The following is a 483,669-nucleotide window of genomic DNA, read 5'->3' on the forward strand; positions in this document are numbered from 1 at the left end:
ACTGTAGCACTGGGAGCAAGTCCCACCTGTGCTAAGAGCACATCTGCTCCATACCAGTTTACTGCTTTCACCACCTGCATTCATGTTACAGAGGAACATCTGGATACTATTACAATTATAGAAGGTGCAGGTTTTATTCTTGGTGCAGGATTGGACTCTGATTTCACAACCTTCCTAGAATATTGAAGCTCATGTAAATACATCCTGTCCCATTTATAATCAACATACAATTAACATCAATAAAACATAATGGATCTTTATAGTAATTATATCTTCATCATCATCAAACATAATTGAGGTGTATTAATGATGCTAAAGAGTAAAAGCTGTGAATTCAGCCCTCATCATCTGGGAGAGAATTGTGCTCCTTACATCCTTTCCTCTTTTCAAGTAGCAAATTGGTTGGGATTTCTTTATCTCACAGTGAAAGAAGAGATGGAAAGCATAAGGCTAACTGGTTCTTGCTGACTTGAGATCTGTCACACAGACAGGAGCAGACACTATTTATAATCCTTCAGAATTGTTTATAGAATATATTCCTACTCTTCCCACCCAACAAACTGTAGGAAAATGCCACTGGCCTTGATTTGAACATGAGAGTGAGTGTTTGCATGTGCAGTGTGGTATAAATCCATTACACAGCCGTGGCCAGATAAGGAAACAGACTTCAAGATGAATAAGGGAAAGGGGACATGGAATGGAGAAGGGAAAACGCAGAAGTGATTTAACAAATTCCAACTGGGAAAGAATATGAAGCTGTACCTGATGCATGTGCTTCCTGCATCTTTATGGCAGTATTCTAGAAATGTGAGAGACTGTTACTTTGCCAGAATAGACAAGGAAGCATAAATGTAACAACAATGTGTAATCCTTGAGGCATTTTAGGTCATTTACAAATGTGTTCACACCATTTTATCAGTCAGGCATTGCTAAACAGGTGTGACCATTTCCTCCTGACACGTTTTCCCTGTTTCCTCCTTGTATGAGGAAATTCAGACTTTTTACTTCTGGCTATGGTTATTTTAACACATAGAGGAGACACAAGCAGTTTGTGCGCTTGCTGAGTAATGGATTACTAAACCCAGCATATTATGTGTAGGCAGAAGCTAGGTTTTATATTACTTCCTGAAAGACTGTATTTCCAAAATAGTTTATCACAGCAGATGATCAATTCAGCAATATTCTATCTGTGATGTTGAATCACTGCAGAGAGAGAACATTTTTTGAAATAGCGTTTTCTGGATACAAGGATCAAACCTTGAGCTTTCAGAGATGTTTGTACTCAGCAGGAGAAATACATTATAGTTTGGCACAGATCTTTTTATCATCCAGAATTTTCAACAAAGGATTTTGTTGTATGGAAGATAATGGCAGTGCATATATTCTGCCTTCAAATATGTTCACCCCTCTGAACATATTTCAGCTGTCTTCCTCCTTCCAAGGTTTTATGTACATTATCCAGACAGCTGTCTTGCCTTCTGTATATAATGGCAATGCTTTTTGCTAAGGTATGGACCTTTATGTAATCTAGGTCTCTGTCTTTTCCACTATTTTCTCAGATATCTTAACTTTAGTTATTGCAAAAAATGGTTTGTGTTGTATTTGTATGGAATGAGAAAAGGAAAATCTCTGTTTGACATACTTTATTTTTCAATTACATCAATAATATCTACATCATTTAAATATAATAAAAGATGCTATCCTTGCTATGAACTGTGTCTTACACTGTCATTGTTTTCATCCTTGTCAGGTTCAACTGTAAATATGTTCAGAGCCTTCACTTAATATCTTTTGGCTAATATCTTCTGCTAAATATCTTGCAAAAGCAGAGCAAATTCCTTAACATGACTTCATATCATCTGCCTCCCTTTTCTGCTCAGATCTTTTGATTACATCCCCTACCTACCAAGAATTATGCTTGAATAATTCCTCCTCATCACATCAATCATACTTCTAAAGCACCAAACATGTATGTCATGCTTTGGATTTGCCTTAGCCATAATCCTCTTTGTGGTTGGTTTTGTCTCTCCACCTTTCCTAAAGCAGTTTCTTTCTTTGTGGCATTCCATGCTGCTCCCCCTCCAGGTTCTAGCTTATACTGAGCAGTGCTGTCTGTGTTCTTTCATATGCAAGAGATCATAACCAAACCATCCATGTCCTCAAACTATTCAAATGGTTCCCCACTCAACTCCCAGGCTGCTTCAAAAACATCCTTGCTTGATTTTAAAATTGCTTGAGTTCATCTTTCTCTCCTTTCATCTCTTCAACTAATAGAGGCTTGTTACCTGCTCTTACACTCTTCCATATTTGCCTTTTCCTTAATTTCTCTAGATCATGGATTTCCACCCATTTTAAAAAAGTCTTTCAGCACTCATGTGAATAAAGTGATATCAATTTGCAGCATTTTTTTCCTATCCTTGCCTCAGATTTTCTCTAGTGATTTTACATTTCTGAAGCCTCAGTATTTTCACAGTAACACCTATTGTTGTGAAGCACCATCTGGGATACAACTCTAATGAAAAAGGAGATACAAAATAACTTGGGTTTGGAGATATGCTGGTGAGAAACATTTGCTTAACCATATGGAAATCGCATTTCTTTAGAGTGCAGACCTAAAGCTGAAACAGTAGGGATGTCAAGGCAACTCCCAAGAAAATTCTGAAGAACTCACACAATATCTCTTAAAGAGTCTGTCACTTTCCTTTTTTAATGAAGAAGTTCATTATCAAGTTAATGAGAAATGACACTTTAAACATGCTCATCTGTAGCTTTACTATGCTCCCATTTAAGGCCTTAGTAAACTGTCTAACTTTGAGAAGTGTTGAACCAGTTTTGTTTTTGATAAGTCCACTTTATAAATCCAGTGCAATCATAATTAAATAATTGCTATTCCTTGTGAATTAGATGGATTATAAAAATGGTGTGCATAAATGTTTCTGTGTTGGATCAAGATTTGTGAAATCCTAATCAGAGAAAACTTTAATGAATTAAAAAAAAAAAAAAAAAAGAAAGAAAAAGGGAAAAAAAAGCTCTTTATTAGGTAGGATGTAGGAACTGAGTCAGTTTGCTTTGGTCGATTTTTGGGGTAGGAAGGGATGTGAGTTTTGTTTGTAAATAGAACTTAACTTCATTCACCAGAGGCAGAATTATGCAATTAACTTTTAAAAAAAGCTTCTGGCACAAAGATATTGCAGCACTGTAAAAAAGAGAAAGGACATTTCACACCCAGAAGTTATCCATATGGCCACTGACCACATGTTTGGTAGAGATGTGAACAATATGTCATTGGTATTTACAATTCCAGGTAGTTTTCTTGTATGCCATAAAAAGTAAATACTTAAGCAACAGTCTTTGCTGTGTAGATCTTTAATGGGTGTGGGAAATTCTCTTTATTTAGCAAGGAATGCCCATCATTTGCTGTCTTGGGAGATGTGTTGGCAACAGATGGGATCTCAAGAGCATTGTTTCACTGTTATTCTGATTGTTAAAATGCAGTTCATTTCATTCCTTTCTTTTTCTTTTTCTTCTTTTTTTTTTTTTTTTTTTTTTTTTTCTTTCTTGCAGGGGTGAGAGGGACTGTGAAAAATAGAGGGGGAAAGTAAAGAAAGCAGGAGAGTAAAAAAGAAAAGAAAATGAAATTTGAAAGAAACAGCAGGATGAGAATCCCAAGAGAAGTGTTGGAAAGATGGGTGAATTAAGAGCACTAAGTTTGGGTGGAGGATCTTGGGAGATATTTAGCACATACAGGATACAGTAATGACAAAGGGGAAGAAATAAAAAAATCCTTAATTGCTCTGAGTTCCGTGGTGCTTTCTTTGCTATTTTCTTCTCCTTTGACTAATGTGCTAGGGTACAGTAGACGTGGGGTAGTGGAAAGCATAATGTGGGGCCATGTAAATGGGCCTCAATGCAATATTGCAATGCATGGCACTGCCAGAAAATGGCAGCTGACTTGGTCTTCCTTGCAAGTGCTCCAATATGGCACCATGTGCAGCTTAGCAGAAGAAATTTTGGGTTAAAAATCTTTGATTTCATTCTTCTTTGGGAATTTTATTTAAGCATGTCCTGGGAGGATGCTTGGAGATTCTATTGTTGTTCAGAATATGGCATGCTGCCCACATCTGTGTGAGGTTTTTCAGCAGAACCTTAACACTTCCAAACAGATGTTTCAAAAAAAAAACAACCCAAAAACCAAAAACCGACCAAAAACTTTTGTGAAATGCAATATGCGCAGGTCTGACTGTATTTCTGTACAAAAGTCAAACAGATTGACATGTTGAACATGGAAGATAACACTAGAGGAAATCAAGAGCGTTAGTTTAAAATGTCAACCTCTTTTTCTTGTTTTTGCCTATAAACCTTCTAGGGAGAGCCCTCACCCTCTCTTCTCCACAGAAAAATCAAGCATAATTTTGTATTAGCTGAAAAGAGAGAGTACCTGAGGTAATGTGAAAGTGACCTCAGTATTAGAAAACTGTGGCAGTTGCACAGAAAATTATGGCTGTGATTTCTCAATATGGGAAGTGATTTGAGGACACTCCCAAATGCATTCTGTCCTTCACAGCTGAATTGATTTTCTGGTTTTTAGACTCCAGATTACCATTCATACATGTTGATAGCTTCTCTTTTTCGGTCTGCCAAACCCATTCTCTTACATGAATGTCTGGCAACTGGGGCATTTGAATTATGAGCATTACCAGAAGTCTGGTGATGTTCCCTATCCAGAGAAGTGACTTCTATTCCAGGTGACCAATTGCAATGAAAAATGTGAAAAACCATTATGCTGAGCAAACATCCAGTCTCTCTCCTTGCCCCAAGAAGCAATGCAGTTACATCAGTCATCCCAAATAAGTGTTTAACTATTCTTAAAGGGGTCCAGTGATGAAGACACCACAGCTTTTCTGGTGAGCTAATCCAGTATAATAATTAACACTAAAAATGCTTTCCCTAGTGCTTAATCTGAACTTTCACTGCCACAGTTTAAATTTATGAGGGTCAGACTCTTCCTGTCCTTTTTGTATGGCCTTTTACATGTTCAGAGGTTGTTACTGTTATATCCAAACCTGCCCACACTCCATCAGTTTCTAGAGTGTTTTCATGAGGTTGCATACCTCCAGCTCATTGGATCTTTTAGCAAACATGCTGTCAGAATGCTTGGTCAGCCTCTTTATTTTAACTTCAGCATCTCCAACTTACAACTGTACTCTGTCTTCCTGCTTGTGCTTCTGTTTCTGTCCTCTTGTGTTTACATTTTGTTGCAAGAGCATGACATGGTTGGCTTCTCTTCAGGTTGTGAGCCACAAGAAACCAGAGATAATTTTCTGTAAGTTTTTACTTGTCTGGTGTGGCCACATCTGCTTAACTATATCTTATTTTGAACACCATATGAGGTAGCAGTTCAAGTCTGGTATTTTCAGCACTTTTTCAAAAGCTTAGAAAGTAATGATTAAGTATTTTTATGGTCAGACATATTTTGATTCATATCTGAGTCCTTTTCTGACTTTCCCCTTCTATCTTTTGTGTTCTGAGACCACTAGTGCTTAATGGTCACAAATGAAGTTAAAGTATTTGGAACAGGACCTCCTTATTAAGTACATTGAATTTGATCATTCTCTTTTAGGGATTTTATGCTGACAGGCCTGAGGACTACTGAGAATAAAGGACCACCTCTAAGTGCTTTAAATAGGCCACAATGTTTAATCTACTCTATTGTCCTAATTGTTTTCTCAGCTGATCGCTGCTGAGTATTCTTGGTTTTTGATCTTTATATCCTGGACCCAAACAGTTTTTAAATAGGTCCTCAGGAATATGCTATTCTGAGAGAGGCACACTTCGTGAAGTACCTCCCCTCACCTGTTTCTCACAGGATTTTGGAAAACTCTCCTCATTCTCCATGTCAGTGTTTTGTAATTTATAGTTTCATTTCTAGTTGGCCATCTTAAACCATTCAACAGCTTTTGATAAACATGCTACTTTGGTTTACACTTTGAGGATGGGAGTCAAGTCAGTGCTGCAGTAACTGCCAGTCATTGCTAACCAGTTAATAGGATTTCAGGGGAAATCATGAGGACAAAAGAATAATATGTTCTCTGCCATAGTCACAAGTCTTCTTGGAGCTTCTGTGGTGCTTGGAAGACACTGTGACTAGCACTGGCAGATGGTCAGCTCAGGAGTTCTTCATTCTGATCTTGGGAGGGAAAAGTGTTTTTAGTAGGGAAAGGTATTCCTACAAATATTAGCTTGCTTACTCTTCTCTATTATTCAGAAGAGATTTTTTTTTCTTTGATAGTAGTGACCCATGCTGAAAGTCTTTTCAGCACCTGTGAGTTTAGTGCACAGGTATCTCTCAAACATGGTACCACTGTGCCCTGTTGATCCAGTGTGAACAAACTTTATGGTTCATTATTGTATGAGTGTCTTGCAACATTAACAGCCACTCGGCATCCATCCTGAAGTCTTGGGAGTAGCTGCTGTTACAGGACTAGTCCTGAGTTTATTCTACATTTTTTTAAAGTCTGAGGTTTTGAAAAACATGGATGATGGTGAATGATAGGCAGTACTTCTTTTAAGAGCCCCATCCTGGTATGTCTGTAATTGACACTTAGGGACATCTCTGCACTATCTTGGATCAGCAGGTTGTAGCAAAATGTTTTTGAAGATTTTGAAACCCTGGTTTTGAGCATTATGCTCCTGTTTGGCACAATGCATTGTGGAGATGTGGCTTCCATTTATCACCTACTAGCTTTAATATTTGGTTTTCAGCTAGAGCTGAAATGCAGAGGGGAATGTTTTAGCAAACTCTTTGCAGTAATATTTGGAGAATGTGAACTTGAAGCAGAGATGACCACAGAGTCCAAGGAGCTCTTAAGTCCTACTACTGATTGAGGTCACCTGTTCTGTAACAGCATGACAATTTTGGCAGCTCTTGAAACTGTGCAAGCTTAACTAAAGCCAGCACCGAAACTGAAGGGAAGAAGGAAGAGAGCTGGGCAAGACAAAGATTTTTTATATTAGCTGAACATATCCTCATCACCATGCACACAACATGTAAATGGTAGTGAGTGCTATGTATGTTTTTCATGGCAAGACATTATGGTGGGCATATGAAGGAACAACTCAGCAAACAGCAAACATGAACTAACTTTTATCTCCACATACAGAGGAGGCTTCCATCACTAAGGAGAGAAGAGCCCATTGAATTCTTACATGTCTAAACAATAATCGTAATACACTATATTCCAAATATCTTCCTATTCAACTCCTTGCAATTCTGAGATAGGATAGGGCTCTCAGACTGATCTGCCGTGACTCAGTTTGAGTCATTTCACTTCTCATTATCTCTGTTTTTCCTCAACTTGCTCATCTCATCCATTAAGCTTTAGGTTTTTAAAACAGGAACTTTCTCTTCCTGTGCATATTTATCTTGTGTCTAAAGCAACAGCCTTGATCTTGGTTGAGGTCTCTTGGTGATACCAGAATACAAATAACAATAGCAGGCGCAGCAGAAACAATAACAAAGCAGGTTGGTTAACCTTTGATGGTCCTTTCCTGAGGCATCTCTAGGTATTAGAATACAGCCACTTATCCGTTTATTTATTTTTCTCTCTGTGGTGACTTTGAGTTGGCATATTGTCATATTCCAGTGACAAGTCACCACACTCAGTGCACTGGCTAGCTTTTTCAGTCACTGATCATTTTTTATTCCATGTAATTGCCTTTTGTTTGCAGTTGTTATTTTAAAGGTGACCTCTGACCCTGCTCAGGGAAATAAATAATGGGTAGATTTGGGTCTGAGTCTTTCTTAGTATTACTACTCAGAGCAAGTGAATATTAGGAAGGGCTGGTGCTGCTGCTCATCTGCACCTGCATGAAAGAAAAACTTGAAGGCTAGGGTGTGGCGGTGGTGGGTGTATTTTTTTTCCTGCACTTCCCCCGCAGCCCTTCTCCAGCTGGTCCCTCATCTTGCTTCTCTCTTTTATTTCAGTTTCTCCTGTACTCATTTCTGTTGTGTGGAATTTGAGGTTTCTCAATACACATTCCCTGCCCCCAGCCTGCGCACTCCCCACGGACCCGGCTTCCTCTCGCACATTCCACACTGGAGCGTACCACTTTGGAAGCAAAGTGGGCTCAGGGAAGAGTCCATCTGAAGCCTCTCTGTCCCAGGCCCGCTCCGTCATCATCCTCATCATCTTCACCATGCTGAGAGCACTTTCACCAGTGAAAATGCAAAGATAACGGTTCTCATGGCACTGAGAATTACAAATTCCTGAAATATTTCCAACATCAACCAGCAGAAAAGCAGGGTGATAGAAAACAAATGGTGACAGGAAGGCAACAGGGAAATAGGGAAGAGAAATTTAGGGCTGTATAGGCTAAGGCAAAAAAAGAGAGAGAGAGAGAGACAATAAAGTCAGGAGACAGGAAAAAAAAAACAGAAAGAGATTAAAAGCTGAGAAAATGTGAGGGCAAATCAAAGAATGAACAAATGAACCAGGCAGGCTGTAAAATGAAAGAGAATGAAATTAAGTGCATGGAACAAATATTCGGATAGTGATCAAGGATAGAGAGCAGATGCTGAATATGAGTGAGAGCCAAAACACAACAGGGATTAAAAAAATCTGTCAGAAGATTTGGGCAAATTCTCATTAAGTTTGTATTTGGTTTGATTTGAGTAACCCATCCCTCATTTTAATTTCAGCTTGTCTGCTAGGAATCTGGTGTATCCACAGCAGATTATTTTCAAGGGCTCTTGCTGGTTTTGTACTGGTTTTTTAACCAGTATTCATTGGGCCTGTCATCTGGGTAGGTCCAGGATATAAGTGTTGTGACCTTTGTGGGAGAAGGTTTCTTCTGTCACTTAATGTGTTTATGTTTAAAATACATGCTCAAACACATGGTCATCCAAACCTGCCTGCATCTCAGAGCACTGTTTCTGGGAAGTCTCGTGTTGCTGAGTGTTGTACTGGCACTCCCTATATCCACCCTGGAGAGGGGAAGCCCACAGGAAGAAGGATCTGTGTGCTGATGTGTGACTTCTGTATTAGGAACAGTTGCCATGTTGCAGTTCAGAGCAGCACAAGGAGCTGCAAAATTAATCAGGCAGAAAGGAACTGAACCAAATACAAACATTTCTCCCATATAAAATATCGAAGACAGGTACCATATAAAGCTTCATTTATGAGCTGCTCCCAGTGACAAACCATCTCTAGACTGGCAGCAGCAGCTTTACCATACATTTTTTAATAGAAGCTGTCTTCCTTTGGTACTGTACTTTTCCACACAAGCTTGAGGGGAAAGTAATTTAGTTTAATAGCAGCCACCCTCATTTTGAAGCAGGCCTTGATTTAAAGCCGGAAGTAATTAAATGTAATGAAGCCCCAGGCTTCTGCACCAGGATCAGAGCTGTGTTATTCACAGCCATACGTACACATCCTTGTTGCTAATGTGTTGATACTCTGGTTTTTGCAATCACTGTGGCCTAGGTTTTTAATTCCTGCTGGGCAGACTGTGGTACAGTATCTGTGAAGGTTAACAGCTTTACAGTAGTGGTCTGAAAACAAAAGGTAGGCTCATCTCAAGTCTGAGGAGATTTCTGCTTATGATTTAAATATGGCTTTTTGTGCTCTAATTCTCTTATTGCTTTTTGCAGCAGTGGTTTGTCAATTCCTAACCCTAAATAAAAGCCTTTAAGGCAATAATTCCCACGTTTCCCTTTTGACAGCAAGATTTAAAGTAAAGTTTGCCCTTTAAAGACACTTGCATAGTGCTGACATTTTTTCTCCTTTCCCTCCTCAATAATTTATTCAGATTTCTCTGGATATTCCCTAGGTGTTCTTAGAAGTCCCTTGCTCAGCTTGGTATCTCTATGGCTCCTTCTGTTTGGCTTGTTAGTACTTTGGGACAGGGCTTTTGGAAACTTCCTGAAGTCATTGGGAATTATGCCACTGGCTTGAACAGGGACAGACTTTTTAACCTTGTGTTAACTTAACTGGTAACAGAAACCAAATAGACCTCTCAGTGTCCCTTTCAAGTTACCAAGATCCAAATATCAGATGTAATGTGTGACAGAATCCCAAAAAGAGGGTCATCAAAACAATCGAATCATACAGGAATGCTGTGGGATCCACCCGCCAGTGTAAATAACTCTGTGACCTCAGTTTCATTATTCTTCCTTTCTGATGTCAATAACTTCCCACCATAAAAGTGTACCATGAAATGGAAGATATTTGAGAAGTCTGTCTACCAGCATGGCTCTCATATTCAGAAGTTAAGGAAAAATATATCTTTCAGTTATATGCATATATGTCTATATTTATACACAGTGAGACTGCATACTGATTTTTAAAACTGTTCTTTTTAATATGTTATAATAGTCTATTAAAAGCTGGATCATACCAAGGTTTTTAATGCAGAAACTCAGGACAGCAACCTCAGCTATCTCCCCCTACCTTCACCCAACAGACTGTGATTAGTGAGTCGTGGAAAAGTATTTTTTGTCCATACTCTAATCATTAATAAGGCTGAAATATGTCAGTGCCACAAACTCTAATCTCATCACGCCTCTAAATATACTATGTTGATTAGTTTGCCCTTACCAGACTATCCTCTACAAAGCCCTAATATTTTCATCATATAATTATTAGAAGTGTATGGTCCCAATATTTTTAACAAACAACTTTACTATAATTGCTCAACTAGGTCATGGAACTGGCTTAACAATGTGTTACACTATGGGGTTAAGCAGCATTTTGTGAGTGGCCAGTTTGTTATTCTGCTGTCCAAACTGGATATTCTACAGTTAGAGGTGAAGGATGCAAGTAGATCAGAGCTAATGGCAGTAACTTTCTTCTGGCAAAGCAGCACTTCCCATTTCCTGTTGATTTCCACATGGGCTGGCTGTTGGGTAGTATGGCCATTCCTTGTGTGGCTGAAAAAGCTGCTGCTTTCCATGGATACCTCTTTACAGCTATTGTAACCCTGAGCTCTCAGCCCTACACTAGGCCTCTTACAAGGTATTCACCTACATGCTGACTCCATGGATTACCGATCCCTGTTTTTCTTCAAGTAATTACTTTTGCATGCTAATGGGTGACCAGTGTTGCACATCCTAGTGTTCTGTTTGAAAACAGTGAATTTTCAAAGCACTATTAATATGGGTTGACATTCATGTAGACTGTTTTTTATGCTGCAGGTTATTTTAGTAGTCTGCTCGCTACCATCCTAGGTTTCTTTATCTTATTCCTTTTCTTAGACATCCAGCCTCTTTACTTGCAATGCCAGAGCAAAGGTGATCAAATGGCACTTATGTCTTTAGATGGTGGAGGATAGCCAGGATCAGGCCTTTCACAGTGGCAAGATTGTAGAGTCAATTGCAGGTCAAAAAAAGCTGTAGTCATTGCACCTTGGGCTAAACTTAAGTAGGCTTTTCCCCGTTTACTTGGTGCACTTAGTCTCTGCTTGAGATTACAGTTCTCATATAATGCAGGACTGAAAAATAACTCTGCAAGGCATAGGTTGCTCATATTTATGTTTTTGCCACTCTCTCCTCCCCCCTCCCCCCCCCCCCCCCCCCCCTTTTTTTTTATTTTCTGGACAGGCCATACACCTTAGAGTGTAAACTTTCTGTAGGAAATAGATGAAATGTATACAGTTAATAAGGTGTTCATGAAGTAAGAACATTCTTGATTTCCAGGTTTGGAATGATCCTTGAAAGACCTTGTTCATTTCCCAGCAGACTTGTGTATCTTTTGCATGTATGCAGAACAATTGCATTTCAAGGAAAGTGCTGTGTTACGGCCTTGTTACTTAACAGACCTGATTGTTTCTTCCACCTTATGCAGAGATGCCTTTCCAATTCAGTAGATCTTGAAAGATCATTCAGAGGAATAACATCAAAGCATGCCTTGCATAGCAGTGGAGACCCTTGTCTTTGAGACATACTTCGCATCTCCTAAGTGTCGGCTCTGCTCTCCACAAGAACACAGGTAATTTCTTATCTGTAAGACCTCCTGTAAACATGTCACCCCAACAGGCCCTTTCTGCCCTCATGAAATACAGGAAGGCCCTGCCAGCCAGGCCACAGCAGTGGTCCCTGGGCAGATCTGACTGCTGGAGCCCTGTCCTCAGCAAGGCACAGCAGGCAGCTGCGTGTTCACTACACACGTGGCAGGGTTTGTGGCCTGGAAGCCCCTCCGTCTTTCTGATTTCACAGCAGACCAGTGCTGTGACTTTGTGAACAGATTGGGAATTATACAGCAGCAAGCAATAGTCTCTCAGCTGCAGGGTTTAGGAACCTGCCTGAGCTATCAGGGAAAACTCTGGTCTCTGGCCCACCTTAGCAGCCCTCAGATGGGCAGCAGCCCAGCCCCAGCCTGAAGTGCAGCCTGCACACCAGAGGCATATGCCTTCACAGCTTTTAAGTTTGGGGGTAGTGTTGAGCTTTTAACACAGTGTGCAAGCTTTCGCTGCTTTTATTAATTACTTCTTCTCAAGTTTCCACATTTTATTTTATTATGTTAAAATTTCTGTAAGACAGTATGTTTTTTAAGCCCTTGTAGATTTTTACATATTTAAACCCCTGTGGGTTACTTCCAGTACAGTGATACAGCTTTTATCAAGGTACAGTTCTGGTAGTATATTCCTAAAATCTGCCATGAGATCCATATGTTTTCATGAAGTATATATGGGTAAACATAACAGCATATTTAGTCATATCTTGTCTTACCTGATAAAAACCCCAATTTTAAATAAATGGTGTTTATTCAAAAGTGATGCAAATTTTAATGAAACTGCTTTATGCTTTTGATGAAATTAAGTTGCAATATGTGCTAAGTTTCACAGCAATATCTGTGATGTTATGAACTAGTTGTTATATTCATGACATTATTAGCTGCAATTTATTAAACAAAGCACTAATAAACTGCAGTCACAATTTAGTCTGATGAAATTAACCTTACCATATATAAAACCAGCTCTTAAAAATGCATGTAGTGTCATATTTCACAGTTACCATGACCAACTCTCTTTACTCCTCCAAACTGGAAGGCAGACGTGCAATCCAAACTAAGCAAAGGAAGATAAAACCTGTTCTCAAAGTAGCAACACAAAACACCTAAAAATACTGTTCCATATGAGCATATTTTCTCAGTTTGGAAAAAAATCGTCTTCCTTTCTCATCATAACACATGCAGAGGTCTCTGCACTTCTCGCTTACTGCACAGCTTTCTACCGGCTGCTATAAACCGAGGGAGGTAGTTTTGGCTGCTTTATCTCAAAAAAGCAATGGATTTCGTTGAAGTCTTTCCCACAAGGGCACCGTTCAGCTGCTTGGGCAGAGCTGCTGTGCAGGCCGGGAAAGGAGGGCAGGGCTACACAGGGCTTTTGCTACAGCAGTGAGGGCACAGGGACAGGTGAGGGCACAGGATCGGTGAGGGCACAGGGATGGGTGAGGGTACAGAGATCAGTGAGGGCACAGGGCCGGGTGAGGGCACAGAGATGGGTGAGGGCACAGGATCAGTGAGGGCACAGGGCCGGGTGAGGGCACAGAGATGGGTGAGGGCACAGGATCAGTGAGGGCACAGGGCCGGGAGAGGGCACAGGGACGGGTGAGGGCACAGAGATCAGTGAGGACACAGGGACGGGTGAGGGCACAGAGATCAGTGAGGGCACAGGATCAGTGAGGACACAGGGACAGGTGAGGGCACAGGATCAGTGAGGACACAGGGACGGGTGAGGGCACAGGGCCGGGTGAGGACTCAAGGACGGGTGAGGGCTCATGGTGCGGCTGTCCGTGAGGCTGGGAGCGCTGAGCCCACAGTGCCAGTCCACCGCCTACCCCTGTGGGCCTGGGGACGAGGAGCGGTGCCCGGCCGTGTCCCTGTGGGCCTGGGGACGAGGAGCGGTGCCCGGCCGTGTCCCTGTGGCCATCGTCCGGCCAGCTTGGCTTTGCAGAGCTTCTCTTCATGTGCTGTGTCCCGACCTGGCGCAGGTGACCCTGCTCATGGCTAGTCGTGTGTCCTGCCTGTGCCGGGGCTCGGCCCTGCCCGCAGTGCCGTGGTGGCGGGGCTCACGCGTGAGGCAGTGCTGTGAGGGCAGGAGGTGTGGGTGGCGAGGAACACAGCCGGCGGTAGCACAGCCTGGGCAGTCTGGCCCACCTGAAACAGTCACTTTGCAGCTTTCCAGGCCCGTTAGCTGGCCTGGAGCACATGTGGCCTCGTGGTGGCTGCCGTGACAGAGATTCTGCCAGGCTGGGTGCAGGTGGCTGATCTTTGTCCGGCAGCACCTCAGTGGCAGCCCCGAAAGCTGGGAGGGGTTTGTGGGCTGGCTACAGAGAGGGAGCTGGAATCTGCCTTTAGGTCAGTTTGTCTTCTTCCAAAATAAGTATGTGGGCTACAACCAGAGTGGTTTTATAGCAGGTGAGAACAGCAGGTGTTTGCTAACACGTTTAAGAGTACAAGAAAAGGAGGGTGTGTATAGAGTAACTGGAGAGCAGGACAGGAGGGTCGTGTTTGCTTCCGCTGGGGAATTCTTGATTTGGAAGCGCCCCGGCTGCAGCAGCGTCCCGGGGCTGAGCAGGTGCCTGACACCTGAGCACCCACTGGGGCTCCAGGAGGCACACAGTGACAGCAGTGGTGATCGTTCCAGCATATTCAAAAAAACCCGGTGGAACACGTGTTCTCTGACTGCATATGATTTCTGAAAGCACGAGAAATCATCTTATACCTGGGTCTACTTTTTAAAGCAATGTACTGAGTGGTTAAATGCCTTAATGGCAACTATATGCAACCTGACAGCCGATACTTTCATGATGATACAAAGCTGTTAGACCTATTAAAAAGTCCAATAATCTAATCCCCTTAATAAGTGAAATTGAAATAATGTAAGTACATAATGCAAACATTGTAGTTGTTTTCCCCCTTTATAGCAATCTTACAGCTGTTGCTTTGCTGGGATTAATTTGTCTCTAAGGGGTTTCAACACTATCCTCCCCAGTGCATTATGAGAGCCTGTAATGTCATGTAATCGGGGCCATATTATTTTTGTCGAAATCTCTGGGAGTGATGTAAGAGGAAAAAGGAAACTAGCAAACTCCCAACCATTTGACCAAAGGTTAAATTAGTCTTGGCCTTCTCCCAGCCGGACATGAAACTTCTCAGTCAAACATTTGTTCTGCCCTGCTCAGAAAAATGTGATGTCTTTTCTTGTCTTTTCTCCCTCCCATGTTTGTTTTGTTTTGCTTTGTTTTTCTTTACCGATGTCACATGTTATCTTTAGTGTTATGCACATATTTGTTGAGGAACACATCACTGGGACAACAGATGTTACCTACTGGAAGGTCAAATCTTTGCTTCATGATTCTTTTAGATGCTATGGAATGCTATGGGCATGAAGACAACATTTTGAATAGGTCCTATTACCCTGTGCAAGAAAACTTTTATTTATTGCATGTAGTAGATGCACAATTTCAGTCCAATCCAGTCCAAACTGGCCCGAGCATGGCCCTTTGTAACACTCCCGAAGCTGTTTATGTGCTTGTAAGAAGCTAGAAAATCACAGCGGCAGTGTTTGGTAGGTGGTATGAGAGTCTCCCTGCAGACTGTCTCCCCCATGCACAGTCTGAGGACCTCCTGGTAGTGCAGAGTAACAAGCATCTGTTGTGTGTGTTCTCATGTCCATTCCCATGTGCAGTGATAGGTTCTGGTTTAGATTTTTTTTTGTTTCTTAGATGTATGTGTACACATTTCCGGCAAAAGATGGTAAGTTTTTTGAGGTTCTTTTGCTTGTTAGGTAAGAATATCGATTGAATTGCAAAGGGCTGATATTGAAGTGTTCTTTTCTATGTTATGGGCTAGTAAAGTCTGAAAAGATTGAAAAATTGGTCTGGCCTTTAAGAAGTCTGTCTGCTTGTCACCATTCTTTGGTGTGGAGGATGGGTTGGGCTGCCACAAGAAGACATTTCTAAGCAGAGTCAGCTGAATTGAGGCTGTCATGACCAGAAAAAATTCTCTGGTGCACTGAACTATGAAGAACATTCTGAATGGGAATGAAGCAGGGGAATGAACAGGATGACAGGTGTACTTGGGTATTAAGCCTTGGTGAGAGTTCAGAGATGTTCAATATTTTGCAAAAGTCCAAATATTTCGTAATGCATCTGAATTTATGTCTTCTTTTATATGTTTTTCTGCTCATGTCTAGTTATATATTTGAAAAACTGCCGGAAGTCCAGGTGCCAGTGGGGGCCAGTTCAGAGGTACATATTTGGGCTGCCTAAAGAGTAAAATCATAATAAAAATGCCGTTTATATTCATCAGAATAACAAATTTATATTTTAAGTGATCAAACAATAGTCATATAAAGAAGCCTGACTAATAACTAAAGAATTGTTATAGTACTGATCCCATCAATTCCTTTGTTACACTAAATAATATATTTTAGTGTTATCTATTTCCACAGAGCTTTAAACAGCAAACAGTATGAAGATGTCTATTTAGATTGTGTTGCTTTTCTTTTAGTTAAAACATTTTCTGAATTATAGATTTGTATGGAAATCACCAGCAGCTGTTATAGAAACATTAAGAATATAATTGAGGCTTGTGCATTTGAAATTTTTACCAGGCTTAAATGTTTCCATCTCATTTGAGCTTCTGAATAAAGTCACTGGAATTTGTTAATAGTGATGGGCCCTTTCAGGTTATTTAGGAGAATCTTTCGATCCTTGCAAGTGAAGCTGCAATTAACTAGTGTTATGTATTGCTGTTTGCTAGTTCATGTACACTGTATATGAGCAAGGAATAGTTCAAAAGTTAATGTTCTTTTCCCTTAGCTCTGCTGGGTGGACTGTGGCCACCCCATGGGAAGAAAGGGTTCAGAAGTGACCTTGCAAGTTATTCTCCTTGGGAAGAAACAAGTTGAGAGTCTGGTTGGGGAGTGCTCTCCACCCTTGGGAGGAACAGCTTGCATTGCATCACTTGTTTGCACTGGCTTGAGCATATTAGTGTAGTTGTGAAGGCAAATAAATTGTTTGTAGTGCTTGGTATCTTTTAGGAGGGAATTGCACTGTAATTGCGCTGTGAAAAGAAAATACCAGGAGCTTAGAGCAAGGAGCTACTGTGACTATATGCTGTTTGTTCAGTATTAGGCAGCAAAAAGAGGACTGAGGCTGGTAATAAAAGAGTAGAGGAAAATAATGTACAGGCCTGCATAAATAACACTGTGTAAATGTTTAGGTGCATAAGGAACCAAAATAATTAAGTGGCAAGAGTTTAAGAAAAAGCATATCAACATGAACTATCTGTTTACTTTACAAAATCATTAACCTTTAGGATGGTGATTGTCAAGAACTCAGAATGAACTTCTGCTAGTTTCTGTTCATGTGTTTTTTCTCTATATAAATTTTTCTAAAATTATAGGGTTTTTTACTTAAAAGCATGCACTTTCTTCCTTTTTTTTTTTTTTTTAACATTCTCAAGACATTAATGTACCTGTGTTACAGTGGAGTTGTTTATTGGCATCTTGGTGTTTTCAGTCCTCAGGATTTCACAACAGTTAGTAAGAAGCTCTAATCAGGATTCCCTGAGGGTGACACTGCATACGTAGTTATGGAGCTTTGCCATCAGCCATCAATAGCTGTGAGTTAAAAACATACAGCATTGGCTGTGATTTGAATTAATCAGGGTAAGATTAAAATAAGATTCCCAAATTAGGAACCTGGACAAGATGAATCTTGCTCTAAATGGATATGTCTGTGCTGGACGTGCTGACACCTGCTCTGTGTGTCTCATCTCCAGCTGCCATCTTAAAGGATCCAGTCAACAGGGTCACCTTAGGAGGGTAGAGCTCTCCCCTGAAAGCCACTGCCTCCACTGGCTGGACCTCAGTTAGGAATCTTGGGTTGGGTTCCGTCTCTAGACTCAGCTTTTCGAAGATTTTTAGTCAGGCTGCAATTAATTGGTGTTAAGCACAACCAGCCCAAACTGATCCCTAATTGCTTCCTTGAGTTAATGCCTCACAGATACCCAAATACCTCTATATCCTAGGTTTTTGTAGGTGCTGAACACAGTTCCCAGTGAACTCATCAGGGATGAACAGTGCTGAGGTCCTCTGCAAACTCACCTGTTGTGGGGAGCAATTGTGGGAATGGGGAGAGAAAAGGAATGCAGGGGGTTGAAATAAATAATAAAAATAAACAAATCACAGGCGTATCCAAGATGGAGCTTGCCACTTGGCTGTGGAGAAACAGGAAACAGCACACCAGAACTGCAGGAGACTGATACAAGTGCTGAAAAGCTCATCTGTCTATGGTCAAGCTGTGGTAAAAGCTGGTGGTACTATTTATTAGCTGAGAGATGCTGCTCTGAGTCTAAATTTGTAAAAGTGAGTGGCTAGTGTGGCTATGGTCACAAGGAAAATCAGACTCCATAGGGCCTTGAAAGATCATTAGTTCCAAAGAATTTCAGGGGCTTTCCTCAGCTTAGTTTGTCAGAAGTATAAATTCTACTCCTACAGATTTTTAGACAAACTGAATTCCTCTTCAAGGGTCTCATCTCTGTGTACATGTTTGCATGTATTAATTTTTCCTTTGCAATAGTAGAAGTAACAAGCCAGTACCAAGCAGGTCACTCTAGGAGCCAGGAGATCCATGCTTAGGCCTAGCCTTTGCAGCAGATTGTCCTCTGTAATCTTGGGATGAACTACTCCATTTTTTTCTCAATCACCTTCTTGTCTATAAAATTATAATAATAATTATTTTCTTCAAAGATTTTCATTTTACTTTTAAAACCTTCAAGGCCTATACCAAATCTAGGATGTTTGTAGAGGACAGTGATGGTGTGGTTTTAATCAAGTGCATACAAATAATCAGGTGATTAATTAGCAACTTCTCCTTTTTTTGTGCCATGAAGGAGCAATGACAAAGATGTTGCAAAAGAAAGCAAATATTGTTGTCCCTGCAGGCCATTGCAGCTGAAATAACTTGATTTTATTAGAACGGTTTCAAAATGGATGCTTACCTTGTAACTGGAACTCCCACAGTTCTTGTAACTTCGGTTTGTAGATCATCCAAAGCCTGTTTGTGTTGTAAATGTATTCCATAGGAAGTGATGATATCTACAGTCTCATGAAGAGAGGACAAGTTTCTTTCCAGGTCTGAACTTCTTAAAAATCCCTGACATAAATAAGCAGCTGAAGCAAATGCATGGGCTTGGATTTTATATGGATTCTGGAAATTCTGAATATTGTATGAGGTTTATGTAACTAGATGTCTTATATGCAGAGGAACCTTTTTATTTGAATTTCTAAAATAATACCACTTAAAGGACAGTTGTAGAGGAGGAAACTGTGCAGGAGATCAAGTGCATGACTGGGAGGGGGGCACGAGGCTGTACGAGGTGTGCTAAGGACTGTGGGGAAAAGAGGAAGTGAAAAACCATCTAAGCCTCCCACTCTCCATTCCCATCTGTAAATCTTGTCCTGGTTTATCAATTTTTCTCTCTGCTCAGCAGCATCTACAGTTGCTCAGATCCTAATTAGCCTGTGGTTGCAATGGTTTGCAACTCAAGCTAAAGTAATCGAGCATGTCTCCCAGAGCTTTAATAACATTCAAAGCAGGGAAAGATTTAAAAACCTAGCAAGTTTACTTTTATCTTAAAGGTTATGAAACATGTTTGAACAACGAGTTCTGAACATACACTGTGTTTGCTGCTGCTTAGTTGCCCAGTAAAAGGAGATTAAAAAATTATTTGCTGTAAAGCTTGATAACCGTAATTGGGGAAAAGGTGTGTTGGAGTGGAAAGGATGGTTGAGATAGGCTTGTGCAGATGTACAGCCCTATCCTGACTTCCCAAACACTGGCTGCAGTGCCTGAGCCAGAAAACTCAGAGATGTTTGCTGCCTTGGTTCTGCACTCTGAATCACCCAGGAACACAGTCCAATGAGAAGCTACTGCCTGGCCTTCCCAATGTTTAATTTCTGGAAAATACCAGCAGAGACTGTATGCATATTCAGGGCTTTGCCTCAGCCCAAACCTTTGGAGAGGCACCATTTACTCCAAGAGAAAGAGGAATTAAGAAGGGAGAAAGAAGTCCAATAGGAAGAATAATAAGGAAGAAAAGTTGCTTGTCCTGAAACTATGTAAAACAAAGACAAATTGGAAGAAGCCCATCAGTTTGATTTCATTTCTCAGGCAGAATCTGCTGGTGTCTCAAAACAGTGCGCTGTGCAACATGGTTCTTGCTGCTGAACACAACTTCCACAACTAATGCATGAAATTTTCCTTTGTTCTTCTGTGTTTTGTCAGCAAAACACCTCTTCAACAGCATTGGAACAGCATTTCGAGTGGCTTTGGTTTGGTGACTGTATAACTACCCCAAAGAGACAAATAGAAAAACTGAGGAAAGCATGGGATTTTTTCCACTCAATTTTTCATTCTAAAATTTTTCATTCTATCAGCAAAATTCTAAAAGCATCATGAAATCTCTTGGCCAGCCCATAATCCTACAGCTTTTAGAAATTTTCAGCAAAATGGCCTCACCCAGAGAGATTCTGCAGTCTGTAGTATGAATTTTTCCTGAAAAGGAATGGGGCCTCACTCTTTTCATGTTTGAAACTGCATGCTAGAAGGTTAGCTGGTAATTAGTCTTCCCAGAGAGGACATTGTAAAAACAAATCGTCAAGTCATTTGTTGCTGTTCTACCTAAGAACACAGTTAGGTAAAAGAGCCTCTTTGCCAAAACCCTGAGAAAGAGCTCAGGATGCTCTGTGTGTTTTTATAATAGAAAGCAACCAGCAATCCTGCCTTTTAGCAGAGCATTGCACCAGCCCTTCTATAGTACACATGAAGTTCACTACAGAGAAGAAAACAGGCTTGGTATTTTCATAGGAAAGAGCTATAAGGTGATTTTGAACACTGAGAAACAGTTTGTGCAGTAATTTTTGTCATAGTTGTTTTTATAATGGAATGTCTCTATAATGGAATATGAAATTAACTTAAAACATTTGTCTGAGACTTGACTATGAAGTTGCTACAGATGCAGGAGATATGTGCATCTGTGTCTTTTTGAAAGGCTTTTTGCAGCTGGAGGCTACTGTCATTTTCCCACTCGAGTGATCTGAAATAGTGTCATCAGAAAAGTTCCCAAAAGGGACTCTAATGGGACTTGTGGATTGTCAGATATACCCTAAGGAAACTCCTGTAAGAGTCTATTTTACCAGTGGTATTTCCTGGGCATTTTTCCCCAGAAATGTGTTTCTCCTTGGGAGGCAAATGCTGCAAGGGGAAAACTGCTGGAAAGGCTGGGCTGCAGCAAAGATAGAGTAGGAATTGCTCTGGGCTTTGCTGCAGTCTCATTATGGGAGTAGATGGTTCTCTATGTATTGGAGACCTGGACAATTTAGCAGTTTTCAGGAGCAGTGTAGCAATGGCTTCCTCTGGCTTAAGGTGCACAGTGTGCGTTGTGGAGAAACATGGGAGAGATTTTCAAGAAAGGGTCTTGCTCCAGTTTAGTTTCATGCCAGGATAGAAGAAGCGTGGTGCTCTCAGCAGCCTCCTCCCTCACACCAGACATGGCATCCCTGTGGTAAGGCAACCCTGAGGCAATGCAGCATCGTGGTGTAGGAGCTGTCCTGGTACTGCTCAGGAGATCCAGCTTACTCAGGAACAAGAGACTGGTAGCTCTGATAATGCCCATTTCTTTGGCAACAATATGTTTTTCTCCTTGATTTCACAGCCAGGGTGTATTTTAAATAGACTATGTGTGCACGTGATGCTGGAGGAATAAGGCTGAAGAGTATTTGGTGACTATTCCTTGGAATACTTGATTTGAATAAAGTCTGTCTACTTCGTCCCCATAGCTGTACAGCCTGGGATCGGGCATCTCACCAGCCAGCTCTGAGCGAGAGCCACAATCTTCTCTGGTGAATAAACAAGCTGTGAGTTCTGACCTAGTAGTGTCAGATGCCACTAGGTATTTATAGTGGGGAGTGGTTTAGCCAGAATCCCTTATCTGCAGTTTCTTGATGGGAGCAAAGAGTGCCTTTCCATTCAGCATCCTCCTGAGAAACCTGACTGTTTGTGATGTTCAGAATCAAAAACTAAAAGGACGCCTCTCTTGCCAGGCACTCACTGTGCTTTGAGATTAGATGTCAAGTGCCAAAGACTGTGGGAGAGGTTTGGGACCAACAGAAAGCAGAAAATAGCAGAAACATCTCAGGACATCCTGTTCTATGTCCTGTCTTTTGGTATGGTGAGAGTATGGAGAGAAAAGTGGTGGACCATGAGCTCTTTTGCAAGGGCAAGCAGTAGAAACACATTTTCTTTTTTGTTTGGTAGCAGAAGCAAGGTGAGCACAAACATCCTGCTAATTACGCTGTTCTGGGAAAAGGGAACTCAGCCAGGCATACACAGAGCAAGGAAAACCCCCAGAATTAAGTGAGTTAACATGAGCACCAGCCTCACCATGCAGAACCATAAGGGATGAGGAGAGGGGCTAAGCAAGGTCACAAAAATTATCAAATTCTGTGAGAGTGCATAGACACAAGAGTATGAAGATGTCGACAAAAGCTAGTGGAGGATTGTTGAGAGGCCAATGCAGTTAAGTTCCTGCTTTGTTACATAGATAAATTGCCAAAGGAAACATTATCCAAACAGTTCTACTTCAAAGGCAAAACGACAAGCTTTGGGGAACTTGCGGTACTTTCAATCTGGCCAATAACCAAGTGTAAAGTGTAAAATATACATGTTTAGGAAGTAGGACACATGCCGTTCAAGACAGGCCTTTCCCATGCTCTCAGACCAGTGCAGCTTCATTTGATGTGCAAATGCATGATGTGTGATCTGTCCTGGCAATGTGCTGCCTGCCAGCAGCACAAACATTTCACAAGCACCCTTTTGGGTTACTCCAGCCTGCTGTGTGCACAGCCTCCTTGGCAACCCCTGCAGCTGGAGCTTCTCTTACAGTCTGTTGCTGTGGTGGTTGCATAATCCAGGTTTATGTTATGTGTCTCATCAAGAGACTCCAGGCAGTTAAAAACACCTTGAAAGCATCCTGGAATTGCAGGACTTAATGCTAAATACTAGGATTAAATGACAGTAGAAGGAATGATTACAGTAATGCACTGGGGAACATATCAGTGATGTAGACTCAGTTGATCCTTAAGGCAGATTGTCCCCAGAGATGTCCCAGCCTTCCTGGGCATTGGTGACTTCAGGGTATTTTGGATGATGGCAAAGGCCCTCCATAATGTGTTTATAAATTTCACATGAAATCAGGTGAAAAAAGTGTTCCCTGGAGTGCTTCCTGGCACTGCAGGCACAGCCAAAAATGCATTTGCTGCGCACAGTACAAGCCAGCCTCTGTTATTTGATGAAACTCGTTGTAATAACCCATGAAAAGTAACAGTGCAAATGCTTACCATAAAGCAGCAGTGGACTGTAGGTGGAGTCCCTCTTCAGTACTGGCTTGAGTGGATTTAAATTTATGGTATCAGAAAAAAATAGTTATGGTCTTTATGATGGAACTGAGCTCTAGAATACCTGTGCTAGTGGGATGAGGCTGGGTTTTAATGAGGGTTCAGGATGTAAACTCAGCTGGCAGAATTATTTCAGAATCAACCATTCTTAGGAACCAGGGGCATGTAGATGTGCTTTTTCTCCCTCTCTAACAGTAAGCTAAGGAACTTAGGTAGGGACATTTTGCGACAGTTGTGGTGACTTACCCCAGTTGTATGAAGAGGCAAATCAGCCTTGTGCCTCTCCTCACTGTCTTTGGGACAGATTCCCACTCCTATGTGTATGTCCAGCCTCTAGGCCTAAGGCACAGATAACCAGGCACTTGGTGCTGAGCACTACCCAGTGCAGCAGCTGTGGCTACACAAAATACTTAACCTGCTCTGCACCACTGAAATGCCTGAACTTGTGCTGCAGCCAGCTGTAATCATCTGTTACTTGTGTTAACCTTGAATTCCAGCGTGTCAGTTCCGGTCCTCTGAGAAAAATTAGGAAAGTGCTAATTGAAACCAGCATCCCAGCACTCCACACTGTGCTGGGTGGAAGAGGGAAGTGGGACCCCAAGCCTCAAGCCTTAGTAGTAACATATTCTAGCCATCCTTTAGTCATGTGAGGTTATACCACTATTCTCACTTTAGACTAATCTATCCTTATAAATGGCCTGACTTCCTGCTTAAGTCCCACACTTGCTTCAGGAGTTCCTGAGCTTTCTGGGTGAGCCACACGCAGTTCCCTGATACCTGTACACTGTCAGCGGACACAGAAGATACAGTGAAGATACAGAAAGAATTATAGACTGTGTGTTTAATGAGGACAAGGGAGGAAGATGCGTTTTATGCAGCTGTAGTCTAATGTGCTGAGAGAAATCTGTTTGAATGGGTTGGGAATGCTGATGGCATCTAATAGCCACAGAGGCTTTTCCTGCTTCCTGATAGATACAGCACTGTGAATATCAGTCATTGTGGTATGAAGTTGTTATGAGAAAAATAACTTCCTGTGTTGATGGACTTAGCATGCAGTAAATGGAGACGTATGGATGCAAATGTAAGGTGGTAAATGTAGCTCTCCAGAGCTGTATGTGTAACCATGCAGAGTCATAAGTAAAAAGTGCAGTGTATTGCTTGTCTTTGACTTCCTCTCTAGCTCAGCTGGTGCCCTGAATTCAGTGTTATTATGGTTGTCTTTTTCCAGGACAGAACTGAGAAATAACAGGGTACTGTGACACACAGTGTCACTGCATATGCAAGGCAAGGTTTTTCATCCTGGCCTCTGTGGGGAGAAAGAGAAAGAGCATTCTCTGTAACAGGGCACCAATAAATGTGTGAATGCTATCCAAGTAGTATCAATATCCACTACTTTGTCTGAAGGCCACAGAATTGAAACTTTTTGCCTTTCTTCACATCCTTTTCTAGAAGAAATGCACAATTAGTTCCAAACTCTCCCTTTACTTTGCCTGTACACTTTGCCTGTACACTTGAATCCATGTACATTCACTTTCACTGGCTGGAGCTCTGTGGAGTGCTTATGTACTATGGACTAAACTTTTCTCATTTCACTGGAAGACACTCCTTGTTTTCAGTGGATTCCAGAACAACCTTCCTTCATTTTGCTTTCATAAAAGGTCTCCATTGCTTGTACCTGTGTGACTGCTTAGAGTGCTGAGACAGGTGGCAAGTGGGTCAGAGAGATGGGGAATATGGAAAGTGCTAATTCTCCACACAAGGTCCCATCACAGAGTTGTCCATGCCACTAGTTAAATAGAGCTGATACTCTGTCTAATATATACCTGATATTCTAGACTTTCAGGAACAGTGCTCTTTCCTAAGAATGTAATTTCCTTCCTATTATTGAGTAGTGTTCTCTTTTATCCCATCTATTCTAGTCAAGTTGCTTCATTGTGGTTGCCTCTCAAGTGTTGATTAAACCAACAGTTTTATTCTGTGACACTGAGGAATGACCATTGCTTGCCATACAATGAAGTAGCTTGGCCGTATTAACTGAGGAGTTATTTTACCTAAATAGGCACCATTTCAAAAAGGAATGCAGCTCCTGGCAATGAAAGTAATCCAGAATAGAGGCATTGCCTGAGAAAGAGTTGTATAGTACCTGGCCATGTGAATTCAGTCTGTCCTTGTCCCATTTTAGTATTTTGAAGTCAAAGTTAAGTAGACTATTGCTTCATAAATGGTCTGAGTGTTAATTTAATAATCTCTTTGAAACATCTACTAGAGAAAGAAAAGGCATCATGATTTTTTAAAACATTATCCAAAAATCAAGCTGTGATGCAGCAGTTTGCAAGGGTATCCCACTGGTTTTGATGACTTCAGACCTGCCCCAATAGCTAAACTTTATGACTGTAAGGGTGAGGATGAACTTTGACTATGACCTAGATCTGCAATTCGCAAGTGTTTTCATACAGCTGCAATAATATTCCAGAAAATGTAATTGGCCTTTTACTTCATTCACTTTTGCAAATGAAAATAAAGCTACTGTGAGAGCAGATCTTTTGCTAAGAAAATATTTTTTTTAATATTTTTATAGCTCTGTCAATAATAAAGGAGTCTCACAGTCTAAAGTCTTTCTCTAAACCTTTTTAATGGAAAAAAACTTCATAGAAAATATCCTTTTACTTTTTTAATAACATATAACTATATACATGATTAAAAACTGTAACAAAAAGCTGCAGGGACTGGAAAAATGTTTTGTTGGATCCATGCAGATGGTACATCTAAAAAAGGATTTCACAAATCCATGTACATCAAATGGAGCTGCAGTGACAGGGTTGAAAAAAATGGCAACTCTATATTATTTACCTGAATGTATTGGGAATAAAGCAGAGACATACAAAATACATGAAAAGAATACAAAAAGAGTACATGGTGTAAATGCTGTAAGCACAGGAAGTTTCTTTTTAAAGTAAATAGGAGAAAAGAAGTAAAATCTCCTTTTTCACATTTTATATTGCAGTTTAAAAGATAACTAATCTCTTACTTGCTGTATTTTGTTTTTCTTCACTCTGACATACACTACAGTAGAAGTATATGGCATTTGAATTTAACAGCTCAGGAATACTTTGATTTATCTCCATGTCTGTGAATGTCCTATCAGTTCTGAGAACAACATGTAGACGTGTTGCTTAAAAACACATGCACAGTTTGACATGAGTTACAAAATATTGAGGGCCACCACACTACGAAGTGCTGGAGACTCTTGTCCTGATCCAGCAGTATGCTGAAGGACACATACAACTTCAAATCTAAGAGGAATTCCTCAGACACTAAAGGAAGTTAAGAACATGCAGAAGTTAGTTTCTGATCAGGGCTAGAGTTTTCAACAGTTCATAGCATAGACTCTGCAGCTAGGAAAGCTTACACCTGAGGCTGTAATTCTGTCCTTACACCCCAGATCATGCAGCTACACTGTGTGGATGATTTACTGTACTTCTAAAATAGATTTTCTTAATTCTAAGTTAAAACATAAAATGAAACATCTTAAAAAAAACCAAACAAACTGGGGAATTGATGAGCTGTGCAGCTGAAAAAAAAAAAAAAGTGTTTAGTTTGTCAGTGATAGATTTGAAGAGATTCTGTAGGCAGCAGGTAATAATGTGACAGGCTTTAAACACCTCAGTTCTGGAAGAACTTCCTCATATTTTTGTCCTGGACCAAAAAAACCCAGTAATTGAAAGCTCAGTACTAGCCAGTAACATCACCTGAGGTGCACAAGCATGGTGAGGATGGCAAGACATCATTTAGTAAAAGCTGTAACAAGTACTTAATGATTCCCAGTGTAATCACAGGCAGTTTAATAGCAGACAAATAAATGGAGCCTGTGCGTGCATACATTTGTTTAAAAAAGGAAAAAAGGTGAAAGCAACAACAGTAACAACAACAACAAAACTAGACAAGCAGTGAAAGCTAAAATATTCTGTGAAGGCTTGGAATCTGTTCCTGTTCTCGTTAACACCCACCCACCCTGTCTGGCCTTGCTCTTTTGGCAGGCAGGTAAATCCCTTCAAGTTCCTGTAAATAAAGGAGGACTTCTTGCTTATAGCAAGACATAAAGTAATTATGAAAATAAGCTTTGAAATCCAAATTGCTGTGAGCCATGAAAGCCAAATACTGGTAAGTATTTGGCTTTCATTGGCCATGCAGCAGATTGATTCCCTCCCCAGTCTGACCTCTTTCTGTGGGCATGCTGATTGGAAAGTTGCCACTATACCAGGTTTGGGGACATTACGATTCAGAATCTTTTATTTTTTAAGAACATTAATGACACTTGTTTGTGTTGTTCATTACTAGTGTTTTGGGTAAAATCTGGCTTGTAGAGCCCTAATTGAAACTACAATGTCAGTACAAGGCAGGTCTGTTTGAGAAGGCAGCCTGAAAGCAGTAAGACTTACTTTGTTTATTTAAGGAAGAGATAAATGTGTGTGTGCATGCATTTGCATTTAACAGTTTTATAGCTGAAACCGTTATTAAATGATGCCCAGTAGCAATTTTATCTCATTATGATTTGTTTTATAAAGATGTAATGATTCTCAGGAGAGTTTTATGAAAACATGCAGAGTTGGTTTGCATTACGTACGCAGTTATGTGCCCAGTATATATGTTGCAACTTAATTTCTTAAATATATATTGTGTAACACTTTTTATTCCTGAGTGCTGGTCTCCATAAGGAATAGAGAAGGTGGCATCATGTGCTCTTCTGCACAACACGGTCCTTTGTCATTTTAGGAGTTCTTCTGAGGGATCTTTATTGTCACAGTTTTAACTTCAGAATATTCTCTCAATCCACATTCACCCCTAAAGAACAAATTGCAGCATCAGTTTATACCAGGTATTGTTTATCAAGCAAAAATCTACAAAGTGATTTCTTGATAAAGTTAAGATATAACCCAAAATTTCAGTTCAGTTTAGGTCAGAAGAATAATGGATGGCTTCAGAATTTGGTAAGGAGATACAGAACATTAAACCCAAAAATACTCACTCTCTGTTGATGGAGCTTTTGTAAGTGAGTTGATGTCCTCTCTCCTTTCTATACCTTGAAAATGTCCAAACACCAAGACCTACCCCACTGGCCAGTGAAATTACTGTTTGTATTGCATTCAAGAAAGGAAAGGTCCACACTGGGCACAATGAAAAATGAACTACTCACAACTGTGGATAAAGATGAACTTGACTCCTAACCTGCTGATGTTTTCTTCATAGCAAAAAGCCCTAGAAATCACCATTTGCCCATAATGTGGAAGAGGGTTCAGCTTGTTCAGATTCCCTTCTATGATTCCCTGTAGAATCCCTCATTTTGTCCTGGCACAGGACCTTACATAAGAACCTCCACACTGTTAGAGATCAGGCACCTGCCAGGTCCCAATCATCTGACACATGACTCTGAGGGGAACACATTCTGCTTTATCTTGGATAGATTATGCTTAAAATGTGATGTTTCTGAACTCTATTTTCTTTCAGTCAACTGCAGCCTGGCTCATCTCTTTGGTCCCTCTGCTGAGGTTTAGAGTGGATGTTGCATGGCTTCGTGCGACTTGCACTTGTCTTCTCTGAAGTACAGCAATCTCGATTTTCCTGTACCTATTTTGAGTAATGGAGAAGTCTCTTTATGTCATTAGTGAAGTTATAATATGTCTTCCAGATGCTGTGTATGTAAAGCAAATACTGTCCCCACCTCAAAACAGGTACAGTCCACATCTGGAAGTAGAACATCTTTTCGATATTAACTCAAGGGGGATTTTTTTGCAGGAGCTCTTACAGACAATTGTTTCTTGGTTGAATTTTTATTCCCACCCCTAAGACACACACAGTATTGCTGTATTACTTATATTAAAATGTAGAACATGATGGCATGGATATGATGTTAGCATGCTTACTATTTGACATTGCCTCCCCTCTGGATTCTCCTGTGCAGGATTTAATGCCAACTGAGCCATAAAGAATATTTCAGAGGAATTCCTCAGAACCTCCTTCTAAAAAGTGATTCAGAATGGAGTGAGAGGCCTCTGTTTAAGGCAGTTACACCCCTCTGCAGGCCCCCAGTGTTGCATAACCCATTTTGTATTTACTTCTACACTGCAGATTTTACACAAAATATACACCCATTGGACACATTTTTGCAAACCAATAGATAATCCAGATGACAGCAGCAAGTGACTTTATGTACATGCCACTTGATCTCTCATCTTTGCCCAACAAAATTAGTGACATTTATTGTCTGTTTCTTCAGCTCATAGCTTCAGGGCTTTACATGTTTGTTTTCTGGTCTATAGTTTGGAAAAGGACAGTTGTGATGAATTCTAAGGCGAATATTTTTCAAAAGTTAAAAAGCTGCACTTGCTGAATAGGAAGATGAGTTATGCCAGACATTCAGAGCAGAAGAGTCAGTGTGTGTTCAGTTAAAGGGGTCGATTGTCCCCACAGCCTAATACAGGGAGCAAACCCATCTATTCTATGGCCACTCTGGGTCTTCTGGAATTGCAGTTTGGTGTCAGAGTGAGAACAAAGGTTGTGTCTGTGAAAAGGAAGGAGCCCGTGCATCAAATCTGCATGGTGCTGTCCCTTTGTCCCTTGGTTGTGTAGGTGTGAGGAAAGAGGAACAAAACACTTTTTAAGAATAAATATTACTTCTCTCCCTTAATCCAGGAGAAAAAAAAAAAAAAAAAAAAAAAAAAAGAGAAGGGAATTAGAACTCCAAGCCATTCTCCTGCTTGCACTTGTTTTTTTGGAATGCAGGTGTGCACTGCTGTATCTTAGCGCTATCCAGACAATAACAATTCCTATCACATTAAAGGAGGGTTCTGAAGTAGAATGGCATTTGTTCCCTTGAAGACATTTGGAACAGAGGCCAGAATTTTGTGGAGCTCCACTAAAAAATGGCCACATGTGGCTATCTGGGGTCAACCACCAAATTTTTAGTTACAGGAGTTAAATTTTACATCTCCCAGGTAGTGATAAGAAGCTTTAAAGAAACATGAATGAAAAAAATCCCAAAACTGTGTCTTCTAGACCTCTTCAAGGATACAAGAATATTGTTAGTAGTGTTAATGCAATCAGAAATCACCTGTATTGTGTACATGAGTTCTGGTTCTCTAGCAGGATACACATACCCTGCTACATTTTCTGAGAGTCTAAAATGAGTATGAAAGTTCTCAACTTTGTGTTGATTTTTTGCCCATGTGTGATGAAAACCTGTGAATTTAAATGCAGGACCAAAACAAGTCCCAGAAAATGCAGTTCTGGTACAGGCAGCAGAGTGGCCTGGTTATGATCTGGCTGTAACATAGTGTCACCTTAGCAATGACACACTTATGTGCAGACACTTTCTTTTTTTTTTCTTGAACTCCCCAACTCAACATTATTTATGCTGTAAAATGTATCCCTTAAAAAAAAAGAATCTAGGAAACTGGCATTTTAATAAAAAGTATGCAGGTATTAATGGAGGGTGGAGGAGGTGAATTAGAAGGTGATATCTGATCAAAGCGGTTCTGAAAGGAGTAGAATAATTACTCATAGGTAGATTTTCAGGCATCTTTGTGAGATGGAGGTTATTGCCATTCCAAACATTTATTGTTTATGATGAATACTTTCAAAGCTGTAGTGGGAATCAAGTGTGCAATAATTACCACAGATTTTTTCCATGAGAGCTGTGGTGCTGCCTGGGTTTCCCCCCTTTCAAGAACTCTGAAACATTGATATGTGAATATTTTGCTTGCACAGTTGAACCTCCCTGGAGTCAATGGGGTCACCCCTGGGTGTCAAGTTACTCATGTGCTCTATCAAGCTTAGTAGTTTTAGAATATTTTCACAATGATAAGAGTTAGATGACCTGACATATTTATGCCAGTGTGAGATCACCTCATAACTCATGAATGTGAATAGTATGAATGTGTTATTCAAAGTACTCCCTAACGAGGGAAAATACTTCAGACTACATAGAGCTTATTTTATAGATCAAATTGTATACTTCAGCATATTTAAAGTTTTAAAGAGTTTGACCTTACTTTAGTTTTACTGCTGAGTTTGCCATTAGCCATAAGCTATTTTGAAAACTTAGGTGAGACATATCTGGTACACATACCTCCTGCACAGAAACTAATTGAATCCTTGGTATGTAACCAATCTGGGGCTGATGCAATTGCTAAACTTCCTTGTGATTGTAATGAGAATGAGAAACTGGTAAGACTTTAAATTAAGTACATGGGACAATATTTGAGTGTGGAGCTCCATTTCAAAATATTTGGCACTTAGTGCTAAATGGAATAAGACAGAAAACTTTGTAATGGCAAGTGGTTTTTTTCAAAGGGATGTAAACACGTTTGTTTCCTTCTCTTTGTCTGATTTCATTGTTTAAAAATCTGCAAGCTGGTAACTTTTTTATAAAATTCAAATACACCTATATTATTGAATATAGTGAAAACTGAAGAAAGGAAAGAAAAACTACCAAGAGAGGCCCAATAAATGGCAAAACAACTTTGAAACAAGTACACCAAACCAGTCAACAAGCACTCAGAAGCACCAAAGAGACAGTCTTTCTGAAAAGGGATGCTTAATATGGCTAGAAGAGCCCTCTAGGAAACACAGAATACAAGTTCAGAAAAATACTCAGCAATTTTCAGTACCTTTCAGGATAAGAAGAGCATTCCAATAAGTTAGTTTGCAATATTTAAAAAAAAAAAACAAAAAAAAAAAAAAACAAAAAAAAAAAAAAAAAAGTTGGTCTTACCATGCAAATCAATTGCATTTAGAACTGGCAATGATGATTAAAGGTCACTTTATATTATGCCCTGATTCTCAGGTTGGAATATTTCTGGATCTTAATTTGCATGGAAGCATTCACTAATATTTATTAACTTGTAGAGTTGAAAACAATTTAGAAAACAGCAGTGTAATACTTACATTTCTCTCCCATTGCCAGACATTTTGAATCCTCCAAAAGGACTTTGGGCATTTAAGGCATTGTAGCAATTTATCCTGTAACAGGAAGAGGCATTAAGTCCAGCTGCACTGCCAGAGACCTTTGGATAACTCAGAGGATGAAACTTGTGGAGCTAAGGATACTCCATACCTCTTAGTAACAACAAACTTGTTTCATGTTGAAAATAAATGAGGGATTTAAGCTACAAAAACAAGTCTGCTTCTTACTCCTGAGGAGAATTGGATTTGACCTGTGAGGGCTGGAGGAGAGCACCATACCCTTGGACACATCTCCAGTAATGAACTGTTAATCTGCTGCCAAACCTCAGTGCCAGTTCATAAAAAAGAGCCGCTAGAGTTGAGTTTGCCCTCCTTCTCCCTAATTTCTTGCAGATCTTTAGTTTACTCAGGTTTGACATACTAAATTGCAATCTACTAAACTCTAGAGTTGGCATTCCCTGTCCCTAAAGACTGGAGAGGAGGTGTCCCCTCAGTTCATTAATGTTGTAGAAAGAACACAATCCTTTGTGCCTTTAGTAAAACCTCCCAGGATTCTTGTGCTCCCCAGAAAGGATCGTTTATCCCGTTTGTTTTCAGTGAAGCCGCTCAGCAGTGGCTGCCGTGCTCCTGGGAGGCAAGGTGCTTCCCAGCCCCAGCAGGGAGCAGCCCCAGCACCTCCCCACTGCTGTGAGCCATCACTAGGATGGGCTGCATAAATATTCTTAACAAAGGGTACAAAACCGAAGTGAAATTATGTTAGTGAGTCAAACTCTTTATATTCAAGAGCAGGAGTGGGATAACTTCTGCTTACCAGACTGTCCCAGCCTGCATTGCTGAAGAGACTGTCAGGGCCTTGTTAATGTCATTTGTAAAGACAGCGGCTACCAGCCCAAAATCAGAATTGTTTGCTCTCTCTATAACTTCATCCATGGTTTTAAATCTCAGTATTTCTTGAACGGGCCCAAAAATCTGCAACAAAGATGAATAATTAATTAACTACCCCCCAGAGGCTTTTTTTTTTTTTTTCATTCTGCTTTCTTAGTTATCTTCTCTCTCCTATTATAATCTTTAAAATTTCCCACAGCAAAATTTAGTGATATCTGTCTGCAAAACTGCATGAATTTTCTAAGCCAGGTGCCTCAGGGGAACTTGTCCATTCTACCCATATCTCCTCTTTGATATCTGAGACTTTACAGTCAGTGACAAAAATGGAGCTTTCTTACCAAGCTGATATCACTTGCTGTGTGCATAAGGAGTTCTGAAAAGATTTTTTAAAATATGGTCATAATTTTCATTCTGAAGCTTTTGTCTTAGGAATCGAACAAACGGAAAAAAAGTAATATTTAGGACATTGTAAAAGGGTCTTGCCCACACATGGGAATACCTCCTCCTTGGCAATCCGCATGTCATCTGTTACATTGGAAAACACCGTAGGTTCAATGAAGAATCCCTTTCTTCCCAGCCCCTTTCCTCCACATTCAAGTTTTGCTCCCTCAGTGATTCCACTTTGAATCAGTTCCAAGATCTTGTTGTATTGTTTTTTATCAATCTGAAAGAGAGAAAAAGCTGTTTGATGTGCAGCCCATGTACTTGACAACCGAGTCCAAACAGGTTTTTCAGACAAGTCATGTTCCAGTGAGTTGGTTCCTGCTTCCATCACAGCTCCTTGAGCTGCAGATGCCAAAGACCTACAAGCAGGTGCTGACTGGAACTTTGGGCTCAGACTTCTCAACATGTGTCACCTTATGTTTGTGACTTAACTCACACTCTTGCTAGGCAATCTAGTTTACAAGCAGGTCATTAGTTTTTGTCCCAGATTAACTTCCTGAAAATGTTATAAGCCCAGCTGGTTATTAGTGGCAGGAACATTTTCTAAAGACTTATTTCTGGTTATGCCCATCTTCTGCTTAGAATTCCTGGATCTCCAGGCACAGTTATGGTTGTAGACCGTTCTTTACAATTAAGTGCTCACAGAGACTTTTAGGAGCTTCTCACAGTTTACACCTGTATTTTGGAGGCTGAAGATCCAAATCATGCTCTTAAAATTGGGAGGAAAATACTGATATTTAAACTAAGATTTTTTTTATTTAACAAGAAACATCTCAGACCTGCACAGCTTATTTACTCCTTTAGAATTTTAATCTTGAAAGCATGTATTGTGTTAGCTACTCTGGACCTTGAGTGAGTGTGCAGTGACTGACGTCTGCCTTAGTGAAGTTTTAATACTTCCAGGCACCTCCTGGGCTGTAGAGCCAAAGCCCCACTCCTTTACCTGTGGACCTTGTTCTGTAGTTGGGTCAAAAGGACTCCCCACAACTCTCCTCTTTGCGCGTTCTACACTTCTTCTAACAAACTCTTCATAGATTGATTCTTCCACGTAAATCCGTGAGCCTGCAGTGCAGCATTGACCTTGATTGAAGAAGACTCCTTGGTGAGCTTGTTCTACAGCGTAGTCCACTGAAAACCAAGACACAGCACATGTTGCACTGGAACACCACGGGCAAATCTGCCTTTGCACCAGTGCTGTGTGTATTACACAGTGCCATATTCCCAAAACTTCAGCAGTAGGATTTGGTTAAATAAAAGTAAATCAACACACCCCATAGTTGTGTCAGGTCAGAAATGAGGATGATTCCTACTGGAAAAGTTAACACGGTGCTTTAGCAGTCAACAGGAGTAAGATATGCAAGAACAATTTCACCAGTGTCCAGCAACATGCCATTTACCAAGTAAAACCCTTCAGGGAGTATCAGAAGCTGGATGTGCTCCACATAAATACATCTGACTGGATCACTTCAGGAGAGGAAAATTTGTCTGTGATCCCAAGCTGGCACTGGGTTTAATACTTCATGTGTGAGAATTGCAGCAAACCAAATTTATGGGAGAATTTGACTTTGATAATGGCAACACCCATCCTTCCCAGAAAGCCAGAATCTTTTTCTGCAACACAGAAATTTCCTTTTGGCCCATGCAGATGACTGGGTACGGCTTTAAAATTATAGGTCTATAATAGAACAATCAACCCTTGATTTCTACTCTAACTTCCTTGGAGGTACAACTAACACATTCTATCCAGGCAGGAGAGAGGATCTGGTCATATTTAGACATTCAAGGCCACATTCTTACTTTGGGTGTAATGACTGACTAGACAAGAATAAAGAATTCATCCCTAAACAGTGATGCCCTACAGCACTGTAATACCTCTGTTACCAGTTGTAGCACTTTGGAACATTGCTTAAAGTACAATCTTTTATGGACTAAACAAAGCAGCAGTGCCTTACTTTCAGCACACTCTAGACAACTCCGTCTAACAGAAATGTCTTTTTATGCCCTCAGTGTGGTCTTTAGAAAAATTATGTGGGGTGTTCCCTGGACCACATTCAAATTTCCCCTGGCAGCTCCATGGAGATTGAAAGCACTAGTGGATAGCTGTGATTAACTAATGTTTCTCCCTCTATTGTTAACAGTTTTTCACCATGAGGGGCTCTAACCATTCTTCTTTGGTTTTTTGGTGCACTAAACCTTCAACTGTTTTATCATGCTTTCTGCTAACTTTTGGCACACGGTGCTCCTCAAGCAGAACAAACAGCTCTTTTGGAACAGTGAGCCAATTGCTGTTTTTAAATAATCAGAGCTTTGAAGTTTCAATCTTAGGCCAAGTGCTAGAGGTTGTAATTGTGGGAATACCAGAGAGCAGTTGTCCTTCCCCCATGGAAGGTCATGACACAGACCTGCCCCTGGCACATGTCACTGTACTAGAAATGTTTGGGTGTTCAAGTCTGAGTTAGGACTTGAGGACTGAGGGACACTTGAGGTGTGATGTTATCTGGTGTGAGGTGGAGATGAGTAACTGGGGTAGAAGGCTGGAATATCTGTGCCTGGCTCCAGCTGACAAGAGCTTTTTTAGCTTGACTAAAAAAGGATGACTGGGCTGAAATTTCAATCCTCTTGGTAAAGCATTTCCATGCAGAAAAGCTTCTGGAAGTTATCAAGATTTCCTAGTTTTTCAGATACTGATAAGTTTTGAAAATAGACACAGGATTGTAACCATCTCTTGCAGTTCATGCTATTCAAAATCATTCTATTCACTTCCCCCTTTTAAATGAGAAGACCAAATCCTTATGTGTTTATTTATTGGGGTTGCAAAGTTCTCAGAAGGGACATTGAGTGCAGTGTGCCTGCACCCAGCCTGAAACAAGAGCTCAGAGCAAGGTGTGAACCATCTCATTCATCTTAACGGGGTGTTAACTTCAAAACCTCCTGCTGACAATTTAGATATCAACATTGTAACTATTTCGTTGCTGATCATTTAAGCAGAAATTTCCAGTTTATGTTTATATCCTATCCTAAACAGCTGTCCTGTACCTTCTCAGGTGCCAAAAATCTCAGCTGCACAGCATCACACCCGCCAAAATTTTCAGCTCCCTGCTGACAGTGGTAGTGAGGATAGTTCAATACACAGTTCTTTAGTTGGGAAAATTTTAAAAATGGAATAATCTCCCTTCACAGCTACTTAACGAATACTGCACTGACTAGATTAGCAAGTCAAGTGTCCATAAATGTCCTCCCTTTTTATAATTGCTTTGAACCAAAAAAATCACAGAATTTCCAGATTTAAAGCACTAAATCACCTTGCTGCAGTGCATAGGAAGGCAAATGTGTGTGGGACTAACTGTGAAAAACACCATGTCTATATGCTTAGTGATAATCTTTTTTCTGCTCTCTTGTTGACTATGAATCTGTGGGTTGAATAGTTGTATTTTATAGAAAAACAGTACACCTTATGTTGCTTCTGTAAAATCAAAAAGTGCCATTAGATACAGCTGTATTGCTTCACTTTACTTTTTATGAAAGATGTGCCCTAAAATTAGTCAAAACAAAAAGGGAAAAAGACATCATGCAATCACGTTTTTAGCAAAAATATGGAAGTGCTGACTTACAATCAGCATCTGCGAAAATAATGTTTGGGCTTTTCCCACCCAGCTCCAGTGTAACTCTCTTCAAATTACTCCTTCCAGCTGCTTCTTGGATCAGCTTCCCAACCTGAAAGGAAATGGAGACACATTTTACAGGGAATGTAGTCACACAGCTCATTTTAACAGCCAGGGTTGGCTATCGGTAGAGCAGAGTTTTAAATAATCCAGCAGGTTCTTCGTTCCAAACACATTCTCATCAGTAGTGGACAGCTTTTTTTTTTTTTTTTTTTTTTTTTTTTTTTTTTTTTTTTTTTCCCCCTCTAGAAATTGAGAGGGAATAAGGCACAGTCCTAACTTTGTGTACCTTTCACCCCTATGCAGCTATGCTAAAATGGCTCGGGCCTTTCTTTTAGGGCATTTTAGGAGGGCTGAATTAGAGATCTGAAATGGATGTAACTACAATTACTCCCATCCAAACCACTGACATGTTCACAAGGCTTAATACATCAAATTCTGACGAAATCATCCTCCTCTGCAGGATTAACAGCACAGAGCAGAATACCAAGTAGGCAAGAAGTTACAAAAGCACCATCCCAGACCTGACCCACAGCTGCACCACAGATAATCTTAATATGAGTTGAGGAGGTCAAAATCACCTCTGAAATGTCTTTGTAGATTGTGGGGTCAGCTGGAGCAGCCACAAATTGCAGATCTCACCAATGAACATGAGAGTAGATTAAATGGAGTAGCAATCTGACAGCTACAGATTTGACATGCTTCCACATCAGTACAGTTAGAGGGGCAGCTGTGCTCCCTGGAAATTCCCCTCTCGCTGGATCAACAAATCCAAAATAGATCAGCTTTTGTACAGTTGCAGTGTAACTGTGACCATTTTGCAGCTAAGGAAGTAATCACAGATAAATATAAGCTCCTATGTGGTAAAACACAGGATTAAAAGTACCTATTGAATATTGAGAAGCCCAAGAACCTTGGTAAGTGCCTTATTTTAACTGGGACATGTTTTAATGTCACACAGAAAGAGGTGAAGTGAGATGAGAGTGAGTCTGAGCTGGGATTTTTTCTCCATGGAGTAATCTGGTCTCTCTATCTGTTTTCTATTTCTAAGGATTTGTGAGTGAGATTCCCTGCAGCAAGGGGTTAATGGATGAGAAGCTGAACCTCTTAGAGAATTGAAGGCAGTCTGCTAGAGAAAGTTAAGTCAGCACTGGAGTAATCAGAAAGCAAATGAAACAGAAACCAGGGCCCCCAAAGGAAAAAAAAAAAAAAAAAAACCACAAAGGAAAAACCTCACAGGATAATGAAGGAATTGTGAACCACTTCATGTACCTTTGTGATTAACTGTTTATCTGGTGATACCACAGTTGAGTGTGACGGAGGTTTTTTCCTTTTTAAAAAAAAGAAAAAGCTTTTTTTCTTTACCCCTGTATTGATGGAATGGAGTGTTGACATTATCATGAAATTCCTTGCATATCCCCTTAATTGGAGCTGATTTTATTGCTATGTTTGACTGACAGCCAGAAGTGAACCTGAAAAAAAAAGGATCCTTTCTGCCTTCCACCCCCACCACATACATCGAACACGTCATCTGGAAATTCCAGCCTCTCAAACTGTGCTGAAAATGTACATTGGAAACCAGAGTTCTGTGTATATAGCCCGTGCCAGCCAATGCCATTCACACCCTCACTGCCTTGAACCTCCCTTTCTCAAAGAAAAGTAACAAACAATTTCCCCTCAAAAATTCACAGAGAGCAGGACAGACCAAGAAAGACAGAGCAAGTGTCCAGCCAAGGGCAGTGTCAAGCCCTTATCTCTCTGCCTTCCCTTCTGCTTTAATGTCATAACACTTTTTTGTACATGGAAGTAAAGATTTTGAAAGTATTCCTTGCAAACAAGTGATTGACAAGTATGCAAGTCCAAGTGTAGTGTATATGGCAAATATTCAAGTCCAAAGGGTTTTGAGACAGCGGTGTTAATTTGGAAAAGTATAGTCTGAGGTATTTTTAAAACGGGGAAGCTGTTGTCAAGTTTCCAAGTAAAAACTTAATAGAAGGCTTCACTGTGTCTTTCCTGTTAGAGATCAGTGTAAGACATCAGGATGGTGGGGCTCACGCTGCTCAGCATTTTTGTTCACGGTGCTCCCGTTGTGCCCTGTGCACTTACAAGTTGAGAAAAGTCTTAGGGAAGGCACCAGCACCGTGGTTATTTAGTGACAAAGGCGGCCTTTTGTGACCGAGGCTCTCTTTATGGAGAAAGACAGCATGAAAGGGATAAGTGATAGTGTTGCAATCTGCATGGGCTTTCAGGACACGCTTCCCGCGGTGTCTCTCAGCTCTATCCCTGAGCTCCCAATAGGCAGCACGGCCCGGAGAGGGAACGCTGGGAGAGAGGACTCCCCCACAGATAATGGAGCTGTGTGATTATTCGGCAGGAATGTTGGCAGAGAAAGCCCTGACTCCCCATCCTTGTTTTGAATAGGCTTCAAGATTGATATCAGGAGTATCCCCGGATAGCTTGTGAAGTACCATAACCTTGTGAGCTGCATGGAGGGTGAAGCAGATGTAATTTGGTCCATCTCAAAGAAAACAATTTGTTATGCAGACTAACAACAACAAAGATTCAAAAAGTAGTTTGAGGCACTCCTGAGCAACAAAGCTTTTTGAAGGATAGTCCTGGAAGGGTCTGTTTCTGCAGTGTCAACAGTGTGACATTGGCAGTGAGAATGTATCATGATCTAAAACATTTGATTGTTGTTTATTTATGCCTTGTCTACATGGAAATTTAATGTCTCTTTCAAGAGGAGGGTTAAGCAGTTGCATTTTAAATACTTGGAGCAGAAATTAAAAAACATTAGTCGTCTTTCATGTTCTCTTAATTTTCTGTTTCAGACAGAAATCTGTATTTCTAAAGGGTACAGGTGGGTTTGCCTGTTACTGCTAGAGCACTCAAAGTCTCATGAGTCAAAAGCAAACCTCCAAGGTTTGTGGTACTTCCTCTTCAGCTCTGTCATGCGGAATGTCTGGGTTCTCCTTTGCTCTGAACCTTCCTTTGCTCACAGATAAACAGTAAATCATCAGGGAGCACCTGAATATAGAGGAACTGTGGTCTAGCTGAACAGCAGGTCATTTTCTTGACACTGCCACAGACAAGACAGGGAAGGGGAAAAGGGCACAGGGACATGTATGGATTAAAAGATTCCATGAACAGTGCAAAATGTGACAGAGGAGATATACATCATCAGTTACTTAGAGATTTTAAATAATACACTCTACACCTTTCTTGGGGTATTGAGAGAATATCTGAAGAACAGGAAGTGGTTTAAGTTACAAGAGATTAATTAAGTTTCGGGAAGATGGTAGGGCCAGACAGAAATTTTCAGTGTTTTCTGGAAGTACAGTTTTCTCTCTCTGGCTATTGAGACACTGGATGTCATTGTTTTGGCAAAACTCTCAAACCCATGCTGCTGTTCACTCAGTCTGCCTTATTTTTTCTGAATTCCAGATTATATGCAAAATCTTTCTGACAAGCATTTTAGAGCCTCCTGACAGGTTCAGGGTGTGCCTCCTGCAAGGACAAGCAAATTTGAAATACTGGCAAAAAGAAGAGAGCTTTATCTGACCGTGTGAGAAGCAGCCCTGAAAAGAGCATACTGAATAGTGCAGCATAAGTGAAAAGGCAATCCCAAACACAAATTCTTGGAGAGAATCCTAAGCTATAAATGGCTCATTTGTTCCATTGGTTAAATCCTGGCCCCATGGAAGTCTGTGGCTAAACTCCTGCTAATGCTGATAGGACTGATACACCATCCTATTTGTACTGGGTTTAAGATGATTGTTTTGGATGTGCATCTTTTGTAGGCAAAGAGGCACAACAGTTGCCCAGGGACAGCTTCCTAAATGCTACCAAAAACACAAAGGAAGGAAAAGGGAAACAACAACTTCTCATTCAGGAGGCACAAGCTGTCCAAGATAGGATCCAAAGGATTCCTCAGGAACAAGAATGAACGCTAATGTACCCTCCCTAAATCCTTACACAGGGCATATATGTAGCACTGTAATCTCACAGACTTCTCAGAACAGATCAGATCACCTTTAGGATTCTTATTGCTAAAGTAGAAAATGCCAGGTTGCAATTCTTCATGAAGCCTAAAATCAGCAAAAGATTGTGTGATCCAGGAGAGCTCACACAACTCATTGCCTGTGCAGTAGGAAGACTTTCTGTCTACATCATGCATTGGGACATTCATCTCACTTTGGAAATGAAAGGAGAATCCTGCTGAGTAAATTAGAATCAGTGGTAATACAGCTGTTAGCTACAAACATTTGTTTGGCATGAATCAATCTCAACTCTCCCGTAGTTTGCTTTGATGGCCTCTCTAGTATCTTGTTGACTAATGATGAGATCATGGTTTGTTAATCTAAGTGCATAAAGAAAACATTCTGCCAAGCAAAATGCAGACTCTTTTGCTGGGGTTTATTGCAGTTGTTTATAGACCTTTTGTTTACACAGGCATCCAAACCAATTTGTTGGATATTTATTTGGGTTACTCTACAGAACTGCCTGAACACAGACTTGAATCCTATCTTAAATCTGTCTGCATTTTAATGGGTCGTAGTTTGAACAAAGTGGAAACCAGCCACTTAGGATACATTTCTTGTTGGCCAGAACTTCAAATGTTTTGTGTGCTATCTATATTTCTCATCTTGAGAGCATTTAACAACTGGAGGGAGTTGGAAGCCAGTCTGATTTGGAGGTTACACGTTTGGTTTTAAACAGAAGTTATTAGAACTCATTAAGCCTTTGCAACAATCAAAATACAATTTTTATCCCAGGCAGGGCTTTAAATCTGCATTTAAAAAAAAATTATAACTTCTCACTCTCTATAATCATCTTTAATTTTAAACCCAGAACATGCTGCCCTCAGCTTTTCCCTGTGTTCCAGGAACTTATGGGTACACCATCCCCACACCAGTTGCAGTTCAGATGGAGCACACAGGTAGCGACATGGGCAGACAGCTCACAGCAGGAAAATGTCTGTATTTGCAAAGCCTTAACTGAGTTCACAGACTTAAATGGAAATAAAGGCAAATTAAGAGTAAACCTGCTTCTGATGGCAGCTTTTCTCTGATATTTGAAGTCCTCTTACCTTTTTTGCATAGCAAAAGTTCTTTCAGAGAATAAGAAAGTAGTATGAAGAAACTCTTTGCATTTATGGTATGTATAAAAATTGTCCTCTCATCAGCATTTGTCTTGGAAATACATAAAGCCCACTGTTAGTTCACTGGGGAAGAGACTTGTAGAACATCTGTACTTCTGAGCACTACAGCCTAACAGCAGAGACATGGGAATGCCAGACACCCGGAGTTTGGACCTGTTCTTTAACTCAGAAATTGTAAATTACTGGGGCAGTGCAAAAGGAAAAGGCATGTACAGCAAACAGTGGGCATGGTGGGACACAGCTGAGCTTCACAGCCCCTCTCCCATGCTCCCAGTGAGTGGGAGTTTCACCCTGCAGCATGCGGCCAGAAGGACCAAGGAGAAATTCAGTAAGATGTAATGAGATATGTAAGTTGATTATGGACTTTCAAGGGAAGGTAGGAAAAGGATAGGAGCAACTGTTAAAGTGGTTGTATTGGCTGGAAGAAAGTTTGGTTATGGCAGTTTAAATTTCATCTGATCATGGAAGATGAGGAAAAAATGTGTCAGTGAAGCCTGAGGAGATTGCTGTAATTAAGGAGGATCATGGATTAGCCCTGCTTCACTTAAACCAACACAGTAAAAATAAACATTTTGGTTAAAATGCCTGTACCAAACAGGCTGCTGAAGAGTGAACTGAAGCAAGCAGGGAAGCCAAGAAAGCTGCTGGAATCTAAAGAGGCACAGTATTTTAGGTGGACTTTCATACTCAGTATGATTTAATTTCTTTCAGTGTGACAGTTGTCAGAGTGAAATCCATAGCCTGCCAGGTGTTTGCAGAACCCTTCCCCTTCCAAGTGAGCTGTGGAAGGGAAGAGTTTTGTGATCCCTGTACTAGGGGATTGTGAGAGGAAGGTGATTCATGGGAGGGTGTTTCATAAGAAGCAGATAGGCTGGGGGATGAAAGAGTTGGCAGACTATTCCTTTAATGTGTGCAAGCTAACACATAGAAGGAGGGGCAGCAGGAAAGCTGGAGAGAAGTGAAATCAAACAGTAATGGCTCCAGAGAAAAAGAGCTCTTTATGCTTTTTCACATATTATTTTGTGGGGAGGTGTGTGAAAAATAAATAGCATTATTTTAAAAAAAATTCAGAGCACCCAAGAATCTAAAACCCAGAGAAGAGAGTGCACACTGGATAGCTTTGAACTAGAAATCAGATACAGAAGTTGAAAGTTACTTCTGTGTTGTCATTGTATGGGCAGGGGCTTGAGGCCTCCCAGTCATTAGGAGTGTCAAGAGGTACTGGACTAAGGCAGGGGTGACAAAGCCATTGGCACATGGAATACAAGTGTCCACGTGCACCTCTGGGCTCAGAGGTGTGTAAGTCATTGATGGTCAGAAGCTGTGAGGCTGCAGCAAGGAAAGGATCACTCTACACGTGCTGTCTTCTGTGAGCATCTGGTACTGGGCCTGTTGCAAGATAAGGTGCGAGGCTAGAGGGCTCTGCGGTGTGGCTGTGTCAGGCTTTATTGAGTTAAGGTTGTGAACTTGGCCTTTTGGCTCCTATTTCTATGGATTGGGTTCTACAAATATTGGAATACATTAACATTAATTTTTTTTTTTTTTTTAGGAGCAGCCTGTTTTCTGCCTTTCAAGAGTATCACAGGAAAAAATAATAATAGCCCATTTTTGTGATTTTTACAGGCAAATGGGGAATTTTCATTAGCTGTAAGTATACTTCAAAGGTAAAGAACTTTTATAAAATAACCTTATGGTGAAAACTTGAGAAAAAACCTGAGCTTCAGAATCTCAATTTTAAGATATTTCCCTTTGTACTGATAGGTTTTATCATTAACTTGCCCATCATGAACTGCCTTAACTAGCACACGGAGGGACTGGAGGAATGGAGTTAATACATGCTGTTTATACCCCTAATGGCTATTGGAAATCCCCACCACTGGAGTGTACAGTTGACATGCTTCAGACAAGTACCAGAAGGAAAAAATATTTCCATTATTATTTCACTAGAAATTGGAATCTGCTTTGGAGGAGTCAGAGACTATAGTCCAGCTCCTATCAGAACATGGTGTTTAAAATGTTACAATGTTGACTTGCTGTTACAAAAATTCAGTGTAACAGGAAATCAGAAACAATATGGAATAGTTTACACTAACTCTGCATTAAAACGATCCATCTGTTCTTGCTTTAGGTTCTTAGAGAATTGCTTTTTCATCTCTGTAATGCTTTTCACTTCCTATTAGTAAGGCTTTTAAAGGTAGGCACTGAGTTAGTATAAAACCCACAGCTTTTGAGTTTAAACGCCTATTAAAACGAAAGCTGTCTGGAACTACAATAAAAATTTATTTTGGCTACAAGAGACAACTTTGAAACCTAACCCATCTGTATTTTTCCTCTTCCAAACAGTGCAACATCCTGTATAATAGAATATTTATCTTAAACAGAGACCACATATCTTTATGAAAACAATTGTTTCAACTTAATTTATGGGGGGGGGGTAATCAGCTCATATTAAAATTTTCAGTATTCCAGGATGCTAATCTTAATTGGATACAGGAGATGTAATGACTAGAGTAATTCCATAGAATAATCTGAAATCTAATATAGCCTTTGACTTAGAATGTAACCTGTGTATATTAGACTCTGAAGTTGTCATTAAAAAATCATATACAGGCATGTAGTAATTGCAGAACACCTGTGTGTGCAAATCAGGCATACAACTGCAGCTATATTTTACTGTTAATTTAGGTTTGTGTGTGACTCGCAAATTCAATTCCAGAATAATTCCACCAGAATAATTTATTTGAAATAGTTGAGCTGGTCTCTGCAATTCTTGGGTCCACCAGGGAGATACCCACACATATCTAGCAGGGCTGCATGATCAGTGAATTATTGATGCAAATCAAAAAACAAATTGCCTCACCGTGAAGAGCAGTATCCCTGGGATGCATAAAGCCTACCACTGCCACGAGTGGGAGTCAAACATATCAAAGAGAGACTGGATCCCTGGGGTTTAGCTCCCTCCATACAATAGTTTGTCAGATTTTGAATTGAAAAGGGCTGGGTTTAGCACTCTCTAAATATAACCAGCCCTGAAACTCCCACAGAGATTCCTTTCTGTCTGCCTTCAGACGATGAGATAAGGCCCCTTCTCCTGTGACTTCAGTCTGGAGTACCTCTGTCATCCCCACCCCAAGCCTGATAACAGCCAGCTTGGCACATATTTGAGAGCAAGACGTGATGAGAGTTTTTGGGGGTTAGTCTTGCTGTAGATTGCAGCCTTCATCTTCAGAGAGAACCTCCTCTAACATCTGCAGCATGGACTCATAGCAAGACATTTTGGCATCCAGGAGACAACTGACTCCCTTCATCCTCTGGCCAGCTTCTTTCCATCATTTTGGGAACTGACACCTTAGACAATCTCCTTTTCTCCCTGCATTCCTTCCTTTTTAGGTCTCCTCCTCATCCTCAATATACTTGAATGCAGCATCAAAGTTGCAGTATATTTGCACAATTTTCTTCCTTCCTCTCCCTTTTCCCCAAGTTCAGCAGGATACACAAATTATGGATGTTAAAACAGCACTTATGTGTGCTATGATATACACGGGATGTTCTGCCTACTTGCATGTGATTCACATCCTCATAAGCCCACAGGAAATCCCAGTAATATTTTTCCAGGCGTATCTCCTGTGCTGAGGTGCTGAGCACAGCAGGGGCTGGAGGAAAGGAGCCATTTGTGCTTGGGAAGTCCTGTGGTACATGAGTTTAGCTGGGAAGCACACACCACTGTTATTTAGATGTAGCTCATTTAGTCAGTGACAGTAAGAAATGTAGAAAGAAAGAAACAAAGACTGAAGTATTTATTCAAGTTTTACAGTAATGTGTGAATCCTCTTACCTCAGTGGATCCAGTGAAGGCAATTTTATCAATGCCAACATGAGAGGCTATGGCTGCGCCAACAATTGGACCAAATCCGGGCAAAATATTGACAACTCCTGGTGGAAAGCCCGCCTGTCAAAATAGGAATGAGTGAAGGTAAGCATGACTTATGAGAACTGTTAGAGTGATTTAAAGCAGGCATGTGCTGGTAGTTCCCTCCCCAGAAGGAGAGACAGACATCTCTCCCCACAATTATTCTTACCTCCTTGATGAGGGCACCCATATAGAGAGCGCTGAGTGGTGTTTGCTCTGCTGGTTTAATAACTACTGTATTGCCACAGCACAGAGCTGGAGCAATCTTCCATGCAAACATCAGCAGGGGGAAGTTCCACTGTAGGGAAAAAAAAAGTTGATAGATGGAAAAATATTACCGTGGTGTTTTGTTTTCAAGATGTCAAGCTGATACCTCACTTATTTCTCAGGCTGATCCTCAACATAAATCTTTCCCAGCACAAAGCAAGGACTTTTTTTTTAAATTACTGCCATTAAGAAAGCAACAACAGTGACTTCTTAGTTTTTTCTCTCCTGTTCAAAGAAATACAACCCCCACCTGTAATCTCCATAAAATAAAATTCTGTTATCTATTAATTTTTTAAGTCACAACTTTTTATTTCATTTACTGTTTTGCTATTGGCACTTTTAATTCCCCCATGAAAATAGGTCTTGCTTCTGATACATTTGGAAAGAACTGTTTGTTCATGTTTAAGCAGTTTTGGATGTAAATTTCATATCCCTGAATACATCTTAAGATATAAAATTTCTACTCAAAATTATATAATCCTTAATTGATGGAATTACAATAAAAAGTCCATAAATGTCCATGTTCAATCAAAGCATTTAATTTTCTTGAAGACTTCTTACTGAGAAATCTACATGAAAGATGTTAAAAGGACAGTACAAAACAAGTTGACAAACTCTAAGCTGCTATAAAATTTTGTATTGTCATTCATTATAACTTCACTGAACTGCAGCAGATGATGTAGTGAATTATATTAGTTTGATGCACAAACATGCTTGGATAAAGATAAAAGTAACAAGCTTTTGCTCCAAGGCCTGATCCTAGCAGGTTAAGTAGATAGTCCTGCTGATTTTAGTGAAAATGTCAGAGTAATAAAATAACTGTGTTTGCACAATCACTCTTACAAATGCATGTAACAGTCTCTTTTAGAAGGAGGATAGAAAATATCAGTCACAGAGTCAGCCACTGGCCAGAACGTGTTGCTGCCTGATGCATATCAGCTGCCACTCTCAGACATCTCTCTAGCCCCTGGCTAGCTTGAAAAAATACACAACTGTCTTTCCTTCACCGAACACCCAATTTTTTACTCCCTCTGTTGTTTATAAACTCCGGAGACAAAGTGATGTTTTAATTCCATCTCCAGTACATAAACCTGGGAGGGGAGCTGTCGGGCCAGCAGTGTGCTAACAGCCTGCACTTCTAATGGCATTGCAAGGAGAGCTCACAGCAGTTTTATAGGGCACTATATAGCCCTGTTTATGCTACAGCACTGCCAAAGAGCACGTTTTGATGGAAGCTGGGATGTGAAAGAGGATGAGGAGTTCAGTGTTAGACTTGCTGTTTAATTTTATTTTTGAATAATGCATTTGCTCAGGCAATGGCAAAGCACATGCAGCAGCCTGGGCTGTCCTGTGGGACTGGTAGCATGGAGGAAATACGGAACAGATCAGCAGTGCTGTTAGAATAGGTGGATATGACAGCCATTTTCAGGCTTTGGAGGACACACCTGAGGGAAGAGCGAACATGTGAGTGGCTGGGAACCCTGAACAAAGGTTTGCACATCTAAACTAAACAAATCCTGCTTTTGGCACGATCCTCAGCCTGTGGCCAAGTGTCTTCAGCAGGTCTGCAAGTTAAACTCAGTGAGACAAGCCTAAGAGATGTCCAGCAACGCTAGGGTTTGATGTTGGGGCTGTCATTTAGCAAAAGCTTTTCTTTGTGCCTGGCTGAGGAACGGGGATAGAGCTGTGGAATCTTTCATTCATAAGGACCAAGTTAGGAGAGTGTGTAGGTGTTTGCAGGATGGCTGTAGCCACAGACTCTCTGAGTCATTGCATGTTTCTCTGGGTTTCTGCCGAGTGCCAAACACAAAAGCCACCCCTTAACAAAGACATGAAATAGCAACAAATATAAATAGGGAAAAAGGGCTTAACATTGTTAAAGTAATCTTTTCTGGCTGCTCCTCTTGTAATGGAATTGCTCCGTGTTTCTGTTTAGTGGCTTTGTGGCAATGTGAACTAAATAAAAATCAACATCAACAAAAGTTTCAGAGAATGGCCTGATTAGTCCCCCAGTGTTTTGTCAAGCAAAAAAGCTTCCACGGAATATTTTAATAGCTATATGTGAGTCTCCCATTGACATTTCTGCCAAAGCTGGTTAACTGGCTCTTCTGAAAAAGTTATCCTCCAAGTGCAATTCCTAGGCAGTGTTCAGCAAGATTTTATTATGAGGGTTTCTATTGGGGTGTAGGGGGAGTATTGGATTTGAAGGAACTATGTGTTTCTCTCTCACAACAAATAAAACAAACATTTCATGTCTTCTATTAGCTACACAATGTTAATTGTAATGATATGTCTCCTGGAGTTTCCTTTTCTCCTCCAGCCTTGTAAAAGAAATAGCAGGAAAGAATGGAATTAAAATACATCACATTCTCCCAGGAACTGAGGAGCCTGATAAATCACAGTAAAAACTAAATAAATAAAGAGACTACCACAGCAAAGCATCAATTTTCCATAAGTTGTGTGAACATCCATAACCACTGACAGCATATTAACACTGTGTTTTGCTTTGCTTGTTTTAATCATGTGAATTCTATGACTTGAGAACTTAACTCCTAATAACAGAGCCTAAACCCTATTAGCATGTTCAAATAAGCATTTGCAGGGAGGCTGTTAAAGATATGTCAACAATATGAGCTCAGCTTTTTTCGTAATGGAAAACACACATAGCTGAAGACCATGTTTTATGTGTCTTTAAAGAGAGCTGGTTCAAATGAAAATAAATAGAAAGCACTAGTAGAGATACTCACAGGGATGATCTGTCCACACACTCCGATGGGTTCATGTCTTGTAAACGTAAAATAATCTCCATCTGAAACAGATGAGCATGCTTACTCTCAAGTGCAGTTTGACTTGGCAGAACAAAAAAAATAAAATAAAATAGAGGGGGGGGGAAAAAACTCTAAGGATCAGCCTTTGATGGCAGTAAAAGAAATAAAGTCATGAAAGTGTTTTTTTGTAAGCCAGCATGGGAACCCTAGGTTCAGGAGCAACCTAATTGTTCTTTTTATACAACAAAGAAAGCAGGCTCCCCATCAGAAAGTAACCTGCTTTGTTCCTTGGTAAAAAGCTGTACTGCACATAAAATTGCAGTAGCATGGAAGCACTTATTTGCCTTAGCTGATTTAAGGATGAGAGAAATGAAGAGTCACAGAGGCAATTGCCTGAAAGGCATGAGTGGAACACAGCAATATAAGGATGTATCTACAACCCAGTGTGGGGTAATAGAGTAACATTCAGCTGACTCATCTGCCAGTGAGGACACAGGCAGTGTGAAATGATGGAATGATGTACCACAATCTCTAGATGTGGAATGAAGAGGGAAAGTTTGTGACTTGTGTCACTGAGCATCATGTACTTCCTGTGGTCCAGGAGCACATGCTGAAGTTGCACATGCAGGTTTCTTCCCAGTTAACAAAGAGCCACAAAGGGACCTGCTGTGTGGGAACCAGTTAAAGGATCAGTTAAGGTACTGTAACCAGGAGCTTTGTTACTGTGCTCAGCCTGCATCTGTGCGAAGTAGATTTACTGCACCTTTGTACTCAGTTGAGTCTTGTAGCTGTATAAACTAGCCCAGACTCGAACTATCTCTGAATTTAGGTCAGATGTTTTTCAGTGAGGCTACAGCTGAGGGAAGGGCTATGCTAAAGGCATGAGCTGAATGTGCCCCTTGGCCTGTGGTGCTTGGTCATCTAGAAAAACTCAAATCTCTTAACTTGGGAAAATAATTTCAGCTAAGTGTGTAAGAATGATGAGGTTACCTAGGCTTAATGGCAGGAGATGATTTACCAGGATAAGAAAAGGTTAGACAGCGGAAGGGAGTAAGAGGAGGAGGAGGAGAGATTACAGGGCTTTTGCTCCCATTGTTCTGTCTGACACAGGGTATGTGCTTTCCCTCCCAGGCTGGGCTGGGAAGTGGCTGCCCCAGCCTCTCTCCCCCTCCAGTTCAGTCCAGAGCTGCAGCCACTCCTGTGCAATATTGGGGAAGGGCCTGACTTCACAATGGAGAGTGTGTTTTAAGAACCTGCTGCAATATCCTCTAAGATATATCTGGTAACAATAAACAGGCTTATCCTTAAAGTTTCTTGAGTTTAAGAAAAGACTTCAACTTGAATTTGATTAGAAATAACTTACTGTCAGGTCTGCTTATTTCTATCCATCTACTTTACAGGATTTGCTCTGTAGAAACCTGAGCTAGAGTAGTTAATATGTCAGGTGGGGGCCAGATACAGAATAATTATGAGAAAGGTAACAATAGTTTGCAAACAAAACAAGGGACAGAACAGGGAAAATAAAGGAGAGAGGGAAAGAGAGAAAAGAGATTCAGGAAAAGGCAGAAGAAAATAGTTTATCAGTTGGTTTGCACTGCATTGACAAAACGTCATTGCAATGTTTTGATCTCCGGATGTTTGACAACTCCCTAGTGGAGAGGAGAATATTTGTGTCATAGACTGAGATGATCAGTTTGGTTTTTCAGGTTATCTTTCAGAGATGCTAGCAGTGGTTCACAAACCATAGGAAGATTCATCAGATCCAACAGAAGCAAAGTAGAATTCAAAATACAGAGAAGTACATACAAGCAAAACTGTCTAAGTGCTCAAGAGGTACACAGAGGAGTCAGCTAAAAATACCAGCTTGTACTCGGTAGTACTGTGAGAGGTGGGTTTTCAGCCAGAAGGATGGTGGCAACATAACAGTAACACAGTTACATTAGCACTGTCTGACTTTAGATTGTCACTGCATAATCACTGCCACATGTCTGCGTGCTTCATCACACAGAGTTATAGATAACCTGAAGCCCTTGCCAAGGCAGACAAATGGTGGTTAATTCTGCCCAGCGTAGGCAGAACGTTCTTTCCGCAGAGCGGTGCCTCCCATGCAGAGCTGCTCTCCCTGCTGTCTCCCACTACACTCTAGACAGCTGCCCTTTTTGACACCTACTTCCAAAGTTCATCATCCACAGATTTTCTGTCAAGATGGGATTTTTGAGGTTGCTTTCTAACAATATCTTTGGGAACATATGTGACTTGAAATTACTCAGAAGCCTTGGACGTCTCTGGACAGACCAAAGGTGGATCTAAGAGTGACCCTGTCCATAATGCAGAATAAGCTGTTACCAGGAAAAAATAGCTTAAGAATAAATGAACCTAATTCTGTTATTCTAAACAGTGAGCATAGAAAGGTCCCTTGTGCTTAGAAATTATACAGGAGATTTTTAAAATGTTTGAGAGTTTTAAGTCATGCTAATGACCCTTGTTCTAAGATGCTGTGGCTGATGATTGTTACTCTTATCCTTTACTAGCTGGCTGCCAGAAGAACATTGCCTGAGAGGGACCTGACACTGATCCCACATCCAATCTAAAATTTTGTGTTAAAAGGGTTTTTTTAATATACTCAGCTGAAGTAAACTGACATTCTTCAGTCCTCACTGATATTAATAGAGCAAGATCAATTTGCAGCTGCTTAGCACCTGGCCCAAAGACTTTCATTTTTTAATCAGAAAGCAAGTCCCATTTATCCAGGGATCTCACTTTGGGACAGCAATATCTTCCACAGATGTGTTTGCTCAGATTTCCATCAGGAGTCTCCAGCACGAATATTTTATTTGTATAACAACCGTAATACAGTCCCATGCCTCATATAGCAGGACATGGCAAACAAGTGGGTGAGGAGAGCTGAATTGGTTCTTTAAACTATATCACAGCATACATTGCATTAAAGATACATTTCTGCTTGCATTCAGTTTATTAGTTTAACAGTTTCTGGCCTAGCCTCATTCTGTTTTAATTTAAATCATCAAGGCTTTACGCATGGGAGCAAGCAAAGGGCAGTCTGAAGGTTTTGTAGCTCTGGGACCAAAAGGAATGTGACTGTAAAACACACTTCTTCTTCTACTTGTCTATCAATTGCCTATTTCTATTTTACAGGAAAATAAAACTTCAACAAAACCAGCAACAACAGAAGATTGTGAGGTTGCAGATTTATTAGCACACTGAAGAGAAAGACAAGATTTAATAGTGAAGGGATTTTTGTTTTGTTGTCTTGTTTATCTCTGGTGAGCTGATGGTAAGTGAACGTAAAGAGCACTGCTGTTTAACACTGGCTTCGCCTAAAATAGCTTCACGAGAATGACGAATTTATGGTGTGAAAGTAGAGGAATAAAGAGAAGTGTTAAATGAAGAAGAACTAATTGATCTCCTGAAGATCTGTGAATGGACTTATGATTCTACACTACTGAAAGCTGTGTTAGCACAAAGTTTGCACTGAGGAAGGCATGCTGAAAATGTGCCTTCCTTTCACCCAGCATAGCCCATCTTACTGAAAAAAAAATCAAGTTTTATCCTATAAGGTACTTGAAACCAAGAATAAGCAGAGAATATTTATTCTCCTTAATCTGGCAGTGCCTTTTGGTCGCTGACCTAATTTCTGTGTACCTGTGGAGCTAAAGAGTGAGAAGGAGGCATTCACTGACCAGGGAGAAAGAGATTAGGGAACAGGAAATTTGCTGAATACATGAATTTATGGTGTGGTCTGCACTTTCGTATGATTAAATGTGAAGTGCAAGCAGCAAAACTGGGATTTACGAATCTCAACCTAAATGACTGTGGAAAACTTTTGAGTCCTTGCAGGAATGTCTACACCTGAAATTTTATTATTGTCATTTCTTTAGTGAAAATAAGATAGTGAAGATCAGTGCATGCTGCAATTTCAATAAGGTGGAACACCAAGATGAGTAACACTGCAAGAACAGCTACAAGACGTTTCCCTTCTGAACATTTTGGAGGCACATTTTCAATTTATCTGCTTGCCTCACTTGGGTAGTTTGGTGCTTTGCTGTAGAGGTGAGTGAGTGCACTGCAGATCTTGTCACACAGGGAAACACCAGGGAAATAGCTGGGCAACAGCAATAGGCATTTACCCCTGAGTGTGCCCCCCTGGCCTGACTGGGTAAAGTGGAATAAACATGCTTGTGCAATGAACATGTGCACCATGAAGCCAAAAGGAATCCATGTAATGAATGTTCATTTTCCTTAATGTTTTTCCAGCCATTTGTTTTATGCAGGTGAAAGATGAGTACGCTCATCCTAATGACTGCACCTACATAAAATCATTTTCTGCTATTTTGCCATGTTGTGTAATTATAGCACTCGGTACATCTAGTCCAGACTGCAAACGAATATGTTTGCATCAGACAGTGCAGCCTGTATTTGTTAAACAGCTGGGAGGGAGGGGCAGGAGGAAGAGACTTGTTAAATAAAAATAATGGTAAGGATTTTTTCGCATCTCTTTCGCATAAGAAGAAGCAAAGAATAAGAACATAATAATTTCCTAGCATGCATGAAGGTTTATCTCATATATACAATATAAAACTCATCTCACTGAATAATTTGAAGAAGCATCTATAACAAAATATATCTCATATAGTAGTATGTAGTTCTCTATAGTAACATTAAAAATGCTCTCAAAATATAAATTAACTTAGATCCAGTATTAGTCCAAGGTACAATTATTTGCATAAGCAATAAGAAGACATGTGCAAACAAGATCTACACATGATGATACTGTTTCTTAAACAAGGACCCAACACTATTTTCATGCATTCCAAGGTATTTTTCAGGCTTATACCTCCTCCATTTTTATATATGTGTCAATATTTAAATGTAGATACTGAGCTATCCCCTCAGATGGATGCATGCAAAAGAAACCAAGCCCTCCTCACATGTGCATGTGGGGCAGAACAAGAGCAGGGCACCTAGTCCTGCCCTTGCTGACTTTCCTACATCTGCTTTAGCAACACACTACACACTGTGGGTGCAACCCAGGCAACCCAGGCTGCTCCTCTGCTTTCCACGAAGCTGTGAGCTACTAAGCTTTAGTCTGGCCATGAGAAGGTTTAGGTGCATAGCTGTGCTTTAATTCCCCTTACCTACAGGAATGGTCATTCCGTGGATTTTGTCTGCCCAACCAGCATAATACCTCAGGGTTTTTATGACTCCCTGGAGATCTACATAGAAAGCTTGCAAGAACGGTTTGCCACTGTTCAGTGATTCCATAGTCTGCAGGACAAGAAAAAGTTAAGAGATGTAAGTATAGTAACATTTTTGGACTATTGTACCTAAGTATTTACCACCTTAACAGCTCTTGAATCATGACAAAGGTTTTAATGAAGACTGATCAGTTGCGCCTTGGTGCAATTTTAATCCAGAAGGTTCAGAACAATTATCTGATCCTCTTTGTTGCTTCTCTTTGCAAATGTGAACAAAAAGTATTTTCCTCAAAAACCCCAAACTGTTTTCTTCTGGAGTACTCTGGAAGGGCTGTGAGTTTAAGAACATATGTGTGTGTTTATGTGTGTTTGTCTGTCCCTCTGTCTTGTGGGTTTATGTGTGTATCCACATGCATGTACATGTGCCTTTGTGTACTTTGAACCTAATAGCCACTGTGTTTGGTCCAGATCTATAAATGCTGAATCGCTTTAATCAGGAGCCAAGATAAAAATGCCTGTCAAACTGGGTTCTGTTATGTTAATGATAACAGCTGAGAAGGGGCTCCTTGTAACCTTGTATTAATGATCTGAATCCATAAAGAGAAGAATGGACACATCCCTCTTTATATAATTGATGTGAATATAAAAATTTCTCTATATGGTTGCCAAGACTCCTGCTGAGGTCTGAGATATCTATACTGTACAGCCAGTTTATTTATTGCCATCAAATAAACAAACTTTCCTCTAGGGAAGCTCATAAATTAACAAGCTAATGTCTTTATTTTTAGTTAATATTCCTATTTTTAAAAGTATCTTATAAGCTATCCTCTTAGGGGTTCCTAAGATCATTTAGCAAAAATATCCAATAAAATATCCTAAGATGTTGAGGAGCTTAACTCATTCTCAATAGCTGTCTAATAGAAATCATTAAGAATGGGCAAAGGACGCCTGTGTGTAACACACCAACCATCAAATGAGTTTCTATAGAGAAGAATGGAAGCCTAATTCTGCACTGACTTATATCCCCAAGAGCAATTAATGGCACTGCCTGCAGTGCAACTCAGTAAAGAACTTGGCTCCAGAAATAAAAATTAAATGACAGGCAGAGTAAAGTTGATTTGCTGTGCACTTCCTTCTCCCCATGGCGATTTTACAGTAAGCGCCGGCGGTAAGATGATTTAAGTGTTGACAAAGCTGGAATTAAGATGTTCACGGGCTTAGTTCAAAGCACTTGACATGCGGAAAACAACATTAACAATGCCACCGTTCGATGGCTTCATCCCAGAGCCAAACGGAGCCGCACCCGCGCTTTGTGTCACCAGCTGAGTGTCCCTGAGCACCTCACCTGCCCTTCCCTTCCCGGCTGCACAAACCGCCCCACCTGCCAGCTCTTGTTCTAGAAGAGTTACTTCCGTTAGGGGCACACCCCTGCTTTTGTGTGATGTCCAATTTAAAGCTGATCGGAGCCCACTGGACGTCTCTTGTTGGCTTTTATGGGGTTTGCATCACAGACAGTGTAAGTGGACAGAGCCATTTCAGCCAGGAAGCTGCGTGTGCTTTTCACATACAATTCATATCAACCCGTTCATGAACGAATTGGCTCTCAGAATGTAAAACTGTCAACTGATTTTTATGTGCCACTTACAGCAAGAATTGCCCTGTCCCTTTCAACCAAGTCTGCTAACTTATCCAAAAGATGGCCTCTTTCTGAGGCATCCATTCTCCTCCAAACGGAACCAAGGGAAAAAGCCAGCCGAGCTGCCCTCACTGCCTTGTCTGTATCAACCTGGGAAGAAGGAAGAAGAAAATTAAAGGCACAGGTAAATAACACAAACAGGCTCATGGAATTTGCTGTTATACAACCTTAGTCACATGATGGGTTTTGGAACTACAATTAACAGAAGAACTGTCCAACAGTGCTATTTTGGACTGCTTGCTTTGATCTATTTATCTGTTTCTATTATCTGTTATACATTTAATTTATACATTAAGCATATAGCAATTCATGGGATACATTACCTTGTCAGCTTCCTGAATGTCACAGATTTGTTCTCCTGTTGCTGGATTATATACTGGAAATATTCTTCCACTTTCAGAATTCTGCCACTCATTATTGATGAAAATCTAGAAAAGGAAGAAAAGTCATCAGGTCTCCTGCATGAGCAAACAGTAACATATATAACAACAAACTCATGAGAAAAGCTGCAGGTTCTAATACAAAAGAACTGAAACCTATTTTTGCAAGTGAAAATTACAGTTTTCAAGAGTTCAGGGTGAGGTCAACCCCTGATGTCTTTCTGTATTCTATAGCAATGTCATTATAGAAGCAACATCAAAGTCTAAACATTGATTGATATTCAAATTTGGTTCAAAAACTGTAACAAATAAACTAAAAAAAGAAATACCTGTATCAGAGAAAAAGCCTTGAAACTGCTGGAGCCAAGACAAGGATTTGGAGTAATCACTCAGTTCAGTAAGTAAACATTTAGTCACTGATACATCCCAGTCAAGGCTGAATAATCTCAAACATCACAGTTCTTCAATACACAGTCAGTTAATTATGGCTACAGTGACGGCTTGCAGCACAAAATTAACTTGCTTATCTGCTAGGAACAATGGAAATTGTTACATTCTCTCAGTGTTGATATCATTTTAATTGTCAGGGGCAAAACAAATTTAAATGGTAATGGTGCTGACAACAGCTGTCTTGAGAAAGGTAATGACAAACGAGTTTATTTAAAGTAAATTTTTACTGGTAGCTGTGTACATGTCAGTTGAATTCTGCTGAATTAAGAACAGGATGCATTTTTTTATTAGCAAGTATAAAGAAGTCACTACATGAAAATGACTGAGCAAGAAATTTTCCAGGTATTCAGACTCTTTCTGTCTTTTAAATCTTTTAAAGAATAAAGTGTTTTAAAGAATAAAGAATAAAGTCCAGGCAACATTTGGTTCCTTGGAGTCCAGATATGGACATACTGTTATTGGATTCCATGAAATACAACTTTAAATGTGTAAGAAGATGTCCTGGCCTCCTTGAAATACACAAGAAATTTACTCCTGACACCACTGAAAGCAAGAGTTCACACGCAGAGAGGAAGAATGGAATGTTCACCACCTGTTCTGGTGTTTTTTTTTTGTTTGTTTTGTTTTTGCATACAGGGCTATGTTAATAAAGACAGGGACCCATTTGAAAGCTTGAGGAGCCTCAGTTCCAATCAGAGATACACAGGTGAGAGAAACTGGCCCATCTTTTTACACATGAAGGCAAAAATACATCTGTAGAGTTTTCAATTACCAGACATGAGCATGCTCAAACCTATTCTCCAAGCCAAATGGAAGTCCTGTTCCTCTCAGCAGGGGTTATTAGCTCAGGCTCAGTGCCACAGTAACTGCAGTGTCACAGCTCCTGCTCCGGAGCTCACTCATGTCTGGCTCACTGTGCCCTTGTGTGGGAGGAACCTGTGCCTGCCTGGAAAAGACCCCAGCGACAGAACTGTACACAGAAACCAACAATTCCATGTGCTTTTGCTATTATGAGTGTGTTTCTGTTGTGTTTCCTCATCTTCCCTACACCTCAAACTTCAGCCTCTTTGCTGTGTGTCCCTCCATCCATTCCAGAGTCTGTCCTTTCCTTACTCCCCCTTGCCCCCTCTGTTTCGGTGTTCAGAGGTTCTGAAGTCAGGCCCCACCACCCCACTACCACTGCGCTCCTGCGTGCCCTATTTATCCTGAGCCTGTTTGTGTCCGTGGACTGTGAGCCCCTCAGACTGTGCAGGTGTCTTCCTGCTCAGTGATGACACTGTTCAGCACACCCAAGTGCTGGTCCCTGCTAGGACATTCTGGAGTTAACGCAAAATGAGACAGTGAAAGAATCACCAGCATCATCTCTAGTGACCAACGCCATAAGCCAAAATCCTCTGGTGTATCATTGTCACTTTCAGACTGCAAGTGAAGCAAAAAAACACTGAAATCTGTGATCTGTGTAGAAGAAGGAATTCACTCCATGCTTTCCACTGAGTTTTCTCAGAATTAACTCTGCACCCAGTGAGTGTGTCAGGGGGTGCTGAGGAGGGAGGGGAAGGGAGAAAAGCTTCCAGCTTCAAGAGCAGATGGCCAGAGAAGATGTAAGCATGTTTGTTTAAGGTGACAGGATGTACATAAACACATGGGCTTCTCGTGTGAGCTGCATTGAAAGAATAAAGCACTTTGGTTGAGTACAAGAACCTGAGAAATTGTGGCAGCCACAGTTCAGTACACTTCCCTTAGAGAAGTGGTCTGTTCTTTTTTAAATAGATTTAAAAATGTTAACTCCATTCTTCTGTGATTAACACCTACCATCAGGTTTGCTAGTACACAGGACATATATTTGTTTTTGAAATATGTTTCACCACAGGAATGAGAAATAGTGCCTTGGAATTACAAAAGAGTGCTGCATTTCAAGCTGACTGGAAGGAAAAGCTGTATGATTTTATTGAATGCTCCGTTTATCCCACTGACTTAGAAAAAGAACAGTAATAGTAAATATTTCAGATAGGACATGGGAAGGATCTATTTGGCATAAAGTTAGAGCTGAAAGCAAGAGAAATTGCTACTGTTAATGGTTAATGTTAGTTTCTTCCTGTTCCACTTTCTATAAACAAGGTATTGCCTATACAAGCTCATTACTGTAAACTGAGCACATTTAAATTGGCAGTAAAATCAGAGTATTTACTCTAGTGCACAAATAAAGTACCTAGTTCCATGTTTTGGAACAGTTTCAAGTCTTGAAATCCAGCAGCTGGCGGCTTTACAAGCAAAGCCTTACACTTAAATAATTCACTTTTGAAAGTTTTAGGTGTTCTGTGTCAGGTAGTACCATTCAGCAGATATTCCTACCACCGAGACGCAGATTCTTTTGCAATAAATTTGCATTCACAGGGGCTTTTATAACTCTTCCAGCACTACTGACTCCAATGGCTGTTGATTAAACGTATATATCCTGTACATTTAATCTGACTTTCATTATGGCCACTTCGTAAAAATGCCATGAAATGGAGAAGCGATGACACATGGCAAGAAAAAGGAATCCCTGCAAAGCCTCAAATTGGGTTTTTTTCTCCCTTATTTATAGTGACCATGGTAAAGGCTAACTCTAAATCAGGGAGAATATTTGACAGCAAATGTTCCTATCTATGGATTATATATAACCCATCCTAAACACCAGATAAAAAAGGGGTAACCCTAGAAAAAGAAGGGCTTGCTTCCATGTAAATCATGCTACAAATTGGACAACACCCAGTGAGTTCATTGTTCAACCTCAATTGTGAAGGCTATTCACATTTACTATTCCCCTGGAATCAATGTTAATTAAGGCTGACTGGGGCTATAAATCAGCCTTTGGTTTTTACAACTTAATTCAGCATTAAGCATATATATGTAAATAAAAGGTAACTGATTAACCACTTGAGTTTTCCAGGAGTTACTGAGGTAATTTGTTTTTGTTTGAGTCCTAGTGTTACCTTTTGTGATATGCAGTGGGGAGAAGAAAAAGTCTATAGTGTGTCATGCATTTGCTATGTGGTATTGTGGTATTTAAATGATCTGGCCTGTTGGGTGCTATCAATAGCATTGTGCCAAAAGGCAAAGGGAAGAAGGGAGCACTTGAAAAATCTTGGAATACACAAACATTTTGTTTGCCATTTACTCTCAGTAGGGGCAGTAATGGCAGTAATGTCAGAGCAAGAAGATAAAAGGCCAACTTTGCTGCTGTCCTGAGGTATCCCTGTCAGTGCAGTGATTTGGCCAAACAAACCCAACTGCCGTGGCTGTGCAGTGGGCAAAGGAGGACATCAAACACATCTTTTCCCCAGTGATGCCAAAGGGGCCAGCAGAGCAGGGCAGCAGGGAGCTGGGGGTGCAGGTGCTGGGGTATGTGAATTTGAGGGGGTGGGAGGGGCTGTTCCAAACAGTGCAGTGTGACAGGCCTGGGTGGAAGCTCCCAGTTACCCCTGTGAACATGATGCCCCTTGGAGTGTCATCGTTCTCGTGAGATTTCGTCACACAGGTCTATGGGCAATTTCTGTTCCTTTCCAAATGAAAAATGGAGAGGGTGTGGATTTTCCTAAAGACAACAGTCACATCCCTCCTCGTACTGACAATAACCTCTTGTTCATACACACGTTCTCAGAGATCTTTTGATATAACTTTGCAAGATAATGGTCCCATCATGTCTTCACTAGGTTCAAATCCTGCCTGTGGCTAATTATATATGGCCTCTGTTGACAGAGTTCCACAGGGCTGATCAAGAAAGCAATCAGACCCATTCTGCAGGTCAAGTGACTGTTCAGAGCCTTGGAGATACCTCATCCTACCGAAAAGTATACAAAGGAAAAGTAAACTCCAAAGTTACCATGTAAAAATTCCAAGCTACTTTGAAACTGCTGACATGTAGTTGGAAGAAAATCATACATTTTGCATTTTGCATTTTGCACAAGACCTGCATTTCACAAGCATTACACACCGAGTTCAACAGCGTTTTGGATGCTCATCAGTTTTGAAATCAAGCCAAGAGCAAATGTTTTTAGCATAACACAAAGGAAATTTAGCTTTGCAAATAAACAACTACAGTCTCTTATTTCAGTAGCCATCCATCGCAGCTGGCTTAGTAATAATTAGCAACTTAATGTTCATTTTGAACCATGCAGGTAATTGAAGTGATAAGTATTCAAAGAGGAAGGGATGTGAACAAACCCAGGCTGGACATTCTGATCTGCAGTGCAGCAATAGCAAAATTTAGGCCAGGGAGAAAATGTATTTTGTGTTTTTGTCACTATTTACCAGCAAGGAAGTACTAAACTAGCTTTATGAGTGTGTGTATAAATATAATTAATTAAAGCACAGGACTAATACCTCCTTTGCAACTCTTACCTGAGGGAAATTTAGTTCCATGGCACTTCAGATTCCCTCTGCTGTTGAGTCAGGGGCTAGCCCTGGATTTGGGAAATGGAACTGATTTTTACATTCACTGGGGGATTCCTGCATGTTCACTGCCTCACTGCCTCTTTTTTGTATCGTCTTTCCGTAAAACATACAGGGGGAAAAAAGAGATTTGGGGCTCTCCTAATTCAGGAGAGTAATCAACACAGGTGGCAACAATGTAACTTTTCATTTCCTTTCTTGACAATGTTCTCAAATGATGTGTGAGTGAAATGATGATCTACATTCTTAATTCGATATTGCTTAGTGATGATGTCATGAGACATTTTCTTCAGGCTCCCCAGCTGTTTAACTAAGAACTTCAGGCAGTGGACAGACAGTGGCCCAGCATTCAGCTCTTTGGAGGTGGAATTATTTTCCCATGGATTTAATAAACAAGGTTTTTGTGCTGTTGTAGCTCCAGAAATGTTTTTTGGTACAGGAAGAGGATTTTAACATCCAAATATAATAATGGCTTCCCACAGGAGATTTGGTTCTGGATGAATGGAGGAAGGAATGGGAATTTCCTAACTCAATTGATTTAGTAGCTGGTTATAGTTTCATTCCATCAAAGATCTTTTTTTCATATGTGGCTTTTTCCTTAGAGAGCTTTTGACACTAAATCTGCTGGGATGGGGGGGGGGCATCAGATGCCAAAGTACTTTATAAGAGAATCACAGCTGCTTGGCCCTCAGCATCTTCTCAGAGCTGGAGGCCTTACGAAGTACATAATGGCACTTCTTTTTTGAGGGGGGATGGACAACAATTTTAGAGGCATGCAAAAAATCCAGCAGCAGCATTTCCCTTGGTAAATACTGCATAACATCCCAGATACCGGGCACCTGTGCCTCAGTCTGGTCAGGAAATTTCATATCCTTTCCCATCTCAGCAACTTCATTTCCTCTCCTTCGGAAACATTGCAAGAGTCCTAATGATTAGTGCAATTGTAGGGAATGAACTAGGTGGGATTGCCAATCAGAGGTGCAGCGTGTTTATTTTCACAGGCCTTGTTTTCCTTCACTTTTATGGCTGTCTTGATACAGCAATCTCTCACATTCTAGAGTGTGTTGTGAGGCACTCCTGGGAGTGACTGGAAGCCAACAGCTGGCTATGGAATCAGCAAAAACCTTGTTTATAAGAAGGCATTAGGAAAGCAAAAGCCAATGCCAGCAGTCCACTGGCTGAATGACCAACGATGGATCGGCAGTGCCATTTAATTTTATTTTTAAGAGGATTGTTCAGGTGACTGGCAAGAGTCATAGCTTCTTGCTGGCAGTTCACAGAAAATGGATAATGGGCTTCAAGGCCAACTTTCCCAAGCACAGAATCCTGCCTCTGAGCCATGAAGGAGCCTCTCTGGGCAGCACCAGGGGCTGTGCTGCTTGCAGAGGATACCCCTGCAGGAGCCAAGGCAGCCTGGCTGGCCCAGCACCCCGGCCCACGTGATTCTCATGCCATTCATTACCCCAGAGCAGAATCATCCTCAGCAGTTACCCAGATTTGGGTTCTTTAGTGAGATACCTTACAGCTGTGGAGGAACTGCAGTTGTATGAGAGTAACAGTGAACTGTACAAGAACAACTTTGCACCAAATTTAATTCAAGCAAGCAAGCTCCCGTGGGCATAGCTGGGTTTCAGCTACAAGGGGTCCAAAAGGTCCAGAGTAGAACAAAAGGAAAAATCCAGCTGGTTTCAGTGGGAGCTGAATCAGGCCCCAGTAGAGGAAAAGGCATCAGTGGCAACAGCCTCCAGAGGGATGTTTGTACTGGGAAACAAAGCTGTTTCACTGGAAATTTGACACATGCTCTAGAGTCTGTGAGGTCTGAAAGGCCAAACAAAACCAGAATATGTTGATTTTTCTTTTTCCTTCTTGGCTGCTGGGTTGTCCTTCTCTCTCCTTACTCACACCCCCCACACTGTAAAAATTAAAAAAGAAAGGGGGAAAAAAAAAAGAAAAAGAAAAAAATTGAAAAGGAAAAAGAGCTCTATTCTAAAGCTCTGTGTGCTGTGGCTTGCTTGTTCTTTTTTAAACACACATTTGGACCTCAGAGCCTGATGGATAATGTCATGGCTTTTGGATATGGGGTACCATAAATAGGGCTTTCCTTCATAAAATGAAGCTTGAAATTGCATTCAAGAAATCTAGAGTGCAAAACTTGTGAGTGTACCGAGAAGGCTGGAGGATTTAAAACCTTTACAAACATAGTACAGGAGGAGGATCAAAAAAATGGAATCAGAAATAAAATGCCCAAGAAGTGAGTGGGGCTGCTCTGGTTTTGCTGTCAGTGCAGCAGTGCAGCCAGCTCTGGTACAATTTTGTTTGTGCACGCCCAGTCCTGTGCCAAGGGCGGGTGTCTGAGGAGAAGACCAGGAGGTTTGCCTTCTCTGAGTATAAATCCCAAGTAGCAAGGTCTGAGTCAATACCAAAATTAAAGCCAGTGCTTCAAACCAGAGGACTTTGGATCAGAAGCCAAGTGTTTGAAAGAAATTAATACATCAAGGTTCAGTGACATTTCAGCCTGTGTAAAATTAAGTGAGGCTTCAGTGTGGGTGACGTGAGCGGGAGGAGGATTCCCATGATGGAGCCCTAATGGTGACAGGATCTCGGTCTCTGTTCAGTCCCAGAGAGGTGGGAGGGCAAAGCAGGACCTGTCTGCAGGGGCTGCTGCCCTGTTCTGCTCACCTGGATGTTGTTCAGGTGCTTAAAGGCAGACAGGGCAAGTCCCCCACTGGGCCAACTCACAGATAGAAAAGGTTTAGGGAATGGCATGCTAGGAAAGGGTGTGATGGGAGGAGAAACTGGAGGAATCCAGGAGCTCTGAGCAGCAGCAAATGGAATCAGAGAAAGGGCTTGAAGCCTCCCGTCAGTCTGCTGTGAAAGTGGAATGTAACATGATTTTTTCTCCCCTATGTCCCACATCCCTCACACCAAATGTTTGACCTGCCTGTCTTCCTGCCTTAATTAGTCTTCTGTCTTTCTGGGAGTTGGGTCTGTTCTTCTGCAAATGGCAGCACATCAGACAGGGGAAACCTGTCATGTTTGTTTTCTAAGCTGTAGGGGGTACCCATTTGAAAAAACTGCCGGCTTATCTAAACATTTTTGTTTGTATGATTTTGAATTAGGAAGTGTGAGTAATTAGTTAAGAAGATTAAATAAGTCTTAACAACATGCAGTAGCGTGCTTACTTTCCTCCTCCCCCCAAGTATTTCCTGCACAAAACCCAGGCTGCCAAACTGTGATGATACCCTTTTCTATTTTAGTTTCTCACTGTGCCACATGCTGATACAGCATCCGTTATTTCAATTCAGTCTCATTAAAGGGATTATTTTGCGCCTGGTTGTTCAAGAAAATTAATCTAAAGAGAAGAAACTTCAGATTGCATTGTCTTTGAACTATACCCACCACAAACATTTTACTCCTTTTGGCTGCCTTATTAAACCTGTGGGAAGAAACTTTTGTTGCAGCACATAAAGGCTTTTCTCAAAGTAATTTTTACTTTTTTCAGTTAATGAAGAATTTGTCTGCTGTTAGTAGAACAATACAGGAGCAATAACGTAGCTCAGGTAATATTTCATGTATTCCTAAGAAACTAAGCTCCCAAGCTTTACTTATCCTTTCATCAGTGGGACTCTTTAATTGCTGGAGAAGAACGTTTGCTCTCTTTAACTGCATCAGAAAACATTGCTCGTGAAACCAGGATGACTAAAAAACTAACTGTGCTTTCCATTTCCACTGATTACAAAGACAAGCCATCACTGGATGAGTTGGGCAATGATGGCAGTGGTTTTTATGGAGTATGATCCTTGATGTCACTTACTGCACCTTAAAAAGTGAAATAATGAAAGATTTTTAAAAATACACTAAATCGAGAGTGGGAAGGAGGAGTATTTGTTTACATAATTAATTATTGGGCTGTCACTGGGCTTTAATGAAGTTGTGGCTGTTAAGAACTTGATCCTGGAAACCCTTCCACAAGCACTCATTTGAAATGGTGGGATTGAGGAGGGGTTTGTACAAACAAGACTCATATTACTCTGTGTGGTTCTCCTGTGTTTTGCACTGTTTGTGCATTGCAAGTCTTGTATGCTCCTTATGTGTGACAGAAAACAGTGTGAACTATTTATCTGTACATGGGAAACATGCTCTGCCATTTGGAAGAATTTAATCTCCCTTGTAGGTAACTGCCATTTTAAATGTTCATCACCAGGAACAAGTTCTTGCTTAGAAATTAGCTGTGCTGCATAAATAAATATTCCTCCTAGGATTTCAGACATTACAGACAATACAGAAAAATACAATGAGCAAATTTATTTTGACTTAAAAGCTCTGCCTGAGAAAATTACCTTATAACTACACATGAGAAATTGCTGGAATGTCAGCTTCATTTGCAGTGGCCCCTTATGGCCTGATCACCCTCCCTGGCACGATAAATCACTGGCAAGATCCTTACCTTAACACGTTTGATCTCAGCTCAGCAAGACTTGGTTTTGATGTGAAGAACTCCAGATCTGTTAGGTCAGAGACAAATAGCAGAGCCACTGACCTGCAAAGTGCTAAGTCTATATTAGACCCAAGTGAGCAGCCTTAAGCTCCTGAAAAGTTTGCCTTCGCTTCTACTTTGCATCCTGAAGCTTTTCAAATATCACTGTTAGCATATTTTTTAATGATGCCAGAGACATTTCCTTTTGTGCTGTTCTGCATGTACAGAATCCACAAAAAGCATGTGGTGTGAGAAGCATTAGCTTGGATAAACTGTTAGAATTATCTGCACTTTTGAGAGACATGAAATAAAACTCATTATTTATCCATTTCTTTACTTAATTTACACAAATAGCTTGCACTGGCCTTTTTTCCTACTAGACCATGCCTACTGATATCATAAATAATGATATTCACCAGTACACCCAGTGCTGATGGAAAGTGCCTGTATGTACATGTCTGCACATACAGAAATTCAAACTACTTTTTAAAAGAAAAAACTCAGCTTGTGATATTTACATTCAAAGTCTGAATTTTCACAAAGAACAGTTTTGTGGCCACTCAGTTTTGCAGCCTTGGTTTGAAGTATTCCTTATTGTCCTGGTTAAACAGTCACTTATCTCTATGATAGTAAGCAGGAGTGTTAGTCTACCAGAAAATTGGATGTTCTTAATGGGCTTTGGGGGAGAATAGCTTTGCATCATCAGCATTAAGTTAAATCACATTAAGTACCCACTTACAACGTAGGGATTACCACTTATGACATCTTTGGTGAAAGCCTTTAAAACAAATTGTTGTGTTTGTTAGAAGAAGCTGTGAGATAACAATTCCCAGAAGTCTGATTTATAAATTCTTTTTGCTCTTCAAGAAGATGCAAAGGAATCCAACACTTCTCATTCAATGCTGCAACGAAATCTCTCAGGCTGGAAATTCTTTTCAATAAAAAGTATTGAAAATACTAGTTTATTTACTTCAGAACATTCTTCTGGACAGAAGAAACTGTTAGACTCCCTTTCCTCAGAGTTCAGTTCTGATTTCTCCTCCAGTCCTTTCTGTTGATTAAGACATTGCCTTTACATGTAGAATGGGCCATTCTGCTTTTTATTATTCATAAGGCTGATTGGGGACAACGGGGTTTAAACTGTCAAAGTAACCTGCTGTGCTTGGACACCTGACAGATTTACACCTCAAAGTACACTGTGGTGCTAAGGCAAAAATTGGATGTGGAGTGTTCTTGCAAGAGCAAACTGCCCTCCCAATCAAATAGATTGAGGATATCTCAACCTGAGGATATACTAAGATAATGCCAATGTTTGATAGAATGTAACGTTCTTGTATAGGACTGGCAAGCTATTCTGTATAGAGATGGACTGCATGAAAAATGAACTTTTCTATTTAACTTTAAATAGAAACAGATTAATGAGTTAAAGTATATAAAATAAAAACATGACCCTTAACTTTTGCCAAACATGCAGTATTAAAAAAAGTGGACTAGGGCAAACCCAAAACCTGGTTATACCGAGCTTTCCTTAAATGAGAAAAGTGCGCTGAAAGTCTTGTCAATAAAGAGCCTTTCTTAAAAACTTGAATACTCATACACAGAGTCCTCAGATCCCCTCTCCCCTTTTCCTTTAAAATTCATGTTTCTTTTCCCCTTTGTAACCAAACTCCATTTTTCTCTGCTGGAACTCCTTGTAATGATGCCAGACCATGGGCAAACCTCATTAGTTTCCCTGCTGTCTACAAGATAGGATTTATGCTTGTAGTGAACACAATGACACATGATCACTACATGGCTAAAATCACTATCAAGACTTTAATCTGAGAAATTTTTCATCCAAACAGTGCAAATACTATTGGTATGTAAAGGTATGGAGCCCAGTATTAATTACAGCAAACGTCACCCAGTGCCCCACTTCTGCAAAGGAGCACATCAGTGAGAGCTGTTTGTGAAGGTTTGTGGCATGCAGCCTTTGGCAGGTATGTGGTATAAGGTATGATGTCAGTCCAATCCAGTAATAACTAAATTCCCATGAGACCTGGCTGAAGTCAGATGTTGCTATTCCTGGTTCACTGCTTTTAGTCTCCCTAAAGACCATTTAGGCAAACAGCTGGAAGAGCTGACTACAAAGGTTCCCAGTCACAGGGAACCACTCTGGGAAAGCAGGTAAAGGCTTCTAACCAGGAAACAAGTTATCAAAGGATTTGTCCTGTTGCTTCCTCAAGGAAAGAAATGAACTGAGACAGAGAGCAAGAGCATGAACACATTTGTGTTGCATGCAGAATCCAGACATTAAAAGCAATTGTCTTGGGTGATGGGAGGAAGAGCTGTGCTGCACCAGTCAGTGGGTGTGTTCTGCACTGGGCTCCTGCTTGGCCTCTAAATAGGAGGGTCTTCCTTCTCCCTCCATGCTGGAGTGCCTTACTAAAACAAAACCTTTGAGACATGAATAGAAGCAATACCAGAACTGGAGTTCCAGTACTGTCACCGCTTTGCAGTGATGGAATATTCCTCCTCCTGAAGAGAAGTACAGAGGGGAACAACATCACCAGCTCCAGCTTCATCTGAACTCATTATGCAGATCATGCAGCAAGGAGGGCACTGCCTCCCTGACAACACTCAGAGGAGCAACAACAGAGACAACTCCTGATGAAGTGACGCACAAAGAGAGCAAAGAGCACAAAGAAAGGGGTCGTTTCATCTATACCATGTGTGCATGTAGAGTGAGCACACAGAGAAGTGTGCATTAATAACATACAGAAATGCAGGCATGCATCCACAGGTAAATACTGGCTCCAAAATTCATCTCTATTGCTGTTTCCCAGAATACCGTGTACAAAAATAGAGGCTTGATCTTCTTGTAGTCTGGCTGGTTTAGCAAGAGATCCTGGCTCTGACACTGACCTACTGTCTGAGTTAGTCATGGTTACACTCCCACAAATTTAAACTCCCCCATCTGTGAAGGAACCTTGTCACAGTTTTACAGTGAGGCTGAATCAATTAATGCCTTCTGAAAGATGTGATGGAGTAGAATATTAACACTTGCAGTTGAGTGATGCCAGCTAAAAACATCTTTAGTAATGTAACAAATGGATTTAAAAATCACTGCCAAAGGGTTGGACCACCAAGACTCCTAGGCCATCATCAGCATAGCTATAGCACATTTAGTGTTAGTCTTATATCCCTATTTCAAGTGAATTGTGAAAAAAGCAGAGCTTGATTTTCACCTCTTAGGAAAACAGTATCCAATAAACATCACAAAAGAGAATAGGCCGTTAAGTAGCCGTGGTAAAGAAAGTGTGACAAGGACAAAAAGAGGAAGACCAACAAAATGTCAGGCACTGATGGAAAAGGGGGTAAAGGCTCGGCCAGATGTCCTGAAAAACAACCGTGCTGGTTTCTCAGAGTCCATGCAGGCCATTCCCGTACGGGACTGCTGCAACAGTGTGTCACAACTGAAGCAACTGGAAAAAAAAACAAAAAGTGCCTTGGTTTGGAGGGTAAGTGGTAATTTCTTGCTAGTTTTGAACAACTCAAGAATAAACTATTTCTGTTACAGTTGAAAAGAAACATAAGCAAATGTAAAATGCATATGTTATGGTAAGCTTTGAAAATATCCAGTGGAATCAGGACAGTGCTTTTATGTCTAGTGCAAAGAACGTTTAAAATATACTCCAAATATGTTTCAGACAACAAAATGAAGTGGTTCCTTAAAAAAAAAAAAGGAATCTATGTATCCACCTGTCAGTTACATAAATGCCTTCTCAAATCAATTTGACAATATAAAGAAGTATTAAACCCAGTTTAAAATTAAATTCTATTTTAAGGACATTTTACACTAGCAGAGTGGTAAATAAAAGTGAGGTGCAGTGTCATGGGAAGTGCTTTTGTGATTGAGCTGAAAAGACTTTACAGGGTTTTTCAACTAACTAGATCACAATTTTCATCTAGGTCATCGTATAGTTGGGGAATAAAAGCACAAGTGCCTATAAACCAGCCTAAGAAAGCTGAGTGTGAAAATGGGTGATCTGGACTGTATCACAGAGAGGAAAAAAACAGGGTTTTTTGAGCATAAGGGGATGAGAATTATCAGAGGCATACCACACTTTTTACGTGTAAGCTGTGTAGGGAGGACAAGTCGGGCTGCCGAGGGGGGAGCAGCTCTGTGTGCAGCGCTTTGCGTGGGCACTGCTCGGAGGAGAGAAATAACACAAAATGCGGACCCACGGATATAGAAGCAGTGTAGATCGTGAAGGATAATAGCAGGAGTGAGGGACTGACTTCTAAATAAGAGCAACTGAAGTGATACTGAAGTGGTACCGAAGAGGAAAAAGAGTATGAAGGCAGCAAGGCTGGTGCCAAAATAACCCTGCATTAGTTCAGTGAAAGCTGCACTGAAATAGTGTGTAGAGAACAGAGTTTTCTGTATCCTAATGTAAACAACATTTGACACAGTCCTGTCAAGGACTAAAAATTGTGTCTGAACCCCTGAGAAATGGTGACCATGTAAATAGTTCCAGCTTCATTGCAGGAGAGAAACACATGAAGAAGTCATACTCTCTGGGATACTAAACTTCAAGAAGCAGATTTTTTTTAAAAGAGGAAGTAACTTAGAAACTCCCTGCTTGAAGTTCGGAAATTAAAATCCATAGAATCAGCATGGAGGCTTAAGAATGTGAAAGAGTCAAAGAAGATTTGCATTCCTGAGGCTGAAAAGGGGAAGCACAAGCAAGAAAATAAATGGGGTGGCAAAGAAGGAAGATATAAGAGGAAAAGTAGGCTGGAAAACACATAGACTGCAAACACAAAAAATAAAAATTGCTAGTAAACATACTAATATTTATTTTCTAAATAACTATGAAGAAAATTACTGGAAAGGTAACACAAATAAAACTGCCAAGAAAAGCCTAAATTAAATAAATAAGCTGACAGGGGCTGTGGGAGAGTCACTGGATTCTGAAAACAACCTGGCTATGGAAGGGAGACTTAAGATACTTCCAGAGGTGGCTGCTCATTTTGGGGAGATCCTTATTTGGTTATCTCAAAGTAGATTACATTTCTGCTCAAGAATTAGAAAAGCAGAGCCACTAGTTGGAAGACTAGAAAATGGCAGGTAAAAAACTTGTGCTGGGGAATCATCGTTATTAAAATCTAGCACCAGCAGTATATAAAAAATCATTCAAGGGCCATATTCAGGACAGGCCCAGTGCTTCACTCTTAGCTGTGCTGCAAGGAGTTGAAATAAAGTTCCTGAAATACAAAGAAATCCTGAATGCTAATGTATCCTGAAATCTACTGCATCAGTTCTTCCAGTTTTCAAAAGGCATCAGGAAAGCTACTGAGAGTGTACCAGGATGATGGTGGGGGAGATGAGGAGGATGATGATGCATTAAGTGGTGTTTTTCCCCACTGAAGCATGAGAAAACAATGCCATAGATCTGGAAGGATCTTCCAATTGGAGAGATCTATTTCAGATGAAATATACATCTGATATTCTAACCAGCTCTAGTCACCTGGGGCCAAATTTGAGGCATGCTGATCTATTCACAAGAGGATAAGATCAGCCTTCATATGACAGCCTAAAAATACCTCTATTTACCCAAAATGGTAAATAGCTCTGCTTTGGAAAGAAATCAGTCTCTTTAGAGACTTTAAAGATAAGACCTTACCTGTGTAAATACGTGTTTGGAATTTCTGTCTGGAAAGGTACTTTCTGATAGTTTCTAAGCAAAACCCAAGGGATTTAGTGTAATCATTGCCACAGGACCAGAGCATGGTAAGAGGACAGTGTCCCCCTGGCATCCTCTTTCCAAGTTCAGCAAAGGAGCTGCAGCCTGTTTTACCATGCAACGCTTCCAGTATTTTTGTGACTTTCCAAATAAATTTTTTTGGTAACTCACTTATTTTAAATTAGGGCATACTATAAATCCAGGAGATTAGCAAACATATCCTTTCTGTAACCACCCCACCTGCTGTAGGCCCCTCACAGCTGTCCCACAGCATCTCCTTAGATTCTGAGTTCAATTCAAAGTCTTCATTACCTACGAATCCCTCATAGATTAGGGTCTATATACTCTAGTGGTGAGTGTGGTCCCCGTGTTTTAGTCTCCAGCTGAGGCCAATGGAGATTGAGCTGACCTTAAACATTTTCACTTGGGTCACAGAATGTGATGTGGATGGTTCCCTGCAGTATTTTCCCACTTCAGTCCAGCAAAGCTGGAATGCATTATGTTTCAAGCCATCGATAAAAATATAGTTCACTAGGCTCTCTATGAAAGGCACTGACTCCAAGTAATCAAGGATTAGGTTCCTTTTTTTCTTTTGTCATTTGGGAAACTATTGCAGCAATGCTATTGCAGCAACACTTTGATGTGGCTTCACATATCACACTTTTAGTAATGAAGTGCTCCTAAGCCTTAGTTCACCGTGTGACTTAGCACTGATGCGTTGCGTTCATGTCACAAAGGTAGATCACTATTGACAGAAAATACTGATGAATAGAAAGATGGTTTTGGACAAATTCTGAAATTGGGAAGTTGTGTTTTGGAGAAAACCAGATAGGAATATGCAGTTTGAACAGGAATTCATTTGCTAAACACAACAGTAATGAATGACAGCCCTTGGATGGTAATCAATGTTTAGACTTCATCGTTCTCTGCATAATACTTGGTAGTAAATCTTCACACAGCTATTCATGCACTTACTGTGCTTTAAGTAGGGATGCTGGCCCTTGTCTGAGGATTCCTCACTAGAGAACTGCATAGAACTGCGGTTTTCTGAAGATTTTTAAACCTCTACACGTCTGTGCTTATATTACACTTACATTGCTTCCTCGTAATCTTGTCTTTTTTTAATTGCATTTTTTGTCTGTCATTTCTTTCAGCTGAAGTAGATTTGATATATTGGTTACTCATTTCAGGGAATAAGTTGTACTCTTAAAAACCCCCCAAACAGATAAAAAGTGGTGTTGTTTTTTTTTTTTTTTACAACTGGGGAGAATGAAAGAATTCTCAAAAAATAGAGAAATGTTACAGTCCAGCCTTACGAAAGATAGCTACAAAACTGTAAAAGAAGAAATATGACTTCATGCAAGATCTGACAAAGAATTTATTATATGGACCACTGAACTCATCTTTTGTCATTTATCTCTGTAAATGTGTGAGATTTCTTGGAAGATAGTTAGTCAAATGAGGAGCCGAGATGAAACAGTGGATACAATTTATTTAGACTTTAAAAAGGCTTTTGATGATAAAGTCCTTAGCAAGAGGCTATTAAGGAAAGTTAGTAACCATATGGTGAAAGATAAAGTCCTGCCATGGATTAAAAAGTGGTTAAGAGATAAGATAAAAAGACTGGAAATAAACGGATAATTCTCCTGGAAAGAGGTTAATAGCAAGGTGCCCCTTCATTACTGTGACTGGCAATCAATATCTTGGCTCACCTGCCTTTGCAGATCATTAAGAGTAAGGTACAGAGTTTGTAGATAAAAATGTTCAGGCTAATCAGAGTATTGTAGAAAATATTACTGGGATTGAAGTTAAATGACATTTGGGCAACACAAGGGAGATGAAATTTGCCAAAGGTAGCAAATACAAAGCCAAGCCTCTTGGAATGAAGGGTTCAGACAACTTCTGGATGCTGATCTGTGGCCACTGATTTGCAATGTCCATGAACAGCTCACTGAAGGAAACTGTTCATGTGCCTTGCAAAGAAAGGACAACTGGATCTGGTGGTTCCATGGTGTGGTCCTGCCAGGCACTTTATGGCAGTGAATAATTTCAAACTGGCAGAGCCCATTAAGATCTGCTGGGAACGATTTTGCAGGGACAGGGAGATGGACAAGCTGCATCAAGAATTTTTGGACAGTGGGAGTTATCAGGAGGTGCAGATGTACAAGATAGAAATGTAATATGGAAATGCACCAGAACTGGCCAACTTCTGTGGGAAATGTTTCGGAAGGACAAAATGAAACAGAGAATTAATGAGGGACTTTTTTTTTTTTTTTGTCAGAATGAAAGAGTGTGTGTTATTCCTTGTTCTGCCCAACGTCATGACTGTTCTTGCAAAGACCTGAATCGTAGTTTTCCTTCATTAGTGTCCTGCCTACTGGGCTATCAAGCTGATGTCTGAGACCTCATAACTGTTATCCAATGGCAGATAACATGAAATTCTTCCCAAAGACAGCCAAAGTTGGCAAAATTTGGGCCTATTCCCCATAAGAAATCAGGGATTCATAATCAAGTTTCTGCTCTGTTTGCTTCAGAGCAGGGGTATGAATTTGTCTGCCTTTCAAAACAGGCAAGTGCTCTGATTATTATTGGCCTTCTGGTTTTGGTATGCAAATAAATACATGGATCTTTTGCATTTGAATACTTGAAGTATTAAACATTTTTTACAAAGAGAAAAGCAATGAGAAAGTCTTTCAGTGCATTGTCTGACCCTACCAACTGGACAGAACCAGCAATATATCATTGTATAGCTTGCTGTATTAATCCAGGGTGCATTTTCCCTAAAGATTCAGCCTCTCCCTGCAGAATCAGCATAGTAAGAGGTCACTGCTGCCATAGTTACCCCTCAGTAACACAGCAGTCTGCTGCAGTTCCCTAGCTGGGGCCAGCGCAGCCTTGTGCTTTCTGTGTTTTTAAGGCTCATGGCTGTTGTGGCTGTACTGGAATATGCCAAGGCAGGGACTGGATACATGTAAGGCTATGCTTGTGTCTTGTTCCCTCATGCAAAACTTGGCTAAATTGGGTTTGAGCAGAAGACCGTAAAGGTTTGGGAGGAAATAATCCCATATTTGGGATACTAATTGGAAGGGAGTGCATAAATATTTTCTGATCACTATCTGAGTTGATGGACTAAACACAAAGTGGGAATACACTGGAAGAAAATTCAAGCTGCAGATTTAAACAACATAAATCTGCATATGGTATATACACCGAAACATCATATGTGATGATACAGAGCGGCATCCCTAGTGTCAGCACCAGATGCTGAAGTGTTCCACAAAGGGGTAAAGAAGCTGTTCTATTTGTCTACTCTCATGAAAACATCTCTAATTTTCTGTGCCCCATCTTTTGTAAAAGAACTGTGCTCACCCAGGTGACCCAAAAGCCAAGCTGGTTTTTTAAGGCATTGCTCAGTGGATCTGACTTCAAAAGACACTAAAGTAGCTCACACAGGGAAAGGCAGATGGGAAAGTACATGTATGCCTCACTTACCTGAATTTTGCCAAAGTTTGTCTTTGTTAAAAAAACAACAAAGATTCTGCATATTAATCTAAATTAAAAAGAGTTTCTGTCTCCTGTCAGAATGTCAGTCTAGAATTTTATCTGGAAACATGTGCTGGAAATTTTAATGGAAAGGGTAATGGAAGCACAATGGGAATGAATATACTGAAACCTAGCAATAAAAGACTTCAAACCCAGATGTTTATCCTATGACAATTTGAGATGTATTTGTTAGCTTTTGTCTACCCAGAAGCAGTTTGCCTGCACTTCATACAAACTCCTTTGTGTAGCTTTCTGTTGCAGTGCTGGGTAGTTTACCTGGCCTGTGTGTAGAAACTGGACAGATTTTAGCCTGTAGTGTAATTGTAGAGGCAAAACCTCTTATACAGGACACAGAAGATACGGTTGTCACCTAAATCATAGGCTGTTAATAAAGAAACATTTCATGTACCTCCTCACTGCCAGCACACTGTAACTTCACCCCTTCAGGGCACCTCTTTTTAAAAAGCTCTGAAAACCACAATTCTTCAGTTTTCCCTTATGCTAAAGTTGTTCAGCTCTTGCTCAGACTTAAATCAGTTGGCAAGCAAGAAACAAAACTTAAAACATCCATCTGGATTAGTGTGCTCAACATGATGCAAACTGAGAACATTTATTCACTCAGCTACCTGACACAGTGACAGAGCTGCGACGGGACAGAGCCACGGAGTCCTCATTCTACACCAGGCTGTCCTTAAAAGTCAACATGACTTACCAAAACCACAAAGAAAATATTTTGTAAAGCAGATGTGATTATGCCATAACAAAGGAAGGACAGGCACATCGTGCAGAAACACCTTTAGCTCCTCAGACAGCAGGAGGGGAATGCTGCAAAGGGCTCAACCCACTGGGCTGATTCCATATCTACTGTCAGATACTTGGGAGACAGTCTCAGGAGAGACAATGCAGTTGCATAAAAGCTTAAAAGAGAGAGAGAGGCATCAGTGTAACAATGTGAACCCTCTGACCACCCTCAGAAGCTGTCAGGTTCTCTGAGCTGTGCTCCCTGTACTAAACATGTTAATGACATGTCCTTAGCAGACATCATGCTATGGCTTCTCTCACACATCTGATATTTCTGGAACAGCCCGTTCTGGGAGAGTTCCTGACACAAAGCTGACTTTTGTAGAAGCGTGACTTATTTCCAGGGGGAGGGCTGGATCCCCTTCCTACCTACGTGCCCCTTTACATATGGAGCACAGCACTGCCAGCACGCTCCTGACAAGCCTGAGGAGGACTTGCTGTGCCACGGGGCTGTGGAACAACCTAATTCCATACAAAATCCAAGATGCCCTATTCTGCAGATGCAATCCCTCCCCAAATGCTAATGTTAAAAAGTAAAGAGTTAAGGAGTCATCACAGTGAAAAGAGAGATAATCCTGAATGTAGCAGTTCCAGTACTTGCCAGGCACACAAAACTTAACCCTGGGTGCTTGAACACTCACCTGCATGTCTGGTTCGCATCCTGCTCACCAGTTCTTATTACACACATCAACAACACTTTATTTTTCACAGACCGTGCCAAGGTATTAAAAACCTGGGAAAAATATTTCTAATGACTGGGGTTTTTTAAAGCAACTTAGGCTGACTTCCAATACTGAAGTCCCAATAGGTACTGCTGCACATCGTACGTAAACCATGGCATCGGGTAATTTTCATCACTAAATCGTATTTTTTCTGACCTATTTGAACCCACATTGCCTCTGGGTGCTCTGTCAGGTGTACAGATCGGAAGGAATTCACATCCAGTTTTCTGCTTATTTCAATAAACTTCCCAGAGTAATGTTTCACAATTATTCTGCCAAATAATCGAATAAATGAGAATTACACAGGTGATATTTGTTTCATCTGTGTAGCTGGGAGGAGCTTTCATAGCCACCCCAATGGTAATGGAGTTATTAAAAGATTAATGAATAATTTTCTTTTTCCTGGCACATATTACAAATCTTTAACAAAACTCACTTAGAAAATCCTGGAATTTCAACATGTTATACCCTAAAGAGCCTGTCTATTTACCAACTTTAGAATTACAGAAATAGAATTTCATTGGCAAAATACATTTAAAATTTTTCCACTAAGTTTAAATGTTCACAGATTCCATTTTTCAAAAAGAATTAACTCCCAAATGGTTAATGGTTTTACATTCATAGACACCTGTAATAAAGAGTTCAGGAATTCTGTGTCCTGGTTGTGTATTTAAAATTCCCAGCTAACAAGCAGGGGAGAGACTGCTAGGAATGCTTACAGATGTCTGATTTTACAAGGTCTGGGGTTGTTGTTTTCTTTTTTTCCTTGCCAAAGTGCTTTAGTCTAATGTTATTTATTGTTTATGGAAGTTGTTTGTCATTTAGGACATGAAATGACCACTCCCCCAAAAGAAAGAATCAAGTTACAATCCATTATTTCATTTTTGATTGTTTTTCTTTGTAATAGGTGGGAAAGTGGATCCTGGATAAAAGTCCTGCCCAAGACAAAACTCCAAGCTGAAGACTCCAATTATCTATAAATCACTTGAATTTCCTGCAGAGAAAGAAAAAAAGGAGGAAAGAGCGAGACAGACAGAAAAACAGAGACAGAGGATATGCCAAGTGAAACATTTGATACCTGTCCTAAACCAAAATTTTCTCAAAAGTAACCAGGAGTTACCTGATATCTCAAACCCAAGCTTAGAAGAAACATGTTCTCATTGTTTTTGGCTTAATAATGAAATGAAATAGCTTTCTTTTAATTGTTCCATTAGTATAAAATGTGTAACTTTGTAGATCTGAGAGGATGGCATTATGTATTGATTTATTAAAGGTCACTGTACATTCTCACAGAAAGCAAGCTATGATTGCTGCTGTATTTTTCAAAGATTTTAAGAAACAATTCTCCAGTTTTAGAACAGAGAAATCCAAGTACATTCATGATGCAAACTGGCTGTGATATTACTCTCAAGTATTTCCCACCAAACCCTCGTGAAGCACAATTCACATTGAAAGTAGTAATGAACAAAATTCATGCCAAATACTCTTTGCACAGTGTGATTGCTCCCAAGGTGTAGCACTACACAGCATCCAATAACTGCATTCCTTACTTAGTTAACTATTTAAAAAGAAATTATGAGCAAGAAACCATATGCATTTTTAGATTTGCACACTGCAGTTTGCATCAAAATGTAATGAAATTTAAAATAGTTTCCTCTGAAACATTCTTCTAGAACAAGGAATTACTGTAACAAATTAGAAGACAAATTAGTTTTGGCACCCACTTAAAAAAAAAAGAGAAAAGATGAAAAGCTTTTAAAGTGATGATACGGAGGAAAAAATTACACTACATCAGCCAAAATCAGTCTCCTATCAGCATTAAAGCTCCTGAAGTTGTATTTCCAGTAGATAAAAATGTTATCACCTTTTCCAGTGCTGATGTGCTTATTTTCCTATTAAGTTACTTGGCAATTAGAAACAAAGTCTGACACATTGCAATCTGTTTATACAATAGATCTGAAACCTCTCCAACAGAAATTAAAACATTCTTTAAAGATACTGAAGATGCAAAGATTAAAAATACATAAACGAATTTTGAAATGCAAAATGCATTTACAAACAAATGACTGTTCTTAAAGCCCATTTTAATCAACAAAACCAATTTAAGTCTCATAAGAGAAACCCAGAAACCCAGCAGATTTTTCGACATTGACCCAGTGGGTTTGTTTCTAACCCTCTCTTAATGAAAATCCCTCTTAAAGGTCTGCAGGAAAAACATGCCCTCTCGCAATATTGTTCAAGGGTGTATTCAAGAATCACGGAAGTTCGTAGAGACCTGTTCCAGTGCTGTAACAACCTGGTAGTATTAAGAGTCCTCCAGGAAATGTAAAAGAGTCCCTTGGGCACACAGAGTAATTCAAGAAAGAAAACGGTTTTATTTTCTGGTTGAGATACACAGGTATGTATAGTAATGTCCTCTGAAGTACATCAAAAGCAACCAAAACATACCCAAGAACTACTGATTTTGCACTGCAAAAAACCCCAGCAGCTCTGTAGAAAACAGTACATTTAAAGACAAGTGGCAAAGCCAGTCCCAGCAGATCTAATTTGCTTTCTATTATCCTGTGGCTTTTCAGATGATTACAGGGCTAAAAACCTTTTTCTTTTACTACAGATTCAAGGCAGTCTTTTAGCAGTTTGGGGTTTTATTTTGGTTTTTTTCTCTCTACACTCAGGTTGGGTAGGGCAGAATGAAACTAATTTTAAGCAAAATCCCTCCTTTGGAGAGACAACCATGAATTTCTCTGCCAGAACAAACGAACACAACTTACCTTAGTGTATTTGATTTCAAGGTTGAGAGTGGGAGAAGGCAGCAGATGCAGAGATGCCATCAGAGCTGCAGGATCTGCCTTCACCTCCCCTGGCATCTCAATTTTACTGGAAGTCATAGTCTTGGGGGGGGTTTTATAACACCACCGAACCCCCCGCTCTGCCCTGATGCTGTGTTGTGTTTTGGGTTGGTTCCCCCCCCTCCAAAGCCCAGCGCTGAAGATGTTGCTCTCCTCCTCTGTATATAGGCAGGTGTCAAGCCGGGTCTCTTCTTATTGGACATGGGGGCAGAGGCAGGGGGGCAGGTCCATCCTACCTAGGGCGAGAGCGGCACAGCCCCGCTCACTGCGGCGCAGCCTCCCCGGCCCCCGGCCCCGCGCCCCGTCCCGTCCGGGGACTCCCGGCTCCCCGTGGAAGCACGGAGCTCCCGGGCGCGGCTCGCTGCCCGCCGCCCGAGGAGCGGCCCCGGGGAACGGCCGCGGGCAGCCGGGTCACCGGGACCGTGGTGTCCCCCCTCGGCTCCCCGGGCGGGAGAGGCCGGTCCCGGCCCCGGCCCCGGCCCCGCCCGGGGCATCCCGCGGGGAGCCCGGCCAGCCGCCGCTCCACGCGGGCTGCGGAGACCCGGTCCCGGCGGGGGTAGCGGCGTCAGGGGAGAGACCGGGCTGCACTGGGGGCGCTCTGTCGGGCCGGGGTGACCGGGCACCGGGCAGTCTGGCGGCGCGGCCCCGGGCCGGCGGCAGCGCTCGGGCGCGGAGCCGACGGGGCAAGGCGGGCGGCCCCTCGCGGGTCCCGAGCCGAGGAGCGGAGAGGGCACGGACGGGCCGCAGCCTGAGCGGAGCCTGAGTGCCCGCTCCCCGTCCGGCCGCCGCCGCCCGCCGCTGTCCCGGGCTGTCCGCGCCTCACCTGGCGGCCGCCCTGCCCCGCTCCCGCCCCCGGGCGCTCCCCGAGCGTCCCCGCCGGCCGTGCCCGCCGCTCCCCGGGCCGCCCCCGGCTTCCTGCGGCGGCGGTCCGCCCGAGCCCCGGCGCTGCCGTGCCCCGGTGCCGAGCGGCCCCGCGCGGGCCCCACCTGCCCCGCCACAGCGCCATGGCCGGCCGCCGGCTGCCCCCTGCCGGCCGCGCCCGCCGCCACAGCCCGCGGGCAGGGCCCGCCGCGCCTCCCCACGGCTCTGCCGAGGGAAGGGCCGTGAACGGGAATGACCTATTCCAGCAACAGCCGCCTGATGCCAGGTATTCTTTTGGGGGGCCCTCTTCGCGGGAGGCCACGTCGTGCGAGAGAAGAGGCTGGGCAATGCCGTACAGCAGGTTACCGGGAAGGCAGCGGCCAAATGGAGCCAGACCCACGACTGACAGGCATCAGAAACTTACTGTCAAACCCCTACACTCTCCCCGGTCAAACTCTCTAGGCAGAAAACATAGAAAGCCCAGGCCGTTTTCATTGCTGTACACAAAATCAGTGAAGTTCTGCTTACTGATGCAAACGCTCCCAGTGATTTGAACCTGATCAGAGTCATGTTTTGAAGTTATCAAGCACCAGTCAGATGAAGAAAAAAGGACACCAAAGTTACAGCTGTCTAAAGTTGGCAAAACAAAGCAACAAGACACACGCCACCTGACCTTTTCATTGACATAGTCAAGAATAAACAACGGGATCTGGCCATGTTTTGATTTTGTTACAGTATTTGTTTGTTGATGCCCTTTATATTCCTCACTCCATGTTTGACAAGTTCACAGATAACGGGAAAGATTGCCCCAGCATTCTCTTAGTGTTTGTACAGGAGCATGGAACAAAGATTGTTTGGGCACAGACAGGCAGCACAAGGTACAGAGTGCCAATTAAGTAATTTCAGGGTTAACATGCATATTTCTGTAAATTTCCGTCTCACTAATGAAGAAGACTGCAGATTTTGCATTCTCTCATTTTCAGTCTTTTCTTTTTTTTTGACCTGACAGAGGAAATGGATTCATAATATTCTGCTGTAATGTGACATACAGAGCTGTCAAACTGTGACACTTGGGATGAGTGAGACATTTAAACGTCAGAAATTCAATTTTTAATGGCACACTGGCAACACAGACCTAACACTTCATCACAAGGATGACACCTTCTAAAAGCCATTTTAAAATAAATCAGAGTGGGGATGTGCTCCTTTGAAAAAAGAATGCATTTAAACAAGTTTCAGGAATGAGGAAACTGCATGACAGTTTCATTATTAGATCAATAAAATTCAGGAGATTTTGATGGGAAGGGATTCCAGTGTGTGTGTGTGTGTGTGTGGAGATGCAGCTCAAACCCACATAATCTGGAGCTGCTTAAGTGACCTTCATCAACTTCTTGCTGTACAAACCACATTCCTCTTACATCTAAAAGCAATTCAATTTGCAAAAGCCCTCGGAGATCTGTAGACCAAGGGCTTGTTGGCATTCCCAGACAGAGAATGGGACTGCACACTCACCATTCCACAGGCTCCAGGTGCACAGGACCCCCAGAGAGTTCCCCAGTGGCACACGTGTCCTGCTGCTCTGCTGGACAGCGAGGGACTGAGTGGAGCTCCTCTTCCAGCACCTGGGGAGACACCGATGCCTCAGCCCTCGGTGCCCAGGCCAAGGTGGCCTCTCACCAAGGACAGAGCAGCTCTGCCAAGCAGAGTGACCAGTGAAGTCTTAGACATTTTGGGGACACTGATGGACCCAGCCTGGGGAGCTGCTTCCAGACTTCAGCACCACACCGGCTACTTTATGACTGCAAATAGAGTCACGGCTTCAAATCATTAAAATGAGTGTTTAATATTGAATATATAATTTACTGTGGAAGGGATTGCCTTGGACATTAGGATAATAACACACTGAAAACAATAAACACTGAAGGAAATTAATTTATATGAGAAAGAAAAAGTGAGTCCAAAAGAAGAAAATAAACAGAAACAATACTCGGGGTTTGGTCCAGTGGTCCCTAAACACCTCCATACAACAGAAAACCATTTCACTTATTGCAGTGCTGAAATTTCTGGTTTGGGTTTTGAGGGGTTTTTTGGTAACTGTACAAAGCTATATCAACTGTCAATTAAGTCAGGCTGGCTGTTTTCTCTCGCATGAATGGATTTTAATTAAACTTTTACTTAGACAGCAAATCAGGAAACAAATATGTTCTGTTTCAGATTGCAATGACAAAGTCTTCACACTTTGTGATGAAATGGTTGTCAATAACATGAAGAACAACCAAGTGACTGTTTCTTGCTACAGTGTTAGAATTTAGGCCAGTATACAGCCAACATCAAACTCATTCCTGGAGGGTTTTGTTTTTTGTATTAGGAGCAATCCGAATGCATAATTTGAAGATATACCTTTGTTACTTTTAGAAGCCTTAATTTCTCCACCCACCCCCAGCAGCTGGTATTATTTATAGAGAAGGACAATAGACCTGGCTTATACAAACACCATGTGATGGGACAGGACCTGTGGTAGCCAGACGGTGCAAAAGACAAAGTTGCGATGTTGAAGACAATGCAGATGTAATTAAGGCATTCCTGGGTTTCTCAGTCACAGTACTGGTATTTTTCTGCTCTATGCTACTGTGTACCTGTTGTCTAAAGGAACTCATAAAACTAGAGGATGAGGTGAAAGTCTTTGTATCTCAAAATGTCTTTTGGGCAAATCAGCTGTGCTAAAGCACATATGGATACACCCCTGAAATGGACAATGGCTGCAGCAACTCCAGCAACACCCCAAGCAACAGCTTTTTGTTCTTACTACTTCTAATCCATGAACATTTCTTATGCTTCTGAGTGAGCTCCAGAACATACACACTGTCACACGCAGGAAGGAACTGAGTCACATCACTCTATCAGACGCTTCCAATAATTCCTTTCAAGATCAACTGCAAAATCTACCCCAAAATTATTTCAATATGACCCATAGGTTCTTTTATATATAACTTTTCCTCTCAGCTGTTCCACTACCATTTAGCAAGGATATTCCTGGTTCCTCATACAAATTCAGTATTGATTGAGAGATCCCACTCCTCTGTACCCTCTGCCTCCTGCTTCAGTAAATGTCTCTTCCTATTTCTTGTGTGCTTTATAAATTACTTCTGGAAGAAAAGTAGAGATTGAATAAAAACTTCCCCTAAGTTATTTTTCAGCTCAGACTTCCACTTAGGAAATCTGAACTTCATTTTCTGATATATGTATTAAAGCTTCAACCTCAGGTGTTCTATTTTAATTGCCTGCTATTTTCATTACCGACCATGAGGGCAGCAAATGCTCTTCAGGAGATACTTGTATTTTAATTTATCTGCAAACATAAATCACACATTATAGCACTTTTTTCCTCTAGGTTAATTGAATCAATTCTCTAAATGTCTCTATGCCTGACCATTGCAAAAGGCCCACTGGTTGAAATCTCTTTAAGAATTATGGCCCTTGAGCTGTGTGCAGGATGGGAGCAGTCCTTGCTCCAGACAAAGCTATATTATACACAGAAAGTAGAAAGGTATTGTTATACACCTAAGCAATATGATCTCTGAAGCAACAATTCTAAAATATGATTTCAAAATTTTTTAATGTAGCTCAGTGAATCAATTGTTTTAATATATAAATCTTATTAATAACTGTTTGAGTCTGGATATATCTTAAGTTATAAATAAACAGAATAAAATCTACTTTTACTTTCCTTATTTCTAATTACCTTTAACACCAGAAAAAAATGCTGATATCAAGAACAACTGTTTTATTACTGAATATTCACAAATGCCTAATGAAGAAAATTTCATTTAACACTTTTTTTTTACTAAAAATGAGTCAAATGGATCATTTCTAGTAAAACGAATCAAACAGATCAGCTTTCTTACCTGTGATATTGGCCATTTTATACCAACAGTACTATTAAATGCTGGCAAATTAACAGCTGGTAATTTTACAAAATTTGCAAAAGGAAGAGGCCTAAGGGGCAGAATAATTTGTTCAAGAAACAAGGATCCAGATACAGTTGGTAAATTCACCAGTTGTTGGTAAATTTTCTGGTAAATTTAGTCCAAAACTGAAATGCAAATTTAAGGATTTAAGCAAGCTTCAAATAATTCAGTGAGAGTGATAAAGCAGAAAATGCTTGAAAAAGCTCAGTGTTTGACTCACTTTATAACTGGGTCAGTTTCAAAAAAAAATTAGCATTTTAGTTTAATCCAGGAGCTGAAATGTCACCTGTCCCTCAGTGGCCGCAGTGACCTCGGCAGTGCTGCAAAGAGCATGTACTGGTAACTGTGAACTTGTAGGGAACGTGTTCTTGGGTGTAGGGATTTTATCTGGAATTTAAATATATTAAAAAAAACCTTTCTGTTTTGAATTTCTCTTCAATTTACCTGTTGAAATTTATTATTTGTAAAACACATCTAGCCTCAAATGGATTGACCTTCTGCTAATGTATATCACCTAATGAATGGATGCAATTAACTAATTCATATTGGAATATTGCACTTCCCAGCTCACATTCATCATCACTAAATGTGTGATCTAGTTTGCAAGTTTAAATTTTTTATTATTACCCTTTAAACTAAAGAAATAAGTCTTGCATTTAATTACCAGAACTTACATATTCAATTAATAGCTTCATTACCTTAATGAACACTGATACCATGCAGAAGTAACAAAAAATTGCTGCTGGGTCTGCTCCCAAGTACACCCTATAAAGGGTCAACTATGCACCTCAGAACACCTTTTTTCTTTTTTATTAAAAGGTTTGATCGTGGAGTTTCAAAGGAATTTGGCCTGGCAATCTAATATCCTTATACAGAGGCCTGAAATAAATGTATCATCTACATTTTAAATATTTAACATATAAAAGGAATCCCAGAAGCAAAACTTGTATCTGGAAAGACAGAGGATTTAAACAAATGTGAGTAATTCTGAATGAAAGGGAATTAAATAATGAAAACCAGGCAGACTGACAACCCACTAAAGACTGAGGGATGAGTGGTACACGGAGGCAAAACAAACAGATGCTCTTGTTGTGGGAGAGAGGGGACAAAGCACCGGGAGCAGCAGCTCTTACAGAATATTCTTCTCCAACAGAGGGTCAGATTGTGGCTGGATGGCTTCCTTGGAGGGCCAAGTGGAGAGGAAGACAGGTGAAAGTAAGTGGATTGGTGAGTCAGATACAGGAAACACTGTCACTTTCCCAGTGGAAATTAGGTTTTAGAACCATGAATCAACTCTCCTAGTTAGCTCCATCTATTTGCCAAACACACAACTTTGCAATTGTGTGTCAGTAGAGTCAAATCTATCATTATCTTTGGCTTTCCTGTTACATTCCTTTTATCAGTTAGGTAGGCTCAGATCTCCTCCTCTTCACAACCCTACAAGTAGCCTTAATAAGTCTCAGGGCTGCTATAGGGAACCCGTGCCCTGTAGAATGATGAAAGGTTTTGATAATCTATCCTGTTCAGGTTAAGAAAACACAGGATTTAGATTCCCTGCAAAGCCCACTGGATATACTTTGAGGTTTTCTTCATGCTGCATTTATATATTTAGCAAGATTTCTTTTGTTTTTAATAGCAAAGCTATTTGAGAAAAGGGAATATGCAGGGAAAAAAGAGCAGAGAATTGGCTAAAACAAAGTATTTGTCTATACTAAATTGATCTAAATTCTGATTTGCCTTAAAAGCAAAATTCTTCTTATTTTGCTTAACAGTCTTTCTCTGGATTCATTCACAAAGTAAGACTTGCCCACACCATAACCCACAAGATAAGCTCCTCCTAGAGCTGAGCAGGCAGCAGAGGCCACTGCAGCTGATAACAATGGTGCACGTAAGCATCTGTCCAGCATTGCCCTGACACTTCCACGTGGTGCCAGCACTGACAGCCCTGTCGGGGCCCTCTGCAGTGGAATGTTATCTGTGCCCCTCTGTGCCAGCACGGCTGTTGAGAGATTAAACTGGCTCAGAAGCTCTCAGGCAGGGCCTGTGTTGCACATACAACAAGCTTTGAAATTTGCTATACATCTTTACGTAACATCTATGGGTGTAGCAACATCAGCTATGCACTGAGGCCTAATGGTGTGCCCAGCCAGTCAAGAACAAAGCAAAATCCTCGGTCCTGCTTAGAAAAAGTCCAGTTTAATTCTCCCTGAAATCCATATCAGCAACAGCAGACATATATATGTCAGGCTTTAAAGATTATGAGCAAAAAGCTTGAATTATACTTACGTAGTGAGGGTTTGATCTCATATTCATAATACAGACAGAAATGTTTTATCTGGACACGGAGATCACAGAGAAGAAAGAACAAATTCTCAAGGGGTCCCCTTGTGTGCCCCTCCTCCAAGGTGGGCTTAGCTAAACCTGAGCTGCACACTGCAAATATTTCTCACCTCGAGCACTTTTTCACCAGGGATTACAGCAGAGACAGAGAGGTGGTCATAAAATACAAGAACTAAAGAAAGAGAGGGTTTATGTACTAAAGAACTTAGAATGCCAAATTACAGTGTGTTTAGATCTTCCTCACCTGAATTTTTTCTTCGACTTCCTCTGCAAGGAAAACCAACTTGTAAAACACAGAATACCCCTTATGTACCATGCAGCATTTTCTGTAAGAAAATTGAGATATAAATTAGGCAAAGTCATTTGACCAGGGACTTGAATTAGAGGTATGCATTCAGAGTTAGTCTAATTCAACTAAAATCAGCAGACTTTAAAATAATTTGGCCCATATTATTACAATACAAAAAAAAAATACGGTGTATTTACAACCTTGGTCTCTCCAGCTGTGTTGGTTTAGGTTTTATTGCATCAGTAATAACAATTTATGTGATACTCTGAATAATGTGCTATTAAAAATTCAGTACACTATATATTGTTACCCATGGGATTTAAACTGTGGGAGCTATGTGCATTATTCTCTACTTTGCTATTTCTATAGGAGTGAAGATTACTATAAAAATTGTTAGGTTATATACATCACGTGAATTCCTGCTCTGCTTGAATCCAGGTGAAGAGAAGAAATAGTTCAGACTGCCTTGGGGGTAAGGGTCCCAAGAGCCTTAGACTTGCAATCTAAGGTTACACTGATCCCACATTCAAGCATGAAAACAGTATCAATATGCTTTTTGATGTCTTTAAAGGATGCCAGTAGATTTGTGAGGCATAACCTCCCTTAACAGAATCCATTTGATGCTTCTACAGAGCATCAGCTTTATCTGATGTCAGTGTCTACTGATTTTACTTTTTACAGCAGTTCATCCAATTTTCCTGGCACAGAAGGCACACTGACAGTTTTGTAGTTCCTACGACCACCTTTGAAAAACTCTCTTGAAGCAGCAGCAGATCACTGGTATATTTCCTATGTTCTGTTTTGCTGACATTTGGATCAGGATCAGCAAAAAACCAACCTACTGGCACTAGCACTTGAGAAGCTGAGTATTTTAATCCCTTGGTGGAAACACTGCACAGCTCCAGCAATGAATTACTGGCTAATTTATCGATTTCTCTTGAAGTGTTTCCTGATGACAATTTATTTTAGAACAGTTGCTCACACTCATCCCACCAAATCCAGCAAGGCAAATAATTCTTTCAGCTGTGGACACAGCCATGTTGAATGATTCTTCTGTGCTGCCATCCTCCATAGCTTTGCTTACACTCTCACAGGGCTCCTCTGGTTATAGAATTTGAAAACATTTAGACTGTTACTTTCACATTTTTGGCAAAACCTTAAAATCTTTTTGGTGAGCTTTCTTATGATTCTACATTTAATATGTATGCTCCTTACTTACTTATATAACTTCCATTTTTGGAAGATGTCTTCATTTTCTTCCCTCAGATGACACAGTTTCAATATTTATGGGTGGCACTGCCAGTATCCATATCATTCTGACTCTGGGAGTAGGGCTCAGGTGAGGGAGCAGTAGAAAAGAGTAATTAGTGCATTTTCTTTGCCTTTTCCAACCAGATGATCCATTGCATATAACTAAAAGGCAGTAAAAAAGAGGATTAATCAAATAGATAGTAATTAAAGTCAAAGCCTTCATGGTGTTTATCTTCACACTTTATTTCTTTCTTAAATGCTACATACACGTTAGATTTGGTAAATGTCTTAGAATCTTCTTCTAAATATAAGAAAAGGAGAAACTTAATTCAAATGTTCTGAGCTGCCCCTTTTTCTCTTTGAAAAGTGTGGCAGTACCTTTAAATTGCCACATGTCAAAAGCTGGAAGGATTTACCAAGGAGCAGTCATCCCCTGTGTACTCTGTTCTTCAATACTCTCTTAGAACACCTGCTTTAATCTTGTTATGGAGCTGAGAAGAACCTTTGGTCTAACTTAGCATCACAGTTCTTATTAATGGAGTTAAATAATAAGATTTTTATAAAGTATTCAAGAAGATCTGATAAAAGCAAATGTGAAATAGATGTATTTGTGCCAGTCCACCCTGCAAACACAGAAAATTCATATAAGGCAGTCGACGTGATCTGAACGAATGAGTACGAATTCCTGTCTCTGACATGTTATTACCCCACTAGTAGTTGAAGAATAGCATTAATGTCTTCATACCTGCTATGAGACCAACCTAAGAGGTATCTACATACTAATTTGTGAGCAAGACTCGCATCTGCATAAGAGAAAGAATCACTATGGACAAAAACCTAAAAATTGCTTTCACAAACGTGTTTGTTAATTTATCATTTTCCTGACAGAGAGGAAGTGGTTTATCTCATTCCTGCCGTAATGAATGTCCTCCCAAGCATTCTCCCTCAGTTCTAACGCATACGTCATTCTGAAAGGCTCCTCTCACAGACAGAACAAACACATACTCTAGCATGCTGCGATAATTAAGGTCCTGAATAATATGTTTGTTTCTCAGTGGTGTGGGGTAAAGGTTTCCAAGCTGCCATCCACAGGCTGTTTTCAGGGGCTCCCCAGAGGCAGGCCCAGCTGCCCGTGCCACAGGCAGGACCTGTAGAGCAGGACCTGCGGCAGTGTCACCGCCTCTGCACAGGTGCCCCCGGCTCAGGCAGCACCGGCACAGATGCTGCCATCTGCTGCTCCATCAGCTCCGTGGTGCTCCACAGGCAGGCGTTTTCCAACCCACCGACGGGCACAGAGGTGTCTGGATGCAGAGGTAGAGGAAGGTGAGTAAAAGGACACAGAGAAGCAGTTAAGGATTAAAACTGGGGGAGGGGGGAGGAGAACTGGGTGGTTAAGGGATGAAGCCGGTGGTGGTAAGGTGACTGCTGCTGCAGGGAACACACATCAGGTCCTAGCTGGAGGCTAGGAAGGACACTGATGGGATAGCAGAAGTGGCACATTTCCCTAATGCTGTAAGGCTCTGCCCTGCTTAGCACAGATACAAACCTCGGCTGCACTGAGCAGCTACAATATAAGCCAAAATAATCTACTAGAACCGGGCTGAGGTTCTGTGTCAAGTCAAATGGCAGAAAATACTTGTAAATCAACCAGACAGCATCAAGTCTGTATCACATCTGATAAAACTGTTCAAGATGCTGAAGAAATAAAGGTGTAATCTTTTTCTCTAGGAGGCGCAGTTCTTTGAGATATTTGGCAACTTCAAGTCTAAAGAGAATGGAAAATAATATTATAATGCTCTATATTATAGCACCCATGCACTTTAAGCTACACATATAGGAAATATATAGTCACTCAGTGCTTCACTTCCCTGTTCTGCCTTTTAGGGAGCCACTGGACCAAAGCAGATTTTATTAAATGCTCCTAATTTATTCTGCCTCGTTGCTCTTTTGTAAACAGGGAAGTTCACTAAAGAGCAAGGCATTTAGTCCAAAAAGAGTATTGTGAGTGAATATGCAAATTCAACACACACCACCACGGTAAGATTCCTCATTAGCCACTGAAATGTCTCAGAAGTTTAGGGCTTTTGTGTGCAGGGTACAGCACAGCATTCTCCCAAGCATTCGTTCTCTTTACAACCTCCCCTTGAAAAACTCTTTGACAGCCAATAGTAGCATGGTTTAAATCCCAATCTAGGTCAGAGAGAAATTTGTAACTATATTTTGGTTCCTTACTTTGTGGTTTGTCTTCTTGCCTTTCTTTTTGACCAGGATGATAGAAACAACATTTTATTCATTCTTACCAGGATTAAAAGAATCCAACACCCCACCCGCCACCCCCAAAACAAAAAAATAAAAAAACAAAACCCAAAAACAAACAAAAAAACCCCCCCACCAAAAACCAAAACCAACCAAAAAAAAAAAAAAAAGTAACATAGGCAAGGTAATAATTAATCCATTCTGTAAGAAAGAAGAAGAAATCTGATTGTGAACTTACTGGTATTATCTAACCAGTATAAATAGAATTGAATTGCACTCACGGAAGGCATAGAATGACAAACCCACGATGAATTGTTAGGGCATGTTGAGTTGGTTCTGTCAATGCCTGCAGTCAGACGATTTCACTGGCTGTACAAGATGAAATCTCATATTTCAATGTTTAAGTAAAAGTGTCAAAGTTCAGCTGAGGCAGGGACAAATACAGAACAAATTTTGTGTGTATTTGTAACTAGGGCACCAGAGCAATAGAGGAAGCCAAAATGAGCCGGAAAAGCAAAAGGAGTTTAAAGGAGAAATTTTCCTTGAAGAACAGCCTGGTTAAAGAAGCCCTCTCTGAGTTCCTGGGAACTTTTATACTGATAGTAAGTGTCAGCTGCTTTCCTTTCTTCCTACTAATCTAATGTTGGACAGTGCTTGTAAGGGGACATGTACATTTTTCTTGTACTGTGCCAGCAGCGAGGTTACAGCCTGACCATGCACAGCTTGAATGAATTGTTCCTATGACGGTAAGTTTGTAATTCCTTTCTTCATGCCATGTAATTAGCACTGCCTGTAAAAAACCAGATAGTTTTATGTATTTTACAATTGTCTGATTAGCATTGGATTTCATCTAGGAGCAGAATTTCAGTGAAGAACATTCTGAACAATCCAGATATGCATAATGAATGTTGTTAATACTCTCCTGTTTTTTAAAAACTCAGTAGTTCATTTTATGCATGAATTCTGTTCACATTAACAAACATATTGTACTGCATGTTTAGAAAGTTTTTGTTGAGTTGTTTTCCTGTGCAATATAGAAATTTAACTTTTGATTTGTGGTGAATTTATTGGGAGTTGCATTGCCAAACCTTTGGAGATTTTGTAAGTTAACAATATTTTGTTTTGTTTTTAACTGTACTACATAAATTATACATATATTGCTTGGTCCTATAGTACTGCTACAACTTAAATACCTAGATTTCCCAATTTTATACCCTAGATAATTTTTTAACCTAATTTCTTGCTCAGTTTTTCTGTGCATTTTGCACTGGGACTGTGAGTCGCCAGGGGAGAGAACAGGCTGTGTAGCAGAACTGGAAGTCAAGCAGCTTGACTATTTGCACCAAATTCTTTCTTCCTTTCTCCTTGTAGTCTGGACAACACAGTCTTGCTTATTGCTAAATATTTCATCATAGTGAAAAAAAAAAAAAAAAAAAGAAAAAAAAGAAGGCAGCAGGCACAGTACTGACATAGGCTTTATAACCGTAACTATATCAGCTAAATTTCAAGTAAGTCATCTAAAATTCCAGTAGCTCATAAAATACTGGAAATTATGGTCTTTACTACAGTTCAGCCAACTGAAATGTGCCAGCACTAAAATAACATTATTCTCAAATTTAATACCATCCATAAGACATTATTACAGTAAGAAGCACATTTAGAAGCAAGGAGCACAGAGCACTTTACAAACATTAATGAATTAAGTGTCACAACACCCTGGTAAGGAGGGGAAATGTCATTATCTTTATTTTGTATATTAGCAAACCTGATTACAGCAGCCTGCACAGGAAGCCTGTGGCAAAATTCTGAATATAACCCACATCACCTGACTTCCAGTATTCTGTCCCCGCCACAAGATCCTCCTCCTCTTTCCATTAATAAAATTAAGCAAGAGAAGAAAACATATTAAAGTGCAGACTGGACTGCAAATGCTATTATTTAATGTCCTGCTGCACAAGGCTAGAAAGGAAATGCAAACCCAGATCCCATTTTCTAGTATATTCACCATATGAGTGTAGTAGAAAACAAAGCTACAAAATTGTTGTTGACAATCTGAGTTTCTCATTTCTCTTACCCTTGCTAGTTTCAGCCTTGGTTTAAAACAGGAAGAGCCTCACCTGGATTAAACTGCAGCTTTCTCAGTGCTTGGATACCTCACCTTGTGTTTAGACTGCACAAGTTAGCAGCCGTACCAAGTGTTTATTGTGAAGAAACTGCCTTTTCTGCTGTTATCTTAAACTGTGCAGGGAAGTTCAGATTACACACCAGGAAAAAAATTCTTCACTGAAAGACTGATTGGGCACTGAAAATCACCTGCCCAAGAAGATGGTGGAGTCACCATTCCTGGAGCTGTTTAAAAAAAGATTGGACATGGCACTCAGTGCCATGGTTTAGTTGTTGAGGTGTTGTTAAGAGATAGGTTGGACTTGATGATCTCAAAGGTCTTTTCCAATCTAGTTTGTTCTGTGATTTTGTGATTCTATTTATTGCTGTTGCTTTAAAGCTTTGTTAGCTAGTAAGCACCTGAAGTACAGATAAACCCTTAATTTAAGTTTGAGATAATGAAAGTGGCAGCCTGGTAAGTCAGTGGACAGAAATCCTTGAAAAACAGAGCATGTATTCAAAAGAGGTTATACTACTAGGATAGTGTAAGAACCCTGTGGTAAAGCTGTTAAAAATCAAGAGGAGAGTTCACAACCTATAGCACAGCTGATTCATGTCTTTGCTGAAAGCCATTTCTGGTTGCTGTGACAGAGTTTAGAAACTGGAGAACACCTGTGCCAGGGAGCAAGGCTGAGGCAGCATTTCTATTAGCCACAGGTTCTGTCTAGAAGCCAATGCTAACTGACCACACCTAAATCTGGCAGCCACCGCTGGGAGTTAGCCAGGTGAAATTCTGTCCCTCTGAATCACCTATTTCTAATTTTTCTGGAGAACATCACAGGCCACATACTAATAGGAGCCTAAACTACCATCTTTGGTAACTCCCAGCCTTGCATCATTATTTTCCAAACAGGAAATCTAGAAAGTGGAATCACTCACCAGGCAAAAACCCAGCCTTCACCTCAGCGTTGAAGGGTGTGACCTGCAATGTCAGACAGATTTTACACAACAAACCTTGAGAAAGGCCCTGGGCACACGGTTTGGATAATATCTCCTGGTCAGCTCTACTTAACCTGCTGCAGTTTGCCTTGCAGCGTGGACTCAGAGCACGTAGACGAAATTCTTTCCAGGTGAAAATAAAGTAGAAGGTGAGCTCCAGAATCATAGGAAATGTGCTGACCATTAATGGATGCTCAATCCCATGGATCAGACTGGAGATGTGTCAAATAAGTAATCCCTCCTGACGTATCCACAATCCAATTCTCAGGTGCTTAAATCATACAGCTTGATAATACAGGCACAGCCCATGTGAGCCACACTCTCTGCTTAGCAAAGCACCCAAATTCAGTAAGAAACACCAAACTCCAGGAGCCTGGAAGCATCCTGAGGTGGGAGAACACCTGCCCATGGTGGCTGAGAGCCAGCACAAAACATACATTTCCCACTCGCAGCCTTCTGCAGCTGGGACTATCCCCAAGGTCTCCCTTGAGGAAGAGCTCTCTAGGGATCTTTAAGTCCATCATGTTTCTTGGTTTAGTACATTTCCTCTTGGGATTTCTGTGAGTTCATCTAGGGGATAACACCTGTGTGCCAGCAAAAAGAGTCAGGAAGCCATGCTGGATCAGAGAGATGGTTTATGTGGCTTTTTAGTGAGTCTGGCTGGAACTCACCTATCCAACTGCCCCTCTGCTTTTAATCACGCCTCTCTCCATATTTCCTCTTTGGACCTTGACTGCATTGCTCTCAACCAAAATGGGATTTACTCTGACTTACACCATTAAGTATATCTGAATTGAAACAGTTCCAAAAAGAGATGCCAAATAGGCCATGTGGCTTCCTTTAACAGCTACTGCTCACCTAACACAGTTTGTATTTCATTTTCACTCTCAAGAGCATCTTACTGAACAGAGTTTCCCAGAAAGGAGCTGCACAGGAGCCAGGATCTCCCGAGGCCAGAGCAGCATACGCTTCTTGCTGAGACAAAACACAGGCTTCCATTTAGCATATAAATACAAGTGGGGAGTATATATGCTCCTAATACATACATATTTATATATATTCCCATGTACATATTCCTATAAGCCTGGTCTCCAACTGGAGGTGGGGAGCCTCTTGCAACTCCCACTGAAGTAAATGTTTGTGTGTGCTTAGAGGATTCAGGGCACAAGCATGAGCCGAATACATGACAGCCCTGAAATAGTCCAGCTAATGAGGAAGCCTATTTATCATCAAAATATTTTAGTCTTGTTTTCATATTCTGAGCTCTTCATTACACAAGTTATCACTCCTGCTCTGTTGCAGAGTTGAGTCTCATCAGAAAAATCTTTAAGACTGGCATTACATGGATTTGCTCAGTCTGTAAGATTAAAACTTAAACAACTCCTTTATATCTACTTTTTGTGGGCCTACATTCCAGTGCATGTTAATTACAGTACTGTAGGGTAACATATATCCCGTATTTTAAACACGCATTAGCATTCTCATTACATGACGCTATTACATGAAAGCAAACAGCTTTTGATCCTTTGCTCCTTAAATAAGTGTTTAACATTTAACAGACAACCACAACTTAGAAATTTTAAGCAAAGATAAAGTCCAAGTTCTAAATTTTTCTCAAAGGGAGAAATTTTTAATATAGGATGAAATTATAGCAAGTTTTGTCTAAGGTAAAAAAATTAAACATCAGCACTTTCTAACAGCTGCCTTGTTTGCCATCAACAATGAATTTCCTGGAGTATAGAATCTTGTATAATTAGCTCTTAGTGAACTTAAGTTTGTCAAAGCTAGATAAGAGGGTACTAAAATTTATTTGTAATTAGTATTTTGATCTGTTACTCAGCTTTTAAGATATTACATAATGCTACAAATACCATGAGCCTTAGCTACGTTTGCACTTTGAGAAACAGCTCTTATGTCAGAGATCCACACATTCGGGTCTCCAGCAGCAATAATATAGTACAATCAATAAATAACAGATGTCACTCATGGATCTGATGTTACATAGTTGCATATATTTTGATGGCAATAAATTTTGCTAATGATTCTAATGAAGATATACAAACTCTTCTTTTTGAAACTGTAGTAAATCAGCATTGCAAACAGAAGACATGGTGGTAACAAAACCCCTTATCTGTACTGAGATTAAGGAGGTGTTCTTACAAACTGGTGTTTTTATAATCTTATTATAAGAATCGGGGTTTTTTTGCTAGGCAGCCCTTCTGTTTAAGAAGTAATTCTTTTATTCAGCTGAATATTTAGCAGTGTGAAAATTTTGAAAGGAAGGTCAGCTATTTGATCCTTTACCCCAAAATATTTATGGCAGCAAGTAATTCTGAAAAATCATGGGAATCTTTTGTTTTCCATCCAAACTTAGATTTCCCAGTACGTGACATTTCAAACTTTTAGGTGACTCAGATGTTGTGTTACATGAAAGCTTTGAAAAAAATTATCATTTCTGCAACATCAGCCCCAGCATGTAACTTAGCACTCACTGTTTAACCATGAGGCTTGAGTAAGTTGAACTTAATTTCCCAAAACATCCCATTTAGTGTGGATGCCCTTTTTCCCAGAAATTTTACATCTGTAGGACTGAAGCATAGGCATCTCTGCCTGAGGCTTACAGAAGACTTGCATCTTTCCAACATGCAACTGTGAGCGCAAAACTTGAATTTATATTTTACAGACACAACTTTACAAGGTGTTTTTTCAAAAGTTTCACCAAATAAAAGAAAGGTAATAAAAGTAATAACTTTTTAAAGCTGTCATAAACAGTTGGAGAACAGAATAAAAGACAATAAATGTAGTTTGTGCTATGGAGTGAGTTTATATTTTTGCAAACTCCACAGTTCAATAAACCATTCTGGTTGAAAGTGAATTCTAGGGGGCTCTCCAATCCATGGTCTGGTTTAAAGGCAAATGTGACTCAGCTCCTCTAACCCATTCCTCACAGGTTTCTTTGCTATTAAAAGCATTCAGTTTTCTTTCTTTTTTTTTTTTTTTTTTTTTTTTTTTTTTTCTTTCTTTCCCAACAGCAAGCAGCTTAGGCTTTAATTACTCCTAACTATGTACCTCTAACTGTAAAGATCCAGTCCCCCTGTTTCTGCAACCAAAGGAAGGAGTAAAAGAAAAGGTACATGTACCCTTGTACTCCAGGGAGAGGACAGAAAACCTTTCTTGGAGTCTGCAATGCCCACTCTTGCCCATTTTCTCAATGCTACAATTCCCTGAGAGTTGGTGCAGAGACTAAACACACTTTAGCAGTTTAGAAAGATTTAAAGCTTTTCAGTTGGGGTAGGAAGCAAAGCGTCACAGCTCAAGAACAAATGAGTGAGGAGGGAGGGAAGCAGCACCTGAATAGGTTATTTTTCTCTGCAAGGACAAGAAGATTTTGTTCCTCTGCATGGCCTTTTCTTTCTAGCCCTGATACAACAGGCAATGTTTCACTCCTGAAAGTTTGTGTCTGAATATCACATTTCATTTCCTTCCTTGAATTTCTAAAAGTCAGTAAGAAAATAAAAAGAGTCTTCACTGAAGAAACTGACTCAAACCAGTTGCCCTCTGTAATTCAGGAAAGAAAAGCATTTAGCATTTCAGAATGAAGAATGCAATATTAATCATAATAAAAATGAGAAAATGCAGACTTTTGCATTCTCTCTAGGTGATTTCAAACTTTTATTTGTCTCCTATTGCATATGCAAAAGTAATAATAAAATTTAAAAACATCAGTTTATATAACACAGCGTAGCCTGTCCCTCAATATTTTCACTATTTTTCCCACAAAGCAATTTGAACCTGATATCTATATGTTTTAAAAGCTTTATATGCACAAATCATCCAAAGTTTTATTAAATTTACAATCATGTCTCCAAGTAGTAATGCTCTCTGTCACTAGAAAATGGTTTCAAAATGGCAATAATTTTAAGGCTTATGTCTATACTATTTAATTAACTAAATGATAAGTGTTTAGAGATTTTTTTTCACCCCTTCTTTATTAGATAGCAAGTCTCAAAACAAAATTTAAAACTTATCTGGACCCAAGAAAATATTGGTTGTTTCCCAGAAGATCACCAGGAGAACAGATATAGTGACTTTTTATTCCTCTAACCTTGATTAAATCATAACGTACAGAAATCCTCCCCATCCCACCAAAACATTTCATTAATGATAAAATAAAATCTGTATGCTTTTAAAGTATACAGAAATTACTTGATTAGTAAGCTGTATTTTTATCTCACCTTTAAAAGCTTAAGTACTCTCTGATTTAACAAAATATAGCAAATAATAAACATTAAATTGGATGAGGACTGGTCTTCCCTGAGGGTTTTCCTGTAACATGAATTCTCGCAGAGCAAATGCCTTGAATTTTAGAAGATCTAACATGTCTCTGTTTTTGTTCCTTTTAGCATTACTGTCCCTGTTGAAAAAGTGCTTAGGAATCCTGACTGAACTAAGATCCTATGTAATACAAAGTAAAAATAAATCTCTGTGTGGAAAGAGTTTCTAACATTATAAAACATCTTATTATGAAATTCAGTAGGTAAATTTTTAAGCAGACTTGAAGACTTACTTTGTAAATGAAGGGGGTGGAAATGAAAGCGAGTTCTAAAACACACTCCCTTAGGAAGACACCACCAATTTAACACACCTCAAACTGGAAAGCTTATTTACTATTTTTATAAGCCACTAATCCTATTTGGAAATATTGATGTTGGGTAGGGGAACTGCACAAGATTACAGTACACCTTGAAGAATACTGTGATGTTTTCATGGGCACACATTCCCACCTGCAAGAAAGGGCAAATGCAGCCACTATTCTTCTAGCATTTCATGATTGAAAGTGAGCAGTTTATGATTAAATACTTTTTTTTTTCCCCACACCTGCTGACTGTATTCCATATAACACATTGAGTTCCTGTACTCAAGCACAGCATCATCAGCTCTGCAGCCACTGAGGCCACACTCTGCCTGCAGGGACACCTGTGGAATTCACTGCAGGTGTGTGTCTCATTACAGCTGGAGCTGGGGATGTACAGAGCCCAACACGGTCCAGCCCATTGCCTCCACACTGCTAACAAGCTTGGCTGCCTCTTTATTGTGACAGTCAGAGGGTCTCGCTATAAATGCACAATACTTCTAGGACTGTGAGAAGAAGGGGGCTCTTTTATAGAAGCGTTCTTTAAGATGTCTAAAACTTTACTGGCCATGTAGAAAAATAGATTCGCTAAAATTGTGGTTTCAGATCTTGCAGAAATCTATTTACACCAAAAAAAAGCTATTGAATTTCAAAAGATTTCAAAAAATCCTGAAAATAGTAAGATGGAGGCAAGAGAATCTTTAGGCTCTCTGATGAGTGGGGTACAGAAAGTCCTGCAAGCTTCCAGGCAGCAATAGGGCCTTACACTCATTTAAGTCCAGTTGTTTTCCTTTCCTAACATAAGCCTTGTTATCCAAGACAGAGAGAAAGATCTAATGGGCCATGAAGGAAGTTTTTTTGGCAGAGAAGGTTCAGACAGCTATTCCACACCCAAGCATATTCTTTAAGACAGTAATCTAATGACTTCATGAACAAAAAAAATCAGTGCTGAAAGTACTCCAGTAATTTTAAGCAGATCAGGCTATAGACAACTGCTAAGAGGAAAACCTGGCAACGTAAGATAGACAAGATAAGATAAATAGATCTGGCTATATTCTACTGTAAATTAAACTCTCATTAACTCCATGTACTTCAATCAATGAGTTTTGTGGGTGCAATTGATGGCTGAGCTTGGCCTAAAATCTTAAGACTATTTAATTACAACTCAATGGTCTATTTGGTCTTAACTTAGTCAAGCAAAGGTTTACAAGGCATTAAATTGCTGTTCGTGTAATTACATAATTAGGTGATAGTTTCCAGTTGCACCAACCTAGCTACAGTAGGTATGAGGCAACTTTTCTCTCTCATTCTTTAAAGGTCAGCAAATGGAGAAATTATTTCAGTGACACAGCTCAGATCTGCAGGCTCAGTTCCCAGTTTTCCCATCCCTGGATGGACACACACTGACTGTGCCTGCAGTAGTGTTTAGCCCTTGTACATGAGCAGGTCCCCTGAGTGGAGCTGTGTTCCAGCTGGCTAGCATGGCTTCTCTGTAGGAGAGACTGGTTAGCACAGAAATGGAGCATCTGTACTTGTCTATTTCCCTAAGACCTGCAGAGCAGGAGCTACAATGCAAGAGGACTACACAGCTGTTTCTGTCTGACTCTCCTCAGTTCTGGTGATAAAGGGAGGCCACAGCCTCCCTCTGTTATTTCCTTCCCTTTTCTTGTGAATTTGTGGTTGATATGCACAGACGTTGCTCTCCCCTATCCTTTTCTATAACCATCTCCTCAACATCTGCTCTCTTTTTTTTTCCATCAGCCTTACAGGAAGAAGTAATGTTTTCAAAAGAATGGCTTTTTCTTTGAATCTGCAAAACTTTGCCTGTGCCATTTCAGAACACAAGTGCACACTATAGTTGTAGATCGAGTTGGTTGCCTGAATTCAACCTGCACCCCAGTGTGTGCAGGGGCCCAGAGCAGCCTGCTGAGCTTGCTCCTCATCTGAGCCATATCTTTCACAAAATCTTGCTTAGTGCTGTTTCTGGAACACTCCCTTTGAGAAATCTGGAAGGTGATGACTAGAGTATGCTAATTCCACCTCCTCTAGATTCTTATGAATTCCAGCATACCCTTCCTTTCCGTATTAAACACATAAACACATTATAAATTGTCTCATACAAAGTTTAAAAAGACTGCTGTAATTTCAGCTGTGAACAACTCCACTTAGTTTTACTTTGGTTTGCTACCTGCATGTGCATTTGTGCTCACCACGTGCATTGCTAGGTGACAGCACGGCATACGCGTGCGTTGCCTGTGGCACAGCAGCCGACTGCAGCTTGCACTGTGTCCTGAAGCCTTTAATTATACAGTCCAATAAACTGTGGCTATCTAACACCACCCTACCCTTACGTAACCAGAGCTGCAACACTCCAGCACCAGTCAGTGTTTTGTTTGCTTACATGATTATGACCTCAAGGCAAGAGCTGCACCTGGGTGCACGACACAGTCTCGGGGCACTTAAAAAAGCTGTCTCCATTAAAAAGTTAGTTAAGAGTGTAGTTTTATTGAGAGCTTTTCTGTCACATTTTGGTATTAGCTAAAACCCTTGTGGAAATAATGGAAACAGAAGTATGATTCTGCCTGTTTAAATTGCATCTATTCTAGCAGGACTTGCTTGTTAAACCTTGATCACCAAATCATTTTGGTACAGTCCATTTCTAAGGCAAGAGAGATTTTTGCATTACTCTGCAGTTTCTGAACTCAACCGCCTTGCAACTGAAAATAAGCAATTAAGGTTGCTCAAGATAAAACTAGTCACAGCTCAGAAATAGTATGATTCACATCACTTACAGCTGCAGAGAAGCAAAAGTTTCCAGACTACAGAAATTATTTGAGAGCTTCCATAGAGTATTGGCTCCTTGTTCAGCAGAGGACATAGGCATATATTTTAAAAGCAGATTTTCAAAGACACAGAAATGGATCAGCTAGTCTATCTCAAACTAAAAGGTTTTTGTCTCTGAATATCTTTCCTATCATCTTTAATAGGATCTAAACATATGCTTGAAAGTAAGTAGAGGCTTTAGAACTGAATAAACATCATCTTAAGCAAATATTTAAATGTGTTACTGAACTTTATTCTGAGGGAAATCAACAAAAATCCAAAGCTAGTTTAAATCCATTTAGAATTCTTCAATGTGAATTATTTAGATATCTCCACTTCAGTTAACTGTTCTAGTTGCAGAACCAGTGAAGTATTTTGCTAGAGCAGTATGTGATATAAAGTCAGCATAACAATAACACACACTGTAAATGCCAGAAGGTTGTCTCAATCCAGAGTTCCAGCACTAAACATTAAAAGCTTTTTGAACTATCTTTCATAACTTTTACAGTAAATTTTTCATCACTTATAACATCAGTCTGGAACTGAAAACTTACCACACAGAATTAATTTCACTTTCAGATGCAGAGTTTTGTTGTAGAGGCTGTGTGATCTTGTTCTGGTTCCAAGTTCTGATCTGTATCCCGTCATTGTGCCTGAGAACAATTTTCTGTGTGGAGAGAGATCCTCATTAGCAGACATTCTTCCTCGTGACAGAGACGAGGAAAATAAAAAGCAAATGTGCATTGCAGCAAAGGCAACAAATGGCACACATGACAAATTGTATCCCTGTTTCAGTATTCAGTATATGTGGCTATATCAGGCCAGCAGAAGTCACAACCAATAACATTGGACAGACACAGCGGTGATTTTACACTTCTCTGTGCAAACGCAGGCTCTTGGCTGTGGGTGTGTGGGCCAGTCTGTGCTCAGCCGGGGAGCACATGGAGGGCCCATGATGGTGTCGGTGGGATTTGCCATGGCAGTCACCGTGGCCGTGTACGTGACCGGGGGCGTCTCTGGTAAGTGACTTCTTTTCTTACATGGCATTTATTGCTACAGTGGTAGGGCACCCTTGTTAAAAAGGGCTTCCACTTCATGGCGTAAACAATCATGAATTTAGCAACAGTAAGCACCATTACACCAGAGTTTTGCTAGTAAATCTTGTGTGTTCTTACTTCCTTCTGTTCTTGGTGTTCGACAAAATGTCCCACCAAATTCTGATCTCAACTGCAGTGTGAGAAAACCTTGGCAGACTTCTGGCTTTCATGGAAAGTGTTCTGTGCAAACCAGAAATCTGCTTGGTGTTGCTTTGAAAATTCTGTCAATAGAGATGATCCTGGGCAGAGCAGGCACTGTGTTTAAAGAAATAACCATGAAGAGCAATCCAGCAGTCACCAGATAAAATGGTGGCCAGCTGTACAGAAAGCAGAATAACCCACTAATGGGTATAATGAACAGGATTCACCTTACAGAGTGCAATTTATTTCTTCACGTCCTATGACAGGCAATAGCAAGCCTGCTCCTGTCTGGTGAGTCACAGAAGCAGCAGATCACAGAAAGCAGAAAGATTCAGTACCAGAGATACATTCAATGACAGAGTCAGTACTGTCCTTTCCCCTTTATTTCTGTTGTAACACCTTCTCTACATGTATTGGTCAGGAACCTCTCTTTTGTCCTGGGGCTGTTGGCTGGGCTGACTAACCAGTGTCCACAAGTGCCATACTGGATGCTGCCCTGTTTCCTAGTTCCACCCTTCAATTTGGCCAAACTAAGGTCAGAAACATTAGCATAACTGCTTTTAACATTTAAAAAGTCTTCCTTTAAAATAGAAAATGATGGGTTGTAACAATAATGCTGTGCATGAAAATACACAATACTTTGTGTTGTATGCAGAGTTTATATTGGCCTTTAAAACAAATGGTGCCCTCATACTCCAGGTCTCATAGAGGCATTTTTTACCCTTCATAAAGAGGGTTAAGCTGTCTGCACAAATTTCTTTAGGTATAGTTAGGGCATTAGAAATAGCTGCTGTTGCAGAAATTACTGTGGCCATTTCTCTTCTCTTTACAAAGACTTTTACAGAGGCACCATGCAGAAGGTTTCCATTAGAAAGTTTCACATTAGAAAGTACTCCAGGTTCTACAAAACAGGCAGTCTTGTCACTGTCATTGATGCAGACCAGAACTGTTCCTTAATATCACACAAAATTAATTCAGCAGCACATTCCTATTATCTGAACAACTTTTAACTACAGCTCTTGGTTTACAGGTAGGCAGCTAAACTCTTCCAATACAGTATCATGAAAACAAACCTGTGAAGACCTGTCCTACATTTGCACCTTTAAGGGATATTCATCTCCATCATTATGTAGAAAATTAGAGTTCAATCCCAGCAGGGCAGAGCAGTTGCAGATGTTGCAGTATTGTGCTTCCTGTGTTTTTCCCATGACAAAGGATTCTGCATGCAGTGCATTTTCTCTGTGAAAAAATAGGAACAGATATTTCAACAGGCTGTTATTATCCAACACATGGTTACTAGTGGACGCTTCAGAATACAAGTTCCTATGCAGAATTTGTTAGCAATTTCTGTGGCTCTTGGGCCATAGTCTCATGTTTAAGTACTGCTAAAATATTTTTCATCAGTTCTTTATGTAATTCTAAATTAATGGTAAGGAAATATATAGTCTGTATTTTGGTGAATTTGAGCTTTTTCTATTTAGAAAAGTTCTCCTTTTTAATTTTCCTCCATATCTAGATAATGTCCCACTATTTTACCCAACTTAGCACTGATCACTGCAGCTACAAAAGAATGAGGAACACACTGTCCAAAGTGAAGGGGTTTTTTTTAACCAGTGGCACAGGAACCAAGAATCTTGCAATTCCCCTATATCAGCATGAAAGCCTTCACTTAGACTTTCCCTTTCCATATTTGATGTTAACCAGCCTTCTGTAATATTATTATGACCTGTTCTGGCCGTCGTAGTCACCCTGTATTATATACAGGTGGGGAACAAAATCAGGTGTTGAAAGAAAGGAAAATTATTAATTCCAGCCAGAGTAAGGAAAAAAAAGACAAGACAACAATTAATCACAATTCATATGAAGGGCTCTTAAGTTAGGTGCCCTCTATCTATCTGCTCTGTGCTGAAGAATTTGAAGCACAGTGAAGAATTCAGCTTTTAATTCAAGACTGGTGCTACTAGGTCAGCATTTTGGAAATGATACAAAGAAGGGTTTATCCAGCATTTTATCTGTGTTTGTCAGTTCATTATGTATCAAAGGTGCCTGGATTTCATAAGATAATGAGTCACTGACCTGAAGTGCAAACAAACACAGAAACTGTACATAAAGGCTCTTTCTCCATCACTAACCTTTGACAGATAAGGGACACGCTCTTTCAGTTATTTTACCAAAGACAAAGGCCATTTTTTTTTTATATTCATACAGACTGAAATGAAACCTTATCTGGAAGACAGGCAAAGGATCCTAGTTCTGTGCAAAATTTGGGGGTTTTATTATTCAGTATTTATTACAAAGAAGTACCTGTTCATTTATTTGGTAATTTGCATTTCTTAAGTAGCAAACCACCTATCTGTAAACAATGAAATTTTCCAAGAGCACACAACACCTTTAGTGTTGACGAAAGATGTTGAGGAAAGAGACCATGTGACATAATAAATATATTTTAGAAACTAAAATTGTCACAAAGAATTCCAATGTTACTGAAATTTTTTCATGCATGAGTTCAGGTGTAGCTACTCCTGAATAAAAAGGAAGGAAATTCCATAGGAAACTGAACTTTGTTTCAGCACAGCTACTTTATCAGTTTCCTTATCATGGACCTTTCTGGGAAGCACAAGAACTAGATAAAAACATGGTGAAGGATTGTGTTCTGCTGCTCCCAGATCCCATCTATGCATAGCTCACCAACAGTCAACATGAAACTGGACAGCCCTAACATGATATGATTTTGTCTCCATGAAAACTGAGCTCCTAAGTAAACCCAGGCTGAAGACAGAGACACAAACACTACTTAAGCCCAGGGCACTCCAGAACTGTCTCAAGACATGCTCAAGCCAGTAACAGTCCTTAATCACAGTATGTTCTTGGAAGACTAAAGGAATGTTCCTCTGCCCTAGTTCTCCCCAAAAATAAAAAGCCAAAGGCCTCAAGGAGAGAAAATTTGTGCAGAATAAGGGACCCTCCCATCACAACCAATGGGGCAGGTTTACTATTTCTCTAGAAAAGTTGTCTGTAAGTTACATAGTGCAGGGCAGCAGTCTGATAAAGGGCACAGTCCACAAGCATCAAGAGTAAAGATGGATCTTAGTGGGTTTTGCCCTCCCTCCTCTGATTTCATCCAACTTGTTTCAGTTTAATTGCAGTCAGTATTTAACTGCAAAATAACATCTAGAAAAGCATGTACTGCTCTGCTGTTCAAAAATGCCCACATTTTTACAAATCCTTCGCCTATTCTCATGTATCTGAGTCATCCACATGACTTAATTTGTGATTTATTTTTCAGGTGGTCACATAAACCCAGCTGTTTCATTAGCCATGTGCGTGACTGGAAGATTAAAATGGACCAAATTACCAATTTACATATTAGCACAACTCCTGGGAGCATTCGTTGGAGCAGCGGCTGTCTTTGGGATTTATTACAGTGAGTACACCTTAGACATGTTCACAGGACAAACTAGAGGTCAGGCAGTCTCTAAGGCCCCAATTTTTCAATGAATGTCAGGCAGGCATTGGACTCTTGTTCACACAGGAGTAATGGCAGGAATGAAGCTAATGCTATAAAAGAAGAAAGGAAGGAGCATAAAGAGTTTGAAGGGAAAAACAATGGCTTGAACATTCCAGGTACCCTACAAATTTACTGAAACACTTAATACTCCAGGAAATGTCCTGATATTTAGAAAAATTATTCATGGGAAATCAGATACTCTGAGATCATGTATTTCTCAGTAAGGATTTTAAATTACTTAATAGCCAGGATATAGGGCTATCCATCTTCCAAGCAAATTAGAAACATTAAAGACCTGCTACAAGTGCCTGTAGGCAAGAATCACCAACATCGTTCATTGAGGGTACAGGATATGAGATCAAGTCCCTCCTGACCAAACCTCAGACCACCCTTGAGAGGTGACCCTCCAAGGCAATGAACTCCAGGTACAGTGATAAAGGGGTCACATATTTGACAGGGAAAAAGAAAAAAATTACCCCTATCCTTGAGGCACGGGATTTTTTTTTTACATAGTGTGCCACAAAAGGAAAAAACTAACTGGCTGACTGAATCCACTCAGTTGGATCAGTTGCTTCAACCCTCTACTCCAAAACTCTGCTTCCACTGGCCCAGCCCATCTCCTCCAACATCTCTCTCCTGTGGGCATCACGTCTGCAGATTGTGCTGAGTCTAGGTGCAGCAGAGGAAGAGCAAAAATTGAAATGCTCCTTGTATGTCATCTCAGTGCTCAGTGTCCACAGTTACCCCAAAGAGGAAAAGCTTTAGGAACCATGATAACTGTTTTGGGCTTGGTGTGTTTTTTGTGTTTGTTTGGTGGTTTGGTTCTTTGGGGTTTTTTGGGGGGAAGGGATGGGCCAGTGGAAGCCCATACTTTTTTTAAGATTAGTGTTAGAATTTGGAAACTGGAATTCTGGACCAAGATTTATCTCTGAATTTAAGTCCTCCTCAAGCCTGAGAGTGAGAATTAGAGCTGTGGCTAGGATGCAGCAAGTGTGTCAACAGGCACACGGGGTTGACAGCGGAGTCACTGTATTCTGCCACAAGGACAGCAGTAGGGCAGGGAACCAAAGTGGGAAGCTTAGGTCTAGGTTAGGGACATCTTCCTCATATTCAGGAGTGCAGGATTTCCTCATATCCCTACCTCTGTTCAATTCCTCCTCTTGCTCCAGTTAACTTCCAAACCTCTTCTGTAGTTTTTACTCCTGCAGCTGGCAGGACTGTCATGTACTCTTTGAGGTCAACCGAAAAGTCACGGGTAGGAAACCACACATAGGAGATCATCCCTCTCCCCCCGACCCTGCAATAGTTAAATGCCGCACATTAATGAGAGCCTGATCAAAGTAAAGAACTTTCCTATCCTAGTCCTAGAAAACCTAGAAAAGTTTATGGAGATGTGCACACAGTTACTGGCTTTTTTCTCTAGATGCCTTTATGGATTTTAGTGATGGGAAACTTGAAGTCACAGGACCAAATGCAACAGCACAAATCTTTGCAACATATCCAGCTCCCTATCTGTCCCTCATAAATGGATTTGCAGATCAGGTAAGTGCACTAGCTGTCTTCATTCTACAAATTAAACATAAAAAAACCAGTAAAGCCAAGCAGTAAAAAACCACACAGACCTAAAAAATGTGCCAAATCTCACCATTTGAGCCAGATGTCCCCTTGTACAATACAATGAGAAGGCAATGCTGTTTGCAGGGGTTACATTTTAGTAATGTTTTACAAGCTAAATAATTTCAAGTTTTTCTTTTCTCATACATCATCTTAATTGTTGCACTCAAAATGTCTTTAGAGCAATATACGTAAGAGGTTTTGCTCAGCATAAATCAATGTTTCTCCATAAATCTCAGCAGAGTCATGTCCATTTACATCAAAATCCAGCCCATTTTGTGGTCCTATTATTCCTTAAGTAACGCTTAAGCAGACGGTTTAACATACCCTGAACAACTGAGTTTTCTGCTTCCACAAGCCTCCTCTTCAACTTTCTTTTTGCAAATACATTGGTAGTATTTCTTTTTCAAATGACTGAATCTGAAAAATCCTCAACTTCATTTCTAAGATGTGTGCTTTAATTCCACTTACACAACAATAAAGAAAAAAAAAAAGAAAAAAAAAGACGTTTCATATATTTAAATACGTCTAATCAACTTCTTCAGGAATACATGAAAAAAATACTGCATAAGTAAGGTATAAAAAACAAGGTATGGCCTCAACACAAATTCATTATGTAAAAGATTGTGCAATCTGGCTTAAAAAATATCTAAACATTATTTTGAAGTTTTGTAAGAAAGACAGTTCTGATCTTTGGATCAGTCAACAGACTTTTCCCCAAGATATTTTTTTACTCATGCATGTTTCAAAACAAACTTAAAAGCAGATGAAAACCAAATAATTTTTAAACCAAACTTAAGCTTCTTCAAATCAGTATAGAAACTGAACATTTTGACATCGCTGAAGCCTTTGTCTGTTTTCCCATCCAGTTAATTATTAGCAAAATCAACATTGACAAAGCATTTGATTTAAGCAGAGCTGTACTTGCATTGAAGTAATTCCAAGAAAATTTCCTCCATCGGCTCAATTAGCATATGCAGTACAGAGTTCATGGTACAGTTATATGTGCAACCCTAATTTGGATACTTCCTAATTTTAGCTGCCCAGTTTTGACTTTACAGATTTCACTTTTTCTTCTGATGTTATGCAATACCCAGATAAAGAGATGTATATCTAGTCTAATTTATCAGCATAAACTATAGTCAAATAAAACACTTTTACATCAATGGAACTGATTGCATTGTTATAGCAGCAGAACTACCAAAAACTGAGTGAATAAAAATGTAAAATTGACAGGAAAAAATACAGAAGCAAAGCATTAGACCTCACACAGGAGATGCCTTTTAAATCCTCTGTACTTTTCCCACCTGGTTGTTACAGATTTTTTATTTTTTTTCCAAATGTCCTCCGCACATTTCTTGTCTTTGTCTTTCAGCACAGCTATCAAAACTACATTATTGTAAAGTAGAAAGGCACTAAGTTCCAAATTTTGCTATTCTGTATAGTGGGATAAAACTAAATACCAGCTCTAAGCCACTCCAATCCACAGAGCTGCCATATCCCCTCTTTTCATTATTGGAAAGAATCTACACATATTTATTCAATATTCTTTTCTTTGCCTTGGCCAGGTGATGTCAACAGCTGTTCTTCTTCTGGCTATATTTGCTATTTTTGACACCAAAAATAACAGCGTACCCAAGGGCCTGGAGCCAATTGCAGTAGGACTCCTTATAATTGTTCTTACTTCCTCCTTGGGAATGAACAGTGGCTGTGCCATGAACCCAGCCAGGGATCTTGGCCCAAGGCTCTTCACAGCCATTGCAGGATGGGGGATGGAAGTATTCACGTAAGTACACCTGGAGATGAAGTCAAATGCTCCTGGCTAAAATTGTTCCTAGGAAAGTAAGATCCTGATTCAACATGGTACCAAGTCATACTTTCTATACATACAGGTAATTCTTTGCATACCAGAAGCAATTATTCATGCACTTTAAGCCAGAGATCCTCTAGGAACTGGGCTTTAAAAAGGATTTCCTGCTCCTAGGGCAAATCAAACATGCATAATCTCTAATATCAATCATTGTTTCAACAAGACCTTTCCCAAAATATTAGAGCTTCTTAGAGGTCACTGAAAATATTACTGCTTTCTTCTTGTGTCCTGCAGCTTTCAGAAAAAAAATCAGGAGAGAATTAGGTGAAAATATTTATTGGGTGCTGTAAAAAACAGAGACATATCAGACTGATTTAGCCTATGATTACTTCTGAGTTACTGCAGAAATATACAGCAGTCTAAAAGCCTGACTTCCTGGCTGGGAGTGAAGGAGAGAATGAAAAGCTCCCTTCATTTTCCCACATTTCAGAGCCCTCTCAGATCCCTGTGTGCACACGCACATGGTCTTGGCTGTCTCAATGCACAGCTAATTAGTTACACATCAAATCCACATCTTACATGTATCCAGGGTAAGAGGCACTCTGGAGTATCTAAGAGTAATCTGTCATCAGGAAGCAGACCTTTTGGTTAATTTTAGTATTGTTTGTTTTCCTAGTTATTTACAAGTAGGAATCCCCAGTAGTACTGTAGGCCACGGGAGAGCTCTGGTTAGTAGAGATTTTATTTTAGCAAGAAATAAAAGAAGCACAAATAATCTCTATTTATTCAGTATGATCTCTATTTACACAAATCATGTACTTGATTTGAGGAAAGCAGTAGCAAAGCTTTTCTCATACAAAAAAAGCCAGGCATGGCATAGCTGAACCAGGCACACAGCCACAGCATAGGCCAGAGCCAAGGCTGGATGTAGCCCAGCTCTGGTGAGCTGCTGGTGGTAGATCAGCTCATTGGTCCAGTTACCTCCTAACTCTTCCTCCCCAGTACCTCTTATCACTGCACCATGAAACTGTACTTTTTTGAAAAACAAGGACACACAGAATGACATCCCACACTCAGGATTGTCCTCTCTCACACCTGTGTAATTGTAAGTAGCTGTTGACTGTGGTATTAGCCACAGTGCCATTCTACAATCAGTAATGTATTATGGAGTTGGCTATTGCATTACTGAAAGTCTGGAAGCCCATCTGTACTGTGATTTAGTCACAGAATACCTGTGAACTCCCCTTCTCTCTAAAAGTATGGTCATACTCATCTACATTAAAAAAAACTACAAAGCCCCTCTACATCTATACCAATATGAATCCTTTCCCAGTGCAGTTTAAGGTTCTACATAAGAGAAGGAATGCAAGAAAGAAAAGACCTTGCTAAGAAACTTTTAAATGTGAACATAAGATCTCCGATCCTTGCCAGAATATACTTACAACAATACAAGGAAGGTGAAAATTTGAGGAAGAAGCCCTCCTCCCTGCCTTCAGTTAAAAAGCTACAGCTATAAACAAGTCCAAGGGAATGATAAAACAGGAATATGGTCTTATTTATTTACTGCACAGATCCAGGTGAGACTTAGGAAGAATCTGAGCCTTGTTAGGCAACTGGAAGAGCCACAGGAAAAGCCTGAATGATTGTAGTTAGGATCCTAAATTGCCTGATGCTTTGCTGCGCCTGAGCAACTTAAAGTGGTTCAGCAACAGTTGACAAATAAATCTTGGATATATCTTCATTTAAATAGAATTCACAACCTTGAGGCAGGTGCTTAAGCTCTCTAACAGAGGCATGTCCAGGAATTGGGACTGGAGCATGAAACCTCCACAGAGACATGAGTGGAGAAGCAGGAAATACTCAGGAGATCCTGAACGTTCTTTGGGGGGAGGACGGAGCCATTTCCCAAGGCAATTGAGTCCAGGTCAGCGAATGTTCAAGCGTTGTCTACAGACCAGCAGGGGACCACTGGGAAAGGCTCACTTTGGAATAGACCAGATACAGAATACCAAGACTTTACACGCTGTTCCAAGCAAATGCTTTAAACGTTGAGATAATTACCTGACAGAAGGAAATCCCCTCTTTCTTTGTGCTTGCAGGTATAGTAAGTGCTGGCTTTGTCATGTTCTCAGGCAGGGAACTAGGCTGGAGGGGAACCCTTCTGCCGGACCCTGGAATTATCCAGATAACAGGAATGCATTGGAGCAGGGGTTTTCTAAATGTTGCTGTTACTACACTTTCCCCCAAACCAAGCCAGAAAACGCAAGCTGTGGTGTGGCCTCCCTAGCCCATGCAAACGGTTTGGTTTTGGTTAAAGGCTCCCATCAGAAAACCAGGAGTCTTTAAGCACATGCTGAATATTCTGATAAGCTTAAGAAAAGTTTGGAGAGCGAAGTACTCTTTAGTGAAAAAACAGGCAGAGCTTTGAGTCCAAACATCAGACTGGATTGTGACAAGCAAAACCGAGCATGAAAGAGCAATAGGAGAGAGAGAGGCAGGGCTCCCCAGAGCAGTGTTTCGTGCCAGCATTTGAAGGCACCCCGGGATAAGGCACGCTCAGCCCGGCTCGTCGCGGGCTCCCGCCGCTCGGCGCGGTAACGCTGACACCTCGTGGCCGCCGGCACCGGAGACAAGGCGGCAGCACCGAACTAAACTGCACTTCGGGAAAGGGCAGGAGGCTCATCTGTCCGCACAGGCATTCGGATGGCAGAGTGGCCTCGGAAGTATTTAGCATTCTTCCCGGAGTGCAGCCTGCAGCCCGGATTACCTCAGGAACAGCGGTATCTCCCGCAGAGCTGGCTAGTGAAAGGTGTATCCGCAAGTTGAGATGGGCCCAGTTGGCAGTCCCTGTAGCTTAGAGACTGGAGCCGGCGGAGTTCCCGCACTGAGCGCGGCTGTGGCCAGGCCCGTCCTGCCCCCGGCACAGGCAGTCCCGCCCAGAGCGCTGGCCACGGCGAGGAGCGCTGGCGCTCCCCGGGGCTGAGCACCGGGCACACCGGGCGCCGAGGGCACTGCGGGGCCTTCGGGGATCTCTGCAGGTCACTGGCGGCTCTTGCTCCTGTGCCAAAGGCACAGCACATGGAAACTGCCGGTCCTGATCTCATTGCAGTGCTGGCAGCAGCCCCTACAAAGGCTTTACGGCCAGCATCTCAGCACAGGGGATCCAGGGCGCAGCTGACAGCGGCCGCTGTAAATACTGGCCTTGATCTGGAGAAGGTCATGCAGGAGCTGACAGGGCACAGGCCTGCCAAGAAACACCTTTGTTACACACCCATGTATAAACACCTCACGCAGAAGAACACATGCAAGTACTTGATAGAGCTTTTGTTCTGTTGATTAATTCAATAAAACCTTAGTCCATGCTCGTTCCAGAAATTCAAGTGCTCAACAACCATCCATGATTGAAAACCAAACAGATTTATAAATTCAGTAAAACAACATCAGAAGGTATTTTATATCCTCAGGGCAAAATAGAAATAATTCCAAAGGTTAAACATAAACATCCAAGGCATTTCTGAACAAGCAGTAATAGTACAATCAATAGGGCATCAACATTCTCCCAGTTCTATTCTTGCAGTGTGACAAACACAAGTTCACTCCCGCAGAAATCCATGCAACTGAGTACTGAGTAATTCTCCTGACAGTTTAAAAGTTTCCCTGCAGCTTCCTGTAAGGCTCCTCTCATAGATTAATTTCTCCCTTTGTATTTCTGGGAGAAAAAAAAAATCTCCTTTTTCAACACGCATGAAACAGAGGTAGCTAGATTTTCACTGGAGACTCACATATTCAATTAATACAGCATATTATCAAATCAAAACACCTTAATGCATCAGTACAGTGAAGAGACTCTGTGCTCTGAAATGCATACTCAGTTTTTACTCTCTGAATATGGACCCCTAGGAAAAGGAGAGCAATTCTACCAGCCAAATATTCCTGCCTAAAGAGCTTGTTATTTATTGTTTTATACAGTTCAATGGTGGAGTTCTTACTTTAAATATACCTGAAAATCTACATACTTAAAATTAAATCCTCGTACTTGTGTAAATGTAAACATTTCAGTGGAATCAGCATGCTGGACTTTCTTAGTGAATACAAAAATTCTAAGTTTAAGATTTAGGTGTATAAAACTTCTAAGTTTATTTGCCTCTTGCTGAAAGACCTCACATTTTAAATGTAGAGATAAGATACTACATAATGAAATCTGAGTCTTGACCACTCTATTCAAGGATAATCAACTTGACACTCACTGTGTTTTATTACATTGCTTAAGGTAAACATACTCAAAATTCAGTTTAATTTATTATGTTTGTCAAGAGGAAGATAACACATACTATTGCAGGTGTGAACTTGCAAGTTTCCATGCAGATAAAATAAGCCACTTTTGCAACATCCTGAAAAACTTTTCACAAGCATCTGGGCACAGTACAAGTCAAGGTTGCTTGGCAATAAATCTGTCCCTGTTCATTTCACTGCAAGTCGTGAAAGAGGCTTTTCACAAGGGAGAAATCATCCTCTGTCCCCAAACAGACATGCAGTAAAAAGGCCTTATTTTCTAAAATGCAAGCACAACACACAGACCAACATGTTTGGTGCTTGTTATTTAACATTTCAATCAGAACTAGCCTGGGTAGGGCAGACAGGGGTGTCACCCATTCACAGAAATGTGAGACAAAAGAGAAAGGTCTACACTACAGCGAGTGGCACATCCCCCTGGACCTGTTCAGTGACTAATACACTGAAAGATGCTCATTAGAGTAACAAATAGCACTAATTCTTGTACTTTTTGTCTTTTACAGGGCTGGTAATAATTGGTGGTGGGTTCCTATAGTTGCACCTATGCTGGGAGCTGTGCTTGGAGCAATGATCTATATTATTTTTATTGAAATGCATCACTCAGATCCTCCGTCAGAAGAAGAAAATGATGCACACACTAAATATGAATTGACCAATATGGCATAAGAAGTGAAGAATTTTCTCTGTCATTTTGTTGTGCGGTTTTTATGCAAATGGTTGTTTGGACCACTGTATGAAACCCATATGCCTCAATTAGAAATTCACCTTTCAAAGCAGAAACTCTGTACAGAAGTTCAAATTTTGAGTCTTTCCTTGAAACATCGGGCTGATCACATTCAAAATTGGTGTCCTGAGTATGGGCAGGATAAAATGTCCTTTTCACATGGCTTTTAGATCAGGTTATCTCCTAGATGCAATTGTAGCAAGATGATGCACTGACCTGTTAATTCAACTCATATGATCTTAATTATGTTGCCTAATTAACTGAAAATAGTTGAGATATTGATACAAAACTGCATGCAGAGCTAGTTAATGGGTTCAGTGCTGAATTAATGTGCAAGAACATCACTCACTTCTTAAGAATGACTTGCCTAAACATTTAAAACAATACCCAAATTGGCTAAATGTCAATTGAAACAGTTTAAGATAACTTTGCTAACTTTTATGGAGCCACTATTGACCAGGAAGAAATCAACTCCTCAGTGAGCAGGTTTAGTAACTCACAAGAGGTAAAAAACTGTGTGTTGTAAGATCAGCACCAAAGAGACAAAGGGTAACTTCTGCACAGGGTCTTCACAGCATTAATGCTTAGTTATTTTTAGACTATTTACTTGACCTTCATGCTACCCAGCATTAAAAGCCTTATGTAGAACACTAATCTGAATCTCTTCCACTGTGCTTTCGGGATACATTTCATTCCTGTGGAGATGGCCCAGCAAGAGGCTGATGCTGTGCAGAGGTCAGCACAAAGCCTATGTCTGTATAAGCTCTAAAGAGTCCTGCTGCTGCTGATTTACGTAGGTGGATTTCATCTGCATTGTGGGAGCAATTTTTAATGTGGTAGCAGTAATTAAAATTAGAAACTGGTCTCAGAGCTAGTCCTAGATCTGAATTCCCAAAGGAAGGCCAGATCCACATCAGAGTTCTGATGTGTGGGTTCTCTCTCACTAAGAAGAAATGGTTGGACAAATATCCCTTTCTAAATATCCAACCTTGAAAATGAAATTATCTCTACTTAATCGTTGTGAATTGAATGTATTCAGTTAAAGTTTATTTCTATTGTGTGCATCTATTGATGGTTGGTGGTGGTGATCATGAATAAACAGACATCCAATTCAGCAATGTTCCAGAGCTACTTTCATGGCTAAACTTCAGAGCACCAGTTCAATTCACACATTTCAGGGTGCTCTTTCCTACGGATTCCTTATAACTCTGCTCTCTCAAATTCCACACTACATTCCTGATTTCACTCGTGAAGTGAGGAGTCCTTTGTGATGCCACTAATAGCCTGTGCACTTTTAAGCAGAATCTTCAGAAGATGTTTACAAAACACCGTGCCCAGAACCTGCCTCAGCATTTGGGGCTGATCAGGCCTTTGTCACTGCTTTTCTTCATCACACTCCCTGGGATGCCATGCCAAATTCATGGCAGCAAAGGGACAGACACAGCAGGTCAAGCAAAGCTCTGCTTGCTGCAGCTCCAAGTCAGATATTGCAGTATACTTGGGGGAGTATATTTCCAATTTTAATTATGTTTTCAAGAAAACTTACATAACTGTAATGAACTCAGGCTGCCCAGAGACATATCAGCCCTTGGTAAAATGCTCATTTCATTCAGTGTGTCTCTGCTGTGTGTTAAATTCTGCTATACCCATGCACATCTGACTGCATCCTTGTATCACTGGCTGGAGAGTCTCAGGACCAAGAAGGGAGAGCTTATAGAAACAGTTCTCAGTCTGAGCAGAGAAGAATCAAAAGTAAAATGTGAAAGTTAGTCCTAAGTTTAGACCTTTTGCTGGCAGCAGAGACAAGCTGGATCTCCTGCCCTGCATATTGATAAACTGCAGCTCAAGGAAGATGGTGTAAATGCAGTCGCAGGCTGATCCTTTGTCTTACCCCAGCCCTTGCAGTGAGTGCTCTCTCTCACGCCTTGGTGACCCCTGGGGCAGGAGCACTCCCAGGTGGCTGCCAACCTTCTGTGTCTGGAGAAGGATTACAGAGGTAGGAACAGTCTGAGGGCTGCCCTCAGCTCTGGAAAGCACTTACTCTTCTACTGACACAAACATCTAATACGAAATATCTTTGCAGAAAATAAAAATAAACAGCTAATTAACCAGAAGTAGCCAATTTTATCCAAAATGTAGGGCAGGTTATCACTTGTGTTAATATTTTGCATCGTCAGTAGGCTCCATATGCATCACTATAGTGCTTCTTCAATCCACCATGGAAAACATGGGGGAAAAGGAGAATACAGGTCAGGAATGAGAAAAGGACAGTTTGTTTATACAGCCTGCTCAGGGACTAGCCCACACTCACTGTATGCCTGTGCATTGGCCAAGGGACATAAAGTTGTTCATTTTCTCAAAATCCTTTTGATCACAACATGTTCTATCTATAAAACAAAACCTTGTTTCTCCTACTCATGCCATGCCTATGCATAGAATTTCTGTATGAGTGACATTTACTTGTCTGAAGTTATTAGCATGCAAATCTTAAGCAGTGACACCATCAGTGTGATAGCATAACAATGTCTTAAGCATGCTCTCAAATTGTTGACAATTCTGTGTTTGCTTAAAGAATGTAAATTTTAATTAACATTTTTAACATTCTTTGGGGACACATGGTATTAATACCACAATTCATTCTGGATTCACAAAAGACAGAATTTCATTCAGTAACAAGGTGTTATAGACCTGTCTCTGACTGACAATTTAAATTTCAAGGAATGAATTCCTGTTTTCGGGACAAATCTCAGCTGAATCTTTACTACAAAGCCATGACCAGTATCTCCAAAACATAATGGGAACAATAACAATCACCTCATTCCATAAACTTATACAGAGATTGGCTGTTTTATAAAAAACAAAAAAGTACTTTGACTTTGCATGAACTATGCAACTTCCTAATATCAGCTGATATTCAGTAGTCACACTTATGTTAAACTAATAACAATAACAGTTGGCAACAAGATTGTCTAGCTGAAACATGTTCTGATTAATGAGTTAATAGTAACTAGTCTTGATTTTAATGTTGGAAGAAATTAATTTCAGGGCATTGCTCAACATTCATTTTGGGTTTGTTCTTTTTGGGAGCAGTGTGTTTGTTCTTTAGAGCTAAACTTAGTACTGGAGTAATTTGCAAATGGCACTGAGTTAAAAGTTTGCTACTGCATGTTGTTTTATTGAAGTCAGTAAATTATTCACAATGGGTGGCAATGCAGGCAAGGACAAGGGATCAGAGAACGGAGCTCAGAGTACGGCAGACATGGTACTTTCTTGGATTTTTGTCTGTGGATCTAGATGTTCAAATATTGTGGTTCAAGATAAATACAGTCAATTCCTAATAAATGCATTCCAGTGCTATTTTTATTTATATAAAAGAAATCTCCCCTCTGGCACCTAAGGACTTAGGAAATAAATAGCTGCCTGTTATGACCTACAATGTTTTATAGCCTTGTGCTGGAAGAACAGATGGACTAACAAGCTGGATTCCCAGAGCACAGCCCCAGTGACAGACTCTGTGGCTCAGCAGCAGTGCCAGAGCAGAGCAGTGGGCAGTGCCAGGCCAAGAGGCACCAACACCAGCAGGGCCTCCTGCTCTGGCCCTCCTCTTCCTGCCTGCAGCCTGCCCTGCGACACTTTCTGCCACAGCTTTTCCCCTGCTCTAACGACAGCCAGTGCCCAGGTGGGATATTTTGCTGAAGTCTCTCTTCAGAGACTGCTTTTAGGCATACATGTTTCACATCAGATTTGGCCTGCAGGGCTTACAAAATGCCCCTGGCTAATTTATCCATCTTCTCCTCTACAGATTTGTAACAGGGGCATGCTTTGCTTGTTTCATGTTAGAAAGACCTGTGCTGTGGGAGCAAGGGAACGGATAGGTGCTTCAAATTTACTCTGAGAGCCACAAAAGAAAAACAAAACAAAAAGCCCCAAACAATACCCCAACAAAAGCATATGAAGTGGCAGCAGGCATTTTATCCTCTATCCATCCTGATGAGCTTCATCCTCCTACCAGTCTTTGTGATTTCTGTTCTATTCTCTTTCTTCTGCCAACACTATGTGCTGTGCTCTGTCTCCATACAGCACAACACATCTCCAGAGATTTAAATACAGTGTGCTTTCCTCAGATACTTGTGAATCTTAGAAAGTTCTCATGAGAGCAAATTCAAGTTTCACCTCACATGCTTGTTCTTTTGGCAGTTGTTTGCATTTTTTCTCCCCTCTGTTCCCACCAAACAACCTTGTGCTGGAACATACAACAATTAACTAACTTCCAGTAACAGCTGCTCTTTTTCTGCTTAGTACAATTGTTATTGCATAAGAGAATGCTTCTTTAAAACATGCACAATTTAAAAAGCTTTCTTTTTCAAATCACTACTAAAAATAGTGCAGGATTAACCAGAAAAAAAAAATGCAGTGCCCATCAGTTAGTACTTTGGATTTTTGTCTTCTGTTCTGTGTTTACAACTTGTTAAACAAATATTTTTAATTATTGTTCTGTGAGTGTTAGTGCCTTTGCTTGTTTGCACAGTCTAATAGCATAGTCTCAGAGGAGAAAGTAGTAGATAAATATTTTTACCATGGCGTTTCTTTGTATATTTGAATCAAATATTAGAGAAATCCATATAGTACTAAGCTGGACATGACATATTTATGTAATTTTTCTCTCTTTGCTGACCACAACTTCCTTCCAAAGGTGTGCCTAAGATGAGGAATATGAATAACCAGCAGCTTATATCAGCAATGATTTCTGACCGCCTATGAGACACACATTCATGTCTTGGGTGCAGATTCTGACATTCTCAGTACCATTAAAAGGACCAGTTTGGGCACATCAGTGTTGTAATTTCCTCAGCATTAGGCACATAGTAGTCCAATAGGTGAAGAATACTTTCCCTCAGAAATAACAGGACTTTTTTTACTGCACAGCTCTTCTCAGGAAACCTTGCCTGCCTTCCCATTATAAACACGGCTGTGAATGAAAAAGCAGTAAAAGTAAACAATATGTTAAGACTTGAAAAGTCAGCATCTGAATAGAAGGAAATGAACAATCTCAGCCAGAACTGAACAGATGCATCACTTTCTGTAGCATGACCGAGGCACCAGACAACAAACATGAAGCCCAAGCAGCAGCACATGCTTGGCAACAAGCACTGCTAAATTAAAGAGGCAGGTGTTTTGTTAATGCCTTTCAAATAGACTTACAAAGCAAAAAAATGTGGTGGTGGTGTTTTCCATAGCAGAGAAACAAAATTTGATTCTTTGAACCCCCTTACATTATTGAAACAAGGAGGGGATCAAGGGTGGGGCATGAGGAGGAAGAATGGAAATCTCAATGGAGAGAAGAGAAAGCACAGTGGTAACTTACTCAATCTCCAGTGCTGTGAACCCAGCTGCAACTGCTTAAAAGAGGCAGTATGGACCTGTCCATTAAAGCCATACAATTTAAAGTAAAAAACTGTTTAATCTTCATTTTTATCTCAGATGTTCAAGACATTAGCAACTGATGGCTACACACTGCAGGAGACTTCTGCTACAGAACCATTCTGCCACCTAAGGCAGGAAACCTGTTTGCCTTCAGTGAATTGAGAATTTCATCTCATGCACCTGTATTCCCCTGGGGGTACATGTTTTTCAGGGCATAGAATCAACATGTTTTGAAGATGTTTGCACTGTAGAACAGCTATAAGAAACACAAATAAAGAGAGACTTGAATCCAGCTGCCAGGTTTCCATGGAATCTCAGGGAATAAAGCAAGTGCAAAGGTTCCTCCAGCAAGTCTTGGAGGAGGAAAGTAGAATAGAAAAACTTTGACTCAGAACCACATTGTTTTCACAGCTATGAATGCTCCAAAGTCACAGGCTATTTGCAAGTGTAACATATATGCAAATACCTTCAGCACCTCAGAGGCTTCTAATCCAAGAAAATATTTTATGGCTGAACAAAATATGGATATGAACACACACTTCAATCTGTTCTGACACAAAAATACAAAATCTTTCCTTAAAATGGAAATAATTTTAAGTCCCATTTGCTATCACAGGTGGTTCTTTGAAATTCAGCGCAGGAAGTCAATCATCTATTTTAAAACAACTGAAATCTACCTAAAAGATTCACCACACCTGAAAGTGGACCTATAGCCTTGTCTTCTGCCAAGTTTTTTTACCTGCTTTTCTGATACAACTGGCAGCAGACCTCTGGTTCTCTCTTGAGCTCCTTGCAGAAGTCTTTCACATCCACTGAGCATCAGACACCCCATAAAATATTCCATTTACAGGAAGACAAAAATCAATTTTAAGGCAGATTTCAAAATACACGTGGTTCCACGCAATTTCAAAACATATACTGCTAGTACTAGTAAACTGGACTTCCAACAATTCAAATGGCAATTACACTCTTTTCCCCTGCCTTTGATCAGATGTGTTGCTTACAGAAACCTGGCAGAACAATAATTATCTCACTAGGACAGATCTACAGTACACAGACTTTGGATTTCCTACCAGGGAAATCCTAGAACAAGAGACATAGTGCAGGTATTGGTGGATTTTATTTCTTGTACAAGATTGACCCTGAGAAACACTGTATTACAGGATATGATGCATAAATCACTAACAATCAGCTTGCCTTCCAGTTTTGGAACAGAAAGTGTTTAAGCTTAATAGAGTTCTTCTTTGTACATCTGGCTTCAGGCAATTTCATTAGCAATTAGAAAACCAGAAGCAATGTATTCCTAAAAGATACGAGCTGAACTTCAGGGTACAGCTATCCAGGGTGTGTCAGAAGCTCTCTTCACATGTAGGAACTTAACTTCATGCCCAAATAGCAGCTCTGTCCAGCTTAAAAGAGTGAGAAGTCATAAAAATACGACAACCTGAGCCTCTCTGATGATGTCTTAATGTTACCATGACTGAGATAATCATACTCAAAAATAACTAGCTAGTTTTACTTTAAAACTTATTTTTCTTAATAGATTTGTAACATTACAGTCTCTGTCTATGAACTTTGCTACTGTCATCATTTTCACTGATGCTTCTGACGATGTTCCCCTCTGTTCCAACTCTCCAATATTTATTTTTAAATAAACACAAAGGAGGTCCTTTCCTGTGTGGTCTTATAATAAACATCTTCCTTCATGAACATCGCCCTCCTCTGCCCTAAGATACACAGTGACACTCCCCACAGGCATGTGGGAGAGCAGTGTTACACACCAGACTTCTGAAAAAATTGCAGCAGAGTCAGCTCTGGAGGGCTTCATCCCACAGACCTTCCTCCTACAGACTTCGGGAAGTTTTTCACTGTCAGAAGAATTCTTTATTCTGTAGGGCAGCTTTATCAAAAGCAGTGTCTAGCACAAAGGCTCTACTGCTACCTCAGCTTCATTGTTATGGAGGAAGAGGACCACCAGCCTGCCTAGGAGGGCTTCAGTACTGACTAAAGGTGTCCAGCTGTTCTAAGAGCCAGAAAAAAGCTTAGACTGAAAAAGAAATCTATTGTAGCATTTAAACATAAGGAGATACCTCAGGCATGTGACTTGTCTGCTGAGCATCTCTGGCCAACAGGTACTAGACACATACCAAAGAGGGGAACGTAAGTTGTTGAGGCTGTTGCCATAAGCATTTACCTATCAAAGAGAAGTTCCTGGTGAAAGGCAGCCCATTTAAAGAGCACTTTTTTCAGAGTATCAGCATTGCAGCACCACCTAGATTATTTTGTCAGTTATGTATCAAAAGCCACAGGACTTGCAAACACTAATAATAGCCCCATACTCACTAGTAGATTTTTTTTTTTTAAGCAAAGCCTGTTTTAAGTCTCATTTGGACAGGATGTTGTTTATCACCATTACTGTATTATTTTTTTTTTCAAGACTGTGACAAAGTACTATAAATGCTAGAGAAACATTATTTTGACATAAAATATACATTGTAACTGTGAGGAGTATGGCAAGATCACATTAATCCTGAACATTTTGTTTATCTGTCTCAGTCTCAAATACATGGACTATGTATTCATCTGGCTCCTTGCTTATTTGAATGTCTTAATTAGGACATTTTGAAAATCTTAACAGCTCTTTAAAAAGTTATTTGTAAGAACAAGGTCTACTGTGTTTTCACAGAGGTGTGGCTCCTGTAGTCAGCAGCACAGTAAGTGTGAAATAGAGTAAGCAAATGCAATGCACATAGGAAATGCCACCACGGGTCACTCACTGTCCTCTGTGCCTAAGTGGTGAGGACAATGACTAGGATGTAAGGACTGAGTGATGACATGTTTTTGCTACATGTTTGTGTAATGCTAAGCACAATCATGAGGCCCCATAGTACTGGGATGATAATGACCATAGCTTTCCTGTGCTACCCCAGCATAATGCTCCAGCCCTCTGTGGTAGGGGGATACATTAACCTGCACTATCCATGCAGCCCCTGATCTCTCTGAGAATGCTAATATAACACAATACAGTTTATAACTAATGCTGAGCATGAAGGTTTTGGTGACTGGACAGATTTCCAGTAAACTGCGGTCACCCTGCACCAGGCACACAGTTTCAGTTCCTTGTTACCTGGAGAAACATGTAGAATATGCTTACTAAAAGAAGAAAACTATTCTTCACATTTTGCACTGAAAGCACAAGACTTAGTTATACCCAGAGATATAAGACCCTTGCACTAATTGGGCCAACAGTCACAATATTTGAAAACTGTGGTACACTTGGACAGGCCATCTGAGCACGACTACAGTGTTCATACCCCATTACCAGGCTCAAAGCACCCTAATTACATTGTTTGTGTACGCCTGAAAAACTTCATGCTGCTTTTGGACAGGATGACAAGTACCTCTAGGGAGCATCATGAAAAGGTCATGTGTATCTCACAAGACCATAAAAAAAATCCCTAGACTTTTGACAAACACATTAATTCATGCTGAATAACTCACATTCCAGCTATAGTTCTTTTTTTAGGTTATTTGTTGTGCTTAAATAAAGAAGTGCTGCCAATTTTGAAGTATTTTAAAGATACAAAGGTAGCTGTTCTCTTCTGTGCAAGAGGCTGTCTCCACTATACCACCAGCTGCCAGCTAATGGAGCTGCAGGGAAGGAGCCAGAACATGGCAAAGTGACCCGTACTGGAATGTGAGCTAAATGCTCCACCGTGAGCTGGGGAACTCCATGTTAAACTGATCGGTTGTTTTGTCCTCCTGGGAACCTTAATAAAATCTTGACAGTAAAGCAAATGCTCATTACTGAGAGAGCCCATCAGAATATCCCAGGTCAGCAATGACCTGATCCTTAAGGCTTACTCCTTAGTCAATATCTGAGATTTTCCTAAGGAATAACTACTTTTTACTACTGCAGTGTTGAAGGGCCAAAAAAATTAGAGAGGCAAGGTTTGCCCATGGAAAGCAGAATGGCCCCTTAAAATGACTTACTGGAAAAGTACTCGACAAAATGGTGGAGACTGCCACCAGACAGAGCTGTGATAAGGATTTCTAATGGGAAAAGACATTTTGAATTTGGTAGCCAAGTTATGGAGACCTACACACCACTGTTTTCCTCAAGAATTGTTCTGGATGATGTTTTTCTGCATACTCACACTTAGAATAGACCAAATACAAAGCAGCAGGTGTAAAGCAGGCTGTGGGCATGAATGAAGTATATGGGAGCATGACTGTTTAAATCACAGCTAGGCAAAAATTACGGGCTTACTAAAGATTACTTAAAACTGGATCTTCAACCAGAACTATATTTCTTTTATTCACTAGAAAGCTCTACAAAAAACCAAGACATTGTCCTGTTCAATTCTTCAAAAAGAATACTAGATTGTTTTGAGCTAGTCTTACATGAATTACTTGCATACTTCAGTAGTTGGGTGCTTATAACAATAGGAATTAAAAATATGGAATCGATATTTAATCTGTTTTTATCATGGTAATAGCCAAGACTGCCAGCAGGAAAGAATGCATCAGAACAGTATGCTTCTAGTCAAACTCTTTGGAAATGTGCAATACTTAGAGTAGTTGCCAGCATTTCCATTGACAACCCAGATTTAGAAAACTATAAACAGAGAGGGAAACATTTTTAACAGCTAACCTTCAGCAGATAGCCCCCACTAGAAAGTAATTTGTACCTTTTATAAACATTAGGCCATAAAGACATGATGACATGTTTTAGTCTCAGTGAAACATGTTACAGAAAATCTTGACACAGTTTACTTAACCCCTCTTAGACACGTAAACCACATTTGACCTCCTCCAAGACACTTTCAAATACCACATTCACTCTCTCATTAGGGAAAATATCCAACCAACCAGGATTATCCAACCAACTTCAGAATTATGAATAGATTATAATTTTCAGGTACTTTTGAGTTAATATTCAAGACATCAAAGCAAGTCAGTTTTGAAATATAATTGATACAATTTTTTATTGCACTTCCTTGCTTGAATTGATTTCTAAAGCCTAGCCTATAGCTTACTCTTGAATTTTTCAAAAGTCGAGGCTACAAATCAAGTACTACTCTATGTGAAATGAAAAGTTTACCCCAAGCTGTGACTAAAAATGAAGTAACATAGACACTTTTAAAAAGGCCTACCCGTTATCCAAGAGCAAGGCTGAGAAGAAAACAGAGATGTCTCTTCAATGTTTAGGTGCAGAAGGCAAGTCACAAAAAGGAGGCAGGTAAAATCCACAGGACCTAGAGGGATCCCTAAAACTATGACTGCTTCTGAAGAAAAAGTTCAAAATCTTCCACATATTTTGAAAGAGCTGGAAGGCTGTACAAACCCAGGACACACAGAGCAGAGACCCTCATCAGATCTGACAGTTGTTTGGTGAAATCAGGAGACTTCCTTTCTGCTTTTTCAACCTAACCAGCCATACTTGTTAAAAGGCAAAGGAAACAAGATGCAGCTACAGCCAAAAAGGAGGGAAGAAAACTTGGAGCAAAAATTCTTAAAATTGAAAGTGCTAAAGCCCTTGGCAGAATGCAAATACCTGTGTCCTCAGGTAGCTGGGGAGGATTTGCTGTCTTAAAAAAGCTGCAGTTCTCCAGAGACAATACCACACTCCTTACACACCTGGCTGAAAATACTCACTTGGGTGTCAGGAGTTACACAGTCGTATTAACAAAGCTTCAGCTGGGGTTTATGAGCCTCACCTGTTCCTGCAGTTAACTGGCCAAGGAACACCTGCTGCCACTCTGCCCACACCAGCCTTTGGCCCCAGCTGGGGGCTGGGCTGTCCTGAGATAACTTTTCAGTTCCCATCCCAATGTACAAATCCTGTTACTTGTTGCTACTATTTATAATTCTTGATTAAGCAACTGAAGGCTGAATAATTACCAACTCCAGCATGTGGAAGGTCTCAGCCCTGCAAGGATTTCAAAATCAGTACCACAGACTAAAAACCCTTCTATGCAAATAGATCTCAGTGCCATGAAAGCTTACTTTTCTGCAAATTAACATCTGCAAACTGCCACAGGAGTCCTGCAGCCAAACTTCCTCCCTTGCTGTCATCACCATGGCCTATGAAAGGGAAACTGAATGATGCTCTAAAACCAACTTTTTGTCTCAGAGAATCTTGAAGTTTTTAAGCAATTCTGGTAGTTAAGTGGCATGATACACATAGGAGAGCTTAGTCAAAACACAAAATCTATTGATTTTTTTCTTTCAGGATTTCTCCCTGAAAGAGGTATCCTCCAATTTAGTTACCCCCAGGTACTCAGTGCCTCCGGCTCCCAAATCTCCCAGTGTTCCACGGCGGCTGGGGAGCTGTGGGTGAAAGGGAAAGCAGACACATGGGTAAACTGAGCCAGAGAAACTCATGTTTGGAAGAGCACAAGCAAGAGCCTGGGAGAGATGGGGTAGGGAGTCCAGTCTGCTGGGTCATGCTATCCCCCCGGAACAAAGGGAAAAACAATTCAGCCAACAGGAGTTTGGAGAGCAAAGGTAGGGATGAACTTCATAGAAATAGATACAAATATTCAGGTCTTGGCAGGCACTACTTTGGAGATTCATCTTCCCCTTCAGATGCATCTATACATGACTACCCTTTTGGCACCCTACTAAATCATTTCAGAACAGACTAGTCATGTACTTTGCTTGTGAGCCAGGGTATTACACACTGAAAGAGGGGAGTATATTTTAATAAATTCATGTGATTCACTAAGAACCAGTAACTTCTCATGGAAAACTCTCACTGAGTCTGCTGAGAGCCCGTATTTTTTCCTTCTTCCCTGTTCTTTATTTATTAAGGAGAGTTGGATGACAGCAAGGTTATTTTTTTCTTGAAGTTCAGTTTCTTCTCCTTCATCTAAAACCACAAGCTGCTGACTGTGAAATTGCAATTCCTCATGATGAAAGAGAAAACATTTGCAATAAGACAATAAAAAGGAAGACTGTTTAAGGCCAGAATGAAGCATCAAGTTTTCAAAACAAACTTGAAAGTATAAATGTATTTTCTGAAGATGTGTAAGGATAACTAGATCTTTAAACAATGCTGGTATTTTCTGGCACTTTTCCTGCAGCTTTCTGCAAAACCCTTAACACTGGAAGAACTCTCTTGATTTCTCCGAGTGCTTTCTGATAACTACACCAGTCCATTTTATCCATACTCCTGATGCTTTCTTGGAACTCACTTTCTGCTTTCTAACAATCCATTCACTGCCTCCTAGGAATTTTGTCACTACTTTCTAGAGCTTCCCTTACATTTTGAAATCGTGATACTTTCTACAAATGTCCTCTCTGTTTTCTGGGAATTTTTCCTACACAATTTTCAGAGAGTTCTAGGAATTCACATGCTGTTTTCCAGGGATGTTCCTGATGCTTTCTAGTACTTCTCTCCCATTTTCAATTATTTTTTGCATCTTTCTAGAAACTGCCTAAGTCTTTTCTGAGAATGTCGTGTCAGCAGTAAGAGAAGGCATGCTTAGTGAAGGAAGCTGTGAACAACCACAGTGCAGAGAGGACCGGGCCCCATGGCAGCTCCTTGGGGCCAGCAGAGCAGAGCTGGGACAGCGGCAGTTCCATCAATAGCCCAGACACTGCCAGACAAAGGCAAGGAGCAAGTCGTGTTCAAAGTCAGTCCAGGAAATCCAAATGAGTATTCAGGAGCAGCAGGAAACAGGGTTTGAAACTGGCACACCTACATGGTGTAGCTCACGCAGGCACATTTTGGGGATTAGAAAACACCCTGGGTGAATAATTTCTGCATTCAATGTTTTGTAAAATAACCTTATTAAAAACTCTGTATTCTCTATAAAATGATGAATTACTTTAAAATTTTAATACAAGAAATTCTGAAATGTTAAATTCAGAATGTTCCATTTATTATCCATTTCAGAATTGTGATGCAGGCAAACTGTTTCTTTTCCCCTCTGGAAATGTATGAGACTTTACTTTAATTAAAAACTTATTTCATCATAAACTCAATTAAAGGTATGGCTTCTTGAGTTATACTTTCTTCTGTTTGCTACATTACTTATCTACCTCTACTAAAATATTTAGACCATGAACTATAATTTATTTTCATAATTCCTGTCCATGTGGTAGGGAATAATTGTTAGAGGTTCCTCTACAGGATTCTTATACTTGCTGAAGTTTAAAGTTGATTAATACAAATATTTGATAGGAGTCTTTTTACTACTGATGTGTTACTCAGTTCCTTTGCTATTTATAGACAGCTGGCCAGCTAATGTTTTTCAAAATATGTTTGAATGCCCTTGGATTCACATGGAGTCCAAGCTGATATCTTGTGTGGGAGTGAAGAATGATTTTTAAGTACTGTCTTGACATTTGAGGTTTATCCTCATCGCATAAGGAAATATGAGGCATATATTACACAAAAGGACATTTTTCCTAACAGCTTCTATTTCTTTAAATTTCATTATTTAGTATTTCATATTTAAAAGGTGAGGACCAGTAAGTATTTAGCACATACACAGACAAGAGAACAAACCTTCCTACACATAATCTGCCAGCTGCTACACAAGCTGTTGAAATACTTGCGCATATAATTTTCACTGCTCTGTGTTGGATGCTAAAGGTTGGACACTCCTCACTACAAAATTACTACTAGAGACAGAAATCTACAGCAAAAGACAGAATTATTAGCTGCCCATCAGTATGAAATACACTGCAAATGCTCTTGCAACTCAAATGGTGAAGCAGAAGCCAGGACTCCATAAAACTGTGCCCCTGAGCCTGGTTAACTGAGATGTGTTATGCACTAAAGCCATCTTCAAATGATACTTGTCAGCTTCTTCATACCTCAGACTCCGTGAATTATCTAACCTACATCTGATGTCCCCCAAATTCTGTTAAGATGTGAAGTATCAATGTTCTAAGGAAGTTCTACACTGTTTGTGAAAGACCTGTTATTTCTTTACACCCCTATTATAATATGAATTTGGACTTTCATGTCTTAAGAACATAAACCAAAAATGTAATTTATGTAGTAATAGTTTAAAAATACCTGTTGTGGTAACTTTGATTCTATATTCTTGGGGGAAGCTGTTCATACAGTGTATGGAAGGATTTTAATTAAAAATTAAAATTGTTTATGTAGATCTGGCTTAGGAGTTATTCTCACTGAGCTTTGCTACAGGTGCTCTAGAAGAGATAAAATCGCTTCAATTCAGCTTCTGCTTATGGCCATCTAGAAAACCATGGTGTGGCTTAGTCTTATTATCAGGAGGCTCTTGATGTATTTGCAGTTAAGAAAATTATCTTTAGTAAATACAATTTGAAATTTCTAATAAAACCTAATGTCCACCTCTTTGCAGGGCATTTGTATTAGTCTACAGCAGACTGTAACCCACAGCACCAACCAGCCAAGGTGCCAAGTAAGTTATGCAAAATGTCTTCAAGGAACTGAGACAGTGTTGAAAATTATAATTCTATTAGTATTCTCCTAAGATTACGGCTCTGCAACTAGGCCAGCAACCTACAAAAAATCAGTGAAAATCTGCAAAAGCTTATAGACCTGCTGCTGTTTTCATTTGCAATGTCATAAATCAGGAGTATACCCAATGAAAGCATTAAGGTTGCACTAATGCAAAACTCACATAAGTGAATGGAAAATCACGGCAGCATTTCTCCTGAATTGTGTCTTTTTCTCTTCAGAATGCATACTGAGAATACTTCTAAGTTCCCAACATGTACATGTGAAATAGCTGCAATACCTAATTTGTAATCCTCTGATTTCATATTCTTGTGATGAATCTACATTGTCACAACAGAATAAATGTCCACAAACACATGTGAGTATTTTTTGCTGTCTACAAAATTCAGAAAAATGAAAAGTAGACAAAACAGCATTTTTGGCATATAAATATGCTTGCCAGGTTTTAGGACAAGACATTCCCTTGCCATACTCTCCTCCTTTCCCAAGTCATAAACAAACACCATAAAATAGTTTTACATAACTGCCAATCAGATTTTTTTTTTACATCTAATTCAGTTTTTGTTCTATAGACAAAACCATTCTGTTTACCATGTGTCTTCTCATCCTCACTGAATTTGATTACACAAGCTCCTAATTTAAAGACCATTGAAATCCATAGAAACATTCATATTCACTACAATTTTTTTTCCATTTCAATTAGAAAGACAGAGCAAGAAAATCTTATATAGTGTGGCCTTCTGTAGATTATCAGTGCAGCCAGAGGCAGATCTATGATGAACTGGGTGCTCCTTATTTGTCCCTGGGAGACATGGAGCCGGCCATGTATTGCAAACAATCCTGCCAGGATTTGAACAGTCAAAGGCACTTTTTGTTTGCTTTCCCTGTTTGTTCTGTAACACACACAGTGGATGGAAGGTGGAGGGGTTTCTGTAGGCTTTGGGAAATAACATGAGCTATAGTGGTCTAGGAGGTTGCTGCCCTCACTTCAACAAAACCAAAAACCTATCAGCACATAAACTGAGCCTTCAGCCGCACCTTTTAAAATAAAAACTTTCTTCCCACACAGTTCCAATCAGCTGAATGGTGATGCAAAGAACATTCCAGGAGAGGTTAGTATAAATGAATGACTATACTCTCTCTTCCGTTTTTTCTTTACAGAATTAACTATATAAAGTTCTGTCAACAAATACATTTTTTCCCTAAATTTTTAGACAAATGTGTAACCATTTTACTTCATTAATGGATTTCTAATAGTCAGTTAGATATCACAGTTCAATATTAATTAGTGAAAAAAAGAAGTATCTTATGCAGAACCTTGATTATCTGGAGCATCAGGTACTGATTTAAAAACTAAAAACACCAGAGTACTTATTTTTTCAAATTTTGCAGGGCAGAACTATAGCTCCAAAACTCATGGAGACATTCTTCAGAGGCAGTCTCCAAGAGACAACATTGCTCACCAGAATAGGAAATAATCCTCTGTATTTCATAGAATCACAAAATGGTTTGGGTTGGGAGGGGCCTCAAAGATCTCCTAGTTCCAACTCCCCAAGGGGCACCTTCCACTGGACCAGGTTGCTCAGAGCTCCATCCAGCCTGCTTTTGAACACTTCAGGGATGGAGAATCCTCAGCTTCTCTGGAAAACCTGTTCCAGTGCCTCACATGGTGAAAAGATGAGGTAAAAAATGTTCAAAGCAGACTTTGTAACAAGAGGTCGAGAAAAGACCATAGCTGGCACTGTGGATTTGGCCGACTCCACTTTCCAGAGCAGGCTTTGTTCTGGGCTTCACAAAAAACAGCATGAGTGAAAAATTACCTCCCTGAAATTCACTTCAGTGTCTCCTGGTTATAAAGCTCTGGAAAGTCAGAGGGTAGATGATTTCAATTTTAAAGAATCCAAAATTAACTCCTTCATAATAGCAATCACAATCACACCACTGTGATCAGTAATGGGGTGATTTGTTAGGATTTGCCCCACAAGAAATATTCAGCAATTAAGAAATTCTCATGTCTTTCTTTTTTGGAATGGGAAACAAGACGGCTTTTCACACATAATGCTGTTCTTTAAAGTTATGATAATTTGTCCTTGTCTTGCAGCAGTTGCTAAAAAGCAACTGTGATGTGCTTTTAAAAGTGCTGCGATGCAGCACTGCTTGGGAAGGGCAGGTAAGTGGCAGCTGCTCCATTTTGGTACTTCCACAGTGCCCGCAAGAAGTGTGACTAGCAGCTGCAATCCAGGTTTTCTCTCAGCTGCTTTGGATACCAATAGTCACAGCCCAGTTAAGCCTTCTGGAAGCCCAGTGCCTCCCCTGTGCAGCAGCCCCTCTCCCAGAAAGGTGTGTGTGTGCGGGGTGACCCCCGAGAGCCGCGTGTTGCCTTGGCCAAGGTGCAGGGAGAGTCTGGCCCAGTGAGCCCCTCCACTCATCTCTGCCACTGGCTCTACTGTCACATAAGGGAGCTGACACCACCAAAACTTCAAGGAACAACTCTAATGTTGACTCTCAGCATCAGTTAACATCATTTAAAATGTGTGGACTTTATCTGCACATCTAAAATATAATTTCTTTTAGTGGATCTATGAAGATGTGAAAATCTAAATAATACAGGGAGCAATTTCCACTTCTGAAGAGTAACTGCAGCTGCGCCAGATAGTCCTGATCCTTTTTTTACAAACAGCTTTTCCCTTCATAAAACTCCTGGATGGTATTTATCCCTTTATGAAGCATATTCTAGTTTACCACTTAGTCAGTGGATGGATAAGTATTTTTTCCTGTCTTACTCATCCTGAAGGAAAAAAGAAAAACCTACCCAACAACAAAAACCAGGAACACATTCTCCTGATTATAGAAACTTTCTAACATGTGCATTAATGATACAGACAGTGGACATTATTCTTTCTATTGACCCATGATTGGTATCTCATGCAAAATACAGGCTACCCAAGAGTTTTGCTCTTACATAAGACAGCAGAAATGAACAGGCATTTTAAAATGTTGGATTTAGAAGTTCTATATGGCAAAAAAACCCCAACCTTGTAATCAAGAAAGAAAACCAGAAACAACAAACAACAACAAAAAGTTAGTGAAGGAACCATTTTCCTCAGAGAAAGCTTTATAAACAGAATAGATTTTGAAAAGAAGGTTTGGAAACATAAAAATGAATCTGTCTACTGTATTGAAGAGAACAGTGTTTTGCCTACATTTTTTTGTAAATAAAATGGATTTAACCAATTAACTATATGACTCCAGAATCAATCTCGTTTTGTCATGGAAACAGCTTGTAAAACCCTGAACATATGGAGAGTGCAGGCTGACGTCTGAAAGTTTCAATAAAATACTCAGTACTGTTACATCTGAGAAATGCATATTTGCCAAATGACAGAATGCAAGAAATTGCTGCTCCCTCTTGTTCAGGATGGATTGTGAAGCCTGGATTGTGAGATGTCCTTACTTGCCCTATCAGGCAATGTGCCAGCATGCTTTGAGTCCTTAACTCAGTAGTCTTTGGATTTCTGCTTTATAGCAATATTTTAAAGACTTATGGTAAACTAGAAAGTGACTTCTCTGTGTTTTCCATCCTTAGAATATTCTCTGGCCACGACCATAGCATATTCTGTAGGTAGGCTTTACAAACTGATCCCCTTGCTCTGTGTTCATTGCAGTGGTTAAAAGTGAATGGGTCACTTTGCACCCCAACACATCAAACCATGGGCCAGAGCCAAGAATTAAAATCCTGACCCAAACTTCTTGAAGAACAGGGGTTGGGGCATTTGCTTAGATTTGGCATGAAGCCTTTGTTTCCATTTATAATCTGACAATGGATGAGTATCAGATGAAGGAGAAAGAGAAGAAAGAGAAGGAGCTGGAAAAGGATGGGGATGTGGAAAACCAACATCTCTCTTGGACTGGCACTTGCAAACAGAACTCCACATAATTTGGATTCTCATTTCTGCAAAGTGGGTGTTTTTCTGATTCCTACATTCTTACCTCTAAAATGTCATGGATTCACAGTTGCAAAAACCACTTCGAACTGAGCCAAAGGCTGAATTTAATTACTGATCAATTCTGTACAAACACAAGCTCATCAGTACTATCAGGAAATCAGCTCTCTGTCTAGATAAAGGCACAACGCTATTTTCTGTCCTTAAAACTTACTGACTAACATAGAAGCTCACCATGGGAATAATACTTTTTAAAAATAAGAGATGTACCATGTAAACCACCAGACATTTTTATGTCATCCTTAGTATGCAAGGTTGTTCAATAATATTTTGCTTTCTAGGAGAAAAATGCACATTTTCTTATGGAAACTATCTTCAAGACAAACATAGTTATGCTATACGTGAACAGCAAATTCAGTAAGTAATAGTCGTATTTTTAGTTGTTTAACAGCCCCAGTATATCCATTCTCTGCTCTTGGCAGCATGCAAACATCAATGCTCCTGGCAAATACAATTTAGTAAGTTGCTATTGCTGAAGTCACTCTGAGCTGATGAATGTATATAGAATGAAATAAAATCTAATAAAGATATTATATATTCAAACTAAGGAATACAGACATTTCAGATATTGCTGAAATTTGTACTAATTCAGCATTTCATGTCATCAAATTCTACTTTCTTTGTATTCCCCGAGGCTGGAACTGCATTAAAACCCCTTAATTTTCAAGAAAATACAAATCACAAAACAAAAAGAGAAGGGAAACTTTGATACACACAGAAAATTCCAAGAGCGACAAAATTCGTGCTAACGTTTTAAAAACAAAAACATAAAAACAAATTTTTAATAAACCTAGAAGAAAATGTTCTTCTACAAAGATGGGGAGCATTCCCATTGCTGGCAGCACTACTGCTGCGTGCACCGATGGGAGAAGCAGCGCAATCGCTGGAGGCGAGTGTCGAACAGCTCGCTGTGCCCGCAGCGCCCAGGTGTGTCGTGCCCTTGGGGACAGCTCCGTGCAGCCACAGGCGCTGCCGCACCCCGGGGCCTGGGGCAGGCTGTCCCCGTGCTGAGACAGCGCAAAGGCCGCGCAGTCCCCGAGCGGCGGCTCTGGAGCGCTGCCCACCGGCTCCGGGCAGGCGGGAGAGCTGAGAAACCGCAGCTGTGCCCGCCGACATCCTCCAGACGCACACTGCCTCGGAGGGACAAAGACTAGGTTTAACTGCTTTAACATCCTTTCAGGGATGGTCCGTTCTGGGAGACAGGGGCCAGCTGACAGCAGAGGTATTTAAAGCCCTGTTCCGTTTGGGTGTGTTTTTCTCCTTTCCAAATTCTCCGGCATCTCCCGGCCCGGCCCCGCCCTGCGCACAGGCTCGGCCATGTCGCTCCGCAGGCACAAGGTGGCACCTCGCGAAGGGGTTTTTTTTTTTCCTGGCTGGTCCGTGAGTTTTATTGCTTTTATCAAACAGCCTCTTCATTTCGTTCTCATTTCAAATCTTTTTTTTAAAAAAATGGTGATGCTGGCGAATATTTTATCTAATTTAATGATTGTTCTGATTGTTCAAAATTCCGAACTCTTAAAATATTATGATTAAAACAAGCCATTTCTTCAGAGAGCGTAAATTAGTCAGAATGTGTCTACACGTTTGTAATTTGGGATCAGAATTTTAGTCCCCCCCAATTCACATTTTTGCTTGTTTTATAGGTCTGCTGCAATTTACGGACTCAGGGAACTGGGAAACTCTTATCTCCCAGCGTGCAGGGGCAGCATGGAAGGAAAACACAAAGCCTGAGCTCTCTGTTCCCATTCTTGGCTCAGTTCATCCGATGAGTCAGAAATGAGGCAGCAGAGACTGAAAAGCAGAGAAAGGAACACACTGAGAGAAAAAGGCAGTGTCACTTGCAAAGCAGACAGTGTCATTTTGGCCTGCTGTAGTAACAGAGATGCTGTGATGGACGGCATTTATGGTTTAAAAGCTCTGTGTATTCTATCCTCAGGGTGATAACTCTGAGCTTTCTGATGCTTTTGACTTGGAACTTGGAGTAAAAGTTCACCCTTGCAGAGGGTGACCCAGTTTGAAAAGCGTTCCACTCTACAGCCAGACAGAAAGCTTTGCACAATTTTGGTACCAATACTAAAGGAAGCTGAAATCAAACTAGAAATAACAGTCAAGGGAAAGCTGAGTCCATCTTACAAGAGGAGGCTCTAACACCTTCTTTGCTTACCTTGACAGTACAAAGAGTATTCTTTTTTTCTTTAAACACATCAGGATCAGGGGTAAAAACCTGAGCAGAGAAGAAGCTGAAAAAAAATGCCCCCATCTCAAAGCAGGGGACAGTCAGGAAACCAGAAGAAGGTTTCTGCGTGGCAAAGCCAGAGAAGTTCCTCCCAGGAGAGTGCAAGATGCAGGAATCTTTATTCACTGTTAAGCAGACCTTGATAGTTACAGCTAAGAGAGGGCTAACAGCACAGAAATGCCTGCAATGATCCTGAGGCAGCATCTGTTCCATATTTTCACCTGATGACTGCTCAGCCACCACTGTGAAGGGCTGGCTTGGAGATTTACTGCTAAGCCCTGGGGCTGACAGGCAACAGGAACATAAAATACGGGGAGAAGCTCTGAGGGCTGTAGAATATTCAAAAGACATGCAGAATGAAGAAATCTGATGTTGCTTTAATGGTTTATTCCAAAATATTGTGCACTTCAAATGCTGACTACACTAACTCTTCTAAGATGTTAGTTCCACCCCTAGCAGCTGTAAACTCCTTTCTAAAAAAGTTTGTTGTCCTGTTTGCCTCAGTTCAGCTGATTATTATAGTTTCTAGTAATTAAGATTGCATTTTGTGATTCTCAGCCTTATTCAATTAATGTTTACAGTTTTCCGTGATACAAAAATAATACTTGTCATTTTTTAAATTAAATTATTCATAAATGGCATTGGTTCCACTTCAGATGTACGTATAATGAAAATAGGACCAAGGAGACACATAATTCATCATCAATTTTGATGTATTTTATATGTTAATTGAAGATACATGAAACTGTTCACATTGTAAATGTAAATATTTTCAAATTATCTTCCTGCTTTTTTGAAAAAAAACCCAAAAAAACTCCCAAAAACCAAAACCCAACAACATTTCTTCAAGCTAATACAAGGAAATAATTTTTTATTCATCTTTACACCTCATTTCAGGCAATTTTTTCCAGCCCTGACATGGTTCTGAGAGTCTCCTTGCCCAGATGCCATGGTGTGCTGCAAAACATGCTGAGAATAATGAGGAGGCTGCTTTTTTCTGCAGTGTTGCCACACATATGTTGTCAACACTGTGGCACAAAACATGATTAAGTCTGATATTCTATCTTGTTACTCTGCTATCCAAAGCACATCCCAACATATGTAAACTTAATATTTTTAATATTATTCCTTGCAGCCAGAAGATTGACTGTTTTAATAGCACAGTAGTAAAGCAAGGGGCCAAATTCAGTCATTCCATGGAGGCCAGTAAGGCTTATCCAATTTACAAGGGTGTAACTGAGCCATTTCTGACTCACACCAGGGAAATCAAGGCAAATTTGACCCATGTCTAAATGGTAAAATGTACTGGAACATTTTCTTTCCTGCAAGATCATCCTCTCACTGGTGGAAAACAAGTCAGTGCAAGCCCGTGCTGGGGAGCACAAAGCTCCACCTCACTACAGGGTCTGCTTTGGGGGATAGGAGAAGGGACCCTGACTGGGCTGCAGCTAAAGATGAGTTTGTCACCTGCCCTGTTGACTCATTGTAGCACTGGGACAAAGCATCAGAAAAGCTTCCCACCTGCACAGTCAGAATGTGACACAGTGATCTGCTCTTCTGTTGAAAGTGAGGGGTGGACTGACTGAAAACACACTGAAATATGATCCAAATTTGAAAGAGCATGAAAAGCTTCACCTTGAAAACCTGGATTTAAATTTGCTCCCTTTCTTTTCTGAGCACACACACAAACGCCTCTGTTATGAATAAAAGTAGTAATCTGTCTTATGCTCCTTCTTCCTTCTCAAAGTCGACTCTCCACTCCGATGTCTAGTTTAGGTCCAAAAAGTTACAATGAAACATCCAGGCACAACCCAAAGGAATAGTCCAATTGGATAATGGAGAACAGATTGCTGAGTTTTAAACAGAGCTTTGTTGTGGATTTAGCCAAATGCTTTGCTGTTAGAGGTCTTAAAGTAAAAAAGTGTCCTGATACAATGAATACAGGCTTTAGCACAAAGTGGCACAGGGGTGCCATCTAAAATTAATACATGGTAGTTGAGTTCTTACATTAGAATTGATCATTTTCACTGACACTGGCTAGTGGGAAGGAGAAGGGAAACAAAAAAATGTCCATCTCTAAAGAGTAAAGGTACACATACACATTTATGCTCATCACCTAATATCCTACAACATAAAACAAAACCAGCCCACAAATATCTACAAATTCTAGACAACACCAAAATGCATGGCAGACTCTTCGTCTTTTTACCACCAGATCCACAGCTAATGAATGAAACCTTCTACAACAATTCACTGCATAGTTTAGCTGCAAAATCTCAGTTGTCTCTCCACAGAGGTTCCCCCAGCAGGGAAATTATCCTGCTACCTGCACTCTCCATGTGCTTCTGTGTCCAGTTAACCATTGCTAATCCACTTTCCTATTTACTAATAATCACTGTGATGCTAGATAATCAAGGATGCTAGAAGAACCTGTGGTAGCCTGCATACAATTTAGCATGAAGGAAGCAATAAGGATCACCTAAGAGTGCTAGTGGGAAAAGGGCCTGAGGCTGACAATGGGGAACACTGGTCATAATGTGAAATTGTAAGAAAATTGAGGGAGAATAATTAGAAGAGCTGTAAAATCTCTGTTTACACAGCCATATATTTCAGATGCTTTCTTTTCTGATATAATTGGAATGTACAGATCATGGTTATTTGCAAATTATATTTTTCCAGTTGGAATACTCTCTGGAAAGAGTTGCCAATATCCAGCCTTCTTTCCACAAATCAGTCATTATCAGATCATGTACAAATAATTGTACCTTCATTTTTTTGTGACTGTTAAAATGTTTCCTCAGTGATTAATTAAGCCCATCAGGATATGTTGGGTAGCATTTTATTGTGTAATGGATGCACTCTTGAGAAATCATGATTCACAACTGAAACTGATTTTTTCCACATTCTGTGGAAATTTCTAAGAGTATTGCTCTGATATATTCTCCCAGCACCTCTGCCTTTTCTTAAATGTGGAAGCCAGAGCATAGGGTGGGTTACCAAAATGTCCCCACACCTTTTCCCTATTGTAAACCTGTAGAAGCTCTGCCCAGTACAAGAGGCATTAGATGCTTTGTTCTCAGAGTCCTACAGCCTGTTCAAGATCAGACTGCTGTTTCTCATGGAAAAGTTACTTTTGTTCTTTCTGCTTTCCTAATAGTCTATCTTAGACAAAAGTACATAGTTGTTATTTGTGTTTGCCTAAACAGAAGACTGCCTGAAGGAAAGGGGCAGTCACTAACAAGCAGAACAGGATTCGAAGGGACAGCCAAAGTCACATGGCCAACAGGCCTCATCATATTCAGTTTCACAACTCTTGTTTCTTTTATCTGTGGTTTTTCTTGAGATTTTTCTTCATATCACACACAAATGAACTTCCATCAGTTCACCTCTCCTAAAAGGGATTGTGGGAAATGGTTGTTATGACCTGCTGTTGTTTAGATCTCTTCTCTCTTGTTCTATTTTGATAGGAGGACAACAGCCTTCAATTGGATCTGTGATGTGAGCATTTTTTTGCAGCCCTTGCTCTACTATAGCCTGCTGGTTAAATTATTTCTTCTGACAGGCTTATGGCAATTTGATGACATATGAGTGCAATGAAAGATCAAAATTTGGCTCCCAAAGTCTACAGTAATAATAACTAATTCTTACCTAGTGCTTGTAGCAATATAAGCACTTCTCAAGGGAATAGTATTACCATTCCTATGTGACAGGCAGCACAGCAGAAGGAGCACGAGCTTGGCCAAGCCAGGAAGAGAACGCAGAGCTCTGGCTGAGTGCCCTCTCCACGCTGCATTTTAGTATTAGTTAAGGCAGCAAATCACTGGTGTGGAAGTATTTAGGCCACAGTTCAGCATGAGACAGCACATTGCTGCTGACTATTAGAGTTACATTTGCCTATACCACAGACAGTGTGAGCCCTTGATCCCTGGAAAAGATGGATCTTACTTCACCAGCACTTGGGTGCAACCCAGCCAAGAGCACAAGACAGAAAGAACCAGGGGACTGTGAGAGCCAGGCAATCCTCTCTAAGAGAGGAAACCAGCCTGCAATCCTAAAAAGAGCCACAACCAAGCTCCATCAGGCTCCAGTCAGACCTTGCTCAGACACTGCTGGGGTGAGGGGGAGCACAGGATTGCCCTGGGATGGCACTGACATCATGTACAGTCACCTTCTGCCACATTTCCTTCATGCTTCTGGACGATTCAGAGCTGTTAAAGGACTCGTGCATTAGAGACAAATCTCTTCTAGAGATCAGTGAAGCATATTCTAAAGCACATTCTAAAGTTTGGGGAGTTTTAACTTCCTTTACTGGTGACTTGAGTGCAGGAGCCATGTCTGAGGTGAAGTGATGCAGTGCCACTACCCCCAAAGCCTTCCCCTCTCTCTTCCAGAGATCTGATAGTGCTAATTATGCCATTTACTTGGAGATACTGATTTTCATTATATCACCACCTATCTCCTGTGCACAGGTCTGAAACCACCCACTTATTTCACATAAGCCACACGACAGCAACCAGGAGACATAAACTCAGAGAATAAAAAGGTAAGAAACTGGCATTTAGATCATAGTGCTCTTAGAGCACAGGGGCTGACAACCAGATTAAGAACTATTGTTCTAATGAAATTACAACAGATTCACATCTGCACTATGTGATTTTAGCCCAGAACAGTAGGACTGGTTAAAACATCCTGAATCAGGCCCAAATTACGATGTGAATGCTTCATGCTTCTCCAAAACCTCGAGTGCAATTCTTTTCTGCTTCCAGCAGAGTTTCTGTTCTGGAACTAAGACCACACGAGGGCAGTGTAGGGGGAGAGTAAAATCCAGAGATGCAGATTAAATTCTAAACCTGATTTTCCTCATGAAATCTGGAGAGGTAGATTTGTGTCTACAAAGGGAGTGGCCTGCAATTACCCCACAAAGTACAGAGGAAAGTTCAACACTTCTGCTCAGCCTCTACTTATCACTGCATTTTCTCCCACCTTTGTTTCCTTCACCACTGCTGTGAATATTCTCTTTCCTAGAGCTGTGGGTCTGAAGCGTCTCAGAGGTTGAGACTTCAGCACACTCTGCTCTACAAACATACAAAGACTGGGCTCCTAAAAGAAGGGAAATGTAAGTGATGTGGACAGTCAGGCCTGCAGGTGAACATTTTGTACTGGGGCAGAGTCTCCAAGACTGTTCTTAAACACCACTGGATTCCCTCATCTAATCCAAAACAGATATTCTCCCAGGAAAGCAAACAAGATCACCGTCCTTGACTTTTGACAAGTATAATTCTCGTATTATTTCACTAGGCCAGGAAACTCTTAGCTAAGCCTCTTTTCCCCTCAAACCCTCTGCAGGGTACAGTTCTCTAACTCACTGACAGAGATGCTCAAGTGATTTTTTTCAAGATGAAAGCAGCCAGAATTCTTAAAATCCTCTCCCGCAGTTTTACTGTGAATATGTTCTTAACACACGCAATATGTACTTATGTAAACTTGAGATTATTAAGTTCGTCTGCATTGTGCTTCACTGCTCCTTTAGTTCCTCTATAATCTTAAATAATATAACTCTCCTAGGCCATAGTTGTATGGCAATTCTGCAATTTCTTTACCTTCCATATACAATTGGGGGTTTTTGAAATGATATTGCTATTAATGTGTGAAAATCGATATTGCAGTCCTGTGTAGTTAGATACAGTGATAAACAAGAGCTTGCTTTCGTACCCTTAAGGAACATGCAATTTTTTTAATAATCCCACTCTCCTGTCCAAAGATGGATTTTTATCCATTGCATGTTCTTTCTACTGCTGTGCAATTATTACTAAGGCACAGTAACATCTTCCTTCTATTTCCACAAGCACCACATTACATCCCTTGCATCACTCACACCAGCCACAACCGTGACACAGTTTTCTTGAAGAAAGCAAGAAAACCAATGAAGTAAACTCTTTCTGTCTGAAACCCAGGATTATTTCCTCCCATAAAATTCTGCTTTTCAGGGTGTTCCTTCATGAAATCCTGCAAAATATACTTATCATATTCTCAGTCACAACTAAGAGTAAGATAAAAAGCCCAGTAACTGCTCCTGGGTGTCACACAGACCTTCTCCTTGAACAGTGGTTGTGTATTTTACTGTGCATCTGATCAATTAAATCCTATATTAGGGCTTTGTTTTGAATCCTATTTCCTTCAAAATCTATATCAAATTACACAGACCTGTGTTCCAGTACAAGATCCAGCACATGAAAGACTATTTTGCAAATTTGTTTTTCTCACACCAGCTTATGTATCCATAGCAGGAAATCTGATACATACAGAATTCCTTATCCTTTCATTCAGCCATAAAGCTAGCTTCAGAGTAACTGCTCATTACAGGCAAAATACTGGTCTCTCTTAGGAAATGACAGATCAGCCTTTGATTTAAAAATTCCCATGATCTGGGCCTAAATCTTCTCTGTCTTTCTCTTCTGTCTCTGACAGTTTGCTATAATTTGAGGGAAGCCATTCTGCTGAGTTTGGGTAAATAAATGTTGTGGTTGTCTCACAGAGAATATAGCATTTAGGTCATAATAGAGGCGTGTTATTTACAGTTAAAAAAAGCCAATTCTGAGTCCCGTCCTGGATGCCCAACTACATATGTGACTGATATAGCGCATTTTGTGTATTTTGGCACCAGAACGTGGTACACAATGATCTTCTTTAGCAATGTTTTGAAGAACATGCCAATTTTGAAAAAACAGCCATTCAAATATGTGACAGAGCTGTGCCTTCTGTGGGAGAGGGTATAAAACTGAGAATTCTTGGCTTGAGATATCTACTGTTTCTAAGGAGGGAATCTTCATTAACATCTATTTTCAATTTTCATTTTATAAAATAGTTTATGCCAAACTGGGACATACCATCAAGTAAGGCCAAGTTGGGTAAGCACATGTTTTTTGTATACAATGAGAAGTACACTGTAGTCTGAATTCTGTTCAGACTGAAGTCTTTTAATAAGCTGCTTTTGTTCAGAGGGGTTAGAAGGAAGGCTTAGAATTAATATAAGATCTCTTCTTTCTTATGATTGAGAATATTAGTGAAAAGACTAATTGGTTTGGATGAGAAATTTAGAAATCTACTGTTATTCTTAATATCCAGTGCTGGTCCTTCAAGTCAAAAAGAAATGACTCATCCCGTAACTCAAATATTGCAGTGTTAGTTTCCATTATCCACCACATTAGAACAATGCCGACATGTACATTTTAGTTGGGTTTTACTAGGTTTTCCAGTATAATTAACATCGGTGCACTGGACTATTATTGCAAGGCAGGAGAAAGCTGTGGATTGTTTCTGTTTAGATTTTTAAAAATGCTGATTTTCCTAAGTGCTTTTGATGTCTATATCCTACTGAAATCTAAGTGAGAATCTGTAATTCTGCTGAAACTGTTAATGATCTACTCACTGTGTTTCCCTTTATCTTTTAATAGATTTCTGTGTTTTCTCCTAAAGTTCTGCAAATTATATACAAAGTTACGAAATCCAAAATGAGACAGTTAAAATATGTTCAGGCACAATTGTAAAGCTGTTCTGTAATTTTAAATATCTAACATCTTGTTATAACAGCAATTAATAGATACTTGGCAAGGTTGACTAAAACAGATGTTGAAAGAAGAAAACTAGTAACCATTTAACTGTGCAAAAGGGCTCAAACATGATTTGGAGCCTATGGGAAATTGATATGAGTGGTTATTGTTGTGTCTGCCAATTAAATAAAGCGCATCAAATTATTCATAGCAAATAAAATCTGTTGCAAAACAAACCCATTTGACTCATAGCAGACTGTTCAAAGATGCTTCAGTTTCTCTAAATGCCCTTTTTCTTCATTTGAGAGAAATTAGGAGACCTTCCACAATGGTCAGCAGTTGCTTTGATTGGTGACGTGCATGACAGTAACTGGTTTTTGTTCTTCTCCTTGATGACAAATGTTGAAATTTTGGAGGGAATAGATAGTTTCCCATTTGTAAAGAATACTGTACTTTCAGTACAGTTTATAAGAGAGAAAATAAAAAAGAAGGAGCACTAATACATCCTAACAGGTCTAAGAATAAATCCTAGTAAAGTACTGAAGCATGACAACAATAATTTCAGTTAACAGTTAATGAACTGAACACTTCTGGTATAATTATTTTGCTGTTAGGAAAGAATAAGTGTAGGGATTTAGAGTTCTGGTACCAGTCACACCACAACCAAGGGATAATGAATAGTCATACTCAAGTTTACCATGAACACCTGAATATAGCACACTGCATAGAGCACACCAAGTATAGCACCTTTATTCCAGGGATCTGACTTCTAAGACAATAAAAGTCTCTTTTAGTAATAGCATTCGTGCTGGAAATAAATTTGTGATTTTCCCTGAATTTGAATCTGCTACCTAGTGAAAGAACCTGCTTACACTTAGGAAAATGGGAGCACAGTTCTGCTTTGTACTTGTTGAACTCATCTACAGGAAGAAAATTGCCCAGCCCTACAGTATAGTCTGATTCCAGGCTGTATGAAAGGATCACAGTGTTTCTACTTCACAGCACAGAGACAAAGGTTAATGAAAGCCAAGACCTTGGGGTTCAAATCTGCTCCTTGCTGCCACCGTACCATTCTGTGGATTAGAGGGCTTTCTTGCCATCTGGCTCTCCCACAACTGGAATAGTTTCCCATAAACAACATTTTCAGTTAGCTGTTTGTGTTTAGACTATTCTGGGCTTTTTTAGGAACAGCTGTGCAGTTGAGCATCTCCCACTAAATTGGTAGTTAAAACCACTTTAGGCAACTAATTCAGGTGCTGTACAACAGTGATCACCGGAAAGCAAGGGTGATTCTGCAGCTAAACAGCACAGTAGAAAAATAAAGACTGTAAAACCTCCTGCTCATATCTTACACAGTTTCTCTCACCTTTCAGACAGTGTAGACTTTTTTTAAAACAAGCTATAACATAATTAGAACAAAATATAGAGCATTAAGAAACCATGCATAGAATGTCTGGAATTGGACTTCTCAACAATTCGATCACTTTTATTTCTGGAAAAAAAACAACATGCATCTTCCTAGCTGACCATATTATCCAGAAACACCTATCTAGAAAGCACTGAGCCTCTGTTTTTAGTAATTCTCCACTCTCCCTTTGCTTCCCATTTTGTTCTATAATTTTGCAATACTTCTCAGTGAAGCTGCCTTCTTCATGATAATCAGTGGCCACAAGTTTTCCAACCCATAAGCAAACACTCTCTGTCTTTCACCCAGCTACATCACAATGCCAGTAGTTCCCCCTGTTCAGTGAACACACTTCAGCACCTGCATGTTCTGGGCCTAAAATTATTTCTTTGATAGCATTTATATACACAGCATCTTTTGCCCCAGAGCCTTTTAAACAAACTAAAGGTGTACACGCTTTGTCCAGAGGTCATTCAATCATGGAAATGCAGCCAGCCTGGAAATGCAGCAACAGTTAATAGTGCATAGCAATATAAGAGCAGTTTAGGTCAGCAAACTGTGAATGCATTTGTTCCTAATGAAGCTGCTGCTGTAATTTAGGAAAGAGGCAGAATAATTATTCAGTTTGGAGTTTGGCCAGGAGACCAAAATTAACAGCATTCAGACTTCATGCTCAGGAGTTAAAAATGACCAGAAAGAATGTGGACCTAGGTTTTAAATTTCATTTGAAAGATGGATGAGCAGGTCATTTTGCTGTCAATGGGTCTCTAATTGGTTTGCCTCAGAGCATTTTTTTGATCAATACTTTTTTACTTCTTTGTGTAACAAAGATTCTACATTCATCATGTCTCAATATTTTTACATTCAATTCTTTGCAATCCCTTAGTTATAAACCCCATGATTTAGTAAGGCCAAAGGGAAGAAACTGGAGTAATTTTAGTATAGTTTGTACATTGAAAAGCCTTGATTTTTAAAGCTAATAGTTTTGTCTCATATCTATGAGGAAATTCAAGAACTTTCCATCTAATGGTTTTAGACCAAATGAGGTTTCTCCTAGGAGTTGATTTTTCTGCTTCTTCTGCTTCCTTACCAAAACAAAGACTGGAAAGAAAAGTGCCCTTTTAAATTTTAACTTGATGACTCACTGGGAATCTGGATGCCCTAGAATTACAAGTGTTTTCCCAGGTTGTTTCTATCCCTGTGCCATGTTACACAGAGAATCTTATGATTATACAAACCCTTCACCATGGCGCAGGGCAAGAGCTTGGCTCACCCCTCTCAGTTCATCTGCTGAAGGCCAGGCTTCTCTGATCACAAATCAGAGCTGAGTGCTCCAGAAATGAACGTGGACAAAACTAACACATGGCTATTTGCATCAGAAGAGCTGAGTGCAGAGAGACAGTTATATGGACAGCATTTCTTTTCCAGGGAGCATCTTTCATTCACTGCAAATCAGAATATGCTGCATCCACAGGAGTGCCATGTTCTTTGCTAGGAGAGCACATCAGCATTGATGCTGTGTGAGTGCAGCCTTAGCCAGGCCTATAATCTACTTTTGATCTTGGCAGTAACCTCCCACTGACATAATTGATAGTCTGCTTTCAGTCATGGACTTCACACAACCTAACATTTACACTCTGACCCATAATTTTATTTAGAACACACACACACCTCTTCCTGCACAGAGAATAAAAAGCTGCACAGAACACCTTTCAGTAACACTGTAAAGATTCCACTCATCCACTCCTAAAGACAAAAGTCCTTTTCAAAGTTTTCCATCATGCTGTGCAATAGTAGTTAATATTGTCAATCTCCTATATGTGTCTTACAAAGAAGACCAGAGAAATAACTAGGATACAATTTCATTATTCAGGTGAAAAAATGTCCTTCCTTACAGCAATCCAGTTACTGAGGAAGTACTGTATGTTATATTACCAAGATATATATTTTTTTCATCCAACATAATGGAGCTGGAACAAACAATGTGAGACTTAACATATCTGTGACTTTTTACCTCAGGAGACCAGCACAAAGCAAAAGGTTTTATCAAGTTATTTTATCATAAAAGTGAGTGATACACATACTTAAAACATGCGCCGAGGGAATGAAAGGCTGCAAAATATTAAAGTAACCCTAGACCACATTAGCATAGCCTTGATCCACAAAAACAGTCCTGGCAATAAACTTTAGCTCAGTACTGATCTTTTTAAACCTCACTGCAGTTTCTTGTAATATCCTTTGTTATGTCAAATTTTGACTTCAAATGCAGTGAGCAAATTGCCACATGTGTTTAAGTCTGGTCCTGATTTATACAAAAGGCACATTCTCTTTCTTCAAAGGTTGACTGAACAAAGTCCAAGAACTGTACTCAAAGGAAGCTCTTTGGTTTCAAGTTAGCAGCTGAAGTTAAAAGATGTGATGTTTATGTTGCCTTTACTAAAGAATGTTATACCACCATAATCTAGAAAGCACACCATAACAACTCCCTAATAGGACTGCAATAAAAATATTAATTTGAAATACTTTTAAAGGCTATCTGATTTGTCATCACTAAGGGAGGAGGATCAGTGCTCCTCCAGGTCACCACGAGTCCCTGCCCAGGGAAAAGAACATATTCACTTCTCAAATGATCATTTCCCATAGACCTGAGCTTCTGTCAGTCAAAACAGCACAACTCTTGAAAGAAAAGGAAAATTTAAACCTATTTCCCAGAAGGCGCCACACTAACCACTGCAGAGCGTGCACTTTTAACAGATTTATGGCTTATATGTATTGTAGTAGTTCCTCTTTTGGCAGCCCACATTTTTAAGAAATTTTATTTACTTTCTTCTGGGACTGAAAGTTTTTCTCCTCATAAATCAGCCTGTTGCAGAAGACAAACATAATGGCATTTTGCTGCTGCTTGGAAAAAAGGTGACCAGAGCTCTGCAGTCCTGAGGTGCAGTCAGGGACCAGCTGTGCCTTGAGCTGCCTTCCCAGGAGGAGCAAGCATTGGAGCACTGCTGCACTTATGGCATTCCAGCACAATTCTCCAGCTGCATATTGGCTTCAGTCCTTGGGACATAGGACTCTTTAAAAGTCAGGTTTTCGGGGGTTTCCTTCTCTGCACCCACAAGTCTCAATGCACCCAATTTCCCTGGACAAAATCTCAAACCAAGTTCCTTAACAGAACAGTTCCACTCCTATTCAAAGGCCTCAGTGAAAATAAGCAGCCTTGCAGGAAAGCAATTGCTCCCAGAAATTATGGTATACACAGATATTTTACACATTAGGATACTGCCAACATTGTACAATGCCAGCCATTGTCACATCTGTAGTAGCTGGGCCCTGTAGTTCATTACCAGTAGCTATTTCTATGAAGCCAAGTGTTCAGAGTAACATTGCTGGCATGGCTTTGATTTAGCACTAAATGAAGAGAAAATATTGTGTAAATCATCATTTCAGAGTTATTAATTAGATATTATCTATTATTTGTTTTCATATTCTGTTGTATTCATTTTTATAAGCATTCAATTTAACATTAAATAATTTTTTCTTCCAAGTAATGGGATCATCTTCTGCCAAAACCAATTCCTTTTTGCTTGCTTTTTTGTTTTATAAAATGAAATCATCACCATGTAATCCAGACTAATCACTTCCCTGACAATCTGTCAGCAAAATACAGGGATACATGGCTCAAAATATAATACAAGCAAAATATGGTATGCCAAAACCTGCCTTCCTTGGACTGTCATAATTCCTGATGAAGACTGGCTACATGTGACGCACTCCATAGCGGTACTAATGGCTCTCTAAGGACTACAGCTGAAGTGATCTGCCAGTGATAACAGCCCAGATATCCCTTGCTATCAAATCTGAAAAATTATACACTTTCCTTGTAATTCCAAGTAAGAAATAATTTCATTATGCAGTTTGTTCTTCTCAGAGGGAACAGGTATTACAACACATTAAACAAAGCCTTGAGAATGGGAAAAAAAAAGAGAGCCTACAGATAAAGCAAAAATAATCCGGAAAATATACCAGTTCTTTGACTTAGACCAACCTGCTTAAGTCTAAATAGAAAAAAATGCAGGGAAAGATTGGCATCCAGAGGCACCCTGAGAGGTTGGCCTGCATGAACCTCACAAAGTTCCACAAGGGCAAGTGGAAGGTCCTGCACCTGGGCCAGGGCAATCCCAAGCACAAATACAGGCTGGGCACAGAATGGAGTGAGGGCAGCTCTGGGGAGAAGGACTTGGGGGTGTTGGTGGATGACAAGCTGGAGATGAGCTGGCAGTGTGTGTTTGCAGCTCAGAAAGACAATCATCCTGGGTGTACCAGAAGAAGTGGGACCAGCAGGTCAACAGAGGGGACTCTCCCTCTCTACTGGGCTCTTGTGAGAGACCTGGAATGCTGCATCCAGCTCTGGGGCTCCCAGCATAACAAGGACATGGACCTGATGGAGCAGGTCCACAGGATGGTCCCAAGCATGATCAGAGGGCTGGAGCACCTCTGCTACGAGGACAGGCTGGGAGAGCTGGGCTGTTCAGCCTGGAGAAGAAGTTTCAGGGGGACCTTTCAGCACCTTCCAGTGCCTAAAGGGGCTCCTAAAGAGCTGGAGAGAGACTTTTCAGGGACAAGGGCCTAGAGGGGTAGAACAAGCGGGAATGGCTTCAAACTGAAAGAGGGTAGATTTAAATTAGACATTAGGGAGAAATTCTTTGCCATGAGGGTGGTTGGGCACTGGCACAGGTTGCCCAGAGAAGCTGTGGCTGCCCCATCCCTGGAGGTGTTCAGGGCCAGGTTGGATGGGGCTCTGGTCTGGGGGAAGGTGTCTCTGCCCAAGGCAGGGGGTGGAACAGGATGGTCTTTAGGGCCCTTCCAAGCCAGACTGTATTATGATTCTATGATCTATGCTTATGCATTACCTTAAAGCTCCTCTTAATGAGCAATTCTTGTAAAAACCACTTGGGGAACCTCTCCATTTGAAATTGATTTTTTTTCAGAGGAGATGAATCAGAAGACAATTAAAATCAGGAATATACAGCTCTTCTTTGAAAGCCAGCCCGTAGGTTATGCTAGTTGAAATATTTCAGAACTGTTCTAAAAGTTGCATTATTTCTTTAAATGTTCACAATTTTTGCTACTGTGAAATTTTCTAAAATTAATTCATAACAAAAATTATCATCACCTCACTGGGATCCCTAGGGAGAGTTGTAAAAGCTTTTAAGCAGACTTTTTTTGCTAAAAAGAATTATGGAAAACTTTGCACCCATTTCAGAATTGACATTATAGATGACCTATAAAAATATAATCTCATCCTCATTTCTTGATTTCTTATTTCTGCATTGAAAATGAATAGAAAATATGATATTAAATGTACTACTCAGCCTTAAAGTTTGAGTAAATGGTTCATATGAATTTTTGCATTATCTCTTGACAAATAGGCAAAAACAGAGGCAGCATTTTGAAAAAATTGTCACCATTTGCAGACTGTCATTTCAGAGCAAATGGAAAACTCAGCTTTATCTCTTTTGCATTAATAAAAAACCTGATGTATTTAAAATGCAATAACTTTTGTAGAATCTTACATGGTAATTTCACTAATCTGGAACAAACAGACTGGAAGACACATCTTTTCAATACAACATGTGGTGGCCAGAAACATAATAACTTTATCTAAAAAAAATAAGAAGATTAAAATGTCCTGTAGTAAATGAAGGAAAAAATCCTAAATTTTTAGTCACAAATTGCTTTCTAAATATGTTTCTGACCTAAGATTCATTGTCCTGAACAAAGGTGCATATTTATTGTATTATCTGTATCAAAGGCAAATGACTGTATTTATAATAATATTGTGTATTTCTATAATGTGCCAGTAACACAAAACCCTCCACAATATATTCTGCTTTCTTATTCCATCTTTTATAAGATTTCTCAGAGTCCATGAGGAGGAACACATACATGCTATTCAGTAAAATTTTATATTTTATAAATTTTATACAAAGATGGTTTAATCAGATAAAGCAAAAATTGACCTAATAAATATAGAGCATAAAGCTATATCAGACACTTTGCCAAAGTTTCAAATACATTTTGTTTAGTGCAACATTTTTCAATCTTTTTACTTCCTTCTCTTGTTTTCTAGAGGAGATGAAAGTCCATGAGTAACAAATTCAGACCTACCATGAACGGTTTGCTTTTCTCAGTCAACCTTAGGAAACTGCCCTAAGCCAGTGGTGTAAGTAAGAAAACACTTAGTGTATTGCAACAACACAAGCATTCCTAGTTACATCTCGATTTCAGAGTTATCATCTACAGTATACCTTATATCTGGAAAACACACTCTTGACACCTTTGAGGAGAACAGAGACTGAATTCCCCAATTTCAGGGTACCGACCATAGTTGAGGTGCTTGCCTGAGGCTGATGCCAGAACCCGCATTTTTAAATGTGTGTTTCTGCACTGCCAGATTAACTAGCTGTCAGGCATGAACTGCAGAGCAGATTGGACCATCTGGGGGGGAATATGATTTCTATCCAACAGTTTGAATTTGCTGCAGGAAATTTCAGTGTAAGATGCCAAATGAAATTTGGAAAATAAAAAGAAATTAGTAATAATTTTGAAGCTATAATTAGAACACAGAAAAGCAAGGAATACAGAGTAGGATATGGAGCTATTGAATCCCCATGGAAAGGCCAGCTGCCTGCCTCTGTGCTCTTCCTGTGGGTGGTGTGAGGGCAGTGCAGACCACTGGTGCTGCCTTCATTTCAGGCCCCAGTGTGGAGTGAGGGAACACACACAGAAAACAAGGCACAGGCCCATGTGCCACAGGAGTGTGGACTTAGCAAGATCTGCATGCCAGGGATGGGACCCTTGCAATGGCACTGCTCTTCTCTCTAATAGATACATTTTAGACTCCTTACCTATTGCCCAAGCACTACAAACCTAGGAGTTGACTTGAAAATTCACAAGTCAGACACCTGTGTTCTGTCCTCCAGGTTATTCAACAAATAACATGCAACATGTTAAGGTTTTGGAACATTCAACCTGGAATAAACAGACATTAAAGAAACTTGAGAAATTGGTATACACAGTAAATTCTAAACGTTTTTGCAATGCATGCTATGGTCAGAATCACTTTAATGCTTGCTTCCTTTTCCTCTCTTATCTCCCAATCAAGTTACTCAAAGATGAGCTTTACCATCATTTTATTTGAGAGGATCTGTAGCAACTCTCTGGGTTATTGACTTTGTTACTCCCTCAGTGCTCATCCAGTCCCTCAGCACTGCTGGGCTCCAGCCCTTCACTCAGCTTCCTCTTCAAACTAAAGGCACTTCTCAAGCACTTCGGTGAACCACAGCTACTTAAAAGCCACAAGCACAAACTGGTCATTTGGCAAAGAGTATTATTCTTACCCAACTGACATAATCAGCCTTTCTCAATTAGCACTTATGGATGCAGCATTTGCTCAAGGGCTTGTTTGCAGTGCACTTGGCTGCAATAGGCGTGACTCCCAGATGGAGAACTAGCTTTGTCTTATCCATGTTGCTACCCAGGAAATGTTTCCACACACAAATGAAGGAATACAGCTAGGAAAAAAAAAAAAAAAAAAAAAAAAAAAAAAAAAAAAAAAAAAAAAAAAAAAAGAAAGTGGAGCTAGAGAAAACACCCTGATGGGATTTCTTTTTAATTATATGCCTGCTTTTTTGGCCTATTCCACAATGCTAAAAACGAATACCACAGATGGAGGGTTAGTGTTAAAGGCCCACTGAACACTGAAATTTTACTAATTTGTTATAACAGGAAACATCTGTGCTAAGTACGGTGTTCAGTAGCTCTTCCTATTTCAGTTGTGGAACATCAGTATTTACAGGACGCTACCAAGAAATTGTTTAAAGTCATGGTCACAGTCACTTCAAACCTAATACTGACTGATTTGTTACTCTGAATCATTTCAACGACCATGGATTTTGGAATACCAATGTATTTAATCAATTATCCTATGTTTTATCCAGACATCAAAGATTTGCAGTTCCAGAACTAACAGAGAAACAACTATTTCAATTCTTTCTAGTAGGCTACATTTATTTCTATTTTTGTGAACAAAGTCAACAATTCTTTTACCCATCTGTAACATTTTCAGGCAGTTTTTCAGACCAGATTTTTAGAAAGGTTGGAGAAGATTTTAAATGCATGTTTATCCTAACTGATGCTTAAAGTACTTAAGGCTTCTTCATCTCCCAACTAAGCCAATTTTCTCTCTTATAATCTCCTTTAACCTTTTAGTAATGTAGGAACTGCCACAATACATCAGATCCCATCCCAGTATCTCAGTTCTGCCAGGACTAGCAAGAGCTGTGTGAGGTCCTGGAGCAAACAAAAAATTCAGGGTTGATAATTAACCACCTCAAACAGTCTGCTGCCCCCTCATCTACTTTGTATATTTTCATCCTATTCTTCTCCTTTGGCGTTCTGGTCTGTTTGTTCTCCCCTTTTCATGAAGAGTCAATTTTAATGACAGCAGGTCCACAGAGATCCAAGTTTTGCTCCTGTGAGCATGTTAAGTTCTAAGAGACATCATCAATCAGCCTTTGAATGTTTAGTGTCTTTCAAGTTTCTTTACTTTGGCATGGTTCTTTGCCTTTTGTGTAAGTGCCCTTGTGTGTATCCTCTTCAAAAATGTTACCTACAGGAAGCCCTGATTGTCTTGTTCTTGCTGCCTTCATTATCCCTAAGAGCCATCAATCAATATCTGAAACAAGTCTGCTTTCTATTTGTTGTTACAAATTCTCCCTCCTAAATACAGTAGTCTGAAAACAAGGGAGAGAGCACTTTTGGTTTTCCTCTGTATTCATCTGTTTCAGATATGCTTCTGTTTGATGTGAGGGAGGTGAACAAGCAAGGCAGCTTCAAAAGGCATTGCTCTTGTGTTGGTTTTGCTTCAAACCATAAAGCTCAGCCCTCGGGGGGAAGGAGGCTGGGCTGGATCTCAGTCTTCCAATGAGCTTTGTTACACGTGTTTGGCTGTTTCTTACACAGGCCAATGAAGGGAAATGCCCTTAGCAGGCACACTGAGGTTTCCAAAAGCACATCTGCTCTTCACAGTTACATCTATTGACACCCCAGTGCTGATCTGGGGATGGTTTCCTATGTGTTACAGCTCTGTGTAAAAGCTGCTTTAGCAACAAAAAATTCAATGCAAACTTTTACAGGTCGTCCCTGAAATGATCGATTGACAACAGTGAATATGCAAATTAAGACAGAATGCAGGGGGATAAATGGTCTGCAGCTCTACTACCCCTTCCAGTAATGCAGAATCATGCAGAAATGTAGTCCTGTCTGCTGAAGAACAGCACAACTGGAACAGGAGGCAGGGAGCAGGCCAGCTCCTAGCCTGTTTTAAGGCAGGGGTAATATGCAAACACACAAAACACACAATATTCTACACACAATGGAAGAACATGGGCAGTCCAGATGCTTTGCAATTTGTTCTCCCTTTTTATTTGTTTCATCAGTTCTGTGCTTTTCTGCTTTGTCCATCTTTCAGAGATATACCCCACATGAGAACAGTGTTCACATGAGAAAGACAGACCCAGAAGAAACAGCATTCTTCTAAACAAGTAATGAATTGTTATGAAAAGCAGTCCATAAACATCAAAGTATACAAAAAAATGCCTTTTTTTAAAATTTGAAGTAGAAGCAGATGACCCTTTTTGTTAATTGCCAATTATGTTTATGCTTGGCAATTGTATTAGGGTTCTCTTCTTTGTTTACAGTTGTTTATAATAAGAATTACTCAGTGCAGCACATTGTTGAAAGGCATAAATATACAAAATCTGCTAAACTTGTGGGAAAACTAGAAGTTGCAAGAATGCCATTCCTAGTCCCAAGTGTGCTTCCAAGGAAAGTCAGATAATATTCTGGGTGATGAGTCATGGAAGAAGACTATTTTATCAGGGGCTACAGAGCAGGAAACACATCTTGCAGGAGAAATTCATATTTCACAACACTATGCCCATGCAAATTAGTGCTTTTCTTTCACATCAGAAAATAAAGTTTGCTGATCAATTCTTTAGTTTTGAATTTAATACTGAAAAGTCTGATGGCTCAATAGCTATTGCTGTAAAGGAAGCTTCAGACTCATGTGCAGCTGCTGTATGTTTGACATAGACCATGAATCTACACACGAAAGTCCATCTAAATATGTCTCTTCAGAGTTATTTGATATTAAAAAATCCTAGAAAAGATAAAACAGGCAGAATAAATTTTGGATTTAAAAAGTGCATTAAAATTCAACCACATAAAAATTTTCTTACTCTATAACCTCAGATGTATTAGCATAACCATCACATGAATCTTTTTTCAGATGCTAGGGTTATTATAGGAACACAGGGCGGATCCTCAGCTGGTGAAAATCATTAGAGCTGCACAGAAGCCAATTTACGCTAGCTGAAGTTCTGGCCCATAAAATCTCTTCTAAACCTGAAAGAACATCTTGTACTACAATATAACTGGTCTTCAGGTGATTGAAAAGCATCTTGAACAGTGTGGTTTCAGGAAAAAAAGCAGGACTGTATCCCTGACAAATTTCTGCTCTGTGTTCCTTTCTTTAACTTGATTAGAAAGATACATTCAAGCAAACACTTGCATGGCACAATGCATCATTAGTCACATGCTGCTTCCCAATAGTGAAACCATCAATTTTATTTGAGATGTGAATATGTGCAAGAGGTCTAACTGTAACTGGAACATTAGCCAGGAAGCAGATGGGGACTGTGATTGAGAGTCTACCTCCCGGGTGTACGTTGTACAAGGAGCAGCTCAGCAGAAGAGAGAAGGTTATCAAGCCCCCTTACAGTATATGCAAACTAGATATAAACACATCGACATAAGCTACAAATCTGGGGTTGGCCACTGTGTGTTTAAGAAAAGATTCTATTTCATGTAAAGTTGGCAAAGCAGTAGCCTCCATGCAACACAAAACATGTGTTCTGCCTGTTTCAGAGAGAGCAGTTTGGAATATCTATTTCTAAATTTGGAATCCAGATCACTACAGTAGGTATGAGTGATTTCAATGCGGAAAATGAAGTAATTGCAAATGCTGGGTGTTATGGAGAAGAGAGGGGTTTTTTACGGATCCTTTAAATTTTAAGATTTAACCATAACCATACCCATATTTAAATTTAAACAACTTAATTTCAGACATTTTTAAAGAATCAAGATCTTTGCTAGTACCAAATTATCAACTTTCCTTTTCCAGAGCATGAGTAATAAACATATCCAATTCTAAAGAATAAACTTTCCACTCAGTTTTGAAAGTAACATCAGGACAAAGTGTAGCTTGCATATTCCAGGTGTCATTTTCCTACATCAGCCTCCCTTTCCAGTCCCTGAGATGTCTGTTCCCTGATTTTCTAGTACCTGTGTTGTACGTTTTGTCACATTTTGCCAGGACTGGCAGTGGTTTGTGGTTCAGGACTGCAGCAGAGCAGCCTTACAGTCCGTAAGGCTCTGGCAAAACACTGGGGGTGTCTCAGAGGTATTGAGTTTCACTCAGGCACCATTCTTATGATCAAACAGTAAAATAATATGAACACCCAGAGCACCCTCTTTTTTCTGCATTGATTTTCACCCGGAATATTGCAGCTCCCACTCACTACACCTCATGCAGATTCAAATGTGGCTGAAAAAAAGCCATTTTAGTAAGTGATACAACACGCTGCCAGTAACTCTGACTAGCTATTGTACAGTTGCTTCTGGTAAATACCTGGCTCCACTTTTTCTATTCTCATAATGTGCTAAAGACTCTTTCTTGTTATGCTTTTTGCATTAGGGTAACTAATTCCTAAAATAATTTAGGTTATTTATTCATAGAATATTATAGATGCAATAACAATACAAATAGCAATTAACCCATCTAACAGCGTATCAAGCAAAGCAGGTATCAAGCGCCCAGATAAATATGTTGAAAATGGCAAAGGTTATAATTTCAATATTTGGATTCACAGGAAAATTATTTACCAGGAGTTTCCTAACTCTAATGATCATTAAATTTGCAGAAGACCCATTCTTTTCTTTATGAGCAGATAATAAAGGTAATTGGAATTACTCATGTAAACCAAATGGAGAAGAAAAGAAAACCCAAACCCACACTCTGAAAACACATTGTGTGACAATGCTGTGGAGGCCATCGGGAGCAGCTCCTTCCTCTGGAACACAATCACATCTGCTCTCTGCAGACTAATGTGCCATAGCAGGCAATTTAGTGCTACATAAACTCATCCTCAACATGCACTGTGAAATCTTTCATTCAAATCCTGTACAGTTATTCCCACAACACTGCTTAGTGTTCTCATCATTATTGCTGACATTCTGTGAATACTGGAAAGACAAATAAATATCAGCAATAACTGATGCAGAATTGCCAAATGAAGTAAAACCTGCCAAAGGAAGGCAGGTTTCTCCACCTTTTTCCCAGTTTTCCTTTTACCACTTAAGCATCCTTCATAATATGCTCATAATGTCATCCTGCCTTCCTACATGGGTTCCATAGGGAGAAGTAAATCCAAACATGGATCCCTATAGACTTTATTTTCCAGCAATCTCTTCACAAAAATCCAACAGCCAGTTCTGTCCCTGACAGATCTACCACCTTGTTTCAGAACAATTCCTGTCTGCAGAAAGTGAAGCTTGCAATCTTTCTCCTCTAAATGCTCTCTACTTTCTTGATTACTGTGCCTAGTGTCACCATTCAACCTGTCAGTCAGATCTGCCATTTTCACATAATCTTCAGCCAACATTATTCTAAGCTCACTGCAAAGCTGTGCTAAATCACATCAGTAATTTCCACCAGTCTTACTTCACAAAAATACAGCATTTCCTGTCCAGCATCAAAGCCAAAATTCTTGTCCAAGTTCTATCTTCTGTCTCCTTTTCTTGCTCACTAAAAATTCTGCTGTGCTCAGTTTTTTTCATTTATCAGGAGTAAATTTGGTCCTATCCTTTTCAGTGATTCCTCCTTTTCAGTATACTTTCTCTCTCACACACATACACACCTCAATCCATCAGTCTTAACAGTGCTTCAGACGTTAGTGTGCCAAGATCACTGCCAGCTGTGATGACTGGTATGACCTTAGAGATTGCTTGAGGGTTTTCCAGCTGTCTGCTGTATCCTGGATTCATGGCTGCCTGGAATGAGCAAGGAAGGAAAGTGATCTGTACTTTTCTCCTGCCTTCATGCAGCATCCAGCAGTATGGACTCCTCTCCACAAAGCATGCTCTCATATGCCTGAACAGTGCATCAAGCAAGACAACAGAATTTCCCTGCTGAAAATACCTTGTTTTTTTGTCTAACATGTCAGTTCTGCTATAGCATATTGGTGATAGGAGACTTAGTCTTTAAAAAAGAGAAAACTCTTCTATCTGAGATTGTTTAAAATAGTTCTTGATTATAAAAACAACAGAAAAATGAAAGATTCCTTAGGCTGGAATGGTATGGCTATAATTTCATGCATTCTAGATTTAGTAATTAACGTTAGAGGCTTCATAAAGAATCTGGGGTCTACTGAATACTCAAAATATACTTTTTCAAGTTTATAAGCTCTGTTCCAGTCATTTAATTTGACACAGAACCAGAGTTCTTTAAAAAAGTCTCCATTTGCTATGACTAGCAAATCCATAATAAACTAAGTTTAGCAAAGAATTTACACTATCACACGTTCTTGTGCCTGAGGGCTTCTTAATGATTCCGAATGTGAAAGTTTCCTGTGTCTATTTCTAAGGAAAATTCCACCAGGTGCAGAGTATATAAGTGAGGTATGATACACCTATCTGGCTAATTACACCTTAGCTCAGGTGTGCAGGTAATCATGGAGGTTTGCAGCATTAAGCCACATAAACTGTCAATCCAGTGACTCGTGGAAATGCAAGTGAATGTGCAGCCCATGCTAAGGCCTGTGCTGCCATGGTTACATCCTAATTGGCACTTTGTTCCTTTAGAATGAGCCAGAGCATTCCCAACACCATTGACTGGTGTGGCAGAACTGTGATGCTGCAGACTGATGCTACCAGGGTAGAGGCCAGCACAGTGTCCTGCTCATGTGGGAGACCCAGCTGGGTGTGATCTCTGCTGCCTATCCAAGAGTAATTTTTGTCCTCTCACTCTTGGCAATATGTACCTACTCACATTGCATTTGTACACACGGTGCTGTAATTAAAATTCTGCTCTGATTTCCAGGATAAACCATAGTATTTTAGTAAAAAATCTTTCCTCTGAAATGACTCCTATATTTAGTACCTACAGTTTCTTACGATTCTTTCATTGGAAGTGGAGAGAGGTGTTGGTTAATTGTGTTGTACTAGTAAATGTCTTACATGTTAAAAATCATTCGCTTAATTTGAAAGGAAAGACTTTGTGATTATCCAAAATCTGGTACTGATTGAACCACTGAAATAAGAAAAGTATTTAATATATACAAAATATTGATGACTGCCTTGCTGGGATTTGTCTATGTTAATGCAATATTTAGATTAACCTTCAGCTCTTGCCTTATTTTGCAATGTGCTCAGACCAAGCTGTTGACCAGCTGAATCCAAGCTGGTTTCCCTGGCCTTCAGCAGTATTTTGTAGAACAAATGCCCTCCAGTCTGTGTTCAGACCTGAGCACTGTTGAGCAAGGTAAGAGGATCCAGCTCCAAATTATTTCTGCCACAAGTGGCATAAAATAAAAAAGAAGAGGTTGGAAAGAGGCAAATTCCAATTTCCCTTCCATAAAAGGAAAAACTAGAGCAGGGGACAGAAGAAATCAAGGTTAATGATTAATGGGCAAAGAATTTCTTGCGAAGCATTGCTAATTCTTTCCTTTTCCCATCTCTTGGCAGAATTTAGCAGAGCTCTCATTCAAAGAAAGGAAAAATGAAAAGTTTGCAACTTCATTCCTTTTTATTGCTTTCTTGTATCATCGTCTCAGCAAATACATATGAAGGAAAGGAAAAAGGTAATATACTATCAAATATAAATACTGATCGTGAACTTTTAAAAATGTTTATGCTATAAAAATTTAGTAGTGTTGACTACTGATTTAGTAGTATAGTCTGGTCATCAGGATGTTGGGTTTGGGTGCTATGTTCCCTAAAATATGGCATTTATACCTGTCTGTATTTTTTGGAAAATGGAGTTGTTTGTAATTACCACAAATATTTCCCAGGGAGAATCCATACATGTTGAGACTACAGAATTTAACATTTAAGGTAATCTGACCTTTAACAAAACTTCTGATGAAGCTAATTTTAAAATGTATTGTTTGAAAATATTCACTGAATTGATAATGTTATAATCTTCTTGGGCTGGAATTATTCTGTGTGACAGATTTAGTCTTCTACTATGAATCAAAATTTGCCGCTACATGACAGTGTTTAAGCTTTCATTTTCTGAGTTGCCTAATGCAGACTGCCTTTCATCTCAAGTGGATGAATATCTTTGAGTGAAAGGACACATCTGCAGCAGGTTCTGTTGAGCAGTACTGTGAAGGGTCTTTATGCACGGTTTTACAAGCATTTCCCATGCATTTGTGACACTGCACGTTATGTCCGTATCTGTGTGATTGCTGAGAATGACAGGGCATCAAACAACTGCATTTCTTAAAACCTCTCAGATGTGATTCACAATGACAATGCCATGTTTGAACTCATTATTGATGTATACAAAGCAAACATTAATTTTCCTTCTTATCTTACTGCATTTCTAATACTCGAAGTGTGGAGGGGATAAATTCAGTTTTCTTCTTGACTGGAAATAAAGCAAGATATGCACATTCACAGAAGTATGGCCCCTTACAGCAGCTGTGTTTTGTATTTTTGTTAATTTATATTAACAGTTTGCTACAAAAATGCTTTATGTGCAATAGGCATAGTGATTTCAATCTACAGGAGGCAGGACCACCTTTCTTTGATTCTACACCTTAAACTTCCCCTTGGGTTTATCTTTGGACAATATAAAAACCCTGATTTAAAACACAGAGAGAAACTTCAATTAATGCTATAACTTGGTCTGGGGTTTACCAGACACAGCCTGCACATCCTTCCCAGTTGCTGAACCTTACAAAGCTATTTAGAAATGTTGACCAATTCTGTATTTTTGAGAGAACCTAAAATAAGAGCACTAACTTCAGTTTGAGGCTTCTCCCATCATCTTAGCTCAGATCTATTCAGATTCCACTGTGTGGTCGAAGTTCAGTTCCCCATGGATACACAAGGCAGACAGGAAGTCACTGTCCCCCCGTTCTTTCACAGCCACAGGTCCTGCCTTGTGTAGCTCACATTCTCCTACCCCCACGACCCGTGGCAGCATTTATAGCAAGGTCAGTCACTTCACTCTCTCCATCCCCCCTTTCCCCTCATGACCCAGGACTCCTGTATCACGGACTTCACTTGTTTGCTCATTGCTTCTGCAGTTTAAAACCTTACTTGTGGGCCACAAACAACAGGTCACATGTCATATTGGCACTAGCAGATATGCCCAGCTCATGGTATGTTGAGGCAAGAGACTGATTTCAGAAGCAGAGAAGGTTAATTTCTAAAAATGCAAAAAAATCTACTGCATTTTCTTCCCACTGTATTTTTCTTCCCATACAGGCTCCTCACAGCCTAACTAGATCTGTTACAGGAGGTAGTTACAAGGCTAAAGACCTGGTATTCCATTATGTTGAACTAAAACTCTCATCTCTTGTCACTTCTAAATCAGTCCAATTCCAACTGTCCATTTGCATTAACGTGTATTTCTGCATCTTTCACTCCCTTGGTATCCTTCTCCAATCCAACCTCAGCTGCACCAACCTTGGCCAGAAGATAATGTAATTCCCAGTTCTCAAAACCTTGACTTATTTCTATAACCATTTGACTTGTCAGCAGAGCTCTGCTTGTTCTGTGTGTGATGGCTGCACCTGATAACCTCGGGGAGTCTTTTTCCTCATTTCACTTCTCAGTGAGGCAGATTTGTTTGCCACAATGGCAGATGCAAATGAGAGTAAGGCATTACCTCACACTAAGGAAGGGAGCAAAGCTTTTAGCTCTGCATAAGAGGCCTTTTTATGCTGTCAAGTGGAGACAGCTTTCTGGGAGCATTGTATCTATTTTACCTGGATATCGTTCTACCTTGGAGCTCACTTGTTCTTGTTTTAGCACGAACTGCAGCATAGAGCAGCACAACTAGCAGGAGTACAAAGCCTCCTCAGGGATGAGTGTCTGGTACATAATTCTAGCACAAGCAATTACCTGTGAGAGAGCCATTCTCTAAAAGAACAATCACTGTGTAGAAGTCTTACTCATTCATTTGTATCCAGAAAATAAAACAACTGCTTCATTTTTTTCCTGTATCATTGTATCCACCTACACAGTAAAAGAAATCACATTACAAAATCAGAACTTACAAGAATTAGACTGCAGCAGTTAAATCGATTTAGATGAGTGTATGAAAATATTTTTGATCAAGTTATGTACAAAAATATATATTGTAGGTTCTTATTTTATACTTAATTATGTAGAATAAGCTGGAGTGCATTACCAAGCAAAGTCAACACCAAATTTAAAACACACACAGGGTTATTCTTAAAAAAACAGAAAGGTTTCTGAAATGCCATGCTTTTCTTGTACATTTATATAGCAGGGAAGAAGTTTGGCATTTTTGGCAAAGGTTCATTATCTAAAAGCAGAATCCCAGAACGAGAAATAAGCACCTAAAAATAACATCCCTGAAACTGAGCCAAGATGACTCTTTCTACAAGCATGTGAAAAATATTTCAACATAAGCTCTTATTTATTTTGATTCTTCTCCTGTAAACATAAAAGTAGGTAGGAATATTTTCCATTATTCCACCTCCTTGTGTAGAGCAGACTTATACAGCAGCTAACATGAAAACGCATGCTGTTGAGCTAGCACTTCTTACTTGACAGTCTCACAGCTGGCAGTTGAGCTGCACTTTTTTTTTCCCAAAAGAGAAGGTAATGTCTTAGCTGTCATCCAATTCTGCTGTGTTTTAAGTACTGCAGTGCTATAATCACCTTAGTATTATTATACACAGACCATAGGAATGGATTATACCAAAATCTGAATAGCTGATATGTTTGTATTGAAAGTTCAGTGCCAGTTACACTAATAATCTATGTTATGATATTATCAGGAAAAGTTCTGCAAAACTATTTGCTGCCATTTTCTGACTGGCTGTGTTTAAGATTTGTATTGCTCCCAAGAGTCTTAGTATTCTACCAAAATTTCTATGATCTAAACAAGTTATTTTTCCTTTCGTCATCTGGAAAAATCCAGTAATGTAATTTCAGACATAAATTTTCACTACGGAATTTCAGACATAAATTTTCACTATAGTCATAGTTTAACTAATAGAAGGCCCTTTGCTTTTCCCATGAAAAGAGACAATAATAGGAACCCAACTGACAAAGGAACCATCCATGCACGAAACAACTTTCAATATTTCTACTACGGCAAGTGACTGAACATCTTCACGAGGAGCTTAAATTCACCAGTGGATTGCAATTCACGACTTGAGCATTACATTCTTCTGACTATTGCTGTCTGAATTGTGCTTGAATATGACACTAGAAAAACCTGAACATACAGAACAATTCTTGGTAATGCAGCACCGCAATCGAACTGCTTAACTGATTGTCTTCCTTTTTCTCGAACGAGAGAAGGCTAGAATTAGTTTTAAATACAAATACATAGCTTCAATAGAAAAGAAGTATCAATAAAAACATAGTGCATCAAGCTCTGGGATCCTCAGCGCAGGGAAGGTGTGGACCTGTTACAGTGGGTCCAGACTCCACAAAGATGATCAGGGGGCTGGAGGCATCAGAGGGCTCCTATGAAGACAGGCTGAGAGAGCTGGGGTTGTTTAGCCTGGAGAGAGCTTCAGAGAGACTTCATTGCAGCCTTTCAGTACCTTAAGAGGGCTTTTAAAATGGAGGAAGAGGAGCTTTTTATCTGGGCAGATAGTGACAGGACAAGGGGCAGTGGTTTTAAACTGAAAGAGGGTATTTTACATTTGATAGTAGGAATAAATTCTTTACTCAGAGGGTGGTGAAGCACTGGAAGAGGTTGCCTAGTTGAGGATGCCTGATCCCTGGAAGAGCTCAAGACTAGGTTGGATGGGGCCCTGAGCAGCCTGACCTATGAGGGCCATCCCTGACCATGGCAGGAGGGCTGGAAGTAGACAATCTTTCAGCTCCTTTCCAAGCCTAACCACTCTACAACTCGTTATTAAAGAGAACATTCTTCTTTTCTTCTTACTTAGTAGTTCACTCTAGGTTTATATTACACATTTCCTTTTGGAAAACCTAGTTATGCCAAGTCCATGTGAATCTTCAGGGTTATTAACAGGGTTGCATCAACAGCAGTGCAATAGTGATGATGTAAGTCCTACCACCATATGGTGCCCTTGGGTGGCCTTAGCACAGTGACCTTTTTTCCTATGTTAGATGGAGCTAAGAGTCCGTTTGCCGAAGCTGAGTTGGACTCCTTGTACAGTGGAATAGCTTGGCAGCAGGTGGATGGGCCAGCAGCCACTTCCAAGCAGCATGATTAAGATTTCCTGGCAACATGAGCAATAACTGGCAAAAGAGACAGAAGGGACCATCTATCTGCACATGCCAAGACTGGGTGATAAAGTTCACTGCTTTGGCCATAGGCCAAATGTGAATTATGACTCTTGCAAAAAAAGCTGTTTAATGTCTATGCTCCAAGTTAAAATGACCTCTTTCACATTTCGTAGTCTTCCTTCTAGAAAAATATACTGGTTTTAAAGTTATATTATTATGCTAACTTTCTTGTTTGTTCCTTTCAATATCTAAAACATTGTTACAATTGCTAATATTCTCAGAAAGTATTAACTGCACAGGACTGCACAACCTTCCACATACCCATTATAATTGCCAACAAAAGCTTTTGCTGGTGCTGAAATGCTTCTAAAACAAGTTGGTTGCACAAACAGAAGTTGTTGGCTAAAATCACAGAAATTCTCTGGTTTGCTTGCCCAGTCCAATAAAATCTTTTCACTCTTTAATCAATAATACTGTTTATATCTGGGCTTTTATTTGGTCTCCAGAATTCCTGGTGTTGCTCCAAGTGCAACAAATAACAAAAAAGAGATGTAGAAATACTGAATACAAGGAAACAAGGTGTTTATACACATAATGCTCTCTGGAATTAAACCAGCATGTCCAATCTAAACCCCCAGATTTTATGAGACAAACCTTTGAACTTCTGCTGTTTTGAAATATTTGATCTGAAAAGCATTTTCTAAATTTGTACATTGCTTACAGAGGGGGGCATTGAACCATGGAGGAGATGATGACAAAGCAGGTCCAAGGACAAAAATAAAAACATACACATATGTTTGATTTTGCTTTGTGCCTGCAGTTGACAAAGTGCCCTAAAATTCTGCTACACTGGCATGTTCTCCCATATCTTAATGCTAGTATTGTAAACCATTACATAGAAACACTGCTGAGGGGAAATTTTTCATTTTAAAATCTTGTCTATATTAGATGACTTGTGCTCTACTTTATGCATCTCAGGCTCAAATTACTCTGCAGTGTAGGAGTGAAGAATTTACTCACTCTTTCAAGCACCACTCTTCTCCCTTTTAGCAGCAATGGGTTATAAGGGATGTTGGAGGACATCAATTAAGGTTTAGCTCCATGTTTCCCAATGTGCATTTCCAAAACTCACTCAAATTAAAGATTCTGTCAAACTGCGGTGGCAATGGTGTGTATGTGTGTTCCTTAATTGCACTTATATATATATATATATACTATCAAAATACAATTTAATGTATTTACATGTCTGGAGACTAAAATTTGTCCAGAACTTACCTATGACTGGAATTCAATGAGTTATAAAAATACAATTAATTAAATTATGTGGACTTTCTGACAAAAAAAGGCGTTAGAAAATTATATTCATACTGAAGAGGCTAGTATTTTGGTTTGCTTTATTTCCGTTTGATTTTTTAGTTTGGTAATTTTTTTTGTGTTGCGGTGAACTAGTACTGCTAGTTTTCATATTTATGTCACTAGTACTTTTGACTTAGGATGACAGTAAAATGCCTTCAAGGTTTGCTTTTTAGGGTTTGATACCAGGAAGGGAAGGGACATGGAAGAAGTTCTGATTTTCTTTGTGAGGTGGAAATGTTTGGGCAATTTTTATTCACTACAAAAAAATTTTTGAATGGTATTATCCTGGTAATGGTTTCACCAGAGAGCTTACAATCTTAAAAAAAATTTGTTAGAAAAGTTTAATTTTTTGTAGGAATGCTGGATGCTATTTAAAACCCTCATCAGTATTTTCAGAAAGACATGAAAGCTACTACATTTCTGAAAATGATTACTATTTATTGAAGCATAATGTTACTTTCAGTGCCTGAACCGTGAGGAAGAAATAACAATATGAATTAGCAGTGCTCTTAGGACATATGGTAATTACTTAACCTCCAGTTTATTGTGCCAAATACATCTCTGTACATCTCTATTCATTTTTCTTACTGAATTACATTATGTAAAAATGCTCCAAAACCTTCCAGAGGTATTGAAACAAGTCTTCAGTTATCTACTTGAACTCCTTTTTAATGTCTCATCCTAGACTCAAGTCCCTATTAATGCTTCAATATCACTCTTCTGTGAGTTACTAGAGCCAGCACCTTAATGACCTTTCAAATATCTGAACAATTTCATAACTGATTCTGACTAAAATAGCTTGTCTATGACAATATATAAATTGCCACCTACACTACAGTGCTTAGCTAAACTACAAGGAAACCTGACAGCCCTAATTGCATTTAATGAGTTTATGCAAATGAGAGTAAGCTGGATGAAGCATGACCCAGAGCAGAGGTTCACCCTCAGGAACAAGACTTTCAGAGACTATATCAGTGCAGGATTCCCCAAATCTGCTTTTCAAGTTAAGGACCAACTGCAACCAGGAGACGAATGGAGTCTTCTCTGAACAGCTGAAAGAACTCCTAAGCAGTTTTTGTATATTTTCAAGAAACAGAGCAAATGGAGGGAACTGTGACTAAGTAACAGTTAATTCTCTGCCCTGATCTTCTGTCAGTGCAGAAATGAGAAGAGTGGACTGTAGCATTAGAGTCTAGACCTAAAATAAAGAAAGAAGGGAATGGAGAATACTCAAATACAAAAAACACAGCTACCAGCATAAAGCATTAGTGAGTGGATCTCTGCAGCACTAGAAACTACACAGAAAGCCAGCTGGCACATCATCTGAAAATCTACTGTGGTCTCTATCCATCACGCTTACCTTCTGCTTACCCAGGAATAGAAAGTAGAGCTTGTTCTTTTAATTGGGAACAGTTTTTTGGTAGGGAACATCATAAATCATCATTTTCTTAGTAGATGATATCAAACAGTCATGCAAGCTGAGGTACTAATGAGGTGTTTTATCAGAAATTCCAATAAAGCTCTGAAAAGGTTCCCACACAAAACATTTCACTGGACAGCACTGAAGTTACTCTTCTGGTTTTCATTGACCACTGCAATGCAATTCAGTCATCTCTACTCCAACTGGGCAGTGAGTGCCTCATTATCCCCAGGCTGCACGGCTGACTGCAGCGCTCTGCAATGGAACAGTGAGAGCAGCTGGGCCTGCACTGCCCTCACCACAAAGACAATTCTCCCTGCCCCAGCTGACCTGTACTTACTGCTCTCTGGGGCACACCAACACAGGCAGAGAAAAACCCTGAAAGCACTCCTCTAGCCAATAAGGCACCAGCATTTCCAACACAGTGAAATACACAGAGAAAATGTGCTAAGCCTGTGATTATGCTTACTACGCCTCAGCCTCCATTCTACACCAGGACAGTAGTGTGTCCCACAGAGCACTGTGAGCTTTCCATGTTTCTTAGGACACAGATATCTTCAGGATTCTCTCTTTCCAAAAATTTCATGTGCCTTCCCTCTCTATCAGAATTCTATCAGAACTCCATCCCAAGAGCAATCTCCACACTGTTTCCTGGAGAGAGGAGTTCAGCATGATCCTGATGTATGCCATTAAACAGCATTAAGTGTCTTCGCACACGCTCTCTGACCACAACGTGGTATTCTACTTTAAGATGTTAATTTAAAGGAACTGCAACTTCTATAAGAAACTTCAGCCAAGAAATGTGTCCCTCGGCACCTTCTGGCTTGGTAGTATCAGAGTCACCCTAAAGAATGCAATGGAGATTTGGAACAGGAGCAAACTTACAGTCTTTGATCCAGCTCCCAGAGGAGACACTTGTGCTGCTTACTATTTTTATCTCCCTATATCATAGATCACAGGAATTGGCAATGGGAAGGGCTGCTGAATACATTGTGTTCTGTCTGGAATTTTAGGGAACAGAAATTAGCACAACTACCACTGAGATTCTTAGAGAATAAAAATAAAACCAGGAATATGATTTATGATTCCATCCAAGAGGAATTTCTGTGCATCTCTTCTCCCAAACCCATTCTGGAATTCTGGTAAATTCATAGATTTGTACCTTGGATTAGGATTTCTCTTATGATCCTACACCCCTTTCTATCTTTCTATTCTAGGTTATGAAGATTGTGTATATTCATTAAAAATGTTCAACTTTACAGAACATTACATGCAAGTCAATTAATTTCACCAATGATAACTGCTTGGCCTTAAGATGCCTCTTGCTATTCATTTCAATAAAATGTTACTCCCCTGAATACCATCAAAGAGCTGATATTTATGGGCCTACCAAAAATATTTAAATTATTAGTTACTTTCAATCTATGAAGTATCAATGCTAGTTCTTAAACTGGCTTTAGAAAAAAAATTACACTGGATACTTTGAATATGATAATCCTGATGTGTAGAAGGGAACCAAATTCTCAGACATCTGCTCAGAGCGTGGGTACTCATAGCTGAGAAGGATTTCTCACAACACAGGCATCAGAGCAGCACTTAGCACCCTGCAAACCCAGCACCTCATTGCTCCTGATTTCCCTTTCAGACATTCTGGACTAAGTCCAGAGCAACTTAAACAAATTAATCTTGTGTCTATAACAAGTGATTGAAGGATCTTTTACAGCTGCTCTGTAATCTACTTTAAGTCACAATTCAGTCACTGCCTACCTGTGTTTCAGTTTTTCAAAGTCAATGCAGCAACACAACTTTACTCTTTTACTACAGAACACTCTGGATCCCTAGGAATTCCAGATGGAAGACTGCTTGTTTCAGATCTCCCTTCATTTAATTAAAATGTAATAGCTTTCCCCGTGGACTTTCTACGAGCTGAAACTGCCTTGGGTATTTCCACACTGATTGCACTCCCTGGGATGGTGTGGGCAGTAGGAAAATGCAGTAAATTTATACTTCCCCTCTTGCTGTGCAGCAAGTTGGTCCCTCAATACACAACTGTGTTCCTCAGTAAGCTAAACTGACTGTAATAAGGCAATCAAATATGAATATTCTTTGCTTTTTGATTTCTAGGATACTCTTTAACAATCACCAAAATGAGTCAAAAGACATTTGCACTTTTGCAGCTCTGGGGAAAAGCAAGGCCTCAAAAACTTGTCTTTTTGTGCTTTGTACTTCACCAGTGCCCAGTGATGGCAGACTTCTTAATGTAAAGGGAAGGATTGTAGCTCATGACCCACTTAAAGGTGACATTAACAACTTAAGCAGCCCTTCCCTTGGCCACTGCTGCTGGTACTTCAGAGGGCTCCCCTGTGGCAGCACAGTCCCCTGGACTCATACAATGATACTGCAATTCCTCTTGTAGCCAATCAGCTTGGAACTGATCCAGTTGAAAAACAATCCTAGTTTTCTTGGTCATCGTACTTTTTAGCTGGATAAGCTCCCTGATCTTGTTCACTCTGCAGTTAAGAGACAGTTGTGCTGGGGCAGTGATGGGACTACAGGAGGTCAGGAGTGAGTGGGTGGCAGCAAGACAGGCAAGAAGTCTGCTTAGAGTTGCTTGGGCAGCACTGAAGCCAAATGTCTAGTTAGGAACTAAACACTGAGTCACATTTTTTATTAATTTAAGTTTTTAGCCTCAATTTAAAAACTAAATCAATCTGCTACCTTATCAGTGTTTCCATCATCCAATTAATCTTCTATTAGTATCTTAAGGTTCCTTTCCTGTCCTCGAATTTGACTGATTTTCAAAAATCACTTTAGCAAAAGAAAGGGAAGTCAGAAAACCCCCTATTTTATCACTCCAGCTCATAAGGTAATTCATTTTTCTGGCTAGCATTAATAAAATTTATATTAGAAAGGTCTAGGGCAATATCCTTGAAAATACAATTGTTTTCTGCACCATCAGCAACCTATTATCCAGATGAAATAAAAATTTCATACTTCGGAGCTTTTTGTGTACTTTCTCAAATTACTGCTTTCATTTTCCTCAGACCTTTCATACATATTTCAGCAGAGTAACCACAGAAAAAGTACCAGAATTAGAGAGTCAAGGTATAGTTTTGAATAACCCAAATCCTAATCTAATGCTTTCCTATTACTATTTCTAGTTTTAATAAGACTATTTAGACTACAAGAGAAATCCCTTTAATAACGGACTTCTGGTGTAGTATTTCTGGGAGGTCTCTTTGCCTTTTTTTCTCTTGATTTCCCAACGCCACCCACTTCTTTTTTATTCACATACAAGCCCTCACTTGGTATATCGTGTGTGATCACTAAACACAGGAACATGTAGGCATGAGTGGCCCTAATCAGACCGACACAGAAATAAAATCTCTGTCCTTCAAGGACAGGGCACTTTCTGTTAGGGTTTTTAAAGCCAAGGCAGGTCATTGCAGTTATTATTAGCACTAATTAGCACTCCCACAAGCTGTTGAATTCTTCACCTGCAGCCAAAGGCATTATGGTGCAGAATTTGCTCACATCTTTGAAAGAATCAGAGAATTTGCCCCTCTTTACAAACACGAGACTGCTCTATTGTGTGTGAATAGGCTTTTGAGAAAATTGTATCTGATCCATGTATCAAATGATCTACAGAAGGAAAGATATGATGAAACTGTTCCAAAACAAAGGAATTCTACAAATGTCTAACCAGACTCTTAGTCAGAAAAGGAAGATATCTGCTCCTACTTAATATAGTGGAGCTGTATTTTACCTTTCTACCAGGTTACAGACAATTCATACCCCACTCAGTTACAGTGCTGTCCTTTTAAGGTGGTGTTTTATGTTTATGTTTTATGGTGTTTTATGGACTTTGAAGACAATTCTATATGAAAACTGAATTTTTGCCCTTGTGAGCAGCTTCCCCTGAGAATTAAAGAGATCTGAACTGAATCACTGAGCTCCAAATAAAACACTGATCCTAACTGTGACAGTGGCTAAGAAGTGATGAAAGCCCAGTGAGCCATCACTTTTCTATGTTAGGCACATTTCTAACAAAGTGTCATAACAGGGAAGCCTGGCAATAGCTCTCATTAGTCAAAAGCACTGCTTCAGAGCAGTTGCAGGATTTATTTGAAAAAGGGCAGAAAGAAATGTGTTAAAATCAGCTATTTTGGGTCTATGAGATAACTGCCAGTATGACCTTTGGAGATAAATTTTCTACAAGGAGTAAGCAAAATTGTAACAAGAGTCAAAAGAATAACATATCAACCAAAATAAAATTAGCAAATAATTCTTATAGAACTTCCTATGTGGGAACCCAGCACCTAAAGGATTCACCTCCAAAAACAAGTCACTATCCTCTGTGGCAAGAGTTGAAACTATCCTCTATGGCAAGAAGTTGAAAACAACTGGAAGCCTTAAAAGACAATAGGCAAGATGTGTCTCCAATGACCATTCCTTTCAGAGTGAAAAGCAGAGAGTGAGAAACACAGAACAAACACTGCTTTAAAAAATCCAAGGCCCAGCTCAGTGCAGATAGTATACATGTGGCAGCTCTTCAGCAGCTGGACATGTAACCTACAAGCTGAAAACTGACAATGTCACCCAAATGGGGGCTGCCTGTGTCACTCTGAGCTGTGCCCAAGTTTGTGTCTGTCACAGAGGCTGCAGCTTCCCCACCAGCTCCACCGCAATGCATTCTCCCACATTTTCATACAGCCAAATGTCAGCTCACAGAGCTGGGAATAAGGCCCTAGGATATGCATCAGTCCCTTCCACATGACACGACACACCAGCTTTGTGGCTGCAATAGTCAGCCAGCCCCGTTGGTTTTTATACCATCCTTAAAGTAGCACTCAATATTTTAACAAACAACTCCACTATTCTGAAGCATCAGTAATACCAATGATCACAATTTTAACATGATCAGAATTATTACCTCTGCTTTCAATTATACACCAAAAAGCCCTGAGCCTCTAGCTACCATGAGAGTATTCAGAGTGATGACTGGAATCCTTCTTTTTAGCCTCCCCATGCCATTCTTGAATAATTTAGTCACATTGAAGACAGCAATGCATTTCCTCTAAAACTAATACACAAATAGCATCAAAATTCTGGCCTGCACTCACTCAGTGATAGTACCATTATGAAAATGAATCAAGGTCACTACTTATTTATTTGTGTTATCCACTTCTTGAAAAGGAAGTGCCACAGAGACATGACACTGACAATAGTCTCTCAGTCTTTTTTTCATAACTTTCAACAATGCACATTTGTAGCATTTTCATTATTTAGACACTTGATTTCCTGACTCTAGGGCACAGATAACAAGGTGTGTTTCTGGGAATGCATAAATGACATGATCTATTTCATTTAGTATCATGCCAGCACCTGAAGGGTGAAATAATTGCCTGGGAGTGCATTGAGCAGTTTCATTCTGCTGAACTAATTAGGGTAATGGGAATTCTGGAACTAAATCTCTGGACATCTGAATAAAATCAAGCCTTTTAAACACTGTGACAGAAATTAATATCAAATGTATCAGGACCACTTTCCCTCATAGAGGCAGACCTCTCTACAGAAACAAGCACTACTAACTCATAGTTAAGTCTCAGAAAGCAAAAGACAATAATTCTCTGACTCACTGGGATAATTTCAACCCAGTTGGCTCATTGAAAAATCATTTATAAGGTTACAAAGTCAAGGTTGCTGAGCACGGATAGTACACCAGGGTCATGGGATGCTTTGGACATCTGTGTAGAGATTCTGTTTACCAAATAAGCAGGACCTGGATACATTCAAAGAATGAGGGCAGTGCTTATTTTAGGAGACATTTTATATGGTTTCCAGCCTGTTCCAACAAAAAAATTGTGCAAAATTAGAGAACAGAAAAAAAATCTTTGTTTGTTGTTATGGCATGAGGGATTGTGACTCTGCTATCTCCGGAGCAGAAAGCAGGTGTACCACCCTGCTTACTGAAGAACTGTAAAATGAAAATAATCAAATGTACAATGCATACTTACAAGCAACCAAACTCAGCTAATTTGTGTATGAGCATTAGTGGTTTGTTCACAATTTCACTTAATAAGGAATATTCACTTTAATCACCGTCACTAAATTGAGAGCTATGTGTTGCTGTTGTATCTTTGAACTTTTTCCACACCTTTTAGCACATAGCAGTTGAAATGTTTAAGACATTAAATACACTTTAGTACAATGGCTGTTATCTCAGAGGAGAAATCTGACCCTGTAAGAATATGCTTTGGCACACTTTGGTGTTGGCCTGACATTTCCAGGCAGCCAGTACATCTCCTGGTGAACTGGGAGGGTCAGCACAGTAAAAGCAACAGTAAAAACAAAGGGATTATAAAGTACATAGAAAATAAACAACTAAAGAACTCCAGACTTTGCTTTTCATACTTAATCTCTAATTTCAAGATATATAACCAGCTTGTCTTCTTTATCACCTATGCAAAATTGAAGAAAACCATACTGAGGAAGCCATGTTTAAAATAATGGTTTAAAATCTCTCTCCTATAACAGAAGAATAAAATCTTGACTACTCTTGGTGACATTTTCTGTTAGAAAAATTGGTTTTCAGTTTCCATCAGCATTGACACATACTGTAATCTACTGTGCATCAGTTATATATGAGCCACCACACAAAGAAATGACACTGATCAGTATCCACTCAGAACAAGATGGTAAGCAGGATTCTAAAGGGCAAGAATTGTTCACAGTTGCCACTACTGCTAAAACCAAATGTTCCAATTCCTTACTTTTCAAACTAAAAATAATGTTTTTCTCTGATCACATTCAGTTTCCCTATTAGGAGTTATACAAATTGCTTGATAAATCACAATGATCTTCTCTTAACAAGGTAGCTTTCCACAGTCAGGAGAAAAGTGTTCAAGAGCAGCAGATAAAATTTTACACAAAGTCTACATTCATGATTCTTATGTGACCACTCTGGTTTTCTCAATCTGCTCTAGCCCGCTGATTTTTGGAAGGTTGCCTCATTCCATAAAAATCACATGTAATTCAAACTTCAGTGACTTCACCATTCCTATCATGTTTGTTCCTGGAAAGGAAATAATCCCATCAGAGGAAGGAGACAAAAAGAGATTTGTTCAAGAGATTCAAATTCAGGTGTTTTTTAAAATACACACACTCGCCGTCATCTCCAGTTGTGACCAGTAAGTCAGAAAGCAGAAAGACAATTCTTGAACATATTATTACCTGAAGATGAGGCCCCTGAAATAAAGCTATGCCCTTAACATCCCAACCAAGTTCTTAAATGATGCAATTCCCTGAGAAGTTTCGTGCTTTGTGAAGCAGTCAGAAAAAATATCCATGTTCTCAAATAGAACTGCAAATAAAAAACAAGTAAGGGCAGGCTGTCAGTGCTGCTTGCAATAAGGTAGCAAAATATGAACGAAAGAAACAGAAAATCACATGCCAACAAGGGAATTCGAAAGCAATTAATGAGATTTATTTCCTTCTTATTTTTTACTTCTTCACTCGGTTTAAAACTAATTTTTATTAAATATCTCACTTGAGACTGAAAATAAGTTCCCCAAATATGATAAGCAAGAAAAAGGCCCCAATATTCAATTAATAAAACCACATTTTCTTTCTGCTTTGGTGCACACTCCAATGCCGTATTGTGACCAAATATGAAAACAGAACAAAGAATTTAATATTTAATCCATAGCCTCCCTCAGCTTCAAAGAGAACATAAATTTAAATAGTAAAAGAATATGGTGTATAAGAAAGACGGCAGAAGTGTGTTTTATTTAATCTATTATTTCTTTAAAATATTTTGTATTTGCTGTACCTACTTTTTGTATTTGCTCTTCTTCACTGGCAGTTATTAATCTTGCTGTAGATTATAATTACATCATTCATCACATTTAGCTCATGTCACTGCAAGATGTCCTACAGTGCAAAAGGAGCAGTGAGACATTTGGTGTTAAACACCAAGTGAGCCCACAGAGGCCTCTGTGGCAGGGGAGTGCTGGGGTCACTCTGGACGGTTCTACTCTCATTCTGGGGATGAGGATCTAGGAGAAGTTGGAGCATATCAGCTACACTCTCAAAGCACAGGTTTTGGTGTGGATTAGGCTGCAAGAAGCCTGATTTGTGTGCCCAGATCATTTCCCAGCACAAACCAAAGCATGAGGAGATCGGGGGTTGTTTTAAGGTACATTCCTGGTGTGTTCACTCATCCTGGTGCTGAACAAAAACCTTTTACAGCTGCATCTCCCTTGCACTTCCATTTAAGCAAAATGTCTCAGTTCTCCTCTCATGACACAGACAAACTGTTTGCCCAGACACTTTCTCTTATCATCTAATTGGCTTGAGAACATAAGAATAAGGCTTATCTTTCCAATTATGAGGAATTAGTAAATCATGGGTGTTGGAATGGAAATCGAAATAATGCAATTAAATTCAGATAATAACTTTATTTCCAGATATATTTTCATTCAAAAGCAACTTCAAAAGGTCTTATAGCTAAGATGAATGGCTAACAGCCAGGCTGAGCAGGACTTCCATTTTTAAAAGCATATGTCAAATTGACATAATTTTGTTCTTTTTAAAATGTTTTTTACAATGTCTAAACAAATTTTATACTGTGGCTGAAACACATAACAAGCAGCAAGTAATTGGATATAATACAGTTACACAGCATTGTGAGATTTTGTGAGAAACTATCATTAACAGAAAAAACTTTTTTTTTCCTAACAATAATTTGTACAGCTTATTTCCTTTTTTCTTTCCCTTGGTGGCATGTCTGGAAATTTTTTTTTAATAAAGAATCCTCTCCATGTCCTTGATGGTAAATTTTTGTCTGAGTAAAGGCAGCATTAGCCCAGAAGCAGAGCTCTCACAAAACTCAGTGGTTTCACATTGACTCGATCCCTTTGCTACTCCTTGTTCCCACACCAGGCACGGCTCCCATCGCAGCTTCCACTGCAAAACCCTCCTGCTCTGAACCACAAAACAGGCAACAGACTCCTGGGAGCCACCCCCACTGATGGATGCACCTTTCTTTCCAGGGAGGCTATTTACGACACTTCTGATAAAAAAAACCCAAACAAAACAACCTACAACACAGAGGAGGAGATAAAAGCTCATTAATAATGAGATCCCTTGATTGCTGCTGCAGACAGCTCTGTGCTGCTTCCTGCCACACAGGCTCTCTCCTATCATTGCCTTTCATTGTGGGGCTGGAGAATATCTGGTGCCAGAGAAAGAACGAGACAAAGTCTCCACAGTGGAGATTTCAGCTCCTTTAAAATAACTTTGAAACATGGCCATATCCCTAAAAATCTATCTTTGATTCATTTTATAACGAGCTCAATCCTTCCCAAATCTATTTATAAATTCCTTCATCTTATGCACACTGAGTATCTTGCTAACAACATTTTATTTTTAGAAGATTCCTTTGCCTGACAACTTTGCAGACTCTACTCAACCAATCTCCAGATAAATTCAAATTAAAAACTTGGTAATTAAATACAGAGAAGTAATTCATCCCCTCATAATGGCTGTCTGAAACATCAGAAGCTGTTATAAAGAGAATGGTTTGCCTACATAGCAAAAAAAAAAAAAAAAAAAAAAAAAAAAAAAAAAAGAAGCCTGTCTTAGTTCAAGAAGCATTTGGCATTTGGACAGTGCTCTCAGGGACATGGTGGGATTCTTGGAGGTCCTGTGCAGGGCCAGAAATTGGACTCAATGATCTTGATGGGTCCCTTTCAACTCAGCATTTTCTGACACTATGAAGCTTGTCTGTTTTAATTAATTTGTTGCAAGGCAGCTTTTAGAGGAAGGCCCAGCCACCTAGGTGAATTTTAGGCATCCTCCATAAGGTTTGGTGTTTAAAGAAATGTTTATTCTCTCATTTTGCAATAACGTTGACTCAGATTCCAGCCCTCTTTCTCTTCTTGGCCAAGGTGTTGTTTTCCCCTCCACCACAGAGACTATGGGCCTCAGCTTACAGTTCCTTGTGCTGCGTCCTTGTGTCAAATTGCTCTGTGTACTAATACGTTTCAGCCACAATTTTTAGAAGTTGCAGTTAGATTAAAAGACAAACAGAACAATACAAATAGAGAATGCTCCAAACAAACTCCTTATTTGCTGAGCAATAGTTTTATCAGAGATCCCGTAAGTCACTTAAAGCTTGTCTCTGTCTCCAGACTTCATATTTCTTTTTCCACAAGATACTCTGTTTTCAGTACAGTCTGCACAGTCCCACTGAAAGTTAACTTTATAGTCAAGCTGGCAAAAGGTCAGCTATTGTGTCCTCTCTGAAGACTGCTTTTATCTGACAGGTCTATGAGTCAGCAACATCATTCTTAAATACTCACTTTTAGTATCACATGCACAACCACTACAGCCTCTTGTTCAAATTAATGATGTTCAGAGAACATGCCCTGGGCATGTCTAGTCCCAAACTAATACAGCAGCAGCAGGATTTAAACTCATAAAGGCTCTTACCCATATCTCAAAGCTACACTGACTTTTAATTTCTGCCTCCAGACAGAGTTATCTTTCCCAGCTGCACAGAGCAAAGCACACCAGCAGTTAAGTCACAAGGCTCGTAGGGGTGGGAAGAAAGGAGGCGGCCCAGGACTGCTGCTGGAATGGAATCAGTGTTTGCACACCTACACCACATCCACGGGAAATGCAAAGTGTGTCCCATTCTCCGGGTATGCTCCCTGCACGCTGGCCAAAGTCCCTGTTTGCTGACACATCCCCACCCTGCAGAGCCAAGGACAAGAAGAAGAAGAAGGCTGACTCAACTCTAATCTGTTGCCTGGGAGGTTTAGGGCACTCCAGTGCCAGGGAACAGCTCTCTACCCTGGGCTGAAATGCTGCAGGAAGCTTTGTGTGTTTTACTGCCAAACTACCCTCAACAGAACCCAGCAGCTCTCTGACTGAAGGAATAAAGGAATTCATAGAAGCTGGTGGCTGCTGCTGCCCCACGCTTAGCCCTAGACCATCATTGCCCTTTGGGATGATTTTGCACCACAGACACACCATGAAACATGCTTTGTGCCCAGAGGAATATTCAGTCCAAACAGAACTATAGCAAGATTATGACTCAGTTTTTAGGTTTTATTAATAATCTATTTGAGAAAAAGAATGAGAAATCTACAAAGATTTTTACATAGTTTTCCCATTCACCTTCCATTCCTGACCCAGCAGGGACCGCCCTGGCCACTCTTCTTCATTACAGTAGATAATAATATGCCTTTAAAAGATGATGAACCAACTATGGACTATACTGTTTCCACCTGGACTTCAGGATAGCAGAAATATAAGTGAGTGATCAGAACACAGCTGAGAGCCTCTGACCCAATACAAGGATTGTTTCTCTCAACTTTATGTCAGGGAGAAGAAAGATAAGTGAATGTGGACTAGAATTTCATTTTCTTATGGCGTGTTCATAGTCCTTCTATTGTCTACTTATCCTCTTATAAGAAGGAATAATTCAATTCTATCTAGAATTTATGGGGAAATATTAAATTACATTTCTTTTCTCTTCCACATGTATTTCAGATAAATAACATTTTATTATCTAAATTTGCCAGGAGAAGCTGAGCTCAGACAACTCTATTGGGAATAAATGAATTATTCTGCACATGTGAAGGAAACAGAGACCATTCTGTAAATCACTGGATAGACTCTAATAGATAAAGAACATTTAAAACTAAATTAAGAAGTCACTGATTTTTGACAAATTCATTGTTATTTCCTTCGATTCTAGTTGGAACTGCAAACATTCTGAAGCACTGTGAAAAATACTGCCCTGCCCTTTTGACCTCTCTTGTGATTTCTGGGATGCTTCCAGCATTTTCTGAACTTCAGTCTGATATATCAGGAAATACACATAAAAATATTTTGATGTGAAAATTACAAGTCAGTTAAGTGTGGCAGCCTAGCAAAGTTCAGCTGACAAGGGTGGCTGAAGACCTCTCAGGACAGATTTATAAAATGCACCACTGTGACAGAGGTTGTACAAACAACTGCAAACCTTTTATGTTACCCAATTATTCTACTCGCCTGAAGAGCTCTGTCCAGACAGGACTGCAGCTACAAAATACATGTGGAGCAGAGCCTGTCCCCAAAAATAATCTTATACCAGGGTAAGAGTATTAGGTTTGTTAATAAAAGCCAAAAATTCCCTGCTTCCATTCCCAAAAAGCCCTTGCCCAAGATGAGGTAAATTGTAAAGCTGCTAATAAAAGACTCAATAAAGCTGAGAGTCTAAGAACTATGCTTAGGGCAAAATGAACATCCGTTTTAAGGAATAATTCTCCCTGTATTTCAACAAACGTAAGCCCAAAGGTGGCTACAACCCAGAGCACTACCTCAGGTCTGCACAGCACCACAGAAATTAGAGTAAGAGCTGCTTAAAGTTAAAATTCAGAATACTTAGAATATCAGTCCCATCATTTCATAGAAGTATAATTAGAGCTAATTACCTTAAAGGTTAGGAAAGAACCTGTGTAAAATAAAGGAAGCTCTTTCTTCTGTTAATGGAAGGTTTGGCTAATAGATTTGTCAGGTCCAGGTAGAAGAACATGTATTTATCTTGTAAAATATAACATGCCCTTTATGTGAATCTATAGCAGAAAAATATGAGAGTTATTAAAATCCCTGCAGAGGGGTAATAGATGGTCCTAATTCAAAATGAACTGAAGAGTGTGACTTTTGCTGCTTGCTGTGGCAGTTGTTTAGTCTAAGCAGTCTTCCATATCTGAACAAAACCCATGGCACTGCTGCAAAACAAAATAAATAAGAAAGGAAACAAAAGCTTCACTTTCATTTCTAACAACTGAGCCAGCCCCTATAGAAAACATGTGACGTATCTCCAGCTGATTGATACAAGGCCTGAGAAGCAATAATACACACCAGCTATCAACACAGTTGCATATGGATTATCTATTATCTATTTTTTCATTCACAAGAAAAAAAAAACATAATTTCTCAATTGCTATTGAGAAATATTTACATAAAATTAATAGAAAGTCAGTAATTCTATAAATTAATAATTTAAATATTTTACCAGTCTGTTTACCATAGCTATAGCTATCAGAAACTCTATTAGGACAAAGGTGGGATTTTTTTACATTTCCAAACCAGAGGCAAATTAATACCTGGAAAAAAGAAAAGACAGCAGTAAATTTGCTGATGAGCAGATCTTATGTCTACTCTGTCACACAGCCAAACTCATGTGCTCATTCAATACAAAAGGACTCACTGACCAAGTTTCCTCCAGTACCCTCCAAATCCATTGCCCAGTAGTTTCAGTCTAGTAAGAGCTACTTCTGTGACAAACCAGGTTCAAATACATCCTTTCTTTTTCTGCCAGAAATCATTTTTTAAGTGTCTGATCAAGCAGTAAAAAAATTACTGCGAGCAACATTCTTTCCTTTTTTTTAACATTTTACATTTTATTGATCTTGAACAACAGTTTTTCTTAAATTAAACATAATATGTTAGCTTTTCAAGAGAACAAACAATACCCATAAATGCCCGACTAAAAATCATGCTGTGTTCACTTCTTTTCTCATTACAGAATAGAAAGAAAATAGTTATAATTATTACAACTGAGATGCATGATGTGCATATTTGAGAAGAAAAATTCAGGAGCAAGAGCCTGACGTGCTGTGCCAGGGAATGGGGATGCACGGACCTTTGCCTCATGTTATCATTAATTCCCACATTGTCCCAGATACCAGTATGAATACACATTATCCCTCTCCTTGTGGCTAGACAAAGAGCACAAGAACAGTGAATTGACACAGAATATTTCTGCTATCATTATTTCCTGTCAGTAAAGCCAGAATGCAGTTGTTGCACATTTTAAATAAAAATTTTGTGTCCAACTGTCCACGCTGGTTTCATTGCACTTCTGAGCCTTTGACAAGCCCAAGAGAACTGCTGCCCTGCTGAAATAAATGGCTTTTCCTGTAGATTTTTTTCCTGCATTTTTCAACAGAGGTCTCCCCGGAGAACCTGAGAACTGGATGGTGAGGACTGCGGCACATGGCCCCTTGTCACAGTGCTGTGGGGTTCATTCAGCAGGATTCACTGGCCTACCAGTGGCTGCAAGGGACTTTGGGGTTCATTAGTATGCTGGTGATGCTCTGCTTATTTCCTATTTTTTACCAGAAATGTCATTCTTCAGCCAAGATGCAGACATGAATGAGAACAAACTTGGCTGGACCTGACTCTGCAGTGGACAAAGGCAGTGCTGGCAGCTGGCACTGCACCATTCACATTATTCCAGCCTAAAAAGCAGTATCCAGTCTGAGCTCACTTCTTGCATCATGCAGACTTTTACTGACCAAGTTAGCAGAGGTGATGATGGACTTGGTCTGCTTTGGTTTTTCGGTGTCAAGTCATGAAAACATTCAGGGAGACTGGAGAGTTTCCAGCTCTAGAATTTGCTCTGATGACAGGATGATGTCCCATGTGCAGCATTACACACAGTGTCTTTTTTGGGAAAACACATGTCACTGTGCTACATTTCATTGCTTAACTATATGACAGGGAAGATTTGAATTGTCTATCTGGGCATGGGGATTTTCTCAGTCCATAAAAAACAGCACAATGCAATAGGAGGTTACATTTTCTAAAGCAAAAATTAAACACAATGTGTTTTTAAAAATTAGGATCTGATATGCATGTTTACTGAATATTATCTCAGCTTTGAAGGGATGGACCAGAGGGAAAAGGAAATTATGCAATGAACTGGAGAGAGGAGACATGGAAAACAAAATGTTCTGGCAGTGTATAATACATTATCACCTTCTGTGACTTAGCCACATAAACCATGACTGTTATAGCTTTGTTTTTATGTAAAAACTTAGCTCTGAGGATTCCAGGTTGAACGCAAATGTAGTGCCAAATAAAAAGACTGATAAATTCACCTACTTGGTGTTCCAGGCAGGACATGAAGAGGCAAATAATTCTGTTTATCTGTACTGTTTATCTTCTGACTGTACTACCAGGCTGGTCACTAGAGATGAACTGAATGATGGCTTAGAGATGAAAGAAAGCCTTGGGATAATTAGAGAGCGTTCCTTGTTTAATAAAAGTGAACCATTTCTGGGCACAGAATTTTGAAAAGTGCTTTGAAAGCTTCTTGCTAGAAGACGACAATAAAATGCATGGGTTCTGTCTATTTATAGCTAATTTCTGTGTATTTATATTATAGTGGAAAGAGTGAAAATATTCTAATGTCCACAGTAGAACAGGGTAAGCATCATACCCAAGCCAATATACCTGATTTCCATTTTGAAAGTGCAAGGAATGAAGAATAAATATCAGTGAGGCAGTTTTCCAGAAGTTAGCAAATGCTTGCATGTATGTGTCTCAGGCCATGAACAAATATCCTTGGTCAGTCAAGGACTACTGCCTGTACTGCCACCCACTTTTATCATTTCCTGACAGCTACCACTTGATCCAGCTCCTGTAGGAGATCAGTTCACATAAACATGCCCAAATTTCTTTCAAGCAATATAAATGAGAGCAGTTTAAACAGTTAAAACAGGTGATGTGAGGTAATCTAGCCGATTTTCCTCGCAGCAAATGGGCAACATTGGAGCACTGGCAACAGAACAGTAAAGGTGGTAATTTCTGGCAGGTGGGAGGTGACAAAAAGCTGGAGGTGGTAACCTCTTTGCTGGTACAGATGGATGCAGGCAAGGATGCCAGTCCACTGCTGTAATATGATCTGAATACAGTCTAAAGCACATTTAGGTTCTTATATACAAAGGAAATTCTGCATCTAAATAGCTTTAACCTATTGTTACAAAAGTTTTTTTAGGGAAAAAAATGTTTTTAAACTGCAAAGTGAATTTACATATAGTGAAAAAGAAGTCTTCTGGAAGAACCTTTAACTACTGTTTTACACAAGATTCCCTCCCATTTTGTGTCTTTAATTCTTTGCATAGGAATAGCAGTTCCACTTTCTTTGCCCTACAAAATATGACAGATTCTAGATAAAACATGCCAACCAAAGTCAGAAGCATGAGCTGTGGTGTTATGTGCACCACCTATGCACAATATGGTAAAGCAGCTTTTGACAAACCTGAGTAGTTAAGAGAACAATGCAGAAAGGTAATCTCCATGTTTGTGCACTCGGGATTTCGGCTCCCCAGTTATTGCTGTCTCTCCTCATTCCCCAATTCCCAGAGAACCAGAGTTCCACTACTTTGATCTGCAGTGGCACCCAGCTGTTGGTGCACCCTGGGGAGTGTCCCTGCCCAGAGAATTACAGGAACGAGCCCACAGTTCAGCCTCGTCCCTTCTTGCTGTGGGCCTAATGCAGCTACTTGACACCCTTATGTGTCACATCCATACTTTGCACAGAGAAGGGCTGGAAAAATCTGCCCCTCTGACATTGTCCTGGTGCCTTTTGAGGGTTTGCTGTTTCAGCACGGGCAGCTGTTCACCAAGCAGCAAAACTGGCTCTCAGGCTGATCTCTCTTCTGGGCTTGTGCACGTGAGATGGCCGCTTCTGGCTTGATAAGTGTTCCTTTCCCCCACACTGCATTCACAAGGCTCTTTGGCTGTGCTGTGCTCTCAGGCACAACAGAGGAATGTCTCATTAGGTTTTCTCAGCCAATTCATAGAAGTTTCACATTGTTGCCCAAACACAATTGGTCTGTAACTATTTGGAGAATTTTTAACTTCTGAGGCTACATACTCTATGCTAGGCAAATGAATATAGGGATTATAAAATCAGCTTTCCAAGTACTCTCAAAGATACCTTTTCTTATGCTAATAGAAAAATAAGAAAAGCTTTAAGTGGGCTGTGATATTTTTCACAGAACAATCTTGAGTAAATTAAAATGTAAATTTTTCTACAACCAGTGCTTTTGGCTGACAAACCTTTTGCTTAAGTCTTTAGATGCACCCTGCTTCCATTTGATTTTCACATTTGGAGGTTTTGGAAGAATTTGCCTGATCAGTTCTGTGATCTCTTTTCTTATTCCTTACGCTGACTTATGCAGTTTCTGCATGAGTCTTTTTAGCTTGCTAAGCCAACAGCAAACTAACCCAGTAGAAAAATTCATTTTCACATGCTGGCTGAGTGAACTGAATCAAATGAGAGCAAGAATCATGGCTGAACCACTCAGGTATGGGGAATTGAGTCCTCTGAGTTTTCACCCCTATGGATGTACAATTTCCCGGACCAGGCCTGGGCTCTGCCTTGGGACCTGGGGTTCCTCCCTCACCACCAAAATCTTCATGAGTCTCATGTGCCCACAGAGCAGTCTGACAGTGCACAGCCCGGCAAGGCTTGGTGTCACAGCACCCTACAAGAGGCAGCACAGCATCTCTGAAGAGCAGAGCTCAGCAGGGATCCTCACCCCTGGAAACTGCACTGCCACAGCACCCAGCACCCTGAGGAACAGCAGTGCCTCCTTCTGAATGCCTCCACTCAGTCATGTATGCCTGCTCCCACTGGGGTCTGGAACATGCACTCTGACAGCTTTTTTTTTTTTTAATTAGCTCCAATATGTCAACCAAACACATAAGATTATCTTAAATATGTAAGATGATAAACTTAAAGAGTAAAGAATATAAACTTGATTTACAGGGACACATCCCTAAAGACCCCCAAAGTGAAATTTAAGGACATGAAAAGGACTCAAGTCAAATTCATTAAAAATTTCTAGCAAATAATTTTGATTCTCAGGGGAACAAAATCCCAATCCTGGATGGTTGGCAGTATTTGCCACAAAGGAGCTCCTATCCTGAACAGGCTCTAGGTACAGCTTCAATGCAAATAACACTCAGTTACTAGATTTAGGGGAAATTACTCTCCTGTACTAATGTGTATGTTATATGGATTATTTATGAGTCCAGAAAGTCTTGTTAAATAAATATCTTAAAATACAAGTATAATATAGATAGGCTCAATCTAAAAGTTAACATTTAGGAAGAACAAGGTAGCATAAATGCATCTATTTCTTCTTCACGTGACTCACAATATTTTAAACTAATCTCTTCAAAGAGAAATTTGCAGGCTTGTTTTACCCTTCCCTTGCAGCACCTGGCAACTGAATTTCTGAATTTGCTTGTGTTTTCCAGACTGTCAGATTTAACATATCCACTGTTTAATGATTCCATCCTCACCTTTAAGTTCATGGAGCATTCTTCTCTTTTAATCCCAGCAAACATCACAATCAAAATCCCTATTCCTAGACAATGAGGCCTCTCTTAGCAAAACTGACACTCTTTTTGGAAAGGTTTAATACTTCAGACTTCTAAACACCACAAGCTCCTAGTAAAATTTAATATTGCCCATGCTTGTTGATGTTTTTCCACTAAAGCAGATCCATTTTGCTTTGCAAAGCAAACTTGGCCTCAGCATACTTTCATGGTGCTGCCCTCTTGGATCCTGCTGAACAACAACTGGTGACAGAACACAAAGCTGCTTCATTAAACATCCACCAGCAAATCTAATGTGTGAAAATTTTCAACAACTCATTCATAGTTCAGCTAGTTTATGATAAATTTCTCATCAACAAGACATCACAAGCAGAGATCAAAGAAACTCCAGGGAATGATTTCTCTTCTGAAATGCATAAACTTGTGAAGGTGGAAAGTCTAAAGAGAATGAGCAAGGGCAGCTGATTAAATAAGACAGTTTGTACTTCCAGCCATGGAAACCAGTTATAAAAATAAAACCCCATCCCAAGTATGAACACAATGCAAATGCAGGAAGAAAATGTATTTTTGCCTGAACTATAGTATTTAGCATCAGGAACATGTTCACAAAAAGGGTTTGACTGACTGGGAGACTGACATTTCCTGTTTGCAGACCAAAATCAGCATGAACAGAAGCATCCCTGGGTTGTTCTACCCCTGCAGAACCCTTTGTCTGTCTGGCTTTCAGTGCATTCTGCTGCCCACTCCTACTCAGTGCAAATTATTGGGAGACACTTTCTGGAACAGGAATTCCAAATTTCCAAATAATACTTGCAGATCATACCTTGATTTTCCCCAACTGTGTGTCAATAGGTTTAGCACAATAGGTTTAGTTTGTGTGCTTTCAGATACCCTAAAAATCAAACCCATTAACAATCATACTGTTGTTCACTTTGGAACATAGTGATTTTGTCCATTAATTTCTTTGTGTTCAAAATATGGAAAGCAACTTAAATCTTCCCTGTTTGGTTCATATCAGTCTACAACTGCTAAAAAACCCATATAAATAAAAAATAATCCAACTGAAAATGAATGTTAAAAATTTTTCTTCAATGAGACATACTGTTGCAAAATTCAAATAACCTAGGACTACAGGAATTGAAATAACAGATCTAACCACAGATCTCCTAGAAATCTGATCAGAGAGTTATCAATACTGAATGGTCTAGAAAAAAAAAATTAAAATTTATCTTGAAAATTAGAGGTTGACTTATGCCTTGAAGCATTTTGAGGTTATCCAATCTGCTGCAGCTGTTCAGTTCACATTCCTTCATGTGCATTAAGAACCATACTCTGGGCCTGGAAAAAGTGCTCAGCAATGCATGGATGCAGAGCAAAGATTTAGAAATGGCATATTTTTTGCATATGGTCTTTGAACATTAAACACTTGAATCTTTTAAGACAAATGCCCAAAGTAATGTTTCATTCACATTAAATGCTGTTATAATGAGGGGAATGTCATATGCTTTATAAAGTGCAGGTAAGCACTGTAGTATTTATAAATAGCATCTAACAACCGTGGCTGTATATTTTTTAAATATACATATTTCTATGTGTGCATGCACTTTGCACAACACTAGGTAAGATAATTATATAAATTACATAGCTATAATAGACAATTATGAACCAAATTATTCTCTAACATAGCATTATACTATTACATAGCAGCACTGCTTTGCTGCCCTCTAATACATATTTACTGCTTCTGGTTTCCAGAGTTTTTCTCTCAGAACTCCTTAAAAACCTAGAAATTTTGAAGTTACCAGGAAACAAAACAAGTATTTTTTTCTCTGCACATCTCAAATTTGGAATTCTGCACCCAAACCTCAAATACTGCCAGAGGCTCAGAAACTGAATTCTCCCCATCACTGCAGTAACAGTTAAAATTGCAGCACTGTGTGCCCTTGCAGTGCTGCCAAGAGGCAGCTTTATTTCGCTTGAAATTGAGATTTAAGGCTTTGAGTGAGACACAATTCACAGGTCTAGCCATCTAACTCACTGGACCTTAGCAGCATGACTTTTAAAAAGCAGTTTTTATCATTTTTTACATATATTCCCTATGACTGAAATCACGATGTGCAAAGGTGTCTGGTGTTATGGGTACAAGGGATAAAACTCTTATTAAAAGTTTTCTTTGCTGTTAATACTTTTAGTACCATTTTGCACTGTACTATGCAGATAGTACCAAGTGTTCCACAAAATGGTATCTTCAGTAACAGTCTTCACAGGACTCCTGGAAAGGCCTGCAGAGCTCAGCAACAACTTTGCCAACTTTAATAATGGCTCACCCCAAACTTACACAGACAAATCATTGTAGGACATCCTTGCAAGGGTCCTTTAGTAAAAGAGAGTTGTACTAGAGTACTAAACAAATGTACCTGAGAAATTCTTTGTGAATTATGACTCAAGTGGTGGCAATTTTTATACTCTGGGTTCGGTTCATCTATACAGGTAAAATTGTAACAAAATTTGCATGACAGCCTTAATAAAAGTTCTAAGACTAGTTCTGTACACAGAATGTACTTAAAATACATCCCCAGTAAATTCTTCTTCCTATTAAAGAGTTTAATTTTAAAACAAGTTCATTCAGTATTTGATAAAAAGTCTAATTTCAAGACAGAATTGCATGGAAATAACTTTTGTAAACAGTGTGCACTGCAGAGGTATTACAAGAAATATCTACAAGCATCTACTGTAAAAGACTAGTTTGGAGAAATCCAGGATACACTTAAAATGATCAAAGCCTTTTAAAAGCATATCAGTGAAACAATCAAACTCTTGCTTAGATGAACACACCTAGTGATTGTCAAAGCAAAACAGTTTTATCTGCTGCAAAAACAGGATTTCCCCTCAGTTACTTTGGCTTAACTAAGGCTTTCAGACAAAAACAGTAAAACAAAACAATTCTGTATTTAAAAAAATAATTATGAAAAAAAAAATAAAAGGACACAATGGAAAAAAAAAAAACCCAGGAACTTATTGGAAAGGCAAGAGAAAAAGAGACAAGAAGAAAGGGAGGAGAGGAGATTAAGGCAAGATACAGCTCCCACGAACATATCCTTTAAAATTCTCCCAATATTTCCTCTAAGACACAGTTAACCTGGAAGTACAAAAATTTTAAGGGACTAGATGCTAAGTCATCACACAGACTGAGACTTTTGGATGCTTAGTCCTATTCCCTGAATGGAACAAAGGCCACTTTGGTAACCTGAGATTTAATTATACTCAGCCCAGGCAGATTTCCCCACTTAACATAACTTGAGTATCCACTTTCCCTTTCTCTCCACCTCCTTCCCACTGCAACATTCCATCATCTTCCAGGCCCTGTTGACCTCACATTTTCCTCACTGCCTTTCTGCAAACTGAGACAGTCATTTGTCGTTCTGAATACCAAAAGGCTGCCAAGCATAAATACTCACAAGGGGAATTTGGTGGAATAGCCACTACCAAAAATTCATAAGCAAAATTTTTTAAAAAGTAAACAAACCCACAATTCACTAAGTTTGTGCAGCCAAGGCTGGTTGTACATGACTCTTGTACCCCCACCACCCCCCAGCCTGGCTCTGCCCTCCAGGGAATAAATCTATTATCCAGCAGTCTGCACTGGAGGATTCCCCCATGGCCCAGCAAGTGAGTTTTACTCAGCAATGCCTTCCTGTGCTAACATTTTGAAGATGCTGATGATTCTCTCTTCTCATTCTTCTGGTTTTGATCTGCATTTTTCTGAACTTTAAACACACGTTCTTGGTGCATATATTTAACTTCTCCTCATAATATGGAATGCTGTGATCCAGAAGTCATGCTGAATTTCTGACACAGCAAGTTGGCACCAGGAAAGTGATTTCACTACAGGATCACAACAAAAAAAGTAAGGCCATAGGAAGAAAATTAACTCCCACTTCCAGCACAGCTATTCAAACATACAACTCAAAAAATATCTTACCTATTGTAAGACAGTCTATTTTATTAAAATCAAAATTTCCACCTGTCACAAGAGTATCAGCATATGGGAAATTGTTCCAAAGGATATACACATAACTAATAGAGGTTTTCTCCTGGTCCTTTGGAAATTAAACCGACCAAAAAAAAATTCTAAATGATGATGTTATAAGCAAATACACAAACAGTTTTGAATCCTTTGATCTAGATTTCCTGTTTATCTCTTGTCCACCTCTTTCAGGGTCAAAGCTGACTTGACTTTTTAAGAGCTGAGCAGGATATTTTCATATTCCAGGAACATTTTCCTGCCCAAACTAGAAAAAAAGCCAAAACTTTACAGCAACAAATTTGCAAATTAAAACTTCAAAGATTTCCGTATAAATTAGCCTAAATACACTGTTTGTCAATTCTGATTTCAACATTATTTTTAATTACTGACAATTAGCAACTATATCCAGATAATTAAGAATTCTGAACAGCAAGTATTAACACCGATAATTCGTATGTGAAAAGGAATAAAAAGTTTTCAATGGACACATCTTCCAAAAGCTGTTATTTTTACAAGTTGCTTGCTTTAAGAACCAGCCAAAATGTAAGTTAAAAGTACTGCCAGGTAGAGCTCCACATCAAACATAAGAGTGGTTGTTGGCCCTCCCAGTTCAACCCTCAAGAATGGTTGCCAAATGTAGGTGCACACTCAGCAGGGAGAGTTTGTACACACAGCAATTCCCCCAGGTCAACAGCCATTCCCAGCTCCCAGATCTCCTGACTAAGCAGAGCTGTTTATGTGCTCAGTAATCCTCACTGAATTTCTCTTAGGCACTTCCAGTTTCCAAGCAGCTTTTTATAAATGCTCCATTCCCACATCACACCCAGTGAGGAATTCCACAGATTAACTACATGTCTCGAGGAGAATCATGTCATCATCCAGGATTTGGGTTAAAAAAATTCACATTATGTCAGATTAAAGCATTGGTGCACTAACTTCAATTTAGGAATTCTGCATTATACAAATAGCACTTGAAGGCCCATATTTAGAAGTATTTGGCATTAGATGAGACAATTAAGAGGACAGTGTGTTTGTCACCCCACGAACAATGTGAGTTGTGTGGCTGGTGCCTCCTCCTGCACACTTTCAAGAGAGGAGAGTGATTTGGATGCATTTTCCTGCTGGGACATCACCTGAGCACTCAAGGGGCACTGCTGCTCTCACTGAGCATTGGTTTCCTTCTTCCTTGCAACAACCACCTCACAGGTCTATTGGTTATTGTATTTAAATTCATGTTTTTAGTGGAGATTTAAATTATATTTACAAATTATGTCACAATGAAGGATAGTAAAGAGGAAAAATTATTGATTTCATTTAATCAGACAATCAAATAGATAGCAAACTTTGAGAATCAGCATTCTTGCATGAAGTTTTCACCTGATATAAAAAGACAAAAGCAGTTAACAGTTTGGAGGGTGGGTGTTATTTCTTTAGGGAGCATCCTAATTTTTTAAAAATAGGGAGAAATATAATCTAGGTCTAAACTCCCTATTGACATTTTAACAACTTTTTAAAAAACATGATTCTGCTATTACTAACAAAACATCAAATTATCTTTCTCGAATTCCATGCTACCAGAAATTAATTCTGAATAAAAGTAGCCAGAAACTGCTAGGGGTATGGACCTCTGCTGACAGTTCTAACAAGGTAGCTGATAAACACATCTACAAACAAATTTCCACATCCCTCATCCCTCCTGCAAACAGTCCAGGTAAATATAGAACAGAGATCCAGGGAGAGCAGATCTGAGCAATCCTTCCTTTGTTCAATAGTGGGATGAGATTTTACAGATTTTCTCAGACCACTGTGCTTCAAAACATGAGAAAATTGCCTGATCATAAAGATTTCGTGAAAGATCAGCAGGATTTGGACACCAGAAAATAGAGATTTGCCAGTGTTAATCATCTTTTAGTAAAGAATTTCAAATTTGGCTTCTGGTAGACATTGGATGAGTCTGATTTTCAAAGAAAACAAGAAGGTATCCTCTGCATTCTAATGGTAAAGAATCACAGCCAGCCAGAATCATCCCTGAGAGGCACAGCTGATTTCTGACCAGGCATCTCACACACCTTCCACTGAAGGTGCCATTGCCTCATTAACAAAGCCTTGGCAGCAGCTCTAGTGAATTTTGGACTGGCCTCTTTCCAGACACATCCTTCTCCAGTTTCAAGAGTCATTAATGCCACCTCCCATAGCACTGTCTGGACGGTTTGAAAGCCAGGACACACACAAAGACATTCAGTATAAAAGGTGCAATTTTATGTGCTCTCCTCTTGGATCTCCCAACAGAGGGTTAAAAGTGTGTTATCAGAGGTCTAACAACAGTTAGGTAATCATCTCTACTCTCCCTCTGCGACTGTTTGGGTACAAACTACACTCATGGTGAGTTTCACTCACCTTTGGCATAGTTGCATGCACACAGGACAAAAGAAACAAGAAATGACAGCTCAGAATACTTTTCAGATAGAGAATGTAATTATTCATCTAATACTTATTAATATCTAATCTCATCATTCATTTAAACTTGAAGAGAAAGAGAAGGTTTTTTTTTCAAAATGTCTTTTTCTAAACAGACCTGCTAATGTTTAATCCAATTGTCATAGCTTTTTCTTGCCTTTTTTTTTTTTTATTCTTTCTTTACTAAGTGATGCCTACTTTTCATTTGGCAAGGTGAGCAAGTCAAGGAGAGTGAAAAAACACAACGGAACTACATGCAGATACAAAAAGATTTAAGAAAAGACCTTAGTTTTGAATGTTTTATCTTGCCTGGGACTCTGGAGCAATTAAAAAATCCCCTCTCCCCATCCTGCCACCAAGATAAAATAACACGTTTTAGAGTTCTCCCCTAAGAACTAAATGAGATGGAATTATCAACCATTAGTTTATGACATTCAAAAACCTTGAAGGGACAGGAACAATAAAAATCAACTAAAAAGAAAAGCTCTACAGAAGTCTCTCTACAAATTGAGAGACTTGAACACTGCCAAGATACTAGTTCTTCTTTTAAGTGATTAAAAAAAAAATCTTGCTATTGGAAATGAGGGGATCTGTGATATATTCCACGTACCATGGCACAAACAAAAATCATTAACACATCACTGCCTTTGCTCCATTTCACAACAGAATTCTTTGATTCTGGGGAATTGTTGTACCATTTGTTTCAACAATATGTTGGATACTGGTGACACTAAAATATGATCACAATACATAAGTAGTCTTGGAAACATTTCCCTGTAAGCAGGAAAAGCCACCCAAAAGACGCAGGGGGTTTATCAGGACTCAGACAAATCCATTCATGACCACGAAGGGAGGCTGTTGCTGGGGTCACAAGGCAGCCAGGACCTGGCAATAGTGGCGTGTGTTCACATGCTGACGTGTCATTTTTATGTGTCATTAATACACAAACAGCCCAAATTTCAAACTTCTGTTCAGATTTACTTAATTAATTTTTCAATGATCCAAGGATTAGGTTAGAGCCATTGAAATATCCTCTTCAACCCAAGGTCCATGACACAAAGAAGGATGCTGAACATTATTTTTCTTAAATGGAAAAACGACTTTTCTTACTTGGAAATGCCAATTTTATTCAAAATTTTCATGCTGTACTGTAAAATGAATTTAAAGTGTATGACTTAGCAAATACTAAAATTCTGCTCTTAACATTCGATAGTTCTACTATACTTCATCCTCATTACTTCACAAGTAATTTTTGTACTATGAAACCCATATTTTGTAGCTGTATTTTTATACTTAATCAGACATGATACATAAATATATTTAGATTGTGGATCTCTCCCCAAGAAAAGTATAGGATATTAATAGTTTCAAACCCTGGACAGCCTCTAGACCTTTGTCTAGTTTCCAGCAGAGTTCTCATTAACAAGTTTAAAGCAGTGCTACTGCATCTAGAAATTTCAGAAGGGACTCCAAAATTCTATGTTTAGGAATGCCACCTTCTCTTTTGGGGTCAGTCAATCGGTCTCCTGGGGTAACCTGCTTAATTTGTTCAGCTGGGAATCCCTCTTCATTTTACTTTTCAATAAGAAAACATCTCAGGTCAAATTGCAAAATGCTCTGGTTTGTCTGCCCAAAACTAACTCCATAACATTTTACAAGAATCTGCTATGTTGCAATGAAGTGGTGTTTACAAACCCAGCCTACAGTCTTTACCTGACAGAAACATCGTTGATACAAAGTAAAGGTAAAGGGCTGAGCTTCCTTCAGTGTGCCAAGAATTCACAACAGCTTTTCTTGCTGGCAATTACCGTGCTGCTCTGTGGGAAGGTAATTTATGGAAGCACATAGATCACTGTGGCCACACGGCATTGCCTTTGCTGAAAGAGTTCATGTCAGAGTAAGATCCTCTGAGAAAAAGGAAATTAAGTCAGCAACCCGCTCACCTGGTATTTTTCCAAAGCAAAACTATTTGGAGGCTCAGAGAGATCTCTGCATGCTTAACTGTAATTACCATGAAAAAAATCTTTAGCAGTTGAATTGTGTTGTTTTTGCAAACTGACCTATGAAATTTCCCAGTTCCCTGTGGCCATGTCATGGAGTCACTGGTAAGACATTTTCAGCAAGAATGTGTTGTGGAAGCCAGGCTCTTCAGACGGTATTTCCTTCTCCAAGTCATTATGTATATTAACAGACTGAAGCAGTTTCTTGTTGAATAACACATCCAATCTATAGGAACTTCTAACTTTTGACAGCCAAGAAGAAGTTCAAGCAGTATTTTTAATCCCTTGTCCCAGATTTACCAGCAAAACAATGCTGAGCCATTAAAGCACTGCAGCACTTTCCAGCCAGTGTCTAAAGAAAACAGCTTTTTATCAGACTTGCTTTCTGTACTATGTACAAACATACAGAGCGACAAAGCGCCTTTGCATTGCACAAACACTGAGAGAGCAAAAAGAAAATGAAAACAAGGCATAAAACAAAGAAAGGATGTGTACAATGGAACAGGCACAAGCTACTTTTTTTTGTTTGTTTTTCTTTTTTGTGCTAAAAATAGAACACAATATTTATTTTTGTGTAGAGACTACTCTCCAAAGGCTGAATAAACCAGATGATAAGAATATTAACATCATTAAAGTTCTTTCTAATTTTCAGTTCTTTATGTAGATTCACCCTTTCCTGATATTACTTACTTCAGAAACTAAGTCCTTTGCAAGAGAAAAAAAAATCCAACAGAAACTCTTTAAAGTGGACATTGTAAGAGAGAAGTGATGAGACTTAGTCCTATGACAGTTAAAAGTCTCCTGAAAGGAATATGTGGGACACTGAAGCTACAAATTTTATCAACCAAACCTTCTGTAACTTTGAAGCTTTTTAAATTCCAACTCCTGTACAAGGCTGAATAAATGTCTTCAATAACGTTTCCCAGCTATGAAAGACAATGAACAATAATTAGCAACAAATAGAAAACAGTGCACATCCAGTGTAGGTCAGTTTAGGTGTTTTCTTGCCAGAACTGCTACACACATAAACAAATTAAACACGCTGTTTTATCATGTCTTATCACTACACTGAAATTAAACCTGGAATAATGTTTGTAACAGAACTGATATGGTAAAAACACAGTCTGACCTAAACCCAGCACACTTGCACATTGGGGTCTGTGGTGGTGTGTTTTGGGTTATGTATGTTTTCATTACTTGACGTTATTTACAATGGTTTGTTCCATGTACCCCTTTGGTTATTCCCCGCTTGGTTTACCCCAGTCACTGTTTTCTGTCAATCCTTTGTTATGTAACCCAGGGGCCCTGCCTGTCACCTCGAGGCCTCTCCTAACCTCTGGAAAGTTCTAGGGAGAGCCTCGAGGGATAGGACAGGATTCCAGATTTCCCCTCCTACCCCACCTTGGTTTGTTCCCCTGTTTGTCTATTGTGTCTTGAGCCACGCCTGAGTTACCTCTGATTGGACCCACACAGAACCCATCCCTCTGTACCACCCCCGGGATAAAAGTTATTGCACAAAGGGTGACTCTGGACTCTGTTGAGGCAGACACCCTGGGCAAATAAACCCAGTTTGGTTGACCCTCGACAGTGTCCCCTCTTTCTCTCTCGCACCATCACTGCCTCCAGCCAAGGGCCAGCCAGGACCCACAGGATCTCGAAGGTGACCCGGTCACTGGAGAGTACCTTTCCTGCAGCGGTGTCAGGGTTAGCCAGGGCAGGAACAGCCGCGACAACGGTACAGGGGTCCTTTGCATTGTGCATCACAAGATGCTAATACTGCAGATACTTAAACAAGGCAGTTTCATGCCACCAACACCTGTTTGAGGAATAGACTCCCCTGTAAATGAATCACAAGTTCCTTGTAAACTACCAAAATCCCATCAAGACAACAACATCACAGAGCCCCAGGACAGATTTGCAGGTACAATACAGAAATGAATAGTCTGTGATTTTAAGTATTTCTAAAAACATTTACAGACATAAGAGTTTTGATGTACCAAAAAACCCCAAACCAAAACAAAAAACCCCACCAAAACCACACAACCAAAACCAAAAAAAACCCCCAAAAAATTTTAACTAATTCCAGTGCTGTTACAACACAGATAATTTTAACTTCTCATTGAATAAAACATTTGATTTTCACCTCCAGTGATATTGCATTACTTGTTGAGTCTAATTAAAACAAAAGCCTCCTCCCTGACCATTTCAGTGGTGTTGGTGAACAGCTCTTGCAGATGGAATTGATGGAGTTGGTAGCACCTGAACCACCAATTTCCTTTGAAATGATACTACCAGGATCATTTCTCTGATGTACTCCCTGCCAATTATTTACAAACTTCTTGAAAAGTGCCTGCAGTATCCCCACATCCTTCTCACAGATGCACCTGGAAACAGGAGCTATGCACACTGTTCTGGATTTACTTACTTCTCTTTACTTACAACTGATATCCTCTCTTCCTACCTTAACCATCTGCCTTAATGCATCTTGGATTTATATTTTCCTTTCTCACAGTTAAATGGTAGCAGTGACTTATGGTCACTTTGGACTTTCGTTATTGATTACTTCAGTCAAGTTTTTTTATCTTTGTGTCACTTCCAATTTATGAGTCCCATTTATAGAGAAATTCCTATCAACTGTATGACCCTGCACTTCATAATAGGAGATTTCGACCAGTTTGTCTTGCTGTATTTTCGAAATTGTCATCTAGCTCTTAACATTTAATGGTTTGGTCCTCTCAGTATTAGCAAGGGCATCCCATGTTTTGTCAGTCTTGTACCTTTCCTGCTGCTTCTTTAATGGAAATATTAAAACAAGAGTAGCCAAAAAACTGTCCCCAAGGAACTCCATAAGTAAAATCTCTCCCATCTAAATGTTTTCTTTCTTATCTAGTTCATCACATCTTCTCTTCTACTAAACTAATTTTTTCTAGCTGAAATAATATTTATTAAATGGAGGTTTTTTCAGCTAAATGAATATTCTGAAGTCTCACTAGAAAGGCTTGCAAGTCACAAGGTGTTTTTTGTAAGCTTCTGCTTTATTTTACTCTATTTTTCTGCAATTGGTCTGTATTTTATGTTTTCTCCTTCTAAGCTCATGATATCATAAGACCACAGTTCACAGTGCTCCCACTTTCTTACTTAACAGGCATTTCTGAAAATGCTGTCATAAATGCATCAAGCTATTTTATCTAAGAAAAAAATCATCAAAAATATTACAATTAAAAGAAAAACATTTCATCTTGCCTTTTCAGAGGAAAAAAAACCTAGTATGGTGTGGTCTAATAGCTTTAAGCAGTCACCCAGGTCTCTAAGCAGTTATAACCCTGAATAAAATGGTTATTTTAGTGTAATGATGCTTGCTCAGCAATTACTAGCAAATGCACATTAGTAGAAATCCCCTGTAGAGTTAAGAGCCCCTGAATGTTCCTATCTGTGGATGCACTCTATGGTCAAGCCACAATACCTGTACTGTGATCTTACAATCCCTATGCATTACAAAGGCCCACAGCAATCAGATCACTATCGCTGTGTAACTGTTATTGTTCACATAGAGGGACTCAGAGGCACATCTAGACCATCTCAGATTTTGAGAGAGATCACTTTTTTGAATCAAAATGTACAGCTTAGGCCCAGCTTGAACAAGAAACAATTAGACATAGGAAGAGTTCCAAGCCTACTCATCTACTGTTTTACAAACTGTGCTGCACTAGTAACTTCTTCAGGTTTTCAGTTCCTTCCTATTATGACTGTTGTCACAAATTTCATTTCAGAGGCACTGGAATCACAGAGTGAACACACTACAACAAAGAAAGATCAGCAAAATATAGAAACCAAATTTCGACTCTACACAGATTCAGCTGAAGGCAGCTGCCAGATTTTTATTAATCAGTTGGAGACTCTTGATAAATGCAGTTTCAATACCTCTCTTCCTCTGGTGATGATAGTCCATGGCTGGTCGGTATGAACTCACATTTTATTTTTAATTCATATTACATCCGATTTGATATACTTTCCTTCTCATTATGCTACAGAAGCAACTTCAGAAGTAAGGCTGTGATACAAAGATGATAGATTTCACTGGTAGCTACCATGGCTAGAAAAAATACAAAGTGGATATTCCCGACAGATGCTGAAGGAACGGTCTACCAGCAATTTTTCACAAGAGACTCCCATGCCAAGGATTAAATGCAGCCCTGGGTTAAAGCCAGCAGAGCTTGAACAAGTGGCTGAATTAATGTGCTATGCCCTGGAGAGCTGAATACCAGTCTCATTTCTCTGAGACGTTCACTGGCAAATATTTACAGACTTCTTGAAAAGTGCCCACAATATCCCCACATCTTTCTCACAGATACACCTTTAAAAATAACTTCTCCACAAGCCCATTCAGTTGAAAGCAAAGCCTTCAACATCAATGAATTATCATTGAACAGCTTCTAGTTAAACTGTGAAAAACCAGTTCACCAAAAAAAACTTTTTCAAAACCATGCCAATACTAAGAGTGACTTTTCATCAGCTTCTCAGTTGGAAAAGAAACAAAAGACAGGATAAGAAACTAAATCATTTTAGCAGATCCTTGAATTCTCATAGAACCAATGGAATCACATAAGGTGGCACAATGGATCCTTCTTGCACATCTGTGAATATGCAGAGGAATTCTGAACACCCCATCATGCACATAACTCCCTTAACAAATAAGAGAGATACATTTAACTCCCTTAGTAAATAAAAGCCAAGCCTTGCAAAGAAAAATTTGTTCAAACCTACACTCTCCCCAAGCCAAGGGCCTGAAGCTGCTGCCACTGAAGTTCATCATCCACTTTAACTTAATTTGCAGAGATGTTGGGCTCTTAGAGGAGTGTGTATGGAAACCCAGACCTGAGACTCCCAAATTCTAATACACTAGAAAAGATAAGGCTATTTTATCAACTGAGGAAATACATACAACTAGAATAACAATTAAGTCTGATAAATTAAAGAATTATTCTAGTCCATCAAATCAGAAACATCCTTTGATGGAAGAAAAATGTAACCAGGTATTCAAAAAAGAATGACAAAAAACAAGCAGCTCTCAAAATGGAATGGCTAGAGATGACAAATGCCTGCTGGTCTGCAATCCTCCAGCTTCTCTTCTCTGATTTTTTAGCTTATATTTACAGGGACAGCTGCTCTTAAATAAAATCAGACATTTCCTGGGCATTTCTGTCTGTCTTTTTCACCAGTACTACCAATTATCTCTGGATGAGTAAAAGTATTTGGGGACATAATTTTCATAAACACTTATAAATGTTCCTATCATAAAACATATACTAATATACCCTTATTATATTGACTTCCAATTTATTTTTGGCCCACCAAAACCTAAAAACTCTTAACATTGAAGCAGGCTGAAGCCCCTAAAATCTAGTTATCAGCATTAATCCCTCCCTGTTCATACTATGGGTTTTGTTTCTTTCTGTTTTTCATAACAAATATTTGGCAGAGATTGCTTTCCCATAACAATGATTTTCTTATTGCTTGGTTTTTTTTCCCAATTCTACCAGGTGGATGGGATATTAGAAAGCTGGATTTGGAAAATGGCAGCAGCTCTGAAGTCTCAGCGTAAGCCCCTGAACGTGGTCATTGCAGACTGGCTCACGCTGGCTCACCAGCACTACCCCATCGCCGTGCAGAACACACGCACCACGGGCCAGGAGATAGCACAGCTCCTGCAGTGGCTGGAGGTGAGAACTCCCACAACAACACACGTGTCTCTGGAGAACATGTATTCACTTGTTCTTATACTTGCACAACCTTTCTGAAATACTACGCTTTCCAATGCTTTCATTTCAGTCACTCACATTTCTTGAATGAAGTGCACATTTTTATTCCATAAACTTTCGTATGACTTTGTAAAACTTTCATCATGCAAGAGGAAAAAGCAAGTGGTCTTGTTTATGAAAATATTTTTATGTATCTTAGAGGTGAGAGAGTTTTCTGCTACTTTGACTTTTCATTAGCATGTGTGTAGGCAGCTGACCCTGTTCCACATGTAGAAAACAGGCAGACATCATCATTTGCAAGACATTAGTACAGAAAAATGAGTTTATGTTATCTGTGCTCAACTTCTGCTTTTAATGCAGAATTCAATCCTGACACTGTGTCTTATTTTTGCTGCAGTTTCCCAAAGATTAGGATAAAATAATGTCTTAGAGATCCAGAATGTAAAGGGAGACCTTCCAAGAGGACAGACATGCTTCACAAAGCAGATGACATGGAGGTAGCAGCAATTACAGAGCCACACTAATGCAGTGACTATTTATCAAAACTCCAGCCACATGGGGAGCAGTGGCCATGGCTGGATTGAAAAGGCTGCAGCCAAGTCTGCGGAGGATCACTGGTCTCCAGGACAATTAAAGAAAAGGCAGAAAGCAAACAGTAGAATGAGAATCACTCTACAAAGCAGGAACTCTAAGAAGTCTTATTGTATCAATCTCTAATATTAGGCTACTTAATTTGAAATGCAATTGTACTTCTGTACCTGGCAATGAACTTTCGAATACATTACTTTAAATATGATGAGGCCTACGGTGGAAGAGAAATGTACTGCAAGGCTGAAAGGTTTGTAGCAAATGCCATTGAACACCTAAGCAGGAACAGCAGCTGTCAGATACCATGCCCAGTCAGGGACAACAGCCACAAAAGGGAAGACAGGAAAGTCAGAGTCACTATTTTTCATTGTGATACTAGAAGGAAGCTTAATTCTTAGTCAAATATACTTTAAGTTGCTGGAGCCTAAAGTAATTTTTTTAAGCTGTTTAATTATTGAATGAATCAAATGGTGGACTTTGATCAGTTCCCAGGAGGACATACTACATTGTCAACAATAAAGACATTCTGTGATTTCTCTAGTGTCAACAAACAAATCAAGGCTTGAATAAACTATTCCTTGCTCCAGTACTGTAGGTAGTTGCTCTTGTACTGTGAGGTGTTCCAGAATTTAAATATACCATAAATTTTCAAGGCATTGAGTGTGTCCAATGAGTAAATGTCCCTCATATTGAGAAGCACCCCTCCAGAGTTTAACAGTTAAAACCTCTTCATTCCAACCCACACAACCATCTTTCTGCTATGCTTCTGTCTGTTTACATGCAGATAATTATTTCAAAGATTCTCAAAGGATGTAACAAAACCCGCATTTTAATAAAGAATAAACAGAAAGTAAATATTAGTGCTCTTACTCCAAGAGTTAATAGGGCATGATCAGCCTCATAGCATCCATTTCAGCATCATCTGACAAGAAAATTGGTCAGATCTTGTGATTTCTAAGAGCTGTCTGTCTCACAAGAACTCTGCCAAGTTTCACCTCATCTTCGGAAGAGACTGGTATTGAGACTGCACACTGGGACAGGCAACATCCACAAAGAAACTAAAAGCAAGGTTTGCCTTTCCTGCAAGTAAAATGTACCACATTTTTCTTTACGAGTCAGGAAAACTTTGAGCCTTGCAGCTCAGGTGAAATGCTTAAGACGTACATGGCAGTGATTAGGTAGAAAGAAGGGCAATTTTGCTTCAGTAGGTTTGTTACAAATCAGACACACGTTTGTACAAGAAATATCATTGCTGTATCATTTAACGTGTCTGATCAACATTTTGATCCTTTTAGTTTGGCTTGTGCTGGTATCTCAGGCAAAAAAAAAAAAAAAAAAAAAAAAAAAAAAAAAAAAAAAAAAAAAAAAAAAAAAACCACAAGGCCCTTTTTATAGAGGACTGTTTTACCCCAAAGTTAAAGAACAGATATTCATTTTATAATCAGAGGAAATCCAAATGCTGCAGACAAAAGGCAGTGAACGTCTGAATCGAATAACTGTTTCAACAAACAACAACAAAAATTCCACTGTGTTGAACTGTGTTGATGGTGTTCCTGTGGATAGAAGATAAGTGGCAGTGTCCAAACATGTGGCATTTTCCTGCTGCATGAAAAAGAAGCAAGGAATTAACACTCAGCCAATAGAAATGTACTGAATGATTCATCATGCACCTCATTCGACCACCATCGACATACAAATTTCTTGTGTTATAATTTACAGTATTCTTAGCTTGTAATAGAGACTTCACTGTTTACTTTTTACATTTCTTCATGTAAATCAAGTTGCCACTATCTTCCAGGAATCCGTTCAATTTTCCAGAAGCAATGTTCATCTAATTGGGTACAGCCTAGGAGCTCATGTTTCAGGATTTGCTGGAAGTTTTATCAATGGTACAAAAAAGATTGGAAGAATTACAGGTAAAAGACTTATACCTTTAAGAAAAATGATAGTCAAGTGAATCAAGTTATGAAGACATTTGACATATTAATGTCATATCTACAATTAGCTGTTGAATAGCCATATTCAGCACAGTTCAGAAGTTTCATCTTATTGGTTTAGAAATTAGATTTAGAAAACTTAATGAAAATATTTTTTGAAAATTAGGTCTCATAGCATTTCAATCTTTGATTTTTCCTACCTCAGTCCAAATTGACATCCCGAATACGCAAGCATGGGGACTAGAAATAATACACCAAAGCCTCAAACTGCATGTTGCTTAAATTTATCTCTTATCCATTCCCAGTAACACCTTAAACTAAATTTTAGCCACCAACCTGGGATCTCTGGCCACGGTCTTGACCCAAAGTCATTCAAATACTGTTCATTGTTAGTGAGTAAATTAAAAAAATATATTAAGGAAATTGTCTGACTGTGCTTGAGCTTTCAATTGTGGGGCCATACTGCAAATTCAAAACAGTTCTCCTGTGGCAAAAATGATAGTTGTGGATTACATTTTACAAGAAGCATATAATTAGAGTATCCTTAGTAGATGCTTAAAGTAAACAAAGTTAATCCTAACTTGATTGACTAGTGACATTCTGAACCTTCTGTAATGGCTTGTAAGTGTACTAATTATGAGTGTAATGAAAATAGATTTATAATATTATTGATACACTGCACACAGTACCTCATCTAATGCACAGCGACAGCTTAAAAAACTCAAACAAAATGAAAACAGAAGTGCATTTTACAGAAGACCCACATAAGCTACATTTAATTTATCAGAGAAAACATTTTACTTTAATCAGACTTAGGAGTGAGGCAAATGCACATGGCTGTACTTTGAAGTCACAATTCTGATCTTGGATTCATTGCCACATCCCACATTCTTACACAATCAGTTCTTGTGGCAGTGCCTGCATGCCAAGAGGCTGATTTTACAAAATGTGTATTACACCAGTGTATGCACTGAAGGATTTCAGTTCCCCAGCACTGCTTGTTCAAACCTTATTAGAACATAACACCCTGAAATGGATAAGTAAAAAAACTTAGAGCACATTATTAACTGTAACAGCTATATGCATTCTTCAGCAAAAGTTTTTCAGACTTGCAACAATAAGCTCCAAAAATTGTTAGTGATAAAAGTTATTAAAGGTAATAGGAAATATATGCCTTTGGAGGACTTCCCTACTTGTTGCCTGTATTACTAGTCTTGTCTGGTTGTATCTATGCAACTATATTATTTCACAGTACCAACTGAATAGTATCAAATTTAGAAGCTTGTCCTTAAAGCTGAACGCAGCTTTAAACTAAGCACAAAGTTCTCTCCCTAAATCAATTCCCAACCAAGAAGAGCACCGTGCTAAAAAGTCCAGAAAACAAAAATCAGTAAGACTCCCTAAGTGGAGTATTATTTCTCTGAATACTGTAATAATCTGTCTTGAAGATTTTTTAAGGCGAAGAATTGTTATAAACAAAATCTAGCACATTTTGTTTAGGGCTTGTAAACAGTAAGTGGAGTTTCATAAAGTTTCAGGTCCCAAATGTTGGCTAAAAGTCAACTTTGCTGTGGGACTGGTGTCTTCCAAAGGACCTCTGAAACAACCTCTAGAGTTTGAAAGAACAAAATGACGTAAAGGTCCCTCAAGTGACACTGGCAGCAAGCACAGTTTGTCTCTGACAAACACGTCTGTCTCTGGGCCTGTGTCCTTGTGCAGGTCCCAGTTAGTGTTTGTTACAGTGCCTCTGTTTGCTTTAGGAGCAACCACCTACCCTCTGTGGAACAAGCATTATTATTGTTTCCATCAGAGAAAGACCTTGTGAAGTGCCAGGTGCTGCCTGTTTTCAGGCCGTTATCACAGACTCACAGCAGCAGAACATCCTTCTGCAGTGTATGACAATGGGATTATTTGTATTTATTGCAGGCCTTGACCCTGCCGGCCCCTTGTTTGAAGGAATGTCACCAACAGACCGTTTATCTCCAGATGATGCAAACTTTGTAGACGCAATTCACACCTTCACTAAACAGCACATGGGCCTCAGCGTTGGCATCAAGCAGCCTGTGGCTCATTTTGACTTTTATCCCAACGGAGGCACCTTCCAGCCTGGCTGTCACATCCTGCAGGTGTACAACCACATTGCAAAGTTTGGGATCACTGGTAAGAGCCAATGGCACCGAGTGGGAGGCAGTGGGGCAGCTGTACTGAGTCTCTTTGGGAAACTACGTAACTGTGGTCTCAAACAGCATCTAAATATTGTTATTATCACCCATTGTATGCAAGGTATTTTCTTGTTTAGAGATCAGTTATCTGATCTTTACATGTCTTGAGTTCATATTGGTTTTACTGACTCCAGTAAGGAATTGAGCTGCCTAGCACTCCTGAAAATGAGGCCATGAGCATCCTGCTGTCAAGCACCTCTGAATAATTTAATGGTATTTGTCTCAGCAGTAGGGGAGATGAGAAAATTTATTCTAATTAAGCCAGATTTGTCTAGTGTGCCATTAATTATTTCCAATCCAATAAAATACAGGTCTGTACTACTCACCTCCTGAGTTCACCTTCTCCCACCTCCATGTCCTTTGGCAGCACAGATGATCCTCTCTCCAGGACCTGACTGCATGTTCCAGGCTAGCATTTATCTACAGAAGCTTACTTCCAATGTACCTAAACATAAATGTATAAAGAAACTGAAAAAGGTCTTGATGTGCAGTGACAACCAGAAGTGTTTACTGAAAACCCCCAAAGAGCCCTGCTGACCCAGCACATGGCATTGTAGAAGTATTTCTCAACTATCATCACACGATGCCTAAATCTGGGCCTCACTCGTTACAAGATAAATCATGACAAATGTGAAACCAAGCATCAGCTCAAAGCTTATCAATGGAGATATAAAACAGTCCATTGTGATACATCCTATTTGCACAAAATAATTTTTGTCATTTGATGGCACTTAAAGAACAAAAAGATACTTCTCATAATAGCAGGCTTATTTAATATTTTTGTTGCATTCAATAAAATTTTTGCTCCTCTTTCCCAAGTAGTAACTGCAAGAAAAACTCAACCTAAGAGTCTGTCAGTGTAATAGGGACAAAATATGGTATTGCTGCCTAAGCATCCAACAGTGTTCAGCAATTCAGAATGAGACTGCTGTCTTTAATATGGCATGATCTTAAAGACTGCACATCAACTCAGGCTGTATTTTCTATTGACAAAACCAGCCAGAACAATGAAATCAAGGTTCATATTTACAGTCTGATACAGTCAGGCTAAAGAAGATTAAGAAGAAAATAATTTAAGTTTTTTATCATGAAAGTTCAGCCATTCTATTTTTGAATGATCCTAAAAGTAAAATTGCTATGATGTATGATTTCTGAGGCAAAACCAAGATGCAAAGGGTAGGGGAGAACAATAACATATGTTTAGAGTTTAGAGTTGGCTACAGGACTTCCCTGCAGTTGAAATGGTAAAAAGAAACAAGAACATGTCAAATTTTGTCATTACATTTTTTCAGGTATCACTCAGACTGTGAAATGTGCCCATGAGAGGTCAGTTCATTTGTTCATTGACTCTCTGCTGCACAAGGACAAGCAAAGCACAGCATACTGGTGCAACGACATCAACACTTTCAACAAAGGACTGTGCCTCAGCTGTAAGAAGAACCGGTGTAACACCCTGGGCTACAACATCAGGGAGGAAAGGCTGCCCAAAAGCAGACAACTCTTCCTGAAAACAAGAGCGCATATGCCCTTCAAAGGTTGGTAGGAATACTTTTTAGTGTCCACATTGATCACAAAGTGGAAGACTGAGCCTAAGCTTTGTGATCCTATTTATTGATTCATTAAAGCTTATAAAAAGCTGTGAGAATAATCAATTTGCTGAGATAACTGAGAATCCCAGCAGGCCATCTCGCTGCCCTTTCATCAAGATCCTGGCTCTCATGTTTCTGTGGGGAGAAGCACACTGCACTCTTGCCCCAGGAGAGCTGTGGACCGAGGGCTGGCAGATGCCCGGGGTCCTGATCTCCAGCATTTTCCTACAGCTGGACTGGGCAGGTTTATTGTAACATATGCAGGCATACAGCCAAGCCAAAAAAAGCAGCATAATTACTCTGGGAGGCCTCTAAAACATCCTGTTCTGCGTTTGCCCAAATTTTATCTGCAATTAGACTACGAAATGACATATAAATTACTACTTTTCAAACAATGGACAGACAATGGAATAGCACGGACTTTTACATGGCTGAACTGTAGCACTAAAATTAAGACAGGCACTCTGGCTTTAGCTCTACTACATTACTTTATCTACTCAGTGTGGATTTTTTTCGGCTGTATGATCCGATAATAAAGGGGCTACGGCATGACAGGGGGCGCAGGGCCTTCCTACCAGTCCCCATTGCACTCAGCCGCCAGAGCCCACTGCTGCTGTTGAGCAGACGTTCCCTTGCCACTGGAAAGGTTTACGTACATTTTAAAGTGCGAACAAGCGGGACGATGTGGCACAGTCCTCTTCCGAGGGGCGGTCAGTGCAGGGGCTCCTGGCGCCCAGCTCTCCTCACCACCTCCTTCCGCGGCCGCCATGAGGCTGAGGGGCAGCAGCGGCGCGGGCGGCCGGGCACAGACCCGGGCACACACACACGGAGGAGGCTCCCTCAGGCTGAGGGGCTGCCTGGCCTCATCCCCGGGCCCGGGCACAGCTCCGATCCCGGCCCCGGGCACAGCTCCGGACACGGCCCCGGGCACAGCTCTGATCCCATCCCCGGGCACGGCCCCGGGCACAGCCCCGGACACGGCCCCGGGCACAGCTCCGATCCCGGCCCCGGGCACAGCTCCGACCCCATCCCCGGGCACAGCTCCGATCCCGGCCCCGGGCACAGCTCCGGACACGGCCCCGGGCACAGCTCCGATCCCGGCCCCGGGCACAGCTCCGATCCCATCCCCGGGAACGGCCCCGGGCACAGCCCCGGACACGGCCCCGGGCACAGCTCCGACCCCATCCCCGGGCACAGCTCCGACCCCATCCCCGGGCACAGCTCCGACCCCATCCCCGGGCACAGCTCCGGTCCCATCCCCGGCCCCATCCCCATGCCCATCCCCGGCCCCGGCCGTCCCGCAGCGGCTGTGCCAGGCCACAGCCCCGCTCCTGCTGAGGGCTCTGCCCCTCGCCCCGGGCCCCGGGGCTGCGGAGCGCTCGCCATGTTCGTGCGGCCCGGCGCGAACCCTGAGGGGAAGAGCAGAAAGGCTGCAAAAGGCCGCCTGCAATCACACAACTTGTCTCCTCACAGAGAGTGCCCGGTTACTCAGCTGCATTAGCATAGATTTAAAACAAACAAAAAAAACCCAAACAAACAAAAACTCCAAACAAACCCCCAAACAAAACCCAACAAAAAATCAGGTACTTTTAAAATAGTTTTGGAAGTCTTCCACTAGCATAGCTGTGAAATATTCAGTGATGACTCCAGAGGGATCGCCACAGCCCTGAATGACACTCAGAGCAGCTGAACCTGCTGAATTTCTTCCTAACACTGTTTAAAATGGCTAGAAGATATTTGGGGTAGATTTAAAAACTCCAGAGGCTGTGTCTAGTTCCTGATGTTATCTTGCTCCAGCCCAGTCAGGGTCAGGTCCCCCTCAGAACCAGAACAGGATGTGTCACCTGCTGCTCCCAACCTGGGCACCGAGATGTGATCCCTGCGTTGTGCTCCTCTCTGGATACGGAGCTAGTTTCAGTTTGGGGTAAAACATCTCTGTCCCATTGGCTTTGATTTCAATTAAACATGTTGCATTTTTATGCTTAGAACTGGGTTTGTATAAAAAACCATCCTTGGCACATACGTGGATAAAAGTAACCCAGACAATGATATCCTTTCACAAAAGTTCCCAAACAAAGCAGCAACTGTGGGAAGGTGCTTACAAAGTCATCTTTGTAATGCTTAAAAAAGTTTGAAGATCATGTGAGAAGCATAAACAGAAGAAATTTGAGAAACTGAACATTACACTTCACAGTCCTCTGTGTCTTCACAAAATCTAACATTTAATTTTCAAGTTAATGACATTAGATTCTGGAGCATACATCAATCAAAACCATCAGTATGTTACTCAGACGTTAACATTTATAATAAAGCTGTGATGGGATCCTGAGTTTTTGTATGATTTTTCCTTTAAGTAAGCACCATAATCACAGCAAAACCTTAGGCTCTTTCTGATCATATACTGAAAAAATCAGTTTTTACATAGCAGGAAAACCCAGAGAAGGACAGATTGGTTATAAAAGTGATCTATAAACAACCCTCTCTGCCTTTGTTTTCATCAGGTTTGTGGCACAGAATCAGCCATTTTGTTTTCTACTGAGGGACATGTTTTCAAAAGAAAATAAATACATTGTTCACTAGCATAGGACAACTATAAAACAACAAAAGGATACAGCCATTCCAGTAAATAGTTCCAGTAAATACTTTCCAGCATGAACACTCTGAGGTGCACCAAAAAAACCAAAACAAAAAACCCCCAACAAACAAACAAACAAACAAACAGAAAACCCCCAAACTCTATCTGTGCATATGCAGAAAAAGATGATTCCATTAGGAGTATGGGGACCATTCTCAGATGTAGTGAACACTCAAGTGGGTAAAGAGGCTCTAGTCAAAAACGAGCATGCAATAATGTTCCTTCACATCTAAATCTATCATTTTTGTCTAGAAAGTTGCTGGAAGAATGACCAGATGAAGAGTTCTGGACATTCAGATGCAGCTGGCAGTATCTGTATGCACATAGTCAAAATGTATGTTGTTGGGGTTTTCTTTTTCATAATTTACAAAATACCAAACTGATGGCTTCTTAGGCATTTTTCATGCTGACAATAGTCACTTCTTACTTTTCTGAAGAGTGTTGTTCTAGAAACTCCCTAGACCTTGAAGCATTAATGACATCGTTAACAGATGTGTGTTAAGCACAACATATCATTATGCAGTCAAGGAAAGTTTGTGAGTCATCTGTTTTACAGGGCAATTTTTCCAGCTGATCAGAGAAACAGCCTGACCATGTTGCATAAGGTCTTTGATCTGTATCATACATCTCTAGTCATGCCCAGTCACAAGGATTTGCCTGGTCACTAAATAGAGGGCTTGCCAGAAATTCTGACAATTCAACTTCAGAAAAGCTGAAATATTTCCCATGAAGAAGGTTTTATCCCAAAAGACCCCCTCAACACAACAGTGATTACCTTTTTCTCCATCCTTTAAATAAAGCAACAGGGCCTCAAGTGCTAACAGCACAGCAACAACCAGAAAAAATGACAATGCTTTAATTTCAACAAATTAGTTTAAAAAATAAACTGGAATAACCATCAGCTTTCTGCTCTGAAAGGCAAAATTCTTTTGCCTAAGAAATCTATTGATTTTTTGACCATGCATTTTGCCACTTTTTGCAAATTCTTCCTTCCTACAGTGTATCACTATCAGTTCAAGATCCACATCATCAATGAAATCCTGGGCAAGCCGATAGACCCAGCTTTCACCATGTCTCTGGCAGGGACTAAGGAGGATGCTAAAAACCTGCATATCCCACTGTGAGTATTGTATCACATGTGACTCTGCATGTGACAAAAGATGCCAATCTCTAATATCATATCATGATGTGAATGAAATGGTTTAGTACAGCTAAGTGAACAAGAACTGGAAATTGTCCTCTCTTGACTCATACTCCCTGAAAGTCACAAGTTCTTACCATGATGATACAGTTTGTGCAGAAAAAAATTGTTAGAAAACAAACAGCAAATTTGGAAAATTTTCTGTGCAGTTATTTTGGTCCATCCCATGGCTAAGACAGGGAGGTGCAATCAATTAAAATACAAATGAAAAAATCAGCTGATATTAGGATAAAGGATTTTGGATATTTATCACAATGGACACTATCTGTATTAGTAAAAACAAAGGCAAGAGTGTGGGCCAGTGTTTGCTTGAGCAGGCAGAAGTTGTAACCTAGATGCTATTATGGGACACCTTTTATTTGCTGTCATTTGCTTCATCAGCTGTTCAAGCTTCTGCCACTTCTGCTTCTTTCCTAGCATGTTGTCATGTCTCATCACTTTTTTGCACCTGGAGGAAGAGCATTCTCAAGACATTAATGTTTTGTCCTGAAGAAAGAAACAGTTCTTTTTCTGGTTTTCAGCAGAAAAAAATCCTATTTTTTCACTTTAATTCATCATAATTAAGACAGCATTATTCTCATCTTGTTTTCTGTAGAGTTGAAGGTATTACTGGGAATCAAACCTACTCCTTTCTCATCACCCTGGACACTGATATCGGTGACCTCATAATGATCAAGTTGAAATGGGAAGGAACTCCAGTTTGGGAAAATATCTGGGACACATTTCAAACCATAATACCATGGACAAAAGGCACCCGCCGACCAGGACTTATAGTGAAGGCAATAAGAGTGAAAGCAGGGGAAACACAGCAAAAGTAAGTGTAATGAGAGCACTCAGTAACACCCAGGTATTTGGCACACAGGTTATCCCAGTTCAAATACAAGCTTCTGAGCCCCAGCAGTCACACCAATGAATGTTATTACCTCACTCCATAAGGACCATATGAAATTTCAATGAAACAAGATACATGCAAGGTAAATAATGATTCCAACATTAACATCGTGAAATATTCAGATTACTACTTACAAAGAATATGCCAAATCTTAATTATTTTACTTTCAATACCTACTTCCTAGAGAAACTCAGCATCACCATTCTTGAAAATACTCATTAGAAAGATCATTTACTACACAGTGCTCTCTTTGTTTTTGGTATATTTCTTTCCCCTATTTCTGGTTTTGAAACTGGATCACCAAGTCTGAGCAGCCTTGTTCTCTACATACAGAAATGCTAACAACACATTTGAAACTGCCTACTCATACAGAGAAATCTCAGCCAGAAGACAGAATAAAAAAACATGCAATGATTCTCACTGCTTTAATCCTTTGGGAAATTTTAACTGAGCACTTTAATTAAGGTTAATGAGAAAAGCACGCCTTACCTTGTAACTGAGGCTCAGTCTTAGAAGGCAATTTTTCCTTGGTACATTCCTTTACTACCACAACTGGTGCAGGCTTCCTGCAGAACAACTTATTGGCAGAGCTGCATCTCCTTAATATTGACACAAAAAACAAATTAGACAATTTAAAGAGACATTCCATAAGACAATTTCTGTGTGCTGGGGGACAGAGGAAAGATCACATTCTCCTAGGTTGAATCCTCCTAAAAATCAGTTTTGGAGGTGTTTTCCTAACCTGGCATTTGGCATGTACTCCTGCCATTAAAATAAAGGAGTTTCTCTAACATCACCAAGGTCAGTAGTGACCTTGCTGGCAAAGCAAATTAAAGCAAAGCATTCATTGCAAACCAGGGAGCTCTGTTTAGGTACAGGTTCCTGAACCTTGAGATAAAAGGTATGAAGGTGACAAGTAATTTTCCTAACTGGGAAGCTCTTATCCAGTGCAGCTGTGCCAGGAACCTGGCACAAGCCAAATACTGCTGATGTACTTTCCTTACCTAGGAAATCATTAAGTGAGGGGGGCACTTATACTGACAAAAAACAATGCTGGTATCTAATGCTCCTTGGAAGTTGTTTTTGTTTGTTTTTTTTTTTTTTTTTGCTGCAAGTGGAAGCACTTTGTGCCAAGCTTTTAGTGGACACTGATTATGTGCTGGGTTTTGTTCTTTGCAATCTGGGCAGTGACATTCAGTTATCACTGAAATGCTGCACGAATGTTTAGGGGGGGATGAAAGATTATTGGGTGGTTCTAAAAGGAGAAACAAAGGACACTCAAGGGGAAGTATTTTCTTCAAAGAAAAAGTTCTGTAGATTTCTGTCTTCTTCAGAAGACCAAACATCATGTATTGCAGAATTAGCAATTTTGGAAATTCAGTAATTAAAAAAGGTAGTAAACACGAAATGTATTTTGACTTCTCTTGTGTTTTCTCAAGCATTTGAACAGTTGACAATATTTTATCTCCAGGTATCTCTACCTCTAGATGTTTGTGGTCTTTGTACACATGATGAAAGTTCCTTTGTTAGATAATCTAATGGCAAAGACTTGAGATGTAACAGCATAAACTTAAAAAACAGTTAACGAACAGACCATTAAGAGCAATAAAATACCAGATTCCAAGATTTCTGCAGCATGTGCAGTTGCTGATGTTAGATTCCTACACAGCTGATTTTTAGCAACCAACCTCCCAGCTAAATACTAATATTCCAGCAGCCCAAATAGGGAGGGCCACCGTGGTGGTAACAGTGAGCTGGAACAATGGCAGTGCCCCAGTGACAGTAACGCCCAAGTGACTGTGAGGGTGTGCTGTGGAGAATGTGCACAGTGACACCAGGGACACAGAGGCACAGTGCACTCATTTCCCAGGAGCCGCCTGCTCCTCTCCTCCTCTGTACCTACGGGCTGGCAGGCAGATACAGCCCGTTCCTCACAAGCCTATAAAAACAGAAAGATGCCTTCCTGTCAAAGACAGGATGAAGAACTGGCTAAAGAATGGGAGATTATCACATTATGCTTTCTAACCAACATTATTATGCTCACATGCTGTCTTTTCTTTCCAGATACACATTTTGCCCCCAGAGCATTGACAACATTCACCTCCATCCATCCCAAGTGAAGACATTTGTGAGGTGTGAAGATCGCTTCCAGAGACAAAACAGAAAATGAGCAAGAACACAAAAAGACAGCTCCTCACCACAATATTCAAAATATGATATGTCTAGTAAAATGTTTTAAAAATTCACAGCTGCATCAAATATCCTAGCAGTTTCAGAGATGGTTAAAAAAAATACATTAAGATATTTAGTTTTCATCATCTGACAGTAAGCTGAAATATGCTCTTTGTTCATCTAGGAGCATACTTTGAAAATGATCTGTGAGCAGCTTCATCAAGGCAACTGTCAATTTTCAACTGTTTAAAATCTAAAAAAAAAATCTGCTCACCAGAAATAAAAATATTATTTGACAAAATCATTGTCATAAGCCTGTGAAAAACTTAATTTTGTTGGATTTAAGGGAAAAAAGAAACTTTGTTTTCCAGGCAATACTTTAAAACATTAATAGCTATGACTATCAGTTAAAATTTTGCTAAATTATTTCTTAATGAAGGGAGAACTAAATAGTTCATAAAAGAAAGTAAGGCCAAATAGATATAAAAATATAAAATGCTTGAGCTCTAATAACCATATGAAAACCCCAATAATAGTATCATCTAAAAATTGTATAATTAACCTTATTCTCTTTGAAAATGCTTTGCTATTTAACTATTTTAATTAGAGAACTGATTTAAATTACTAGCAATTTAATTATTTGAATGATGCTTAGTAAAATACACAAAATTCTAGCACAACTAAGTTCAGTTAATTTTTGCATTTAAATCATTTGTTTGTTCAGGTGAGAGATTTTTAGATTCTAAATCTCTGTATACCAGATTTTGGCATTACTTGAAACTGCCAGAATAAATGAAAATGGTTAAACCTTCAAACAGCTTCAGAGCATAAAAATAAACTTTGTAAGGTCAAACATATAGAATTCCCTTGTTTCCTATGTCTCAATATAAACAACAAAAAGGAACATTATTGCCTCAGATTGTTTTTATTCTACGGTTTGTGTGTACTGAAACAGAAATCATATATATATATGTATTCATTTGTCACTTTAATGCTAAGCACAAAATCATTAAAATTAAGGTTTCTTGAACTCTGAATTTTGAATGTAATTTGTGTTAAATGTTCTCTAAGTGGTAAAAAAAACGTGCAAAAAAAGTGCTAAAACCTGAAGCAAGGAAGTGCTAAGACCTGAAGCAAAGCATAACACCAAGATACTGCAAGGAATTTTGAATCCAAATAGCCAGATGTTATCAGGAGTAACGTGGGATTTATTTAGATAGCCCAACAAATGAACAAGCTGAGCAGATCCTGCAAGTGGTGAACAGTGATGAGATGTTGAATGCAGGCATCTCTGCCAACCATTCAGAATATTAACTTTATTTACAAGCTCTTTTCAATAGCTACCATCCCTTTAAACGAACAGGAGTACTCAGTTCAGAATCAGAAAGGCTCACAAACCACAGTGGGAACTGAGGCATACTTAGATCTCAAATGAGAACTGTTTGCCATCCTGAGGTTTACATTCCAGAAGCTGTTCCAATATTTAAAATGGCTCCTAGGAGTATCATCTTGATTAGATAAATATTTATCTATTTAAATACAAAGTCCATGCAAAAGAATCCTTAGTTCCTCACTGAAAACAAAGATTTCTGCTTTGAAAGATTTTGTTCAATGAAGCTAACTGGTTTTTTAAACACAAAAGTATTTCCACCTTCTGTGTCAAAAATTACAGTTTAAGTGAATGATTCTATACTTCAGGTTGCTATCTCAAATATTTAAATTTCGCAACACAATTGTTTTTTGAGAGCTCTGTAATATGTTCTGTGTTTGTGTAAGAATCAATTGGTTAAGTACAACTGAGTCAAATCAGGAGCATTCACAGAAGGAAATTTCAGCCACAGTATCTGAGAGTTAGGTAAGCACCAAGGCCCTTTGTTGGGCTGATTTTTTACATTTGCAGTAGCTATAATCCTCTGGAGACACTCAATTACTGCAAACCCAATGACAGCATTTTTAGGGGCATGAAGTTACAATGGACCATGTCCTGCAGAATGACAGGCAGGAACAAATAACAATGTGGCCATTTTAGTTTTCCAAAGCACAATGGAAAATGAGAGTAAACAGAAAGAGAAGTACATGTGGCTAACTCAAATTAGGCATCTCTCTAGATGGTTTCTGGAATTGAATTGTTGCTTCTGCAAAAAGCTAAAGATCTGCCACTTAACCCTGAAAAAGAAGTTTCTTTTTCTATAAAATACTTATCTGTTTAGAAAATAATTTAATGCTGTCACTGAAATTGCATTTACATCAGTTATCACCAACTTTCTAAGCTATGAATTTTGTAAGCTTCCTGAACAAAATCCTACCCCTACTCCTCAAAAGCAGCTTTTTTCGTAAGATATTGAAAGATGACAGAGCAAGAGACAAAGGCTAAAATGAATTAGGCTGTACTCCTCCAGTAAAGAAACTGCACTCTTACAAATATTTCAGACATCAAAACTGGCATTTCTTGCAAATTACTATCACTTACTTGGTAAGAAGGCTGATAAAGGGATTTAAATTTCAGGAGAAACAGGCATTACTTCAGGAAAAACAGGTGGAAGAAGGGTCAGAGGTATCTACATTGAAACTCAAGAAATGGGGATAACTGCAGTTTGATGACTTCTACTGGCTTTTTGTGAAAAAACATTCTCCAGTTCTCAACTAAGAGAAGCCAGTATATCCTCAGCCAAGACAATTTGAAAGGTTTTAAAAAGTCAAGAGGAAAATGAAAAGAACATTCAGTACTTGACCCCTTGTGGATATGAAAATATTTCTTCTGATGCCATTTTTCACAAATCATATACCCAAACAAATTCTGTCCCTGTTTTGACAGCCATTACACTGATTTCTAATATAAAAGTGGAATAAAGCCCAAGCTGTAATATATTCAGTCTCACCATGCCTGAACATAAACCTGAAGTCATACCTACAATTTCAAGTGCCTATAGTGATGCCTTACTCTGTGCTCATTGCATGTCTCCTGTCTCACTCCAAACCTGGAAGCCACCGGGTGCTCACTGCTGTCACAGCAGGCACAGCTCACAGTGACAGGATGGCTGCTGTCCTTTTCACCACCTCTCTGTAATAATGAACCTCCAATATTCACAAATAAAAACCTCTTCCTTCCTTTTTGCGTTTTCCTTGAAAGAAATATTGGAACACTAATTAAAACCCAAATTACATCAACGGTATGGTATAAAGTTTCATTGCTTAAGAGGACTTTGTCATGCTCACACCATTCTGACTATGCTGTATATGCTTCTACATGAGGTAAATTTATATATTTAATCATTAAACTATTAAAAATGCAGGATTAATAAATTAATAAGGTACAAATAAGATTATGCCAAATTTTAGTTAAAAAAAATTATGTATTGATTTGTTTCATTTATATTTTAAAATATACTTGAAGCTTGTATTTAAGCTGCTTAGGCATTATTCCACCTCTCTGGTCTGTGTTCCTACACAGAGATTTAAACACGGCCACCACCACCTCTATGAGGATTTGCAGAAGGGCTCTGCTCCAAGGGATTTTCTTTTAATGCCCTTTGCACAGACAGTGCTATTTAGCTACAGGGAGAAGCACTTCTATAAAAAGTCCTGGGGGTGGTGAGGGGAGCATTGTGAGGAAGGAACTCTGAGTATCCTTTGATAACATCAAAGTCCACCCTGCTCACTTCAGGAAACAGATGTCCAAGCAGGCCACTCTCAACAAACAGCCCTAAGAATGGAAGACTCACTGGCAGGGCCTGGCTTTAAAAAGCAGTCTTATCACTTAAATCAACCATGCAACACACATAGAAACCCAGAGATCCACCTCAGCAGTTTTAAAACACCTTGCAAAAAGCACATTTACTCCTTCTCTGATCTCAACCATCAATTGTGTATTCAGAGTACTGCACATTAATTCCAACATTCCTCTCCAAATAGATTTCCAAAGTACCCATCAGCTGATGCCAGGCTTGAACATCCCACCAGAAACTAGTTTTCATTTGGAAGGTAAGAAAAGTTTTATTCCTGTGATCATGTAAGTAATCAAATTAATTTCAAATTAATTTCATGGCTTTCCCTAGACAGGTCACACGAACACATTTATTCCTGTATGTAACTGCAGGACGTTAAAATTGAGAGGGGCACTTTGACAGAGATAGTACAACTACAATTTGGTGTGACAGTAAAAGCCAAAAATCAAGCAAAGAGGAATCTGTGTATTCCTCTTTGCTTTCAGGGCTCAACAAGTAAATGGATCTTCAGAAGATGATTTCATCAAGTCTATTTATTAATGCATTTCAAGTTTCAAAAAACCTTACATATCTTTGCACAAGACTTTATTTTTTGCATTTTTTAGTAAAAATTTCCAAAGTGAACAAAAAAGAGACTGTATAAAACACAGTGGACATGAAATCGACAGTAGTACTTCTGTTTCATTGTCTTGAACTTCCTTTCGGCTTTACCACATCTTGACTTGCAGTGGAGAGTTCAGTGCACATTTCTGTTTTCAAAAAACATTTAACTTAGACTCAAAATAAAATAGGGCAGCATTTTTTCTGCCAAAATCCTACCACAGGATAACATTACAGGCAAAAAATTTACATGTTCCAAAGTCTACCACACTCAAGAAGTTACTAAGAACTCTTGCTGAATAAAAGTCACCATTTTAGAAATGCAAACCCACTTCCAATCTTTGCACAGTCTTAAAACAAATGTATTTAAAATGACTTAAAAGCAACTACATACACTTCTAACTAGTTAAGATCATTTAGAATTATTTATATAGTCTATTGGACTTGGGGTTTCATGTATAAAATTTGTCTCTAAACCATGTACAAAAGCTGTATTTTGAAAAAGTTACCACATACTGTACAAGTTTACAAGGAAGAGATCCCATTATATTCTGTAACATTTTTGGCCTTGCTGGCTTGCGTCACATTATGAGAATGATTGTGTAAACCTTATACTCTTAAAAAACAAAACAAAACAAAACAAAACAATAAACCAAACAAAGGAAGCCTGTCCAACCCTTAGTAAATTTTCTCCTAAGCAAAGCCAGGAAAATTATAGCCATTTGCATCTCTAATTAGCTCGGTGCTTTTGGAAAACAAGCAATAAATACATCACAAGCTTAAACATTTTGTAATGCCCCCTTTCATCTCCTGCATAGCAGTAAGCACCTTAAGACATCTTTTATTTAATCTTCAAAAATGCCAATTATTTACATTCGTAATAAAAATTCTGGAATGGGACATTGTGCTGTTGAACTTCACTACTGGTATAAATGTGGGAAAATTGGTAGTCCTAACTACAGTTTTAACTCTGCCTCGGTAGCCAGGCAAATCACTCTACTTTAGTGGTTATCAATCAACAGTATCATGCTGAAAAGTTATCCAAACACCTGATAAATTAAAAAAGAGAATCAAAACCTACAGCTTTTCTTTCTTTCCATATCCCTTAGAACATGAACTTGATTACCAAACTGTAAGACTATCTGAACAGCCCAAATAAAGTGGTTGCAATTTTTAAAACAAGTTGAATAACAGGCAGAATTTTCTAATAAAGCATGGAAATATTTTATCTAACTATTCATTATCTCACTGAATAATCAGACAAATTAAAAATATTTATGCTGAGCTACAAGGAAGACACTTATAATAAAACATTTTTGAAACATTCTGACATTTGCAAAGTTTGCAGAACACCTGTTAAATCTCTCTAAGACCATCCAGGCTTGTATGCTGTGTCTTAGCAGCTGTCGGATAAAGATGAAATGAGTGCTTGAAACAACTTTGCTAACGATAAAAAAGTGTGATTGGATTCAAAATTGCTGTGTAAAGCATCACAGGACCCTTGACCACTACACACCATCATCCTCTGTTATCCTGAGTATGTCAATTAAACAGTAATTTCTTCATTAATAGCGGAAAAGTTTTATAATACAAAGAAACATCCATATTGCAATTCTCTTGTTTACAATTGCACACAAGTACGGGTGTACGTTAGAAATACATGTCTGCATATAACAATGTATATACATCGACAGGTAATGTCTCCAATGCTGAGGTGGTCTAGCTTCCTAGCCTTGTCTGGCATTGAAAAATAAATCTTTTTCTCAATTCTTGAGTAGAAGTTTTACTACAGCCATATTTGCCTGCAAGTGAAGAAAATGCAGCAATGAAGAGCACAGAAGGGGGAAAGAATCATGATATGCTAGAACTTTGTGCCACTAAATTAAAAATATTCAAGAAAAACACTTCTCTTCTTTTTGAGCTGGAAGATTCTCTCATTAAAAATTAATCACTTCCACTTGTTTCGAGGGCATATCATGCTTTTTTTTTTTCCTCTTCAATTTTTGAGAGTTAAGACTGGGGACAATGACTTATTAGGTTTTCTTTGGAGTGAGTTTTCCCATTGTAGGCACTAGGAAGAACCAAGGCAAAAAGCTGCAGTCAGCGTCTCATATGTCCCATCTGATAACTCTCTCGGGGCCTTTGCCGCTGTGGGGGCTGAGTGGTTTGTGGTGGTCTCCTCCTTTTTAAAGTGCCTGTTTCAAAGAAAAGCAGCCATTATTAAAATTATTTTTAAAAACTCAAGTTATTTCCAGAAGAGTTGCCCTGGCCATGCAAATGAAATACAACTGTTTTTCTGGAAGGCTTTGGATTCAGACCTGCAAAGTTTGAACTGAATGATTAAGTGCATGGAGGACATACAGAATACATCCAGTATCTCAACAGTACTTCCCCTAAACAGGCCAATTCTTACAAAATGCAGCATGGAATAGGAAATAAAAGGAACTCTGATGCTGGAAAAAGTCTTCAAAGCTTTCTTTTGATATGAATGTTATGTTATGGGAAATTAAGACAATAATTAGATTTCATGAACTGCCTCACTGGCATCAACTCCATTTGTAGTTTCACAGTGCCAGACTAAGAACTGTAGGTTGAAACATCTGAAATTTCTCTTTAGAACGAAACAACTGAAAACTTTTCTCTATAATTTGCTGGAGTACTCACCTGGAAGTGGTTTATGAGGAGGCAACTTTGGATTACTGCTTGGAGTATGAACACTGCATATCTTAATGAAGCCAGCCATTAACATGATCAATGCAATTCCCATAAGCAACACTGCCCACCAGTAAGCCTAAAAAACAAAACCACAACAACAAAAAGATTGTGTGGGGGCTGGCACACATGCACAAGAGACAGAGGACACTGAATATGGCTTTTCACTGCGTTTTAGAAGTCATCAAAAAGCTTTCTGAAACATGTTCAAGAACACATGACCTAACATTTGAAAGAAATGTCACCGAAGTTCTTCCACAGAAAAGCCCCAATACTTCCATTCTAGCATCGGAAGGATACTTCACTGAAGATACACTCCAGCAGAGCTGTATAAGCCTAAAACAATCACCAGCTTACACAAAATTGTCTATGCAGCTCTCCAAGCGTGATTGACTCTAATTCTTCTTCCAGTATATTATTATTACTGAAGTGTCATCTAGCACAATAAAAATGATGAATGCTAAAGACTAAAATACTTAGTTCCTTAAAAAAAGTCAGAGCATTCAAATATGAAGAGTCAAAACATGGAGAAACAGTAAATTAAAAATGTGAATGAGTAGAGGTATTAACAGATCCTATTTATTTGTATTTATTTGCTTGTTTCCATTCTCTCCAATCTAGCAAACTTATTTGTTGCACACAGGGTGCTTATAGAAAATCTAGTAAAACAAGGGCTAATTATACTTTGAAGAATGCTGAAGCACTCTGCTTATCAACACTTATCAACTCTGAATCTTGATTACCAAGAACATTTCATTATTAGAACTTGTAATATAAAAATGCACTTACCACAATCCATTCAGCAATATTTTCATATAGTTCTGGATTAAAAATTGCTTTCTTTAATCTAGCTAGAGGGCCATCAGCATCTACTAGCCGACACCTCATGAACACATCACAGTAGCCTTTGAAATCATTACAGGGAGATCCAGGTTGCAAAGTAATGGTTTCAAGATGAAAGTATTCCTGCCATCGGCTCGAGCCTGTGCTTGCACAAGTAGATGGGTCCACTGAAAAGCGAATACAGATTAATCAAACCATTGTTGTATTAAAACATCTGGGCACAAATACCCACCCTAGTGTTTAACTGCTCAAAATGCTTTTCTATTAATCTGGAAAAATGAAGAATATATTGTTTCTTCTCCACACAGTACAATGCAATGTCTGTCTGAAACCATGTTTGAACAAAATGCTCAAAGGTAACAAAACTCAAGTACAAACACCATGAGCTGGTTCCTCCGACCCCTCCTGCTCGATTTACACTCGATTTACACTTATATTCCGATAAATCTTACTTTTTTTCATGCAGCAGACATGGCACAGTTCTTTGTCATCCTTGCCATCTGAACTAGCACATGTACACTCCTCCAAGCCGTGCTTCTCACAGATAGAGCCAGCACATTGCTGTGGGAGACAAAAACCACAGCAACACAAAAATCAATTCCACTTTTAAGCACACCGACATTAGGAAAGATATTAAAAATTAATATCTGAAAGCATAATTATAGGTCTAAAGGTGCTTATCAATAAAAGCAACTGCTTAAATTTTTTTCCAGAGCTTATAAAAAAATTTACTGTTATTTAATGTCAGTATTTTGGTATATTTTCTAGTTTTTAAAAGGTGATTTACCCTATTTTATTTTTTAACACAGTATCTTCTTTTATAACCTGAGAGTACCCTGCAAAACACCCACAGCACCACAGTTCACACTGAAACATGACTACTGAAAATCATGGTTAGAAAAATAAATCTAACGCATGTATACACAATATTTCTCTTGGAAAATAATAAAAATTAATGGCAGAAAAGATTCTGCATTTAATTTCACTGTGCGAGAATCCTTCAAACTCCAAGTTTAGTGTATTTATAATTTTGTTTCAAAATCAGTAACTATATAAAGGTCATTCTTCTATCTTTAAGATGGATATAAATTAGCTGAAAAATATTACAAGTAGTACTTGATTAAAGTCCTAGACTGTTGAAAACAAACTTACAGTAACACAAATTACATACAGGTCTTTAAGAGGATGGTTTTTGCTTGTGTGTGCTTCCAAGTAAACAGAGATCAATTTATAAGAGACTTCCCATCAATATTTCATAGCAACTGCCATGTTCTCTTTAACACAGGAAGCTAATGGCAGTTCAGAACCATTCTAATCCATATGCTTGAACATCAGTGTGTATGTACATGTTTGGAGAAACTGTGTGTTTCCAGTAAACTAAATTCATCCTCTATTGGCAGTATATCCAGCTTTCTAAAGGAACAGAATTATTGACCAAGACTGAAGTGAAAAGGTAGCGCTCAAAAATAAAACACTTTCATAATCCTGATTTTTACAAAAAACTTGAAATGTGACTTTCTCAGACAGTTTGGGACAGCTACCTTGGGATTTGTTACCTACTTCTTAATCCTTGGTGTACTTCCACTGTTATTTTGACTAACAACAACAACTGAAACATCTATACAGAAAGAGACTGAGCTTACTGTGCAGTAAATACAGAAACCATATCAATTCACAATACAGTGCCCTGCAATCAACATTAGCAGTTACATAAGACTGTAAAAACCATACCCCCTTTATGCAAACTTGGGTGTTCCTGTTGCACACTGTGAAGTTCTCTTTGGGTTCAGATATTGGGCAGAGAGCACTGACACCATTACACATCCCTTCCTTCGCACAGTCAGAGTCATTCCGGCACTTATCTGTCCTCGATTTGAAATCACACTGGGCAGTGCAACACGGGCCTTGGCTGGGGCTGGAAACAAACACAAATTGTGGATGCCAACAAAAGGCACGAGCCATCCCAAACTATTCACCCTGAAACCTACTCAAGCACTCAACCAACTTATGATTTCTGCTAATCAAAATGTGACTTGAAAATAATTTTTACCATAGCATAATTATGCTTACGTACTTTTCACTTATTGTATAAAGCATTTAAAACAAAATCAGTACTTTCATAAAAATGCAGGTAAGCAGATTCAGATTCTGAAATCCCCACTGAAGTTCCCACTAAATGCTCAAAATTTTATAAATTGTAATGTAACACACAGGAACAATACCTGCAGTTTTTGCCTGGCCTTAACTTGCATTTTTTATCTTCTGGTTGGTTTGCATCATAACAGCAGTCATCTTTACACTGATCACTGTATCCACAATCACACTGTTCTCCTTGTTCAACCAGTCCATTACCACAGATGGGCTGCCCAGACTCTGAAAAATGCCAGTATATTTATGTATGAAGCAGTACAAAGAATATGCAAATACTTATAAACCTTAACAAGCATCCAGCTAATCACGACTGAAAGGGCCTGCTCAAGCTGGACTTCAGACTAGGGCTCAAGTCAACTTGCAGTACTGCTTGACACCCAGCTTAGTCATTCTCACAAGTCATAGAGTTTTAAGCCTCTGAGTAAAAGGTTTTGGCTGCTAAGAGTGGCACTGTAAGAACAAGCTTTCTGCTCAGTCTCCCAGTGAGCTGCATCCTTTCCTGCACCCCTTTAACAATCAGAGGACCTTGAGGGAAAGGCTGATGGCACTGGGGTGAACCAAAACCCAAATCTACCGAGTAGATGTGCAAACCCATGTCAGCACAAGCTCACACATCAGACTCCAGAAAGAAAAACTCATGCAAAATTCTTTTTTTCATGTCTAAATAGGATTCCCTGCAGTTTAATATGTGCTCCTTACCTCTAGCCATTTCACAATGAGCATGACTGAAGCCAGTCTGACCCTGTTTGTTAACTCCCTCCCACCAGGCATTTACAAAGACAGAGAAGAGCCTCCCCCAGCCATCTCTGCTCCACACTGAACAGGCCCTCTTGGACTCTCCAATTATGTCAGATGCTCCAGTCCCTTAACAATGCTTGTGGCCCTTGGCTGGACTCATTCCAGTATGTCCTGCTGTTTCTGTGCTGGCCAGTCCAGAACCTGACACAGGACTGGACATCTCAAATTCAATTCTTTACTTGCAGAATCTTTCCATAAATTTTAAAAATCAAGATAAATTAAAAAAAAATCATTAAGCATTACAGTAATAGCTTAGCTATTCTGCTTTCAGGAGGATTAAATACATACCAACAAAACAATTGTTTCTCTTTTTCTCAAGAACTTGGCTGATATTTCGAATGCTACAGATAGAGAACTTGTTGTTGTTAAGTTTGTCCCCAGATGTAGCTCTTGCATACATGATATAATTGCCATTTTCCTTCTGTCCCAAGTTCTTGGACTCTCCAGGAGTGCACTCCATTCCAGAATCATGCTGCAAAACAAGTATTTTACAACTAACTCAATCATGGCAGGTGTAGAAGTAACCGGGATTTGGTCGCCTTAACAGAGAAAAAAAGCCCAAAAAACCCCCACGATATTACACTCTCAGGTTCTTTGCCATACAAAAACTATATGTAAACCCAAGGTGTGATTTTGGGTTCTCTTTGTTCTGTTGTTGTTTTTGTTTCTCTCAAGACAACAGCAGCAACTATCTAATTTCTTAAGTTTCATCTTATTTGCATTCTTGGTAATTTAACCCCAAGTGCATGTCCCAGGATGAATACTGACTCGGAAAAGCTGCCACCTCCTAAAAAGGGTGGCTTTATGATCACAAAAGGGTAATCAGCATCCTGTGGAATAAAAGCAGGGGGAGTTAATAGAAGCCACAGTCCATTCTTCTTGTTTGCTTTGAGGGAGGTACAAAGAGAACTTCAGAACAGAGCAAGAGTCAGTCAGCCAGTGACTACATCTACAATATCCAGTGTGAGGAATGAAATACATCACACACTGGCAAAACAAAAAGCCTCATGCTTTCAAGCTTGCCACAAACAAGGTGCATCCCTAAATGTCTGTCAAACAGGTCTGCTCAAAAACATTCTTCTAGGTATCCTAATTCACTCCACTATCTTCTTACATAAATTTGTAGGTATAAAACACCTACACATTCAGCATGTGAGCCACTTCCTGAATAAAGTGTCATCTTAATCAATTTTGCAGTGCTTCTTCCTCATCTCCAGGATAAAGCACAATACATTTAACAAGATGCACGTGACCCTACTGTTCATAAAGATAGTAAGTATTTAGGGAACAATAATAAAGGACCTTTGTAAGGGATTGAACTAACATAAATAAACAATTCACAAAATGCACTGGTGCACCAGTGTTGCCAAACACTCATGGCTCAGTTACCATCCACTTTGTTTTTGTACAAGGAATGTGCAGATATGCTCATGGAGTCAGGATCCTGCTTCCCTTGTCTGTAAGCAGTAAAACCTCCATTTGTAAACCACACCCTGTGAAATGGCTGAGAGTGAGTTAACAGACCACCAGTAATACTTACAGGGGAGCCAAAGTTATGCCCAACCTCATGTGCAAAAGTAATGTGAGAAACCTTGGGGGGCACATGAGAGCCATAGTTCTGGACAGTGATGATTCCAGTGTTCAGAGACTTCTTCTTACCATCTGAATACAATTTGCTTTTTTCACATATTCCACCAGAGCTCCCTGCATTCAGACAAAAGTACAACAATCACACATTTAGGAAAAAAGAGTTGTGTTACTTGTCTACTGACATCCAGAGCAACAAACAGCTTGCTCTGCAGGTTTACAGACTAAGAGTTCTCTATAATTAATATTAGCACAACCTTGAAAGTAGATTAGATTTATTCAAACAAATGCTCTCAACACTGATTGGATACATTCACACATGAAGTTAGCTGGTTTAGAATAGCTCTTGAGAGCTATTTTGGGCATTCACTGCACGGATGAGCCCTTATTCTATCATACCTGTAGTACAAGACTAGCAGGGTGCAATGTGCAACAGAAGTGGCCTCAATCTACAGCTTATCTGGATTTCACAGAGTAAAAAAATACACAGTAAATTCAGAGATCTTCTCTCACAGCAAGAGCTTTTATATAAAATACCTAATATTACCTCCTCATCATTGTCAGAAGAAGTACAAACTAAAGCTGAAAATGCTTTTAATGTGTTGGGTTAATGAGATCCATGTTTAGAAGGCTGGCAGTCAAGTGCATCTCACTTCCTGTTTGGAAAATTCCCAAAATTTTGACTTTATTTTCACCAAATTTTTCCATAACTTGAGTTTCTACTGAAGCTTTATTAATGTTCTAAAATTCAGCTATTCTATTGCTAATGTAAATGGTGTCTAAAACCCGCTCTAAAGAAACCTTCCTTTCTCAAGTAAAATTTTGATTTATATCCCATTTAATCTACGTCAGTATATGTATTAAGGATAAGAATCTCAAAGATCATAGTTTTTCTCAATTAAATTCAGTTTTGAAAGCAGTATTTATGGACTGCACATTCCAGTTCATCCTGTGCTTGCTCAGTGTATACACTAGAATAGTCATCACAGACCTAATTTCTCATTTCTGTTCACCATCTGGGCATTAGTTTTCCTGTGGGTCTTCCACAGTCACTAAGGCTAGCCCACACAGGTGGACATGACATATCAACTGCAGCCATGGGTCTATTGATCTCTTACCCCTTATGAACAGTTTCACATTTCTTCCACCATTACTCAATTCTGTTAAAGGTCTCAATAATGTTCTCATTAAGTATCCTGTCTCTTGCAAAGTCTCACTAATTGAGATTTTTTTTACATCAAAGGACATACTTTATACCCAAAATATACACCAGACTGAAACTAATGAGGATCAGTTCAAGAAGAGTCATGCAGTAATTATTCTGTTATCTCCCACAACAAAATCTCACTGATTTAAAAAAAAATCTTTCAATACTACCTAGAAAACCTAAAGGTTCTGCTGTGTTGCTCTCATAGCTGTAAGCTCTGTTCATATAGAGCAGAAATACTTGTTTCATCTGTCACTTTACTGGCTGCTCACACCTACCATAAATAAAAGCAATCCAAGTAGTATCACCTTTTTATAACAAAATAAATATGTTTTTCTTTATTAATCATATCCTGCTCATCAGAAATGCAGAAAGAAGACTTGAAATGGCACGATAGACTAAAAAAACAAATTAAACCATACCAAACCAAAATTGTGAAAAGCTAGGAGATTTGCTGCCAGTTTAAAAGATGGTTTCTACCTCTCTTCTAGTGCCTACCTACAGTACTTTATCTCACAGCACTGAAGGCTTGTCTAGAATTACCTGAAGGGGCTCCAACCCAAGCCAGACCAAGGACTCCATCATCAAAATCACGGTCTGTAAACACATAGGCCAAGCAGTAATCATCATGATTCTGTTCTGAGTTCAGTTCCAGAAACTTTTCCACACCAATGTTGGGAAATCTAAAGGGATTGGAAGAGTCCTTCTCATCTACGGTCGTGTTAATCTAAAAGTAAATTGAAACAAACTGTAAGACAAGATTCATTTCCACTTGTACATGCCAGTACCTTCCTATGTTACATAGTTAAAGATGCTGTTTACAATTTAAAAGCCTTGATTGTAAATTACCACCCCAGTATTTGGAAAATAAACCATTACAATAAATGAAGACCTGCATTTATGTAGTAAATCCCCATTCTCTTATTTCCTTCTATTTCTTTTCTGTCGGTACCCAAAAGTCTGTATTAATCCTCCTAAATTATGACTTTTACAAGGAAGTCCCAGCCTGGATAGCCATTCTCTATTTTAGTATTAAAGAAATTGGAGAATAGCAGTAATCTCTTCACCACACAACAGTGCTGAAACAAAGTTGATTTCTACAGAAAAACTGACCACAGCTTAACAACAGTAGAGGGCTTTGGACAATAATCCCTAAAACCAAACTAAATAAATATCTTAGGGCATCATTTACTGCAGAGACACTTGTGCTAAAGACTGTTATAAACCAATAAACAGGTATAAGTGAACAGGAATAGGACATTTAAAGAACAGAGCCTCCAAGCAGCACTGGTGAAGCTGGAAGCATTTGCAGCACAACTTACTCTGATTCGTTTCACCATGAAGCTGATGTTACGGATCCCTGAAAAATCTGTTGACTGGTAAATGGTGTCAATTGCTTTAACATGGCTGGAAATCTGTCAAAAACAAAAGTATCTACAGTTCAGAGATCTATGCACTACACTATAGCTGATCTTAAATAGCAATAGCTGCAATACAATATATGATATTGTGCAGTAGGAACTCCTAACAGGCCTTTTGAATTAAATGATGGTACATAATGGAAATAAATCACTACCAGTTCCTGCACCACCAACATAGGATTTTGCCATTTTTTTAAACACATAATTCTATCAACTTTCAGACAGCTGTTTGTGATACTCCTTTACTCACTGCTTTAGTAAGACACCACTGCAGTGGAAATCATATTCAGAGCACTGCATTTCTTTCTTGGAGAAAAAAATTTACTTGTTAAGAATTATTCTTTCATTTCTGGTAGAAGACAGGAAAAAAACTACTCATTTACCTTTTCTAGCATGTAAAAATGCTAATTCACTAAAAAGCTGATCTTGAACGAACTTCTGAGCTTTGAAAAATGCTACTTGGATTGCCTATGTATAGTGTGATAAATAGTAAAATTCAGATCTGCAAGTGGCAGTGAAGTATTTCGGACTTCAGGAGACGTATGTTAACATGCTACCTATACTTTAGGCAAATTATCAGCAAAACCACTGAATAATATTGACCCTTTTCCCAGCTAATAGTATATTGACAAATGAAAAGCATCTGCCTTTAGGTGCCACTGCTTTTTTAACCATCCATTATATCAGATACTACAGGAAAATATCTCAGCATCATTAGCTCTCGGTGTTTTGAGCTAGAATTTCAAAGGGGACCCTGTGCAAGTGTTAAAACAGAGGCTTGGCAGGCTGTCAAACAGGACAGAACTCTTCAGGAATTGTTTTTCTGAGTAAGAACTGAGAACAGTCAGAGTGCAAGTCCTGCTCAGAGGTGCTAAACACACTACAGCTGCCATTAAAAGAGGCACAAGTCAGGACTTTTGTCACAGAAACAGCATCTTTGTAGCAAAATAAAAAATGCTGTTTCAATCATGTCCAGACCACTTAAACAAATGAAACAAGACATTATGAAGTAAATAAGCAAAAATACATGCAGATAAGTTACATGAAATTTATCAGGACTACCTGAATCTAGTAAAAGTACAAGCAGGTAATTTAAAACAAAGGGATTGGAAATACCTGTGCAATCACAGCTTCTCTGGTTCCATAATGCTTGTAGAATAAATGATCAGTCTGGATATATAGCTGACACGTGTTCTTTTCAGCCTGAGTGGCACGTTTTTTTCTCAAAAGCTGGGGATCATCCTTCTTAGGCTCTTCAACAGGCTTCTACACATGCACAGGAAAGAAATACATTAATTTTGTAGTTCCACACCAGATTACCTAAAAATAACAATGGTTCTAAACATACTACACTAATACGGACAGATTTTCATTCTCTCTCTTTAACTTACAAAGTTTGATGAATCTTGAATTAAGTACATTATGCTCAGTTTTCAAATACCTTTAATGTAATCTTAGTGAAAGCTCTCTCTGCACTTCATTTTATATTACAAAGCAAGTCAATATTATATAGGTTTTTTTTATTCATGTGATCTTTAGAATTTTTCTTTTTTATAATCCTTTTCTAAGATAAACAAATGGTTGGTAGGTTAGGAAAGAAACCAGCACTGGTAGGATTTAACTGCACTTCCCTAAGACCAGCTATTTCAAATTGTAATTCCCTCAGTCAGCTATCTCAGCAAACAGAAATATTTAAGCACTTCAGCACGGAACAAATGGGGCACTGAGCAAGTCCAAGGTTAGTCCAGGTGGTATCTGGTAGCACATTGGCATTACATTCCTCACTGGCTGATGGCCCTCTCTCTCCATAAAGTTTTACAAGCAAATTTTTGGGAAAGCATGTTATTGTTACCAATGCTGAAAAGTGTATTTGTGTTGACAATTCCTGGAGTCACAACATAAATTAACTAAGTTGCTGATGCTATTTAACAAGCCATATTGCATAGTTTTCTGGGTATATATTTAGCTGACACCACAAAATTATGCCAAGACTTGAAACAGCTCAGAACGCAGCTAAGTATAAAACTCAGTAACTTGCTGTTGGAAAAAAAAAATCTGCGATGTGTGGTGCAAAACTGAATGCAAACCCACTGTGGGACTCCACCCAGGCACAGAGGTCCTTCCACAGGACACTTACCTCTCACAGCAGCCAGTCTGTAACCCCCACGAGCTTACAGGGTTGTGAGAAAGACCCTCCCACCAACACCACTTAATTTTCCACAGAAAACACTCAGATATCACAAGTGTGTTATCCTAACATAACTTGAAAATCTAGAAGTTATTACTCTGTAATACTTGGAGATCAGGGGATCTTGAAACTCTTCCTTCTCAACTGCAATAAAGTATATTCCTCATTTCAAGCTTGATTTCCACATCCATCTAAAATTCTAACTGTTGAAAAATTTGAGATCATGTAGGATTCATTAAGACTATAAGTAGCACAGCTGGGCTACAGAAGCAATGAGAGAAAGAATTCAGAAAAATTATGTTAAAGAGAAACCTCCAGCAATAATTTAACTATCACACATCGTAGAGGGATGATAGCTCACCAAAAGTAAGAGAGACAATATACAAGAAATAGGAAGTTATCACACTAAGTACTAATCAACATAAGCCATTAGCCTTTGTTGTACCTCTGTTGTTGGTTCTTCTATACCAGTCATCTGGTACTTCTGCATTCTTTCAAATACTGAATGATCTGCACAACCTCCTTGTGGTCCATATTTATGTGGATATTCTAAAAAGAGGAAGGCCAGGTTGAGTTTTCAAGTTCCAAGTACAAATCCAAAATATGGCTGCATCAGTGCAACTTAGTCAGTTGGTGTCCAATACTGTGTATGTGGTTTGAGGGAAGCATTAAAGATTCAAGGTTTATGCAGCTTTTTTTCATTAAACGTTTCTACTAAGACATTCTTAGTTTTACAAACAGAACAAAACTGACATTTGCTTCTTAACATAATTTTCTCAGGCAGCACAAGAAAATATGATGAGCAGTGCCTAACATAAGAACAAGAGCTTTTATTTACACATCTGCACCCACTTGTGACAACTAAAAGCAGCCTTCAAAAAATGACAATGGAAATCACAATGGAAAGTTATTAGATATCAAGTATACTAAAGACTGCTTGGGTAAGAGCAAGGGGTTTTATGCTACTTGGTAAACAAACTAAGAAACCTTGGTAACATTCTTAGAGGATTTTATTATTTTCTTCATCTTCCACTGATTTTTTTAAGTTTTCACATTATGGTACTTAACTATCAGTACATAAGAAGGGAAATGCCAATGGACTGAACCATGGTTTAGTTAACCACTACATGTTAGTTAAACATGCTGGAGATCCAAACTAGTGAGAATATCCCACGATCACCTGTTTAACAAGGGCAACTCTTGCAATAGTTGCCAGTGCAGGTGTCATTGCAGAAGGGAATTTAATTCAGACACATGTGCTTAGCTTTCACTATCAGTACCTATTGCAGATTTGTAACCTGTATTTGCAGAAGCTTCCTCTGGAGATGACAAATACTCAATACTTTTCCCTTTGTTTGCAGATTCAATCCCATCATAAATTGGTGCTCAAGTAAGAAATAATGGAATACAGATTATGGTAGCCACAGATCGGAACACTTAACAAGTCAGTTTCTGTGGGCAAACCACAGTTTTAGCACCATCTCAAGAGAGTGCCACTTGTGTGTCAGAAATGTACAGACTTTACCAAGGTTTGTTGTGTTTTGGGAGTTGTTGGTTGGTTCGTTTGTCTTTTTGTTTTTGTTTGGTGAGTAGGTGTTTATCTTTTAGAGTGGAGATCCCAATCCACAGAGTAAACAGAACAGAAAGAGCAGAATTGTAAAGCCCAGGCACCAAGGACCTGATGCTCACATTATATGCATTTCAGGTGAATTTGGAGTAGCTGTATTCTGGGCTCTGGAGTCAAGGCTTGGCAGGAGCTGGAGCAGAGCAGATGTGCTCCCTTGGAGTGTGGGCTCTGCTATGGTTTCATCCGACAGCTGCCTTTAATTATCTTTGACTCTTATGCCTGTTTCTTACAGTCATACTGCATGATACTGCTAAACTATTTCAATATACAGCTTACCTTGTAAGTTTATTTCATAACCTCCTACATATTGGTTTCCCTCATTTCAATTTCTACCACCACACAAATACCATCTTTGAACTGCTGTCTCATCAGATTCCTCCCAGCACAGTGCCAGAAGAATGGAGAGAAAAAGAGAAAAATGTGCTTTTACTGCAAGTCACCTCACCCAATTTGCTCCAGCATGGTACTGAAACACTGACTTGGCTACAGCCAATATTAAAAAAAAAGCACCACTCTGTTGGAGTCATCTTCTACTTTTTGGGATCCTGTTTCATATCACTGCAATAGATCAGAGTTACAAGCAAAGGACTGTAGATATAATCCTTCCCTTCTCCATCTCCACCACACTTTTTTTCCTCCCACTATAGTATAAAAAATTCTACTGTATTTGGTCTAATGCAGATTTTCATTACCTACAACCTGACTTCACACCACTGACTGTTTGTCTGCAACAAGAGCAGGTTACCCAGGGGCAGGAGCCATGGCCCATTCTGCCTTTTACCCACACACTGCCCCTGCAGAAAACCACAGAACCCTGACAGCAACCCCTGCAGGAGCCCCACTCTGAAGCATTACTACAACTGACAGAACAGTACTGGAAATAAATGCTCTCAGTGTATTACACAAAATAATCTGTCTTTTCTCTCTATCTTGTTTCCCAAAGATGTTAGAAAATCCCTTAACACATTTTTTTTACTGACTGCCTGCAATTCAAATATTTCTCACTTGAAAAGTAATAATCTAGGAAAAAACACTTTAAAGCCATGACAGTTAAAATTACAAAAAAGTGAACACAAAACAATCTGCAACAGCAATTGCCAAGGTTTTGCATTTGCTGGAAAAGACAAATCTCCCAGAGACAGATTTGAAACCACCCTGCTAATCACAGGAGACAAGTAAAACAGGATAGTTCACTTTGGAACCATTTCTAACTTACAAGGAAAGTTGCATATGAAGTTTTTATTTGCTGAATGCTGAGCTGCCCCCAAACCACATCATTCCCTCATCATCTTCTGAGACTTCCTATTTCCATCACACCCTGCAGCAGCTCCAGTTTTAGATATCTGAAGCTAAGCAAGGACTACATGGTGCCAGATGACTTGGCCAGCTCTGACCCACAAGACAGAAGTCTCATCCATGCTCTTGTGAAGCTTTTCAGTGCTCTGAGATGTGCAGCTTTCTGCCAGCTCTTGGGGATCAAGAGCTTCTTAATCCATCCCTACCACAACCCTGAGAAGTGAAAAGGAAAAACCTGCTTTCGCCATGAAATGATTGATTACAGTGAATGCAGAGTTGAGGAGAAAACAAAGAGTATTTTCCAACAGAGCTACAGTAGAAGACATTAATAACGAATTCCATCTTCTAAATAGAAAAATTCATTAGGCAAAAAAACCCCAACTTTTTCTTTTCCAGTACTGTCCATTTTCAGGTTTTGTATATCCTGGCAGAATGTTTAACAAACAACAACAACAACAACAGCAACAACAACAACCAAAAACAAACAAACACAAAACCAAACAAAAACCAACCAAACAAAAAAAGCAGAATAAAATAACAATACATCTAAAATCCACCCGCAAAAATCTTGTCATTTCAGACCTTCTGACTACAATGTCTCGTTCTAAGTAGATGGCAGATGACTTTTTACGATATATACAACCACAGATGCTCAAAGTAAGATTTTTTTTTCCCTTTTAAGAAGATGTACTACAACTTCCACAAAGACATTCCTGAATATTTGGGTTTTCTTCTTCTGATTAGCAGTGAACAGTGTGATCTGTAAAGCATTGAGGTCAACTTAATAATTACTGGATTTAGGCATCTTGGGCAAGGATGACATCAAAATTCCATTACAAATGATGAAAACTCAATTCTTTAACAGCCACAGAGATTTGCCCAATACTAGCAAAAGCAATAATGTCAGAATAAAACTGAAATGTAAGCAGATACAAAAAAAAAATCCTTATTACAGATTTAATTTGCAGCACTCTGTGATGCTGTGCTCCCATGACAACTGTCATCATAATGTGATGAAACAGAAACCAGGTTCTCATTAGTAACACAGCTTGCAATGGTCAGTCTCTTCAGCAAAGAGGGCTTTGCAAAATTACAAACCACTTCACTTTCTGTTCTTAGTTGTATGGCACTTCCAAGATCATAAAGACAATTAAGTGACCGTATTAATTTTCCAGAAGGTCAGAACAGGATTTTCCTGCATACTGTTGATCTGAAGAAATACGGATTTTGTATTTTACAGTACGAACTCAGGGATACACTTGAAGCAAAAATAATTTAAATGAAGTAAATATATCCTCATCCTTAAAGAAACGTTTCCTAAATATCTTCATGTAAACAGCAATTTGCATCTTTCTAACCCTAAATTATAAAACAGTTTGATCAAGACTGGTTTAAAATCATTCAGCTTGTGTTTCAAGTCATGAATAGAAGGCTGCCTTCCACTGGTCACCAGATCCACTGTAACAGACAAAAGCTGCCTTATAAAGTTGACAATATAATCCCCATTTACAAAACAACTTTTGTTTAACTACTGAAAAAGAACTCATTGAGATGCTAATCATATGTTGCATTGTGGTTTCTGAAAAGCACTAAAAAGCATATTGTTTCAAAAGGCTAAAACATGGGTGACCAAAAAATACCCAAATTAAAGCAAAGATGACTTTTTACCTCAGTCTCTCCCGAGTTAGAAATGTCACCGTTTTTGTTGCTTTTGTCCTACATAAGATAGTAGTGGTTCAACTCTATTTCATGAGAGCCAGCCTTAGAGTGGAGTAACAACAAATTACCAACAAATGTACTACAAAGCTTTGCTTTTTGGAGTTGTTGGGGTTTTTTTCAATGCAAAAATAGGCCTCATGAAAGACAAATATAATTTAGCTTCAAAAGCACCCTTCAGAAAGACACAGAAGCAGTTGTATACTCCACATAGTTCAGAGAACAGAAATCCTAGAGGCATCTACAGTCCCAGTGCATGAAGTGCCACTGTGCAATTAGAACAGAGGCACACCACACTGCACTGGCAGCAGCCAACAGGAGTGATGTGTTTTTAAATAGTGCTGCTTAGACTTCGCTCCAGGATGAGCTATTTTCAACCCTGCTGAGCAAGCAGCAATGTTCACTCACTTGGCCATTTGGAAGCCATACTGTACTGCTGCTTTAATGTGGCTCACTGGAATAGATTTAGACCACCCTCTCTGATACTCTCATTTTGTTTCTAACTGATGGGTTTCATGCACTAGATTCAAGAGGAAGAAAGATGTAAGCCAATATACCAATACCTGAACGATTAAAAACACCCTTACATACCCTGCTCACATTCATTTTATAAGACATCAGTAAGAGCCAATTTCAACATTACTTTTTCCAGTTCCCAAAGTGATCCATTTACTCTTCCAACAGAGATCCCTCCTACAAAACAGCAATAGTAACTTTCATAAAATCCATTTATCTGCTTCTTTAAGGCACAGTTCTATTTCTGTCAGTATTCAATAACAGTGAAGAGTATTTTTAGTCACTCACTATTTACAGCATAAGGAACTGGGACATGAGAATCTTCTCGCTTGTCTCAGCCTTTGAAAACTGGGCACATCACTGCCTCATGTCTCTTACTTTCCTCCTCCCCTCTTTTCAACAACAGGGTTAGTTAATAAAACCCTTTATAAGGCTGACAGTGACTTATTTACACAGCATCCTACATAAGTGGAAGTCCAACATTCCCACTATCCAGCAGGGAACTGGACTGTTCAGTGAGACCTATAAGATGCAACACAAACTTAGAGAAGTATGTGTGAATTATTGACAGAAATGTTATGAAAGATGTATCTTACAGTTCCACATCAGACTTTTGTAACTTTATTACTTTTCCCCCACTACTCTCCTGCTAGAGTAGCAAAGCCAGCAATACTCCAGCTGCAGCTAACAGGGGAAACTGCCTTCTCCCTTTTGAACCGACTTCCCCCGTGCTGAACTGACCAGCAATGCTCTGCAGAGATGAAAATGAAGCTCATGCTGCAGCTTCTCTTTCAGAATCAAAAATATGGAATGCTATCCCATAAAATTATTCTCAAATATGGGTCTTGTAAGCACCAGGAAAATATACACTTAGTCAGAAAACAAATACTGTTCACAAATCCAGTAAATGCTTTCGTTCACAAGCTCTTTAAAATTATGGAAATTCTATTTGCTTTTGGGTTAGTAATCATATTTACAGAATGAGATAACAGGAAGGACAAACATATTTGCAAGCTCATAGCAATTTTAATATACTCAGAGACAGCACATACTGCCACTCAAAGTAAAATACAAAACACCCACCCAAATTTGCTGAGTTTTTAGTGGAGAAAGATGACTTCTCTTCACTGCATTCACACAAGAGAAGTAATCAAGGAGAGCAATATGCAATAATCCTGGTTTTTTCACTGGCTTACAGCACCAAGAAAATTGTAATATACAAAGCCAAATCATAGTCAGAAATTTCCCTCATCTAACTTCCTATTCTTTCACACTTCTCTTCACAATGCAGTCTCATTATGACACACTTTGAAAATGATTTATACATATATCATTATCAGTGGTTCAAGTAATTTCTAATCTGATCTAATCCAAGCCTCCTCATCCAATTTCAAACGAGATTTCAAACTCAAGTCTTCTCAGGTTTGCACAGTGACCTCACGGGACAGGTTTTCAAATGAAGTTATGGTTTAAATTGATTTTTAAGCAAGCCTGACATCCTGAAGTTAGATGGAAAGACATTTTGTTAGTTTGGATTACCAAAAGTTAGTCTTAACATCTACTTTTGCTGCTAACATCTACTTTTGATACCTCCTTGATCCTTGAAGAACCTCAAACTTGGAATCACAACTTTACTGCAGCGTTTCTGAGGTTCAATATAACTTAAGCATCAAACAAAACTGACTTGCATTACAGCTGAAGACTGATTGCACATAAATAGGCATGTAAAGTGCAGAAGAACTCTGGTGCATCAGATGTAGAAGTATTTCATGGTACTTTTTCATCCTTCTGAGCATTTGCAACTGAAGCTAGATTTCTGGGGCTATACCTGTCAATTTTCAGTACTATTCTCTGTACACTTCCATCAGCCATTGTGTAAAATGGGACATACTGGGTGCCACCACCTCTTTTAAGAGCTCTCTGAAGGCACATGTGACAGACACATGCAGGGGAAGCTTTTATTTCACACAAATGTCACCCTCATGGGATACAGGCAATAATTTAGTGACCTGAACTTTAATTATCTTTTATTTTCCCAAATCACATGGAAGAGCAATCAGTATAGATTGTTTTAAGAATGTATTTTTCAAATAAACATGCACGCATTGGGTAGGAAATGTACTGCTTACACACTTAAGCCTGACTGCTAAGGATTTCTTAAAATGGCAGAATAAAGACTGATTTTGGTTTGCCATAAATCTCCTTCACACCATAAATGTATATGAATCACTTGAGGACAGCACAATTCACTGTGTCATACATAAGCCAAAGTTCTCACTTGATGCTTACAAATGGCATACAGGTTTTGACATCTAATAAAAAAATATTTCATCTGTAGCACAGAATGGAAGTACTCACTGATATCATCTTCATGATAAATGACAGAGTGGAATGGAAGGTTTCTGTCCTTTATGTATCTCTCTGCTGGCTCAATATAAAAGGTCCCACTGTGAGTTTGGATGAATCCTTCAAATTTTCCATCAATAACAGACCCATGAGTAAAACTTCCCTGCTCACCTGTTAAGGGACAAAGTGTATTAGTTTTGTTATACCCTTCAAAAATCCTTTTTAATACTAATATTATCCATCAGTAAAAGAAGCAGTTACAGCAAAATCATAGTCATAAGTTCAGCAGCTTCCCAATCAGGTGCATAAATGAATTATTTAAAAAGCATATAATGAAGAATTCAAGTATGTATTTTAAAGCTGTACATACACAGCATGTAATTCTATAGTCAAATCCTGTCCTTATACATGTGTTCATACAATTAGAAATAATAAATAATAAAATCAGAGCATATACAGAACTTCAAAAACTTTCAAACAAACAAAGACTTCCTTATATTCAAGACATCCATTTTTTTCCTCAGGCATAATGCTCTTAAAACTCTAGCTAGGTTTAAACTGGGCACAGAGTGAATTTGTATTTGTAACAGTCACAATCAGGAAGAGTACAACTGCCAAAGTCTAATCACTGACTGCTACAACATGAGCATCCCAACAGCCTTCCCCATATAATGGATGAAAGATTACTCTGCTAAAAGAATGTTTATGTACTCCTCCATTGAGGAAAGTTCAGAATCACACTATCAAAAAGCCTTCTGACCTACTCCAAATAACTGGTAAATTGGTCTGCCTCGATGCACATGAAGCCCTGTGTTTATTACTTTTCAAAGTTGAAAATGCTCACTTCAATACTGCAGACTATGACTTAGAAAGACCTTCAGGAAAACCAAACAAACAGTATAAAGAGGGGCAGAGTAGATCTTAATCCATTTCGTCTTGCCATCTGCTTTTAATTCTGTAATCCTTCTTCATTTTTAATCAACTTTATCTTTTGTATTTAATAAAAATACTACCCTTAATGATGGTAACTCTAAAGTCCTTTTATTCCTTTGAAGTAAAAATGGCACCTTATTTCTTTTTTCTTCAATGCATACAACTGTTTTTTTTAACACATCAGATTTCTATGAAGAATATGTCTATAAACAGATTTGAAATTTAAGTTTTATGGCTATGAAAATTATTAGATAAAATACTCATTTAAGTGTGACCCATATATAAAAGCAGATGGGAGTTTAAATGTGTTAGATGCATTAATAAAGTTCAGAAATAATCTAATCATAGAGATTACAATAATTTTCTCCACATACTATTAGAAAGTTTCTGTTTAAAATTGCTGCGTTTTCATCCATTTAAAGTGCTAAACTTACCATAAATGTGTCCAGTGTAAATATGGGAGGTATCATAATCAATTACTTGGTTCGATATTTCTACTTTAAAGTCATCACTAAAAAGAGATGTATCTCTCTTCATTCGAAGGTTGAATTGTCTAAAATGAATAAAACAAGATGGTAAATTGGCTTTGAGCTTCAGCTACAAGAGCACTAAATAAAGTACTTCAAAACGACATTTTTGTGCAAACAATTTGCAGACCTTTTAAAATTTATCTGTAGAAAATGTTTTTACTGTACAAGAATTAGACCAGAGCATAGAAGGGTTTTTTAAAGCAAGATTCTTTAAATGTTTTTGCTATAAGTAGCTAAATTTACAAGATTTAAGCCAGAAAACACATTAGACTTAAACACATAATTCTAAAATGCTGGGTTGGACTATACACTTGTTCCCAGTCCTTCAGAAGACACTCGAGTAGCTCAGGAAAAATGCAACTATTTTACTTCACAGCACTTTGAAGTAGAACAGATAAAAACAGCTTTTGCTTATTTTACTTTCACTGATGACACTTAAGATTCAAATAATGTAAATGAAATGTAGGTGAGTTAATCAGTGTTTCAACTGAAACTCGAAAAATAAGATGGGCAACAACAGCTAATAAAACTACTGAAACTGGTAGAGTTACATGAACAACTTTGTAAACAGCTCTATTCATTAAATGATTGGGCTCAGTTGAAGCACTATGTACTTTAATGCAAATCCTACTGCCAGTCTTTGTATGAAACAGCTTACTTGTAAAACAACAGGAGTTTCATTCAAGCAAGCAACATAATTGAAGTGTTTTAAAATACCTGGCAGTACATGAATTCATGCCTGTGACAACCATTAGCTTGCTCTGGAATTTATTTTGGCATTCTCCTAAATTTTGTATAAACATCTGTGCAAATACAGATCATGAAGTTGTTGAAACTTCAACCATTCCAATTTTAGTCCCAATTTTCTTCCTGTATTTTTCTTTCTCTGCAGTGATCAAATTGAAGGAATATTACAGTTATGTCATCAATTTGTTACACAAAAAGTAACTGATAAGTTGAGGACATCTGGGTTAGAGTCATCATCAAAAAGCAGAGCTGACCTTCACAGTGAAAGTTAGTATCCAAGTATGCTACCAACAAAATAACCCAGGCAATTAAGAGCCATAGTGTAAAGCTGATTAAATCTAGTTACTTTTTACTAATGAGCTGAAGCATACACAAAGTGTATCTTCAGTCTCCACCTGCACATTAAATATGACATCATAGTTACAAGTATTTTGAAACATTAAGATGTACATTAAGATGCAAACTTCAAGATCAAAAAAAAAGCCATGCCTACACTTAAAACCTGGGAAGGGCTGTAGTGACTCATGTTGACTACTCAGTAATGCAAACAGCATTTCACAATCAAACTATATTTATTATTACTGCCACAGTGTTCATAAAGCTTCAAAGCAAGTACTCTCCTCTGGCAATGTGTCACAGGTATCTGCTACAGGGATATGAAACTCTGAGATGTGGCTGGCAGATGGGGAAGGTTAAACTTCAGCAATTCCCTGAGAGTCAGGCTTGGTGCCAAGCCCAGCAGTGCTCCTCCCACAGATCCAGCACAGATGTATTTTATGAGGAAGATCCTCCTGTTACAAAGGAAGGAAGAGTCCACTGTGCACCCGGATACTGGCACCAGTGAGAGACAAGAAATAAGAATTATTGTCCTTCAAGTTCATCTTTTTACTACCTCTGCCACAACAGTCCTTTGGTAACCCAGAGGTTCGTGAGAAAGAGGAAATAACACGAACAAGCGACCCAGAGACACAGGGTAGGACTGAATGCTACAAGATTAGCCAACAAATTTTTCCAGGGCGGGGTGATGGGCAATGTGGAGACTTGAGGCCACTTCATACAGCTCTCCTGGGCAGAAGTTAAAAATGAACAAGTAGAAAGAAATTAAGACCAACACTGCTGAGAATATGACAAACTTCATTTAAGTACTTGAAAAAGTTAGATTCACTTTGGATGTAATACCCTGCTCTGGGTGTAACACAGATTTGAGCTCTTTTTAGTTCGAGTTTTCCCTGTGACTGAGTTGCCCCACTCAAGGAATTGAAGTTAAATGCCAAGAGATCCTGGACCCATTAGAATCTCTGCTCCCTTTAATATTTGATAGAAGACTTCCTACCTTTCCTCATGAAAGAAGGTTCTTGGAGAAAAAAACCTCAATCTATATAGCACTTTTCTTTCGGAAGTGTATACACAATTTCTCTAAAATTACGTTTTTGTGGTTGTATTTATGTATGTTTCAAATAAAACTGAGGAGAAGTTGTCTCTAACATTCAACTGCATCAGCAATTTTGCATGGCTTTGAAGTACACAGTGCAAGAGAATGCAGAAGCTCTGATGTATTAACTCCCACCTCTAACAGCAGAGTGGGGGAAAAGCCCCACAACCTGATCTCAGCCTGAAAGCTGGCGATTTACCATGCTCAGCTCAGTGTAACCCCGAGACCACCGGGGATGGATGAGCCCTAGGCCTGACCTGTGAAGCCTCCCAGGGTACCCTCAGTTGCTGCTCACCCTCACAAACCAGCAGGACAATGGTGGTGCAGTCATGGGCTACCCTTGGTACACTTGGGGGCCAGCCTTCAGTTCTGCCTCCTCACCCAACACTCCAGGACTCCCTTCTAGGGGGAAACAGGCTCAGTGGGGTTCAATGAAGCTGGGAATGGCTGTTCCTTCTGTGGGATACCCTTCCATCAACATTATCTGTATGTCACTTCAAAATGTTAGAAGCTATATGCAGCACATTAGAAGTTTCACCAGTTTAAAATCTAGGAAGCCTCGACTTATTCTCCTTTAATTTTCACCATCTCCTTGCTTTCCACATTGCTACATAATAAACACTACAGATTCTAACCCATGTTACCAATTATCTATCTTTTAATAAAATTAGCCCTATTTGCAGATTAGAGAATTATTTCAAATACAAAAAATCCTCAGCTGTGCTTCACACTAACAATTCTCTATTTTTTTTTTAAACTTAGTTAAACTATTAGATAACCTGATCATCTGTCAGCTATTTTTAAACAGGTCTTTTCTTAGTAATTCAAACATGCTTGATGAGAACAGGATTATCTGTCTGGACTGTTCACCTTCTTAATAACGAAAAATTGACAAATTTTCCTTTACTTCTCCCCCACCAAAGGAGGGAAGTGACAACTTGGGACTGTGGGGAGGAAAGGGGCTGGGGAGGGCAGAGGAGTAAACAAGCATCTATTCATCTCTACTTCCATTAATTAACAACTTTAGCACATCACCAAACTTCAAAAATAAATTCTACCCTGGCTTAAATCCAGTAACTTCAGGACTCTTCTGAGGACAGGAGACCCTCAGGAAGTCAAACAAATCTGTCTTTATCATTACTGAACATGGTTTCTAAACTAGCCACAATGGAAGAAACAAAAAGCTTCAAATAAGCCTTTTGGAAAAGGCAATTTCTACAGCAAGCACCAAGTTCTCAGTGCAGACTAAGCTATTCCTTAGCCTAGCTACACACCAGGCAGAGGATTATCTAATTTCAGAAAAATGCCTCTTTTATTTACACACTTTCTATCTCACAGAAGACACTTCCCAGCAGCAGTGATCTATAGAACAGAATTAAATCAATTAAGACCAAGTTTTGACCTTGCTTATTTGTTACTGCTTCTTCTTCCACAGATCTGAGAACTGATACGGTAAAGGGAACACTACTTAATTACCATATGGTTGTCCATTTGGTTGTAGACAGAAATTTGGTAAAACTTTTACATCTATACACACACATAAAATTGCATAATCTGCTTTGATAATAAACTACATCTTATATGTGAATGGCAGTACCTGAAAGGCTATAAAGAGATATAATTTTATTTCTCTTTAGCTTACCTCAGGGAGACTATGCCAAATTTGCAAGTAACACAGCAATTCAGTCATAATTAAAAATTACAGCTGAAAGCACCACACTTAGTTAAGACCCAGTACTTTCCCATGGGCTCAAGTTATGTTGATCCTATGCTCTAATCAGAGCAAGTACTTGAAAGAATAAAAAAAAGCAATCCCTGTTTATATACTGACATTTGGTAAAGGGTATATAAAGGCTTACATGCAAGAGTTAATGCCTAATCTATTATTCTGTTTCTTTTTAATATGAGTTACTTTCTAAGATCAGTGATTTCACCACAGTGCAATGTCAAATGCTTCGGGTCACCGGTACCAAGTCTGCAGACTTTCACAAAACTGGCAGAAAAAGCTGTTATCTGGCACACAAAAAGGGCACTTGGTACTTTCCCTTTTCTGCCTTTCCTCAGCCAAATTGCTGTAACTGGGGACAGGCTCACAGAATCATTAAGTGACCAGAGGGGATTGTGGAGAGAAGAGAAAGGGAAAAAAGGAGATGGAGGAGTTACTCCACAGCTGAAAGAACTGGCTGGGGAAAGGAAACTGAAGGGGATGAGTTGGCAGCAGTATGTAAAATGACTTCAGTACAAGGAGAGTCCATTTTTAGGTTCACAGTCTTTTCTTCCCAGTAGGAAGCAGAAAAATCCTTGCTGTGGCTCCATCAGCCTCCTCACAAGTCAGCATCTAGAAAACACTGTTCTGCTTGAGCTGCAAGTCCTTTATCCTTACTCTTCCTACCTAAGAGCTCAAAAACTCTTCTTTGAAAAATGGAAAGGGAGGTCTATAAATGGATGGGGATAACAACTTGAACTTGTCTTTCTTACTGCTTCCATGAGGCATCCCATAACCTACTCAGTTCCCACAAGACTGTCAGACTCATTCCAGCTCTGAACTATAGTAAACAGAAGGCAGCTTAACAACCTAATACTGCATTTTTACTACCCACAATTCTACAGAACCATGACACTTAAAGATTTTTTTTTCATTGTTTTAACTTGCTATTAAACGACACAACATAATTTATCACTTAACTGATAATTCCCACAGTCCTGCTACTTACATTAAAGAAAACTTATCTTTGAAGCAGCACATGATAGGGTCTCCAGGTTTATCACTCTTTCTTTGATCCACATAGATGCACATAGAATCATCCCCTGATAAGTATTTATGTAAATCCCAACCTCACAATATTTCAACACTCAGCCATCCCAGCTAGAATGCTTACAACTGATGTTTGTTTTCCATTAACACCTCCAGGATAAGGCTCGTGGTTATTCAGATGTCTTTCCTGACCTTCAGAAGTCAGACTTGCTAAACTTGGTATTCTAGAACACTACAATGAGGATGCAGCCCTCATTCCAAAGCATTTGCCTGATATACATAGCTGCAAACACAAGACAGCTGAGATAACAGAAACCATCCAAGTAGGATTACAAGAAGATGCATGTTGGCTAATTTACACTCTAAGAAAGTATCTCTCTGTCCTGAAGAGGACAGTGCACAGATTTTAAAGGCAGGACAGCCTTTACCCAAGGTTGACTTTTTTTCCCTTTCAGTAAAGCTTCCTTGGGAAGCTCAGTTACAGAGTCAACTACCTGGTTTCCTGTTTAGTGAAAATAACCTTCCCATTTGTATTTACATAAGTTGACTATTTATATGCAATGCCATGTTCTAACAAAACAAGATATCAAAAATGAGAAAACAGGTAAAGGTGTACTAGAATAAAAGCACAAGCAAAGTTACTACATTAATTCAAACTATGAAAGTAGTTAGGAAAAGCTTCCTTAGTTAAACAAGTAAAGACAAGATAAACCCACTAAGTGATCATATGAGCACACAGTTTAGGTACATTAATTTAAATATACTACTTTCCACTTTAAGAACATGACTTTCTCAGGGCATGGTTATGTCTACTCAAGTTTTCTGGCCAGGGAGTAGAGCTGTAAACCATTAACACCAGTTTGAGCAGTACAGTGGAAATGCTGCACCTTGGCTGGGCTGTCCCACCACTCCAACACCATTGTACTAGGTATCTCCCAGACAAACACAAGTCAAACATCAAATGCCTTTTTTCCTGAGGGCTACACATAATCCAGGTCATTGTATTTAAACTCATAAAATGCAAGACATTTAACCCATAGATACAGACTCTAGAATTTCTTAGCTTTATTTCAGTTAAAAGATGTCTAAGAACTTAGGACACTGCTTCCCAATTCTCTGCAAGATTAAACTGCTTTACCCACAAGCACCAACACAGGGTGGATTTCATTTTGGGGTTTTTTTGACAAAACAGGCGTAGGAAGTGACACCTGATTCACAGGTGTTTGTCTGACAAGTTACCTGTCAAGGTATGTAATTTAAAAGGTACAATACATAGGTAATGACTGAAGAATTGCCACAGAGCAGTGACTAATACTAAAAAGACTACAGTAAGAACTAAAGACCTCAATATTTTTTTTCCTTTTCAAATTCAGGGCAGCCTAAAATGAGTTGCAGTAAGTGAATCTTGCAAAAAATTCACTTAGTAAAATTCATGAAAATAATTCTCCTAAGTCTCACAAAGCCAACAAGTAGGTTCTATTTGATGACCACTAAACCAACCTTTTTAAGAAGCTGAACTGTTTAGGCGTGTGTCTAAGTGCACATGGAACTGAGACACAACATATATTTTCAGATTTGTCCAGTAATACTGAATATGCTTTTTGTTCTGACAGGCTCATAGAACATAGAAGACAGACCCATTTCATGAATTGAGCACTGTGCTGTATGAACAATATAAAAAGTACTTAAATTAAATGCCCTAAAAACACATCTAGCATAACAAAAACCTTAAATTGACAATATAAAGTCCCCTTCAATGCAAGAGTAACTAGCTCAGTTACTTCAGTCTATCTCAGCATGGCAGCATGCTCAGAGCGCCACTTTTAAAATTCAGCTTATCAAGTATTATTTCTTTGCAGATATTCTCCTTTGTTTTCATAATCTACTCAAATATGGCCAACAATTATCTTGTTTAAACACATTTACCAGCTCTGAATAATGAGGGCAATATGAAGGATTACAGATTACTACAGAATCAAGAATTAAAAACAAAACACCCTCAGACTCAATTAAGAACTGAAATTTTGTGGTCGACAAAAATGTGGTCGACCACATACAGACCATACATTCCTACAAACATGTCTGAACGACTTACAGTATTTCTCAAAAAATAAAACTTTATGTAAAATCTACAGAAAAATGTTGCTAAACTGTAAAATATCTGTAAGAAATTCTCAATGTATCTTTAATTTAATCTTAATCACCTTAGCAGGTGTTATCATGTGTTCAAGTACCACTTGAAAATTCAACTGTTCACTTCAGTTGTGTGGGCACGTTCCCAAGTAAGAGTCATCAACTAATCTAGGAGTAGTGAAAGTGGGTGTGGATGGACAATTAACAGGACCAAGCAAAGAATTAGAAAGCATAAGTTATTAGCAATGTATTAAATAACAAGTTGACTGAAAATAGAGTTAAACAATATACAGACATACTTTTTAATGTTTTGCTTTTTGGGCGGCTGTGGGGTGGGTTCAAAAACTAACCAAGTTCCTGGCATTAACTCTGTGCATTCATTAACTTTGTGTGAACCCTCCCTGGACTCAAAGGGCACCTTAAATTAACTCACACGAGAACACTCAATATGAAATGGCAGGTGGAAGAGCTCTGATACACAATCAGGATCATTTCCAACCTTCATATTCCTACCAAGTCGAAGCATTATAGAAATAAGCACATTCTGCACCACTGGGGAAGCAATATTGTCGATTAATCTAATACACGGTTTATTGTTAAAAAGAATTAATAAGGATTTGTAGCTTTGCTTTGTTTCAGCAATTTTAATTGTCCTACTAAGTTAGTATTTCAGCGTTGAATAGTGTGGCTGATTCAGTCTAGTTCATTGCATTTACCATAACAAGTTGTATTTTATATTACCAAACAACACAGATCTTGAAAAATTTCTATTCTGAGCAGTACACTGTGTGGCATACAACTTTCAGATGAAAGTTAAACAGACAAGGTTTCTCAGTGATTCATTTGTGGAATTACTGAGTCTGGTGTGAAAAAAGGTAGCTTTGGGTTTAGTTCCATCATTTCAGTATCTATTTCATTATTTAACTATTAGCCCATAGTTAAATCGTCCCTTTAACTTGCTATAAGTATGTAATATTTAAATTGTGTGTTTATTTTTTATCTTTTTCAACAGAAGGCTACTATGAGACACAGTTCTTAAATCCAAACAGCCTCCTGAAAAGAACAGATGCTACTTCCACAATCCTAAAACACTGGTAGCTGCCAGCCGTTTTCTGGACAATGAAACTCGAAGTTTGATGACTGCTTGTCTGGCATATGTCAGCACTGCCACAGAAAAGGCTGCTACTGCCTCCTCCCTCTCACCACTGCTGCTTAGTTCTGCACTCCTTCCAAATTTGCCTCCACACTGAACAGAAGAACCAATTAACCTCACTGAAGAATAAGCAGCCAAATCACTTTCCCATCTTGACTGGCCACGTGAGCAGCAGGTGCTTCCCCTGGCACACACCAAAGATTAAGTTTAGAAGTTCCAACTGGTCACAGAGATAGAGCCTGGGAACCACTGGCCCAGCTTCACTTGCTGCTGCCAGCAGAGAACAACAGTAAATATTAGGACAGCTTTTCCATTGTTTCCTGGCTACAGAATGCAGCCATTTTGTCAGAATCCAAACCAAAATGCAAGACTGTCATTTCAGTTCTCACAAGTAGAAGCTGTTTACTGCAGTTATTACGTTAAGGGGATGCAAGTTGGACAGCTGGGTGCCAATAAACCACTACACCTGGACAAACCCCAACAGACCATTTGGTAAAAGGCCATTCAAAAAAGATCACGTGTAAGTTTTCAGAATCTCAGCTCTCATGTTGACTGAATGCCTTTAAGTTTCACCATCTGTATTTAAATGGCACTGCACTTCAAATAGTACCTAAATAGTCCAAGTGTTTTGCAAAAGCTTTATTTCCTACCTTCACACAAAGTAACTTGAATACTTGATAGAGGTTTTACTTTTGTCCTTCTCAGTGATGACATACATCACTTAGTTATTCACAATAAACCAGCTGCAACTGCAAAAAGCCAATCCTATTGATACAGCTTCTCAAACTGCTACACACCTTCAAAGCAAATAAACAGGACTCCATGAAGCAAGACCAAATTCACTTGATCCTTCCTTCATATTTAAGGCAAAATGAAAATATTTCGTAAGAACACATCCAAATTGATTAACAGGAACTTTGGATTAAATTTACATCCTGTCTACTACCCTCTCTTTGGCAGGAAGCATTAGATGTGCCACAGGAAACTACCCAAATCCTGAATTATGGACTGGTTTGACCTTTCAGTCAGTTTCCAGTCAGCCTCCTCAGTTAATGATGGATTTGTCTCTCAGACCATAGGGATTTAGGATCAATTCCACATATAAACACCAACACTTTTCTTCATGAGTAACAGTAACTGTTATCAAAATATTTATAAACCTGACTGAATGAAGCCTGGTCTTCCTCTGTGAAATGAGAGGAGATTTTTTTAGACTTCATTATCCTAGGTGCAACCACCATTTTTACAGAATAAGGATTTTCAACCCATCCTCACACCACAAGGAGAACTCAGAGGCTAAGCTAGCAGCTCTCTCTTACAGAGGATTATTATGGGATCTTTACCAATGACAAGATGAACCTGCTCAAGAAGCCTGACACGTGGCCTGCCCCCAGAAAGAACAGTCTCATCCTTCTTCTATCACTCCTTCAAGTCACACTGATTTTTTTTTTTTCTACCAAATAATTTTCAGACAGATTAGTTCCCAGTGCTATTCCTTGCATGGCTTTAACAGCAGCAGTGTTAGCACAAGGATGATGCTGGGAATGTGGTGAGGCCCGTTTCTCTCTGCAGCAGTGCACACTCCAGTGAGCCTAAATCATCCTCCAGCCTGCAGCTTAGAAGTGGCAGCATTAGACTCTACCTTAGCTTCACTGACTTGCAGCCTTGCTGGAGATTTAGAAGTAGAGAGCTTTACACTATGAGGAACGTCTGAAGGATTCTACACTGCAGTCCTGTTTATTTAATAGGGAAAACTAGAGACTGCCAGTGAAGTTACAGAGACAGCAGCACTATGACTCTTCTTTAAGAAAACAATAAAATTCCTGGGACTAAAAATCACACTTGAAAACATGGTTTTAAGGAAGGGACTTCAAATTCAGGATTTGGGTTGTAGTTCTAAGGCATTTAGAAATACAACCCTAACGCTGACCTTCTGGGAGCACACACTGAAATTCAGTCATTACACCATAAACCTCCAGGAACAGCATTTCAATCCCTGAAGAAATGACAAGCTGGCACAAAACCAAAACATTTACCTGTAAAACAATATCCCAAACAGATTCAGGAGACACGGGTTTGGTTTTTTGTGGGGTTTTTTTGTTTTTCTGGTTTTGTGTGGTATTGTGGGGTTTTTTGGGTTTTGTTGTTGTTTTATTTTCTTTTGTTTCTACATGTGATTAACAATTATTTATCAAGTTCTAAGCACTTAAATTGTAACTGAAATAACAAGAAAAACAAGGGCATTACACATTCCTGAAATATATTAAGAGAGTGGTGCTGCAAAGGAGGGAGCCATAGAAACTAAGATACAGACACAAATATTTTAACTTTCTTTTTGTTTCTCCTGGGTTATACAAAAAGCAGGCAATTCTAAACTGTGATGAGATCTTCCTAAGTGAAAATCTATAAATGATACTTCAGTTGGTCACACTGAATATCTAACTTTTGTACTGGATCTTACATGTTAAATGCAAGGCAAAGCATGTATTCTAACAGTAATCATCTTTCCCCATGTCAAATAATTTCTTAATTTCACAATAGCACATAAAATCAGATAACACCAGTACACACAAACCAGAACTTTTTTTTTTGGCCTATTTTGTAGCTTCAAATGCAATTTGAAATGTTACTTTTTCTCAATTAAATCTCCTGAGGCACTTTGGCACAATTCTTAAAAAAAACCAAAACAACAACAACAAAAAACTACAAAGAAAAGGTCAAACCAACCCATATGGAACACAAAACTACATTATAAAGTCAGAATCAACTACCACTCTGATCTGAGTATGATTCCATTTTTTAAGCTTTAAGGTGTATTCATAGTTACCATCAGAGGCTTAAAGTGCTTGCAAGTAACAATTTCATACCTAAACTGGACATGAGAGAAAATACTTCATAGAAACTGCAAACAGTGCAATGTAGCATATTCTAGCTGATGTTATTCTGGTGGTTGTATTTCATCCTTTACATCTCACTACAATTAAAACACATATGAATAAAATATTTAAAGCAAACACCTTTTAAAATATCACTAACCTTCCATGAGCATGAAAATCGAGGCGCAAGAACTGCTCTTCATGTGACACTGCTCTTTTGGCACGCTGGTGTTTTTGGTGTAACAAATCCACATCGTAGGACAGTCCTTCATAGTGTCTAATGTACTTATTTAGAGGATTTCCATACTGGCCTGAAAAACAGAGATAAGTAAGGTTATAACCATACTACCAGGCATGGCAGACCTCTGCTGCAAAGCAGTTGGTAACAAGGACCCAAATTCCACATTATATCCATTTTAACTTATTTTTTCCCCTTTGTACATGTCAGATTCATTCCACAGACAGGACACACTATCTACAGCTACAAGTGCATCAGATGGACCTTGGAAAGCATCTTCCCCTTGAATTTCCATCAAAACAAGTACAGCTCATTTACTCCAAAACTCCCCCAACAATGCAAACTACATCACTGTCAACAGGAATGCTTGAGAGATGCTTCAGAAAGGCACTCTTGATTCAAAATAAGAAGTGCAACAGCTCAATACCTTTCTTCAGGTTCCCTGAAATAGTGCTTCCAACTGCACTCTGCAGTCACACCACCACAATATCTGCTCAGAATGTTTGTATTATACATGTGAAATATCCAGGGAAATTAAGAGCAAATCCTGCCACCCAGCAACACATTTTGTATCACATGGAATGTTCTACCACATGGAAAAGTTTTATTAAAATGTATCTCCAGAGATGTAGATTCAGTTCAGTCTATTCTGCACAATTCCTTCTAGGGTAATAGTTATGACTCATGTTAATATGAGTTGATGGCAGAAAATGGTGAAGATTTTGACCTTCCTGTCCTGATGGAGGAAGAGACATCAACCACCAAAAAGACCCCAAAATACAACTTGTGGAGAAAACCAGAAGAACTCTGAATTATACCAGAAGAAAAATCAGTATCTCATAGTCAATTTAACTTCAAGCCAACCTAAATGTGAGTTCTCAGGGACTACATGTGGTATTTTTCTTCAGCTATCTAAAAAGATGACCAAGTAAACTAATACTTTCAGATGCACTGCTTGCATTTAGCAGCCATGTGCATAAGATGATATTGCTGTATCTGTTTAAAATTCCATTAATGCTATACTGCAGAGAAATCACATTCGTATTTCCTCACAGTACTGTAAGCTTCTGCAAATGTTGACTCTTCACTAGTAACTGCAAATACAGTCCAATAACAAAACTTCATTCTAATTTCCTCTCACCCTTAGTCTCAAAATACAAGACCATTCTCATTCAGCTTTCCAGACAGGAAAGCCTCTCAGGCATCTTAAAATGTTTAAAATGTGTGGTTCAAGGAAGTCCACATTATTTCTAATCCCAGGACCATTACAAAGTTTCAGTAATTAGCAGGAGTTTTGAGGACGCAGGATGTTGTCTGTGTCAGTTGTTTCTCCCATCACTTCCAACATAATCTCTCCAAAATGAACCATAACAACTCCTATAACCCAAGAACGTCTATAAACCCAGCCAGACTGATCTGAAACCATGCACAACATACATGTGCCTGACTACAGATACATGCCTTCCAATTCCAGCTGTATGACCCAGAAGTGTCAACATTAAAGGAAACAAGCTTCAAAATTAACCAATATAGGCTAAAACTTGAAATTTTTAATTGTTAAATGAACCTGAATCTAGAATAAAATATTAACAATTGCTTTAAGAACTTGATCAAAACTGGAGAGTAAGTACACTGCAGAATGTGTAAACTTCTGTGCTTCAGAATCATCTTTAAATTTTTTATAGTAGGAAGCTTTTAATAATGCACTCCTTAAATTGTTACAGACCATTTTTCTTCTCTGTATGGCAAGATACGCTTCGAACAGCTTCAGGCACCCAGAAAAAAAGTTTTGAAGTGTGACAATTTACTGAGGACCCAATAACACTTGGAACTCGACCCTGGTCTCATGACCACGTGAAAAGATGAGAGACAGCATTTAACCGAGTCACAAAGAACAGTTTTTAAGTGCTTACTACTGTGACAAGACAGCAAAAGACTACTGACATTAGAAGTTTTATAACTGTTCTCTCTGCTAAGGAAAATCAGAGAGGGTTTTAAGTAAAAAAGATCTTTCTTTTTACCAAAAAAAAATTTAATACACTTGGCATGATCAGGCAGTGAAACAACACTTTCTTTTCCCTTTCTCCAAAACTTAAGGAACCCCTTATGTTTTAAGTACTCTCATAACAAACACTCAACACAAACACTGCTGCTGCTCTCTCCTTGTTCAAGCAGAGCAGCTGCATACCACCTAGAGCATTCGGGCTTCTCCAAGAAGGGACTTAAGGCTTCCAAATGAACAGTTTCACTTCCAGAAGCCTCAGTAACATCAACATTACTATGGCGTTCGAAGTCTGCACTCTGATCACTCTCCCTCTTCTCAAACCGGGTACCTATCAAAAGGGATTATCTTCTCCACAAAGGTATCTTAATAAGTAGCTCAAGCTTGGTAACACAAGAATCCATAGAGGATTCTGAGGCAAAAGTTCATTAAACTGGAAAGAAAACTTCACTGAGGTACTGAATCTGCAAGTGGCACACCCAAGAAATGATTATGATAGTACATACCAGATCCCAGCCTCTGTTACAAACTGCTGCCGTTATCTTCTGTAAACCAAAAACTAGGGGCTCGGGCTTTTTTAACAAAGATTGCGGGACAAAGATCTTTTCAATTAAGGAAACCTGCAGTAAGAAAACCGAACCATGAACACCTAAACGTAATTTATGGAAACTGCTCAATAAATTCCACGTGTCATGTTGCCATCAACAAAACAAAGACAGCGTGATGGCTTTCCAGGCAATCTGGTGAAGTAAAACAACATTACACTTCACCTAAACACTAAACCAGGAGACAGAAACCTTTCAGGATACAGACATCAGAAAGTGACAAGGGGATGGCTTTTGAACGTGACAGTATAGTCTTCTAAAGACTTGCTAAACTAGATGTGGCATTTCCTATGACAAACTCCCTGCAGGAATGAAGCTTTACTCTCAAGGGCTTACTTTAAACAGAATGAGGCAAAGCATTTAGGCAAATGTCTCAGTCCCTGTGAAAGATGCTTTGTGTATGCAGATATACAACTCCTCAGGATCCCCAGAGAGCTGTGAAGTATCTACAGTTGCTGTTGTTGTGAACAAACAAATCCCACCGGACAGGTATGGAGACTGAGGCATGTATTCTCACCTTCTAACCAGCCTTATGCAAAGGCTAAATTGGATCATCCATGTGATTTTAGCTGTAAGCTTCCCGGAACAAGGCAGGCAAACACATGTAACAGTTGTTCGGTGGTATGTGTGAAATGATTCCCTGGTTGGTTATTTCCCCAAGAAGAGCTTCTCCCCCCAGACAAACCCTGCCCAGTCTGCAGGAGGGAAGCAGCACTCGCAGCAGATGAAAGGAGCTAAGGAACACTTCAGCCACGTGGATACACAGGAGTCCACGGGATCAGACGGGAGACATCCAGGAGCGCCCAGGGGGCTGCTGACACCCCTTCCAAGGCTCTATCACCCTTCTGAGAGCTCCTGACAAACGACATCCCCATCTTCAAAGAGGAGGGCCTGGAGAATTACAGCCTGGTCAGACTAATCTCAGTGTCTGTGAAGATTCTGAAGGAAATTTTTGTGGAAGCTAGCTCCATGTACAAAAAAAAAAATGACTAGTAATAAACAGTACTGAAAGTTTACCCGTGTAAATATAAATACCTATTAATTTTATACACATCACTGTAAAAGAGAATAACATTTAACTTCCCGTAAGAAGATAAATCAAGCATGCACCGTTCTAAAAGATGAAGTTTGCATTAAACCACTCAGATTAAGACTTGCATGACAAATGCAGATAGTTCAAGCACAACTCAAGTTTGTTAGTGGGGTGGAAAAAGGCACAGAACACAACTTGACAGAGTATCAGAAATTGTTCAGAAGCCAAGCTAACTCACCAGACAAGTCTTATTACTGCAAGCATCATCACTAATTTACAGATTTAAAATGCCAGCATGTGATAAACATCTTGTAGAGAATTATTATTATAATTTTAATTAAGATAATCAAAGCAACATTTGCTTCAAGTTGTTTTCAACAGAGTTTATCTATCATACGAAAAAGCTCTCTTTACATGGGACATTGAAGAATGTACACTGCATTCAGATTTAGCAAGCCAGAGATTCTACCATATACCTCCTGACTTGGACTTCTCTGAAGAATTTATTCAGGCGGTTGTTTCAAAACTGCCAGCAGAAGGGCAGGCCTCGCTCTCCCTTTTACATCTCTTCTGTTTCCATTCTTCCCTTGCACTGGCACTAGGTTCAGCTGAAAAAATATTCTCTCTCTTCTGGTCAAGTGAGTTTTTGGTGAAAGAAAAACATGTAATCAAGAAGTCAAGTCAGGATCATTTCCCTTCACTGAGGCCTCAATTCAGGGCACGGTCAGACAGTATGGCAACACCAGTGCAAGCAGATGTCTGCTTTTTATTGACCCTCTTCCTCTCCACCCTGTGAAAGTCCCAGTTCTTCTTCCCCATCAGGCCTGGGTTTGCTCAATAAAGCAACTCTAGTTACGCATCTGGCAGGAACTGATCAATTTTTTTTTCTTTGGATTGACTTCTCATGCCAGGAGGAGAAGTGGGAGTGCAGGGCCAGGGCAGGAGCACCAGACAGCAGTAACTCAGTACTGTGGCTTTGCCATACTGCAAAAATGAACCTTTGGATCTTTTAGAAGTATAAACAAACTGCAGTCTGAGGCTTTTGGGCAACAGTATTTCAAAGCAACCACCTAAACACCTGATTTTATTTATTTTAAATTACCATAGGCATTTCTGTAGCAACCATCTGACAGCCGTCTCGACTAGACACTGAATCAACCATAATGTTTTTATTTTAAACTCCAAATAAATGCTGGAGGCTGAGTACTGCCATATTTATGAAGGCTACTGTTCTTCTCAATTTATAGTAAGAACACAACTAAATCACTCAGATGCTGATAGCTCATAAATGCCTTCCCACAACTCCCCCATGTGTCCAGAAAAAAAGCAGAATTTTTCCCATGCTCACTGGGAAACAGGCAGTTCAATATTTAGCACAAGACATTAAGATACAACTTGGAAGCCCTAGCAAAAAAACACCACGTTGTACCAGTGACAACAAACTACTTATCATAGATTGCAATGCTATTCAGCATTTGATCAACCTAGCCAAAGCATGGTCACTCTTGTTTAATCCAAGCTTGTCAGAGGCCTCCACAGTTCTCCTTAGTGTTTGCTATTGCCCTTTCCCTTTTTTTTAAATGACCCGTAGGTAGAAGAAGAGGTTAAATTAGTTATTTCCAGTCCTCCACGAACATCATTATGTATGGATAATTAAGTACTGATTAATATACCTGCATGTATCTTCATCACGTGCAACAAAGCATGCTACAAAAAGCTGCCAATAATATCACCCAACTTAAGTACCACTTCACACACATCAAAATTCATCACAGCACCAGTGAGTGAATAGATCCCTTAAGCCAAGCAATTCCAGGGGTGTTGGGGAAAACACTGAGATTCACTTTAAAAAAAAAAGAATTCTTAAAAGTTAAGGTACATATACATTATCTGAAGTAGACACTATACATCAGAAGCTAAATTTTAGCTTTCCCTAATTACCAACAGAAAGAGAACAAAATAAATGGTGTGGCTTTTCCTTCTTATACTATTTAAACAATATTCAAACTGCTGGACCAGTGGTTTTATGAAGATAATGGTTATGCAGTGGAAGCAAAGAAAGAAGAGAACACCAGAAGTGATTTCAACCAGAACCTGATCAAGAATGTTTCTGGGGCTACTCGGCCAAACTTCTGATAACGTGTCTGCTTTCACCACACAGCCACAACTGACCAAAACCTATGAAGCAGCCCAAGACAGACACTGCAGTACATTTCACCAGTGCAGCAGCACTACTGACTACTTTTGATTGCACTGCCCTTATATAATTTAGAGAATAATATAAACTACAACAGAAAATAATTTTTTTAACAAAACAAAGAGATTTCACTAAACCTTCTCAAATAAACCATCCAAATTATGCTGCGCCATTTTTTAAAAGTTGGTTTTACTCAGTTGTGAGCTAATGTTACAGTTGGTTCTTTTAATCTATACCTTTGTATCTAAAGACTATTATAACAGAGTATGTAGGGTGCCTGCACTGTACAGTGGCACAAAGCCTTGCTTAATTCTGAAAGAGCTCAAACCCAAGTATCCCAAAAAAATACTCCAATCTAAGGCGAAACAGACAAACCCCTAATTTTTTAAAAGTGCAGATTAGTGAAATTTCCAAAATCATTACTATTTAATACCTATGTGGCTTAAAACCAGACAACTTTACAGATAAATGTAACTTAGCTTCCAGATGTGTGTAAAATTAATGAGGCCAGATGCACTGCACATAAACAAAATGTAATTGTTGGGCTCTTTTCAGTTCTTTCCAGTTTGCACTACTCTCACAGTAACTTCTTTAAGAATCATGAACTTGTCCTTTCCACACAGATATTAATACCTGCCTAAAAGGAAAAATACACAAATGAAAACCCCTATTTTTCAATAAATAAAAACATTTACAGTATGTAAGAAACTCTAGCAATATGAACACAGGTAAAATAGACCTTCCTAAACCTAAAAGGCTATTTTTAATTTAACACACAACTTTGGCAAATCCTTCATAATTAAATTCAGTCTTTTACCATAAATGTTCTACTGGATATTTTAGAGATGTGTATTGGCATTATCACTAGATTTCTATACAGCATTATCAATATTTTTTTAAAGATTTACCTGCACTGCTACACACCAAACACACGCACTTGTGCCACCTGCTAGTGAGGTGTGCTTCCTAGTGCCCAGAAATTCTGAAGGTGCCCATTCTCCTCTCAAAGAAAAAAATTAACAGGAATTTGTGAAATACATTTAAAGAACTTTCCTCTATATATCCAGAGGAATGCACTTTACACGTTTACTACTGTTTTTCAGGCACAACTGCCTGCCTGGAACTAAACAGTGAAAACAACCCTCACAACTGGTTAATGAACTATTTTGAATTAGATCTGTGCCAGGACCATTTACTTCAGAAAACAAAGAGGCCTGGAAAGCATGCCAACCATTAAGTCTGAAATATCTCGACGGCTTACAAGAATTTATGAAGAAAAACCTAAATTGTTTTGTGTCTCCCACTCCTAATCATATAAATAACGGGATGGCTTCTGACCAGGCAAATCACCCTACTTTTTATCTCACAAGTACAACCTGCTGAAGTTTCCCATAGTTGGATGTTACTTTTTGAGAATGTGCGAAGGACCAGCATTTAGCGCTACCTTCTTTGTTAATAAACCTACACACAGATGCACGCAGAGGCAGAGCCCAGATAAATCGGAGAGGTGCCAAATGAAATAGAGGAAATAAATCTTATCAGCTGTTCCACCCACAGCTCTCTAGAAACACCCTCCCAAGTCCACCCTTCCCGAAACCTTTTTTCTGTACAAAGTCGAAACTATTTTCCCTGCCATGACTCGACCCATTAAACACTCCCAGGCGCAGTGGAGAAACTGCCCGGTTCCTGACGCCGAGGAGCTCTCCTAACGGGAGCAGATACAGTTACTCGGCCCCGTAACACAAGCGAGTTCTGCCCCGGCCTGAGAGAGGGGAGACCCTCTCTCTTCGGTCACACTTCGGGGAGAACCCGAGCTCGTCTTTTATTTCCTTTAGCTGAACTTTCTGCCTGCCGTCCTTCCTGGTTTCGGGGAGAGGGAAGCGGCCGCGAGGGAAGGAGCCGGGAAGTCCCGAGGGACAGAAGCGGAGCCGGGAGCGGAAAACAAAACAAACACAGCCGAGCGCGGAGAGCAGGAGCCGAGCGGGAAGGAGAGCAGAGAGCAGCTGCCCCGGGGCTCGGCGGGGAAAGTCCCGGGGAAGGGACGGGGCGCCAGGCCGGCCGCGGGCGGTGGGGAGAGGCCCGGGGGGGCTGAAGCGGCGGCGGAACGGGGAGCCCGGCTGGCGGCCCGGCCGCGGGCCTGGCACCGGGGCGCCCCGGGGAGCGGGGCCCGCCGCCCCCGGCCCCGAGCGCCGGAGACGGGAGAGAGAAGAAAGAGGGAGGGAGGGAGGGAGACGGCCCCAAAGCAGGGCCCCGCGAGGCCGGGCGGCTCCTCACCTCCAGCGCCCGCCGCGCAGGAGCACAGCAGGATTATCGTCCCCGCCAGATCCATCTCCGCCGGGCGCAGGCCCCGCCGCCGCCGCCGCCGCCGCCTACCCACGGCACATCCGCCCCAGACCGGCGCCAGGCGGGATGGGGAGGGGCGAGCCGGGCGCCTCCCTCCGCTTTGTCCGCCGCCGCTCCGGAGGACTGTTCCCGCCCACGGAACGGCCGCGGATCGGCCGGGCTCGGCGGCTCTCCCGGCGGCGCTGCCCCGTCTCCCTCCGCTCCGCGCGCCGCCGCTCCGTCCGCCCGCGCGCGCGCCAGACGCCGCCGGGGGGCGGGGCCGCGGGACACGCCCAGAGCGCGCGGAACGCCCCGCCCCGCGCGCAAGGGGCGGGGCCTAACGGAAGGGGGCGGGGCCGCAGTGACACGCCCGAGGGGCGGGGCCCGCGAGGGGCGGGGCCTCTTCCGCCGTTTCCGGCGCGCCCCGGGACGGAGCTTCGGACCCTTCAGCGCAACGAAGTGCGGACGCGCCGCACCGGTGCTTTGTCCCTGCCTGATACATGGCTTTTCCTTGCAGAAAAGTAGTTGACTTTTAGAGTTTAACTCTGGTTTCCTTCATCCCCTTACCACGTACACAGTTTTTCCTTGCACAAACTAATCTACTTAGTTTCAGAGTTTTATTTTAGGTCACCGACTTCTCCCGGTGCTCTACATGTTGTGAAGTGTTGCAGGGTCCCCACTGAACAGGGACATATCATTCTGAGGCTGTCTGGAACAACCTCCGCAATTCAAGGGTACAGGAAAATCCTCCCGTGGAAATACAAACGTGAGAACAAAATGTTTCCTCTCTTGTTTGTCCTTATGCTAATTCTTCCATCAACTGTGCCATCTCAAAGATTTATTTTTTGTGCCAAGTTTCTCAGTTTACTATCAACGCTTTCTGTTTGTGCTTTTCCATTCCTATTCCCACATCAGAATAAAAACTTCCCTCTGAACATTGATATAGGTGAGAAAAAGTGTTATGGAAGTGCACATAGAATGTAAAATTACAGTGAATGTACCTCAGGTAAGGCTGCAGAAGTTGATGCAAGTGTTTACAGAGTTCAAATTAGCTGCTGAGAATAAAATGAGAGCATAAATCCGTATCATCCCAGGACTATTAAAAATTCGTGATTAAAAGCTTAAGATTTCTGTAGGAAGAGGAGAGGTTCATTGCAGTAAAGTCTGGGTAATACATCCACATCAATTCTTAGAGAATCACAGAATGTTAAGGGGTTGGAATGGATATTAAGGAACGTTTAGTTCCAGCCCCCTGCCATGGAGAGGAACACCTTCCACTAGAGCGGGTTGCTCAAGGCCTTATCCAACCCGGACTTGAACGCTTCCAGGGATGAGCCATCTGCAGCCTCTATGCAACCTGTGCCAGTGCCTCACCACCCTCAGAGTAAAGAATTTCTTCCTAATACGTAACCTAAATTTCCTCTCTCTCAATTAGTCTATTCAATCAAACTGTTGAAGTTATCTGTTATACTGACCACGGCCGTATTTTCCCTAGTACGACTGTCTGAGACACCGCACGGCCGAGCACGGCGCGCCCTCGGGAGAGGCGGACTCACCTGTCTCCCGCCCCTCCGCGCCGCCCGCCCCGGGCCCGCCGTGACCCGCGGCCGCTCCCCCCGCCCGCACGTCCCCGGCGGGGCGGAGCCGGCGCCGCTGCTGTGATGGCGTCGCGGGCGCTGCGGGCGGAGGCGCAGCCGCTGCGGTGCCAATAGAGAGCGGAGCGGCCGGGCCGGGCATGGAGAGCCTGGCGCAGCCCCCGCCGCCCCCGGGCTCGCTGCAGACGGGCGGCGGGGGCGCTGCCAGCCGGCTCCGCCCGGGAGAGGCGGCGGCGGGCGAGGGCGGCTGCAGGGAGGCCGAGGAGGGTGGCGGACGGCGCAGCCCTTCCCCTCCGCCGGCCCCCGCTCCCGCCGCGGCCCCTCGGACCGCGTCCCCCTCCCGGGCCGCGGAGGGCGCTGAGGCGGCGGAGGGCGCGGGGCTGGCGGCGCCGGAGAGTCCCGGAGCGGCGCCCGTCTCGGAGAGCGGTCCCGCGGGAGCCGGCTCCGGGAGCAGCGGCGCTCCCAGCCCGCCGGGGGAGGAGTCCCGCAGCCTGGACTCGCTGGAGTCCTTCTCCAACCTGCACTCCTGCTGCCCGAGCAGCTCCGAGCTCAACAGCGACGCCGACGAGGCGGTGGTGGCGGGGGCCTCCTCGGGGGGCCCGGCCCCGGAGCCCGAGGGGGACAGGCCGGCGGCGGGCTCCCAGCTCCTCTCCGCTTCCAAGGAGCGCTTCCCGGGCCAGTCGGTCTATCACATCAAGTGGGTCCGCTGGAAGGAGGAGAACACGCCCGTCATCACCCAGAACGAGAACGGCCCGTGCCCGTTGCTGGCCATCATGAACGTGCTGCTCCTGGCCTGGAAGGTACCGGCGGGCGCCATGGCGGGGCCGGGCGGGCGGGGCCCTCGGGCAGCCGCGGGTCGTGTGGCGCCGGCGGCGTTCGCGCTCCTGAGCCAGCGCGGCGGCGGGGAACTCGGGGTGTTTGTGACAAGGACGTTATCGAGAGCCTGGAGAGCAACTTGTGACGAGGGCGTGTGGCGATAGCGCAAGGCGGAATGGCTTTAAACTAGCAGAGGGCAAGTTTAGATACAAGGAAGAGCTTCTCCGCCGTGAGGGCGAGGAGGCACAGGCTGCCCAGGGAACCTGTGGGTGCCCGGTCCCTGCCAGTGTCCGAGGCCAGGCTCCTTGGGTCTCTGGTCTTGTAAAAGGTGTCCCTGCCCCTGGCAGAGGGATTGGAACTTGATGATCATGCAGGTCTTTTTCAACCCAAACCATTCCGTGTTTCTTTCAAGAAAGAATACGCAGGCTTATTTCTGCTGTTAAGCACAAGTCTCACATGCAGAACTTGGAAAATAAACACTGCCGTGCAGTATATTGCCAATATACCATTTAGATGCTGCTCTCTTACATAGACTTACTCGTTGTTGTCTTAAAACAGAAATAAAATTACCTAAATGATATTTGCTAACCTGAACAAAATATAATATATAATAGTTTGCACATGTATACAGGTTTCTAGTAAGTAAAGATTACTGTTGATAGCACCGAGTACATAGGTAATATTTTTGGAAAATAGGTTAGTTTCATATAATAAAGTATATGTAGAGTGGAACAAAATGCAGAATTGTACAAAATTTGGTTTTGTACAAATAACTGCCTGAGTAATAGGGACACATTCATACAGTTATGCAGTACAGATTGTATTTAAATTAATGAATAAATCAGGTAGTGATCAATACAGCTTTGAGACCTGGAAGTTCTTATGCTCCTGTGCTCCATAGCCATTGTAGATGTGGACTTCCCTTAGTCTTAAAATATTTTTTCCAATCTTTTAAGTAATTAAAATCTTAATGCATAATGTAGTTACTAACATGTCTATGTGAAAGGAGTATCTGCTGGAGGAAAGCTGTAAGGTTGTGTGCATTGCAAAACAAGGATGAGGGGCATGTCTCAGGAAATGCTGGCAATTCAGCCCCAGAAGACTGAAGAGCTGACAGAAAGGAGTCCTGAAATAGGAAAGCTTTACAGGAACAGCTTTTATGTTGTAGTAGCAAGGGGAAGAAATTTGGTATTGGAAGAAGAAGAGGTTGTTCACAGTGTGACAGGTGACTTAGGAAAAGGTGAAAATGGAAATATGTTATGAGGAGAAATTTGTTTAGATGCAGAAGATTAATGTTTAGAACTGCAGAAGATGAATGCTGTTGGTTCAGTTACAATTTCTACACAGTTTTCTCAGCAGAATAGCTCAGATGTTAGAAGGAACTCTGGGTACAGTGATGTTGCTACTTAAGCATCAGGAAAAGCAGTAGAGGGAAGTTGTGTGTGACTTTTAGCCATTGCCTTATGTTGGCTCTGCTATCCTCAAGAGGGTGTGAATGTTGTCACAGGCTTCAGTCTTGAACACTTGCTTTCTGTGCTCCCTCTTCAGCATCTGAGGGTGACTTGAAAAACTTGCCATTCCTTATCATTTTGTGTGGTGGCATTTTAAAATAAATTGCTAGTTACAGGATCTTCCTTTTTAATCTTTGATTTAATAAAAGATGTAAATGGGACGGCACTGGTCCTGTTGTTTGAATTCAAGTTTTTGGAGGTTTTGTTCTTTAACATTCTTCCTTTTCCCTCTGCTGCTGCTCTCCAACCAGAATTTTAACTGACATTCTGCTGGGATCAAAAATTACATTAGTGAGAATTAAGGTAATACTCAGTTTTATAAATAGGCAAAACCCAAAATACCCCTTGGGAATGCCCCACTGTTTCCTATTGCTCAGATGACAGGAAGTTTTCTATACTTCTGTCTATGTAAAACCTCAGCAGAATTTACATGTGCTGCAGACAAGCAGCTAAACTGGTGAAACTGTCATCACAAGTTGTTATTTATAGGCTTGAGGATTTTCATGTTAGTTGGTTATATATTGTAGTAGCTTGTAATTGACTTTCCTAATTACTGCCTTTACAAATTGGCCTTTCTTTTCCCCAGTTCATAGTCGAGAAGCACGTTGACAGTGGTTGGGGTGGCAGCTCATCTGTACATCACTGACAGTAGCTTGCTACATGTGGAGGCTGAGGATGGACATCCACCTTCTCACTCCTCCTGTGCCAAGATGAACACTAGATTGGGTCAAGTAATTATCATTTGGGAACAGGAAGGCAGACTGAAAGATGAATATAGACAAAAGTAGAGTGAGAATATCATAGTACATACTAGGTGAAAAGAAGCTACATGTAATGGGGAAAAAAGGGCATAAGAAAGAGATGAGGAGGGAAAAGAGAATCACAACAGGGAATAAGAAGTTAAACAGTTATGCTTCGGATTCTATTTCCTGTATCATCCATCATCTTTCCTTCTCAGAACTCTGTCCTAACAGGATTGAGAGTTCTGGTCATCCTGTGGATAGATCTGGTCTCAGCCAACCTAAGTGCAGTACTGCTTTGGCAGCTGGGGTTTTGGAAATTCTGAAATAGTAGCACCCACTGTGACTGTTCAAATTCCATTTTGAAAATACCAGGTTTTGGAACTTGTGATAAAGCTTGTGATAAAACTGCTACCGCTCTTTTATCCACTACTTTCAAAGGATACATAAACCTTTGAGGTGGCAGATTGCAGAAGCTGTATTTTAAATATTAAAATTATGAAATTACTTTTCTTTTGAAGTGTTTTTGCAGTCTGCCTGTCTAAGTGCAACTTGCAGTTTAGCCTGTAGGAGGGAGAGCCAAGGAGTTCTGCCACAGGAGCATTAGAGAAATGTTCTAAGAACAAAAACAAAAGCACTGTGATATCAACTTGGAAAAGTAGCTGTTGTGCAGAACAGCTGTTGTGCAAAACAGTGTCGTAACCACTTAGATTTGTGTGATGGAAATTAAGCAGAAGTAGAGATTGAAAGCAACATTTTTAAATGTATTGCAAGCATGAGTTGTGTCCTGTGATGTAGAGCAGTGTAGCACACTGTTTTTCAGCTTATTTAAATCTGGATATTTTGCTCAAGACTGTGGTTTACTATGTGGTTAAGCTTAGCAGTGCAAAGTTGGCTTTTCTAAGTGCCTTTTGTGATCATTGTTTGATGTAGTTCATGCAACACTTTCTGATAACTTCTGGCATTTTATTAAATGTAATTTGAAGTGGGGGGGAATGTGACAATCATCAGGTGCTACAAGCTTAGTGAGGATGCCATGTGGTTCTGCTCTGTGCTTCTTAGGTAGGATGTGATGTCTTGTAGCTGAAGAGCTCTGTGAACCTTAACACAATGCACAGAAATGACATACCTGAAATGTTCAGGGAAGATTTTGAGACATAAAATGAGCAAAGGGAAAACATTATACCACTTATATATAAACAATATTAATATTGCCTTGGGAAGTGCGTGCATATGGAATATCTTGTTCTTATGTAGGAGAACAATGCCAGTCGCATATTTAAAAATGTCTCTCTCTGAAACAGTTTTTTTTGTGTCATAATCCTTTCAACAAGTGGAAGGAGCTATGTTCCCTACACAGCTAGTTCTGCTAAAAGTTTGGTAACTTTTAGAAACACTATGAATTACCTATTTAGGTATCATAATAATTATGTAAGTAAATGTTATGTAACCGTTTTTTTTGCTAAGATGTATCCAAACCGGTGTGCAGCGAAGAGGTAGAGTAAAAAGTTCCAGTTAGACATTCTTAGTGTTAGGTTTTGACAAAAATGGCCTTTTTCACAGGAGCAGAGCGCAGTAGGTTTGTCAGAGCCTGCAGTGGTGGTGCCCGCTCCGAGGGCTGGCCCTGGCCCTTCAGGACAGTGTGCTGTCCGTGCTGCCGGCCCGGATGGCCCGTGTGGTCTGTATGGCCCGTATGGCCTGTATGGCAGCCGGCCCATATGGTCCGTATGGCAGCCGGCCCGTATGGCCCTTGTGGTCCGTATGGCCCGTATGGCCGCCGGTCCGTATGGCTGCCGGTCCGTGTGGCCCGTGTGGCAGCCGGTCCGTATGGCTGCCGGTCCGTATGGCCCGTATGGCAGCCGGCCCGTATGGCAGCCGGCCCGTGTGGCAGCCGGTCCGTGTGGCCCGTGTGGCAGCCGGCCCGTGTGGCAGCCGGCCCGTGTGGCAGCCGGCCCGTGTGGCAGCCGGTCCGTGTGGCAGCCGGTCCGTGTGGCCCGTGTGGCAGCCGGCCCGTATGGCAGCCGGTCCGTGTGGCCAGGCTGTGCACAGCTTGCCGTGCCGGCCCTGGCAGCCTCCCTTCCTCCCGGGCCGGGACAGCCCGCGGGTCACGCCTGGAGCGCTGCCCGCTCCCGGGGCACCGAGGGAACCGGGCTGAGGACGTGGAGCGGCAGCACACGCTCTCAGCCTGCCGTGTGAAGGCTCATGAAACTGTTCCTGCCAACCCAGGGCCACTTACTTGCAAAGAATATTAATTGTTTTTTGTCAAAGCTGCTTGAAGCTACCCTTACCTCTCTGGAACACTGCGTTCAGAGGAGTTGCGTGGTTTAGATAAACATGTTTTGAGACTGTAGGTCTGATATCAGACTCATTATACAAGCCAATAGAAATTTTCCTGGACCGTTTTAATATTCGTAGTATTTTTGGAAGCATTGTCCTCTGTGCATGACTATATCACTTAATTTTTAAAGCTCTTCTGTAGTGTGGAAGAATACGGTGGAAAAATAGTATTATGTAGTTTGAGAGTTTGTAGTCTAATTCATAGAAACTGTGTACGTTTTATTAGAAAATCTATTCCACTTGAAATTTGTGGCCACTCCTATCTTTTAATTAAAGTATGCCTTAACTGTATATAATGCTGTAGTTGTGCGAGAAGGATGAAGTTTCCCTTCCCACTCCTGAGCGTAGGAAATAAAATGTAGCTAGAGTTGGGAAGAGCCATCAGGGCAAAAGGCCAGGAAACTGCAGTAGAGGGGTACAGGAAATGGGTGGGAGTTGAGGAAATGCATTTTTCCTAAAATATGGAATTGATGTAGACCCAAGGAACTAAACATGGAAACCTATTGAGAAAATGTGCCCCTTAAAATAATAGACTGTTATGGACAGCAGCACCTTCTGCTACTGTTGCTTACCTTTTATTACTGTTGCTTCTTCTGTTGATTTATCTGGCTAATGACTGTGGATCCGTGTAATGTTTTGCTCTCCCTTAAGTTCTAAGGTATTTTTCTCTCCCATTTCCTCTTCACTGTGCATTTCCTGCCACTTAAGTGCTTTCAGTGAAGCTCTGGATAGCTGGGAAATGTCATGTTCTCTCTATATCCTTAAGTCAGCTCTGTTCAGAAGTACATAGAACTGTGTTGGAACCCCATCAGCCCACTTTAAAGGTGTGATCAAGGTCCCCCTACACATGTTAGTCCTAAAATTATGCCATGAAGTAACCAATTAATTTTGCTTAGCATTTAATCAAGCAGTTAATTTTGAGGTGTAGCTTGCTAAAATATCCAGCTTCAAGAGATCCTAAAACCATTTTGCTTTTTCTGCCTTAGAAAAAATAAATGGTTAGCTTTACAGTTGTGAGTCAAAGTTCCATTTGTTAACCAGTGATATAAATAATATTTTGTGCTATTTGTACACAGAGCTCAAATATAGGTAAGCCATGTAATTGTACTTTAGTGTTGTTGTTTGTCATGTAAGCATGCTTCTAGAAGTTCCAGATGTGGTGCAGAGCAGAAACCCCCAAGCAATGCTGGCTGAGCTGATACAAATGGTTTAAATAAATAATAAAAAAGAATCATCACAGGAGTCCAGTTAAGAGTTGAGGGAGCAGTGCTGATTTTCCTTTGTATTATATTGGCACATTTGTGGTGTGGCACTTCAGGCAGGGCTGGTGGGGTGATGCTGTTCTATGCCTTAGGTTGATGAGCTCAGCTCAGGGCTGTGCACAGCCAGTGTTTGCTAAGACTTGAATGCTGCCAGTCCCAACTGAAAGTTTAGGAAGCAGCTTTTTGAATTTGTAGTGCTATTGTTTACATGGCTCAATAAACTGTATTTATGTGACTACTCAGTATGAATATTGTCAACAGGATCAAAGAGTATGAAAGCATTTAGCCTATTGAGCATTAGTTTTGGGAAGAGTTAAGTTCTGTAAGTTGCAGTCAGTTGTCATTCATTTAATATTTTCAAAAAAAATCTGTCTGTGCATGCATGCCTCATTTTTCCTTCTTTAATTCCTTTCCCAGATCCCAGTACTACCAGCTTCTTTATATGCCCACCATCTCTGGGTTGATCAATGTCAACTCTAACACAAGTAGGGACATATTTCTTGGAGTACAAAGAAGAAAGCCATATTAACTTGAGCCTCTTTCTTCTTCCAAATTTAATGAAACTTCTTGGGAATTCATATATTTAACACATTTACCTTTTGTCACATATAATTAAAATTGATAAGACAGATATATCTGTCTTACCAATCACACCTCGTTTTCCCTAAGTTATTAAAATAGCTCGGTTTTTATACTGAAAACCCTCTCCATCACCATGTGAACAAAGTAGTGTGTTATTGTGCTGTATATTTGAGTTTGGGGTGCTGCATCAAAGGCTTTATGTATATTGCTCCTCCATTTCCTGGTTTTCTACTTCTTCTTCTTCTCCACAACCAAGGAAAGTAGGTGGAACCTATTAAATCTTAAACATGAGTTAACAGTCTCACATCACATCTTTCTATATGTGTCACAGAGAGCAGTGAGATCAGTATTGAGGAACTTGATTAAAAAATTCTTGGTATGGTAAATACCTTTTCTAGACTTTGAATGGCGAGATGTTGGAGGGTGATAGGATGAGAAAATGAAAAACTGAAGAGAGCTTAAAAAGCAACCCGACACAAACCAGCCGCAAACTCTAGAAAAATGAAATTCACATTTATGCAGAGAAAAATTGAGTGCACTATGTTTAAAGTCTGTATCCTCGTGTGGTATTTCTTCAGATTGCCAGAAGCATGTCCTTGTATGTGTTTGTGCTTTGGCTGTTGCATTTCTTTGTGCAGTAAATGGAAGTGTTCAACCAAAACATTTACCCAGGATGCTGGAAGAGACGAGACTGCAGGAAACTTTTAGCTCTGCCAAGGTGGTTGGATTTAGCAGGTGATGATGGTGGGAATAGATCAAGAAGAGGGTAATGGAATCTTCACCACAGAGTTCTGTGTCTCTGGTCTGCTCTTTGTGGAGTTAAACCAAACCCTTGGAATGTGAATGTGGGATGAGTGACTGGGAGGTCATTTCCTTGTACCTGTACAAGTCTTTGGCTTCACTGCCCCAGCAGCTATGACACTAGATCCTTTACAGACTTTGTCTGTACACAGGAACTTTTTGAGCTAATGCTCAGTTAAGAATTTTAATGAAGGTATGGAGTCAAAGACTTGAGGAAGATGAAGTTTTCTTAACAGTTCCCAGTCTGTTAGTTCTGAGTGCTTGTAGCTGAGCTACTACAGTGAGTGGTGTGAGCTCCTGTGAAGTGGAGGCGGATGCTGGAGAAATGTTTTGGAGGGAGAAGGGAGCACTATGCAGAGATGTGCTGGTGGGAGAAAGTGTGTGTGCATGTGAGTTCTCTAAAAACGAAAATGCCTTTTTAATCTTTTCTTGTGGCTGCTATTTAGTAGAGATCCAGTATGCTGATGGCCTTATAAACTGCTGAGGGAAATACAAAAAGAATTTTTCTGTCTAGAAATACCGTGCTTTTTAAATTGTAGTGTTTTGGTGTTTAAAGAGAATATACTTTTCCTTTGACAGATTAAACTGCCACCAATGATGGAAATCATAACGGCTGAACAGCTGATGGAATACTTAGGTTAGTAATTGCAATAAATCACCTTCACTTGTATGTTGTACTTTGTAGTGCATAGAACTGTTTTACTTATTTAATATTTTATTCAGCTTTTTATTTGATTCAAGGAAACTACTTAGAGTATTCAGAGTACTCATGCTTTTCCTTAACTGTTTTTTAGAAGTTTTCTGTACTGCTTTCCAAAGTGATTGGCCTAGTTGATGCTGTTGGTATGGCTTAGTACACCAACACATTGACAGATTTAAAATTATTCATGTCTCTTACAGTGTTGTTTTATTATAGTTGACAGAATGTAGTAAGTCAACTCTGTCTTTAATTGTATATAGTAACTTTAATCTTTGGAAGTATGATCCAGTTAAAGTAACAAGAAAAATTAATGTAGTCCTCACAATGATTTGGGTCTCATTTGCAGGCACTACTCTGGTATCATATTCAGTGTTCAGCAAAACTTCAGCTCTTTGTATCTGACAGGGCTGGAACTTTAATACCCCTGATGATCCAGGTGTTAAAAGTGCAGTTGTGATAGTACTTGAGCTGTATGTACTGCTTTTCCTTCCCTTGTAGCCTGACTAATATAAAATGTTTGAACTTAATAGACTAGGTTTGATTTTTTTTAAGCGAGAGAAAAAAGCCCTTACTTTATTTTATTTCTTTTTGCTTGTAAAGAACATAGCTTGTTTTTTTCAGAAGCAAGTTGCTGACTCTTCTGGTTGAAGAAAAAAGTTACCTACATAATTTCCCCCCAAAAATAAGAAAGCTTGATCCCTGTGTTTAAACATTCCTTATAATTGCATTGATGACACAACACTGTCTGAAGTCACTACATAATTTTGGTTGTTTAGATGTGTATCCTTTCTTGAAGGCATATTTAACTTCTGGAATTATCTTACTAAATTGAATAATTGAAAATAAAATTGTGTTCAAATTATTTAGGTTCCTGATCACTCAACAGGATTAGCAGTTACAGTTTTTCTACAGCTTATAAAAAACGGCCAAAACCAACCAAACAGCCTTTAACCACTTTCAAGTTAAAAGAGTACAAATCAGGAAACCTATAATGGTATTTTTCTCAGTTTAGTAATGGAGCAAAGCAATAAGTACAAAGACATTGAAATAAGATCTGGAAAGTGAATACTAGTATCTAAACATGTTACAAATATTGAACCTCAGTGTGTTGATTAACTATTAACTAATTTATTACCTTTGTGTTGTAGACAAAGGTGGAGTACAAGTGTTGTGGTTTAAGCCCAGGCAGCCCCTTGCTCCCTCCCCTACCAGTGAGATCAGGTAGAGAATGGGGAGGGTAAAAGCCAGAAAACCTGTGGATTGAGTTAAAGACTCAGTATAGGGAAAGCAGGGCAAAACAGGGAATTAATTCACTGCTTCCCACAGGCAGGCAAGTGTTCAGCCATCCCCAGGAGAGCAGTGCCCTGTCACATGTGGTGACTTGAGAAGAAATCACTCCAAGTGTTCCCCCTTCCTCCTCCTTCCCCCCCTTCATACACTGGCCATGATGTCCCGTGGTCTGGAACATCCCTGTGGTCAGTGGGGGTCACCTGTCCTGGCTGTGCCCCCTCCTGTGCTCCCCCAGCCCTCACCAGCAGGGCCCTGTGAGAAGCAGGAAGGGCCTTGGCTCTGTGTGAGCCCTGCTGAGCAATAACAAAAACATCTCTGTGTTATCAGCCCTGTGTCCAGCACAAAGCCAAAGCACAGCCCCGCACCAGCCACTGCAAGGAAAGTTCACTATACTCCAGTCAAAACCAGCACAACAAGTTTTATAGAATTACTGGTGTATAAAACATGGCAAAACATTTGCAGTATGAGTCAGGATAAGTGGTTGCCTTTTTTAAATTGTGTACATACGTACTGTGAACTGTTTGACCTTTTTATATTTTTAAGCTGAGGTACAGAGGGAGGTCAGTTTTTGAATAATGAAGAGATTGATATGATGCCCCCAGAGATTATGAAATGTTGCTTTAGTAAGAAACAGTGTTGGCCATTTGAATCTTATTTCTTAATAAGATCATATTAAGTTTTTATATTCATATTTTACTCCATAATAATAATTCAGATTATAAAACAATGTGATCTCATTAATTCAGTAGAAAACTTCAGTTGTGGTATTTATTATCAGTCAGCTTCAGTTAGAAATTTTCATAGAGATGTTGAAGCTTTGACTGTGGAATAAATTTCATTTCATTTTTGCTTTCTTTTAGGAGACTACATTCTTGATGCAAAACCTAAAGAGATATCTGAAATTCAGCGACTTAATTATGAGCAGGTAGGGAGCTGCTCCTAAAACACAGTTGCTTATGTCTGAGGAAATTAAAACTACATTTCTCACCTAGGGTTTGTCACCTTGTTAAAAACCAGAAGCATACAGACCATTGTTTGTAGCTTGTTTTTTTCTGGGCTTCATGTAGAGTAATAATTTTATGTATGTGCTATTAGTGAAGAAAAACTCAGTATCTATTAACACAAGACAAGTTGGGGTTTTTCCCCGTTATGAGCGTAATGAGGTAAAATGGGTTTTATTGAGAACTGTAACACAGAGGTACCAATAAATGTGTATAACAGGGTGTTTGCTTTTTGAAGTCTTCTATTACATGTCCTTCAGTTGCTCTGTTCTGTGGTGCCTGCCAGAGTTCCTCTGAGGATGTAAACTGAGTAAGAGAGGTCTGTGTTCTTAATCGTGATGGACAAAAAAGGTTGATGCCATGTTATGGAGGGCAATATTATTTGCACTGGCCACTATTTATATGTCATCACAGAAGTCTTTCTATACCAAAGATAATGCCATTAGTTCTAAAAATTATTGATTTAGTATGTATTTTCCAAGCTTTGTCTGTAGTCATAGCTGGTTTTTTGGTTACTGCTGGAAAAGTGAATTTGAATTTTTTAATAGGCATAAGGTTTCAAGGTAGTTCTGTTTATTAAGTCATTTTTTTGCTGTTCTCATTCACTGTTGAAAACCAAATCGAGTAACTTGAGATTTATTTGTATCAGATTATAGGATTTACTTTTGTAATAACAAAATTGGCTATTTTTTCCCACACAATTCTGTGCTGTAGAAGGTTATAGCTATAATCAACTTACAGCAGGGTGATGAAAACTATTATGCCTGGTGAAAACACAACCTCTCTAGCTTTCTTGTGCTCAAATATATGGATTTGTTATGTAAATGTCATGTACTTTAAGTTTTTAATTGTGTAATTTCAAAGAAACCTTCCGTTGTAGAAATCTTCTTCGTTGTTTTGAAGGTGTGGAAATAGCTAAAGTAGAAGTAATAATGTTGAAATTGTAGTGAGAAGCTTCTGTGGTTTTCTGGTCTGTTTGATGTAATCCTGCTTTGTTTGCGAAGTAAACATTAAAAAATCAATGCAGCGATTGTCTGTAGATGTATGATCTGAATTTGTGGACAGCTAAAGCTGACTTACTATGGACTTCTTATTCATTTAGCAGAGCAAGATTTTGGCAAAATTTCTTTCAAAACATCTCAGACTGGTTTTTATGTGTGATATTTGATCCCTGCTAATGACATGCACTTCTTAGGGTGGTTTGGTTTGCTTTTAAAATGATAAAAACTTAAAAGTTGAAGTCAGTCTTGAGAATTCAAAATCTTGCTGAATTCTAAACCTTGTGACACAACAAAGTTGTCAGGAAGATGAAGTAAAATGTACTAATGTAGTGGGAGCTGTTCCTTTCCTGGTTATGGGGACTTGACAGAACAGTGCCATTAAAGGGCTACAGGCATTAAAACTCTCATTTATAGCAGCCATGCTCAAGTGCAGATTCTGATCAGAGGACAACAGAAGTAACTGCCTTTAACCATCAGTGGTTTCAGTCTGTGAATATTTGCTGTCTCCATCTCCTGTCCAATCTGTATTTCTGATCTTTGTCATGGATTTTTCTCATTGATGTAAGCCTGAGTTCATCTTAAACAACAGAATGTTGCAAAACCCAAAAACCCCCAAACAAACAAAAAAAGTGCCTCAGTTTCCCCAAATATTTTGCACAGGGCTTTCTGACCATACTCTTTGTGGGCTTTTCTCACTTAGTGGAAAATTCTTTTTCTTGCATGTCAGGAATTTTGTTTTATCTGTTGGTTCAAGATAACTGTCTCTCAAAGCACATTTTCTTTGGCTCATCTTTCCTTTCCGTGACTGGAACTTCATAACTTGATAATTCTCCTTAGGATTCCATTGGGATCACTACTATAATAAGTGCTACTTTCATGAGTTGTTTCTACTCTAGAATCTACAGGCCATTTAAAGGTATGCCCAGAATAAGGTAGCAAAACTTTTTTTATTAAAGAAAAAAAGTGGTGAACAATTAAGATTCTTAGTACTGAGCCCTGAAATTAGAGTTGGCAAGTGGGTCTGTATAGGTCTTATCATTCATTCATTATGTTCTTCAACCTGACTTGTAAGGGAAGGCTTAAAAGGGGAGAAGAAACCTCAAGAAAAGTCCCTTGAAGATCCCCTTGTAATTCAGTTTTCTTGCAAACATCTGGCTTGTGGCTTTGGGAAGTAGAACCAAAAGCAATCAGAACTGCTTAAAACTAGTTTATGGGTGTAAAAGAAGAAACAATCAGGTAGAGGTGATTGAAGGGAGATTCTTACATTTCATATATCTTCTGGCACAATGTGTAACGTGAATGTGCATTGAAACATTTGTTTAGGTAATTTACTCTTTTAATTTTTTTATTTTGAAGTGTTGAGTTGATGAGTACTAAATGATGAAGGGTTACAAGAGTAACCACCAAGTACACAAAGCTCTGTTGGGTCATCTGTTCTTTTTTTCTTTCTGTTGTCAGAATATGAGTGATGCCATGGCAATTCTGCACAAGTTGCAGACGGGTCTGGATGTCAATGTGAAGTTCACGGGTGTCCGAGTATTTGAATACACACCTGAATGCATAGTGTTTGACCTTCTTGATATCCCCTTGTACCATGGATGGTTAGTGGACCCTCAGGTAACTTAGTCTGTTTCAATTATTTTTTAAAAAAAAAGTTATTCTGGATGTTATTGGTGGGAAGGAAGCTATCTCCAAATTTTAACAAATCAATAATGAATATGGTAATAGATTTTTTTAAATCTAGTCAGAAAAATTGAGAAGTGAATACAGACTGTGTGTTTTTTAGTGCAGGAGCTTTGCAGAGCCTGGGTCTATAGTCAAACTACTTTAAAAGCCTTCTATGACTCTGTAAAGGAGAATTGTTTTTCTGAGGGAAGTAGCAAGTTGCCCCAGATATGGTGTCCCAGTCATCATTTTTGAAAGCTTATTAAAGAACACTTGGAAGGAATACAAAGTTACTTTCCTCCTTTTTTTTTATTTCTGATTTATTAGTCACTGCTATTGAAAAATGAGGATGGTGGAACTGGTTGGAGAGAACTGCATCTTTAGCAAACATGTAACTTATTTTTAACTATATTATTTAATAGACAATAAAGTGGTATTGTTTACTTAGGGGGAAACTGGTGAGTTTTGCTGGCATAATAATGCCTAAGAATTTTTCTTTTCATGCCTTATTGGTGAGAGTTGCTGTTCTCTTACCCTGGCCCAGCTGATCCAGCTCATGCTGTGTTCTCCATGTGCCTTAGCTTTTGATGCTAAGGGTTAACTGAAGGATTTAAAATAGGATCTGAGATAGCAAAACGTGTAACACTTTGGGCTTAAAATGTTTTGGCCTAGTTTTTTTAAGGGGATAACATCCTCTCTTTATTGAATTCTTATTGTCTTATTAATAATTGCCACTGGCTTGCAGTTGTGTTCTGTTCTCAAAGGTAAGTTGTCCATGTTGTTCCTTCCTCCTGCAGGTCGCTGACATAGTAAAAGCAGTTGGTAACTGCAGTTACAATCAGCTGGTGGAGAAGATCATTTCTTGTAAACAGTCAGAAAACAGTGAACTGGTTAGCGAAGGTAGGTAATGTTTTCCTGTGTTTTATCACAGTATGTGCTCTGCCAAATCTAAGTTACATATTTTCCATGTGGGTCATGCTGAGTAGAGATACAAGTGGGAAGAGCTGCATTCTGTGTGCTGGGCTGCTTTCCCCAGGCAGGCACACAGCACTGTGCTTGTCTTCTCAGCTTCTCTGATGCATTCTCTTGATCTATTCAATACACTTTTTCAAAAGCTGGCAAGAACTTCCTTTATTGTGGTAGCATTCAGATTTCAACTTAACTATGTATTATCTCCTATAATTAGAATATGAATTATATACTCCATTACAACAATCGTGAGTAATATTAGACGTGCATGTAGCATTTCTGAACTTGGGACGGTTTGTTTACAATGCAGTGATTTTAGAACTTTGAAACTTTGTCCTCTCTCTGAATGTGTTCCCTAAGGGCTGTGGCAATATGGGGATGTAGGGGGCTGATAGGAAAAATACTACTATTGTTACCAGGTCTTACATTAGCAAGTGTGTAATAGGCACACTTAACAGTATGTGTTGCTTTTGTAGGGTTTGTAGCTGAGCAGTTCCTAAATAACACAGCTACACAATTGACATACCATGGACTGTGTGAGCTGACTTCAGCTGTCCAGGAGGGAGAACTTTGTGTGTTCTTCAGGAACAACCATTTTAGCACCATGACCAAATACAAGGTACGTCCAACATTCTTGTCTTTTTTGTGTTTTGTGTGCTCATTTCAAAGACAGTCATGGTTTTTCACTGTCTTGAAATAAAATTAAATTCCAGGTTGTTGTATGTAAATATGGCTTACAATGAATGTAAGATCTGTAGCAAATGTTGCTTAGGAATTATTGATTGCAGTGATTTAGACACTGGGATCCATTACTACTTTAAGTCTTCCTGTAGCCTTTCCCTTTATGTTCAGTTTACTCCCTGTGTAAAGTTTTTGTGGTTATGTATGTACATTTCTAACATGGCTTAAATTTTCTTGCAGTTTGTGGATGGCATAATAAGGTTAATTTATTTAATTTCTTGTTTCTGAGGATCTAAAAGTTTGCATTACATTTGGGCCAGTAGATGAATAGGTCCATGTGCAAAATGCCAAATGTTTGGAGAAGTTGAGATAAGCTACAAAATATTGGTTCCCTTTTTTAGGGAAGAGAATTTTTAAAAATTATTTTTATCTGTATCTGGGGAAGCAAAATGGCAGCAACCATGAAAGAAGTATTCCAGGATACGAAAAGCAAGTGTCAGCTTGGTTAGTGCTTCTGGGACTCCTTCCTCCGTGGAATGGAGAATGTGGCTTGGCAAGTTTACGTTCATTTATGGAGCATCTTCATGCTAAAACAACTTTATTTTTGCTGGGATGGTAGTGGATGAGTTTTTACCCTTGTATAGAACTCTTAACTCTAAAAATTACGTTTTGGTTATCTGTTATTTAATAAAACTTCAATTTCATGTACACTTGTGCTTAGGGAAAATGTAAATAAAAGCAAAAAAAGGTGTGTAAAAAAGTTAGGAAACTACTGGTTTTGCCATTATAATATAATGGCATGTACCTCATGTAAATTACACTTTCATTTGTCACTGCTAGTCCTTTTTTCCTCCCTCTGTTAGTTAATCTTGACTGTCAATGCTAATCTTTGGCATTTTGAGTAACTACTCTGAGCTAAGCTAAAGGTCTGAACAGTCCTCAGATATAATGATTAACTCTACAAGCAGGTAACACATTTGGTTTTCTGATTAGAGTACATCTGAGGTGTGTTTTAAATCTGTGCATACCAATGCCACTCTCTTAAAGCAGTAGGGCAAGTAAAAGGATCTTTCTCCTTTCTTCCTCCATTTACATAACCAAAAGCTATTAAATACATCTCTCTGTGGTCAAATATTACACTTTCTGATGCAGCTCATTTAAATTACAATTTTGAGTATGGTTTTTCCACTCTCTGCTTTTCTAAATTTAGTTCTTAGATTAGCTGTTGGTAGCTCATGAAGCAAGCCTGTACACTGTTTTATGCTTTCATTATGGAGTAGGGAGGAAAGAATAAACCCCAACCTCAACATAATTTGGATTTAAAAAAGAAACCAGTAAAAGTACAGCTTCACTTTCTGGGTACAAATGGTATCTAGAGGTGCAGCATACCTCTTTTACTTTGTTTAAAGGCTATTCCTGATAAAATGCATAAATCCTCCTGGAAATAATGTGGGCTTGTGCTATTATTAAAGCCTTTAAAATCTAAACCATTATTTGTGTTAGAGTCAATGAGTATCATTTGACCTGTGGATTATAAATACAGATTAGTTTTGTGAAACAACGTGCTCTTTCTAGTCTTTTGCAGCCCAGTATTGAGATTAAAGGCCAGAACCTGGAGTGTGTTTGTGCTTTATCAGCTTCATACTTGTAAACATGTACTTCTCAGTTGAGATCCTTTTTCCTTATAGAAATAAAATATAACATTTCAATGAGTTAAATGTCTTTAGCCAATATTAATAATACAGAGCAGGTTAAGGCAATGACTAAGAATCTGTGTCATGAGTTTTACCTGTAGGAACTAAATACAAGTCTTAAGAAATAAAAAGTTAAAATATTTGAAGAAGAGTGTTGTTTGTATATTTAAGGTTTGCTGCTGCTAAATCACAGTGGTTTTAATCTTGTGCTTTTTGAGAATTCTTAGAATTCTGAAATGCTAAGTTGGAAATAGAGGCCATTATTATTGTTTTTCACAATCATTATGGGGACCTCCCTAGTAGTTAGTGTTGAATTTCCATGTTATTTACATGTTTTAGTTCCTGAGGTTATTGCTTGTAAACAGTATCCATTTGGATTTGGATTTTTGCTGAGTGGTACATGACAGAATTTGAGATATCAAGAAACTTTTTAGTAAAGACAGATAATAACTTTTAAATTTATATTTGAAGGCCAGCAGTAACTCTTTTGCCTTCTTCTAACCTATCCAGCTGTTGGCAGTAGCTATACATCTAGGGTGTCTTTTGTCAGAAATAGACTTAATTTGGACTTTTAGCCAAGATCAGCTATCCAGAAATCCAGGATCCTCGTATGAATGCCAAATGCATTGTTGCTACAGAGCTGAGATTTTTCACTCCAACTGCATCTCCTGGGTTTAGTGCTCACTCTGCAGATGGAGTTTTCTCACAGCTGGAGCAGGAGTCAGCAGTAGCTGGACTATGGAGAAAAGTCCTTCCTTTGGGAAAACTGGAGACATAACATCTGCCAGGGAAAGTGGAGGTGTAGAACTTCTAGGACAAGAATGATGCAATTATTTTATGCCTTTCTCTAATACTGCCTTTCCCTCTTTCCGCTCCAAACCAATACATGGAAATGTATAAATAAAGCAGCTATAAAGTTAATCAAACCCAAATTACACATTTAATAGGTAATGTCCATGTAATAAAATTGGTGTATTTTTAGAAACACAGCTTGAGTAATTAGTGATTATTATTCTAATTAAGCTAATGCTTCAACTTTTATTTGGCAGCTTTAATTTACAGCTGATACAAGGACTTGTACACTGGGGATATTTTTGAAAAGCAGTGTGAGTTTTTTAAGGCTGATATTTTAGTGAAAGGACCTGGATTTCCATACCTTGTCCATTTGCCCAAGTAATCATTTTTTTCTACTTCCTGTCCCTTTAATATTAATAGTCTAGGCTCATGTGATTATACAGTAATAATTTTCAGCAGTTAAAAATGTGATTTTATTTTTTTGCCTTTGCTTTTCATTATGCAGATAATAAATACATCAAATGATAATTCCCTAGATCAAGGAAAAACAGGACTGTAAAGAGGGGATCAGTTTGGTAAGAAGATCTTAGTTCAGTTGGAACGTTTTTCCCACAGACTTGTTTGTAATAGAACCCGTGTTTTTTATTGAAAAGTATCAAGACACCTGTTTGGATTCTTAAATATGTGTGTTTTCTGTGTTATAAATGTTGTGTTTCTGCTTCAGAACTCAAGAGATACTTTTATTCCAATACAAAGTGTATTTTGTAACAATAATTGCAGTTTTTCCTTGGGTATTTAAGATTGGCACTGTAGAGGCAATGAATACAACTGCTTAAAAACATGTTTATTTTTCAATTTCTTAGTAAGTATACAGTTCTTATGCTAAGGGTTATTCTGAATTCAATAGTATGTACTTTCTTTAAAAAATCCTTTTAATATTAGTATATCTGAATGTTTTAACTGTTAGAGAAAAACTAAAACAACACTCATTCATCAACCTTCACAAAAACGAAGGGATCTGATCCAGAAGTCCAAGAGAATATTCACATACTATTCAAAACATAAAGCTTAAGATGTTTTGTCTTTACTGTATGGAGCTTTTGGGTGAGTGTTTGGTTTTCTTCCTCAGTTTTCTGAATTGCTGGAAACTTGATAATTGGCATTAGAACAAGTAGTTTAAAAACATTAATCTTAATTATTTAATCTGATTATGAAATTATCCAAGGAAAGGAGGTCTAGTACCCTCCCCTGTAGCCTTTATCTGTGCATTTCAGAGAGGTTTTTTTTGTGCAGACCAGAAGACTGAGGCATCCCTGTTTGAGACAATAATCTTGCTTTATCCTCAGCTTTATTTCAAGGTTTTTATATGTGAAACTATAAAATCTGGGCATTGGTCTACATTATCTAAATATTGATTCTTAGGATAAATAATTAGTCACAACTTTGTTAAAGTAAACTGTGTCTACAGTAGTTATGGACTTGAGACTTTCTTTTATTGTTTTACTCCCTGTGGACTATAGCTGGTAGTAGATTTTTTCACTATTATGTGCTGGTATTTTGGGTGCAGTGTTAGCCCATGAGACTGAGTATTTGCTAAAAGAACCCCCCATATTTAAAAACAAATCTAAAAGATAAGCTGGTAATGCTCTAGAAATGGTCGTTTAAGATTTGTCTGAAGGTAGAAAGGTTTTGTGAAGCATTGATTCTGTTCTCGGTGAGGGGCACCTGAAAGCCATTTCTTGTGCACTGGTTACCTGCGCTGCCGAGCTCGGTGGGCTGTGCGCTGGGGCCAGCAGCACGGCACTGCCGGGGCTGTCCCTGTCCCCGTCCCCCGGGGGGCTCTGTGTCTGTCCCTGTCCCCCGGGGGGCTCTGTGTCTGTCCCCATCCCCCGGGGGGCTCTCTCTCTGTCCCCGTCCCCCCGGGGCTCTCTCTCTCTCTGTCCCCGTCCCCCGGGGGGCTCTCTCTGTCTGTCCCTGTCCCCCGGGGGGCTCTCTCTGTCTGTCCCCGTCCCCCCGGGGGGCTCTCTCTCTCTCTGTCCCCGTCCCCCCGGGGCTCTCTCTCTCTCTGTCCCCGTCCCCCCGGGGCTCTCTCTCTCTCTGTCCCCGTCCCCCCGGGGCTCTCTCTCTCTGTCCCCGTCCCCCCGGGGGGCTCTCTCTCTGTCTGTCCCCGTCCCCCGGGGCTCTCTCTCTGTCTGTCCCCGTCCCCCCGGGGCTCTCTCTCTCTCTGTCTGTCCCCGTCCCCCGGGGCTCTCTCTCTGTCTGCCCCGTCCCCCCGGGGCTCTCTCTCTCTGTCCCCGTCCCCCCGGGGGGCTCTCTCTCTGTCTGTCCCCGTCCCCCGGGGCTCTCTCTCTGTCTGTCCCCGTCCCCCCGGGGCTCTCTCTCTCTCTGTCTGTCCCCGTCCCCCGGGGCTCTCTCTCTGTCTGCCCCGTCCCCCCGGGGCTCTCTCTCTCTGTCCCCGTCCCCCCGGGGCTCTCTCTCTCTGTCCCCGTCCCCCCGGGGGGCTCTCTCTCTGTCTGTCCCCGTCCCCCGGGGCTCTCTCTCTGTCTGTCCCCGTCCCCCCGGGGCTCTCTCTCTCTCTGTCTGTCCCCGTCCCCCGGGGCTCTCTCTCTGTCTGTCCCCGTCCCCCCGGGGCTCTCTGTCTGTCCCCGTCCCCCCCCGGGGGGCTCTCTGTCTGTCCCCGTCCCCCGGGGGGCTCTCTCTGTCTGTCCCCGTCCCCCGGGGGGCTCTCTCTGTCTGTCCCCGTCCCCCCGGGGCTCTCTCTCTCTGTCCCCGTCCCCCGGGGGGCTCTCTCTCTGTCTGTCCCCGTCCCCCGGGGCTCTCTCTCTCTCTGTCCCCGTCCCCCGGGCCCGCTGTCCCCGTCCCCCGGGCCCGCTGTCCCCGTCCCCCGGCCGGCCCCGGCCGGGATGTGGCAGTGCCGGGGAAGGGCGGTCCTTTCCTGGCCTCGGCTCGGAGGCAGCGCCAAGGTCAGAGGAGACAAGGCTTTTCTGGGATCGCTCCTTGCTGCAGCCGGGGTGTGCCTCTGGATGTGACCGTGCCTTCAGCGTTGGGAATAAAGACAACGTGCCTGGCATTAAAACTGTGCCCACGACGCCAGTCTGTGCATAGGGCCTCTATTTTCCTGCTGCACGTGGAGGGGACAAACCCATGATGAGAGGCTGCATTACTGCTCATAGCAAAAGAGCCAACTCCTCTCACTTTATATATGAAATTATTGCCAAAGGCCATGTGAATATTAGCAATATTGTGAGGATCCTGTTTGGGGTTTTTTGTGGGATTGAATTTAATTATACTAATATGATGTAGAGAACAGAGAAGTTGGTTAAAAATAAGGGAAAGATGACATTGCATCTCTGATCTGTGTTTTCCCATTTTTCTTTCATTCCAATAATGTGAGCAGGAACTCTGTCTCTTATCAGGTACTAGGGAGCCTGTGTTTGTTGGTTTGCTAAGCTTTGTTCAAGTGAAGCAGAATGTTTTAAGGTATGCAGTTGGTATTGGAATTACAGTGCTAGTGTTCAGGTAATGTGGTGATATATAATGCAGTTTATTGCTGTTCATTAGGGAGCTGTGTTATATTTATTTTCCATTACTTACTCTAATGTGACATTTTTACAATCAGTGTTCGACTGAGAAATTCTTACAAAGTAAGAATAGTATTAAAGATTTGAAACAGGTCTCTATTTCAAACGAGTGTTAGGTTTAATCCATCCTTAGACACTAGATTCTAATTCTATGAAGGCAATGATATGCTGTAATATTTGTGTGTGGTAAAATTAGGCTTATAATAGTTTGGAGATAGGAAAAGTAGTATTTTCACAATTTCAGTATTACTAAGCTACACAGTTTATGGGCTGTAATTAAAAATGTATGGGCATAATAGAGGAAAATGTGAGAGACACACACACCACCCTCTTTTTTAGGTTTTGAGTCAATGTACTGTTCAAAATAAAATGTAGAAGTTCAAATACATTCTATCTTAAAATATCTGGGATTTTTACATTGCTTTGAAGACTTCTTATACACAAAATGTTGTGAAATAGGTATTCTGTGCAAACTGGAAACATTGCAAAATTACTTCCTTTTATTCAAGTAATCTTAAGTGTCAGGAGTACCATTCGGTTCTTCCTCAGGTTTCCAAGGGACAGATGATTCTTAGGTCATGATGTGTGATCAGACTTGTTGCTGACACTTGTGTTTATGTCTGTGAAGCCCCCCTGTGCTGGTTAACTCCCATTCCCAAGCTTTGGTTTGGGTTTTCTGTCCGCTCTGTTTGGCCTTGTGTATGTCCATGTTATGGTATTAGGTAATATTGGAGTAATTGCTGCACGTGAGTCTTCAAATAATATTTCTGTTACATCAAGTGACCTCCCAGCCCCAGGAGGGGTGGCTGTAAACAGACTGGGATTGATGAGATGTGACTGGAATTTCAGCATCTCTCTTAGGGAGTTATTTAATGACATCAGAGAACTCAGAGACCTTGTTCTGTATGTGTTGGGTATGGACAGAGTTTCCATTTCTTGCCTGTTTAGCCTTAGAAATCATTAGAACAGGATCTGCCTCTTGCTTTGGTACAGCTTTAGCACAGTGATCTTTGAGAACCCTTTGTGTGCTGCAGGAATACAAATACCAAATTTTTGTGCATGTCACAATAAACTGCCTTGATTTTTACAGCTAAACCACTGCTACAAGTTTTGAATTTTGTGTACTGATCTGGTGCATTCAGTATACTAATGGAGGCTTCAGTCTTAATGTGCTGTATGGTCAGTAACATCATTCTTGATTTGGAGTATAATCCTAAAAACTTGATTTAAAAGTTAGGATGAAATAAATGGACTGATTTAAATGGAAATTTAAACGAGTGTTTTGTGCTGCTTTGCTACCCCTCAGACATGCAGCACCATCTCCTTTTACCTGGGGCCTACTTCAGTTATTTCCCTTTGATTCCAGCTCCTCTCCCACTCCTTCAGCCTAAGCTTGTATTTCATCCTTCCAGTGCCTTGGGGTCTGCACTTGTTACCATTGTCTCCTTCACTCCAGACCAGCCCATTTTATAATTTCAGACTTGGAAATCAAGAAATTTGGTCATATGGAACTGTAAAATTACTAAAATGCCAACAAAAGCAGTTATTGGTGATAAGTCATAGGAAGAATATTAAATTTAGAGCTTTCAATTGGCACAGAGCTCAAATTCTATCAAAACTCATTATGAAACATGAAGTCTGAGATGTGGCCATTTTGAGGTAATGCCTCTTGGATTGTTTGGAAAGATCACCTTTGTTTCCATAACTTGCCTTTAGAATTTAATCTGATTATTCCTGGGATTTAAAGTTTTTGTTGCCAATTTTTAAGTCTTCTTCTTAGGTGTGTTTCTAAAGAGCTGTCAAGGTATATACCTTGATACATATTAGTATATTCATTCATATATATATATATTAATGTTTTATATTAATTTCTAGTCATTATGAACTTTCATTAAGAATGAAGAGTTGCAAGATGGAATACAGAAATTGTGTGGCTGTTAATTTAGCAGTGAATACTAGTACCTGGTGGTTTAATGCTGTTTGTTGATTTACTTACTAAACTTGCTAAAAACTCTAAATGAATGTTTTATTGGAATGCAGCCTTTGTATCATTTCTGCTACTTAGACTGTAAAAAGTGGTGGGTTTTTTTTTTTTGGTTTTACAAGTTTTTCTTGTTCTTCTATATAGGGTCAGCTTTATCTGCTGGTGACAGACCAGGGCTTTCTTACAGAAGAGAAGGTGGTGTGGGAAAGCTTACACAATGTGGATGGTGACGGGAATTTCTGTGACTCTGAATTCCACCTGCGGCCTCCATCAGACCCTGAAACTGTCTACAGAGGGCAGCAGGATCAAATAGATCAGGTACTGGATTTCTGCTTTTCCACTGTAAGTTAGTACCGATTTTTAGTCATATTTATGTGTAATTCCACAGATGTGTATGTGTGTATACTCATGCATATGTGGGACTGTAAAACTCCTTTAGGTAATTAGATTGGGGTTCCCATAAGTGCCACTTCAAAATATTAATATGGTTTTGAGGGAGGAAAAGTAAGACTGGGTAGTTTGGAAAATGGAATTTTAATCTCTCAGGATCCACCTCTGCCGAGTCCTCACTCAGGTGAAATGTCACCTCTGCTCTGTGTATGGAAACAGAAGCAGACTGTGGAACTTCCTCCTACGTAACAAACTCCCTTCAGCTCATTAAGATTGTCAGAGCTGAACTTTGCTTTCTGCGGCCCACTTGGCTGAATGTAGGACAAACCCCACAGCAGATTGTGTGTCGTGGTGGCTGTTTGTTCCTCTTCCTGAGACACACAGAAATCATGCCTAAGGTGGGGCTGAGTTGTACCAGTTAATGCACAAGGGCAGAGCAAGACGAAGTTCCTTGGAAATCTTACATTCTGAACAAGTTTATAGTGATCACCATTCATGTTTTGTAAATATTGGGGGAAAATGAATAAGATGCTTCTTAATAAATATAAAAATATGAGAGATAAGTTGCTGCTGTATAGGTAACGGAATTTAAACCTGAAAGCAAAAAATTTTAATTAGTTTTTGTGTTTTCCATGCTGCAGCTTAGGCATTGTGAAAGCAGACATGTAAAGTAGCTGTTCTCAACCTTTCTGCAGCTGAGGTTATGAACAGTTATGAGGTTATGAAATTCCTGATCTCCATTTGAAGATAAGGCCAGGAGAAAAGCGGTGTAGCTGCACGTGCTGAAAAATACACTTGATATGACTTGACTCTTTTCTCCATGAAAGAGCATTAATTAACAGGTTTACTGTTTAGGATTATCTGATGGCGTTGTCTCTACAACAAGAGCAGCAAAATCAAGAGATTAACTGGGAACAGATCCCAGAAGGAATCAGTGATCTAGAGCTAGCAAAGAAGCTCCAGGAAGAGGAGGACAGGAGAGCTTCTCAGTACTATCAGGAACAAGAACAAGCAGCTGCTCAGGTCCAGGTAAGAAAACAGTATGACAGAATATGATCATTACTTTTAGAAAGTATTAATTATTGCACAGACACATCTGTGCTTGTACATAATTCTGCCTGGGGTGAATATAGGAATCTTTAGGAATACGCTACAATTGTTGGAGTATGCATGTAGATATGGCACCTACAAACATTTAAATACTTTAAAGCAGACTTAACCTTCTAAATTAGGGTTTCATTTATACTGCTTATTTTGGAAAGATGTTACGAATTAATATATCAGGTTCCAAAGATGGCATTAGTATTTTACATTACTTGCAGAAGAGCATTCCACTAAACTTTTTGGTAATAGTTGAAGCTTCGTCTTTATTTTGTCTTGCAGAAGTTTGTTGCTGTACATTTTTAGGTGAATTAGCATGTGATCTCATGTGAATCTATTCTGTTGTTCTAAATTAGGCAATTCACAGTTTATCCCAGTACACCCTTCCATCCCATACCCATAAGCAGCTGATTTCAAAATCTTCTGAAAAGGTGATTAAGGCACATGTCTATGCAAAAGTGCAATTTAACTGAATCTTCTGTGCCAAAGACAATATTGAGTTGGTGTTCTGGATTTAGAGAACCACTGAGGACTTCCAGAACTGCTTTTATTTACAAATACATACGAAATAATCTATATAAAGCCTGTATCTTTGGACTGAAGTAATTCAGAACCATTAACTGGTAAGTTTGTTAAGCATGAAACAAGAATTTTGACAGGTAAAAGTTGTGTTATTTGCACTGCTCGTTGCTTCAATACCAGTGCCCATGTAAAACACAGATTCATTACTGCTGGCTGCCAAAGGCAGAAGGGACTGAAGAACCTGCTGAACAGGATTAAGAGCCTGCTCATTTGCAGCTGTGAATGGGTAACAGAGGGAATAGATGATGAATTAACAAAACTTATGTTGCCTTTGTATACCAACCCCCTTGCCAAGTTATTAAAGATTTTCTAGTCACAAAAAGCTGCTGCCTTACCATTACCACACTGTCCACACCAGCACTTTTACTCTGCAGATAGTGAAATGTGGATTATGTACTTCAAAGAGAAACTAAGAAAAAATTCCAGTACAATAACACAGAGGTGCCAGAAAATGCTTGAAACCGTATTTTATTGAAACTACTGATCTGAGTATGTGGACACAACAGAAGTGACATATGAAACTTCAAATATCTTTTCAGCTGACTTAATTTTCAATAAATACGCAGTTTTGTGGAGGTTCTAGAGTAGGTATACCAAAACCCCCTACCTGAATTCTGCTGGTTTGCATGATACTTTTTGTTTGTGGGCTTGACCAGGCAGTGACAGCTGAGGCTGTGTCTGCAGTGGTGCTGGGTTTATTTCCACGTCACTTTCCCTACACAGCAGGTACAAGGTGCCGCCTCTCCAGCCAGCGCCAGACAATCTGCCAGTAACGAACGCAAACGCAAAGAGCCCCGAGAGAAGGAGAGGGAGAAAGAGAAGAACAGCTGTGTTCTCTTGTAACAGAACGTGGATTCCGTCTGGAGCCAAGTGCATGTCCTCAGAAGCAAAAACAAGGAGTAAAAAGGAAGACAAACCTGTTACATGCCGCCTGTGCCTGATTACCCCATGGATTCTGTTCATGTTCCAAGAGAGGATGGATGACTTTGTAACAATCAGACAGACTTCCTTCAAAGTCATAGTGCGTGCTGCTCAAGAGGGAATTCCAAGTCACAGTTGGATGCGGCTGTGCTTTGAGTTAGGCATAAGAAATACTGCACCTTGTAGCTGAACACACAACTCATGGCAAGTCCTGTGTCATAGTGACATCCATTACTCATTACATCAGTTAGTAAGCTATTTTATCTTCTACTCTAAACAAAGGTAATTTCATTTTGTGTAAGGCTTTTTCCTGAAGTCTGTACACGAGCACAATGGAGTTCTGTGTTAATTCCATAGTATGAAACTATATCTTAGGCTGGGTATAGTCTCCACGACACAAGAGCCCAAATAACAGCTGGGCACTGCCTCCTCAGTGTGTCCAGGTTTCTTTGCTTCTGGATCTGGTATGTTCTTTTTTGGAACCCAGATTTATACTTGTTACTGCTATCACTGCATCTCCTGGCCAGCTTTCTTGCCCCAAGAATATGTGACCTGATAGGCAGCATAAAAAAATTGTCATGAAAAAAATGGGGCATTTATTAAAAAGCAAGATGAATATTGTTTGCTTTTCTTGCAACTACAAACTGGGTATGGCAACTCAGATATTATCAGGGTTTAAACAAGTAATTTTATAGGTAACTTCTTTTTCTTTTATTATTTTTTCTCTTGTAGGTAAACTGGACCAGATAAGCTTTTATTTATTGACCTCTCCATATGATAGATGAATGATGAGAGGATACTAAAGTCTATAATAATCGTTATTCTATATAAGAATGCAGAGTTAAAATAACTAACTATCTGCCTTTTATCCAGAAGTACCTTGAACTTCAACATGACGTTAACGTGTCCACTTGTATATTTAAGCAAGTGTACTGTAGTTAAAAACACACTTTTTTGTTTGTTTTATAAATCATGTATTCTTAAAAAAAGCACACTTCTGAAGGGGTGAGAGAGGAGTGAAACTGCTCTCTGAGATGGTCTGAAAGGTGGTCAGGTGTAATATTTTGTTTTTTAAATCACTAATTTAGAATTTTTGGAAACCAGATTTTTCTAATTTATGGGAACCAAATAAACATGTTGTGTCTTGTAGAATTTATAGAATGCAGAAACAGAACACTTGATGAATTTTGAGGGAACCACAAATCTTCCTCCACTTCCATTAAATCAATAAGTTACCTTCTTGCTTTTGATAAAAATTTCTATTTAGTGATTTGTAGATATTTTGAAAAAGGCTGCTTCTCCTGGACAAGTTCTGTATCTGTGCTCTAAGCCTTAGTGTTCACACAGAATAACCTGGGCAAGCTAAGGTGGAATATGACATTCCTGCTTCCAGGTGTTTGGAGAATGTCTAGAAAAGTGGGTGTCTAACACAAGTCACCAGTAAAAAATCACTTCACAATTATTTCAAGCAAACTTGCTGCACTGATGGCAACCAGTCATCACACACATCTGTTACCCACCCAGAATGAAAATGAGATAAAGGAAGAATGTCTTACCAACTAAAGGGCCAATTTGTATCACTTTTCTTCCATGCCTTTTCCTCTATTGTTTTTTTCCACTTTTGTTACAATTTCCCTTTTATAATGATGAAGTAATGAACAGTAGGAGGTCTAATATATAAACTGTAAATTTAAAAATATCTTCTCTAGAAAAGTCATGCCCAGAGGAGTAATTTTAATACTTAATGTATGCAGTTCAGATAATTTTCTATGTCAAAGCAAAGGTTGATGTCTTTTTTCCTTTGCAGCAGCCTAACTTCTTCAAACAAATTAATGTGATGGAGGATCACCAACATAATGACTTAGCTACTTTAAGTAGATGAGAAACTATTCCAATAGTGTCAATAACAGAGACTTTAAGCCAGAATGTTGTTTAAAAACATTCTGTTACTAAGATTTTTCCAAATTTCTGTATTTACATTTATTTATTGACCTTGAAAAATAAATATGTCAAGCTAAGTGTTTGTTATTATTTTTAGTGACAGTATTGCCACTTTTACCTCCTTTTGGAAGGAATCTAGCTGTTGTGGCTATGGAGTTTATCTCTCTGCCTAAGATACTTGCTTGTATTAGAGGAATTCATGTAACGTTTCCAGTTTCAGACTGATGTGCCTGAAACTTAATATCCTGTAGTTAGAGGAATTATGGTCATTTGGTCACAGGAAGAAGAGTTAAATGCAGTGCTCATCATGAAGTTCCAACTCCCAGATAATTCAGTTGCTTTCAGTAGAGGAGTAAAGGGTTTCAGGGTATTTGAGATGGAAGGCATGCTATTCTCTGTTAATATCCTTTTTTCTTTACAGGTCTTGAAGCTTTGGAAAAAAGGTAAAGAATTCCTGAAATCTAGGGCTGCATGAGTTGAACTTGTTAGTAGCAAAAGTTATAAGCACTTGAGCTTCCTAATACCCAAGATGAAATTCATCTGGAAGCTTACTTTATGCCCTGCTGGGAGTAACCATTCCAAAAGCACCTGTCACAGTTGGTATCTCTGATAGTATCTGAGGATCAAAAAACCTGAATAGAATTGCTTTTATCTATATGAAGTGAGCTTGGAAAACAATATTGCACAATAGAGTCTTGGAGTATCAGGAAGACAGTATCTACTTCTGTTTACTTCATTTGCCTTTTTTCCTTTTCTTTTTCCAGCTCATGTTCTGGCAAAAGGGTATAGATTTGTACTTTAAATCTATTTATACATTTTAGCATGCAATGCACATGCTGCAAATTCCTACATAATATATATGAAAGTGTCCAGAAAAGTAGAGTAGAAGTTGTTTTCCACTAGATAAATGCTAGCACAGAAAAGAAAATCATAGAATTTTTGTTGTTGCATTATAATTGTGACATACAAAAGCTACATACAATTATTCTTAAGATTAGAAAAAACCCGAGCACTGCCATAGAGATGTTTTTCTGTAAGGCACTTTGTAAATGCTCAAGTCCACCGGTTTTCTTGTGATACTCATGGAATCTGCAACCCAACAAAGCAGATCCAAAGGAGGGCTGTAACACCAGAGAACTAAATTAGCATTCCTGAAGATTCACTTAAACACAATGCAAAAACTACATTTTGTAGCTGTCCCTGTTGTTCCTAAAGAAATCACGTGTTCACAGTGTCTCTGCAGAGCTGCTCTTGTGGCTCACAGGCACACGAGCTCCAAGGGAGCTCTGCTGGGAACCTCCGATTGCCAGGCAGATACTCACTTGGTATTTCACATTATTGTCATGTTTCTTCAAACTTGTATACACAAGCTTTTGAAAAAATTTTCCAGTATCTAATAAAAGGCAGTTTTGAGTTCTTGAAATGGAATTTTCTTGTGCATTCAGCAGGAAGTACTCAAGTGAAAGGTAAAGCTGATGTATTTTTAACTGAACCATTGTTCATTCCTGCTCCACTGGTTCTGTAACAAAGTCAGCTCTTGGCTTGGATCAGGTCTTTGCATTAGGATGCTTATTAGAGAAATCTATACAAACTACATCCTTCAATACAACATACTGAATTAAGAGCTTATTTTATATAAAAGTAGATTTTTAGAGGTTGCAGCATTAAACAGGTGACTCAGGAAATGCACGTTAATTGATGCAGAATCCTCATTAGCAAGCATACTACAGAAAAACATAAATAACAAGCTGTAGTTTGGTTGTTGTAGACTGCTCCCATTTTTTCCAGTTGTGCTGTGATGAAGAACACCCTGATAGCAAGAAAAATCCAACTCTAAAACAATGTTCATTCAGTCCAGCATCTGACAGCAAATGTCACGTGCAAGGCCTGAAAATGGCTTTTCACCTTGACAGTGCTGATCCTTTTCTATCCAGCATAACTAGCCAGAGACTGTTAGTGCTGAGTGGGAAAACGGGAAGAGGCGAGTGACACCTTCCCAAACCACATCACTGACACCGAGTCTGTCTGATGTTCAGTGTTCCTGCACACCTCCCTCCTGTTCACAGCTTGGCAGGAGAAGAGCAATGGATTTAAGCTTGGCTGTGATCTACTTTGATGGGGAAGTGCCACTGGGGAATGCTGAGGAGGAAAGAGAGGCTGGAACATAAAAGTCCCTGTGCTACCTCTTGAGATTGTTTAAGGCTTTGTCCTTAATTTTGCTGTTATTTTGGACACAAATAGCTGTGGCACAGCGTGCAGTAGCTGCGTTTTCTCACCTAGGTAATGCCCAGCAGGTTCATTTCCTGGCAGGTTGGCAGTGTCTGTCCCTGGACACACTGCTCTTCACTCTCACTGTGCTTTAGAGTCAGGACTAGCTGTGCTGATCCTCTGATAGCCCCAAATATTCTTACTAAATGTCAGTAATATATATTAAATGTCAGTAATAATATACTTATTAAATGCCTAATGTTCAGTTTTGGTCAATGTCACCTTCTATCACTCTGAGCTCTCTTTGCTGGAGAGTTCTCTCTGGAGAACTTGCTGACATCTGCCTTCCCCATTCCTTTTCTTGTTTGTAGGATTACTTGTGTTCATGGAGAACCTTCATGTGCCGAAATAGGCAATTCCTTGTTTTTCAAGGTTAAATTATCATTAGAAAGTCAGGATCCCATGTTTGCCTCTACAGCATAGAAAAACGTGCAACATAATAATGCTATTTTCAGGAAGTCCTAGGGGCCAACTCAGAAGGAGTTCCAGCACATTTAGCTCAGTGTCCACAGCGCTTGCAGGCAGTGTAACCCTGCTGCTCTTAGTGCACACAGAGCTGAGGCAGGGCCCCGGCCCCGTTGTGCCCTCAGGGGCTGTGCCACTGTTCCTGGGGCCAAAAGTGACCGACTTGGGGTTGTTTGATGGAGTCAAACACTCAGCCAAATGGACAGAGAGCTTGGGCGTGGAGAGGGACACAAACTCAGCTAAGTTTTATTACTTTTTTTTTAATTACTCTTGAACTTCCTGTAGTGCTGACCCAATTTCAGTTTAGGTCCCATCCACCGTAAGTGATGCCTATTGTGAAACACGGGGATTGATCTAACAGTGTCTCATGAGCCAAAGCCTTGAGCTGAGACAAACTGAGGTTCTCCACCACAGAGATGGATGAAATAATGGGATGATTAGTCTGTCTTGAAGTTCATGTTCTCCTTCCTTGTTTGATGCCCTAAGGACAATTTGGATGGGCTTTTTGAGTTAAAACTTCAGCTGTAACTTTGAAAAGTTAAGTTTATGCTAAGCAGTTTTGAAAATTTCACTTTAGTTAAGCATTTTGAGATTTCTTCTGAATGTGCTTCTAAAAAAGCTGGGATAGCTTGTATTTTTGTCAGAAACCTTGTGAGGGCTTCTGTTCCTGCTTACTGGTCAAGGAAAAAGTAAAAATTGCAATTAGAAGGAACCCCAGTGTGTCTTAAATCACTTTAAGAACTTCAAGCAGCTGCGTAATGGGAACAGCCTTGGGTTTGTTCATCTCTTGTTTTGGGGAACTCCAAAATAACTAGGAAACAAACAATTTTCTCCCTAGTATTTTGCTATCAGGCCAGCAATAGGTCTGTTAATTTTAGGGCTTTTGTTATAGCAGGTTAACCAGAGCCAGAAACTGGTTTATCTTAGTTACTGTTTTGTTTACAACTGAGTTTTAGTGAAGTCCTTCACACACTGAAAGTCTGGAAACAGCTTCTCTGTGAGGTACCAGGATGGGGATTTTGGCCAATTGCAGGGGTAGATATTACCACTGGTTCTGTTAACTACAGGAAATAAAGTATTGCTGTGGAAATAAAACCCTTCTTTTGCTTGGAAAAGCATAGGAGTTGGTGGTGTCTTCAAGACACTGCAGATAGACACAGTGACCCAAGGAAGCTACTTGTGAACTTTAAACTATTTGTAATCCAGCTTTTGCATTTTTATCATTAGTTACAATAATTACATGTTTGCATTCCATATACTCGGGTTACAGCAGTATGCTTGTATTTCTGGATTTCTTACAGGCTTTTTCTTAGGGATTGGCAAGCAAAAAAACTTTATAGAGAATCCTTTACAAAAGTGACCACAGATAGAATGATTTCAAGGGACAAACCTATTGTAGCAAGGGTTTCTTCACCTGTATTTTGATAACTCTTGAAATCACTAGTGCTGTAACATTATGCTGAACAGTGTGACTGGTCAGGGAGTTACAGTACAGACATTGATGAAATAAGCAGGTTTTGGTTTGGAAACACGTTGTACTTGCAAAAACACCCCAATTAATGCAGGTTGCTATCAGATTGTACTGGACAGGTCATAGCACCTGTGAATGTTTTTTCCCTGTGTTTTTGCAGTGTATAGTCACTGTTTACAGGCTGAGCCTCACAACTTTCATAGCACTTCTTAGAACTATAGAAGTATCAAGTATTTGTGCTGTGCCACAGAAATCTATTCTAAATCTGTAACATCTTGCTCAGTATTATGTTAATTCCTTATAGCAATTTATAAGGGAGTGAGAAATACTGTCAGCAGTTTCCCCATAGTAACCTGATAGAGCTTTAATGTTAAATGACACAATTTTGGTTTATATTACAGCTTTCAGCAAAACAAGTTCTTATCAAGGTTTTGGGGTTTTTTAAAAGTAATTTTCAATTATCCTTTTATCTGGTCACCAGCTGCATAGCCCTTATTTGTACCACTTGTGATAATCACCTTTTACACATATATGTAAGCTTAGTGAAGAAAGAACTGATAGAACACACAAAAATGAATTCTACAGAAGTCACCCCAAGTTCTCCAGTGCTAAGTTAAATATTTGTTGTCTTAATTACCTTGAGTGGGTCTTTTTACTATGAAATGTTCTTTTAAAAAAGCCCCACACACAAAACCCATATTTTTAGCAAAGTTCCAAAATACTTCCAGATTAGTAATGTCTTCAAGATGCCACCAGAATTGTGCAATTCCTGTGTTAAATCAGCAGTTTAGTGAGTCTGTTAGTCACCCCATGCTTACCTGATCTCTAAACCTAGTCTTAAAAGGAAATGCAAAATAAAGCTCATGCAAGTGACTCTGGATTTACCAAGAGAGGGGAGAAGTTAATTTTTTAAACTTGTATTTTAGAGGTGCATGACACAATTAAATCTAGTCATGCAGTAGCATTTGTACCAATGTATGTGAATTAAATACTTTTCATCATGTTACACCATTATCCAACACTGTAATGGCATCTACAAGTTCAACTACTGAATGTTTTGCATTTTAAAAGCCTTAATTGTTTATATTGTATTAATGTGTTTTTAAAGACTACAAGGAAATAACATTTTCCTTGTAAATTGTTAAAATAATTTTGAACACAGATAATTTTCAGAGAAATCCAGTTCTGTATCTTAATACCCCTTTTTGTTTGTGTACCACAAAGCTGTTAAATTCTGTTAACCTTTTAAATAGTGTCTCCTGTTATCAGCCTCTCTCTAGTTCAAAGTCTTTACCCAAATGAGATTTATTTTGGTTAACAGTCTTCTGAAACTCATTGTATGTAAATAAATTTAAGTAAGCAAACTTAAATAAATATTTCATTTAGATATTTAAGTTCTTTCCTAATAATAAAGGTTGGATGATATACTTAAAAAACCCAACAAACAATACAAAAACTCACTCTGGAAAAGAAAAGAATAGACTTCTGGTGCTCTTACGCTTTTGATAAATTCAAAGGTTTCAGCAACTTGTTTTCAATCAGGTGTTTTCCCCATTGTCCCAGTTTTAGTATTTTAAGTGAAATGGCTACACCTGCACAATCACATTTTTAATTTAATTAAGCTTTAACTGTTGGAATGCACACCTAGACTTTTACAGGGAACCAAGCACATCTCAAGTTTTATTTTTGTACCTCTTTAGCTTTGTCTTTTAAGGTTGTAAACTTCAGAATTGCCCGTTTGATCCATTAGCCACTAGAGTCTTGGAGCAGGTATTTGTTTTGTGTGTGTTGTCACACCCAATAAAGCACAGACTGCAGCCAAATGCACAAGTGCTTTTGAAAATGCACTGGGAACTTGTAATGGGAAACTCCTGCAGCAAAACTCAACAAATTCAAATTCTTAGATTTTTTTCTTTCAAGAATTGAACAAGATATATTAAACATATTAAGGTAAGTGACACACTTGCTGAGACAGTGCATTTCTTAAACCTAAATATTTGTCAAATGTGAATATCTATATAGGACTAATTAGGGATAATGCTATTACACAGCAGGTTTCTCTCTCCTCCATCTTTCCTGAAAAACTAAACTGGTTTTGAGGAAGTAGCCCAGCTCATTCTCCGCTCTGCTCTTAATTCCCCTGGAACACTACAAGTGCTTAGTAATTCTTTCACACAGCAAGCAGACATCAGCATCTTCTTACTGCCTCATGCCTTAAAAAATGTAACTTAAATCCTTTTTTCACAGGCAATCTGGATCAGTAAACACTTCCAGCTCTTATTCCAGGACTTTTTCCTAAGCTCTTCTGTTCTGCTAGGAGTCCCCTATTCATTTTGGTAACCATCCACCACCACCCAGCTTTTCCAAATGGGATTCATTTGCTTTCCTCCTTTGCTGAGCAGCAGAGTTGTAACTACACCCTTGACCCTGGCTGGGTGAGAAATGAGCCCTGGCCTGGCATTTCTCTTTGGGCCTGGTCCAGAAAGGTTTAATACAGGCCCTTCCATGCTGACCCAAACCAAAAGGCCTAACAAGATGCAGCCTTTGCCTCTAGGCCCCATCAGTGAACAGCTGCAGGAGCCCCCAAGCAGAGTGGGCAGTTTGGTGTAAAACCTCAGCTCTTTCAAACTTGCACAACACTTTGCTAAACAGAAAGAGCAAACTAAAGTTATTTCTTTGGGCCTTGCTTGAGTGTTTTGCTATTTTTTGGTTCTAATTTATCTTCTGTGAGCAGATGTGCTTTTAAGGTTTTAATACAGTAATAGTGAAGGAGACAAGGAGGTTTTAGTTAGAATCTAATGGCACCATGCTTTGATTTACCATACCAACATGTCTGTTTAATTCTGCCTTCCTTCCCCAAAGACTGCTTTAAAGACTTACTAGAAGCTATACAGAATATGAAGGTTTATTTCAAAAGAATACATTTGCAAGAATACACATAAATGCACTCAATGTAACAGTACCTTCTGCAAAAATAGGTTACATAATACCCAGTAATGAAAGAACAAATCTTATTTCTCTACAAATTAGAAAGCAGAGATAGTAGCCTGGACAACCTTCAAAATGGAGGTTATTGTGGATGTTGTGAGAAGTAGCTAACTTTAAAGCATGACACCACAGAGCTAATGTTGGCAAATCAAACTACTAGCACACAACTGCAAACTATTCTTTTATACAGAATTAACAAATATTTTGGTTCCAATTTCTTTATACATAGCTCTAGTGCCTCAGGGAAAATGCTTATCAAAGATACACAAAAACTATCCAAAATTACAACGTAACTATTAAAATGCCTCCAAAATTGAGAGGAAAATAATCATGTTAAATTAAAAAAATTTAACCAAGATTTCCAGACAAGATTTCCTGTTCTTAATCAGAGAAAGTTTACAAGAGATTTCAATAAGTTATCTTGAAACCAAACAGCTGTAGATCTTAGAATCTTCGTGGAGGTCCACCTTTAAATGGCTTAAATCCTGAGCCACTTCCCCTCTGCATGGAATTGCCTGTGATCTGTACAACTCTATTAATGGGTGAAGAGTTACTGGAAACAGAAGTTTTAAAAAAAGTGTTACAATACATACCTAAACAGGTACACAGGTAATAACATTCCTGTATCTCCTGTCACTCAGCTGTTAAACTTCAAGTTTCTAAAGAGACTAGAAAACAGGCAGGAAAAGGCTTTGCACGAGTCCCTCAGTGCTGGGCCAGGCTGCCAGCAGCTCCCCTGGGGAGCCTGTGCTGGCTGGGCAGCAGCCACAGGACTGCCCCTGCTGCTGCACCTCCTAAGGACACCAAAGCCTGCAGGGGCTCAGTGGGGAACGGACAGGAAGGAGTGGTTTCTGTACCTTGTATGGGGAGCCATCATGCCCCCTCCTCCACGGCTGTCTCCCATTCTCCTTGTGTCATGATAGCCACTCCCTTGAGAACTAGGCCCGTGCCATTCTTTCCTTGGTCCAGTCTCACGGCTGTGGCGTTCTACGATGTGTCTGTCCTCGTTGTAGTGCTGGGGAGAGAGTGACTCAGTCATTCTCACAAAGAGAGGGCTGATTTATCTACAGGGAACAGGCTTGTCCAGAAAGGTAAGCTTACAGCTGATAGAATAAACACAACTCCAGCCCCTTTTAAGCTTGCAGTCCCTAGGCTGCTCACACGTTTACAATATTCCTGTTAATTCTAGGTAACAGAAACTTAGTTGCAATGACTATTAGACTGTGTGGGTATGCAGGCAGTGAAGTTCCACAAACTCACACTTTACTCCAAATTCTGTCCTGATCTCATTATCACTGGCATAAAACTCAAGAAGAACATTAATTGTTTTTAAATGCTTCAGGATTTACCAGCAGGAGTGAGTTTATCTGCAGTCTTTAAAGACAAATCTTGCAGAAGGGCTTTCACTCAGTATCACATTACAAATTACAATTACAAACTACACTGAAAGTAGCAGGCAGTGTATGGTTAAAACCCTGAAAAGGCAACAACAAATACTCAAAAGCTTAATTATCTACTCTCTAGGTATTGTTCTGATCATAAAGATGCCAGACAAAGAGTATCTGGTAATTTTTCTGCAGTTTCTTGAGTTATTAAAAAAGAACCTTTAACATCAAACTAAACTGGAAATAGGCGGAACACTTGTGAATCATTTCGATGATGCTCTATGGTCATTTTTCCAGCATGAATCTGCGTTTTGCAGCCTCTCCTTCAGGCACACGAACACAAGAAGGTGACTCACTTGTCCTCCACCTCTCTCTCCCATCACGCCCCGTTCTCCTTCCCTGCCTCCGTAGCCGGAGGCGCTGCTGCGGCTGCCGGGAGGAGCTCCCCTCACGTGGCCCGACACTTCCCTTCCCGACCGATCCGGCCGCTCGCCTCTGTAAAAATTGCTTCCATCAAAATTTTGGTTTCAGTATTGTTGAATTGGTACCAAATCACAGCACATGTAGACAGCAGAGATTCCTGGGGTGTCTAGCAACCTACAGCTGACTTGTTAGAAACGTTCTTTTAGATCTGTATGGTTTTTTAAGTAAATAAAGCTCACATGCTACTCATTTATCTGCATTCTACACAAAAGCCTCCTTAAATATGTGTTACTACTCATGGTCAGGAACAGACTGCTGGGAGTCAGCATCCAGTTCCTAGATGAGATTTAGCATTTGACAACCTGTGTATTTCTTCCAACACTTCTCTGTGGGAGGGGAGGGTCTATTCTCTCTTTAGACACTAATTTATGAGGAATTGCTACAATGGATAAATTCTACAAGAATCAGTATTTTCACTGCTTCCTCAGCACATTTACCTGCCATCCCGTTTGTCTGTGCTGATGCTTCCCTCACTCTTCCAGCTGGTTTGCCTGGGTGGGTTGGAGCCGGTTTCTCGGGGATGTCGGCCGTGTGGTATTTCTGGTCTATCGTGAATGATCACTGTTCTCCTCTCATCTCTGTCTCCTCGCACCTCCCGTCTGTCCGTGTCCCGCAGTTCGCTTCTTGGCTGTGGAGGTTCATTTCTTCTGGACTCACTGAAGCTCTTGGGGTATCTCTCAAACCCTGGCTCTTCTCTTCGCGCTGTTGGGCGAGTCTTTTTTGCCTCACCTTGATTTACAAAACGATCTCGCCTAAGTTGTTAAAGTAGGAAAGAGTCATTTGCTTGTTTCCTGTTCTCACCTTTCTCTGCACGTGTAAGCACATGCATAAGGATATAAAATCTCTCTCATCTTTGTATTACTTCTTTGTTACTATATATGCCGAATAGAAATCAAATATCCTTCCCAGCCCATTGAAAAAAAAAAATCGTAGAAAATACATTGTATTTATTTCTACAATTGTAATTTTGAGCTTGAGTTCCAACAGCCAGTTAAACATTTCTTTATGCATTTATTTGTTCCTATTTTGGCCAGTGTAATTTAAGCAATTATGGGGCTGCCTTTTTGCCCAGTATGAAATGGGGAATGCTAGATTTCTCAAGTCAGAATTGGATTTACAATTCTAGATCACTGCAACCTAAAAGCAGAATTCCAGAAGCTAAAATTGTGTGGTCTTAGCTTTACTAGTGGTTACTGGAGATATTTAATGGAACCAAGTTGCATCTGGAACCAGCATGTACTGCACAGTAAATTACACAGGTAATAAACTGGAACTTGTGACTAGATGTAAAAGAGGAAGGAATAATTGCAGAAGTCCTTTTGAAATGTCTCACAAAAAAGGCCACCAGGTAGCTAATTTAAAGTCCTCAGAGAAAAGCAGATTAGAATCCATGATAAAAGTGGCCAGTCCTGAAGGCACAAGAAATGTCAGGACAGTATTACAATTCCATTATGTCAGAACTGTGTAAAGCCTTTAGAACCACATTCAGTTTTGAACAGTTAAGAGTGAATTCCACAGAGATGCTGGCAGACAAATACGTGTTCCATTACCTAAACTTACCTATCAAAAGATGATGATGGAACAGAAGAACCTTCTGGATATCGGCCTCGTTCTCTGTGATCAAAGTCATTGAACCTGTTCTGCTGGCGGCTGTAATCTGAGCCATGGCCAAAACGTGCATCTGTATCAAGAGCCATCTTCTTACTCTCATTCCAGTAAGGATCATCTCTCCTTGAGCCAAAACAAAGGAACCCTCATCAGTCACATGTAGCGAAATCATGGCCTAATACACAGAAAATCATTGAGTCAGTTGTCTATTTTAGGAGATGCTCATTTGACCTTTGGGAAGCCACTGACAAAGGTTGACTTTTCAAAGAGTGGTTGACAAAATAATTGAAGAAGACACCCAAACCTGACCATCCATTTAGCAGAAATATGAATTCTTAAAGTAGAAGCCAGAAGTTTCAACTATTAAGGCAGAACAGCTTTTGTTAGCAAATGCTCTGAACTGGGTTTTTTTTCACACAATAAAAATTAATTCATGAGATGCTTCTCTAATTTCCAAGCCTCCTCCTACAGATAAGGAGTGTTTCATGTTTGTCATAAACTAATGTCAAACCAAACAAACACCAGAAATCCAGTTCTTCTGTGAAGACTTGCTTCAGGTACAAATGCATTTTCAAGTCTGATACAAGGCTTGGAGCTGCTTCTTTTTTATTATGTACTGCAGAAAACCAGTTTGAGAATTACCTGTGATCTACATCCCGTGGACGTTTCAAAGAATTCCTCTTCTCCTGCTCATAGCGGAGCTGCTGCTGCTGCCGCCGGAGCTCCTCCCTCTCCCGCGCAATTCGCTCCGCTTCTTTCCGACGTTCCTGCCATGGAAGGAACCACAAACAGAGCAGGTCTGTACTAGAGATACCAGAGAGCACTTAGCAAGGATACAGGCTTATCCCTTGACAGTTTTCTGCTGAAGGTTATCTGATAAAATTCATCCTTGGGTAGCATCCAAGACTAAAGAGCACAGGGGATATTTCTCTAAAAAAAGTAGACGAGATCTGGAGATGCTATTGGCTGTTACATGGACATGTCTCCAGGTAATTTCTTGTATTACTACTGTATTTATTGGCCAGAAACACTTCTTGGAAGTCTGCAGTGGTATTCTATAGGAAAAATCTAGTTAAATTATGGAAGATTGGTATAGACAGTGATCTGTTTTACTTCAAGTTTAGAGACTGACTTGTATAGCTGCTACAGTAGCAAACATTTTACATCAAATTACTCCCAAGCAAACAAGATGAAGATTCCCGTTGTTGTACATTGGGAATTATGTAATGTTTGGCTGGGTTTTATGAAACAAAAAAGGACCGGGTGGAAGAGTGAAGAGCAAAATTCCCTGCAGGGGCAAACTGGGCCATCCTCCAAAAAGCTCCTGCACAGTGCAGAACACAACTGTGCCCACCTGTTCAATCCGAACACGCTCTCTCTCCAAACGCTCCCGTTCCATCCTCTCCCTCTCCAGCTTCTGCCTCTCAATTTCCAGCCGCTCCCTCTCCCTCTGCAGGTACTCCTCTCGCTCGTGCATGATCCGGATCCGTTCTCGCTCGCGGCGCTCTCGCTCGGCTATTTCTCTTCGCCTGAAGAAAAAGAAAAAACAAGAGGTAGCAGAAATTCATCTGAAAAATTCTGTCATCCAAAACTAACATCACCTTAGGCACAGGCATTCAAAAACTACCTCAGAGTTAGCTCTTCACAGAAGTCCTTGCACCAGAAGTATACTCCTTTTAGCCCCAAGTAGCCAAAGTGGTTTTAGCTTATCTACAGAACCATTAGCAGACAACTGATAGGAAAAGTTATTTCAAGAATCATTTCTTGATGTATTTTTATTCTTAATTTAGATTTGTCATGTGGCATACAGTAACAACAGTATTCAATAGGCAAGAATATGATTTGATTTAAAAAATAAATGCTAGTTTAGCTCTTGTCCTCTTCAAGCTAACAAGAAACTTGGAGTTTTCTGTCCAAAAAGTAAGACAGACAGCCAGTCATGATCACTCTGAGCTGCACAGGTTAGCAGACTCATGAACAGTTCAATTTGCTTTCTTCTTTTTACCTCTCATAAAACAGCCTAGAGGAAGCACAAAAGGCATTTTCTCCTTTAAGCTTTATGCTTGCTGGGAATTCCTTTGTTTAGGAATTGTTTCCCTTTGTTTAGGGAAATCCAGCTAACAAGGAAGCTCTTCACAAGCTTTTGGCCATATGGAAACAGCAGAACAGAACAGTGTAGCCATTTGGTCCTTCTATTTAAAGGGTCAAGATTGTATTATGCTTGATTTGTCATTTAGATACACAACATTCTCAATTTAAAAACAAACAAACAAATAAATCCCAAACACTACATTTGCCCTGTCTCCTAGTCTGCTTCTCACCTTTCCAAAAAGAAAACTGGCATGCAATAACATTTATGAGATACACCCCCCACTGTAACAAAATCTAAGCTGTGTGTGTACATATATAGCTATACAGATTACACAAAAATTTTGGAGTTTGTTAATTCACAGAAAGATACTGTTAGGTAGAGTCCCAGACTTTAACATCTGGTTAGAAGGCTTGACAGAATGCATTCTGATTAGATTTCTAAATATAGTATCTGATCAATTAATGTATAAAATAGCCTTTAGCAAAAAGTTGAATTACTACCTTCGCAGTTCAACAGCTCGTCGTATTCTTTCCAATCGAACCATGTGTTCTCGCAATCTCTGTTCCTTCATCTTTTCAAAAGGCAAGATATCCTTTCTACCCCTGTATTCCCTGAATTTCACTTTATCTTGAATAATACGCTCTTTGTTCCTCAATATCTGTGGCTATAGATAGAGATTACAATGGTTATTTCAGAAGTCTCATTCATTTAGGGAGATTTCTGGATGCTACGTTCAAGTATCATTAATGATTTAGCAATCCCAAAGCATACAAAGCTTCTATCTAAGCTTAACAGTTAGTTTATTGACTCTCCAGTGCAAGTATCAACTGCAAGGTAGGATCAAATCGGGTAAGGATTGCATCAAATCTATAGATACTTACTTTATCAAACCTTCCCCTTCTAACTGTCCTAGTGTGGCCTTGGTCTCCTTTTGTTTGGTCTAAAACTACAACTTGACCAGGGCTTTTACCACCTAGTGAAGGGGGGAAACAAAAAAAAAAAAATAAAAGAAGGTTTAAAAACACACACACAACTATCTCTATTTGCCTATTAAAAACTCCCCTTAGTGAAATTTCTACATCTCTGAAGTGAACTGGTACTGGTAAGAGAAGTATACGAGCACACACCTATAATTAAATATTAGTATAAAGTATGGAAGTAATAAATGTGTTATGGGAGTCTAAAAAAGAACAGGTGTTTAATTGTCTGGTTTCCAGTAAGAGCAAGAACATGACCCCAAGACAAGTCAGACACACAGATTCAACAGGAGGAAATATGGCTATATGGCATACTTATTCTTTTCTTTTCTTCTGTTTTTTTAGTGGATTCTTGATTTGGGCCACTTGTTCCATTATCACTCTTCTCATCTTTACCTTCTGTTTTCTTGGCTTCTTTACTTTCTTTTTTTTCAGATTTCTCTGATTTCTTTTCTTCTTTTTTGGTTGATGGAGTTCTTATTAGGAAAAAGAACACAAAAATCCAATGAGGGACATTCAGCTTAGAGGATTTTCACAACTTCAGAAGATGTGAAATTTCTTACTTGCTGGCTTTTTCACTTGATGCAGTCTTCTTATCTCCTATGCTCCTACTCGAACTAGATTTCTCATCACTTTCCTTCTTCAGTTCTTTTTTGGAGGGATCACCTTTCACCTATTTTTTTTCCCAAAAGCAAAGAGGTTAATACAGATTCCTGTAAAAGATGGTCTATTTTGGGAGAAGTCTTGATGTTATGAAACCTACTTTCTCCACAGAGATCTGCTGTCCGTGCAGCTCTGTCCGGTGCAGGTGTGCGATGCACCTGGCCACTTCTGTACTAGAGGACATTGTGACTATGCCATAGCATTTTGCCCCTGGGCTTCGTGCATTTGTGACCACCTTGGCACCAAGTACCTATACAAACAGGGAGAGGTCAGGTTCTGAGAGAGACATTTCTACTAAGGAAGCTATGGTATTCCAAGTTTTACCCTAGTATCTAAGAAAATAAATTCACCCCAGCAGCAACATAATTCCCACCCCACTAGTTCCCAAAAGCTTTGAGAACTTTATCCCAACTTGCACATCAAGGCATATTAATGCCTGCATCCTGTTTTCACCAGTCACCTCCTCATGCCCATCAGCTAAATGCTTCCTTACAGTTATTGTCAAAATTCATTCACACAAACACCACAGACCCGAATTTGCTGGTTCATCTCTGACAGATGAACCACCACAAAAGAAGTCAGCAGCTGCCAATTAATGGCAGGAAGGTATAAGCAGTGTTATATAGTAACTTAATAAGGGAGCCAATTCTTCAAAGTCATCTAGCCAGGGTGTCAGTTACGCCATTTTAGCATTCAGCTCTGACATCTGCTTTCTGGGAAGGTATTAAACTTTGTGTTCCTCCTCCTTGCTAGAATTTCTGTAGCCACTGGAGCCAGTCTTTTTGACACAGTCATGCTCTAAAGGCAATAATTTTTCTAGCAGACTGTCATGGTACAGTCATTAAACATTTCCCTATCAGTTTTAAAACTGGGAAGCTACATAAATATTAGTACCCACCAGCTTTACAGTGAAAACAGCCAAATAACTGGAAGTTTCAACAAAATATTCTCTCAGGTGTCTACACCTTGTGAATGCATTAAAAAAATCCACCTACCAAATTCATTAGAAAAATCAGATATGCCAGAATCAATACACATACTTGATATTTACAGTGCTCAGGCTCTAACTAGTTCCCAAGCTACAATAATGCCATACCTGCACAGGCTTACTCAAACACTACAAATTCACATAGTTATCAGCAACTCCTTTGGGAAAATGAGAACCCTGGGTTTAGAAGACTGCTTAGCTTTTAAGATTTCCTCATTGTTCTATGGAATTTGTATGTTTCAATTAACGAAAATTGGGAAAACAGACTTAATTTAAGCAGACTGTTAAAAAAAAAATCATTAAACCATTGAAAGAGTCCCTAAAGCATCATACAATAAATGTCACTTTTTTTACCAATTCTTCCCTTTCATAACATGCTTTAAAAACAGTTTCTCAAAGCAGGATGTTCTATAAACACTATTTGTATTACAATTTTATCAGTTAGCGCATTATCTTGCACACATGGTTAAATGCAGTTGCTACAAAGGAACACAGCCATCATTATTTTAAAAGGCAGGCCTGACCAGAGTATTCAAGCATTTGTGAAATTTCTTTTGTACTTATCTTACCTCCACAGGAAGAAAAACTTATAAAATAAACATATGGTTCTTCCTGCAAGCATACACTCTTACTGCTGCAATATGGGGTTTTAGATTGCACAGGTTAGACATTTCCTCTCAAACCTTTATTTAAATCAAGTATTACTCAATTTCTGTATCATAGAGGAGGGGGAAGAGACACACACCACACACATGGTATCACACCCCATGAAATACCTTTCCATATTTGCCAAAGAGATTTTTCAAGTCAGCAGCTTTTGTGTTGGAAGACAGTCCGCTAACCCACAGGTTTCTAGTTGAACTTCCACTGCTACCACTAACACTGCTCGTGCTTCCTGAAACAAGTTTTACAAAACAGCCAAAAAATTAAGGAGACAAAAGTACCACACATATTTAAGTAAAGTGTTGCTGAAAAGAGAAACTTATCCTGTTGCCTCTAAGTAATTGTATATCTGGTCACCTTTGTTGTAAAGGCTTCTATAGGAAAAAAAAAATATGCCGTAAGATTTCATTCATTTCACCATGTATTGAGACCAACAGCTTGGCTAGCTTGTATCCAAAGGACAGAGAGTAAAATAATGCAAATCTTTGTTAAAGGCATGCTTTACTCTTCATTTGGGTATGTACATTGAGCTTCAACATCTGGCTCTTATCCTTAACTACCATCCATAAAAATAGGGTATTGTTTTTTTCTTTCCACAGAGTAATTGTTCTCCATCATGATGTCTGTACACTGTTGAAGTTACCAGAAACAGCAGAAAGGCAAATACAGGAGACTTGGATAATCTCAGCCTCCAGAATCATGTGGCAAATTCCCACAACTCCTTGAATATCGGCTTCATCCAGAGCAGTTTTTTAAAAATACTACTGGATGTAGAACTGGATATATCCACCAGAATTATTTCCCACATACTAATGAAAATACTAAATAAAAGCTGAGAAAACATTATGTGCCTTAAATACTCCCCCCACCCCACATATCAGGTATTTTTGCAACAATGCAGCAATAGGAACTCAAGAGATTCATGTAATCTCATTCACAGTATTGTTTGTCTTCAGTTATGTGGTTCAACTTCTTGTTTACTGCTAAATATATTAGCTGCTTTTGAATATGTTAAAAAGTAGCCAGTCCTACAGGCAAGACCAGAACTAGATCCCTGTCTTGACAGTTGGAAAATCTGGTGATGTGCAGAGTTTTAAACGGTAATTTAACCTTCTTGTGAAAAAAAAAAATGATAGTTTTTGTCCTTCAATGCACTGAGATTAGCTAAGAGCAAAAGGCAATATATCTCAGTTATGGTCATACCCAGGTTATCTTGCTATTAGTTTAGATATATAAGGAAGAAATTCTTTTCCTGTGGGCCCTGGCACAGGGTGCCCAGAGAAGCTGTGTCTGCTCCATCCCTGAAGTGTCCATGGCCAGGTTGGACATGGCTTGGAGCAATCTGGGATAGTGGAAGGTGTCCCTGCCCATGGCAGGGCATTGGAACAAGATGACCTTAAGGTCCCTTCCGACCCATAACACTCTGTGGTTCTGTGATACCCTTAGAACATCAATAAATACCAACAAACAGCCACTATCCTGGCTTTGGCTGTGCACATTAAGAAAGCCTTACAGCAGTTACTATTACAGTTTCACATATGCTACATAAATGCAGACACAGCAAATCTGCTCTCAGTTTCATGATAAGCATGTAACTGGAATGAAGTCACATCTACAGAAGACCTAATTATGACTGCCACAAAAACTTCTGCTCAAATTCATTTATCAGGTAAAGTTTCATTCATCCCTTAGTGTTATGCCAGAGATTCTGTGACAAATGTTTTTGGCAGAAAGGGAGTAGGTAAAATAGAGAGAGACATGAGCTCACACAAATGCATTTGTTTAACCATGAAGCATCAGTATAACTGGTAATATTAATGTGCTCTTGAGCTCCAGTCTTCAAATTTGTAATCATAATACAGGGTTTTATGGGAACAGATGGAAACTCCAAGGCAGAAAAATAGGTTCAAATTTAATACATTAAACAGCCACATGTGCAATTTTGCAAGCTTGCATCTCAGCTATAGTACTTGGTTGAGAGTTCAGTTATTTAAAAATGACATAGAATTACAAACAAAACAAAAAATTCATTGGCATTACGTTTAAGTACTTGCAATTATTTTTTGCTGTAAGTTACAGGAGGCTTATCTGAAAATTATAGCTTCTCATCAAACAAAGACTTGGGAAATGTTACATGGAATTTGCTCCCAAAAGTATTTTGAAACAGAAGAATATATTTTCATCAAGTCTTTAGAATAAGTATTTTTGATCTTATGACAAATCTGGAGTAAGGAGACTCAAAACATATGGACACATACATATAGCAAATGATTACTATATATATGTGCACATGATTATTGTGCCTCCAGCATAATTTACTACAGATGACTGAGTTCAATCATTTTATTACAGGGCAAGCAATGTCTCAATCAGGAAAGCATTTATTTCAAGCCAATACCACCCGAATTTGTAATAGTTACCTTTATCATCCTTTGATGTTGTCTTGCTTTCTTTAGATTCCTTAGTAGAGCTAGAGAAGCAAATTAAAAAAAATCAGAAGAAAGTTGAAACTACAGAATTTGGTGTTGTATTTTATACTACTAACACTAACAGACAAGTTAACATTTCAAAAAATAAAAATGAAAAAGGGCCAGACTGTATATTTGAACAAATGATTCCCTTATGGATTCTTGCACTGATTTTCCCCAAGATGCCTGAAGATCTAGATTTTCTGACAACTCTATTCAGTGGACATATGGCAATCTTCTCCAGATTTCAGGACGGGGACTTGACTTCATTTTGTGTTCTTAGAACTGATAGCTGTTCATTACCATCATCACAAGGACATTTAAAAAAATCGTCAATTTGAAAAAAATAAATAAATGCTGACAATTCGACAATGCAATCAGTAGGACATAGTGTCTATACGAAGATCTTGAATTTTAGAAAGTAACTTATGGCGGTCAAAAAACCTATAGGCAGGAGCATAGGATACTAATTATAAGATTCTTGCTGCTACCCCCTTAATGTAGAGTGATCTTATTGAATGCTGGTACTCAGTATCGTAAAGAACTGACATAGAAAAACAAACCTCTTTGCTTGACCAGAGGCCCCAGTAGACGAGGGACCTTTCTTCAAAGTATCCTTTTCTTTGTCTCCAGATTCTGCTTTCTTTGAACCTTCTCTGGCTTCCTTCTTGACGGGATCACCCTTCACGCAGTCTTCCTTCTTACCATCTTTATGGTTCTCAGTCATCTCATAGTCCTTGCCTTCCTTCTCCAGGCTCTGTGAAATGGTATCCTGCACATCCTTGGGCTTACTTGCTTCAGAATCTGTAATTTTCACATTTTTACCTGTTTCTAGGAGGTCATCACCATCAAAATCCAGAGTGATGGCATCTTCGGCCTGGATTGTAACCGATATGTTATCATCCTCAGCTTCTTTCACAGAGGGGTTAGCTTCCATCTCTTCATGAGCCGTGTGATCAGCCTCAGCTAGGCTTTCTTCTGAAGGAAGAGGTTTAGATACTTCTTGTGTACCATCACCAGAACCTGCTTTATCTAAGAGGATTTAACAGGAATAAATATGGCAAAACAAGAAGTTTAAACAATTTCATATGCATAAGCTAGAATAGGACCTAGAAAATACAAAGCCAGTTATTAGCACTGATGGAAGGTTAGAAAAAAACACAAGGTGTATCAACACAAATATAAATCCTTTACCCAGGATCACTTATTCTTCATGGCAAAACACATTTTCTAGAGACAAATACCAAAACATTAGGAGGGAGAATATGGTTCCATCCTGGAGATACCCGTTCTTCATAAGAAGTATCCATTTTCCTGTTTAGGATTTAGCATTCCAGAAGAACATAGTTGCTTTGGATATTCACAGTTTGATGTAATCGGTCTTTGAATCTTCCTGGTTCCAGAACTTCTAACCTTCCCAAATCCGAAAGAATTACAGTCTTGGAGAATTCCAGCCAATCTTCCACGACAGTGTTCTCTTTCCTGTCCAAGCAGTTGCTTAGCAGTCAAGTGAGTACAAGGCTGCTGCATGGGATGGGTGAGCCTTAATCCAGAGTTCGTAGACAATTGGTCCTCAGTCTTCATCCACTGGAAAGGTTTTCCATCTCAGTCCCACAGAGACAACTCCAGCTGTTCTTGGACTTGCGCAGATGACACACTTCGGCCATGGGCTCCCTCGTAAACACGGAGTCTGGAGTTTTATCCTGTAGCTTCAGTAATGTGTTTATTCCATCTTGTGTAAAGTGATGGTGTTCCATGTCCTTTCGAGTCCACAAAACGTAGAATCCTTATGACTTCTGCAGAATCCTTATGACTTCTGTCCAGGAAGTCTGTTTGCCCAAATGCATGACATTCCTTCTATAGTTTCACTAATGAGCACAGCTTAAAAAATGGTAGCCACTCCACAGGTTTTCAAACACTTGTTTTACCATCCTATGTACAACTGGTATTTCTAAGTGACAGTAAGCCAAGCACATGATGGTCCATACATTTGTGGGGTGCTCAACTTCAGTGTGAGAGTGCATTTCACCCACCATCAGTTACTGCAGTGCAAGTTGGAGACTTTGGCATCAAGACTTACCGTGTATTAAAATCAGTCCTTGAATACTATGGATTTTTATTACGAATCATAGTATTGCAACTGTATTATACATCCACCACAGTAACTGATAGGTACTGTAATCAACTCTTAAGAGTAAAGTAACTCTTAGGAGTGAAATAAACTGACTGCAGTGATTCCAGGTGCTGAGCTCAATGAGAAGACAACTGATACTTAGTGCTGGAGATAAGCCTAGTATTAGTAGAGACTGAATATTACAAGAAAAAGTCGCCTGCTCTACCAGAGTAAGACCTCTGAACTCTATTAAACTTTAGACATACCTTTCTCATTTTCTTCATCTTCCCCATCCTGCAAGAAAAGGAAGTCAACACTAAATGTCTCCTATTTTGAAACTTTAAGTAGAACAGTTTGTATTTCTCATAAAATTTCTATTGTATGAAGGCAAATACTGAAATGAAAATTGTTTCCAAAGATTATCCAGGAACCAGACTTGTGCACCTCCCTTGTCAAAGCACTAAATTTTTTTTTATGAAACTTCTTTATGAAACAATTTAATATTTATCTGTAACACTTGAAGTTTGCAGTTGGATGGGACATGTAGATATTGTCTTATCCCCTGAACTCAATGGGACATTTCTAAACTATTCCACATCTTACCAAAGCTTTCAGAATGGATGTCAAGCTGCCGATTACTGCTTTCAGAGAAAGGCAAGCAGTCTGTCATTAGCTTTAAAAGCTCAAAGAGAAGTGAGAAACTAGGCAGCATCCCTCCAGTAAGTACTTAAAAAAAAAAACTCTGATTTTAATAGGTATTTACTTATTTCTTATTCGTTTTACTGAGCAGGAGATGCTGTAAGAGATGTCACTTTTCAGACACCATTTCCATGTAACTCAGAATGATTTGCTGGACATAGAGATATCAGATATTACTATTAACACCAAAAAGCAACCTGAACAACCACGCCCAGTTCTGCACTCCCCACATTCTCTGAGGGCAAACTTCTACTTTAAACAGAAGCTCTAAACTCCTGTATGAGCTGTATATACTACAACAGCATCTGCCAGCATCCCTCTTGTGTTTTACAGGGAGTGTGAAATATATTCTCTGTGAAGTTTATGCACTGAACCCTCCCAAACTGTAGACACGAATTATATCTTCCAACAGGTGAATTTACTTGGTATCACAATTATCTGCACAATTAAATATTTGAATGAAAGCTTCCTGTATTGTTTACCTTTTTAGTCTTACATCATCTGACTCTAACATGCACACTGGAATAGAAAAATCAGTCTGAAGTGATCTTTTCCAACTAAACAGACACGAAAATCAGCTTAACAGAACGAATTTAGAACTCACATGGACAGCTGGAAAAGTGTAATCTTCTATGTCTGGACCTTCATTTTCCTATAGAAATAGAAAAGGGACTAGATAAGGAAACTATTTCTAAAACACTCAAACATTCAGAGGGTCAAGAGATTCCATTAGCTCAGTAAACATGTAAGTGGATACACACTCAACAATGTGAACAACAGTGAGCAGTTCTCCTGATGTAAAGAATCTGAACACTGAACTGAAAGGCACGAGCCACTGCTAGTACAAGGGGAAAGGACCACTTATGAACCAACTCTACACGGACTCTGGAAGAATTTTATCAGTCAGTGCCACATTTGTTTCAGGACTATTAATTACCAATCAAGGAAAATAGAAAAAAAATAAGTGTAAGGTAAAATAAAAAGAAAAACCCTATCTTTTAGACATATGCAAGACAAACTGAAAGATTAGTTCTGACTTCCTAGTAACAAATGCTAAGAAAAATGTACATTTTACTGATAAAAATTCATGCAAAATATAGCCAAGTACCTGGCTTTCAGAATCCTTCTCCACATCTTCTGTTGTCTCCACTGGCTCCAGGTCATGGTACCTTTTCTTTTCTGCAGATGGTAGTCCTTTAGAATTCAAGTTCTCATCTTCAACAGATTCTTTCAAGTCTTTTAATTCATCATTTGCATCTTGATCACTTGCATCTTGAGTCTCCAATTCACTTTCCTTTTGGTGTGAACACAAATACTTGGTATAACTAAAAGTATTAGCTTTATTCTGAAAAAAATCACTGCTAGCATTACTGTTTCACTGCTGGATCAATGCCTTACATGCATAATATAATTCATATCACGTTTTAAAACCCACCCAGCTTCACACCCTTAGGCATCACATTGTAAATACACTAAAAACAATGCTTCAAATTTCCACATAAATTACCACAAAGAAAAAGGAAGCTTTCTCATTAACTGAAGTCAAACACTGACCATAAAGACAAAATGAGAAAAGTTTTTACATACTTTTATTACCTTGACAAAAGAGTCCTCTTCTACTGAAGCATCACCAGCCAATTCATCAGCTTCCTGCTTTTTACCTGAAACGATGGGATATGCTGTGACTAGACCTGCTATGTAGAGTACACTTTTAATACTGATTATGTGTTTGGCCTCACTTTATTATTCTCTACTTGCTTTAGTTTAGCTGGATTGTTCACTATAACTCTCCAAACCCAGTAATTTTTAAGATAAGGAGATAAAATGCCAGCTGAGTGAGAATGAACAATCAATGTTGTTCAATAAACAAGTTAGTAACCTTAATACCTATCCTATTTTGAGGCATAATGGAATTCAGGAGAACACTGAACTAGAAACTAAACACTTCTAGAATTACTGAGGTTAACTAGACATTATAACTTTGGAAGAGTCTTGCTTTAGAGATAACTCACATCACTGAGAAATTAGGTTAGAATGAACCTCTAAAGGTCATCTAGTCCACCTAACCACCTGCTGAAAATTACAGTGAAGTTCCAAGGACAATGAAATGTCTCAGGGCTTTATTTAGCTGCATCTTTGAATATCCACAAACATGGCAATTACAAGCCTCTCCAAGCCACCTCCTTCAGAGCTTTTCACTAAAGAATCAAGGGAGGCAGAAGAATTGAGTAGGTGAAGCACTTCTGCCCTCTACATTTGCTTTACTGTATTAAGTGCCTGTTCCATTGAGGAATTCTATTCTTCCAGCACAGGCACACTTTTCTCCATTAGAGATGTCTCTGTGGGGATGATGACTATACACAGCTCCCCCTTTGGAATCCAGGGCATTTCCCTACTCTTCTGAAAAACAAGACCTAAGAACACTAGATAGAAACATCTCCACACAAACACACCCTCTGAAGAACGTTGTGTCTCTTTGATTCAGTCCATCAAAGATTAGCCTATGCAACAGTCTGCAGTAGCACGAGGTACAAAAGCAGCTCTGTTACGAAGTGGTTTCACTGCATCTTCTACTGAAACTTAGTGTCAATTCAAATGCAAATGAGATGGGAGTCATAATTAGCACTTAATGATGCATTTTTTGGCATTGCATCCTCCCTCCTCCCTTCAACGTCTAATGAATGGCTAAACCAATTCTATAGTTATTCCAAAGGAATATAAAAGAAAACCATAAGCCAAAGTTCAACACAGTATGGACATCTCTGCTAGTTGAAATACTCAATTTTTCAGCCATTAATTTCCATGGTCTTTTATATGCAGTTCTTAAATACACTTCAAAACTGGAAAGTACTAAACTACAGGGCAAAAAGAGACATTGTTGTTTTGGGTTTGCCTGGATTCCAGTTGCTTTTACTCATTTCCCTGAAAGGCAGCACTCTGACCACACTCCTAGAAAAAGGCACATTGCTGCTTTCAGTACAGGCACACACTGATCTCCAGGAAAAGGCACAAGGCAGAAGCTATTTCTGTGACTGCAAAACATGAGATTTAAACTTTCAAATCCAAAGTCAGTATCACTGATTTTACTTCACTTAAACAAACAAACTGCCAAACCTACAAAAAGTCCTATTTTGTACTTGTAATGCAATAGGATTGTGAGACTCTGGTGTAAAAAGCCACCTGCACAGGTATGCTAAGGGGAGCCAGCTCTTCTCAGGAAGAGGACTTACACTGGAAAGGGCAGTTTCTGATGTGCATTACAGCTGATAACAAAAAATAACTCAAGTTTTGTGTTAACTTTTTAGCATTCCGTGATAGAATCTACAGATCCCAATACCTTCAACATGAATAAAAAGCAATGAGAAACAGCAAGGATTTCTACACACACTTCACTGCTTTCTTTTACCCTCTCACATTTCAGTTCGTTTGTTAAACCTGAAAGACCAAGTTTTTCCTGCATCCCATATCCAACTAGCATCCACAGAGACAGGCAAGCACACAGGGCAGATACTCAACACATTTAGCAACTCTCCAGCACAGACTATCATGAAAGCTATTTAAATAATTTATTTTGCCTGAGGAGATATGGCTGGTGGACTGGAACTGAGACTTCATAGGGAATAGAACAGAAAATCAAACCAATGGCAAAGCTACATCAAGTTAGCCCCACCATTATGCAATAGCAGCTAGAGAACTATATTTTATTGACTGGTGCTCATCAAGAGCAAGTTACAGCACTCAGTAATGAAGCTGTTTTATCTTTTATTTGCTACCAGATTAAGTAATGATTTCATTAGCCCTTCTTTACTATGTCTGTTGTCTTTGTAGGAAGTCCCATTTACCAGAGATATTCCAAGGCATAATGAGACCTGAACAATGACCTTCACTTTTCAACTTCAAGCCAGAACGTGGTGTAAGTTTGCTCTCCCTCTCATGTTCTGTGCTTTAGGTTACTTTGCTCTGGTTAGAGTTCCATTGCTCAAAAGTGGCACTTCAAGGTTCTGATACAGACAGTTTTCAGATGTTGGTACAGTAACTTGCCAAAAAGCCAGCATCCACTAAAATCCAGCAGTTGTCTGACTGACATCCATTTATAGTGGACTATTTAAAGGCACACTCAGCTCTTAAATTCACCTAACTAAACTCAGATTGCAACAAACACCTTGCAGAAAATGACTGTTTCTCTAAATGTATTCAAGGGTAAGTTAAGAAACAGAGCCAGAACATCTGAACGTTCCGCAGGCAACAGGCACAGCTGGTCTCCTGTCACACAGCTTGTCAACACCGACATTTCTGTACAGGTTTATCCAAGCAGTGGCTACCGAAAGTGTCAGTGTGTCTGCAGCATTCACCACGCACCTGGGTGTTTAACAACACAAACACTCATTTACCTTGGAGTGATGGCACTCCTTCACAAGCTATGCTCAGTCCCTTTTCTGGCAAGGGGCAATTGCTACACACCGTAAAATTGCAACAGACTGTTACACAGAAAACAAATATTCTTCTTATAAGTAAGTAGAAGAATTAGAACATCTTCAAAATGTTGGGTTTACATTATGCAGGTTTAGCTTTTATTTTATTTACAAGCCCCACAGTAGCACAAGCTTATTCTACCTGTTCATGGTCCTCCGTGTGAGGAATTCAGGCTACCTGAGTATTTACAGAATTATAGAAGAGTGTATTCTGGACAGCTCTTGAATTAGATATCTGCATCTCAGGCAGAAGCAGAGTGACACACTCATCAGAAAATTCTGGAAGAATTAGTGTTTGCATTTCTTCTGGTATTCCTCCTGAAACTCACAATAGAGTTCTGTAACACCTAATGCTAAAGATTCATCAAAAACATGGGATAAGAGGTAAAGAGGAGGTAAATCCTTGCAATGGAATAAACTCTCTACAGCATTAAGAGGTCTAGTGGAATTTGAAAAGTATCATTTGCCACAATATTAAAAAAGTAAACAATCCTTTTCTAATTCAGAAATGGTATCATGAGGTACAGGAATATGTAAGTCTTCTATTGCAACTAGAAGATACAGTTCTTAGTTGTTCGTTGTTTTTAGAAAGAAAGGTCTGTGAAAATCAAGTGTACAACTTAGTTTACTTTGGTTTGTTCTTATATTTAAGTAACTAAACAGTTCAAATAAATAAGTCAAAATTATTTGGGCAACAGTACAAACCAGCCACTGTCAGCTGTCAGTCAGCCTTTGATGCAAGACACACGATTGGCAATCTGGAAATTCAGATGCAAACTAGACTGGTAATTAAGACACAAACTAACAGCTATCTAACTGGCCTCAGAAACTTGTAGAGCAGCAAATAAACATCTTCACATTAATTCTCCAAAATCAAAAATGATCAGCCTAAAATCTGTTCTTCACCCACACTAATTCCAGAACTCATCAGGAAAGTAACTCTCAATTACCAATTTTAATATTTCAACATTCAACATTTGACTGCATATCCTTCAAAGTAGCATTTATTTCAAAAACATCTGAAAAATATTTCTTACTAGTAGTAAGGTAACTTCCTTTAGATACCAGACTAGGCAGCAGAATGGTCAGGCTTGACAAGATTAGCTTTTTCCAAAAACTGTCATCTTTTCACAGAAAGAGAAATCCTTCCATAGCTACTGGAGGGTGGAGAGGCACAGCTGAGGCACTTAAAAAAGGAGCACTTGGCATTTGCTCCTTTCAAACTTTAACTGGCAAAACCCATTGATCTTACCTATATACCTGTATAATCTGATTAGCTGCTCTGCAGTTCTTTACCCTAGCTATTTAATTAAAGTAGCATCTGGGAAAAGTGTTAAATTTCGACTAACTCTGCATAAGATTGATCAAGGATTCTTGTTGCACTACAGAATCCTTCTGCAAGCATTTTTTAAGTTGTATGAAAAACTCCCACTTTAATCTTTTGAGTATTCTTCTCCCTTTTTGTAAACATATACACACAAAAAAGCAAGGCAAGACAAATGTATCATTCCCTCCCCACACACAGAGCCCATTCCCACTCTAATTCTGGCCTGTCTGATATTCTAGATCAGGTTTTTGTAATAGACAGTGCTAGGGAATCACACATCACACTTTCTCCACAGACCTTAAGAGCTCCAGTAAAACTGGTTACAGAAGACTTTCACATCTAAACCCTACAGCCACCTGACACACTTTGTGATTTTTTGGAAGGATGACCTCCTTCCTTCCCTCCCACTGGCCTCCCCTTCCGGCTGCTATGAGGACATTTAATCATCACTTCCACTCCCTGGCCTTCCTTGAAGATGTATTTTCTTTGTAAATGAGTATCTTATACTCCTACCCTCCCTTGCACAGCAATAACAGCTCAGGGAAAAAGACTACAGAACTAGTAATGCCATTAATTTTATTGCTGTCCAGCAGTACAATAATTAAAGACCCAACAGTATTAGTCTGAAGCTGTAGGGTGGGGAGGAAAAGAAGCATTAGCAAAAAGACCTGGATCAATCTGTCAGCAAAACCAGTTAGGAGGAAAAAACACCTCACAGTGAGTAGTTAAAAATCAAACAAGATATTATTTCATACAGTTAGAAATAAACCGATGCAATAAAAAAAATATTTCCCCTAGACTAAACAGTGAATTTTTCACGTTCCTCCATGAACTCCCCATACTTTTGGCACAAAAATCTGTTCATAAGACTTTTGTAATCTAACAAGTAATGAGGAAAAATTCCTGAGCTTGCAAAGTGAACTGATAAGAACTTCACAAACACCATGTTTTCCTTTGAGGTTTACCAAGAACGCACATGTCATGTGTATGCATTAGGATTTGGAGCACAGGAGAGGTGGCAGGAAGAGCTAGTGAAGCCCTGCCTCAGGCAGCAGCAGCACTGGTTGGCAAACTAGCTCTGCAGAGGCAAAATAGCTAACTACCCAAGAAGCCAGTCCAAGAACATCATGCATATCATATTAGTTTGGAGACTAGGAGGATTGAAAACAGCAGGTAAGAGAAGTGTTTGTCACAGCAGAACATGGAGCCATTTAGATCTCTGTATGAAAAACTGGAAGAGTTTCCTTATTTAACTTCCATGCAGTTATCTTAATCAGCAGTCACCTTTCTAAAGCACGGAATAAATTAATGTCATAGAAAAAAAAATGGAACCACATTTAAAAGGTGATTTCCTTTCACTTCTCTAATGCGTGAGAAGTGCAAAGAAGTTATGCAAACTTCCTAAGCAGACAGATTTTCTTAATAACTTTGCCATTCACAGTACCAGGCTGATTGAATAATCACTTTCACCACAAAACTCAGCCCATGACAAGAGACAGCAGTGTAAGACTGTTCATGTCCAAAACAGGTCCCTGTAGCACACGTGTGAACACTCTCAGTGTGTCTGCTCAACAAACAATACTGTGCATAAAGCAGACAGGTCCTTTCCCAGTAATAATAGATCACAGATGCTCCCAAAACTACTAAAAACACACGCCCAAACCAAAATCCCCCAGACTCCAAACTCACAAAACAGTATTTAAATTCTCAGGGAAAAGAAATCAGAGCTGAAAAGTCTGAAAAATCACTACCAAACAGATCAGCACAAAATTTAAATATTAATTTCTCACAACAAAACCACTAAAATCTCTTAATTAGACATTTCACTGTGAGACTTCAACGCCTATTCAGAAAATTCATGTATATAAATCCTGTCTTCAGTAGGGAGCATGCTAATACACCCACATACTCCAGTCCTCTCCAGGGAGTGACTCCCTAGCACATTGCTGGGCCCTTATCACCAGCAGAGTCCAGCACCTGCTCATGGCTGGAGAGCCGCTGCTGTTACACAGATCCCTCGGCATGAGTGACACCCCACAGAGCCCCACAGCAGCTCCTGCTCCACCCTGCACCTGCAACGCTCCAGGTGCAGGACCCCTGAACACAGCACACACCAAACCCCAGAGCTCATCTGCAGCACAGCCCTGCAGGAACTGTGGGCAGGACAGCCACTACCTCATAGCACACATCTCTTAACCCAGTCATGTTCCATCTAGCTATACCTCTCTCAATATACATGGCTCCAGCAGCCCCATATATTGCCTACGTACAGTCAATGAAAACAGACATGCACGGCAAAGGATGTCTTATATGACAGGAATTATAAACAGTAAAGTTACAACTGCACCCAAACTATAGACTGCAGTCCTTCTTTAAGGTGATACATGCAAAAAAAAAACCTGTGTAAGAATATAAAGTATATCGACAGAGCCTAACCTTTGCCTTTAGTTGGCTTCTTGGTGGGTGTGTCAGCTGAAACACTTATTTCAATATTATCTGGATCACCTCCTTCCTCTTCAATAGCCTAAATAAGACAAAAATATACAGTTTTTAATAGCTTTGACTGGAAAGCTGGACAGTTTGACTTCAGCAGGTAAGCCAAATAGTTCTCTCGGCATCTCAAAAATATTTGGTAAAACACTTTGGGTTAAACCTTTCCGTTAAAGCAAGGGAACACAAATGATAAAGGCTGAGAGTTTCAGCTGTTAGAACGACACTTAGAAAGTACAGCTTATCAAGGATCCACACGTTTCTCTTTGGAAACGCAACACTAGAAAGCCACAACGACATCCATAAAGGCATTAAAGGCAGCTCAAAAGCGGGACAGCGGGAAGCAAAACCACCCCTCAGCAGCAACCTGCTCCGGGGCTCGCCGGACGAGCTCGGGGCCCGTGGCGGCGGGCGGGCCGCAAGGCCGCGGGAGAGCTCGGCCAGCCGGGGCGGGAGCTGGGCCGGCCGGGACACCGCGCCCAGCCCGGCCCACAGGGGACACACAGCGCCGGCGGGGCTCGCTGCGGCGGACCCTCGCCCGGGCACCGGCGGCACGGCGGGGACAGGTCCCGCCCCCCACACGGGGACGGCGGCAGAGCCGCCGGCGCCCCGCCCCCGGAGCCGGGCGACAGCAGCCGCCGCCGGGGCGGGCCGGGCAGGGCCTGCGCCCAACGCTCACCTGCTTGAGCCGGGCGATGAGCACCGTCTTCACCCCGGTGATGTCCAGGTTGCGCCGCTTCAGCTCCGACTTGAGGTCGATGACGCGCAGGTCGCTGATCCGCTTGCTCTCGGCGGGCGGCGCCGCGGGCGCGGCGGGAGCCGCAGGAGCCCCCGCGGCGGCGGCGGCGGGAGCGGAGGCGGCGGCGGCCATTTTAGAGCGGGCGGGCGAGCGCGGCGGCCGCGCGCACAATGAGCGCGGTGCCCGGATGAAGCGCGGCCGGCGCGCGGCTCTGCGCAGGCGCGGAGCGGCGCACCTGGCCCGGAGCGCCCGCCCCGCCGGGCCCGCCCTGCGCGTGCGGGGAGCGCGGCCCGCCGTGTCCCGGCCCCGGGGAGCAGCGGGGATGCCCAGAGCCGGGGGGCTGTCCAGTGCCGGGGATGCCCAGAGCCGGGGATGCCCAGTGCCGGGGATGCCCAGAGCCGGGGATGCCCAGTGCCGGGGGAGTGCCCAGTGCCGGGGATGTCCAGTGCCGGGGGGATGCCCAGAGCCGGGGGGATGCCCAGAGCCGGGGCTGCCCAGAGCCGGGGGGATGCCCAGAGCCGGGGAGTGCCCAGTGCCGGGGATGCCCAGTGCCGGGGGGATGCCCAGAGCCGGGGATGCCCAGTGCCGGGGGGATGCCCAGTGCCGTGGGAGTGCCCAGTGCCGGGGATGTCCAGTGCCGGGGGAGTGCCCAGTGCCGGGGGGATGCCCAGAGCCGGGGATGCCCAGTGCCGTGGGAGTGCCCAGTGCCGGGGATGTCCAGTGCCGGGGCTGCCCAGTGCCGGGGAGTGCCCAGTGCCGGGGATGCCCAGAGCCGGGGATGCCCAGTGCCGGGGGGATGCCCAGAGCCGGGGATGCCCAGTGCCGGGGGAGTGCCCAGTGCCGGGGATGTCCAGTGCCGGGGATGCCCGGTGCCGGGGGAATGCCCACTGCCGGGGGGATGCCCAGAGCCGGGGATGCCCAGAGCCGGGGGGATGCCCACTGCCGGGGGAATGCCCGGTGCCGGGGGGATGCCCAGTGCCGGGGAGGGCGGCGGGGTGGGGAATGGTTTGGAGCGCCTGTCCTGGCAGGAGCCGCTCAGGGAGCTGGGGCGCTCAGCCTGGAGAACAGGAGGCTCAGGGGTGACCTTATCGCTCTCTACAATTCCCTGACAGGAGGATGTAGTGTGTGCGGGTCGGTCTCTTCTCCCAGGAACAGCGACAGGACGGGAGGATGTGGCCTCAAGCTGCACCTGGGGAGGTTTAGGTTTGACATTAGAAAGAATTTTCTCACAGAAAATGTGATATTGGAACCATCCGCCCTGGGAAGCGGTGAAGTCACTGTCCTTGAAGGTGTCTCAGGAAAGACTGGAGGTGACACTTGGTGCCGTGGTCCAGCTGACATTGTTTTTAGCCATAGGCTGGACTCGATCATCTCAGAGGTCGTTTCCAATCTAACCACTTCTGTGATTCTTGTGCGTTCTGGCCACTGACTTGTCTGAGTTTAGAAAATGAGCAGTTCATCTGTTCGTGTAACTTTGTTATTGGACGTATTACAGAAGCACAATACTCATGTTTTAAATTTTTACCAAAGTACCTCCTCTTATGACTCATTAGGCTGTACTTGTACCAGGTAATGGAAGAGGCTACTCTTAGTTCTATTTCATTCATTTTCTGTAGGGAATGCTTGAAGTTATTGTGTCAACTACTAAATCTTCAAATGAGGCAGAATTTAAATACCTATAAATTGAAGTCACAACAGTCCTCTTGTTCTTTTTCTTCATTCCGAAATTACATACAGACAAAAATGAAAAAAATATTTGTTTTATTTAACAAATCTTCGTTAAAGGACTTTTTGTGCAAATTAAGTTCTGAATCCTAAGAGAATTTGTTACACCATTCACATTTTTTTCTTTTCGAAGTTTATTTGGATGTGCATTTCTAAAGTACCTGAAGTAATACTTTGATTAAGTAGTTACCAGTTGACAAAGGGTAAAATCTATGTATTTAAAAGGTAGACAATGCACGGAAGTCTTAAAGTACCCTTTGGGGGCTGTAATTGCATGCAGGTCTTAGCTATGGTATGCTGCTGTTGCAGTTGATACCAAGATTTTATAAAAACAATCTTAAATAATAATATATACTTTTGATTACAGTGTCATTTGTGACAGCATTTGTATTAACATCAAATATAATAGGATTGACTTTCAGGTTAATAGATGAACGCTAGCTTATCTTTAAACTACAGAAACATTTTTGTGAGTGTATGGAAAAACTATTTTATTTTCACATAACCTTGAATTCAGCAGTGCAACAAAATTTGAATCAGGACTGTCAGGTTTACTATGGTAAACTGTTGTGCAAATACACCCAAACCCCACTGTGCGGGTTCCAGTATTAGTGAAGGCAGGTTTAGTGTGTCTCATTTCTGAAAAGAAGATGAGAGGGATAACAAATATAGCACTTGTACTGGTTGTTAGGGATTTCTTGACATACCTGAACCTCAGAGCATCTTGGTTGAGGTCATGTAGATGTTAAAGCTTTACACTTAACACATCCCCTCCCCAAATAAAAAGCAACCAAAAGAGCCAAAAGTGACCTTACCTGGATTCTCAATCATCATCCTGCCTCAAGGCAAAATAAACTACTATGAAAAGAACCTCAAAGGATGTTTGCATAACCTGTTCTTAAAGCCTTAAAAACAGATTCCACTCATTCCTCGGGCAGTCTAGTCTAGTCTAGTCCTTAACTCTCCATTTTCGGACATCTAGATTAAATACCTTTTGCTGCAGTTTACCTGATTTATTCCTAATGAATATGAACAATGTTCCCTTTCTTTTTGCAGCACCCTTTTGCACAAATTAAGACTGTTACCATATTTTTGTTCAGTCTTTCTCTTTGGGGTTGGTTTTATATTAAAAGCACGGATTATTTCTTTTCATCAGTTCAGAAACGCATGACTTTTTGTTGTTGCACCCCTCTAGCTCCCACCCAATGTTTTCACAACTCCCAAAGTTGTCAACTTGATGGCAACTCTTCTGATTATGCATCTCAGCAGAGTGGATGCCTTTTCCAGCCTCATGAACTTGATGTGTTCTGCTTGTGATCCACTCTGCTTACTGGTTTCTTTTCTGCCAGTTTATTACAATTACTCTCCTCTCTGCAGCTGATTTATTGCTAAGTGCAGAACTTTGCACTCGTGTTTGTCGAATGATCATGCCCCTGCTGCAAAGATTTCAAACTCTGCTCTTGCTTCTCCTCTTTGCAGCACCTCCCAGCCAGGTGCCAGCCCCAGGTTTATCTGTGTGGTCTCGAAGCCTTTATGCTAAGAGGTTACAATATAGAAGTGCACAAGGAATTTTGTTTGATGTAAGTTTAGCATTTGTGCAATCTGATATTAAACTGTTAATAGCAATCCTTGAAGTACAACCAGTTTTGCATCGATTTGGTGGATTTTCTGTCCACATCAAATTTCCATATCTTATGAAAATGTCAGTGAAACAGAGAAGCCTTGCTGAAGTGAAGATCTTCAATTTATTTATGTCTGTAGAACCAGACATAAAAAACTATGTTGGTTTGATAGACTGTTATGAACAAATCATATTGGTTGTTATTTATAATTTTGTTATTTTTCAAGTATCTAGAAATATTTTTTAATTCATCCAGGAATTTTAATCAAGTTGACTGGATTCTAATTTCCTGTTTGTTTGATTGTTGTGTTGTTTGGGGTTTTTTCCTAAAGAAAAGCACTCAGTCCATTACCAGTCTTTTGAAACATCTGCTAGTTTTCAAAATAAATGTTGCTTTCTACCATTAGGTTATGAAATCTGTGGAAAGGTTTGATTAGGAAATCGTAATAGACTTCCAAAGAGGAGAAACATTGGCCCAGATATTAGGATTTAAACAAGTACAGACCTGTGCTCCTGTAAATTGTTTTTTGTCTACTTTGTGAGACAGCTGGAAGCGGTGAATGTCCTTAGAAAATCCTTAGATTTCCCCTGGGCTTTATACTGCTGTGGAGTTTTCTGTGTAGATTATCCCAGTTCCAACTTCACTGCCCAGTCTATTCCCAACCTGACACTGAGGCACAATGCAGGAGCAAACACCAGCTTTCTCATCTCTTTAATGGCTTCATGCAGTTGCTACCTGAATTCTTGAGCTAATTAAAACTGCAGTTTTTGTGTGTCTGGGCTCTGTAAAAATAAAAGGCTATTCAGTGTTATTAAACATAGAGAAGTAGTTCTTGCCTCTTTTTTGTAAAGAAACCTGGCTAGAGTATTCAACTAGAATCAACAGGCTGTTCCAGTTTCCTCCTCTTCACACAGCCACCCATTTGTCCATACCCCCTTCTAAAAAAAGAGATGTTGCTTCAGGAAAAGGGGAGGGGTTTGGGGTGCTGGAAGGTCACCTCCAAATACAGTCTCTACAGTTAAACAGAACCCCGTCTCACTTGAAATACATTTCTCTTTTTTTTATTACAAATCCATGTACTTCTCTGCTTAACATATTGTTTCTTTAAAAACTGACTTTTGCAGTCTGTGTTTTCACTTGTAACTTTAGTTAACAACAACTCTAACAAACCTTTTTTGTTTGCTTTTGAAATCCAAGTTTCTAGTACAGATTTTTGAATCTACTTTGGGGGCTGACTACATAAAAGCTAGTTATTACAGGAATTTCTGATGCAGTGACTCAGTTCCTTTTTCAGTCTAACCATTTTTGAAAGAGTGAGGCTGGGGTAATGCTGAATTCACTGAAAGAGCAGGAAGAATCCTTTTATTTTGAAAGTCACTGAGTCTTGCCCCAGTTCTCATGTTACATTGCCTGGTTGCTACAATTTTAAACTGCACTTTTGAGACATTTCAGTGAATGCCTGACAATAGATACACTTTGAGAATAAAAAATCACTGATAATTTAATATGTATCACTGCTATAAAAAATAGCTTTTTCCACTCTGCGTGTATAGTTTTCTTTTTGATGTATTATTGATGTACTGCATGATGAGCAGTCAGAGGAGGTTGTAGAAAGGAATTTGTGATCTCTCAATTGCTCTCGTTATAACTCAAGGAAAAGAACATAAATCCAATTATAAATCAAACACAAATATCCTATATTTTATCATAGAAACTATACATACATGCTAGGAAATGGCTATTGAATTCCTTGATGTAAAGTCAGATCATTAAATGCAGGATGCTTTTGTTTGTTTTAAACCTTATTGCTCTAAAAGTAGCCACTGATTCATCATTAAAACACAAAAATATTTTTGGTCCCATTACTGTACAAGCACTGAAAGAATAAATAAGAATATCTCGTGATCTTTCTACTAAGAGCTTGGTGACATATTTGTTTTTGAATAAGAAAAAGAACTATTAAAAATACTGTCAACAAACTAGCTATTTCCAAGTAATTATATACACCACACCTTCTTAATTATATGGTAACTTAAATACTTAAGCTGTCAGATAATCTCAGAAAGATACTGTGAGACCTTGTAGGGATTTGCATAATTTCTGAAGTCATGTGTTGTGGAAGTGCTGTTTCTATCCTTACAGAGCCTTATCAGGCTGGACAACATGAAATCTAACGAGTGGCTGGTGGGTCATTTCTATATCAACATTATACTGTAATGCAGGGTATTTTATTTTTCTATATATCTTTACAATATAAATTACCTGAGTGGTGCATGTTATTTTCCAGAGCTTTTGAAAACTCTTTGATCAATCGCATTCAAAGACTTCCATCAGAAAATGTATAGCACAGACAACCATCAAGTTTTATTTTTGTTTCTGCAAATGATCATTCTTTTCTTGTTTCCTAGTAGCAATTTTTCATAATATAAATCTTTCAAGATTTTTTATGTCTTCCCTATTTCTCCCATTTGCACTGGTAAGATCTTCATCTGGGCTGACTGGAGCTGTGACTGTTTATTATCATCCAAGTATCAATCCCAGAGTTTTTGTGATCTAACACAGAAATGTTTCTGTATTATCTGGTTTTCTCTATCATCCTCACAACATATTACAAGGGGCTTTAGTTTTCATTAGTATTGTAACTCTAAGTTGACTTAACTCGTGCAGACATTTAAATATACGTTTAAGTACGGTGCATGTTGAATCTACACAAGCACATGTGATGGGAAGGTCAAGGATGGCCTGAGGAACAGCCTGGCTGCGGTGACAGCTCCCCCGAGCAGTGTGTGTGACAGAGGCACACTGCCGTCTGCGGGAGGCAGTTTAGAGCGGGGCCCTTTCGGTGCTGCCGTGGCCACCCGCAGGCTCCAGGGGCAGGGCTGCGAGCGCGGGCGGCCCTTTGTGAGCGCGCAGCGCGGCCCCGTGCCCGCGGGGCTGTGCCACCGTGCTCCAGAGGCCGGTGCTCACCTCTGGAAAAAGCTGAGCCTTGCTTTCATTCTGAGCCAGCAAACTGCTACGGCAGCCCTGCACAGAGCTGTGTCCGGCCAGGAAGCCAAGCTGCTGAAGGCTAAGGGAGTTCGATTTTTTTGTCTTTTTGCCAAAAATGTAAAGTGCAATCTCCTGCTGGCTGGCATGTTTTGATCTCGGGTAAGATCGTTTCTTCTCCGTGTGTTTAACTCTGCCAGGCCCTGGGGTGTGCATATAAATGGTTTTGTTCAGCTGTAGTTAGAAGAAGTTGAAGAGTTCAGTATGAACAGATGACACCATAGCCTGAAAGCCATTCTGAAATTTGTGTTAGTGATTTAAAATTATTCCATTTAGTCTTTTGGTTTTCTGTACCTAAGAAGTGTGAGAAGGAGAAAGTTTTGGTTTATTCCTAGGAATCAATATCTATTTTCAAGATAACTGTCTGTCTATGCAACATACTAAAATAATGGCAGAAATAACTTACATGAAAGGGCATAGATAGAAGGTTGTTTTTTCTTTAAATAGTGAATAATTCTGGGCACCTGAAGTATTTTCTACATCACTTTTCTTTAAAAATTAGGTCACTAATGGTCAAACCAGTCAATAATGGACAAACTAATTTTTACCAAGAGTTTGTTTAAGGGCAGCTGGCACACAACTTACTAGATTCTTGTCAGCTGGTGATCCATATTGAATTGGGTGTTAGGAAATCTTACCCAATAAAGATCCTAGAAAGTCTGCCTTTATGTTGCAGAAAGGTCTACAGAATCATACACAGTTAGAACATTGACAGATCATTTGGCCGCTGTGACTTTGCACTGGGAGAAAATAAAGACTGACTGCATTTGCTTTCTAATTTGTGAACTGAAAATCTTAGCCTCTTGCTTTTGTTTTTGAAATGATCTTTTGTATCTCTTACAGTTGCTGACTGTACATTTTTTCTACCAAGAACTACCTTTCTGTCTCCTTTGGCACCAGTGTTCAATTATTATGTAAATAGGTAAAAACGTAACTAGTTGGTGTGGTTTATTGGTATTAGTCTCTGCTCAGCTTATTCACAATGCTCCTCTGTCTCATTTGCTAAAGTAATCCAGCCAAATTTTATTAGCTTCCTCTCATATTTTCTAGACTGTGTTTTCTTGAGTGTCCCACTAAGATTAGAGTTCATCTTCCTTGGATACATATTAAGAAAAAAGCTGCATAAAGGAGTTGCAAGCCTACATCAGGGATAATTTTTGCAATGGCACTCTGAAAATTATTTACACCAAATTATTATTCAGACATGTTTGCTTTTTCATGTCTACATCATGTTGTTGACTGATGGTCATTTCCTTAATTACATTGGTAATTGAAGTTCACATCCAACTGCCTTTTACCTGACAAATACCAAAAACTTTGGGTCATTCACATTCAAGTGCACATTCTTCGTATTTGATGTTTTTTCTCTTTGCTTCTATTAGTCCTCAGGGTCATTCACTTCTTCCCATATATTGTCTTGATTGTTTTTTCCCCAGCTGATTTTTAGTAAAGTATTCCAAATTTAAATCTAGTGCTTAATAGTAAATATTAAAATTACTTACACAGTCAAGCCACTAGTGACCTCCTTGGAATGATCTTCCCACTGTATGTTGCTCTCTTCAGTTCTCCCCCGTTTCATTGGTTATTTCATCTGTGGCTCAGTGTCTGAAATTAGCTGGATGTGACATGACTTAGAAAATTGCCCAACACAAGAAATATGTAGAGAAAGGTAGCAAGTTAATGCTGGATAACCTGTGTTATTGTCTTTATTGCAAACTGGAATGAATTATTGCTTTGCTCGTGGAACCACATGAAATAACTTGTGATCCTTTTCCCAATCTTCATTCTATGTGGGTCTCACTTCTCCCTGTGTTCTCATTTCACACATATAGCTGAAAAAGTCTTTATTTTCATATAATTTATGTGCTATAGCACTTTTTGCATTTTGTACACTTTTGGACATATTGAAGTAGAGTCTAATTTCCATGTTGTTTCATCCACTTTAGCTTTAAGGAAATTCCATTCAGAAACTCGTGCAATTAATAGTGTCAACATGCATTTTTCCCCTGTGACCATTTCTTTTGTAATGATGCATGCAGGTTGTTTAGCTCCTCTGAAACACGTAGGAACTGCTGTGTGCTGATGACTCTGCAGTGCAATGTGTTGTAAGATCAACTATTGGTGGACCAGACCTTTCTGCTCCAAAGCCTCGGGTTTCTGTAGCTGTTGGTCACTGAGAGTATACGACCCTTGTCTATCCAGTGTTTCAACCTGCAGCTGGAATGTGTACCCTGACATTGATGAAAGGTCACCTCTGGCAGAGAGATATCCTGGCCTTCAGCAGTTGCAAAGTCAGCAAACACTGAGGCTCGCTGCTGTATGAGAGCCTTCCCAAAGCTGTGGTGTTTGCTGTGATGTCTGTGTGAGACACAGCCACTGTACAGGACAGGTTCCTTACAGTTTGTGTGTACATCGGTAATGTAGAGGGGAAGACTCACCTCACCCTGAGTCAGTGACTGCATTGTGCTGTAAAGGCAAATAAATTCCTATTTCTAAAGAGCTATGATGGAGATTTGGTATTTGTTGGCATTTCTTCCCAGCTGCACCTGTCAGTGGCTCCAGGACAGGCAGCCCTGAGACACTGCGGTGTCAAGGCACGACTCAGCGCTGGGCGGAAAACCAATGTTTTTAGACAAGTCCTAGGAAGAGACATCACACAAGGGTCAGGCCGGAGGGGACCACAGTGGATCTGACCTCCCTGCTCCCTCCTCTGACCCCTCCCGGGACATCCCAGAGGACACGGCACAGGACTGCGTCCAGTTCTGATACCTGGGCAGCCTGTTCCAGCGCTCGCTCACTGTACAGTGAAGAGTTTATTTCTCAGGTCGGGTGGAACTTCTGTACATCAGTTTCTGCCCGTTGCCTTGTGTCCTATTGCTCGGCACCACCGAGCAGAGCCTGGTCCAAGCTCTGACGCCGCTGCTTTACGCATTTACACACAACCGCGTAAATGCAGCAGCACCGAAGGCAGCCAGGGCCGTGCCGCCCGCCCATGAGCCCATCCCGACCTGTCCGGTCCCCTCAGGAGCCCATCCTAACCTGTCCGGTCCCCTCAGGACCTCATCCTAACCTGTCCGGTCCCCTCAGGACCTCGCCCTGACCCCGACCCGAGCCCATCCCGACCTGTCCGGTGCCCTCAGGAGCCGGCCCTGACCCCCCCCGGTCCCCTCAGGAGCCCACCCTGACCCCCCCGGTGCCCTCAGGAGCCGGCCCTGACCCCCCCGGTGCCCTCAGGAGCCCGCCCTGCCGCTCCGGTGCCCTCCGGAGCCCACCCTGACCCCCCGGTGCCCTCCGGAGCCCACCCTGACCCCCCCGGAGCCCGCCCTGACCCCTCCGGTGCCCTCAGGAGCCCGCCCTGACCCCCCCGGTGCCCTCAGGAGCCGGCCCTGACCCCCCCGGTGCCCTCCGGAGCCCACCCTGACCGCCCGGTGCCCTCAGCTCCCGCGCTGTGGCGGCGCGGCCGGCCGGCAGGGGGCGCGGCGGGAGGCGGGGCGCGCGCCGGCGCGGTGCGCTTTGCGGGCGGCTGTAAAGCAGCGCCGAGTGTCGCGCTGCGCTGGGCAGGGAGCGGCGGGGGCTGCGCCACAACAGAGCGGGGCCCGCCCGGCGCAGCGGCTGCACCGGGACCGGACCGGGGGCGGCGGCCGTACCGGCACGGTGAGGACGCTGCGGCCTCTCGAGCCGCGCCGGGCGGCGCCGCGGGGTCACTGCGGCGCCCACCGGGGCCGCTTCTACCCCTCGGCCCTGCGCGGGGCGCCGGCGGCACCCGCCCCTTCCCCCGCGGCCTCGCCGTCTCAGGTACGGGGGGCGGCGGGGGCCCGCGGGCGGGGCCGGGGCCGGGCGGGGGCTCCGCCGCTTCCCCCGGCCTGCGCCCTGACGGCAGCGGCGAGCGGCGGGGCTGTGCGGCGGGTGGGAACTTCACGGCGAATGTATTTTTCCTTTTTTATTCAGCGCCTCGTTGACGCACAAAGCGGTGCCTTCGCTGCGGGCAGCCGCAGCACTCTCTGGGGTTTTGTCACAAATTTGTCACAAATTTTCCCCTTAGGGAAATGAGTTTCTATTTCTGTGCGTAATTGGGCTTGTTATGACGTCATTTGTTTTGTTCGCGAAGTTAGCTTTCTTTTAACCCAGGTTAAAAAAAATCACCGTTTTCAGGTGTTTTTTGTCTCATAAACAAGGAAGTAACGTTCATTCAGAAATGTAGGCCAGGATCTTCAGAGGTAGGTAGGCCTGTCACTGTTGCAATGGGCAGGTGTTAAGGGTATGTACTTTTTTAAGTGTCTGTGTTTCTGTGATTAGGACTGAGCATGCATTCATGGAATTTTCGTCTTGTTTGAGTAAGCTCTTCCGTGGCTTGAAGTGATTTAATTAAATCGTAAGCAAGGGCTGGTTGCTTAGCTGATTAAACGAGACCCTTAATTCCTGATACCCAAGTACTTCTCTAGAAGAGGACATAATGCAGGAGGTAAGAGTTTGCTGTAATTAGAATATTTTAATTTTAATGCAGTAATTTCAGAAACAAAGATTTGACCAAAAAGATGGGAGTTGACTGCTCATTATGTAGACCTGAGCTTGTTATGGTGTCTGTATTAAAAGCTATTAAAGGAAAGCTAGGTTTTCAGGTGCAGAATAAGGTCTTATGTTGTCTTCGTTGTAACTTGGAGAAAATTCCAAAGGTATATTAAGGCTGCATACTTAGTAGAAAGCTTTTTTGGGCAAACTAATATTTAAATAGCTATAATGCTTTGCCATTCTTCAAATCAGAAATTGCATCTTCTTGTTGTTCACATATCCATAGTTCTTGCTGTCAGAGCAATTTGACTGTTTTTGCACTCACTTTTTTGGATAAAGGGACTGTCTTGGGGTAGGGAGGAAACAGAAGCAAACTCTGGTAGACAAGATGATTTGTGCTGATGTGCAAGGGTTGATAGGGAGAGAAATGATCTTGGTTTATTTGACAGAGTGAACATCTGGTCACCTGTCTTGTGCCCTCATCCACAGTATAGAATCACCTATGGAATTCATTAGGTGGGAAAGGCTGTAGGAACATTTTATGTTTCACTTTAATTAAATAATAGCGTATAAGGCGCTGAGCTTCTTTTAAAACTCTTGAAGTCTTGCATATATAAAAATCTGGTGGTTTTTATTGATGGTTGAAGCCCTGGCAGCTACAACTGAGGTTGTATCTGGTATTGGGAGCTTGAGGGTGAACAGCAGCTCACAGGATTCATGGGTATTTTGCATATCCTTTCAAAGTATGAATGAGAACATTCTGGCCTTTCATATTCAGAAGTATGTCTTTTATGAAGCAATGATTTTTGTAAATGTTTATTAAGAGTGTATCTTAACATGACTGTGACTTGCACTTTATCTTTGAATTAGTGACTTTGTTGACCTACATAACCAGATCAGTTATAGCAGTTGATTTGCACTGGAGGTGGCTGTGTTGCAGTAACATTTAGCTGACAGCAGTTGCCGCTTTCTTTTTCTGAGATATACACTGCTTAATTTCTGTTGTTTCTATTTCCTCTAATGGTGAGGATGTTCTTATGAGAAGATAGACGTGATAGTGCCTTCCTTCATAGATGATGTATTACAGGGCCTTGGATGTCAAGCAGTTGAATAAATAGGGAAAAATTGAGAGGGAAGTGATGATGAGATGAGGAACTGGATGATTTAATTCACATGTAAACAATGAGGATAGCACAGGAGGTGGATTTGCCATGGCAGATGCTGTATAAAAGACTCCTCACAGGTTTCCTGATGTGCAACCTTCTTTAAGTGAGTTGTCAGCAAAAATTTGGGTTGGTGAAAGAAACATTTTCTTTTCTTCCTTTCCTTCTGCCTCGTTAAGGTTCTCTGCTAGGCCTGACCTGAGCCCACCAAGAAAACCACCAATCTCTACTTAACCTTGAAGGAAGTTCACTAGTTAAAGGACTTCAGCTCTGGATGCATTTTGTGTTTGTTACAAGAGCACCATAAACTTTGGAAGCAGCTACACTGACAAAACTGAGGACACTAAACTTTGAATAATTACCCTCTCCTTAAGTTGTATGTGTACCCCATACAATATTACTCAATATGCATGTTTTTTAACCTTGCTGACATTCAAACAACCAAACCACTGCAGATCTAGTGATAGAACAGGATTGTTTTGTTGTTTTGTGTAGTTGATGCTATTTGGGAAAGGAATTGCTCTAAATTAAAATGATGTCTTCCTTACTAAGTGTTTTCCAGGTGAAATATGAGAAGGCTGGTTCATGGCTTTACTAGCAAGAGACCAGTAAGGGCTATTTTCTTCTATCATTTTTCCCCCCAATACAGTTTAGTCCTAATATTTGACTGCTCTTAGGTAAAATATTTACTTTTGTCTCTGCTGTGTGCAGAGAGAAGTTTGCTGCAGTGTCCTTTCCCTTGAAACTGGCAGATCTGCCCAGTTTAGGGTCTATAAAATCCACTACTTCTCATAGGTTTCCTGAGGACCAGCATAAAACTGTCCTAATGGTTAATTTCACAATTCTCACTTGAAAGGCTCTTACTAGCAGCTGTGGCAAAGATCGTGTTTCACATTGCTTCTCAAACCTTTATTGAGAAGTGTTTGCAAAATGACACTACATCAAGAAGAATTACACATACCTCAAAGTTCAAAAACACCAGGGGGGCTGAGAAACAATTTTTAAAATAATTTTTGATGGCTGTGTAACTTAGAACTTCCACAGCTGTCTTGGGAAGCAAAATTCCTAGTTAAAATCTTAAGTTCCAATAAAAAATGCTTTTTGTCATGATTTTATAAAGCTAAAACTTTTTATTCTCAGGTTTAATGCTGTTATGTTTGTCTTGGAGTTCACTGAAGCCAAAACATTCCTGATTGCCAAATCATAATGCTTCTATCTTATACCCATGATTTACATAGTGTTAATGTAACTAACTGATTTAAGCCTAGGACAGAGCATAGAAGTGTCTAGACTGAAGAATGTGCTTGTGAGCACCATATTTGTCAAATCCACCTGCTTGCACCCGTTGTGCAAAGGCAGATGGATTCCTTGTCCAGGCGAGTGTGTGGTGGTGATGCTCGATTCAGGCTGGAATGTCCTTGGGTGCCTTTATGGCCTTGGACAGACTATGTACTGTGGGCCGGCTCCCCTGCTCGGGGGGGGCCCTATAGGATGGCTGCCCTGCTCGGGGGGGGCCCTATAGGATGGCTGCCCTGCTCGGGGGGGGCCCTATAGGATGGCTGCCCTGCTCGGGGGGGGCCCTATAGGATGGCTGCCCTGCTCGGGGGGGGCCCGATAGGATGGCTGCCCTGCTCGGGGGGGGCCCTATAGGATGGCTGCCCTGCTCGGGGGGGCCCTATAGGATGGCTGCCCTGCTCGGGGGGGGCCCTATAGGATGGCTGCCCTGCTCGGGGGGGGCCCTATAGGATGGCTGCCCTGCTCGGGGGGGGCCCTATAGGATGGCTGCCCTGCTCGGGGGGGGCCCTATAGGATGGCTGCCCTGCTCGGGGGAGGGCCCTATAGGATGGCTGCCCTGCTCGGGGTGGGGGGCCCTATAGGATGGCTGCCCTGCTCGGGGAGGGCCCTATAGGATGGCTGCCCTGCTCGGGGAGGGCCCTATAGGATGGCTCCCCTGCTCGGGGGGGGCCCTATAGGATGGCTGCCCTGCTCGGGGGGGGCCCTATAGGATGGCTGCCCTGCTCGGGGAGGGCCCTATAGGATGGCTGCCCTGCTCGGGGAGGGCCCTATAGGATGGCTGCCCTGCTCGGGGAGGGCCCTATAGGATGGCTGCCCTGCTCGGGGAGGGCCCTATAGGATGGCTGCCCTGCTCGGGGAGGGCCCTATAGGATGGCTGCCCTGCTCGGGGAGGGCCCTATAGGATGGCTGCCCTGCTCGGGGAGGGCCCTATAGGATGGCTGCCCTGCTCGGGGAGGGCCCTATAGGATGGCTGCCCTGCTCGGGGAGGGCCCTATAGGATGGCTCCCCGGCTCGGGGAGGGCTCTGGAGCATTGCTCTGAGCTCACCGTCTAACAGGAGGTGACTCCAGCTGCACATGCTCTGTGCATTTTGTCTGTTCCAGCTGGAGCCAGGCTATAGATCCTGTCCTGAAGAGCTCTTCTTTTCATAGCTGTCCTGTGCAGGATTCTGTTGGCAGAGGTGAGAAGACACTTCAGTAGACTCTCCCTAGGGTACAGTGCTGTTCAGTCTCAGAGGTGAATGGCAACATGGCACAGCAGAGACGTTCTGTAGCTGTCCTATGGGTGGCCTGACATTTCTGTTATAATTGCTTAATGAACTGAATTGGCTTTGGCATCAGGAAGCAAACCTTGAAGGTCCTAGAGGAATTTTTGGGGGGTATAAAATTAAGGCGAGTTTGCTGGTCCAGATGTTGGATACATTTTATTACAGTACTTGATGGTGATACAGTACTGTGGTCTGAGATGGCTTTGTGAAGGGTAGTTAGTACTAAATAACCTTGTTACTATTAACCTTGAAATAACCTTGTTTCACTTCAAGAGTAGACTTTCCAAGCCAATGATGGTTCCTAGAATTGCCTGTCAGGAGTGGCTGAGCCTCCCTGCATTGCTGTAGCACCTCTGCAAAGCACAGACAAGCCCTTCTGTCTGGGCTGGATGTAGTGGGCTGCCTTTGGGAGTCTGTAAGTAAGAACCTGTTTCCAGAAGAGTATCATGCAGTTAGTAACTCATAGTGTGTGTGTTATTCTGAAATACTGTGCCTTTCTATAGGGCAGAGCATAAATATTTTGCTCAGAGAATTCTTGAGTAATTCTGTCATTCAAAAATGGAGTCATTGCTATGTCTACATTAAAGCACAGAAAGGAAATTGAGAGTGGTTTGCAATGGTACTTCATATTGTCCTGTGAGTAGATATATAATATCAGTACAAGCAGTATGGAATTTCAGGTTACTTCCTGATTGTTGCTATTTTATAAAATCCATTTATCTTTAATTTATCAGTTGCTTTATTTTCTATCAGAGAAGAGCAATATGTAGGATGCTAAAGTTTGGTAGTTAAAACAAGCTTTAAAAGAACCCTGTTTTTCTAATAAAGTGATAAAAAGTGAAGAACAACTGAATGAAGAAGAATGCAATAAAATTTTGAAATCTGATTGAACTTGTTTTCCTGATACTGAAACTGAATATTTGATGTTTTACTTCTTGTCGCTTTGCATTGTACAAGCATACAGGTTGTGCCTGCTTGATAGAAATGAAATTAATAAGACAGGACTGCCTCTTTTAAGAAAATGAGTGAGGGTTTTTTGTGATCTGCTCAGTGAGTTCCTTATTTTGTTGAAGCAGCAGGGCATGGTAGCACTGAGATTTTATCTCCATGGGATTGAGTTGTGGGTCCAGCTTCTGGAGTGGTCCTAAGCCTGTGAGCCTCCAGTGCAGCAGGGTCATGCAGGAATTGCTCTTGCTCTGCTGCCTGTACTCGAGATTGGAAAGTAACAGTGCTTAGGCTTTCTCACTTTGCTGAAGGCCTTGTATGAATTTTATAACCTTTTTCATTTTCCTGTTTCTTGATATATCTAATGGAAAAGCCTTGCTGAAAGAATAAGAATACATCTTTTTAATGAGAGGAAAGAAAGGTTTTCTCATGAATTTAACAGTATGAGTATGAGCTTGTCAGAGTAAAAATGTTAAAAGTAAAATCTGATACAAGCTGCATATCAGGGAAGGGAATTAGTTTTAAAAGTTAGTTGGGAATTCAGTGGCCATATGCAAAGAAAATGAGTTAGAACTGAATAAATGGACAAGAAATGCAAGGAGATTTTTTTTTCTAGGTGGTGAAGGGAGTTGACTATCTTTCAGAATGTGGCTGAAAATACGTTTTCAAACTAAAGATATTAGATCACATGTATTCATCAACCAAGTTTATACCAAAAAAATGAGTAATATGTTGTGTAATGAAACATTTTACTGTTTTATAGTGCTGTAATGCTACATACTTTTTGATTGCTTATAAAGAAATTAATTATTAATGACAAAATCCTTTGCTCCATCTTACAACTCAGATGTGTTTTGGTTTGATGCGTGATCATAAACTTGCTGTAAAAATCTCTTTAACCTTGTTTTTTGACTTAGCTATTTCCAGAGACTTCCCAGTTTGCATGAGTTTTCTTGCACAGCTGTATGTCATGGAATGATTAATATAAATGGTTTTAAGTGGTGAAAAGAATGGATAAAAGTCATGTGCACTTCATAATTCTAAGTAGTCATACACCTGAGAAGGTGAACTCAGAATAACTATTTATAGTTTTCAGGTAGCTGTCTTAACAGCTCTTCATTGAGTCATAATGGCTTAAAAGAAGATAGTAAATCAGAATTTGGAGAGGAAACGGGACTAAGTCAGTAGGCAAATGTTTTGATTAGGAAGGAGGAACACTAATGCTGATTGAGCTTACTTCATCTTGCTGCTTGAAAAAGCTTCTGAGGACTACTTTTAATTAGAAGTAGATATTGTAGGAACTTCTAAATGTTTTAACAGCAGATGATCTCATTCTAATGACTTAATTATTTTGTAGTGTTTTTGTAGTCCCTCTTAAATTTTGTCTTCTGTGCAGAAGAAAAATGAGTATTTATGTCTAACCACTGAAGATACTTAAAATAGATTGAAATCTAGTCCAGGTTTTATCTCTTTTTGGTCACATTTTTTGTTTGGAATTTTGCAATAGCATTTCTAAATAGCGAAGGAATGGATTATTTTTCGTTGATTGCTGTCATTCACTCCTGTTGAAGCTGTTGTGTAAGTTGGTAGTCAAAAGACAGCAGCTCTCCTGTGAGTAAGCAGTCCTTCAGTCTCTCTAATGGTTAGCAAAAATGAAGAGTTCTTGGTTACTTGGTTGAATTTCCATGGTTGTAAGAGTGAAAATATACAAAATATTTGAATCTATTTTAACTGGCTAGTATATGTAGGCTGCCTGTTAGAATCAAACTAAGCCAATCAAGTTTCAGATGCTTAGTTTTCACCATGTGAAAATTTCAGGTTTTTGTCATCTTACAGTAGTTTGAGGTTTCTCAAAGTGTAAATGTCATTGCACTAATTTTTTTGCCGTTACTTAAATAGCTATATCTGTATTTCAGCACAGTGGCCTCTGGACTAAAGTAAACAGAGCTTTTGCAAAGACAATCACATTCAGCATGCAGAATTTTCATACTGATGGCAACTCCTCCCCTTTAGTTTAACAGTAACAAGGGGCAGTAGCAGTGGGTAGAACAGAATAATTTGTACATCAGCCCCTGGTTGTGTTCACCTAATGAGAAAATGTTCAGATTTTCATTTCTTAAAAAAAAAGAAGGCATCAATTCTCTTTGATTCTGAAGTTATCATGTTAAAAGGATGGGAAACACTCATGTATAGGCTAGACATGTAGTATATGCTGGCAAGTTATGACTGTTCAAAGACAATAAGCTTTCTGAATAAAATAATGGTTTCCCCCACAAAATGAAATATTTTGTGGATTTTCTAAAAAATCTTGTGATGAAATAACACAAGTGTTGTGAGAGGGTCTGGGTTGCTTTTGGACTGGGTTGGAGACTGACTAGACTGTTACATTTCTGTAAAACATTGGTGCATAAATAACAGAGCTAAAGGGTGACCTTGGGAGGATCAGAAAAAGGACTATGTACTGCTTGTTCTCTGTGTGCTTGTGGAAGGTCTGAATGGTGTATTCCTGTCCCTATTAGAAATGGGATAAAATGGAAGTCTTGGCCTTAATCTTTTTGAAGAAAGGTGGTGCATGTGTGTGAGGGTATGGAGGAGCACAGTGAGGACTGTGTGAGGGCTGGGGCTGAGAAGGGTAGACAGCAGAACCTCACAGCTTTAGTAGTCGTAATTTTCCAGGTAGACTTTTTGCACTCCTAATGCTTGTTCTAAGTTTTTTTCCCAATTTTGCAGCTTCTTTTTTTTTTTTTTTTTTTTTTCAGCCCTAAAGGAAAAGGTAGCCTTATATAGTACATTCCATTAAAACTTACTGCTATAAAAAAGTAGTGCTTTGATGCAGTAAAAACCTCTTGTCTGTACTGGCAAGAGGAGGTTTATTCCAACTTGCATGAATATTGCTTTTGACTTTTATGTGAGATGTGCCTATCAGCTGTAATTCCAATAGAGACCAGCAATACTTTCTTATGAGGCTATAGGCCTCATATTTAACAGTAATTGTTATAAATGTTTGTAGGATTTCCAATGAGAACATTTAAATGGGCCTTTTCAGCTGGGGTTCTAAGACCCAAAAGGTTCTTCATCTCCAGAAAGATCCTGTCAACTTACAGCTTCTGTAGGTGTCAGTTCTGCAGCATAGATGCCTTTTGCAAAGTTTTTATTCCAGGTTACATCACATGGAGTGTAGTTGTTGTTAGTTGCTTATGGCTATGAAGAGAACACAGGCTGCCCTGGGGCGATGCATCTGTTTGTACCTATTGCAAACTTAAATAAGTAGTTCTTTAGGCTCTGTTAGGAGCAGTTAGCTCATAGTCGCTCCTGAAAGCATCAGTTTGTGAAACATTCTAAAAAATTCTTATTTAAATCTGTTCTTTAGTCTCAGTCTTGTGTTGATATGTTCTGTGACAAAATAAGTGAAAGCATTAAATACTAGCACTGCATGTAAGGATGCATTAGCATTTTGAAGAGTTGGGAGATTCAGGAAGAGGCTTATAGACCTGAGTAGGCAGGGCTGCTTAACCTGCCCCAGAATCATCACAGAATGGTGTGGGTTGGAAGGAACATTAAAAGTCATCTACTGCCAACTTCCCTGCCATGGACAAGGACACCTTCCATGTTGCTTAAAGCCCAACTTTTCCATGAACTGTTCCAGGGATGAGGCATCCACAGTTTCTCTGGGCAACCTATTCTAGTGTCTCACCACTCTCACAGGGAAGAGTTTCTTCCTCATATCTAGTCTAAACCTGCCCTCTTTTGGATTGAAGCCCTTCTCCCTTGTCTTGTCATTACATGCCCTTGTCAGAAGTCCCTCTCAAACTCTCTTGGAGCCCCTTTAGGTACTGGAAGGTGCTATAATGTCTCCTTGGAGCCTTCTCCTCTCCCGGCTGAACAGCCCCAGTTCTCTGTCTGTCTTCATAGGGCAGGTGCTCCACCCCTGGGAGCATCTTCATGGCCCTTTTGTGGTCTTGCTCCAGCAGCCTCACATTCTTATGCTGGGAGCTGCAGAGTCCAGGTAGAATAGAGGGGGACAGTCCCCTCTCTTGACCTGCTGGCCACACTTCTGAGCAAGTCCAGGATACGATTGACATTTTAGGCTGCAAACACAGTGTCAGGTCATGTAATGCTTCTCATCCATTAACACCCTCTGAAACCCTTTTCAGAGCTGCTCTCACTCTCTACCCAGCCTGTATTTGTGCTTGGCATTGCCCCAGCCCAGGTACAGGACCTTGCACTTAGCCTTGTTGAACTTTGTGAGGCTCCTACACACCAACCTCTCAGGCCTGTCAGGGTGCCTCTGGGTGGCTGTTGTTGCTGTTTCTAGGTAGCTCAGCTGTTTTTTGTGGCTACATGTGTATTCCCAGCTGTGCTGCTTAGGCAGCCTTACTCCTCTTAGGGCATTGTTTCACATTAAGTAGCCTTTTGGCTACTTAATGTGAAACACAACTTGCTGTAAGCTGTCAGCTCTCTACTGTGGCTTTATTCAGCTGAGGTATAAACCCCCCTGATATTAGTTACTCTAAAGAGTTTCAGTGGTTATCACAGTGGAAAGCAAATTGTTTCATCATTGCCTTTTGGGATTTTAAACCAAAGGCAGAGATGTCAGATGAAGCAGATTGACACTGGATCTGTTACTGAGGTTGCTGTCGTCTGTATCTTACAGTACGGAAGTATTTCTTTGAGGCTAATGTTATACACTGGGGGCTTTATATTTTGACAGGGAGGGGAACCTGCCCAATAGTGACTGTGCATGATATTGATATACTCAATTTCTGTCATAGGCTAAGAGTCAAAAGTACATGGACTGAAAACAGTTTTGTACACTGTACTGTACTGTTAATGTGTGGGGGTTTTTAAAAGAGACTCAAGGTAATAAATGGATTTTTATTACTTTGCCCCAAAATAATAGCAGTCAAAGCAAACATCATTGGTTTTGCAGGTGACATAGACCAATGAAAGTGATAATGTTTTCATTGACTATAAGAACTTCCCTTCAGTGCAAATTATAAGAGTTCTGTCTTAATGCAAAATTATGTTGTCAAGGAGTATTTTTAATATTTTGAAACAGTTGTATTTTGGTTACTGTTGTTTTGTCATTCCTACTGGGGGATTAGTCCTAGCAGTAGATGGGTTTTCTCTTATTTTAGCTTTGCTTTTGAAAAATCTAATGCTTCCTTTCTTGATGCTTATCTGTTCTATTTTCTAGGCCTCTCTTAAATCTTTCCATGTCTAAATGGACTCCTGAATGTAATATAGTTTATACTCTAAAAGCGGATATGAAGAGTGAAGTTCCTTCTGATGCACCAAAGAGACAGGAGAGTCTGAAGGGGATCCTCTTGAACCCTGAGCCTATTGGGGCAGCCAAAAGCTTCACTGCAGAAGTTGAGATGATTGCCAGTAAAGTAGGGAATGAGTTCTCTCACTTGTGTGGTGATTCTCAAAAGCAAAAGGACATGAATGGCAACCATACAGACCAAGAAAAAGGTATTGTGGTGCGGAAAAAACGCAAGAGCCAGCAGGCTGGTCCTTCATACACTCAAAACTGTCCTGATAAAGAAAATAAAGGAATCTTAGGATTGAGACAGCATCTAGAAACACAGAGTGAAGACAATGATTCCTCTTTTAGTGACTGTATCTCTTCACCTTCATCAAGCTTGCATTTTGGAGACTCTGACACAGTAACATCTGATGAAGAAAAAGATGCTCCTGTGAGACACCCTCAGGCAGTGTTGAATACTCCAAGTAGAACTCACAGTGCAAGGTCACAAAAGTGGCCTCGGACTGAGGCAGACTCTGTACCTGGGTTATTGATGAAAAGGCCCTGTTTTCACAACAATTCCTTAAGAAGACTGCCATATAGGAAGAGAGTTGTGAAAACAAGTTCATCACAGCGGACACAGAACCAAAAAGAACGAATTTTAATGCAGAGGAAAAAGCGGGAAGTGTTAGCTCGGAGAAAGTACGCTTTACTCCCCAGTTCCAGCAGCTCCAGTGAGAATGATCTCAGTACTGAATCTTCTTCTAGTTCTTCTACAGAAGGGGAGGAAGACTTGTTTGTGTCACCTGGTGAAAACCACCAGAACAGCACAGCTGTTCCTTCAGGTAAAACTAAATTCCTGAGGTGTTTTGTATTAGTTGTCTTTCATTGTGTACAATAGGCTTTCTTATAAGTTCTTTGGAGAGTTTTTGTTGAACTTAATGATACAGATAGACTTACTGCTAGCACTGTGAACATTGCAACATAAATTCTTGATGGGAGAAGTACATTCAGATCTTAGAGTAGAATTATAGCAGATCTAAAATCTTGAATGTAAAAGTTAATGGTTTCTAAAGAACATGGTGGAAGGTTGCTCAGTCTGGTTAGTCACATGCTGAGTTGATCTTTTTTTTTTAGATGTTGAATTGTGTTAAAAATTTTAACTTTCAACTGATTGTGGTAATAATTCTATTTTCAGAATGTAGAAATATCTGCTAATATTTAACTGCACTTGACAACTTAGAAAAATATGAGGAAAGGAGGCCATTGTTATAAGAGCTCAGATATGAGTCAGTTGAAGGTAGCTTTAGTACTGATATAATAAGAGAAAACCATTGTATATACATGAAGTGTTTTATCCAGATAAACTCAATGTAAGGCAGTTGGTTTATACAGTTATTTTCCTAATATATCTTGTCTGAATTCTTGAGTGCTTGGAGGAAGACTTTTTGGGGGATGGTTTTGTTTGGTTTGTTTTGAGTGATTTTTTTCCTGGTTTGTTGTGGGTTTTGTGTTAATTGGCAGATTCCTTTCATTTTAAATTTGCCAAGAGAAAGTAGTTGTGCATTCTGTTTTAGTTCAGCTTTTTAGAGAGCATGGGGAAGTAGATGGAACACAGCATGGTGTTAATCTGTGCAACCATGTGTTTCATCTAGTGACAAATATGTTTTAATAAATGAAACCATATCTCAGGCTGTGCTGATCATTCCTCTAAGAAAATGTGGCTGAAAATACAAAATACAGGACAGGTTTAAAAAAGTGTGAACACAGGATTAGGGCAGGATTTAAGCTTGAACAGAACCAGAGTACCAAAGTCTAGATTATTGCTTGTTATTTGTTGCAGTATGAAATAATTTCTGTGATGTTTAAATACAAGAAGTAAAATCTGTAATGCAAAAGTCTTATTTACTTATGCAGTGCTAGGGCTGGGTGTATATAACTGAAACTGAAGAATTATTGCACAGCCTTAATTATCTTGATGCATATTTGTGGGAATAGAAATCAATTAGGCCTAAAAAAAGTTACATTTGACATGCATGTGAAACCATATTGAAGAATATGATTTGTAAATAATAAATGTTTGGGCATATGCATGCATTTATGTCAAAAGCCAATTTGAGAAACTACTGTGTTAACACATTTGTTTCTAAGTTAATGGTTTCTTACAATTTTCAGAGAGGGTGGAGTTTTATGTAACTAAAATGATGTAGGATCAATAAGAACTCTTCCCCATACAGATGTGGAAAAGTCCAGTGGCTTAATTTTTATACTACTTGAAAAGCACACTTAATGAAAATGCTCATTTTCATGTCATGAATGAAAAAATCAATTAGTTCTGCACCAGTTAATTGTAGATTAGAATACTGCCATGAGTTCTAACTGGGAGAAGGTCTGCTTTAAGGCTTGTGTCCTGTCCTGTCTGTACTCCAGGACCAACACTTGCAGGGAGCTGAAAAGCAATTCTGGCTTAGTGTGTGTGAATAACGTGGGGGTTTTTCCAGTGGAAATAGATATTGATGGAAAGTTTTTTGAGCATTTTGTTTACATTGCAGATATAATGGGAAGTTGAGCAGACATCCTCTGTGAAAGTGTCCTATTTTTAGCAAGATAAAAATGTGATTAACATTTTTTGCAGCTTTGTGCTGTTATATAAGGCATTTCTGGTTATTGAGTTAATTAGGACAGAAATGGGGCCAGCTGGAAAAACAGCTATGCAACTTCTGTGTGTAGTGAGCAAGCATGATGGGGTTTCTATATGAGGAAAGGCTTGTATTGATAGCAATGCTGCACGAGCTTCTTGTGTTAGGGAAAATTTCTTTGCTCTACATTGGCACATATCTACTGAATTTACAGTGTGCTGAAGGACAAAAAACTTCTGATAAGAATATGAGGCCTGGGACATATATGTAAAGGTGCTAGAGGACAGACTTAGGAAAGGAGAATAATAATAATTGGAAAAGAAAATACAGCTTAAAAATATGTGGAAATAACTGGTTTTTTTTAAAGGCAGGCTTCAAAGTGATGTTATTAGTCTTGTAGTCTACCGAATAGCAATTTGTATTAAGGATCTTGCAAAAAATATTTCTTCACTTTGAATGTTAACATTTAACTAAAGGTATAATGCATTTAAGGAAGTAGTAAGTTAAATTAGTATAGACTGTTCTGAAAACCATTCTTTCTGATTGTTCCAAGAAATTAAAGTAACAGACCTTTTTAACCAAAGAAGTATTTAGCAAGTTCTTATAATTAATAAAATTAACTTGGCTAACTAGGGAAAAATCATATGAATGGAGATGTGAACAGGAGATTGTTTAACAAAACCTTTACCAAAAATCAAATAGCGTTATATGGAGTTTTTCCTCCTGTTCTGTCAGGGCTTTAGGTATTCTTCTGGTGAAACTTGGTGCTTTTTCAGTGTGAGAGTGTGAACAGTACACCCTGACACCTGGGCCTAAATGGTATTGTTATACCAACTGTGTGCCACAGAAGGCATTGTTCTCATTACAGCTGGGATGGGCAGCTGAGGCTCCTGCAGGGGAGACAGGAGGTGGGGGCATAAGGCCAGTGTAAAACCGGCTCTGTGCGGTTAATGATCCTCACAGCTGAAGGTGCAGGTGCTTACAGGGGTGGATATTCCAATTTCTGCATTGATCAGTTGGTTTCAATTGCAATACTGGGCTTGCAGTTGAAATGACAGCAAGCAGCAGCATTTTTGCTGGGAAACGTGAATTATGATTTGTTTAGGTATTTTTGTTTAGGTAGTGCAGAAGCCTTTCTCTAACCCTCTGTACACACCAACAGAAATAATCCTGCTCCACCTTTGCCTAGGAAAGGTGGCAAAATTCAGCTTTTGCTGTTTATGTTGCGATGCAAAATTCTGCTTTTGCAGGTATTTGATTTTCATCTTGTATCTAAAGGATTGGGGCTGCTCTTTGGAGGCAGTCTGTGGAGGGAAATCTAGCAAAAGCTTAAATTGGAACAAGTTTTTAACCTTCCATACTCTGATTTGGCAATAAAATAGAACTCTGGAAAATGGCAGAGTGTTGTTAGAAAAAAAAAAAACCAAGCTGTGTAGAGTTTTGCATTGTCATAAATTGTTCACCTAATAACTTATGATTCCTTCAGGGTCTGATATTTTATATTTTTGAACAACTAATGCAAGCAGGCTTTTCTTTTCTTAGGATGTAATGCTGGTGAGAAGCTGCTCCAAATTTTGTTCAAAGCTGCTTAGAATAAGGAAGTGTTTATTCACTACTGTCATCTTGATTCTCTAACATTTGTTGTCTGTCTCCCAAAAAAAACCATTGAACATAGACATTCAATATTTTACAAGCCAGGAGCTGGTGAAAATGTTAAGTATATACTGCTTCATGTTCAGATTATTTTAACAGGTTTAAGATAAACAGGTATTAAGTGCCAGTGAGCTGCCTGTTGTTAGAGTTGATTATTTTTCAGTTACTTAATCCCCCTACAAACTACAGCATGAAGTCCTTTTCTCACACCAACTGATGCAGCTCATAATTCCAACCTTTTATCCCAATAGCATTAGTGGATAAGGAGGTGTTTAAGTATCCTGTTTACCCTGCTGCTTACGGGAGAGGAACTGAGGAGTGGTGAGGAAAGAAGCACCTGGCTTTATGAGCAGTGGACATTAATCAGTGTTGCTGTATCCATCTGCTGTGAATTGGGCCTTTAAATAGCTACAGTAATAGAAGTCAGTGTGGAATTCCCTTCAGCCCTGCTGCAGCTTTCTGTGCTGAAAAGATGCTATTTGTAGAATTGGCTTGTTGTGGCATTGCCCATAGGACTGATTTTAGTGCAAGGTTAAGAACAGTTGGTACAGGATTGAATTAGCTTGGCTCAGAGTCGGACAAAATCCCCTAAACTGTGGTTGACTGTCTTTTCCACCAGGGTGCAGACTTTTGATTTGTGTGCTTTGGAAAATTTTTTTCCCATCATGCACAGCTATTGGAAAGTATATTCCAAGTAAGTCTCAGGTACAGAAAAACTGTTGTCACACAACTGTAAGGGAACAGGCAGGTTCTTGTCATAATGTTGACAGCATTAAATACTAGTTACAATTAAGTCTTTCTTTTCTTAGCACGATTTTATGAGTAGAATGGCACTGGATTTCTGTAGGTAGAATCAATGTAATACAATCTGTAAGTAGCATAATACAAAATTTATACTACCACTAAGTTAATTTCTAATCAGCTGGACCCTCTGCAGATCAGGTCAAATCTTAACATGTGGTGTGCTTTATCAATATAACACTCATAATCTAGACTCAAAAACCATATAAAAGAACATGAGTCACTCACTCGATCCTCAGAGGAAGCAGATGATGACAGAGGTGTCCCTTGTCACCAGTGAGGGGAGGGTGTTGCATTTCTGGTCCAGGTTCCCACTTGAGGCTTGCAGCTGCTGGGTTTTCTGGCCAGTGCTCTGAGTGCCCTTGGGTTTCCCTGTGCTGTGGCCGAGGCGTCAACACCACCTGCTTGGCCTCCTCCCTGGGACCTTCAAGGCCACCGGGGAAGGGAGTGATTGTCCTGGCACCCAGATATCTTGAGACATCTAGGGAGGGAGAGCACAAACGTGTTTGGTCTGTCTGCTTGGTTCACAGGACCTTCAGAGCCTGGGAACGAGAACAAAGCTAAAAAATACGTGACCAGCTCCTCATACAGTGGTGTTATGCTGACAGGGTTAGTGGGCTCAGAGCAGGGCTGCCAGCCACGCCTAGTTCAGGACATTTGAGAGGGAAAGGAGACAGTACTCATTAATACTAGCAGGACAGAATTTTATTCATTTCAAGCTGAATTACTCTCCAAGTCGTTATCTTTAATTCATGAGCATAAGTGGCTGTAGAGGCACACAGTCCCACATTCAGAAAGGGATTCAACACTTACTGACAGCTGTCCATGAGCAATGACTGGGCAAGAAAGTGTGCTCTGATGTCTGTGATGATTTTGTGGATGCTGAGGGGTGTGAGAGCTTTTAGTTAAAGTTTGTAGCCTGAATTTTCTGCTCTGACTGCAGAGTTTTTTGTCTGCTGCAGCTGGTAGAGAGATCATGTGCTTGAGTGGGCTCTTGGTGTGATCCAGTGAAATCTTGGAACTCAAAATAAGTCATTTCTGTCACTGGAACTTGACTACTGATTTTAAAGCTCTTCTGGTTTCACTTAAGATGTGATCAGCCTGTCTCATTTGAAACTGTGTATTGTACAATTCTTATCTTACATGTAATATTCAGACTGGTAAAACTCCATGTTAATTGCAAAACAGATGTGAAAATACCCTCTAAGAATGACAACAGTCAGCCAGACATAAACTTGGGTATTACAGCAGTGTTATTTATGCTTTTGGTGGGGTACTTGCGGGGGGATGATGATTGATCTTGGAGTTATCCCATGGTCTTCTAGAGTTAAGTAGTAGTACAATTATATGTATTATACATGTTACACTGTGCAAAGCTTAGTCTCTTCCTTACAGCTTCTGGATCATTAAAGTATTTAATTCTAAAGCTTGCTTCCCAGCAAGTTGGTCTACCAGTGGCACATAGCAATTTCGGTTGTGAAGTAATATTACAACTTTCTAGGGGAAAATGTCATTTACTGTTCTAAGTATTGGCCTTCAGAGTCCAATATTAAATTTATTTTATTATAAAAGTTATATTCTGCTTAATAAAGCTCTTTATTATGACAGATTTACTGTCTTTGTGGGGTAAGGCTTGGATGAGAATGTTTTTATTTTCAAGGGAGGATTACAGTTTTACACATGTTCAGATTTGGATTTAAACATGTGCAGTCTATCCCTTCCCCTGGACAAGTTGAGCACTATTTTTCATCATAAAGAAGGCTTTTAAAAGAGGAGAAAAAACTTACGTGAAGAAGTTACTGATTATTTCTGATTAATAGTCACATACAAAACTTAATTACTAATGGCTATTGAAAGGTTTGGGAAATGAAAAACTTGCAAATTGAAATTTGGTGCCTTGTGTGCACTGTGAAATATTACTTGTTGACGGGAGAAGGGGAAAAAAGCAGCCCCAAATTCTGTGGAAACTAATAAAATCCTTGTGTGATTTTTCAAGAGAAGTTTTATTTTTAAATAGCTCACTTGAAATGTGGACTAAGTCTTTCAGTGGTGGCCCAAAGGTTAATTTACTCACAAATAACTAGAGCATAATTTGCTTGCTGTGTTCTGTGAGTCAGAAGATGACAGAGAAATAATGTGTGCCTGCAGGAGGATGATTTTCTGTTTGTTTTGTAGCCATAGGTATTATTCTGAAAGTAGTACAAAATAATCTCTTACACCTGCATAACTGTTTTGCTGTCAACAGTCCAGTGACTCTTCTCCTTGAAGCAAAAGAACCCTGAAGAACTGCAGGAATATGTAGTTAACTCTGTAATTATCCAGATTTAGCTGGCTTCTTACAGCTTCAGTCATTTAGGTGATGCATTGATGAGTAAGGCTTTCATGCTTAAAGAACTTCAGGCAAAATTTAATAGACAGACAATGACTGGCCAGTGACTGGTATGTGCTGAAAGAAAGAATTATATCTTATCATGGAGGACTGTATAAAACAAATATTTACATAGTTCAGAGGAGCTGTTTTTCTGCTTAATTTTGAAGAAAGTATTGGTTCCTTGTAGAGGAAAGTACTTCATGGCATGAAAACTTCATCAGTTTGTGCTTTTGACTTGGGAAGGTGTTTTTAGAAGCGTGAACAGTAGGAAATCGTGTGTGTCTGAACTATGTTTGAGCTATATCCTACTTGGAGCAACTTTGACTTCTTTAATAAAGATTTTCTTAGTTATTTTGGAAGTCATTAGAACCTGTTCATTCAGTACTAGTCCTGATGTTTTCTACAGCCAGATTTGTGTAGTTGGTACAATCACCTCTCAGCTAAAGGTGTGTGTGTAAAAAAAAAAAAAAAAAAAATTGAATAAAATGAGCTTTGAAACATTGAGAAAGATATCTGAATTGTGTAGACATTCAGGTAAGAATTCCTTTTGGTTTTCATGAGCTAAGCTTGTGTCAGAATTCCAGTAGAGGTGCACACTGGGTGAATTTTAGTATAGATCTACATGGCAGATGATTCTGTCCTTAAGGAGAACTTGTTTGTTTTCTGAGGTAACAAAATCCTATTTAAGCCTAAATCTTTCTACTTTTGCACCTGTTGTAAATTTGAATAAATACTGAGCCTGAGGATGTGGGGACTCTGAGGAATGCTCTCAAACTTGCTGTATTTCAGAGAAGTGCAGGTTTGGAAGCTGGAAGGAGGAGCTGCAGGTTTTTCTCAGTATTTCCCAGCTGCTTGGCCGGGTTGTTTTGTCTGACAGCAGCTGAGATAGTTCAGTGTAAGGAAGCTGTTGCTTGTTTGCCACGATAGGCACAATGTTTACATTCTTCTGAATGTGATGATGGCTTTAGCTGCTGCTTTTCACTCTGAGTAATTGGTCTTTTGCTTTTAAGTTTTGGAATGTCGTTTTATTTTTTAGACTTCACAATATTTTCAGTTTTCCCCAAAATTTTCATGCAAGTTCTGAGAATTAATTTTGTTCCACTCTACTTCCAATTGCTAGAGTTTTCTTAGTGCCACTATTTGGAAGCATCACTCTTTACATCTTCAGTCAGCGATCTTTCTGGGATGATTATGGTCAGAAACAAAGGCTATTGGATAATGGTAATGCAGTTGGGTTTTTCTTCAGAGCAGAAAAACTGTTAAAAATAAAAATGGATAATCTTTCCTGACGTGTAATTGCATTCAATCCATACAGGATGGAAGTATTGACTTGAATGAGACCAAATTCTTCAAGGACTTCCTTGAGGCAATTTGCAAAACCCAAAATGATAGTTTGTGATTTCTAAGCTATACAGCTCATTTTTTTAGGAAGTTCTTCTGAGCTCAGTGAATAATCCATGCTCAGTTTAAGTCTTGTAGATAGCTCAGGCTCCTCACTGTCAGAGATGCAGCTCTAGAGGAGTATTTCATGTGTCTCCTTGTTAGGCTGGAACTGTAATCATTCTTCCTGAAGTGGAAGTTGTTTCCTAAGAAAACTTGTCTCTTTTCTGAGGTTTTTGTTGTTGTTTTATATCATTCTTAGTTTAATTTTATACAGATTGTGAATGCCACAAAGTCTAGATGCAAAGGTGTTTATAAACACCAAGGGATCTTTTTACAAATGGATCCTTCTTCTGTTGTCAATGTTTAGCCTTGAGACTGATACCTATAAAACCATTTTTTAAAAAGCTATTAGTAATAACAAACCATGACTGCTGTGCTGGCTTGCAAGTTTGTTCTGTTTTTATATTAAATGACTGAATTTTGTTGGTGTTAGATAATAAAGTTCACTATAACTGCTTTCAATGCTTGTAATGCAAGCTTGCATACCTATCCCACACTCAGTCTTCTGTCTCCTTCCTTCCTTTTGCTTCAGCATTTAGAGCAGAATTGCTCCCTTTAATAACTAGGTCATGTATTTGACAGTTGCACCTAAGGTTTTGACATACACTGTGGAATTCTCTGCCTACATATATTTTAAATCTATGAGAAGTAGTCTCTTATAGTGACAGTTGCTGAGTGAGGTATAAATGGAGTGTAGAAACTTTCTTCTTCCTTCTTTCCCATCAGGAAGCATTGATGAAGATGTTGTGGTGATTGAAGCATCCTCCACTCCCCAAGTCACTGCTAACGAAGAAATAAATGTTACCTCAACAGACAGTGAAGTGGAGATTGTCACAGTTGGTGAAAACTACAGGTGAGATTTGTATTAATAAAGTTTTGGTTATCTTCAGGTTTCTCACAATGTTTTGTGCCATTGAAAGCCCATAAGGTAATGTCTTTGGAATTCTAACCAGAATGCACAGTATGTATTTCTGGTTTAAAAAAACCAAGCCAAGCAAAACCCAATCAAATAACAAAACCCCCCGAACAAAGTAAGGATAAAAAACCCAAAGTACAGCTTTGCCAAAGCTTGAGAATTGAGCTAATCTGGAGTTGTTGAGGTGGCTGTATTAGTGTGATTGATGTGCAGAATTTGGGAGAAGCAAAGCTGCACAGTGAGATCCTAGAGAGAGCCTGTGTAGGCTGAGTTGACTATCCAGGGATTAGCTGAGCATTTCTCAGGAAAGCAGCCTACTTTTTTGAAGCTGCTGCTGGTGTATATGCTTTCCTGTTCGTCCAAGAATCTTTGGAAGTTTTGTTCCATATTTTCAGATTTTACAGAATCTATTCAAGTGGACTTCCTTGAAGAAAACTTCAAATTTAAACCTACCTAAATCCAGATACTTTTTAAAAGTAGACAGCTTTGTATATTCCTAGCATCAGTAAGATGTGTTTTCTGTTATAACCCTAAGATTTGAAAAAACTTATTCTTTCTTCCCTCATCTTCTGCAGTGCTACAGCCAAACCAGCAGTAGCTCCATGGTGATTCGTGCAATGGATTTTGTTTGTTTTTAGTGAAGTCATTCCCTTTTCTTCATATTTTCCTCTTCTGAATATTTGAAGTCTGAGTACATTGTTTTTCCAATTTGGAAAATGAGAGCCACTTGATTTATGTAAATACTGGAGAGTCAAAGTTTTTGACAGTGAGAACAGTAAATACAATACTGTAAAAATATTGTTTCCTTAATTAAAGACTGTATGCTCCAAAGAGGATGCACACTCCAGAGATCATTGTCTTGAGTGTTTGTGTTTGCATGGCTAAACTGGACAGAATGGGTACTATGTGTTATAATGTATAGATAAACCCATTCCTTTGCTTAGGTATGGTTACAGGCTTAGGATCGCCTCTCCTCAATCCACATTGCTTTTTAGTTTAAGTATCACAAAAAGGTGTGTTTTGTCTCCAAAGAGAGGAGGCAAAATAATGTTAGACAGAAAGGTCTGGAGATTTTGTATAGTCAAAGTATTCTGGGAATTTGAAGTATAAAAATTATTTGAAGTATAAAAATTATGACAGTATTCTGTCACAAGTAAACGTGCAAAAGTACTTAATGTTTACAAATATTTATTGTCTTAATAGTTCCATCATCGTTTACAGACCTGCTGTTTCAGACTGCACAGGAGTAGTATAGGATTTGGAGACTCTTCAATTACTATTTACAAAGCTAAAACAACTTCAGCTATAATTGCTGCCTGGCCATGGTTGTAGGGTTTTACTGTGATTATTTTTTTTTTTTTTCAAGATAGCTGGATGTACATGGGACATGGTTTAAAGACCTTTAAACTCTCCATGCTGGGCATTTGCTGTTATGTTCTCTGGTAAAGGCTGCAGTAGCGTTTGTGTGCTTGGTGAAAGTGGAGTCACGGGGTATCTCAATGAAACAAAACGCTTTTCTAATAACAAACTCCAAGTAGCTCCTCCAGCAGGAGGAGCAGAACTCAGTGATGGCAGGCTGTAGGGCAGTGTCTGAGGTGTTGGCCTTCCCAAGGTCTCGTTCTGCGCTGGGACACTCGCGGTCGCACTGGGGACAGAGCTCCGGTTCGCACGCGGCCCGGCCTGCGGAGCAGCGATCCCGCAGCCGCGTCTCCACCGTCATCCAGCCCCTCCGGCAGAGCGCCGCCGAAGTCGTGGACCTCACCGTGGATGAAGATGGTGAGTTGACTTGTCGGAGAAAGCTCTGCAGGAGCAGGGTGGGAGTGCAAGGGCGCTGGAGTTAATGGAGTCGGATATAACGTACCCTTCTATGAGGGGGTCTGATTTCTGAGCCTGGCAGAAAATCTTCTTGTGCCCTTCCTTTCAAAATTTAAAGTTTTGCCATTTTCAGTGGGTCTTTGAGATCTAAAGATACAGTTTTTCTTCCAAAACTGCCTTGGGTGTGTATCTGAGGGCTGACTCACCAGGCAGAAATTACAGAACAGGTTGGAACTACTTCTTGAAAAATATGCACTTACTTCAATTCAGCACTATAAAAGGAAAGTCTATCATTGCCTGTGCTTTGGAATAGTGACTGTTCTTTCAAGCCTTGAAGTAAAAATAACTTTTAGAAAAAGAAAAAAGCCCAACCCTAAACTAGTGAAGTGTGTTAGGTTTCTGAAGCTGTAACCTTTCATTGGTTCCTAACATTAAAACCTGCTGGCACTTAATAAGTCTATTCCTGCTAAATCTTGTAAGAGCAACTTTTCAATCATCAAAAAATTGGGAGAAGGAAAAACTGAAGCTCATGTACGTTTATGCACATTTATATTTGCAGATGGTGGTGGTTTTGGGGATTCCTTGGGTGCATGTTATTTGTAATGTGAACAAAAGTTCTGTCCTGTTGTGGTTCTGTCCCTGAGTGCATTGCAAGCTTAGTATCTTGCAATATCTAATTTTTCAAGTTGTCGTGGTTTTGGGGGTGGGATGGAGAATCAGCAAGGCTTGAGAATAGTTTTGATTGGTTAATGGCTTTTAAGGCAGAGGACGGGTTGATGTACAGATAATTTTTTTATGGATTTACTGTGAAATATCCCAACAGCTCTGTTGTTGAAGGAGTGCAGTATAGGTTTCTATTGCTTTAATTTACTCTTAAAATCCATGTTATAGAGTTTAGTCTTTAGTATTCAGAAGCCAAGTTATTTTTAAAATAGACTTCCATAACGTGTGTGTTAAAGACTAGCTCCTGCCTTCTAGAGGAAATGCCTGAGGTGAATCTTCAAGGATTTAAGGAGTACTATTTTTGGGTTAAGGCATCAAATTTCACATGTGAATTTGTGTAAAATGATCAGACTCCTGAATTAACACTGTAAAAGGCAGCTGTGCAGTTTATCCCAACTTTACTTGTTTTATCAAAGATACTGGTCTTAGAACTTGGCTGGCTGCTTCCCTGAGCATAAAGACCCTATCTCCTTTTATCTTCTGGGTTCATGGATGGGCAGTATGTTAAGAAATCCAGTTTCTCTTAGTGAGTAGTTCACAATGGGCCAATCCTCCTGTTTTTCACTGGTTTAGGCAGGGGAGAATCAGAAGTGTCTGTAGGGCTGGTGGGGAGCCTGAGCCTGAGGGAGCTCAGGGTGGCCACTGACCTGAGCACTGCCTGATCACTCCTCAGTGTAAGCTCTGCATGTACTATGAAGTTGTTCTTGTTTTCTGAATTTAAGCATTAATATATTTCACCTAAAACATTGTCTTTAAAATAAATAAAATTAGTATATTGAAAGTAAGAGAGATTTAAATGTAGATGTCAGGTCATGTTTTTTTAATGTGATGAGTTGGAAGACTTGCAAGAGAGAAGATATATTTATTCCTTTGCTCACTGAGGTGCTGATACTCCTACTAGATATAGAGAGAAATCTTGAAAACTACTCATATTTTATTTTGAGACTTTGTGTAAAGGATGTATTTGAAGTTTTTTGATTCTTTTTTCCCCTTGATATCCATGCAGACGGTGTTTTACTAAAAAAACCTGAGCTGTTTCTGATTATCTTCCCTTTTATGGTATCTTATATTCTTAATCATGTCATTGCCTTCCATTACTTAAGAGAAATTTTAAACTTATAGTCAAAGTATTTTTCAAAACTGAGTTCTATTTATGCCAGGAAGTGTAGTTTTAAAGTTTAACTTGTTTACAAATATCTAGTAAAGGACAAGATTCATCAAGTGTTTTGGATTTCCAGGATATATTGCTCACTGTTAGCTTTGCAATATGTAACATGAACAGGTATGTACCTTTAAGAGAAGTCTCAAGTATTGATAATCTGCTTTTAGCATGTGTTGAGACTAGAAATCACTTGCTAAAGCCTTTAGTACTATGCGTCTGGAATGGTTGAAGTTTATAAAGTAGTATTTCTAGTTTAGATTTTTATGCTGTTCTTGGTGTGCAATCTACAAGTTTTTCTGTTTTTGTAGGCAATAAAAAGTCATAAGGATAATACTTAATCATAGAGTAGTTTTTCTGTGGATTCATGGAGGATATCAGCAATTATTCATATCATAAAGTACTAAAGTAATTTAATCTCCTTTGTAGTAGGGTTTTTTTAATCCAGTAAATAAAACTTAAATGTCAAATTTGGTTGAGAATTGATTTTATGTTAATAATTAAAGCTTGAGTTGGTTAAAAAAACACAGGAGAGAAAAAGGCGATAATTTTAATTTTCTTTCACACACAAGCCCGTCAGGTTTTTGTGTTCTGACTTTCTTAGCTTCTGGCCAGGCCAGAATTGAGTATGTCTTGTAAAATAGATCAAGAGCAGGAAGAACAATAAAAAAGCCTCAGCAGCTTTTAAAGTTTAAAGTACATGAAAGCTTTTTTATTTCACTAGAGCCGACAGTTGTGCCAACCACATCAGCTCGAGTGGAGCCGCAGGTCGTGAGTTCTGCCTCCACTACCAGCTCCAGTACGTCTACCTCAGAGCAGGCCTCTGATGCAGCTCCAAACGTCTCCAGCAGCCAGCCCTCTGCAGCACCAGAGACCACTCCCAGCCTCCCCAGTGGCAGCACTGCTGGCACTTCAACTGGAGGTACAGAATAAGAGCTTTGAGCTGTTGCATTGCCTCTGAGTACCAAGGGAGTAGAGGGAGTTAATCAGCATTCTCTAAATTAAATGCCATGTGGACTTCTAGTACTGAACCTAACAGTAGTAAGCTGAGAAGACAGGAATCTGAAAAACACCATTGATTTCTCCATAAAGATGCAGGAAATTTGCTGGAGCTTTCTGCTTGTGCCTGTTGGAATGATGTGGTTATACATAATGCACATCCTTGCTTTTTGGGGGGGAGGAATGTAGTTCACTGGGAATTAAGTCTCTCATTGCAGTGTGTTACAGAGGTGTTATTTCAGTGTGTGTTGTAAGGCAGTGAAGGATGTGTTTGGATTCCTTGAGTATATCTCCTGCTGTGGATAACCCCCTGGGGGCACGTTTATACAGACCTGCACAGAGCTGTATATACAGGGAGCACTCATGACATCACTGGAACAGAGCTGCCCTGTCTGCAAGTGTGGTGAGGGACCATTAACCTGAGTGGACCACAGTTGCACAGGAATTTGGGGTCTCTGCACAGTAACCACAGAACAATTGTTATCCTTTCCCTGCTGATGACGTGCCTTAAATTTGTGGAATAAAGCAAGTGTCAGTTCATGTCCTCCAGTGGTTGTCATGAGTGTGTCCACCTGAACCATTCAGTTTTGCTTCATTTGGCAGGTATAGCGAAGTCTTACTTTTTGTATCTGGCTTTTGTTAAAGTCCAGATCTGATTTTCAATTGGTTAAGTATTTAATTGTAAGATATAGGGTGTTTTGTTTCTGTTTAAGACACTGCTTTACAGTGATCAGCTTTACTAATTTTTTTCACTTCAATATTGACTTTGTCTTCAAGATGAAATAAGAAGAGCTGCATCTAATTCGACACTGGAAACTGGCCCTACGGCCATGCCAAGGCTACCGTCGTGCTGCCCCCAGCATTCTCCTTGTGGAGGACCTTCACAGACTCATCATGCTTTGGGGCACCCACATACAAGCTGCTTTCAGCAGCATGGCCACCACTTCCAGCATCACCACCATCACCACCACAACCCTCACCCAGCTGTCCCGCTGTCTCCTTCGTTCAGTGACTCCAGCTGCCCTGTGGAAAGGCCTCCTCCTGTGCCTGCCCCGTGTGGAGCAAGCAGCAGTTCTGGCACCAGTTACCATGAGCAGGCATGTTTAATCCTTGTGACTCAGCATCACGCCTTGGGACTTGGGATTTTGAGTTCTTCCATATAGGAGAGACTAGGATAAGGATGCTCAATTATAAATTACTCTCTTCCTCTGCATCAGGCATTATAGGAGGGAACTAAAAGGAAAAATTGAGCTGTAATACATAGGAACGTAAAACCCTGACATTTTACAGAAAGACATATTCCTGCTAGTAATCATTGACAGCTGACCTCTTCATGGCTGTAAAGATGAGTGACTGCATAGCAAACCAAACATAATTACCCTGATATATCCTGCCCATCATAGCAGTTTTGCAATACAAATCATTGAGCTGCTTTGAGGGAAGAAAAATATCAAGCCTAATGTTCTGTATATAAAAAGTATAAAAGAGTTGCTCCTCTAAAAGCATTGTTTTTTAAGACTTTTGCAGTAATTAAATCATAGCTGTATCTTACTCATCTGTTGTGGAGGGTTTTGTTGAAGTTTTCAGTTTGGTTGGGGGGAGCAGCGAGGGTTTGTTTGGTTTTTGCAGAATCTAGTGTAAGTAAGTTAGTCTCTCACCAGATTCACAAATCTAGGAATAAGAAATGTTAAACCATATTTAAAGAATGTTCTAGAGTCAAGTGGTGAAACTTCAAAATTTGGCTCCCAGTTGCTTGTGATAGTAATTATTTTTATTGTTTTAAATCTGATGCTTGAATTGTGACTTTGCTTTCAATGTCTGAAGAGTGGCTTGCCAACAGCCGGTGTGTTTCTGCAGCAGGCCCTGCCAGTCGACTTGAGCAGCAGCGGTATCAGAAGCCACGGCAGCGGCGCCTTCCACGGCACGTCGGCGTTTGACCCGTGCTGCCCCGGCTCCTCGTCGCGCACGGCGCTCTACGGGCACCAGGCGGGCGCGGGGCCCAGCCAGGCGCTGGCCATCGACGGCTACGGCTCGGGGCTGGTGGCACAGCCGCAGCCACAGCCGCCGCCGCAGGCCTCACTGTCCTCCTGCCGCCACTACATGCATTCCCCCTGTGAGTACTGCAGCCCCTCCGTTCCCCCCGTGGGTACTGCTGCCCCTGAATGCATTCCCCCGTGGGTACTGCTGCCCCTGAATGCATTCCCCCGTGGGTACTGCTGCCCCTGAATGCATTCCCCCGGGGGTGCCGCTGCCCCTGCGTGCGCTCCCCCCGTGGGTACTGCTGGCAGACAGTGCCTGGGCAGCAGGGAACTCTCTGCCTTCTGGCATTGATCCAACACCTGGCCTAGCAAAACACAGCTTAAGAAATAATTTAAGCAGTTAGGGGGTTTGAACAGGACCAAGGTAAGGTTAAAATATTTTTTTATGAGTGACCATAATAATACTGAGTCTTTAAAACTGTGTTTACTGTGAAAATATTTTTCATCTCCTTTGTATTCTAGCACTGGCTCTTTATTTCATTTTCCTTGGTGGGTCCCATGTCCCATCCCCCCAGTGAAATCTGCTTTAGCAGAATTATTTGTTTAATTGTGGTTTTCCTTTTTGTATTTTGTTATCTCTGTAGAATAGTGAACCCAGGAGGGGGATTGAACTTTTGAAAATGAAACAACAAATGTAAAGTAATATTAGAAGGGGGATTCTGTCCTTCTACTCTTCTCTCATGAGACCCCGCCTGAAACAAAGCTTCAGATTTGGGCTCCTCAGCACAAGGACAGGCCTGTTGGAGTGAATTTGTGGAGGACCATGAAGATGCTCAGAGGGCTGGAGCATCTCTGCTCCAAGGACAGGCTAAGACAGTTGAAATTGTTCAGCCTAGCAAAGAGAAGGCTCTGGTGACACTTTATACCACCTTCCAGTGCCTAAAGGGCTTGAAGAGAGCTGAAGAGGGGCTTTGACAAGGGCATGTGTTGATAGGACAGAAGGGAGTGGCTTTAAACGGGAAGAGTGTAGATTTAGATGAGGTTTAAGGAAGAAATTCCTCTCTGTGATGGTGGTGAGGCACTGGCACAGCTTGCAGGGAGAAGCTGTGTTTGCCCCTTCCCTGGAAGTGTTCAGGGCCAGCCTGGACATGGCTTGGAGCAGCCTTGTCTAGTCCAAGATGTCCATGGCAGGGGCTTGAAACAAGGTCGATCTTTGAAGTCCCTTCCAACTTGGACCTTTCTATGTACCTTTTCCAGTCGGTGTTACACAGATTTTTTTCTTCTTTTATCCAGTATTGGAAAGCAGAATGCTTTTGGCTGCAGAAAATGTCGTTTCTTGTAGGGTATATTGCTAGAATCACTTTATTTAGAAGTTACATAAACGCATATTCCCATGTTGCCACTGTTTAAACTGGTGTAATAATACTGAAGTACCTGTGCGAAGATATTTCTTAAAATAAATTTAAGCCAAAACCTGCAGTTGACCAAATTAAAATCACTGGATGTTTTCATTGCAGATGCCTCCTTGACCAGACCTCTTCACCATCAAGCTTCTGCGTGTCCTCACTCTCATGGAAATCCTCCTCCACAGCCACAACCTCCACCTCAAGTGGATTATGTTATCCCTCATCCAGTGCATCCTTTTCATCCCTCAATCTCCTCTCATGCATCTTCTCATCCTGTTCCACCTCCACCACCAACTCATCCCTTAGCCAATGCAGCTGCTCCAATACCACAACATCTCCCTGCAACACACCAGCCAATATCCCATCACATCCCTGCAACAGCACCTCCAGCACAGAGGCTACATCCTCATGAAGTGATCCAGAGGATGGAGGTCCAGAGAAGAAGAATGATGCAACACCCAACGTATGTCACAAATGTACTCAGAACAATATCTAAACATATAATTCATTTCCCTCAGGTTTGTAAAATGTTGCATGTGAATCTCAAACTGATAATTGCATGGCTAGGAACTGTTAGTGTTAAGCCATGGTAAGAAGTGTCTTTACAAATGGTCTGAGTCCTGTGAGCGTTAGGACTGACCCTGCCCTGTCACATCTCTCTGTGATGTCTCCAGGTAAGGCACAAAGGGGACATGGAAGATAAGGGGAGTTTGTTTCTCTTGCCCGTTACTCTGGATAGTAAGCAGGAATTCCTTTTCAAGCTGGACAGCCTGGAGAATGCAGGTATCCTTCCTGTCCAGCAATATTACCTTTTCAGGACTGGAAGTAGAGAATGGTTAGAGTCCTCCCTGTCATGTATCAAAGCAGTGCATCTGTATAATGTGTGGGCTTTCTGTTAATTTTTTGGCTAATTATGCACCCATAAAGATTGTGGGGTGGACAGCCTAGGAGTTTTACATTTATACATTATTTCTATAATTTTAAAGATGTTTCTTTTAGATTAAGAGTTGGTTTGGGGAAAATGAGTCTACATGATGTTCAGGTTTCATGAAACTATGGAAGTTGTTTTTTTAATTGTATTGCTCCAGGTTTTTTTCCCCATAGTTACTTGATAAACTGAAGGGAGGTGAGACTACAGATATGTTCTGCTGGTAGGTCTGTTCCCATGTTAGACTGCACCACTGCAGAATGAATGGTTCTCACATAATTTATACAAGCTTGACAGATTTCTCTGAAGAAGTGTCACTTTACAGTGATGAGAATAGTTTGCTGTTAAGTACATTTTTGCCTTCCTGGACATGTAAATTTACAAGATGTCTGGTCTACTTTGTCAGGTAATTTAAGATGGTACTGAACCTGGAGAACATACACTGCTTTTGGTAAAATCCAAGTTTTCAGGTTAAATAATAAACCATCCTTTCTGCATTGAAAGCAATGAAAAGAAAAATTCTAATCTATTTCTTTCTGTGGTAAAGTAGGTGAAGTGGGAAAGTAGCAGGAATCAGTCAGCATGAGTTCAGGTTATTTTTCAAATCCATAGTTGTTCTGTATCAGCTGGCATGGATAAAAACTGTGTGCCCCATTTACCTGAACTATGATTCAAACATGTTTCAAGGAAAACATCCTCTGATTAGTATGTTAAGATTCCCCTAGTTACTTTTGGTGGTATAGCTTTACTAGAAATAATCTGCAGCAGAGCTGTGAATGACACTGAATCCAAGCATGAGTGTCTCGTGGGCCTCCCTTTCCTACCTGTCCTTTAAGGTTAGGATTAAACATTTTTTCAGTTTCTGTAGTCGTGGCTGCCAAGTGAAGGGCAGGTCACTGTAGCTGGCTTTGAATGTGAAATCTGTGTTAAAATTAGTTTGTAAATTATATCTAAAGTAGAAATTAAAATACTGCATGGTGAGCTTCTTATTTTGAAGCAGTAGCTTGATCTGTAACATCTTGGTTATGGGTGATGGTTTCTTCATTCTAAAAAGCAGGTGAGATTAATTGTGGTTATTCTTTGTTGTTTAGACGTGCTCATGAGCGGCCTCCTCCACATCCTCACAGAATGCACCCCAATTATGGTCATGGGCATCACATCCATGTGCCTCAGACTATGTCTTCCCATCCTCGACAAGCTCCAGAGAGGTCTGCCTGGTGAGTAATCTGACACTGTTTGAGCTCTTGGGACTCTGGACAGGAGACCATAATGTGCTGATCACAGTGCTGATAATGCTGGCTGTGGTTTTAAATGCTGCTGCATGTACCTTTAGTTTAAAGTTTGTAGATGTTGATATGGCTTTGAACTACTGCTTTGAGTACTCAATATTTTAAGTATATTTCTAGTTTTTTAAGGTTTTTTTAAGGTTTTGTAGTATAGACTACTATATTCTCTCCCTTTTTGTTTGAACTTTATTTACAATTACATCAGGCCCACTTATGAAGCGTGCCCTTATGTTCCACAATATATTTATTATTAAAAAAAAACCTTTTGGCCATTAGTGAAGAGGTGCATGCATGACGACTGCAGTTCCCACAGCGTGTGCTGCAGAGAAGACTCCACATGGATAGCATTACTGGGCACAGTCAATGTGGAGTTGTCTCAATTTTTTTCATACTTAATCTTTTCAGCTGTTTTAAAAGTAACTTCTGGTTATGATAGGAAGATATTTCTTTTAGCAAAATTTAAATATGGCTTAAAAAATATTTTACATAAAACTGTTGTAGCTGTATTGTGTTGTAGGCTCTCCAAAGCAGTGTGGTTGTACCTAGGAGGCAAGCTGTTCCTTTACTGTAATGCCACTTTTGTTCATGTGACAGGGAACTAGGAATTGAAGCTGGTGTGACTGCAGCTACTTACCCTCCAGGGCCCTTGCATCCTCACTTGGCTCACTACCACGCACCTCCTCGACTGCATCACTTGCAAATAGGGGCTCTTCCTCTAATGGTAAGGAGATACCTTATTGGTCATTTTGATTTTGTTTGTCAGGAAAATAGATATCTGTGTATACATTGCTGCAGAATGCTTAACTGGAAATATTTCACTGTGTCTGTCTGTTACTCCCAGCGAGGGAGCTCGAGCAGGCCCATTGTGTAGTAAGAGGAAACAGTATAGGGACATCTACATTTCTAACTTCAGCTCCTGTACAATGAGGTATACTTGAACTAAATTGTCACTTGCATTGCAATGCATTGACCCTCTGCATCTGATTTTTAAAGTTCAGATTATTTTGTTAAGTTTTGGATTAGTTAAAGGTACCAACTTTCCACCCAATGCATGAGAATTAGCACTGATTCTTTCTTTTTAAGGTGTGTATACACACAACTAGAATTCCATCTAGAGATTTGATTGTTTTCAAGTAATATTTATTGTTCATCAACCTAATTTTGTGTGATAAAGTATATAATTTTGTAGCATGAAGAGTTACGATCTGCAGGAAGTGTGAGGGTAAGGTAGTCCTCTGTTACACAACTTTCTTGAATCTACAGTAGAAAATGAAAACAAACCAACATATCTTTACTGTTGTTGCAGAGTATTATTTTCAAAAGAATGCTTTTAGCTTTGGTTAAAATTTTAATTTTGTTTAATGAAAATTCACAGAGAAACAAATTTAGTTTGAGTATATTTAGTGTTTCTGTGTGGTCAAGCAATAACATTTAATCCTCTTAAAGCTAGTTAATCTAATCAAAATTGTAAATGAATGCTAAATTTTTAACTTAAAACCCCTGCAAGTCTCATCCTTTCAAAATTCCTCTGTTAGTAGCATGAATTGACATTTGGGGCTTGAACTGTAACTTTACAATCAAATTGTAGTAACTGTCTCCAGTCTGGTCTTGCATTGTGTGTTCATCGCTCTTTAACCACCAGATGTGATGATCCTTGAGTACCTCTCTGATGTGTGAGGGTTGGTCATTTGTGGATGCTGCTCACATACTTAGCACAGACTTTTTAAAATAGTCTGTAGAATTTGATATTTTAGTGTAGCCAGCGAGGCATAACCTTCTCCTGTGCATCATCTCTTCAAATTAAGTTTTTCTGCATTCTTCAGTTAGGTGTCTGCTTTTTCAAGTGGATGAAAGATGGCTTTACTCTCTCACATTTCTGTCATGTGTTGCACTGTTACAGGTAGCATCAGCTGCTTTAGACTCTCTCCTATAGTTCAGGGAGCTGTAATTGTGTTAGGAGGCAGCAAGTTAAATCTGTGTCTGTTTCAACTCATTTTCATCAGTAAGCCATCTGTAGGATTTACTCCGTTCATTGTTGTGAAGTTTCTAGAAACTTAGGAGTTCAGATGATCCTTATATTGCAGTGTGATGAGAAATTTTTCATTGTATTTTAATTTTAATTGGGATATTCCTACAGCTGAAATGTTACATAAGCAAATAGTTGGGACCCCACTCTTCATCTTTTTAGCAGTCGAGGAGAAAAAAGCTGTGATAGAGAATGTTCAGAAGTGTTTCTTGAATGTGTGATAAAATATTTTAGGGATTTATGCCCTTCTGCTTGGCTACTGCAGTTTCTAATTGGTAAAAGTGGCAAATGAAATAAGGATCTTTAAATCTACAGAAATTTGTGCAAATGTTTATGTAGGGACATTTGATCCTTATAATGGTAATTAATGAGTGACTGAGTGAAACTGAAGTTTGTGTTTTGGGGCTTTGTACACACTGCACTGACAGCATATTTCATCATGAGCAGACTGCTCTGAGCAGCACTTCCTCAAGTGTTTGGGGTCTGGTTTGAACCTTGCTGAGATCAGATTGAGCTCTGTGGCTTTGAAGTTGTGTAGAGTCTGACTAATTTGAAGTGCATTCACACACTAGAAGAACATGAAGACAGGTTGGAGCTCTGCTAGAAGTTATATATACAGTGAGTTCAAAGCATTACAAATACCTTTTGATGGCTCTAAATAAAGAAAGTCACGGGTTTTGCTCACATGTGTGTGAGTGAGCAGTGGATCTGTCAGCAAAACTTATTTTGAATAGAGACCAGGTAGTCAGTGAAGTTTTTCATCTAACAAACTTGCCTGGATTTTAAACAAAAGTGCTGTTTCAGGCAACAGTTTATTTGCACCTGTTACTTTTTTTTTTTTTGTAACTTCAGGAATAGGGATGAGGGAAGAGGCTGAACTGTAAATGGAGTCCCTCTGCAAAGCTGTTAATGTTCTAAGGAGTGCTTTCTTCAAGTACAGAGGGTACTAAATAGGGATTTCATAAGTCATATTTTTTGATACAGACACCATAAACTATTCTCTTTTTTTTTTTTTTTTTTGAGAGGGAGATGTCTTTTAAAGTAACTAATGCAGTCACTTAACTAACAATTTGGTTAGTATTGAATCCACTGTGTGAAATGGCTTGCAGCACAATTGGTAGTGTGCCTTTTTTATGTGGAGTACTGAAACCCTTTCACACTACTGCCAGACTGTAAAGGACATAATGGATTATTTGGGCTTTAATGACATTAGTACTCTGTATCACTTTCTGACTTAAATTAGATGCACATAACCAAATCTTTATCTACTCTGTGCTGGAATGCAGACTGCAGTTTTAATCCTCAGGGAGACAAAATGATAAAGATATGTGGGGGAAGATAATCAGTGTTCAGCAGCTTTGACAGTCCAGATAGAGAGTTGGGGAAACAAAATCTCCTTTTCTCCTAGTTTGGTTGAAAAGACTTCTACCTGTTTAAGTGTTGTTTCAGGAGGAGTCCTAGATTAAAAGCAGTTAGGAAGAGCTTTCTTCATATCTGTGTATCCAAGGGTCAGGCTGCTTCCCTCTTGATTTAAACTAATTACTTTGTGACCATGTCTTAGACTTTGTGTTTGTTACTGTTTTAAGGCCTTGCATGTCCTGAGGAAAGAGTTGTTGAATGAAATCCTTTCTGGACAAATACCCATTCTGCTAACTGATCATTTTTAGGGAGACTCAAGTGAAGATCAATGTGTGGCATAACTAATGGAACATTAGACAAGAAATATGCAGGACACAAAGGCTTTTTATCTGTTCCTCTGTTCTTTTCTGATACCAGTGTTTGTTGTTAGATTCCCCTTATATTTCTGTTTACTCTGGGTTCCTTTGGCTGCTCCTTTGGCACTGTTAATGAAAGGCTTTTTGACTTGGGGTTCTAGCACTGTTTACCACATCAGGGTGAGCAGGGTGGCAATTTCTGTAATGTATCATGGGGTATGGTGTTCCAGGCTCCTGATTCCAGCTTCTTCTGCCCTTTTGAATGATGCCCTGTTGAATGTAAAAATCAGGGGTGAGGAGTGATGCGGGTAATTATTTGGACTTTGTAATTTGTTAGGTATGGTGTAATAAATCTCTCTAGAGTTGATGCAAGCATTAAGACTCGTTAATTTATCTGTGGACCTGCAGCTCCTCAGTCTCAGGGAGATCTTTGGGTCATATTTAAAAAAAACAAAACCCCAACCAAACCAACCCCTCAGCTCCAAACAACAACAAAGACCTCAAGCAAACCTAAAGTTTATAGTACCTTAATCTCTGTCAGGTATTTCACATCCAGCTTTCAATTTGCTGTGTCCCCTTTTTCTTCTATTGCAGAGTCTTACTGCTTTGTTCCTTTTCCTGTTAATTGATTCAAAGCATTTCAGGCTGTCTTTGCATTTAGTTGTGAAAATGCTTATGGATTTGGAGGTGTAAGCAGTAGGTCCCAGCACATTATGGTAGTTTTGTGCTGGTCAAAGTAATACTGCTCAGAGTGTAGTCACACAGGTGTTGCAACTCTAAGAGATGCAGCTGTTCTGTGCCCCAAAAGCCAACAAGTTTGTGTAACACCTGAACACTTAAGGCTGTAACTTTATGTAGTCAGAGTAGTTCAAGATGAACTTCAGGTTTGAAATAGCCTTGATTAGCTGCATCAAATAGAATTGCATTTTTAAGAAAAATATTCTAGTTTTTTTCTTAATATAAACATGAATTAGTGTTCTTTGGGTTTTTTTGTAGAATAAAAGCTATTGAAGAGCACTCACTTTATGTTCCCCTAAGGCACAGGTACCATTGAGTTTAATCTGTGCAGCAGATGGTATTTTATTGGGTTCCTTCACCCAGTGGTTTTCTGTGAAAACTGCAGCTTTTGTCTGTTTGTATTTGGCTTAAGACATTAAATGATGAGCTTTCCTTCTCTTTGTGTATTGATAGTAGCTGAGCAGTTAATTAACTGAAAAGGCTTCCACTGGGGATTTGTTCTAATACATATGAAATCATACTTAATGTGAACCATGGAGCCTGGGGTGGACAAGAAAAGTGGTACCATACAGGGCAGGAATCTCTCCACTGGCTGGCAACTGAAAAGCAGAAAGATCCTGTAAAGGTAGAGGGTATTTAAAGGAGAGAGTAGCAAGAAAGAAAGCCTTCCCTGCAGGTTAGATGTTTCCAAGTGTTGAGAATGGTTGTGTTGTAAATGGTTCAGACTTAGCCTTGAATTATTTTAGTTGCTGCAGATTTTTGTGGTCATGGAAAGTATCAATAGAAAGTGCAAAACAAGAAACAAGTGATACTGCTACAGTTCCTGGTAGACTCGTGCTGAAATTTGCAGGTCCAGAATACATTGCTTTAAAGTATATATTTTAATTTGACTGTACCCAAAAGAATATATACAAACACTTAGTGCAGACTGGCATTGCCTTTAACGGCTTATGTTCTTCGTTAGCTTTAACCTTTTCCTTTTTTCTTACATTCTATTTGAAAACTTGCTGAAAACTAACTTCTGCTTGTGTGTGAAGCTCTTCAAGAGAGCTGAAATCTTTTTGCATTTGAAGTTTGGTGGTAACTGTCAAAGGAGTTTTAGTAAGACTTTTCTTAGTTGGATATTATTGATAGTTCTCTCTTGCAAATCTTTTCTCCATCTTGTCGCAAATGTGCTTAGTTAAAATTTTGCTGTGTTAGGAGACTACTTATTCTGCAGGTGTAAAAGAACTGAGTTTGTTTTTTTAGCATTTTACCTGGCCAGAAATGTGAGCTGTGCTCTCAGGGTATTTTATAAAAGAGCCTGTAGGTACTGTATGCTCAGGTAATTTTGCAGAGGTGTTATGCCATCCCCATCAGGATAATATGGAGGCCCATTTATTAGCATGAAAACATACTGCCCCACACAAGATTTCTGGTGTCTTGAGTTCAGTAGTTTGTTGTGGTAGGTACTCTGAACAGTTTTTAAGTTTTTGCTGTTAAAATTAAATTCAGTTGCTTAGTTTCCAGTGTCAGAATTTGTTCCAAATAGAGCACCTATCCAGGTGCATGTCTCTGCAGTTGGTAAACTGACTGCTGAGGCAATTGGAACTGTAATTATGGAATTACAGCCATACATCTGTGACTTTGTACCTCTTGTAATGATGCAGTATCTGCACTGTCAGATGCATTGTTTTCCAAAAGACTGATTTTAAATCCTGGTCAATAAGAAGCAGGCATTGAATACCACTTCTTAGACTTGGGTTAAGTTTTTTCAGGAGTTCCCCTCCTCTGAGTTGTGGCCATTGATTCCCAATGTTAAAATACACAATAAAGTTTTCCAAATTATGCCAGGCAGGTCTATGCCTGGTGAAAACCTGGCACAATAAGCATGTTCATAGTGTGAGTGGATGACCTAGTTCTTTAAATGCATTTGCTGTAATTGGAAGCTGAAGTACAATTACATGCTAAAATGCAGAATGAATCATAAATCAGTGATTATCTGAATTTTCATACACATCAGCATATTTTTAATCTGCTTTCTCAAACTTCTTTAGTTACAGCCACAGTTTATATTGTTGGACAGTAAGATCTATGATACCAACAATTACTTACATAACATGTTTCAATATACACAAGAATATGCATCTTTTGGTTTCTATTACTCTGATGTGTTAACATTTAAGACCAGTATTAGGGCTGTATTTGTGATGGACATTGGCATTACATTGTCATTTAACAAGCAGTATGTAAACTGCTTTAAAATAATCAGATTCTGCCTTTCTCTTCTGGAAAAGAATTATTTAGGGCAGAGGAATCTTGTCTGTCCCTGTCAGCTTTTAGTTACAAGACAGAAATTGAAAACTCTAGAAAGGTGACTTGTTGGTCTCTTATTTCATGTGGGTAGCTTTGTCTATGTGTGTGCTTTTCCACAATGCATTCATTGAGTTTTGCACCTTTATGTGTGTTAAACTTGGAAGTGTCTGATGGAAGGAAGAGCAACATGTGAATATGTGACTTCATGAGTAGTATCTGGGATATCTGGTTTGTGGATGGCCTCATGAGGTGAATGTTGAGCTGTCATATACAAGAGCAGAGACGTTATCAGCTGATAGCACAGAAAGGAAAATGGTGCTCAAGTATTTCCAAGTGACTTGCTGCTTACAGTTTTCCTGTCAGTGTCCTGTGGGATTAGGTAAACCAATTCTGCTGATCAGTTTTGGGTTTTTTTTCACCTGCTCATTAAAAATTGCTATTGGGATGTTCCTGACAAGAAGTCAATACCATTTTCACTCATCTTGCTGGGGTAAAAAAGGAATGCAGCAGCCCTGCTGTGGAGGTGTTCCCTGCTATAGTAACTGTCCTTCAGCTTTGCTCTATGAAGAGTGCTGGTGCTTGAAGGGCCTGTGGGATATAGCACTGGACACTGGTCTTTTGTTCACTGCTTGTATCTCTTACTGTGCAAGGAGGTTTAGTGGATGCTTGAATGCAGAGTGTTATGTGGAGTTAACTGTGACTTCAGATGTGAGTTTTGAGTGTTAATTTTTATCAGCCTGTAAATTTAAAGTGTCTGAAGATGTTCAGTTCTTTTGAGTCAGATAAGAGTATTGGCTACTTTTTCCAGATTGGGTTCTTTAGCCTTCTTTCTTCTGTGGTACCAAAAGCTTGTATTTGAGAATAGTGAGTCCTTTTCATAACTTCATGTGTAGCTGTTAGGTTACAGCTGTTAGCTGTTTACAAGAATAGGTAGATATTTATGATGGTTTATATAATGCCGATTGAGATTTTGAGAGTTTGAGGAATTGTAATGCAGATGTGGAGAAGTTACAGGAGAGGATCTAGTCTCACTTCTGTTTTGCTTCTGGTTACGTTCAGATGTGTCAGAGTGGTGTTTGTGTTGTGCTGTCAGTTGGAATTGTGTGCTCAGGCTGAGGAGTATAAAAAGTGATTCAATGATAGCAAGAGGAATTTGAATATTTCAAAGTGAACAGTAGAATACTGAAACTGTTCTGAATAGGTTTAACTTAACATCTGCTGTTTGAATAGGTACCAGACATGGCGGGCTACCCTCACATCCGTTACATTTCATCGGGATTGGATGGAACATCATTCAGAGGCCCTTTCAGGGGCAATTTTGAGGTTTGTAATAGAATAAAAGTAGATATATGTCAAAACGTGTCATGAGGGAATGTGGGGGGTGTATGATAGAGCTAGTTCCGTATACAGATAGAAAAGAATCATACAGAAAATGCCCTTTACTTACAGAATGCCCTCACAATTGTGGAGTGGGACAAAAACATATTGAAAAGCTGGTTAGGAAAAGGTGCCCTGTGGACAATGCAGGTTAGGTGGCAATTACCTGACAGTACATCTTGCTCTGCCCACCAGCCATCAGGAGGACTGAGGAGTCCCATGACCTTCTGGGAGTGGTGTCTCTGAGTAACTGTGGCAGGATCCTCCAAGTGAGGCTGAAACTTGGCCACACTTACAGTGCTGTCCTGTTGTGTAATGCAGGAATTGAAATGGAGTGAGGGGGGGAAAAACAGGAGGACATAAAAGGTATCAGATGCAGAGAGTTAATGACCTAGACCACTGAAAACCTCTTCAGTGACATCTCATGGTTCTAAGAAAGTCATTGCTGGAGAAAAATAAATCAGTCATTGTATTTCAACTTCAGCAACTTTTTTTTTTTTTAAAGCCTTAATGACTGTTAGAAAGCAAATATTTACAAAGCATATTTTAATTGCCTTTTCCTCATTAGACACAGAAGTATGTGTGAACATACTGATAGCCATTCATAGCTGACAAACTCATTTGTTGGTAATAAAATAGTATTTCCCTAGAACTTAAAATACCAGACAGTGTTGTGTGGGTTTTTCTACAGAAGCCCATCACTTTTCCCACACAACATACTCTTTTTGGCTTTGCCTATATTTAATTAACTCAGGAAATAAGAGTTTGTAATTCTAAAAATGAAAATGGGTTAGAATAAAACTAATACTTCCTCAGTGTAGGTGAAATAATAGTTTTTACACTGTTTATCCTTCATGATTTTTAGGAGTTGATTCACTTGGAGGAACGACTAGGCAATGTTAATCGTGGAGCAACACAGGGAACTATAGAAAGATGCACATATCCACATAAATACAAAAAGGTGAGGATTTTTCAAATCGTGGCCTGTCTGTAATAGTTTTTTGAACTTGTAATGTTAAAGGTTAGCTTAAATCTGCAGAAGTGTCGGCTTCAAAGAGGGCATGTTTTCTGTATCTTGGAATTTCAAGGATTGTAAACAAAGCTTACAATGCCACTTGTTTCATGAGGAAAATGTAAAATTACTTCCTTAGATAAAGAGCTACTGTGGTGGGATAAACAGCAGTGGTTTGATATGATTAACTTGTCCAGTAGTTACAAGTAGCCTTGTGAGTAGTGAAATAACTGCTGGAGATAACAAACAACAGACTTCAGTGGTAGCTCACAAACTAAGGCTCCATGTCTGCAGTAAACAGTTCACTGTGCTTACCTGCTTGGTGTGTGTCAGTTTAACCTTTGCTCTGAGCACATGGGGAAGACAGAACACCAGGAGGTTTTGAACTGGGGTACACAGTTTTGACAACTGAGGTTGTCTCTCAATTGGATTTCAGTCTGTGATGAGAGACAATCCCATCCCCATGACACTGTTCTTTCATACTTCATAAATAGTAACACAACACTAGGTTGAAACTATTTTTGTTTGCCTCTACATGAGGGAAATTAAGATATTTAATGGGCAATAAGTAAAAGGACTGGTTGCAGCACTATGAAATTAGTAGTCCAATAGAGTTTTGTAATTAACAGTTAAATCTGAAATGTCTGGCTTTTGCTCCAAGTGCTGCTTTTTGATTCATTTTGGTTCAAATACATTTTAATAAATATTACAAAGTGTTTTCAAAGAAATGTGTTGAATATGTATCAAAACCAGGTTTTACTCAGTTTGTCAATAATGTCATCTCTACTAATAAGGTAACAACTGATTGGTTCTCACAGAGGAAACTGCACTGCAAGCAAGATGGGGAGGAAGGAACAGAAGAAGACACAGAGGAAAAGTGCACCATTTGTTTGTCTATATTGGAGGAAGGTGAAGATGTCAGGTAAATAACACTGAGTGCCAGAATATAATGTTAATGTTCTGGATTTTACACCATTCTTGAATGTGGTGCACTGCTTTGCAGTACTGCTTAGGTTAGCAGTTACAGGTAACTACTCTCATTGAACTAATACAGTAAAACAAGTTGCAGCTGAAAATACATGTTGTTCAGTCTGTACTGTCATTAAGTAGAGTGCAGGTTATTCTGTCAGTCTTCTACGGTTTGACTGCCTGTGTTACAGCGTGAACCCAAGCTGATGCCCTGAATTAAAGAGGACTGTCAGTGTTCCTGAAGTAATGCTCCTTAAACTCCAACAGGTTTAAATCAAAGTAATACACCAGAAGCCAGCTGATGCTTAACTTCATTGCCCATATCCATTTCTTTTTAGAACTAGACAGAATGTATGTGCAGCTGGAAAGGCTGTGAAACCTGTGGGAAAACAGAAAACAGAGCTCAGTAGCAAAGCCCACACTGTTTTTTCCAGTGGATTTGTTGATATGGCAGTGCTTTATTAACACTGATGTTTTTGTGTTCTGATGACAGGCGCCTTCCATGTATGCACCTTTTCCACCAAGTATGTGTAGATCAGTGGTTGATTACTAACAAGAAGTGCCCCATTTGCAGAGTGGACATTGAGGCTCAGCTGCCTAGTGAAAGTTGACACTGCTTTCCAGAACTCTTGTCCTCCCTCTCGCTCCCTCTCATCCTTCCTGGTACTGCAGTCAACCAAAGATGGCATGACTTACCTGCGCAGATTTGGAAGCATTGAACCCAGAGTGCTGGCTCTGCTATATGGTACAACTAATGCTAGACCTACAGTTTTTGTAGAAGACAGTTGAGTTTCAGTGTATTTATAAATTTGTTTGTTTTACATTTTTTTTCTTTAAATTCATTACTGTATTTTTGCATGGTCCCTTGTATTGCATTTGTTTGCACATATTATGGGCTTTGTGACCCCAAACTTGCAGGCGAGATTAGCTGCTTTAGTAAGTAGAATTGTGTGGTCTCTTTTTTGGTTTGTTTTATGTAGTATCAAGCTTTGAAAGTATGATTTCACTCATTACTAACCTTGAATTCCTTAATTTAATCGATCATATATATTTTAGTTTAAATGTATAAAGATCATCTAGAAAAGGATAATATTATGTATTGAGACATTCCTTAATTAGGAAAAAATGGCTGCTGTATATTTACAAGATCAGTTATGAGTCAAATAACATCCTTAATACTGGGAACAGAATATGGATTATATTCAGTTTGACTGATACATATAGCATACTCATCACCAGAGTTTTTGTCTGATCAGATTTTTGTGTTTGTTTTTAAAATTTCAGCACAATGCAGATATATTTGAATGTCAATATTAAACATTTAGACTGCTGTTCAGATTGTATTTATCATTTTCTTCTATGTCTAGAAATTTGAATCCCTAACTTAAATATATGCTGCTGTGAAACAGCTCTTAGTGAACACTAAATGTTGATTTCAGTTAGCTGGATTGTAGATACTTGCAGATTGAAAGAATTATTAGGGACATGGAAAAAGAGCTTAGAATCTGTTTGGTCTTCTGATAACTTAAGTTGAAGTATCTGCGCACATTGAGGGTTGGTTTTTTGGTTTGTTTTTTTTTTTTAAGCTGTGTTTTTTGTTTATTTGTTTGGATTTTGTTGGTTTGTGTTTTTTTAATATAAAACCATTCAATAAGGACTTAAAGCTGCAGGGTTTTTGTTTGGGTTTATATACATGACTTCATAGAATTTCTAAGGATTCCAGGCTTGTCTTGGGATTTTTATTAGATTTAAAGTTAATAAAGTTAGCTAAATCTACTTGTCTCTTGTTTTTATTTTTTATTAGTAAGTTGAAAGCCTGTAAATTCCTGTAGAAACTTAGACACAAATTATGTGGTTCCCTAGTTTTTGCCTTGATCATAGATTCCCTCTATAAATTACCAACAGTCCATCACTGATTGAAATATTTTCTATAGTTAAGATTTGCTGCATAATATAGTATATAGAATTAAGTTATAACGTACTAACATTTTGCCTTTGAAGGAGGTTTAATTCATATCAGGATTCAAGTTGCTCATCAACATTCTTTCACGTCTAATAATTATAGTTTATTTAAATGTGCTCAACATTGCAAAATGCAAATGTGCAAAAACATTGAGACAGTATTACTGTCACTTTGGAAAGGATGTTCCTTGGGGATCATACATGAACATGTCAATTTAGCTTGCATTAAGCCACCTGCTCTGTAAGTGGATTGAATAATAAAAACCTTCAGTTTCTCTTGTCTTTGTCTTTCATGATCAGATTAAGTGTAAAATGGTTTACAGTAAATCTAGAGGATAAACTGTTATGTTTACACTAAAAAATCCATTTATAAATATTACCTTATCTAATTTGATGCCTGTTTCTGTATGGTTAAAGCTGCTTCCCTTTTATTTTTTTTTTTTTACTTGTTAGTAGTAGCATTTGCGAGTACAGTGTCTATTGCTGGCAACAAACTTCACACCTCTGGCACTGAGGCTTTAAACAGAGAAATTTTATTCCAGCATGTGAGATAAACTGACCTTTTCAATCTTAATTGCATTGCTAAAACTGAAGTTAAAACCACTTTGTGCTTGTATGATGGGGGATATGGGAGAGAGGCAACATGATTGGACTGCTTCAAAACCTGACTTGGGTTTGTGCTAAAGCTTCTTGAACATTTTGGCTATAGGAAACTGAAAGCGACTGCAAAGTTGAAGCTGCGTTAATTTATTCCTTGCTAAGAATAAAAAAGTAACTGGAAGGACTGAACAGACTGTGTTTTCCAGTGACTGTTGAAAAGAAGTTAATTGACCACTAAGGCCTGAAGACTGATGATACTCATTTCTAAAAGTTTCCAAGAAGGTACTGGAGAGATACAGGACAAAAAAACCCCAGAGCTTCTGAACTGAGACCCTGGGTATGTGATAGAATCTATTTTGGCTTCCTTACAGGATGAAGAAGCACAGGTTGGGGGGGTTTGTTTTTTTTTCTTTTTAAGGAAATATTTTATGGGTCTAATTTGAGTGCCTGGTACTTAGAGGTATTTTAGTGATCCATGAATTGATCTGTTATATAATAGCTACTGATACTGTCTTGCTTTTAAATGTATGCATAACATTGTAATGTGATGCTGAACACTTAGGTATTTGTCAGGAATCAGTGTTCTGATCTTAATGCTATTGCAGGGGCTAAAAAGCTGCAGCTTACTTCTGTTCCAGAAGGTTGTGACTTAACCATAGATTAAGGAAGGAGAAGGAATAGGCTTGTCATTTTGAAAATTTCCACCACTTACTGTGCTTTATATGCTTAGATGCATTGCCTTAAGTTTTCTGCAGCATCTTTGAAGATAAGATTCTCAACAGTATGCATCAAATTACTTTTCATATAAAATTCCATTGTCAAAAGAAATCCTTTTGTATGCAATAAATAAAATGTTAGACTGGTATCATTCAAAATGTGTTTCTTTTGCAATTTTTTTCACCTTCCCTTGTTCTGCTCTTGAAATCTTGATCCCTAAACATTTTTGCTTACACATATTAATTACTGCAGTTAACTGCCCAAGAAAAGACTCTTGGCGAAGGGTGATAACTTCAATTAACTTAATTAATTATTAATTAACTCCGTTTGGCAGAATAATTATCTGGAACCTTCAGAGCTAATTGTAAGAGACTGGAGAAGAGTTTTAAGTAAACTTTTCTGTCGGTTTAGGCGACGGTAGCGTTGAAGTTCCTGAATCTCGGGCCTCGGGAGGTTATTAAAGCTCCTGCCGCCTGTTGGGCTGCCTCCCCGAGGCGGGGCGGCCCGTAGCTCCCGGCCGAGGGGCGCCGTTCGCTCCCCGCCGTGCCGGCCGCGTCGGGGTTAAACCACCGGGCCCGCCCCGCCCCGCCCCCCGGAAGCGGCTCAGCCGTTTCCTGCTAGGGCGGGGCCTGTGCGGACGGACCAATCGGACGCGTGCATCGTACGAAGTTGTCCAATAGTAGAGCAGGACAGGGTTTAAAGGGAGCCGCGGCAGCGTGAGGGAGCGGCCGTCGGTTTGGCTGGGAGCGGTTGCGGTTCTGTGCGAAGCGGTGGCAGCGGCCCCCCGTGTGTCCGTGCTCATGGCCCTCCCGGTGACCCGTCGTGCTCCTGTGAGTACCGCCGCGGGCCGGGGGACCGCAGAGGAGCAGCCCGGGGGCTGGGGGGCGAGAGAGGGGCCGCCGGCCGCCAAGGGGCCCCGCCGCTCTTTGCCCTCAGGAGGCGCGGGGGCCGCGGGCTGGCCGGGCGGGCGTGCGGCTGGGGGCAGCTCTCGGCTCTCCGGGCGTCCGGGGCCCCCCGTAGTTGGGCGGGAGCGGCGGCGGCCGGACCGAGCTGTGGCCTGGCGGTGGGAGGAGGCCCCGTTATGGGCAGCGCGGGCTCTGCTCCCCCTCGGCCTGGCCTTGGCCGCCCGCCGCTCCCCCGCGGAACAGGGCGGCATGTGGGAGTGCGAAAACTAAAGCTGCTTTAGGCGGGGGGTGTAGGAAGGGACTACAGGACCTTCTTTTCTGTGGTCAATGTTTAATGGTATAAACTGAACTCCACGAAAAACCTGAAATCTGGTGGTCTCATTGCTGCGCATAACGAAGAAAAATATTTTTTGCGTGTATAGCATAGCTTTTTAATTTATATGGCATATATGTAACAAGGAACTTGCTTTATGCATCCCCTGGGGGGCGCTGCTAGAGTTCCAAAGTGTAAGGATAATAGCGTTAAATACGCAGGTGAGCACTCTGACCTTACAAAGTTTAAAAGTATGAGATAGGGTACATTGCTTAATTTTGCAGTACCGTTCACAAGTCGAGTGCTCTGAACCTACAGAGGAGGCTTCTTCCTCTGAACGTATGTGACCGGCTAGGAGGTAAAAGCTGGTCGAGTAATGCATCATAGGTACAGAGGTACACACAGGCACGGTGGTGGTAAGTCTATAATGGAGTCAGGTATTGGAAAGTTGTTGGTCTGTGATTGAAACTTTTGCAATTTTCTCATTTTAGATCACTAGAGGGATGGAGAATGCTGCGTCTGACCTTAGAAGTAAAGCGAAAACTCAAGTGACTGGCAAAAGGGCTGCTTTAGGAGAAATAGGAAATAAAGTTTCAACAAGAGGAACTAACATATTAAAGGTAAAAGAACATCTGAAATCTCTATATAGGGAGAATTTGGATTGCTGCTCTGTACTAATAAGAATTGTTTTCATAACAGAAAACAGAATGCCCCAAAGCATCCACAAAGCATGTGAAAGGACCTAGCAAGTTGACAAAAGGAATTGTACCACCTAAAGCTCCAGCTGCTGTAAATCAAGTAAACAAAGAAGCTGATGTTCCAAAGGTAGGAAGGGATGATACTGTTCCAGTTTTAAATTTGATTTGCAACTATGAGCTCTACCTTCACAGTAGTTCAGCTGTGGCTGTATCTCCTTCCCCTGCTGAAAAAGCAAAGCCTTTGTACTGAGATTTTGGTTTAATGCACGTTGTAGTTAAGGGCTGACAGCTCAAGTGGCAGAATGAGCTGTTGAATACTGGATGAAGTTTCTGCTTTAGCTGGCAGCTATAGAAGATCTTGGGATTCTAGGTTTGTGGTCTGTGAGTGAAAACTTCCTGCACTGGAGCCCAAGCTTGGTTTCAGCTTCCATCTAAAGAAATTGCATTAGTGACTGGTGAAACACAGAAGCAAAACATTGAAACACAAACAGTAGATCCATAAGGTGTGTTAACAGACAGATCTGTTCATTAGGTTTTGTCTCCTGTCCCTATGGATGTATCAATGCAAGAGGAGGATTTGTGCCAAGCCTTCTCTGATGTGTTGCTCAACAACGTCGAAGACATTGACGCTGAGGACTCAGAGAACCCCCAGCTGTGCAGTGACTACGTCAAAGACATCTACATGTACCTGAGGGAGCTGGAGGTAGGCTGGCCCAGGGCTGCGGCGGTGTCGGGGGTTGTGTGGCTGCTGTCCCCACAGCTGCAGCAGGCGGTGTCGGGGGTTGTGTGGCCGCTGTCCCCACAGCTGCAGCAGGCGGTGTCGGGGGTTGTGTGGCCGCTGTCCCCACAGCTGCAGCAGGCGGTGTCGGGGGTTGTGTGGCCGCTGTCCCCACAGCTGCAGCAGTCAGTGTCGGGGGTTGAGTGGCCGCTGACCCCGCTGTCCCCACAGCTGCAGCAGGCGGTGTCGGGGGTTGTGTGGCCGCTGTCCCCACAGCTGCAGCAGTCAGTGTCGGGGGTTGTGTGGCCGCTGTCCCCACAGCTGCAGCAGGCGGTGTCGGGGGTTGTGTGGCCGCTGTCCCCACAGCTGCAGCAGGCGGTGTCGGGGGTTGTGTGGCCGCTGACCCCGCTGTCCCCACAGCTGCAGCAGGCGGTGTCGGGGGTTGTGTGGCCGCTGTCCCCACAGCTGCAGCAGTCAGTGTCGGGGGTTGTGTGGCCGCTGTCCCCACAGCTGCAGCAGGCGGTGTCGGGGGTTGTGTGGCCGCTGTCCCCACAGCTGCAGCAGGCGGTGTCGGGGGTTGTGTGGCCGCTGTCCCCACAGCTGCAGCAGGCGGTGTCGGGGGTTGTGTGGCCGCTGTCCCCGCTGTCCCCACAGCTGCAGCAGGCGGTGTCGGGGGTTGTGTGGCCGCTGTCCCCACAGCTGCAGCAGGCGGTGTCGGGGGTTGTGTGGCCGCTGACCCCGCTGTCCCCACAGCTGCAGCAGGCGGTGCGGCCGCACTACCTGGACGGCAGGGTGACCAACGGGCGCATGCGCGCCATCCTGGTGGACTGGCTCGTCCAGGTGCACTCGAGGTTCCGCCTCCTGCAGGAGACGCTCTACATGTGTGTGGCCATCATGGACCGCTTCTTACAGGTGAGATCTCAGAGCGCCCTCGCCTCCTGCTCAGTAGTTACTCAGGTACTGTGGATGTAAAGGCCGTCAGGATTTTTAAAAATCTAACAATCTACAAAATCTGCTGTAAGCTGTTGCAGTGCAGCATCTTAACTCTGAGGCTGCTGCCCTCTTTGAGCCTGTCCTTATACAGGCTCATTATACATTTTGCTTTGACTAGAGCGAAAACCTCATTTATAGGAATGAACACTGTCACGCTGGTATTCTAAACTGATAAATATGAATCTAACTATCTAGTTTGACACTTCAGGGCCTGAATTATAAATGTCTGTGTTGCAGAGTTATCCAGTACCTTGCAAGAAGCTTCAGTTGGTGGGTGTAACAGCACTGCTTGTAGCTTCAAAATATGAAGAGATACTGTCTCCTGATATAGCGGACTTTGTTTACATTACCGACAATGCCTACACCAGTAATGAAATTAGAGAAATGGAGAGAATTATTCTTAAAGAATTAAACTTTGACCTGGGGCGACCTCTTCCAATTCACTTCCTAAGAAGAGCATCAAAAGCTGGGGAGGTGGGTGCTTATCCTCATTGTCTAGCACTTTCTGGTATTGGTAAAGCCTCTCAGGATGGCTTCTGGCATTTTGGTCATGTGATCTTACCTCCTCCAGCTTAAATGCTGGATGGAGGAATACTCAGCTCTGAAACTCCACCGTGTGGAGTAACACGACAACATCACTGGCAGCCACTAGTACTTCACGTTTCTATTTACTGAGACCTGTGTTCAGCCTTAGTGGCAGGAATTTTACTGTTAAAGTAAGAACCCTTGCTTTTAATCTTTTTAATCCTGATGATCGGGGTACTTATTAGTAAAACACTAGCAGAGTTGTAGTTATTTGTAACTTCTGGTTGCAAATATTGTGCTATTCGAGAAGCAAAAGATAAGCTTTCTCTATGACCCAACCCTTTTTTTTTCCCCGCCTCAGTAGTTATACTCAAATGACTCTCCACTGTTGAGGTGGGCTTCAAATACCTCAGCAGACCACTGGGTAACTTAAATATGGTTCTCCTTAAGTCATTTTACACCTCCTCTCCCCTAGTTTGCATTACAGAGGGAGCATTACTGTCCCTAGTTGGGCACAGCAGTACCTGATACTGCAGTTTTCTGTTAAAATCCCTCAGTTGACTTTGTGTCAAAATTCCAAATGGCTGCTGGTCTTGATTTTGAGAGGAATGTCTGTTAGAAATGATGGTCCCTAAACTGTAGTATTTGCTATTGTTTTGTTCTTGAACACAGTAAAAGCAATTCTGAATAATTATGCTAAAGTGACAAACTGTGGATTAACAAGTTGTCAACCTTCTAGGCTGATGCCAAGCAACACACACTAGCAAAATACCTGATGGAGCTGACCCTGATAGACTATGACATGGTTCACCACCGGCCTTCCGAGATCGCAGCTGCTGCACTGTGCCTGTCTCAGAAGGTTCTGGGACATAACAAATGGGTGAGTATTTGAATCAAACTTGTTCTTCACTCAATGGAATTGAAGCAGTAAAAAAGCACTTTAAAATAGTGTTTACATTGGTAACAGTGCTGGTGCTGGAATGATGGTTGGACAGCCTGATGTGTACTGGCAGGTAGGAAAAGGAATGTACCAGTAAAAACTCAGTCCTTTTCTGTGTGAATACTGGGGTACAGAAGGATTTTTCTTGTGAAAGGATTGAGTTACTGAAGGCTGCACTGCAAGTGAAGGTAGATTTTCATGGTCCTTGCAGTATATGTAGGATAATGAAGTTGTGGACCATGAGTAGGGAGTTGTAATTCTTTCAGCTGGTAGTTGCTTTTTTTATTCTCTGTTCAGTCTAGAAACATGGTCCTTGAAATTGATATGTTCTGACTTCTGCACATCAGGTTATTCTGGATCTGTCATTTAAACTGACAGCTAGTTTCCAGCACTTGAGGCTTAGCTGGGAATCAGCTCAGGGTGTTTGCTGCCTGAAGTGACTGTGCCTCAGCAATTCCCCCTTCACAAATCTCAAGTTTGTTACTGTTCTGCTGCAGGGAACAAAGCAGCACTACTACACTGGCTATGCAGAAGACAGTCTTGTGATGACCATGAAACATATGGCCAAGAATGTAGTCAAAGTAAATGAGAAGTTAACAAAATATGCTGTAAGTATAACTACTTAAATCCTTTCTCTAGTGTTTTAAAAATGGCTTTGCTGTGTATTGTGGCTCCTTAGGTAAAGATTCTGTATGTTACCTTAAAGCATAGTGTTCTGACGAGCCTGTGAGAGGCTCTTGCATTAATGTTAACAGCAAAACCTTTTAGACATATTATGCTCTTGTTACTTTGCAAACTGGTTCAGTGCCAGCCTTGTTGGTTTGCTCGTTTTCCAAGCAGGCAGTCAAACTGACCCCAAATTATCTGCCTAAGCATAAGTAGTGTGTGTGTGAAACTTGTGTATCTCTGTCCTCTGCAGGCTATCAAGAACAAGTATGCAAGCAGCAAACTACTGACCATCAGCACCATCCCTCAGCTGAACAGTGAGATCATCAAGGACCTGGCTGCATCGCTCTTGTGAAGCCCTGCGCAGCCAGGGCCTGATGGGGTGTGCACTTTGCCTGTCTCCTGCTTTTGTACATAGCATTCCAGCCTCCCTCAGACACTTTCTAACTCACACAGAAGGTGACATTTTAGATTTGCTTTGTAATACAGCTTTCTATCTAAAAATAAAACTTCCTTTTAAATGTTCACAATCTAGTGTCTAAGTGACTTGAGTAGGTGATTGTTACAACTTGCAGTTAAAGGGGCTTGATTATTCTCTGTGGTTGTTTCCAGAGAGAATCTCCAAGCTTTATATATTGCATTATATTTATTAACTTATTTTCACTCATAACATAAAGGAGGCAGTCAGTGCATACCTTTTGTTGTACCTTAAGGAACAGTAATATGTACTTTATTTCAGTGCCTTGTTCCAAGGAAGTAATCTGGAATTTATTTCTTTTTCTTTAGTTAGCCACCTTCAAGTTTGGGGAAAGATGTGTGCTATCTTTAACAGGTATTAACCTTGTAAATCTTGGTGTTTCTCTGTGGGCTTAAAAAAATGGGAGCCAAGGTAGAAAAACTGGACATCGCTAATCTGTAATGCTAACAGCTGTGTAGGGAATACAGGTGTGGAACTGTGAGCCATGAGACCTTTTGAAAGCAGCTCAGCTCTTGAAACCTTCTCCACTTCCTGAAAAGAAGCCCCTTAAATTTTTCATTACCCGTTTGTTTGCCCACATTTTCCTTCCTCCCTGCTTCTCCTCTGTACCTGGGCTTATAGAGTCAAACCCAGCCTAAGGCAGCTCTTGGCACTTCCTTGACACTTTGCTTGCTTTTGTCTTTGTTTCCACTCTAAGTGTCAGGATCTGTATGCTCAGGGAATACAAGCATGTAAGTAATGCAACTTTTCTGCCTCAATACCTCCTGGATGTCTATTTGTTAAATTAATCTTGTAAGTGATGTTAAAGGAGACCTTTTGATAGTCTCCAAGTTCTACTGAACTCACTATCTCCCTTCCACACTCAGCTATTCTGTGATTGCTCAGCATCTCCTCTTGATGACTGTGCTGGCTCTGATGTAGAAGGCAAGAACCCGACACTACAGAACTGACCTGGACCTCAGTGCTCCCCTGTGGGAAGGATGGTGAAGTTACTGGGTTTTATCTCCTCAAGCAGGAGATTGCTCTCTCCCCTGGGATAAGTAAGCTGTAAATAGTGAATATTCTGAAAAATGTGCTTCATTCCTTGTGTGGATATTATTCCTCCCTCGGAGTGAGGTCCTCATTCCTGGCTCCCAGAAACAGCTTCTATAGAAGATGGAGTTTGTGTACCTAAGATAAACTTAAGCAGTGGTTTAGGAGGGAGGGATTCAAGATTTTCAGCTGTATCTTAAAGCTTACGCAATTTTTTAATACCAGCATATGCAAGGCTTTTTTTTCTCTCTTAACATGAGAGAGCGAAATGCACAGCGCTGCAGCTGGACATAGGGAAAACAGTTCAGTTTGGAGTGAAGAAAGGGCTTTTTCTTTACAAGTCAGTGGAGTAAAATCCTGAAGCCAGTGTTGTGAAGGGATCTGTTTATATATGTGAGAAACAAACTGCACAGAGAACAAACCTGTTGATCTTCCTGTGTTTTATTTTATGGAGGTTCAAAAGGCAAAGCAGGAATTCTCAGAACTGCAGGGCAAGCAACAGCCACTCTGCTGGGGAAGGCAATCAGACTTGGGCAGTAAGACCTGTGCTTTTGCTATTTCAAAGGAGAAGGAGTAGTGCATATCTGTAAGTACCTGGCATAAAAATTCTAGCAGTACTACCTCATAAGAACAGTGAACTACTGCATTATACATTTATACATGTTTCTATCATAACCAGTTTTTATATACAGTATATAACTATTTCTGTAAATGTACAGCTCTGCATAAAGACACTTCTATAACAGGTAGAGTATTAAACATAAATCCAACATGGGCCAGCCATATTATAATATAAATCTTGAAGAAGGCAACATTGTTTAGCATACAGTACTAGGTAATTTTCTGTTTAAATTCTTACAGTGCCTGTTGGAGTCCCTAAACAAACCTGCAAACACAAACCAGTTCCATTACGTCTCTGTACAGAATTACTTAAATAGACCATCACAGTAGTTCTTTAGATGGTAATATCCCAAATGAGCCTAAATCTTTTTGACATGTAGCAGCATACTTATTAACATGTTCCCCAGAATGATCTGCATTAGAGGAAATGTGCATTTAACATTATCTTCAGTAGATAATTTAAAAGGTTATGATATTCAGCTGAAGGCACTTATTAAATACACCCCTTCCAAAGTCTCTGGTTCCAGACTGTATATCACCTTTCAGGAAGATGGTAGGTTTGAGCATTCTTCACTAACCAGGTGTTTGAACCAGGTTTTAAATATAATAAATAACTGGTCAGTTCATTGCTGTATGGTGCTGAGACAAAGATCAAAGTCTGTACTGTGGGTAACTCTTCCTGCTCATACACAATTTACTGGTGAAAATACTGCTGAGAATGGCAGACCTTGGAAGAACAATGTCCTGAAGGCAAGGGAAAACATCTTCAACCACTGGTACCTTTACACCATTTTTTCTCTGACAGTCTTTTAAATCTTGGTGACGTAATTGTTGGGAAACAGACCTTGTTTCCCTCGTAGTCTTCCCGTCCACCAGCCAGAAGGATCTGTAACAAGGACAGCAAGGTAAGGAGTGAGGCTCTGGAAGCCTTTTCTGTGTACTTGGTGCAACCTTGTAAAGCTGTGCCCCTCAGTGAGAGCCTTTTGGGGAAGAAATGAGGGGCAGCATTTTTGGAGTGGATTCATCTTTTGGCCACATCATTTTGCCTTGAGGAGGGTGCTCCAGAGACCCAGAGTTGGAACTGATTATTTAGTTGGAACTGATTATTTAGTTGGAACTGATTATTTAGTTGGAACTGATTATTTAGTTGGAACTGATTATTTAGTTGGAACTGATTATTTAGTTGGAACTGATTATTTAGTTGGAACTGATTATTTAGTTGGAACTTCTTGTGCTACAGCTATGGTTTAGGCTGATTTTCCTCTAGAGCCAGTGACAGAATGACTGTCTCACAGCTCTGCAGCACCAGTGACAGGTCTTGGATGTGTCTCTGCCATGCTCTGCAGTGAGCAGGCTGGACTGAGGAGGTGGATGGCCCTGAGCCGTGAGGGAAACGTGCACGCGTGCCACGAGCAGATGCAGCGTGGTGGCGCAGGCAGTGCTGTCCCGCCCCCGTGGCCCCGAGCCCCAGGCGCAGGTGTCCGTACCTTCCTTGAGGATGTCGATGACGTCGTTGGCGTTGAAGCTGAGCTCGTCGGTGTCCTGCGCGTCGTAGGCGTAGAGCGCGCGGCACTGCGGCACCTGCGGCTTGGGCTTGGGCTGCGGCTTGGGCCTGCCTCCGGCCGGCGGCGGGCGGCTGGACGTCTGCCTGCGGACACTGGGCCACACAGCCCGGGAAAACACACTGGAATGCCACAACCCTTACAAGTGGCGCTTGCCCCTCTGAAAGGGACGCAGTTGCCTTTTGAAATGCATGAGTAGATACTTCCCCAAAGCAGTTCAAATGCTTAGACATTTAGTGTCCAGGCTGAAATGGAAGCAAATGTGCACGTGGTTCATGCATATCTCTGTACCTACACAGCTTAGGCTGTGTCTCCCCTTGCCCCAGCCACCAGTGATTTCGTTTTCAGTATTAGAGACAAAGTTCTAGCTCACAGGCTTGCTACTTTACCATTCTTGTGACTAAGCTGTAACAGAGACTTGCATCTCTTTTAAGGTGCCTCAGATTCCAGGGCCAGCTATGGACTTGTTCTGTTACAGCCAACTCTGAAGCAGCAGGGGAGATGCTGCACAGACTGTCACAGCTGTGACCACTCCAGAGATTAGGAAGGGGAAAGAAGGAAGAAATGCATTTTGCCAGCTCATCAGCTAATAAAGGCTGGAAGAGAGAACATGTATTAGACTCAGTATGTCATTTTAAAATTAATAATATATGTGCTGAATGACTAAAAATGTAATGACGTGGAGGAGAATGAACTGTGATCATGTCATGTAATGCCATGATAATGTAACACAGCTTTTGCAGAACAGGGTTACAGTTACATGAAGTCCTAGGCTAAATTTGTCAATAAACCTCTAATTCTAACTTTGTAGTGAAGTGCACCAGAAAATAAGATTTGAAGTATGGATTATAACAGTATTTGAGTTCTCAATGTGTCTGTGAGGGGAAAGATTTTTCTCCAGTTCTGTAGCAGCTCAGGATAGGAGATGTTATGACACCTACATCGATGTATAGAAATTAAGGAATTCAGCACAAGTCTTGGAAAAACAGCTCAGCTTTTGTGCAGCTGTGGTAGAATTACAGTATCTTAAATGAGATGTTTTGCTGCTGGGGGGAGCCTGCTGATTTTAATCTTGGTCTTGTTACTGGACTGTTAGTACCACTGCATCCTTCTTGGCAGCTTTGCTAAAAATAAACCTAATTCTACTCCTTAAAAATTTTATCTACTTCTGTATGGCTAAGGTTTTGAGATACTACATTCACATCTCTTCTAGCTCACAGCTTCTTTTGGAAAAGGAACAGGCACAGATACGTGTCTGAAATGCACTGGTGAATGCAGTTACATTGTTTTTTTTCAGTGTATTAAGGAAGGAGCTCATAATGCCCAGGAAGACAGCCTTGGGAATGTCACCTTCGTCAGAGTACTTCCTTAAGTTTGTTACTGCTGCAGAACACTCAGCATGTTTGGTTGGGGTTTTATCCTGATGTGTTTTTGTTACATGAACTGTAGTCTCAAGACAAAGTCTAATGTTAGTAGAAGAGTTTAGGAAGAAGCTGACATATGACAGGAACATTTCAGTACCAAAATCCATAGAAGTTATTACAAGATGGAAACGTGCCCGTTACCATGTGCTGAGGGGTTTCAAAGTGGTAAAATAAGTAGCAGTGGCCACTTCTTTCTGATTTCTTTCTTATTTGGAGATTAATCTTAAAGATAAAAAAGCTCTAAATATGCCTGAAATATCTCATGGCTAACACTTGGCACAGTGGGGTAAAATGACTGCCATTAGTACAATGCAAGGACCTCTGTACATGGCCAACCCTGTTTGAGGGCTCCATGTTTAGGAACTAGAAAGCTCCTCCTAAGGAACCCTGTGTAATTTCAATTCTCAAAATTTAGCAACTGTAAACACTTATGTTACTATTTGATAACTGAGGTGTGTAATGCTCACTAACATTGAACTAACCCACTTAATAACCAGCCTGCTGGAGCACACAGCAAAAGAATGCTTGGCCAACAAGGTCATTTAGTGCAGAACACCTGCTGAGGAGCTTGTCTGCTGACTGACACCTGAGACAGGGCTGCTTTACAAAAAGTTGCTTTTGATATGGTTAAAAATAAATACATTTTTGCTGGCTTCAAGAACCCCCATTCATGTAGATTATCGGAGTCATCAGCAAACTGCTTCTTCTAAATTAATTTTTTTCCTAGAACTGCTGCATAGGCAGCAGTCTTTGACAATTAAGTGACATTCCAGACTCCCACTACATTAAACCTCCACTAAAGTTCTATGAGAGAGTGGAGTAAGGGCTGAGTTGAAATAGAAACTGTTGGTGTCACTGAAAACCCTTAAAATTTTCTAAGGCCTTCATTCATATTTAAGGTATTAAGCTAGAACCTTTATTCCTGTGGGTCTAGGATGGAGTATATTTTGGAATGTGATGGAATGGATGATACCTCTGAGTACAGCTCAATAGCACAACCTGCTGATTGACACACAGAGTAGATCAGCCATGAACAGTCTAAGTGTGTAAAACTATTTGCAAAAAGGGACATCTTTTTATCAGAGTCAATGTAAAAACTTACCCAGCTGCTCCTTGGTCAGGTACTTTCAAGAAATCCAGGCTCTGTGGCTGCTGTGAAATCTTGCCTGATCCTCCCGACATTTGCCGTGGTAAAACTGGCCGTGTCATACTCGTGTACAGCAGGTTCTTCTGATTGGCCCACTGATTTCCTGGGACCTGGGGATGGGCTTCAGCCTGGGGGGGATTTATTACTCCATTCTGCTGCTGACCTAGAAGGAAATAAAGTCGGAGTGCATGCAGTCCACACTCCAGCTCAGTAAAGGTAACCTTTGATGGCTCAGCTGTCAGAGAGCCCCACCTATCAAGGAACCCAAACCCAAAATTATGTTGAAATGTTGATTTAAAGCCAGTTTCTGGTCTGCTGATAATCTGTTTTGGCTTTCCAACTTCATGGACACATGCTCAGATTTAAGATGTGTGCCCTGGGTGTTCCAAGCAAGCACAAGGATTAGCTCTCAGCTGAGTTCCAGTTTAGCTAACATGGTACCAACAATTCCTCTCTAAAACACTGCACACCATTTTATCCAGATAAGGGTTAATCCAAAGCTAGCCAGAATTTTTTCTTTTTCTTTTGAAGTTCAGACTCAGTCTACCACATATTCAAGGAATCTGACTGTTTCTATTAAGTTGCTATAAATATTTGTCTATTTTTTAACAAGCATGCAGGTATGTTGGGGGGGGGGTGTGTGTGTGTTCGGGCTCTTTTCTTGTTTTGTTTAAAAATAATGCCTTGATGCTGTTTTGATTGTTGAAAACGACTTTGAATTTTCTAGGACTGACAAGGGTATATGCCTTTAAAGAAATAATTATGCCTCTAACTTGAATTTAAAGCAAACCCACCCATGTCTGAGGTACTTGCAGTAGCCTAAAGAGCCTACGACAAGTAGCCGAAGAGCCTGAAGAGCTATCAGGGCTTAAAGAACACAAGCCTGCATGCTTTACATTCCTAAAACCCCTCTGGAACAAAACAGGAGCTATGCTCCTATTAAAAACCAGTTTCCTCAATTCTATGGGTGACCCTCTCCTCTGCCATTGTGATTATGCCTCCTAAACAACAGAAAGATCAGCTGTGCAAAGAGGAGAATTAATAATCACAGCACCTGGGAGAACCCTACTGCCTGTAACAGCTGGGCTTTGCTTCTGATGTTCTCGGGGCGCTGAGGAAGAAATTTAAGGTCATAAACTCCTGTGTAAACCCCACTATGCAATCCAAGCCAGCATGGCACATACATTATGGTGATATCAATAAAGGTTTGGGTTATTCTGAACCTGTACAGAACACTCTGTTCAGTACTGCACCACTCATTTCAAAACAAGATGTGAAAATAGCAGAATCCAGGTAATTGTTTGGGACTTTCAAGGAGAAATTTGCCCAAATCATGACATGGCTTCAAACTTGAAGATCTGGACATTTTAACTGGAATTCCTTTGTCACACCTGTCTGCAATTTCGATTTTCCAGCTATGTGTGGCTGCTTTCCAATAGAGTTTAACATTCAAAAAACAACCAAATAAACAAAAAGCCATGTTACTGTAACCTACAGACATGTTTGTAGGAAAGCCTTCTACTCACCTTCTAAATGTGATAGCCCAGTGCCTGAGGGTCACAGCACTTAACCCTCAGCAGTAACACTTTTCCTAGCTATAAAACTGCCCGAAGAGTTTTTGAAAATAACCACACTGTCCTTTCTTTAACTGATGCTGTACAGATACTCACTATCTGTCTGCTGACAGGTCAGCTCTTACAGTAATTTCCCACTTCACTACCAGTTCTGGCAGATTACACAGTCCTTAGTTTGACTCCTACAGCTGTGAGGATTTGGAATTGTCTTTAATTTGGGGCCGAGACTGGTCACACCCCTAACTTCCACCATTAGCATTGTGCTTCTCAATAAACAGCAGCTGACTGAAAGAGGACTCTTTGTTAAAAAGAAAGTGCTCTGGCATTGTAAGTGAAAAAAACACCTCTTGGGAAATGTTGTGTCAATGGAATATTGTTCTCCTCTGTGAGTTCACAAGCTAAATTAATCATATCTGCCCGGGGCAGAAGTGGAACACCCTGATGACATCAGTCTCCTGCAGAAAGAGCCACGCTGTTCACTGGCACAGCTGCTGTGTCCCAGCACTGGGGCACACAGGAGTTGTAACGTGTCTGACAGGGCAGGACAGTGAGACACAAATTGCATTCTGTGCTGTGCTGGCCCTAAAGCAGTCTCACTGCTAAGCACTGACTGTGGCTTGATAAGCACAGAGCCTGGACCCCTCACAGTGGAGAAGGCTACATGGTCAGGTTTAGATTCAGTGGCTTACACCAAATGTCTGAAAAAATCATAATCCACATCAAGCAGGAACAGCTCGGGGGGAATATCCAGCAAGACACCTCCTAAAATGCCTACAAACAGGTGCTTTCCAGGATCTTTTGAAGAGAAATTTAAACTGTTGCCATATTTTTTTAATGGGTAAAAAGCGCTGACAGGAGAACACCAAAAGCCTTCATTTGGAATTCTGTTTTGCCCAAGCTAACAGGACTTACCTGGAGGAGGTGGTGCAGCTCTCATAGGATAAGTCTGATTTTGAGACCTACTGGAATATGCTCTGCCTTGGGTAAGGTTCCGTCTAGTAGGACCTAGAAGGAACCAGCAACATTCATTGTTACCCTCTCACAATTACATTAATTAGCTAAGCCTTGCTGGCTGCCAGACTCCCCTGTTCTGTGATCAGAAAGAGCTGATCTTCAGGAATAAGGAATCTGACTCCTGCAGGGTTGGCCAGGCTGTTATAAAGCATTAGGTGCAAAAAGGATGACTGGGATATTCTCCCTTTTGTGATCCAGTTCAGCCTCAGGATATAAAGCAAAGTCTTCTTGCAACTACAGTGAGGCCCAGAACACTGACAGCTGTAGAGCAGCAAGGAACTCTGCTGTATCCTTAGGATCTTTGTGTGTTACAGAGAAGTTCACAAAGGGGAATGGTGAGCTACAGCCAAGCATGGATAGAAAAAGTCAACCACTATCTGATTTTATAAACCCCTGATTTCTAGAGGAAATCTGGACTTACGGGAATTCTTTGGTAGCCCTGGTCCAATGCTGATCTGCAGCACTTTATTACTTGGTTTGAGAATGGCTACATCTCCTTGGCCTTGCATAAACTGCACTTGTCGAGAACCAGCACTGCTCCAGGGCCCCCAGCTCTCCTTCTTCAGCTTCACTTCAAGTCTGACAGAAGCATGTGAACACACAAATGAAAAAAAACCAGAATTGCTACGTCAAATCAAGGCAGTAATGCTTGGCAGCAGATAACTTAGAAATATCAAATTAAAAGCTTAGACTGAGAATCTGCATTCCATGAGTGACTCAGCTGACATAATCATCTAATTATATATTTTTTCCATGCTTTAAAAAAAAAAATTCTTCTTAATTGACATTTTAACTTTCCTGGTAGGGCTTCTCAAAGGAAGTTTAAGATGCCCTGGAGAGGACAGTGAGCTTTGAACAAAAATGTGCAAAGGTCCAAGTGGGACATGTATCAGCCCTGAGCCACCAGTGCCTCTGCTGGTGCTGCAGAGGATGCTCCCTGCTCCTGCCAGGAGCCAGCAGCAGCTGTGCAGTGCCCTGGTGCCACGGGCAGCAGAACAAAGGCAGCTCTCCATGCACACACACAGTGGCAAGTGTCCAGTGGCCCTGGTAAGTCCTAAACTGTTACTGTGACAAGGCAAGCACAACGTCTGGTCTCCTTGCACATACAGGGTTTTACACTGCTACTTCCTACTGTAAATAAAGTCAAGTTGCAGTCACTCATTTGCCTTGGCAGCAAGAACAAACATTTATCCCTAGAAGCCCATTAAAGAAAGCCATAACTCACGTATTGCTAAATTTCAGAGGTAGTTTTCTTTGTGTTTTCTCTTCGTATCGTTTTGATAAGAGGCTTAAAAACTCTGTTTTGAAGACTGATTCGAGCAAACTATCGTATTCCTGTTCATGTAGAATGAAAATGTCATCCTGCATGGTGCTGCAAGGAAATCAGAGCATACACCATCGAGTTTAAAATGTCATCAGCAAATACAGCCAGCATTATAATGACATTTGCAGAGTACTCATGGTTGATTTTTAACAACATAAAGTCCAAGCAGCATTGATTACAGAGCCTTGCTTTCTGAGAACAGGTTTGGGTTTTTTCAGGAGCTGATAATGGAATAGCTGAAAAAATCCCTTCTGAGAGACAGGAATACTACTTGGTCATTTTACAGTAATTACTGTTAGCAAAAAAAACATGTGCTATTAAAGTTACAATTATAATCCTTCTCTTCAATAATGGCAGATTTTGTGACTAGAGATAAACTGGAAATTCAAAGGTTACTGAAGCAAGACTGAAACCCAAAGCAAGCAAATTCAAAAAGAAAGCTTTCAATTCCCACTTCATCAATCAACTTATTTTCCCTGTCCTACACAAACTGCTCTGTCAATGGAAAAAATACATTCCAGGTACTGACCTTAAAGAAACAGAAAGAATTCTCTCCACTTCCATCCTTCGCTTCAAGACTTCCTTCACCTGGCCCTTCTCTGGGCCCTGCTTTACCTTTTCACGCCCGATCAGGTAAATGCACTTGGGAGTGAGGACGAGATCCCGCTTCACGCTCTGAAACACAGCATTGAAAATACACAGCCCTGTGCCGCGTGGGGTGACCCTGGGCCGGGCACCTCTGGGACAGGACGGTGCACACAACTCTGCAGCACAGCTCGTCTTCAGGGGATGCTGCTGTTCCACCCACCTTAAAGCGTCTGTCGTATTTAGTTACAGTGTCTGCAAAATCGATCTTCTCCCGCTTGCCCACAAACTGCCGGAGCTCGGGGCGGTCCTCCATGCCTATGTAATCTCCCACAAAATTCCTGTTGATGCTGTTCCGTCTTCTCTCCTTCTTGTTCAGCAACAGATCTGATGCTTAAATGCAAAACACACACACTGATTAACAGCATCTACTAAATTTTGTAAACTCATGCTCTCAAAGGGCCGACTGTTTCACACAGAATTTCTTGGGAGGTGATAAGCAAGTGTTTCTAATATGGCAAAACAGTGAAGCACTGCTACTAATCCTTTAGATAAGGATATATGTCATCACCAAATCCATTCCTAATGAAATATACTGATGGCAAGCTCAGTAGTTCTGGTTAATTTGGAGCACTTTTGGAACTAAGAAATTTCTCACTCACTGCTAGAAATTAAAGATTAACCCTTCCAAACCCAGCAGATTCATTCACAGAGCCCAGGTTACATACAACTAAGTCCCAGGAGAGCCCATGGGTTGATCTTATCAACTACAGATTATTGAAATCCTGCATATCTGTAGGAAGTTTTCTGCTTCCCCTGCAGCATCTCTGCTGTCTGTCCTACTCTGGACAGTCTGTCTTTGATTTGAGAGAAAAACACGGGGCAGTCCAAGAGATGTGTGCATGCAGAGCAGACAACCTCATCAGTGGTCCCTTAGGGGTCCAACAAAGTGCAGTAATTCCAAGCCAGGTACTTGCAGTGCAACTTTTGCTACAGAGAGGGAGAGATTTCCTTCCCCTCTGTGTCCTCCCTTCTGCTCCTGGAACCATGTGTGTGTGAAGTCCTTGCCATCACAAGTTCTGACCTACCTTCTTCTCTCATCTGCACGTATTTTTTCCTGGCTGCGTATTTCCTCCAGGCCTTCTGGATGGCCCTGGCATACCCATCGTACTTCCTCTCTCTCATCTCTTCTAACAGGAACAGCTGTACAAGGAGACAGTGGGGTCAAACATTTTACATGCAAAGTTCAAGAAAAAGCTGCATTTTATTTTCAACAACTCTCCAGTGCATTTTGCTCTAGATCTGTGCTTTTTCCACAGCTGTGGGATCTGAGATTGGAATGTTAAGGTAGCCCTCCCTTCTGGAAGGAATCTCTGATGCTTGAGTGGCTGTGGCTCTTACCAGTCTACCCATTAAGATCCATACCCCATGATGAAGGGAGAGGAATATGGACTATCCCTGAAATATTCTACTGGTGCAACACAAGGTCCTCCAGTGCCTATCTCTTCAGCCTCCATCCACACATTCTCCAAAATTCCTACTTCCCTTGTCAGAATGTTACCCTGGATCTGTGCAATGTCTAACGTAACTATTCACAAGCAACTTTCTTCCCTGGCTGAATCTCATACCCTTGTGTCCACTGGCTCCATTCTCCCTCACCACTGAAGGTTGTCAGCTGGCTGCAGGACTTGCCTTATAATTCACAAATATGATACAGTAAGATTTTTGGGTCTAAAATTTCAGGAATCAAGAGAAAATACTGCTTCATTAAAACAGGAATGGAAAGTGCGCCCCCTTTTTTGAGAATTTTCCAGGTCCTACTAAGATACATGTCAATTCAATGCATTAGAACAACTTCATAATTACTGTGGGAAACAGCATATTCACCATAGCCTTTTACATACTTCACTTAAGTGGGGTTTTTGTCTTATCAGGAGCACAAGCATTTGGCTAAATTCAGTCCACTGACTTGACTGTTGCTTATTATTTCCCTGCATTGTGTGTTAAATATTCACAGGAGTTTTTTTCTAGCTTTCAAGAGATAAAATTCATAAAAACAGGTATATGGAGAAGCAAACCCGGGCTTTAGGATTTTTCTTTTTTACTTTGCTGCTCTAAACCATGCCGATCTAGAAAAACACTGTTGTTCATATTGATCTGAAAAAGGAAACTTGATCTGGTGCAAACCATTTCCACAGAACCCCACTTGCTCCTGTACAGAGTTATTTATTCAGGTGTGTGATGGAAATGTAAATAATGAAGCCTTTCTGCCACCCATAAAACCTTATTTCACAGCTGGCAATTCTCCACCTATAGCAAACTTATTTTAAAAAATTTAAAAATCTCTTCCTGAACTCAAGCAGTGGCTGGGGTTTCAGCACAGGCACAACAGCTCCTGATGCAAAAAAATCCTCAGCTGCAGCAGGGGCATGACCAAGCCTTTGTGCAATTCAGGTTACAGTGACAATACTGAGGCTGTCAATATCCACCTGAAGTACTGTAATAATCAAAATCTCAAGCACTATATGCTGTGGTGTATGAACATGTCTCTCAGATGCAGGCAGGAATGTAAGTCCCATTATTCCTGAACAGTATCTTACCCTTTTTATGGTAGAAACAACACATTTTCTATTATGACTTGCAGAAGCATTCTTTCTTTGCCTTTAACAAATACCTTCCCACATGACTGGACACAGCAGTGTCATTGCCTGAATTACTGTTGTTCTACAGAGAAAAATATATATTCCTGGAACAGCAAATGACAGCATGGAAATGCTCAGCTTTTATTTTAACATGTAACTTCAGACAAAGCACCAAGAAATCAATGCTCAGCTGCAAGATGTGCTACACAAACTAAGCCCCATTGCTTCTGATGCATCAGGAATACAGGAGGGTGAGTAGAGCACAGATTTTCCTTAACAACTTTTCTGAAAAGCAAAGTAAGAAAACTAATTTTCCAGTAGATTTTGCATTATTTAGTAGCCACAGGATAAAACCAGCCTTGGGATGCCTCCCTAATATTCCCTTTGGGATTTCAAGTTGCAGTCATTTTGGAACACTGATTTACTCTGTAACATATCCTTGCCATCCCTGGGGACTATTCTACCTTCATCAGTAGTTCTTGTTACAAGAAGAGGACCGATGTTCTTGATGCCAAAGCATCTTCATAACCCATTTTTCTTCTTCTGGATGCATTTAGTTCTCTTTATATTAAGTGCCAAAACCCTGCAGTGGCCTTATGTAGTGTGTCCTATACACGGCCTCTATGACAGACACGCTCAGCTTGTTTAAGCGTTTTCCACTTCCCCCACCTCAGCAGGTACCATGCTCAACTTGAGCAGGCAGGACATGAAATTCGGCAAACAATGGATATTGAAAGAATTGTTATAAATTGTTATAACGTGTTCTGGCACACTCACAGACTCTGGAGCTTTGATGAAGACTTTGGACTTGCCGAGCTGGTACTGGTCAGGATCCATGTTGACTGACTGAAGCAGGTGGAGGACTCCTTGCTTCTCTTCTCCTTTCCACGAGGGCCAGGTTGCTTTGGTCAGAATGGCATACCTTAACCACCAAGCAGAAGAGATTAAAACCAGGGCTCAAACAGCAGCAGCACACCACTGACTCTTGGCCAGCACTACCCTGGGGGAGGCTGACAATGGCAGCAGGACTCAGAGCTTGGTGGGAGTCAAGATGCACAGTATTAAGATGTTTCTTGTTTAGTGAGACCAACTGAGGACAACAGTGGCCTGGAGTCTCCCATTTCCAGAGGCTAAGTTGCTGTCTAGTACCTGCATCAGCCCACTGCAGAAAGTTCTGCTGGAACCTGCTTAAGTCCAGGGTGAAGTTACTCACCAGCAATAACCTATGGTCCAGATTTGAGTACATACATCCTTGGTATTCTAAACTGATTCCCAAACACACATCCAATTTCTCACTCAAGCCTTCTCACTGTGACTTATTCTTACAGAAGTCTTTTCTGCTTCTGAGCAAGTGACCAGCTTGTGCTCTAACCCACCTGCTCAACAGCTGGGCTGTATTTAAGCAAGGAGCCATTCCTGGCTCTATCCCAGGAAGCCTCTGCCTTGGCCTCTGGTGCAAGAAGGAAGCAACAGTGATGCTGGTGCTGCCTTGAGGGAACTGACCCCATTAAGGGCCTGGAAGGAGCAGGGAAGTGCTCTACCTTGTCTCTGAGAGAAAGAGGCACCCAGCCTTCTCTCTCATGGTCACCTCTGTAAGCCCTGAGAATGAAGGAGATGCCCAGGTTGTAGCCCCTTTTAAACTGCCTGCATTTCCAAGCCTTCACTTGGGGTTTTGGAACTGCCAGGCTGGAGTTACAAAGCTGCCTCGTTCCCCCCACCAAAGGAGCACTGCTGGGCTAAAGCTGCTGCCCCAGCCTCTCTGTGGGTTAGGAACTTCTCTGGCAGCACCTGCTCAGGCTCCTTTGACAACAAGACTGGAGAATATGTTGAAACACATTTCTCCCCAAAATCTTACATTCTTTACTCTTGACAATTTCCTTTTCATGCCTTAGGCATACTTCAGTAATGTAAACTAAATCATACTTATTAGTAAAATTATTCAACACATGAAAAAAGTGATCAAGTATGGAGGTTGGTTTGTTGTAATTCCTAAGTTCTTAAGACAGTTTAGGCAGCTCCTAATACAATGTTCTCAAAAATCAGACAAGGAATCATTGGAAAATACGTTAAAAGAATGTTGATTACCCGTTATCATCATATCTAAAATGTTATCCAGCCAAGAAGCAGGAAGAGTGTCATGCAACTTAAGTAACAATACCACACAAACAGAAATAGCAAACAGTTAAAAAGAAATGTACAAAACTCAAATACCTTTGAATAGAAGGTGCATGAAAAGAGAGTAACTTGTGAAAGGTTCAGTAGGATTCAAACCACTGATGTTCTCATGTTCAAATCTTTCAGTTAACAAATGCTCAGGTACTCTGCTGGACAGTTTAATAAAGGAGCTCTTACACCACCTTAAATATAGCAGTGTATTATACACAATCTGTGTTTAGACAATGTGTGCACTTACATATTTATGTGATTTATCAGTATTATGGGATAAATAGATGTAACCCAGTAAGGAGCTGTAAGTTAAAGTAACTCCCAGCTCATTGATTTACCAGCTCCTTTTGCAGGCTCATCATGTACTGCAACAGTGCAGCTGTGTGGGTGGGTCTAGGCAAGTCTGAAGGTACAGGAGCTGAGGTGAATAAAGGTGTTTGAAGCTGCTACCCTCCACACAAGAGAGACTGTGACATGACATTTCAGCATGCTACAAATTGTCTCCTACATGTTCCAAGCTGTAAGGGGGAAAATGTGATTCAAGAACATTTAGTATATGTAGAGCTCTTGGGTACAAGGCAAGAATAGACTTGAAATTCTCCTTTTTCATCAAGTTGACTTCATACATTCACTGGTGTGACAAGTCTACAGGGCAGAACAAACAGCTCATTCTATAACATGCACTATTGAAGCATTTCACAGTTTGATAACTCACAGAGTGACAACTCTCACTGTTCACTGCTGTTTAGCAATGGCACTTCAGTGTCCTTGTGCATGCTTCCCATGAAACCAGTCATGTCACCATCCATGAACCCGGGTTTGTTAAGCTTGTGTAAGCTGATCTTGCAGATGATTTCAGTAGGAGTACTGAATGTGTTCTAACATGCTTCTGAAACAATTTCAAATCATGACTGCCCCCAGACATGTATTACAAACTCCCAGTAAGCAGTTAGGTCTGATGGCTAAACAGGGAGTGGGAGCTCAGCTTTCAGATTGGTTATGCTTGGGAACACACAGGCCTTTTCAGTGACTGTGGCTTTTTGCATGCAAATGTAAATTTTGTACATAAAAGTCTATTCAGCCCAGCAATCTCCACTTGCATGGAGCTGCCAAGGAAGGCCCAATGAAAACAAGTGTACAAGCATGCATTTCCTGTCCATCCCATGCCTCAGCCCGCTTTTACTCACACTGACTCAGGGGGTCAGAACAGAGCTTGTTCTGGATGCTAGGACTGTGAACAGAAAGGGTGCAGGAAGAGTTTTACTCATAACAAAATGCTAAATTTAACAAAGCTAATTAACCTGAAACAAAAAGATGAATTCCCTAAGAGGAGTTCCAGTTTCCTGTGGATCCAGAAGTAGCACATAGCTTTCCTCTGCACAGAGCTCTCAGGGCCTGTCCAGCCCTCACAACCTGTGTTCAGGCTAGATTTAACACAGTATAGATCTGTTATTTGTCTCAGCAACAGTCTAAGTAACATAGCCTGTAGCATATTCATGTTTATATGTCTGGGCTTGAAGGTCATGAAGAAAAAGGTATTTAAAATTGTTCCATAATGAAAATGAAGTCCATACTTCCAGAGATTTTAGGTCTGACTGTTACTTACTACGTTATTAGAATATTCTTGGTATTATCATGAAGTATTACTAACGACTTTGTTCTGTCCTGATTAACTATACTCCACTCCTTACAAAAACTGATTGAGTTTTTGTTTGATACTCTCAAGTTCAATGCAAAGACTTCCAACAAAAGCTGATTTATCACATAAAGGCCCTGTTTGGGCCCTTACTAGCTGTGTGTCTCCAGTTTCTGAAAAACAGAAGCTGAATGTTGTATAAATCTTGAGACTGCTCTTATTTACGAGGATTTCATTAGCTAGTGGAGGTAGTTCATCACGTTAACAGCTGGTCCTACGACACTGAGAACAGGATTGATCTTCCAGAGCTCCGACTTGCTTTCATTCATTCAGGGAGCAGCTGCAGAGGTTTGTACCCATTCCCAGCTGCTGGAACACCAGTGGCAGGATAAGGAGCCCTGTAAGCTGAGGTTACTCTGTACACTGCAGTGGCTGAATGGCAGGTGTGGATTTCTTTACCTGTGTTCTGTTTGCCATGGGGAGAGTTGGGAGAGCTGGAGCAGTAACATTTTAGACAAGGGCTTGCAGCTGGACACTCAGATTTCAGGCACTGCAGCAGCTCCTTGAACTCTTTGTAACTTTGAGGAACTCTCTCACAGGACTATAAATACTGAGGCCATAGGCAAGTTTACAGAAAAGATGAAGTACTTTCAATGACACAAAGCCGGGCTTTAAAGCACTTTGAAATCTCTGTGTAAGAGACTTCACTGAGCAAGGCTCATGTGGAGAAATGGCTAAGTGGGAAATGAGAAGGTTTCAAAACTGGCAACCTCTTGGTTCTCTCATCATGTAAACAACCCTGCTGCTGTTTACAGCAACTCCTCTAAACGAGTGTTACCCACCTCTGCAGAAACTTCTTAAAAACCCGTCTGTAGGCGTAGCCAGCTCTTCTGACTCGAATATTTTCTTTCAGACCCAAGTATTCCACTTGATGTTTTACCCTGGGGACAAAAACAATGCAAGGCTTAAAATCCATTTGATTTCAGCATACTTGTGGATTGAGGCATTCTTAAACAGCTGAATCATGTTTAACTGTTGGTTGTTAAATTTCACGCACAGGTAAATGAATCTATTTTTACACATTACCCCGCACACTGAATGGTAGGAAAGATATTCCAGGCAGGTAAGACTACAGCACTGAAATATACGTAGCAAGTTAACCTCAGCATTTCTTCTTAGTTTAACTTCCCATCTCCAAAATAATCTGTGCATAAATTTCTTAAATAATGATAAAATCCATAAAAGGCCAAGTAACTATTACCTATACAAGTACACAGCTGGTATCCAAGGAATTGGGAAATTGTTTTGTGTTCTCTTACTGTAGGTTTTTCCTATGCTTTACATAGCTCAAACAGCAACACAGTAACATTTTTCTCCTCGTTGTTATGGAGAAAAGACCAAATCTGATGGCTGGAAAAAAGCCCCTGATGCCAAACCTTCACTACACAAAGAATCAGAAAGAAGAAAGCCACGTCAGCATAGTGATGCAAAGCTAGAATTCCTCCTAATTCTACCATGCTGCAAAGGAAGGATTCGAGGATAGGCACAAGACTGGCTGAAGCTAGTAAGAGATGACTCACCCATGGCACATTTTTAATTACAAACAAAAGCTGAGCTGGTACCAGTCCCACAGAAAGTGTTAATGGCTGCGGAGGAACTTTGCTGCACATGGGAACTGAAGCATCATTATCCCAACACCAAGCACTTCCAATTAGGTTCTAAGCAGGGAACAAGTATGTGCCCATGAAATACAATGCACAGAAACAGCAAAACAAAAAAGCTTTGGCACTTTTTCCTCCTTCTAGACCCGTGGTACATTTCTGCTTCTGTGTCTCTTCTTTCACATCCTGCTAGTCTACTGCTTAATGTTTGGTAATTTGATTTGAAGAATATCAGTTGCTGATTTCCTTTGCATGTCCCTAATTTTCTCATCTAAGTCATGTGTTGAAAGAAGCAGTTTTCCACTCTGTTGCTGTTCTTCTATAGGGCAAAGTATAAAGCTTTAGCTTCCAATCTGAACTGTAATAGTTGTTAAGATTTTAGTTCTGCAAGTTTTACAAACACTATATAAAAGAGCATCTATTAACATATAATTTTTAAAAAGTGAGCCTGTAAGAAGCCACTTGATTTTGTTTTGCTTACTATTTCTCTGATTTTATCGAAGATTTTTCAAATCCTGAAACACTTTCAGTTAATTCAATGTTATTTCTCTGGCTATTTTGGAAAGTTAAATTTGAATATAGAATGTACTGCCCATTGATTTTTTTTGTTGAGACATTTTTTTCAAATGAGTCATAGTATGAAGGGAAAAATCTTTTGAAATCCCTTGCTACAAATGACAAAATCCCTTCATTATTTCTTCTTTTTTGAAGACCACTTTCCAGAGATATTTTACTAAATGATGAGTGTTACTGCTCTTTTAGCTTAAAATAAAGACTACTACATTTTAATCCTGCCGTGTTCAAGGAATAAAGTATATTTTGTACCCACTCCAAGAATCCTGGTACAGTACAGAGTTGGTGGACAAAAATACATTTTCCTGTTTATAGCTTTCCCTCCTGTTCACATCTGGAATAATGCACTGGAGCAACAGTACTACTCCCATTTTCTTACTGTCCTGCCAGTATCAGTGTCCAGCACCAGAGAATTTGAGACATTCTTCTTTTTTTTCCCTTTCCTTTCTGAGAAAAGACACACTGAAAATCTCCCTCCAGGCAGCAACCTCAAGCAGGTCAGGGTCTGGGAATTCAGCTAATGCAGCAGTTTTGAATACAAGTCCAAGAGGCTGTGCCAGGACCTGAACAAAAACACATTTCAACAATACCCCAATTTCTGGACTAAGTAAGGTATTATACAAGGTTTAGATATTACACAAGGTCTGTGTTTCAGTGCTAAATATTCTGGAGCTACTCAACAGCAGCAGAAAGGTGGAGTTCCATGGCTTCTGTGAGCATGAAGTAAGACCAGCTTTGTGAAAGGGTTTTTCCTTTTCCAGTTACATTTTCATGGTCTAGTAACCTGCTACTAATAAGCAAACTGCTACTCCCATTACACTCACTAAGGCAGCCTGTGTATGATGCAGCATTACATGACCACACAAGAAAATAAAACAAAACGAAATTTAAAAATCAACCAATCAGCAAAGTATCACATAAACTCAATTATGTTATTTCCCTCAAATCTTTTTCACAGTAAAATTGAGAAACAATATTAATTAATAAACTTTGAACTGTCACATGCATATAAATTTCTTTCCTCAGACCTGTCACTCAGTGCCCCAGCGAAGCCCTAGTACAACAGGTGGACAATCACAGATTGAAATGGGAGAATGTTGGGATTTTTAAATAGGGATGAAGGACTACCATTGTAAGCAGCACTTCCATTTCTGTCTGATTCTGATAGTATACAATCCTTTGTATTTCACTTGGCAAATACAGCAGCTACTGATAACACACCATCCTCATTATAGGAAAACAAGAAGAAATCGTGCCCGTTTTTGCTCCTAAAGGGGTTTCTGAAAGCTGTCCTTTTCTCAGGACTGGATTTGTTTCACTGGTTTCCTAGCAACACCTTCCACAATAACAGGCCTGTTTCCCAATATGCAAATGATTGATTTTAAAAGCCTCTCCATTTTTAACTGTAAGTTTTATAAATACTTTTCCCAGGATCACACAGTTTCCTCCTTTGGTCCCCAGTGTTAGTAGAAAATTAGGTGCTGCACAGGTGGATTTTCAGGGTGGAAAAGCTAAAGAGAGTCTACCTTTACTGCCAAGCCCTCACTGAGACTTTGAAGTGCAGTCCTAATAGCTTCTGTAAGTGCTCTCCATCTGCATGTGACTGTGCTGGTCTGCTGCAAAGGCAGGAAGGGAATTCTGCTGGGGTTGTCCAAGAATGCTTTTTATCAGACTTTGCAAGCTGTTTCACCGTGATAAAAATAACCACTTGCTTTATCAGCAATTTTACCATTCTCAGAAGTACCTGGAATACAGTAATGAATACTACCTACATTAGGCCCCCACACAGGTCACACGTCCTCCTGAGCACCTACCCCGGGGCAAAAAGAGCAGCACCTTTTCCAGAGAGGAGGAAGATGCTATAAGCACCACGTAGTTAAAGATGACCTCAAACAGATGGGATAAACCAAACTGATCATTTAGACATCTAGGTAATGTCTATATAATCACCTGATATGACATTCCAGTCAACTCTTTTTAAAGAGTTGGCTAATAAAACACAAGAAGTAAAATAGGAGCCTTCTCCATGGTTGGTTATAGACACTTTTTGGCAGGTTTCATACATAAAAGCAGATACAAATATCTTACTGGCTTTTTAGCTTCTTATATAGAAGCTGTTTCCAAAGCATAAAGCCAAAGTTAGAAGTGCTAATAATACATTTGGTGTATTATTAAAATACATGTGCACATTCTACATGAAAACTGAGTCTTTAATATACTGATTGTGTTACTCATGCAAATGTTAGTTATTCATAACTGGCAGGAGAAAAGCCAAGAGCTGTATACACTAAGTGCTGACTTAGACCAAGTACCACCACTTATCTTCAGAGTTTAGGAGAGGTCATTTAGGAGAGGTCAAAGTTGAGGAGAGGCTAGATTCAATTTCTGATGGTTTAGAGAATGTAGTTCTGTTTGCAGGCTGTACAATTACCAATTATTGATTTTTCTGGCTTCCTCTGACCATTAGCACTGCTTCTCCTCACACTCTGCCCTCCATACCTGCTCTCCTCCCAGTCCCGAGACTTCTTGGTTTCGTTGGGTTTGATGCAGCGGATGTAGTGGGGTGTGCACTTCATCAGGGTGCCAACAAGGTCATTGGCTTGTTTCTGGAAAACAAAGGAAAACAACAGGAGCTGAGCCAAACAGGGTCAATCCTGAGGAATTCTACAATTATCAACCATCTGCTGATGATTCCATTGGCCAGATAGTTGCCTTTGGTCTTTCTCCAACAACCAAAGCATCCTGGGGTAATATGCACCTCATAAATAAATTCATCAGTAAACAGAAGGCACCATTATCCCCAGCTATGTCATACATTTAAACTTCTATATAAAAATATGGAGCAAATGCATCAAGTGAACCTGTCAGGGTGAAGTGTGAGAAAAGAGGTTGGTGCAATACTGATTTGCAAAGTTCTGTGTAATCTAAGTGTGTATTCTACAACCAGTTTCCAAACAGACTCTGGCCTTGTAGCACTTGCTGCCTTAGGCAAGGCACCCTGTGGTCAGAAGAGAGGCTGCTGTTGACTGGGTGGGTGCTGGCTCAGGATTTCTGCACTGTAAAGAGACCAGTTATCTGCAGCTAACTTCACTGAGGTGGCTCATTCATTATGCACATGCAAGTGCATTAATTATGCAATTGCTCGTTTTGAAAATTCACTGTTATAGGATGTAGCTGAATACAACATTTAATGAACACTGATGCTGGGCAGAACAATTCTAACAATGCTGAAACAATGCATCTCTTTGCCATGAAGATACTCCTGATATGTATCTTCAAAAATATCAAGACAGTTAAAAAAGAAAATACTTTTTAAAATTTATTTAGCTATTCAAACACAAACACACAACTACAGATACACACACCAACACTGCAAAAGGAGACATACTTTGATTTTGCTGCCTGCAGTGGTAGGACGGCCCTTCTTGTCCACTTGAAGATTTTCAGGGAACAGAGCCTTTATAAAAGGCCTAGGAAAGAATTCATAAAATAGAGTTGGCACAGAAAGACAATTCAGTGCAGGCATGTCAAGGAATATGCTGTAAAAGTTGATAGCTGAGCAGAATATAATTAGCTATTTCTATTAATCTTGAGTTATATCTAATCTATTTTAAGATTAGTACTTGCCATGAACCTCATCCCTCAGAGAGACCCCTTACTATTTTAGTGAGCATTGAAAGCCATGACAGCAGACATCTAGAAGACTTGAAGAAATGCACACTTCTTTAAAACTAACCATCAATTAATTAAAATACATCACAAAAATGTAACTTTGTCTAAACAGTGCCTGTTCTGAGAGGATGCCAGAGCACTGATGACCTTGCTTGAGGCCAAAACAAAGGCTGCCAGGACAGCACTCCTCTGACACTGCAGTGCCTCCCTTGGTGAGGGTAATGAAGCCTGCTGCAGCACTGGGTTACTGGCAGGGCTGCACAGCACAGAAGTCAGGCCCCCTGTGCCCCTCCCAACCCCAGGGCACAGAGCTGGAGGCAGCTTTTGCTTACGTACAAATCACTGCTCTGCATGAGTTCAATCAAGTCTGTGAAAAGAACATCCCGATTCCTCTCGCAGAATCCATCCATGTCATATGATACCTGGGCCAGGGTGGAAATCGATTGTTGGTGGTAAGTTGAGAACTCAATAATTAAAGAGAATTAAATTCTGTCCTCATCAGTTGCTGTTCTGTACTTTTTGGTTAGTCTGGTAAATCTTAGATACTACAATGAGCACTAAATCCTGGCATATATTATTAAAATTTTTCACAACAAACAAAGGAGTTTCATCCTTAAATACAAATTCAGTTTCAAATCAAATCTAAAAAAACTTATGGAATTAGTGAATGGAACATGATAGGTAAATTTACTACTGAATTCTGTTGAGAAAAATGTTTTTGTAGTAAGGATTTACTGTTACTAACTGCAGGAAACAATGAATACTCTGAGAAATAAAACCAAACAAGCTAGAACTGCACATTACGCTCCCAGTTTCATTGGTATATCATCACCTAAACATCATTTTTATATCTAGATTCTTTAAATTTATTGCTACTGTAATAAGCAAATGAGATTACAATTAATAAAACTCGTGGGGCACTCATTCATTACATTTAAGTTCTGGAAGCAGCAAGGCCAGACTTCTCCCTCAGCAAAGGCCATTCTGCCCGAAGCTCCCTGTGAAGGGACCCTGTCTCCTGAGAGAATCTGGCCGTGTAAATCCAAGCCAGCCCTCTGCAGGCCTTCCCCTTCCTCTCATCACTGTTCTCTTTCCTCAGAAATACATTACAGAGAATTCAGAGATGATTTTCCACGTTACCTTTCCAGCATAATGATGGATGATAAAGCCCTGGTTCCAGCTGTTGAAATGTTCATGAGTCCCAATCTGCATCTGCAGCTTCTGGAGCAGTGTCTGGTCAGCCCCTTCTCCCACGGCGTGCATTGTGGCACACACATCATCCAAAATGCTCATGATCCCGGGGGGATTCTGGTGTGTTGGGGAACAACAACAGCAGCTCAATGAGGGGGAAAAAGTTATGATGCCAGTTGTTTCCCCTAAATGGAAAACTGTCTTTGCTACAAAAACACTAGAGCCCAGTCAGGAAGGATTTCCCTCCAATCAACTGAAATTAACTATTACAGCAACATGCAAATAGTTTCAGGAGAGATGACACTTCATGGGATGACAGTGACAGTGGGAAATGATGGAGGAAACAGTGATTAATGTTGAAAAAAACCAATTAACAAAAACATCAAAGCATTTAACATTTGTTCAAAGTTTCTTTCCTCACTCCACCGAAGAGTAAACCCACATCTAAGGAAAGTATTCAAATGGACGTGCTGTAGGTTGACAAGCTTAGAGCTGTATCTGAGATTGGGAGGGAAATCTTATTCTCTTCCTAATTATCCTCACAGAGACAGAAAATGCGCAAAATCTGATGTGCATTCAAGCACAAGTCTTTCAAAAACTGTTCTGGCCTACATGAGGCTAAAGAACTATCTGAAAAACACCCTACTTCTGACCTGAAAGACAACATTTGTTGTCACCCCAAAACAGAACATAAAGACTTGAGACTACAGAACAGTCTGTGGAGCAAAACCACAAGATTTATTTTATCTACAATACTGTCTCTTCACTTGGTTCTGCTTGATTTGCAACAGCATCTCGAAGGAAAGGTGGTGCTGTAGCTGCCCCAAACTGAATTACACCTGCCAGGGACACAAAGAGCATTATCTGATGTACTGTCTGTCAGTAAGGTCGTGATAAATGTCAGTGGATACAATTTTTTCCCATTATTTTGTTTTTTAATCACGTCACTCATGCTATGGTATAGTTGTCTTTTTGGATGGTATCTTACATGACATATCTTAGGGCTCCTATAAAACATCTTATGTAAGATTTTTATATAGATTTAGTATGACTCAGTAACTGAACAGCAGTATTTGCATTTTCCTATGAACCCTCTTTACAGAAAAAGCAGTTGCCCAAATATTTAAGAGAAAAAAAACTCTTGCTGTTTTCTCCACCTGTTTGTTCTAAATACTTACCACTTTGTTCTCTATAAGGTCACACACTACTTTGTTGTTAAAGTATTCTATTGGTGTCCATCTAATTCCTTCTTGCACATATTCCTCCTGTTAAGTAAAAAGAAACAGATGCAAACATTCCTTCGCACTGTAGATGTAGCACTAGATTTACAACACTCCACAGGCACAAACTCTGCACCACTCATGCTCAGGAAGACTTGCCAAATGTATGACTGGATGGAGGTGGGAGAAATGACCCTACTGATAGTTAAATCCAGCTCTCTGCTGCCTAAAAGATTAATTGGAATTCTACTCTGTTCTCCCCACACATTCCTTTGTCAGTCACAGCCCTTCCGTGGTTACTGACAACAGCAGGAAGATTTCAACTGCATTTATTGTCAAAGCACTTTGCAAATAGTAACAAAATGACTTTTACAGTCTCTTGACAGTGCACCTAAGTATCCACATCCTGATCTATTTTAAAAATTAAGATTGTGACAGGCACATTGAGGATCAGATCCCCCAGACAACACATTTAGAAATGTACATGAAATGAAGACACAGCTTTTTATTTCTGGATGCAATTACTGTATCCATAAAGGCACCTAAAGAAAGATTGGGGAAAATCCCTGTTTAAATTGGGTTACATTGACCCAGTCAGTTGCACACATAAGGGCTCAGCAGACACTCTGCAGGTCACTTGTGCACCCAGTGCCACCGTGACTGGTTCCTTTCCCACAAAGGCAATTGTGTCTGGGCATTCCTGGAAACCCTGTCCCAAAGCTGGTGCCAGCCCTGAGCTCACACTGCACACAGGCTCCTGTCTCAGCTGCATTCTGCCTGCCCTCCCATGCAGAAACAAAAAAAGTTACATTTGGCAGTAAGATTGTGAGCAGAGAACTGCACATACTTTCACCACTGTTTTTGTATTTCTCTGATCTATTTCATTTTTACACACACACATATATATTTTTTTAAGAAATAAAAAAGGTGTGGAGGAATGAAGGGAAGCATCCCCCAGGAAAGGCATGTCATGCTCAGGGGAAGCCCAGGGATGGAGGCAGGCTGCAGCTCTCCATGCCTGCCCGTGAGTCAGACTGCAGCATGCCTGGGCACAGTCATATGACTGCATTAGCACACGTGGGGGACTGCCTTCTGCAGCACTCCACCAGAGAACAAACGCTGCAGCTGATGTGCTTCAGAGTTTTAGGGCCAGCCGACAACAAAGGTTGTTTTCTTTCCCTTTGTCTTGCTTAACAAGGCAGATTTTACTGTTAACAGATGACGAAACCTCGATTTTTCAACCAGTTGAAAAAGGAATAGCTCATTTGTGAATTCCAAAGTAATAAATGTTCAGTTACCTGCTCTGCCTTCAGTGTCAGTTCAATAAAAATCTGCTGCAGTTTTTCATTTACGAAGTTGATACAGAACTGTTCAAAACCATTTTTCTGTAGAAAAGGAAACAGTGTAAAAATCAGTCTCCTGGCCTTGTATACCATAATTTTTAGTTCTTATGCTGGCAATAAGCTTCAAAGAAACACTGTCAGTGACAGATGGGTTGCTGACTTTATAGACTTTTGTGGAATCTCAGATCTTTCTTTTAAGATCAATGACTTCATTTCTTTGAAGCGTCTTCAATCCCTCATGTTTATTTAAGTGATACATTACCAGTGAGACCACAATGTCCAGGAAGATGGGCTGGGATATTTTTGCTTTTATTCTGGCCATAGGATCTGTGATTTTTTTTTTCTGATTTAAATTTTCTCCCCTCTAAATTGCAAAAAAACTCTCCTAGCTCAGATCTGCTCAAACCCCAAGTATTCCATTGTCATACCTGAAATATTTCAAAGCCATAAATATCAAGGACACCAATGTTATATTCTTCATGGTCCTTCTCCATAGCCTTATTAATAGACTAACAAAACAGAAACAAAACAGAAAACAAAGTGTAGTTTATACAATTAAAATATATCAATATATATTATATATATATAAAATGTATATATAAAATTCCTTTAAAATAATAGACTTGAATTGAATACAAATGTACAGAACAGGTTACTTTGTTGTCACTTTTTAATAAGGTGTTACCACCAGTTAGGAAATGAACAGTATGTCATCCTGTTTTCCAGGTCAGTGAGCCTTTGGATCTACTATCTATAAAAATCTTTCCTCTTCACTGTAACTGGCTCAGTTAAACAAAAGGAGTCAACAGCAAAGGAACAGCCTTAAGTCTGCTATTTGATGAATTTTGCTGAGGGACAGTGAATCCCTCCCCCTCCTGTGTGCCCCTGTGCAGGGTCAGTGCTGTACAGTGGGATGACAGGGGATGTGAGGGGGAAGCTCTGGCTCACTGCAGTGCCCCATGGAGCAGACCCCTGCTGCTCCAGGAGCATCCAGGGCTCCAGCCTCCAGCCCAGGCTCTCACTCTGATGGGACAGCATCTCAGCATGGAGAATGGCATTTGCCCCTGGCTCCACTGCCAGTCCAGCTGCTGAAGGGGCTCTTTGCAGGGACTGGGAGCAGAGGGCAGGGGAGCACAAACAGCTAATGCTGCTCTGCCGTGAAGGGGGACGTCAGACTCAGAGAAGTCCAGATGCTGGCAGGAAGGAGACGAGGAGCCCACGTGGGACAGTCAGTGCAGGAGCCTGCAGGCACAGCTGGCGGCAGAGGCAGTGCCCTGTGTTTGGTATCCATGGTCACACTCCCACTGCACTGGGCACAGCAGTGACAGGCAAGAACAGGCCTGCAAGGAACATTACTCGTGCCCTTGAACTCGTTCTGACACTTCAGTAGAATCAAGCAAAGCCAACTTACATCCACCAAGTAATCAAAAACACGGGAATGAAGGGCCTTGGCCAGTGCATCCCTGGTGTAGCAGGCTTGTTCCACATTCAGTGTGACGTTAATGGACTCAGATTTGCCTCCCCACTTGCTCTCCATCTGTCTGCTGGTCAGCTTCTCCTTCAGGCGCTCCTCGTTAATTCCCAGGAGAAAGGCAGGGAAAGCTAAAACTGCAACAAAGATCAGCCTTGCTGCATTGTCACTTACAGACTAAATACAGAACAAAGAGAAAATTAACTGTATCTCAAATAACAAGAAAACTCATGGAGTGTGCAGCTTAAAAAGGAAAAAGGGAGTGATTTATGTCTTCAAAATTTCCCTATTCTCCTCAAGGACATTTTCAACTCTTTACTTACATGGATTTCAATTAAGATAAACCACCTTGAAGTAAAATAGTCTTGTTATTTCTGTGCCTTCAGACCTTCAAACACGTAAGCTGCCACAGGACATAGTTTTGAACTGTGTGGTTCAAACAAATCACTCTTGGATGAGACATAAATAAAATACAGAGCTCACACATGAAATAAAATTGACACCACTGAAAATTCTTTGTAAAAACATGAAAGATTTAAAATGTAATAAAAAGTAGGCTATCTGCTTCCCAATATCCTTTCTTCTTATAAGTTAGGACACTGCAAAAGGTTTTCAATTATCTTGCCTTTTATTTTTTAATCCCTTATTCTGTAAGTACTTTCAAATTCTGTTTCTTCTTGTTTAAAAGTAAAGCACAAAAATACATCTGGGTCTGTTATTCTCTGCACTCTAAACACATGGTGCAGATGTTACTGCAGTTTCACACACCCTAGGGAGTGGAAAAACAGAAGTGTCTTGAAAGCAAACAGAAACAGCACCTGAGGAAAACTCTTGGAGTTGGTATTGCACCTCCTCTAAACCACGTGAACCTCTAACAGTGTTTCCTCCATGTTCCATTGGTATCAGATCGACTTTACTGGTGAGGAAGATGTAAAATAATCACTAAGGCAGCAGCCACTTGCACTTTACACATCTGTAATGTCACAGCATGACTTCACTAAACCCTTCAGTACATCATTCCAAAAATATTTTTAAAATTGGAAATAACCACCAGCTTTCTAAATTATGATTTATTACCATCAGCAAACTGATTAAATTCACTCTGGGGTACCAGGAACCACACAAGCAAAGCCGAGTCACAGGCAACATCTCTGGTAATTCAGAGAACTCAGGGTGAAGAGCACATGAAAAGGTCAATCATTACACTGCTTTAACTTGGGAAGGAATGTAGGCAACTGTAGACCAGATATGCTCACACATACTGTTAAGATGCCAGGAAAAATGCTTAACCAACACTACTGGTAGGAATTTATGAAGACAGTCTAATGGCAAGGAGCACCATGCAGAGCTCAGAAACTCTCCCTTCCCAGAGCTAATGATTTACTGTAAAGGAAGAGTAGCTGGCCAGCACTTGATACAACTTCACATTCTTAAGATGCCTGATTGTTTTCCCTAGTTAGGGACCATAAAGTTACAGTCTGGAAATTATTATAAAGCAGGATATGCATGTAATTGAAAAAATGATCCTCAAAGAGTCATCAGTAGCGTTCAGTGAAATAGTTTTAAATACACTCTGTGAAGGAAAGCTGAAAAGACTGGGCTCACTTCCTGGGATTCCAGGAAGTGAAAAACAACCCTTTCAATACAATGCAAGTGTAAAGAGGGATGGTTTAAATTCTTTTCTCCTTCCAAGAGAGAAGTATTATTATTTGCCATGATTTGTAGCATAGAAGACTTTCAAGAAATAAGAACTTTTTTCATCTATTAACATAATCAAAAACTAGAGCAGATAGCAATCACTGGCAATTTTAAATACGTATTTTTTTCAAGGTCTGTAGAAAATGGTCTGTACAGATTTGATTCTGACTCAGAGCAGGAGTTCCTGGTGTCCCAAAAAATAGCTTTGCATGTTTTTCTGCAATCAGCTGTATACCAACAAGAACACCATTGGCCAAATTCTTAAACTTTTTATTATTTCAGGCTTATAAAAAGCAGGACTGACCAGTGGTTGTTCCTTGTGCTTTATCTTTCGTGGGTATAAATGCTTTACTATTTGGTTGGTTAGGACAAACAGTGAACTGGGGGGAGGACTAATTGAGAAGAGAAATGAGCCCAAATTTCATCTTCATAATGCAGAAACTGTGCTAGACATGGCTAATTCTTCTTTGGCTTCTTTAAAATCCGTATCTTTATGTGTAATTTTGATATTCATTCTACTTTCTAACTTCTTCCCATGTATCATTCATACACAATTTATGTATTTGTATCCCAGGGAGCAGTAGAAACATGGTGGACACAGCTCATCACAGAAACACATTCATTTCTAATGATTTATTTTTAATTCATGTCTTTACCATTTGTTATTTTGATGCAACCCACTGTATCCATCTTGTATGACTTTTAAATGCCTTGATTTGATTGAAAGATTTAACACTGTGATTTAAATTGAAACACAGTAGCTCATTTGGAATCAAAAGGCATATAAACACAACGCCACAAAACGTTTGTCTTTGGGTTCACTTAATTTCTCAATTTGAGAGACTAGGAAGGTTAAAAATTAGTAATTTTCATTTCCCAATTTCATGAAACAAATAGCAGGAGAGTGCTAGTACAGCTGAGTGAGAAGCTGACTGCACAAGATAAGTTAGTTATGAATAAAGTATCTAAAACTAAACAAATGCAATTCTCTCAAGTGTAAGACCCATTCTGAACCAAGAATTAAGAGAACACACAGGTCTGTATAAGGTATTGTTACGTATGTTGTGCTTATCCACTCTGTCTCCTTAAACTATCCAAGTAGCATAAATCCACACAGATGCAAGGTGTAAATCACAACAAAAACATTTAAAACTTGAAGTCCATTAACATTCCAACACCTTGCTGCTGTGGACCCAGCTGCTGCAGAACACATACAGAACAGTGCTGAGGGAGGCAAGGACAGGGCACTGTGGGAAAGGGATTGTGAAGAAATAGTTACTCAGTAGCTGTAGCTAACAATGAGGGACTCGAGACAGGAAACCTAACTGCAGAATGTAAAGTCTGCATTTCAGTTCAGCCCTGAACCCCTGTTTAGAAGGCACATGCACACACCTGTTTGGATGCCTGGGCACCAGCTACACCCTGAGCCCAGAGACACCCACAGCTGGGAGCTGCTTCCACAGGACAGGGAGGCCACACAAGTCACATCATAAACAGGGGGCTTAAATGTGTGCTGACGCACTGAAAGAAGCAGAGTTCAAGCCCTTCTTACGGTGCCTATTAATTCATGCTGCAAGTTTGGAACAGGATTTCTCAAATTCAAAATCGCGCCCCTGTTAAGCCAGTGGCCTTTTACAAGACAAAAGAGGGGCCTCAGCACCTGGTTTTGGCAGAGACTCTCAGTTGGCAGCCTCACACTCCAAGGAACGATGCTCTGTTTGGATAAGCAGCTCTAAATTGCAGTTCACCTTCTGCCATCTGGGCTGCAGCCCACTGCTGCTCCTCTAACTGTTTCCAGAGGTACTTACACTCCTCACTCTCCACTCCTGCATAGTTGCCCACTTCTTTGAAGCTGATGTTTCCCAAATGCAATATTCCTGCCACTATCTGCAGCACCAATGCCTGCTCCTCTGCAAAGATCCCAATCACACTCATTGCATGCTGGGAAGAAAAACAAACACACAAATGTGCATCAGTCAAAGACTCTTGTCGTGGAAGTCCTTATAAAATTTTGGTGTTAAAAAGTGGAGTTATTCAAAACAGTTCAGGTTCCTAAAGCAACCAAATTTCATTAAAGCTTCAATGAAGTTTCAAAGGGTACCAGATGTCCTATTTCAGCATTTCTGTATTTTTTAAATTAAATACAGAAGCATCTACACTTTTTAGAAGATGTACTAACAAAATAAGTTCTGGAAAAAATAAACACCTGCTTTTGAGTGTCACACTAAAAATAAATAGTTTCATTGCAAACTGGGAAACAATGAACCAAAGAGACAATGATTGTATTCCTTTTACACAGTCAGTTTACCCACCAAGACTAAGAATTGTGAAGCTGTATTGAATGACTGTAAAAAGCAGCCCAGTGTCTGGCTTAGGCTGTGAATTTCAGCCACTTACTAGAAACCAGCACCCTGGGTTTTGGAGCTCAGAGTACATAACAACTCGCAGAATGTCTTCTCAACAAACTGCTTTTCTAAAATACTAAAGTTCCAAAACAACAGTAACAATTCTATTTAGGCTTTTAAATGTACTACATATATCAATGTGTTAATATACCTACTTTAAATAGTAAATTCCTAAGAGCAGGACACCAGCAGCTGGCAGGTCACACAATGAACTGGCAGCAGTGCTGGATAAAGATCCCTGATCTGTGCTTTCACACTCCCTTTCTCCAGCTTTTCAGCTGTACTGTTTTAAATAAGCATGGAAGGTCAGCCAGCACTGGGAATTCAGATAAAGCAGGGCACTCTTTTTTAATTTGCTTCTAATGCAAGTTCTTCGCTACGTTTGCATTTTCACATTTTTTCATACTACAAATTATTTGCATAAGTCAAATTTCATTAAATTTACACCCTTCTGAAAAAGAACAAACTGAAAATCCAACACCTTTCTACAAAACCTATCTTCAGGGTTAACATACCACCTCCTCAGGGGAAAATACAACTAGAGTAAGTGATATCTAAATTAATTTCTCATTCCCACATTAATAGACCAATGCCTTTCCTAAAAATTAATTGTGAAATGAACATACATCCGCCACTATGCAAATCATGTGGTAAAGAACTCACCAGTGTTTCTTGGAAATCTGATTTGTCATTGATGTCATCGACTTTGTAGGACCCAGAGAGGCTGAGATAGTAATAGTAGTCCATACTGGTAATGCCAAGGCTGCTCTTCTGTTCTGAGGAGGCCCCTTCAATCAGCTGCAGAATAAAATCCCCAAATTAGCTATCACCCAACAACCTCCAGCAGAGCTGAGCAGGTCAGAAGAGCTGACTGAGCCTGAAATTACTGGGAGAGATATGGCAGGTGCTGTGCCAGGGATGTATCCTTCCTACCTTCTGCTAATTGCTTAATCCAAAAAACCAGGCTCTCAATCCCATTCCCACAAATGGTTTAGCTCTAACTTCACTACTAATAAATGGCTAACAATGTGACTGCCTAGAATGCCTTCCATTACCTTTAACCCTTAAGAAAAGGCAAAGTGAGTATTCCAATCCATAATGTGTTCCCTAAATCCTCAGGAGCAATGTGTTTTCCACACTTACTGCAAGGAGGCAGAGCTGACAGCACACTCAGAATCACCTGTGGCTCTCACCGTGAGGGCAAGGACCCTGAACACTCCTCAGACCCAGGCAAAGGCCATGCAGTTGTGCACAGACATGGCTGCATCATGGAGGAAAGAAAAAAACTCAAAACAGAGCTGGCAAAACCCCATGGTCTTTAACCCTTGTGTCAAAAAACCTCTCCAGGCCAAAGGAAAAGCAGCAGGACAGGGCAAATTGTACGTATACCTTGGAAGAGGAGAACACACAGCTCCTGGAGCAATTCCAGTGCCAACTCAGCTTTCCCTCCTGCCAGTGGCACTTCTACTATATATGAAGCTGGCTACAGTCACTTACAAAGCTCTGTCTTGGCCCTAGTTCTGTAGAGCAGCACTCCAGCAGGTGAGGACTTTGCACATCAAAGACCACTGAAGGCATGTAAAGTCTTTTTAAACACAACAAATGGGGATCCTTGGACAATGTAACAAAGAGTATTACCATAACTATCTCAGAAAAATAAACTGAGAATCAAATTTCTCTTTCACAGGAAGTATAGGCCAATACAGATATATACATATAAACTGGCCTCTCTCTCTAGATATATATAGGCCAGTTTAAAAAGAAATCTGCTGAAAAGTTCTCATTTTCTATTATGTACTCCTAGACTTTTCCATATGGGAGTTCACAATGAATTTCCAAGCAAGGCTTTGAAATGCTGCAGCACTCTGTTGTGGAGCTGAAAGGCAGCCAGGCAGGTCTATGGCAGATGGTGTCTCACCATGCTATCCAGATTCCCAGTAGAGAGCAGGTTACCTCTGCAGTGTGCACTCAAATCTCACTGCTTTGAGAACAACTTTTCAATCAAAAGGAGAAAACAGGTCCTAGAATACTTTACATAACTCAAAAAGGACTTGGACACTTCTGACCTGGTAAAAAATGTGAAAACTTCTCTCTCCAGGATTCCTCATTACAACTCGAGATTTTTCCAGTAGGAAGTTGGAGATTTTCCCTCCATCTGGTTCTCCACCTGGGCTAAACTGTATTTCAAAGTATTTCCCCTACAAGAAATAATTCAAGCTGTTAAATGATTAGTAAATGTAAATTCAAAATTGTGCATTTGTACTGTATTCCAAGCAAAGTTACAAAGATATTTCATCTTTATGGATACCTCAAGGTACAACCTGAGCTCAGACTCTTGAACCACCATGTCTTTTCTGCATTTATACAGCTCGACATTAACACATCCCATGTCAATGTAAATGTAGAGAGATCAGTGGCTTCTCTTACTGCTGAGACTCTTGCTTAGTATAAAGGAAACCACACGGCTCACCTACACAGAAAGGCAGTTCAACAGACTGACAACAGCAAACTGCTCTGCCTGGAAGCAAAGCAAAGCCACCATCCCCTGCTTTCAGGGAGACATTAACTGCATTAACACTCGTGTTAGCCAAGGAACACATTCGAACTTTTAAAGCCTATGTGCTACCTTTTAAAATGGAACTGTGGCGTGCAATTTAGTCAGCAGCCATTTCATGAGAGTATCTTGACCATTCCAGAATGACAGACAAGGTAATTCCTGCCTACTGCCTGTATAACACTAGAAAAGGCTGCAGCCTTGGTACTCCAAAAGCTGTAGCCAGTACATACACAGAAAGCAATGCACAACCTATACAGAATGAAACAGAAGCCTCTGACATCTCCCATTGTTTGAAACACACTTTATATCTCATTCAGATTTACCTCTGTGGCAGTAAATTAATATTATACCCCTGAATACTGTCTCTGTAACAGCACAGAAGGTGGAAGAGTAAAGTCATCTCAAAGGTACAGGGACTTACAAATCTGCTGGAGTTGTTGTTCCGCACAGTTTTTGCATTCCCAAAGGCCTCCAGTAAAGGGTTGGATTGTAGAATAATATCTTTAACATGCTAAAATTTTAGGAAACAAAAGAAATGCAAATTCAGAAATAGATATTTTTAAAGTCCTTAGAGATTTTCTAAAAAAATCCCTATGACATATCAATTATATATTAAAAAGGCAAGAAATCCTACATCTGTAAAAAATTCTCTCGATCATATAAGGAACAGAATCCAACAATTTTTCTTCCAGACCTTTTAGTTCCTATTTTTGAGGAAAATCCTACAGAATTAAACAAAATGCCTGAGGCTAAAACCTGGTTCTTCTGTGCATTGTTTTGCCAAGCAACACAGCCGATAAATTGATCTGGTTTTTCCATCATCTTCATTTTAAACCACACTTACACATGAGCATTTAATTTTTGGGGGGGATCTGGAACCACAACCAGTGAAGTCGAAGTAGCATGAAATTTAGGAATCTGCAACTGCTTCAGCAATCTGTTTTGGGATCACTGATAATGCCATCCATTTGTCTTAGAAAGCAAAGTAATGTGTTACTATTGTCTTTTTATCTAGTCCTGGGAGCTCGAATCATGGAGAAGAAAAAACCCAATGCAATGCTGGGTTGTGAAAGGAAGATGGAATTTTATTTCAAAAGAAATGCTCACGGCAACCTACCAACCTCATCAACCCTAACTCTGTAATTACTAAGAGTATTTTTCAATTTTGTACAAAAAGCTGGAATCTTTTAAACAGAACAAAATATTTACTTATTATTATCTTTACTACAAAAACCCCACAATGCACTCTCTCTCTGGATCATTCTCCTGGTTACTGAGTAATTCTCTGCAATGGTCCCAGTGTCACTGTTGCACAAAACTATGCAGAAAGAACACACTCAACATCAGAGACTGCAATAAAGTAAAAATTACAGTAAGCACTCAACAGGAATGGACTGGTAAAAGCAGCCACTACCTACCACTGCCTGTCAGTGAAGGACTGAGACTGAAACGTCATTAAGGGAATTTTTATGGCTATCTCACTCAATTAGTTTTAGTTTGCAGGTAGAACAGACATCAACAGTATAGTTATTAACAAAAGCAACTATTTGTTATTCAGGCAGCTTTCACACCCCCTAATTTTGCCTAGGTAACCTCATAAAACAAGATGATGTTTTTGAGGTGCCTCTTTGATGTATACACATAAACTGGAAATCCAAAGGAAGCAAGAGAAACCCAAAAAGCCAGATCAATTTTTAAGAAAATGCCAACACAGGAGGAAAAAAACACACATTTACTAAAAGGACTGATTGCTCTTAATCTGGTTTAGAACAATTAAAGTACCTCTTACCACTTAACTGAAAAAACAAACCAAACAAACAAAGACAAAACCCATCCATCCTGCAGATGCAATTCAGCATAAAGGCTACAGCACCTGGAGCAGAGCTGATCCTGCCCCTGTGCCTGTCCCTGCCTTGGCTCCCATGCAGCATCCCGCAGCTGAGCAAAGCTGCCCAGGGCTCTGTGCTCTGGGGCCCACGTGTTTCTGCCTGCTCATCCCCAAGATAAAGACAGCCTCTAATCTGCCAGTGTCTGCCCCAACATTCTTTGTCATTCCACTCTCAAGTGAATATTTAGACTAAGATTATACTTCAGTACTACTGTGTATCGACTCACCTGTACTTTAGGACCACCTCCTGAAATTTTGGAGACATAACTCATGATGTATTTAGCAGCTACAGTCTTTCCAGCTCCACTTTCCCCACTACAGAAAAAGAAACACAAAAAGGTACACGTTAGTTTTTAAGTAATTCTGCAGTGGGGTAATTTGAAGTTCATCTTGTCCAATCAAGGTGAGGTACCTTAATTACATACACCACATTCAGACTGAGTAACGTGGTAGTACAGACTGGGATCCAGTGTGGTAGCACCACACTTGGACATGTTTGTGAGCACAGAACTCTGAATTCACCCTCTTGCACAGGCACCAGAATCCATGTGAGACACCACGGTCAGAAAAGTAGGTACACTGAAAAATGTCTACTTAAAGCAAGATGCTCAAAAGAGAATTTGTGTGTTAAAGGCTTGATTCCCATCTCCATTTAGGGGGATTTCAGGTCTTGACACAAAAACTAATTTGAAAATCTGAGCTGTGCATGCCACACCAGACACCTACTTTTTTAGTAGTTTTTTGTTTAAGGTGTTCCTGAATAAAATAATGAGGCATTATTAATCACATCCTGAATGACGGAAGAACTACCTTCCTGTTCCTATGCCTCTTGACACAGGGTACAAGAAGTCTTAATATCCCGTACTAGCTCTCACAATTCCTTCCTTCCTTCCTTTATAATATTTCACTTCAATGGTGAATGGTGTTTACAACAGCAGCAGCCTGGCCTTCTTGCAGTCAGTAAGTTTCTCAAGAGGCAAAGAAGACTGGCATGCCAGACAATCCAGCCTCCCCTCACTTCATCCCTTAAAGCTTCTTCCCCTCATTTCAACAGAATTCCTCCAGACTTCGTAAACCTTGGTGTGAGCTCTGCCCTTAATGCATTTCCTGTGACCTGCACAACTACACCAAAGCAAAAAGAACAACACACAGATGTCGCTTCAATGTCACAAAAAGAGCTAAAATAGTTTTTTTCTTTTATGAAGATCTGTTCTATCTTTAAACTCCTGAGTAATTTCAGTGAACGTTGTTGACTCTTCCATCCTGCGCCCACTTGTTCCTGGACATGGATCAAATGCACATCTTTTCCTGCACAAATTTTAGCTACATCTGCCAAAGAAACATCAGCATGTCCTGCACAGGAAAGGGACTCACTGAGAATGAGCAACTCAGAGCTCCTTATCAGCATGACTAACAGACACACTTTTAGAGGTTTCATTCTGGAAAGGCTCCCCAAACCGCCAAGCTGCAAATGTAATTTTACATCTTTAAAGCTTCCAAACAATACAGAAATACTGCAAGGCTCTTTCTAATTATTTTCCCAGAAATGTTTTCATGTTTTTGTCTTCTCCTGACTACAGTTTTACGGATCAAACTGGAAACCTGAAAGGGTGAAAAAGTACTTATTGAGCATCCATCTGTGGAGCACAGACCATGACTATTATTATTATTCTGACTCACCTTTTCCCAACAACCAAAAAAGCCTGTATTATGCATATCTACTACATTCACAGGGACAGAGTTTGCTGAACGGCAAACTGCTTCTAAAAGTTCAAATCATGAGTAGTTCAATAATTAAAATAACATTTCTTCAAAATCTGCTGGCAGTAAATTTGCTCTTCCTGTTGTAAAACCAGACAAACCAACTGAACTTGAATCATACTCTGAGCTTACAAACTGCAGTTTTCAACTGAGTACAGGGGGATCCAGGGCCAAATCCTGAACTAATCTGATCAGGTATTTTTTATACACAGTAAAAATATAACACATTTCTATAAGATTTTCTTCAATGCATCCATTCTCCCTCTCCTCCTTGCTCAAATTAAGTGTGGCTTAATTTTCTTACTCCACAGTGTCTGCCACAGATCTGACCTGGAGCAATAAAGCTCCATTTTTTTGTTAGCCTCTGTTTCATTGGAAATGGTCCTTTCTAGTAAATTAATTTGGCTGAAGGTTTGTCTTCCAGAGTTGGCTTTAGATTTATGCATGTTTTTCAGTTTTAGGTTTTTATTGATCAAAGAGCAGCAAATTGCTCCAATTAAACTGGAATAAAACAAGAAGATGCATTATTTATGAACCAAAGTAGCTTTATCTGATGGGATGGTATCCTGCCCTAAGTAAAGCTCAGGTATTCAAATGGAACAGAGAAACTGTGGCATTCCTGCCAAATGGTTCTCATGCAGCTGCTTCATATAAATCTTATTGCTCTGCTGCTATTAAAACTATTTTAAGAACATATAAGAATCATCTAACTTGGTAGTTTGAAGCAGGTTTGATGAAGTTTTTTAGAGCTTGAAAAAATTCTTAAAATTACTTATAGTGGACTGTGGTATCGACAATTTTCTCAGAGACCTTTCTTGCTAAAAATAAAACTAGCACATAGTCTCAATCACTAACAAAAATTACAATGCCTTGAAAGATATATTGTTTCTTCTAGCATTATTTGCCACTTCAGAAAAATGACATTTTCTTCCACAAAGTCAATTAATACTCAGCTGAAATCAGAATACGATTGCAAACACAGAAGGAATTTTTTTTTGCTCTTTGCTTCCTTCCCAGAGGAAACAATCAGTAATTAGAGAAGCAAGATCCAATACACAGCATCATCCTTCTCTCTAAAATTAATTTTCTGAGTGCCATTTAATATGGTATCCATGGCTGCAGAACAATACAAGTGATGCTTATCTACATCGCCAGGACAATGCAGAAATTTTAATACCAAATATTTATAAAGAACTCTTGGATCTGCCAGTAAAGGACACTGTATATGTAACATACTCTGCTGTGTTTGGATAAGTTTTTTAGTTTGTTTACACAGAAAATTAAATTTCTGCAATTATGCTCAGAGAAACCTCACTAGCATGATTTCAGTGTAATATTTTTCCCTTCTGAATCAGAGCTTTAACCTAACTTTTCTTACAGTGTTAGACTACAGTGTTTCTACCACTTCCTTTTTAAAATTCAGCCGTATTTCCAGTCAGGCTCTCTCCAGACGTTTTAGAATGATCAGTCATTTGAGCCTTCTGGAAAGCTGAGACACAGAAGCTGACTAGAAATCTCATACTGAATTTTGAACTTAATAGATTTAGGATAGACATGAGCTGTTCACTAAAAGCAGTTTGGGTGGAAATGATCTTTGCATATCTGAAAACACAGTACATCTTATCTACTACAAATAGGTGTTAATGAAATCTTCATACACTGCTTTCCTGGACTCAAATGTTGCCACATAAATGGCAAATGTAATCTAAAACTACAAACACGAAAAACTGCTTTAAAGCGACAGCAACATCTCCTGGCAGGGACCACAGAATCAAAGTGAAAATAAAGTCGTCAGCTTTATAGAAAGAGAAAACCTTAACAACACTCTGAAGAAATGCATTTATTGCTACATAACAGGAAAACACTAATCATAACCTCCACTCTCTCAATTAAATGACAGTGATAGTCCAAAAGGAACTAAAAGCCACCAGACACAATTCTTCCTAATTAAAATCTTGACTGGACAACTCTTTGTCGATAGTTTGCAAGAGCTGCCATGTCACACGGGGGAGAAGTGCCAACAGTCTGTTTTAATTCCCACTGATGAGCTTAGTTCAAGAAAGGTCTAAATTAAATGTCCAGCCTCAGTAAAACATGACCTGAATGAGCAAGAAGTCCAGTGTAGCCGTGTTACCCTGTGAGTGGACCTGCTCGGCACCTCTGCCCATGCACACAGAGCCAGGGAAGCCTGGGGCACTGCTCCCACCCAAGCACACCCTGCTCCCCGGCTCAGCCCAGCCCGGAGGCAGCCCATGAATAACCTCATTGTTTATTTATCCGCAGCAGCCAGGCAAAGCAGCTCAGCTATGATTAGACTTGTGCACATGTAATTTTCTTAATACATATGCAAACGTGCTGGAACTACTCAGCTAATGAAAAAGCCTTCCTCGGCCTTGGAAGGGTTGTTTGGTAACAGTTTTTCTTTTAAAATTAGTATTATCATAAGAAAAGATATTATTTTTGGTTGCCACCTATCTAGACTTTCAGAGAATTGCATTTTCTTTTGGATCTGCTTTCCCAGTTCATTCACTGACTTTTGACGAGGATGAGTTTTTCTATCAGTGTCCAAACACATTTAGAATTAATGTCCAGGTAAAAGGTGCTCTGCCTAAACTAGGGAGCCTCCTTCACCTGCCTGAAACACACATCCAGTCTGTGGAATGCATGTCCCCTCCCAGGTTTGGAGGCAGACGCCACAGGTGCCCAAAGCACACAGGACACAGTGGGAGGACACTGCAGGTGTGCACCTGCCCCTCCCCACCACCCTTCAGGCTCCATATACAAGAGGCCACACTTAGCCCTTGTGACCTGGCTGTGAACCACTGTCCTAAAAAGCTAAAACCATAAGTTTTGTAAGTCTAGTCCACAGTTTCTACAGTGTTCATAGTAAAAATATCAAAGGAAAAATAAATGTGTACAAAGGAAAAAAAGTCCATGAAATGTCCCTTGCAAACATGATCCTTCTTGTTTCAGTTTTGCAGTGGATTTCAATTAACACCTGCAGACTTTGAATAGGCTGTGCACACATGGAGAGAAGTTTCATTCTGCAAATACAAAATGCACATTCCAAAAAGCATTCAAGTATCATCCAGAGCACAAATACAAGAATTCTCACGTAAAATCAAAACTCCAAGTTTGTATCTCAGATCTGCACCTCAGTTCTCTCAAAATGTGACTCTCTGCATGCATTGCACGATGGGGCATAGCACGGGATCAAAAAGTAGGGTTTTATTCACAATCCACAACAGCTCAAAGATTTTCACTGTAGATTCAGCTTCACGTGAAACATCCCACTTTCTGGGATGGTGCTTCATGCCAAAAGCAAATTCCCAATTTTACCCATTCCTATCAGGTCTCGATTGGACTACATGTGCCTAGTCAACTTCAGCACAGCAACAGAAAGCCTGAGCTCAGGGAACAACTCAGCCATGCCAGTGACAGGCAGGAGAGCTCTGGCTTTTTGTTTCCTGTGTCCCAGGGGCCCGGAGCAGGGAAGGACCTCCCTGGCCCCTGTCAGCACCTGCTTGGCCCTCCCAGGTGTAAAATCCCTGCAGAGCCCTGCTCTGGGATGGTGAAGGGCAGCTCCAGGTGCCCTGCTGAACCTCCCCAGCAGCCCTGGCAGAAAGGGAGGCAGAAGGGGCAGAGGCTCCCAGCTGCAGGATCCTGCAGTTCTGCTCTCCACACATTTTCTTTTATCACACACCACCTATAAAAACCCAAAACCCACAGATGAGAACAAAGTGTAACTCTGGTCCCAAAATTCACTTTTGATTGTCACTTAAATAATGCCTGTCATTAAAAAAGTTGAGTAGTAATTCTACAGTGAATTCCATCACTTAATAATTAAAATAGATTAATAGTGAAGACAAAATTAATTTCCCAGTATCTCTTGCCTTTTGTCTCTGATTGAGTGCAAGTAAAATTCCAAAAGGAACAAAAGACCATGATAAATGCAGTCCATGTGGGATTGCTGGATTTAACAGTATGTGGCTGCACAGCTGTTAATCCAGCCCCCTCATGTAGTCATTCAAGCTGTTGTAATTTTGGTATTGGACAAGAAGCTGCTGTGTGAGTAAGAGATTTCTTGTGGTTAAGTTACCACCAAGATTTCACTGGAAAACATAAAGGAGAGTCAGAAAATACTTAGTTATCCCAGAAAATCCCAAAGCATGAACATGGACAGAAGATTTTTAATGATAAAATAAACTTTTCTGCTTCTTCAAGTTAAAAAACCATAAGAAGAGAAAATATTTTTACCAATCTTTTTCTTACCTAATAATGACACACTGATTTTCTCTGTCAATAATCATGTTTCTGTACATGCTGTCTGCAAGAGCATAAATATGTGGTGGGTTTTCATACTGAGCCTAGGAGGGGAAATAAAGAATAATTTTTCAAGACAGTATTAAAAAATGCAAAAAGAGCAAAATAAATTTGTATTTAAATTGGAAGAGTTATTTCTCTGGAAAAAATAATTCTGAACAGCACTTTACAGTGAACTTTCCCCAAGAATTTTTTGGTACATTCAATAAAAACAAACCAAAGTCTCCAGATTTTGTTAATGAACTTTCTCTAATCCATAATTTTCTCCTAGAAACACCCTGTTCTAAAAATGGCTTCTGCTGGAAATGCATTACTTGTCCAAAGGAAAGTCACACAATTTCAGTAAACCCATCTCACCAGTGCCCATGTGCTAACAATGCTCTGCCCCAGCACACTCAGAGCCTGTGCCTCAGGTCCCATTTTTATCCACTGGGCCATCCAAACCCAACAGCTTCCCCGAGGGGACATGCCCAACTCAAGCAGGAAATTGAATTTTATGTCCCTAACGTTCCTGTGCTGACTCACTCTTCCAGCTGTATTTTCAAAAGTGGCATCTAATTTTGGCACCTCATTTTTTTATTGTTCTTGTCCAGTTAAGAGTTCTGAAATCATCGTCTCCAAATCCACTAATGGCCATTTTGTGCACATGACAACTTAAAAACTGCCTTTGCAGGAGCAGGGAAACATCGAGGAGAGATACCTAATATGGATTAGAGCTAATCAATACAAGTATTTTCTTTAAATACTGATCTTATATTGCAGGGAGTTCAATTTGAAGAGTCAACCTATGGCAATGACTATCTGCCAAGTTCTCCCAGGCCAGCACAACGCTAGCAAATCCTGAAACAAACGTTTCCAAGTGTTATAAGCTGTGTAGAACCGTATTTCCAAGCCCCTGAATACTGCACAGTATTTTAGACTGCTTTACTTACTGCTCCTTGGTACATTTCAATTTCCTTTTCTCCAAAATATGGCATTTGCTTGAAAGGATTCACAGAGATTAATACAGAGCCAATGTATGTCTGCATTCAAAAGAAGTTAAGGCAACAACATCATAGAGTATCATCTTACTACTAGAGACAAAGAACTTTACAACCTATTACACAATACTTCAAATAATAGTAAAAACGACCACAGCTTACAACAATTGCTCATAAAAATAAATTAGCAGGCTTACAAGACTATAAACATACCATTCAATTGGAATATTTCTGTATTATCTTATTTTGGGACAAGCTAAGTTCAGAAACACGTATTAAAGGCCAAAGCATGACACACCTTGAATAAAAATACAGAAAGGAAATGGTACATTTGAACTGGTTTTAGTCCTTTGTAACTGAAGAGGTCATATTGTCAGTACTAGAAAATATTGGTTTGACCTTTGCAGAATACAGTGCAGTGACACATTCTGATCTCACAGGACAGTGCTGAGCAAGCAGAGCTGGGTGGAAACGGCCACTGCTGAGCTAAATCAGACAATTACTCAGCTGCATGTACTGGGGGTGCTGGGGCAATTGGGCAATTCAGTCTGTGCTGTTATTTTGTGAGTGAAACTATTAACAGTCCCTCAGAGTCCTCTCCTGAAGGCTGCCCTGTACCAAGACACTCAATTTCAAGCCATTATTAGATTTTCTGCAACATTTTCAATATAGTATTTCATCATTCTGCATTCAGCTGCACATGCTCTGCATTTTAAATACTTCATAAACCTTTGGAACTACAGCTGCAGTGTACACATTACCTGACAGTAACTCACAGGTATCAATATCACTTTTCCTTGAGCTGGGAGTTAGCAGTGAGCCCACACCTACGGGCCCCAGATGTTGTACTGCAGCTTTCATTAACAATCTGGAATTGTTTACAGGAAAACTTGGTATCTAAGCTTTCTGTACCAAGTAGGAGAATTAACCAATCTATCCTGCTGGATTGTCCTATGTAGGAATCTCCTACTGTGGTGCCAAGGCAAGGTAACATGTTAGAGAAGAACTGTAGCTCAATAAACATCATTTCTGTAACATTAATTTGCAATGCTTTCTTCATACATATTTAATTTAATTCAGAAAGAGTGACAACATCTGGGTCTTGGATATAATAGATCAATTACTCATTGTGTCAGTATAAACACTTGAAGTGACAGTTTTCTGTTGGTAAACAACAGCAGCATTTTCTGGGATGATTCCGTCATCTCTGTACAATGTAGAACTGAGAAACGTTCATTCATGGGTGGACATGCAAACAATTCAAATATTCAAGAGATGATCTTCATCTTTGAATGAAAAGCCTTCACAGAATTGCAAAAGGAGTCCTTCCTTCTTCCTACATGAGGTAAGACTGATCCCTCAATGTGACCACGAGTCCCCTTGGAAAACACACTTATTACAGCTTCAGCAGAAAGATCATCTCCATGTTACTCCCACTATTTTCATAAAAAAGAAAAAGCAAAAACCTTCCTCCTGCACAGAGCACTGAAGTCTCTGGGCATGCACTGCAAGGAACACGCAGTGCTCCATGGGCCCAAAGCACTCCTGTTACTACCAGGGAGGATTCTACAGCTTGTGCTGTGCTACAGTCTGGCAAATGCTGTGCAACTTCATCATGCTCCTGTAAAGCAATTTCAGTAAGAGTGCGGTACTGCAGTGAACAGAGCATCCAAACCCATGTTCACACATGTATTAGAAACCTCTGCAGTTCGTGATGGAAACAACTGCAACATGAACTTTCCTCTATCAGTCCTTGCTAAATTCAGCTGCTACGTAGCTCTTTACCATCTGAATATATGGGAACAGCCAGGAGATCTTATATTTCTTCCCCTTTCTGCTCTTTAATATCTTAAACTCTTCAAGAAAACTATTCTCCAAATACAACTAGGAAGTATGAAAACCTGGCTAAAGCAGAAGGAACAGCATAATTTTCTAGTACATAATCACTGAGTAGAATTTACCAAATTCATTACTGCAGCTCACACGACATTGTGAAAGCTGAAAATGAAATAGTGACTATTCTTATCTTAAGGAATTGCTTTAATATTATAGTTTTAAAAAAAGCCTTGGGTACTGAAGTCTGTTATTCCTGTTAGGCTGCATGTTCAGGTATTAAATCTTCTCATTTTGATTAATCATAGAAGCAAACTTAAGTGAGAACACTGAAGATTTACAGATGTGGACATCTGTTTCCATCATCCCATGATTCACAGTATTAACAATTTTGGAGTAAGTTGTAAATGGCGTTATGTCACAGAAGAAATGCTATTTTGAAAGCATTATTATATTGGAGGTATAGAGACAATACATCAATAAATGTACACACACCTAAAACCTATTAATTCTTGCTCTTAGAAGTAGCATTACCTCAGGAGGCTTCAGAAGTCACGTGAATGTATAAACATATGGAGGTACAATCTTCTTTAACATATTAAAAAGAATGCCTTAAAATAATTTTTGCTATCCTGTTTTCAACCCTCATAATTAGCTGAGTTCTCAAAGGCTTCTCAGTTATCTCAGGTGAAATGCCATATAAAATGTTCAGAATCCTTGAGTAATCTGCTTAAAGAGAACATGTACACATAATTAGTATCACGTTGACTCAGCAAGGCCACGGAGCCCCACAAAACCAACAAAGGATACAAAAATATAATCGTCCATGTAGCGTTTCTTCAGGTTCTCCACTATGGAATCCTCAGTGATTTTGGAGAGCAGGACCATATCGTCCACTCCGCTGTGCTTGACATTGTGGCTCTGCCAGTGGTACCTGTAGTGTCCTTTGCTGCCCTGCAGGAAAGCACAATGAACACCACAAAGGTTACTACATGTCTCACCAGCACTAAGTAACTGAAAACCATGATTCGAATTCCAGCTTCCCAAATGTTTTTCTTTCGCTGCATTCTGTTCTCTGATCACAGGCATTCTGTGAAAGCATACATAAATGGTCTCAGCTGACTTGCCTCTGCACTGCCCTCCAAAACTAGAAGGTAATTCCATGGGGTTTTGTGACCACCTACACACAGAATGGATTTCAGATGGCAGACATTTTTAAATCTAGTAGAAAAACACCTCAATTATTCCAACTGAGATGCAGCTATTGGAAGCTAAGGATGCAAAAATTACACTCCTACATTGTAACTATTAGCAATGAGGATAATTACCATCACCACGGTGCATTCCTCATTCTTCACAGTCTTTTAAGTCAAAGCTGCACATAAGCTGTTACTGGGAGGGAAGCTGTGAGCCTGCTGCAGTTAAGTATTCAGGGATGTTCTGCAAATTATGTACCCCAGCTTGTCGGCTGCATGCCTTCACAGTCCCTTTTGATCTGTTAGTCACCATGCTTCAGTGACATCTAAATAGATACTCTCCCCACATCACAGACTACTATTTCAGGATGCTACTGAAACATGTGACATTTCATGCTGTACCACTTGAAATCAAAATCTGTTTTTCTTCCAGCTGATCTGAACAGTAGTTTGGTTCCATGGATACACCCACAAACAGATTTAAATCCAGTCAACATCAAGGCTTATTAATTCAGCTATAAATCTACTCTCCAAACCCAAACCTATTTTCTGTAGCCTGACAGACAATGTTAATGGGGTTCTGATCTCTTCCTGTTTTCTACTTAATTTTTGCTTACACAATACTGAAATTAGTGATGCTGGAATCACCACATTTAACACTGAGAAGTGATCAAGTATGCTGTCAAGGAAGATGTGGCCAACAAAATGCCAATTCTGCAAATTCCCCTTATTCTTTAATGCAACAATTTGTAACAATGTGATTTAACTACAATGCTCTGTTGTACTTCATCTGGGATCAAGTCACATTCACCAGAATAGAAGCAATTTATTATTATAAAGTATATGCATGATTTTATTCTGCAAATACTTTACAGATTAAAGAAGAAAATTTAGGAACTTTGCAACACACTTCAGCTGCACTGGTATTTTGAAATGGGACATCAGCAACTTACAGAGGGGCAGCTTTGGTGTGTACACAGTTCTGCAGGAGCAAAGGACCCACACAACTGTGCTACCACCAAGTGCTACACCAGGCTGGAGCTTGTCTTCATGTTGACTGACATAAAAGACCAACTGGATTTTTACCTTAAATTAAATTCCATTAAACCTTACTATTGCAGACAGCACAGAAGCTGTAGGCTTTACGTATGTTTTGTCTTAAGTCTCCAGTCATTGCTGCTCTGATGCAGATCCATTACCAGTGGAGAACAGTTGCAAACTTATATCAAAAGAATGCTTTCAAATATAGTACAGCAGAGGTAAAAATGTCTGAAAACACAATCTCAGCAATTGGCTTGAACATCTGCAAGTGCACATGAGTTTTAATAAATAGCTTAGCTTGTGCGAGCCCTGTCAATTTTCTATCTGTATAATGGAAGTAGTTATCAGGAAGCACTGAGAAAACAAAGAATCAATTTTTTAATTGTCATAAAACACATGACTGAAAAACATTCGTTGAAGCCTGGGTTTTTGGAGAAAACAGAAGTCTAATGGAGAAGCATAATTTCCTTCAGTATCTTCATCAGCTATTTGTGATACTACACTTGGAAAAAGGAACTGGCAGGATAGACAAAAAGGTACCGTATCAACATAAATATGGATAATTAGATTGTTCACAAAGCCATACAGGATGTGGTTTACTATCAGATAATGGAGTAAGCCACAGAAAACGTGTAAGAAATGAGGCTGGGAAAACAATCAAGCTTGCCTCTGGAAGCCATGGCATCAGACCCAGCGAGCTCAACGAGCACAAAGCTTGCAAAGCCACGGGATACACGGAAAATGTGCACACTGTCTGCAAAACGGCAGCTTTATGCAAGTCACTGACTGCTGCTGACTGTGATGAAGCCACACACAGGAGCGGGCCAAAGGGCTCTCCCCAAAGCCCCGGGAGGCAGCAGGGAATCAGGAGGGCAGAGCCAGGGCAGCCCCGCTCCCCTGAGCAGCTCTGCCCCGCTGCTGCCCGGCTCTAGCCACAGCCGCCACCAAAGCCGAGCCACCGTGCAGAGGGGTTAACTAAAGAGCAGCAGCCTCAACACCCAGGACAGCTGAGAGCCACGGCACTAACTAGTGCCATCACATTAAAACTGTAACGCAATTTAAAGGGCAGGTTCGGAGCAGCAGGAATTACCCTTTTCCTTTCAAAACACAGCCTTGCATTCAACTGTGCAGAGAAGCACGTTATCGCCGCTAGATCACGGTCAGACTTCTCCCCGGGATCCAGAAAGAAGTCCAGGCTTTAGCAGTGCCTGACCAGCTGTGGTTAAGTTTTGCTCTCCTGCTCCAGGAAGGTAACACCAGTGAGACAGGTGCAGTGGCCACCACCTCTTTGTTCGGGCAACAAAACGTGAGTGTTTTGTCTAGAGGACATCACACATCCCCAAGTCCTTGCCCTTCCAAGCACGAGCAATGACTACAGAGTCCAATCTGAATTTAGCAACTTCAGTCACTTCCAGCTGGTACTATAACCATGTCCTGCTAACAACTAGCTGGTTTTTAATAGAGTTTTGAAATTAAAAAAAAAAATAAATTAAAATCCTCCTATAATCAATCATGTGAAAAAACTTCACATCATAGCAGTTATAAAAGCAACTCCAAAAAAAAAGGCAAGTTATAAAATCTTACTCCAGGCTGCATATTTCCCAAAGGTCAAGGCCATATACTTAAAAATTACATTAACGATTTGTTCTTACTGCCTATTTCTTGAGAATTTAAGTTTGGGTTTCTTTTTTTTTTTTTTTTTTGGTGGTTTTTTTTTTTGGTGTTTTTTTTTTTTTTTTTTTTTTTTTTTTTTGGTGGTTTTTTTTTTTTTTTTTTTAGCCAGAGCTTCCCATTATCCAGAAAAAAAATGCAGCACTCTAATGTGGAGACAATTCACACCTGAACTGGTTACCTGGTGTCCACCAGAACCTGCTTTGCAGGGTGCGCTCGGGCTAATTCTCTGAGCTGCTGATGCCCCGTGCTGTCCAGCACACAGCACACCTGTCCCTGTGCCCTGCGCAGACGGGTCACCCAGACACGAGGCCAGGTCTGCTGGGACACACCTGGCCACAGAGCCCAGCCCCAGCCCCGAGCCAAGCCGCGCGGGGCAGACGGCAGCAGGCGGACACTTGGCTTCCCCTCGTTTTCTCGGTTAAAGGTGTGGTCTAAGTGTACAATAAATAAGCGGATAAAAGCCTTTGTGTCAGCACTAACAATGCCTGAGCAGCTGGAAAAAGATGAGCTTGGCAGATTAGGGAAAATACAAACCAAAACAAAAAAAGCAGCCCCCAAACAAACCCAGATCCCGAGTGGCTGCTAAAAGCCGCAGCAGTGGAAAGGGCCGAGCACCAGAAGCTGGCTGCCAGGCCTCCCCCAGGCGGTCCCCGGGCTCCCAGCCCCAGCGGCTGACATCGCGCGGGGAGCGGAGGCTGGACTGGCAAGGCTGCAATTAAAGGCGTGTACCACGCTGCTGTCAGCTGTTATAACTCATGCGGCTGCTGTTGGAGGCTCACAGTCAGGCCTGTTCTGCAGTGACAATAACATTTCGGATGGCAGCTGGCCCCTCGGCACGGCCGGATCCGAACCTGCGATGCCATGGTGCCGCCGCTGTGCGCGGCCCTGCACAGCCGCCCGCTGGCACACGGACACAGCCGCTGCTCAACACCGAGCACGGGGATGCCAAATACATTCCCTGCACTAAACACCGCCCGTGCCTCCCGCACTACTGCTGGTGCTGCCAGTACAATACGGTAAAGCAGATCATTGTTTTGTGTGGAATGAGTAAGTATAGATAAGACATTTACAGAATTTCTTTTTGCTGCCCTCCACCTTGTGTTACAGCAGCAACTGTTGGTTTCTTATTTTTGCTTTTATTATTGTTTGTGTATTCTTACATTATCCTAAGCAACACGTCTTTGATATAGCTATAAAAAGATAGAGTCATACTGTGTCACAACATGGGTTTTCTTTTAACTGGACAAAAAAGCAAATATTTTTGTATTTCAAGGTGTTTAAAAATAGAACGTCTAAAAATAAAGCACTGAAAACAAGGGATCAGAAGAGACTGTATATTCAGCGCCTGAGAACCTTGTTACTCTTTGTCCATCAGAACTCTCATTAAACTAAAACCACCTACACGCCATCAATAATCATTCTTCATTCCCACAAAGGGAAAAATTGCCACTCTGGATCTCTGGCAGCTTTTTTTGATAGCAAACGTCCATGTCCCATCACGGTGCAGAAGGGATTCTCAGCCTCCACGAGGGAGTAGGAGTGTCAAGTGATCACAAGCATGACCTTTTCTTCCCCTTTTCACCTGACACAGCACTACTGCACAAAATCCTGCTGGTTCTGGAGCATGTGCCGACCTCCTCAGCTCAGTATTATCAATACGATAGTAAATCAGTCACATGCACACAACTGGCCAAAGATGCCACAAAACTGACAAAGCTGCACGCCATTGACTTTAGACTTGACATCAATGCTTCTGCCAAAAGAGGCCTATTGCCAGTCCCATACACACATCATTTGTATCAGTTTTTCCAGCTAACAAGAAAATAAACCCACGGCTTTCTGCAATGATATCATCTGTCAAAATTAGCAAACTTTTCTAACCCACTTAAGAGGAATCTTTCACATATTTCTAAAAAGTGAAAGGGTCTGCTTTTTCCAGAGAATATTGCAAAAATACTGAATGTGAATTCTGGTCCTTGACTAGGATAATCAAAACAGAGAAGCTATAGTGAACAAACATGCTCCAAAATAGCTCTTGTATATCTTACGTTAGAAAAAATACTTATTGGCTGCAATGATGTGACCATATTTCTGAAAGGAAATTGAAGGAAGACAGCAGAAGCAGCAAGATGGACAAAGATAAAAGGCCATTTATTTAAATTTAGCATGAATAAAATATTGAGGGAGACGAAAAGCAGTGCTTAAAGATTTGAGGAAATAGCAAAGCAAAGATACTGAGCATCTAAGCAGCAGGATAAACATCTTAAACAGAGACCTAAAAATACCAAAAATGTATTAAGGAATGGAAACTACTACCAGGTTAATATCCAAAAAAAAAAAAAACCAACCTACAGCTAGGGAAATATATACTGAGAAAAAAAATTCTGGGGAGAAAAGTCATGAGTTCTCACTGCTTGCTCTGAGACAGGAGAAGTTCCAGCCCAAGACGACCTGAAGGACTGACCCCGGAGCTGGCTGCAGGCTGTGGGAGATCCCAGCGGTCCAGACACCTGCTCCCATCAGCTCCTGAGCAGGGCCTGGCCCCAGGGCAGCTCCCCATCATCACCTCCTGCTCCGGAGCCAGGGAGCAGCCAGGCTTCCACCTCCCTGCAACACAGCCTGCTCACCTGGACAGCAAACACACACTTCTCACACACCACGAGTTATCAGAACATGGGAGGCTACAGGATTTACACATCATGCTCATTTTCAGGAGGCAGAAATGACATCGGCATTCTCCTAAAATAAGTAACAGGACATTGCCAAAATAGAAGTTATTTCAGTATTTGACCACAAGGCTCATCTGTTGCATTAGTATTAACTTTCACTAAAAGTTTTGTAAGATTATTTTTAGTAAGGCACAGCTACACAACAGACTGAAAGAAGAACAGGAATGAGCTCAAGAGCAGATCGTGCAAATGTGCCCACGATTTTGAAACAAGTTACAGAGACAACAGGCACATACTGGGAAGTAGTTCATGTACTGTAAACTCCTATTTGCTTATCCCACAGCTTGTTGGGTGGCTTTGTCCTGATGTTCCAAGAAATAATTCTCCTAAGGAAATGCAATGTTAACAACTTCATATGGTTGACCTGCTCTTAGACATTTACTGTCTTATTGTCCAGAGCTGTTCCAAGCCTGACTTGCTCCTTGTGGCACGAGCATCCTGCTTTCCTGGGACTGGAGGATCAGTGTAGGCCCTGGCTGCCTTGCAGTAGCAACTTTAGTCCATGCATGTGTGTGCATATACACCACCATCCCGGACTGCAACCACTGCACTGAGCAGCATTCATGCACACTAACTCTTCATCTGTGAATTGTATATGCACTTCACATCTGTATATACCTATCATGCAATTTAAGAAATGTAAGAGATAAATTACAACAAGTATTTTCATCTTGGCTGTGTCAATCCTCAAAGTGTAATAAAGTTTTATGTGTGCCACTCTTCTCCATCAAAGACGGGTTTCAAAGGGGGTTAAGCAGTCACAACCTTACATGTAATATTATTATGGTCTTTAATTGAAAAATGTCATTTGAAAACTCCATCGGAAGATTCAGACAACACGCCGCTGCCTCTGCTATAGCAGACGACTGAAAGTGTATTTCCTGGATCATCCTGAAACTAAACAATAAACTGAAGTGCACCGGGAGTTTCCCATGTGCTCTCCAGAGGGAGGAATCTCAGAGCAGCGTGACTCAGAGGCTCCACGCGTGGGACAGCACGGCAGCACGCCTGGAGTGGGGAGCATGTGGATGCTGGGGCTCTGCACTGTGCTGGTGCCAGCGGGAAATTTCGGAGCAAGTAAAACTCCTGGCGCATTACAAAAATACCATCCCAGCCCTGTCCTGTTCCAGCTGATGTCAACACTCACTCCCCTGCCCCATCTCGCAGCTTTTGGAATCTCAGGCCACAATCACCGCGGAGAATTCCTTTCTGCTCAGTCACTGCCCTCTCTGTAGGGCTGCAGCCGCTCCTGTTCCCTTTCTCCTGACCCTTGTGTTCACGGTAACTGAAGTCATTTGTTTCCTCATCACACCGATACTGAGACATTACCCCGAGAGTTCAAGGCCAAAGTCTGCCCCCGGCGGCATCCCCCAGCTGACAGCCCTGTGACACAGGGTTTTTCTGGGAAACGCCGGGTTACTGCTGCAGTGTCCAGTGACAATTCTGGGATGGCTGTTCCCATCAGCAGGCTGAAGGCAGATTCTGCAGCCCACCAGGTAGCAGCAACAGCACTCTAGTGGCTGCTCCGCCCAGACTCCTCTCGTATCCCTTCCCTGTACCACAGTGCTCTCCTTCCAGAAAATAGAGCGGGGCAATGCAATATCAAGAAACAAAAAATAATTATTTTAGCCTTATTCTTTACCAGCAAGTTTTGCTTTTTTTTTTATCTATGCAGAATATAAATTAAGAGCATTGCAATATTTCCGAATTACTTAGCATTTAAATTGACAACTCAACAAGACAACGCTGAAGGATGAAAAGATAAACACATTTTGCAAGTATTAAAAGGTAGAGAAATCACTTTAGAATTTTTAGGATTTTCAGAGAATAAAACAGCTCCTGTTTAAAACACCATTTAGACAGCACTCCACTGTAGCTGAAGAGTACAGCTACATCATTTACTCTCTCTGCATCTACCAAATTCATTCCACTGATGTCATCAGCACCTTCAAACGACTGAATAATCTCATTCCCAACAACAAACGTTTGTTTACATGATCAATTCAATGCTTAACTATAAGCAAAAAGATACCATAATGCCAAGGAAATACTCAGTTGTATTTTTAATTAACTTATCAACAAAATTACTGAACATCTACATTTTGTTGGGTATTCTCGTCTTCACCAATTACTAATGGATTGTAAGAACACGACACATTGGGCCGACTACACATCTTATTTTAATACTGCTTTTAGCCAAGAAAATCAAACAAGATGTTTTCATGCCAACAGTTTTAGTTGAGTAACAGTATGCAGCAATTCCACAAAAATTGGAAGACTAATTTCTAAAATAAGCATTAGCTAAATAATCTCCTGAATAACAACTAAATTTAAAGTAATTTGGAAAAAGTACAGCTAAATCTCTTTTGGTTTTATTATTATTATTATTATTTCTTTTCCTTTTTAAAAAATCCTTTTTCTGAACTTATTGACAAACCCGAGGGAATACAGACTTTTTTTTCCAAGCAGTGAGTGTCATGTAGTCACATGCCTGCGGCAGTCCAGGCTAAAGAAAAACACTCTTCATTGCAACAGGCATGATGAAACTGTGAAAGCTGCAACACAGCAGAAAACGGTGGCCAAGACTGTTTTTTCAACAGCATCTACCAAAAATCACCTTTGTGCTGACAACACAGAACTTTATTAGTGTAATAAACTGCTCAGAGTTGTAACATTTAACTCTTCTGATACCACAAATAAGGCATGCAGTCAACTGCTTATTTCTTAACCTGGGCAGTAGCGTGGTCATTGGTTTCAAGTTCACCTATTTTCGAAGTACTTGTTTTGATCTTCCCTCCTGTGTGCATAGTTTCAACGGGGATCAGTGGGGCAGGACAAGACAATCACTGCTCTGTGTCCCAGGCTGGAGCCTGTGATAAAAGCCTTATCTGCTGCCGACCTGCCTGCAGAATTGCAATGCACACTGTTAGGTTTACCCAGCATTTTCCCAAGTAGCTGGCTTCAAGAACGTCTGCTTTCACGTCTGGGGAGAGCTGGGGCATGTGTTCCGGCCTGTGCTCAGACCCGGGGCTCGGGGCAGAGTCTCTGAGCTCCGGGAAGCGCAGCCCAAGGGCGCTGGCAGGTGGGATGTGCAGGGAACAGCTGGAAGGTTTCCCTGCTCCCCACAGCCCCATGGCACAGGAGCTCTCAGCTCCTCTCCTGGGGACAGCGGCTGGACGAGTGTGTTTGGGGGGTCAGGAGGAACTCCACTCTGGGGGAGGTTCCGATGAAAAAATTGCTTTCTATGTTTATTTTAATTTCCCAGAGTGCTGAGTAAAGGGAGTAAAAGCTCCAGGACTGCAGCAGCTTCCTGTTTACCTCTGGCAGCACTGAGTGGGAGCAGCAGGGAAAGGCCCAGGGAGTGGTGCTCACTCACCTACAGCAGAGCCCGCACCTGGGAGGTAACACGCATGTGGCTCAACACGAGTCCTCTTTATGAGCTGTCATGTTTTGATACTCGTGCAAAAATCAGATCTTACTTCAGACACTGTGGGAAATAAGGCTATTTGATATGTTGACTAAATCTTTGACTTAACTTTAAAAGAATCCAACCTTAGTATTCACTTCAGTGTATTCAGATACAAAGGTTTCCTTGGTTAATTATTACATAAATACAAACACGAATTTGTTTGAGCATTCCACCTCAGGAATAAGTAACACATCTTGCCAGTGGACCAAATTTACAAATTCACTTCAACTCCCAAAAAGTTAATCAAAAACCAACAGGAAGCAAAAATCTTGGGAGAAGCAGTAAATATCAGACCAAATCAATCTCACATATTGTGCACAAGACTCAGGCAGATACTAATCCACTTTCTCAGCTGTACATTCACCTCTGTCAGGAGGACACTTCATGCACAGCTTCATTCATCCTTGGCCAGGGCTTTGTTTTTACTTCAACCAATAATCACATTATGCCAGGGCATGCAGGTCCCACTGAGTGTCCAATGTCCACAACAGACAGATTCTCATAATCAGATTATCTTCCACCTGCACATAAAGCTAATATTGTCATTTCACTAATTTTCTAAAGCAGCTTTGACTATTCAGCTTGTAGAAGAAATACATTTAAAAAACAGCATGTAACACTTCAGTTGTATTGAATAATTGGCTTATTGTCATTTAATCAATATGCCAGTTTACTTCACTTGCTTTTATTACAGTTGCTTTCAAATTTCTTCCTCCATTTGCTAGAAGAAAGTGATGCTATCAGGACATGCATTAGATTCAGTCTCATAGATGCTGCATTGGCATAATTATGCTCTGACCACAGATGCCAGCCAAAGGAGCTGTTTCACAAAACCTGTAACTTTATTGCCTACTTGGCAGTATTATGCAAAAGACCAGATTTAAATGTCTTTTAAACCTTGCAATTCAGCATCAGCATCACAAATACACATAAGATTCCAACAATTTCTGTTGCAGGGGAAACCAAGTAAAAAGCCAAGTGTCAGCTTTGAGGAGAAACTGCTTCAGACCACTGCAGATTAATACCCTGGTTTTATTTAAGAGAACCTCTGTAGTGGTGCAATGTGATGCTGCAGTTTCTTTTCCCTTTAATTTCCCATTTCTATGTCTTTAGCAAAACGCTAAACTTCATAATGAAAACCCAGAGCAGGTGAAATTCAAGCTAAATCACAAGGTTTCAAAACTGGAGTAACTGAGAAAAACAATTGAAGTCTCAGATGCTGAACTGAGGCTGAAGACTTTGGCTTGCAGCACTTGGACACAAACCCACAATAAACTTAAATGCTTGTGATGTACCTTGCTTTCAACTTCTGGACTCATTCAATTTCAGACCTCTGACTCAAACCCACACGACATGAAATAATACTGAATTAAAATATAAACTAAAACCAGTTGAATTACTTTTTCATCTAAGCATAATATTCTGATTCACACAAGACAACTGTTCAGTGAACAGTGTCTCCTTCCCTCCACCCCAAACAACCTGGACATGAACAGACGCTCAGATTATCAAAATCCTTTAACTTTTGGCTGCTGCAATTCATGAGATTGTGATGCTCATAAAGCAGCTTTACCTTTTTCTACATTCCATGTCAAATGCAAGATTTGTGTTTCTTTAAAAAGAAAGTTCTGGCTTACGAAGCAACTTGCACTCAAGTAGCTTTTTTTCTAAGCTTACATGACAGCTTGATAAACAACATACTCCTTATGACCCCATCAAGACCACGGGAGCAGCTTAAAATCTTTCAGCCACTCTATAAATGCTGCCTGTGACTCCATCTTGCCTGACAAACACAATCTCCAGTGGTGTGCTAAAAGAGCGACCCAAATGCAATCCGTGGAGCTGTGCCTTTAGGCTGTTCCAGGTAAGGGTGCCCTGGCTGAGCCCCGTGGCTGGGAGCAAGGCACAAGGTGCACAACATACTCCCTCAGCAGGTACCCACTGCAGCCTTGTTTCTAACTACTCTCTGCAGAATTCTAATTAGATTTGACAAATCATTCCAATTCAGTTTCCTCCAACACCAATTCCCTTGCCTTCCCCACACCTGACCTAGAAACACTGAGGCACCCCTAAGTTAGATTGAGAATCAGAAGGAAAGCAAGAAACATTGGGAGCATTCCAGGAGCAATATCAAAACCAACTTCTTAAAAACCATTGACACTTCCTACAGGCTTCCCCAATGCTGACTAAGGGCTGAACATGCTGTAGTAGCACTTGGATAATCCTAAACCTGCAGACACACTTCCAGGGCTTTTACTGCAGCTGCTGGAAGGGACCAAGAGTTTTGTCCCATTTTCAATCTTATTCTGCTCCTACCCAGCTGCCCGGGTTTGTTCCTTTTACCCGTGGGCACATTCATTCCTGTCTCAGCTGGCCTTGGGCTCCTGCAGCAGTGAGAACACAGGGCTCAGGGCTTCCCGAGCATGATCCATAACAGCTCCCAGTCCTCACTGGGATTCAGGCATCCCCCATTAAGGCTCAGCAGAGTACCAGCCCTTACATAAACATGGCTAAGATTTTGCCAAATGTAATTAACCAGAGGATAATTCTGAATAAAGGAATGTGGTGATGTCTTTTTTTTAATAAGCGAATTGAGGTTCTCTGGGACCTAAACAGTGTGTAAACAAAGTTCATTACGAATTATTCAACACCTAAAATGCTGAAACTTATTGAGGCTTTCAGAAGCAAAATTCTTCTAATTATGAACACACAATTCACAAAGAACAAAGAATCATGAAATATCCAGGTATCTGTAATAACTTGCCAGTTTTATTTACGCCTAGTAAGGTTTAGTTGAGTAGAAAACAATTTACTTCTGGAGAAGGTATTTAGGCCAACAATCACCTGCAAGACTGCACAGAAAGAAAATTTTGAGGCAGCCTGTTTCTAAGGAAAGTATCCTTTAAAAAAAATAAAATTTAAAAGAGGACACATCTTATGTTTTCCTCCTTGTCTGCATATTTCAGATGACTAGCTGAAACCCTATGTTACAGATTCCATCTAATCTGTCTCACTGAAATGGACAATTCGTTCCAATCCTTATAGAGGTGGATCTTCAAATATCTTGTGTAAAGATAACTTTACACAAACACAGAAAAAGAGTATCAACAAAACTAAGTCCAGTAAGTCCAAATCCAGCAAGACCAGAGGAACTCCTTACACAGTTGGTTTTTCAACAAGCAAGGTTTGAAGGCTGCCAGCAGCTAAACCAGTCTGTGAGCCTTTGCTATGTGGCCATTAAGAACACAATTTTTAGTATTTCAAACTCATTCCTCATTAATAACCAAATTAATGAAAGCTATCATAATCACCTACGTTAAGGAAAACCTTGGGGTTTTCTCTTTACATTTTTTCAAAATTAAAAGAACACAGCAGCAGGAACTGTTCTTTAGTAAAGTTTGTAAATTGTTTACAAGCAGCACAAAATAATCCCTAGTGTAAGTCCTGTTGCATTTAAATGCAGAAACATAACCCAAAGCCTGTGGGCACTGGAATGCCTCATCTAGTTTGGCCTTTTAATAGGTAGATGAATAACCCTACTTCCCTATTAAGTTCTCTATGCAATACTGTAAGATCTTATTCTAATATTTCAGATATTTATTGATTTCATTCCAGTTGAACTGACTGAAAGACTGTTTGGTCTTGGACTGCATTTCTCACATTTTGTCACATTAGTGAAGCATTCAGAGGCAGCTGCAGACCAGGAGTGAAGTCAGGCTAAAGCTCCCAGTTCCCAGCCACATCATCTCCTACAGCTTCAGTCCTGCCAGTGTAGCAGCACTGCTGGTAACTGGGGCCACCGAGGTCACCTGAGGGCACCAGGCCCTACAGGACCTAAAGCATAAGCTGGAAAAGGGAGTAAAGGCACAAGACACAGAAAGCTTTTAACCCTTCCAGTAAATCAGGTGGGATTTGAAGCTCTGAGATTGGTAATTTAGCAACACAGGTTTGGGAGTCTCATTATCATTCTCAAAACGTCTGCTAAAGCCACAGAATCATAGAATATCCTGACTTAGAAGGGATCCACAGAAGTCCAACTCCATGTATAGGACATCCTCAAGAATCCCACCACGTGCCTGGGAGAGTGCTGACCACTCTCCTGGAGCTTTGTCAGGCTGGTGCTGTGACTACTGCCCTGGGGAGCCTATTGCAGTGCCCAACTACCCTCTGGGGGAAGAACCTTTCCCTGATGCCCAAACTAGACCACCCCTGACCCAACTTCAGGCCACTGCCTCAGGCCCTGTCACCGGTCAAAAGAGCGAAGAGATCAGTGTGTGTCCCTCCTCCTCCCCTCATGAGGAGGCTGTGCCTGCAGTGAGTTGTTCCCTCGGTGTTCTCCAGCTTCCCCTCACCATCTTCATGCTGTGCTTTGCACACTCTCTAACAGCTCCATATGGTGGTGCCCAGAACTGCCCCCAGCACTGGAGGTGAGGCTGCCCCAATGCAGAGCAGAGCAGGACAATCCCAGCCCTTGCCCACCTGATGCCCCCAGGACACCTGGCCCTCGTGGCTGCTCTCCTGTTCAAGCTGCCATCAGCCAGGACCCCAGGTCCCTTTTTCCATGGTGCTGCTCTCCAGTCTCTCACTCTCCAGTCTGTACACACATCCAGGGTAATTACCATACCTCAAACCTGAGCACATAAGTGAGAAAAACTTGTTTTCTACAAAACACACACAGTTCTATGTATCATATAGTGAAAAAATACATCACACATCGGCCATGTGTGTGATCATCTTCAGCCACCCCAGCCATCTGCCTGTGCCTTCTTCTTTCCCCTACAAAACATTAATTTGAACAACTATGTTATGCAGCTAAGCATGTCTCATCCAGTTAAGGAAAGCATCTCTTAAAATCTGTAGACTAAAGAATCAGACTATTAGATATGCATATGTGCTTCTGCATAATCCTTTTGCAATGCCTGACTGGCAGAATAATTTTTTTCCTGCTGAAACACAGTAAGAGGAATAAGAGGCAGCCTGCAGCTATCTTGCTTTGCAATTTGCTCCTGTCAAATCTCAATGTTTAGCAAGAGCTGATTTACATAGCACTTGCATGGGAGAGCATCAGGTAAAGCCCAGATTTCTAGAGAACAGCAGTAACTTAGTCATGGATGAGTCAATAATTGCCAGTTTAGCAAAACTAGCTATCAAAATGGACAAAACTTTGCAAATAAAGTGTCAGAGGTTTTGGTTATTAGTGGTGAAAAAAGGTGCCACAGAACATTTTGCAAATAAAAGTTGTGTCCAGCTGTAAAGAAGCTGTATTGTGTTGACAGCAGGTTTAAAAATGCTCTGCATTTTAAAGTCATTTGGTGACAGCTTGCATGACAGAAAGGCTTTCCTGTGTCTTCTAACACACACTTGTGGTCTGTGGGATACAGGCAATACCTGACACCAGCAATCCCACAGATTCCTACTAGAGATCTATCCTCAGGGACGTTTTGCCTATTTAGTGCTAATGTACCAATTATTTGTATCTTTTACTGCACTTTGAAAAACTGTCCAACACTCACCAGCAGTATCTGTACAGACTACTAAAAAGATAAAAACTTATTTGTAATCTACTGCTAAAGTCACATGTTTTATATACAGGCATTTAAGTAATAACATGACATTCACATAACCATGTTCATGAATTACAAATGTACATCTGTACATGCATTTTCATCTCCACGACCTTACTGCAAAGTACAAGATAGGACTTCTTTGCCTTTATACAACATATTTCATTGCAAATTTCCCAGTAGGATGTACTGCCAGGAAAATCTGCACTTTGAAAAGGACCAGGAAAATGATCCAATATTTACACACACCGTTGCCTGAGCAAGCCTAAACCTGTTTAGAACTACTAGTAAAGACATAACTTAGACATCACATTACATCATGACAGATAACATTTAAGGAACAAAGCCCCAAAATCACGCTGAAAGCCTGTAATGAATTGGAGCATGCCCTTTGGGATTGGCAGCTGAAGACAAAAGACCTCTGCAAAAGCTTGCTGAGAGTTAAAGATGTAAAGGGAAGGCATGAGGAAGGCAACTGTAGAAGGTGAGAGCAAAGACTGAGAGTCAGGCAAGTATTTCAATAGCTGATCTGTGGGTAGGAGGACAAATACATTTCCTATACGAGGTTAGAATCAGAGAAGGTGTCAGACTGAACCAATTCCATCAGCAATATTAAAGGCTTATGAACAGATGGAAAGAGTCTACTAAGGCAGAGCTGAAGGAGCAAAACTTAACATGGAAATTGGAAGCAGCTTGCCTGGACCAGACTAGGCTCCCACCATCTTGCCAGCCCAGACCATTCCACCATTCCCTCTTAGAATTATTTCCCTTATTCTCTTCCCTGTTCAACGAAGTTCTGTCACTCAGCCTATGTGGACCAAGTCACATCTCCCTCAGAGAAGGCACAACATAGTTGGCATGGATCATCTGTGAAAACCAGCAGAGGATTCCAGCCCTCTCTCCTGCTATGGATAATTTAGGCTCCTAGGAGAGCTCCACAACACAGTCCATGGCAGCTGTTAGGGACATGCCTCAGATTTATTCCTCACTCCATCCTTATTAAATTGGCACCAGCACAAAACAACACCCACAGCGTGATCACAAAGGCTCTGCACTGCTTTGCAACTTTGGGAGGTTCTCCCACATTGTCACACTAGACACTGGAAGGAAGAGCAGGAACAAGGGGGCAAAACTGTATGTTTTACCACAGTGTAGTAGCAAATGGATAGAAAACAGAAAAGTAATTCCTCCACCTGCTAGTTCTAATACATACAGTGTCCTGACCTGCCCTGACTTAAAACACCACCTTAAAAAAACAAAAGCTAGTTAGTTTTTCATTCTTGAATATATTCCAAAGTCTTCAAAAATACAAAGAAAGAAAAATAATAGCCTAGGCATCTCATTGAGGTGGATGCAAAAAAAGTAGGTTGGTTCATTTAAATGAGGTTGACTTCTACTCCCCTGATGAGTTTCAATTGGTCAAGTACAATTCCAATACAAGCCCTAAAAGGACACAATTAGCTACAGAATGTAGTTTCATTGTTCACTGTATCCTGTTACCAGACTGAACATAATTTTAGCTACTAAATTTGAGCTTCTTTGTTTTAGCAATCAGATATTAATTTCCCCTTTGTTTTTTTTCTTTTCCTGTTTGTACACCTGCACTATCAATGAGCAAACAGCAACAAGATTAGTATTTTAGAGTTAACCTACTACTCCACACCTGTAAAGAGCAAGATGATAAAATATTTTTGAAGGCTTGGGGGGGAAAAAAAATCCAATACAAACACCATTACAACCTTGACTTCTATCTTTAAGATCTCAGTGTAGTTACCAGGCAAAATAACCTTGAAATAAAAATGTATATTCTATGTCTGCTTCAGATGTAAAATGAATGACCATAGCTACCTCCCCACAGGGAGTTACCATCACAATTACTGACTCTCCACCTACATATTTTGAAGTGCGGACTAGGAAGAACTCCCCAGCATCTGAAGCTCTTCTAGAACAGTAAAAGTTAAAAGTGGTATTTTTGACTGAAGTCTCCCCCTCACCTAAGTTAAGAGCTGTTTAACCATTTTTGAGTATCAGAGACCCAGTAAAACCACACTGGGTGGGTTACAGCCAGACTGACAGGAGCAGTTTTGCTCGCTTTGCCCGTCTCAGTCCCAGGCTGGACTCCAGCCCCACTCAGAGAAGACCCCACAGAGCTGCAGGGTAAAGACTGTTCTCTGCTTCATTGAAAATGTCTTCTGGTCTCAGAACAGACCCACAGATGGGACAAGTCGAGGGAAAAAGTCACCTAATGGCCACAGGAGCAGGAACACTCAGCCTGCTGTATCATTAAGAAATGAACAAAAGAAAACCTGATTTCAGTAGGTGAACTCTCTGGAGGTGTGTCAGACTAAATAGCTCTCCATGACTAATTCATTAACTGTGGTAACAACACACTCCTCCATTACAAACTACCACCTCCAGAACATCCATCAGAACATCCTCAGTGGTTTATGAAGTACCTGCCTATAGTGTAAGGGTACAGGTTGTACAGTACAGCCCAAACAGACCTGCTTCAGCACTTGTCAGCTTCCACACCGCTAAGCCTCTTTTCAGAATAAACAGCTCTTAAATTCCTCTCCCCAAAAGAAATGCTCAGTTGTTCAAGTCTATAAACTTATCCTGTGGCATTGAAACAGGGATTTAAAACTCTGCATTATGCTCTGTTCTTCTGGATTGATTTCAGACATTCCTTTCTTGTTCATAACTGGAGGTTTTGGTTCTGTCAAGACTGTCTCCATAAAGGATTAATTTTAGGCATTCTGACACATGCAGCTGAACTTATTTAGTCTCAGTTCAAATACAGATTGTAATAATTAAGAACAAGAAAAGATCAATCTCAGGACTAATAAAATAAAGATTAATTTCTGCAGTCCTAAGTTCGTCTCTTTACTGGTGAATTGCATGGAAACAGATAAGGCAGCCAGCTATTCCAGAGTGAAGTAGCGCCTATACTGTCAGTGATTACAATGCTTTCCTGAAATATATTGCATTTGCTTCTTTCTCAATATGGCTTTAAAAATGACCATTTAAGAAAGCAGATTAAGGGCTTGGGGTTCCCTCCTCATTCCTAAATCTGTACAGAAGACATGAGCCCTTTACAATAAAAGTCTCAGGAAAAATATCAAAGAGAAAGTTAGGAGATGCAAGTGAGTTGATGTTCTGAATATTGTTTATTTTTCCACAGTTAAAGACTCGAGTGCTCATTTCACTTAAGTACTCAGTAACACTCACTAATTCCAACTCTTTATAACACAAAACACACCACTACTAACGTGTAGACCCACGGAAGCTCCACTGGAGAACAAGGATTTGCACCCACATAAATACAAGCTTTTAGTATTGTGAAGCCATGCCCACCTATCTGAAGGGACCCCACCAGTGCCACCAACCATCACTGCAACTCCAGGCAGAAAACTGCACCATGCACAGCTGCAAAGGAAATGGACTCCTGTGCCTCTGCCAAGATTAAGCCATGGCTGGAGGCAGGTTCGATTGCCCAGGAACACTGGATCAGCCCTCTCCTTTAGCGAGGGATGTCCATTCTGTCTAGAACAATACCAAATATGGGAATAAGCAGCCACTGCCACACTTCCTCTCAAGTGCTCCTAGAATGTACTGAGAATAAAAACACAAAGTCAACGACAGGAAGAAACCACTGCTGGTCATGAACTTATTCTGCATATTGAGATCAGGTCTCTGTGGACTGGGTGTGCTGGTATTTCAGGCATTAAGAACCCTGGAACCAGAATTCCTATTACTACTAGAAAAGCTTTAACAAATAGTACTCATGGGAACAGCGCTGAGGCCCCTGGGGCAGTCAGCTGGGTTACTGACACTGGAACTCACAAACCAAGTATTCCTTTCAACATCAGAACTGCCAGTTACCAACAGTCCTATCTAGGAGAAATAATCAATAAATAATTAATCACTGTGAAATATTAATTACCAATAGTCACACAATTATGTGAAATAATCCATTCTCTCTGTGCTACTCAAGTTCAACCACTTTGTAGCCTCAAACACTTCATTACATATTTCTGAGAGTGAGGTTAAAGTCACTGGAGGCTGTACAGAACACATTCTGTGTGCTGAAGGCAGCTTCAAGCTAGAACAGATTAATCTCATTTATCATATATACCCACTAAAACCACAACGGAAGCCATTTCAGTTTTATCAAATTTAAGTTTTGCTGACTACATACTGGAATATATGCTGATTTGTTATTTAAAGCAAGTATCAAATTGGGCAAATTTTTATTTTCTCCAATACACTGAATCTAGTCCTTTATTGCTATGCAGATATATATTATAGACTGCTGAGAGACAAGAGTGACAATTATAGACAAATATCTAAGCTGCTTAAGAAACCAGGCTCAGTTGTTAAAAAGAGGTACTCAACTATCTAGAGTTTCAGATACTGGATACTCAGGTACTGCCTAGTCCTCTTTCACTTGTAGGTACACTTCTGACCTGACTCGCTCTGCTGAAGACCTTTCCTTCTCATCTGAAAACAGCTCATGCTTTGAACTCCGTGGTTGCAACTCAACGCTGAGACAAAAAACAACGAAAGCACAGCAAAACAGCAAAAGCAGTGGCCTCTCCTACAATGAAGTCATTCTCCCCACTCCCAACTCTGCTTCAAATGGAGCTCAAGATTTTGCTCATTAAAGGCCAGACCTCAGCTCAGACCTCCACAGAGCCATAACAGGATCTCCACTCGTTACAAAACATCCCAGTCTCCTTTTTCCCTGGGTCAAGTCTAATCCTTCTTTAAAATCCGTAACAAATAGCAGTCTGTGGAAGTTACTCCAAGCTCTATTTGCTGGCAGTCTCTTCCTGTAACAACAATCACCAACACGGGCCCTGGGTCCTGCCAGGGCTCTGAAGCACTGCCCTGGGTCCTGCCAGGACTTTGCCCCCAGCCATGGAAAGCACTGGCCACCAAATGGCCAAGGGGCTGCTGAGTCCCACCCTCAGCTGGGAGAAGGTCCCTCCTCACAGCAGCACTGTGTGCCAGTGCCACCAGCACACCCAGCAAAGGTGGCTGCAGACAGCTGGGACAATGAACCCTCAGCTGCCCCAGGGAAAAGCAGGGAGAGACTGCAAAGCCAACAGCCACAGCAGATAATAGTGGCCAACAGTCTGGGTACAGCTCAGGACAGAATCAGGCAGTTTTTGCTCTTTTGCAATAGATTTCTCAGCAGGTTTACACTGCTCCTCCATAGCAGGAGGCTGCTGCTTCCCCCTCCACCAGGGCACATCAATTCCAAAAGGCACCTTACTTCAGTCTGCTCAAGTCCTGCAGGATACACAAAAAACAGCCAGGATCTCCTCCAGAACTGAACACATCCAAACTGCCCTGCTCTGAGATGCTATTTTTGCTTTTCCACTGCAAAGACCAGAATGTTTTTGTAGGAAATTCTGGTTTGCTGAATCTAGCAATTACTAACCAATATAGCAGTTCCCAGTGTATACTTGAGGGGAAGCACGGAAAAAGGCTTTGGAGACTACCAACAACACAGCATCAAGTGGGGGAAACATGACTGTGAGTAAGGCACAGTTTTTAAGTGGAGAAAATAAATCCAGCTGTATAATTCTGTTCTTAGTGGATGCATAATATTTTAATTGGCCAAGTCAAATATTTGTTTTCTGGATTTCAGGCAATTCAAACTAATCAAGTTTACATGTGAAGTGGGATATTTCATGGTACAGAAACTACATGTAATAAAGTCATGCTTAGTAATATATCAGTTTTCATTGTAGCCAAATTTTGAATTCAAACTGTAGTAGGAAAGGAATGAGAAGTTTCCTGATAGGAGTGGTGTATTTAATTTCACCTGCTCTCATAAAAATGACACTATCAAGAGTCAACAAAAAAAATACGGAACTAAGACACAAGAGTCTAATATAACTAGGAATTCCCATGACTAATTATTTTTCCCAGCTGATTGCATGCTGTCACTGATTCCTTCAAAAACATAATCTATATTTAGCTAGACAGTAGAAATAATTATGCAAAATCCAAGTTTCTTTTGCCTTACCAGAAGATACCATAGATTTATCTACTACATCCAACTTTGTAGACAGCTTATACCTCTGTGGCCTGAAAGCAAGAATGGGTGGATTTGTAGCTTTATATCCTTTTTGGAATGAATCTAACCACATTTTTAATTGCCCAATTAATTTAAGTATATATGTAGTCTGACTGTTCTCAATTATTGTTATAAATACTTTTGCACATTCCTCTTTCTTTAGGTATGTACTGAATACAGGTGGGTATCAGTACAGGAAAACAAATTCTTTCAAAATTAGTAAGTGGACAAATTAAATGCTCCTCAAATACTGAAAGAAAAAACAAATGCTTAAACTTAAAAGTATGCTCTTGCTTTTAAGTCCCATGAAATGGCTTTTAAGATCAGGTTTAATCAAAGCTCTCCTTCAGTATGCCTCAAGAACACCCTCCCACTTAGCAAAAGAAGTATTTTCTGGTTCATATATCAAAACAGCTGCAGTAAGTCTAAAACCCAAGTGACCAGGAGGTGACCATGCCAGTGTGTGGCAGAAGGAGCACACCAGCTGAAAGATGTTTGCAATAGCGAGGTAAACATTTCCCCTCGGCATGTTCCTGCTACCCCTCAGAGCACAAAAGGAGCTATAAAGGGTCCAGGGCTCACAACCCCAGGGACTCCAAACGCGTTGGCAGCAGTAAACACACTTTGCATCTGTGCACTTCTTTACAAAGCCGGGAATAACACAGGCTTGCAAGTTATTGCAAAAGCAAATTTGGAAGCACTTAGGCATTTGTGCAGACTTGTATCCTTCAAGGCAGGGAAAAAAAAACAAACCAAAACAAGATGAGACAAGCTCTCGACTACCGCTTGGCACTGCAAACATATTACTAACAAGAGGCTCCAACTCCATCTCTCTGTATTGCTGCTATTAGCAATATCCAACTCAAAGCACAGGAAAAGACATCAATCACTGCAAAAGATAACAGTGCACGTTGGTAAACTGCCTAGAATTTAAAGCCTCACAAATGTTGTGGAATGTCAGACTGAAAACAGAAGACTGTCCTAGGGTGCAAGATCAAACATCAGGCAGCATATTTCATAAGACACAAGCAGGAAAGACTTTAAAGCCGTTGAAAACACTTTGCTTGTTTTATAGAGGGTATCAGGCTGCATTGTTCCAACTTGAACATGACTTCAACACTTAAATTAGACAAGGCTGACCAAGAAGTGGTTACAGACTCAGGCTCAGCTGATGACAGTGATTCAGTGAGTGGTTCTGAGCTGGCAAGGAAAAAAAGCCCCACACTTCCTGTACAGGGACAAGTGCAGCAAGTCACTACGAGACTGCTAATCCTCTTTGAAGGATGCCAACAAAAACCTCTCATTTAGACTTCAGATTGCTGAAAAAAGCATGAAAATAGCTTCTAGAAGCACATGTTTTTGCAGAAACTATTTATGTCCCCTTTTTTTGAAGGAGTCTAAAGAAAAAACATCTATCATCACTCCACCCCAAAACCATTCCACTGATCCCCTGAAAGCCAGAAGTGCCTTCCACCAGACACATCTGGCAGCAGAAAAATCACACACATGACAAGACGGCAGAACACCAGACCCATTTTATAATACTTTTGACACTTCCAGGACAGTGTTGATCACAAAGATACTCAAGATCTGCTAACATCTAGCTTTAACTTTCAAGTTCACAATTAGTAAGATATGTTACTAGATAAGCCTTTGCACTTTAAAAGCACCTTCTAAGTAGGTTTCCCAGTAAGCATCACTTCTGATAGCTCTGACTCATGCTCCAATTGCCAGCACTGCTTTCTTTGTCAGCGCTCACGTTTGTTTTGTTTAAAAAAAGTATTTCCAGTTTCAACTAAAAAAATTAAATTCAGAATTTTTTTAAATTACATTTTATAGTTTATGAACCCAATTCATGAGTGGTTTTAGGATCAATTAAATGCTGCTGTGTCTTTGGAAAAACACCTTGACCACACCCTTCTTCCTAAGCTGTTTACATTACAGACTCTTGGGTTTAGAGGTACTTGCTTGTGTAGAGGACACCATCAAACCCCAAAGCTGTTGCCATGAAGCATATTTAACAGAAGGGACAGAAAACACCTGTGAGGTTCAGTGTGTGGAAAAGCTGTAGACCAAGACACCTTTTCTGATCACAGCAATGGCTCAGTCAAGCAGAGAGAACGGATCCCATGCACTGCCAGGACTTGACTGCACACCTGGCATCCCCAGGGAGTATTCACAGATTTGAACAAGTGAGGGAGGAAAGCAGTAGGTGGAGGATAGGAAAGCTGGAAGATGAGGATGAGTCAGGAGAGGAGTGACAACCATACTTCCTGGGCAGGACAGTTACTGGCATCTCAGGAATGTGGGGAAGGGAGTAGGAGATGGGAAAGACTGAATTGAGCTCAGGAAGGTCTGACTAAATTACAGTTCCTCACACCCAAGCTGCCCCAGGAGTGCCACGGGAGGCTGAGTTTGAGGCGAACGGCTGAGCAAGTCCTCAGAGACAGCTCTCAGTGCTCATCTGATAGGAAAAAAAAAATCTTACTTCCATTTTTCTCTGATATTTACGAGTACTTTTAAAGCCATAGTAGAAATAATAAAAGCCAATCAACACACTACAGCTATCCAGAGTCCTCTGACTACGGCAGCTCCAGAAGTCAGCAGGCACTCCATACTCCATGGAATACTTCCCCATACACAGGCAGTACAAAAACCCACTTGCATCAGAGTTTAAAACAACGCTGGTCATTTGCTAGCGACCAGCATCAATCAGAAAAGCTCCTTGGCAGACCACAGGCAGTGAAGAAGTGAATAGTGTTCAACAGATGAGAAAACGTGAGAGAACCTTTATATGATTTTCCCCAAAAGGTTTATTAGCCTTTTGTGCTGAGGTAAATTTTGCTGCTCATATTCATGGTCAGAGTTTGGTTAGTACATAGTTGGCTTAACTCAAAGAGCTACCAGTGATGCAAGCCAACTTATCAAAGTCTCTGCCTGGATTTCTGTGCTTGCAGAGGAACTGAAATATTTTCCAAATCCTTATTTTCGTAGCACACAATATACTAACACACTCCTCCCAGTTCCAAGAACTGATTCAATTTTACTGCTTCTAGTCTAGCACGGTTAACTCCCAGAACAAAACTCTTGTTAATCAGGTGCTAAATCCCTTTCTAACAGTTCTTAATGTCTTTCAGTAGCCACACAACACCTAGATCTGGAATGCAGCTCCCTAAAAAAAGCAGACTGCAGTATTGCATTACAAGAGTGCTTTAGGAAACTGAAAAGGAAAGCAGGCGAATTTGTCATTTATAAGCCATTTCTTGTGGCAATAACCAGAACCAAAGGGTAAGCAAAAGCCTGACAACTTGCAGGCCAGTCCCAGGCTGGTCTCCATCAGCAGAACTACAAAGATCTGTGTCAGAACTCTTCAGGGAACTACAGGAAACTTGCTCCCAGGGTTAGCCTGGCAAAGTAAGAGCTGGGAGCCCAGGAGGAAAAATCACCTATCTTTTTGCTCCCTTCCTCATCACAACATGCAGCAACTAAGTTAGGCTTTATTAATATAAAGGATTTTTCTGCAACTCTGAAGATCTTTATTTACATGTTCTGTACATGAGCATCATTAATGTATACATGTATACTATATCAGAATACAAATCCAAACACACAGGAATTCCTTATGCTGAAATTGGGAGTACCAAAGCCTTTATTCTCTGTTATATACCTTGGATAGAGCAGTGCATGACCATTTAGATCAATGACACTTTTAGACTAACTCCTAAGACTGAGAAGACAATATACTGGTATTTATGAAGTCAAAATATTTTAAATTACTATAAAAGGTGATAATAACAGTTCTCTAAAGAGATGTACAACTTTTTAGTGTTTCAAGCAAGGTAACACACTTTCCATGTTAAGATGGGAACATTACTAAGATATTACTGAAAACTCGTAAAAGCTTAATATTCCATGTGCTAACCATGACAAAGCTCGTTTTAACTTCACCCATGCCACATGTGCAGCAATGCCTTAAGAACAAGGCAGTGAGACTGGTGAATGTTATTCCTTTAAGTTAAGAAAAAGTAGCTGCAGTTTAGTTAAACTACGAATTGCATTGCCACTCCACTTCCTCCACAATATGTTATGTATGTAGAACAGAAACAAAACACATGTCTGGAAGGCAAAAGAGATGATGAGAAAATTGCTTAAGAGGTGCATACATATACAATCACATGTTCAGGTTTCAGCTGCAAAAGTTGCATTTGAGTAACATTCTGCATACATTAGCATCTTCAGAAAAAGTGCTCTACGTACACAGTATACCCGTAATCCTAGAGGTCTAAACTAGGAACACAAACAAGCATGCACACAATGCAAGCCTAAACAAAACACATCAAGTACTGCTGTGTTTTAGTATATTTTATATATCAGCCAGAAAGAAACATCATATAGCTGGAAGATTTTCCATTAATGCACCTCCAGATATAACGCAAAGCACATGCTGCTGCCCTCCCTAGTACTGCACATTTGGCAGAAAGAAAGGTTTGAGCTTAGGCTACCGTCTGCAGCACCAGACAGAAAAGCACCCTTCAAACACAGAAGCATCACTGTCTTCCTTGTGACTTCCCTGCAGAAAAAAAGAGACTTAAGATAGTACAAGGTGCCAGTTGCCATCACACATTCACTATTTCAGGACTGAATTCTAAAGGCCAGCAAGGCTAACCCAATCTTCTACTTCTGCAGACTTTCATAGGCACGACATGGAATCGAGGCATCCTCAGCTTCTTGATGGACTGGGCTATAAATGTCTGCCCTCTTCTGATGTCAAACTGCTATAAAAAAAGGTTCCTTTTTTAAAATCAGCCTTCCATCTTTGCTGAAGAGGTGGAACCAAGAAGACACCAAGTACACCCAGATAAAATACACATACTGACTGCAGTGTTAGAGAAAATTGCTTGGCATTGAAGTACTGGTTAAAGGTAACATAGAAACACATTGTTCTTTTAACATAAGTATATTAGACAACCCTGGCTTGCTCAACAACTTGTGAGCTAATCCAGATACTGCTGATCCTGTTTTCTCTCGAGAGCTCTCCCTTCTCACTCTCACACATTGTACCAATTTGCCCAACAAATTTTTGGTACAAAAACTCAGCAGAAGTACTCTGGAACAGAGACTATACCAAAGCAGGCAAAGTTGATCACTGATGGGTTGCTGTTGGGGTGGAGCATTTATTTGATTTCGTGGTTGGCTTTTTTCCTAAATATAGTAGCAGTTTCTGCCTTAGAAAATACTTGCTGACTGACATCCAAAGTTTTATCCTTAGGAGAGTCAAAGTCAGCTGACTGTACTCAGGGGAACAATCTTTCCCTGAAGACTAAAGAGCTACTTTAAATGAAAGGTTAAAGATCATTTTTGTAACATGGTATGGATTTTCCATCCAATTCAAGATCCTCTAATGCATCTTCATGAACTACGCCATGACATGAAGGTTCTAACTCACAGTATAACAGCACAAAGTTCAGCTGATCATATGCTTCCTTTCGAGCAAGTTCCAGCTTAGTTTCACCATGAGGCTTCCTGCACATTAGGGACATAGCCCTTCACTAGAGGGGGACTACTTGGCACCGACATAACACCCAGTTTTTGAAGATTTAAAAGCTTCAGCTAAGCTGTTAGGATTCTTCTATTTTGAATTTAAAACACTGAAACACAAAGGTAACAAAATGGATGCATTTCAAGAGAAAAATTTTAAGCTGCCATATGTTCCTTTTACTTGTCAGCTTTACTCTTCAGCAGTTTTGACCTGCTGTTGCTCATTCCCACCTTGTACTGCCATGTACAGCCATGAAACTGCTCACCCATTCCATGCCTGCAGATTTGCTCCTGAAACCATCCTGTTAACTTGACACAGATATTGATCTGGATTAAAAATAAACCAGCAGAAAGGAGCAGCCTTATTGCTAAGGGCAGAGAGCTTTGCAGTGTGCCAGCTGAGCTGGGCGGGGCAGTGCTCCATGGCCCGGGCTGGCAAAGGCCCCGGGGACAGACCGGGGACAGCCCGGGGACAGACCGGGGACAGCCCGGGGACAGACCGGGGACATGGCCCCAGAAGCACCAACAGCACCTGTGTCAGTGGCAACTCAGCACCCTGCACTGGGGAGCCTGTCAGAACGGGAAAGGATCACTCTGAGGACTACAGTGAAGAAGATATGGCAGAAAAGACTCGATTTAGAAAACGTAAAACACTTGAAACATTCAGCTGCTTTCACCCCTCAGACATCAAAACTGTTAAGACAAAAATAAGGGGAATAATGCAAGTTTTTTTATACAGCACAGAGAATGAGTGTAAAGTTTCAGGATATTAGTAGCATGATTCATGTTCATCAGCAGTCATTGTAAGTCCTGCCAGGCAAACCTTCTGCCAACTAAGTTACAAAATACTACCTTCTAATGACTATCAAACAATTGTTTGGGCATAATTATTTGAAAAAACAGCACTTTTAAAATCATTATTTTCTGGTTTTGTTGTAATAATTACTTACCAATAATCAAAAAAAGCAATTCATATTATTTTGAGATATCACAGCGAAAAATTACTTCAGTATCAAATTAAAAGGGGGGGAATAGCTATCTGAATACACCCCTAAAAAGCGTATCTTGTGGAAGAAAGTAATTCTCTTATTTTGATGAGGTAAATCTCACAGAGTATGTTGCCAGTTACTTATATGTATTTGCAAAAATTACTTTAATGAAAACGTTTCATTAAAAATAAATGAATGGAGCCCACAGCAGATCAACTAGCAGATTGATCTCAAAGTATTACTAGTATCAGGCAGACATATCTGAAGCACCTGCAACAAAGACTTCCAGCCCTTTTTAACCTGTCAGCAATGACCCATCCTCTGCCAAGGAGCCCATTTGTGCCACAGGTGTCTGTGCCACAGAAGGTACTAGAGGAGCAAAGATTGAGGCTGATAAGTTGCTCTGAATCACCTGGCAAAACAACCAACCCCCAGGGAACACAAGCACCTATCTCATTCAAAGCTCCTGACCAAAAACAGCTTTATAGGAGCTAGTCGGCATCGTTAGCCTTGACTTCAAGAGAAGTTGTAGCTTCCTAACATCTGCAATGTTTTATTTAAAGCAAAGACTGTGCTCCACATAGACGTAACCACGTACAACTTGACTTGCCTCAGGAAGTCAAATGGCAATAAGAAAGGCATCCTTGAAAAGGTATTGGGAGTGAAGCTCTGAACACACAAGAACTAGGCTGGTCAGTCTTTAGACTTAACTTTACTTAAACTTCAGCAGAAATACTGCAGAAGTTCTTCCAGTATCTCAACACTCAGCTCTTTAGTACTCTGCTTTAGAACAGTTTCAAGTAAATTGCTTGTTTAAAAGTTATGGATTTTTTAGCCTAGTTTATTACCACACAGGACTGTTCACCACTTGCTCTTGGTTCTTGTGTAACAGGTAGACATCATCGTTATTTGGATTACTTCAGGATGAAAGCTATTATCCATCATCAGGGGACAATTACTAAAGACGAGCCAGGTTCACCTGCCGAGCCTCAGTTTTCCCTCAGCCTAGCAGTGAGGTGTTTTCTGATATCGCCCGTGTCCCCTGGTCAGCAGCAGCGCACAGCGGCGGTGCCCCATCCCCGGGGCTCGGGCACAGCCGAGCGCTGCCGGCACCGGCGAGACCCGGCACCGGGCACGGCGGGGCTGTGCCTGTGCCCGCCGGGACCGCCCCGCCAGCGCCCTCAGACACAGCCGTCACCTGTTGTCCGACCCGTGCCAGGGGATTCCTCCCGCCCGAGGACTCCAACGCCCAGCACCGCTCCGTGTCCCAAGCGGCGGGAGAGGGCGGCAGCCCGCCCCGTCCCCACAGGCGGCGCCGGCCCTGCCCACGCCCCGCGATGGGACGGGCGGCTTCGGGACCACACTGACGGCACCGACCCGGGTCCCCGGGGCCTCGGCAAGTGCCTGGCACGGCCCGGCTCCCCACAGGCCGGCGCTGTTACACAACCCCTCCCGGGCCAGGAGCGGGACACGGGGCGCTGCCGCGGCCCCTTCCCGGCACCGCGCGAGGGGACGCGACAGCCGCGCTCCCGCCCTCGCCCCGCGGGCCCCGGCCCCGCCACAGCCGCCCCGGCCCCGCTCGGCCCCGTGCCGAGCTCCCCGCTCACCATCGCGGCTGCTCGGCGCGGCGCTGCCCGCGGCTCTGCCCAGACACGCCGGCGCCCCGGGACGGAGGGACGGGCGGGCTGAGGGGCGGGGCCGGGCCGCGGCTCCGCCCTCCCCGCGTGCGCAGCTGGCGGCCGGCCGGGGCGGGGCCGGGGCTGAGGGCGCGGGAAGGGAGCGGAGGGGACCCAGGGACCGAGGGAAGGGAGCGGAGGGGACCGAGGGACGGAGGGACGGGCGGCGGGACAGAGGGGGCGGAGGGGACGGGCCGTGTGTCCATAAATGGAGAACTCGCCGCGCCACGGCCACTGGCCGCACTCCGGGACGCCGTTGCCTGAGGGAATCCCGGCGCCGCGGCTCGCAGCTCCGGCCCGGGGCCCGGGCGGCCGCTGCTCCTGGAGCCCCCGGGACAAGCACCGGGACAAGCGCCCGCCGCAGAGCGCTGACGGCCCTTCAGCCAGCGGAGCGGCCGGACCCGCAGGTGTGCTGCGTGCGCTGCCCTCCTCCCGCAGACCCACAGAGCTGAGGCGCTGCTCTTCCCTGGAAACGCCGGAAAGAACGATGGGTCTTGTCACCGGGAGGAGGCTGAAACAAGTGCTACAGGCATCTCACAGACGCCAAACAAGGCAGGGGCCCGCAGGCAGCCGGCATCTGCTGCGCCTTGCTCAGCTCCTTCTGGCCAGGACACGAGCAGCACGACTTCAGGGCTGCGCTTTCTAAGCGAGCAAACCACTGAACCCGCCCGAAGCTGACTACTGTAGTCCTGCTAACTCACGTTTCACCTCAGGCTTGAAGCCGTGCTCTGGGCTCCAATGGGTTCCTAACGCCACTTCTATGGCAGAATATAAATAAAATGGAAACAACATAATGTAACAATCGTAACAACAGCCAGCCCCCGAGTAATATGTTGATACTGCTTCCAAACCACTTTGAAAGCCATTCCTAATGGGTAAAGATCCTGGGTTTCATCAATAGATTGTACTGGGGTTTCGTTTATTTCTGATTAAAAAGAAGCACAGTTATTGGTAAAAATAGGGAGTAGTTTGTACCCAATATGTGTGTTCGATTTTTATTCTTTTTATGAACAAAATAAGGACTCATGGCCACACTAATTTAGAGATTAGGCATAAGCAGATTCACTCCTGGCCCTTTGGAGGAGAACACTGCTCTGGCGGCTCCGAGCCGGGTGCAGGTTGTGCAGCCAGAGCTGCCCGTGCAGAGGAAGGGCAGCGCTGTCAGGACACACCTCTGTCCTCACCGAAGTGACTGCAGGACAGGTGTGATGGGGGCAGACACTGAACACATGGCTGATCACGTGTTACAAACTCAAACCACCCTGACTTCAACACAACTTCAACTATTTACCTGCTCCCTCTCATGTCCCACGGACTTCGGTAGTTTGGATGAAACACAACAGTCCTTTGGGCATGTTTCATCCTTGGTTTTAAAGAATGAACAAAAACACTTCTCAGCTCAGCTGGGCTTGTGCTGTGTAATTACTGATCATGTGAAGTTTGGGATTTCCAGAGTGGATTGCTTGGATGTCGGCTGACTTTGATAGGAGAAGTAGGGAATATTTTCATTGAGAAAACAGCTGGGTGGCAAATACAACCTGCAACAGCTATTGAAGCATAAATATATCTGATAGTGCTAATAGTGCAGAGAACTTCACAGGAGATAAGTTTCATGGTTTGATTCTCTACAGAAGGTGAGTACAGCAGTTTTATGGAAATAGGACAAAAATAATTTGCCTAGTATTTCATTTGAACATGAAAATCATACATAAAATTATGAGACTGATAAAAAAAGCAGTGAGAATGGTTCTGCAAGAGTCCAGAGAGTGTATGTATATTGGGCCAACAGAACATAGAAAATCAATACAGGTTTTGTAGACTTTTCTATTTGCTTTGGATGTGGGTCTGTTTAATGTACAGGTAAATTTTCTGAAGAGGTGTATATTTGTATGTATGTGTGTTTACATACATAGGAACATCTTTATAACAAGTTATGAATAAGGAAAAACAAGGCTGTGGAAGAATAGTTAAAAAGTGCATCCACACTGGCCAGCTAATCAAGAAACTGGTCCTGAGTTCACTGAAAGGAATGTTTGCTACTGGGCCCATCTACTCTACATGGACTGCAAGATGACTTTGAACAAAATTTCTGGAGCTGAAAGAACTGGTGCTGTGCATCTATCTGCATGAACCTTTGCTAAGCACTGAGTGGACCAAACACAGTCTAATTCACAATAAACTCTTCATGCTTTTAAACATTCTACTTATTTTAATGATAAACATCAAATTCCCAAACTGCCTATATAAACTGAATGATACTTGGTCAACATCCTTGCTCAGAAGTGGGGGAAAGCATTTCCCCTTGAAAGTCAGTGGTGGTGTGCCTGAATGGTCTGCATGCCTGGGCTCCTCCAGCCAGGAATGTACAATTCATCTCTGAGAAAGGCAGAACCCACATCTTCATACTGAGGAGTTCTAGCAGAGTAAAGAGGAGCCCCTGTACTTTTAAATGATGCACAAAACTTAGAAGTGATGGCATTTCTATGGAAACATTAGCACGGACAGGATGCCTTTCAAAGACCTAACTTAAAAAGATTTAAGGAAAATTCCCTGTATCAAGAGCTCCCATCATTTTTTTCAGCACATGTATTGTCTGACAGTCTGTCTGGTTAGTAACACCTACAGCTCATGCACAGAAGTGCTAACATCAAGGATTATTTTGAGGATATTTTCTAGCTGCAAACAGTTCTTGATTCTCCTGATATTGATCACTAGTGCTAAGCTTTGGGGAAATATTTAAGGAGCACCTTCACTTCCATGCCTCAGGAGGGTTATTAGCTTAGCATTTGGGACTTGCAGGGGTTGGTCCAGGCTCAGCACTCGCTGAAGTGATTACACGGTGCAGCTGGCAGCTCACACGTGCCCTTCCACCTACCCACGCCTGAGCAACCCTGTGTGCCAGCACCAAACAGGGATCAGCCTGGTGCCAAACTGTGGAAAGACTACATCGACTGAAAAAACAACAAGGTCTTTATCTTTGGAAAAGCCACAGAATAAAGCTTTCCCTTTCTCTCCATTCTAAAAACATTGTTGTGGCTTCGGAAAGAAATAACTCCCATGAGAAGTGAATCTAGAAAAGATTAGAAATTGTGAAAGAATAAAAGAATGAAATAAGCACTGCTCTGACTGCTTTCTAACTGGCTAAAAATTACATCAAAGAGGAAAAAAGGCATTAGTGCTTTTCTCTTACTTAAAGACTATAATTGAAATAAGTTTTGTAAGTCACATATTTATCTTCTGTTGACCAGAATAATTTCATTAATAATTTAATTAATGCTTGAAAGCTATTAAAACAAGGCTTAATGCCCTTAACAACACATCATTCTTTTAGTTAGAAAACCACATAATCTGGTATTTCTTACAAAGATGAGGAACTTTTGTAATAGAAAAACAAATTATATTAGATTAAGAAAACTTTAAAATTCAGTGTAGTTTAGTTTCCTATATTTGCCTTCCAAAGAATAAACAGACACTTATGAGTTGTAACATTTTCTTCTAAAATTCAGATGGTTACATCTGCCTTCAGTTACACTTGGAGCATGTAGAAATCTACTTACAGGAAATAAAAAATGGATTCAGCAATTCTTCTTGTGAAATATAGGGAGAAGCAAAATGGCATGTATAAAACAAAGACAGAATTTCATGACTTAAAATGTGTTGAAATCACTTCAGTGATTAGGACAGGTAGGAAATTATATAATCATTGTAGCTTTCTAACTCTCTGTGCTTAAAAAAAAACTTCTTTCCTCTCTGTTGTTGGCCTCAAATGAGAGCAGCATTCCTGTTCAGAAAACATGCCTTGAAAGTGTTCAACACGTCCATCCGAAGTACCACTGGATTAAAAAATACAGCCACAAAGTCACCAGCCCTTTTACATCCACTGCTTGGTTTGAGGCTTTTCCAGGCAAAATAGCATGTGTCTCTTTCACTCTGGGTCTGATTAAGAGAAGTCTGAGATGTTAGAGATACTTAGAATTCATGGAGTTGAATTTTTCTCCAACTGCAAACCAAAACCTATGAATAATGCTGTTATTTGCAAGGCTGCTCTAAACCTGGAAGAAGTCCACAAAGACTTGGTAACCGAGGAGTTCTGCCTCCTGTGTTCCCGTGACTGAATTCAGTTAAGCTATGTATGTTCACAACAACAAAATTACAAGGATTTTTTTTTTTACCTCGGAGATTTTTTGCAACCTTACACAAGCTTTTAGGATGAAAACTTTATGCTATGATGGTCAACCTGATCCAACATCAAAATTAGCCTTGCTCTGAGCAGGGAGTTGGACCATATTCCCTCTGAGAAGCCTAAATTGATTCTACTTCCAGCCTAAATTGGTTGGTTTTGTAATTCTGTGATTATTTAAGTGGGGCTCAATTAAGGAGTGAGACAGTTGAAGACTCCAGAATAAATTAATATTCTTGATGTTATGCCTTGATAAAAAGATTGTGATATGAATTTTCCTTTAAGAAAATAAATCTACATGTTCCGTATGAATTTCACTGAAGATGTAGTGATATAAAATACAATTGTTTAGTACTGTTTTAGTTAGAAACATCAAGAAAGTGATACAAGTACAAAAATTAATGATCTCTGATAACACAGGATGAAAAGACCATCCCTATGGTCAAACCAAAGACCATTCACCACAGATCCCGGTGGTATGGATGCCTTGGAAAGAGTGTAAGAGCAGAAAAGAATTTACATGTCCTGTCCCTATCTCTTGGCCTCCACTGTTGCCAGAGAAGGGCCAGAGGGAGAAATCAGGCCAAGGGCTGAGCATGGAGGTACATTTTAGTGTTATTCTCAAGGCTGCAGTAGGAGGTACAAATGTTATGTTTTGAAATTAAGATCACTTCACTTGATTTGCTTTAACTAAGGATTTGCTTTCAAGCCCAACTCTGCAGACATACATACTCAAGAAAACACTGTGTATCAGAGCAGTCCTTTAGCAAGGAAAAGCCACTGGACAGGTGGAGAACTACACAGGGACAGGTAATTAGTCTAGAAATTTGCCAGGTGAGGGAATACAGCTGAGTACATGAGTAAGCTAGAGCAAGTTCAGCAGAGGCCAATGAGATGGTTGGGAGCTGGATCCCTGAGGACGGGGGGCTTGCTCAGCCTGATGAAAGCAGACTTTGGGGGCCTGGCAGGGCCCTCCAGTATCTATGATGAAGTCATCAAGATGGCAAATTTGGACTCCTCATAGTGGCACATGGTGGGAAGACAACAATATAAATGTAAATGAGAGGTTCAAACTAGGTATAAAGAAAATGTTCTTTCCTCAGCAGCCAACAAACATGAGAACAGGCTGTCCACCAAAGCTGGACAGTCTCCATCCTTGGAGGTTTCAAGAGTAGGCTGGGTAAAACCCTGAACAACTGCATTTGCCCTCATCGATCACCTCACTTGGAGCAGGAGGTTGGACAGGAGATCTCCTGAGGTCCATTCTAAGCTGAATTATCCTATAGTGGTATGACTCTCAGTTCATGGTTTTCAAGCACCTATGGCATGTTTTCTCTCTGGCCTGATCCTTTGATGTGGGAATTACTTTAAAATAAATAGGTCAGTCGGAGTGTGGATTCAGACCCCACCTTGCTATTCACAATAGAGTGTGCATGGTATAATCCTTTTATCCTTCCCATCTACCAGATGCCTAGTCCTGCAATGGTTTTTCCATACAACAGTATGGGATGTCACATGCATTTTAATTAAAATCAGAGACAATCTGCTATTTCAGAGTGAACTGGTGCAGTAAGTTCTTCTCAGATTTCACTCACACTCTGTTTACCCAAGGTGGTTGTATCAAAGTCCAAGGAATGACACAAGCAGGAAACAAAAGTGAAGGCAGACACACCCTCCTCTGTGGACTTTGTTTTTCCAGTAATACTTTCTCTTAGCTGACACGCCTCTGCTCTGCAAGCAGATGGATCTTATTTGCTGTGATATATGAAGTTTTACTGAAGCTGCATGTTAGCTCTTGTTTGAAAACGTAACATGGAAAATTTATAAACAAGACTAATATTTGTCATTTATTTTAATAATGTTGTATTCTGACAGGATTTGATACACGCTCTGGAAAACCCCATGCTCTCAATCATACTCTCGGCTCCTCTGCACCACCAGTAACTCAGAGTCGCCGCTGTTTGTCACCAGCGAACTTTCCGTCCGGGGGCCGGCGTTTCCCGGCGCGGGAGGCGCGGGCACGGCCCCGCTGGGCCCGCAGGCTCGCCCCCCGTGCCGCAGGGAGCGCCGCTGCTGGCGGGGCCCTTGCCGGCCCCCGCTCTCCGCCGCGCTCGGGCTGTGCCGTGCCATAGCTGCGCGGAGGGGGCGATGCCAAGGGCTCCCCCCGCCAGGGCGGCAGCGCGTTCCCATGGTGACGGCGTCCTGGCAACAGCTCCCGCTCCCGCAGCCCGGCCTGCGGCGGCCGCCCGCTCCCATCCCATCCCATCCCATATCCCATCGCATCCGCTCCGCGCAGCCGGCCGGAGGGCGGGCGGACGGAGCCCCGGCACCGGCGGTCACGGCGCTCGGGAACGGCGGCTCCTGCGGCGGCAGCGCGCCCGGCGCGGAGCGGGACTCGGCTGGCGGCGGGGATGCGCGGGAGCGGCGGGCAGCCCTGCCCTGCCCTGAGCCAGCACCGGTGAGTGAGAGCAGAGGTTGTCCCGGCTCTGTCCCCCCGTGTTGCATGGCCATAGAGCGGCGTCTGCTCCGCGGGGTCCCGTCGGCTGTCGTACGCCCCGTGTCCCCGCAACCTTCGCCGCGCCCAGCGGGGACCCCCGCACCGCGGGGACCGCCGGCGGGGCCGAGCCGCGGGCAGCGCAGGGCAGCGCAGGGCAGGGCAGGGCGGGGCAGGGAGGGGCAGGGCAGGGCAGGGCGGGGCAGGGCAGGTGGCAGGGCAGGTGGCAGGGCGGGGCAGGGCGGGGCAGGGCAGGTGGCAGGGCGGGGCAGGGCAGGGCGGGGCAGGGCAGGGCAGGGCAGGTGGCAGGGCAGGGCAGGGCAGGGCAGGGCAGGGCAGAGCTCGGCCTGGTGCCGGCGGGGCTCCGCCGCGATGCCCCGCTCACGGCTGCTGGGCACGGGCCGGCACCGGGGCCAGCGGCACCTATTCCTCCAGAGGGCCCCCGGCCTGGCCCGGAGCCCCGGGCACGGTCGCCGCGCTGCCGGGGGAGTCCCTCCGGCACCCATGGCGTGTCCACCAGTGGCACAGCCGCGCACAGGGCTCGGCACGGCTCTGCTGCTCCGTGCCGCTGCCGGGGGCTCGCCCAGCCCTTTGCGGAGCTGCAGCACACGGACTTTTTCGCTTACTCCGGAGCGTTGCCCCAGCGCGCTTCAGAGTAACACTGGGAAGGATCTGGCGGCTGCCGGGGTGGTGCCGTCACACGCTCCCTGAGCAGCAACCAAAGCGGTTTCTATTTTAAGAAGAAAAGAGCGATTAAAATGTTTGCCTAGGCAGGTATTTCAGTCTGCTTTGGTTCCCGTGTGACTTGTGGCAAGTCACATAGTCCGCCCCGTGCTTCACTTCCCTACCAGCAACACAAGGAAATTATATTTTCAGGGATAATAATGCTTCCTACCTCACAGGCACATTGTGAGAATGAATGTGAAAAACACTGCGAGGTGCGCAGACATTACAGCATTAGTTGTAGGTTATAATGGAAGAGGGGGAAGTGAGCACTAGAGATATGACTATCCTTCAAAACAGGAGAAATGGAGATCCCACCGAAAATAAACATGCAAGGCAGCCTGAGAAGTGGGGAAGGGAAGCCACAGCACAAATAGCAAGGAGCGAACTGCACATTGCTAGAAGTGTCTCTTCATCACATGCCATGGATGTTTTTTTTCCCAAGCTTCTACACATCTTATGTCAGTGATTTAAAGAAACGCTAAGGAAGCCCTCCACATTTGAATGCAAAACCTGCCTTAAGTATCAAGTGAACCGTTATTTTTGGCAATCAGGCATATTGTTGACAAACAGGAAAAAAACTTTTATCCTGTCCATGTGAGAAGTATATTTGGAACATTCAGTAACTTAAATCAGTCAACCCAAATTTACAGGGTTAATATATCATGACTTAAATTTCTTATACAGTATCCAGCAGGAAACAACATCATTAAAAAAAAAGAAATTAAGCACCTGTAACCAGTATTTCAACTAGTATCTTACTTGACCCCAGTTCACTGCCATTGAAAGAGCCACATGAAATTATACTCCTCTGAATGTAAGTATCAGAATATCTTATGGTTTCCATTTACTAGTCTAAGTAGGGATTACACTCAGAGAGAAGGAATTTGTCATTAGTTCTGACAACTATTTGTTTAATGCAGATATTTACAAACTGCAGGAAAGTTTTGTACAACTGCCAGCCAAAGTCTTAGATCCTTTCTGTTGGATCAGATCAAGAAATCTGATATCTGATGATGTGATGTTTCACTGTGTACTGAGCAAAGAGAAACGAATGAGAAGTTGATTTGTGTAATTTTTGTTTCATATCCACACTTACTCCAGACATTTGCATTTAGCTGCATTTCTTATGGTAGACTTGCAGAAAGAGTTAAGACTCATGCAAACCTATGCTTAGTTTGCTGCAAACATTCTTTTCCATTTGATAATAAACGGACTAAAGCACTGTTTGGCTGGTTTTTATAAAGTGTATTTCACTAAGATGCTGCTAGATGTACAGACTTTAATTTTTGTTCTTTGTTTTTCTAGGTAGCATCCAGTGCTTTGCTGCTTTGGTGCACATAGCTCTTCCCAAATCAGTGGGATAATTCCTGTGTTTGCAGCTAAATTGTGCTTAAAAGCTTCAATGCATCAAGATGGTTAAAGTGTGTTAAGGCCCAGAGGTCTCAGGCGCACTGAGAACTGGGTGCCTGGTGGTGTGGCCAGGAGGGACCCCTCGCAGAGTGCTGGCCTTCCTTCCAAATCCAACGACTGGGAGATGACGAGTGTGAGGAACAGAGTGCAGGACTGGACATTCAGTGTCTGTGCACGACTGTGAATGCAGAAGTCACCACAATGATCCCCGGCTCCTATACTGTGCTTTTTACTTATAGCCATGTAAGAACCTAAACAAGGAGGTAGGTGTGGTTATCTCTCTTACAGATAGGGAAACTGAGTCATTACTCATGGAAATAACGTGTCCAAAGTCAACAGGATCAGAGATCGAGCAAGGAATTCAATTCAGACCTTCTGAATTCCTGTCTGGTGTCACTGCTGCTCAGCAACACAGCTTCTCTTAAAACTGTTTTTTTCCTCTAATTTGTAGTTTCCGAAGCACCGTGCTATAAATAGAACACACACACTGTGACAATGTTTGCTCTCTGCTTTCAGGCTGTGCTTTCATACATTTCTAAAGCACAAACACGCTTTGCATTCTGAGATCTCCAAGGGTAGCCCTATTGCCTCTTCACTATCGATATTCCACTATTGTATTTCCATAACCCCATCTTTCTCAGATTGCACAGGGTTTCATCAGCAATTGTAAACTTCTTTTCATGCATCAGTCTTTATTTTTCAGTGAGGATTTTAGGTTCCCAAGGAGATGAGGCTCAGGCCATACTACTTCTCTTTATACTTAAAAATGTTTCTTTGTTTTATGTAGGGGAGATTAGTTGGATTGGACTGAGGCTTATATCTTTCTCATTAATTTCTGTCAGTGGGCAAAGCTGCTGAGCCAGGTACTAGTCTCACAGTAAGACACTAAAATATCTTTCTGAAGCTATTTAATAGATCAACTCTGCTGCAATGTCTGTCACTTCTGGCTGGCTTGTCCAAAAATTAAAAGCTGAATTTATATTCTTACCACAGAAAAATTTACTTACAATATAAAGTGTGGTCATTTAGATTTGAAGACAAATTAACACAAGACTCAATTTTGATAAACTATGCTGATGTCACACAATTTATTTAGGTTTCTGACTGCCAGTGCTTTTATGAGAAAAACATCTTAGTAATCTGCTGTCATGAAACACTTTTATTTGTTTCTCTAGTCAATATTTTCTTAAGGTTTATGATCATCCTGTAGACCTTACTTTATTATTCATTGATTAATGATGTCAGAGACATAGAAGATTGGGGACAAGAACTTTGTTTACCTCTGCCCTGCCAAACCAGTTCTGTGGGTCAACAGCAGATTTCGGTTTCAAGGCTGTCAACCTTGTCTTTTCAAGAGTATCATTTTCACTACAGAAAGCTTTTTAGTAAATTTTAGTCTTCATTCTTTTGTATTAGTTTTAATTTGCATTTATTGCATCAGCAATATTTGAATGCCATGATCATTGGTATCAGCATAATATTACACTTTACTTAAAGGTGCACTGTAAGCAAAAGCTTTAAGTCATTTCAGTAGCAAATATAAACTATCCAATAATTCAATTTGTACTTTTTCAACAGACATAAATTATTGACCAGAGAATGGCCCACCGAAGCCCAATCTTCCCAACTCTTGCCCCTTCTGAAAGGTACAGTCTGGAATATAAAACCAAAAATCTTCATATTGCAGAGTATTATGTATCTCTCAATTATATACACATATACTGACTTACATACAGTAATTATATACATATATGCAGTAATTATATACATATATACTTACTGATGTACAGTAATGTTGTGACCTGGGACTTTGGCATAAGGCTGCAAAGCAAAGTACCATAGACATTCAAATCATAGCCCAAATCACAAGTCTTTACTCAGCTTTTACTTAGCCATTTCCCAAAGGAATTAAATAGCTTATATCTCACTGACTAGAAGCCCAAGAACACTTTGGCCAGTGTTTGAATAGCAAGGAATGAGTTGTGAAAACACAGAGTCAAAAGTGATCTTTGTTGGAATCCTCATACATCTCTATCAGTATCATCATGGTCAAACTGAACTGCTAATTTAGCTCATTAACAGGACACCACATGAGAATGCACAGTAAATAACAGAGTTCCTAGAAAAAAAGATCTCTTCCAAAGTGGGGTTAAACTTGCATCCTCCACCTATGCTTCTGAAAATGTTATTCTTTACAGAACATAGTGGCAGGAAAAGGTTGCATGCATTAGCAGCCCCATTTTATTACTTTCAGCACCCATGAGCTCCACTGCTTTCCATGGGAGCTATGCAATGCAGAGCACTCTTCCAAAATCCAGAAGGTACCCAAATGTAAGCTATTTTGGGGGGCAATTTAACTTCTAAAGACTATGAGAAGCTTGTCATAATTTTGGTCTCATCTCAGTTTCTATGCCCACATATGCTCCTGTCCAGTTCACAGGGGAACAGAGTTCTGTATGGTATTACAGTGTAGCTATAGAGACAGAAAAGGGACTGACACAAGCTACTCCTTTTTAATCCTGATCTGTTTTAATTTAATTTACAATACCTGCCTTCAACTGGTACAGCTTTGATTAAGCCTGAAAACTGTAAAGACAAACAACATCACTTTTGAAACTCATAGAAGGGTTTGAATTTGAGTTCTAAATCAAATCATAGTTCCGATTTGTAACTACTTGTATTATGTTATGTCCCTTCCTTAAGATCCAATGCTTTTGTAAGCTCCTTAAAGAGCATGAAAAAAAGCCTGACTCGCCTTTGTACAAGACACACGGTGGCCAACACAGCACCCACTTATTTGCAGCAGTGGCTGCTCTCTCTGGGGGTATTTTGGGGCTTCTCCCCAGCACTGCCAGCACTCAGAGAGTGCCACAGTGCCAAGGCATTGGGGAGTTTTGTGTGAGAACGTAACGAGATGTGGATATTGTTTCTCTCCAGACGGGTCCGGAACATCCCTCTGCACAGCCAGGCGCTGACCGCGGTCCCGCTGGCATCCGCCAGCCTGGTGGATCAGCTGGAGGACAGAATCCTGAGCCATGAGAAAACAACGGCGGCCCTTGTGGAACACGCTTTTCGCATTAAGGAGGACATTGTTTCCACGCTGCACAGAATGCAGAACAAAGGGGGGGGTGACCGGTTGGCAAGGCAACTCCTGGAGGAACACATCCGAAACATAACGGCGATAGTGAGGCAGCTCAACCGGGACATCGAGGTATGGCAAGAATGTTGCACAGCGCGAATGCCACCACGGCTACTCCTCGCTTCTCATTTCCCAACTGAGTTTACCACGGGATAAGGAAAGGTCAGACAAGGTCTAAAGATCCCGTAAGCTTATAAATTGTTTTTACAACCTGAAAAAGTGTTTGCAAATTACATAATTCTTTCGGTGGCTGTGAAAATAGCACAGGATATTAGCATATAAACACAGAAGCCTTTGTGGTTCTAATAAGCTTGCTTTCAAAAGCTGCACTGGAAAATCTTGAAAAAATGAATTAATGCGACACTAATACCCAGCTCAACTTCAGTCCAAAGGCTGTGCTGTATAAACACTAGGAAATGCCTTGGCTCTATAATAAACTTTCTTTCCCTTCTGACTCACTGACGACACGATGTAACCAAACCCAAGGGCTCATTTTTATGACCTAATTGTAGGCAGACACATGACTTCATGTCTGACCTCTGCTGCTGAACAACAGGGGTGTGGTGGGCAAAATGAAAGGAGAAAAAAAAATTAAGTCTCCATTTCATTGTCAAGTTATACTTTATATATATTACAGTAGTTGTGTGCAGATTGGACACCAATAATAAGAAATAATAGAGTACCTAAAAGGTATCTGGTTTAGTACAAGACAAAGCTTTGAATAAAGTAATAATAAAATGGTATCTGAGGATACCGAATTACTGAAAAATAACGAGTGACATTTCAAGTGTACATTAAATGTTCCATACTGAGTTTTTATTTGCATATGAATGCTCTGTAGATGCTGCAGGAACAGATACGTGTCAGAGACAATCTCAGCTATGGAACAAATTCTACCCTGAAGAGTCTTGAGATGCGGCAGCTTTCTGGCCTAGGAGATCTTCGGGGAAGAGTTGCAAGGTAAAAGTCCCCATGGAACTGTGCTTTGGGGGCTAGCTAATCTTGTTTTAATCCTGAAGTATTAATGATGATGGATTGAATTCAACTTTGGCAAAATTCCAAGGATAGTTTTGCTTTGCATTTTCAAGGAAATGAATAATAACACTTTGCATTCCAGTATCGCATACTAAATTTGACAATATCACCCTTCCTAAAAATTCCTGAAATTAGTTCTAAATAAATTACTTCAAATTCCCCGTGAATTTGGATTTGGTTCAGCTTCTAAAAAGTACTGCTTAGACTCATGTGTCTTTGAAATCCGTTAATTAGCACAATTATAAAGGCAGCATGGAACAATCTGCACTTGTGAAGAACAAAACAGTTGCACATTTTTGCATATATTTTAGAAGTAAAAATCTGTGCATGCAGTTAGTGGTTAGCCACATTAAATCCCACATATGCTAGATGACACATAAGGAACAGAAGACTGTACAATAACAGAGGTTTTACAGAGGTTACAATTCTGTGGCCACACAGACTTCACTTGACATCAATGACACATTTACAAACCCCAGCACAACAACATTTGCTTAAGTGCCTGTAAAGTTGAGCACAGAAGACAGAGGATACATACAGCTACAGGAAAAGGACATAACCTGGCCTACAGCTGCTTGGGTAATAACTTTGGTGGAGTTATACTTGTCCTGAATTTGACTTGTTTTCTATACTGTACAGGTAATTTTGCTACCTTTTCTGCAAGTCACCTGATTTAGTGATAACCTTCAACAATATACTGAAATAATCAGAGAAGGATTTTCAATGAACTAAGGTTTTCACATGAATTACTCAATTGTCTGAAGCTTCTACTGTAACTTTTATAGCCTACTTTGTTGAAAACACTTTAGAGAGGTTTCCAAAAGAATTAAATATTTAATAAGTTATGCACTATCCTTTAGCAAACACAAATGAACTAGTTAATTTTTTTGCAATCAGAAAATCGTTGGAAAACCCTATAGACAGATACACATACACATATCTGTTCTCTGAGAAATCCCCCCAAAATGTACATGCTTAGATCTTCTTCCTTCTTTCTATAAAAATATTTTGAGATCATATTTCATCCTGAGAGAGGTTCTGTGTGAAGCAGCACTGTTACTGACACCTTGGGAGGCAAAATGTGGTGCCTTTGCCCTCAGTCAGGGAACTCAGGAGAAGAAACTCATTCTGTTGTGGGTGTGAGTGCAGGGCCCTGTCCTAGCCCAAGTACTCGGTGTGGGAGGGTGGGAACGGGCACAGCCTGTGCCAGGACTTCTTCCTTTATTTCCTTAGGGCACCACCCTTGTGCTGTGCCTGGGTTGCAATTTATCTGCAAACTGTATGAGATTATGCCCATGTGCCTTATGTCAGACCGTGTGACGAATGCAGGTTATTTGTGTTCACTCCCGTAAGAGAATCAGTTTATTGCCTTTTAACTGCTACCTTCCCTTCTGCATCCCATGCTTCTATCCAGCATGCTCTCTACAAAAAAAAAAAAAAAAAAATTAAAAAAATCCCTGAATGAGGAGAAAAAAATCGTCCCTTTATCAGAAAGCAATTTAAAGCAGTAGTCCATGAGAGAAAGCCATTTGTCTTTACTTACAAATATATTCTACTTTGAAATCAGTGTTCCAGTAAATAATGATTACAGCACTAGCTGGAAATTTTAGTCAAGACAGTGGTTTGTTGTGCCTTTGGCACAATACAGAGACTTTCCCTGAGATAAACACCTCCTGATTACTTTATCCAATGTTCCCTCTATAAAATACACTTTACTCACTTAGAGTACTTTTACCTCTAGTGGTGCTAGCCTCCAGATGAGTTCAGAGTGAAATATTAGAAACACGATCAAGTTACTGTGAGTTACCAACTTCCTGTGCATCAACTTTCAGCCACAGCAGAGGTACACTGAGAGGCTCAGGCTGCAGTAGCTCTCAGTACCGTGTTTGCTCAGACCAGCAGCATGCAGAAGGACAGTGGGCATCAGTTTAGACAGTAAATCCCTGAGCCTGAGCCTTTTGTCATGTAATAACTTTAGTATCCATCTTAGGATTCTGGCCAAATTTCAGTTCCAGTAATTTTATGCAGACTGAACATCCTATTCAAGTTCAATATTGGAGAGAGAAGTGTTGATTTCCTAACACCAACTGTTCTGTGACATGTCAATATATCATCAAACAATTGTCTCATTATTTCTTGAGGGCTGGTGCTGTTTAGGATGGGAACAAGGGATCCCTACATGCACATGCAGTTCTGAAGCACAGCTTCACACCACAGTCCCCACAGCCCTGCAGGAGTGAGGTTCCAACATACTTTATTCACATCACAGAATCAACTATCAGATTCTAATATTGCTATCAGAAGATGACAGAATACACATTACAGCTCGTGTCTCTGCATCCTTTCTCAATAAGCACAGTTTACTGATGAATTTGTAAGGTGTTATTTCAGCCCTGAATTATTGCTAAAAATCAACATTATTATTAACTTTAAGGAAAAATATTATCTCTATGAAATTGAGTGACACATTTAGCAGAAAATTAGATCGATGCCAGTAGATCAAATTCTCCAGCCTCCTGTCCCTTATGTTATCAATTTTATATTATACAGATTTACCAATTCTTTTTCTAGTGATAACAGATTATAAAATTCATTAGTGCTTATTATTTATTTAGAGAATTACTTGTGGATAATGAGCATTTGTGTGGAAAGTTTAAATCCAGCAGCCTGGTTGGAACGATAGGAGTAGCTCTTCATAAAAGCTTCCTGAGAGCTGAAGCATCCAGAGAAATGGCAACTATGTGTGTTCAAATTGGGGCTACTTTGCATTTATACATGGCTTTTTTATCTACATTACACAACTGATTCATTTCAGACAACCTGGACTCATTACATGTAGGCAGATTTTCCTGCTGCACAGATTATGAGTCTGATGCATCTGGGCTGCAGCACACTGGTGAACTCCCCAAGAACAATAAATGTGCTGCTCTCTGGCCCTTGCTGTGTGGGAGGTGGCACCACAAGGGCAGCTCTGGGCTCCCTGCCCCAGCCCAGCACAATCCACCAGCTCTGCTGCTCCTCCCCTGTGCCCCCACTGAGCATTTCCACTTGATTTTCACTACCTGTTCTCCAGCTACTGGTTTTTCACTGAAACACTGGCATTTGAATTGAAACATCTCCCATTATAATAAACCAGGAACATTAAAAGCTCTCTCCATACCATTACAGCATATGCATAAAGCAGCCAGCTGCAGAGTACTGGCACAGTTCTCACTTTATCTATGCCCCAGTGATACTGAATGGAACAAGTACTTTTGATTTCCTTCATGCTGAACACTAATATTTTCTTTCAGGTCAAAACCAATCATGTGTTTGTGAGTGTGTACAATAGATATATGAGGCAAACCAAAATAATCTGACCTATGCCTACCAGGCGGACATTAAATTCACAGTCAGAATTTTAATGTTTCAGTTACCATGGAACTACATCAACCCTTTGACCACATAACTGAATTCCACGAAGAAGAGAGATGCTCTGTGATTAAATCTAAAACACTAATTTACTTTAAAAACAATTACATGTGCTTGCTGATTACATTTGCTTCAGTAGTTTCAAATCTGTTGCTTTTTATGTTTTCTGCCATGCCTCAGAGAAACAAAACTAACCATTTTTTGGAGCCCACAACCTTTTGGTGACTAGATGCAAGATGATTCCATTCCTCTGATTCTCTCTGTAACAACATGGAGAGATTTGGCTTCTCTTTCTTCTACAGGAACTGCCTGACTCTGAGCCCCACAAGCTTTTCACTGCTGTGTAAACCCTAGGCAGGCTTCCTGCAGGTATCACTAATGGGTCTCACAATGCTGAACTGCTACACTGGAAATTAATTTCCTCAAGTTTTAGAATGCCTATGTGCCATTTTACATTTCTGATTATTTTCATACTGAAAGTGTACCACAATAATAAGCAGATGCTCCATTTGTCATTTTAGCTGTGACTTTCCCTTCATGTTTAATGATAATGGCACTTCCTGTAAGTGAGGGGATGAAAATGCATGTTGAAATGGAAGCTTTCAAACTGAAATGTGACTAAAAAGACGACAAAGTGTGTCATTGGTTTAGGTAATGACGTAATATTCCTCAGCTTGTTCCATTTTATTGCCTTTTTCTCCCTCAAATTGTAACTGCTGTCTGTTCCTCATAGTTTTCTATATCAAATTTGGTAACACTGATGATTACATATTTCCCTTAGCAAAAATAAATAAATATATATGAGTCACACTTCACAGAGGTCTTACTCCTGAAATCACAGTACTCATGTTTTTACAGCTCTGTTAATGTTCTTACTGCATTACTGTAGATGAAATCCACCTGATCAAATTATTTTTAAAACCTGGTAGAAAACACACATGCTGTATAGCATATTTATCCTGAAAATGTTACAGCATCAAGAAGTGTTCCAACGTGAAGAAAGGAAACAATAATTATTATGTTCCAGGACTTCATTTTATAGCCTTTTCTGAGACAAAATTGCCATTGCTTTCAATGACAATTTATTTATTCACCTAAATAAAGGCTAAGAACCATAAAATTTGCCCCACATTGTTAGCTACACATATTAGCTGCATACTACTATTTCACAAATAAAAATGCAAAGCTACAATAATGAAAAAATGTTCCTCAGTTACTTGGGTTACTAATCATGCAGGGAACTCATACACACCTTATCAGATATTTTCTGGAGTATGACAAAAAGACACGGAAATGAAATTCTGCATCTTTGCATTTCTGATGTGATTTCCCTGTGTGATAACACAGCCTACCCACATCATGTCATGGCCAAGAAAAATGGAATTTGTGTATCAGACAACTTGACCTCGAGGCCTATTTGGGAGCACTTGGCTGAACACTATGAGATATTAACCATTCCTACAATCTCAAAGACATTGCTTCCCTAGCCAGCCAGGAATTCCACAGAAATGGCCACTATGAAATGGATAATTTTAAAAGCCTGGACCTTATATTCTATTTGGCTGGTGCTTTGTTTTTTATCTATTCAAACAGGTGTGATGCTGGGTTAGCCAGGCTGTCTGCAGAGCATAAAATTACGTATGAAAGACTTCAGAGTCTAAGTAAAGACCAACACACCTCCAAGCTGATCTTAGAATCCAAAATCAAAGAGGCAGAAATACAGGTATGGTATTTAGACCAAGGCAATCCCTGTACAGGTAAGAGTTCTAGTCTAATTCTCTCCATTACTGTTACTTATTATCCTGGGAGGTCACAGATTTACAAATGGAGAGGTGTATCAGCTCACAGTCCTTATGACATTGACCAGTGGTCTCTAGAGGCATTACTGTACTGCTGAAAAAGGTCCTTAATTTCTGCCTGTAGTGTGCTGTTTACAAGGGATTAGTATGTAAAGGCACATGCTCAACAAAACGACAACGATGCAAGCCTCTGTGTCTTTCCCTGTGTGTTTTGGCCTTCCCAGGATGATCCTATATGTATTTGAACACAATTTTTGAAGGTCTGCAGAACAAAACTGGCTTTGGGTTCTATGAACCCATTAATCTGTCTGTCAGGTTTCTCTTCCATTCGGTTTGAGAATGGAAGAGAGCACTAGATACAAGCAGAGACTTGGACATATGAAGAATCCTTTTCCTTAATGTCACATCTCAAGGCCTTCCCATTTTCTTGGTCAACAAAAGTGTTTTTCATTTTGTGGTAGGTAAATGGCTAAAATCCACTTTGCCTTTCTCAGAAGCCTCAGAGTAGTGTATTAGCATGCCTGGAGCATGCATCCTCTAGTGAACCAGAACAGAGTGCTTTGGGATGGTTCTTGTGGTGACAAATATTCTCTTGTAGTAATGACCTCTCCCCAGTTAAACCCAGCACTTCTATCACTGCAGTGGCCCTCATACACAAAGTGATGGAGCATATCCCTCAGTCCTGGTGGAGTGCTTTGGCACTTGTTTATTCTGACTGTGTGGCAACTTGGAGACGTATGGATCATGCAAATTCAGCTGTTTCAAGGGGGGACCAGGCAGAGATTTTCAAGGCGGAACTATTCACTTTATTTAAGGAAAAAAAAATACCATTTTCAAAATGCTGATATTTTCATATTGAGAGGTAGTATATTTTTCATGATAAAGTAAAATACACAATTCAATAATTTTTGAAATGTTAGCAAATGTGAGCTCTCTGTAAAACCTCCTTTGAAAATGTCCCAAATGAAACTGTGATGAAATGCTGTTGAAAAATAGTAAATTCTGAATTTTGTTTCAGATTTCTCACCTGCTGAGCAGAGTAGAGCAATCCATAATGCAACAAGAAGCAAAGCTGAAGATTGCCTACAAAGAGAGCAACCAACAGCTGCAAGTCCTGGACACAAAGTGAGTGCCTGGGAAGCCTTGCTGCTGCTGTGTGCCTTGGGAGTAGGGCCTCAGTTTTCCCAGCCTGACCTGTGTAATCTTCAGGCCTATAAATGCAGGAACCCCGATGAATACATGTGTTTGCTCCACAGATATTACAAAACTGACTGTCAAGAGGGACTTGCTTTCACCAAGAATTCTGCCCATAATGTGGTTGGGCAATTCTGACAAGCTGATTAAGTTCCTAGTTAAGTATTCCTAGTTAAGAATTTGCATTAAGGGATACAACTAAGGGGTTTTGTCAGAGTGGCCTGGTGCCTCTCTGCAAGAACTGTCCAAAGCAATGAATGCTGGAGGTGGCTGTCCAGAGCAGGGGACAAAGTTCAGCTGAAGCAAGGCACAGCACTCACAGAGTGCTATTGCTTTAAACTGGCTTCAAACATGAATATAACTGAAACACCTCAATTATTAGTGATAAGATACTCTGTACTACCAGACATCACATGGGGTCATTACATTCAATTCAGATGTTAACTCCTCTCCAGGTATTTCCCTCAGTAACAGTCCTGCTATAAGCCATCCACATCCTCATTTCTTACTGCTTATCACCACTTATAACCTCATGCAATCCAGGTTTCACATATTCACTGGAGAAAAGAAACAGTTTCACTGGCACAGTTGGTAGGGGTAAAGTTGAGGTGGGTATAGGCAATGTAAGTGGAGCTACAGGAACCAGCACTGAAACCAGAATAAATGGCTACCAAACCTTTTCTCAGATTTAATACATATGGATATAAAGTTTATAATCTGAATGGATGACCATATTCTGTTTTCAATGTCATAATGAATTTTCATCTACTATGAGTCAAATTTTGTAATGTAATTTTGTAATGTATTGATTTTGTATAAATTTGCTGTGAACTTTCACCTTTATTTTCTAAACCAATGTTACCATCTCCAGTTTAAGAGCTGTAAAATTCAAAGGCTCACCTTAATATGGTGAGAAGAATGTATTAAATTGCCATTTTGTGTTTTTATGAACATGTCCATAAAAAAGTCGTTGTTGAATGATCAGTTCTTCTCCTTTGAATGTGCTAACTTCTGTTGTGCTCCTAGATTAAAAGATGCTGTTGAGGAGCTCAGCAATCAGATTTTGTCTGCACGGAGCTGGCTGGAACAGGAACACGGAAGGACTGAAAAAGAGCTCGTGCAAAAAATCGACCAACTCTCACTGACTTTTAAGGAAAGCACTGTAAGTTTCATCCAAATGTCCTGTAATATTTCTCAGGAAGCATTCAAAAGCATTATTAATAACTAAGATTATGTAACTTATTTGATACATAAGATATTATTTGAGTGAGATTTTCAGATATTTGCTTTCAGATATTAGCCTCAGAATTTGCTTAAGTCTCTTCATGGATATCAAGTGAAATACCTACAACCTGAGAACCTTTAAGTGAATCTGGTCACTGCTAAATAGATCAGTGTTTTAATCTAAACTCCTCAAGTAACTTGAAATGATTTTATGAAAGATTGTAATGCCTTACGTTTTGAATTCCAGATAAAAGATGATTAACCAGTACCTATTTAATATTTTTAAAAGGCTACTGTTATTCCACATGCAGAATAAATCATTAAAATTCTTTTTCCTGCCTCCAGGAAATGAGTGAGAGAGGTATTGAGATGAAATTCAATCAAATGGCAGAAAAAATTGAGAGAATAGAAGAAATGCAGAGGATAACCATGGAAGCACATGAAGCAAAACAGACTGAAGAAAAGATAAATATTCGCATTGTCAAACTTCAAAATGAGATAAATGAAGACATAAAAGAAATGAAATCTGAAGTCAACGCTGGTAGGACCATAGTTATCCAGTTCTTTATTCTGAATTGTGGTGACAGTGATCGACTCATACTAATATGCAAAATGTCTTTGCTTGTATCAAAGCAGTTTAAATACTTTTTGGGGCAGATGTAGTGGCTACACCTGTGGCATTAAGAAGGATTTTCATTAAGTGTGAAAAGCAGAGCACTAAGGGGTGGCAACCAGCTTAGAAGTGCTCTCCCCAGAGCAGGCACAGCCATAGCTGGGCTGCCAGCAGCACACAGTTACATCCTACTCTCCTTCAGAACTTTAGCTCTGTTCCAGTGCAAGGCAGAGCATTATGGAAGTGCATTCTGATAGCAGTGATGTGATACTCTTGCTCCTCATGATGAACTAACATAATTCTCACCTGCAATTAGGGTTTGCAGCTATCTATGAGAGCATTGGGTCTCTACGGCAAGTTCTAGAAGCAAAAATGAAGCTGGACAGAGATGAACTACAGAAGCAGATCCACCAAATGAAGCAGGAGGTTCCAAGATGGGGAGAGGCTGGACCGTGACTGCAAGATTTTGTCTGAGATCAGTGTTTGCCTGGCTGATTAGGCAGACTCTAGTGTTGTTCCAGTCTGTAATGCCAATTACCTGCATGTACCAAATGACATGCTGCTGCTGCTGCTGCTGCTGCTGCTGCTGCTGCTGCTGCTGCTGCTGCTGCACAGGTGTTTGCTCCCAGCAGTAAATGCAAGCTGTTGATGGATACCTGGCAATGAGCCTTCAGAGCTGAGGTGCTGCTTTGCCCCTGCACTACTCCAGCTGCTGTCAGGAAATTTAGCACTGTGTAAAACTGGAGTAATCCATTGGTGAAGCTGGCACCCAGTTTGCTAAAGGCATTCCAGTTTTGCAGGCTTGATCAGGCAGCTATATGCTTTTATATGCACCTGTACCCCTCCACCTTTAAACAAAAAAAGGCAAGTTGCTATCATTTGCTTCATATGAATTTGGCAAGGTTCTCCACCTTGATACAAATTCCTTCGTTGAAATCAATGGATATTTTTACAGTGACTTTCTCTACTACTGACTTCCTGGGAAGGCAGAATTGGCACTAAACAGACCAATCTTCCAAATCTAGACACCATCAGAAAACCTTTGTTTAGGTTTGCAAATATCCTGTGTGTGAAAACTAGGTAGTGTTACATAATGTAGTTGTAGACTAAGATGATTCATAAACAACATAAGAAACTTGATTTACATGGTCGTAACCTTCTAAAATTAATAGCTAGGGGAGTTGACATAAGGTAAAAGATGTATATAGAGTATTTTTTTACTGGGCATGTGTTCCTGTGACTTGCTCCATTATATTGATAAAAACTTAGAAAGGTTTGAAAACTAAAGAGAAGGTAATAATCTAGCCTAGTCTTGAGACTGTAAAAAAAAAATGCAGTTTATGATCTCCTTAGAAATTTTCATTGAAGTAAAAAAACTGATTCATCATATTTAAGTAGACTTTAATAATTTAGCAGACTCAAATTGCTAATTGCATTCACATTATTTCCAGATCATAATTTCCATTCCCAGAAGAGATTAAATAATGAATATCAGCACCCATGTGGCATATTATCTAGACAGGAAAAAAAAAAAAAGTTATTTTTACTTCCTCTTTCGTAGAATGATATATTGCTCTTCATGTTTGTAAGCCATGTAGGATTAAACCCTCATGAAAAATAAAAGACTTTATCCAGCATCCTATTAATTTATACTATTAATAGGAATTAATATACTATTCTGTGAATCAATATTCATTCACAGAAGTTACAATACTGTTCACCTAAATAATTTAATAGGATGACTCTACACTGCGCTTAATAGGCCTTTCATTCAGCTAGTATTGGAAAAAATACATTTTTAGTTGGAAAATCAGTGGCAAATATCACTTCCATAAAAGACATTTTGGTGTACAGAGTCACCATATATAAAACAAACAACTTAAAAAACTGCTTCAAGAACTTACCATCATTAAGTTCAGTAAGTCAGTGTAGACTGTAAAATCAAATAAATGCATTCATCTTTACAGGATTAACACCTAAATTTATATTCACTTCCTCTATAGTGGAAAGTCATTGAATTCTCAAAGACACATTAAGCATTTACAGCTCTGGCTTCCAATGCTCTCTGATACAAACCAGGAATACCAGAGGCAGTTTTTGTTATCATCATGTCCTGTGAAATCTATTTATGATGACACCTAAGGGGAAAGCCCAGTTCCCTAAAGACAGACAATTAAATGCTCGTAGATATTTCTCAGGAATTGTCTTCAAAATTCAATCTTACTGCACGTATGTATTCTTATCTATTCTTAAATATTTAGCCATGTGCAGTAGTAAAGTTATCACTGGTGTTTTATTTAAAAAAACAACAACAAAGAAATTAAAAGAGACAGATCAAAACCAGAACAATTCTTTAATTCTGTAATTGGAAATCTGTACCTGAGAAAATCTGGTACGATGTGACAAGCACACAAGGAATCAGAAACAATTTATACAGGACTTTAATAAATTGTTTCTCTTGTAAAAATCTTGTGTGATGGATCCACATATAACAACAGATACAACAACACATGAAACGCCATCCAATTTTACTTTTTTATCTTAAATTTTTTTCTTCAATCTCTGCTAAAGCAAATAAATAAAAGCCCAAATAAAATAATATCCCCCTACTGCCAAGCAGTGTCTTCAAACCCTAAAGTGCTAAGTGGAGGGAGGCCCAGGGTCAGCCACCAGCATTGTCTGCCAGGGAGTGCTCCCATGTGACAAGTGAGTCCTTCAAGGGAGAACTTAGAGCCGCCTCTGAGGATTGGAGTATCCTCTGACATGTTAGGGCAAAATCCTCTCCTCAGACACAGCATCCCCTCAGGGGAACAACTGTGCAGCCACGAGGGCAGTGCTGCAGACTGTGAGCTATGGAAGCTTCATTTGGAAGCTGATTCTGAAAACTGACCTGCAGAGAGCCTGTAAAGCCAAATAGAAGGAAACAGCAGCGCTTGAAAGCAGAGGCTGCCCCTTTTCTTTCCCTTCCATGCTGGTGTTCAATGGGATTCCTGTGTTCCAGTCCTTCAGGGACACCAAGGTCCACTTCTGACGGTGGAAATAATGTGCTTTCTCTGCTCAGCACAAGTACTCATGCTGTGAGTCTCAGGTTTGGGCACCAAGTGCAAACCTGCCAAGCCCACAAAAGGAACAAGGTAGTGTTTGTGTGGATGGCACTCGAGCAACAGAATGAGATTTGGGAAAGTATAACACTAGATGTGCACAAAATACTATTTAAATCACAAAGTTCACTGACACAACCATAAGCTCACTGAAGGAAGGACTAGGAGGAGCCTTAGGAAGTCATCTGCTCCATCCGCCTCTCCACTTTGATATAGATCCAACTCTACCTAAAATGTTTCCCACAGACACTTCTGTAACTTGCTTATTACAATCTTTTAAGAATAAGCCATTGGTTAATGAACCTATTCCACTACTTAAAGAAGACTGCCTTGCCACCCAAACACCTAAACTAGGACAAGACATAATAGCCTTAAATTTCAAGCACAGAAAGGACACGAAGCCTAATTTATTACATTCTTTCCTGCAATTTCATTAGTTTTTTAAGTCAATCTGTGTATAACAGACGATTCAAATGAAGCTTCACATGGATATTTGCCGAATATTTCCTAATTTTTTCTCCTTCCTACATCCATATAAAACCCACCAAACCAGCAACACCCAGCCCAAAGAAACCACCACCACAAAACCCACAAAACAACCAAAACCAGACCACTTGCTCTCACAAAGTTTTAAAATCTTTCTTTCGTCAGCTAGTTCACCTGCATGAGGCTTAAATCACTTGCAGTGTGCAGACCATACTATTCAGTCAGCTATGTAGCACATACTGAGTGTCATAAGTCAAACTCACTGGAAAATGTTTAACGGGGGTACATGGCTTTTACATTAGCATGTGATAACACAGTAGAACCACGGTACTGTGCAGTGAGGAACTTGGCTGGAATCAGAATTATGTCAGTAATTACAGAGCAATTGTGCTGTTTATACTCATTAAACAAACCAAAGGAATGGTGCAAGTAAGAAGTTCAAAGGATGACCCTAACTTCCACATGCAGTTATTTGTGTAGTAAGTTTTGTGTTGTGGATACCTTTATATTGTGGATATCTTTGTCATTACAATCTGATAACGTTCAATAGACAGTTGCCATGTTAGAGAAAAGCAGTATGAATGATAATGAACAGCAGTTTATTCTTGTAACATCAACTTAAATTGAAATACAAAATTTTCTTCTTTTCTCAATTTCTGTTTTGTGTTCCACCTCCATGAGCATCTGGCCATCTGGGGCAGAATGTTCTCTGTATCTAAGAATCAAAGTGCTCATTAGACATGTCTTTCAATAACAGAAACGTCTAATTAGAGACGGATGACAATCTGATGAGGCCCTCCTGTGCGCAGAGGAGGAATTCCTCCTGTGACACTCCCCTCGGTGTAGGAAATTCGGAGGGAAATTTGAAAGAAACCAAGGAAATTGGGCGCACGGCCTCTACTCAATGTGCCACAGGGTGTCACTGTTACTCTTGGCAAGTGAAGGACGGGTCTCAATGTACTTGTGTGATCCACAGACGCCGCAATCCCACTGGGATGGGGATGGCAGTATTTACCGTGTACTTTGACAAAATAAAAATAAACCAAGAATAATATAATGACGTCACTCTGTAAAATCACAATAAAGGCAGATGATTAATTAAGTGAAATATCCTGAGAGTGATTGTGATGCTCCTTTAGACAATCTGTGAAGCATGCTGAGAGCAGACCAAAGCTCTCTGTTGCCTGTTCTGTCAGCGGAACTCTGGTCAACACAAGCCATTAAAAAAACCCAAACAAACTCCCAAACCCAGAAAAAAAAATATCGGGGACACTTCTAAAGCACTAAATCTTAAATCATGTACAGCTCAAAGAGCAATGTGCCTCTCACACTGCTGCAGATGTGCAGAAGAGGCTCCTCCAGCCCTGCCTCCTGCTCTGAGACTGCCTTGGGCTGGGAGAGCACAGGATAACCTCAACACTTACTACCAGATGAAGCTCTGGGCCCAGACAAAAAGCTGCTCTCATGCAAGGATTATCTCAATAAATAATACAGTGGAACAGCCTCAAACATTGCAAAATATTAGCATTTACCATTGAGAGCCATGACTTTTTTGGCACAGACCAGTGAAAAAATGCTTTGAGCTCAGTGATGTACAGAGAACCAGGATCAAGTTTAAGAAGAAAATGGAGTAGTAATTGTCATAATACAAAACCCTGAAATGTATGAGAGGGTGAATAGGAATTGCTGGTGAGAGAGGAGAAAGATTTGCTTCTAGCAGGAAGGAATTAAAATCAAACACATCATGCACTGCTGCACATACTCCAAACAGTTACTCTCATTAAACCTGACTTCAGCTTCTGCTAAGGCTCATTTTCTAACGCCAGTGCAGTAAACAGGCTTCCATTCTACATGATTGAAGTTGAGGCAGACTGTAAATGAAGACATATTTCAGTGCCTGTGCTGTCTCATTGTTGTGCTGCCACTTCCTGATGGTATCAGGACAGGGAGGCAGGTACCCACCCTGCCAGGTGGCCTTTGTGATCCTGCCATCTCCACTCAGACTGTTATAACTTACAGGTTCAATAACTGCATATTAGAGTACATATACAGCTGCATAAATAACACTGAATTTCCATGTTGTCCATGCTCTCTCATTCTTCACCAGCTTTGAGAATTGTAATGTCAGTACAATCCCAGTCACTTGTCTTATATAAATCATTAAATTCAAGAAAGGTATCATGATTCAAAGCAGAGCTTTTAAAATGCAAATAACTGGCAACAATGAAAGTTAAAACATACTTTATGCCACTGCCATGCTTTGAAAAGATAAATGCCAACCTGTTTACTACTATAAATAATAAACCTTGCTCACTTTATAAAGATCTTATGGGGATTGATCACTTTGTATCTTACACAAGCTTGAATATGTGAAGTGCTGTGACCCAGTTCCACATATGCTTTCCTTTGTGAGATTAATCTTCCTAAAATGAATGTGGCAGCTCACAGTGTAAACTGCTTGCTTACCTCTTTGCATGTATAATGTCTTATGTTCCAAAACAAAAGGGACTGCTTGTCTTTAGTATGGTCTCTTGGTATCTTAGAATCATAGAATCATTTAGTTTGGAGAAGATCTTTCATTAATAGCAAAGTGTTAACCATTATTTAACATTTGGGGCTTGCAGTTATTGTGGACTAAGAAGACAAAAAAACCCCGAATAGAATAACATTACCAGTGTTTATTTTAGTAATATATCTCCATTTTCCAGAGAGAGGAGAGATAAGGAAAACCCAATACTGACATCACAAAACAGAGTACAGTGGTGGGATCCTGAATCTCCTGATAGATTTTGGGCTAGTTTGGCCCATTATCTATAGCTCTGAGCCCTTTATTTCAGTAAACTACGTAGTGGTAAATCAATTATTTACATTTATCAGGCTGCCCAGACTGCAGTAACCTCCACACTATGTTAAATCAAAAAAAAAAAAGGTAAAAAGTGACAAAGGAATTGAGCATTATTCTGTCCCTGAGGCCCCTCTGCCACCTGATGTCACTATTCTTGTCAGGCAAAGGCAGGCAGGCAAGCTGCATGTCTGCAAGAACTGACAGCTCTGAAAAGGATTTCAGCAGGTAGGAATCCCCAGGGAAAGTCATACAAATTATTTCACCTAGTCAAAAGATTATGCCTTATGGACAGCACTTGTTAAGACAAATCCATTAACCAGGGCAAACACAGAGATTCAATTAAGGGTGAGTCTCCTTGAAGTCTTCTGGGGATAGGCTGGCACTGCCTGACACAAATGGGCAGGAACTCCACATGGCAAACACCAGAGCAGGGCAAAAAGTCCTTCCCCTTGCATTACTACAGCTTGCTTCCCAGTAAAGCACACAAAAGCAGGAGAAACTCCACAAATAAGACATCTGCCTGACACACAAGAGTGAAGCCCAGGTAGAGGGCAAAAGACCTCATACATTTAATGTTGACTGTGAAGCTCCTCCTGCCCATCATCGGCTCCAGAGTCCTCACTGAGCTACAGTGAAACAGCTGAGGATTCAAGGCAAGATTTAAGTGACAGGGACAGGAATGAAATCACCTGCACACTGGGATAATCATCTGTGTTTGCGTCTGAAAAGCTCAAGGGAATATTATGGCATTAGGAACAGAACAGCAGATTTTCAGTGAGAAGATATTTTAATTGTCACTCAGAAGTAGAAGGATAAATAAGTAAAGTGCCCAGCAATGCTCACTTGAGAGCCTTTGGCTTCACGAGCAGGCAGCAGCACAAGGGAGGCCTGAAGGAACATTGGCAGAGGGTCTGGCTCTGCAAATGTGGTATGACTGTGACTAATTGCAAATGCTTAACGACTTCAACTCTTCTGTGTACTCTGGCTCACAGAAGCATATAGTGGTTAACACCGAACTATCTACACATACTTACATGTGGCATCTAAAATATATTTTGCATCTAAAAAGTTTGCCACTTTGTGAATTATGAACCTGGTTTTCATGAGCAGAAAACATATTTTAAATACTTGGCTCACCTGGCTGTCAGATACCTTTCTGTAACTCTGGTTTTAATTATACTATTGAACAACAACCCGTAGTCCCAGAACATGTTTTATTGTTTTATTCCCCCTAAGGTTTCTTGTAACAATCAGTCAAATCCCTATCTTTGCACAAGGTAAAAAAAAAAACCAAACAAACAAACAAAAAAAAAACAAACAAAAAAAAAACCCCACAAAAAACCAGAAGGTATGAGAAACATTTATGGCCTGGTTTAGTGCTTCTAAAAAAAAATACTGCAAAATAGTGTTCCAGACAAGTAATGGTCAGTCTTTCTAATTTTTTTTCCTTTACTCAAGGCAATTTAATTTGTATATTAATGGAGTTTGGTTAACCACAATCTTGAATTCACCCACTGTGGAATCTGA

The 483,669-nt window shown here is 40.5% G+C and overlaps 10 protein-coding genes and 1 long non-coding RNA gene across 27 annotated transcripts; 7 read left to right on the forward strand and 4 right to left on the reverse strand.

The window, feature by feature from the left end:
- The first annotated feature begins 11,844 nt into the window (after positions 1 to 11,844).
- On the forward strand, positions 11,845 to 49,207 carry LOC136367104 (uncharacterized). Its single transcript, XR_010744639.1, has 3 exons — positions 11,845 to 11,984; positions 46,391 to 46,548; positions 48,066 to 49,207. It is a non-coding gene; the product is annotated as an uncharacterized lncRNA (long non-coding RNA).
- ALDH1A2 (aldehyde dehydrogenase 1 family member A2) lies at positions 27,893 to 80,047 on the reverse strand. The gene is made up of 13 exons (XM_066328507.1): positions 79,740 to 80,047; positions 56,756 to 56,860; positions 56,382 to 56,522; positions 54,677 to 54,806; positions 49,500 to 49,561; positions 46,655 to 46,783; positions 46,411 to 46,524; positions 37,365 to 37,467; positions 34,697 to 34,881; positions 33,809 to 33,973; positions 33,236 to 33,393; positions 32,407 to 32,481; positions 27,893 to 28,305 (listed from the first exon to the last, which is right to left on the reverse strand). Exons 1-13 carry the CDS (start codon positions 79,854 to 79,856, stop codon positions 28,233 to 28,235), a joined length of 1,557 nt encoding a protein of 518 aa, XP_066184604.1. The 5' UTR covers positions 79,857 to 80,047; the 3' UTR covers positions 27,893 to 28,232.
- Positions 80,048 to 89,502: 9,455 nt separating this feature from the next.
- Positions 89,503 to 117,869, forward strand: AQP9 (aquaporin 9). 6 transcript variants are annotated; one of them, XM_066328508.1, is made up of 8 exons: positions 89,504 to 89,849; positions 90,411 to 90,563; positions 91,256 to 91,384; positions 102,233 to 102,359; positions 105,865 to 106,002; positions 107,510 to 107,628; positions 109,269 to 109,486; positions 114,307 to 117,869. In XM_066328508.1, exons 3-8 carry the CDS (start codon positions 91,283 to 91,285, stop codon positions 114,467 to 114,469), a joined length of 867 nt encoding a protein of 288 aa, XP_066184605.1. In that variant the 5' UTR covers positions 89,504 to 89,849; positions 90,411 to 90,563; positions 91,256 to 91,282; the 3' UTR covers positions 114,470 to 117,869. The 6 variants fall into 6 exon arrangements, with proteins under 6 accessions (XP_066184609.1, XP_066184605.1, XP_066184607.1 ...); XM_066328510.1 differs by having other exon boundaries at positions 90,484 to 90,563; XM_066328512.1 differs by lacking the exon at positions 90,411 to 90,563 and having other exon boundaries at positions 89,503 to 89,849.
- Positions 117,870 to 159,202: 41,333 nt separating this feature from the next.
- Positions 159,203 to 213,676, forward strand: LIPC (lipase C, hepatic type). The gene is made up of 10 exons (XM_066328540.1): positions 159,203 to 159,268; positions 159,472 to 159,587; positions 197,422 to 197,609; positions 199,192 to 199,371; positions 201,797 to 201,914; positions 203,862 to 204,095; positions 205,450 to 205,692; positions 209,381 to 209,501; positions 210,178 to 210,396; positions 212,539 to 213,676. The coding sequence occupies exons 2-10, from the start codon at positions 159,506 to 159,508 to the stop codon at positions 212,642 to 212,644; spliced, it is 1,491 nt and encodes a 496-aa protein (XP_066184637.1). The 5' UTR covers positions 159,203 to 159,268; positions 159,472 to 159,505; the 3' UTR covers positions 212,645 to 213,676.
- Positions 213,677 to 216,886: 3,210 nt separating this feature from the next.
- Positions 216,887 to 258,606, reverse strand: ADAM10 (ADAM metallopeptidase domain 10). Of its 2 annotated transcripts, none has more exons than XM_066328536.1 (16): positions 258,288 to 258,606; positions 250,099 to 250,249; positions 238,747 to 238,865; positions 237,392 to 237,550; positions 230,324 to 230,427; positions 228,807 to 228,956; positions 227,592 to 227,684; positions 226,813 to 226,996; positions 225,016 to 225,179; positions 223,764 to 223,947; positions 222,749 to 222,899; positions 222,258 to 222,441; positions 220,979 to 221,087; positions 220,473 to 220,693; positions 219,636 to 219,762; positions 216,887 to 219,166 (listed from the first exon to the last, which is right to left on the reverse strand). In XM_066328536.1, the coding sequence occupies exons 1-16, from the start codon at positions 258,340 to 258,342 to the stop codon at positions 219,072 to 219,074; spliced, it is 2,250 nt and encodes a 749-aa protein (XP_066184633.1). In that variant the 5' UTR covers positions 258,343 to 258,606; the 3' UTR covers positions 216,887 to 219,071. The 2 variants fall into 2 exon arrangements, with proteins under 2 accessions (XP_066184633.1, XP_066184634.1); XM_066328537.1 differs by lacking the exon at positions 258,288 to 258,606 and adding an exon at positions 253,301 to 253,459.
- Positions 258,607 to 258,752: 146 nt separating this feature from the next.
- Positions 258,753 to 293,873, forward strand: MINDY2 (MINDY lysine 48 deubiquitinase 2). Of its 3 annotated transcripts, XR_010744640.1 has the most exons (12): positions 258,753 to 258,856; positions 258,962 to 259,101; positions 259,584 to 260,730; positions 268,559 to 268,616; positions 270,830 to 270,894; positions 273,430 to 273,588; positions 274,434 to 274,536; positions 275,082 to 275,224; positions 283,485 to 283,658; positions 284,586 to 284,759; positions 286,137 to 286,616; positions 288,697 to 293,873. XR_010744640.1 is itself a non-coding variant. In XM_066328538.1 (11 exons), the coding sequence occupies exons 3-11, from the start codon at positions 260,071 to 260,073 to the stop codon at positions 286,254 to 286,256; spliced, it is 1,656 nt and encodes a 551-aa protein (XP_066184635.1). In that variant the 5' UTR covers positions 258,753 to 258,856; positions 258,962 to 259,101; positions 259,584 to 260,070; the 3' UTR covers positions 286,257 to 288,352. The 3 variants fall into 3 exon arrangements, 2 of the variants coding, with proteins under 2 accessions (XP_066184635.1, XP_066184636.1); XM_066328538.1 differs by lacking the exon at positions 288,697 to 293,873 and having other exon boundaries at positions 286,137 to 288,352; XM_066328539.1 differs by lacking the exon at positions 288,697 to 293,873 and having other exon boundaries at positions 258,774 to 258,856; positions 258,949 to 259,101; positions 286,137 to 288,352.
- Positions 293,874 to 295,366: 1,493 nt separating this feature from the next.
- On the reverse strand, positions 295,367 to 318,781 carry SLTM (SAFB like transcription modulator). Of its 7 annotated transcripts, none has more exons than XM_066328535.1 (21): positions 318,575 to 318,781; positions 317,842 to 317,929; positions 311,203 to 311,267; positions 310,715 to 310,900; positions 310,211 to 310,258; positions 309,174 to 309,201; positions 307,358 to 307,772; positions 306,747 to 306,796; positions 304,440 to 304,558; positions 302,776 to 302,925; positions 302,576 to 302,685; positions 302,328 to 302,488; positions 301,917 to 302,008; positions 301,536 to 301,699; positions 300,298 to 300,472; positions 299,586 to 299,710; positions 298,896 to 299,066; positions 297,773 to 298,087; positions 297,209 to 297,347; positions 296,325 to 296,482; positions 295,367 to 296,020 (listed from the first exon to the last, which is right to left on the reverse strand). In XM_066328535.1, exons 1-21 carry the CDS (start codon positions 318,764 to 318,766, stop codon positions 295,912 to 295,914), a joined length of 3,060 nt encoding a protein of 1,019 aa, XP_066184632.1. In that variant the 5' UTR covers positions 318,767 to 318,781; the 3' UTR covers positions 295,367 to 295,911. The 7 variants fall into 7 exon arrangements, with proteins under 7 accessions (XP_066184632.1, XP_066184631.1, XP_066184626.1 ...); XM_066328534.1 differs by having other exon boundaries at positions 307,358 to 307,826; XM_066328529.1 differs by having other exon boundaries at positions 297,209 to 297,359; positions 307,358 to 307,826.
- Positions 318,782 to 328,530: 9,749 nt separating this feature from the next.
- RNF111 (ring finger protein 111) lies at positions 328,531 to 371,477 on the forward strand. Its single transcript, XM_066328517.1, has 14 exons — positions 328,531 to 328,821; positions 339,403 to 340,298; positions 349,087 to 349,213; positions 350,889 to 351,052; positions 353,698 to 353,895; positions 354,750 to 355,069; positions 355,830 to 356,085; positions 357,469 to 357,820; positions 359,377 to 359,502; positions 360,166 to 360,292; positions 367,576 to 367,668; positions 368,588 to 368,683; positions 369,553 to 369,656; positions 370,197 to 371,477. Exons 2-14 carry the CDS (start codon positions 339,422 to 339,424, stop codon positions 370,312 to 370,314), a joined length of 2,958 nt encoding a protein of 985 aa, XP_066184614.1. The 5' UTR covers positions 328,531 to 328,821; positions 339,403 to 339,421; the 3' UTR covers positions 370,315 to 371,477.
- Positions 371,478 to 373,675: 2,198 nt separating this feature from the next.
- CCNB2 (cyclin B2) lies at positions 373,676 to 379,270 on the forward strand. Its single transcript, XM_066328543.1, has 9 exons — positions 373,676 to 373,812; positions 374,692 to 374,820; positions 374,900 to 375,025; positions 375,431 to 375,601; positions 376,370 to 376,528; positions 376,847 to 377,083; positions 377,874 to 378,014; positions 378,572 to 378,682; positions 378,994 to 379,270. The coding sequence occupies exons 1-9, from the start codon at positions 373,783 to 373,785 to the stop codon at positions 379,093 to 379,095; spliced, it is 1,206 nt and encodes a 401-aa protein (XP_066184640.1). The 5' UTR covers positions 373,676 to 373,782; the 3' UTR covers positions 379,096 to 379,270.
- A 1,405-nt stretch (positions 379,271 to 380,675) lies between these two features.
- MYO1E (myosin IE) lies at positions 380,676 to 454,482 on the reverse strand. 2 transcript variants are annotated; one of them, XM_066328526.1, is made up of 28 exons: positions 454,417 to 454,482; positions 425,332 to 425,475; positions 422,641 to 422,730; positions 421,658 to 421,752; positions 415,852 to 415,939; positions 414,158 to 414,247; positions 413,246 to 413,377; positions 411,843 to 411,977; positions 410,583 to 410,715; positions 407,017 to 407,213; positions 406,034 to 406,114; positions 405,561 to 405,647; positions 404,221 to 404,307; positions 402,992 to 403,159; positions 402,188 to 402,273; positions 401,568 to 401,649; positions 400,679 to 400,785; positions 396,788 to 396,886; positions 392,921 to 393,065; positions 390,590 to 390,704; positions 389,725 to 389,894; positions 389,446 to 389,591; positions 388,818 to 388,964; positions 388,014 to 388,171; positions 387,491 to 387,583; positions 384,960 to 385,167; positions 382,359 to 382,528; positions 380,676 to 381,757 (listed from the first exon to the last, which is right to left on the reverse strand). In XM_066328526.1, the coding sequence occupies exons 1-28, from the start codon at positions 454,417 to 454,419 to the stop codon at positions 381,681 to 381,683; spliced, it is 3,333 nt and encodes a 1,110-aa protein (XP_066184623.1). In that variant the 5' UTR covers positions 454,420 to 454,482; the 3' UTR covers positions 380,676 to 381,680. The 2 variants fall into 2 exon arrangements, with proteins under 2 accessions (XP_066184623.1, XP_066184624.1); XM_066328527.1 differs by lacking the exons at positions 380,676 to 381,757; positions 382,359 to 382,528 and adding an exon at positions 382,616 to 383,029.
- Positions 454,483 to 463,204: 8,722 nt separating this feature from the next.
- FAM81A (family with sequence similarity 81 member A) lies at positions 463,205 to 478,019 on the forward strand. Of its 2 annotated transcripts, XM_066328519.1 has the most exons (10): positions 463,205 to 463,558; positions 464,083 to 464,158; positions 464,874 to 464,941; positions 466,233 to 466,506; positions 467,276 to 467,394; positions 472,474 to 472,603; positions 473,698 to 473,804; positions 474,900 to 475,035; positions 475,443 to 475,638; positions 476,027 to 478,019. In XM_066328519.1, exons 3-10 carry the CDS (start codon positions 464,895 to 464,897, stop codon positions 476,164 to 476,166), a joined length of 1,149 nt encoding a protein of 382 aa, XP_066184616.1. In that variant the 5' UTR covers positions 463,205 to 463,558; positions 464,083 to 464,158; positions 464,874 to 464,894; the 3' UTR covers positions 476,167 to 478,019. The 2 variants fall into 2 exon arrangements, with proteins under 2 accessions (XP_066184616.1, XP_066184615.1); XM_066328518.1 differs by lacking the exon at positions 464,083 to 464,158.
- Positions 478,020 to 483,669: the final 5,650 nt, after the last annotated feature.

Source organism: Sylvia atricapilla, chromosome 13 (genome assembly GCF_009819655.1).
Source record: "Sylvia atricapilla isolate bSylAtr1 chromosome 13, bSylAtr1.pri, whole genome shotgun sequence".
Taxonomy (NCBI): Eukaryota; Metazoa; Chordata; class Aves; order Passeriformes; family Sylviidae; genus Sylvia; species Sylvia atricapilla.

Bases quoted from the DNA above. Each gene is read 5' to 3' on its own strand.
- MYO1E (XM_066328526.1), bottom strand. The intron at 413,378-414,157 runs GTAAGTCCCTGT...TATTTCTTGTAG, and splicing joins ACAACAACTCCAGCAGATTT to GGGAAATACTTTGAAATACA. The intron at 396,887-400,678 runs GTATGGAGGGCA...TTTTGTCCCCAG, and splicing joins CGGGACTGGGAGGAGAGCAG to GGTAAAACATCAAGTGGAAT.
- RNF111 (XM_066328517.1), top strand. From the start codon at position 339,422: ATGTCTAAATGGACTCCTGAATGTAATATAGTTTATACTCTAAAAGCG. The intron at 351,053-353,697 runs GTGAGTTGACTT...TTATTTCACTAG, and splicing joins CCTCACCGTGGATGAAGATG to AGCCGACAGTTGTGCCAACC. The intron at 360,293-367,575 runs GTAAGGAGATAC...CTGTTTGAATAG, and splicing joins TAGGGGCTCTTCCTCTAATG to GTACCAGACATGGCGGGCTA.
- FAM81A (XM_066328519.1), top strand. From the start codon at position 464,895: ATGGCCCACCGAAGCCCAATCTTCCCAACTCTTGCCCCTTCTGAAAG. The intron at 472,604-473,697 runs GTATGGTATTTA...ATTTTGTTTCAG, and splicing joins TCAAAGAGGCAGAAATACAG to ATTTCTCACCTGCTGAGCAG. The intron at 473,805-474,899 runs GTGAGTGCCTGG...TTGTGCTCCTAG, and splicing joins CTGCAAGTCCTGGACACAAA to ATTAAAAGATGCTGTTGAGG.
- AQP9 (XM_066328512.1), top strand. From the start codon at position 91,283: ATGAGCCGGAAAAGCAAAAGGAGTTTAAAGGAGAAATTTTCCTTGAAG. The intron at 107,629-109,268 runs GTAAGTGCACTA...TGCCTTGGCCAG, and splicing joins TAAATGGATTTGCAGATCAG to GTGATGTCAACAGCTGTTCT. The intron at 109,487-114,306 runs GTAAGTACACCT...TGTCTTTTACAG, and splicing joins TGGGGGATGGAAGTATTCAC to GGCTGGTAATAATTGGTGGT.
- ALDH1A2 (XM_066328507.1), bottom strand. From the start codon at position 79,856: ATGACTTCCAGTAAAATTGAGATGCCAGGGGAGGTGAAGGCAGATCCT. The intron at 37,468-46,410 runs GTAAGAGGATTC...ATTTCCTTTCAG, and splicing joins CCTTCACTGGATCCACTGAG to GTTGGGAAGCTGATCCAAGA. The intron at 33,394-33,808 runs GTATTCCCATGT...TCTTTGTTGCAG, and splicing joins TGCGGATTGCCAAGGAGGAG to ATTTTTGGGCCCGTTCAAGA.
- MINDY2 (XM_066328538.1), top strand. From the start codon at position 260,071: ATGGAGAGCCTGGCGCAGCCCCCGCCGCCCCCGGGCTCGCTGCAGACG. The intron at 270,895-273,429 runs GTAGGGAGCTGC...TTCTGTTGTCAG, and splicing joins AGCGACTTAATTATGAGCAG to AATATGAGTGATGCCATGGC. The intron at 274,537-275,081 runs GTAGGTAATGTT...TTGCTTTTGTAG, and splicing joins CAGTGAACTGGTTAGCGAAG to GGTTTGTAGCTGAGCAGTTC.
- SLTM (XM_066328528.1), bottom strand. From the start codon at position 318,766: ATGGCCGCCGCCGCCTCCGCTCCCGCCGCCGCCGCCGCGGGGGCTCCT. The intron at 302,686-302,775 runs GTAGGTTTCATA...GAAAAAAAATAG, and splicing joins AGCAGATCTCTGTGGAGAAA to GTGAAAGGTGATCCCTCCAA. The intron at 302,009-302,327 runs GTATGCCATATA...CCCCTTCACTAG, and splicing joins AGAAGAAAAGAAAAGAATAA to GTGGTAAAAGCCCTGGTCAA.
- CCNB2 (XM_066328543.1), top strand. From the start codon at position 373,783: ATGGCCCTCCCGGTGACCCGTCGTGCTCCT. The intron at 374,821-374,899 runs GTAAAAGAACAT...TTTTCATAACAG, and splicing joins GAGGAACTAACATATTAAAG to AAAACAGAATGCCCCAAAGC. The intron at 378,683-378,993 runs GTAAGTATAACT...TGTCCTCTGCAG, and splicing joins AGAAGTTAACAAAATATGCT to GCTATCAAGAACAAGTATGC.
- LIPC (XM_066328540.1), top strand. From the start codon at position 159,506: ATGAAAAGTTTGCAACTTCATTCCTTTTTATTGCTTTCTTGTATCATC. The intron at 199,372-201,796 runs GTGAGAACTCCC...ACTATCTTCCAG, and splicing joins AGCTCCTGCAGTGGCTGGAG to GAATCCGTTCAATTTTCCAG. The intron at 209,502-210,177 runs GTGAGTATTGTA...TGTTTTCTGTAG, and splicing joins AAAAACCTGCATATCCCACT to AGTTGAAGGTATTACTGGGA.
- ADAM10 (XM_066328536.1), bottom strand. From the start codon at position 258,342: ATGGATCTGGCGGGGACGATAATCCTGCTGTGCTCCTGCGCGGCGGGC. The intron at 250,250-258,287 runs GTGAGGAGCCGC...TCTGTTTTTCAG, and splicing joins CTGCGCGGCGGGCGCTGGAG to GCCAGTATGGAAATCCTCTA. The intron at 219,167-219,635 runs GTGAGTACTCCA...TCTTTGAAACAG, and splicing joins TCCTCATAAACCACTTCCAG to GCACTTTAAAAAGGAGGAGA.